The 572,109-nt window shown below is 47.3% G+C and overlaps 12 protein-coding genes, 1 long non-coding RNA gene and 1 other non-coding gene across 58 annotated transcripts; 7 read left to right on the top strand and 7 right to left on the bottom strand.

Annotated features, from left to right (window-relative positions):
• The first annotated feature begins 55,695 nt into the window (after nucleotides 1-55,695).
• On the top strand, nucleotides 55,696-64,694 carry LOC113905359. Its single transcript, XR_003514640.1, has 3 exons — nucleotides 55,696-55,871; nucleotides 63,032-63,309; nucleotides 63,543-64,694. It is a non-coding gene; the product is annotated as an uncharacterized LOC113905359 (long non-coding RNA).
• A 6,056-nt stretch (nucleotides 64,695-70,750) lies between these two features.
• On the top strand, nucleotides 70,751-107,844 carry CREB3L1 (cAMP responsive element binding protein 3 like 1). The gene is made up of 12 exons (XM_027562521.1): nucleotides 70,751-71,352; nucleotides 91,675-91,903; nucleotides 95,067-95,251; nucleotides 97,304-97,382; nucleotides 99,818-99,975; nucleotides 100,608-100,757; nucleotides 100,997-101,055; nucleotides 101,376-101,444; nucleotides 103,298-103,397; nucleotides 104,298-104,424; nucleotides 106,649-106,916; nucleotides 107,092-107,844. Exons 1-12 carry the CDS (start codon nucleotides 71,251-71,253, stop codon nucleotides 107,126-107,128), a joined length of 1,563 nt encoding a protein of 520 aa, XP_027418322.1. The 5' UTR covers nucleotides 70,751-71,250; the 3' UTR covers nucleotides 107,129-107,844.
• Nucleotides 107,845-118,665: 10,821 nt separating this feature from the next.
• Nucleotides 118,666-162,502, top strand: DGKZ (diacylglycerol kinase zeta). Of its 12 annotated transcripts, none has more exons than XM_027562503.1 (32): nucleotides 131,826-132,084; nucleotides 149,453-150,217; nucleotides 150,522-150,630; nucleotides 151,017-151,112; nucleotides 151,378-151,455; nucleotides 152,665-152,721; nucleotides 152,842-152,910; nucleotides 153,677-153,748; nucleotides 153,861-153,977; nucleotides 154,075-154,146; nucleotides 154,436-154,531; nucleotides 154,771-154,853; nucleotides 154,969-155,029; nucleotides 155,122-155,235; nucleotides 155,342-155,482; nucleotides 155,909-155,987; nucleotides 156,188-156,243; nucleotides 156,404-156,466; nucleotides 156,568-156,641; nucleotides 156,730-156,841; nucleotides 157,285-157,484; nucleotides 157,651-157,751; nucleotides 157,842-157,921; nucleotides 158,011-158,080; nucleotides 158,198-158,238; nucleotides 158,744-158,883; nucleotides 160,175-160,206; nucleotides 160,458-160,501; nucleotides 160,947-161,067; nucleotides 161,148-161,181; nucleotides 161,429-161,528; nucleotides 161,787-162,502. In XM_027562503.1, exons 1-32 carry the CDS (start codon nucleotides 131,924-131,926, stop codon nucleotides 161,901-161,903), a joined length of 3,555 nt encoding a protein of 1,184 aa, XP_027418304.1. In that variant the 5' UTR covers nucleotides 131,826-131,923; the 3' UTR covers nucleotides 161,904-162,502. The 12 variants fall into 12 exon arrangements, with proteins under 12 accessions (XP_027418308.1, XP_027418310.1, XP_027418313.1 ...); XM_027562506.1 differs by lacking the exon at nucleotides 131,826-132,084 and adding an exon at nucleotides 144,195-144,336; XM_027562515.1 differs by lacking the exon at nucleotides 131,826-132,084 and adding an exon at nucleotides 144,195-144,336 and having other exon boundaries at nucleotides 149,453-150,221; nucleotides 151,381-151,455.
• Nucleotides 162,503-162,796: 294 nt separating this feature from the next.
• MDK (midkine) lies at nucleotides 162,797-165,702 on the top strand. Of its 4 annotated transcripts, none has more exons than XM_027562517.1 (5): nucleotides 162,797-162,900; nucleotides 164,069-164,145; nucleotides 164,245-164,412; nucleotides 164,508-164,669; nucleotides 165,359-165,702. In XM_027562517.1, exons 1-5 carry the CDS (start codon nucleotides 162,875-162,877, stop codon nucleotides 165,382-165,384), a joined length of 459 nt encoding a protein of 152 aa, XP_027418318.1. In that variant the 5' UTR covers nucleotides 162,797-162,874; the 3' UTR covers nucleotides 165,385-165,702. The 4 variants fall into 4 exon arrangements, with proteins under 4 accessions (XP_027418318.1, XP_027418321.1, XP_027418320.1 ...); XM_027562520.1 differs by lacking the exon at nucleotides 162,797-162,900 and adding an exon at nucleotides 163,053-163,321; XM_027562519.1 differs by lacking the exon at nucleotides 162,797-162,900 and adding an exon at nucleotides 163,060-163,148.
• Nucleotides 165,685-173,868, bottom strand: CHRM4 (cholinergic receptor muscarinic 4). Its single transcript, XM_027562516.1, has 2 exons — nucleotides 173,789-173,868; nucleotides 165,685-168,422 (listed from the first exon to the last, which is right to left on the bottom strand). The coding sequence occupies exon 2, from the start codon at nucleotides 168,391-168,393 to the stop codon at nucleotides 166,951-166,953; it is 1,443 nt and encodes a 480-aa protein (XP_027418317.1). The 5' UTR covers nucleotides 168,394-168,422; nucleotides 173,789-173,868; the 3' UTR covers nucleotides 165,685-166,950.
• A 3,644-nt stretch (nucleotides 173,869-177,512) lies between these two features.
• Nucleotides 177,513-350,564, bottom strand: AMBRA1 (autophagy and beclin 1 regulator 1). Of its 9 annotated transcripts, XM_027562496.1 has the most exons (19): nucleotides 350,352-350,563; nucleotides 318,831-319,084; nucleotides 318,397-318,455; nucleotides 317,733-317,916; nucleotides 316,950-317,122; nucleotides 315,897-315,963; nucleotides 315,194-315,340; nucleotides 313,887-314,923; nucleotides 286,201-286,287; nucleotides 282,019-282,198; nucleotides 269,504-269,584; nucleotides 268,949-269,049; nucleotides 219,325-219,435; nucleotides 208,245-208,433; nucleotides 207,324-207,478; nucleotides 194,191-194,330; nucleotides 186,612-186,704; nucleotides 185,164-185,357; nucleotides 177,513-179,085 (listed from the first exon to the last, which is right to left on the bottom strand). In XM_027562496.1, exons 2-19 carry the CDS (start codon nucleotides 318,963-318,965, stop codon nucleotides 178,595-178,597), a joined length of 3,624 nt encoding a protein of 1,207 aa, XP_027418297.1. In that variant the 5' UTR covers nucleotides 318,966-319,084; nucleotides 350,352-350,563; the 3' UTR covers nucleotides 177,513-178,594. The 9 variants fall into 9 exon arrangements, with proteins under 9 accessions (XP_027418297.1, XP_027418292.1, XP_027418298.1 ...); XM_027562491.1 differs by having other exon boundaries at nucleotides 313,887-315,340; nucleotides 350,352-350,564; XM_027562497.1 differs by lacking the exon at nucleotides 286,201-286,287.
• LOC113905353 (transcription initiation factor TFIID subunit 9-like) lies at nucleotides 251,804-253,043 on the bottom strand. The gene has a single exon (XM_027562501.1). It carries the CDS (start codon nucleotides 252,733-252,735, stop codon nucleotides 251,947-251,949), a length of 789 nt encoding a protein of 262 aa, XP_027418302.1. The 5' UTR covers nucleotides 252,736-253,043; the 3' UTR covers nucleotides 251,804-251,946.
• Nucleotides 350,565-357,168: 6,604 nt separating the features above from the next.
• On the bottom strand, nucleotides 357,169-366,147 carry HARBI1 (harbinger transposase derived 1). Of its 2 annotated transcripts, none has more exons than XM_027562488.1 (3): nucleotides 366,035-366,147; nucleotides 364,237-365,049; nucleotides 357,169-358,068 (listed from the first exon to the last, which is right to left on the bottom strand). In XM_027562488.1, exons 2-3 carry the CDS (start codon nucleotides 364,904-364,906, stop codon nucleotides 357,689-357,691), a joined length of 1,050 nt encoding a protein of 349 aa, XP_027418289.1. In that variant the 5' UTR covers nucleotides 364,907-365,049; nucleotides 366,035-366,147; the 3' UTR covers nucleotides 357,169-357,688. The 2 variants fall into 2 exon arrangements, with proteins under 2 accessions (XP_027418289.1, XP_027418291.1); XM_027562490.1 differs by having other exon boundaries at nucleotides 365,951-366,038.
• A 135-nt stretch (nucleotides 366,148-366,282) lies between these two features.
• On the top strand, nucleotides 366,283-408,401 carry ATG13 (autophagy related 13). Of its 14 annotated transcripts, none has more exons than XM_027562473.1 (19): nucleotides 366,284-366,799; nucleotides 367,199-367,311; nucleotides 385,725-385,806; nucleotides 386,776-386,856; nucleotides 387,234-387,353; nucleotides 389,307-389,353; nucleotides 390,805-390,945; nucleotides 393,842-393,882; nucleotides 394,642-394,738; nucleotides 395,080-395,178; nucleotides 395,989-396,082; nucleotides 399,138-399,236; nucleotides 399,982-400,092; nucleotides 400,502-400,638; nucleotides 402,794-402,908; nucleotides 403,436-403,513; nucleotides 403,633-403,794; nucleotides 404,345-404,473; nucleotides 406,181-408,401. In XM_027562473.1, exons 3-19 carry the CDS (start codon nucleotides 385,738-385,740, stop codon nucleotides 406,256-406,258), a joined length of 1,698 nt encoding a protein of 565 aa, XP_027418274.1. In that variant the 5' UTR covers nucleotides 366,284-366,799; nucleotides 367,199-367,311; nucleotides 385,725-385,737; the 3' UTR covers nucleotides 406,259-408,401. The 14 variants fall into 14 exon arrangements, with proteins under 14 accessions (XP_027418275.1, XP_027418274.1, XP_027418280.1 ...); XM_027562477.1 differs by having other exon boundaries at nucleotides 366,286-366,799; nucleotides 403,720-403,794; XM_027562475.1 differs by having other exon boundaries at nucleotides 366,288-366,799; nucleotides 403,678-403,794.
• Nucleotides 408,402-411,257: 2,856 nt separating this feature from the next.
• On the bottom strand, nucleotides 411,258-430,899 carry ARHGAP1 (Rho GTPase activating protein 1). Of its 3 annotated transcripts, none has more exons than XM_027562470.1 (13): nucleotides 430,773-430,899; nucleotides 426,859-427,040; nucleotides 426,511-426,606; nucleotides 419,904-419,991; nucleotides 415,696-415,827; nucleotides 415,243-415,329; nucleotides 414,952-415,050; nucleotides 414,202-414,309; nucleotides 414,046-414,122; nucleotides 413,790-413,867; nucleotides 413,331-413,459; nucleotides 413,050-413,153; nucleotides 411,258-412,907 (listed from the first exon to the last, which is right to left on the bottom strand). In XM_027562470.1, exons 2-13 carry the CDS (start codon nucleotides 426,989-426,991, stop codon nucleotides 412,719-412,721), a joined length of 1,320 nt encoding a protein of 439 aa, XP_027418271.1. In that variant the 5' UTR covers nucleotides 426,992-427,040; nucleotides 430,773-430,899; the 3' UTR covers nucleotides 411,258-412,718. The 3 variants fall into 3 exon arrangements, with proteins under 3 accessions (XP_027418271.1, XP_027418272.1, XP_027418273.1); XM_027562471.1 differs by having other exon boundaries at nucleotides 426,859-427,058; nucleotides 430,773-430,890; XM_027562472.1 differs by lacking the exon at nucleotides 430,773-430,899 and adding an exon at nucleotides 427,751-427,951.
• Nucleotides 430,900-430,985: 86 nt separating this feature from the next.
• Nucleotides 430,986-439,300, top strand: ZNF408 (zinc finger protein 408). 3 transcript variants are annotated; one of them, XR_003514639.1, is made up of 6 exons: nucleotides 430,986-431,331; nucleotides 431,621-431,898; nucleotides 432,780-432,841; nucleotides 433,065-433,324; nucleotides 434,403-438,393; nucleotides 438,789-439,300. XR_003514639.1 is itself a non-coding variant. In XM_027562466.1 (5 exons), exons 1-5 carry the CDS (start codon nucleotides 431,283-431,285, stop codon nucleotides 435,911-435,913), a joined length of 2,160 nt encoding a protein of 719 aa, XP_027418267.1. In that variant the 5' UTR covers nucleotides 430,986-431,282; the 3' UTR covers nucleotides 435,914-439,300. The 3 variants fall into 3 exon arrangements, 2 of the variants coding, with proteins under 2 accessions (XP_027418267.1, XP_027418268.1); XM_027562466.1 differs by having other exon boundaries at nucleotides 434,403-439,300; XM_027562467.1 differs by lacking the exon at nucleotides 432,780-432,841 and having other exon boundaries at nucleotides 431,261-431,331; nucleotides 434,403-439,300.
• Nucleotides 439,301-444,806: 5,506 nt separating this feature from the next.
• F2 (coagulation factor II, thrombin) lies at nucleotides 444,807-459,492 on the top strand. 2 transcript variants are annotated; one of them, XM_027562469.1, is made up of 15 exons: nucleotides 444,807-444,854; nucleotides 445,070-445,181; nucleotides 445,526-445,689; nucleotides 446,304-446,328; nucleotides 446,558-446,608; nucleotides 447,986-448,091; nucleotides 448,189-448,325; nucleotides 449,536-449,850; nucleotides 450,146-450,280; nucleotides 450,356-450,482; nucleotides 451,464-451,631; nucleotides 452,130-452,303; nucleotides 452,546-452,727; nucleotides 459,023-459,093; nucleotides 459,228-459,492. In XM_027562469.1, exons 2-15 carry the CDS (start codon nucleotides 445,103-445,105, stop codon nucleotides 459,369-459,371), a joined length of 1,878 nt encoding a protein of 625 aa, XP_027418270.1. In that variant the 5' UTR covers nucleotides 444,807-444,854; nucleotides 445,070-445,102; the 3' UTR covers nucleotides 459,372-459,492. The 2 variants fall into 2 exon arrangements, with proteins under 2 accessions (XP_027418270.1, XP_027418269.1); XM_027562468.1 differs by having other exon boundaries at nucleotides 451,464-451,649.
• Nucleotides 459,493-462,517: 3,025 nt separating this feature from the next.
• CKAP5 (cytoskeleton associated protein 5) lies at nucleotides 462,518-568,432 on the bottom strand. 4 transcript variants are annotated; one of them, XM_027562461.1, is made up of 45 exons: nucleotides 568,351-568,432; nucleotides 529,031-529,124; nucleotides 528,339-528,532; nucleotides 526,355-526,561; nucleotides 523,223-523,394; nucleotides 522,489-522,621; nucleotides 522,139-522,239; nucleotides 520,196-520,309; nucleotides 514,616-514,720; nucleotides 510,664-510,753; nucleotides 510,394-510,558; nucleotides 509,772-509,900; nucleotides 508,867-509,049; nucleotides 506,104-506,217; nucleotides 505,706-505,816; nucleotides 504,635-504,727; nucleotides 502,136-502,321; nucleotides 501,550-501,644; nucleotides 497,841-497,898; nucleotides 497,631-497,756; nucleotides 496,888-497,027; nucleotides 496,601-496,775; nucleotides 494,989-495,102; nucleotides 493,802-493,930; nucleotides 489,167-489,361; nucleotides 488,653-488,788; nucleotides 487,363-487,451; nucleotides 485,170-485,295; nucleotides 483,733-483,882; nucleotides 483,222-483,425; nucleotides 482,878-483,013; nucleotides 482,263-482,456; nucleotides 480,900-481,072; nucleotides 480,645-480,668; nucleotides 479,548-479,721; nucleotides 478,909-479,029; nucleotides 469,530-469,709; nucleotides 468,769-468,956; nucleotides 468,186-468,261; nucleotides 467,292-467,480; nucleotides 467,074-467,211; nucleotides 466,574-466,657; nucleotides 466,333-466,492; nucleotides 463,379-463,530; nucleotides 462,518-463,232 (listed from the first exon to the last, which is right to left on the bottom strand). In XM_027562461.1, the coding sequence occupies exons 2-45, from the start codon at nucleotides 529,085-529,087 to the stop codon at nucleotides 462,990-462,992; spliced, it is 6,123 nt and encodes a 2,040-aa protein (XP_027418262.1). In that variant the 5' UTR covers nucleotides 529,088-529,124; nucleotides 568,351-568,432; the 3' UTR covers nucleotides 462,518-462,989. The 4 variants fall into 4 exon arrangements, with proteins under 4 accessions (XP_027418262.1, XP_027418264.1, XP_027418263.1 ...); XM_027562463.1 differs by having other exon boundaries at nucleotides 462,518-463,229; XM_027562462.1 differs by lacking the exon at nucleotides 568,351-568,432 and adding an exon at nucleotides 542,945-543,032.
• On the bottom strand, nucleotides 482,661-482,771 carry LOC113906072. The gene has a single exon (XR_003514767.1). It is a non-coding gene; the product is annotated as a small nucleolar RNA SNORD67 (small nucleolar RNA).
• Nucleotides 568,433-572,109: the final 3,677 nt, after the last annotated feature.

Genomic DNA, 572,109 nt, shown 5'->3' with positions numbered 1-572,109 from the left:
CCTGGCTTCCTCTCATTCCCTGGGCCCCATGGAATGGTCCCATTCACCACACTCAGCTTGTCCCATTCACCACACTCCTTCCAGCCCCAGGACCTTTGCACGCTCCTTTTGTCTGGAACACTTGTCGATCCCTATCTCCCCTGGTGAACCCCTCTTTTAGATGAAGTGATATTTGAGTCAAGACTGGAAAGCAGTGAGGGGACTACTTACATATGTTTGTTTTCTCTGAGCAACCAGAAGCTCCTGGAGAGGAAGAGGAGGCAGAGGAGAGCAGTGGGTAGAGATGTGCTTCTGGAGTCGGGCTGACCTGCTTCAAATCCCAGCACCACCACACTCTAGCTGTGTGACAAGTTCCTAACTGCCCCAAGTCTGTCTCTTCTGGAAAATCGCATAAGAACAATATTTGTCTCATAGGAATATTGTGATGATTCAGTGAGATCATGGATGTACAGTGTTGGGCACCAAGGGCAGATATCCCCTGAAGCTAATGGAACTTCAGGAGCTCCTCTTAGAGGGGCCCCAGCAGTGGGTTCAAGTGGCCACGTGCTTCTGTCAAATACGCTGACAACAATCCGTTAAGACTGCTGTCTCGGGCTTCCCTGGTGGCCCAGTGGTTAAGAATCTGCCTGCCAATGCGGAGGACATGGATTTGATCCCTGATCTGAGAAGATTACACACGCCACAAGGCAACTAACTCCATGCACCACCATTACTGAAGCCCATACCCCTAGAGCCCGCGCTCCGCAACAAGAGAAGCTGCCGCCACGAGAAGCCCCCACTCTCTGCAACTAGAGAAAGCCCACGCACATCAACGAAGACCCAGCACGGTCATGAACAAATATAAATAAATACATTTTTTTAAAAAAAGGCTGCTATCTCTTCCCACTTTGACACCCCTCTGTCATGAAGTGAAAACTGAAAGTGTTAGTCACTAAGTCATGTCCGACTCTTTGCGACCCCATGGACTATAGGGCCCCCAGGCTCCTCTGTCCTTGGCATTCTCCAGGCAAGAATACGAGAGTGGGTTGCCATGCCCCCCTCTCTCATACTTCTCCTCAAGTCAAATGGCACAAGAGAGGACACAGGACTTTTGTATTCACAATCCAGATGGGGAACTCAACCACTGCACCCCAGGAGGACAGGAAATTGGCCTTCCTGGAGAACGGCTGGGCTCACCACTGAGGATCCCTCCAGAGAGCTAGGGGCTCTGCCCCCTAGCTGGGAGAAGGAGGCTTGGGGAGCAGGACAATGCCGCCCCCATGAGATCTCCAGCTCCAAGCCTTCTGCTCAGAGCTCAGGACGCCCTGGGATCTTCCTGAGTTATCGCTCAGGAAGTGATAACTTCCAGCCAGCCCCGGGTTCAGGCACTTTGTATATTTAAGCTGAAAAGCTCCTGAAACTTACACCCAGCTTGGGAATGTGCTGTTTCCTCCTTCTAAGGGTTGAAAACACCTCATGACCATCTTTCAGAGGAAAAACTTCTCCTTACTTTTAAAAGCAGTTATAAAATCATGTCTCAGCCTTTCATTTCCCAGCCAAATGATGCCAATTACTAATACCAAAGGGAATGAACGTGACTCATGGATGTTCCCAGTTCTGACAGCTGATTGCCATAAATTCCCAGATCCCTAGAGTTTGCTCCACCTTCTCCTTTCTGACTGGTCTCCAAAAATCATCACCCAGAAAGTCACGCTTCCTTCGTGCTTTTCTCCAGGAGACTTCTGAAGGGACCTCTGCAGGTCTGTTTACAAGAGCACACTCAGTCCCTTTGCCCATCTCCCAGCCAGACTCAGAGAAAGACTTGATTTTAGTGTCCTCATGTGTATTTTTGCATGTATGGGCATATGTTTTTCTAGTATCTATTAAACAGGTAATCTTTGGCCATCCTCACCTGCCCCCGGTCCTACTCACTGGCCATTCCTGCCTTCCCCAGGGCTGTGTCTGCCCGTCATAAACTCAGCGGCTCCGTCATCATCACAAGCCCATAGCGCCAGCCGGCAGTGGCTTGCTAGCCTGGGATACATCGCTGAAGCGGCATTCTACTCAGAAGAAAACGACCCCCTGATCCCTTCGCTCCCAAGAGCTCGAGCCTCATCCTTCTCTCTGCTTTCCTGTCCATCCCTTAGATGAGAGTAGGACTCTGGACTCAGAGGATCGCTTGCTTTTTCTGAGGGAAGGAGGGGGAATAAATTCGGTTGACCGTGAAATATTGTCATAAGGTACTGAACTCATGGCCCCACAGTGTAAGGACTCATGTTGCTCTAAAAATGCGATCATGCAGGACTTCCCTGGAGATCCAGTAGCTAAGACTCTGTGCTTCCAGTGCAGAGCACACACTTTCCATCCCTGGTCAGGGAGCTAGTATCCCACATGCCACAGGCTGCAGCCAAAAACAAATAAACAAACAGTCAAAGTGTGAGCATGTTTTGGTGAGGATGGGCCAGGGGAAAGGAGAGCTGTCACTTACAGTAATATTTCCCCCTAACTTTCTGAAACAGGCATATTTTTCCTGAACTGAGGCAGTTTGTTTAAAGTGTAGTTAAATGTGATTGGAATGTATAGCTTTGTATAGACTCTAAAAAAAAAAAAAAAAAAAAAAGTCCTTTGTCAGACCGTGTGCCCTGATGTGGGATTCAGAAAACATGATCCCTGTAACAGGAGAACACTGTATCCTCAAGTCCGGGAGCTGCGTTGACGGGTTCAAGGAGCTGAAGGCAGGGTGGAGGACATGAAAATACTTTGTAAAGACCTTCCAAGATGCAGATGCAAGCGTTGCATCATCATCTTCATATCATCACTATTAGCAATAACAAGTGACTCGGGGGGACCTTTTCAAACGCAAATCTGATCACATTGTGCCTTTCATCCGAGGCCTCCCCCCGTCTTAGGACAGAAGCCAGAGCGGCGCCACAGCCCTCAGGCCCTGCGTGGCCTGGTGTCCTGCCCATCCACCCACTCCCTCACATTCCCTGGGCCCCCACGCAGGCCTTCTCTCCCCTTGAATCGACCACACTCCTCCCAGCCCCAGGACCTTTGCACACTCCTTTTGCCTAGAACTCCTGTCCCTCCCTCCTGGTTAACTCTCTCTTTTTGTCCCAGCATCACTGTAACCACATTTCCTCAAGGAAGCACTGGCCACCTCTCCCAGCTGGGTGAATCCTTCTCTCCTACAATCTCATCGAGTTGTATACAGCCATCCATCTGTTCGTGAATTCTTATTTCCTGAGTGTCTACTGTGGGTCAGACAGTACTCCGCAGGCTAGAAATATACTGGTGAACAAAAGAAGGCCCTGGGGAGCTTCCATGCTAACAGGAGAAGAGACAACAATCAAATAAACACATGCGGTGATCAGTGCTAAGAGGAAGATTAAGCTGGGTAAGGATTGGTGTGGTGTCAGGGGTATGGGGTAATCGGTGTCAATTAAAGCGGTAGAGAGGGACTTCCCTCATGGTTCAGTACTTACGAATCTGCCTTGCAATGCAGGGGACATGGGTTCAATCCCTCACTGGGGAACTAAGATCTCACGTGCCTCAGAGCAAGCAAGCCAGTTCCCCACAACTAGAGAGTACGTATGCCTCAAAGAAAGACCCCGAGGGCCACAACCAAGACCCAGTATATTTGAGGCAGTCAAATATACAAATATTTAAAAAAAAAACAAAAACGAGTGAGCTTCCCAGGTGGTCCAGTGGTTACAAATCCACCTTGCAATGCAGGGAACACCAGCTCCATCCCTGACCCAGGAAGATCCCACATACGGCAGAGCTACTAAGCCTGGGACCCCAACTACTGAACCAGGGCTCTAGGGTCTGTGAGCCACAACTACTGAGCCCACAAGCTGCAACCACTGAAGCCCGAGCGCCTAGAGTCTGTGCTCCGAAACAAGAGAGAAGCCATGGCAACGAGAAGGCTAAGCATGGCAAGGAAGGGGAGCCCCTGCTCCCTGCAACCAGAGAAAGTCTGAGCAACAGTGAAGACCCATCACAGCCCCGAAATAAACAAATATATCTTAAACCAGAAAAGAGAGAGAGCTGCAGAGAAAGCCTTTTTGAGCAGATGACATTTAAAGAGAGCCCTCAATGAAATGAGGGAGCAAACCATGCAGAGGCGTGTGGGAAGACGACTCCAGATAGAAAGAACAGCAAGGGCAAAGGCCCTGGGGCGAACGTGGTGAGTTTGAAGGACAGCAGCCGGCCAGTGTGGCTGGGGTGGAAACAGCAAAATGGGAAAGTACTCAATGAGGCTGGAGGACTTGCAGACAAGCCTTTTGAGGAATTTTGCTCAAAACAAGGAGCAGAGAAATAGGTCAGGAGTCAGGGGAGCACATGAGCTCTATGGAGGGTGTTTCTGGTTTGTTCTTTTGTGATAAGATGGAGAGAACTACAGCCTATCTGTATGCTGAAAGGAAGGCTCCAGGAGAGACAGAGAGTCACACTGGCAATTCATGAAAGAGGAGATAACTGTAGTCAGTCCTTGAGTAGGTGAGGGTTCCCTGTAGCTCAAACGGTAAAGAATCTGCCTGCGATGCAGGAGACCAGGGTTCAATCCCTGGACTGGGGAGTTTCTCAGGAGAAGCGAATGGCAACCCACTCCAGTATTCTTGCCTGGAGAATTCCAGGGCAGAGATGGACAGAGAAGCCTGGAGGGCTACAATCCATGGGGTCGCAAAGCGTCAGACACGACTGAGCAACTAACGCGCACGCAAGCATACACACACACACACACACGCACACACATCCTTGAGTAGGTGAGGAAGAAGGCAGTCCAGGGCTTAGGCAGAGAGCGTGGCATGACACGGGCACAGGGATGACTGGAAATTTGCAACAAGAGAGAGGGCAGAGCAAACGTATGGATGCGGAGGTCAGGAAGCTTAGTGGTGGGGAAAGAGCCTTCTGATGCCCTGTTTTGCCCTGTGAACAGGAAGATGAGGTCATCAGCTGAAAGCCAGACAGGAAAAGGGCAGAAGAGCTGGAGAAGAGAGGAGAAGGGACAGAGAGTGTCTTGGAGACTGGCAGGGTGACTGGACGCTGTAACAGGGTCGCTGGGCAGGGCTGAGGCAGTCCACTTATCTGTGCACTTAAATGTAAAATAAAACCTGCCCGGGCTGTTGTGGGTGTTTTCTCGAGCCGTGCTCCTGCGCCCAGATGCAGGTGCAAAGGAGGTGCTCTGTTGGGTGTAACCAAGTTGGGAATTTTGGCAGGTGGACACAGCAGAGCAAGGGAGGTATGGAACAATCATACTATTGATACTAGGCTGCGGAGTCCAGGTTGGATGAGGAGGAAAGGGCAGGCCTGGGTCAGGGTTGGTAAAGGACTGTGAATACAGTGATCGAGGAATTGAAGCTCTCAATAGGATCAGAGAATTGTTGGAATGGGAGTCAGGAAAACTCAGCTTGGACAATACATGGTGATGGTCTGATGGTTAGCATGGAAACTCCAGAGGTGGTGTAGCTGCGGCCAGGTGTGAGTGTGACTCTGTGGTTGAGGTGGACTGGGGGACAGGGATCATGGTATTGAGGCATCAGGAAATGAGAGGCAGGGGATAGATGATCATCCTGTGGCTCTTACAGTCACCGCGGACAGTGGCAGGAGGAGGGGCTCAGAGAAAGTCAGGGAGTCAGATGGCCAAACAGTCAAGAAGCACACAAACAGGAGGTAGGTGGGGTTAGCACTAGACACGGTCATGACAGGGTTCGTATTTTTCACATTGATATGATTATTTGACTGGTGTCGATCTCACCCACTACACTGGACATTCCCATGTTTGTGTACACCAGGTTATCTGCAGCTTCTAGCTCGATGGCTCCCATGTAACAGGTACTCAATAAAGACTTTTTGAACAAATACTATTCTCTGGAATTGGAAAAAGAGACAGGATGGGAGGCTGTGATGCAATAATTTGTCCTCCTCTTCCCATTATGGTTTCCAGTATAGTCCTAATTTTCAGAAATTTCGGTCAATAGTGACTCAACCAACATTTAAGAAATCCCTGTGAAGTGCCAGTGCTGTGCTATGTGCTTCAAAGAAGAAGATGTGATTTCAGCTCTTGGATGTGTTTAAACTATATCCAGGCAGACTTGATACAACATGGATAGAAAGTGATAAATTCCATGCCCAGGCAAGAATACCGGAGTGGGTTGCCGTTATCTTCTCCAGGGATCTTCTTGACCCAGGGATCAAACCCTGGGTCTCCTGCATTGTGGGCAGATTCTTTACCGTCTGAGCCACCAGGGAAGCCCAGAAAACTATAACGGTCTGAGCAAAATGCTCCAAGAGCCCTGAATCTGACTGCATGGGGGGAGAGGAGAAGGCTGTGGATTCAGATGATATTTAGGAATGAAGATGGTCAGCAACCAAGACAAATGGAAGTCAGGAAAAGGACCAGCCTTTCCAAAGGTAAGGATGAGAAAATCTTGGTAAACTGAGAAGTCTGATGAAGCTAAAAATGTCATCTGACTCTTATATTTAGGGTCAATTGGTTTGAAGTGAGTGTGCTAAAATAATTCATTGAGAAAAGAATAGTCTTTCTAACAAACGGTGGTGGGACAACTGAATATCCATATGGAAAGAGTTGAAGTTGGACTCTCACCTCACATCACATACAAAGAGTAATTCCAAGTGGATCAAAGACATAAAGGTAAGTGTTAAAACTACGAAACTCTAAGAAGAAAACCTAAATGTAAATCTTCACGATCTTGGATTAGGCCAAGAAGTCTGAAATTCTAAATAATAAATAAAGCACAAAACAAAAGAAAAATAGATAAGCTGAACTTCATCAAATTTCAACTTATATGTTTCAAAGGAAACCATCAAGAAAGTAAAAAGACTACCCATAGAATGGGAAAAAGTATTTTCAAATTGTGTATCTAATAAGGAACCAGTGTCCAAAATATACAAAGAACACTTACAACTCAACCATGAGAAGACAAATAACCTCATTTTTAAATGGGCACTTTATAGTCACTAGGATTATTGTAATAAAAAAAGACAGACATTAACAAGTGTTGGTGAGGACGTGGAGAAATTAGAACCGTCATACATTGCTGGTAGGAATGTAAAATGGTGCAGGTGTTTTAGAAAATAGTCCCTCAAAAAAGTTAAACATTGAGTTATCATACGACCCAGTAATTCCATTCCTATATATATGTCCAAGAGAACTGAAATCATGTAGACACAAAAATTTGAATGAATATTCAAAGCAGCATGAAGCCCAACAGCCAAAAAGTGAAAACAACTCAAATGCCCATTATTCGATAAGTACAGAAACAAAATGTGGTATAGCCATACAATAGATAGTATTGGGAATAAGAAATATGAAAGACCGATACAAGCCATAGCATAGGTGAATCCTGAAATATTATGCTAAGTGAAAGAATCAGACACAGAAGGCCACACAGCGTATGGTTCCATTTGTATGAAATGCCCAGAATAAAGTATTAGAAACTGAAAGTAATAGATTAGCGATTTACAGTGGCTACAGAAGGGCAAAGTGAGGAGTAACACCTACTTGTTAACTCCTAACTGGGGGGTGGGGAGGGCGATGAAATATTCCAGACTTAGCTAGTGGTGACGGTTGTACAAGCTAGTGGTGGCGGTTGCACAACTTTGTGAACGTTCGAAAAACCAGTGAGTTGTACATACGGAGAGGGTGGATTTTATGGGTGGAATTGTGTGTGTGTGTCCCATGCTCAGTCGTGCCCGACTCTTTGTGACCCCATGGACTGTAGCCCACCAGGCTCCTCTGTCCATGGGATTTTCCAGGCAAGAACACTGGAGCAGGTTGCTATTTCCTCTGCCAGGGGATCTTAATCCAGCTCGCTTACACCTCCTGCACTGGCAGGCAGGTTCTTTATCACTAGCGCCACCTGGGAAGCCCCAGTAATGGGCTATAATGCAATGTAATGCAATGTGTGTGTGTATAATGCAATGGTGTGAACTGCAGCTCAAGTTTTTAAAATGTCATCTGGTGTCCCTGTGGCATGTAGGCCACACTGAGGGATGCGAATTAAATCCTGAGGGCAATGACGAGTTTCTTAAGACTGTGTGTGTGTGCAGCTGTATACACACACACTCACTCTTTTCCCACTATAATTGGAAAATCAGGAAGGCGAAATCAACAACAAAAATCCCATATGGTTCTGTCACCTAGAACAATCAGGATGAATGTTTGTTGTATTTCATTATGCTCTTATTCGTGTGTGTATCAAGAATATGTTTTATTTACAATTTGATATGCTGCTCTTTTTGGTCAGTTACCATACACTTATTCTAAGTGTTACTTAAAAATAAAAATTTTATCTAATTAGAATAGTTATTTATGGCAGAAACCTTGGAAAATATAAAAAATTATAAAGAAGAAAATTAAAATCATCCATAATCCTACCAGTTAGAAGTAATCATTTCTAATATTTTAGTTTATATTATTTTGTCTTACTTTTATATGAGTAAATGTCACTTTTAATGGCTGTATTATAGGCCATCCAGTACCATAGGTTACTTCTATTGTACTGTAGTTAGGTTATTTCCAGTTTTTCTTTATGTAAATAATGCTATAATAAATACCTTTGTGCATGAAGCTTTTTCATAGATGGGGCTATTTCCTTAGCTTCTCAGAAATGGAATCACTGGGTCAAAGACTGAATAGATTTAAGCTCTTATGCTGTGTCCTTACACCGCATTCCATAATGATTGGACAAAATGCATTTCTATTAACAATAAATGAGATTGCCTGTTTCACAGCATCCTCATCAGCACTGAGAATTATACTTTTAAAAAGCTCTTCTTGCTGTTTTTATTTTTATTCTAGCAGAGGTTTAAGAAAGAAAGTAGCGCGCTCAGGTCTGCGTTTTAGATGACAGAGACCGGGCTGAAGAGAGGTGGGAGTGGAGATCATTGAGGAAAATGCTGCGTTAGTGAAAAAAAGAAATGACACAGCCAAGCAGTGGTGGGTTTAGACAGCCATCCGGGTGGGTTTAGAAGATGTTTAAGGTTAGGAAGACATTTCTAAGAAAGGATGGGTTGGATTTGTGACTGGAATGAAACTGGCCGAAGAGAAGCCAGTGGTCCAGTGGTTAGGGCTCTGCTTTCCAATGGCGGGGTGCGGGTTCCATCCCAGGTAGGGGAACTGACATCCCGCATGCCAGGGTGTGACCAAAAATTTTAAATAGATAAATTAAAAGTGTCAAGTTTCACTCCCAAGTGGAGGCAGAGTGGAGGGTGATGGTATTAGGCAAGACAGGGAGAAAGGAAGGAGGAAGGATCTAGAAGGAAAAACAAAGTTTCCTGTTTGCAACTTGTTACCTCCTGGAGGTCCAAGTGGAGTTGTCAACGTACCCATTAACAACCTGAGTCTGGAACTTGGAAGAGAGAAGCACACTGGGGATTAAAGCTGGGGAATCGCCAGTATGTAATTGGTGATGAGTGAGATCACTGGAGGATGAAGAATAAACTGTAAGGAAAACCTGCATTTGCAAGGCAGAAGTGGAATGAAGGAAGGAAAAAGAGCTGTTTAGGAAGTAGGCAGGAAACCAATAGACACCGGAGCCAAATGCCAGGGGGAAGTTCAAGGGTAGAGACCAGTGTTAAATGCCTCTGAGGTTACCAGGGACAGAGAAGGAAGGCTCCCAGGGAGGAGGTTAGGGAGGAATGGCTGAGGAGGAGGTCAAAGGAGGAGACCCAACTGGGGGTGCAGAGTTACGGTGAAGGCAGTTTGGGGGCGTCGGGAATGTGTGAGAGAGGGTGCTAACCTCAGTGGAAAGTCATTCTCAAGATTTTCTCTCTCCTTTCATCGCGGTGAAAGTCGTCCCGTGAGCTCACCCTTGACTGCTCACCTGAGGCACACCCGGGATGGACCGGAGCTGAGGAGGGGGCCGGGCGGCCCAGTCTCGGTCTTACTCTGCTGCCATCTCGCCACCTCTGATTCACCCTTGACCTTTGATCTGCTCACCTACTACACGAAGGAGTGGGTGAGAGCAAAGGCGCCTGAAGCTGGTCTTCATTCACTGTTGGTTCGCACCCAAGGTTTCACAGGACAGCAGTGAAACGAGAAGAAGGGTTTCTTCTCGTTAGGCCCTCAGGCCAGGGTTGTGTGTTTTCATGAATGACGTTAACTTCTTGCAATGTGAAAGACCATCCTTTATTCTGAGATTATGTCTTTCATATATATATAAATAATTTCAGGATAAAGGACGGTCTTTCACATCGCAAAAAGTTAACCTCATTCATCACTGTGCTAACAAAAGTCCGTATAGTCAAAGCTATGGTTTTGCCAGTAGTCATGTACAGATGTGAGAGCTGGACCATAAGAAAGCCTGAGCTTGGAGGAATTGATGCTTTCAAACTGTGGTGCTGGAGAAGACTCTTGAGAGTCCCTTGGATAGCAAGGAGATTAAACCAGTCCATCCTAAAGGAAATCAGTCCAGAATATTCATTGGAAAGACTGATGCTGAAGCTGAAGCTCCAATACTTTGGCCACCTGATGTGAAGAGCCAACTCATTGGAAAAGACCCTGATGCCTGGGAAAGACTAAGGGCAGGAGGAATAGCGGGCAACAGAGGATGAGATGGCTGGATGGCATCAGTGACTTGATGGACATGAGTTTGAGCAACTCTGGGAGATAGTAAGGGACAGGAAAGCCTGGTGTGCTGCAGTCCATGGGGTTGCAAAGAGTCAGACATGACTTAGGGACAACGTCTCTCCTACTTTTCTGATGGTAAGCCATCCTTCTTTTGTGAAACAATGGTCTATGGGAGGTGGTATTTTCCCTCTAATGTTTCTTTTTCATGTCTTTTTTTTTGGTGGGGGGCAGTGCTGAGTTTTTGGAATGTGTTTTTTGATCCCCAACCAGGGATCAAACCTGGTCCCCCTGCAGCAGAAGCATGGAATCCTAACCAATGGACTGCCAGGAAATTCCCATCTTTTTCATGTCTTTATTTAGCAAATAGGAAGCAGTTCACTCTCTGTGAACCCACCACATCAGCTTGAGGATGTTACTGATTTATGAATTGCCAAAGTGTAGGAATGATTGACCTAGATATTTTGTAGGGCTCTAACATCCTAAACTCCCTGCTCTCTGAAGATAGTCCTAAGAAGGAAAACAGAATGATGGAGCTCGGCCAGTGCTGGGTGGAAGGGACATCAGGGCTTCGCCCTACTGCCTCCCCAAGCACAAGCGCTTTGGTGTGGGGCCTTTGCCCCCTGATGGTACACTCCCAGGCTCTCTTTATCCCATGGTTGTCTGTGTGCTCCACAGGTCTGGCTACCCAGAGCCATGGCCCCCAGCACGGCAGCTTCTGCCCAGCGGGCAGGCTTAGTGCCAGGCTCATACCCACAGTAGATGAATTCCCATCTTATCCATGAGTAAACTAACTCATCCCCACCCTTCAACTCCTCGAGCACAGAGATATGCACCCCCCAATATGTGACAACATCCCTGGTGGGTGCTCAGGGTGTTTGAGATTAGTTATTTTCCTGACACCACTCTGCTAACATGCAGCAGAAACTAAATTTGAACCCACAATCCTTTCACTCCAGCCCATTACTCTCTTTCCACACCGTAACTGCAGAATGGTGGGACACCCATCACCAATAGGGATTTGAGGGTGGGACAGCTTTGCCAGGGCTCCTCAAATCACACTCAGCGAGCAGTATAGACAGGAGCCAAGTCTTACCTCTGGCCATGATTTTATTCCATTCACACTGGGTATGGGGGAAGGGGTGAATCTGAAATGTCTCAATGTGAGATACAGTTTTTAAACTTCATCTTTATTTTTCTCAATGTCACGACTGCTCCTGATTTAACAAGTAAAATTGTCCTAAATACAACTTTTAATGCAAAACAGCTCATCTTTGCCCCACAGGTAACCACCATCAGTCTTCAGTACATTTCCTTCTGGTATTGACCTTCATATGTCTAAAGAACAAGTGTAGAGGCTGTGTCCTGATCTGCCACATTTATCCATCATCTCGTGGCTAGCATGCTGAGGGAGGAATTAGTTCTTCTGAAGCACTACCTGTCGCCCTCTTCTACTCAGTGTAGTTCTAACTCTTGCTGAACTTAACACCTAGTTTAGTTCAGTTCAGTCACTCAGTCATGTCCGACTCTTTGCGACCCCATAAGCTGCAGCACGCCAGGCCTCCCTGTCCATCACCAACTCCTGGAGTCCACCCAAACCCATGTCCATCGAGTCAGTGATACCATCCAACCATCTCATCCTCTGTCGTCCCCTTCTCCTCCTGCCCTCAATCTTTCCCAGCATCAGGGTCTTTTCAAATGAGTCAGCTCTTTGCATCAGGTGGCCAAAGTATTGGAGTTTCAGCTTCAGCATCAGTCCTTCCAATGAACACCCAGGACTGATCTGCTTTAGAATTGGCTGGTTGGATCTCCTTGCTGTCCAAGGGACTCTCAAGAGTCTTCTCCAACACCACAGTTCAAAAGCATCAATTCTTCGGCGCTCAGCCTTCTTTATAGTCCAACTCTCACATCCATACATGACCACAGGAAAAATCATAGCCTTGACTAGACGGACCTTTGTTGGCAAAGTAATGTCTCTGCTTTTTCTAATGCTTATTTTATTATATTTATTCACCCAAACTAGATATGCTTCTTTTCTTGAACAACTTTTTGTTTACCCTTAAGTTAGTAATTGGTCTTCCCTGGTGGCTCAAATGGTAAAGCATCTACCTGCAATGCAGGAGACCTGCGTTCAATCCCTGGATCAGGAAGATCCCCTGGAGAAGGAAATGGCAACCCACTCCAGTATTCTTGCCTGGGAAATTCCACGGACAGAGGGGACTGGTAGGCTACAGTCCATGGGGTTGCAAAGAGTCGGACACAACTAAGCAACTAACACATTCTAAGTTAGTAAGTAGCTCCTCTTTTACATCTTATTTACTTATTTATTTATCTGTGGCTGCGCTGGGTCTTCGTTGCTATGTGAGGGCTTTCTCTGGTTGCCGTGAGCGGGGGCTGCTTTCCAGTTGTGATTCATGGTTTCTACAGTGAAGACTCGGTAGATGTGCTCCACCGGCTGGCTCTGTTGCTCCAAGGCATGTAGGGTCTTAGCAGACCAGGGATCCAATCTGTGTCCCCTACACTGGCAGGCAGATTCTTAACTACAGGGCCACCAGGGAAGCCCCTAGCGCTTTCTCATGTGCTCAGTATTCTCGATATCTAACAATAACTTTTCTTACACCTTCTTCTAGCAGCCTTTTAACATTTTCAGACACCGAGCAATCAGGTTACCACTCCTTCTGTTTTATCTTCTCAAAGACCCCCTTCCTGGAATCCTGTTTTTCCCCGTCCATTTGCACTGGTTTGCTTCCATTCCCATCATCCTGGAAGCTTCCCCGGCCACTGTCCTGATATAGACCCCCTGAATCCTACGTCACTCTCTTCGTTTATGCTAAGAAAGATAACCCTGCATGTCTAAAAATGCCTTTACTTCCCCTCAACACTTAATTGATCATTGAACTGAATACAGAATTATAGGTAGGAATCACTTTCCCTCGGGATGTTGGTATCTTGCTCTATTTTCTTCTAGCTTCTGATGTTTTTATGGAGCCACTTGAGGCAATTCTGATTGCTGAACCTTTATAAACGCCTACTTTTTTGTGTCTCTAGAGAAATTTTCAGGATCTTTTCTATATCTCTGAGGTTCTGAAATTTCACCGTGATGTGCATTATGGGATGTTCTGTCCATTGTGCTGGATACCCAGTGGACCCTGCCACACTGGAAACGTATCTCCTTCAGTTCCGGGGAAACTTTTTCAGATTATTTATTTTAGTAATCTTCTCCCCTCCATTTCTGTTCTCTCTTTCTCAAATTAGGCAGAGTGAGGAGGTGGAGAGTAATGGGAGATACTGTTTTGGACAGAGTGGCCAGCAGAAGTCTCTCTGATGAAGTGACATCTGAGCAGAAATTGGAACAAGCACCTTCTCATCTATCTAGGGGGAATTGCTATACTTTTCTTTTGTTCCTTGAATTGTCTCTTTTTCTTTTCGGTTTCTTCCATCCACCTCTCTTGATCCCTCTGTCCTGCCAAGAGGCTTTCCTGACATGTCTGGTGATCTTTGGCTGAGCAATCACATTGACAAAGAGACACTAAAAACTGGTGAGCAGCTGCCAGTATGACTGGGCTTGTCAGTGGTGACGGTCACTCTTAGGTGACCAGGAGGCACATCAGCTTTTTCATTGGGGAGTTCTTTCCTCCGGGATTGCTGAGCCTTTCCAGAGAAGAATCTTCTAGTCTCCTGCCTGGAGGTGGTGAGGGGGAATGGCAGTGCCAGGGGAAGGCAAAGTCACACATCAGTCATCCACGCTTTCACTTAACTCCCCTCATGACACCTCAGTGGTTCCCTGGAGTTCCTGCGCCTTTCTGGCATTCTGCAGGGCAAGCTTTTTGTCTTCTCATGACCACCTCCCCCTGCAGGCTCTGCACTATCTGCTCCTTCATCCCCTTCCTGTCCACTAGGGTCCTCTTTGCCCACGCCGTTCATCCTTATCACTTCCATGGGATTTTAAGACAGCAGGCAGGGACTTCCCTGGTGGTCCCATGGTCGAGAATCTGCCTTGCAATGCAGGGGATGCAGGTTCGATCCCTGGTTGGAGAACTAAGATCCCACATGTCCTGGAGCAACTAAGTCTGGTACCATAACTCTGGTACCCTGGCATTCTGGAGCCTGTGGGCCACAATTAGAGAGCCCAGGTGCCACATCTAGAGAGTTTGTGCACCTTAACAAAAGATCCTGCCTGACGCAATGAAGATCCTGTGTGCCCCAACTAAGACCCAATACAGCCTAACTTAATTAATAAAAATTAAAATCAATCCTAAAAAAAAAATGACAGCATGTAGGTAAACACTTGCTCAACCTACTATGTTTAACCAGAACGGAAGATCCACCGTGAAACAAATTCTAGCAAACAGATCACCCAAAGAATAATTTTGTAAAAAAGAAAAAGAAAATCCTTGCAGGGTGTCCCTCTACTGAGACCACTGTACTCGACAATCACGGACTTCTACAGGTAAAGTGACCTCAGACGTTATCTATTCTCAATGCTTCATTTTATAGACACAGAAAACGTAAACCCACGCAGCGTAAGTCTTGCCCAGAGTCACAGTAGAGAAAAGAGTATTTCTCTTTTCCACGTGTAATCCTATGCCTTTCACGCTCCCATTCGGCCTTCCCAGCAAAGCCCCTCAGGCAGTAGAAAGATTTTTCTCCTGATGGGGCTTCCAAAGCAAATGCCTTTTTGCCTTCTGGCCCATTCTGACCCTGATCCGTCCCATCTGGAGAAGGACCAGGACAATGAACTAGACACTGTTTCTCAGCAAAACCTGGGGTGTTCCTGGCATTTAAACAGAGCTCGTCTCTTAAAGGACAGAGTCAAGATAATAAATCCACCTTAAAATAAACCCCAAGTCGGACCACCAATTAACACCTAAATAAATGTATTTAGTAGAAATAAGTTTAATTGACTAATTAATTTTTCACCAATTAAGTCCATTTTTACATGTTGCTTTTTACACTGGCTTGGCAATGAAAGTAATTGGATCCCTTTACAACCATTTTTCACTTCCTGATTTGCTAAGTAGTTCAATGCTGTTGTCTACAGAAAATATACATCACTCCAAACAAGTCACATTGCAGTTTTCTGAAGTTCATAATGTATTGGGGGATGGGTGGGGCAAGGAGCTGCAAAGATGAAAATGACAAGATATTGTATCCAGTGGAAAAGGTGCCCTTGGTAGGCAGCTTCTAACACGGTCCCCAGTGATTCGCTCCTCTTGGTTTTCACACGCTTGTGAAGTCCCCTCCCCTAGAATGTAAGACTGACCTAGTGACTCACTTCTAAGGAGTAGCACGTGCCTGAACTGATGTGATGGAATGTCACTTCTGAGATTAGGATATAAAGAATCCCATCTTGGTTGCTTTTTCTCACTTTTCCTTTTCTTCTGCTCCTCTCTCTCTCTCTCTCAGATCCCTCAGTCTGGGTAAAGCTATGTCACGAGCTGAAACTCCAGCACTTTGGCCACCTGATTCATAGAGCTGATTCATTAGAAAAGGCCCTGATGCTAGGAAAGATTAAACGCAAGAGAAGAAGGGGACGACAGAGGACGAGATGGTTGGATGGCATCACCCACTCAGTGGTAATGAGTTTGGGTAAACTCCGGGAGTTGGTGATGGACAGGGAAGTCTGGTGTGCTGCAGTCCATGGGGTCGCAAAGAGTCAGACACGCCCGAGACACTGAACAACAATGTCACAAGCATCCCTATAGACAGGGACTGAGGCCTCCTGCCAAAAGCCATGTGAATGAGCTCGGAAATGGAACCTCCAGTCCCTGCCAAGCTTTCAAACCCTGCAGTCCCAGCCAACAGCTTGAGAGAAAACTCTTGAGAGACCAGAGTGAGACCACCAGCTAAGCCCCTCCTAGATTCCAAACCCTCAACAACTGTGTGAGATAAGAAGCATTTACTGTTTTAAGCAGCCAAGTTTGGTGGGCTTCCCTTGGAGGCTTAGATGGTAAGGAATCTGCCTACAATGCAGGAGGCCAGGATTTGACCACTGTGGTCAGGAAGGTCTCCTGGAAAAGAGAATGGCTACCCACTCCAGTATTCTTGCCTGGAGAATTCCATGGATAGAAGAGCCTGGTGGGCTACAACCCATGGGGTCACAAAGAGTTGGACACAACTGGGTGACTAACACTTTCACTTCAAGTCTGGGGATGATTATTTCACAGGGGAATTATTTGGAGGAAGACCTAGGTATGAGTTCTGACTTTCCTACTTCCTTGCAAAAGTTTCTCGTGTGTGTCCCTTAACTTCTCTTAATTATGACTGCTTCCTCATCTGTAAAAGGGGGATAAAGACATTACCTACTACACAGAATTGCTGTGGAGTTCAAGGACAAGGAAATTTTAAATGTTGGTGAGGCATTAGGCATTTTTATCTAAGCTATCTCATTTAATTTCTTCCAAATGGAAAAAAGCACATGTGAAACATAGCCAGTAAATGAGAACACCATGCTAGCATTATTAGAGCCAATTCGTTTTTTGATTTATTAAAACATTGTTTAAGCAAATATCAATTTTGGATCAACCTTAAATAAACCGTATGCCTTTTAGAACTGATGGGTTTTAATTAGTTTCTTAATTAGCATGTGAGAAGTTTGTAAACCTGTTAGTTTTGCCATCAAATTCAGAAGAACAAGCTTTATACAGTTTCCAAGGGAGGTGCTCTTCGGAGCCAAGGCTAAGGCCACAGACCCTTCAGTTAATACGGCACAAGCACAGTTCTCTTCTGCAACCCTCTTCTCAATAAGCTTCATTAATGACACCACCAACCCCCTAGTCACCAACCTGGAAACCAATGCCACTGTTTTCATTCAGACTAATCTCGTCCATGTTTAATCATTAGTATTCTTGTAACATGGTATAATTGTAATACAATTAACATAATGTTGTATGATTATGCTATTATAATAAATATTAATAAATACTATCTGTTGACAGTGCATTGTGTTTCAGAAGTTGAGCTCTGCATCGGTGGTCAGACTTGCAAAGGCCCACCCTTCACTTTCCCCTCCCCTGTCTTCATGGAGTTAATGGGCAGCTTCATTCAGCTTGAAGTGAAGTGAAGTCACTCAGTCGTGTCCGACTCTTTGCGACCCCATGGACTGTAGCTTGCCAGGCTCCTCTGTCCATGAGATTTTCCAGGTGAGAATACTGGAGTGGGTTGCCATTTCCTTCTCCAGGGGATCTTCCCAACCCAGGGATCGAACCCGGGTCTCCCGCATTGTAGGCAGATGCTTTTACTGTCTGAGCCACCAGAGACGTCTCATTCAGCTTTGCAAGGGCTAAACTCAAGGTTGAATTGGCTGCCTCAGTCTAAATCTTGGCTTTTTCACTTACTGTGTGCCCTTAGACAAGTTACTTGACCTCTCTGTGCTTCAGCTTTCTCATCAGGAAAACAAGGATAACAACAGGATGTACCCCACAAAGAATTAAGAGAATTAAAATATTTGAAATGCTTAGACCAATGCCTGGCAACCAAAATATGTTAACTATTATTCTTTTTGGTCCATATCATGTTTTCTCCACCACCTATCTCTCTGGAGGCTAAAACGTCCTTTTTCGAGCTGTCTGGCCCTTCTTCCTAAGAAACCATTTAACCAGGCCATTCACTAGCAAACAGGAGGAACATGGGCTGTGGCCTAGACCACCTTTCCAGCTCACCCTCTACTTCTCCCCAACCCCAACCCCCACACTCCTGCCCACCGTCTGTCTCACCAATCCCAAAACACACCACTCTGAGCCTGACTTTGGGTCTTCGTGCTAAGATACAGTGGAGAGAGGACAGCTTGATCAAGTGGTGGCAAAAACAGCACCCAAGATGGCGGCTGGATGCTCGCGCTTCTCTTCCAAGGTCTGTGAAGAAAAGTCCAAAGTGGGTTGGAACTGAAATACTTCTTTACGGCAGCGGGGTGGGGTGGGGAGTGGAGGTGGGGTGGGCAGTAGCATAGGCCTTAAAATGGCCGGGGCAGGGGAAGTTGACCAGCAAGAAAAATCAGAAGAAAAGGAGTTCAACTTTCTCTTACCTTCCTTGGGACCATAGGACTGCTTCTGCTATCATCAGACAGAAGAGAAGAAAGCAAGAAAGAAAGAGCTTGGGTTTAAGAGTAATTGAGCTGCTGCTGCTGCTAAGTCACTTCAGTTGTGTCTGACTCTGTGCGACCCCATAGACGGCAGCCCACCAGGCTCCCCCGTCCATGAGATTTTCCAGGCAAGAGTACTGGAGTGGGGTGCCATTGCCTTCTCCGAGAGTAATTGAGACCTGGGTCTAAATCCGAGCTCGAGGGGCTTCCCTGGAGGTCCATCAATTAAGACACTGCCTTCCAATGCCAGGGGGATGTGGCTTTGATCCCTGATCAGGAAGCTAAGGTTCCACATGACTCATGGCCAAAAAACCAGAACATAAACAACAGCAATAATATTGTAACAAATTCAATAAAGATTCTAAAAATGACCCACATCCAAAAAATAATAATAATAAATAAAACTGAAAAGAATAAATCCTGGCTCTATCTCTAGCTAAAACAAACCCAGTACCCTCAGGTTCTTGGGCTAGAAAGTATGTGTGTATGTGTATTCAGTCGCTCAGTCGTGTCCAACTCTGTGATCCCGTGGACTGTAGGCCGCCAGGCTCCTCTGTCCATGGGATTTTCCAGGCAAGAGTACTGGAGTGGGTTGCCATTTCCTTTTCCAGGGGATCTTCCCAAGCCAGGGATCAAATCCATGTCTCTTCCTTTGGCAGGCGGACTCTTTACCACTGTGCCACCTGGGAAGAATAGGAATTCTAATCAGATAGGTACCTTTGCAGTGTTGCTGTGTGGATTAAATGAGAAAATGAGAAAGCGCATGCCAGGCTCTAGATTAACCGCTGCCCTCCCTTCTCCTCCTCTCGTGTTCTCTGGGTCTGTGATGGTCTCCCTGCTCCCCTGACCCTGCGTTTCTGATGAACTCTCAGGCCATCGGGGCTCAGCTCAGCGTCAGCCTCCCAGAGAAGCCCTTTGCTGGCTGCCTCAGGTAGAGCTCACAGCTCCCGCCACTGTCTTCTGCCGAGCTGGAAACTCCTTTACAGCAGGAATCACTACTTTTAAACACCTTTGGAGCCTCAGAGCCTGGCATCATTCAAAAAATAAACGTCAGGTAGTGTTTTACGAGTTCCTTGTGAAAATGAAGTATTCTTAGGTGCTTTAAAATATTTTTATTATAGTAACTGTTTGTAATAGAGAAAATTGGGAAGTAGCATTCATGTCTAATAATTAGAGGTTAAGTAAATTATGGTTCCTCCTTAAAATGCAGTGGTATGCTGCCATTATAATCATCTTGTAGAAATGTGCTGTTGACATTAAAAAAAAAATGTTCTCAATATACATTGTGAGAGAAAGAAGCAGTTTTCAAAACAGTACTATGTACAGAATGATCCCGTTTTGTGATAAAAATATAAATGTTTGTGTATGCATAAAAAAGGTCTGGAAGGACCCAGTGGTTGTCTCTGGGTGGGTGGAATTTGCATGTTTCTTTTCCTTCCTTATGCTTGTATGTATTTCGTGATTTTTCTATAATGAGCATAAATTACTTTTGTAGTAAGAAAAAAATTTTTTTTAACCACCAAAAATTGTTTTTCTGATTGTAATGCATTTTCATTGTAGAAAATTTGGAAAGTCTGAAAACTATAAAAAAGAAAAGCTAATTATGCAAGTTGTTCTACCAAGGGAGTCTGTTAACATTCTAATATATTTCTTTCCAGTCTTTTTTTTTTAATGCACATATGAATTTTTTAAACTACTTGAGATCAAACTGATCTACAGTTTAATATCCTGCAATTTTTTATAAAATTGTGAACATTTTCAAAAATTATTACAAATTCTAAATATTAGATGTCTTACAAAAGGCTAGAATAATCAGCTATCCTAGGAGAAAAAAAATATAGGGGAACTAGAAACAGGGTTAATGACATTTTAAAGATTTTCTCAGGCCCTAGAGAGGCCTTATGTTGTATAAAATACCTAAAATACTCCATATTAACAATTTTAACTATAAAATTCTTGAAAAGACTTTTAATGCTTTTGCTACTGAATTTGGCTAAACATACTCATTTGATTTACAACTGGTGAACAACTCAATTTACAATTGGCAGTAATTCCTCAGTAACTATTGTGCATATTGGGGAACGCTTAGAAAGTAAACAAAATCCAACCTACAAATTGTTTTCAAATATAAAGAAACACTAAATTTTAACAAGTAATGAAGTTAACACAATATTACATTTTCAAGATTTTTAATTAAACACTTCCTGATCTTAGAGTTTCTTTTCCTATTTTAATACCAATCATGTTTTCCAGATTTCAAATTTTTCCCCAGGCCCTTGCAAAGTCCCTAGGCCTTGGGTTCTGTGTCTGCCCTGCCTCACAGAGGAAAACATCCTGCCTGAGACCCTTCAGCTGATGGGCAGTCGTAGCAAACCGGTATCAGAAACTTCCAAGCAAGGGCAGAAGTCACTGCAAAAGCCAGCAATGGGAAAGGCCAATGTATGTAAGCAGAGTTGTTTTCTCTGTGCCAACAAACCAAGTACAAAGTGGGAAGGTTTGGGGGACTTCCCTCGTGGTCTAGTGGCTAAGAATCCAAGCTCCCAACGCAGGGGGACCGGGTTTGATCCCCAGTCAAGGAACTAGATCCCACATGCCTCAACTAAGAGTCCGCATGCCGCAACCAAAAAAGATCTCGCGTGCCACACCTAAGACTCAGTACAGACAAATAAATAAATACTTCTTTAAAAAACAAAGTGGGAAGGTTTGGACAGGGATTCCTCACAGGTTTTTGCTTCTCAAGTATAGCAGGTAAATTGGGGAGAAGGGGCAGAGTAAGGAGGGAGAGGCAGAAAAGGAAGAACAAGAAGGAGAAAGAGGGAAGGAGGGAGGGAGAAACAGAGGGAGGAAGTTGTCGTTCATTAATGGCTTGGCGCTACCCAGCACGGAGCTGAGTGGCTTACACACTGCATTTCATTCGGTACTCAGAACAGTCCTGAGAGGTTAAAACCTGTTGCCACTCTCATTTTACGGTTAAGGCTCCTGAGGCTCAGAGAAGTTAAGTCATTGGTCGGAGGTCACACAGCTTAGAAAACGACAGAGCTGGTCCAAGACTGTTCAACTCCATATCCCGTACATTAACCCCTATACCACTCGGCCTCCCCAAACTCACCCTGTCCCATCTGGCCCTCCTCCTAGCTCCAGAAGGATGGAAATTAAACTGGAGGAGCCGTGTGAGACGGGCTCACCTTTCCCGTCTCTGCCTCTCCCGGAGCACTGCTCCCAAGGAAAGTTTTATGCCCTCTGCTGAGCCAGCTCCTTCCCCAGGGGCACAGTGCCTGGCCCAGGAAATGTGCTCAGGACTTGCGGGCTGAATTAATGAAATAAATAAATCTCTCATTTTGCTGAGAAGGAAAGCCAGAGAAGGAAATGTGAGGACTTCACAATGGGGGTAATTTGCCCGCGGTCATTGAGCACGGTAGGGACAACGGGTCTGGGATGAGAATCCCCACCCCTGCTTCTTGCACTGCTTTACCTGAAGTTGTACAGGGTTTCCCACTTGATATGCTCTCAGGTCATTCTCACAACAACCCATGTGATTATCATTGTATGTTGTCAGATCTAGGATCGCCAATAGGACACGCCACTATTTTATGTAACAAAAAGAAAATTTTTAAACATTTAAAAACCAGCACTGCCAAGCATCCCTGAGCAACATCAACCGTAAGCTTCATCCCTAGAATGTGAAAACCGTGTGATGTTATCCACCCTTTATAGACGTGGAAACACAGGCTCAGAGGCATAAAGCAGCACGGCATGCTCACATAACCATTAAGGGTCAGACGCATATGATTCAGACTAGTCCTGGGCTCTATTTACAATTGTACCTCAAGGCACAATGACCTGATGGTTGGTTTTTTTGTTTTGGTGTGTTGCTGCCATCTAAGTGTGAATCTTATTTACCTGATGACACTTCTGTCCCCTCCAGGATTGTAAGTGCTGTTTTCCCGGCACCTAGTACCATGGCTGGCCCCAAGCCAGCTACCAAAAATTATCTGAGAGATGGAGTTGGGGGTTCACAGTGTGAGGCAACTCAGAAGTCCAGAAAACAGGAGCCCGAGTTGGAAGTCCACTAGTCGAGGCCGTTCCTCTGCTGCTGACACCAGGGGAGGTAAAAGGCAGGGGCAGAATGAGAGTGGGCTGGGGTAAAGGCCCCCTACTTAGAATGAGTCCTGGGGTGGACAGGCCTGGTCAGAGACCAGCTTGACCAGACCTTGGGCGAGTTATTTCATCTCTCTGAATCTCTGTTTTCTTGTTGGTAAAATGGGAATAATGCAATATTCCCTATCATGTGGGATGGTGTGCAAATAAATGAGAAAAAAAACACAGAAAGAGTTTAGCACAAAGTCTGGCACGTGGAAACAACTGATCACAGGAAAGGCCATGGACACAAAGGAATGTCTTATGTCATCTCGAACAAAAAAGTCCAAGCTGGATGGTCACGGGGAGATTTCACTCTCGGGTACCCTCAGCTTCAGACTGGCTGTCTAAACAGGCAGCCTTGCAGTGGAAGATCCCGTATCAGTTTTTGAAAGAGTGAATACACAAAATAAGAATGAGAGCTGGAAACCACCATGGACACCAAACTAATTAATAAAATCATAAGCAGTAGGTTGGTCAACCCAAGCCAAAATGGTTAAAAGCCCTGGGTTCAATCGAGAATTCCCTAGGAACAGAGAAAATATTATGATGAATTTCAGGAGAGTTTTAAAAAATGTACTCCAAAAAAACTGAAATGAACGAAATACTATAGGATAAATTGAGGACTTTTCAAAGAACTATATCCTCCAAAAGTGTCAAGTCCAGACGGTTTCATGGGTGGATTCTACCTGCTATTTAAATTGTTCCAGAGCAAAGAGAAAGCAGGAAAACTTCCAAATTCTTTTTATGAAAGCTAGCATAACACGGTGTGAAATCTGACAGAGAGAACACAATAAAAGAAAGACTCAGGTGCTGACAGCTGTCTCTCTGCAAAGTCTGTAACTAGAAGCACTTCCTGTAGAGTCAGGAACAAGGCAAAGATTTCCACTAACACCATCATTATTAACACTGTTCTAGAAGCGCTGGCCTATACAATTAGACAACAGAGAGAAATAAGAAGTATTAAGCAAGAAAGCAGAAAGCAAAATTATCATTATCTTTAGATGATATGTCTGTACACCTAGAAAACACAGGATAACTCATTCAGAAATTATCAGTAAAATCACTCAAAATCAATAAAATAAGATGACTTTATACTACTAAGCAGGAGTGAGCAGCTTTCTTACATGGAGTCAGCAACCAGTCAGAAAACATAAAAAAAGATTCCACTCATAGAAGCAACAACACGAAATACAACTACTTCAATGTGTTAAATCAATAAGAAGAACGCTTTACAATGCTCCTGAAGGACATAATAGTCTGAATAAACGTAAAGACATATCCTGTTTCTGAATAGGAAGATGTACGGTTGTAAAGATGTCAGTTCTCACAAATCATTCATATATACAGTGATTCCAATTTTAAAAACATACAGAAAGAATTGCTTTTGGAACAAGATGAGCTGATTCTAAAGTTCACGTGAAAAAAATAAGCGTGCAAGAATAGCCCGGGGGGTGGGTGGGGAGGGAGAGAGAAAGTGGGGATAGACGCTTGGCCAAACGTAATGAAGCTTCTTAGATATGACACCAAAACCACAAACAAAAGGGAAAACTTGGACCTCGTGAAAATTAAAACCTTTTGTGCCTCAAAGGACACCGTTGAGAAAGTGAAAATACAGCTCACAGAATGGGAGAAAATATTTGCAAATCTGATAAGTGTCAAAGTATATGAAGAGTTCTTCAGTTTAGTTCAGTTCAGTTCAGTCGCTCAGTCGTGTCCGACTCTTTGCGACCCCATGAATCGCAGCACGCCAGGGCCTCCCTGTCCATCACCAACTCCAGGAGTTCACCCAGACTCACGTCCAGCGAGTCAGTGATGCCATCCAGCCATCTCATCCTCTGTCGACCCCTTCTCCTCCTGCCCCCAATCCCTCCCAGCATCAGAGTCTTTTCCAATGAGTCAACTCTTCACATGAGGTGGCCAAAATACTGCAGTTTCAGCTTTAGCATCATTCCTTCCAAAGAAATCCCAGGGCTGATCTCCTTCAGAATGGACTGGTTGGATCTCCTTGCAGTCCAAGGGACTCTCAAGAGTCTTCTCCAACACCACAGTTCAAAAGCATCAGTTCTTCGGTGCTCAGCCTTCTTCACAGTCCAACTCTCACATCCATACATGACCACAGGAAAAACCATAGCCTTGACTAGATGGACCTTTGTTGGCAAAGTAATGTCTCTGCTTTTGAATATGCTATCTAGGTTGGACATAACTTTCCTTCCAAGGATTAAGCGTCTTTTAATTTCATGGCTGCGGTCACCATCTGCAGTGATTTTGGAGCCCCAAAAAATAAAGTCTGACACTGTTTCCACTGTTTCCCCATCTATTTCCCATGAAGTGATGGGACCGGATGCCATGATCTTCGTTTTCTGAATGTTGAGCTTTAAGCCAATTTTTTCACTCTCCACTTTCACTTTCATCAAGAGGCTTTTTAGTTCCTCTTCACTTTCTGCCATAAGGGTGGTGTCATCTGCATATCTGAGGTTATTGATATTTCTCCTGGCAATCTTGATTCCAGCTTGTGTTTCTTCCAGCCCAGCGTTTCTCATGATGTACTCTGCATATAAGTTATGCAGAGTACATCATGAGAATATTATATGGAATATGATATGCCACTAAAAAGGGAATGAAGTACTGACACATGCTACAACATGAATGAGCCATGAAAATGTTACACTAAGTGAGAGAAGTCAATCATACAATGCCACATACCACTTAACTCTACTTATATGAAATGTCCAGAAGAGGTAAAGCCATAGGAACCAAAACAGGGTGGTGGCTGCCAGGAGGTAGGGGCAGGAAGGAGTAGAGAATGACCGCTAACGGGTACAAGGTTTCTTTGTCGAGTGATATAAATGTTGTTGGACTGAATAACAGTGATTGTTACACAACTCTGTGAATATACTAAAAAGCATCCCATCCTCGTCGGCCGGCTGAATTTATGAGTGGCTTCGTCTGGGCTTCCCTTGTGGCTCAGCTGGTAAAGAATCTGCCTGCAGGACGGGAGACCTGGGTTCGATCCCTGAGTTGGGAAGATCCCCTGGGGAAGGGAAAAGCTACCACTCCAGTATTCTGGTCTGGAGAATGCCATGGACTGTGTAGTCCATGGGGTCGCAAAGAGTCGGACACGACTAAGTGACTTTCACTCACTTCACTCACTGAATGGTATGCTTACAGGGGTGAATTTTATAGTATGTAAATTATATCTCAATAAATCAGTTATTTAAAAAATAATGGAGGGACTTCCTTGGTGGTCCAGTGGCTAAGACTCAGCACTCCCAATGCAGGGGCCCAGGGTCAATCCCTAGTCAGGGAACCAGATCCCACGTGGCACAACTGAGATCAAAGATCCCATGTGCCGAAACCACAAGCTGGTGCGGCCAGACAAATACACATTAAAAAAAAAATAACTGAACAGCAGTCAGCTCAAAAGACCAGAAAAGACACAAATACCCACTAGAATTTAGTACATAGTCAAGATGGCATTTTCAATAAAAGGAAAGATGTATTCTACCGAAAATGATACTAGAACAACGGCCCTTGAGGGGTTACAATGTAGGCTGGGGGTGGGAGGAACAGCATTTGGAATCTTACCTTGCTCCTTTCTACTAAATATATCCAGATATTATATGTATCCAGGACTTAAATGTAAAAATTAAAGCCATATAAACATGAGAATTAAACAGGAGAGTAAAATCTCAACGTGGGAAAATCAAGACACAAAACAAAAAAGGCCTCAAAAGAAAACTAAAGGCATAAATTTGACTTATAAATGTTTTAAATTTCAACATAGAAAAAAAGACAAATAATAAACTGGACAAAATATTTATAAAAATATAACACAAATTTCCAATTTACTTGTTATATAAAAAGACTGTATCACTCACTAAGAAAAAAAAAAAGCAAGCAAGCCATTATTAGAATAAACGTGAACAGATCATTGCCAGGAATTAAAACATAAATATAAAAAGACGTCAAGCTTCACTTTTCTTTAAAGAAATGTGCATGAAAACAATGATTAGCTACCACTATCGTCTATCAGGTTAACCAAAATGAAAAAGCTTGTTAAAATACTACATATTCACTATCGTTGATTTATATTGAGGTTTGGGCTTCCCTGGTGGCTCAGAGGGTAAAGCGTCTGCCTGCAATGAGGGAAACCCGGGTTTGATCCCTGGGTCGGGAAGATCTCCTGGAGAAGGAAATGGCAACCCACTCTAGTATTCTTGCCTGGAAAATCCCATGGATGGAGAAGCCTGGTAGGCTACAGTCCGTGGTGTCACAAAGAGTTGGACACGACTGAGCGACTTCACTTCCACTTTGACAGAACACAGCAAAATTATGTAAGGCAATTTTCCTTCAATAAAAAATTAATTAATTTTAAAAAATACTGCATATTCAAAGGTGTGAAAAAATTGGCACAGTTGAAAACTTATGTCCACACAAAAACCTGCACACAGATGTTTATAGCAGCTTTATTCGAAATTGCCATATCCTGGAAGCAACCAAGATGTCCTTCAGTAGGTGATGGAGGGTATGGCAATATAAACTGAGCTCCTCCATACAATGGGCTATTATTTAGCAATAAAAAAGAGCTATCAAGCCACACGCACACACACAGAAAACCACAAAGGGATCTTAAATCCATATTGCTAGAAGACAGAAATCAATCTGAAAAGGCGGTTATATCACATTCTGGAGAAGGCAAAACTAGAGAAATAGTAAAAATATCAGTGTTTGATGGACATGAGTTTGAGCAGGCTCTGGGAGTTGGTGATGGACAGGGAAGCCTGGTGTGCTGCAGTCCATAGCGTAGCAAAGAGTCGGACACAACTGAGCGACTGAACTGAACTGAACTGGGGTGGGAAAGAGAGAGGGATAAGTAAGCAGAATAGAGCGGATTTTTACCTCCAGCTACTGTGTACACTGTTATTGTGGTACGTGTCATTATACATTTGTCAAAACCCATAGAATGTACAATGCCGGGGACTTCCCTGGCTGTCCACTGGCTAAGACTCCTTGCTCCCAGTGCAGGGGGCCTGGGTTTGATCCCTGGTCAGGAAACTAAACCCCACACGCCGAAACCAAAGATCCTGAGTGCCACAATGAGATCGAAGATCCACGTGCCACAGCTAAGTCCAGTGCAGCCAAATAAGTAAATAAATAAAAGTAAACGTTAAAAAAAAGGGAGGGGGGGGAGAATGTACAGTGCCAAGAGTGAATCCTAGTATAAACTAGTGAAGTGAAGTTGCTCAGTCGTGTCTGACTCATTGCGACCCCATGGACTGTAGCCTAGCAGAGTCCTCCCTCCATGGGATTCTCCAGGCAAGAGTACTAGAGTGGATTGCTATTCCCTTCTCCAGGGGATCTTCCCGACCCAGGGATTGAACCTAGGTCTCCCACATTCCAGGCAGACGTTTTAAACTCTGAGCCACTAGGGAAGCCCATAGTATAAACTAGGGACTTCCGTTAATAATAGTATCAACACTGGTTCATCAATTGTAACATACCACAGTAATATAACATGTATATAGCAGGGGGAACCATGGGAGGAGGTATGTGAGAACTATCCTTTTCGATCAATTTTTCTGTAAATCTAAAACTCCTCTAAAATAATAAGGGCTACTAATTATTTTTAATTGCACTGGTACATGCCTATATGCATGCTAATTCAATTCAGTCGTTTCCAACTCTTTGCACTTCTATGGACTATAGCCCCCCAGGCTCCTCTGTTCATGGGATGCTCCAGGCAAGAATACTGCAGTGGGTTGTCATGCCCTCCTCCAGGGAATCTTCCTGACCCAGGGATTGAACCCGTGTCTTCTGTAGCTCATGCATTTCAGGCAGATTCTTTACCAGTGAGCTACCGGGGGGCGATCGGAAGCCCACACTGGTACATAATAGTATAATAGTTGCTATGTAAATTATTATAATCCCTTTCAAGTAAAATTTGACAATACCTTCCAAAGATTTTTTAAACACACACCCTTCCACATAGACACTGCCTCTCATATTTGATCTTACAATATGTACCGATTCACAGGTAAGAAATGATATTTATACAAGGACATTCATCAGTTCTGTTTGTAACAACAAAAGATAGGAAATAACCTGGTGGTAAGCAGAATAACGTCCCCCCCCCAAAAAAAAAGTCCACATCCTAATCCCCAAAACCTGTGAATAGGCCTGGCAAAGGGGAGTTAAAGTTGCAGATGAAATAAAGACTGTTAAACAGCTGAGCTCAAAACAGGGAGCTTATCCTGGATTATCTGGGTTGGTTCAGTGTAATCACAAGAGTCCTTAGACGTGACAGAGGGAAGCATAAAAGGAGAAGTCAGAATAAAGGGACTGGAGAAAAACTCTACCTATGGTTGCTGACTTTGAAGATGAAGAAAGGGGACGCAAGCCAAGGAATGCAGGTCTAGACGTGTCTGGAAGCTAGAACGGACAAGGAAACAGATTCTCCCCAACAGTGTCCAAAGGAAAGGAAACCCTGCCAACACTTCGACTTTAGCCCAGCAAGACTCATTTTGGACTTCCGGTGTACAAAACTGTAAGATAATAGATTCATGTTGTTTTAAGCCACTAAGCTGGTGGTAATAAATAAATAAATAAAACCAATACAGATCTAAATGTCTATCTGCAAAGGACTAGCTACGTAATTACAGTGTAATAGTCACAGCCTTAAAAAGAATGAGATAACCCTACATATCCTAATAGTGGATTACTTTCAAAATACATTGTTTAGTTTAAAAAAAAAAAAAAGGCAAATTTCAAAATCCACAAAGAACCTTATACGGTCCATAGCCCAGATCTGGAAGGGCACACCAGAGCCTGGTATTTATTGCCACCAGGGGAGGAGAAATTGGTGACAAGAGGCTAAAATGAGGGCATTTCCTGGCGGCCCAGTGGCTAGGACTCTGTGTTTCCACTGCAGGAGGCATGGGTTTGATCTCCAGTCAAGAAACTAAGATCCTATAAGCTGGGTGGCCAAAAGAAAGAGGGAGTTTTCAATGAGAGAGACACTCACTCTTCACTGAATCTTCTTTCATGATGTTGTGAATTTTGTTTTTTGGTTGGTTGGTTTGTTTTAAATCACATACAAGTATTAGTTTAAGAATAAAGAGGGGAAAACTTTTTTAAGCAAAGGGAGAGAGCTCTGTTCAGTCTTGAATTTGTAGTGTTTTCGTCTCTTTCATGAGTACTGATTGAATCCCTTCCACAAGCAGCACACGGTCACACGCCTTTTCTTGCCTAACCTCCCTAACGACCCTGACAAGTGGGGATATTATTATTACCCCCTCCCTAGTTGGGGCACTGGGGCTCAGAGACCAAACTGCCCAGCTGATAAGTTTGCAGCTGGATTTTAAAGCCTGGTCTGCTGGCTCCAGGGCTCACTTCTCCAACCACCACACAATCCCTGCTGGTTCCAACAGCCGCAATAGGGACGGGCTCCACCCTCAGACGTTAGGAAGCCGAGCTGTCAGACAAGGTCTCCCCAACGCTTTCTTTCGGGTCCTTTTCCCAGATCTCTGAAGTGAGGAGAAGGTGAGCCTCCAGAGGGCCCCTGCCTGGGCCGCTGTCTGGGTTCAGCCCACCTTCTCCTGTTACGTCTCTCGGCAAACTTCCTCCTGAACCTGATGGAGAGAGGCTGCTGCCCTCGGTCGCCGTGACTCTAATTGTTCTCTCTGGTGGGCTCGCGTTGCAGTGGGCCCGGTGCAGCCACCTGCTTTCCTCATGTAGAGATGAAACCCTAGAGATGACGGGCCTCCGAGTAGCATGACATCTTGATCAAATAAGGCTGCCCTGAGATGTCTCATCCCTGCGAGCTCGGGGCCGGAGATGAAGGGGGCTTCCCCCTGTCTGTCGGCAACCTACAACTCTGGACCGAAGATCCGCCTTCCTGGGGCCTCACTTTCTGGTAAAAAAGGAGATCAGATCCCTGAGCTGTTTGCACAGATGTTGCTGGACCATTTACCTATTGGGAGTGCTGTGTAAATACAGCCAAACTACCTTCCATGTCGAGGATCTCAAAGCATTTTAAAATGAGTAATTAATGAAGTTCAACCTCCAGAGAAAGCAAGAATTATTCTCTCCATTTTATAAATAGATCAAAGGTCACACAATCAATGGCAGATGTAGGAAACAGATGTAAGCCTTCCGCTTTGTCCCTGGCTGCAGTCACTAAATCCCACTCCCAGTATCACTGACAGACTCTTTTTTCTGCTCTCTGACTTCTGGCCAAAGATGTGGAATTGGCCTTTATATGTTTCCACTTAAAGGTCTGAATTCTATGTATGGTTCATATGCCTTTGATATGTCTGGAATTTATAAAAGAAAGGGAGAAGAATGATATTTGATGCTTTTCAGACATCGTGTTGGGACTGAGCCTTCTATAGTGGGTCAAATGCCAATAGAGAGAGGGGAAAAAAAAAAAAAAACTGCTCACCAGATCTTCAGGAAGTTCACTTTTATTCTCTCTCTCTGAAAGAACTCTATCTGTTAAAATTAAATAGTGCGTATCTTTAGTCACCAAAATGATTGTTCTGGGAATAATGAAAGTCACCACTTATTGAGCACTGACGGTGTGCTAAGCACTGGTCTACTTCCTCAAATACGTTGTATCGTGGGATTCGCACACACAGCTGAGATGGTTTTCATTATTCATTTTATAGGTAACATATGACTTAGGGATACAAGATGGGTTGAGAAGAAAGAAAAGAAAACTCAAAGGAAATTAAGCAAAAATGATTGGCTATATACCCTGTGCCAGAGGTGTTGTGATAGAAACAGAGACACAAAAAATGGATAAAAAAGCTCCAGATTCCTGCTCTCAAGGAGTTTATAGCCTTGAGGGTCACTGAAGGTGAGAGTTGAAGCGGGAGCGTGTAAAAGACAAATAATGTCAATACAAGTCAGTACAGGAATGTTTATTATTAAGTTCTTGGTATGTGTTAGACAAGCTTCCCAGGTGGCACTAGTGGTAAAGAATTCACCTCCCAATTCAGGAGACTTAAGAAACGTGGGTTAGATCCCTGGGTTGGGAAAGATCCCCTGGAGAGGGAAATGGCAACCCACTCCAGTGTTCTTGCCTGGAGAATCCCATGGACAGAGGAGCCTGGTGGGCAATGGTCCATAAGGTCACAAAGAGTCAGATATGACTGAAGTGATGTGGCTTGCATGCCTGCTTTAGACACTGCGTCCCTTGCAGGAGATGGTACCTCTTCAAGTGGAGTTTACAGTCTGGTAGGAAAGTCAGCCATTAATCAAACAATTACACAGACTGATTTAACACTGCACTTGAGTGGAACAGACGATACCAGACGGGCTACAGCCTGACAAAGGACTAGTACCCAGAATACATAAAGAACTCCTACTCATAATAAGAGAGAATCCAATGGAAGTACCGTCAAATAAACCAAGGGGGCAATTTAAAAAGACAAGAGGCAAATTGCCAATAAACAAATGAAAGTAAGTTCAGTCTCGCTTGTAAACAGGGAGTTGCGAATTCAAACACTGGAATACCATTTCACACCCACCAGCTTGGCAAAAGTTTTATAGTTTGACATTACCAGAGTGTTGTTGAGGAAGCCAAGCATGGGAACTCATATATTGCTACTGAGGTGTAAATTGGTACAACCGCTTTGAAAAACTGTTCATCCCCAGTAAAGCTGCCAATTCACACGGCCTGAGCCCAGCAATTCCATATCCAAGTATCTATCTGGGTGGCTACTTTCACACAAGGGGATGGGTAAAAAAAAAAAAAGAAAATTAATTGTACCTTTGTTTCTAACAACAAAAAAAATGTGAAAATTAGCTTAATGTCTTCCACAAGGAGATGAGTAAGGAGTGGTGAATGCATTCAATGGGACCCTAATCAGCAGTGAAAATGTATGATTTAGAATCACATGTATCAGTGTGGCTACATTTCAAAATCACAGTGCTGAGTGAAAAAAGCATTGAAAATGCTTTTTTCAAAAGAAGAATGCCATTTCTTCAAAGTTTACAAGCATGCCAAACAATCTTATGAAGTGTTTATAGGCACAAATGTTTGTAAGAAACAAACAAACAAACAAAAAATACAAAAGCACGTATGAGAATGATGAACCCGAAGTACAGGAGAGTGGGTACCCAAGGGAAGGGACAGAAATGGGTTCAGAGGGCACCACTTAGATCTGTAAAGTTTGTCCTTAAAAAAAGAGAAAAGACTTGAGGGAAAAGCTTGAGATTGACATATACACAGAGGAGCCGCAACTCCATAGACTGTAGCCTGCCAGTCTCCTCTGTCCATGGGCTTTTCCAGGCAAGAATACTGGAGCAGGTTGCCATTTTCTTCTCCAGGGGATCCTCCCAACCCAGGGATCAAACTTGAGTCTCCTGCATCTCCTGCATTGGCAGACAGATTCTTTACCACTGAGCCACCTGGGAAGCTCCAACTACTATATATAAAATCGATAACTAATAAGGACATACTGTATAGCACAAGGAACTCTACTCTTCAACCCCGTGGACTGTAGCCTGCCAGGCTCCTCTGTCCATGGGATCCTTGAGTCAAGAATACTGGAGTAGGTTGCCATGCCCTCCCTCCAGGGGATCTTCCAGACCTGAGATTGAACCTGTGTCTCCTGTGGCTCCTGCATTGCAAGCGGATTCTTTACTGCTGAGTGGGGAAGCCCACTATATATAAAATTGATAACTAATAAGGACCTACTGTAGAGCACAGGGAACTCTACTCAATACTCTGTAATGATCTATATGTGAAAAGAATCTAAAAAAGCGTGGATATATGTATAACAGATTCACTTTGCTGTACACCTGAAACGAACACATTGTAAATCAACTATAACCCAATCAAGGAAAAAAAAAAAGATTTTAAGAAAAAACAGCAAATGTTAAACTTTGGCAAGGAGGTGGGTGCCAGGGGAGGGGTATAGAACAAACAGGTGTTAAGGATATAATCTCTGTAGGGTTTTTTTTTTTTTCTAATATAATTTGATCTATCAAAGGAGAATTCAACTGAATGGGGGGGAGGGTGGGGTCAGGGAAGCGGTCTCTGAGGACATGATGCTTACTTAGGATGAGAGCCAAACACTGAGTAGGTGAGAAAGGACAGAAAGGTAAACCAAACGGAGAGAACAGGCTGTACGGAGATGCTGACATGGAAAGGTGAACATAGAAGCTGGTAACTGAGAGCCCGGTGTGACCAGAGCAGAGGGGGAAGCGGGTGGGGTGCGGGGTGAGGGTGGGGGGTGGTGCAGAGGCCATCTTGAAAGAGCAGGCCTTCGTGCCAAATATGACTCAAGCAGCAGGGACGGAAAGCTCTGGGGGTCCAGAGACACTTCACTCAGCCAGATAGCAGAAGCGGGAAGGCAGTCTTCAAGAGGTGACTCACATCTTAAGCGTTGGAGAATGAGTAAGAGGAGGCGGAGGGAGGTGTAAATTCCCTTGATCAGGCCCCACAGCAGTAAAGATACTGTTGGTCCCAGCAGGGGCCGACACCCAGGACTAGCTCCGGATAAAGGTGTCAGATAGAAAACGGCAGAGGAGGGTGTCCGTGAAGACGGAATGGGCTGGGGTCCCAGTCCGGGCAGCCTTAAGCGGAGAAAGGCATGGCCAGGCATGACTAGGTACCCGCTCTGGCAGGTGCAGAGGCTGGATTTGAAGGAGGCGGCAGTGCGGGGAGTGTGTTACAGCCAGTGGGAGAGGGACACCTGAACCAGGCTGCCTGGAATTAGAATGAAGAAATGGAGAGTGCCTGGAGAGGTGTTTAGAGGGGAACGCTAGGAGTCTAGTTTGATGGCCCTGCCATCACTGAGAGGGACAAGACGCGGCGAGTTGCAGATGCGTGCAGGGTAAGCCAAGTGGAACTGTCCGGCCAGGCCAGCGAAGAGACTGGGCGTCCCGAGGGCTGCAGATGGAGCTGGGAGTGGGAGGCGCCTCCTGTGGGTGGTTGCTAACCACTCACAGCAAACGAGTTGGTCCAGGAGGGAAGAGGAAGAAGAAAGTGAGCGGATCGCTGGGGACGAAAAGGAATCAGAAGGGCGATGCGGGGAAGCAGAGGACAGGAGGGGAAGGAAGGACCGCGCAGACGCTGAGCGGCCGCTAGGAAGTCAGCCCTGCGCGGGACTGGGCGGGTCCGGGGCGCGCGGGGCTGCAGGCGGAGCCCGGGTGCGCCCGGGAGCCCGGCAGACGCTGGAGAGTCCGCCCAGGCCTTCCCGCTGCCTCGGCCGCCGCCGGGGACCGCAGGGCACTCGCGCGGCCGGGCCACCCGGGCCGTCCCCGGCTCCCCGCGCATCCAGGCCGCGCCTCCCCACCGCCCGCGGGGCCCGGCTACGTCACTGCGGCTCTGACGCGCGCTAACGGAGGCGCGGGCGGAGAAGGCGCGGGGCGGCGCGAGTGTCCTCGCGGGAGGTCCGGTCCTCGCAGCCCGCGGGCCGCTTTCTTGGCCCTTCTCCAGGGGAACCTCGATTTTTCCAAACTCTGGAAGGCCGGCTGTCCTTCGGCCACTGATAAGGACAGCTAGCACCTGGTAAAAGATTTTAACAATGCCCGCAAAGAAATAGCCGGACCCAGGAAAGACTAGTAAGAGCCGCCAGCTAGAGTTCTGCTCGTGTGCTCGGCGGTCCTAGGAACAATAATAACGACCACAACCACAGTAGCCACCATTTATTGAGCGCTTACTCTGTGCCAGGCACGGTGTTAAATGCTTTGCAGGCAACAAACCCTCGGAGGTAAGTACCGTTATTATCCCTATTTTGCAGGGACCAGGGCACAGAGAGGTTAAGTAACTTGCCCCAGGCGCACAGCTGGCTGATGTCCAGTGCCATAATTTCAGCCCAGACCGTCTGATCCCGTGTAATCGTCAGGTTAACCCGCCAAGGTCGGGATCATTTTCTCCATCTTCAAGATGAGGAAATTAAGGCACACGGAAAATATAAGTACCTTGCCCAAGGTCACCTAGCTGGAAAATGGATGAGGCAGAAAGCGAACCCAGGGCTCCTCTCAGTCCGCAGACCCCGCGGTCTTGGCCAAAGGCGATGCTACTTCCAAACCACCTCCGACAGCCCAGCAGGCTGTGGCCCCGGGTCCCCAGGGGCGCAGCCTCTGCGGGGTTTGGGTGGCTTCCCGCGGCCTCCGATCTCGGATGAATCGGATGTTTCCGAGCATCTTCTCTAATGAGTCCACAGGTGCCAGATAGAGATGCGCCTCCCGAAATCCGGTCGGGGACCAGTCGGCGAGGTCCTCTGAAGGGATGGAGCCGGGGCGGAGGTAGCGGGAGGGATCCCGGGTCCCACCTGCAGAGCTGCGTTGACTGGCGGCTTGCCCCGCGCGGCCGGCAGAGGGCGTTGCCGCACGCGCCTCGGGTCCCACGATCCCCAGACCCTGGGGCTGGCGGGCCTCCGCCTGCAGGCCCGGAGACTCAGAACCCCAAAGTGGGAGCCTTTTATTCCGCGTAGCTGGCAGCGCGCCCCCCCGCCCCCCCGCCCCCCCGCCCCTCCCCATCTGGCCCTTCGTCTCAGCCTTGGGCCTGCTTTTCCTGACCACTCTTCCCCATCGTGTGTGCTCCTTCCACCCCAACCATCTGCCTTCAAGATTTCCCCAGTCCCTGCACTGCTGGTGTGGTCACCTCTTAAGAGGCAAGAACACCGATCCTATCCCATTAAAAGACATCCCATTATAAGTCAAACTCGGCCTTGTCTCCCTTCCTTTATAGACCCTCTGGTGATGCAAAATTGGCAAAAATCATCCATTGAATGACGAACTTGCTTTCCTTCTCCAAAACCGGAGAAGGAAATTGGTTAAGGAAGGAGCGAATAGATAAAAGGATCTATTTTTGTAATAGCGACAGTGTATTAAGTACTTGTTTTGTGCTGAGCCCTTTCTGCTTGACTCCTTAATCCTCATTACAGCCCCGAGAGGTGTGCATCATTACTCTCCTTTGACAGGTAAGGTCACAAGACTGCTAAGTAGCAATGCTGGGAATCCACCAGGAGTTATCTGACCTTAAAGCCACATTCCTATCACCCATCACCCAGAATGTACAAGCTGATACAGCTGAACAGAATAGTTAAGATACAAACCATGCAAAAACAAATCAAAATCTACTCTAAGAGTGCTCAGAAAAACCCCATGTGAAACAAGGGTTTCAATGCCTTGCTGAGCCCCAGTCTGAGACTCAATTGTCTGAAACAGGAAAACAAATCCTCAAGGTGCAGTGAGAGGAGAATAGGAATGAGGCATTCAGCTTTCCCTTGGAAGAGCATCCAGAGAGGCCCACTCACTTTCTGTGCCTGGGCTCTGAGGAAATAAAGGTGGTTCTAGGAAAATCTGAAAAGTATGAGAGGAAAAAAAAAATCCCTTCTGTGGTTTTTACTTTAACCAAGCCTCATTTCGCTATTTGTGTTTTATTTTTAAACTAATGTGGCTCTCTCCACCCTTTAAATTGGCACGTAAATAGCAAAAACAGAAGGAAGGCCAGCTACAAACTTCAAATGTGGTGGATTTCTCAGGAAGGAGGTACCTGACTTGAAGTGGAAATGAGGATTAAATGAGGTGCCTTAAACATTTCAAAGACAGACTTTCCACAAGGAATTTAGATCATAAGTCTTTAGAACGGGAGCTTTGTCTAGGTTTAGGCCGGGGGTAGTGTTGACAATTTGTGAGCGAGCTCTCAGAAGGTGGAAAACGAATCACACTTTCAGTGTCCGCATCATCTAATCATCTGGGCTATCACTTTGCTTATGGCTTTAAAGGGTGGCTTCTGGGGGATTTTTCTGTCCTCTGGATCTCAGTCATACACCCTCCCTCAGACCCCTTACTTTTCCAGAAGTTTGCTCCGGGAATTCAGTTGAGATGAAGCAATAGTTGATGATGTCACTAGGCTTGGTTTGAGATTGACTGGCCAACTCTGGACTCACCAACTGGAGATTTTTTTCCAAACTGGGAAACCAAAGCAGAAGGAACTTGTCGAGACTTGTCACTTAATAGCTGTGTCTCTCTTGCCCTATGTCTTTGAACTAGAAGGATTCCCCTCTTACCCAAAACAAGAAAGCCCTGAACATCCCAGGCTGCTGCTTGCAAAATTCTTGGACATTTTTGACCTTTTCTCTCTCTGCTGCTTCCCTCATTCTATCAGTGCATTCATTCTACAAGCATGCATCCAGGGCCTACAATCGTAGATCCTAGCAGTACAGCAGAGACCCTAACATGGGCTGAGAAGTTTACTCTCTCCCGTTCCCACCTGTCTTCTGACCTCATGGTTCCAACTTCTGTGCCTGGAGAGGCCCAATAGTAGGAATGACTTCCTTCTCCAGGTGAGGACCGGTGCTCAGACACACCTGAAATTCTGTCAGCCTACGGCAACTCCCTGAGATTCCATCCTGTGACCCCAGATACCTCTGTGGTGACTCCATATTTGGTGGTAGGTTTGGGTCCTGATATACCTTCAGAAGCAAGACTCAGGAATGCTCCAGCTTCACCACTAGCCCAGGTTCCTTCCATTTCCAATAGTCATCCCTTCAGTTTATAAGATCACTATTGACCAAAGTAGCTCAGGCCATATTCATGGAGCATCTGGTACAGTGAAAAATCCCAAAGTGCCATAATACCCCACTGTCCAAAGGAAAATGTTGGCTTAAACAGACATGTGTGATTAACTGGCAAAAGGATGTGTGGGATAATGCTTATGAGTCTTTTGGGTCTTTTTTTTTTTTTTTTTCATCTTGGGACTGAGTGATCCATAATAATGAGGGGAAGGAAGAACACTAGGCCTGTTTTAGCTTTCAAGATTATTCAAATGGAATAGATTTTCACCATCAACACCCTAGCAAAGACAGAATGCTGAAGGTAAATTGTCACTTTCTGTCTTTTTGGAAAATCCATTAATACTGAATGATCTTGGTTTTAATCCATTCAAAAATTCAGATTATGTCCCTGGAAATCCCTTTAGAAAGTAGATTCCAAATCAGTACTCATTCTTCTTGAATATCCCACTCCTTCCAGATACAGGAGTATTTTCTCTCCTGTTGAGGAAGGAGTGGGCCAGAGACCAGAAGACCCAGGGAGGGTTAAGGACTTTTCCATTAGCTGAGCTGCAGCGCTGTTTGGATCTAGAGAACGTGTATGCGTGTTGTGTCTGCACTGAGTTCATGGTTGTGCATTCTGGCTCATGTCCAAAGCCTCCAGAACACGGGGGCTGAGATTTGCCAAAGAAGGCCGATCCGTAAAGAAGGACGTGTGTCCACTCACCAAGAAGGTTTTGATGGTCAGTGTCTGTGTGTCCAGCTGCTGGGGTGAAGAGATTTGGAAACTCCTGAATATTCCTGCGGGGATCTTTCCAAGCCCTTTTGGGAACCGGCAATAGAGCTTGTCTGGGGAAATTAGTTTTGCACTTTCATAGAGTGAGAGAAATTCCTCAGGGGCATTCTTGTAGTTGGGAAGAGAAATCAAACTCCGCTCATTCCTTCAGGGGCCGTGCCCCTACTAAAGCGCACCGAATCCAGTTCGGTTGGTCCAGTCTGGTGCCTTAAGTGGGGGGTTGGGGGGGAGGAGCAGCGAAGTTCAGCGAATTTCACCTGTGGCTAAGTCCCTCCGCCGACTGGAGCAAGCGTGAGATTTCAGGGGATCGTGTTACCAGTGTGTAAACACCTTGAGTGACGGCCAAGGCTCCCGAGAGACCACAAAGGATCTCAAACCCTTCCTATCTTCCTAGAAACCCTGGCGGCCCGGCCGGCTGCTTGCTGTCTGATGCAACAGTTTGCAACGCCGTTCTGGGAGCCGAGCCTGCCGCGGGGCGCGGGGCGTGCGGCCTATGCGCATGCGCGGGCCGGGGCCCGCCCCTCCGGCAGGGGAGAAGCTTTTCACCAGATGTGCGGGGGGCGGGGCGGGCAGGGAGACCTTTGGCAGCTCGCGCCGGCGATCTGAGCTTAATTAAACTTCTCCCGAGGCATTGGCTGACTGATTGACCCAGTGATCCAAAAAAATCAGAGAGGCCCAAATCGCCCTAATGCCACAGAAGAGCGAAGTTGGGGAGTTGGCTTTCGGTGTCCAGAGCTCGGCTCCTCTTCCCTGAGCGCCCCCAATCCACAACGCTTTCGCGGCGGGGGGTGGGGGTGGGGTGCGGTTGCCAAAGCTCACTAGGATGTCAAGGTCTTGCTGGCCTGGGCCTTCCTACCGAATTCTCAAAGAGGGAAGGACAGCAGTTACAGAAGGGGAGGGGTGGGGGCAAAGTTTTGATAGCATCTACATCAGTTATCTGTCCTTCATTTCCCCACCCATGTGCCTTAGAAGGGTTTTTATAAGCAGAAAGGAACATGGCATCTAGATTATTTTCCAAGTTTGTGAGCCATTTAGGTATTGCCTGCATGATTTTCCTCCATACCCACATTCCTCCAAAGTTGTATATTTTAAATTGACTTTTATTAACTTTTCTTATTTTTAAAATTAACTTTAAATCGATTCCCTTTTTCTCCATAGTCTTGCCTGAAGCAACAACATTAGTGAAACCACAGCTTTGATGTGCTAGTCGTATATTTTAATACACTCGAAAATAAACTCATAACTATTCAAATTAAAAAAAAAATGTATGTGTTAGCTAAAAGTGTTTTGTCTGCTACATTTGAAAAAAAGCTCCAGAGGTAATAACAATAACTAACATATGCTGAGTGATTGCCAGTGTCCCAGGCACTGTTCTAAGATTCTAAGTCCTTAGGACACCTTAGAAGGTGGATGTTGTTTACATTTTACAGAGGAGAAAAGAGCCACAGAGAGGTTAGGTAACTTGCACGAAGTCATGGAGTCAGGATGCAAACTCGACTAACCTCACTCTAGACGGATACCGCTATCTATGTGTGCTAAGTCACTTCAGTCATGTCTGACTCTTTGCAACACTTCCAACTGTAGCCCACCAGGCTCCTCTGTCCATGGGATTCTCCAGGCAAGAATACTGGAGTGGGTTGCCGTGGCTTTCTCCAGAGGATCTTCCTGACCCAGGGATCGAACCTGGTTCTCCTGCATTGGCAGATGGGTTCTTTACCTATAGGTGCCACCTGGGAAGCCCCTGGCCTAAAAAGAGGCTAAGTTACTGCTGAAGATCCCCCAGGTGGTTAACATACTCCAGATTTGAACCCAAGTCTGACTGACTGCACAACTGAGCGTTTAACTGATGTGTTGGACTCTTTGGCCTGTTTTCCCCATTCTCACCTCATACAGCTTTATCTCTGTCTGCTTCCCTAGGAATCCAACCTGTGCTTCCAAGCCTTTCTCTCCTCACTTCCTACTGCTCCCCTTCCACTACCCCCTGGATGAGTCAAAGTTTCTCTTTTCTAGTGTTTTCTTCTTTTCTCTGAACTAAAGTTACCCATACAGCTCTGATTTCCTTGAGAATCCCTCTTCTGAAGGTCCTGTCTTTTTCACTGATCGTGGGACTGCTTAGAAAGTCCACCTATCAACATTGAAACTACATTTCCCAGGCTGCCATGCTTGCCTGGAATGAGAGCAAAACTCCTTTGTCAAACCATGTGGCTCCTATTTTGGGGTTGGAAAATCTGGTCACTAGCTTGGATAAAGATTGGTATGCCCATAGACTAATTCATCTGGCCCCAGGCAGACATGAATTTCCCAGGCCTCAATGATTGGGGGTAGGGGTGAGTTATTTCAGCAAACAGAACCTTCAATTAGGGACTTAAATGAAGCCTTGGCATAAGACTTCTAAAAGATGGCTGACCCCTGCCCCCAGAGATGTATTTTCTTTCTGCAACAGCCCTTGCCACCACTCCTTCCCTTTCTTCCCTCGCCCTTCTTCCAGATTCTTCTCTTAATTGTACCATCGTGCCACTCCCTTGTCCCCACCCCCACCCCCATGCCCACACCCACTCTTTAACTGTTTAGTATAAAATCCAGCCCACCAGACTGAGGTTTTCTTCGACCCAAATGTTATTTTCAGAAGGAGCCATTGAGGTTGGGGTGTAATTGCAGCGTTGGGCCTCTGCAAGCCAAGCTGAAAATAATCAGCGAGGCAGATGGGGTGGGAAGAGTGTGCGGTGGCCGCTTCCACCAAAGAGCAGAAGAAACCCAATGGCATGAGTCAGAGGGAGGTGAGTGCCAGGCTGGGCCTCCTGGGCTTACAGCCGGGAGCTGAGTTAAGGAGAAACTGCCCAAGGTGTTGGGTCTTTGTCTGAGGCCGATCCAAGGTGGCCCCTGGCTGCTCATCACGAGTCCGTATTTTTTGTGTGACAGCTGCCAAGCTTCTCTTGCTCTTCCTCGATTGGGTCATAGCAGCCAGTACTCCACATGGGCACTTGGCCATCCAGTTGGCTCATCCATCTCTAGAGCAGGGTTTCTCAACTTGGGCACTACTGGCATGTTGGCCTGGATATTTCTTTGTTGTGGGGGACTGTCTTGCACATTGTAGGATGTTTAGCAACATCCTTGGCCTCTACCCACTAGCCTCAGTAACACACACACACACAAATGCACACAAGTCAGGGTTACCCAAAACGTCTCCAGACATGCCAAATGTCCTGGGCTGAGAAAATCACCCCTGATTGAAAACCACTGGTCTAGAGTGATCCAGGCCTATAAAAGGGGTCGCAATCAACTGTCCCCATGGTGGCCTCATTGCTTCACACCTGAATGGGCCCTGGTGAAAACTATTGTCCAACTCCTATTTCAAAAGACAACTATTGAATATCTCAAACCCAGCACAAGTGCCCACAGTGTACCAGGCACTGGACAAGGTGTTGAGAATGAAGCCATGAGCAAGGCTGGTGTGGTCCCTCATGGAAATGACTGAGTGACTAAACCACCCTGATTGAGAGACTTGTAAAAAAAAGACCTGGGATACTATAAGAAAATCGAAGAGGGTTTCTCATCTAGGTCAGAGGGGGCTATCGAGAAAGGCTTTTAGGGGACTTTCCTGATAGCCCAGTGGCTAAGACTCCATGCTCCCAATACAGGGGGCCAAGGTTCAATCCCTGGTCAGGGAACTAGATCCCACATGCCACAACTAAAGATCCCGCATGCTGCAACAAAGAGCGTAGATCTCAGAACAGCCAAATAAATAAATATTTAAATTAAAAAAAAAAAAAAAAGGACAAGAAGAAAGGAAGTCTTAGAGGAAATGAGGAATTAGCCAATTGGAGATTTGAGGACGAGGCAGTGTTCCATGGAGTAGGGACAGTGTTCAGAAGCCCTGAGTTAGGAAGGAATGTCATACTTTCAGGGACCCAAAGAAGTCTTCCATGGACCAGGCTCAGAAGGGTGGGTGATCGTTTTCTCCTCTCACCCCCAACACTTGTTTTCCTTGTACTCCTTCTCTAGATGTCTAGCATAAGCATGTAGACTTAGGATCATATTTAACCACACCCAACCCCCTTCCTTATCCTTGCTCACCCCCCTCAGTCACCCAGTTACCAAGTGCTGTCAGTTCTGCCACCAAAATCTCCCTGCAGACTATCTGGTTGTCTCCCTTCCCACCACCACAGCCCCGCTGCAGGCTCTCCTCATTACTCAGCCAAATTTGTGAAATAGCTTCCTAACGAGTCATCTTCCAGCCTCTACCTCAGAGAAAGACGCATATCTCCCCATGTCTCTGCTAGCTCACAAACCCTGCGCGGCTTCCAGAGGCCTGGCAGCCAGGCCGCTGCCTCCCCAGGCTCTCAGGTGGCCTTCCTTCACTACCCTCAGCGTCCCTCCCACTCCCGAGCCACACCAGACCACTAGCCAGACCCCGTGGGCCTTCCCGTCTCTGTGATTTTGCTGTTCTCTGTCTGAAAGGCTCTTTCCCAACCAAAATCATTTGGGGGAATTCCCACATAGCCTGTAAGACTCAGAAAAAAATGAACTCATGATACTCTTTGTCCCTTCTGAGAAGCCTTCTCTTCATTCTTTCGGCTGTTTTCACTGGAACTTAGATATTGCTGCTCGTTTACCGTTTATCATGTTGGCCCGTAGTGACCTATTTAAACCCATCCCCCTCCCAAAGTCAGAGGGCCTCAGAGGCAGGTAATATACTGGACCCTGCTGGTTGATTACCTAGCACCCATTCTTCCCTTGCCAGCTTCCTAAGAGATGCCAAAGAAGCGTTGGGTTGGCTAAACAGGTCATCCATAACATGGAGAAACCGAATGAACTTTTTGGCCGACCAGTACAAGACACAGTGTATTGTCTAGCAGACACGCTAAGCTGCCATAACAAGCAGACCCAGAATACAGGGGCTTAGGCAAGCCCATGTGCCTCTGTGGAAGCTGGTCCCTTGCCCAGGGGTGGGCCCACCACCCTTTCTAAGAACTGATTCAGGAATCTGTGCCTAAAATCAGTAAGCGGGAGACACTTCTCTGGTTCCACTCTCCTCTTCTCCAGTAACAGTATTCCTTGTTTGGGGCCAAGCAGACAGCTGCCTGGTAAGCACTACATTTCCCAGCCTCCCTTGCAGCTTGAATGGCTGTGAGTCTTAAGTTCTCACTAACAGACAGTGAACAACAGCCTACCACTTCTAAGTGTAAAAGTGAAAGTCGTTCAGTAGTGTCCGACTCTTTGCGACCCCATGGACTGTATAGTCCATGGAATTCTCCAGGCCAGAATACTGGAATGGGTGGCCTTTCCCTTCTCCAGAGCATCTTCCCAACCCAGGGATCAAACCCACGTCTCACACATTGCAGGCAGATTCTTTCCCAGCTGAGCCACCAGGGAAGCCCACCACTTCTAAGCTGTGCCCTCAAAAAGAATGTATATATGCTCCCCTGCCCTTCCCCAGCCCTTCCCCCTTTCTGAGAGGTGAGCAAAATTGAAGCAGTCTCCCTAGACCTAGAGAGGAAAGCCACATTTGGAGGATGGTGGAGCCCTCCTATTAGTCTTGGATGGCTTTCTTCCAAACTCTTCTGTGATATGAAAGAGACAGAAATTTCTATTTTGCTTAGACTTCTGTGTTTGGAGTCTCTTAGACCTGTGATCTAGTCAGGGCCAAAGAGATACAAGGAAAGGTTTGATGGGGGTTTCTGGGGAAGAGCTCTCTGGTTTTTATGAAGCAACATCATGGAGCAACCTTCTCTCTTTCTCTAACTCTGGACATTCCCGGGAGTAGAACTGTGGCAGTGCTCTTGCTACCAGCCTTGGAAATAGGCTATACACAAGGAGAGCAGAGCTGACAGAATCCAGGGAAATGGAGTCATAGTTTCTGGACTAAACAACTTTGAAGTCCACTGTCTTGTCTGCTCGGGTTTACCTAACAAGATACTACCAACTGTATGTTTTTTCCAGTAGTCATGTATGGATGTGAGAGTTGGACCATAAGGAAGCTGAGAGCCGAAGAACTGAAGCTTTTGAACTGTGGTGTTGGAGAAGACTCTTGAGAGTCCCCTGGACTGCAAGGAGATCCATTCAGTCAATCCTAAAGGAAATCAGTCCTGAATATTCTTTGGAAGGACTGATGCTGAAGCTTCAGTACTTTGGCTACCTCATGCAAAGAGCCAACTCATTGGAAAAGACCCTGATGCTGGGAAAGATTGGGGGCAGGAGGAGAAGGGGGTGACAGAGGATGAGATGGTTGGATGGCATCACTGACTCAATGGGCGTGAGTTTGAGCAAATTCTGGGAGATAGTGAAGGACAGGGAAGCTTGGAGTGCTACAGTCCATGGGTTGCAAAGAGTCAGACAGGACTTAGCAACTGAACAATAAAGGGCCTTAAGCAATAGGAATTTACTTTCTCATGATTCTAGAAGGCTGTAAGTCCAGAGCTGATTTCTGGTGAGGCCTCGCTGGCTGACCTGCAGACAGCCGCCTTCTCTCTGTGTCCTCACATGGCCTCATCTCTGTGTGTGTGTGAGAAGAGAGCGCTCTGGTATCTCTTCCTTTTCTTATAAAGACACCAGTCTGAACGGATAAGGGTTCCAGTCTATGACCTCATTTAACCTTAATTATCCCTATCTCCAAATATATTCCCCATTGAAGTTAAGGCTTCAACATATGAATTTGGGAGGAGGTCACAATTTAATCCAAAACACCCACCCTACCTCTCGGCTTCCAGTTGCGTGAGCCAAGAAATGTCCTTTTGTCGGAAGCAGCTCACACTTGTTTTCTCCTGCTTCTTCCCTTACGGCGTTTCACCCCTCTTCATCTCCCCCCGGAACCGGCACAGAAGGGGTCAATACATACTTGTGGAATAAATGTTCCATCACTATTTTTCTTCTTTTTCCTGGAATGATGACCTCACAGATAAATTATAAGCATTTGCCTCTCTCTGCCCCAGCCTAAACACCTAAAGCAGTCACATGGCCCTCATCTCTAGAAAATTCTTCTCAGACGCACCCATGGCTACTTGCACAGAGAGCTGAGGCTTCAGCTATAAAATCGGAAGTTTGAATTAAACACACTCCAGTGTGCCTTCCAGCAGAAACCTTCCCTGAGTCCGTTCCAGTTTCTAAGGTCCCACGTCTCTGCCTGAGGCTCTCGGCAGTAGTCATCCTGTGTCCAGACCCGGGACCTTTCCAGCACTGACAATGTGCAGTCTATCAAGAGGGCCCTCTGGGCTCCAGCCCCCACTCCCTGATGGTCCAGGATTCTGTCTGAAGCTTTCTCAAGCTCTGGAGTCCCAATATTCTGTAACATTATGCTGAGCACAAGAAAGTTTTCTTTCATTTGTATTTTATTTTATTTTTATTTTATCTGGCTGTGCTAGGACTTAGTTACAGCACGTGGGGTCTTTTAGTTGTGACATATGAACTCTTAGTTGCAGCATGTGGGATCTAGTTCCCTCACCAGGGATTGAACCCAGGCATGCGTAGGGAGGCATCTTAGCCACTGGACCACCAGGGAAGTCCAAGAAAGTTTTTGATTCGCTGCTAGGCCTCCTACCCACCCACCCCCACCCCCACCCCCCCGCCGCCCCCAGCACACAAGAGAAAGCCCAGGGGAGAGCCTGAACTCTAGCAACCTTGTCCTCCAGATGAGACCAGAGGTAGACTCTGCAGACAAACAGGCAGGGGGAGCCTCACAGTGCTCAGACACCCAGCAGGTCCTGCAGCAGGGACACTCAGCCTCCCTGTGCCCATCCATCAGCATCCAGACAGCCATCAATGGTGCCCCAAACGGGGCACGTCCCAGTTCTGAGCAACAAACTTCCTTCTTCAGCCGTGAGAACTCCGCTGATGCAGACTGGGGAAAGGGCTGCCTCATTACTCAGCCCACTGGAATGTGGGAGAATCAGACCTCCGGGAAAATGACCAGTGAGTGGACTCTGGTCAGCCAGGACCTTCAAGGTCCAGAGGTGCTTCCTCCTGAGTCAGCAGCAACGCCAAGCCTTTCTTCCCACGCCTTTTGAAGTTACCATCTGGGACACTCAGCACATGCTGAGCACACAAGTTAGCTTATTTTCCCTTCACAACAGCCCTGCAGGTATGCATCGTTGCTAGCCCCGTTTTTTAGATAAGCAGATTAAGGTTTAGAGAGGTGAAACAGCTTTGCTTGGACTGACAAAGCTGGATTGGACCTGAGTTTCAGGCTTCCCTGGTGGCTCAGATGGTAAAGAATCCGCCTGCAATGCAGGAGACCTGGGTTCGATCCTCGGGTGGGAAAGATCTCCTGTAGAAGGGGATGGCTACCCACACCATGGAGAGAGGAGCCTGGCGGGCTGCAGTCCATGCGGTCCCAAAGAGTCAGACACAACTGAGAGACTAATACTTTCACTTCTTAACCAGATGCTGGTGGGTGGCTTTGGAATTGGCAGCATCTCCTCTGGTCTTATAACTTGGGTGGGCCTTGTTGGGTCAGGAAGAATGGCATGGTAAGACCCCAGATCACTGAGGTCTGTGCTGATGGGGAGGAAGTCAGGACCAGAGAGAAACACAGTCACCAGAGTGAAGGACAAGATTGGTGGAGATCACCAAGTGAGTCAAGTACACAGAGGGACACAGGCTCTGTCAGTTAGGGTCTACCAGACCCAACCGGGGTGACCAGAGATCCCCTACCATCAGCCTCCGGAGCCTTCCCATCCTCCCCAGCAGGAGCCCTCCAGCAGGTTGGGAGCTGGAAGCTGCCTTGGAACAGCCTATGTCCTGGTCATCTGTTTTTTCTTTATTGTCACATCCATTCCTTGTGGAATAAATGTTCCATCGTTATTTTTCTTCTTTTTCCTGGAATGATGACCTCACAGATAAATTATAAGCATTTGCCTCTCTCTGCCCCAGCCTAAACACCTAAAGCAGTCACATGGCCCTCATCTCTAGAAAATTCTTCTCAGACGTACCCATGGCTACTGCACGGAGAGCTGAGGCTTCAGCTATAAAATCGGAAGTTTGAATTAAACACACTCTAGTGTGCCTTCCAGCAGAAACATTCCCTGAGTCCGTTCCAGTTCTAAGGTCCCACGTCTCTGCCTGAGGCTCTCGGCAGTAGTCATCCTGTGTCCTGACCCGGGACCTTTCCAGCTCTGACAATGTGCAGTTCTGCTGCACATCTGTTCTGCTCAACATCTTTGGAAGGCAAATGACACACCCCAGACTCCCTGCCAACTGGCTTCTGACCAGGTTTACCCAACGAAAGGTATAGGAGAAAGAGAGGAGTTTGGGTATTGTCCCTACCCTCCACTTGACCCCCAGCTTCCAGGGACGTCTCCAGTCCTGGCTCCCTCCCCTCGTGGCTCCAGTTCCCAGTGGGCAGCCCCAGCCCCTGGGCTCAGGTACCACCCCTCCTCCCTTTATTCTTCCAGCCTCAGGGGTTGTGGCATTTTCCTGAGGACTAGTTTCCCCCCAGCTCCCCATGTGCCCTGCAGCTCTTGCAACCATTCCCTCTACTAAAAATGTGGTTCTGTTCTCCTAACTGGGCCTTGCCCAGCCTGGGCTGGAAGGAGACAGTCAGCAACCTTGTCTCCTTCCCCAGCTGTGGATGGGGTCAGGGGCTCCCTGGAGAGAACGGTGATGCCTTAGTCTGTTCAAGCTGCCATCACAAAACACCACAGAGCAGGTGGCTAATACACAAGAGAAATTTATTTCTTTCAGTTGTGAAAGCTGGACATCCCAGATCAGAGTGCCAGCATGGTCAGGTTCTGGTGAGAGCCCTGTTCTGGAAGGGGCCAGGGAGCTCTGCGGGATCTCTTCTAAGAGCACTAATAGCATTCGTGAGGCTCCATCCTCATGATCCAGTGCACTGTAGCCCGCCAGGCTCCTCTGTCCATGGAATTCTCCAAGGCAAGAATGCTGGAGTGGGTTGCATTTCCTGCTCCTGGGGATCTTCCCAACTCAAGGATTGAACCTGAGTCTCCTGCACTGCCCGCAGATTCTTTACCATCTGAGCCACCAGAAAAGCCCCTCATGACCTAGGCATCTCCCAAAGCCCCCACCTCCTAATACTATCACATTGGGCATTAGGATTTCTTCATATGAACTTGGAGGAGACACAAACATTCAGCCCAGGGCAGACAGGAAACTCCCGAGCGTGAGGGTGGGCAGAAGATCCATCCCGCAGCCAGGACCCCGTGGACCCCTTGGGTGCCAAGTTAGGTGGCCATGAGCAGAATGGAGCAGTCTCCAGCAGGACAGCATGGATCCCAGACCAAGAGCCCTGGCAACCGGTGCTTCTGAGTCTTCAGGATGTCTTCTTGGTGCATCAAGATCCACTCTGCCCCTGTGTTCTCTCAGCCTCAAAACAATCTCAGCTGGGCCACTTCCATCGTGGCCAAGTCTTAACCCCTCTGGAGCTCAGAGTCCTCCTCTGTTTTCTGGGAAAAATACAGTATCCCCCCTTGGGTTGTCACGACAAGGAAATAATGCCTGCTGCCCCGCCGGGCACAGAGCCAGTGGTCATTACCTGGGAGCAGCATCCTAATTGTTGTCAACAATAATCATCTGGGCAGCAATCATAATCAACCCTGAATATTCACTGGAAGGACTGATGCTGAAGCTGCAGCTCCAATACTTTGGCCACCTGATGAAGCAAATAGCCGGCTCATTGGAAAAGACCCTGATGCTGGGAAAGATGGAAGGCAGGAGAAGAGGGAGACAGAGGATGAGATGGTTGGGTGGCATCACTGACTCAACGGACATGAGTTTGAGCAAACCCTGGGAGATAGTGAAGGACAGAGGAGCCTGGCGTGCTGCAGTCCGTGCGGTCACAAATAGCTGGACACGACTTGGCGACTGAACAACAATCACCTGGAGGAACTAGAGGAACTGGTGACCTGTCTGTGAGGATCTGCAGAGAGCAGGGGCAGAAGAGATAAGGTGGGGCCCAGTTAGGCCAGAAAGCAGTGGAATTTGAGGTTCTCCATCCAGGGGTCACCTGTTGGTCTCCCTCCTTTGGAGGCCCATTTTCTCTACCCATTTCCCTGGCATGTTAGATTCAGCCCCAATTCCTCCAGCTGGCCCTCAGACACTGTATAGCTGCCTCAGTCCTGAGCAGGGGAATACTCAATGCCTGAGAAGGGGATGGAGGTTTCATCCCTCCCTTGCCGCATCTGAGAAAAGGCCAGATCCCAAGAGAGGGCTCAGGATGGGAGAGGCCGAGAACGAGGCAAGCGTTAGGTGCCTCCACCGGCTGTTTGCTGCACACCAGGTTCTCTGTGAAACACACAAACACTTCCTGTGTACTATTGGGTTTAATCCTCCAGCCACTAGAAGAGGAGGTATGTGGTCTGTTATCATCATCATCATCAACAAAAACATCCCCATTTGATAAAGGCATTGAACCTCGGAGAGGTTAGGGAACCTGCCAAGATCGCATAGCCAGAATTCAGCAGAGCCAAAATTTCAACCAACTCCACCTGATAAAAGACTGCAGCCTCCCCAGGAGGAGTTAATGTGTGTCTTTCTTGGCCCACGGCGCTGGCATCAAGAGGGCACCCCTCCTGGCATTTGAGTCAAGGAAATAGGAGGCCCACAGGGAGATGGATCATTTACAGAGCTCATCCATGACTCGGCCTGGGCCTCCAGGCCTGTTCCATCTTTGGGGATCTCTGCCGGGTGTTGGAGACAAGGGCAGGCCTGACAATGGTGTGCACTGGGAGGTTGCTGCTGATGCTTGTGTGTGTGTGTGTGTGTGCGCGCACACGCTGCCCACATACGCACAGACACACGCGGACATAGCAGCCTGCCCCCAACCTTGGCCCAGGAGCAGACAGGGAAGGGATGTGCGTCTGGCAGGTGAGTGGGAAGGTCTAGGTGGCTCCACTCTCATCTCCCTCCCAGTTCTGGGGAGATGCTCTGATATTTTCCTGAAGAACTGGCTCTGGGCCTAGAGGCTTTTGCTTTCCGTAAAGTCAAAAAGAAAGGACCCTGGGAAATTCCTTCTCCAAAATCAGTTCAGACTTGACCAGCCTCTCTGAGCCTCCAAGCCAGACGGTGGCTGATGCCCTTGTCGACTCACACTGAGTGAGAACAGGCTGCCTCAGAAACCTAATCTTCCCATCCCATTGCCTCCTGGAAATCAACCTCCAAATGACCCCAAGCCTTGCTCTAGGCCCTGAGTCATACTGAATGGCTGCCTCCTAACTGCACCATGACATAGCCTGATGTGACTGCAGGAGCATGAGCACTGGGGTCGTCGGAGTCTCAGGCTGGACTGATAGGAGCTGGGAGACCTGGGGCAAGTGACCCAACCCTTCTGAGCCTCAGTTTCCTCTTCTGTAAAATGGACATAATAACTACCCATAGAAGGTCGGGTAAATGTGAATGCTCCTGCCTCTTCCCTTTTCTCCCCCCTCCTCCCCTTCCCCTCCCTCCTTCTGATCCTCCTTAACCTCCACTGACCATTTGACCACCTAGCTGCTGGCCTCTGCTTCCCGCATCCTCCCAGCTGGGGGCCAGCCTCCGAGCCTCTCAGGAGCCAGTGGTTTTGCCGCCCTTTGCTTGTGGGCTGCCGTGGGCCAGCTCCCCTGAGAGCAAAGGCCTCAGAGCTGGGCGACCGGGGCCCCACCCTCCTCATAAACACTGGTTGGGCACCAACTGACCTCAGGAGGGAAGTACTCGGCCGGGACCCTCTTCTTCAGCCCTGCCGGCCACTGTATGCTCCAGGGGAAGCTCCAGGCCGATCTGGCACCCTGGTACCCAGGCCACCTCCATCCTGGAAATAGGCACTTGGAACCAAACCCTTGGCCAAAGGTGGAAGGAAGTGAACAGGCCTGAATGCCTCCGTCCTATCCTCCCACGGCCCCACCCTGGCTGTCCCAGACAGGGCAAGTTCTCTCTAATTTAAATGTCTTTAGTGATCGTGATAGACATACATAAAGAGGACGTTACTGTTCCTCTTTGTTTCTTAAAAATAAAGACAGGAACTACGTATAACAAAATATTAATCATTTGAGCTCTGGGCAGTGGAGGGGTGTGTGTTTTACTATTTTTTGGAACACCCCTTTCTGTATTGTTAAAATTTCTCTAAATAAAAACATTTTTAAATACATAAGCTTCTTACGGGTTTATGGGGGAAAAAATTTGAAAATGCCAAAAAGTAGAAAGAGAAAAATAAGAATCACCAAAATCTCTCCTTGGGAATCAGGCAATTTATATATTGGCTAATCTCCTCCTGGTTCTTTTTTCTAGTGTGTATTTATATAGTTTTAATCTTTTTCTAATGGAGATATAATTGGCATATAACATTGTGTTCCTTTTATATTCACTTTATTCTTTTTACCAAAAAACAAAACCCTAGAATTATACTAATAATCTGTTTCCCTCCCAACAATATATTTTAAACAGTTTCCCATGCCCTTGGAGATTAATATTTACTTTAGCACACTTCTTTTCAGCCTTTTTCCATGTAATCATGAATAAGGTATATATTTTATGATTAGAACCCATATGGATCATATATAGGGGTCATTTATACCTTTTATTATTTTTTCTTATTTAAAAAGAACTGCTTTTTAAATAAGTTTACAGGAAAGAACTTCTTTTTAAATAACTTCTGTTGTAAATCAATGGAAAATACGGATAAACAAAACTACATGTGAAAACCTTGTAGCCTCATCACTCTGAAATAACCTCTGCTGACATTTTAGTTTTTAACCTTCCCATCCACTTTTCTGCATACATATGTCAGTCAGCCAGTTCAGTCGCTCAGTTGTGTCTGACTCTGCGACCCCAGGACTGCAGCACACCAGGCTTCCCTGTCCATCACCAACTCCCAGAGTTTACTCAAACTCATGTCCATTGAGTCGGTGATGCCATCCAACCATCTCATCCTCTGTCGTCCCCTTCTCCTCCCACCTTCAATATTTCCCAGCATCAGGGTCTTTTCAAATGAGTCAGTTCTTCCCATCAGGTGGCCAAAGTATTGGAGTTTCAGCTTCAGCGTCAGTCCTTCCAATGAATATTCAGGACTGATTTCCTTTAGGATGGACTGGTTTGATCTCCTTGCAGTCCAAGCGACTCTCAAGAGTCTTCTCCAACACCTCAGTTCAAAAGCATCAATAGCATACATATGTAATATATGTAAACACATTTGAAAATAAAATTGGAATCATACAATTCATATTATTTTGAACCTGCCTTATCTGTTTACTTAACCAAATATCTTACATTGATTATAATTGTTTCATGAGAAAACCCAAAGTTACAAGTTCATTACTCTCCCTAGGAAATGTCTGGAGGGAAGCAGCCCAGATTGGTACAAAGACTCTGTGACCATCAGAGACCCAGGCTCCTTCTAACTGGGGCTCCCCATCCTTAGCACGTGCTTCCCACTCACGACCTAAGACAGCTGCTCCAGGGGGAAGAAGCAAAGAAGGAGCCCCTTCTCCTCAAAGGACACTTCCTGGAATTCACACACATCACTTCCACTTACACCCTACAAGCCAGCACTCAGTCCCAAGGCCCCTGGGAAATAGGATCTTTTCCAAGGAGGGCTTCTATTACTATGGCAAAAGGGGAGAACAGATACTGGGAGACCACTGGCCTCTCTGCCACATTTCACAAACATCTTTCCAGTGCAGGTAACTTTGTATTCTGTCTTTTTTCTTATTTTTTGGGTGAAGATTTTACTACGTCATTAAATATTCTTTAATATTCTTACTTTTCAACCACTGCTTAATAGTCCCTAATAGGCATATAGCATTGCTTATAGATCCAGGCCCTTGTTACTTGATGTTGGGTGGGTTGCTCTGATAAATAAGCCTCTCCTATGGTTAAAACTTGTCAGAGGAAGAGATCCCAAGCTTTCCTCTCTAACCTGTGGGTATCCACCCAAGACATTTGGCTGAGGAGTCAGGGTAGTATTTGCCTTGAAAGCTGGCTTATGTTTCTACACCCCCTGCCAGGGGAGCTTTATGGCAACAGATGTACCCTGCTGCTTCCACTGCAGGGGAAGTCACAGGAGTGAGCAGAGCCTAGGGGCAGTTCTGCTAGGGCAAGGGGTTGGGGTGAGGACATGGGGTGTGGGGGTGGTAGGGATTGGCTTAGGGGTCTCGACAGGCCCCATTTCATTTTCATTCAAATCCAACATATGCTTTCTGAGCCCTTGATCAAGGCCATGCCCTGAACATGCTCTGGGGATGTCTCAGTGAACACATGGTCCCTGCTCTCCAGGAGCTTAGTCAACTTTAAATTCCCCAGTGTTAGAGCTCAACATGGAGAGTTGCCCAAAACACAGAATCGTAGGCCCCACACCCAAAAATCTGATGCAATAGATGTTGTTGGGCCTAGAATCTGCATTTCCTTCAATCTCTCCAGTTGACCCCGATGAGGGTGACTAGGAAACTTCCAGGGGATAAAATACTAGTCAAGGCTCTTGGAGAAAGTCTCTTATACCAGGCAAACCTGGAGCCTCTATCTGCTCAGTCTGTGAAAGTGAAAGTTGTATCTGACTCTTTGCGACCCCATAGACTGTATAGTCCATGGAATTCTCTAGGCCAGAATACTGGAGTGGGTAGCCTTTCCCATCTCCAGGGGATCTTCCCAAACCAGGGATCAAACCCAGGTCTCCTGCATTGCAGGCAGATTCTTTACCAGCTGAGCCACAAGGGAAGCCCAGGGATACTGGAGTGGGTAGCCTATCCCTTCTCCAGGGGATCTTCCCATTGAATCAAACCAGGATCTCCTGCATTGCAGGCATATTCTTTACCAACCGAGCTATCAGGGAAGCCCACGCTCAGTATGTACTTTGTGCCTTTACCGAGTTTTAGGCAATACTAAAATAATGAGGACGCCTGCCAGATACGCCTAGCCCAAACCCTACTTCCATCCTTTGGTAGCTGAGTGATCTCAGACAAATTCTTTGACCTCGCTAAGCTTCAGTTTTCCCATCTGTAAAATGGGGATAATCACAGTGCTTCCCATGGGAAAATATACATTAGTGCTTAGCAGAGAGTCCAACACTCAATACATGCTAGATATTATTATTAAACTAATTAAAATAAATTTATTAAATAAAATTGCCTGTAGAAAATTAATTACAGCAAGGGAGACAAGGTATATAAAGCTTCCTATACAATGCCTGACTCATGGTGGTAGGCACTCGATAAATGGTTATTATTATTATTAACATCCTCACATTCATTTTAATTCTAACTTTTATCATCTCTGAAGCTGTACCCACCACACAATTTTATCCTCCTGGTAGCAATGAGAAAACTGTTTTAAAATAGATAAACAGCTTTAAAATATGGGCTTCATGTCTGCCCCTAGGACCCCAGCATGAAAGAGACTTTCTCAGGTCCTTCTGGAAGTATGTCCAGGAGGCAGATAGGTAAGCATGAGTGGGAACCACAAGCCCCTACTTTCAGCTTTGAGGGGAGCCCAGGCCTGGGGCCATTCACGCAGCCCCAAGAGTCAGGGAGCGGTAGAAGCCCAGGGCTGCTGTGAGGTAGGAAGGAAGCCGCAGGTTGCTGTTGATAACTTCCTTTTCAAGTGCTCACGATGACATGGTTACCATGGTGATGCTGGTGACTCTGAGCAAGCTGTGGCCCTCTATTGAGTTGTGAGTCAGGTTCAGTTTTGTTTATTAAAAAAAGAAAACCAACACCCTGACCTGCAAAGGACAAAGCAGAGCTCCACATGGAGGCCGCAGCATTCACTACTGGGGGTGATTCAGCAGTGCTGCTCAGCGGCCACCGGTCTCCTGACATCAGCTGGCCTTACCGGCTACAGGGCCTGGAAGAGTTCACAGAGGTGAGTAGGGAGGCTTCTCACTCCGTGACCCAGGAGAGGCAGCACACGCAGAACCCACACTGCCACTGGAAAGCTCTTCCTGAGGAGCAGATTCCATTTTCTCAGCTCTGACCCAAGCGCCAGACTCCTTCAGGTGACTCTGCCTCACGCTGGTATGGGAAGCCACGGGCCCCAAGTGAAGGCCAGGGCCCGGTCCAGAGACGACCAGCGCTGGCTGAACCCCTGACCAGTGTGCACACACTGGCAGTGCCCTCCGTGAGGAGCAGGGTCTTAGGAGGACAGGTGAGCCTGCAGAAATGTCCTCCCGAGGCCTGAACTGGGAGTGGGGCCCCTTTCTCAGCACTCCTGCAGGAAAAGAGGGGAAGGCCGTGAGGAGTCGAGCCACAGCAGAGACGTCTGGTGGAGCCTGCCTCGAGTCGGCACGCCATGGGGAGGCCATGGGGAGAGCACCAGGGACACACTGGATTCTTCCTGAGCTTGGACACTGTCCCAGAATCCCAGCCCTATGACTTCAGGGTTCTTCAAACCTGCTCATGTGTTTGGGCTCACTGTTGATCCAATTGACGACCGTCCTGGAGGGCCCCCCCTCCTGTTCAGCTCTGGACTCCAAAACCTTGTCTCCACCCACTGTCCTCAGCACTGAGCAGAGTACTGAGTGCTGATGTCAGGGTCCATGGACTTACGCCTTCCTTCTGCCACTTAGCACAGAACCAAGCCTCTGTGCCTCCGTCTGTAATACGGGGATGATAACCATAGTAGCACTTACTCCCAGGGCAGCTATGAGGATGAAATGTGGTAATATTTGCAAGTATTTATCACAGAGCGTGGCTGGCACACAGTAAGCGCTGGAGAATGGTTGGCTGTTGTTAACTTTGCTCCGGATTTTATCACATCCCGCCCAGATAACAGCAGCAGCCTCATAACTCTACTTGCTGATCCTGCTCTCACTCACCTGCAATCTATTGTCCACACCACAGCAGGGTGCTGTATGGAAAAATGACAACCCCCATCATGCCGTTTTCCTCTGTAAAATCCGCCAGGAGTTCCCATTTGCCTTCAGGATGGCTCGTAGAGTCCCTTAGGGGACCGAGATGTCCTGTAGGACTGAGCACTTGGCTACCCTCTCCAGCCCTGCCCCTCACCACGCTCTCACTGCTTCCGACAACTTCAGCCGTACCCAACTGTTAGCAGTGCCCCAGAGGTGCCGGGCTCTGCTGTACCTCCAGTTTTTTGCCATGCTGTTCCTTGAGCCCAGAATGCTTTTTTCCCTTTTTTTCACCTGGCAAACACCTGCTCATGCTTCAAGACTCACATCAAGAACCCCTTGTACTGTGAGATGTTCCTGTCCTCCCTTCAAATGTAGGGCAGACCACTCCCTCTTCTGAGCCACTTTGGTTCTCCTCGTAAAGACATTTTACCACTTTACACTGTAACTGCTGCAACTCCTGTCGGTGACACCTTTAAACTTCTTGAGGGCAGCACTGATTTTTTTTTTTAGCCTTTTCTTTTTTTCTATTTGCTGTGCTGGTTCTTTGTTGCAGCAGGCGGGCTCTTTGTGGTGGCAAACAGGTTTCTCTAATTGTGGTGCATGGGCTTAGTTGACCCGCTGCATGTGGGATCTTAGTTCCCCAACCAGAGATCAAACCCACGTACCCTGCATTGGAAGGCAGATTCTTAACCACTGGACCACCAGGGAAGCTCCAGCATCACTGATTCTGATGAATGTCTGTATCCCTAGAATATACCACGGTACCATAGCAGTCACAAGAGTTGATTGAATGAATGAATGCAGACAAAAACCCTGTTTATAGAAGAGAAAACTGAGGCCCACATAGGACCAGTGACTTGGCTAAAGGAGAGTCCAGAAGCCGTGTAACTCCAGGCCCTTCTGATGGCAGAGACTACGGACAATTCATTCATCCATCCATTACTACGAAGCATCCATCTCACACCGGACATTGTATCGCTTCCTGGGGTACAAAGAACAAGGTGTAGTCTCAGCTGACCCCCAGGAGCCCACAGGCAGGTGGGACAGAATGACAGGTGTACAGACAGTCCCCACACCTCTCACTGTGAGCTGGGACTGAGGCTACAGAAGGAGCTATGGGAACCCCAGGGGCCCCAGTATGGATGGGAGGAGGGAAGCCCCTGTTTCCAGGTCTTCCACACCCTCGCCCCAAAGTCTGGAGGTGAAGTTCTCATAGACCACCCGGCCAAGGCAGCAGCCCTCTAGTTTCTGTGACCACAAGTAACAGACTTGCACGCAGGCTCACACATCCCTAAGACAGGCGGCACAGGCGGGCCTTGCCCCGTGGGGCAGGACAGCGAGGAGGACACATTTGTGCCCTGAAGCAGTGACGTCAAGAGCTGTCCTGGGAGTGAGGACAGATGAAATCAGACGGCAGAACATTTCCTGATACTTGCCAGGGCACAAAGCCCGTCTGCATGCCAGGTCTCATTGGACGCCCACCAGGAGGGGTCCTACAGACAAGACAGGAGTTATCTTCTCCCCTGTTTCCAGATGGACAAGCTGACATTCAGAGAAATCTCAGTGACTTCCCCAACCTCATTGCCTGGCCAGGAGAAGTGCCACAACCGATTCCCAAGCTTTGCTGGGCCATCAGCTGTGCCAGGCCCTCTGCTGGGCACGGGGACACTGAGGCAAGTGGCACACAGTCCCTGCCCCTTGCAGGAGACAGCAGCATCCTGGGCCTCCTCAAGTCAGACAGAATCTGTGTTTAAATCTCCATGTCTAGTCATGCGAGTGGAGCCAGCTGCCAGCCCCTGCCACTTACGTTCTGAGTCCGGCTCATGCTCAACCCCAGTCGCTCCCATCACACTCAGAATAAGCTTCAAACTCCTCAGCAGACCCCATAAGACCAAGTTCCTGCTCCCTTACCCAGCGCACTTCCTATCACTGTCCACCTCTCATCCTATGGGCCTCCTGACTGTGCCAGAACAAAACAAGTACCTCCAACCTCTGACCTTTGCCCTTCGCTTCCTTAGTCACATGGCTAATTCCTTCCCTCCGCTCTGGTCTCTGTCTCTTCACAGAGGAGGACACTCTGAGTCCAAAATGGTTGCCCTATCACTCCAGCCAGTTCTCTTCTTCAAGGCTGTATCTTGACGCTATATAACACGATACAATACGTATTTGACCATCTGTTAATGACCGGTCTCCCCGACTAGCGCAGTCGGGTAGCAAGGCGCCCGCTTTGCTCACTGGCACTTTCCCAGCGCCTGGAACAGGGCACATGGTAGGAACCCAATACATTTTTATGAACGTGAATAACCCCCAGTTTCCACCCCTTTGAAATGATACCCACAGCACATAGTTGTAAGGATTAAATGGTGTTTGAAGATGCTTAGCCTTGTGCCTGGCACTTAGTTGGCATGCAAGAATACTGTTCTTCTCCTTCTTATTTTAATGTGCGCAGTCTCATGGGGGAGACTAGTGTAAAAATAAACTTACACAATGTGTTAACCAAGCTCTTACTTCCGAGCCCTCTCCTCCACTTTGGGGCCCAGGCAGCAGCCCCTCCATCTGCCTCAAGGTCAAGGCCCAAAGCCCTTGCCCTGTGTGCTCAGGTCAGCCTGGGGTCTGGCCCTGATGGTTGGGGGACCTCTGGGCCCCGCCTGGGCTGGGGGCAGTGGGCAGAATCCAGACCAGGCCTCAGAAACCCTTGATTCCTCCCCTGGGAGCAGGCCCCACATCAAAGCTAATCTCAGAGGGGCGAGTCCTCAAGATAAATGGAAGATTAAAGAAGGCGAGGTCTCCACAGGCCACAGGGAGAGGCGGCCGGCAGGCGACCACAGCAAGGAGGTCCCGACGCGGCCCTGGCAGCCGCCATCTTGGGGGGCAAGAGGCAGGAAGGGCTCTCAGGCCTGGGCAGGTGGACCCAGAGAGGGGGTACCTTAGCCCTGGCTGGCCCCCACCCCCACCCCCATCATTGCACCTGGGCAACCCCTGCCAGCGACTTCTTAACCCTTTCCCAGCCGGACAGCTGCAGTGATGTACTTTAGAGGAAACCCTGGGCCTCTCTTCGAGAGAGTTTGTTTGGCCATTGGGCTTGGTCATTGGGGTTTGTTCCCTCCAGCAAGTGAGCCTGTAATGAGGACCTCCTGGCCTTGGTCTTCCTCCCCAGGGAAGGTCTGTAATTAGTGCAGGAGGCGAGGCTGGGGAAGCTCAGACAATGTCATTTGAACCAGGATGAGACAGGGCTCAATTGCTAGTCTGTACTTTTTTTTTTCTGGTGCCATTTCATATACAAAACTCTGGCGAGCTTAACCCTTTCTTGGCTGGGCCCCGATGCTGGGGCCTGGCATACCATCCTTTCCTGTGTCTAATGGGCCATTCTCAACCCCCTGACATGCAGGTCTCAATTCAGGTGAGCCCTGGTTTCCAGCTGCGCTAACATCCAACAAGCCTTCACGAGTGTCACCAGATACAAAGCACCAAGCGGAGGGGGGCCCAGAGGAAAGTCTCCCATCTTGCCATCAAGAGATTACAATCCTCTGAGCAGCGGAGGCATGCGCACTAGAAACAGGCTGCAAGAAATGCACGGCAGGGTACAGTGGATAAGAATCCGTCTGCAATTTGGGGGACACGGGTTCGATCCCTGGACCAGGAAGGGCCCACATGCTATGGAGCAGCTAAGCCCTTGCATCACCACGACTGAGCCTGTGCGCTGCAGCTACTTAAACCCGTGTGCCCTAGAGTCTGTGCACTGCAAGGAAGAGGAGCCCCCACTTTCTGCAACTAGAGAAAGCCTGCTCACCACAAAGATCCAACACAACCAAAAATAAAATAAATATACATAAATAGAAATGCACAGCAGGGTAGTGAGGACCACCACAGGGCAGGGAAGGAGGCTATGTGGGGGCGGGTCAGACAAAATAAGCTCAGAGAAGACTGAGCATTCTGTAAACAGGGACTGAGGGGGCCATCTTCCCGGAGCAGGGCATTTCCGCAGTCTGAGGGCTGGACCCACAGGGAGAAGGGAGGCAGGCAGAGCCTTGGCAACTCTGATCTAGTCCCGGGCGAATGCAGATGTCAGAGTCTATTGGGATATAGACAGTGCCTGTTGCTTCCTGCCACAGGCTCCTGAAGCACTCATTCTGAATCCCTGAACTACAGTTCATCTCCCACTGGACCACCATCTGTCTGATCACAGATGTGGTACCCCACCGCACTTCCAGCAACCTGAGAACTTTGTCTATTCACCCCTAGTTTCAGGCACCTAAGCACTGAGCCTAGCACTCAAAAGATACCCAGTGAAGGTTCCTTAAATCAATGGCTGGGCTTGGATGAGAGAGTGGAGGCATGTGGAAGAACGCACCTCCACAGCCTTTCCCAAAGGGGATGCCAACTGTGGCCCCACTGTCCCTGCAGATCATATCAAAATCTCCCTGACGTATAAAGAACTCCTAGGAATCAGTAAGACAAGACCAGCCACCAATTTTTTAAAAGCCAACGAATACAACCAGGATCTACAGAAAAGGCAGCATTAATTGTTTGAGGACATCTCAAGAGACTCTCAACCTCATTAATGATAAGAGAAATGCAAACTGGAAACCATGCAAAAGCTTGATAATGTCCATCATTTGCAAGGCTGCGGAGAGACCGACAATGTCATATACTGCTGGTGGCAGTGTAAATCGATATGAAATGTTTACCAATATTTGTGAACATTACCGGCTTCCCAGTGGCTCAGCGGTAGAGAATCCGCCTGCAATTCAGAAGTCACAGGAGATGAGGGTTCGATCCCTGGGTCAGGAAGATCCCCTGGAGGAGGGCATGGCAACCCACTCCAGTATTGTTTCCTGGAGAATCTCATGGACAGAGGAGCCTGGTGGGCTAGGGTCCATAGGGTCACACAGAGTCAGACACGACTGGAGCACGCACGCACATAGACATCACAAATGCACATTCTCTTTGACCCAGCAATCCCACTACCGAGATTTTATCCCACAAATATACAGTGCCTGAACAAGACTGTGATTATAGCATTATTTGTTACAGGAAAAAACTGGAAACAATCCAAGTGTTCATCAGTTGGGGACAGGTAAATAAATTATGGTACAGTCACACTGCTGCTGCTGAGTCACTTCAGTCGTGTCCAACTGTGCGACCCCAGAGATGGCAGCCCACCAGGCTCCCCCGTCCCTGGGATTCTCCAGGCAAGAGCACTGGAGTGGGTTGCCATTGCCTCCTCCGACAGTCACACAATGGATAGCTATGTAACTATTGAAAAAAAATGAGGAAGTTCTCTAGGTACTAATGTGGAAGATTTCCAACACAGAGAAAGTGGCGGTGGGGTGTGGGGAGATATAGAACGGTGTATGCTCCTTTTCAGTTAAAAAAAAAGAGAGAGAGAGAGAAGATGTATATAAATACACACACGCGCCACCCACAGAAGATGTCCAAGAAAGTAATAAAATTAATCATATGTTGGTTGAAGGGTGGGAACTTAGTGGTTAGGACATCGGATACAGGGAAGAGAGGATTACTTCTCATTTTTTTTTTTTTTTTTTTACTTGTGATGTATTAGCTATTCAGCAAATTTAAAAAGACAAAACGAAAACCAAAAAACTCTTCTTCCTACATATTGGGGGTTCTGGGTTCTCCCCAAGCTGATGGGTGGAGAGGATTTCACCTCAGCTGTCTGCTCCTCACTGTCCCTCCCGTCTCTGCCAGGGTTTCCTGAGGCCTTGGGTCCCCATAAACGGTGACTTTCCTCTGTACCTCAGCAACACAGACTGTGAAGTCAGACCAAGACCCTGCGTGACACTGGGCCAGTGTCTTCCCCTCTCTGAGCCTCAAGAAAACAGGGTAATCATGGTATCTGACTCCAAGGCTTGTGGGGAGGCTTAAATGAGAAGACACGGAGGCTTAAATGAGAAGGCACAGAGGCTGTGCTTAGCAGAGACCCTGGGACATGAGAAATGGTCGTGTATAAATGCACCAGACTCACTGTTCACATGCTTTGTCAATATTTTTATTGGATTGTTGGTCTTTGTCTTATTGATTTATAGGAGCTCTTTATAGATTCAGAAGATTGAGATACGTGCTGCAAACTGGCAGAGCGTGGAGGGGCAATGGGCCCACAAGAAATGGCAGTTTGTGAAAATCATTGTTTCTATGATTATTTCTCCTCCAGGCCATGCATGCTGGAGTCTGAAGGTGTCCCACATGGAGACTTCCAGGCTTATCTGGAAAGCCCTGAGCAAAGGCGTCTTTACTCACCGTCTCCATGTCGCTATCCGTGTGACAGTGTCCCCTGGGTTGTCCGACACGCATTCTCCACTGCGGCTTTCAGAATAACAGCATCCCTCCCCCCTAGATTTGGCTCAACCTTTGGGCCCTCCCCAGGGGTCCCCAGGTTTGTGGAGCACATGTGTGGTGCCGCCTCTGTAAGGAATGGATTCACTGGGATAGGTAAGTATAAGGCCTCCCCGGGGAATCCCAAAGTCTTCATCCAGGGGCTGCCCACAGGAGACACATCGAGGGTGGGCAGGTCCGAAGGGCTCTAGAGAGGGATCAGGATCCAGATGCAGAATATGCAGGCTTGGAGCTCCTTCCCCTGATCCTTGGGATGCTTGTTGCTTGCTTGTCATAAAGCTAAGAAAAAATGTGGCTCCCCTGGGCCCCCATCCTTTCCTTTTCTCCAGGGAATTGGTCCGTTCTTCAGCTCTGGAGGCTCCAGAAACATTCCTTGGAGCAACTGGAACGTACCTTTGCTTTCACTGGTGACTGCGACAGCCAGCTCTGCCGGTTTTCTGTTTGTTGTGTTTACTTATGAGGTCAGGGGCTGGTCCTTGCAGACAGGGGAATGCCCAGGATCCCCAGAGCCCCTTCTTTGACCTGGGACGGGAACCCCTACCTGAACCTGCTCCTGAAGGAGTGGAGACTGGATGAGGGCTGGTGAGAGTTAAAGGCTGAATCTGCAAAGACCTCAGGCTCCTCCCAACTCCCTGAAAGCCCCCTGATTGCTGTACAACTTCTCCAGTCCTAGAGTCTGGCTCAGTTAAAAGATTAAGTCTAACAGATCCAAGAGCAAATTCCCAACTCTCTAGCTTCATAGCTGTGTGACCTTGGACAAATAACCTCTCTGAACCTCATCTTCTTCATCTATACAAGTAAAAATATCTTTGTATTTACACCTTATCTCTCTTCAAGGTGTATTAAAGTTACCTGAGAAACCTGACAATGTAATTAAATGGCTTTTAATAGAGGGAGGAAAGATATGGAGAAAGGGGGATTCAAAAGTTAAGAGGAAGCCAGGGATGCAGTGAGCTTGTGAAGTACATCCCCATGAGAGCCTGCTGCAAGAGGCTGGCCCCAGCAAATTCCTCTCTGAGTTTCCTGACACCCCAAGTGGAAAAGGACATACAGTGAGTTACAAAGTCCAGAGTGTTCATTCGGTTAAAAATAGACCCACCTTTCAGAAGCAGCCAGTTTTTCTAGGCCCCAGACTCAAAGAAAAATATTCTCACCTGTATCCCCGAAAATGGCAAGTTGCAGAGGGGAGAGTTTGTGTGCAATGAAGGTGACGCTATTTCCTAGACCTTCGTGTGCTTGAAATGAAATAAAACGCCTGACGGTGACCCTTGGAGTGGCCAGCACTTGGCAGGTGCTTCAAACGTGCACACTTTCTTTCCTCCTACTCGGTTCTCCATCTTCTCCCAGGTAAGAGTATCTGTGAGATCTCTCATGCACACAAGCAGTCAGCTATTTAATCATTTGTGTCACGTTGAGTCTCTTTAGTCGTGTCTGACTCTTTGCGACCTGTAGCCCTCCAGGCTCCTCTATCCATGGGATTCTCCAGGCAAGCATACTGGAGTGGGTTGCCATTTCCTTCTCCAGGGGGATCTTCCTGACCCAGGGATCCAACTCACATATCTTATGTCTCCTGCACTGGCACGCAGGTTCTTTACCTCTCCTGCCCCTGGGAAGCCCCATTTAGTCATTCAGCCAGTATTTATTGAACACCTACTATGCTCCAGGCTCTGGAATAGGCAAAGATCGGAATCGCCTTAAACCTATTATCTTCCCAACTGTCCCCAGATCCTTGATCTCAGAACCTCTCTCCCTGCGCTGCCACCCACCCTGAAGGGTGTCAGAGCTCTACCTCCTCTCCAGTGTGCCTGTAAACCCCAGGGAACCCCTCTCCTGTGGCTTCTTCCTCATTCCCCACATAGCTTCAGGCTGCTCCCTCCGACCACCACATTCATGGAGCTCAGCCACGTGCAAAAGCACAATTAATATTCCACTCAGTCTCCCCGCACCGCCCACCCCAGCCCAGCTGCCTATTGGAAGATGAAAACCAGATTTGCAGCCGCATGCGCTGGCATGGACACGCACAGAGGGGTGGGCCCGCTCCTCCGTGTGAACGGCCGCTCTCTCCTCCGGAGGACCGTACATGCGCAGGGATGGCAGGAGCACCACGTGCAGGCCCACACCTCCAGACGCGGGATCACCCGCCCAGCGGCGGTCACACCACCGTGGGCGGCACACTCAGCCTCTCGCCAAATCGATGTCCGGAAAACACACGGGCTCCTCACTCACAAGGCCCATATTTCCTTTCTGGGCAGAAGGAGACAGAATCATAGCGGTTCAGAGCCGGTAGGATGGAATTTGAGAGACTATTCGGTCCAAAACCCTCCTCTGACTGGGAAGAATCTGAGGCCCTGGCTTAACCTGGACGGCGATCAGTCCCTGCTGAACTGAACCGTGCCTGGTGGCATTTTCGCAAAGCCTTTGGTTTAAACTCCCAGCGCTGCCTCTCCAGTTCCCCGTGACGAGCCATTCAGCCTCAGCAGGCTTGGAGGCTGGGACACCGAGGCTCTACACGGGGCGGAGTAGGGGTACTTGGCAAGGGCAGTATGTCATTGGCCAAGTCAAGCCTCTGGCTTTCCAGGCTTCTGCCCTTTCTCTGAGATCCACCGTCCCAGCTCTGTCAGCCCCCGGTGAAGCACGAGTGGCAGCGGAGCATCCCCGACGACACGATGGCTCCCTGAGGCCAAAGACTAGCCTTTCGATTTTTCTCCCTTGACTTTACACTTGGGAGAGCGAGCAGGATGCAGGAAGATATGCCTGAGTGTACGTCCTGGGGGCTGGAGCCAGCAGCCTGGGTGACAGAGGCATCTGGAAGCCCAGTGGGTGCAGGTGATTCGAGGTAGAAGAAAGAAGGGGGAGATCAGAGCAGGACCCTGAGCAGAGCAGGAAGTGGGTGGAGCCGTTCCCCAGGCCGCGGGGCCGACGCTGGGCCAAGAAGGGGCGGGCCTGCCTGTCGTCGTGGGATGGGACAGCGGAGAGAAATTCAGGGAAAGACAAGCTAAAATAATTACCAGGAAAAGGAGCTGGAAGGGAGACAAGTGTTTTCTTAGTCCTTAAGGAACTTCAGTCTTCAGAGAATTTGGAGAGGGGGAAAAAATTCTATCTTTAAGGCCGTTCTCCAAGGTAGGGTGGCCGGTGACTCACTGGCCGCTGAGGAAGGCCCTCCCCTCCGCGCCTGCCTCTCCCTAGTGAGCAAACCCAGTTCATCTGGGGTGAGTGGAAAGGGCCCCGGGTGAGGAGCCCAGAGGCCCGGATTTCAGTCCTATCTCTGTCTCACTGAAGCTGGCTGACCTAAGGAAAGCCTCCGAGGCCTCGAGGGCTTGGTTTCCTGCAAAATAAAGGACTGGTTAAGTCCGGTGAACTCTCTGAGCCTCCTTTTCTCATCTGCAGACTGGGGATGATAATAATATCCTGTTTCATCGAATCTAAGATGTTATAATCCTACGATTTGCCATTTGTTTGGCACCGTACATTAAGAAGGAAAAAAAAAACACTGTCCATTCAAGCATAACATGCTCCCGATTGTAAGACACTTTCTGATTTCAGAGATGTTTAAATGTGTTTCTCAGAATCAGTGAATACGATATTCATCTCCCCAGCGTGTTCCAAGAATTAAACGAGATAATACAAGTCAAAGTATTTAGTGCCCGGCACAAAGCAAATTCTCAACACCAGTTAGGTATTTTACGGTTTCCGGTGGAGCCGGGAAGGAACCGCAGGCCAAGATGATGGAGAGCTGGGGGTCTGAGGCACACCTCCACCCTCCTGGCAGGGTGCCACCCCAGGGACTCCACTTCCACCCCAGCGGGAGGTACAGAGGGGGCAGTCATGTGGCCCCTATGAGGGAGCCACAAGAGAACAAAGGGCCCCCGTCTGTGCCCCGGAAGTCAGCCTAATCTCCAGGATGAATATGCTTTCATTTCTCAGAAGTTCCTGGTACAGTGTGCCAAAGCGTTTTTCCCTTTACAATCCAGGCAAACAAGGCAGGTTTACTTTGGGCAACCTTCTCACCACCACCCAGGGCCTGCCTGCCAAATGTAAACACCCAGCCTTGCACCTTCCTCGAGGCTCCAGGGCCAAAGCCTGGAAAATCAGAGCACTGGGCCTCCTAAGGAGGCAGGCCCTTCACCCCATCTCCCCCTACTCTCTACCATTCCTGGCCTGCTAAGGACACATCTGGAAAGTGCTTGGAGAAGACAGGACCCTAGGCATCAAGAATACCTCTCCCATTTGACAGATGTGAAAACTGAGACCCAGAGAAGGGCAGTGACTCTCTAAGGGTGTCAAAGTGTGGCAGTGCCCAGCCAGGCCCCCTACCTTCACACACTCGCATGCACACACACACACACATGCACATGCACATGGACACACACCTTTCCTGCTCACAGCTCAACCTGGCAGATAGCTCTCTCTCCACCTGACCTACAGTGTCTGGGACAGGCAGGAAGCTTATCTCTGAACCTCTCTCCTGTGCGTCACTGCCTGGGTTGGGGCATCTTTATGCATTACGCTTCACAGCTGGAGCTGCTGCAGACAACACCAACCGGATGTTGCTGAGCCCACAACCGGAGGGGCTATGGTCTGTGAGCTTTTCCTGACCTGGAGCATTTGGGGATGTTTGAAACACCAATCTGGGCCTCCTTTCCCCACCCCTTCAGATGTACAGAAGGGGCCTGAGATGTCTGGGTTGTGGGATCAGGCCTGGCCTCAGGACAGGCCTGGAGGAAGCAGACCCTCCCAGCTGGTCAGAGCCCAGACTGTAGACCCGGTGAGCTGTCTAGTCTTCTTTTCTGGAAAATCTTTAAGAGATATAGATAACGGGGTCTTCACTGGAGGCCTAGTGCTTAAGAATCTGTGCTTCCACTGCAGGAGTGCAGGTTCAATCCTTGGTTGAGGAACTAAGATCCCTCATGCCCTGCGGTATGGGAAAAAAAAGGAGAGAAAGGAGTAGATACAGAGGGGATGGCTGCTATAGAAGGCTTCAGGTGGGCCCTTGGATCTCAACAGGCATAGTTCTTTTTTACCACTTGAACAGTGTCAGTGTATATGTGCATATAGCCTCGGGATTTCACATTCATCTTCTCTCTCCTTTGTCACTGCCTGCCCCTCCCAGTCCTTCTCTTGCTTTCTCTTCTACTTGCTGTTCCCTCTATCTGGAATGCTTTTCCCTCCATTTTGCCCCAGAAATAACTTCAGTTCTCAGTTCACACATCACTTCTTCAAAAAAGCCTTCCTTACACTCCATCATACCACACTTATTTCCTTCATAGTCCTATCACTATCTGAAATGAACTATTTATTTATTTGTGTGCCCATTCCTTCCTCATTCACTCTAGAATATAAGTTCTGAATCACCACTGTACCCCAGGGCCAGGTCTAGGGACTGTTCACAGGTGCTCAATAACACCTGTAGGATGTGTGAAGAAACCCCCTGCCATCCTCACCTTGGCTGGGGACGTGCTAGGCTCTGCACCACCCATTCCTCTTCCCGCTCTTCTCTCCTCCCCCCAGAAATTCTCCTGGGAGCTCCCCGCTTCTCAGACTCCACAGGAGGTGCCAGAACCAGAGTGTCTCCCCAGGATTATTTTCAATGGTGTCCTGGGGTGTTCACCTGGGTAAGAATCAGGAAAGAGAGGACATTCTAATCTTATTTATCTAAAACTATATAATCTTCCCCATCACTTAAGTGGTGCCTGTGTCTCTAATTACAGAGCAGGCTGGGAGGAACACAGGCACAATTTCCAGCCAACCTCAGGCAGAGGGGCACTTTTGCTCCTCCTGGGAGCCTGCAGAGACTCCAGCTCAGGAGCCAGGACTCCAGACACCTGTAGTCACAAAATCGCCCACCATGGACTGGCTTGTCCACCTAGCCAGAGATCACAACCGTTGCCCCCCTCCCCACGAAGGGTCAGTCAAATTCTCAGTGTCTAACTGCTCCCCAGTTGGCCAGATGTGACACACCTAGGGAAAACACCCACAGTCTCAGCACCCTCCTTCTACTTGCCACTGTTTAGAGAGTGAACTGATTTCTTTCTGGCCCAGCCTAACTTTCAGAGGGCTTCCCTGTTGGCTCAGTGGTCAAGAATCTGCCTGCAATGCTGGAGATGTGGGTTCAACCTCTGGGTCAGGAAGATCCCCAGGAAGAGGGCATGGCAACCAACTCCAGTGCTCTTGCCTGGAGAATCCTGTGGACAGAGAAGCCTATACAGTCCACAGGGTCACAAAGAGTCAAACACAACAGAAGCAACTTAGCACATAGCACAGCTTCTCAGAGTTGCATTGCTGGTGAACTGGTCCCCAGAGCATGGGCTGTATTCCCAGTTTCTTAGGAACAAACTCTCCAGGAGGTCCAGGAGCTAATAGTCATATGACAATCTGGAGGGTCAGAACTTCATTCTCCAGAACTATGTCAACTGGATCAGGAGATGGGCAGAAAGCCACATGCCTCCCAGCCTACCCCAGGCAAGCAAACAGCTGCTATCTCAGCCTAGGTGTGCCCTTTCCCCACCTTGGCACTGAGAGAGCAATCTGGGTGACATCCCTGGCTTAACTGCAATGACATCTCCGCTTCTTAAAGGCCTTTTGGTTCCTGAGCTAATTAAAAGCTCCAAACAAGGAGGACACACTTAATCCTATTAATGACTTCTGGGCAGGAACCATGAGCCCAGCCCTCTGAGGGAGTGACTTTCTGGCCATATCCATTTGCTCAGGTGCCTGGTGATTGTTTATCAGCCCTTTCAAGAGATTAAGCTGTACTCTGGAGCGAGTCACTTAGATAATGGATCCAGGGGGCCTGGGAGTGTCCCGTGACCACGGAGCATGCAGCCAGCCCACATCTTGGCTCACACAGACTACATGGTCACTATTCTCCAACTTCTAGCTCTTCAGAACCATTAGGGGTACTTGATGAGAAGAGGGGTCCTTACCTCATCTCTCCTACCACCCCCCCACCCCCCCCACTCCCCCCCCCCCACTCCTCCCCACCCCCCCCCCCCAATAACTTTCACGCACAGGAAAGCCGGATACAGTCTTTGCCCTAGGGATCTGAGTCCAGAGGGGTCAGAGATACAGGAGCAAACAATGACTATCAAGGAGGTAAGCACACCATATCCTGTGAAGGTATAGCAATGGTAACTGCTTCAGTCTGGGGTCAGGGAAGGCTTCTTGGAGGAGGAGACCTGAAAATCCCCCCAATGAGAGGAGATTTGTGGAGGGCCTGTGAGATGGAATTCCCTGACTTTGGACTTGGTTCAGACTCCTGCATAAGCCTAGAGGAATAGAAATAACTCAGCTCCCTCGTGAACTTAATGGAGTGTGGTTGGCAAAGCCTTAAGAAGCTGAGGTTCAAAGAACATGGTTACTGGAGCTAGGAAATATTTGCTTCAAGCCCCTACCTCGAGCAACAGAGATTTGCAAGGCTAGCTCGCAGCTGTCTCTTTAAAGGAGTAGGGAAATGATTGCCTAGACCACACCCCCTCCTCATTAATATGAAATTATCGTGAATATTGATGTGGGAGGCGTGGCGCCTCGGCCAGCTGGGCTAACCAGCCCGGGGTTCCCGGCTTCGCAGAGAGGAAAAGTGACAGAAGCCGTGCAGAGGGAGACGCAGAGAGAGCGGAGCGCCCGGCAGCCACCCAGTCTCAGGGGGGAGCGCTCAGCTCCCCCGCCCCCGGCTCCCACCCTGTCCGGGGGGCTCCTCAAGCCCTCAGCCCCACTCCCGGGCTCCCCATGGAAGCCAGCTGTGCCCCGGCAGGAGCCAGCGGAGGAGGAGTCGGCTAGATGCCCACGGTGCGCCCGGGGCCCCTGAGCGCAGCCCGCTCTGCGCCGCTGCCCTAAAGGCCTCCGCGCCCCCCGCGCCCCCGACCCGGGGCCGCGCCGCCTCTGCCCGCCCCTCCCCCGGGGCTTCGCCCGGGACCTGCCCGCTCCCCCCTCCCACCCCGCCCGCTTGCCAACGCTCGGGCCGGAGCTCTGGGCCGGGCGCGCCGCCGCCCTGGAGTGAGGGGAAGCCCAGCCGTTGGGGGGTCTCCGGAGCCGGCCGTGATGGACGCCGTCTTGGAGCCCTTCCCGGCCGACAGGCTGTTTCCCGGATCCAGCTTCCTGGACTTGGGGGATCTGAACGAGTCGGATTTCCTCAACAATGCGGTAAGATGAAGGGTCTGGGCTTCGCCTTCCTCCACTCCTTACGCCTCTTCGCGGTGCACCTGGGGCCTCCAGAAGAACGGGACTATATACATCACAGGGCAGAAGTGGGGGGGAGGGAGGCTCGGCGCTGGGTCCCCTTGAGAGACACGTACTTCGGGCTCTGAGATTCGGTGACCCGATCCCTCGACACTTCCCTGGAACCCCGAACCTGGACCGGAGCCTCCGAGCTTGCGCCAGTCCGCGCTCCTCCTGGGGGCTCGGGTCCGTGTGGATACACTGGCCTCGGCCTTCCAGGGGAAGGGAACTCGTCGAGGAGTCGGGGCCATCCGATCCCCGAATATGAGCTCAAGAGACACGGATTCTGCCCCTGCCCCAGTTCTCCTAGTCGTCCTCCAGCCCCGAGCCCGGGGTTCCGGGGCCAGATTGGACACAAAGTGGTGGCGCCCTTTCCTGCGCCCCCTTTAGGACCTCGGTGGCTCTGCCTCTGGCTCTCCGCTGGGGGGCGCACAGGGGAGTGTTCGAAGGGCCAGAGACCAGACGCCCATGGGGGCGGGGGGTGGGCCAGAGCCAGACCCCGATTTTGAGCCAGACTCGGAAATTCAGGGGTGCTGCCGTGCCTGCCCCCCAGGAAATCAGGCCAGAGATTTCCCCCAGGGAAGGACCTGACCCTCAACTGGTCGGGGGCAGCACAGGGTGATCGCTCAGGAGGAGGGAGGTTTTTCTCTGGGTCTGTTTCTCAGCCCCTCGAGTCTCTCTCCTTGCGGCTTGTAACTATCCGTGTCTCCGGGCTTACGCTTCTCTTCTGTTCCCCGCGCCCACCCCCGGTAAAGAAACGTGGCTTCTTTCTTCTTCCCTCCCTCCTTCTCTCGGGCTCAGCCTTAAGGCGCTGGGATTGGGGGTGGGGTGGGAGATGGGCTCTGTAAGGGGAGAAAGCATTGGGGTTCAGAAGGGCCTGCAGAGTTGAAACGTGGACAGCTTGGGGGTTCTGAGGGGATCCCCACCCCAGGCAGTGAACTGCCTCTCTCTCTCATGCACTCAGTAATCATCTCAAGGGTCTCTATTTGCTGACCTCTAACTCCTGGGAGTACCATGAATTTGGCAGACAAGAGTCAAGTGCACACAGATTTAAGGGATTGGGCATCTTGGACTTCCACCTAAACTGTCCCATGCTGCTGATGGGTAAACAAGCCCAAAGACAGGAACGCGAGTCAGGGAGGCACGGAGTGAGAGGTCCCCTGGTCCTCCATTAGGCAGCAGATCCAGGTCACCCTGCTGTCTGAGGAAGGTCCCGGGTTCCAGCCAGAGAAAGCACACTTCTGCAGACAAGGAGGAGGGGAGAGAGCTTGACCTGGTAGCAGGGAGACCGGAGTTCTAGTCCCGCCTCTGCTTCTGCTTCTCCCTGGGAGCCTGGGCTGTGGTTTCCCGCCTGCGCCTGTTTCTTCGTTTACAATACATGGAGAGGTTGGATCAGTCTTTCCAAGGATGCTGTGGCCCAGGGATCTGGGGTTCCACGCACTCCTCCTGAAGCTGGTGACAGACACTGGTCAGAGGGAGCGGGGCTTGCTGGAGCGCATGCCTTTGTTGCTGGAGCCCCCTGTGAGGTTCCCTGAGCCCGCAGCAGCTCCGATTTGGGCTTTCTTCTGAATGAACTCTGCTGCCTACAGCCTCCTGCTGCGGCTGCATTGAGCCTTGTGTCCCCCAGCTGCTCATCTGGGCCTTGGTCCAGCGCAGGAAAGGGTGCGTGATTGTGATCAGACAGTGATATCCAGTACTGGGCCTGGGGAGGAAAAACTCTGCTGAGGGAGCTCCTTATCTCAGGCCCAAGCAAAGCCAGGTGAGGCAGGGGGAGAGGAAAGAATTTCTAAGAGGAAAGAAAGCTCCTGGGATGGGAATCAGGAAACTGGGTTCTAGCTGTGCTTCTGCTGCCAGCCAGCTGGGCAGTTTAGACAAGTGACTTTTCCTCCTGTGGGCCTTGGATTCTTTATCTGAAACATGGAGCTATAGAGGGCTTTCCCGTAGTGTTATTATAGAGATTTAGTGAGAAAATTGAAGATTAATGTAGGATGATGCCTGCCAGGTAAGTTTCCGTAGGTAGCATGCTCTGGAGATTAATGGAGATGAATGTAAGGACTACTCCGATAGGAGTTGCTGTGTGCCCCTGAGCAAGTTACCTTCCTTTTCTGGTGCCTCCCTTTAGATATCTAAGATCCCTCCCAGTTGGGAACCCATTCCAACCTCATCCCCAACTCCCTTTTCTTTCTGCATAAGGATAGGAAAGTGTTTCCAGGGTTAAAGATGGGAATGAGTGAGGTCTGTGTGCTTCTCAGTCTGGAAGATGGAGGGTAGGTTATTCACTATCCTTAAAAATCCAGATAAAGGCCATGAAGTCACAGTAGAAACCATATATGCTCTATTACTCTATTAAAAAGGCAAAACATCAAAAAGGATGTTCACCCTGAGCACATGTGTAAGAAATATGCATGCTCTTAGAGACAGGAGAATGAGTTTCATACTCTGCATAAGTCTTGTGTGCTTGGGGGTGGCCAGGGGTGCTGTATTTTTCCTTCTATGAGGACATCTTTATCCTGTGGCAATCTAGTCTATGTGATTCTCAGAGACATCCCTGGGAAGGAGCTCCCTTTCCTGCCCAGTGAGGGGGCTTCTCCTCCCATCCCCTCCCCACTCTCCCACAGTTCCTGATGTCTACCACTCCCCCCAACTACAGCCCTCTTCCCTGGGACCCCTCAACCCCTGGGCAGGTAGGAGAGAGGGCCTGGTGTTCAGAAAACTGGGATAAAGGACCAGAGGGAGAACAGGTCACGTCCCCAGAGAGAGATACCAGCTCCGTCCTCTGGCTCAGGGGAAAGGATGACTCTGGTTTCTCTAGAGGGAAATGGCTCTGGATCCCAGAGAAGCCCCACAGCTGGGAGGGTGTGGGGAGGAGGGGAAGGCGGAAGAAGAGTTCTGTTGTCTCCGAGGGGCGCAGCAGGAAGCTGCAAGGATGTTTGCCCAGCACACTCATTCACCTCCCTGCAGCTGGGGAGGCCAGGTGTGGGAATGACTGGGACCAGGGACCAGGCCTGGAGAAGAGGGGTGTGAGAGCTAAGGCTGATCATTGTCCCCAGGCCCCCTAGCCTGGCTTCTCCGGTGCTAAGCAGGGCCGCTACCATCACCACCCCAGCCTTTGGGGGATTTAGGAAGATTAGAGAAGTATGTGCATTTGGGTGTTTCTTTGTCTGTGTGTGGGCCTTTAACAGCCCTTAAAAGAGGAGGGGTGTGTGTGTGTGTTTCTCTTTAAATTTTCACCAACAGGAAAGAGGATCCAAGGAGGAAAGAACTCTAGTCTCCAAATAGAATCTACTAGAAAAAAACTAATAGAGAAAAACTAATGGAGGAGCCCAAATCTCAGAACCCCCATTCAGGAAGGGAGATCACTCCAGACACCTCCTCTTCTTCCAAAATGCTGAGTTTGTTGTGGGCAGCTTTGTATTTTGTTTTCGCTCCCCCTCCGCCCAGCTAGGATGTGAGCTCCTTGAGGGCAGGTGTTTATCTGTCTTGTTCATTGCTGTATCCCCCCAGTGCCTAGGGCAGTGCTTGGCACAAAGGAGGTTTCAACCAACCACTGCTGATGAATGAAAGGGAACCCAGGCCAGGCCGCACGTTCTTTAGGGAAGAGTAAAAAGGATGCTCATCTCCTCCCAGCCATCAGGGTCCTGTGGCCCATGCTGTCTCTGAAATTCAGGAAGATTTCCAATAAATTATCATTGCCTTGAATCATCCCTACCCTCGGTGCAGAGTGCCATAGCCCCTGGTCTAGGATGGTCTCCAGCTGACTGATCCACAGCATATTTGAACTTGTGGCTTAGGCCTCACCCTTGAGCATGGGTTAGCTCCAAGGCTTCCATCTTCCCCCGTTTCCCATTGTTCAGGTTGCTCTGGGACACCTGGATCCACACTCACCCAGCTTAAAACTAAATCTTTTCTAGTCCTGCCCTAGGGCCTATGTACGTGCTATTCCTGACCTCTAGAATGCTTCTCCATCTCATCTTCCTCAGTTCAGACGTCACCTTGTTAGAGAAGCCTTTCCAACCACCTTAAGCGACTCCCTCCATCATTTTGTTTCAGTTCTTTGTGGCTATTGTTGGCCATATTGCATGGCTTGCAGGATCTCACTTCTCTGACCAGGGATTGAACCCATGGCCCCTGCAGCGGAAGTGTGGAGTCAGCCACTGGACCACCAGGGAAGTCCTTGTTTCAGCCCTTTGATTTCTTCATAGCCTATATCCCAGCTTACAGTTATCAGCTTATTGTCCATTTCCTCTGTGAGTAAGCAAGTTCCCTGAGAACAGAGACCATGTCAGTTGTGTTCATCGCCATAAACCTAGCACAGTACCATGAAACAAAATAGGCACTTAATACAGTAAAACTCTGCCGTGAGACAATAAACCGAGTGCAGGAATTTTCAATCATGTAAAATGTGGAGTTATGTTATTGTGAGATCAATGAAAAGTAGTACTTTTCAGATGGTCTGTACTATCACAAAAAAACACAAAAGTAAAGATGTGAAACCTCAGTACATGCAGCAGACCAAACTAAGGACATTCTAAAGGAGCACAAGGCAGCCACTTCTTTACCTGCCCACAAAGATAAGAGTTTTGCCCACCTTTATTTGAGGTGGGCCCCAGGTATAGGCCAGAAGCCAAGTCTGGGTCCTGTTGCAGTGTACTTTGCTCCATTTCAAGGGTTTACTGTATTTGTAGAGAAAATGACTGCAGATCAAGGCAGTCCTTGTAAGGGAAGGGGAGACAGTTTTCGTAAAGACAGGCCTGAGTGTTCAGGACGTGTACTGATAATTCCAGAGGGGGCCCCGGATTCTCGGGTCCTGGCCTGGCCAGCCCTGAGGGTAACGGGGATACTGGATCCCACGAAAATGCTGTCTATGCCCCGTTCTGCTGTGAGGGCCCTCCGGCTTCCCTGGCCTGGCCGGGAATTTGCTTGGTTATTCTTCAATACACACATCCCATCCTTTAACAACTGGGAACCAAATGAGCGCCAGTGCCGGTCACCGTGAAGAGTGACCTCCAGCCACTCACGACCGAGAGAGACAGACATGGATGTTGACAGAGTGGCACGGATGCCACGAGGGAGCAGGGCACCAAGGGAGCCGAGGAGGCGCCCCCAGCTGGGCTGCTGGTCTTGGAAGACTCAGAGGAGATGGCCTCCACTCCCTCCCTCTCCAATATCCCCATCCCCTGTTGGCAAAGGAGTTATCAGGAGGCATTTCAGCAGGGAGGACTGGGGCTGTGTCCATTTTACTGAGCCTGGTATACGGGCATTATTGTCCCTTGTGAAGATGAGAAAACCAACACTTACAGAGGAGAGGAGATCTAAATGCTGTTCTCAGGGCAGGGTCCCATGGGGTCAAGGGGGAGAAAGCCCTGTCTTCTCTACCATTCTTGTTCTGATTTGAACTTTGCCTTCTAGGGCAAGGAACGTTTGAGATTGCAGATAGCAGAGGGGCCTCGCCTTCACCCTCACCTACTCCCATCTTTAGGGCACTGTGGATGCCTAGAGCCTTAAGGGCAGAGCCAACACATTGCCTGGCCTGTGAGAGGAGAGACCCCACGTCCCTTCCCCTACGTTCTCTTCATCCTCACTCCCTGGCCTACCTGGGATCTTGGAGCTTTGCTCTCTGCAGCCCCCAGGACTCCCCAGGAGGGTCTGGCTGGCCACTGTACCAGGACAGGGAAGGATGAAGGGCACCCCACTTTGTGTATTCCCCTCCCCCATATGGTGTTTCTCCTGCAAGTCCTGGTCCCAAGTCCTCTCAGAGCATCCCTCTGTGGGACATGGCTTGCCCTTGAACCTCCCTCAAGAAACCAGCTCCAGAAGCCAGAGAACAGGCTGTTCTTCTGGCTGGCTCGGCACTCCAGGGGGCAGGATGGAGGAGGAAGGTCTGGGTGGAGTTAAGTCAAGACCACGAGCATTGCTCTGGCTAGAACACGATGTAATCCACTTCAGCAGGCAGAGTAGGTAGTAGAACCCTGGAGCAGGACTGGGGAGAAGGTAGGCTTGAGGATGTCTGGTTCAGGGGAAGCTGGGAGGGCGGGCAAGATACAGCCCAGATCTCTGACCGTGAGAGAAAACAGATCAAAGGGGATATCCCTGGAATGTCAAAGATCCCGAAACTTACAACCTGTACACAGCATGTCATCCGAGAGGCCAGCTTCATGGCTGGAGCAATACTGGGCTTCCCTGCTGCCGGGTTCAGTGTGCCTCGTCCCCCAGCTCTTGCAGGACAGAGCCCTTGCTGCAGCTGCCCTGACCCTTTGGTTCTGGGCCCAGGAGCCGCTTCACCCATCACAGAGCGGCTGACACATCTGGGCTGGGCTGTGTGGTCCGACCAAACAGCTGGACAGCAGCAGCAGCTGTCCCCCACTTCCCCCTTCCAAAAGAATAACAGAAATGAAAGCAACAGTGGAGAAAGGCAGGCTCTTCAGGCCCGCATGGAGAGCCAGGAGGCAGTTTGCTTTGCTTTTCCCTTTAATGCTCATTTACTTATTTTTGGCTGTGCTAGGTTTTCACTGAGGCGTGCAGGCTTACACTAGTTGGGGCGAGCAGGGACTCCTCTATTGTTGCAGAGCATCGGCTCTAGGAGGGCAGGTTCAGTAGTTGGGACGCAGGGGCTTAGTTGCCCCACAGTGTGTGGGATGCTCCCCTCCCAAGCCCGGGCCAGGGATTGAACGTTTGCCCTCCGCATTGACAGGTGGATTCTTACCCACCGGACCACCAGGGAAGCCCCTGGCAGGCAGTTTTAAAGCAGCAATTGAGGGGACTTGCCAGGGAGGCAGGCAGGGCTAAGCCTTCCCCGTGTGTTCCCCTCTGCGGAATGTCCCCCCTGCTCCTCACCTCATCGCCCCAGCTCACTGTTTGACCTCGGGCAAGTCCCTTCCCCTTTCCGGGCCTCAGTTTCCTTGTTGCTGAACTGGACTGAGAGTTCTTGAGGGGAGGGCAATTATTTTTGTCTACTCCCTAGTCATGGCCACAGTGATTGAGTGCTCAGGAGATGTTTATTTATTGAATAGATGGAAGGAAGAAGTGAGAAGGGGTGACGGATGAACAAGGGGGTGGGTGGGTAATGGAAGAAAGGGTACTTCCACACGTCCAGCTTTGATGGTACTTCAGGTGGCTTTTGTTTATTTATCAAGTAGTGAATCTTCACCTAAATCCCACATATGCCTTTTACTCTATCATGGACCTTTTCTTTCTGTTTTTTTCCAAGTTTCATTGACGTATACTTGATTTACAATGTTGTGTTAGTTTCGAGTTTATAGCCAAGTGAATCACTTATACATACATATATATCCATTCTTTTTCAGATTCTTTTCCCATATGGGTTATTAGAGAATATTGAGTAGTAAAGTTCCCTATGCTACACAGTAGGTCCTTGTTAGATCTACTTGATATACAGTAGTGTGTGTATGAATCCCAATCTCCTAATTATGGTGGCCTTTTCTATATGAAATATGTCATGCACATAAGAGAATATATATATACGCATATATATGAATTACAAAGTGTAATAAAATGGACACCTAGGCACTCACTACTAGCTCAAGAAATTGACCCAGGTCTCAATATCCTGGGATCTCAAAGTTGCATGAGTTGGAAAAGTTGAGCTGCAGACTCTAAATCCACACTCCACTCTGGGCAGATCCTGGATAGGAACTCTCCTGAGACCTGGTGCCTATTCCCAGACCCCACCTAACCTGACAGCAAGTCCCAGGTCAGACGGCAGATACCTCAGAAGCCCTGGGAAGCCAAGCCATACCTGAGGTGGGTGGGGTGGCCACTAGTGGTCGATTTTAGCCCTGCCCAGACCTGGGAGCAAACTGTGGCTCTCACCGCTCGTCATCTGGGTCAGTTTGGACAGCGCCTTAACCTCTCTGAGCTTATTTTCCTCATCCATAAAGGAAAGATGACTGTAGCACACAGGGTTCTTAAGAACTCAGTCAGATAACTCTTGCAGAGTCTAGCACAGCGCACGGCACATGGCAAGCCCCCTATAAACAAAACAGTAGTTGTTTCTGGTGTTTTTATCCTGATTGTCGTTGTCAGAAAGGCAGGTCCCCAGCACCGGACAGCCCTTGGAGGAATGTCCCAGCTTCATCCCTTTGCCGATCCCTAACCATGGGGGTTTTATTTGCCTGTCTGTTTGACCTCTCTGAAGCTGAAAAGCTGTCTTCTTTGGGTAAAAGCAGAAGACCCCAGGCCCTTTCTTAGGGCTCTGTCTTCCAGGACATCAGGAGAGGGATGGCCAGGGATGGGCAAACCCGGAAACCCGGGTGAAGACCCAGTGCATGGAATGGGGGCCCGTATTTTGTGTCTGGCCCCGTACTAGGTGGGACTGGGGCAGCAGAAAAATCCACCACTCCTTCTACACCCAGTGTGGTCACGTGCCCTTAAGAGCACAAGCTGTGCAGCCAGAGCGTAGGTTCGAATCCTGGCTCAACCACTCGCTTACTCTCCCTTCTCTGTGCCTCAGTTTCCTCGACTGTTAAATGGCAGTGCTGATAGCACTTACCTGGTCTTCTGAAATTTGAATCAGGTACTGCATGGAAGGAGCTAGAACAGCTGTTGTTCAGTCTCTAAGTTTATCCAACCCATTGCGACCCGACGAACTGCAGCATACCAGGCTTCCCTGTCCTTCCCTATCTCCCAGAGTTTGCTCAGACTCATGTCCGTTAAGTTGGTGATGCCATCCAACCATCTCATCCTCTGTCACCCCCTTCTCCTTTTGCCTTCCATCTTTCCCAGCATCAGGGTCTTTTCCAATGAGTTGGCTTTTCACATCAAGTGTCCAAAGTACTGGAGCTTCAGTACCTGGCATATAAATATCAACTATCATTATTATTATTAGGTATACTATATGCCAGGCCTATGTGAAGCCCTGCAGTGGGTTCAGGATAAAATCCATCCTGTATCTGACCTTCAAGGTGGTTAAAGTTTAGAAGGAGAGATGGGCCCCATTGTGGATAATTAGAGTTCAAGGCATGATATTAACCAGTGACCTAACCGTCTATGAGTGCTACAGTGAAGATGGATAGGATTCTTCCAGCTGGATGATCAAGGAAGGCTTCCTGGGGGAAGCAGCACCAAGTTGGACCTTAAAAGATGATAGGAGTTAGAATGAGGAGATAAAGGGTAAAGGCCTCCCAGGTACAGGGAATGATACAAGCAAAAAGCCCTGCAGCCATGGAGCTTCTAGCCTGTTTAAGGAGCCATCCAACTAGGCTGGAGGGAAAGGAAAGATGAGGCATTCCAGCTACAGTGGGAAGTTGAGATCAATCTGTAACAGACCTTGAATGCTGTGCTTAGGAACTGGGAGTGTTTTCAGCTGGCAGAAGGGGGCCAACGCAAGTTTTCAAACAGAGTTCTGAGCTGGACAGGGTGGTGGTCCCAGCTGTCCTGAACTGTCTCAGTGCTAGGAGGTCTAGCGTCCATTAGGATAACCCAGCTATCTGCCTGTCTGCATGAACAGGGCCTCTCCCACCAGACAGACAGCACCGTGGGCCCTCTCTGTGCCCAGAGCAGGCCGAGGCAGCAGCAGACCCCAGGGCCCTTCTCTCCTCTGATCTCTACCCCCTGCCCTGATGTGACTCGCACACTGGCCAAGAGCACCAGTTCCCTGCTGACTGCCTCATCCCCAGCACTCAGGGCCAGGCTGACCTGGGGAGGCCCAAGGCAGCTCCACCCTTGCAGAGATACAAGTTGTCCTAGCTCTGATCTGAACCATGTCCTGCCTCCTGGCCCAGCCCCAAGACCTTAAGGGGGTTCCCTTACCCCCACAGTACAATTCAAGACCCTCCACTATCAGACCAAGTGTGTCCTTATTGACCTTGAAGGAACCTAGAAGGATCTGAGCCCTCCCTCTGAGCCCAGCCCAGCTTGGCACCTCCTCTCCTTGGCCCTCCCACCAATCATCTGGGACAAGATACCCAAAGCCCCTTCCATCACCCTCCCAGAGAGGAGGATCAACCCTGCCCTCTACCACCCCAAAGCCTTCACCCCTCTCTCTCCCAGGGCTGCAAATCAGTTCCACATTTGGGATCTGGCAGGCATTATCTGCTCAGAACTTTCCCCTCCCAGTTAGCTCAGTCTTCCATCTCCCCACCATTGGTCATGGTCAGCCCATGGGGTGTGCGGAAGGGGAAGGGCTTTTTAAAAATTTTTTGGCCTTTGGCAACCCCTTCAGAGGCCTGAGAGGGAGCTGGACTGAGGCAAGGTACCAGAGGGACAGTGGACGCGAGGTTCTCCCGGGGAGAGATGAAAGAGGAAGGGCAGGGGTTGGGCAGAGGCAGAGCTTGAGCAAGCAGATGAGGGGCTGAGGGGCTGGGGGTAGTGAGGGAAGGACCGAGGTAGTTCCCAGCTCAGCACATTCCTGAGACATCTGGACGTGCTGGAAGGGCCCCAGCTGGCCTGATGGCTGTGGCTCCAGCTTCTCCACTCTGTGATGTCAGGACCCAGCGTTTCCCCCTCCTCTCAGAGTCCCACTGGCCTAGGGTCCACCTCGGGGCCGCGTGCTGGACCTCTCACCCCCAGGGAGCAAGAAAGAAACCCTTGGGGCAGTGGAGTCAGAGGAGGGCCTGGCCTGAGGCAGGAGGCAGACATTAAAGACCCAGGGCTTTGCCCAAGCAACTGACTCAAGGAGATTCCTCCTCTGGGCTGATGATGCCTGCCCCTCCCTTCTCCTTGGAGGGGAGATGGAGACAGGGTGGAGACTCTGGGAACAGCTTCGTACCTGGGGCGATGTGGTCCTGGGCAAGTCCATTCCCTTTCTGACTCTCCGTTTCCCTCTCCGTAATAATAACAATAATAATAACTACATTTGAAGGGAGCCTTCTCTGTATCCTGCACTGCACAAAGCACTTGGCAAGTGTGACCTCATTTGACCCTCACAGCAACCTCACCAGTGCTGGGGTAGGTATAAATACTCCTAGTTTATAGCTGAGACAGAGGCTCAAAGAGGTTAAGTAATTTGCCCAAGGCTACACAGCAGGCAGCAGAGCTGGGATTAGAACAGGGTCTGTCCGCTCATAACCATTAAACTCCATCGCCTCCACAAGGAAAAGGGGATGGACGTGATGATGCCAGAATTCCTTTCAACTCTTAAGATTGTAATGATTTCTTTTGGCTATTGTGGAGCTCTTCGAGAAGGGCAGGGGCAGGCATTAGTCACACACTGGGTGGGGGAAGGAGAGCAGAGGCCGCTGGCTTTGAAGCATCAGATGGGTCAGGCATCTTTGGAGGTTCCTCCTCCAGAGAAGTCCAACCCCCTCAGAGTCACAGCCCGATCCCCAGCCGAGCCCGGGGGTCCCACACCTTCCCTGAAGGAAGGGAGTAAATAAGGAGAGAGAGAATGCAACTTCTTCCAAAAATAAAACCTGAGGACAACTCAGACAGGCCGGGACCGCTGAGGAAGCCAGAGGCCAAATGCTGAGTGCACAGAGGAGAGAGAAGAGGCCAAGGGAATTCCAGCCAGAGCCCGGTGGCAGGCTCCGGCCCAAAAGGGCCTTCCAGCTGGCCAGGGGCCGGGAGAGCAGCCCAGCCGGCTGGCCACTGGGCTCCATTTATACTCTTGGGCCTGGCCTAAGTCTGGGGACAGTGCCTCCAGCGCTGAGTTGGGGGCTGTGTTCCCCGGGGACCTGGTCTGGCTGGGGCTTAAGAGAGCAAAGCCTTGGGAAGGAACAACCCGGAGAATGGGTACAATGGGCCCCACTAGGGAGGAGCTGAGGGAAGGTGTCCAGACACATGGAAACTCTGCCTGGAGCAGGAGCAAGCTGGCATCAGAGCGGAATTCAGGGCAGTTCATTCCTGGAGGCTCAGCTGCAGAAAAAAACGCCTCCGTCCCTTTGCTCCCTGGCTCTTTCCTTCATTCACCCACTCGCTCAGTCAGTCACTCGGCAAACAGCTGAGCACCTGTGATGTGCTGGGACTGGTGCTAGACTTTGGAGACACAGATGAGGATTGGACACAGCAAGACCCAGAGGTGACACGGCTGGATCATTTCAAGCGACACTAAGGAACTTCTCAACTAACCTAAGAGCCAAAGGGAGTCATTAGTGGACAGTGAGCAAGGAAGTCGCATCGTCATATTTATGTTAGAAGATCCCTCTTGATGCAAGGTGGAGACTGTTGGAGAGACAGAGCAGAGTTCAAGCCTTGAACCTACCTTCAGAAATGGGTGGTCACACTGCTAGTCAGGAAGCCTTCTGTGAACAGGAACTGGGCTTAGTTCATCTCTGTGTCCGCAGGGCTGGTGCACAGTAGGTCCTCAGTAAACCCTGAACAAATGCATAAATGATGAATAAGTGGCAGGCGGGAACACTCACCACTACACTAACGAAGATAAATGATGAATAGATGGATGGGATTAGACGCCCTGATTCTCCCGCAGTCTCCAGTGCCAGTCCTGGCACTTAGTCTCCAGTGTCCTGAGCTGTCCCGCAGGGATCCTCTGGCCATTGCCTGTGGACCAACATCTCCAGCAGCCAGACCATGGGCTTCTGTGCCCTCAGTGGTGCCAGTCACAGCTAATCCCAGCCCTGGGCGGCGGCACTAACTGCCATCGCTTCCTCCTGCCCAGACAGTACCTGGCACCCGCCCCAGGGTTGGGCCACAGAACATGGGCCGCCTGGTTAGGAGATGCCAGGGGCTGGCTGGGAACCTGCCGGCCAGCTCCCCACTTTCCTGAGGGCCCCGTGGCCTGGCCAGGGATGGGCTCACAAAGTCAGGAGGGGGAGTTGGAGAGCCTAACAGGACAGGGGGAGCTGGAGAGACCGTGGCCCATTCTCTGCACAGTGGCAGCCCGTGGTGGGTACCAGCTGCCCTTCCCTCTCCCCCCTTCCTTTCTCTAGCACACAGGCACAGAAAAGCTCGTTCCCCATGCGGCGCCCTCTCCCAGCCCCAGGCCAGCCCAGGAATCCCAAGGCTCCCTCACTGGGGGGTCACATGACTCAGGCGTGTGGCTTGGCACAGTCGGCATTCGGTTCTGTGGTGGTGTGAGATGTTGTATGTGTTCCTGTAAGAATGTGCATGAGCACGTCTGTGACCGTGACTGGGGTGACCACACGTGTGTGTGTGCGCGCATGGGAGTCTATGTCTGTCTGATCACATATGAGGAGTGTGTCCTTGTTGGTTCTTAGTGGCTGCCGGTGTCAGCCTGTGTGAGCCCAGAGAGGGTATGTGTATTGATCCAACAGCACCTGTGCCTTGCTGTATAGAGAGCAGTCTGAATGTGTCTACGGGTAGGGATCTCGGGCTGCGTGGTCAGGGAGGTGGGGTTTCCCTGTGTAAGAAGGAACCTCACAGCCCACATCTGTGTAGCATGTGCACACGCGTACACGCATGCGCGCACGCGCATGCGCGCGCACACACACACACACACACACACACACACACACGGAAGCGTTTCTGCTTATTTGGACTTGGGCTCTGTGGTGAAGAGTTCGTTCGGTAGGGGGAAAATATGAAACCTCAGCAGCTGCCTTCCTGGGGCCTGTGGGGAATGGGGGATGAGAGTGAGGTTGGAGCTTGGAACAATGTGCTTCCCTTCACCCCCCATACCCTGCCAGGAAGGCTCAGGGAGGGGCTGGCTCCAGGGATGAGGAAAACCAGCTCCATCCCTTCATGATCCCCAGAGAGGCCAGGGCAGAGGAAAGAGCCCACTTTCTGAGGACTAGTCCACTTCACCCTGTGCCTGCCATCCCTGCCTTAATAGGAACACAGGGGAAACAGGCCTGGACAGAAGGCACCACCTGCGCCTGCCCAGATCTCAGAGCACAGCTGGATCTTGAACTGGGGTCTCCTGAGTCTGAGTCCAGGGCAGCCTTCCAGTCTAGCTCTGGGAGGATGCCTGGGTCTCACCTGCAGCCCCCTCCCCTCAAATGACTGGATGAATGTGTGCTAGTCGCTCGGTCACCAGGCTCCTCTGTCCATGGAATTTCCCAGACAAGAATATTGGAGTGGGCTGTCATTTCCTCCTCCAAGGGGTCTTCACGAATCAGGGATCGAACCGGAGTCTCTTGCACAGCAAGCAGACTGGTTACTGTCTGAGCCATCAGGGAAGTCAAATGACTGGAGAGTGATGCTAAAAGGCTGGGAGGTCCTGTTTGATAACTGTGTACCCAGGGGCCCACCTCCCTTCCCCAAGCCCCTCCCTGTTCTCTCTTGACCCTACCCCCACCCCACCCCCACACAGGGCACAACAGTGACTCAGACTGGTGGCCCCTCAGCTTGAAATAGGGGCAATTTTCTAGTGACCACGAGGCAAGTAACCGTCCGGGAATGTATGAGGGGGGTAGCCTGCGGGGGAGGGGAAGGGCTCTCCTCCCGTCTTTCAGCAGAGCTCACTCTCTCGGAAGGAATGTCCGGGCTCGGCATTCCCCGCCGCCCCCCCCCCTCCCCCCAATCCTTATCCCACAGCTCAGCCTGGACCCACTCCGGTCTCCTCCCTCCTTTCCCCAAACAGACTGCATCAGCCTGGACCGGGGGAGGGGCAGAAGCCCGTGATGGGGGCGCAGCCACGCCGACGTTCTAGGGGGCCTGAGAGAAGGGGGCGCTCTGAGGCTGCGGCAGCTTGAGTGGGGGAGACTCCTTTCCCATACACATCCTCAGCGGACAGCCGCGCCCCCAGAGCTTTCCCCTCGCTCTGCATCGACTCTCTAGAAGGAATTCGAGCTGGGGAACCGAGAGGAACCTCAGACGGCGCTATTACCGCCCCAGGAGTGTCTCGCCTCGCACCTCTCCCAGGGAAAGAGACCCCGCTCCCATCAGTGAGCCCCAAGCTAGGATGACTCCAGGAGGGAAAGAAGGAGCTGGAAGAGCCGCGAAGGAAGTTAAGAGTTGGGATCCAGCCTCCCTTTTTCGAGCTGGAGATGTCCGAGGAGACCCCCTCCGTCTTCACTTCCCCGTGCGGGGCTGAGGCCAGGCCAACTGATAAGGGACTCGGCACCGTAGGACTGCCAGGCCCATGGGCAAGCTCAGATGGGCCGTCTCTGCCTCTGCCCCAGGTGCAGGCAGGGACGCAAGACCAGACCCAGTCCATACACTCCGCCCTTATCATCCCCGCGCCAACCGCGGAGGCCGAGGACCCTCCCAGGCAAAAAGCCGGGTTCTCCTCCCACCTCCTTGCCGCCGCTCCAGCGGCAGGCCTCGCGCAGCCTCCTCCCATTGGCCCAGACCTCCGCAGATCCGGCCAATGAGCAGGCTGGATTCCGGCACGGGGCGGCCCCCCGCGCACCCGCGTTAACTTCCCTTGGGCCAACGCTTGGCAGGCAGGTCCTGGTCCTTCTTTAATCTTAAAGGGCCGGCTGCTGAGACCCGGTCTCGGGAGGAGATGCTGCCTACGGGGAGGGGTGTGCGGGACCTCGAGCCCCGAGAGCTCGGGACCTCGCCTCCAAGAGAGTGGAACCGGCGCCGGCTGCGCGTGGCCGCCGAGAGGGAGCTTATGTTGGCAAGACTCTTGGAAAAAGTCTTTTAACAAGGAGGGAAACAAATCATAATATTTCCTTCTCTGGCTTCCCACCCTGGTTGCTTGGAAAGGCACCCCCATAAGAACGCTCACCCCCAGTAGAACTCGGTACCCCTCAGAACAGTAGGTAGGATCCTGCCTCCCACCCCTGTCGTGTCTGAAACCTGAACTTTCTGTGTGTGAACTGGAGGACGAGCTGGTTGTAGTTTTTTGGGGGGTAGGGAGGCGGGACAAGGAGTCTTGCTGGAGCTTAGGAGGCCTGAGATCTCCAGAGGGGGCCGTCTGGGGTTTGGGGTGGGGAAGGTGGTTACAGAGGAAGAAAAGAGGTCAAGAAGAAGTTGCTCCGCTATTCCTGTGCAGCCCCAGAGCTGTTGGTAACCCCTCCCTCAACATCACCGCCTCACTATGTGATGGTGATAGGTCCCTCTCTGGACCTTAGCTTCCTCATTAGCAAGTGGGAGAGGGGGCGTGGACCATGGGTTTTCTCAGGGCCCTTCTGCCTCTAAATTGATGGTGTAAACCATAACTGGCTGAGAGGCCAGGCATCAGATAGAAATAGGGGTGATGGGACATGCCCACCGTCGCCACCGGAGGTCCACCCAGCACACAGGGAAGTCCCGAGCAAGGAAGCCCTGGTTCTCTAAGTGTCCCCTGCCCCCTCCACTGCCTGACCCTTGGCCGCCCTCCCTTCCACTTGGCTCCCACCCTCTGGAAGCTCTGTCCGGCTGGGCCTTGGCTGCTGTCTCCAGCAGGTGGGTGGGGGCCACTCACAAAGTGGGGCCAACTGAGCTCCCTCAGCAGGTTCCCTATGGGCACCCCATAAGGGGTCTCTGAGAAGGACTGGCTTATCTGCATGGAGCTGAATCCTTGAGGGACCCTGGCCCAGACTGGAGGAAGCCTCTCTCCTCTCCCAGGCCCCGGAAATGGGCTTGGCAAACCCTTATCGCCTGAGACGCAGCTGCTGAAGAAATACCTTAGCAGCTGACTCACTGGGCTCCTCACAGCCCTCTCCCACTGGGCCCCACATCAGGCCTTTGAGAGACCCTGAGAGAAAGAGAAGGAAAGAGAGAGAGAGGGCGCCCCCAGCTGGGCTGGCCCAGACTCCGCCAGAGGTGCGGCCCGCACCGTCCAGCCTGTGACTGTGTGTTTGGGGGGCCTGGTGGACGGCCTTCGGCTGGGATCGTTATTATTCTTAGAGACTTGTTCAGCCTCTGACCTCCAGGTACTACCTCACCCCAGGCATTGATGGATCATTGACACACTGGTGGTGTTGCCCTCTGGGGTACAAGGCCCTGTCCCTCCACCAAGAGTTGAGTGTCTGTCCTGGGCCAGGGGCTGGGACCCAGCAGGTGAACAAGTGCAGACCCTAGCTCAGGGAGTTCACAGTCCAGCAGACGAGCAACTCCTGACCAGGGGAAAGGCCGGTGCCACTGGGGAAGGACTGGGTGGTGGCGGGTTGTGGACCCTTCACTGCCTTCCTTGGCTCCCTGGGCCTCAGTTTCCCTATCTGCCAAATGTAGATATGCAACTTCCTTGTCTCTTTGGATAGTTGTGAGGATTATATAAGACGGTGCCTATGAAAGCACTTTGGAAAGTTAACATCACAAGACAAATGCAGGCTAGTGATCTTAAGTTCTGACAAGCTGGGGAGAGGTGAGAGTGCTTAAGTCAATGGATTTGTGAACTCATTTTATCCTGGATTCTCTGATTTGGGGGGGAGGACCAAACCACCTCCCTGCATTGGCTCCAGGCTCAGTTCACCTCAGGCCCAGGGTTAGGCTTTTCGTAAAACAGCAATTATTGAGCACCCACTGCATACGAGGCCCTGTTCTCAGTGTTATAGGTCTACTGTGCAGGTGTATTTGTATGTTATTTGGATACATGTGTTTCATGCATTTCCTCACTTTATCCTCATAATCCTATGAGGGTAGCATTAAGCACCTAATGCATATTTGATCCTCATAACAACACTATGAGGTTGGAACTATTATTTTCCCCATTACAGATGAGGAAACTGAGGCCTAGAAAAGTGAATTAACTTAGCAAGGAGTGAGCTAAAAGTCTTGACCCCCTGAATCTTATTCTTACACCAAGGGCTTTTCTGATCATCCCTTCCAGACTAGGACAAGTGCCAATTATTCCAGGCCAGAAAGCTTCTTACCCATTCACCAGCTGGGACCCCCAGGGTCAGAAGCAAAACCCCAGCAAATTCATTCAGTCAGTGAAAAACGAATGCACAGGAGGCTTCCCTGTGGTTAAGACTCTATGGCTGCCATTGCAGGTGGGGGCAGAGGGGTGGGTTCGATCCCTGACTGGGGAACTAAGATCCCACGTGCAGCCCAGAGCGGCCAAAAAAAGAAAAATGAAGAACACTAACGTGTCCTTACATATTTATAATTTGCTGCAGTCCATGGGTCGCTAAGAGTCAGACATGACTGAGACATTCACTTTCACTTTTCACTTTCATACATTGGAAAAGGAAGTGGCAACCCATTCCAGTGTTCTCGCCTGGAGAATCCCAGGGACAGGGGAGCCTGGTGGGATGCCGTCCGTGGGGTCACACAGAGTCGGACACGACTGAAGTGACTTAGCAGCAGCAGCAGCAGAGAGAAAAAACAAGAATTTCCTATGTACCAGCTGCTGCTGGATGCTTTATTAATAAGAGGTTTGTTGAGTAATTACTATGTACCAGGAACTATTCTAAGTGCTTTACATATATTAACTTGTTTAATCCTCACAATAACCTTAGCAGATAAGAACTATTATCACCCCCACTGTACAAAGGAGGAAATGAAGCATAGAAACATTGAACAACTTTCCTAGGATCACGGAGACCAGTATTTTTCAGACTATTTTGTTTCTGAGAAATATATTTTACATCCTTCTCATGAACATACACACACCCATAACTGAGATAAAAATTTACCACGTATTTAACTTCCCTATGTGCAGCCACCCTGGTATTTTTCTAATCTATTTTGTTCTGTTTTCTTTTTCCTTAAATTCTGGTCATGACCTGCTTCACAACCCACTACTGAGTCACCCCCTGCAGTCTGAACGGCATTGAGTCATAGCGAGGTCAGGGCCAGGATTCAAACCAAGTGATACGGCCCTGGGGCCTGATCTCTTGGCAGAAAGAATGTCTGGGAAAACGGAAACACTGGAGGCATGAGGACAAGTGAGGACCCTACCGATGAGGGGAGCAGCTGTTCAGTCACTCAGTTGTGTCCGACTCTGTGATCCCAAGGACTGCAGCTCACCAGGCTCCTCTGTCCTCCACTATCTCCCAGAGTTTGCTCAAACTCATATCCATTGAGGGGAGCAGAGTCCTCGATAATCTCCCCACCTTGCATTCCAGCAAAAGAGAATAGAATACAAAAGTCACTGATAACGCCTTCGGAATGCAAACTTGCTGGCGGAGGTAGAGTTATTCTTTAGTACTTAGTTCCTTAGTCTTCTTGTGACAGAAGTAGGGTGGGCTGAGAAGCAGGCTTGGGCAATCTAAGCGATTTGACCAAGGTCACAGGGCCAGAATTATAGCCGTGTGTCCTATCGCTTGGATTCTTTCACACCATCCAGGGCACAACCTTGAGGATACCGCCAGAGAGGTTGGGGACGTCAGTGGAGGTGGTGGTGACGGTAATGTGCTGATGCAGTAACAGTAGAGATAGAAAGGATGATAGTTGGGGGACTTACCTGGTAGTCCAGCGGCTAAGATTACCCCGAGCTCCCAATGCAGGGGGCCAGGTTCAATTCCTGGTCAGGGAATTAGATCCCTCATGCTGCAACTGTGGGATCCTGGCCACCTGGGTTCACGTCCCAGTCTGAGGTACACGCTTTCGGTGGGAAGAGTGATGGGGAGGTTGCAGGTGTCGACTAAAAAAGATGCACAACAGGAGAGTTGGGAGTTAAGTTTTATTTGGGGGCAAAATGAGGACTGTAGCCCAGGAGACAGCACCTCAGACAGTTCTGAGAAACTGCTCCAAAGAGGATGTGGGGGAAGATCAATGCATATGATTCTGGTGAAGGGGGCGTTCCATGCAATCCAGCACTTCACTTACAAAAGGTGTTCTGCTAGTCACGAGGAGCTGATGTCACCAATGAAGAGATTTAGTGCTTGTCTAGATATGAGGAGATGCAAGGACTGGGATCATGAAATCAGTTGCTGAAAATGTCTAACTCTCTAAAGACCTGTGTCACTCATTTTTCTGGAGCGTAGGGTGCCTGACTCTCCTCCCTGAACTCCCGTCAGGGCCTGTCAAAGGTCAACAGCTGCAGTAGCACAGCGTTCAATCTCCACAGATGGTGGTTTAGTTGCTCTAGTTGCTTTAGTTGCTTCAGTCATGTCCAAGTCTGTGCGACCCCATAGACGGCAGCCCACCAGGCTCCCCCATCCCTGGGATTCTCCAGGCAAGAACACTGGAGTGGGTTGCCATTTCCTTCTCCAATGCATGAAAGTGAAAAGTGAAAGGGAAGTCGCTCAGTCGTGTCCCACTCTTAGCGACCCCATGGACTACAGCCTACCAGGCTCCTCCGTCCATAGGATTTTCCAAGCAAGAGTACTGGAGTGGGGTGCCATTGCCTTCTCCATTACTTGCTCAGTCATGTCCAACTCTTGGCGACCCTATGGACTGCAGCCCACCAGGCTCCTCTGCCCATGGGATTTTCCAAGCGAGAATCCTGGAGTGGGTGGCCAGATGGCAAATAGCCTTGGTAAGCGCCCTTTTGTTGTTGACACAGGGACCACGGTGGATAAGCTGACCCCCTCTTCCCCCCTCTTCCTCCCCTAGCACTTCCCCGAGCACCTGGACCACTTTGCAGAGAACATGGAGGACTTCTCCAACGACCTGTTCAGCAGTTTCTTTGATGACCCTGTGTTGGACGAGAAGAGCCCTCTCCTGGACATGGAACTGGACTCCCCCACGCCGGGCATCCAGGCCGAGCACAGCTACTCCCTGAGCGGTGACTCGGCGCCTCAGAGCCCCGTCGTGCCCATCAAGATGGAAGACACCACCCAAGGTAAGAAGGGGTGGCAGGGCCCAGGACCCCAGACCCAGAAAAGCCACTCACAGCCACCTCTCAAGGGAGACCATCCTCCATGTTTCGGCTCTTCCTCAGGTCCAACCCAGAAGGGCCCTTGTCAAGAGGCTCTTCCACTGACTTGATGTGCAAAGGGGCAGGTCCCAGACCAGCAGCATCACCTGGGAACTCGTTGGAAAGGCAGGTTCTCGGGTCCCACCCAAACCTGCCAGATCAGAAACCCTGTGGGGAGGGTCCAGGCTTCCAGGTGATACCGACTGATGCATAGGTCCGAGAACCAGTCTTAGATGAAACAGCTGAGGGGCTGGGGTGGGGAGGATTAAACAGTACATATGAACAAGTTACCAAGACTCTAGAACCTTACCACCTCCTCCCACTGTGCAGTCCTCTGAGACGTTACCTGGGAGAGCCACCCGCACCCCACCTACTTCTACTCCGGAAGGCGGAGTTCCCTAAAGCTCTCCTCTGCCCACCTCTTCCCCTGTTATGCAAAGGACCCTTTGAGTCTTTCCTCTCAGGCGATCAACATTCAATTCGAGAACGCCAGCCTGCGCCCTCCCTAGAAATGGTCTCTTGGGGTGTTTCCTCAGATACAGGTGGTGCTGGCTCCTTCCTGTTTGGCTGGGTGATCCTGGACTCAGCCTTTATAAGCCTCAGTTTCTTCATCTCAAATGTGAATAACAGTAAATGTTTCGATAGCACTGTCCAGTCTACAAAGTGCCTTCCTGTTAATTATTTCGTTTATTTCTCACAACTCACAGGTGAGGTCAGAGTCACTTTAATCATACTCCCTATTTGTCTGGTAAGGGAAATGAGACTTCAGGAAAGCTGAGTTGTTTTGGTCACGCACATAGTAAAATGCAGAGCAGGGACCTGGGAGCAAGCAGGCCCCCTGGTTCTAAACCTCATACCCTTGCCACCACCACACTTGCCAGCCTTAAGGGGCAGTAAGGGGTACCGGCTTTGGTGTGCCTCCCGGTGCCTCTACCAGCTACTGTGTGACCTTGAACAAGTTGCTTAACTTCTCTGAATCTCAATTATCAAACGAAGACATAAATAGCTTGAGAATTCTGGCTCATATATATATATATATATATGGAAGTGAAAGTGATAGTCACTCAGCCATGTTCCAGACTTCGTGGACTGTAGCCCGCCAGGCTCCTCTGTCATGGAATTCTCCAGGCAAGAATACTGGAGTGGGTTGCTGTTCCCTTCTCCTGGAGATCTTCTGGACCCAGAGATCGAACCCAGGTCTCTCGCGTCGCAGGTGAATTCTTTACTGTCTGAACCACTAGGGATGTCCCTATATAAATATATTTATGTGTGTGTATCTATATATACATTTGTTGTTATTTAGTCTCTAAGTGTTTCTGACTCTTTGCAACCCCATGGACTGCAGCACACCAGGCTTCCCTGTCCTTCACTATCTCCGTATGAATAATTTGTGGCTATTTCATTGTGTATATAAAGTCCTATTAAGACGATAGTGGCTAGAACCATGAACAGGGTTCCCTTCCCTTCAGAGGACAATGGTCTTAAGTGGAGTTTTTAAATTTTCTCATCTATTAAGTGGACAGAAGAGCAGTGCTGGCCCCCAGAGTTGATGGCAGGGATACACAAATTCATACGCATCGAGAGCTGGGAATCGGTCCCAGTGCACGATGTGTGAGCTGCTTCTGAGGGTCTTTGAGATTCCCCAAGGGCAGAGACAGGCCGTTATACCCTGCCCCATCCCCCCGCTTGAGGGCAGGGACACCTGCTGGGGCTTTAAGAGGCTCCAGGGCTCGTGGCTGTGGAGGTTCCAGCAGTGTCCCTACATGCCCTGACCTCAGCCCTGCCATCTGGAGGTCACCTCAGTGGGGCGGCGGACCCCAGCCTGGGGAAGGGCAGCATGTGGGGTGCACCGCTTCCCAGCCGGGCAACTCCTCGCCACCCCAAGCCTATTTTTAGAGCAATTTGTCTGTGGGTCCTTTGCAGGGGGCAGCTTCCCGGAGGCCGGCAGGCTGGCCCTGTAATTTGGGAAGATTGTGGGTGTTCCTGGAGCCCAGGGGCGGGGGCCCTCAGGCTCCCTGCAGGGTGGGGCCTGGCCTCAGAGGTGGGATCAGGCGGCTGCTGACCCTTCTCCCCACCCATAACAGGCCTCAGAGCCTCTGGTCCCTCTAGCCCCTCCGTGCTGGCTCCTCAGACCTCAGCCTCACCCGAGCCAGGTGCTGGGCCACCAGCAGCAGAGCTGACTTGGAGAGGAGGACTGTAGGCACCCCTCAGGAAAGGGGGTGACGCCCTGCAGCCCTGTGGTCCATGTGAGGCCAGGAGGCCCACGAGGTGGGCAGGAGGTGGGCGCTGCCCTGGGAAGCCTGAGCATCACCCACTGTCCCATCCAGGCACCAGACGGCCGTGGAGTCTTCCTTCTTATCTTGCCTCCAGTATATTCTTCTCCACCCCTGCTGCCACTGCCTAAGCACATGCCTCGTTTCCTCTCTCCGGAAACAGCCTCCTGAGGGTCTCACCGCCTCTATCTCGCCTGCGGTCAGTCCAGTCTGCACACTGAGGCAGAGTGATCTTTTTTAACCTCACAACCCCGAGTGTGCTTAAAATCCTTCAGTGTCTCCTCGTTACCTTTAGGACAAAGTCACAGCTCCGAGTCCAGCCTCCAAGGCCAACCCATCCCTGCTGGCCTCTCTGACTCCGTCTTTGTGTTCTAACCGCGCTAAACTGCTCGTGACTCTCTCCAGACCCCCAGCACCTAGCATGGCACTCATTAGATGTTTGCTGAATAAATGTAATCATATTCACAGTAGCTGCCGTTTGTTGAACATTTACTTCTTGACCAGTACTTTTACAGGTGAGGAAGCTAAGGCTCAGAGAGGTTAAGCACCTTGCCTAAGGTCACACAGCCAGGCGGGAGGGGTCTGTTGTCCAAGCCCACTCTGTAAACTGCTGAGTGAAGAAGAGGCCTCTATCTGTTCTGGGCCAGCCCACTCTGCCCTTCCACCTCAGCAGCGCCGCCCCCCATGCCCTTCCCTTCCTGCTTCCTCGTGTACCCTAACATCCCTCCACGGCCCTGTCCAGCAAGGGGCCAGGAGGGGGGCCGAGCCCTCTGCTCTGGGAGTCGCCTGAGCCTGGGTCCTGCCCCCTTCCCTAGATGTGGAACATGGAGCGTGGGTGCTGGGGCACAAACTGTGCTCAGTCATGGTGAAGCAGGAACAGAGCCCGGAGCTGCCCGTGGACCCTCTGGCCGCCTCCTCGGCCATGGCCGCCGCCGCTGCCATGGCCACCACCCCGCTGCTGGGCCTCAGCCCCCTGACCAGGCTGCCCGTCCCCCACCAGGTGAGCCTGGGGTCTGTTTACAGGGGCTGAGGGCGGGAGGAGGGGGGCTGGATCTCTGTAGGAAGGGCCATCTGAAACCCTGGGCACCCCGGGGCTCTGAGCAGGGAGCAGTGTGGCCCTTAGGAGCCTCCAGACTCTGTCTCTGCCCCCACCTTGGGCCACCCTTTCACCAACCTAGAACAGACTCAGAGCACGGGGGCCCTCACTGTGTGCAGAAGAAGACGAAGGGACCCAGGCAGGGCTGGGCATTGGGGACCCCACCCAGGGTCTCAGGGTAGGAGACAGCCCAGGCCACATAATTTTCTCAGTGTCCGGATTTTTAAAAACGAAGAAACACCTAAATGGAAATATAAAAATTATACCCTATTTCCATTGTTTATATTCATGAGATGAATATGTTTAACCTACACTCGCAGGCCGGCCCTCCCCCCATGAATGTCTAGATACCGTCGCTCAGCTATAGAACCAAAGCGGACCTCTGAAGACCCTTCTGGGGCCGTGAGGCCCAGACTCCCGGCGCCTGGGAGAGGCCCTGCCTGGTCCCAGCTCTGCTCCCACTTGTGCTGTGGGCACAGTGCCTTCCTTCTTCATTCCTCAGCTTCCTTCTCTGTAAAATGGGAGCTTGAACTATGGCTAACGGGCTCCTACTCTTGCGTCTAAAACACGAGTTGTTGTTTAGTTGCTACGTTGTGTCCGACTCTTTGTGACTAGCCCACCAGGCTCCTCTGTCCATGGGATTTCCCAGGCAAGAATACCGGAGTGGGTTGTCATTTCTTTCTCCAGGGGATCTTCCCCACCCAGGGATGCGAACCCGCATCTCCTGCATTGGCAGGAGCATCCTTTACCACTGAGTCACCGGGAAGCTCTTGGAATCCCTTGAGTCGGGGCTTGGCTGGCACTGCCCCCTGCTGGCCACATGGCTCACCCGCTCAAAACGCACGTGACCCAAGGGTTTCCCAGGTGGCAGCAGCGGTAGAGCCTGCCTGACAGTGCCAGAGACGTAAGAGACACGGGTTTGATCCCTGAGTCGGGAAGATCCACCGGAGGAGGAAATGGCAACCCACTCCACTTCAGCATTCTTGCCTGGAGAATCCCATGGACGCGAGAGAGCCTGGGGTCGCAAAGAGTCAGACATGACTGAAGCGACTTAGCCTGCACACCGAGGCAAGAAAGGGCAATCCTTCCTCCTCCACCAGGGACTGGAGGGCTCAGGGCTGGCTGCAGACGGAGAGGATCTTTGGGGACCATCTTCAGGGCTGGCTCTGTGACTCCTGAGGCCTCCGCAGAGCAGGAAGGGAAGACAGGATGGCCGTGGAGCCAAGGTCATGGAAGTTAGGCGCTGGGCTCAGGGGAGCCACGTCCTCTCCCCAGGTCTTCTGGTCTGTGTCTCGCCACCGCACCTCTGACACAGGCTACACTCTGGACGCCCTCTGTGCGCACCGTTTCCGGATCTAGCCAGGCTCTGTCTGGGCGCTGTGCTTTCGCAGATGCTTTTTCCTCGACGTGGAGTGCCTTTCCCCTCACCCACATCCTGCCCCACCCTGTATCTGGAATACTGCTGTTTCTACTTCAGGACTCAGATTTCAGCTGCTTAGGGACGCTCGGGGACCTTTCTATAATGCCTCCTTCGTCGGCGTTGTGATTACAGTTCAGGGAATCTGGCAGTGTATCTGGCAGTGTAATCTGCCAGACATTACATTATGTGGGTCTCATGGCAACCCACATACCCAGGCCTGCATGGTGTTCACAGTCGGTGTAGGGTCACCCCCTCCGAAAAAGACAGTCCTGGCCTCAGAGGCCACAGGAAGCCCTTCTTCCCTGAACTCGGGAGCTAAACGATGTTCCTTGGCCACCACTCTCTTCCCTGAGGCCTGACTTGCCTTCTGCTTGAGGCATAAGAACCTGCCTCTGCTCCCTCTGGGATATGCCTGGAACCCTGAGCCCAGCTACTTTCTTAATGCTGTAGGGCAGACGCCCCCAGGCTCAGGGAGGGCGGGAAGTTGGTGGGGACAGGCCCCCGGAGCAGCTGACGGAGCCCTGCCTCTTCCTCAGGCCCCAGGAGAGATGACTCAGCTGCCAGTGATCAAAGCCGAGCCCCAGGAGGTGCACCAGTTCCTCAAAGTGACACCAGGTGGGTGTGTCTGGAGAGGGGCTCTTCATCTCCAGTCTTGGACAGACCGCATTCCTTACCCCTCGGTTCAGCCCCTGTCTCCCTCGACATGTCCCTTTTCTCCCCATAACAGCCTCTCCTCCCTTTTGTGCCCGTTCCCTGCCTCTCCAGGCCCTTCCTGCTCATTCTACAGCTGTTGTCACTGTTATCACCAGCTTCTCATCCTGTTTTCCAGTTTCCCCTCCCATCATTCACTAACTGAGGTCCTCTCCATAGCCATCAGCTCATCCATCCATTCATCCATTTACTCATTTATCTGTCCATCTGTCCATTCTTCCAGCTATCCATTCATCCACCCATCCAACAAGAGTACATTGGGCCTCTCCTAGTTCCAGGAACTGGGGATGCACAGAGAGAAAACAGTCATTGTACCCAAGGAGCTCACACAGTAGTGAGGGTCACAGACAAACCACTAATTATACGGTTGTGTTGTGGGTTAAAGATGACAGATCCCAGGAAACACCTCCCCAGACCTGACAGGAGAGGACAGAGGGAGCTTCTTGGGTTGAGCAGGAGAGAGGACTAACTTAATCTTTCCAGTCCCACCGCATTCATTCATCCAACACTGACTAAGCATCAACTGTGTATCAGGCCCTGGACGAACCACCACAAGGTTTAGGAAGGTGAATAAGGCCCAAGTTTCACCCTCAAGTTACTCACAACAGCCTCTGAGAGAAGACAGAATTAACTGGAGGTAGAAAGGGACCATCCCATGGATGGAGGACCCTGGTGGGCTGCAGTCCATGGGGTCACTAGGAGTTGGACATGACTGAGCGACTTCAATTTCACTTTTCACTTTCATGCATTGGAGAAGGAAATGGCAAGCCACTCCAGTGTTCTTGCCTGGAGAATCCCAGGGACGGGGGAACCTGGTGGGCTGCCGTCTATGGGGTCGCACAGAGTTGGACACGACTGAAGCGACTTAGCAGCAGCAGCAGCAGCAGAAAGGGACCAGTGTGAAAACACCTTACATCATAAAGCATGGTCACATCCATTAGCCCATTGCATCCTCCCAGCTCCATACAGGGAGTCATTTCACCCCCAGTTCAACAGGGAAGTGAGGCTGGGAGACGTTAAGTAAACATGAATATAGGTCACACTGTTGTGGGGTACAACAGTCAGGACTTGAACTCGGGTCTGACTCCAAGTTCAGTGGTCTTTACAGTACGGCATCCACGAGAGGCAGATGAGAGCCAAAGAAGAGAGAGGGGACTCCTGTAGAGGCAGTGGGGGGCAGAGCCCAGAAGCACGCAGTGGTTCCTCCTCCCAGTCTCAGCCCAGCTCTGCGGTGCAGTGGGCTCCAGATTCCCGCATGTGCATGCGCGTGTGCTCAGCTGTGTCTGACTCTGTGCAACCCCAGGGACTGCAGCCTTCCAGGCTCTTGGTCCTCTGGGCTCAGCGCAGGCTTCTTCCCGATGCTGCGGCCAAGAGAGGCAGCAGGGAGGGCGTGCTGGGGAGAGCAGTGCTCTTGGCGTGTCTGCTGAAAGCTCAGTGCCTGCTGCCCTGTTACCCTGAGGTGGGAAATGGACACCCTGGTGTTAAATGGAAAGAAAGGGACAGAGGCTGTCGTTTGCCCTGTCTGATCCCCATGCGTATCGCTGTGGGCAGACTCCAGACATCTCCTGGGGTTGCCAAGTTGGAGGCTCACAGACACTGAGCCCTATGAAGTCAGGGTTTAGTCACTAAGCTGTGTCCGACTCTTGCAACCCCAGGGACTGTAGCCCGATAGGCTCCTCTGTCCGTGGGATTTCCCAGGCAAGAATAGTGGAGTGGGTTGCCATTTCCTTTTCCAGGGGATCTTCCCGACCCAGGGATCAAACCTGGATCTCCTTCATCACTGGCAGTCTCCTGCATTGCAGGTGGATTCTTTACTGTCTGAGCCACCAGGGAGAGGAGCCCCGAGAATCCAGCCTCTGTGTTATCCCTGCCAAGTGTTAGTGTTAGTCGCCCAGTCATTTCCAACTCTGCGACCCCATCCATGGACTATACCAGGCTCCTCTGTCCGTGGAATTCTCCAGTAAAGAACACTGGAGTGGGTAGCCATTCCCTTCTCCAAGGGATCTTCCCAACCCAAGGATGGAACCCAGGTCTCCTGCATTGTAGGGGGATTCGTTATCGTCTGAGCCACCAGGGAATTCCCACCAAGAATCGGGTTTAAAGGAGCTGGGCTTGGTGGAGTCAGAGAGGGCATGGCCCTCAGATACTGTCTTCTGGGATGTCAACTCTACTTTCTGACATACTAGGGTCCGGGGGGAGGGGGGTCCTGACGTTATAGGGGTCAAGGCCCGAGCAGTCTGCCCAGATGCCTTCGGACCGACTTAGGCCCGCGCTGTGCCGAACTCTGTCTGCCCGGAGCTGGGGCGCCCGGCTAACCTGGTTTCTCCTGCTCCCCACAGAGGACCTGCTGCAGATGCCTCCGACGCCCCCCAGCAGCCACGGCAGCGACAGCGACGGCTCCCAGAGTCCCCGCTCTCTGCCCCCTTCCAGCCCAATCCGGCCCATGGCCCGCTCCTCCACGGCCATCTCCACCTCTCCGCTCCTCACCGCCCCTCACGTAAGCAGCTGGGGCCAGAGGAACCCAGTGTCTGGGGGGAGCCCTAAGCCTGATCCCCACCCGCATCAGAACACAGGAGGCGCCTGCCCCGCAGATGAGAGTGAAGATTTTTTAATTGTGCTTGGGGATGAATAGGAAACGGGAAGAGTCCAAGAGGCCTGCTGAGCCCGCTGGCAGCCAAGCTGGGCCTACAATTTGACATTCCTGACCTCCAGGGGGATGGCTCAGGCTGCCTCCAGGGAGCACTGTTTGCAGAGCAAAGTTCAGGAGGCCCAGAAGCCCTGGGATGGGTGGGGGACCCCTCAGGTCTAGAGGTGGTAGGTGTCCGAGGTGGGTGCTGTTCAGGGGGCCCTGGACAAGTAAGCTCTGAGGCTGTGGATTCCACAATGGGATCTAGGGACCAGCCCTTCCCAACACTATATTGAGGGCCTAACATGCCAGGCTGCCAACAACATCCTCAGCACTTGTGACATGTTACTGGATTTAATTCAGATCCGCCCCTTTTTCAGATGAGGAAACTGAGGTTCAGTGAGCTGGGTGCCTTGCCCAGGTCGTGCTGAGGGTAAATGGCCGAGCTCAGATTTGAATGCAGGGCTGTCTGGTTCCTAACTAGTATGTCCCCCTTGCCGCAGAAATTACAGGGGACGTCGGGGCCGCTGCTCCTGACGGAGGAGGAGAAGCGCACCCTGGTTGCTGAGGGCTATCCCATCCCCACCAAACTCCCCCTCACCAAAGCCGAGGAGAAGGCCTTGAAGAGGGTCCGGAGGAAGATCAAGAACAAGGTAAATCTCGAGGCAGACCCTGGCCCTGCCCTGGGGCTTCCTGGGGGGTGGGGGCGGGGCTCTGCTTCCCTGGCCATGCCAGTCCTGAAACTGGGGAGCCCAGGAACTGGATACGTGGCTTGATAATTCCGTGAGGGACAGGGAAGCCTGGCCTACTTCTGTCCACGGCGTCACGGAGAGTCAGACACAGCATGGTGACTGAACAATAACAACTCCTGTTTGGGGGCTTTCCCCTCTAGATCTCGGCCCAGGAGAGCCGCCGTAAGAAGAAGGAATACGTGGAGTGTCTAGAAAAGAAGTAAGAGGCCTGGGGCGGGAGGACAGTCCGAGTGGCCTGGGCTCCGCTCCCCAACCTGGCTTCCTCTCCCACCCTCTCGGGGGCGGTGGGGGAGTGGCATGGGGAGTAGGATGCTGGTGGGCAGGGCAAAGCGGGCAGCAGAGAGATTTCCTTGGTGGTGTAGTGGTTACGACTCTGTGCTCCCAGTGCAAGGGGCACAGGTTCAAATCCTGGTCAGGGACTAAGATTCAGCATGCCACACCCCACGTGACCCCAAAGTGGGGGGGAAGCCAGGTCTGGGGGCTGGCGCTGAGCCTGTGCCTGCTTGGCCCCCCCCCCAGGGTGGAGACATTTACATCTGAGAACAACGAACTGTGGAAGAAGGTGGAAACGCTGGAGAATGCCAACAGGTGGGTGGTGCCGCCTGCGTGCCCCCTGGCCCCTGCCCTTCTGCAGCCAGTGGCTGGCTCTGGCATAGCTCTGGGAAGCAGGAGGGAGGAGAGGCCACTGAGCTCAGAGTAATGCAAATCCCAGAAGCAGGGGCCCTGCAGCCTGGGACCCTCAGTTTCCCTTCCTCCTTTATCCACTCAGAACTCTAGATACTGGACACGGCTGGCGAGATGCTTAAGTGAGGTAATACAAACCAGCAGCAGCCCCTGGGCACTTGTTAGAAATGCTTCGTGCTCGGGCCTCCTGCCAGCCCTGTTGAATCTGGGGAAGGTTCCACAACCTATGTGTTAACAAGCCCTCCTAAGGTGATTCTGAGGCACCCTGAAGTCAGACCACCGGTGTACATGGTGTGCATGCTTACTACTCAGAGTGAGTTTCTCAGACCAGCACGTCAACATCAGCTAGGGGCTTGCAGAAGTGCAGAATCTCGGGCCTCTCCCCACACTTAACTTGAATCAGAATCTGCATTTCAGCAACACACTTAAGTCATTCACGTGCACGACTAAGTTTGAGAAACAGTCTGGAGCCCACACAGGGCCTGGCATGCGGTGGCCACAGAAAGTCACAACTCCGGGTGCTGTCTTTGTGATCCTGGGAAAACTGTCATGCATCTCTGGGCCCCAGTTTCTCTGTCGACATAGAGACGATGGAAGTGGTATCTCCCCGGATTCATGTGACGATGCGATAAGACCTAGCAAGAAAAGGGCCAGCACTCTCCTTGGCGTTTGAGAATGCTCCCTTCGTGTTAACTTTCCTTCTCTTTTTTCTTGCTGTTATTCTGAATTCTTGTTAGTGACCAGTCATGAGCCCACAGTAGGTCTTTAATAATTGTTCGCTGGGAGTAATTAAAACAGCACCCTGTTCTGTTGAGCAGGTCCTCAACAGAAGGCTCTTTCCTTCTTTCCTTCCTTCTCCCCCAGCTTCTCCAGCGGGATCCAGCCACTCCCATGACTGACCTGGAGAATGCCCCTCTGACTCAGGAAAGAGGGGAGGGAGCCTTCGCCCCTCACCCGCTTCCTCTGGCCCAGATTCCTCTCTGGTCCCAAATAGGGCCAGGCCCTTGGAGCTATTTCGCCACCTGCTGTACATTCTGGGAACTGCAACCCCATGGACCAGCTGGGCGGGAGGGAAGAGATGGTTCAACATTTGTTCACCAAGGGTGGGCGGAGTCCTTGCTGGGGAGGACCCAGTCCCTGCCCTCAGGGAGCCCCCACAGTTAGCGAAAGAGACTGACGTCGTTGTTCAGTCGCTCATTCGTGTCTGACTCTTTGCGACCCCGTGGTATGACATACAGATTTGTAAATGAACGAAGTGTTACACGTGCTGTGACAAAATTAACAAAAATGGTAGCTTCCCGCCTCCTCCCCCCGCCCGCACGCTCACTCCTCACCATGTACCAGGCCGCTGCCAGACGCGTCCTTCTTAGCAGCTCAGGGTAGAAGGAGGGAAGGTCGGTTTAGCTGCGGCTGCTGCGGGGTTAAAGAAAAAGAAGGTGACCTCAGCCCAGGTGGGCTAGGCCCGCCTCCAGTCTCCGCTTTGGCCAGAAGCAGCCTCACGGGGCTCCTCTGAGCTCCCACAGGGTGACCCAGCTATTCACCGTGAAGCGGGCGCCAGGTGCCCCGGCCACGCCACAGAGGAGCCAAGCAGGAAGTGACCTTTTCTGCCTTGAGTGAAGCGGGCACCTGGTGTGGAAGCCAAGTCTAGAGCCAGCCCAGGTGCCCCCACACGCACCCGCACCCAGGGAGAGCTCCAGGAGGCAGAGATACCTGCCTGCTGGGTCAGAGCCGCTGGGTGACCGCTGTGCCCCCCTCAGGACTCTGCTCCAGCAGCTGCAGAAACTCCAGACTCTGGTCACCAGCAAGATCTCCAGACCTTACAAGATGGCAGCCACCCAGACCGGGACCTGCCTCATGGTAGGTCACTGTTCCTTCCCCACAGATGCGCAAGAGGCCCGCTCTGCCCCCAGGCCGGCTTTCTGGGGCCTGGGGGGTGGTGTGCAGAGCATTCAGTGCACTGGCTCCAGCAGACCCCCGCCTCTCTCCCCAAAGCCCATGGAACCTTCCAAAACATGACCTTCCCTGACCAGTTCTGACACGGTGTGGATGGTAGTGACTCACACGAACCCTGCTAGGGGATGACAGGCCAAGCGCAGTGAGGAGGCAGCCTCTGAGGATCCAGTGAGGGGATGGGCCTGGGGCGATGAGGGGAAATATGGACCTGTCTCTCTCTACATGCCTGGTGGGATGTCCAGGCTGTGGCCACAGCCTCTGCTTGCTCCTTTTCCACATCCCCTGTAGCTGTACAGCCTGTGGCCTCTGGGTTAATCACTGTCCCCGGGTCCTCTAAGATCCTCAAGCTGTCAGGATCAGGTGGCAAAGCCGGAGTAGAGGCAGGTGTTAGTTTGGGCTCTGTGACTCTTAGCTCCCGGTGCTGGCCAGTCTTCCTGGGAGTCCTGCTGGGAATCTAGTGTGAAGATATGTCCCCGTCCCTTGCCCCAGCCTCAGTCTCCTCCAGCACCTACCCCTTCCTTCCTTTCCTGATTCCTTTCCACCCCAGAGGTGATAGCCACACTGGCCAACTCCCTCTCTTTTCTAGTGCTGCCTGGGGTGGCCCCTCTCCAATGGGCTGAGATGGCCTGACAGCCTCCACCTTCTCCTCCCGCACATGGCTCTGGGAGCAGATTTCCTGAAAAAATGATGAGCCTTTGGCCCCCAGTGGCTCATGGAGGGGGGAGAGGGGAGGGGCTTGGGGGTGGCCAGGGCTGCCGCCATCCCCTGGCCCAGCTCTGCCCACCACACTCTCTCCACTGCCAGGTGGCAGCCTTGTGCTTTGTCCTGGTGCTGGGCTCCCTCGTGCCCTGCCTCCCTGAGTTCTCCTCTGGCTCCCAGACTGTGAAGGAAGACCCGATGGCCACTGACAGCGTCTACGCCGCCAGTCAGAGTGAGTGCCCCAAGCAGGGCTGACCTCCCCCTACACCAGCCCCAACTTCTGGGCAGAAGACAGACGCAAGTGAGGAGCCAGGTCTGGGGCTGACACCGTCTCATTCTACCTTCCCATTTTGCAGATGGGGAAACTGAGGCCTCTCCCAAGGGTCTATGATTTGTTTGATGTTAGTTCTAGAATTAGAACTACAAGACAGAGCCCCTGATTCCCAACCCACCCAGGAGTGGCTTGGCCAGGGGAGGAGGTTTAGGGAATAACAGGAATGTTCCCACCCTAGCCCCATGTATTATGGCGCCGGTTGGTAGGGCGCATCTGCTAAGCCACCATCAATATTTTACAACCGGGATAGCGAGTGAGTTTCAGCTCCAGGGCCATTTTCCATAAGATGTTAGTGGCTGCATGAAGCACTGCTAAGAAGGACTCTGAGGCCCCATTCAGGATCAACAGGAAGGTGTGGCAAGATCCACTGGTAATGTCTGTCCCGGGCAGAAGCGTGGGAGTGGTGGTGTGGACTCAGCTAGTTACCACCCCCTGGGGCTTGTGAGGACTGTTAGGAACATGGAGTTTCCCAGTCAGTCATATCTGCCACTCGCTAAGTGCGTGACCTCGGGCATGTGTCTGAAGCATGCTAAATTTTAATCTCTTATCTCGAAAATGGGAGTTACCAGTTCCATGCTTATTGAGCATGTTTGCTGTGAAGACGAAATGACATGGTGCATGAAGGCTCTCGGTACAGTTCCTAGTACATTGCAGGCTCTACTAAACGAGAGCAGCAGTCGCTCCCTTTTGATGCGCTCACAAGAGGAGAGAAAAGACACAACACGAAGTGGCAAGGGGAGAACCGGCCCCGGGGGCAGCGAAGAATAGGGTGGATTTCCGGAGGCAGAGGATACTTCAGACAGACCTCCAGAGGAACTTCCAGACGGTCCCTCATGGCCTCCTGGAGCGTGTCATCCAGCAGGGCAGGAGGAGGAAAAGGAAACAGATGGGAGGTCGGAGGGAGCGAGGAGCTGGGGGGAGTGAGTTTCACGAAGGAGGGATGCTGCAGGGAAAATGAGTTGGGCCTGCAGGCCCTTGAGGGGAGGGAGCGGCCGTGGGGAGGGTTAGGGGAAGAGGAAGCAGAGGTGGGGAGTGAAAACCCCTCCCTGGACCAGAGCAGCCAGAGAAGCAGAGAAGAGGCAGTCGCTAAGGGAGGTGGGTGGCAGGGATGTAAGATCCTGAGAGGCACATGTCCGTTTTCTCAAGGCCAGAGGGGTCTGTGTGATGGGAGGCACAGGGGACTCCGGAGAGGAAGGAATGGAAGTTGGGGGAGTGGGATTAGGGGGCGGGGGAGGCATGTTGATGGACAAAAGCAGAGTCAGAGGAGCCAGGGGAGTGCAGGAATGAGTGAGCCCCTCGGAGTGAACGCAGTGGGTTTCAGGCTCAGGGTCCCCGCAGGGCGCAGGGCGAAGGGCGAAGAGGAGGAAGTGACCCCTGGAGCAGGCTGGCCCATGGAGCTGGGGCAGCGCAGAGGTGCAGGGGCCCTGCTCAGGCAGACCCTGAGGTCAGGGCCCTGAGAGTGAGGAGGGTGCCGGCGGCTCCTGGAGTCAGGCGGGCCAGGGTCTGCAGCTCAGCTACAGTGCATCGTCCTTAGACTGGGACAAGGTCCCTGACAACCTGGAGCCTCAATGGACTGTTTTGTGAAATAGACCTAAAAATATCTCATTCTAAGAGTTTCTGTTAATGATTTGATATAGGTTAAAGGATGCCGACAGTGTCTGATAGGCATAGTAGATATCCAACAAATGTGTTTTCTCTTTTCCTCATCTCCCTGAGGGGTAAACTGGGGCCTCAAATGGGGAAAAGGTTTATTCAAGGTCTCACAGGAAGGGAGTGGTTCAGTAGGATGAAAACCCAGCTCTCAGATGCCCCAGCCCAGTGCCCTCTGCTTAGGGAGCACTAACTTGCTCTGAGTGCTGTTTCAATCACTCTGTTATCTCATTTAAACCTCGCATCGACAGGAGGTTGGCCCCTAGTATCCTGTTTTACAGATGAGCAAGCTCAGAAAGGTGAAAGCAATGGCATGGCTTGCTGCAGTCACACAGCTGGGCATCATTTGAGCTGGATTCAGATCCAGGCCTGAAAGAGTCCAGGGCCCAGGTCCTTGACCACTGGGCCCTGAATGCGGCCTAGACGGGGAGGGAGCCTTGGCACCATGGCTCACCCTGAGCTCCTTCTCCAGTGCCCTCCCGGAGCCTCCTGTTCTACGACGAGGGAGCAGGCTCGTGGGAGGATGGCCGCAGTGCCCTGCTGCCTGTGGAGCCCCCCGATGGCTGGGAGATCAAGCCCGGGGGGCCGGTGGAGCAGCGACCCCAGGACCACCTGCAACATGACCACCTGGACAGCACCCACGAGACCAGCAAGTACCTGAGTGAGGCCTGGCCAAAGGACGTCGGTGGGAACAGCACGGGTCCTGACTTCTCCCACCCTAAGGAGTGGTTCCATGAGAGGTGGGTGGGTGGCCCCTTCCCTTCCTGGGGCCCCAGGCTCTGCCCAGCCCTGGTCTCCATGCTGTCAGCCACACCCTCCCACGGCCCCATCCCTCCCAAGTCCAAACCCAGCTTGCAGACGGGCGAGAGGGTCCTTCCCGGACAGAGTCATCCCTAACTTCTCTTCTCTCTCCAGGGATCTGGGTCCCAACACCACCGTCAAGCTCTCCTAGGCCGTGCCAAGACCCAGGACACAGGGCGTACCCTCTGGTACTCAGAAGAGGGGTCGTCCTGCTCACCAACCCGGATCCGGCTCGTACCCCTGCCCCCTGGGGTCCCCTCCCAGGAGAAAGGGTTCCACTCCCCATCCCCCACCAGCCCCTCTTTGCCCCAGATCTTGACTGGGGCCCCCCCTCCCCCCACATTTGGACTGTTCCCTTGGGCCAACCACTCTGTTCTCACCCCCTCCCTCCCACAACCATCCGTCCTTCTCAGATAAACCACTCACTGGGTTACCCACCTCCTTTCTCATAATGACCAAGAGGACCACTGCCTCCCTGCCCCACCCCGACCACATACACACACAGACACATCAACAGACCGACCCACTAAGCCCCGCCCCGCCCCCCCTCACTGTACAGAGACCAAGAACAGAAATTGTTTGTAAATAATGAGCCTTATTTTTTATTATTGCCAGTCCCTAAGATATTGTATTTTACAAGTCTCCCTCCTACCTTCAACCCTCCCTAGTTTTGTATTTTATGAAGTTAGTGCGGGCTTTGCTGCTCCCTGGCCCAGGAGAGAGGGTCCGCCCCAACCCCTCACCTGGCCTCCCCCTCTGCCGCTGCCCAAGCCGCTGGGCCTTTTTAATTGCCAAACTGCTTCACCCATCAGCTCAGCACATGCTTTAAGAAGGCAAAAGTAAAAAAAAAAAATGATGCAGCATCAATCCCTGACTTTGTGCTTTTCTTCACGGTAGGGGTCGTGGTCGGGCGGGGGGGTGGGGGCACTGAAGATGAAGGAATAAGAAGGTAAGTTTATCTGGGGGCCTCCCAGGTGGCGCTAGTGTGAAGAACCCACCTGCCAACGCAGGAGACATAAGAGATGCCAGTTCGACCCCTGGATCGGGAAGATTCCCTGGAGGATGGATGGCTACTCACTCCAGTGTTCATGCCTAGAGAATCCCATGGATAGAGGAGCCTGGTGGGTTATGGTCCATAGGGCTGCAAAGAGTCAGACAGGCCTGAAGGGGCTTAGCACACACACAAGTTTATATTCTGATCAGTAGTGATCGTGGGTGAGGGGTTTGAGAAGGCATTTGTACTGGGTTCCCTGCTCCAGCCAGACACAGAATTCAAATCTGATGGCCAAAGAATTCTGCTGCAATCCCCATACCCCAAGGCTCCTCCCAGCTCCTCCCACTGCTGTGTGTGGAAGCAGAGAGGCATACAGGCCACCGGGTAGGCCTTTAAGGGTGGGATCTGTGAGCACTCGCGTCCAGGGTGGCCAGACGCTGCCGCAGGCACTGTACACACAGTACCCAGGCTGCTGCTCCTCTTCCCTGCCTACTTCTTAGTTTCTTGTATCTTGGCCTCATCTGCATTAGAGGAGCACACTTCAGAGGAAAAAGAGCTGCCTTTGGCGACTGGAACCGCCACTTGCTAGCCATGTGCAGTGGGCAGAATTCCAACATGGGCTCCAGGCATCCTGCACCCTGGGGTGCACACCCAGGGTCATCCCTTCCCCTAGGGTCTGGGGCGGGGCGGGGGGGGGACCTGTGCGTGTCAGGGATGCCACTCCCATAGTTAGGTGACCTTTCAAGGAAAAAGTAAAGGGATTTTGCAGGTGTAATGAAGGTCCCAAATCAGTTAATTCTGAGTTAATTCAAAAGAAGGGACTTCCCTGGTGGTCCAGCGACTAAGACTCCGTGCCCCCAATGCAGGGGGCCCTAGTTTCGACCCCTGGTCAGGGAACTAGATCTCGCATGCCACAGATAGGATGTGAGGTGGCCAAGCAAAGAAATAATAAATAAAAAAAAATTTTTAAGGGAGACCACCCTGGGTGGGCCTGACTTTATCGGGTGAAAGACATTCAAAGAGGGACTGCTGCTGCTGCTGCTGCTAAGTCGCTTCAGTGGTGTCCGACTCTGTTCGACCCCATAGACGGCACCCACCAGGCTCCCACGTCCCCAGGATTCTCCAGGCAAGAATACTGGAGTGGGTTGCCATTTCCTTCTCCAATGCATGAAAATGAAAAGTGAAAGTGAAGTTGCTCAGTCGTGTCCGACTCTTAGCGAACCATGCACTGCAGCCTACCAGGCTCCTCTGTCCATGGGATTCTCCAGGCAAGAGTACTGGAGTAGGGTGCCATTGCCTTCTCTGAAAAGAGGGACTGAGCCCTTCCCAAAGAGAAAGAGAGTCTCCTGCTGGCCTTAAAGAAGCAAACAGCCGTGTTTCGTACCACATGGAGAGGGCAGCCTCTAGGCTCTGAGGGCCTCACACTCCGGAGGCAAGGCACTGGATTCTGCCAACCACCTGAGCAGCTTAGAAGAGGACCCCCAGCTCCAGATGAGGCCCCCGCCCAGCCAACACCTGGGCAGCCACCTGGGGAGGGCCTGAGCACAGAACCCAGCTGAGCTGTGCCCTGAGCCACAGACACGGAGGTCACACCTGTGTTGTTTTAAGCCGCCGTGTTTGTTATAATTCGTTATGCAGTGTCGGAAACTAAGACGCCACGTAACCTGAACCTCCCTGAGCCTCCAGTGCCCCACCTGTAAGAAAAGAATATAAATAACATTCAGTGCACGAGGTTACGGGAATTCAGTGAGCTGTTTAGAACAGGACCCAGTGCACACTGACTCTGAGAAAGATTAACTGTGCCTTTAAAATATGTGTGTGTGTGAGTCGCTGCTCAGTCAGGTCTGACTCTGTGACCCCATGGTCTGTCTATGGAGTTCTCCAGGCAAGAATACTGGAGTGGGTTGCCATTCCCTTCTCCAGGGGATCTTCCCAACCCAGGGATCAAACCCAGGTCTCCTACATTGCAGGCAGATTCTTTACCATCTGAGCTACCAGGGAAGCCCCTTTGAAATTACATATATATATATATATATATATATATATATATATATATATACATATATGGAGAGGGCAATGGCACCCCACTCCAGTACTTTTGCCTAGAAAATCCCATGGACGGAGGAGCCTGGTAGGCTGCAGTCCATGGGGTCGCTAAGAGTCGGACACGACTGAGCGACTTCACTTTCACTTTTCACTTTCATGCATTGGAGAAGGAAATGGCAACACACTCCAGTATTCTTGCCTGGAGAATCCCAGGGACGGGGGAGCCTGGTGCGCTGCCGTCTATGGGGTCGCACAGAGTCAGACACGACTGAGCGACTTAGCAGCAGTAGCAGTATATATATATAAACTAATTTATCTACTTATTTGTTTGTACTGGGTCTTGTGTGGCATGTGGCATGTAGACTCTTAGTTTCAGTATGTGGGATCTAGTTCCCTGACCAGGGATCGAACCCTGGCCCCCCGCATTGGGAGCACAGAGTCTTAGCATGAGGAAGTCCCTAGCTGTGCCTTTAGAGACAGTATTCATACAATGGGCTAAGGGCCAAGCTAGGGGTGCTGTTACAGCACAGAAGAGGGTGCCTCCCCCAGACGAGCGGCAAGGGCTTCCCGGAGTAGGTGACACGAGAGACCATTGGAAGTAGGCAGGAGAGACAAAGGGGCATCCCAGAAAGAAATGGTGTGGGCAAAGCCCTCAAAGGTGGGAGAGAGAGCTGGAAAACTTCAAGAAAATCTCAAATAGTTCAGAATAGCCGGAAGGTAGACAGCAAGAATGCTGAGAACTGAGGCTGGATAGTGATCAGGGGCCAGAGCCAGAGGGCCTCAAATGCCTGGATGTCGAGGCTTATCTCACAAGCGTGATGCTTTCATACTCGGAAGCAGGGACTGTGGTGGGATGCCACCTGGGCCAGCTGCCCACCAGAAGCGAAGATGGACAAGACCAGACAGAACTCTAGAGCTTTGGAACTGGCCTTCAAGGCCCATCCTCTCTCCCCATTCTCCCACAGCCTCATCTTGACCACTTGATGGGGACCTCGGTGCCTGCTGCAGGGCATCAGTTTTAACTGCTAAGATATGCAAGCCTTTTAAAGCAAAGGCATTAAAGTCTGGGCTCCGGGCCAAAGCTGTGATTATTATTAACAAGAACTTTTAGCTCAACCCCCTTTCCTGATTGACTCATCCATTCCCTCTATTGGTCACTCAACAAACTGCTTTCAAAGGTCCCCCAGGATTGTGGAGGCAGCTGGGAAGTGAACCAGTCATCAGGCCCAGCGTGAGGGAGGGGTGCTAAGAAATACAGAAGAGTGTCATGTAGTTCAGATTCCACGGATCAGGGAAGGCAACTTAGAGGAGGCGACCTTTGACTGAGTCTTTTTTTTTTTAATATGTACGTATGTGTGCATTGGGCTGCATCAGGCCTTAATTGCAGCACTCAGGATCTTTGTTGCGACATGCAGGATATTTCGTTGAGGTGCACGGGCTCTCTAGTTGTGGTGCACTGGCTTAGCTGTTCCGCGGCATGTGAGATCTTAGTTCCCTGACCAAGTATCAAACTCACATCCCTGCATTGCAGGGTGGGTTCTTAACCACTGGACCACCAGGAAAGTCCCTTGACTGCGTCTTACAGGGTGGCTAGGAGTCGGAGAGGTACAGAAGGGCTTAGAGCGTTTGGGGTGCAGAGAATGTCACGCAGACATGTAGCCATGAAGAGCTGAGCTAGGACTGGGGTGAGGCAAAGGGTGGTTAGGGTGCAAACTTAAGGAGGCCCTTGTACAGCCCTGGGAATGAGTACCTCCTTAAACGTGGCACTCTAAACTGTCACACTTGCCTCAGCCTCCTCCTGGCCCTGATGGAAAGTATGGCCCCTGCAGGGATCTAAAGAGAAAAAATATTTTATCCTGAAGGTGATAGAGAGTTACTGAATGTTTTTAAACCAGAGAGTGAGATAATCAGATTTGCCTGTCCTGGGGCTCTACAGGGCATAGAGTGAAGATGAGACAGATTCCAGAGATAATTAGAAGGAATTATCAACAGGCTTTGACATCAAATTGGCTGTGGGGTGCAAGAGTGAGGCTGGAGCCTGGCATGACATTTAGATGTCTGACTTCGAGGCCATGGTGGTAGATAAGACCATTTGCTGAGACAGGGAATGCCGGAGGAGGAGCAGGTTTGGAGAGAAAAAGAATTCCTTTTAGCACATCTTGCATTTGAGCTGCCTGTAGAGTGTTCACATTAGCATGCAAGTCTAGGACTTGGCGGAGAGGGATCCCAGGCGGAGATTAGGAAATTGTCAGCGTCCAGGTGGTATGTTAAAATCTTGGATCTGCGTAAAGGGAAAAGAGACTTAGGGGCAGAACTACGGGGAAGGTGGACTTTAAGAGACAGTGGAAGAAGAGGAGTAAACAGGAAGGCTGTGCAGGAACGCACAGAGAGGGGAGAAAAACTGGGAGAGGTGAGTATCTCGGAAGTGGATGGAGAGAGTTTCTAGGAGCAGAGCTCACAGCTGTCAGATGCCGTCTGAGAGGCTGGGAAAGATCAGAAGACAAGGTGTCCATTCGCTTTGATAATGAGGTCACCAGTGGCTGTGTCTGGAGCTGTGTAGGGGAGAACTAAGCCAGAAGGGAGACTTGGGTGGAGATGAGAACAGGTGGGATGGATGTGAAGACTGAAGCAGACGGGGGTGCAGTGAACACATGTCACTGAGGGTGGCATCAAGAGGCGGGTGTAGGGGCAATCAAGAGCACTTTGGGACTGCTCTTTCAGACAAGGGAGAGATGACCATGATTATTTCTAGAAAAACATCTTCTGCTTCATTGACTACGCTAAAGCCTTTGACCGCGTGGACCACAACAAACTGTGGAAATTTCTTAAAGAGATGGGAATACCAGACCACCTTACCTGCCTCCTGAGAAACCTGTATGCAGGTCAAGAGGCAACAGTTGGAACCGGACATGGAACCACAGACTGGTTCAAAATTAGGAAAGGAGTACGTCAAGGCTGTGTATTGTCGCCCTGCTTATTTAACTTCTATGCCAAGTATATCATGTGAAATGCCAGGCTGGATGAGTCACAAGCTGGAATCAAGGTTGCCAGGGAGAAATATCAGCAACCTAGATATGCAGATGATAATACAGATAACACAGATATGCAGATGATAATGCAGAAATTGAAGAGGAACTAAAGAGCCTCTTGATGGAAGGTGAAAGAGGACAGTGAAAAAGCGGACTTAAACTCAACATTCAAAAAAAGAAGATCATGGCATCCAGTCCCATCACTTCAGGCAAATAGGTGGGGAAAAAATGGAAACAATGACAGACTTTTTTGGGGCTTCAAAATCACTGTAAACGGTGACTGTAGCCATCAAATTAAAAAAAAACACTTGCTCCTTGGAAGAAAAGCTATGACGAATCTAGACAGGTATTAAAAAGCAGAGACATCTCTTTGCCAGCAAAAGTCCGTTAGTCAAAGTTATGGTTTTTCCAGTAGTCATGTCTGGATGTGAGAGCTGGACCATAAAGAAGGCTGAGTGCCAAAGAATTGATGCTTTCAAACTGGTGCTGGAGAAGACTCTTTAGAGTCCCTTGGACAGCAAGGAGATCCAACCAGTCCATCCTAAAGGAAATCAACCCTGAATGTTCATTGGAAGGACTGATGCTGAAGCTGAAGCTCTAATGGTTTGGCCACATGATGCAAAGAGCCAAATCATTGGAAGAGACCCTGATACTGGAAAAGATTGAGAGCAGGAGGAGAAGGGGGCCACAGAGGATGGGATGGTTGGATGGCATCATCGACTCAATGGACATGAGTTTGAGCAAACTCTGGGAGACGGTGAAGGACAGGGGAGCCTGGCATGCTTCAGCCGATGGAGTCACAAAGAGTCGGAGACGACTGAGCAACCGAACAACAACAATAATGTCTAGAAGACAAGGAGTCAACAGAGAGGGAAGGTGATGGCTGACGGGAGTGGGAGTGGAGGAAGGGAAGGGATCCAGGGAGCAGGTGGAAAGATCCACTTTGGCCTGGAGAAGCCTAGATAGAAATGGAGGGCACCATGTGACTGAAGACCATGGGGAGACAGGAAACTGAGGGAGACGCCCTGTGACTGTGAAGTTTGAGGACAAGACAACGGGGAGGGTGAGCATGGGGGTTGCACTGAGGGGTGAGGGGCAAAGTTTGAAATAGTCGCTCAGAGGAATGGGACCCACAAATATTTATAGGGCATCTCTTACATGCACGGAACCATGATGACCTTGGAGCACAAACAAGACCCAGTTCCTGATGGCAAAGGGCTTGAAATCTAGCATCCTCTCATTATTGATTTGTGACCATCTGCCAGGCATTGGACTGAGAACTTTACAAGTCCCAGTTAGGGTGAGCATTTTTACAACTGAAGAACGTGGGGTTCAGAGAGGTGAAATGACTTGACCAAGGTCATACAGCAAGTAAGTGGCAAAGTGGATATTTGAAGACAGGTTTGGGGCTTTCCTGCTGGCTCAGCAGGAAAGAATCCACCTGCCAAGGCAGAAGACACAGGTTGGATCCCTGACCTGGGAAGATCCCACATGCGGAGGAGCAACTGAGCCTGTGAGCTGCAATTACTGAGCCCACACGCCCTTGAGCCTGTCCTCTGCAATACGAAGAGCTGCCGCAGTGAGAAGCCAGCACACCTCAAGTAGAGAGTAGCCCGCCACAACTAGGGAAAAGCCTTCGCAGCAATGAAGACCCAGAACAGCCAAATATAAACAAAGAAGGAAAACTGCAAAAAGAAGACAGGTCTGTTTGGCTTCAGAGCTCATGTTGCCCCTCCGGCTCTCCGGCTCGCACCCCAGCACCCTTCCACCTTCCTTCCCCCTAACCCAGCTCTTAATCTGGCACAAGATCCAAGCACACTGGGGGGCTTCCTGGAGCCCAGGGTTTGGCAAGCGGGTCAAGGCGTGGTCATCTGCAGTCATTATGCCCATCCAGCCCAGACAGTCCTCCCCTCCTGTGCTGGGAAGCAGGGTTACCTCCCTCATGCAAGCCACCTGTTGACTTCCGCCTCCTCAGCACTGCGTCACTGTCCCTGAGGGGGCCCCTCCCCAGGATGTCCCCAGTGATGGAGCTGCAGCCTTTGCACTGTATTGTCAGCCCTGGCAGCTGGCACTGCCACACACACACACACACACACACACACACGTGGTGGCTTTCATGAGGTCAGTCACCCTGCTCAGATTGCCACAACAAACCCTTTGTTACACCTGGAAACCAAAGCTCTGTCAGCACGGAGAGCGGCTGTGAGTGATGCCCTGGAGCTGGGATGGGCTGGGGCAAGGCTCCAATTCCAGAGACTTGACCACCCCAGAAGCCATCTGACCAAATGGGGCACCTATTTGACGAGGGTAACAGGTGCCCGTTGGGGCACTGGGAGGGAGGAGACAGACTGGGAACTCACCTCCAAGGAAGCCTGAGTCTCTTGGTCATTAGAGTGACAGTTAAGAGCATGCGTCCGACGTTCCTGCTTCACATCTGTGCGTGACCTTGGCAAATGACCAAACCTCTCAAAGCCTCAGCATCCTTGTCTGTAAAATGGTACCCACCCTCATAAAACTGCTGTGAGGGATAACTGAAAGCTTGCCCACGAAGTTCTTAGCACAAGGTCAGTTAGGCAGTAAACACTCGAAAGGCATTAGCTATTATTTTCTGAGTGCAGAGGCGAGCAAGGAGCCAGCTGCAGCTGGGAGAGGCTGCAGAAGGTGGTCAGGCTGGTGGTGGGGGAGGGGAGCTTTCATTCTTCCCTTGGATTCTTGGGAAGAGGGCAGAGCCACGCAGCTAAAAAAATAACGCAGCAGCTGGTCCTACGTGGGGGAGGTGTGAGGACAGAGGGGAGAAGCTCTCATTTAAAAAGGATTGAGAGGGGCAAGCTCGGCAAAGAGTCGACCAAAAAAAACGACCTGGAACTCAGCAGCTAAGCAGCTGTGAGGGAATGTCAAATCCAGCAGAACGACCATAATTCTCAGTATAGGAGGCTACCCCGGGCCTGGCAGTTTGGAAAATTAGCAATCCTGGAGGCCATCTCAGGGGCAAAGATGTGGGGGCAGGGAGGAGCTCTCAAGGGCCTAACCCCCTCACTCCCTTCTACCCGCCTCCCGCATCCCCCTACGCAGCAACAGGACTTCTTTAGAACTTGGCTTTCCATTGCAAGCTCCCCAGTGGTCAAGATGCTTAATGCAATTCCATTTATTCCATTCATCCAAGGTGGAATTGATAGACCAGAAGAGAGGGGGAAGGCGGAATGGAGGCAGCTGCCTTTGGGGCATTTAAAGATGAGGGAAGCAGGCCAACGTGAGGCTGCTACTGTGTGGCAGGCAGCCCGTGGGGAGTGGGAAAAGGCATGAGTTCTGGGGCCAAAAGACCTAGATTTAAACCCTGGCTCGCCACTCACTCACCTCACCTGAGCCATCTTGGAGCAAATAAATCACTTGAATGACATCTCAGGGTCCTCATCTGTAACATGGAGGAAGCGATAGCATCTACCACCCGGGCTTGTGGTAAGAATCAAATGAGATGTTAGTTATTGTTAGAGGGTGAAGGGGAATGCCCGAAGAGGGGCCCAGGAAGCAGTTATAGGGCTGTAGGAGGGAGACAACGTCTGTAGTGGAGTGTCGGGGAGGGCCTTATGGGGCATGTGGCATCGGAGAATGGCCTTGACAGATGGGCAGGATTTCAGAAAAAGGGACATCCTACCGGCAATGGGAACAACATGAGCAAAGGCACAGAGCAGGACAGCCACTGTAGGGCTGGTGAGAGCCGGAGGAGCCTCGAGCAGTACAGCTCTGCCCCTCTGTAATCTGTTCTTTACCTCTGAGAGTCTGGTCCCTCCCACCTTCCGGGGCTCACAGACAGTGGGGAAAGATAAGACAAACTAGACTAGACACTGGGTGCAGAGGACAAGGGGGCCTGGGAAGAAAAAAGAGTGCCTTTCAGCTGGAGCCATCCAGGGAGACTTCCTAGAGGTGGAGGCATTTCAGCGAATCGAATTTGAAGTACAGCAACAGAAGATTTCAGATGAACGATGGTATACAAGGCTGATGCCAATTCCCAGAATACGGAACACAGATGAGTGGAAGGAAATGGATGGAGCTGGAGGATAGGATGTGGGGAGGTGAAGGCAGGCCTTGAATGCCAGGCTAAGTACGGGTAAGGTTGGGGGGGCACTAAATACTGCAGAGGGAGAGTAAATGCTGTGGTCAGAGTGAGGCGGGAGGTAGATCAGGTCCCCTACTCTCCCAGGGTAAAGCGATTGGAGATTCATTCCCTGTGGGCCAAAACTCCAAGAGGAGAATAGCAGGACAATTAAGAGAGGCAGCTAAGCCCTGCCCAGACCACATATTTCTCATTCTCAAGTCAGGAGACCTCTTAGACTGCACAGGTGCAGAAAAGGCTCCTTGGAGGTCAAAGGGTGAGTTATGTCAAGGGATGTTCTACCAACACCCTCTCCGTTAGAATCCACCTTGGCTTAGAGGAGCGTGTGCGCACATTCAAGGATCTTGAGATCTGCCAAATATGGACTGTGAACCAGGCAAATCAGAATGATTGGCCAAAGGAAACCCAGGAGAAACACCCCATACAAGTAATTCAAACTGCCACGGGGCACGACTCAGGGCCTCTTCCTCTAGTTTGCCTGTGTGTCTATTTACAAGTATTGTACTCTTTTCCTCTTAATAAATACTCCACTTGCTTCGATACTGTCTGTCTTGGGTGAGGGCCCTTGGCACTGATCATTGGTCTAGGGGCTAGGATCTGGTGCTTTCGCTGCCACAACCCAGCCCCAGTCTCTGGCTGGGAACCCAAGCCCTGCTCCAAGCCGTTGCAGGCTACCCGAAATCAAAAGGTCAACTTCAGAGTCTAGGGTAGTGGATAGGAGGCGTTAGATCTGAGAAGTTACCCAGGGTCCTGCCATCATTCAGATGAAAGGTTCAAGTGCAGAACACCCCAAGGACAAGAGGAGATGCTGCAAGGAGGAACCATGGGATTTCCATGGGGAAGAAGATGAACCTCAAAGAGACCTCTAGTCTTTCCTTCCTGAGTTGGGTTCTCCCCTATCCCAACCCAGAGATGGATTCAATCTTCTGGGAGACCCTGGCCCAGGGCTTTCAGGGGACAGGCCACAGGAGGCTGCAGGCTCTCCATTCCACACCCACTGGCATCTGGGCAGGGTTCAGCAGAGAGCTAGGCCTAGAGAGCTAACACTTTACCTGCAATCAAGTCCATCCTCAAATTCAAGGCATCCTGGCCCATGTTGCCCTTCCTGCGCCCCTTCTTCAAATCTAATTGGGTCTCTCAAGTCCCATGGCACCGACGGGGTTAAAGCCAGCTCGTGTCACCGCCCCCGCCAACATCGCCCCCCCCTCCACCCCCCTGCCCGCGCGGCGAATGCCGAAGCCGGAAAGCGCGGGCCGAGAGGGGTGCATCACTGCCTCTGAGTGACGGGCGGGCCGATGATTGGCAGCCGCCGGGCTGCGGGGTACAGGGGAGGGGGCTCGGGGGTGGGCTTTGGCGGGCGCCCGGGGCCGGGATCGTGCCCGCCGCGGCCGGGCCGGGCTCGCTCCTCCGGTGCCCGAGCCGGGCTGGCGGGGTGGGGCGGCGCCCTCCCCTGTACCCCGCGGGCGGGCGGGTGTCTCTAAGGTGACAGTCCGGGTGCGCGGCAGCGGCTGCGGCTGCAGGAGCGCGCTCAGCGCCCGGGCTCGGGCTCCAGCCGTCCGGGGGGCGCCCCCGGCGCTCACCACGCAGCACCCCGACACCCACCAGGACTGCTCCCCCTAGGGGCGCCGGAGGCTCCCAGCCGGCCCTTCCCGGGCGCGGCGCCCAGCCGCCGTCTGAGCCCCTGACGTCGGGAGGGACGTGCGGGACCGCGCGCTCCCCACCCCGCAACCCCCGCCTCGCGGCCCCGGGCTCAGAAGGAAGGGAGACTGAACTTGAGCAAGGAACCCCGAAAGGCCGCCGGAGCCGCGGGAAGCGGGGGGCCGCAGGATGGCCGAGGGGCCGGGCGGCGGAGGGCCCCGCGGGGACGGGGCTGGTGGCGGCCGGGCGGCCGAGGAGGAGGTGGTGCGAAGGCGCTGCCGGCGAGGCCAGGAGGCCGAGGCACCCCGGGACCGGGCCGCCGGACCCCCTGTGGAGGAGCGGTTCGGCCAGATGCACCTACGGAAACAGGTGTCTTACAGGTAAGGAGGATGCGGGCAGAGGGGATCCTGCTGCTTGGGACCACCCCCACCTTCCATCAAGACTCATCGAGCGCCTGCCTGGCACTGCTCTAGGCCTTGGGGATTCAAAATCAACTACCAGGGGGTCTCTGTTCTCTGTGTCCAGGGGGGAGCTTCTGTGGCCCTTCCTCTAATGGACAGTGAAAGCCCTATTCTTTCAACGTGGAGTTACCAATGCCAACTGCGTGTCAGGCTCTGTACTGGGCGCTGAGGGGGGGAAATAATCAAGATATGATCCTTACAAACCTCTGCTGCTGGGGAGACCCGGGAGATGCCCCCCGGCCCTTCTTCTTGGGGAAAGAGGGACCCCCCCCCATTCATTCAATAGGCCTTACTTGAGCTTTCCTGGGGGCTGACCCTATGCTAGGCACTGGCCTGTGGAAATGACTGAGATGGCGCTCCCTGCCACCATGGCTGAGACCCTGTTGCCTAGAGAAAAGGAAGGAATCCCTCCCCACCGTGGACCCCTCTGCCCACGCAGATCCTCCCTGGCATCCCGGTGGCAGACTGAAACTTGCCTTTCCACCCTACCTTCACCTGTGCCCGGAGGAATCAGCTGGAGCAGCGGGCCCCAGGGACCACTTTTCTGATTTGGGATGGGGCGCGGGGAGGACTGCCCCTCAAGTAAGGGTGGGTAAGTTACACAGGGGAGGGATCCAAGTGGGGTGGAGGCAGGGCAAGGACAGCCTTTACCATCCCCGTCTCTCCCAGACCACAGCCTCAACCAGGACTTGCTGCCTCTCTCAAAAGCCCCTGGCTCAGAGTGACCTTTGTGGGGTCCAGCAGGGACATGAAGGTATCTGCAGTCCTTGAAGCCATCAGCCTGGTTAGAGGGATCTCCTATCTGTTCACAACCCTGAGGACTTGAGATGTGCGAGGCTGCCCTGTTCCTCCCCAGGGCTTCTAAGAAGGAATATCCTAAAACTGACCAGTCCTGGGAGCTTGAAGGACTCCAACTTTTTTTTTTTTTTAATATATATTTACGTTTATTTATCTGGCTGCACTGGATCTTAGTTGCGGCATGTGAGGTCTAGTTCCCTGATCAAAAATCGAACCCAGGCCCCCTTGCTTTGGGAGCGCAGAGACTTAGCCACTGGGCCACCAGGGAAGTCCTGGACTCCAATATTTGTAAAGGCTATGAAACCATCATAGGGGGAGATGAGAGAGGAGGGGAGGGGACTTGTCCACCACCATGAAGTGAGATGCTCAGAATAAATGGGGCAAGAGGTGAGGTTCCCATGGCTCTACTTTCACTGTCTGAGACCTATAAGGAATCAAAAGTACACTGGACTACAGTACTGAGTTCTTCTAGAACACCATGCTGAGAGAAGGGCGTCATCTCTCCCCTAGTTGCAGAGAGAGAGGCCCCTGAAAGTCTCCTGGGAGAGGAGAGAGTACGAAGAGAATGATGGGTGATGGGGCATGGAATGAAAGAAATATTACTCTGGGAGTCAGGAGGCCTGACTTGTATTCTCACTTTTGCCAGTGACTTGCGTGTCCTTGAACTAGACACACACTCTTTCTCTCTCTCTGGGCCTCAGTTCTTCACCTGTGACATAAGAGAGTGACCCAAGGTTTTCCTTAAGCCGTTGGTCAGGGCCGAGCAGCATCTGGACCTGAAAAGGAAGCCAGCGTGGAGTAGAGGCTTAGAGAGATGGAGGCAGAGAATAACCAAAGGGCTCAGAAGATGCTGTGCAGGAACACACACACACTCGGAGACAGACACAAGGGCTGGGATTTGCCCAGGGTGGCTCCTGAATGGAGGGCGCTCCCCAGCCCAAACTTGAGGCCTTTACTCACTAAGGACGCAGGGTCACCAAGCTGTGGCTCCCCTCTGGCTGTGAAAGGACGGGGAGATGGGGAGATCTCTGAGTCACCTGTGTGAGGGCTGCAGAGAACAGCACCATGGTGGATTCCAGCTGTCATCACCCCTGGACAGATCAAGTGAGGCGCCCCCTCACACCTGGAGGCGAGGCCAGACATCTTGTCTTAGGACCAGGGCAGGGCAGAGCATCAGGGCAAGAAGGGTGGAGGAAGGCCTGAGAAAGAGACAGAGCCCGGGTCCACCCACGGGACCCCAGTGGGAGGACTCAGCCCTCCCCTGTGACTGTCGTCCAGGCCGCTGGGGGCTGGCCAGAGCTCAGGCCCGCCGTAGGCCTTTCCACCTCCTCCGCCTGCCTGCAGTTCCATGCAGCTCTGGCTCGCAGCTAAACCTCCCACCCCGCTGTGAGGAGTTGCTAAGAAAAGCAGTTGAAAACCATTCACAGAGAGAAAAGGCTTTTAGACAGAAATGTGGGGGCAAAAAAATTCGAGGGCGAGGGGTGGCAGCGGAAGCGGGGTCGGGCCTGGCTGCCTCTGACGTCAGTGAGGACGGGGGTTTTCGGCAGGACAGTAGGAGCTTTTAGGGACGTGGGGGGTTCTGGGAAATAGGTTCCCTTCCACCCCGCAGCTCCGGTGGTGTGGGCTGGAAGCGGCCGTGGCAGCTGCTTCAGGGGGATGGAGAGGCGGCAGGTTTCTGGCAGGAGAAACTCTTAGCGGGGAGGGAAGTGGAAGGACACCTTGTTTCTGCATCTGGGCCTGAGGAAAACTCCCAGACACGCAAGGCCTGAGCTCAAGGCCCACTGGGGGTGGCCTCCAGCCTGGGAGAAGCCTGGGGTATGAGACACACTGGCTTTGGTCTGCAAGGACCAGTCAGAAGATGCGGAACTTGAACCTCTGGAGATGAGCCCAGCGGTTCCCAAACCCCAGATCAGCTGAGGATCTCTTTTAAAATCATTTCTAAAGTCCTCCCTAGAGATCCTGATTCAGAGAGTCTGGGATTGGGCCTGGACATCTCAACTTTTAAAAACCTTCCCCAGGTGGGACTTTACTAGGTGGTCCAGTGGCTAAGACTCCATGCTGCCAATGCAGGGGGCCCAGATACAACCTAGGGAGCTAGATCCCACATGCTGCAACTAAGACCCAGCACAGCCAAATAAGTAAATAAATCAGATTAAAATAAATAAAAAGAATTTAAAATAGTAAAGTGGGTGGAAAAGAAAAACCTCCCCCAAGTAATTTTGATAGTCAAGTAGGTTTGGAAACCATGGGCTTTACCTATGGAGATGCTGGAGGAGAGAGACAAAAGGTAAAAAGTGATCTGGATCACCAGGGACGTGGCTGGCAGGGGGCATCCCTGTACTGGGTGCTGTTGTGGCCCTCAGTTAGTCAGTTAGTTCAGTCGCTCAGTCCTGTCCGACTCTTTGTGACCCCATGGACTGCAGTGCGCCAGGCCTCCCTGTCCATCACCAGCTCCGGGAGTTTACTCAGACTCATGTCCATTGAGTCGGTGATGCCATCCAACCATCTCATCCTCTGTCGTCCCCTTCTCCTCCTGCCTTTAGTCTTTCCCAGCATAAGTTGTGGCCCTAGAAAGACCTTCAAGGAGCACCAGCACCTCTGTTTGGAGCTGACCCTGGGCCAGACACTGTATGAGATACAAGTATGAGATAACATTCTTCTCTTGACAAAAACATGATTCAGTCCAGGGCCAGGCAGTAAATAGTTCTAGCTTTGCAGGTCACGTGGTCCTGTAGCTCTGCTCTGCCATCACAGTGCAAAAGTAGCCGTAGACAATATGGAGACCAATGAGCGTGACTGGATTCCAGTAAAACTTTATTTATAGGCACTGAACTTTAAATTTCCTATGATTTCTACTGTCACAAATATTATTCTTTTCCTTTTTTTCCAACAAAGACCATTCTTAGCTCACAGCCACACAAAATCAGGCAGCGGGCCAGATGTAGTCCACTGGCCGTAGTTTGCCAACCCCTGATCCAGCAGATGGCATGAGACAAACACTTGGGAAAGACAGCTGATGGTGGGCATTGGGAACAAACCTGGGCATTGAGCACAGTGGTACATGCATTGCACTGAGAGAGACAGTGTGATGCTTGTGCATGCAGTCTTCAGGGTCAGAGAAACCTGGGTTCGAATTCCAGCTCTGCCCCTTCCTAGCTGAGTAAGTCACTTTCACCTCTGACCTCATTTCCTCTATGGAAAATGGGAACAGTAATACCTGTTCCAGAAGGTAGCTGGCAAGATGAAATAAGACGTGTAAAGTTCCTGACTTTTAGCAGGAGTGAGAAGCAAGTTAGATCTTCTACTCTCTCTAGCTGGATCTCCTTGTGGGTTGGGGGTGCAGGGCAGGCCAGGAAGGTCCCTGAACAAAGTTGGCCTGGAGTGATGGATGCTTGGTGAGACCTGGGAGAAAGAGTTCAACAAAGGGAGGGCTTCCCAGCTAGTGCTAGTGGTAAAGAATCCACCTGCCGATGCAGGAGACACAAGAGATGCGGGTTTGATCCCTGGGTCGGGAAGATCTCCTGGAGGAGGAAATGGCAACCCCCTCCAGTATTCTTGCCTGGAGACTCCCATGGACAGAGGAGCCTGGAGGGCTATTGTCCATGGGGTCACAAAGAGTCGGAGATCACTGAGCAACTGAGTGCAAGAGTAAAGCCTGAGCATGCGTGCATGTCCCCAGACTGCAGTCCTCCCCCTGCCCCCTCCGCCTCTACAGAGAGGCTCGGGGAAGAGCCCCGGGGCGCCAGCTGGCAGGGGAGGGTGCCCCCTGCTGTGGGCACAGGACTGCGGGTACAAAGCTCCTGAGGGAGGGGCACCTGATCCGACTCTCCCTGCTGCTATTTACCAGAAGCTAAAAATAACCCAAGAGTGACAGGGAGATGGGGCCGATTTGTAATTTAAATAGCAACAGGATAAAGCAAGGAGCTGCAAGAGATCACATTCTGTCCTGAATTAAAAATGCAAAAACCGGGGGCAGAGAGCTGAGCTGGAGCTGGAGGAGGGGGCCCACTGCCAGAGGAAGCCGGAAGCTGGGGGGTCTATCATTTTCCTTCCTTTGGGAAGGGCGGGGGCCCAGGCCCAGCCCGGAACTCCTTCCTCCCCTCAGGGACCCGAGGTTCTGGCTGACTAGTGAGTCAAAGGCCGGCAGGGAGGGCTGTGCCCAGAGGTGGGGCCAGGCTTATCGAGAAGGCGCTGTGTCGGGATTGGGATTCCAGAAAGTGGGCCTTATCAGACCCTATTTTGGCTCAGGGTGCTTGAGACAGGCCCCCTCAGCATCCCGTGTCCCCCACCTCTCGCGCCAGCGGCCTTTCTGGAGGGGAGCTGGGAAGACCAGTTCCAGCAGAGCCACTGGAACAGGTTCTTCTCTGCTGTGCTGCTGAAAAGGCATCAGGAAGCCTGGGCTGGAGTCTCATTTTCACTTCTACCAGTGCCACTGCAGATCAGAGCATTGAGAGAAGCCCTCAAGGATCCAGGTCTCAAAGACAAGGTTAGCACAGGCTAGGGAGGAAACGTGTCTTCGAGGATGCCCAAAGTGGGTAGAGAACGCATTGGGAACAGATTTGTTTTCTGCTGGGCCCCTCTGTGCTTAACCAGGGTTCTTGGCCTATGGATGTTTGGGGAAGGAAAGCTAATCAGGATTCATAGAGTGAGGGAGAATCCGAGGACCGCTGGGCAGCATCTTTCAGATGAGAAACTGAGCCTCAGAGTCGTTAAGCAATGTGCTAAGGTCCCCCAGTCAGTAACTGGGAGAGCCAGAATCCAGACTCAGGTCAGTTTCACTCCAAAGCCCTTTGCAGGCTCCCAAGGCCTGGACGTTCATCGTTAGGGAGCTTTCCTCCTGGCTCTGTACTAAGTGCACAGATCCCTGGGAGGGATAAAAGCAGAGGGGTGGGGGCTGGAAGATGGTTCTGCAATCAGAGCTTGTGATCCAACAGATGGGGATGAGAAGCTTGAAGGGCCTGCTTATCTTGCCCTGGGAGGTCTGGTGCTACCATCCAAGCTGGAAGCAGCAGGAAGCTCCTGAGGGCAGATCCAGCTAACCCCAAGCAAGGGACAGACATTCAGGCTCCTCGCCCCTTCCCTGCGCCCCCCTCCCCCAGCCTGGGGAGCTGGGACGTGCTGAAGGACAGTTTCCAAGAGGGATCGTGGTTTGAGGGACCACCCATGACTCTGGAGGTACCCGCGCTATATTCACAGCTCTCTTGCCCCAGAGGGAAAGGGCCCCCAGGCCCTCCTCCAGATTTCCTCCCACACATGACTTTAATGAGGCTACCCAGAAGGAGCCTAATCAAAATTCCATCTGTCAGTAACCAGCAGCACCTGCAGCCCAGCTCAGGTACATCTGTCTCCTCTGTGGCTCAGCAGGTGCTTTGGGGCTCTAGCTTGCTCCCAAGGACTCCACCAGGTACCTGGATCACAGACTTAGCTGGCGGGAAGGGACATGGGCTCCAAAAATCCCCCATGTCTCACCACAGCCACTCAAGCAAACAGGAAGCCAGCTCCCTCCCTCTGCTCCGCTTGTTGGGCTCCTATATTCAGCTCATTTCAACTTCCATAGGAAGTTACTAAGCACATCCTATGCATCCAGCATGGAGCCAGAAGCAACACTGGGGTCAGGAATCCTGTAAGGAGATAAGACTTCATATGCAGAAAAGGTCATATAATGGAGGAGTATCTGGGGGAAAAAAAAAGATGAGTGTCAGAGGGACATCAGTTAGGTAGGAGGACTGACTCTAAAACAGCATTCGACACTTCAGTTCAGTTGCTCAGTCGTGTCTGACTCTCTGCGACCCCATGGACTGCAGCACGCCAGGCCTCCCTGTCCATCACCAACTCCTAGAGTTTATTCAAACTCACGTCCATCGCGTCGGTGATGCCATCCAACCATCTCATCCTCTGTCGTCCCCTTTCACTTAGTAGGTCTTTATAAAATATGTGTCATATGAATGAATGAATGAGTGGAAACCTGAAGATCAGGGAAGGAGATTCAGATGAAACTGTCAGAGCTGGACAAGATCTTAGAAACTGTCTGGTCCAACCCAGAGATGTTAAGTGATTTGCCCACCATTGCACAGCAAGGGCTGGGGTTTGACCCGACTCTTTCCACCTTCCCGTTTTTTTGTTTTGCTTTGGGGACCGGGGTTTTGCAAGATGGAGGTTCAGATTGGCCAAGCTCTACGGGCAGATGGGGCAAGGGAAGCAGAATGGAGTGGCGGGGTGAGGGCAGCGTGTTAAAGGAAGTGTGAAGAAAGAGGGAAGAAATGCTTACTGAGTACTTACTGAGAGGCAGGCACCAGCATGGTGTGAGCTGAGAGCAAAATCTCTGCAGGGAAAACTTGGACCAAGAGGCCAAAACGAAAGGAACCAGAACATAAGGAGCCCTGAAGGTCAGGCCAAGGAGGTTGGCTTGGCTGGTTTTGAGAGCAGAGGCTGTCCAGATCGTGGCTTAAGTGTTTGGTGCCCTGGTACATTTCTTTTCCCCAGCTCCCACTTGCTCATCCAGGCCATGGAAAGTAGAACACCCCATCCTCTGGGGCCTCAACCAAGCCCAGAATAATTTTCTTACCCAGATTCCTCTTCCTGTGAGTATCTGCGTGGATTCTGAGGGGTCCCCAGATCCCCAGTGCTGGCACACCTTGTCCCAGGAACTGCCAAGGGCATTCTCCCCGGCCCTGTGCACCTGTCCCTTCCAGCCTCGTCCTCCCCACCCCACCTGCAAAGCACCAACAGCTTCAGTGAGTACAAGCCCAAGGGGGCTGTGGTCCACCGCCAGGCTGCTCTGCCTCTCAGAGTCCCCAGCCTGCCTGGCTTCCCCCCTCCAGGAGTCACATTTCCTGCTCTCTGCTGCTCCAGGGCTGCCAGAAGCCTCACTGAAAACAAGCCCAGCCCCATTTCCTCTGTTTAACTGTTCAAGCTACTTCCAGAATCCCTGGGGGGTGGCGGGGTGAAGACAAGGCCCTGCAAACAGCCTCCTTCTAGTACAGGCCTTGGCCTGGCTGGCAGAGTCTCTGTTGGGGCTTTACGGCACACAGGACCTGCCTTGATCGAGGCAGGATGATGGGCTGGAGGTAGAAGCCCTGGGAAAGGGGGTGCCAAGACTCAGCGGCATTACCTGGTTCTGTCCCCAACCCCAGAGGGACAAGAGGATGTCTTTTTTACAAGCACCGACTCAGGGGTGGAAGTCTTATTTCTACCACTCACAGGCTGGGTCCCCTTGGACAAATGAGCTTAGCCGCTCTGTGCCTCAGGCTCCCCATCAGTCAAAGGGGGTAAATAACAAGATCTATGTCATAAGGTTGTCGCAGGAATTCAAAGGTTTGGGGCACAGTAATGTCCAAGAAATATTAGCTATTTATCATTATTATTATTACCAAGTATTACTTATTCATGACATAGCGTGATTTATGAAACAAATAGTTAATGAGAAATATTAAGTTCCAGTCATGAGGGCCACAAGGTGATTACAGCACCAGACGGAGGTTTCTTTTTTTTTTTAATTAATATTTGTTTACTTATGTATTTGGCTGTATCGGGTCTTCGTTGAGGCACGCAGAATTTTAGTTCTGACATGTGAGATCCAGTTCCCTGACCAGGGATCAAACCCTGGCCCCCTGCATCAGGAGCACAGAGTCTTAGCCACCGGGCCACCAAGGAAGTCCCCAGATGAGGTTTCTAAGGGCTGGAAGGGCACGGTGTACGTTTCCTGTGTCTGCAGGTTCTGTAGTGTCGATATTTATTGAACTGAACTGAACTGACACCGTTTCTGTCCTCGAGAAATTTACAGCCTTTCTGGGGTAACAAACACATATAGAGCTGAAGAACTAATTATAGAGCAGCGTGATTGAAAGAGTGCTTGAGGAAGGTATGATTTCCACCCCAGAACCAACCCTAATAATAAAGAGTAAGTGCATGCCTTACTATTTTTTTAGCAAATTCTCAGAAACGGCCTCAACGTCCACCCAGTGTGGCCGTTTTGCTGTTCTTTAGACACATCCAGTACATTCCTGCTCAAAGGGCCTTTGCTCTGACTGCTCCTTCCACCTGGACTGCTGTTCTGCCAGGCAGTCACACCATTTGCTCTCTCAGTTCATTTGAATCTGTTCTCGACCGTTACCTCTTCAGGGAGGCCTTCCCAGTCCCCCTCCCTAAATAGCATCTCCATTATCCTCCTCTTCCCCCTTCACCTTGGCTTCATTTTTCTCTGTAGCTCATCTCATCTTGTCACCTGCCATTCTTTCATATGGGATTTGTTTACAATAGAATTTAAGCAACATGAGGTTAGAGCGCTCGTTCCTTGCACCCTGCTGTCTAGTCTGATACAGAGCCTGAGGCACAGAAGACACTCAGTAACTGTTTATTGAATGAATTAATTTATAAACCCTTTTGCCTCTTATTTAATCCTCCTAAAACTAAGAAATGCAGGTTCAATCCCTGGGTCGGGAAGATTCCCTGCAGAAGGAAATGGCAACCCACTCTGGTATTCTTGCCTGGGAAATCCCACAAACAGAGGAGCCCGATGGGCTATAGCCTATGGGGTCGCAAAGAGTCGGACGCAACTTACCGACGAAACAACAGCAACAAAAAACTCCACGAGCTTAGTTATTACTGGTGCCCCCTTCCACGTTACAGATAAGAAAATCAAGGCTCAAAAAAGCTCCCTGACACGCGTGTTCCCTAGTCTATTCCCTACCTTATTCCTAAAAGGATTTCAGGTGAACTTGGAGAGACAGACCTCTCGGACCAGGGTACACAGCTGGTAAGGGGAAGAAACAGGATGTAGGACCACATCTTCTAGTTCCAGTCCTGGAAACTCCGTCACATTCTGTATGCCTGATCCTGTGTTAGGCGGTGTGGTGCTCACAGGGCTGAGTGGAGACAGAGCTGCGTGCAGGCTGGGCACAGGGCACCTGGTGGTGGCGATGAAGCGGGTGGCCTCGGCAGGACCAAAAGGTGAAGATCGGAGCTGTTAGGCAGAGAGGGAGGCCAGACCGGGGCCGAGGTTCAGATCCCAGCCTGGGCAAGCCTGCCGGCTGCCTGGCAGCCTCTGACTTGGTATTGTCTCTCGGCTGCTGGGCTGGGCTTGTCCTCACCTGCCTCTCGCCCTCTCGGGCTGGCAAGCCCTTCTTGCCCGCCAGCCTCCTGCCCTGGCCAGCGGAAGGCGTCTGTGAGGCCTGTGGTCCTCTCTGGGGCAGCCGGCTGGCCTCTCGCAGGGCCCCCGGGTCAGGAAGTGCCGAAAGAGGAAGAGAGTCGCCGGGCAGGATGAGCGCACGGGGGGCCGGCCGCAGTACTGGGGGAGGCTGCGATGAGGCTGCAGCTCTGGGCCCCGCGGAGCTTCTGGCAACCGAAGAAGGGGAGCGGCCCGGGGCTCTGAGACAGATGTGGCGCTACCGCTCCTGGGACGTCCCACAGATCCCAGCCGAGGTCCCCCAGTCTCAGTAGGTACTTGGGCGGCCTGAGAATGGGCACGAGGACCTTTGGCCCTCAATCCGTCCATGAGTCTTTTATCTGGGGTGGGGGAGTCCGCAGAAGTGGGGTTACCTCTCTCCCTGTGTCCAGTGGCTCTGCAGAGGCTCAGAAAAGGACAGAGGGCTTCTTGGCAGTGTAAGAGGGGCTCTGATGTTTGAATTGCTGGGGGGCGGTGTGGCAGGGGGCTGAGCTTGCAGAAGGCGGAGTCGAGGGAGCTAACAGCAATGGGATCTGGGAAGAGAAGCCCCCACAGGAATGTGGCTGTGCATGTCTTGCACAGAATCAACAGGGTCTTAGCTGCCTCTGATCTCCCCACTCAGAGGTCCGTCAGAGCCATTGGGAAACTTTCCCAAAGGGTCCCAGGCACCTGAGGAGGACCATGTCCAGCGCCCTGGGGGATTTCACTGCCGCTGTGGCACCTGCTGGGTGGGAGCACTCCAGGGGGTGGTACCCCATACCTGGTCCAGGTCAGGAGGAAACTTGAAGGAAGCCAGGAGAAGGTTCTGAGCTTCAGGATGGTGACTGTTGGTTCCAAACGGCAGGCTTGCCCACATGTCACAGCTCCCAGCACTGGCTATATGTAGCTGGCTGAGGCTGGAAAATGGGCTGCCAGAACCCCAGAGAGGGTGAAAGTGAAGTGACACAGGATGTGGCTTTGCAGAGAGGAGTGCTAACAGAAACAGCGGGCACCTCATATGGGCATCAGGGTGGCAGTGCTGGAGGGAGAAGACCATACTCTCCAGCCGCCTGGCCTCCTCCCGTCAGCCCTGCAGGAGCTATCAGAGGCAGCCCCTGAGCTGCTGATTCCCAAGTGTGTGTGTGCTGGCCTTGCCAACCACAGGTGACTGCTCTGGTTCCAACGGTTTTCCTCATCTCTAGAAGGGGACACACTTCGCTGTCTGAGGGGCTGTGTTTGTATGTCTGTGAGGTATATTTCTGGGTGAGTAAGGTATATGGAGGGAAGCCCAGGTGACTCAGTGCTAAAGAATCCACCTGGCAAGGTAGGAGTCACAGGAGACACGGGTTCGATCCCTGGGTCAGGAAGATCCACTGGAGGAGGAACTAGCAACCCCCTCCAGTATTCTTGCCTGGAAAAAATCCCGTGGACAGAGGAGCCTGATGGGCTACAGTCCATGAAGTCACAAACTGTTCGATGCGACTGAGCACAAATGCACAAAATATACTTAAGGGGGATGCAACATGTAGCCATTGTCCTGGGTTATATTTGAGCATACAAGAAAGACCTTTGTGTTCACTGACAGCATGTATGTTGGGGAATGACAGTGCAGTCCTTCCTTTTGTGTACGTATTTATGTGTGTGTAAGAGACGTGCAGGTGAGTCCTGTGGCATAAGAGATCTACAGGTCCCATCGCATATTGTGTTGGGAAAGTGCCATGTACCGGGAGTGTGACAGTGTTAGAAACAGCCTTGAAGAGCTGTGGAAAGATGAATTTGGGTAACAAATATGTCACTGGTGTGCGCCAGGGTCCTTCAGTGACTTTGGTTCTCGTATAAAATCTCTTAAGTGTGAGAAACTGGGGGTGGGAAGTGTTCGACTGAGTAATGGGTAAGCGTGACCGTGTGTGAGGCGTGTTTGTTTCCGTGTGTACCGGGAGCGCCGTGTGAATTTTGTTCCCGTGGGCGTGATTTCGGAGAGCCGAGCGAGTAGGGGTGGAGCTGCCGTAAGTGGCCGTGACAGGCACCGGGTGTGCGAAAGAGGCGTCTACTCCCTGTAGACGTGGGAAGGGAGGGGGTGATAGCCCCCCTCGCGAGTGTTCACTTGTGAGCATGTGTGTGGTCCGGTGGGGGCGGGGGGAGCGGGGGCTGAGAGGAAGAAAACAAGGTTGCGCGTGTCCGGGTTCGCGCGCCGCGCGGGCGTGTCAAGCTGCAGACTCGATCGGATCCGGGCGGCGCACCCGCTCGGGCTAGTGGGCGGGGCAGCCGTTCGGGCTCGTGGGCGGTGGACCCGCTCGGGCTTGTGGGCGGGGCAGCCGCTTAGTCTCGTGGGCGTGGCCTCGGCGGCTCCACCCCCACCCCGTCCTCTCGGTCCCGCCCCGCCCTTCTGGTGGCCCAGGCGGCTTGCGTCTCGGCGGGCCGCCGGCAGAGGGCGCGGCGGGCCGGGCGCCGCCGCGTAACCGAGGGGGCGTGCTCGGCGGCGGGGCAGGCAGCGGCCCGGCCAGCTATGCGGGGTCCTGCGGCCGCAGCTGGCGGCACTTCCTGGAGCCGCAGCGGCCGCTTCCCCGGCACCTGGGCGTGGGGCGCGGGGGCGCGCGGCGCGGGGCGGGCGGAGTCAGCGCGCGCCATGGCCGAGGCGGGCGCTGAGGAGCCGGCGTGCTGAGCCCCGGCCGCCGGCCCAGCATGGGCGTCTCCCGCGGGCCCGCCGCCGGCCGGGGCTAGGGCCGGATGGAGCCGCGGGACGGCAGCCCCGAGGCCCGGAGCAGCGACTCCGAGTCGGCCTCCGCCTCGTCCAGCGGCTCCGAGCGCGACGCGGGTCCCGAGCCGGACAAGGCGCCGCGGCGTCTCAGCAAGCGGCGCTTCCCAGGGCTGCGGCTTTTCGGGCACAGGTGAGCGCGGCGGCGGCGGCGGCGGCGGCGGGAAGCATCCCTCGGCCACCTGGTGCTGACCCGGGCGGGGTATCCCCGCGCGCTGGCTATCTGGGCTGTCTTGGCGTTGGGCTCTGCCTGGGGGGCTCCGCCCCTGGCGTCCGGGCACTGTCAACGGGTGGGTGGGGGGTGTCATTCTCTGGCACCGGCAGCTCAGCGCGCTTTCTCTGGGGTACTGAGACAGGGGCGGCTTCTAGCTCTCCAGCAGAGGCAGAATCACCTAACTCCCTGGCACCAGCGGGTCGGGCCCCCACGACTAGTCACGCTCCCTTTTCTTGGCACTGATGGGAACCGGGCGCCCTCTGAGTCTCTTGGCCCCAGAGAGGTGGGCAGTCATGTCGTCGTCGTCACCCTGGTCCTCCGGGTGGCTGGGTTGCCTACCACCGCGCTGCATGGCATCCGCAGAACGTGGTCTCCTGGATCGTACTGTCACGACCCATGCCTGTCCCCGCAGCCCTGGTCGCCGATTTAATCGCTGGGCATTTTAAGCTGCTCTTTGGGGTAGGGGGTGGTCTGACCACCTGTTCTACACTGCTCTGAATTAGCAGGGAGGCCCACAACCTCTGCTGGGGAGTAGACACATACCCCCCTACCCCCATCTAGTCTTGCTGGGAAGGGGATGGGTGCTGGTTCTTTCAAGCTCCGTCTCACCCCCTCCCCCAGCGCGCCAAATGTCACCATCTTGTGCCTGTGACAGGGCTTTGACCAGGACTCTGGGGGAGGGTGTGGAAAGATTGAGTGGAAGGCGGCCCGGGGCCTGTGTGCTGGCCCGGGAGCCGCTTCCTGCCCCTGCAGTCCGGGTGTAAGGTGAGAGGAGGTGGAGCCCAGTGAGTACTGCCACCTGGCTCCCTGGGTTTTCTCCTGGCTTACCCTGGCCTTCTCCAGCGCCGCGGAGCTTGCAGCCAATCAGCTCAGGACCCCAGCGCCAACTCAAATTGGACTCTGACCACTTGGAGTATGCCCAGGGCCTCCAGCTCGCTTGCCCTCAGTTGTCCAGGCTTCATGGTACTGGGGCCCCCCCACGCCCCGAGCTTTGGCCTGCCCCTTCCCCAGGGGTGACCTCACCCACCAATAACATGGGCAGCTTTTTCCTGTACAGGTTGGCGTCCCTGTGATGCGGACCTGCGCCCTTTGGCTGCCTTGCCCTAACCAGGGCCCTGCTCTTTGCCTCTGCACTGTGTCGCCAAGCCTGCAGGTCTGGATCCTCACACGGGCAGGTGGAGCTCCCTCCGTAGGCCCTTGGCAAACCGTGCAGGCTTCAGTGTCACATCAAATGGGAAAGGGTGCAAAGCGACTCCTGCCTCTGTCTTGTCACCCACAGCCCTGCAAGGGGGAGCAGTTGACACCCAGCTCCGCAGGATGTAGCCTCCAGTGTTCACAGGCTCGTGGGGCGGAGGGGGGGGCTCCGCCAGAGGCTTCCTGTCCCTGCCCACAGGGCACCAAGTGCCGGGCTCTTCTGGCCTGTGGCTGCGTCCCTCGTGAAGGGCACAGGCTTGCGCACATAGCAGCAACCCCTCAGGAGGAAGAAAAAGAAGCGGGAGAACGACCGGTACCTTTACATCAGTCTCTCAAATAACCAGGATGGGTATTAACTTCTCCCATTTTTATAGATGAGAGGAACACAGGCTCAAAGAGATGAGTAGTTTGCCCAGAGTCACACAGCAAGTTTAAAAGTCATAGACAGAGTTTGAACTCTAGTCTGATTCCAAAACCCGCATCCTTTTCTCTCTACCAAACAACGTCACAGTGATCTCAGGACCTTTAGGAAGTACAGATTCCTAGCTGTTACTTGGGCATGTCTGACTCATCAGGTCTGGAGGTGGGACTGGGCATTTTCTACAACTTGCCAAGTGTTTCTAAAGTGCTTCCAAGTTTGAGAGCCATCGTATTACGTCCCTCTGGGGATGGTAAGCGATCTGATAGGTTAGTGAATGAGAAGAACCTGCAACAGCCCCTCTGGAAGCATGGCAGGAGTGTCCCTGCCTGGTAGCATTGTGCTCGGGCAGCGGGCATAAAGAAATGAATGTGTTTGGAAAACCCCGTAGAGTCGGGGGAGGGCAGCCGGGGGCAAAGACTTCCTCCTGGCAGGCTTGGAGTCAGAGAGTCAGATGTCTCCCGGGGCTGATCTCTGTCCCCTTGCTCTGACTGGAGGCAGGGTGGGACGGGTAGTGGGAACGGTGCACTGCAGTGGCACCGCCTCTTGACAGTATCGCCTGGTCCTGCCCTCTTTCTGGTTGCCAGCCTCAGGTGAAACTCCCCAGTGCCCCCAGCTGAACCCAGTCCGCCGTCTTTCCTCAGGCGCTGAGCTCATCCTCAGCCCAGCTCTTGCTGCTCATTGGGCCTCCGCCCTGTGATGATCAGCCCCCACCTTGCTTTCCTCCTCTCCGCCCCCCGCCCCATACACACTTCAGGCCTTGGGACCAACGGTCCCGTTTTGCGAATAGACCATGGCTGGGAGAGAGAATAGCGAATAGATTGGTGGTAGCTGCAGATGCTGCGCTGAGTCTTCTGCCTTCCGATCTTGGCTCGATGGTAGAGGTCTAGAATCCACTAACATTCAGATCTTGGCTTGGTGGTAGAGGTCTGGAATCCCCTAGCATTTGGATCTGGCTCGATGGTAGAGGTCTAGAATCAACTAGCATTTGGATCTTGGCTCGATGGTAGAGGTCTAGAATCCACTAGCTTTCAGATCTTGGCTCGATGGTAGAGGTCTAGAATCCACTAGCTTTCAGATCTTGGCTCGATGGTAGAGGTCTAGAATCCACTAGCTTTCAGATCTTGGCTTGATGGTAGAGGTCTGGAATCCACTAATACTCCGCCGTGGGCTTGGGAGGGGTAGCGAAGGTACATGGGCTGCGTGTTTACCATCTCTGGTGTGGTCAGGAGGAGGACGATCTCCGCCTGGCAGCCTCTTTGGCATCTCCCTTAAAGCCCACCGCAGCCTCTCACACCAGCCTCTCACAGGTTCACCGTCTGGAAGCTGGGGAGCAGTGTGCCACATCTCCTTTTTTATTTAGCCCAGGAAGACACATGGCTGAGCCGTGCTCCTCCCCAGCTCCATTCCACGTCTTCCTGTCCTTGCTGGGAACCATCAGCCTCACCCTATGAGGAGGTGTAGGCCCTACCGTACTGGGCATCTGGGTTTTCTCTTCTGACCTTTCAGCCTCCTGGCCTGAGGGGTGGTCAGTCGGAAGTAGGAGGGAAGCTAACTGCCTCCTCTTCCTCCTCTTCCAGGGCTCACCTCCAGAGGACGCCCTCCAGCTTCTGGCCCTATGCCAGCAGCCTGACCCTGGGCAGGTCACACAGCTGGTGGATTAACTGGTTTGGCACCCCAGGGGCATCAGAAATTACCTGGCCGTTCACCCGTCTAGACGGAAGGAGCCTCAGCCCGCAGAGCCCATGGGAGCCCGAGCATGGGGTGTACCCGCCCTGCCCTTTATCCTGCTTAAAGTCAATCATTCCCGGAGGGCAGGAGGCACACCTGTGGGATGAGTCGGAGACAATAGGCCCCATTTAGAGGTGATGCCACACTCCGGGCCCAGTGAGCGTGAACCTGGAGTCCAGATGGCGGAGGCTGCCCGCCAGGCAGCCTGAGCAACAGCAGCCCCAGTTGGGGTTGGTTTTGCAACGGTCGGAAGGGACGTGTTGAGGGACGCCTCACGTTCAGAGGCAGGAGCCCGGACTCTGGCGCCCAGCTGTCTGGGTGCAAAAGGCGCCTCTCTGAGTGGTTTGTCTCGCTCAGGCTAATTCTGGGAGCGGCCCCAGGGGCCAGGGGAGGCCGGTGTGAGCCAGGGCCCCTGGGTTTGGGAAGAAAAAGGGGCCTTGGCATGTGAACTGCGGGTCGGCTCACCTGACCGCCCACTCCCCCACCCAACGCCGGGTGCCAGTGGGGGCTGGCCTGGCCGGGACCGCCCACTCCCCCACCCAACACCGGGTGCCAGTGGGGGTTGGCTTGGCCGGGCGAGGGTGTCACCCATGGTCTTCCCCCGCTGCCACACACGCAGCTCTGGCTTAATGGGCAGGGGAGGGGCGTGGGCAGCTCTTGGCACTTTTTTCCCCTCCATGCTGTCCTCCAGAAAGGTCAGATCCTAGGATGCAGAGCCACCTGGGACTGTCACTTGGCAAAAGAGAGCACAAGAGTGGGTGTCCTCCTCAGCAAGGACAGGGGAAGGGCCTAGTGGCCCTGGGAGACGGAGAACCAGGCCTGCCCTCCGCCGCTTTTGGAGCCCTCTCCAGGATCCACCAGTCACCCCCCGAGCAGAGTGGGAGGCGAGTGGGCACTTGACCAAGGCAAGCAGGTTCCCAGGTCCTCAAGCCGAGGGGACCTTTTTCCTGCAGTGTCGCCAGAGTGACACAAGGGGGCGACAGCTACCACCGAGGGCCGGGCGTGATGGGGACATCCCCTCGCCTGCTTTCGGCTGGTGCCACGGGCCTGTGGGTGGGCCCACAGAGACCCCTGCTGCTGACACTCTGGCCGCCAGGGCGCAGCTGGGCAGGAGGTGGCAGGAGACGGGCTGGGGGCGAGCCTCCACGTCACCTGACCCGACCCCCCTCCCTGCTTCTGAAGACCGAGGCCCAGGGCAGCGGCCAGGCTGAGGTCTCACAGCTAGCGAGGGGTCATCTGGGCCTCCAGTGCCGGTCCCCTGACGCCAGGATCATGTCAGTTTGTACCCCATGCCAGAACCCCGGAGGCCTCTCCGCTTTCTGAGAGACCCTCAATCTGGCACCTTCTGGCCTGCCCGCCCTCGCCTCCTCCCCGCTGCCACCTGAGTGATTCTCTCGGTGGGCCTGTGGGGAACCCCCCGCGCCTGCATCCAGGCTCAGCGTCTCCCTCATCCTGGGCGAGATCAGGGTGCATTTCCGGGGGGTGCCCCCACCAAACTGCTGCCTCTGAACCTCCGCTTGGGTGGGGCCCCTGGGGCCCTTCAGGTGTCAGCCCCACGCAGGGCTGCAGTGTGGTTCCCCACGCCCAGGGTTCTCGGCCCAGGGCCCCCCTGGCACTCCAGTCTCATAGGCAGGAGCCTGTGAAGGTGGTTTCAGGTGGCAGGGGGCAGGTCAGAGCAGCAACCACACAGATGCCTCTGAGGAGCACGCATCCTGCCATCTTTTTGGCCCCCTTCCTAGCTGAGACCCCAGAGGCAGGGTTCAGTGGCGGAGAGCAGGTCTGAGGCGACCTGAGGCTCTGGGGCCTGGGGGAGTGGGGAGGGCTGAGGAGACAAGCACGCCCGCCCCCCCCCACCCCAACCTGGACGCCAGGGATGTGCTTGCTCGTCCTTCTCCGGCGATTCACAGTTACCAGAAGGTTGAAAGTCCATCGTTTCATGTAATCCGCCCAACAAACTTGTAGTTGATTTCATTCCCATTTTACATACAAGACCCCATGGCTCAGAGAGGCCATCAAGGCTCCTGGCCCAGGGTCACACAGTTTATGCTGGAGCCCAGAGCCAAGTATCTTTCCAAACACCAGGCTGCCCTCGGACATACTGGCCCTCCCTACTTCTATTCTTTTATTATCCCATCACCAAACTGGTAGAGTCTAAGAAGGGGTTTGAGGGCTTCTTGAAAGCGAGAGATCTTTGTCCTGCGTGGGAGTGGAGTAAGACCTCCGCGTGGTCTGTGCCCCAGCCCCACGGGAGAACTGCCACCAGGATCCTCACTCCTGGGAGATCAAGGCCAGGCTGGGGCGGGCGGACCCGCAGGTGGAGAGACCATGTTTGTAAGTAGGAGGCCCTGTGGCTCCCTGGCTGGGTCCGGAGTGTGGCCTTCAGAGCGCAGGGAACAGATGACTCAAGGGACACACTCAAGGAGCCCTGGGGGGTGGTCAGTGAGTGGCCTGTGGCCCGGGAGAGCAGAGTGCACCAGGCCTCCTGGGGCGAGGTCTGAGAGAGGTGGGGCCCGAGCCCTCTCGCCCCACTCTGGAACCTCTCCTTGCTTGCGCCTGGCCGGGCACCCGCTCCGAGCGCCCACTCGGAGGTCTCTCCCCTGCCAGGGCTGAGCCAAAATAGCTGTCTAGGAGCCTGGGCCCGCACCGCCCACGCCCCAGCATCTCGCGGGTTAACAGCTTGCCTGTCTCTCCACCCGCCCTTCCCCAGCTTGCTGACATTTTACTGAAGCGGGGGTGGTTGTGAAAGGGGGCAAGCTGGTTCCTGCTCCTGGCCCACACAGACACCCCACTGACAGCCTGTCACCCGCTCACCCTCCCCTTCCAGGGGAGACCTCTCTTCCGGCCCCACCGACGTGGGCTTCCTACTGTGAGGCAGCGTGGGGCATGCTCAGGGTTCCACGCCGCGGCCAAAACCCATCCCTGCAGGACGGACCCGGGCAGCCCTCAGGAACTGTTCTCCCTCTGGGGGGTCTTTTTTTTTTTTTTTTAATATATATATTAAAAAATCTGTAAAAAAATTTATAAAAATATTTTTTAAAACATTAAGTTTTTGCCACGAGGAAATTATACAGAATAACACCTACCAGTTAGCTTGGCTAGATCTTACCAACATACCGTAGATAGAGACGAAGGCCTCCCTGTCTCCCTCCCCAGAGGAAACCACAGCCCTGATTGGGGTGTTTAGACTCTCGTGCCTGTTTTAAGATACTTTCCCCGCGTATATACGCATCCATAGCAGCACGTCGTACGGCTTGGTACGGTTTTGCCTTTTGAGTTAAAATGGTGTATCGTTGATATTCTGAATTTAGATTTTCCCCTCCATATTGTTTTGGAGATTTAACTGTCTTGAAACCTGAGCTCTAGCGTGAACCTGCTTTAATTGTTATATACTATTCCTTTTGTAACTGTCCAGCAGCTTATTTACCGTCTCCTGCTGATGGACATTTAGGTGGTTGGCAGGTTTTTTCCCATTGCAGGTAATCCTTCAGAGACGGCCCTGGCCCAGGGCTCCCTGTGTGCTCTGCCCACCGGTGTGCGTGTCGCGCGGTGCGTCTGCAGCTTTGATTTGCTGTTGTGGTTGTTTAGTCCCTTGGTCGCAGTCGACTCTTCGTGACCCCATGGACTGTAGCCCCCCAGGCTCCTCTGTCTGTGGGATTTCCCAGGCAAGAATACTGGAGCGCGTTGCCATTTCCTCCTCCAGGGATCTTCCCGACCCAGGGATTGAACCCACATTCGCTTAGATAGTTGTAACCAAATGGTGCTCCAGAGTGAGTGTTCTGAGTTTTAGGCCTCTGGAGTTACTTTCTGTCTTTAAAGTTTTGGCAAACCAAGGAATGGGTTACCATGAACGCTTTTTCATTCAAGTCTCAGTAGTGCCCCGAGCAAGACGAGATGGTGTTATCCCCCTTAATCTGTTGGGGAAACTGAGGCCCACCCAGGGTAAGAGACTTGGCTTGAGGTTGCATAGCCAGTCAGAGGAAGAATACATCTGGACCTTTTGAGTCCAAATCCTCAGAAAAGACCTTTGACCCTGGTAACCTCTCAGGGAGATTGTAGGTGCAGGAAAACAACAACAACAACTCTGTATGGAGTGCAGGAAGCCTGGAAAGTAGAGTGGGGCCCAGGAGGCTGACAGCTGATTCTAAGATCTTCTCATAGATGAAGGAGGAAGAAGCAGCGTGGTCAGAAGATTTCAGAGGAGTTAAATTTTGAATGAGGGATAAAGAGTGGAATGCTGCTCCTAGCAGATGGGGAGTGACGGCCTGCTGCAGACACAGGAGAAGGCGACAGGAGGGACCAGTCACAAGAGAAGAGGAAGGCGGGGGCCAGCAGGGGCTTCACAAGTCTCTCGGCAAGGCGTGGAGGGAGGCGTATCGACATCCCCATCGGGGATCAGTTTCACCCTGTGCCTCTGAGACACGAGCTCAGCCCACAGCAGCAACTGGCAGGAAAAGGGCTCAGGACCTGGCTGGCCACTGGGACACTGTGCCGGCCCAGAGCCCTGCCCTCTCAGCCTGACCCAGGAGGCTGCGCCTGGACCGTTCACTGTCCCCTCCGTTCACTCTTCAAACCACGTCCGGCGCTTCTGGACCCTGGGGATGCAGTTACGAGTAACGTGGTCCCGGGGGCACATGGGCTAGTGGGGAATACTGAGTCGTAAACCAGCGCCAGTGGCCCAGAATAACCAAGGGAGGGCCTGAGCGTGGGAGCAGCTAACCCCCGGGAGAGGAAGTTGGGGAGAACGTTCCGGCAGAGCCAGTATCTGAGCCAGCTCTGAAAGAAGGAGAGGGGAAAAGCTGAAGGAGAGCTTGCTAAGCAGAAGGGAAGGAAGGGTGTCCCAGGCAGAGAGGCTGCCAAGTGCCACCTGGACAGACAGGAAGAGACCCCCGCACGCTGACTGGCAGAAGCATCTAGAGGTGGAGGGAGGGGTTGAGAGCGTAAACCCAGAGCAGGCTTCTGGGTTGGAACTCTAACCCTGCCCCTTACTGGCTGCGTCACAAGCAAGTTATTTAATCTCTTTGTCCCTCAGTTTCCTGGTCTGTAAAATGTAGATAATATTACTTTTTATGAAGTGAAAAGAGACAGTATTTGTAAAACACTTAGGACCGTGGGCTTCCCTGGTGGCTCCTGCCTGCAATGCAGGAGACCCGGGTTCGATTCCTGGGTCGGGAAGATCCCCTGGAGAAGGAAATGGCAATCCACTCCAGCACTCTTGCCTGGAAAATCCCATGGATGGAGGAGCCTGATAGGCTACAGTCCATGGGGTCGCAAAGAGTTGGACATGACTGAACGATTTCGCTTCACTCACTAGGACCGTGTCTGGTACATAGTGAGATGCATATTTGTTAATAAAAGTATGAAGGAGAAATGGGCGAGGAGGCTGAGAAGCCGGTTGACGGCCAGACCCAGGTCTGCTTTCTGTTCCCTGGCAGTAGAGAGCCACTGTAAGATAGGTGGGCACTTGAAGGTGAAGTCTGGTGCCAGCAGGAGGATGGCTTGGAGGGGAGGCTCTGAAGGAATGAGACAGGCATTAATTCCACAGACGTTTGTCCAGGGCCTCCCAGGAGCCAGGCCCTGAGACGGGGACTCAGGATGAGAGGAGAGAGAGGCTGGGGATGGTTCAGCAAGGAGCTCAGAGCTGGGGTCCTGGCCTGGCCCCCCGACCTCTGAGGCAGCCAGTCTTCTTCCCCTCACCCCTTGCCCACATGCTCACCTTGTGACTGCATGGCACCAAACCCTGAGGCCAGGTCTCATCTTGGAGAGCATGGAGGGGGCACTGGCACCCCTTCTGGAGAGGAGCCCGGCTGTCACTGCCCGGGTCCTCTGGAGAGGAGAGGGCGGCAGCTGCTAAAAACAGAGGCTGCCACCATCCGCTTGGGCCCAGCAAAGAGAAGTAGCCAGCCCTTGTGGTCAGCCCTCGGGTGCGGTACCTGAGGTGGAGGAAGCCCTTCTCTTCCCTTAACTGGTCCCTCCCCCACGGAATTCCCAGTTCCTTCCTCCTCAGCTGATCAGTGGTGAGCACTGCACTCGCTGCTAGGCACTGTGCTGGGCATGCCCAGATGCACTGGACCTGGCCCCTGCCCTCTCCCGACCCCCAGCCAGGGGCTTGTCCCGTGGGTGGGAGGAACGAGGCAGACAGATCTGGGCGAGTGAGGATCTCCCGGGGTCCCGTGGCAGGGCAGCCAGATGGGCACCGTGGAGTCATCAGTGGGAGTGATGCCCTGTTGGCTGGGGCAGCTGCGAGCAGGTGGGATTGTGATACGGGGCGGGGAAGGAGACCAGTGTTCCTGGCAGAAGGTGTGCCGTGGGCCAGGACACAGCAGTGAACTCGAGCTCAGCCAGATAAGGGGGCAGTGAACAGCTTTGGGTAGAACCGAGGGCCGTGCTGGTGCATGGGAGGCTGCATTACTGGTGCACTGCAGAAGCATGCTTGCTAGGGTAACTGGAGTTAGGATTCATTCTGCATCAGGGCTTCCCAAAGTATGGTCCTGGGGGTTGCCCTTGACCCTTTCAGGGGATCGTTGGGATCAAAACTATTTTCATGATGTTACTTTCAAAGCTGCCCTGGTTTATGTCCTTTTCACAGTGTTGGCATTGGATTCATGGTAAGCAGCAGTGGTAAAACGTGGTGTAAAAGCAACGGTAAAACCACCGGAGCCCTGGCATATGCCAAGGCAGCGGCCCCAACATAGACCCACAGCCACTGTATTCTTCACACTCACGGCAACAGCACCAAAAATTGCCATAAATGTATCAATTTTATAAAGCCTGGGTCCTTGAGTGTACATTTTAAAAAATACTGTGTGAAGAAATGTGAAATACACATGAGGCACTTTTGCTGCAAACCGAACTTTGATGGTTGTCTTGAAAAGCACTTTTATGACTGAGTTGCAGGCCCTTTTAGTCACTTTTTTTTTTTTTTAAGGAGCACCATTTTAGCTTGAAAGGACACCTGACAGACAAAAACCCTTTAAACTTGGATGTTTAGCAGACATTTTCTCAAAAAAGAATGCAGTGAGCTTGTCACTTCAAAAACAGTGTTGCTATTGATAAAATTTCAGCTTTTCAGCGAAAATTAGAATTTTGGAAACCTCGTTGCAGTATCTGGAGATCCACCTAAATCAGTAAACCAGTATATTCCAGTGACCAGTGCTTAATGTTTCAAAATTCAAAATGCAAGATAGACCAGTGAAAAGTTCACTGATAACATTTCGGATCCCACATAGCCACTAACCTTTAAGAAACGACCACTTGTGGTATTTTGGTGTAGTAGCAGAGAAGAGTATCTGTAATTGCCTGAAAGGGCTATTAAAATACTCTTTCCTTTTCTTATTGTCAGTGTGAGGCAGAATTTTCTTTGTATACTTCAGCCAAATTAACATATCACAACAGATTGCCTGCAGAGGCAGATATTAGGATCCAGATGTCTTCTATTAAGCTAGACATTAGAGATTTACAAAATTAAAACATGCCCCTCTTCTTGCTAGTTTTTTGTCTTGGAAGATAGAGCTTATTTTCCATAAAAGTCTGTTATTTATATTAACATACTGGGCTTACTGTTTTTAAATAGTATTTTAATATATTTTAAATGAATAAATAGTATTTTAAACATTTCTCAATTTTGATTTCTAATATGAAAAAGTGAAAGTGTTAGTTGCTCAGTCATGTCCCACTCTTTGCAACCCCATGGACTGTAGCCTCTGTCCATGAAATTCTCCAGGCCAGAATACTGGAGTGGGTTGCCATTCTCTTCTCCAGGGGAATCTTCCCAACCTGGGAATCCAACCCAGGTCTCCTGCATTACAGGCAGAGGCTCCAGTCTTAGCCACCACAGAAGCTAATACGGTCAACGTTAATGGCTGTAACTCTCAAAGAACACCTTTTGGCAATCTTCAGTAATTTGTAAGAGTGTAAGAGGGTCCTTGGACCAGGATGTTGGAGAGCTGGTGCTCTAGATTCTGGGGGCCAGGGGTGTAAACCGAGGGTTGGCGTGCTGGGCTGGGTGGGTGCAACGTGGCCTGGCTTCTTCTGGACCTGACAGGCCCCTGGCAGGGCTGCGAGGCCCGGATCAGCCCTTCCAAGCTCTGGGCACGACAGGCCTCCTTGAGCCTCAGGTGCCCTGGTGGTTCAGCTGGGACCGAAATGTCACTTGCACAGGGGGGGTTACAAGCCTCCTGTCTGGTAATCCTTGTGAAAAAGCGCTTTGTAAGTTGTGAAACACTCCACAAGATATTTGTTTTTGTGGTTATTTTGTCTGGGGCCGGTGCTTAGCTGTCTCAGATGCTTTCCCCAGACCCCGGAAAAACCTGTTCATGGGGAGCTAGAGAGTGTATGGTGACCCCCCCACGTCTAACCCCCCCAGCCCCCTTGCCTTCCTGGAGCTGAGACAGGGGCTGTGCTTGTGACCGGGCTGGCTGGAGGGGAGGCTCCGGGGCTGTTGCCCTGCCAGCCTCTGGAGACGTTGGGAAGAGAAGCCGGGAAGCCAGGCTCGTGCCCATGTGTGCCCGCCCGGCCGCCCGCCCAGCAGCCGCTGCCTGCTTGCTCTGCTGGGAGAGGAAGTGCAGTCGGTTACCAATCGGGTTATTTTCATAACGGCTGTCTCAGGCTGGGGGGCGGGGAGGAGGGTTGGGAGGGGGAGGGGGCAGAGGAGCAGCCTCAGCGGCTCGCTCTCCAAACTAGGACTTGCTCAGCCGGAGGCCGGCAGCCCGGAGCTGGCGCTGCAGCAGTGCAGCGGGGCTTGCCTGCCCACCGGGACCCCGGCCCCCACCCGCCCGCTCTGCCTGCCACCTGAGGGCACCTCCCGCCTGCCACCCTGCCTTCCAGATCAGGTCAAAGGGGCTTCCCTCAACCCTCCCTTGCCTTCTGCTTCCTAACCTTCTTGGACCTGTCGGGGTGGGGTTGTGGGGTCCCCCATAGCGGTCCCCCAGGCACCGCTGTCCCCAAACCAGGCTCCTGGAGCTGCTGGAAAGGGAATGGGAAGGGGTGGGGGTCTGAGCTGCTGTCCCCGAGCCAGGGCAGACCCCGTCGTGGTAAACATGACTGGCGTAGTCGCCCCCCGTACCACGCAGCCCTGGCCCACCTCTTGCACTGTGAAGTTTGCTTCGGTTTGGTTTTGGCAGTCTCTTCTTAGTGAGTGGAGGCCTGGGCACCCTGCCTCAGCAGCCCCCAGGCAGGCCCCACTTCCAGCCGTCCCTACCCCCTTCCCTCGACCTCAGCCTCAGTGCTGTGGGAGCAGAGCCGCCAAGGTGGCTTCTGACCCATAGGCCCTGCTGTGGGGCTGCTGGAGATGACCGCTGTGCACCGTTGCCAGCCTCAGCAGGACGCGGGGGGGGGGGGGGGCCCACTCAGGGTGGAATGGGCACTCTGGCTGAATCCCACAGGGTGGCCTGTGTGAGCACCCCGGGAGGCAGAGCAGTCCCTGGGGGCCCGGTCTGGTGCCAGGGGCAGAGGGCATTCGTCCCAGCATGAGCAGACCCCCCATGCATCCCAGGCTGCCAAGCTGTGTTCCTCATATGATGGGTGGTGGCCATCCTGGCTACTCCTGCTTCCCTTTCTGGTCTCCTACCTGCACCGTGCATGCATGCTCAGTTGTATCTGACTTTTGATGACCCCATGGACTATAGTCCACCAGGCTCCTCCATCCATGGGATTCTTCAGGCAAGAATACTGGAGTGGGTTGCCATGCCCTGCTCCAGGAGATCTTCCCAACCCAGGGATCGAACCCACGTTTCTTACGTCTCCTGCTTTGGCTGGCGGGTTCTTTACCACTGAGCCCCCTGGGAGCAGAGACAGACTCTGGTAGGTGGCATGATCCACATGCCCAGGTGTCTGCTGTGGATGTAGGCCCTGCCAAGCCCCTCCTCTCTGCCGGCTGTCATCAGGTACTTCGTACCGTTATGTCATCTGAACCTCTCTCATGTCAAAGCCTCTGGACTAGGTCGTTTAAGCCCTGTTTTGCAGAGGAGAAAATTGAGACTCCAAAAGGTTAGTTGATCAGCCCAGGAAAGCAGTGGCAGATACAGGATTCCAAAGCTTGAAGCTAACATAGCGTGCGCCAGTCTAACTGGGCGATCAGGAGTCCTGGCCTTTCTAGCCAGCAGCCGATGGAGCGGGGGCACTTGTGTCCACTCAGCCCCGGCAGCTGCCTGAGCCTAGCCACCTGCAGCCGCACCGTCTGCTGTTCACCAGGGTGCCCAGCCAGCCACCACTGAGCCCGTCTCCCCACAGACCCTTTGTCCTCCCCCCAGGCTCCTAGCAGCCAGCTGGACGTCGACGGGGCCCCCGAGCCCTCTCCCAGCCCATCCCCTTCGGGTGTGACAGGCTTCCCCCGCCGGGCCCCCGGCCAGGAGGCTGAGGCAGCCATTTGTGCTCTGCTGTCGGTGTCAGAACCCTGTGGGGCCTCCTCCGGTGACCTTTACACGTACTGAGTGTGGTGTGTGGGAGCTGACAGAGCGTGAGGTGAGAGGAAGCTGCCGCCCAGGGCCGTGCCATGAGAAGAGGCTGCAGGCGCAGGCAGAGGAGAGTCCGGGACAGGCCTGAGAGTCGGCAGGGCCTCAGAGCAGACCCAGGAGAGGCCTGGGCTGAGATAGGAAGTCAGGAGTCAGGCCTTTGCTGACCAGAGGACAGAGGTTTCTATGGCGACCAGAGGAACAGGAAGCCTGGGCCTGGGGGGAGGGGGTGTCGGAGTGCAGAGGCGTGGTCGCCTTAGAGGAGAGCAGGTCGTAAACCGTCAGATCAGCCAGCTGACGGCCTCCTCCGACCAACAAGGAAACTGAGGCCCAAGAGGGAGCAGCTTTGCAGGTCACGCGGCACCGGCCTGGTCCGGCCCGGCCCGCCCCCGCTGGTGGTGACCGCCCCACCAGGCCACTGGGGAGACTCCGGGGCCGGGCCCGGTGGTGACCCAGGCGCGCGGGGAGCCCCTCTAAGTCGCCCCCGTGTCCTGCGGCAGGTGAGCCGCAAGGCCTCTCCGCCCCCCCAGCCCTTCTTGTCGCAGGCCTGGGCCAGGCAGCCAGCAGGGTCCACCCTCTCCGCCACCCACAGAGCGCCTGCCGCACCTCCCCCCTGGGACTGTGGCCTTTGTTTTCTGGGTGACACTCGCATCAGGCGGTGTGTTCGGGTGACTAATCTCCTCCACGCTGGGCAGCTGTCACAGGGCGGCCTGACCAGGCGGGCGGGGAAAGCTGACACCCTGGGACAGAGCTGGCAAGCCAGGGTCCCGGCGGCAGCGGGCTGCTGGGCCTCCAGGCTCCTCTGGCTGGTCGCAGTGCAGACCCTGCGTCAGGCGGACCTGAGTTCAGGTCCCGCTCCTGCCCGTGGCCAGCCGTGTGACCCTGGAGCCTGGGCCTGATCTCAAGCTGGTTTCCTCCTCTCTGTAACCTGCCCCAGGGGAGGGAGGTAGGCTCAAATGAGATGACGAGTGAAAACGCTTGTCACGTAGTGGGCGATGGGTAAGTGGACCACTGTTGTCATTAAGGCACCTTAGTCCCAGCTCAGACCAGGCTTTGCCTCGGGTCGAGGTGGGTTCCAGCCCCGGCTCCCCAGGACTAGCTGTGCACCTTGGGCTGGTTTATCTCCTCCATCTCTCTTCAGGAGCCAGGCATGATACAGTATCTATTCTTTAGGGTGCTGTGGTTTATAAAACGGTGCACATGTTTGCCAAGGACTTAGTATACTGCCTGACGTGTGTGGGCACTCAGCAAATGTCAGGTGGGACGGCATTGATTCTAGGAAGGAAACCAGGAGCTCTTCTGCCCTCCTCCCTGTCACCTGCAGAGGCTGGCAGATCGTAAACAGCGAGCCCTGGAGCCCGGCAGCCCCCAACACTGCTTCTGCAGGCATGGCTGCCTCCATGTCAGTATTCCTGCACCTATCCAAGGCCCTGGCCTAATGCTGCCTGCCCGGACCCCCAAGTGAAGTGAAGTCGCTCAGTCATGTCTGACTCTTTGCAACTCCATGGACTGTAACCTACGAGGCTCCTCTGTCCATGGGATTTTCCAGGCAAGAGTACTGGAGTGGGCCGCCATTTCCTCTCCTGGGGATCTTTCTGAGCCACCAGGGAAGCCAACCAGGGCAGTAGCAAATCAAGGTGGGAGGGGGAGGAGGAGGCGCTGGCTATGCAGCCCAGCCCGGATTCCTCAAGCCGTTCCTCCACGCTGTCAGGCCTGCAGCTGACAGAAGTGTCTCTCCTGTCAGCCCCAGGCAGGGGTCCCGTGGCTGTGACTCAGACCTCCTTATGGCTGCCAGAGCCCAGGAGTACCTGATGGTGGACACACATGTCCTTAAGTGCTCTGGAGGCATGGCCCCCTTGAAGCACCCCAGGCTCTGTGCCCTTTCCCCACCGTTAGGAGCAGGTAAGAGTGCACGTGCTCCCCTTAGCCTGTGTAGATGGGGCGACGAGGCAGGTGAGCTGGTGAAGGAATTGGAGCCCGTGCTCGGACCAGGTCAAGGGAGGATGGCTCGAGCAAGCGTGGTCCCCGGGACTCCTGCAGGATGGTGCTCCAGGTAGCTTAGTGTTCGGATTCTGAGCGCTGGGGCTTCGGGTCTTGGCCCCCAGGTCAAGGTGCAGTTCACAGGCTCCCTCAGCGTCCAGACGAAGGTTTTCAGACATCGTCCAGCACTGTCGTACATGGGTTGTCCATCCTGGCCTCTTCAGAAAGGTGAGGCCTGGGAAGTGCTTACCATCAGCCCCTCAGAGGCAGAGCGCACCCACAGAGCCCAGAGGCGCTCTCGTGGCTCTTTCGGCTTCCCGCACAAAGTCCCTCTGGTGGCTTCTCTCCCCGCCCTGTGCATCTGCTTCTCCAGTTCTCAGGCAGCGGGGTGGGGTGAGCTCCAAGCGGCCTTCCACCCGCGAGGCAGATGTCAGATCCCCTCCCTTTCTGGGGCCACTCAGCCTGGCCCCAAGTCTGGGGGTCATGGCAGGGCTGAATTTCCCTTCAGAGAGCCTCATTTTCTTACCATGGCTTGGTTTCTGCAGTGTCTCAGGAAGGGACACCTAAGCCTAACCTGCCCAAGGAGAGGAAAAACCTTGCCCTCAGACCCTCAGTGTCCTATCTTTTTGCCTTTTCACACTGTTCGTGGGGTTCTCAAGGCAAGAATACTGAAGTGGTTTGCCATTCCCCCTTCCACAGTGGACCGTGTTTTGTCAGAACTCTCCACCGTGACCCATCCGCCTTGGGTGGCCCCACACGGCATGGCTTATAGTTTCATTGAGCTAGAGAAGGCTGTGATCCATGTAATCAGTTTGGTTAGTTTTCTGTGATCGATTGTGGAAATCAACCCTGAACATTCATTGGAAGGAGTGATACTGAAGCTGAAGGTCCAGTACTTTGACCACGAGATGCAAAGAGCTGACTCACTAGAAAAGACCCTGATGCTGGGAAAGACAGAAGGCAGGGTGAGATGGTCGGATGGCACCGCCGACTCAACGGGCATGAATTTGAGCAAGCTTCAGGAGATGATAAAGGACAGGGAAGCCTAGTGTGCTGCAGTCCATGCGGTTGCAAAGTCACACAAGGCTGAGCAGCTAAACAACAGCCCCGCAGTCTGTCTAGGTTGACTCCAGGCTCCCAGCTTCCTTTCTCTCTCCTTTCCATCAGCTTCAGGCAAAGGACTTGGAAGTCCTTAAGGCCAGAGCTTTGTGGATCTTGGTGCCTGGACAGGGGAACCCAGAAGGGTAGCTGGCAGCCCCACTCCCCACTGCTCCTGTGGCTGCAGGGGGGTGGAATTGGGGAGCACCAGGGCGTCCAACAGCGATGAGTGTGGGCTCCCTGCTGGGTCTTCTGGTACCCCACCCACCCCGTTTAAGGGGCTCAGAGGCCACAGAACACCCCCATTTCCTCCCAAGTGTCCCTTCTCCAAGGGCAGAGGCTGAGACTGGGCTCCTGGGCCTGGGATGGAGCCTGGCCTGGCCCGGCTCCTGACTCTTCCGGTCTCTGTGCCCAACAGCCACCCGCCTGCCCCTGCCATGGAGACCTTCATTAAGAGACACTTCCAGCGGAAGGCGCCTGGCCCAGGGGAGGGGCCGAGGCGGCCCAGCGGTGTGGGGCTGCCCACAAGCAAGGCCCGGCGCCGCTCGCCCGCGGGGCAGGCCTCCTCCTCGCTGGCACAGCGGCGGCGCTCTAGCGCGCAGCTCCAGGGCTGTCTCCTGGGCTGTGGGGTAGGGGCCCCGCGCCCCGGCCGCCGCCGGCGCTCCAGCACCGCGCCCCCCGCCTGCAATCCCCGCTTTGCCGTGGAGGAGGTGCCCACCCAGCCACAGCCAGCCGTGGTGGGGCCCCAGCTTTTGGTGGCACCCCTGCTGTTGGCTGGGCTCGTGGGCATGGAAGAGGAGGAGGGCTTGCAGAAGGAGGATGTGAGGGTCGCGTTGCCGAGCGCCGCCCAGCCGGGCTCCGGGACCCCAGGGCCATCCCCACCGCCGCCCCGCAGCGCGCTGCCCCTGCTGCCCGTTCCGCGCTGGCGCCGGCGCCGGGCCTCCTCCCAGCTGCTGCCCGCAGACGTGGTGAAAGACCATGGGCTCTGGGGCCTGCACGGTCACTACCGACGCCTCAGCCAGCCGCGGCCCGTGAGCCAGAACCCCACCCCAGGGGGTCGAAGAGCCTCGGGTACCGCAGCCGGCCTCGGGATGCCCGCCCGCGTGCGCCCGCTGTGCCGCCGGCGGCAGGTAGCCCTGCGGCGCAAGTCAGCCGGACCCCAGACCTGGAGTGCCCTGCTTGCGTAGGTATAGCTGCAGCCAGCAGGGCAGTGGTGTGACCTCCGGGGGGGCTGGCCCGAGGGTCCCCAGCTCGGCAGCAGCTCTGGGCCAGGCTCGGAAGCCAGCAGGGCAGCAAGGAGAGTCCAGTCTCCTCGGGGATCCTCTCAGAGTTGGGCGGGAGGGGGCGGGGGTTCTCCTGGGAGCCTCCTCTGCCCTCCCTGCCTTGACCCAGGGTTGAGGTCAAGGTGAAGGCAGAGATCCCAGGCGAGAGGAAGGAAGCAGGGGCGCTGCGCGCCCAGCTGGCCTCAGCCGTCTCCTCCTCCGCAGGAAAGCCATCACCAAGTCGGGCCTCCAGCACCTGGCACCCCCTCCTCCTGCTCCTGGGGCCCCGTGCAGCGAGCCTGAGCGGCAGATCCGGAGCACCGTGGACTGGAGTGTGAGTGGCCTGGAGCTGGGAGGGGTCTATGGGGACCAGCTCCCCGCTGGGGGTCGGAAGTACTGCGGGCGGCTGCAAGGGAAGCCCATGGACCTGTGGGGTCAGGGCAGATCCAAGCCTTGAAGCCAACAGTGGTGAAAACAGGATGCAGCGAAGTAGATTGTGGGGGCTGGAGCAGGTTTGTCTTGGGAGAGGGACAGTAGATGGGGCGCAGCAGGTCTGCACTAACCAGGAGGCCACGTTTGAGCCAAGCCTTAAGCCCAACAGACAGCCGGGGGGAAAGCAGGATGCAGGGAGGTAGATTGTGAGGGCTGGAGCAGGTTTGTCTTGGGAGAGGGTTGGGAGCAGAGCAGGCGTGCACCGAGCATGCTCGTCCCGTCCTCTAGGAGTCAGCGACGTATGGGGAACACATCTGGTTTGAGACCAACGTGTCCGGGGACTTCTGCTACGTCGGAGAGCAGTACTGCGTCGCCAAGATGCTGGTGAGTGAGCGCGGTGCGGCAGGCCGCCCCCTGGTGGTGGAGCCGGGTCTCGAGCCCTGTAGGCAGGCACTTCCAGGGGAAGGTGGGAAGGAGGCTCTCGCCTGAGCCGCCCTGCAGGGGGCTGCCCCCCGGTGGCCAGAGGAATGGGATTGGGTCCTGAAGCCGGGACGGGGGCTCGACAATGCTCTCCCAGAGCAGCTGTGCCGGGGCAGGCGTGGGGTGGCACCCTGAGGCCGGTGCCTCAGGGACCTTCTGTTTCCCGCAGCAGAAATCAGTGTCCCGGAGAAAGTGTGCAGCCTGCAAGATTGTGGTCCACACACCCTGCATTGAGCAGCTCGAGAAGGTGAGCGTGGCTGTTCAGGCTTTCCTGCCCCTCCCCCTCGGGCTGCTGAAGCCCTCACGGCACTCCTACACAGGTCTCTGTACACGTGTGTTCACGTCACACAAACAACACCGGCCAGGGGTGCCTCAGTATGTACAGTGGTGAAAAAAACCAAGGACCCTGGAGCCGCAGTGCCTGTGTTTGCATCCTGGCTCCCCCTTCATTTGCTGCTGTGTCCCTGCTGCCCAGAACAAGCCTGGCACAGAGCGAGGTTCATAAGACTATTACTAGACAAGATGAAGTCATGAATGCTGGCTGAGATACCATTTTTATCAGTTCCCAAACTAATACTTAGAAGGGGCTGAGCCTTTGTACCTCAGCTCTGTCTGGGCCAGTCCTGTGTGGGCCCTGAAGCCCGGCCCTGTCCCCTCCACTAGTGGAGAGGAGGAGGGCTGTAAAGACCTTTTCCCAGGGACCATTGTCCACAGAGCAGCTGCAGCTAGGGGCGCGTCTGGGCCCCCCGCTTCTAGGGAGGGAGGGAGAAGGACAGCTGGGTGAGTGGGTCCAGGCCCAGGGATTGGGGGGCTGCCGTGGCCCCGCAGGACTCCCCACCAGCAGAAACCAAGACCAGCGTAAGAAAAATCCTGTAGGACTAGGAATGGCTTGAACGAGGCTGACGCAGACGGCTTCCGCTACTCCTCAACTCATACAGTGAACTTTCCCTACAGTTTTCCTAGGGCCGAAGCAGGGGCCCTGAGGAAAAGAGAGACGCCTGTAGCCCCAAGTCCCGTAGATCCGTCACACCAGCCCCTAAGGTGATAAACCAGGACTCCACAAATGGGCTGATGGCTCCAGGGACCAGTCCACAAGCATGGGCTGGGTTGCCTGCAGGTGCCTAAGTTGGGAGAGCTGGAGGGCGAGGAAGAGTACAGGACGGGTCAGCCTTGCTGCCTTTTAGCGGGGAAGACGGATACAGAACTTGCTGTCTCCCTCATCCCAGAAGACTGGGCAGCGGAAGGGAGCTTCCTTCTGGCTAGTGGAGAGGAGGAGGGATGCCAGAGGGCCTCTGAGAAGAGGTGTCTGGTGTTCTCAGGGCCCCCAGGATGCTGGGGGGCCTCTCCCTCCTTTGTGAGGACGCTTCCTGAGTGACACCTTCTGAAGAGGGTGGCCATGTGCCTGACCCCACAAGGGGCGGTTCTGACATTTCGGCGGTCACTGCGTGTTTCACAGATAAATTTCCGCTGTAAGCCATCCTTCCGTGAATCGGGCTCCAGGAACGTCCGTGAGGTAAGTACCCGGGGTAGTTAGGGCCCCGAGTTTCCCAAGTGGGCCTCTCGGCAGTGACTCCAGAGCATCTCTGGGCTTCCGCCCGGCACTCAGCCCAGTGCTGCTCCTCTCCTCCGCCAGCCAACCTTCGTGCGGCACCACTGGGTACACCGGCGACGCCAGGACGGCAAGTGTCGGCACTGCGGGAAGGTGAGGCTCCACCCAAGCAAGCTGGCCCTGGTCCCGGCGACCCCCGCACCGCCACACATGGCCCGTCCGTCCCTGACTGTGGGCAGAGTCCTGGGCCCACTCTCTCTGTCTGCCGTGCCCGCTCAGTCCCAGAACGCCCAGGTCCCTGGGCAGAGCGGGAGAGCAGGGAGGAACGCCTCTCCTCCAAGAGCAGTGTGTCTGGACCGCTTGGAAGCTGTGAGCAAGCCCTTCAAGAAGCATGGAGGCTTTTTCCATCGCTAGCTCAGCCAGTGCACATTGAGGGCCCACTGGGTGCGAGCACAGCCCACAGCAGCCCAGGTTTCACTGACCCGTCTTGTCCCCCCCGCCCACCCCCCAGTAAGTTCAGGATCAGAGAGATCTAGGGGCCTTGTCCCTTCTCCCTCCATCTACCCTGAGTGTCCAGCACGTTGGGCACAGTAGACCCTGCGATAAACCAGTGTAGGACGAACAGGGAATGACTGTGATGGTTACTGCACAGAGCTTTGAGAGCCTGGGTTGGGAAGGAGGGACTGGAGTTAGGCAGGAGTTATCTATGGACCCCTTTCCAGCAGATGGTGCAGTTAACTTCAGAGACCCAGCCTGGCTCAGCACCCATGACTTCAGGGACTCCTTTTATAGTTCTTTTCTTTAAAAAAAAATAAGAGTGCTCAGTTGCCCTGGGCAGAGAGATGTTGACGGCAGGAAGGGGCTGGGCCTGCTGCTCTGGGCCCAGCCCCAGGGACCCTCACCACCCTCTGCCTCCCAGGGCTTCCAGCAGAAGTTCACCTTCCACAGCAAGGAGATCGTGGCCATCAGCTGCTCCTGGTGCAAGCAAGCAGTGAGTGCCACTCCCCTGCCGGCCGGCTGTCCCCTGGGCTGCGCGGGGTGCGGGCTGCGGGCTGCAGGTCTCGGCCAGGCCCAGCTCAGCCACGCCCCCCCCCCCCCCCCAGTACCACAGCAAGGTGTCCTGCTTCATGCTGCAGCAGATCGAGGAGCCGTGCTCCCTGGGGGTCCACGCCGCTGTGGTCATCCCCCCCACCTGGATCCTCCGGGCCCGCAGGCCCCAGGTGAGTCCCACCTGCGCCAGGAAACCCTAACCCCCAGGGTCTGCCAGCCACCCTAGCCCCAACCATCTTGTCACCCACACCTCCACTTCCCTCGCAGAACACCCTCAAAGCCAGCAAGAAGAAAAAAAGAGCATCCTTCAAGAGGAAGTCTAGCAAGAAAGGGCCTGAGGTTAGACCGGGGACCAGGCGGGCAGCCGGAGGGGAACAGGAGAGGGGGGCCTGTTTCTTGGGGCACTGAGGCCCTCCCCGCCGCTGGAGCTGACGATGCGGCTGTCGCTGGGTCAATCTGGGCTCTGGAGCCCCCAAGCAGGGGGAGAGGTCCAGGTCCTCCTCTGGGGCCAGGCCCACTGTGAGGTCTGACCCTGCGGTGATACTCACGGGGGCACCCGGGGCACAGAGAACAGGGTGAGGGTCCCCCAGGGTGGGAACCAGCCTTACGGGCTCTCTCTGTCTCCAAGGAGGGCCGCTGGAGACCCTTCATCATCAGGCCTACCCCGTCCCCCCTCATGAAGCCCCTGCTGGTGTTCGTGAACCCCAAGAGTGGGGGCAACCAGGTACACACAGCCTCCAGTCTCCTCTGAGAGCCTTGGGGCGGGGTGGGGTCTAGCTCAGCCCCTCCCCCCAGCAGGTGTTCCCAGGTTGGCTTTGGCCCCACTCCTTTCTCCCAGGGATGCGGAGAAAGTCCCGTCTGCCTCCGCATCTTGCCTCTTCCTGGGCCCACGCGCTTCTCCCCACCTCTGCCCACCACCCTGATTGCCTCCCCGCTTCCCTGTCGGCTCCTGGTCTCCCACAGGGCGCCAAGATCATCCAGTCCTTCCTCTGGTATCTGAATCCCCGGCAAGTCTTTGACCTGAGCCAGGGGGGCCCCAGGGAGGCGTAAGTACCTGCCAGGGCTCTGTGGGGGCGGTGGCGAGAGCTGGCCTGGCGCGCTCTCTGGGCACAGCTCACGGGTCCTGACCCCTCTGACCCCGTTCCCACCCTCTGACCCCAGGCTGGAGATGTATCGCCGAGTGCACAACCTGCGGATCCTGGCTTGCGGGGGTGACGGCACGGTGAGTCCTCACGGCCTGAGAGGCTGGGCCGCCGGGGCGCCCGCACCGACCTGGCCCGCACCGACCTGGCCCGCTCTGCCCTGCTCCTCCAGGTCGGCTGGATCCTCTCCACGCTGGACCAGCTGCGCTTGAAGCCGCCGCCGCCAGTCGCCATCCTGCCCCTGGGCACTGGCAATGACTTGGCCCGCACCCTCAACTGGGGCGGGGTGAGCGCCCACGGACGGGGCAGGGAGCCGGGGATGGAGGGGGGCAGGGTACCGGGGGAGGCCCAGACCCCAGAGGAGCTCAGTTCCCGCCGCCCCCCCGCCCCAGGGCTACACTGACGAGCCTGTGTCCAAGATCCTGTCCCACGTGGAGGAGGGCAACGTGGTACAGCTGGACCGCTGGGACCTCCATGCGGAGCCCAACCCCGAGGCGGGGCCCGAGGAGCGAGATGAGGGGGCCACCGACCAGGTGGGTCCACTGTGGGGGAGAGCCGGGGGTGTGTGGGATCTGGGGCAAGTCTTTGTGTCACCAGACTTCGGCCTCTCCTTGGGAAGAGGGAATGGTAGTCCTCAGCTCACAGGAGAGTTGTCTGCAGCCTCTCAGCACATCTTACTAAGCACCTGCTACAGCCAGGCACCACTGGTTCTCAGCAGCACACAGAGCCAGGGCCTGGCGCGTGTGAGGCCCGTCAGGGAGGAGTCGTGTGTTGGGGGGCGGGCGAGGCCTGGGAAGAGAAGCCAGCTGGGCATAGGCCACTTTGGTGTGCAGGCGCTTGACGGGGCTCCCCGGGAGCTGAGAAGGCTGGGCCAAGGCCCCTTTTCTGCAGAGGTGGCTGTGGGGAGGCGCAGGGTGCATGCGGGAGCCCCTCATTCCTGTCCCTTGGCCCTCCTCCAGCTGCCTCTGGATGTCTTCAACAACTACTTCAGCCTGGGCTTTGACGCCCACGTCACCCTGGAGTTCCACGAGTCTCGAGGTGGGCGCGTCTTTGCTGAGGAGGCCACCCGCGGGTGGTGGTGGTGGGGGGGAGCCCAGGAGGGGCCCCGAGATGGCCAGACCTTGCCCCTGCCAGTACAAGGCTTTCGTCCGTCATCAGCCATCCCGCCCAAGCCCAGATTGGAAAGCCCCAACAGGCTCAGAGCAGCTGACTGTCCCCTATTTCTTGTCACCACCCAGAGGCCAACCCGGAGAAGTTCAACAGCCGCTTCCGGAATAAGATGTTCTACGCCGGGGTGAGTCCGGGGCCTGCCGCTGCGCCGAGCCGTTGCCACGCCCACCCGTTCTCCCACCCATGCCCCCACCCACCCGTGTCCACCAGGCCTCAGGACCCCTGTACGGCAGCGGGAAGGACATGCCCTGTTACCAGATGGTGACGCCCTCTGTCTCCCACAGACAGCCTTCTCTGACTTCCTGATGGGCAGCTCCAAGGACTTGGCCAAGCACATCCGCGTGGTGGTGAGCGGGCTGTGCCCGCAGGCAGGGTGGGTGGGTCCGGCGGGAGGGATACCCCCTGGGTGCATATGCCCTCAACCCCGTCCGCCCGTTCCTGCCTGCAGTGTGATGGGACTGACCTGACCCCCAAGATTCAGGACCTGAAACCCCAGTGCATTGTTTTCTTGAACATCCCCAGGTGAGGAGGGGAGGGTGTTGGGTGGGCCCTGCTGTCCCTGTCCTGCACGCCCGTCCTCTGAAGCCCATGGCGGTGCCCTCCCCTCCAGGTACTGCGCGGGCACCATGCCCTGGGGCCACCCTGGGGAGCACCATGACTTTGAGCCCCAGCGGCACGACGATGGCTACCTCGAGGTCATCGGCTTTACCATGACCTCCCTGGTGAGTAAGCCAGCACGGGGCCCACCTGGAGCTCCAGGCCTGCCTTGCCCCTGGCACTGGCCCCAAGATGGAAGGGGATGCCTTTCCTGGTGGTCCAGTGGTTAAGAATCCACTTTGCAATGCAGGGGACATGAATTTGATCCCTTTGGGGGGACCTAAGTTCCCACATGCCTCAGGGCAACTAAGCATGTGTGACAAAACTGAGATCCAAAGCAGCCAGATAAATATAAAAAAATAAAAATAACGGAAGGGGGTCACCAAATTCCTTTTCATTGGCCAGGACTGGAGAATTCACCCTTACCTCCTTTCTCTGGCTGGGGTCTCACCCTCCTCTGCTCTCCGTCGGGTGGGGGATTACTCACTTTGTTCTCCAGCCTGGGAAAAGGAAAGCCTGCGGTCCTGCCGGCCCCTGGCCCCTGACCCTGAGCCTCCCGTGCCCACAGGCTGCGCTGCAGGTGGGCGGGCACGGCGAGCGGCTGACGCAGTGCCGAGAGGTGCTGCTCACCACGTCCAAAGCCATCCCGGTGCAGGTGGACGGTGAGCCCTGCAAGCTCGCAGCCTCGCGCATCCGCATTGCCCTGCGCAACCAGGCCACCATGGTGCAGAAGGCCAAGCGGCGGAGCGCCGCCCCCCTGCACAGCGAGTATGTCCCCCCGCCCCGCCCACATGCCCTGGGCCCCAGAAACTGTGCCCCTCCCCAGCCTCAGTTTTTCCCTCTGGGAAGGAGGCTAACAGTACCCCGGGGCAGCTGGGGCGGGGGGCGGTACATGAGGGCCCTTGCCGAGCGCCACGTGGTCGCCTGCCTGCAGCCAGCAGCCGGTGCCGGAGCAGCTGCGAGTCCAGGTGAGCAGGGTCAGCATGCACGACTACGAGGCCCTGCACTACGACAAGGAGCAGCTCAAAGAGGCTTGTGAGTGGCAGGCGGGGCGGGGAGCGGGTGCTGAGGGGCGGGGCCCGGGCTGGGGTGCAGCCCGCTGCTGACGGCCGCCCTGCCCTGCAGCTGTGCCGCTGGGCACTGTGGTGGTCCCAGGAGACAGCGACCTGGAGCTGTGCCGCGCTCACATCGAGAGGCTCCGGCAGGTGAGGGGTGGGGCCAGGGCCTGCCCAACGGGGCCCCGCCGGCCCAGGTTCTGGTGGCCTTCAGCCCCGGCCTCTGCCTCTCTTGCCAGGAGCCCGAAGGTGCTGGAGCCAAGTCCCCGATGTGCCAGAAACTGTCCCCCAAGTGGTGCTTCCTCGATGGTGAGTGGCCCCTGAAGGGCCGGGTCCCGCCCCGTCCCTTGGCAGTCCTGGGTGGGGCGGCTGGAGACCTGGGCCTGGATAAGGGGCCACCTTCCTCAGCTAGCCCTCTCCCCACAGCCACCACTGCCAGCCGCTTCTACAGAATCGACAGGGCCCAGGTAAGCACTCAAGGTCTGCTCCGAAAACCGCTGGCTCCAGGCCCCCATGTCACCTGTCCTGTTTGGCCACCCTGCATGGCCGGGCACACCCGTGTCCACCGATGGGCAGTGCACAGGGATGGTGCTGACAGTGAGAAGCTGGGCTCACGGGGTTGGGTTGTGGGGGAGCCTCAAAGCACAGGCATCTTCCAGCCAGACACTGAAGGAAAGGTGCTTTGGGTCAGAGACAGGGGCACCCGGTAAAGGCTTAGCCGTGGGAAGGGGCTGCAAGCTGGGGACCCCCTGTGTGAGGTCAGGGGATCTGGGGCAGGAAGGGAGAGGAGGGGGTGGGGTGGGGTGGGGTGGGGTGGGGGCTGGCAGGGCCACAGGCCTGGCTGCCCCATCAGTGTTCCACCTCACGGCCGCGGCTTTTCCAGGTCTGCTGGCCTGGCGTCCCCCTGCACCCCCCATCGGCTGCCCTGCAGGGCCCTGACCCTCAGCCCAACCTTCCCCCCCAACCCCGTAGGAACACCTCAACTACGTGACCGAGATCGCACAGGACGAGATTTATATCCTGGACCCTGAGCTGCTGGGGGCATCTGCCCGTCCTGACCTCCCCACCCCCACGTCCCCTCTCCCCACCTCGCCCTGCTCCCCCACATCCCGGTGAGTCCCGAGCCTCAGCCAACCCTCCCCCCTACCATTGCCCCAAAGGACAGCCAACTGAAACCCCTCCTCCCCCACCCCGGCCGTGGCCGGGCCATGAGCCCTCCGCCCCACCGGCCAGCATCCGCCCCGCTGTGGTGGCCGGACACCTGGGCTCCCTCCTGGCCACCCGCACCCTCATCAGAGCGCCTTGCAGCCCCCTGGCCTCCTGCTCTCCCCCAGCACCCTGTGGGCACGTGCCCTGCCTTGCTCCTGGTCACTTCACCCTGGGCACCTGTGCCCTCCTCCACCACCACAGGGCAGCCCCGCTCACCTGTCCGTTCTTTGCCGTCTTGTTTGCCCACCTCTGGACTTGTCATTGCCTCCCTGATCTTCACCCTCCACTCACGTCTCAGCTTGGGTGTGCCTTCTCCGCAGTCTCTCGGGAGCCCCCCTGAAGTTGCTGTTCAATCACACCACCCAGTCTCCCGTTCTTCTACACTCCCTGTTCCAGAACACTGTGTTTACTCGTTTGTCTGACTTTGTCTCTCTGACTAGAATGTAAGCTCCCTGAGAGCAAGTTCTCCACCTGTCTTGTTCACGGCTGTGTTGCTGGTGCCCAGAACAGCACTTGACATGCAGGAGGCACTCAATAAACTGTTGAATGAACCAAGGGTGCCCCGGGCTGGGGCTGGGGAGGGCAACAAGCTGGGCCTGTGCTGTAGCCACGTCACCCTGCCACATCTCACCCTGCCACACCCTGGCACATCTCATCCTGTCACCCTGTCATTTCATGTCACCTTGTCACGTCCTGTCACTGTCACATCTCATGTCACCTTGTCACAGCTCATTCTGTCACCCTCATCTCGTCACCTTGTCATCTCATCCTGTCACCCTCACATGTTACCCCATCACATCTCATCCTGTCACCCTGTCACATATCATGTCACCTGTCACATCCTGTCACCTTGTCACATCTCATGTCCCTGTCACCCTCACATCTCGTCACCTTGTCACCTCCTGTCACCCTGTCACATGTTACCCCATCACATCTCATCCTGTCACCCTCATCTCATCACCTTGTCATCTCATCCTGTCACCCTGTCACATCTCATGTCACCCTGTCATTTCATGTCATCTTGTCACATCCTGTCACCCTGTCACCTCAAGTCGTTGTCACATCTCATCCTGTTACATCATCACATCTCGTCATGTCACCCTGCCACATCTCATGTCAGATCTCATCCTGTCACACCTCATGTCACCCATCACATCTCATTATGTCACCCCGTCACATCTGCTCTGTTTGCAGGTCACTGCCAGGGGACGCTGCGCCCCCTACAGGTGAGGCCTCTCCCTGCAGGGCCCCTGCTTCCTCCCTGATCAGAGGACCCAGGCTCAGTGGGGTGGGGCGGGGCGAGGTGGAGCCCATACACAGCCTCACACCAACATAGCTATAGTCACGTTTGCCACAGCCCTCCGCACACGTGCCCCTCAGGCCCGCTTTGCACAATAATACATCACATACATGTTCATGCACTGATGCAAGCCAAGGCCTCCCGTGCCAGAGTGTAACAGGCTGGTGTTCCGAGCAGGTGAAGAGCTCATCGAGGCTGCAAAGAGGAACGATTTCTGTAAGGTACTAGTGCCAGGCTCGGGCTTCTTCCCCTTGGCAGCCCCAGCGGGGCCTGGGGAGTGGGGCCTCTGGCTGGGCCAGGAGCTGCTTGGTCAAAATGCAGTCATCTGTCATGACCTGGCCCTCTGGGGGGGTCTCCGTGTGATTGTTCCAGTCTGCCCCGCCCCGCCCACAATCATTGTCCCTCCTTAGGGGCTTCCTAGCTCAGTCCGTCTGTCCCCAGGGCACAGAAAGGAGCGAGTCTTAGAGGAACCACAGGCTCCAAGGCTCCCAGGGAGTCCAAGGGCACCTGGGATGAGAGATGACCAATGTCTCTCCCTTGCACTCCCAAAAGACCCCTGGAGACCTCTAGGGAGCCTGGGGCCTGTGTGAGTTGGAGGGGCGTTTCTGTGGTGGGAAGGAGGGTGGTCTCGAGGTGCCCCAGCCTTGCCCTGCCTCCTGCCCCCAGCTCCAGGAGCTGCACCGAGCTGGGGGTGACCTTATGCACCGTGATGAGCGGAGCCGCACGCTCCTGCACCACGCGGTCAGCACCGGCAGCAAGGAAGTGGTCCGCTACCTGCTGGAGCATGGTGAGCTGTGCCCCTGGGGCCCCCGGGGCCGCGGGGAGGCTGCTGGGCCTCTCTAACCTCTTATCCCCGCCCTTCTCCAGCGCCCACTGAGATCCTTGATGCCGTGGAGGAAAAGTGAGTATCTGGGCAGGGCAGGACCCCAGTCACCCTGGAAACCACCCAGGCTTCATCTAGCCCCTCCGAGTGGATCCTGTCAGAGCCCATAAAACCCTTCCTGGCCACATCTGTCGCCCTCTGGGCCACCCTCCCCCCACCGTCCCGCCCCAGGACCCCACACTTCCTGCCCCTTCTGATGGCCCCCGAGGAGACAGGAGGGCCCAGAGGACTGGATGGGGTCCACAGCCAGCCCCTGTTCCCCCAGCGGGGAGACCTGCCTGCACCAGGCGGCAGCCCTGGGCCAGCGCACCATCTGCCACTACATCGTGGAGGCCGGGGCCTCGCTCATGAAGACTGACCAGCAGGTGAGCAGAGGGGCAGGGCGGGCACGGAGGAATCCACGCAGACACAGAGCCACCCTTCCCTGAACTCCGCCCATGGGAGAGGGGAGCCTGGGGGAGGGCGGCCTCGGGGGATTCAGAGCTGGCCTTCAACACAGCCCGAACCCCAAACTTGAGATCACAGAAGGCAGCTTCTCCCGAGGGAAGCGCCCTGCTTTCTAGTCTGTTGGGGCCAACAGGCTCCTGAGGTGATGGCAGCTCCCCGCCCCCGCTCCCATCCAGGGTGACACTCCCCGGCAGAGAGCGGAGAAGGCTCAGGACACGGAACTGGCGGCGTACCTGGAAAACCGGCAGCATTACCAGATGATCCAGCGGGAGGACCAGGAGACAGCGGTGTGAGGGCCGGCCAGCCCCCTCCTGGCCTCCGCGCTGCCACATTCCATTCAGACGGCCACAGAGGGACCCGGCCCCAGGGAAGGAGCCGCGTGCTGTTCCCTGAGGAGCTGCCCAGACCTAGGGCTGGACTCTGAGGAGCTGGGGGGGTCTCACCCCGTCCCCTGAGGCCACAGCCTAACCCGGAGGGAGGCTCACAGGGGACCAGGAAACTGGACTGGGCTGGGCAGGCCTGGTGGTGGGGGCATGGCACTGGGGGGGCCCACTGCTATGGGGGCCGTGGAGTTCAAGGGCCGCAGCCAGGAGGGCAGAGGGCCTTGAGGAAGCCCCCAGGAAGAGGCTTCGTAAGCCTCCCAGCCCTTTGGGACTGTCACTCTGAGGCTCCTGGGGGCTCAGCCCCCTCTCCTGCCCTGACCCCCCACCCCGATCCGGGGTCTTCTGCTGCATCTGCCTGCCCGCTGCCCTGCTTAGCACCTCCCCTGTGACCCTCCTCCCAAACCCTGTCATTTCACCTCCGACTCTGTGGCCTGGGGGTTGGGATGGGGCTCCCTCATGGTGACATGTTTACAGCTGGGTGTGACTCAGTAAAGTGTATTTTTTTTTCCTTTCTGCTTTTCTTTTTTTGGGGTGGGGGGGGGGTCTTCCTGAAGCAGTGGGATCTGCTGGGTTACCCGCAGGGTTGAGGGACTGGATGCCATGAACGCAGACCCATTTCAGGGGGTCCTGATTCCTGTGTAGGGGTGGGGTCTGAGGGCCTGCCCGGGACCTGACCTCGGCCAGGCTGCGGGGCTCGCAGGGGCTGGGGGAGGAGCCAGTTTCCTCCAGCTTCCCGCTTCCCGCTGGGACGATAACAATGAAAGTGAAAGAGGTGGGGCAGGGGCCAGGCCTGGTTTCTTGTGCCCGGTTGCCCTGTGGCTGGGCAAGCCCCCTCCCCCTGGCCTCCACCACTCTGGCTCCTACGGGGACCTGAGGAGGCGATGCCCGAGGACCCGGCTCACAAGAGGTGGGCATTTGCAGCCTTTGCAGGGCCGGATCTGGAACTTCTCAGACGGCTCCTGTCTGCTTTTAAGTCTTAACCAAACCCCAGCCTGCGGGCTCCTCCTTCCTCAACTCCCCCCGCCCCCCGCGCGCCCCCTCCAACTTGCGCTCCGAGAAGAGCGCACCCCACCGCAACACGGAGTAGAGCATCTCCCTGGACCCTTGGTGAAGCGATCCAAGGCGGGACTGGTGCTCCTTCCCCAGCATCTAAGGGTCGCTGAGAGTCTAGCGGGTCCTGGGAGGTGGAGGGGGGGGACGCGACGGGGTTCATCTCTGCACCCTCCCGGGGCTGGCGGACAGAGCCGCACACCGGCTCGAACGCGGGCCCCAGGCCGGGACCTAGGACACACCCGGGGCTCTGTACCCTCTTCTGGTCTCCACCTAAGGTTCCGTGGCCGTGGAGGGAAACGGGCGTCCAGGGGGAAAAGGGGACAGCAAACCGGGGCTGGGGCCGATGGATCGCCAGATTGGGGCATGGGGAATGGGGTGCGGGGACCAGACGGAGGCCCGGGGCCGGGAGAGCCCGGGATCGGAGGATGGGGGGCCCAGGAGAGCCGGGTGTCTGAGAGCCGAGGGCAGAGGCCGGGTGAGGCGAGGGTGTGGGGCGAGCGGCGGAAAGAGGGGGGTAGGGGCGCGGGGAGGGAGGGGAGGAGGGGACGCTGGGGTCGGGGGCGGCGCGGGCTTGAGGGGAGGGGGCGGGGCAGGTCCTTCCTCGGTAGGGGGGAGGGGGCGGGGGCCCATGTGACCGGCTCAGACCGGTTCTGGAGACAAAAGGGGCCGCGGCCGGAGCGGGACAGCCCGGCGCGGGAGGGAGCGAAGCCGCGCGCGCGGGCAGCGAGCGAGTGAGCGTGCGGGGCTCCGGAGGGCGCGCGGCGGCTTTGGGCCCCCCAGCCGCTGCCCATCTGGGGTCCGGAGGCGGGGAGGGGGTCTGAGCTGCGTCCCGGGCTCCAGGAGGCCCCCGGGGAGATTCCTCCCGCTGTGCGCCCGGGCTGGCGGCGAGCGGCCAGCCCCCCCAAGTCCGCCGCAGTAGCAGCCCGACCCTTTGGGCCTGGCCTGGGAACTGGGGCAAAGTTGGGGGGGTGGTCCACGCCTGCGGCCCCCGGGGGGGACTCTGACCCGTGCTCTCCCCTCAGGATGCAGCGCCGAAGCTTCCTCCTCCTCGCCCTTCTCGCCTTGCTGGCGCTCACCTCCGCGGTGGCCAAAAAGAAAGGTGATGCGGCGGGAGCGGGGGACTGAAAGGGGGCCGGAGGCCAGGTGAGGCCAGACCACAGGAAGGGTGAGTCCTGAGCTCTGTTCCCCGGCGTTGCAGACAAAATGAAGAAGGGAGGCCCAGGGAGCGAGTGTGCCGAGTGGACCTGGGGGCCCTGCACCCCCAGCAGCAAGGACTGCGGCGTGGGATTCCGCGAGGGCACCTGCGGGGCCCAGACGCAGCGCATCCGGTGCCGGGTGCCCTGTAACTGGAAGAAGGAGTTTGGAGGTGAGGTGGGGTCCCCGCGGAGGGTAGGCGGGGGCCCAGCTTCAAAGGCCCCTTCACAGGCTGCCCAGCCCTAACCTCCCGGGCTCTCCCGCCAGCCGACTGCAAGTACAAGTTTGAGACCTGGGGGGCGTGTGATGGGGGCACAGGCACCAAAGCCCGCCAAGGGACCCTGAAGAAGGCGCGATACAATGCCCAGTGCCAGGAGACCATCCGAGTGACCAAGCCCTGCAGCCCCAAGACCAAAGCCAAGGCCAAAGGTTAGCAAGGCGGGGTCGGTAGGGATGGGATTGTCACAGGTGGCTGCCCCCATCTGTGAAGGCAGTGAAGCTGCCGTTTTTGGATACTGGCCAGTGACTTCTTGATGTCTACACTGTCTTTCTATAGGCAGAGACCTTAGGTGGGTGGTACTGAGAGCTCTGCAGATGGAGTTTGGGAGGTTGAAACCCTGGCTCAAGTAAAGACCAAGTCAGTGGTTCTGTTGGAGCCTTTGGCTTAGGATCCAGGGCAGTGGGCCTGGAAGGGCCTGGCTTTGTCATTTCCCGCAGGTGGGGCAGTTTCTAGCTGGGAAGGACTTCTTTACTGCCTCTATCCCTTAGCTTCCTTCCTGACTCCTGACAGTCCTGGAGGCCAACCAGGCAGAGGGGCATATGCCCACTTCCCAGGTGAAGGGACTGAGGCTGTGTTCCAGGGCTGCTGGGAGTAGGACTGAGACTGGGAACTGGGAGGTTTTCTGATTTCCCAACGGAAGTCTAAGCTGGCGGAGTGAAGAGCGTCCCAGGGCATCACAATGGCTGCCCTGGCCCAGGGGCTTCCCGGCGGGCTGATGGAGAACCACCAGGGGGCAGAATTTTGTTTTCTCTAATGTGCGCGCTGCAGGGAAGGGTGGGGGGGTCTCCACTGGGTCACCCGAACCCTGCTAATGCAGTGTTTCTTTCTTGTTTTATAGCTAAGAAAGGGAAGGAAAAGGACTAGCGGCCAGGCCCGGATGCCAAGGCACCCCGGCTTCACTCGGAGGCCCGGCCCACGCCCTCCCTCCACAGGCTCAAGATGTTACCCACCAGTGCCTTCTGCCTCCTCGTTAGCTTTATCAATCATGCCCTGCTTCTTCCCTTTCACTTGCCCACATCACCCCAAGTGCCCAAAGTGGGGAGGGACAAGGGATTCTGGGCAGCTTGAGCACCGCCCCCCTGCAAAGGTATTTGATTCCCCTGTACCCACTTTTCTTTTTCCCCTACTGGATGCCATTACTAAGAAATAAATAAAATAAATATCTTTTTGTTCCCAATAAAAGCTTTTCTTTTAATATATAAAAGCCCCTTCCCAGGGAGTTTGCTGTGGTGATTTGTTGGAGGTGGGAGAATGGAGGAGAGAGAGGTATGGAGGGAACAGTGGCTTTTGGGGGTTTGGCGGTGAGTGCTTCTCCAGAGCTCATGGAGAAAGAACGGTTATGAACATTTCTTCCAGGGGCCCCTCTTGACCCCTGGAAGGGTGCCCCCGGTCAAGTCCCCTGAGCCCTTCAGTCCTGTTTCTCCAGGGCCAGGCCAGGGGTGGGGAGGGAACCCGGGGGCGATAGGACTGACTCCCCCATCTCAGTTTCCCCCAGGTCAGGATCTTTGGGTCCAGCCCTGCCCATCCCCCCTGCCCCCATCAAGGAAGACTCTTGGGATCAAATCCACCCCACCTGGGGGTTTCTCCCTGGTGACCCACCGAAGCATCCCTCATACTCCACAGAGGCCAGTGCGAATACCCCTCGCAGTCCCACCTTCACTACACATGACCCAGGACAAGCCCCCTCTTTGGGGAGAGGGTCAACTCCACAGAAGGATGGAACCGCTCAGCTCAGCCTAGGGTGGGAGGTGGCGGACCCCAGTTCCTGAGTGAACCCCTGATCTCCCCACTGGCCCATCCTGAATGTGACCCAGGCGTGCTATAAAGGGTATGTTCAGGGCCCACTCTGCCTGGCTTCCAGCCAGCCCACCCCCCACACCCACCCAACCAGAGCCTGGCTGAGTAGCTGCAGCAAGGGGAGTCTCTGCCCCTGGAGTGGCATTTAGGAGGAGGGGCCGAGCCTACATGCGGGATTGTCGGGGGCAGAAAGCACCGGTTACAGCAGAATAGGGGTCCCTCCCCTTCCATTCCCTTCCTGAGCCTCCTTTCCCAACCACTGGCCCGCTTGCTCCTCCCAAAGGAGGCTCTGCTCCCCTCCAGATGTCCCTTCTTTCAGCCATGCCAGCCAGTCACAGTGGGGCAAGGTGCCCAGGTAGGCCAGTGCCCCCCAGCTCCCTGAGGCAGGACAACAGAGATGGGTCAGACTGTCCGGCTCAGTCACCTTCTGGGGCTGATCCTCCTCGGCCTGAGCAGAGACCTGGTCTCGGAATCCAGCCAGAGCTTCTTCTGAGCCTCACAGGGTCTTGGGGACCTCAGTTCTCTTCGGAGAACCTGAACACTGAGAAGTGCCTCCAAATCTCTCCAGGACATCAGCTGAGCCACGTGGCCACCCGCACACGCACCAGCACCTCCAGTGGCACCCCTGCCTGCCTACCTGGCAGTGCCAATGTTTCGATACTGGCAGAGCAGCAGGTGCCGGAAGGTCTTTTTAAAGGTGGCGTTGCAGAGGGCGTAGCAGGCCGGGTTGATGGTGCTGTTGACGTAGCAGAGCCAGTAGCCGATGGACCACACGGTCTCGGGGATGCAGCTCTGGCAGAAGGTGTTCACCAGGACCATGACGTTGTAGGGCGTCCAGGTGAGGATGAAGGCCAGCAGGATGGCGAAGATGGTCCGAGTCACCTTGCGCTCCCGGGCCGCCATCTGCCGCTTCTTCCGCACCTGGCTGCGGGCGATGCTGGCAAACTTCCGGGCCACGTTGGCTGCCGGGCGCATGCCAGCCGGTGTGGCAGGCACGATCTCGATGGCCGTCACACACTCGTTGCCTGTCTGCTTCGTTACAATCTGGATCTTGGACCATTTGGAGGCCGGGTTGAGGGTCCGTGGCTGGAGGGGGGGTGCGGGTGTGGCCGGCGTGGTGGCCTCTGTGGTTGACAGCTCTGTGGGTGGGCGTTCCTTGGTGTTTTGGGTGGCGCTGCCCGAGCTGGACTCATTGGAGGTGTCCTTGTCGGCCATGGGGCGCGGCGGGGGTGGCAGCACAGGCGGAGGAGCCTCCTCTAGCTTCCCATTGCGCAGCTCGCCCCGAGCTGTGGTGTCTCCCGGGGGTGGCGGTTTCTTGACGCTCTGCTTCATCAGGGGGCTCTTGAGGAAGGCCAGGGTCTTGGCCTTCTTCTCCTTCGGGCCTTCGGGCCGGTGCTTGTGAACTCGGCTGCGACTGGCCAGGGAGATGTGGACGTAGAGCACCGTCATGATGACCACGGGCAGGTAGAAGGCGGCGATGGCCGTGCCGAAGGTCACCGCGGGGTTGGACAGAAACTGGATGAAGCACTGGTTGTCGGGCACCGTCCGCTTGCCCACCACGAACTGCCAGAACAAGATGGCAGGCGCCCAGAGCACGAAGGACAGGACCCAGGCGGCGGCGATCATCAGCCCCGCCATCTTGGTGGTGCGCCGGGCAGGGTAGGTGAGGGGCTTGGTGACGCAGAAGTACCGGTCAAAGCTGATGATGAGCAGGTTCATGACAGAGGCGTTGCTCACCACGTAATCCAGGGCCAGCCACAGGTCACAGACCACGGCGCCCAGGGGCCAGTAGCCCTTGATGATGTACACGGTGTAGAGGTTCATGGAGAAAGCGCCGATGATGAGGTCAGCACAGGCCAGGCTGAAGAGGAAGTAGTTGTTGACCGTCTGCAGCTGCCTGTTGACCTTGATGGACAGCATCACCAGGATGTTGCCCACAACCGTCACCAGGCTTAGGGAGCCTGTCACCGTGGCGATGAACACCATCTCCACTGTCTCATAGCGGTTATGGGTTGACGTGACCAGGCGCACAGACTGGTTGCCCGAGCTGCCGTTGATCGGGGTGAAGTTTGCCATTTTGGACAGCGGCAATGGGCGGACAGTGTCTGGAACAAGAGAGGAAGGGGGTGAACTGTTGAAGCGCATGAGAGGCATGAGGTGAGGTGCCCTGGAGTCAAGGTGACAGAGGAGCAACATCGTCCTGCAGAACCTTAGAGAACCCGGTCCCATCACTTCCTCCTGTCTCCACTCATGCAGCATTTACTGGGTGCCTACTCTGTGCAAGGGGACGACAGAGGATGAGATGGCTGGATGGCATTACTGACTCAATGCACATGAGTTTGGGTAAACTCTGGGAGTTGGTGATGGACAGGGAGGCCTGGCATGCTGCAGTCCATGGGGTCGCAAAGAGTCGGACAGGACTGAGGGACTGAACTGAACTGAACTCTGTGCAAGTGCTGTTGTAGGCGCTGCGGTTACAGACATGAAGGAGACACACACAACCTCCCACTCTCATGGAGTTCACAACCCGATCGGGGGAGACATACAAACACATGGACAAGGAAAAAGCGCTAGAATGAAAACAAGGGCAGGTGACAGAGAATGAGTCAGAGAGGGGATGGGCAGTCAGAGCTGCAGAGAGTGGCCTCGGCGAGGGCGATGGCCGAGGCCCAGAGGCACGTGCGAGGTATGGACAGGAGGCCAGTATGGGTGGAGGGGTGGGGGCAAGGGTGGTCCCTGACACCAGCACGTGCCTCAGGTCAGAGGTATTCCTTTATTCACCCTCTTTGTCACTTCTTTTTTTTTTAGATTTTTAAATGTTTTTTTAATTAGAGGATAATCACAATATTGTGCTGGTTTTTTGCTATCCATCCACATGAATCAGCATTAGGTACATGTATGTCCCTTCCCTTTTGAACTTGGTCACTTCTTAACCAAAAGTTGCAGCGGGACTTGCCCACTAATCCCTATAGAAGGCACTGGGGACAAAGGCAAGAATATATACTACCAGCTAACGTGCATTGTCTACCAAGCACTTTCTATGCTTTTTGTAAGTATTAATTCATTTCATCCTCACAACAAACCTAGGAAGTAGACGCTGTTATTTATTTGTTTATCGGTCGTGGGGCATGGCATGTGGGATCTTAGTTCCCTGACTAGGGATCAGACCCACACCCTCTGCAGTGGAAGCATGGAGTCTTAACCACTGACTGCCAGGGAAGTCTCGGACATTGTTATTTCTGACTAACAGATGAAGAAACCGAGGCCATAACCTGCCCAAGGCTCCATAGCTCCTGCAGCTCCTGTTGCTGTCCCAGAGCTAAGGGATCTGGCAGAGGGAGGCCCAAAGAGCCACAGGAGCCAGTGGTCCCAGAGGTGACCTGACCTGATCATGGAACAGGTGGCATGGAACCGGAAATTCAATGAGGAGGGGACAGTGCCACTGTGGCAGCCCCTCTCAGAGCCCTCCCTCAGCCCCAGGGTGTGGGGGTGCAACGCAAGGGTAGCTGGGGTCTGTCTGTGAAGAATCAGAAGCCGAAAGGGCCCGTCCGCTGAGGCAAGACTCCCAGGGCTTCCCGGGGGCCAGTGCCTGATGGCCCCTGAAGGAGGAGCAAGTGGCCCAGAGGGACTGTGGCAGGGGCACCCGTGGCCAGCCCCCGAGGGTGCGCCTCGCCTGCCAGTGCACACCGGGCGCCCTCGCCGGAAGCCCCCAAGCCTGGGGCCTCTCCCTGAAGCCTCTTCGCGTCCCCCCACCTCCTCTCCCTCCGTGTGAGGGAGGCCCACGCCCAGCGCGCTGTGCCAGGGCAGCCGTTCAGCCCAGCCTCCTTCACACCCGCCAACACGCACACCATTACACACGCACACGGGCCCATCACAGCCCTGCCAGCCCCGCAGCTCCCTGGCGTATATACGTAGTTCTGTGCGTCTGTGTGAGAGAGAGGCGGAGGAAGCGGGGTGTGGAGGAAGGAGCCCATGCCCCGCAGCCCAGGCTCCCAGGGTCTTAGCTGGGTGGCCATGCGCAAGCCACCTCGCCTCCCTGCCCCTCCCGGTCTCCTTTGCAAAGTAGAGAGAGAGGCTGCCTGTCCTGGGACAGCCTCCCTCCCAGCAGCGATGCGGGTCAGCACCTCAACTGCCTCTCCAGCATGAACGTGCACTGGAGGCTGAAGCCAGGTGCCAGGGTGACCCCCCGTGCCCGCCCTCCCCTCCAAGCCCGGCTTCAGTCAGACGCCATCACAGCCCCAGCCTCCTGGCCTGGCAGTTTCAATCCTCACACCCAAATCCTTAGTTCACAGGAGAGGCTCAAAGCAGGGTGGTGCCACCCCCAAGGTGGCAGAAGAGTCAAGGGCAAAGACCAAGTACCATGCTCACAGACTCCAAAATAGAAGCTTGGGCACCACCTTCCGGGCGAGACAGGAGGCAGAGGCACCCAGCCTGGGGAGGCTGCCTTCTATAGGCACGTGCCGGCTGGCTGGTGAGGGCTGGGCCGGAATGGTTCATCCACCAGCCCCAAGGAAACCCTCACTTTAGACCTTCCCCCCAGCCCCCCGCCAGGGTCCAGACACAGGCCAGTGAGATAGGAATGGAGCTGGAGGTACCAAACAGGAAACACATAATAGCTCTTGTTTATTGAGTGTGAACTATGAGTCAGGGATCCCTCTGAGCTTTTTATATAGATTATCGGGTTTAATCCTAACAGCAGCCGAAAAAGGCAGGTGCTATAAGTGTCTTCATCTTACTGAGGTATCTTCTAACATGTGAGGATAATGTGAATTAACTTGCCTAAAGTCACCCAGTGTGTAAGGAGGGGTGGGGGCAGAATTAGAGCCCGGGAGCCACCTTAACCCCAAGGTGCTACAACAGCCTCTTGTTTTTCTCTACTCTACCCTGCCTCAGGTGGCTCAGCGGTTAAAAGAATCCATCTGCAATATAGGAGACACCAGAGACAGGAGTTCGATACCAAGGTTGGGAAGATCCTCTGGAGAAGGAAAAGCAACCCATTCCAGTATTCTTACATGGAGAATCCCGACGGACAGAGGAGCCTCGCGGGCTATAGTCCATGGGGTCACAAAGAGTCGGACAGGACTGAGCATACAGCACAGGGATGGATCAGGGGAGGCCTGGGTGTAGGGTCTCTTCTCATTCCCTGTGGGTTCCCTCTCTTAGCTTTCCCAGAGAAAAACAGATCTCTTATCTCCATCTGAACAGCTTGTCTCCAATCAGGTGGCCAAGGGTTTACTCGCCCTGGACCTGCTTGGGGAAGCAGCCAGCTGCAGACAGGTCTAGGCAAATACTTTTCCCTCTTCCCGCCCCAAATATCTTTCAGGGGGTCACCCGCAGACATTCCAACTTCAGCCTCTGCTGGGGTGCCTCTCTGGGATTCAGGCCCCGCGGGAACCTGGGGAGCAGCCGCCGCCCGGGGATGTGTGCACCGCTAGATGGCAATGTCGGTCCCTGGGTGCAGCTCCGGACCTAGAGCGGGTGGCCGCTATTCGCCCACCGCCCGCAAACTCCAAGAGCGACTGGGAATGCAGGGGAAGTCCCAGGCAGGGCCTCACAGGGGAGGGACTAGGGGCACCTCGCCAGGCCCCGCCCCGGAGCTGCCTTGGGCTCCTCCAGGGGTTCCACAGTGGGAAGTTAAGGGCACCCGGTTCCATCCGGCACACTGTGAGGCATGGGTGGGCGGGAAGGCGAGTGCGAGTTCTGTTTGTGTGTGATCACTGGGGAGCGCGAGTAGAAGCTAGTAGCTGTCTGCATGTACTGTGTGTGCGCGCTGAGCCACGCCTGGATACCAGTGCGTCCCTGTGCGCGTGAGCATGCTCGCGCGGTGTGGACACGTGCATGTGCATGTCTGTGTGTGCCTGGAGTGCTGCGGCCTGGGGATGCACACGGTTCGGGTGTGCCTGCATCTGTGAGCCTGTGTACAGGAGCAAATGCCGGACCCACCGTGGGTCCTGTGGGTCCCGCCCCTGCCCGGAGGCTCAGCCCATACGTCGGCTGTCTGAGAAAGAAGAAGGTCGGCCAAGAACCCGGGTCTAGATCGCTCCCCGCCTGTGTATGGGGAAGCGTTCCCGGCTGCACCGCAAGACCGGACTACAATCTGAGTTGCCTGGGAGACCCCAGACGTGCGGGCGTCGTCTTAGCCCAGGGCCCCGCGGTGTCTGCGTCCCCGGCGTTGAGGTGCCAAGTCCCGGACTGGGACGGACTTTTGTCGAGGGGTTGCTGTTAGAGTCTCTCAACCTGACTTGCGGGACACTAGGTTCTGCTCATTGTGCCCACTGCGCAGATACCGCCAAAGGGCGCCCAGTCCGCGGGGCAGAAGGCTGCGAGAAGCACCTCCATAACTGGGAGGCCCGGCCGGGACTTGTGTAAGGCGTGTGTAAGATTCTTTCCCATCTCACACTCCTAACCCGCCGAAGAGGCACCGCCCGGCTCCAGCGGCTGGAGAGGGCATCCGGCCTCTCGAGCCCTGGACTGGGGTGGGCCTCGTTGGGAATTATTACTGGGCCCAACCGGAGACCACGTCCCCCCCGACTCCCTGGTGGTCGAAGGGGCCCTGGCTCCCCCGTGCCCCACCCTCCCCCAACTCCCTGGAACGCAGTTCCTGCAGCCTCTGGGCGTGGGCACCTTGCTTTCCTGGGTCCTGGAGCCCCCCTTTCCCAGGCGCGGTGGGCTCGCATTCCCTGTACGCCAGGGCCAGGGGGCGGTGGAGGTGAAGGGCGGGGGTGGGGGTGGGGTGAGTCCTCGATTCCTAGGCGTTCAAGCTAGGGCTCCAGGAAGGCTGTGGTCTCTGCTGTGTCCCTGGGGCAGGAGAGGAGACTCAGGAGTTGCGGGGAGGAAGAAGGGGCGCAGGGGATTTGGCACCGACACTGCGCGTGACACTTCCGCCATGGGGCTCGGGGCTTGGTGCTGGACCTCCCAGTCTCTGAGCCTGGGCGACAAAGGAGGGGAGTCTTGGAGGGGGGAGGGCGCCAGGAGAGGGCAGGGGTGTTTTCCGTCAGAGTTCAAGGTCGCTGATGGAGGATTCGGTGGACTGGAGTGGGCTGGCGGCGCCGGGGTGGCGAGGAGACGGGCGGGAAAAAGCCTCTTTGGGGCTTCAGCGCCCGGCGCCCGGAAGAGCTGCCAGTGCAGGATGAAGTGCGGGGTCCCGCCCCCGACGGCTGCCCCGGGCTCCTGAGGGGCTGCGGGCGGGCACACACACCATCACCACCACCGCCGCCGCCCGACCTACTGCCTGTCCATTCCTTCCCGGAGGCGCACCTGAGAAGCCTCCGAGCCACACTCCGGGCCTTTCTTCCAGCGGGCCCCTCACCCCCAGGCCTTCTGCAGCTCCCAGCACCAGGCTCGCCCCCAAAGCAGCCTGGGGCCCTGTCCTAGTCGGGCCCGCCTCGGGGAGCCTCCGAGGGTCCGCGAGCCACGCGTCCTTCTCTGCCCACCGAGTCCCCCGCCCCCGCGCCGCCGCGGAGTCACTTACCAGACACCTCCGCCCCGTTCCCCTCGCACCTGACAGACGGCGGGACTGGGGGGTGGCCCCGCGGGCCGGCGGGCGGGGCGCGCGGCCGGGCCGCGGGCCGGGGGCGGGGACGGGGTGCAGAGGGGCGGCCCCTGCTCCGCCCGCAGCTCCCGGCGCTGTGGCTGAGACTCGCGCTCACGCTCGCACTTTTCCCTGAGCCGCGTGATGTCACGGGGAAGCAGCCAATCCTGGCGGGGCCGCGCCGCCCGCCCCGGGCCGGCCACCCAACGGGGACGCGCGGGGGGCACCACCCCGGGCGTCCGGGACCCCTACTACGCGCGCCCCTCCCTGGAGCCGGCCGGAGGCTCTCCACTCGGGCACTGTGGGGAGTGGGGCACCGCCTGCGGTCCCCAGCGCGGCTTAGCGGGGGGCGCTGCCCTCCCGGGAGCCTGGGGGTGGGGTGGGGTGGGGTGGGGTGTCCGCGTTGTCATGGGGACGCGGCGCCCCCTCGCGGGCTGGGAAGGGAGCTGGCAGCCCCGTCTGGCTGCGCTCCCGCCCCCGCTCTGACCAAGCACTGGGGACGGGGAGGGGGTCTCGTGCCCCGCCCGGGTCTCTCTCCTCACACCGCCCGGCTCGCAGTGGACCACTGGGGCGCGAGTGTTTGACCCTAACAGGAGGTTATGGGTGGGTGGGTGGGTTCCGTCGGGGCAAAGAGCCGAGGGCCGACTGTTTCGAGCCTCGAGACGGAGTATCGGCCGCCAGGCAGCCAGGGAAGAGGGGGCGCCGTCGGGGCCTGGAAAGGCGCTGGAGAGAGAAGCTAGGCGACAGTCCCTAGGGAGAGAGGAGCTGGCTTATCTCACGCAACCCCGCCCGACCCCCATTCTTGCCGCCCGGCTCCCTGCTCCCGCGCTCCAAGCCGGGGAGCGGGTGCGCGGCCTTTCTCCAGCCCCGGGGACTGGACGCGGCGCCCATCCGGCCTGGAGGGCAAGCTCTCCGATGCCTGTGAGGGAAATCCGAGTGCCCAAGGTCACCTGGGGTGGAACCCGGAACGAGACCCTCGAGGGAGAGAACTGCTGGTCTCTTGAGGTGTCCGGGAACCGCGCGGGCCGAAGCCCTGGGGCTCGGGGCCTTGCCTACCCCGGAGCGGGAGGGCCTGTTGGGGCGCTCGAGGGATGAGCGCTGGGAGGCTTCAGCACCTCGGAGAGCGCCACCTCTGCGCTGACCTCGGCGGCTCCGCTCCGCCTGCGGGGACCAGCGTTCCTGCCTCCCCCGAGACCGCCCTTCCTGCGGCCGGCCAAGGTCCGATTCGCCCCTCCTCCCCTCCCCCCCCCCCCCCCCCCGCCCCACCACAATGCCCGGGCCCCGGGGCTTGTCACCCCAAACTCTCTGAGCGCGAACATCCGATTAAACCTTAAGACGGATGGTTTCTTTGCTTGAAAAAACAATTCAAGTCCCGCCCCTCCTCCACGGGTTGGGCGGGGGGCTGTGTGCTGGGCGCGGGGAGGTGGAGGGCGTACCGCAGCGGAGGAGGCAGCAGGAGCTGCCAGAAAAGGGGCGGAAACTCAGGCAGGAGCCGGCCCCGTGGTGCTCTTCGTGTGGAGCCCTCTGTGTGAACCCGAGGGCTGCAGCTGGCGGCCTGGGCGAAAGTGAGAAGCAAGCCATCGTCTTTTACCTGAACGATCTGGTATCCCATGATTCCCATAACCAAAGGGTGGGAAAGGCCCTGATGTTCTTGCCCCCACCTCACAGAAGAGGAAACAGCCTTGGTTGGTTCATGTGACAATTAGATGGCTGTCTGCACTGGTTTCCCTTTTCCATGTCCCTCCTAGGGCCCTGGAGAGGGTGGTCCTTCTTTGAGGGTGAAGCGTGTGTTTGTACACACATGCAGGTTGGGATGAACTGTCAGATGAGGAAACAAGGCCACTGGAGGCCGCAGAAACTAGAAAAGTCTCCTCCAACAACTCCCTTGAATTCCTCCAGAAGCTGTTGGGCAAAGCTGCTCACGTTTTTCCAAAATGCCTATGGTGGGGTAGGTAGGGCCTTGGTGCATCCCCCAATTCCAGATCCCACGTGAACTGTGGAGAGCAGAGCCAGGAACCAGGGGACTTGGTTTAGTCTTTACTCTCTATCTTTGATCCAGCTGGGTGCACAGGCATATTGAAAGTCGCTCAGTCACGTCCGAGTCTTGGTGACCCCATGGACTATTCAGTCCATGGAATTCTCCAGGCCAGGATACTGGAGTGGGTAGCCTTTCCCTCCTTCAGGGGATCTTCCCAACCCAGGGATTGAACCTAGGTCTCCTGCATTGCAGGTGGATTCTTCACCAACTGAGCCATGAGGGAAACCCATCTTGGGTCCACAGAACTGCTGGGAACCTGTTGCCTCATCTCCAGTTGTGATTGCTGAGCTCCGCCCCACTGACCCTGCAGCCTTATCATGATAAGCAAGGGGGCCCATGGAGGCTCTACCTATATACACAAGGGCTTTCTAAGGAAAGGGGATGGTGTGGGGATAGGAGCTGTTGACAGGGGCCTCCAACAGGTAGGGGCTGGGTTCATGCTTGGCCAGTAAGGACAGAGGCAAGCCTAGGTAGGACTGAATTTAGGTCACTTCATCCACAAGGCCTCTTCATACCCCCTTTCCCCCAAAGTAACAGAGCACATCAGGGTCCCATCTGGGTTCAGACCCTGGCTCCACCAGTGAGCTGTGTGGTCTGGGTGTATCCACCACAGAGAGTTTAAGGTAAGGTCTGAGATGATAAACACTGAATCCTCAGCACACGTTCTACAATCAACAAATTCAGAGCCCCCACTCAGACCATGAAATTCTTCCTCCCTCTGAGGGGAGGACTGGGTGGAGGGCAGGCACTGCAGGGGGCGCCCTTTTCCTTCCATCCTTTAACGTGCAGCTCAAATCTCACCTCACCTCTCGGTCCAGAGCATGCTATAGTAATAATACTTTAAATAAAATTCTAGTGCTCCTCACCATATAATTCTTCACATGGTTTCATATTATTTGCTTTAATCTTGTGGTTCTCTCTCTGCTGGGGCAGAGCAGACTTCTGTATGCCCCACAGTGTCTGGGAGAAAGTTGAACACACAAAAGTTCCTTGAGAAGTACTTGTTGCTGCAAAAAGCCCTGGGGGTGGCTCTGATCTCCACGTCCCCACTGTGAGACAGGGGACAAGAATCCTTCCGCTAACTGGTTTAAAACTCAATGGCCAAGACCCATGGCCACAGCAGACCCCTGGGCCACTGCCCTGACACAAAGCAAAGGGAAACCCAAGCCCCCAGCACATGGCATCTTGGTTGGGGGGGGGGGGGTACCTGTAGGTGAGGCCCAGCTCCCTGCTGGCCACCCCAGACACCCATGACACGTGCTTTTCAGGACTGCAGGGGAGCCAGCTTTTTGGTCAGTGATTTCTTCTCTCCAGACCCATCATCCTGAGTAGGAAGCAACCAAGATGAGTGACCTCCCACCATTCTTACCCACCTGTTACCGTCAAGGGTGCCCCAAACCTCAGCAGGCCCCTGGAAGCAGGCAGTGGCGGGACACAGACGCAGCATGAAGCAGAGGTGGCAGCCCTTACCTGAGTGGCTTCTGCTGAGGCATCACGGGGCTCCCTGCCGAGGACAGCAGCACTGGAGGCAGTGCTCAGAACCGGGGCGGCTCAGCTCCACAGCCCCCACGCCCACCGCTACCCCCTCCCTCCAGCCGCCGTGGAAACAAACAGAGAGGAGACCGGTGAGGGGCATGTCATCATTTTAATGATGTAGATCTTTGGTGTTTCCCTCATTAGCAGTCAGACCATCCCCTCTCCTCCCACCACAATGTTTCTATGATGAGTTACAAACAGAAAAGTAATCACATTTTTCATACTAAAAACAAAATAATCAGAGCCTTGATTTCTCCACTAGAAACTACACGTACAGTTCAAGATTCCACATGCAACACCTTAAATCACAGACCAAGACCTCACATTCTGACCCGGAGTCTCACCCCTCCCCCGGCCTTGGGCTGGCTTTGGCCTAGGCTCAGCTAACACTGACACCCACAGGTGCTGCTCTGAGGGCCTTGGGGTGGTGGGGAAGGAGGAGCTTGGTGGACAAGCCCTGGGGGCTGGCCAGCCTACACCCCCGACTCCTGAGTGAGGACCTGCCCACTGTCCCTTGACTCCATCCTGTCTTGGGCAAGCAGGCTGCCCCCTCCACTCCATGGATGTCCACCACCGGTGAGTGTGGAAGTCCCTGTGCTCAGGATCTGGGAGCCAGGCCTGACTCCTGACTGTGGTCTCTGTGGGGGAAGATGATCAAGAGGCTGAAGCTCTGGAAGGCTCAGAGACGGAGGTGGTTTCTGGGGGCCGGGCTGCTCCTCCTGCTTGAGGGCTCCTAGTGGCTCTGCCTGCAAGGTGAACAGGGAGAAGTTGCTCCACTGGCCACTGGCCAGGATGGTCGGGCCAAAATCTGGAAGACTGTTCACCCTCCTGGGGGGTCTCTGCCCAGGGCTGAGTCCCTTGAGCCTTGGTTCTAGAAGGGGCGGGGGGTACGTGGCAGGGATACCCACCTCCTCCTCCACTCGCAGTGAGCACGGCAGTCTGTGACTCCCCTGGGCCCCAGATCCTGGAAGGGTCTAGTCCCCGGAGGCAAGCCTGGCCCCTTGCACCGCCTCACTCCCTGCTGCCCCGGATGGACGCCCTCCTGACCCCCACCCTCGCGCTCCTGTTCCCTGACGCAGCCCGCGGCTCTTCTGCGCGCTCAGTTCCCAGTCAGCTGTGAGGTCCGGTTTCTGCTCAGCGGTTCACGGGGAGGCACCAGGGCACGCCTGTCTCTACCTGTCCCGTGGCTCCCCGCTGGGGCCCGCCGCCTCCCCCCTGCCGCTGCCCCCGCCGTCAGGAAGGTGGTTGCTGTTGGTCAGGTCGCAGCGCAGCGGGGTTGGTCCCTCGGTGCTGGGGAGGGGAGCGGGAGGAGGGGCGGGGGAGGAGGAGGGCAGGGCGGGCTCCCGCCCAGGGGTAGCGGGCTGCTCCCAGGAGGCTGTCCGGGGGCTCAAGCCTCGCTCTGTCAGCTGCCCGGCTTCCGGGAGCAGTTCCCGAGAGGTGGAGGGCTGCGGCGAGGGGGCGTGCGCGGCCCCCGGCTCCGTGCCCGTCTGGGAGCTGCGGTGAATGCGGTGGCTGACAATGATATTGTTTCCGAAGCCGCCCATGGAGGCCATGGTGGTGCTCTGCTCCCGCTGTACCACGGCCGTCATGCCCCCTTCAGCCATCAGCCGCTGGATCCTGCTGAGCGCGTCTTCCCCGCTGGCCCCGTAGTCCGAGCCCTCCCCTGGAAGGTAAAAGGCAGAAGGGAGGGAATCAGCTGCTGGCCTGGGCCTCTGAGTCAGGCAGGCCAGTGCTAGGAGGAGCGGGCGGATTCTAGCTACAGGCAGAAACAGGGCAGTGGCCAGCCCCTGGGTTCAGGAATCAACCAAGTGGATTTCAAGGATTAAGGCTCTCTGCTTCCAATGCAGCAGGGGTACGGGTTCCATCCCCGGTCTGGGAACGAAGATCCCACATGCTGCACAGTGCAGTCAAAAGGGAAAAAAAAAAAAAAATCAAGCCAGGGACTTGGAAGCCAGATAAGAGCCCCAAACAATCCTAATTTACACTTCAGCCTAGGGGGCTGATACTGCTCAGCAGGTTAAGAGTGGGCCTGGACCTGAAGCTGGGAGTCTGCCTTTAACCCCTTGGACACCAGAGGTAGGCTGGTCTTGCATCCCGTGGAGGCGGCCCAGAGAACTGGTGGTGTCTGCCCCTCCCTGTCGCACACAGCCTAGTAGACCTGGGCCTGGGAAAGGGTCCACGCCCGGTGTTCAGAAAGCGAGGGCACTGCACAGGGTGTGGCTAGGAGACAAACGCTCTGCTCCGGACCTTTTCAGAGCTGGGTTCTCTCTCTTCATCGTTCTGTTTATGTCACTTTCTAAAAGCACACGAGGAAGATGATTTTCAAGGGTTCCTTCAAAGACATTCTGTCTCCTCTTATTGTCCCACGTTATTCCCCTCGTACTCTTCTTGCGGGGCTGGATATCTGATACCCTCATGTTTCCCTGGAGGCAGCCACTGCCTCGGCCTGACGTTTCAGTCTGCACCTTGAGGGACACAGAAGGTCCTGCTCTTTCCCCAAGGGCCTGAGCATCTCCTTGTAGGGGGCAGAGGACACTGGCTAAGATCTCGGTCCTGCCATTCACTTAGCTGTGTGACCGTGGATAAACCCCTCGCCACCCACATTCCTCAGTTTTCTGACTTGCAAAAGAGGGATGGAAACATCCAGCCTGCACAGTGCCAGGTGGAGGGAATGAGATGATGCCCGATAAGCACCTGGCCCACAGCGGGTGCCCCGTGGTGGCTGTCGTCAGGAACCCGGGCTCTGCAGGAAGAGCCCTACCCGAGGGCCTTTCTCTAGCTTGGGCTGCTCGCTTGTGCTCAGCCCTCACTGGGCAGTTAAGTGGTCTAAGCCCGTGGGCAGCTATGATCAAGGCTCTCAGGCTGCCAGGGCCGCTCCACCAAACTATGGACAGGCTTGTGTCCTTTGGCGATCTGATGGCCACCTGGGGACTCTGCAGTTTGGGCGGCTCTGATGGTGAGTTTTGAACTTTTGGCGCTATCTGTTGTCAGTTGCTATCTCTGTAAGACTTTCTCTGCTGCCGCACCGTCCAGCGCCTTGTCCCTGCTTGCCTGGTCAGAGCTGGGCGTCCAGGCACCGTCTGGCAACCCAGCTGTGCCGACGTCCCAGTAGGCCCCTCCGTCCTCGGTTGTGCGTGGAGGCGTGTGCTGGTGCTCCATCCTCGGGGAGACAGCACTCCCCAGCGCCAAGCAGGGGCTCCGCCGAAGCTTTTGCTTTTCTCCAGATTTTCTGGTAAATTCTACCCTCCCACCTCCAACCCCTCAAGACAGCTGCCTTTAGGCGCTTCCCCCTTAGGCAGCTCATGGGAAAAGCCGTCCAGCAGCGGGTAAGGAGTGGGAGGAAAGGGCACCCAGGGCCTCACTGCCAGCAAAGCGTCTACTCTGTGAGCCGAAAGGGCTGCAGGGGGAGGGCCCAGGGGACCCCTGCACTCACTGCCACCCCTACGGTTTTCCAAGCGCTCCATGTACTGAGGCTCCCCAGCCTGGTCAGGGGTGTGCAGCGGGCTGGCCCACGGCCTGCTGGCATTGGGGCTCCCTGGCTGGGCGCCGTGCCCACTGAACACTGCTCTTTTCCCGTACCTCACTCTGGGGGCCGGGCAGGGCTGCTTGGGACCCTCAGGGAGCTGTCACAGTTAGGCCCCAGCACAGCTGTGGGCACCTGACTCTGGGCCCTTCTGTCTGTTCCCGCTGCACCGGTACCTGCGGTCCCAGCCGCCTGTCACTGCAGCTGCGACTGTTTGTCCGAACGGGTCTGTGGGCTTCTCTCCCCTTCCACCCAGCCTCCAGGCAGCTACTACTGCTGTCCTAATTCTGCTTGGAGCCACTGGGTTCTGGCCAAGTCCATACTCTTCAAAACACAGCAATCCCGAGTCCTCAAAGTGGTGAGGACGCTCACTGTCATGCTCACGGGCCTTCCGGTGGGGTCCCAGCTCTTTCCCTGACCACCCCTCTTCCCCCACCCCCAGACTCAGCACCACCATGGGTGTGCAGACCCCTGCCCACACACACCGTGGAGGTCCTCCCCGTTACACACCGGCCTGCTGCTCAGTGGCCCAAGGCCACTTGTTCTCAAGGGCAACCCCCGCCCCTGCCCCGGGTCCTGCTGAGCATGGCTGCCTCTGCTCTGAGCCCCGCAGGGCCCGCACCTCTCCACAACAGAGTCTCTCCCTTCTCGGCTCCGGGTCCCTGATGGCCTCAGACTGCGTTCTGATCCCCTTTGGGCTCGCACTTGAAGTCTACCTGTTAAATGACTGTGTGGGTGACTCCAGGGCTCCCAGACAACCTACAGGCATTCCAGCCTTCAGGGAACCTCCAAAACTGGCCACGTGTTGCCCCTGCTCTGCGGGCGCACTTACACGTCTGTCTCCTTTCTGGACTTCAGGTGTGAGAGAAGAGGCGTGGCTTCATCTCTGAATCTGATTCCCTCTGGATTCCTGGTGCCTAATTCAACACTAGTACTAAAAGTACTCAATAATTAAGATTGGATAGAAGTGTTTAAAACATACACACTAACGGTTTCCTCAGGGCTGGGTGCGGGGAGCTTCAGCCAGAGCTGTGAGCTGGGCCTCCCGCTTGGGAGCTCTGAGCCAAGGCTGACAGCCACGGTGGGCCGCCAGCACATTCCTCCAGAGGAGAACACCCTGGGGCCTGCGGGGTGGCAGCTGCGGTCAGGGATCCAGGCTAGCTCCTGAAGCCGGGCGGCCACAGGACTTAGGTTTGCTGTCACCTTCCCTGCAGCAGAAGCATTTCTTTTTGTCTTTGAAAAATGGGAGACTGATTTTGTGTTGACAGAAGATCGTTTCCTTGGCAAGGTATATTCTGGATGCAGAGGCCAGGGTGGCGTCAGGAACTCCCCGTGGTGGCCGGTTCTGGGGCTTCCCCGCCCGGAAGAGGAGGGCCAGGCTGTGTCAGGGCAGGAGCTGCCCGTCCTGACCTCTGGGGCACCCTGTCCCTCACCCTCACGGTTGCCTTCCCTGATCCACGGACCAGGTTCCTACAGCCATACTACTGTCTTCCCCAGACAACAGAAAGGTCCAGACAACCTTTCCCTGGTCAGAGGCAGAGCCATGGGCTCCCCGAACAGTGCGGCACAGCCAAGCTGGGGGACAGGGCCCCGCCCCGGCTCATTTCATTTGTTCCACACTTGCGGAGGGCCCACTGCATGCCAGGCAGGCACGGTGGCAGTGCTAGGAGCAAGCACAGAGCCCAGGGATGCCTCCCCTAGCTTTTGGAGTGACAGGGCAGGGAAGCTTTAAAGCTGGACCAGCAAAAAAAGTCAACACCTGCCAACTCCCCCCCATGGAGGGCTTCTCCGGGAAGTCCTAGACAGAACTGCATGGATTTTAATAAAATTCCTATCCAACATGAAGATGAGGAGTAGCTAAGAACCCTTCAGTGCTAGCCAATGGGAAAGGGCTCAGCGAGGGGCCACAGAATGGCAACTGCTGCAAGTGGAGTCAGCTGCCCACCCTAAGGTGCCTGGGCCCCTGGCATGTGGAGGTGTGCACGGGATATCCCCACGGGGCCCAGAAGAAGCGTTAACCAGCTTGATGAGCAGTTTCTTCCACGTGCTTCTGCAGACGTGGCCACTAGTTTGCTGACTGGGGGTGGGGGTGGGGGGGAGAGGAGGGGAGGGGAGATGTGTGTGTGTGTGAGTGTGAGAGAGAGAGAGAAAGCTGCTGTGCTTGCCTGTTAGATGGAAAAAGCAGACCAGGGAGGAAGTCTGAGCCCGAGGAGACTCCTGACTCCTGCTTCCCCTACCAGAGAGGCAGCAGCGGATGGCAGTCAGGGATGAAGCACCCCAGGACAAGGCTCCTGGCCCCAGCAGAGAAGATGCATCTGCTCCCCTTTTTTCTAGGCATGGGTTTCTGCAAGGGACTATGACATTGTCCCTTTCAGAGCCAGAGGTCCAGAGGTCCAGAGCTCCAGGCAAAGGTCGCTAGGCCACAGAGATGCAGTGAGCTATCTGAGCTACTCGGCCACAGCTCCCCTCTCGACTGCCCCTCTGAAGGGCTTGCCCTCCACCAACCGCTCTGCTTTGCGGGGAGGAGACTGGAACAGAATGAAGTTCTGGCTTCTGAAACTGGAAAAGAGACTCTCTTGCCTCCTGCCAGCCCATCCTCCCCACCCTCAAACATGAAGAAAGGCACTCACAATCATAATTGACTAGAGGTCAGAGAAAAGCTGATGGGATTGAGGAAATAATCAAGGCGTCCTTGGCAGGTGCAAACACAGGAGGATGCCCCTCTTCTCTGCTGCTCTTGACCTTCGGGGCGAAGGCCTCCCTCCCGAACCAGCTCCCTGTAACCCGCCCTCGCCACGCGTGCAGCCTCAGTTCTCAGCGCGCTGACCGGCCACAGACAAGAGCCCGCAGCGGTCCTTGGTGCAGACTAGTGGTTTTGAGCTTGGCGCCCTTGCAGCTGCCGCCCCTCCGTGAGCAGTGCCTGTTCTCCTCTGCACCCCACTTTGCCTGGTGTTTTCTCCTCATCCTGGAAGGTCGCCTCCTCCAGGAGTCCTCCCCGAGCCCCACAGCCAGGTTGTGGCTCCCCCTCCTCTGCAGCACAGAGGTTCTAACCACGAGAAGTCACTACCTGCTGGGTGCCTGCCTCTGCTCTAGACTGCAGCTCCTCAGGGAAGCACCAAGGCCTGTCTGTCTCGGCACCTGCAGCAGCTGACGCCGGGAGGACAGGAAGGGGCCACGCGATCGTGGCACAGGGGCCACCCAGACCAGGACTCTGCCTGGGGCTGGCGGGAGGCACTCACGCGCTCTCCTCCTCGGAGAGGCTCGGGCCGCTCTGCCCACACCGGAGGTTTCTACCCAGCAGATGGAGGAAGCGGCCGGGGCACAGACCGAAAGGGGGTGTGGCTGTAAGACGTGGCAGCTCGCGGCAGCCACGGGACAGTGCCCAGGGCAGGGCTGCAGCATACAGGCTATGCCCTGAGGGCACACAGGCAGATCTGCTCCTCTGCCTGAAGTACACCTGTCTTCTCCTGGTCTCTCCTGAGCAGGTGGCTTACCACAGACCTAGAGAAGACGGGGCTGTCTGGAGGCTGCCGCATCTGGAGCTGGGAGCAGCCAGGGGCTGGGGCAGGGGGCAAAGAGAATGACCAGGTGAGAAAAGCCTATTTAACAGAGCTGCCAACACACTCCGAAGGGGGCCCGAGCGCTGAGCGCTACGCAGGGAGGTGCTAATTGGTTCTTAGCAGTGTGAGGCCAGCACAGAGTCACGGCCCAGCCACGCCTGCCATAGGTGAGAGGAAGGGGCTGATGGTGAGCCAGGTTGCAGCCCCAATGGCTGTGAAGGATGCGTGTGTGTAAGGGCCTCCCGACTTGGCTGGCCTGGAGAGGGGAGACACCTACCCTGGGTGGGGAGGGTAGGGGGTTGCCCTGGCAGCTGTCTGGCATGTGAGCTTGCAGCAGGGTGTCCCTCTTGCCTTTTCTGACCAGGTGACTCTCTGAGCCCTCCAAGTTTTAGAGGATAAGGAGATTAGGGTCCCTGGTGGGGGCTGGCCCAAGCTCTAAGAGTGGCCGGGAGGCTGCAATTGGTGGCCCAGATCAGGGAAGTGATACTTCTGCCCAAGGAGGTGCCATGGGAGGGGTGCCTGCCCTGGTGGCTGTGGTGCGCTCCCAGCCCCATCGGTCCGCATGGGGCAGGAGCCTCAGGGAGTGGAGAGAATGGTCCTCACCACCAGCCTCCCTCCTCCCTGGCTCATTCCCCCTCTAGTATTACACGGCTCCTACCTTCACCAGGACCTGAAGCCGCCACCCCCGGCTCCTGTATCTCCCGCTCCGTCTGGGTCTCCGCATTTTGCAGCTGCAGGGCCAGAGTTTGGGTGCCCTGAGACGTTACCGATGTGGTGGGATTCCGGGGCTGCAGGCCGATGGCATTCATCAGGCCCATGTCTCTGTCTGTCCTCCACGTGGCTCTGCTGGTTCTAGCGACAGAAAGGCGGATGGAAGTCAGGCAGGGCTGGGGACAGCGGCCCCACAGAGCCCTGCCTGCTCTGCGCCCGAGCTCGGCACAGCCCAGACCAGGGCCTGCAGGCTGAGGCCCACTCCCACAGTGGCCTCCTGCTGCCAGTTAACTTGTACATGTCCTTCTCCTTCAGTTCAGTCCATGTCCTGGGATAGTGAAAAGGAGGTGGGAGAACCATCCATCTTTTGCAAAGACAGCTGGTCCAGTCACTCAAACCGTGAGGGCCTTTCTGGGGGTACAGAGATGGCTGATCTTAAAAGACACTTACTCAACATTCAGAGAGCCACCAGCTGAGTGGCTAGAAGCCATGGGTCCAAGGGTGAGCAGCCAGAAGTGGCCCTCTCTCTTTAGCTTTTCCTTCCTTCTAACTACACGCTGACAAGATTCCAGTTTAAATTCTTGGAACTTCCACTACATAGGACTCAATAGGACTCCTACTGAGGCTATAAAGGATCTTCCTTTACGGCCTTCTGAAAACAGACCCTAAGAAGCAGGACGCACCAGCTGCCGATGCGTGAGGCCCAGGCCCGAAGCTAACCTCCCCTTCCTTGGGCATTTCCTGGGCATGGACCCTCAGCACAGCAAGGGGTGGCAGCGGAGGGAGCCCATGATGTTGTTCAGGACGGGCACCAACCCCTCCTGTCTGGAGCTGTTTCTGGGGACTGTGCCCGGCACTTCCTCGAGGGAGCAGTGACTGCTCTGGCTTTATCGCTGACCCAGCGCTTTGTTTTCTCAGGATGATTCTGTCTCCATTAATGAATTAAATGATGGGAGGACCAGCACCAGGTTCCTACTAAGTGGCCCCTGGGGAGGGTTTGTCCCTGGGCTGCAGCTCTGGGCAGCTTGGTCCCCGAGGCCTGGGTCACGAGGGAGGCTGCCCGTGAGCAATCTCCTAGTGAGGACATCCCTCTCCAGAGCTCTCTCTTCACTGAGGCTCCCCCTGGACACCACAGCCAGGACTGGGGGGCTGGATGGGGTCCTAGCTGGTCTTCAGTCAAGACTCAGAGGGCAGAGGTTCTATTCTGTTTCTTAGCCATGAAACACTTTTCTTGAACGAAACCTTGTACAAAAGCTCAAAGTGTGAAGCCGAGCAAAAGGGAGCTGATCTTGTTGAGAAGGGATACCCATGGAGCCCCCAGGCCAGGTCCGAGGGCACCGCTCTGGACCCCACTGGAGCGGGAGGGACGGCGGGCCGCCTCCTTCACAAACTCACCCAGGCCTCTCGCTGCTTCGGCTGCTGGAGTGAACAGTGAAGACCGTCTCGTTCAGCTGGTCCCAGTAGTACTCAACACCAGAGTTTGAGGCCCTGGAAATCATTTGGGAGGAGACAGAGTGGAAGGCGTTAGAGAATGGCCAGAACCCCTTGCTCCCTTTCCTTCCTTCCTCTCTCCTGGAACTGGGCTGAGGCTGTCCCAGTGGAAGAGACGGTCCATGAGGATGCTCAGTGCAGAACAGCCCGATGTTATCTCCAACAGCCCCGACGCCTGGAGTGGCGCCTTTAGCCTCTTCCATCGCCCAGAGCCTAACTGGCTCCTCTTGGGGGCTGAGAGAAGCAAAAACATAGACACACCAGTCACAGGCCGTGAGTTCTGCATACTCTTCAGCCGTACGAGGCGGGGGCTAAGATGGCCTTGGAGACGCCAAGTGCCACAGCCTGCCCTGTCTGAAGGGCATGTGAGGAGACAGCGAGAAAAGAGAAGGTGGTCGTCTACCAGCCAGGAAAGGAGTCCTCACCAGACTGCCCTGTCTGAAGGGCGCGCTCAGTGCTCAGGACATGAGTGGAGGCTCTCACCACTAGGTCTTCCCTACAGCCATGGGGCCAGGAGAAAGGCAAATGAGGGCAAGCTGATGTTCTTATTTTGCCTGGAGCTCAGAAGGCTAACAGGAAAAAGCTCCCACTGAGCCAGAGAGGCCCACATCTCGTTCTATTCTGGCCCGAGAGCCTCCTTTGCCAGGTAGAGGCTGGAAAAGCAATGAGAAGAGCTGAAGATGACCTGGGAGGGCTCACAAGATTCTCCAGGGGCTGGGGTGAGGAGAGGAACTCCAGCGGTGATAGGCTGGGCGGCTGATGGCAGAGAAAGGAGTTTCTGTCCATCGAGTTCTCCTGGCTGCTGGCCTGGCCCTAGCTCCTTCTTTCCCTGCAGTGGAGTGTCGGGCAGTTTATCACACTCTCACCCAGGCACAACTGCCAGGAGGGAAGCGGGGGCCTCTTATTTTTCTAGACTGACGTGCCTCCTCAGGCAGCAAGCCTGGCTGCCAGCGGTGGGTGCCAAGACACAAGACGCCTTTAATTTTAAAGATTCCCCACTGAAAAAGATGCTACCTACACCAGTCACAGGGCTCAGGGCGGGGTGGGGTGGGGTGGTGGTGAAACGAGAGGGTAAAGAGTTGGGAAAGAGGTGTTTTTGAGCCCTGTGATTAGCACTCCGTGTCCGTGAAGAGACTCTAAGAGACAAAACGGGCAGCTCTGCTCCGCAGAGGGCCAGGGCGCGCACAGTGGCCTGGAGAAGCTCTGCTACAGACGGAGCTCCCTCAAATTCACATGCTGAAACCCCACCCCTGAGAGACAGGGTCTTTAAAAGGTAATTAAGGTTAATAAATGAGGTCATAAGACTGGGACCTTAATCCAGAAGGACTCTGGCCTTATAAAGGAGAGAGAAAGACCTTACTCTCTTTCTCCATCATGTGAGGACACAGCGAGAAGAGAGAAGGTGGTCATCTACCAGCCAGGAAAGGAGTCCTCACCAGAGCTCAACCGTGGCGGCACCTGATCTCAGACTCCCAGCTTCCAGAACGGCAGGTGATTAAGTCACCCTGTCTGTGGTATTCTGTTATGGCAACTCGAACTAAGAAAAACTCCAACAAAAGCCTAGAGGCTTAGGTCACCATCCTAAATGATAACAACACAACTTCTTCAATAAAGAGCAAACAAACGGAAGTCAGAGGGTCGTGAGGATCAGCCAGGAAAAGATGAGTTGTTGGGGGTGATGCAGGGGTATTCCTTTCTAAATGTGAGGATTAGCTAGAATAGGCACCTGATGGGGCCTGCATGGTGACAACTGCATGTCAGGAGGCCACGCCACCTCAGGTGAGAGGGAGCAGGGCCCAACCCATCACCAGAGGGTCACTAAGGTTCTGGGGATGAGGCGTCACCTGTGGGAAAGAGCTGCAGCCACAAAAGGGCTCGTCCTCTTCCTGCTCTGGACTAATCTCACCCCCACCCCCACCCCTCCCACCTGCCAGCCCCCAGCTCCACTAAGAGGGCTGGTCTGCTGTGATCTTCAGACATGCCGTCTAAAAGAACATCAGTGAAGAATTAAAGTTCAAGGTAATGATACCTGGGGCTCCCCTGGTGGCTCAGTGGTAAAGAACCTGCCTGCTAATGCAGGAGACATGGGTTCGATCCCTGGGTTGGGAAGATCCCCTGGAGAAGGAAATGGCAACCTGCTCCAGTAATCTTGCCTGGAGAATCCCACGACAGAGGAGTCTAGTGGGCTACAGTCCACGGGGTGGCAGAGTCAGACATGACTGAGTGACTAAAACGAAAACAACGATGACACCTGCAGGTGCCTCTTGCAGCAGCCCGGAGGCCACGACCGCGGCCAGCGCCCGGAGCCCGGACACCTCAACCCGAGTGCCGGCCGCTCCCACAGACACGCAGGGGGCGGCGGGCCACGTTTTCTGGGCCTCAGGCAGCGGCTGTTTCTCCTCGAGGCTGCAGGGAGTTGAGTCACCAAATCCTCAGAGACTTTTGTGAGGGCTGTCTGAGAACTACAGGGCGGTGGGGGGCAAGGGTGAGAGAGAGGACCTGATGGGAGGGAAGAGGCAAACGGCCAGAAGTCAAAAGCAGAGGTCCCTCGGAAAACGAAGCCACCACTACAGTCTCTAAGGAGCTGATCCGGGCTGCATGAGGTGCTATGTGAAGCCAGCTGCCGTGGAGCCTGATTTACAAACTTGTCAAGATTTATTGACAAGTGGCGATACCATGTGAGTCCCCGCCAGATCCTTCCTCTCTAATTCATCTGAACCGCCTGCTACCCCGGGCTGGTGAGTGACAACAAACTGTTCACACCGAGCCCACACCAAACCACATCCTGGGTGACCGGGCCCCTCCCTTCCTGTCTTGGAGAAAAGGCGACCTGAAGGCACTCCCTGAGTGGCGACTGCCAGCAGAACACTGACCCAGAGCCCCTCAGACACTTCCGTCCAGCAGCCTGCGTCCTCAGAGCCCCTCAGACACTTCCCGTCCGGCAGCCTGCGTCCTCAGAGCCCCTCAGACACTTCCCGTCCGGCAGCCTGCGTCCTCAGAGCCCCTCAGACACTTCCCGTCCGGCAGCCGGTGTCCTCAGCCCCGAGCTGCAAACTCTGGCCGTTCATGGAGGCCGTCAACTGCCAAACAGACCAGGGGCCACAGGGACGATCGCCGTGCTGCTCCCAATCCCCTCTGCTCCTCACCAAGAAGCCCAGCGCGAGCCGTCATTTGTTCTACCTTCTGGGGTCAGACCAGCTTGACTATGACAAGCTCGTGTGTTTGGCCGAAAGGCCAGGCACCGGACCAGGGAACAGAGTTGGAGATAACCCTCTCTGGCCATGGAAATGCCATTCAGTGCTCAATGTCACTTATTTCCGTCTCTAAGCTGAGGAACGGCGCCAACCTTCTCCTCTCTCCTTGGTCCTCAGGGACGATGAGTGAGTCACCACTGTCTGCTCTAGGTCCTTCCTGGAAGCTAGACAAAGAGGGATGGAGAAGAGTGGGAAGGCCACTCAGGGCCAGGCGTGTCAAACAGACTTCTGTTCAGCACCTGGCTGCCTCTGTGAGCAGTGCTTCTGGGCCTGGCTCAACGACCCCTCACGCCGCTCTCACACAGGGCTCTGGCTCCGAACATCCCAACTTCTAGGGTATAATTCCCTTTGAGGACATTCTTCTTTCATCTATCAGTGGAGGCCTGGAAAGCTCCACACAGCTTTCTCCTAGAAGGTCTTTTTTTGGAGGGAGGAAGAGGGGGCGCAGTCGTGCCATGCGGGATCTCAGTTCCCTGAGCAGGGACTGAACACGGGCCCTCGGCAGTGGAAGAGTTGAGTCCTAACCACTGGAACACCAGGGGATTCCCCCCGGCCTCCTTTTCTCCTGACGTGAGTCTCTGAATTCTGCCTTCTGAGCAGACTCTGACACGTAGTGGTCTTCCCAGACGCACATCCCCACCCCCCATCTGTAGGGCTGACCTCTGAAGCCGGAAGTGAGCAAGCAGCACCTCACACCAATCTGGCACTTCACACCCACTGCGGTCATTGGTGGGGGTGTCGGCTGGGCTGGTGATCAGCTAGAGGCACAGGAGTGGCTTGGGAGAAGTGGGGGGTGAAGCAAAGGAGAAAGGAGCCCCTCACTGCTAGGAAGGGGGGAGGGGGGCGGGCAGCCGGGCTATCGGCCACTGAAAGGGCTCTAGGCTGAAGGACAGTGGCTCGTCTCCTCACCTGTCCTGGAGAGACGGAGCGTTTCCTGAGGCTTTTTTCGCCTACTGTCAAGTGGGTTTTTAAAACCCATCAAGAGAAGCCCAAGAAGCTTGTTACCTCTGTCTTTGTGCTTGGAGAGCGTGTCAAGGCTAAGACAATGGAGGAGAAACCAGGAACAGGACTGAAAGCACAGAGCGTGGTGCAGCTGCCTGAGCCTGAGACAAAGGCAGACGACCACCTGGTGTGGAGCGAGGGCGGTCACCGTGGCCCAGCTGGCCGGCCGGCTGGTGTGCCCCTGGGAACAGGGGTGCCAGGGAGCTGTGTCACGCGGGGCCAGGCAGCAGCTGACAACGCTGGGCCTCTACTTTCCTATTTGTTCTCCTCATCCTGGGCCGGAGACCACTCAGAGTGCGTTCAAAAGATGTGCGTTCCCTGGTGGTCCAGTGGCTAATAAGACTCCTGCTCCCAATGCAGGGGGCTGCGGTTCGATCCCTGGTCAGGGACTAGATCCCACATACCACAACTAGAGATCTCGTGTGCCACAACGAAGGGCTGGTGGACCCAAATAAATAAAATATTAAAAAAAAAAGAAAGACGTCCATGGCCTCACTCAGCCTCGCTCATTTCCCGCTGCCTCAGTCACCTGACCACTTAAACGCCTCCAGATGACCTGGGGCTGCTTTCTTCACCCGAGGTCTTCGGAGAGTTACAGAGTTGCAAGTGGTGTATTTTTTCTGTGGAAGAGAGTATGTTGCTTTTGTTGGAATTCTATAGCAGTTTTTGATTGAAAAAAACGTTAAGAATCAGCTACAGGAAAGAGTTCTGGATGGCAAACTTAGGAAGCCTCATTCTGTCACTGATCCGCCGGGAGACCCGTGGTGGGTCTTCACTTCCTTACCTGAATATTGTTCATGGTACTTCCTGCCTGGAGTACAGAAATGAAGGTGACGGAGACCTGGAGAGCCTTTGGACAACCTGGGACAAAGTCTTGCCCATCTTGATTTACCCTGAAATATCAGCCCTAAGGTATGGGGCGTTAACCCACATGACCCAAGACATCAGGAGCAAAGAACACCACCAAAAAGGCAGGCTTAACTCGCTCGGAGTCCAGCACAACTAGGTCTGGGATGGGGCGCTGCTCATTGTGTCAAACATAACTGCTCTCCTGCCACGGAGGAGACTTGATTTGCTGGTAGGGAAGAGAGCTTCCCAGGCTCCCCTGGTGGCTCAGTGGTGAAAAATCCGCCTACAATACAGGAGACACGGGTTCAACCCCTGAGTTGGGAAGATCTCCTGGAGGAGAAAATGGCGACCCACTCCAGTATTCTTGATGAGAGAATCCCGTGGACAGAGGAGCCTGGCGAGCTACAGTCCATGGGGTCGCAGAGAGTCGGACTGAGAGACTAAAGAGCAACAAACCACAAGAGAGCTCCCCAGGCAGCCCAAGATGGCTCCCGCCTGCGGAGACGCTGGATGCTGAAGACGACATATGGGGAGAAAAGAGGGGCCAAAGCCAGCTTTGCGTCTGGCTGAGGAGTCTGTGACTCACACCGAGCATGTAGGCTGGGGTTTAAGATGTAAAAGCCTCGGTGGGGCCAGGACAAACCGGGAGTAGAGAGCCTGCCTCTGCTAAGAGCAGACCACTGTTGCAAGAGAGGCTGGGAGCCTTGGTGGGGCAAGGTGAGCAGCCGGAGCCAGAGATAAGACTGCAGCGCTGAGAAGGACGCCCTGCGGGAGGAGGGGCGCGAGGCCCGCAACCACGGGGCTGCTGAGGGGGGCCGCAACCCGGGGCTCTTGTCCAGTCTCGGGAGAGGCGCCTGGGAGAGTCCTCTCGTGAAGGACTAACAAAGGAGGAGGCATCAGACCACCAGCGCCATGAGCTCTGGGGAACGGCGGCAAGAAGGGTAAAATCGTCCAGGGCAGACAGATCCAGGACTACGGACAGGCTGGGGGAGGGCAGAAATGGACAGATCCAGCGCCTGAATTAACAGCGGCACAGTCGTGAAGACGAAGGCTGTGTTCTGCAAGGGCACCAGGAGCTGGTGAAAGGGCAGGCTCCACAGTCCTGGAGTCCAGGAGAGCGTGGCTGGCAGAACCAAGCAGCCCCCGGCGCCTGGAGCAGCCTGACTAGGTCCGGCTGAGCCGGCCGCCTCCCTGTGGAAGGGGCTCTGAAAATCCTAGGTGGGATCAAAGAGCTGTCGTCAGAAGCAGACGTTCTTTCTCCTGGGCCACTGACCTAGCTCGGCTGACCAGGGCTCAGCCACCTGTCCCTTGCTGGTCCACCAGAAGTGACTCAAACACACATTTTGGGAAGAATCACCAAGGGCCCAATCGAAAGGCAACGTGGACACACCCAACGACCAGAGACCCTAGCAGACCAGCCAGGCCACGCCTGCTCTGCACTCTGCAGCTCCCCTCGGACGAGGCTCCGCGCCCAATGCGAGGGCCTGGAGGCAGATGTGACACTTAATCGGCTGGACCCCTGCACTGGTCCACGCAGCCCTCAGCCTGGTCTGCACTGAAGTACAGAGTTCGAGTCTCCCCACCTGGCTGGCTCTGGAAGTGGATGACACACCTGGAGGACCCCCCAGGGCTCTGAATGACAGGAGGCCTGAACCGACCTCTCTGCCCCAAAACACCAGAGGAGAGGGAAGGAGGCGTCATAAGGATGTAGGGCAGCAATGCTCTGGTTCCCCACCGCCCCCCAACCCTCTCCTTCAATCAAGACCAGTGAATTATCATTTTCATTTTAAACTGAGCTTTTCAATCTGCCTTCAGTGTTATGAGATGGAGGCCCAAGCAGAAAGGAAAACAGGCAGAACACAGATAGAGCCAGGCTGTCAGAGATCAGTGGCTTGGCAAATTAGGGCTTTAACGCTATACTCTTGGTTTTATTTCTTAAGTTAGGGTCTGTGGCATTTACACAAACCCAAGACCACCTGCTGAATTTTTCAAAAAGGGTTTAGAAAAGAACTGTTGATATCTATGCTTCTGCCTGCAGGGAAACTTGACTATCACTAGGAAACCAGAGAACAAGGGAAAACAAAGAAAAAAACAATACTGCCTTAGATTTAAGAGCACTTGGTAACTACACCAATCTTTTGAAGATTTCTGGAATGGAGAGCTACCATTCCCGAGGTAGAAAGGACACTTTAAGGAGTGATGCCAAGAACGAGGCAGGCTCTAGCAAGGTTTGGATTTCCCCTCTGGAAGACCGCACCTCACCAGCCAGACCTACAGGTGAACGCTGCTGACCCCAGTCCTCCGCCGGGACGCCCCCCTGCACACCTCCCCCAGACACCCCCTGCACGCCCTCCCCCCGGCCCCCTCCAGCCACTCACTCCGGTCGGCAGATCACCAGGTCTCCTTTGTTGGTGCCGTAGGCCAGGCCAAGCCCTGGCTCGGGCAGCCACCGGGCAGAATTGATGCTGACATGTCTCCGCTGGTCAGCAGGCATGGGGTAAAGGACGTTGAAAACTCTCTGGGTGGGGGAGAAAGAGGGAAGAAAAGAGAATGGGAGGAGAAACAGTCTGTTACCAAGAATAACAAAATCCAGGGGGAAACCAAGTCCCTCGTATGGCCTGAAGCAAGTTAACCACAGGGAAGAAAGGAAATGGTTAGACTGGGAATGTATCTGAGAGCCTGGGGACGCACAGGGGAGGGCGGGACCCTCTTACCTGAGGTGAGGGCTAAGGACTGGTCAGGAAATCACAGGGCACATGTGGACTTCTCTGCGTGAAGCTTCGCTGTGCTCACCTCACAGCCTCTAACGTATCTCACTTCATCGCTTTCACTTAAGCCCCTGGAGAGCCCCATGCAGAGCCCAGCACAGCAGGAAGCATTGCCCCGAACTTTCCTCTGACCAGACAAACCAGGGAGAGCCAAGCTCCCCTGGTAGCCCCGTTACCACGGAAACCACAGCACTCTCACAGCAGTGGGGAACTGAAGGTGATGGGGGGGCGGGAGGGGGTGATAACATCAGAGAACATTCTTAATTCACCTCATTAAGAGCAACGTTAAAACTGCTATTCTTAAGGAAAACGAGAAGGTGCAGTAAGATGTAGGAAGCAAGGCAGAGGGAACTCTTGAAAACACAGGTACATGAGTTCTTTCTAGCGTATATAAAATCACCATTAAACAGACCAGTTCCCAAAGGGAATCTCCTTTCATCGGTCTACATTTTTCCAAAGCTACTATTTTCTCAGGGGGCAGCTTAGCTCTGTCTCAGGTTGGGCTGAAGGTGAGATCTGGCTACTGATCGATACGATGTTCCAGAATCGACTTCAGTCAGAGGCAATGGAAGGGTGAAGGGCAACATTTTAGAGTCAGAAAGACCTGCGTCTGAGTCCTGACATCACTGCATTAACAATGTCTCTGGATCTCCGTTTCAACATACACAGCTGCTGCTGCTGCTAAGTCACTTCAGTCGTGTCCGACTCGTGCGACCCCAGAGACGGCAGCCCACCAGGCTCCCCCGTCCCTGGGACTCTCCAGGCAAGAACACTGGAGTGGGGTGCCATCGCCTTCTCCAGTGCAGGAAAGTGAACACAGACAGCACCAGCACTCAAATAATGGGGCAGATAAAGAGAAACTATGTACATAAAATACCTAGGCCAGGCTCAGAAATGGTAACTCTGGTTATTACAATATTTCCAGGAACCAGCATCTGGGGCTTCAAAAAAAGTCATCAGGGCCTATGAGAAGGACACAAAACTGAGAATTTATACACTAGAGTTTTAGTCAATATAAAGTTTTCTCTTTTAGCCTCTTTTAGGTTTTTTATAAGCTAAGGATGAACTTAATCTGCCTTTACCTGTCGCTGAAGGCTGACGGAAGGGGGAAAAATGAGAGAACAAAGGAGAGTGTAGTTTAGAAAGCGATCTTAAAAATGAATCTAGGGCAGCATAATAATAATTGCTTTTCTCATCATCCTGATGAGAGACCCCACTCCTCCCAAAAGTTAAACACTGAGCTAAGGGTCGACACCATTTACAGAAATCAAGTGATAAGAAGCCCTGCATTTGGAACATATGTTCACGTGCCTTGGGTGTCTATCTGAAAGGTCTTTAACAGGACAGTCTCTAGACAGGAGAACTCAGTGGCGTGTGCGCTCGAGGTAGACACACACACACACAGAATCCCGTTGTAAACATTCTCCAGCTTTTGTGGTGCTGAGGAATGTGCCTGGGCAGCTAGTAGCACGCTGCTGGACGGCGCTGCTGCAGTCCTAAGGTCAAGTGGGTCTGTAACAGACGAGGAACCGGCTCTGCTTTGAGGCCTAAGACCAGCTGCCCTGTGGCCGCTGCTGCATTAAGAATCTCCTATGCCCTCCCTACCTCACTTAACTCCAGATATAAGAATTAACCAGGGCTCCTGAAATCTTTGGTCTGAGGCAACTACTCAAAAAGGGCCCAGTGGGGTCTATGAATTTCTAAACGAGTCACTGCCTTTGGGTAATCTCTTCCTTGCACGTACATGTCTGGTAGGAGCTGGGAAGGATCCACGGCCACTCCTCTCCACCAGCCTCACTAGGTGACTGTCCACGTGATGGCAGGGCCAGTGTTCTGCCCTTTGCACCTACGCAACTCTTCTCCTTCAAGTCAGGGGATGGGTGTGGTGCCTTCATCCTTTCTCACAGAGGTTTTCCTTTTTCCAAAAGATAATCAATAGTTTCTGTCCACCCTATCAGCTCTCTGGTAAATATGACTCGGTATATAAACTCAAAGGACAAAGTGGTTGTCATCAGGCAACTGTGGCTGGGATCTCTTAACGTGTTCATGTTTCCTTCTCCAAAGGTCCGATAATTTAAGGTGGGGATACACCCAGAGTTCAGAAGGGATGTGTGTTCATTTCAGTGGGTGGATGAGGGAAGCTTCATTTTTCACCTGTGGCAGCTCTAATGGGCCTCACAAGAGTCTCCCCTAAAATCATAACGATTCATTATTGCAGGCAATGAGGCAGAAGGGCCAGGGAAACTGGTCTTGCAAGAAGGGGGACGATATGGTTCGGAAATTAAATGCTTTAAGGTCGTGCTGAGTGTTTTGACCGAGGGCTCATAAGAATAAGGGGACTCTTTTCTAGAAATGTTCCTAAGAAAGAAGCAAACACACACCTCACAGGTCACAAATTTAGCTTTTATGGCCTGCTACTGCAGAGGGATTAACAAGCAAATACTATCAATTTGCTTTCAAGTACAGGAACTTGCTTAGGGGACAAAACTCTCAAGAAGCCAGTATGACGGGTGACCCAGCTTAGGCGTGGCAAGGTCAGAGCGATTGCAGAGAAGTAATTACAGGCTGAGACCCCGAGACCCTGCCACACGGCTGTTCACAACCTCCATGGCTATAGGAATCACGGGGCATCAATTTGTCCTCTGGCTATGGCACACCACCCCCCTCCCCAAGTCCTTAAACAGTGTTGAAAGGGCAGCTCCCAAGAGCCCATCTCCTCCAGCGTTTGGGTATTAGGCTAAATCCTGCTTTGTGGCAGGAAGCCAGAAAATGCCACGTGAAGATCAGCAGCCTCCAGAATTCCTGATAAGCACTTGCTTACTTATCACACTCTAATGTGGGGATGGGAAGAAGGGAGATGAGGGCAAAAAGACAAGGGGGGATGAGGGCAGAGAGGAGGCAGGATCCCTGCTGTAAAGGTTCTGAGCGGCCATCGGATCCAGTGCTTCTGTTTAACACATGCCTGGAACTAAAGGACCTTCAAGGAATAAGCATCTACTCCGTGTGGAAAACCACCGAAAGGTGGGGTTTCCATTCCTTTCTCTGGATGCAGTTTAACAGCTCAAAGCATCTCAAGGGCCGGGGATGACTCCTCACAATCGGCCCCATAGATAACTGAATACCTGGGCAGCAAGTTCCCCGATGCTGACAGATGGTTGGGTAGCTCTGGCTACTCCCAGATCATTTATGGTTCCAGCCATCAGTCTTTCCAACCCTGTGACTGGGTGATCTGTGGGTTCTCCTCCCACACTTCCAACAGGGCTTGGCACTAGCTCTGCAAACCCGAAGTCCATCAGCACCAACAAGAGAGAAGATTCGAGACAGCGCAAAGGAAGCTCTGGCCTTTATTTTAAGGCACCCCAAATATATCTCCAGTAGAGCCTTCCTTAACACTAGTCAGGTGTCTAGAAACTCCCTGCTGGATGTTAAGGACAAAGCCGGGGGCCTGCCAAAAATTCCTCCCCGTCTCTAACGAAAGACAAGCTACAACACCATTATATACTGGAGGAGGACGATCAGGTCCTGGGTCCCTCTGGGGAGCTGGACATGAAACCCAGCTGCTGAGTCACGTTTGCAGAGCCCTGGTTTTAACCTGTCTCTCCTGCAGGTGTTCCCTGCTAGACGACAAACGCTGAGAGGAGCCTCCCCCGCCCCCCCCCCCCCCGCCTCCCCAAGGAGGCTGTTCTTATTTCTAACGTCTATGAGCGGAATGGGAATCAATAAGCCAGAAGGAACACACATTTCAGTCATTGCAGTCTCAGTGTGTCAAGAGGGGATGAGTCAGGTCGCCAGGATCGTTACAGTTCTGAGGCAGTGGGAGAAGACAAGGATTCTTCTACTTCTGGGGCCCAAGATGGTCTCTTGTACCACTCGCCTCTCCATCCCTCAAACCCTCTTAACTAACAGGAAGTAGGAACAAAAGCAATCGGTTCCAGGATCAAAACTAAAAGGGTCCTGTTTCTTCTTCAAAGACAGACAGGAAAAGAATGAGAGGCAGCCAGAGGAACGCAGTGGGGAACCTTCCTCTTCATCCTTTTAAAATTTAGAGGAAAAATGAATCGCTGCCCTCAACAAGATGCTTTCTTTTCCACTGCGTGTCACTAAAGCTCAGACCATTAGTCCAAACAGCAAACTGCGCTGCTCACATCAGCCAAGAACAGAACTCTGTGCTTATCTTGCTTATATTTGGGAACCTCACCATCCTGAAAGCCAGGACCCTGATACAGCGGCAAGAGGTCAAGAACTGCCAGCAGGTCGCCCTTGTTTTTAACTAAGACAATGAAGGCCTCTTGAATGAAGGGGACAACCAGAAATGCGCGGAAAGGCCGTGGGAGGAGTCACCAAGCCAAAGGGGCTTCGGGGCAGAAAGAACTTTGAGGAGGAGAGATGCCTTCTGGGTGGCGACGGGAATCAAGGGCAGCTTTAAGCTCTTAGAGAGGGTTCCTAGAAGAGAATTAACTCTCTGGGAAGTGGGAGAAAAATCAATGGAAAGCAGATGCTAAGAGACAGCTGACCTTTTCAGTGGAAATGGATGGCTACACATCTTGTCACAGGCTGAGAAATGCACGTATCCCAGAGGAGGCTGGGGGAGGAATACTGTGGTCACCTGTTCCTTCTGTTGGGCTGCTGATTTGCTTTAGACGCATGTATTATTTATTCAAGTTTCTTCATCCCTAGGAAAATCTGACTGCTTTTCAGAAACTTTCATTTCTTTGACTGTCTCCAAGCCTTCTTTATATACTACTTTGGAGTTTAGAACTCATAGAATATTGGTTTTGAAGTGGTTATTTAAGAATAAAAATCAGAATACCAAGTCATTTACTCTTTACTCAGCTGAAGCAGGAACAAAACTCCTAGATCACCCGTGTTTAAACCAAAGCTCTCCTAGCAGAAAAGAAGAGCAAACAGCTCCTTTTCTTAACTCTTGGGAACCTGTTGCCCTCCTCTGCTCCTGATAAACCTGGTGCCTTGAAGTCATTTCCAGCCAATCTCCTGTGATTTGTGGAGACCTACAGACTTTGTCTTATTCACCTGTTCCTCTCAAAGGGATCCCAAGGACAGTCAGAGAACAAGAATTTTCTTTTTCAGTCGGCCTGATGCTTTCCAAAGACCATCTCTCAGCATTAGGACTGAAGCACAGAGATGACTTCAGCTGAGGGATCCCGTTCTGTGCTGAATTGAATACCAAGGCATGCAGGACTCCTGGAACTTCCAGAAGTTAAAAGAATTACTGCCTCCTGTGCCCACACCTCTGTGTACAGCACAAGTTCTTAAACTTTTCTTCAGTTTTCTAAATCTCAAAGGAAATGGCCAAATGCTTAGCTGTTCTAGACGTTCGGCTCAGATAAGAGAGTCTTTCAAATATATTCATATACTTTGCTAAGTTTGCGACCCTATGGACCACAGCCTGCCAGGCTCCTCTGTCCATGGGATTCTCTAGACGAGAATACTGGAGTGGATTGCCACTGCCCCCCTCCAGGGGATCTTTCCAACCCAGGGATGCAACCTGTGTCTCCTGCATCTCCTGTTCTGCAGGTGGGTTCTTTATCACTGAGCCACCAGGGAAGCCCTCATCTATTTCACTTGATCCATACTTTTTTGAAAGAAGAAAGTTCAAGATGGGGGTAACATTAATAAAATACTTTCGGCTTCTAGAGATGGAAAAGTTGGTTCTCCAACCAATTCTTAAAAAAAAAAATAACAAAATGGTTCGCCTTTCACTTCTGAAACATCCACTGGGAACCTCTCAGCATGTCTCAGGGCTGGGACTAGAGCCCTGAGAGACTCGCTGATGCTGGGCAGAACTCTGGATAGCAGCAAGACACCCCATTTACACGAGGATTCCATCTAACACGTCCAATCGCCATCTCGTGAGGCACAGGCCAGGTGCACCAATGGTGCCGGTGCGTAGGGGTGTGTGTTCACGCACGTGCAGGGCACACACGGCACACAAGACTTCAGAGCGACGTCGTTTCCCAGAACGAATGCGGACTGCCTCCTGGGTGCCAGGCACAGTGAAGGCTGGGGATGACGCAGTGACAAGGCCAATAAGAAGCCAGACGTTGAGCGTGTGTGCACCAGGACAGCAGGGACCAGATCCATTCTGTTCACTGTACTCCCAGACCCGAGTATCTGGCCCAGGGCAGGGGCTCAGTAAGATTTTGAGTGAAAAGAATAAAATGCAGCACAGGCTATGTTCTACTAAGAAGCCATGGAGGGGAAAAAAGAAAAAAACCTGTCAAAGTCGAAGGAATCTGTCATGGAAAAAATTCGCCTAAACGAATGGCTTTGATTGCAGCTCTAACGTTATTTTCAATTTTGTATCTTGCCCCCTCCCTACTCTGACAAATCACATCAGAGACACCCCTGACTTCTCCCATACCTCCTCCCCCTTTCCTACGACGTGCTGAAGAAAGGAACTTTCCGAGGATGGATGCTTTGCAACCACATCTCTGAAGTCAACTTTAAGATAATTGCAGCGGAAGCGGCTTTTAATCAACTGACAAGCAGCTTTAAGAAAATTAATGAGGACAAAAATCTTAGGAAGGAGTAAATCATTTCTGACAACAAAGCTGTCTCTCTTTTATCCCCATCTCTCCTTGAAGAAATAGTACCCTTCCAGGATACAAAAATAAAATCTCTTTATTTTCTGTGTCTGCCACTCCCAAGGCCAGACAAGATTAAGAAGAGGCTCAGTTCTCTGAAGATTTCTGGAGAATACTCTGGATTGAACTAGAGTTATAGGTCATGTTTGAATATCAGACTTTTAGAATCTAAGTAAGTGCAGATGATTGGATGTGATCACAGGCTAAATTCAAGGCAAGGAGGAAGCCATGGTAAAGAGTATATGTTGAAGACTGGAGCAAGGACAGGCCAAAAGAGCCTACAGATGCTAGTTACATAATGCTTGTCAAGTGCTGACAGCACTGGCCACCCTTCCTGACCCAGGGTCTCAGCTCCAATTTAGTTATGACTGATTTGAGTACTCTGGATGCCAAGTCTTTTCTGTGGTCCATTTTAATGAACCTATGGTAATAATCATTATCATCAGTCATCCCTAGGCTGTTCTGTGAAGATGGCTATGAAATGGTATGAAACCAAGCCAACCAATGTTTCTTTATGACCAAGGTGACACTAAGATAGCCATTAATGGGTATCACAGCAGCATCTCCCATCCAAGTACAACAGTAAGTTGAATGTTGGGAAAAGGAACCCAACAACTACTCCTTCAGGTGGGGAAGGTCCTAGAGAGAAAGATAAAGCTGCTGCTTCTCACTTTGTAAGACTAAGAATCTCCGTATAACATGCAGGCCAACAGTCATGGGCCTGAGTGAAGTCAACTGTGGGCAGGTAAGAATCTTAATTAGAACTGGGAAGAAGGCCCCACAGCCTTGGTCCTTAAAGTGCCATCACTCGGATGCCAGCAGGATCCAGAAATGCTGAGGGGAGGAGGTCCTCATCAATTTTTCAACTTCTTGACGGTGTCTGAGAGATCTGGCTAAAGGAGCCACAGAAATGAACCAGATGAGGTTTCAGAGACAGGAGGAGACAAAGTGACAGGAAGAGAGCAAATAACAGGCTAAACTGACGGGTCTGACTAGAAGCTCCGTGCAGCTGACGGCTGGTCCTCAATCTTGACTCAGCCGTAGACTCGGCTGGAGGGCTTGGTAAAGCAAGGATGGCTGGGCTCCACCCTCAGAGCTTCAGATTCAGCAGGTCTGGGATGGGGCGGAGAAGCTGCGCTTCTGTTAAGTTCCCTGATGATGCGGACTCAGTCCTGGGAATACACGCTGAGACCGACTGCCCAGTTAGATATGAGTAGGTTGCAGGTCTAAAAAGCCTGCCTTCCTTTTCTGCTGCCTAGGAACTATTGAGAATGACCTGGGTGCATATCTTTTTTTTTTTTCCCCTTGGTGACACCTGAGGCATGTGGATCTTAGTTTCAAAGCCCCCTGCAGTGGAAGCGTGGAGTCTTCACCACTGGACCACCAGGAAAGTCCTGGGGGATGCATATGTATGGAGCTGGAGCGCTCGAGGGAGAAGGTACAGCAGGGGACAGCCCAGCACAGAAAAGCAGAACTCTCAGGGTCAAGAAGGGGCGCGGGGCGGTGGGAGAGCAGAGAGGAAGGCGGTGAGTAGGGGAGAAGCAGGAGGAAGAGAGAGAGACAGCGGTGAAGGGAGGGAAGGGCAGGTTCTCTTCCCCACACCCCCTCCAAACTAAGCATCTGTCTGGGTAATGGATGCTCAATCCTTGAATACAGATTCACCACATAGCCACAAAGAAAAAGCTTTCAATAAAACTGGCCCTTAAGTTATTGGAGGCTTTGCCTTACAGAGCATGATACTGTTTCGGGAGAAAGGAGAGCTAAACTGCTCTCCGTCCCAGGGCTTGTTTCTCCCACTCAAGTCCCTCGTCCATCACTTCTGCCGCACCACCCCCCACCCAAAAAAAAAACGATCAGAGAAAAGCAAACCAGCACGGCTGAGAGTCAGGCGGCCAGTGCCTCTAGGATAAGCAGGGGTTATGGGATGAGAAGCCCTGTCAGTTCTTATTAAACCACTTACATGCCTACGACCCCCACCTGCTGTGGGGAGGGCTGGTCTATGCATCTGGGAGAAGAAACATAACACCTGTTAATTCCTGGGTGGAAACCACGAAATGTATTCTTGCTTTCCAGCTCAAACTGCCCTAGCACTGCCCCCCACACCCCACCGCTGACTCCTGCCCCCATTCTGAGGTAGAACAGCACTTGTCACCCATACAAACTGGAAGAACGGTTTGCTGTATGACTACTTCTAGTTTCATTAGTAATTTTATATTCTTGTTATTTTATGCTTTCACTGGTTACAACCAAAGTTATTACACTGTGCAAGTTGCCACAATTTTAGAAAATTAATTGCTGTTTTCAGTTACAATATTGTGCTTTGTTCCAATTAGGAAATGAAAGCAGAGAAGGAACTCAGGCAGTTTAGTGTTTTGAGAATTCAGCAAAACTTCAGCTTGGCAATCCCTAAATGTCTAACTTAGAAACAAAACAGAAATTAACAAAAAGCCCCACTGGAGCAAGTGTGAGGGAGTCAGGCGGCAAGTGGGGCCCTGAGGCCTGGACAACAGCATATCCAGCCTGGAGGGGCCTCAAATGGACAGAGGGAAGGGAGATACAAAACAGGCGTCCAGTCTTATTTCTCCTGATTTGCCAATGATACTAAGATTGGGAAGACTAAGCCTAGCCTTATTCAGCAGAGAAGGCAAATATCTGAGGACCCTAGATCCCAGAAACAAGGATAATAATTAAACTGAGCATGGGGAAGAAAATAATTCAGCACACAGAGATATTCAAGGGAGAACCCTGGAAAGCAATTACAGCTGAGAAAGGATGGAGGTGAAGCACGGACAGCCAAAAAGCTAAGAGTCTGATAGGAAACAACACAAAGGCCACTGTGCCTTCAACAAAATCAGCAAAGGATCAGAGCACCACACACAAAATCACGGTAAGAAGGGAACCCGAGACTGTCTCTGCCTTGCTGGAGCGGCTGAGAGCAGAAACCTAAAATGAAGAAAGCAGTCATTAAGAACAGCAGTTCTCAAACTCAAGTGCATATGAGATCATCTGGAAGCTTGTGTGACAGACACAAATACCTGGTCCCCTCCGCCCAATTCTTACTGACTTCAGGTCTGAAGTAGAGCCTGTATTTTAACCAGGACCCCGTGCATTCTAATGCAGGTTGTCCAAGGAGCACAGTTTGACAAGCACTGATCCACAGGTCTGAAGAACTGCTGTTAATAAGTGCACCCAGGCTAAGAGCAATTAGCAATTCATTTTCACAGTGTTCATATGGGATTGGGTAAGGAATCATCGCTTGGGGAGAGCCGGTCCCTCAGTGGGAATTAAAATAAGTCAATGTTCTTGGGGATGTTCTCCTAGGAACATCTGCTGGCCCAACAATTTCACCTCTCAACGTTAGCACAGTGACTTCCAAGAGCTAACCCCATGGAGAAGGGGGTCTGACAGGAGCTCCAGGACAGGCCCAGGACCCACAGGCCCTTCACGGACAGAGCCTGACACGACGGATGGAGACACCCATCCACACTCACCTGTGCAAAGAGGGAGAGGCTCTACGGTCCCATTAAACCCTAGCTCCCTGTTCTCAGACAAAAATGGCACTTCTTGCCTTAAACGGTGGTACAGCACAGCTGTCCCCAAAAGCTGGTGTCTTCTCTCCCACCAGGGACTGAATTCAGGGACACGTGCGGAGTGCTTTGGTGCCTTCGGAGGTAAGGGGCAACCAAGACCTGGAAAACCAGAAACCTTTCTGTAGTAAGGGAGTTTACAGTCAGACTGGGTGGACACAGGGTGAGCAAAAACCTTGCTGAGAAGCCCGGATCCTGCCTCCCGTGTGAGGGAAACACTTCCCAAATGAGAGCTTTCAAATTACTAAGCTCCTCTCCTAAGCGGTGTGGGCGTCCTCAGTCGTGTCCAACTCTTTTGCGACCCCATGGACTGTAGCCCACCAGGCTCCCCTGTCTATGGAATTTTCCAGGCAAGATTTCTGATGTGCACTGCCTTTCCTACTCTGGGGAGTTTCCTAACCCCGGCACCGAACCCACGTCTCCTGCATCGGTGGGTGGATTCTTGAACACTGAATCACCTGGGAAGCCCCTGCTAAGCAGCAGGTGGAGCCTGTTGAGAATCAAAAGCCTGACAAGCCTGGGAGGGCTGAGAAGCAGCTCTTGTTGTTATGCACGCAGCAGCTGGTGGGGTGCCCTGCGCCCCTCATCTCCACAGCAGACTTCAATTGCACCCGCTACGCGGCAGGCCCCATCTGTGACAGCATCTTGGCTTCTACCCTGGAGCTGTCTGCCTTCAGCCAGGTGTTTCTGGCTACTTATGGAAGGGAGGAACCTTGCTAGGATGGCAGACTGTGCCCAGAAGTTGGGCAGGAGCCCTGGCTTCTGGAAGAGGCTGGAGATGTCCATTACTGCTCCTGTCTCTTAACGATTAGAAACCATTATTCCATAGTTAGGCAGGAAGGGTAAGAAGAACAGCAAGGACCACGACTCTAGGTGGTGAGAAGCAGACGCCAGGTACTTTTACCAACCAAATCTGCTTAACATAAGTATACTTAAAGTTCACCTTCCATCCTCATTTCTCTAGGTAAGAAAACAGGCTCGATGAACTTCCTGCGAAGTCCCCTCCCAATCACTCAGTGTCAACCATTTCCAGTCACACGGAATTCAAGAATCAGAACCTTCCTGTCATTATGATGTCAAAAGCAGACAATGCCTCGTTTCTGCCCTTGCCAGAGGCATGGTGGTACATGAAGTCAGCCTTCACTGGTCCTGCTAGTGACAAGCTGGAAATGACAAGGATGCTTTTCTTAAGATTCTCTTCTATTTCCTCAGCTTCTCCTAAATATCAGGTTCCTTATTAGGTACTTGGACTTCACAAAGATGAACCAGACGGGGTCTTTATTCTCAAGGAGCCGAGAGGAGAATGACATGGAGATACGGAATGGCAGTTTGGTATGACGAGTGTTAACCCAGACAGGGTGCTCCCTACTGGGGAGTGATCAGCCCTGTTTAGAGGATTCCACAGCAGGGAAGCAGCCTGCATGCAGTTGGGTTTCAGGGAGAAGAGGGCACTCCAGGTAAAGGCACCCAGGCAGGAGAAGGCCTTATTCGTTCCAGGGGCTTGGAAAGTGGCTCAGCAGAGTAGGGCTTCTTCCCTGTAGAAAACTGCAGCGAGAAGAGGCTAGAGATACCACATCTGGTCACCCGCTTTCTACTGCTTGTATATCATGGGTCCTATCTTTAGGATTTTTCTTTAAACCAATGCTTCAGATTCCAGCCTGAATTCCACAAGCATCCACATGTGTGGCACTAAATGAGCAGCCCTGGGGGATAAGCCCCTATGGAGCTTAACACTGAACCTAATTGGGTGGATTAGACAGACATACCACACAGCTAAAGAAAATACAAAACAACACATGAGCAAGAGCATAAACTATAAGTGGCCCAGCACACAGCGCTGGGGGAATTCACAGGTTCTTAGCTCGAGACAGAGCTTAAATACCATCTAATTAGAGAACCGTTCAAACGCTCAACTCCCGTTGACAAAACCCTGGCCAAATGAGCCCCCGTGGGATGTGGGAATCTCAGTCAGAAGCTAGACTGGTTGAGTCCAGGAGGCCACTAACCCCATGCCAGAAGCTTTTATGGCAATACACGGAGGACGGCTTCAGACAAGAGCAGGTCCTAAACACCACCTTTCCCTGCTGGTGAAACGGACGGGACAGTTAAGGGCACGGCAGCTCCGCAGAGTCCGCATCTTCCGCTGTGATTACAACCTCAGGAGAGGAGCATTTCATAGTATACTACCTATCTCTTTCTGTAGCCTGCCTCCTCAAAAATTAAAAACAAAACAAATATTTCACTGGGTTCTTTATGTATCTCCAGACTACAGGCCTCAAGTTGAGGTAAGGAGGTATTCAGTTTGGTCTCTACCCCAAGATCCCTTCAGGCCTCTGGGGCCCCAGCTCATGATTTAGGGTATGAGAAAGACTGCCTTTGAATAGCCCAGAGCGTCCAAAAGTGAGGCCGGCTGGTCAGGACTGGGCCGGACTGGAGTCCTTCCTGGCTCCTTATGGGCGTGACGCCTCTGGCCCTGGCTGGGAGACTGCAGCTCTGGCCTGCATGGTGCTGCCGGGCAAGGCCTAGGAGAACCGCCACGCAAGGCACTCACCCGCATGGAGGTCTCACCACCGTGCGCCTGCTGCAGCCGGAAGACCTGGGCCACCATGTGCTCCGTGGAGGGGTGCAGCAGGATCCTCCGAGAGGCCAAGCCCACCATCACGTACCGGCCCATCGGGGACAGGCTCACTGAGATGGCGTTGGGACCTAGGGCCAGACGGACAGAGAGACGCTCCCTAGAGCTCTTGCTATTACCAGCAAATAATCTTCCTTTAGTCTTTTTTCTTTCTCCCTGGTCTTCATCTTTGTTTGCTCATCCTGGGGTTAATCTCACAGGATGGCAGTGAGGAGTACAATGAGAAGGTGTGTAAAGTACTAAGTCTAGCTCTTGACATATAAAAAGTACTTAATGAATGCTAACCCGTATTAGCACAGAATCACATTAAAAATTATCATACTGTAACTGCTATTTTGAAATCCACTTTTTTCACTTCATACATTACAAACATTTTTCACCATTAAATATCCCTCTGTAAGAGCGTTCTAAAGGCCAAGTGGTATTCTGTCTTGTCAATGCACCATCATTTATTTAAGCAACTCTTCAGAATTTGACATTTTTCTCTGTGACAAATAACACCGCTGTGAACACCCTTGTACATAAATCTATACAATGCCAGACTGGCTTGCAGCGTGTGAGTGTGCCCACTTCCCCGAGCCATGACCGAGAACAGAGCTCCTCCCCTCCCCTCGCCCCTCACAATGGGAACATGCTGGTGATGCCACGGTGGTGGGGAGGACTCTTACTCTGAGACTCTCCTGCAACGCTACCAGCTAGGACAGAGCATCTTCCTCTGACCTGCGCCTGTGAAGCAGGGGGTAGCGTGTGACCATCACTCCCACCTAAGCGGTGCCTCATCAGGGAATGCCCAGGCCAAGGTACTAGCGTCACTATGCTGGGCGTCCCATCCCTTACCAAATCGCTTGGTGTAGAGCATTTCGCCCAGGTTATGGGGGGCCAGGGAGTACACTGCCAGGATGCCTTCGTCAGGAAAGCCCCTCTGACTGCTAGGGATGAACGCTGCCAGGAGCTGGCCATCTGCAGAAATGTCACAGCTGGCATCATTGTAGATCTTGCAGTTCTGCACCAGCACATTCACGGAGGCTGCAGCAGACAAAGAAATAAGAGAGGGTAAGGGAGTCTGGAGTTAACGGTGTGGAAAGTGCTGGGTCAAGACATTTGGGGGCGCCTCCCTAAGGGCCTGAATCCGAACCCTCTCCAGAAATAATAAAGGCTGCCTTATCCAACTAAAAGGTCATGAGACAAGCAACACAAGACACCGAAAGATGCGTCTCTTCTACCCCTGTAGTAGGAAACGAGAGTCAACACAACCACAGCCACCTGCTGAGGCCTGGCTCACACTTGAGAGGCATCGTCTGAGAGATGAGATAAGGAGAAAGTTATTAAAAATTGTTCCTGGAGAGCCACTCACCAGCTGTTATTGTCCAAAAGATCAAAACTGAGATGGATAAAAATGTAAACCCGCTGATTCCAAGAAAAAGGTGATACAGGTAAAACTTGCTTGGGGGTGACAGTGCTCCTCTCCACCTCTATGTGACCTTGGAGAAGGGGATCATCTCACAAATCTTTGTCTTATTTTCTCCTTTAAGAAAACTGGAGCATTTAGAGACTTCAGTCTTCTGGACAGCTCCTTGCTGACACTAATCCCTAATTTCACAGGAGAGCATAAAGGCTGGAGGGCTGGAACTGTGTTCACTCTGCTTGTCCCTCCAGCCACGCCAGAAGCCGATGACCACGGGCAGCTCCAGTCTGCACCTAGCACTTCCTGAGAATTATGCATGGTCAGGCGGGCTCAGCACGAGGGACTGGGTGGGGCGGGGTGCAGGACTGGCTGTCGGTGGGGAGAATCCATTCCAAGTGACAGAACTAAGGCGATGTTGGCCAGCTCTGGGACTGGGCCTGCATAGCTGTTTCAGTTTCCATTTGAACCCCTCTCTGAGGCCCACTGTGCACATCTCCGCCCACAGGAAGTGGTCCACCCTCGATGTGAGCCTGGAACCAGTGCATGAGCAGAACAGCACAACACATCCAAAGGGCATGGATGCACAGCACGTCCAAGCGCCTCTGGGCTCTGTCTCCTTTAGATCGACCTTACGTGCATGTGCAAAGAGACTGATTTACTTTTTCTCTCTCTCCTGTAAAAATTCTTCTTGGCTGCACCATGAGGATGTGGGATCTTAGTTTCCTGACCAGGGATCGAACCTGTGCTCCTTGCACTGGAAATGCGAAGTCTTAAACCATGGGACCTCCCTCTTTCTCTTATTGGAAGATTACTTAAACAGCCACTGTCAGAGGCATTATAGTTCAAACAAACCAACAGGCAAGCTCAAGAGCCCTCACCAGATTTCTGGGTGATCTACTCCAGGGAGCCAAACCGTTTGACCTGAAATGTCAAGGGTGAGTTTCCTCAGGAAATTACCCTAAGGAAAATAAAACAAAGAACTGCCTTCCAGGGGTGGGTGGAGGGTGTGTTGAGGTTTATCAGGAACTTGGGAGTGATTTCTAAAGCTCTGTATTCATCTCCCTTTCTCTGTGTGTTGTTAATGAAGCCACAGAGATGACAGAGTAGATCAAAAAAGACATCCGAACACACTGATCGGCTGCTGTGCCAATTCTTGGGGGCTGACACCGACAGCACCATCACACGCGGCGCCGAGAAGGGACCACAAGGATGGTTCTGTTTGCCAACTAATAAAATAATGACATCCAAATGCTCAGTGCTACCACCATTAGGGCTCTGTGCCGCTCAACTTCCAACCCACCATCTGCTCGAGCCTGTATGGCTAGATCGATCCAGTTAGCACTGAGACCGTCTGCTCCTTACTCAGGGTCCCAAGCCTGTTGCCAGAAAGACGACAATCTCCTCCCTTCCCTGAATAGACACATCATTACAGTTGGGGATACAGAGTCAAAGGAACTGGGGGAGCTTTAAGAGTGAGTCCATCTTGGTTTTCTAACCTTGATGTTGGCACAGTTCTCAGAAAGGTAAAAAGAAACTGACCATCCAAGGTGGAGAGAAAAAGTAATCACAAATATTAAGTAGGACATGAAAATAAACACAGAAGGAAATGGACTCTGTGGGCTTTAAGACAGCTTTGCACGGTTTCCATCTTTTCTACATTTAACATCTCAAAAATGCATGTGAGTATTTTATGAAAGTAGGCTTTTCTATCTTGTTGTTGTAGAGCTCTGGTTCATACGTGTTAACCTGCAGTTTAAACATACAGAAGCCTGCACTGACCCTCAGAACTCACCACCAACATGAGAGAAGCACCACGAGACTGCTGTGGTTCAGTCACTAAGGCGTGTCCGACCCTTGTGACCCCGCTGACCGCAGTGTGCCAGGCTTCCCTGTCCTTCACTATCTCCTGCAGTTTGCTCAAACTCACGTCCGTTGAGCCAGCAATGCTATCCAACTTCCAGATTAATTTCTAAGGTGGGCTGGGGGTGGGGAGGATATTACAAGTAAGGTTTTTCTTCTTCTGAGAAGTTTGGCTCTAACTGCCTGAAAAACTGGGCATATAGACAAAAAGCATTCTGTGAGCCCCCAAATCCAAGCCATTGCGTTTGTGTTCGTACTGTATTAGGATGAATCCAATTCAATGGCCAGCTCCCAAATTTTGTCCCCTCCCCTCAACTCCACCCAATTTCACAACTGCCCCCAGTTCCTACAGTGAGCTCAGAGAGAGATGCAAATAACATGTGAAACGAGAATGCTGGAATTAAAGTTGAGTTTCTCCAGCAGCAGGCTCAATTTGGTATGTAGCTAGGGATCCAGGGTTTTACTTCTCCCCTAATGACGGCGACGTGGTAGGCAAAGAGTGACTTGGTAGTTTCAGCAAGCTCTGGGTGGTGTGTTTATAGTTTCATTAATATTTCAGAGCTCCAATTAGCAATTTACATTTGCTGCTTGTTGTCTATTAATTTCCCACATGGAAATGGAAATGTTCAGTTACAATGGTGAGTGGTCACTGCTTCAATTCGTTCATGCAGCTTCTTCTCAGAAGGCTGAAATTTTGATGAGTTAATTTACACAGGGAGAGATTTCCTGGCTCTCTTATTTGTTTTCTCAGGCCATAGGAAGGTAATGCACTAATGACAAGCACAGCTCATCCTTTTTGGACTCGAAAATAATGTAAGCAGGTGGAGAAAAAGGTGAAGTGAGACACAGCCTAGGATAGTGGCAACCCGCGCGCACCAGAGCCTTCCTTCTGCCTCCAGCCTCGCCTTACTACGGTGGTTCTCAGGTGGTAGCAGGCACCAGAATCACCTGGACTGACTGCTGCGGTGAGGCCTGAGGATCTGTATTTTGAGTGAGTTCCCAGGTGTCCCTGATGTTGCTGATTTAGGACCACACTTGAAAACTGCTGCCTCACCAAACACCCCTTGATCCCTGAGCTGGAGTTCCAGCAAACAGCCCTGCACAGAAAGGCAAGACACACACGGGAAATGATGATGGAGCAGTTAGCTGGGCAGCTGAGGATGGAAATGAGGGCTAGGAAAGCAAGGATTTTTCAAATCAGAACTGCTTCAGAGCTTCAGTGGGGCAGCTCCAGGGGGAATGAGAACGATGCAGGAAGACAGCAGGAAGCCATGTTCCAGGCTTTGCAGCATAATCGCCTCCTAATTATAAACGATTTCCAAGTGAAAATGCCCTAGCAGGGAATGGGAGGGGTAAGAAATACTGATGCCTGGAGGAACAGATGGCTCTGCCTTCCTATCAGCTCCATAAATTATAAACAAATACCTTGTACAAAGATCGATTTGCAGCCTGTTGCTGGCTGGCCAGATGAGGCCACAGGAGCGATTAGCGGCTGCAGTGCTTTTGCAAGTGCATTAGATCCTGATTTGGAAAACCCAAAGGAGTTTAAATCAGCAGGAAAATTTCCTTTTGGCTATCTCTGAGCCCTCAGATTTCAGAATAAGGCCTCCTGCACAGAGCTCCAGATGACACTATGTAAGCATGCCCAGCAGTGGCAATCACAACATCCTCTGTGGGTGTGTGTGCGCCCCCACCGCTCAGCCTCTGGGTTTCTTAAGGTCACCGGGGCACCTGGAAGACCAATGCTACTCACCGGTAAGAACTTACTCTTTAAACATCTAGTAAATCTAATGAGCTTTTTTTTTCCCCCATGACAGCAGTTTCAAAGTTATCTATGTTATACAAGGCCTTACTCACAAACTTAACTCTTTACAGATAGAAATTCATTAATACTACATCTCAACTAAGAGAAACAGGTGGTGAGACTCTTTAGCCTAATTCTAGAAAAGGGCTGAATTCAATGCAGAGTAAGTCAGATGACACAGCAACACAGAGGCTGCTGATCACACATGAGTAAAACTGAGGGCCAGTGGCTCCCAGGCTCGTGCTGGGCCCAAGCCAAACGCTACCATCCTCTGGGAAGCAGGCAAGCTTCAGAAACGAATGCTACTGCATTCGTTAAGAGATCCCCAACTTAACTCTGCTGACAGCCGAATCTATCAAAACTGTAATGAGAGGTTATTCAGGCCAACCAAGAAAATCAGTTAATGACAGGAACCTCAGGTAAAAGTGACTGGCAGTCTAGAGGGTAAGACCATGGCAAGGAACGTTGGCCACTAACAAACATATGAGTCCTAAACACTTGGAATGCCAAGTTTTCTTCCTAAGTAACTCTTGAGTAAAATAGGGCACTTTTAAGAAGCAGAATTCTAACACCACACAGGACTTAAATGAGGGGGACAGGTGAGCCAAGTTAAATGAGTCAATCTGGTTGTACCATAATGCTCTCTGATCAGCTCAGGTTTTACAACAGCCATGATCAAAGGAAGCAGGAAGGACCATAGAAGGAGAATGACAGGAAGCTGCGGTCAGAACAAGTGGAGGCTTAGACAAAGAATGTTAAGGACAACCAAAAAGACTGTGCTAGCAGTATGTCCAGGGCCTGCATTCTTCAGAATATTTGGTTTTTCTTTCAAAGAAAATTGTCTCCAACTGGGGAGAAAACAACATGCCTCAGAATGTTGGATCAGAAGCCAATTACAGATGAGCCAACAGGTTAAGACAGAATTATCTTCTTTACATGAACGTCACTCTCCAGAAGTACCTCTTGGAGTACGGAAAACAGGGCAGGGTGACTTTAGAATTATAGCTGTACTCTCAAAGAGTCATGGTATAATTCCCAAGAAAAAGACATGATAAAAAGAGCTAACATTTATTGACCATTTACTACAGTAAGTGCCAGATGTTGTTCAGAGTGCTTGATGTGTACTAATTTAATTCTCGTCACAGTCACTTGAAGTTGGCACTATGATGACCCTCATTTTATAGACAAGGAAACCAAGGTGCGGAGAGATTAATTAACCACGGCTACACTGCTAGAAGGCGGCTGAGCAGACCTGAGCCCAGACAGTGTGGCTCAAGAGCTCATCTGCTTAACCAGCGTAGGGCAGCTGATAAATGTTACTAAAGAAAGACCTCTCCCTATGTTTGTGAACAAAAAAAAGGAAAGAAGCATCTGGCTCAGACTTTAAAATTATAAAAAGTACAAGTAATTATAATACTATTTAAACTGTTCTAGACAAAGAAAAACTTTATTCAAGGGAGGTAAGGATGGGTTCAATATTATAGAATCTATTAACATAATGATCACATTGTTAGGCCAAAGGAGAAAAAAACATATGGTTATCATCATAGATGCTGTTACGACATGACTGAATTTATTATCTAGTCTCTCTTTTTTGGCCACGCCACGCAGATTATAGGATCTTAGTTCCCCAACCAGGCATTGAACCTAGGCTTAAGGCAGTGAAAACATTTAAGTCCTAATCACTGGATCACCAGGCAATTCCCAGTATCTATTCTTGATAAAAATTAACAATAAAGTAAGAATAGATAGGGGTATCTGCCTGTAATGCAGGAGTTGTAGGAGATGAAGGTTTGATCCCTGGGTTGGGAAGATTCCCTAGAGGGCATGGCAACCCACTCCAGTATTCCTGCCTGGAGAATTCTATGGACAGAGGGCCCTGGTGGGCTACAGTGCCTGGGGCAGTTGACCATAGTACATTACCCCTGGAGAAGGCAATGGCAATCCACTCCAGTACTATTGCCTGGGAAATCCCATGGACAGAGGAGCCTGGTAGGCTACAGTCCACGGGGTCACAAAGAGTCGGACACGACTGAGCGACTTCACTTCTCTTGACTGTAGCAGCGAGTGCACTTAGACAAGAAAAAGAAATCACAGGTGTACAACTTGAAATGGAGAAGGTAAAATTAATACCATTTACAGATAACATACCCAGAGACTGAACTGAATAACAACTAAAATTAGTAAATAAATGCAATAAAATAGCAGAATTTTTTAAAAAGCTTTTAACAATAAACTTTGAAAATGTATAAAATTACATGAAGAAAACTTTAAGAACATAAGAGAGACTTGGAGAGACAGAAAATCATGCCATGTTCTTACATAAGAAGATACCACAAAAATACTGAATCTCCTTATTTCATATATTCAATGGAACCACACTAATTACACTGACAGGACTTTTTCAGGGCGGTGAAGGGAAGAAGCGAGGTAGTTTTATAGTCCATATAGACTACCAAAATGTTCAAGCAGGCAGGAAATTTTGGATTAAAAAATTACAAGAGAAGACCAGTCCTACCAGATACTAAAAGACAGGGCCTCAAACTTAAACCAATGTGATACTGTTACATGAATAATCAGACAGATTCCTGGGGCAGAAAAGACAGGAGAAATACATCTATATATTCACAGGATGCTAATAGGATGAAAGTGACATCCCAAATCAATGGGGACAAGTGAATCCTTTTATAAACTGGTTGGGACAAAGGAGTGGCCACATGGGGGGAAAGCTGGGTCATACTCTGCTTATTTAGGACTGGGTTAAACTTCTGATGAATCAAAGGTTTAAAGGAAAAAATTAAAATACAAAAGTACTATTTGATCTTCTGGATGCTGCCACAAAATCTAGGAACCATAAAAGGAAAGTTGGATAATTCTGACTACTTAAAATAAGTCCTATGACAAAAATAACCTTCAGCAGAGACAAAAGACAAGTGACAACCAGGAAACTCCTCCTATGAGTTAATTTTCTGATTTTATAAAGAGCTCCTGTAGAACTGATAAGGAAAGACCAGCAACACACACACACACACACACACACACACAAATAGGTGAGCCCATGGACAAGCCAAGAAAAGGAAACACAAGTGGCTAAATGTATTAAGAGCCATACAACCTGACAAATTTAAAATATCAACATACTATATACATATTTTTTGGCCACACCACACGGCTTGCAGGATCCTAGTTCCCCAACTAGGGATTGAACCTGTACTCCCCACAGTGGAAGTTCAGAGCCCTAACGACTGGATCAAGAGAGAATTCCCACTTACATACTATTTTTACTATCAGACTTGCAAATACTCCAAAATATGACAGAACAATCTACAAGCAGGAGTTTAGGCAAACAGGCACTCTCATGAACCACAGGTGAGAATATACATTGGTATGCTCTCTCCTCAGAGGGTGATTTAGCAGTACCTGCCAAAGTCACAGATCTACATATTCTTCCTCCCTACATAGGGTTCCATTTCTAGGAATTTATCCTATGATATTCTTGCACATGTGCAAAATGACAAACTGTGGCACAGTTTGTGTAGTGAAAGACTGAAAACAGCTTAAAAGTTCCTCAGCGGAACACTGGTTAAAAGATGGGATCTAGTGGGACTTCCCTGCTGGTCCAGTGGTTAAGAATCTGCCTACCAACGCAGGAGACACGGGTTTGACTCCTGGTCCGGGAAGGTCCCACATGCCCTAGAGAGACCGAGCCCCTGAGCCACAACTACTGAGCTTCTTCTCTGGAGCCCGGGGAGCTGCAACTACTGAGCCCACGTGCCTACAGCCTGTGCTCTACAGCAAGAGAAGCCACCACAACGAGAAGCCCACGCACCGCAGCAGAGAGGAGCCCCCGCTCTCTGCAACTAGAGAAAAGCACACACAGCAACGAACACCCAGGGCAACAACGACAACAAAAAGTAATCCAGAGGCTGCATTTGGGCAGTGGAATGCTGCTGCTGCTGCTGCTAAGTCGCTTCAGTCGTGTCCGACTCTGTGCGACCCCATAGACGGCAGCCCACCAGGCTCGCCCGTCCCTGGGATTCTCCAGGCAAGAACGCTGGAGTGGGTTGCCATTTCCTTCTCCAACGCATGAAAGTGAAAAGTGAAAGTGAAGCTGCTCAGTCGTGTCCGACTCTAGCGACCCCATGAACTGCAGCCTACCAGGCTCTTCCGTCCGTGGGATTTTCCAGGCAGGAGTACTGGAGTGGGGTGCCACTGCCTTCTCCGAGTGGAATGCTAGGCAGTCGATAAAAAAGAATGAATAAACTATATACGGATATGGAAAGATCATCAAGATATAAAGAAAGCAAAGTACAGACAGAAAGTATGTACACTGTGCTGTGTTGTTGCTGTTCAGTCACTGAGTGCTGTTCAACTCTCTGGGACCCCATGGACTGCAGCACACAGGCTCCCCTGTCCTTTACTGATCCCAGAGTTTGCTCAAATGCATGTCCATTGAGTTGCTGATGCTATCTAAACATTTCATCCTCTGCCAACCCCTTCTCCTTTTGCATTCACTCTTTCCCAGCATCAGGGTCTTTTCCAGTGAGTCAGCTCTTTGCATCAGGTGGCCAAAGTATTGGAGCTTCAGCATCAGTCCTCCCAATGAATATTCAGGGTTGATTTCCTTTAGGATTGACTAGTGTGATCTCCTTGCAGTCCAAGGGCCTCTCAGGAGCCTTCTCCAGCACCACACTTCGAAGCGTCAGTTCTTCAGCCTTCTTTACGGTCCAACCCTGACATCAGTACATGATCCTGGAGAAACCACACCTTCGACTACACACGGGCCTTCGTCAGCAAAGTGCTGTCTCTGCTTTTAATATGCTGTCTAGGTGTGCCACAGTTTTCCTTCCAAAGGGTAGAATACGCTACCACCTAGCTTAAACAGAGGTGGAAAAACATACATTTCCATGTACTTGTACATATATATATAATATCTTTGAAAAATAAACAGGAAACTACTAACTGTGCCTATGGGGTGGAGAGGTGTGTAGCTGGGAGCAGGGTTGGAAAACTTTTCACTGTATACCCTTTTTTATATTTAAAAAATCTTCGGTAAATGTATTTCAGATTGTAATTAAAAAAAAAATCAAATAGAATAAAGAAACAAAGTACCTGGGGAAAATTATGGCAAATAGGATCTGGGCCAGAAATAGGTAAACAAGCAAACAGTATTTAACGAGGTAAAAGGGAGACTGCATTTGATTCCTAGTGGGGTTAAAGAATAGATTATTGACCACGTGGCTTAAAAGCACTTGGGAAGAAAACGATTGCTACTGAGGCTTCACTAACATCAGGACATGAAAAACTGACCTCATTTTTATGGTCTCATAAGGATACCACGACCGGCATACTGGGAAACACCACAGACAGAGGCTATCTTGACTATTTCAAAGCATCTGACAAGCTCTCACAATACCCTATAGACAAGATGAAAAATACGGGTTTCACGAGTGAAGAACCAAGCCCAGGTGCAAATTCATGAGCCAAAATCAACAAGAAGGAAGTCCACAGGAACATAGCACGAGGCTTGGTGCAAAGTCCTGACGCACCACTTCTGCTAGCAATCCAAAGACAGGCAGAGAAAGCACGTTTATCAAATTAGAAGATGATGTAAACAAGGTTGGGGAAAAAAGACTGAATCAAAGTTTGAAAAGATGTTGAGAGGCAGGAACTAAGAAGTACAATTATTAGTACTTATTAAGTACACTACTAAGATAAAACTTAACAGAAACAGATATAATCCTTTGGTTTTTAAAATATTCGAACTGCACAAGTTAAGTACAGGATGGTAGAGTTCTGGTATTAACAATTATCGAGGAATTATAAGTGACTGCAAACCCAACAGTGGCTTCAGAAAAGGCTGCTGCAACACTGGGCTGAGCTGACGCTGCGCAAACCGCCACTGCGCTGTTTTGCACAGCTCTCACCTGGAGTGTTCTACGTTGTTGTGCCCCCCTCAAACGTAAAAAGGGGAATGAGCAGAACTGTCAAGGATCTGAAAACCAGATCTTAAAAGGAACCTCGGGAATTCTGGCCTAAAAAGAACGATTTAAAGCAAGTGGCAGTTTACTTTCAAACAGCTGAAGGACTGTCAGTCAGAAGAGACATCACCAGACTCACTCTGTGGAGGCTCAGAGGCAGACCCAGGGCCAACAGGAGGAAGTGACAGCAGGGAAATGGCGGCTGGGTGTAAGAAAAAACATCCGAAAAGGAGCTGAGCAGTGGCGGGCTAGAGTTAACTCATCAGACAGTGACCTATCACTGCAAGTAGAGGCTGAAGCTCCACTTCTCAGGAATGTGTGAGAGTGCAGCATGAGAGAAAATGAAATGAGATGTCTAAGATGCTGTGATTCCAACTGAACAACTGGGACATGGGATTGCAGAGTCCTTTAGAAGCTGGGAAAATGGACTGTCAGACATTCTGCAAATCACACATCAATCAGGCCACTCCCTTTGTTCCATTCAGATCTAGATTAATATGAGTTTATCATCACTGTAGTCTTTCCTCAAGGGTCTGGCTCTCAGCTCCTATACTCCCTTCCCCTTCTCTCTCAGTTCCACCCAACCTCTAGGCTTGAGACAACGGACCCTAATTGGTAAAGTGCCTGGGGCAGAAACCTTCATTTTGGTGTTCACTTTCTCATTTAGTTCACTGCTCAGGGTGGGTGCTCAATAGACATTTGCTGAATTGCTTAGTGAGAGCTGAAGAACAGCTACAGAAATGGCATGGAGCCGTGAGCTACTTAATGAGGTGATGAAAAATCCTGTGCTATTGCAGGTCTCAGAGATCCGGCTCACCAGTGACAGACAGACCTTCCACCAGGATCCCCAGTTCTATGTTGGCTTACCATTACTGATTTCCGGGAGGTCAAACTTAGTGAAGTCCCACCACTGGAGCCGGTAGGTAGTATTGGCAATGTTACTGGCCACGGCAGACTGTCCATCACCAATCACTGCCCCTGGTCAGGGAGAAGACAAAGAGAGCACGTTATAGATCTATCTACATATTTCCACTGCAAACAGGAGGCAAAACTGGGGTCAGGAGGAGAGGGAGAAAAGGCAGATGCTGAAGGCTGAAGACGGCTGACAAGTCCTATCTGTCAAGTCTCTATCTTAAAGAGAAACCAGACATGTTTCTCAAGAACAATTCTGCTTGTAAATACCATATTATGTTATGTTATATTAATCAGCCCCCCTTTCCACTATTACTTAACAATGACTTAGTGCCACCAGTGTGGCAACATACTATCTGGTAGGCTTAAAGAGACAATCTGAAAAGACAAATGACTTTTCATAAAAATGCTGGGAAAGAAACGTGAAAAATGAGAGGACACCGTTCACACAGAAAGGCCCCGCAGAAGAGTATTCAGTCCCTGATGTCTTTGCGGTGAGCGGCGCTCTTCCGGAGAAAGCCTCTCCTTTGTGTATGACCTTCCTCCCAGGAAAACGTCTCAAAAGGAGAGGCTTCCTCCAGGGAACAGGCAGCCAGCATTCAGCCGATTGGACAGACAGAGACAGTAAAGAACAAATGAGGTAATATTTGTTCATTTTTTCTGGACCCCTGGCATGTAACACAACAGAAATTTATGAGCCTAACTTTTCCGCATCAGAATATTTTTATTAAGGCAATATTTTATAACCCTCCTGCCCGGCCCCACCCCTACTCCAGGAGAACTTCCTTGAATCCAGATTCACTTGTAAAATCTCACGGTTTAACTTTCCCTGAGATATACGCTTCTGTATGACATTTTTTACCTTGGTAACCAATTAAATAAAAAATGGATTTTTTTTTTTAAAAACAGGGTGACACTTTAATTTGCAGTTGTATTTCATTTTACATGAACATGTCATTTCTTCCTCCTCCTCCTTCCGAGGTGCGTTTCATACACAACCACCCTTCTGATCAGACAGAGCCAAACCCTCTTGGGAGAATAGAACGTTCGTATATGCTATACAAGCTAAACGGTGTTTTCTGCTGCAAATCAACTCCGATTTTGAGAAACTGAACTTGTTAGAGCTGACTGGCCTTGGAACAATGGACAACTCTACACCCAGATTCTTCCACGTTCTTCCATCTTTCTCCTATGCATGTCACTGCAAGAAGTTGTTTTTTTTTACCCCCTTCTCCTTTTAGAGAGCTTCATTTATTGCTCTGCTCCTCCTGGTATTTCCCTATTCCTTCCTCAGATGGTCAAGACTGTTCAGAGAAAAGACGATCTCCATACAAGTCATGAAATATAAGAACAGTACTCTGCTCGCTGCCCCCCAGGAACTGCAGGCCACTGCATGAGAACTCTTTTCGAACAGTAGTGAATTGGTAGACTCCTGTTTCAATTTGTTAAGAAAGGCACACACAACAATTCATTTCCAAGATAATGATACTTCTACCAATGGATTAACATATCCTCAACATGGGCAGTCCTGCCCCTGTGGGGGTGAAAACTAGTTCGGAGTCAGGGGAAAATCTTGAGAGAGTACAATCCCCAGGTTCCCATCAAAGTACTGCAGTATCTGAGCAGATATGCAGCATATCTGTGATATTAAAATTTCATGGGAGGGATTGATTAGGGGAAAAGTGTCTAAAAAGGCTTCTTCGGAGGGTAATGATAAAATAAAGGTTGAGAAATACTGTTCTAGATAAACCAATACCATCAAAATAATACGTTCCTTAAAATCTTGCAGATTCAAAGACAGTCCAAAATGGTCATGATTTCTCCGAAGGCCTAAGCAAGACAGCATTTGAGTGGTCTGTCAATGAGCCCACTGACCTCAAACCCCTACTGTGGGCCCTGGGGCATATCACTTCAATGAGACAAATACATGCCTTTGCTTTTAACCTTTATAGAAAATTCTGTAATGATGGTATCTGACTTGGGAAATTTTGCTGAACCTCTGGGTCCTGAGGAGGATAAGCTACCTATAGGACTTTCTTAATAGGAACTTTGTTGATTTCTCCAGGCTTCCCTGACAATGAAAATAATTCTTAAAATTCCAAGGTCCACTTCCCAGGAAAAATTACTTACTTTCACTTGGACTCAGGCTCAATTCCACTGAGTTTATGAATTGTTCCTCTGGTTTGGTTGATATCAACCTCTGACCACTAGTCCCTCTCAAATTACTTTAGTTCCTTAAAATTTCCTTCAACTTTTAGCAAACAAGCACATAACCCAAAATGGAAGAAGCCAAGTTGATTTTCTTGGTATATGATGAAAGAAATGCTAGTTGCTAATAGGGAAAAAAAAATCTGAAGAAACAAACTCCATATTGTAGGAGCTTAAAATCTGGGGAAGAGGACGAGAGCTACAAACAGGAAAACAGTTACAGAAAATACCAGATGCTTTAAGAGCACTGTGGCTCTATCTGCAACTGGAACGCAAATGACTGAGACTCCAACCCACAGCTCCAGAAGTACCCCACAGGTCCACGCCTCAAGAGACATCTTCTGGAGAACAGCTGGGCAATAAAACCATCATGCGTGGTCGGACTGTGGGGAAGAGACTGGGGAAGTATTCTCTGCCAGTGGTGCCAGAGTGCTGAGGTGGAATGGAGCCTGGCACCTGGGAGAGTTGATTTTCAGGGCCGTGTAAACACAGATTAGGGAGCTAAAGATGCTAGCAACAGATTGGAGTATCGTCACCAGGTTCTCTTCCATAAGAACTGCAGGCCAACTGAGCCTGTCTCTTGGAAACATCAGGAAGAAAAAGTATCACCTTATTAAAAAAACAGTAACAAAAAACCCCCAACCATTTAACAGGCCTCCGGCCGCTAAGCTGAAGGTATAGGAAAGGTGCCAGAGTGAATTAATGGACGGAGTTACAGCAAAGTATTTACAGAGGAGGCACTTAGCCTTGGTAACCAAACCCTGACAGCACGGTGAGGGTGAGGGCTCGAGGTTTTCTCAGTCACAGCAGAATGGAATGAGCCAAGACTCAGGGTTTCTCAACCTCCGCAACTGGTATACTGGGTCAGGTAATGCTGGGAGCCAGCGGGAGGAAGTCTGGCCGTGGCAAAGGTCATGAGGAAGGAGGCTCGGCATACGCAAAGGCGGGATCGAGCCTCAGGAGTCCCCCTGGAAATTCTCGAGCATCTACCCCCAAAACCAGAGTCTGCCTACTTTCTGCTTTGTGCTCTCACCTACACCTCTGACTTTACGGGGGGCTGTCCCCCACTACCTCTCTCTGAAAAAAGAGTTAACTTACAGCTCCAGTTAACAAAGTTCCTGGGTGTGATAGTGTTTCAACCTACGAACTCCTTTGGAAGTCCTCTAGCCTGCCTGAATAGGTTCTTCCGGCCACATGTGATTGTTCAGAGCCTCCCCAACTGTGAGAGGCATGAGATGTTCTAAACTGTCTAAATACAGATTCCTTTGAGCAGTTAAAAGATTGATTAGAAATTGTATTGGTGAAGGGTTTTTCACTTGTTGGGCCAATGTTTGCTGCTAAGTTTCCATATCCCTTACCTACTGTGTCCCTGGCAGTGTATTGATTAATATAATTGGTGTAAGTAGTAGCTTTAATGTTTGTAACCTGGGACCCTTGAGTTAATTCTTTCTCTTGCTATAGCCCACCACACCTTTGCCCTGTAGGAATGCAACTTTATCTAATACTTTTGGAGGGTGGTGCCTGACTAGTCACCTTTAGAGAAAAATAAGTTTTCTGAAGAAAGGATCTTAAAATGTTGACAGGCCCCCTGGCCAGAAGATGATGTAATTCACCTCAACTTTTGCATATGATAAAGTCTGCAGGAAGAAAGCCTGGCTTACTGCTAACTCTACCCCTTCCCCCATTATCCTCCACGCACAACTTAAGGTATAAAACTACTCTGGAAAATAAAGTGCGGGCTTTGTTTACCGAAACTTGGTCTCCCCATGTCGTTCTTTCTCTCACCTTCTGGGTGAATTACTCAGCCTCTTTTCTCCACTGAATTTTCCTGCTGAGGTATCCTTATTCTATTACTCTTTATATCCTTAATTAACGTTTAATTAAGCAATTGTTTCCTGACCCTCGCCGATGCCGTCCCGCTTCGAATTCCCTGGAAGGTAAGCCTTCCTTTAGGGGTGGGGTGGGTCTTGCGCGTGCTGGGATGCTCAGGACTTGTGCTCATGGACTGCCAGGAGCACACCACCCCTTCACACCCAGCTGTGACCACCAACAATGTTCCCTGGGGATCAGAATCATTCCTGGCTGGGAAACTCCAAGTTAGATAAAACACAGCCTGTATTTTAACTTCAAGATCAGTGTTCATAGAAAGCAGTACTACTGGGATGCTCACTCACTGCTAAAGGCACCAGAACTGTCGGCGACACCGATTTTGGAGAGAAACTAACAAAAGGCACACAAATATTCCTTCGGCAAACTTCCAGTCTCCCGTTTTGGCCACGGATTAGAGTCTGCCTTCAACTGGGATCTTATGAGTTACCTGTTTTTAACGTGGTTTCTGAGAATATGGGCTTCAGAATCAGATGGGTCTGACTTTGACACTTACTGCTAGTATCTATATTTGTATGCCTCTGTAAATTAATCTCTCTGAATCTCAGTTGCCTTATCTGTAAAAAGGAAATAAAAATCCTTTCAATTTACAGGGCTATTTGGAAAACTCACTGAAAAAATACTTGTAAAGTGATGGCAAATAGTAAGTGTCTAATAAATGTTATTGTTGCTGAGTGGCTAAGCTGGGTCTGACACTTCCGCGACCCCACGGACTGTAGCCTGCCAGGTTCCTCTGTCCATGGGATTTCAAAGGCAAGAATACTAGAGTGGGTTGCCATTTCCTTCTCCAGGGAATCTTTCCAACCCAGGGATGGAACCTACGTCTCCTGCATTGGCCAGGCAGATTCTTTACCAATGAGCCACCAGGGAAACCCATCTAATAAATGACTGCCATTAAAATTATTTTAATTATTTACACCAATCTCTACATGCTCTTCCTCTGTAGGTATGGCTCTGTAAGCAACAGCTCAGAGACAGGTTCTTGTGTAAGAGACGGGTCCAAATAGTGTGCCAGGACCAAGAAAGGGAAGCACCTCATTTCAGAATTAGGAGCAAATGCGTAGGACCTAGATTCCTTAGGAACGTTCCCCTTGAAAGACAGCTCAAGCAAAGACAGTCCACATACTGGTCCACAAAACACACTGTAACAAATTTAAAAGGACTGAAATCATTCAAAACATGCTGTCAGAAATCAAGGAAATTAAACTAGAAATCAGTAATGGAAAGACAACTGGTAAATTCCAAAATACTTGGAGATTAAGCAACACACTTTAAATAACACATGGCTCAGAGAAGACATCTCAAGAGAAATTTTAAAATATTTTGAACTAAATGAAAATGAAAATACAGCTTATTAAAACTTGTTGAATGCAGCAAAAGCAGTGCTTACATGGAATATTACTGCTTTGAATGCATACCCTAGAAAATAAGATCTAAAATCAATAATTTAAACATCTAGTTTATGAAATAAGAAAAAGAGCTAGTTAAATCCAAAGTAAGCAGACGAAAAGAAATAATCAAGATTAGAGTAGGAATCAGTGAGACTGAAAACAGGAAATCAATAGGGAAAAAAAAAAAAAACCCAATGAAACCAAAAGCTGGTTCTTTGAAAAGATCAATAAAATCAACAAATCTTTAGCCAGGCTAACTAGAAAAAAAAAAAAAAAAAAAAGAGAGAGAAGACACAAACTACTAATATCAGAAACGAAAGAGAGGCTATCACTACTGATTCCATGGACACTAGAAGAGCAGTAAAGAACTTTACAAGTAACTCGATGTCCACAAGTTTGATAACCTAGGTGAAATGGACCAGTTCCCTGAGAGACAGTCTACCAAAATTTACACAAGAAGAAATAGATAACCTGAATAGGCCTGTATCTAACACACTGAATCAATCATTAGAAGGCTCTTAAAACAGAAAGTGCCAGGCTCACGTGGGTTCACTGGTAAATTCTACCAGACACTGAAGGAAGAAATTACACCAAATCTCTATAACCTCTTTCAGAAACAGAAGTGGGACTGCTTCTGAGGCCAGTATTACCCCAATACCAAAACCAAAGACAATGAAGAAAGAAAAGCTACAGTCTAGTATCTTTTATGAATACAGAAGTAAAAATTCTCAACAAAATGTTGGCAAATAAAATACAATAATGTATATAAAAGAGTTATACAAAGGGGAATTTATCCCAGGTATATAAGGCTGGTTAAACATTTCAAAATCAGTTAATATAATCAGTCACATCAACCTGATAAAGAGGAAAAATTGTACGATCACATCAACAGACGCAGAAAAGGCATCCAACAAAATCCAACACCTGTTTTTGACAAAAACTGTCATCAAACCAGAAGAGTGGGATATTTCTCAATTTGACAAACAATGTCTACAAAAAACTTGTAGCTACATTTAAAGGTAAGGAAAGATAGCTTGACCCTTGAAAAATATGAGTTTGAACTATAAGAGTCCAGCATACACAGAGATTTTTTTCAACAAATATGTACAATGTTACTACATGATTTGCAGGTGGCTGAATCCAAGGGCATGGAAGAGCAGGTATGGAGAATTGACTAGAAAGTTATACATGGATTTTCAACTGTGTGGGGGTCCGAGTCCTTTTCCTTCACACCGTTCCAGAGTCAACTGTATATGCTTTCTCCCTAAGACTGGGAACAAGCACTTTTCATCCCTCCCCTTCAGCACTGTACTGGAAGCCTACTAAATGCAATAAGACAAGAAAAGCACATAAGAGGTATCTTGATAGGAGAGGAAGAAATAAAACTTTCTTTGTTCACAGGTGACATACTGTTTATGTTGTGGTTGTCATTGTTCAGTCCCCAGTCAAGTCCAGCTCTTTACAACCCCATGGACTGCAGCGTGCCAGGCCTCCCTGTCCCTCACCTTATCCTGGAGTTTGCCCAAATTCATGTTTGTTGCATCAGTGATGCTATCCAGCCATCTCATCCTCTGATGTCCTCTTTTTCTTCTGCCCTCAATCTTTCCGAGCATCAGGGACTTTTCCAATGAGTCATCTGTTTGCATCAGATGACCACAATGCTGGAGCTTCAGCTTTAGCAACAGTCCTTCCAGTGAATATTCAGGGTTGATCTCCCCTAAGATTGACCAGTTTGATTTCCTTGCTGTCCAAGGGACTCTCAGGAGTCTTCTCCAGCACCACAGTTTGAAAGCATCAATTCTTTGGCGTTCTGCCTTCTTTATGGTCCAGCTCTCACAACCATACGTGACCACTGAGAAGACCATAGCCCTGACTACACAGACCTTTGTTGGGAGAATAACGTCTCTGCCTTTCAACGCACTATCTAAATATGTCATCGCTTTCCTGCCAAGAAGCAATCGTCTTCTGAGTTCAGGGCTGCAGTCAGCATCCGCAGTGATTTTGGAGCCCAAGAAGAGGACATTTGTCACTACTTCTACATTTTCCCCTTCTATTTGCCATGCAGTAATGGGGCCAGATGCCATGATATTAATTTTTTAAATATTTAATCTTAAGCTGGCTCTTTCATGCTCCTCCTTCACCCTCTTCAAAAGGTTCTTGAGTTCCTCTTCACTTTCTGCAATTAGAGTGGTATCATCCACAAATCCCCTTCATGGATCACTGCCTTGCTGTGGTGAAGGGGCTTGCATAACTGAATGAAGCTATGAGCCCTGCCGTGTGGGGCCACCCAAGACAGATGGGTCACAGCAGAGAGTTCTGACAAAACATGATTCACTGGAGGAGGAAATGGCAAACCACTCCAGTATACTTGCCGTGAAAACCTCATGAGCTCTTTAAGTAGAAAATCTCAAAAAATAAAAAACAAGCAAAAACAAAACAAAAAACTCCTGGAACTATGAAGGTTGCAGGATATAAGGGTGATATACAAAAAGTCAACTGCTTTCCTATATGCCAGCAATGAATAAATGGAATTGAAAATCTGAAGTTAAAAATACAATACTGTTTACATTAGCACCAGAAAAATGAAAACTTTACATATAAATCTAACAAAACATGTACAAGATCTATCTGATGAAAGAAATCACAAAAGATCTTAAAATATATGGGTGAGATAGTCCATGTTCATGGATAGAAATACTAAGTACTGTTAACAGACTGTCAATTCTTCACAACCGGATCTACAGAATCAGTACAATCCCAGTCAAAATCCTAGAACATTACTTTGTAAATATTAGAAAACTGATTCTAAAGTTTATATGGAACTGCGAAAGATCTAGAATAGCCAACACAATACGCAAAGAACGAACCCAAATTTGGAGGACTTATCTAATGTCAAGACTCACTATAAATCCAGAGTCATCAAGATAGTGTGGCACTGGCAAAAGAATATGTCTATTCTAGACGTTTGTCTAGATCAATGAAACAGAAAAAAGAGACCAGAAATAAACCCACACAAATATAGTAAACTGATCTTTGACAGAGAAGAAAAGGCAATTCAATAGAGAATCAAATCTCTTCAAAAAAGCACTGAAACAACTGGATATCCATCTACAAGGTAGACAGACACAAATCTTACACTTAAAAAAAATTAACTCAAATTGGATAGACCTAGATGTAAAACACAAAATTCTAACTCGTAGGAGATAATATAAGAGATAATCTAGGTGACCTTGAGCTTGGCAAAGACTTTTAGGATACAGTCCATGAAAAGAAAAAAACTGATAAATTTTACTTCATTAAAATTAAAAACTTTTGCTCTGTAAAAGACACTGTTAAAGAGAATGAGAAGACAACAGATTAGGAAAAGATCTCTGCAAAACACTTTTACTGATAAAGGACTGGTACCCAAAATATACAAAGAACTCTTAAAACTCAACAATTAAAAAAAAAAAAAACAATTTAAAAATGTGCAAAGGATCTGAACAGATACCTCACCAAAGAAGATATACAGATGGCACATAAGCATATGAAAAGATGCTCAAAATCATTCCTCCTTAGAGAACTGCAAATTAAAACAACAATGAGAAACCACCACACACTTCTCAGAATGGCTGAAATCCACAACTCTGGTAACACCAAATGCTGAACAGGATGTGAAACAACAGGAACTTGTCTCTCCTTGCTGGTGGGAATGCAAAGTGGTACAGCCACTCTGGAAAACAGCGTGGCAGTGTCTTGCAGAATTAAACATACTCTTGCCATATGATCCAGCAGCCATGCTCTGTGGTATTTACCCAAATGAGCTGAAAGCGTATGTCCACACAAAACCTACACAGAGACGTTTACAGCAACTTTACTCATAACTGCCAAAACTTGGAATCAACCAAGACGTCCCTTAATAGGAGAATGGATAATTGTGGTACATCCATACAATGGAATATTACTCACTTCTAAAAAGAAATGAGCTACCAAGCCATGAAAAAACACGGAAGAAAGCATATATTACTAAGTGAAAGAATAAAAAAGTTGTATTTCACATGATTCTAAACTGTATGTCATTCTGGAAAAGCCACAACTATGGACACAGTAAAGATCAGCGGCTGCCAGGAGTCTGGCGGGAGAGAGGAATGTATAGGTGGAGCATGAGGAAACTTTTCTGGGGCAGTGAAACTATTTTGTATGGTACTATAATGGTGGATCATGTCATCATGTATTTGGCAAAACCCACAGAACTTACAACACTAACAGTGAGTCCTAATGTAGACTACAAACTTTGGGTGATGATGCTGGTTCCTGGATTATAACAAATGTACCACTCTGGGGCAGGATGGTGATGGTGGGGGAGCTTATGGATGTGGGGAGAAGGAAGAAAATATATGAGAACTGTCTGTACTTTCCATGTAAATCTGTAAACCTGAGACTACTCTAAAAAAGAAAAGTCTATTATTTGAAAGAGAAAGAGCCCCCAAGATTCTCATTCATGTTCTAGGGAACAGTGGAAAGAGGAGTTGTCCATAAGCATACTGTTAAGTCAGCAGACCACGTTCTGTTACAACCACAGAATTCTTCCTCCAGAACCTCAGAGCAAAAGAGTAAATGAGGATTATTCTGATGACAGATAATATTAGAGGAAAAAGAAACTTGAATCCAGTGATCCTGGCCAACCATCAGAAAACAATCATGGCAAAAATGAAGCTGCCAAGTCTCATTCTGAGTCAGGTCTTTAATACGCAGGCTGGAAGCCTCAGGAATGTGTCTAGGGGTAAAACCTTAACAATCATGACAGTCATATGGTAGGTGAGCTCTACCAAGGCTGGTAGCCTGCATGCATCTCTGCTTCTGCTTCTCTCAGACTCTTCTCTCCTGTTGCTTGGAAAGGAGAATTAGGGACCTTTTGTTTCCCTAGTAAACAGCTTTTTAGCCTCTCTCCAAGATCTGTTCTAGGAGCAGGAATATGAAGAGTATGATTCAACAGTACAGTGAAAATATGGAACAATAGGAATCATTAGCAAATCTATCAGAAAAGCTAATTCGGGAGGGTAGAGAAGGTCAAGTTACAAAGAAGGAAACGATTAAATTATATTTCAGTCCTATAAAATTGCTGCATTTGAGGCTGCCTAATTCAGAACGGCTGTCTCTGAGTATGCTGCTGCTGGGAAGACAGAATAAGAATGAGGCTGGGGGTGCAAACACCCATCAGCCTGGAAGCACAATCACTCTCCTTCTGCTTGGTTGTGATATGAAGTTCAGAGCCAGCTTGCTAATTGGTCAGTAGAACTGACACCAGACCCCTCGAGGCAGATCCAACTAAACAACTAATCAACTTTTCAAAATTCTTCTTAGAAATCCAGCCACAAAAGACCACACACTGTATGATTCCATTTACATGAGATGTCTAGAATAGGCAAAGCAACAGTCAAAAAGTAGATTAGAAACTGCCCAGGGCTGGAGTGGGCAGCAAAGCGGAGGGGGAGGGGGACGTGGCTGCTAATGGGTATGGGGTTTTTACAAGGTGATAAAATGTTCAGAAATACACAGACAGCGGCAAAGACTGCACGACTCTGTGAATATATTAAACCACTGAACTATATATACTTTATGCAGGTAAACTAGATGGTATGTGAATTGCATCTCAACAAGGCTATTATTAAAAACACTATTCAATACACATTTTGGTCACTTTATGAAATAAAATAAGGCAATTCCATTTTTGGTATCCTTTTGCACTTCTTTTATAATTTCAGAGTCTTGATGAGCATTTCTTTGTGCCATATTTGTTTACTGGCTCATTGTATTTCTTTTAGTGTGTGCTGCCTACCCACATATCTTTTGTGTATTTTCATGTTTGGTTATTTTTAAGTGTGGTTTTTTTTTTTAATAGATTGAGTTCTTTGTAAATTAATAAACTGGTTTCTGTTCGTGAAAAATAACTTACAGCAATACAACACAGTATTATTTGGACATAAAAAGTATGCTTCCTAAGTATATACTGAATAGCATTCTAGGAAGAACACTTCTTTGCAGAAAGCTTTATTTAAATGCAGTCTTTAACTTGTTCTCTGAAGGAGAATATAACAAAGCACTCTCTAACACTCACTTTATCACATTATCACCATTTAAAAAGATCTCATCTAAGACCATAGTCAATTATTCTACAGCCCGGGGACCTGGGCAGAGTTCCTGGTGGCAGATGATAAGACTTTCTCCAAAGGCAGAGATTGCTTTTAGTTCTCATTATGGTTTTGACACAGAGGAGAATGACCAAACTCTATGCAGTTTGTTTACAAGTAGCAGCTTTATTATGATATAATTCACATACCATATGATTTACCTACTTAAGAGTATATAAGTGGTTTTAGGCTAGCTCATAGCTGTGCAACCATTATCAAAACCAAATTTACAAAAACCATCACGACTATCTAATTTCAGGCCATGTCATCATTCCCCACCTTCCAAAACACCTTACTCGTTAGCAGCTGCTCCCCTCCACCCTTCCCCACTTGCTCCTTTTTCCAAAGCAAGTGAAGAGATCAGTGGATCTATTTTCTGTCTACATAATTTTGCTTCTCCTGGACATCTCACATAAATGGAATCATATGATAAGTGGCTGTTTGCTTCTGGTTTCTTTCATTTAGCATAATGTTTTCAAAGTACATCCAGGTTTTAGCATGTATTGGTATTTCATTCCTTTTCATGGCTGTAACATGCCATTGCATGTATGTTTTTATAAATGAACCACAGGTTTGCATGAGAATAAGATAAGAGTTTTTATTTATAGGAAACACACTGCATGGAAACAAGAAATCATGAAAGTGCCGAGGGAAACATTTATTTCCTTTGGAAGGAAGAAGTATGTTTTCAAAGATCAAATCTGAATATACCATCTATAGCTGAAACAAACCTTCACTTTTTCCTGAGGCTAAAAAATAAGAGAAGTATTAGGGGACATAATTTTCTATAAAGACATAATATTTATGTATTTTGTTTTTTATATTCCACACGTGACACTTACATAATGTTATAAACCAATGTTAGCTCAATAAAAAATAAAACAAAATAAGGGCCTCAAAAATATCACTTGGGTGACTATAATTACAACACAGGAAATATTCTCAGTAAGGTATGTGGTCTTTCAGACTTAGACTGTTTGGTAACTGCTCTAACTGGTCACTGAAACTGATGCTGAGATCACTCATTATACAATAAAGGTTATAGACACACACACACACACACACACACACACACACACACACAATTCTTTCCCCTCGCGTGTTCAGCTCGTGGGATCTAAGTTCCCCAACCAGGGACTGATCCTGCGTCCTCAGCAGTGGAAGCATGAAGCCTTAACGAATGGAGCACCAGGGAATTCCTTGACTTGAAACACATTTAACTTCATTTAAAGGGTAAATATTTAGTAGATACAGATGTCATTGACTAGATGTGCTTCTTTTTTGGCTGTACCCTGAGGCTTTTGGGATTTTTAGCTCCCTGACCAGGATCAAATCCAGGAACTTGGCAGTGAGAGCAGGCAGTCTTAACCACTGGAGTGCCAGGGAATTTCTGACTATATGTGTTCTTAGCAGGAACTGGGCCCCTGCTGCTGCTAAGTCGCTTCAGTTGTGTCCGACTTTGTGCGACCCCATAGACGGCAGCCCACCAGGCTCCCCCGTCCCTGGGATTCTCCAGGCAAGAACACTGGAGTGGGCTGCCATTTCCTTCTCCAATGCATGAAAGTGAAAAGTGAAAGTGAAGTCGCTCAGTTGTGCCCGACTCTTAGCGACCCCATGGACTGCAGCCCACCAGGCTCCTCTGTCCATGGGATTTTCCAGGCAAGAGAACTGGAGTGGGTTGCCATTACCTTAAACCAACATAATTTTACTGTCCAGTAAACATGTAAAGGCTCTAAAGCTCCTGCTCATAAAAAACAAGGGTAGCATTAGTCCACACACAAATCCTGAACTTTAGGAGCAGACCCAAGAAAGATACTGTTGCAGTCAAAGGCATTAGATGAGGCCAACAAAGTACTAAATTATAGTCTGTGAACTCAACAAGGATCTTAGTAAGGCCTAGAACACAGACACTATGCAACGAAGAGAAAAGGAACAGCTGTGAAAGATTTCTACATATCACAGTGTCCTCAAAATTTTTCTCAAAACAACAATTCAAACCAGGATTATGTGGCCATAGCAGAGTCAGCTTTATAATAGGCCAAGAGAAGGAAGAGAAATTTAACCAGATGGTCATCAAGGCCAGAGCTGTGGATAGAACCTTCCAATCTGGAGTAAGCAGCACAAAGAATCTGATATTATGTTTTTTAAAAATTACGGCAAAAAGCACATAACATAAAGTTCATCATCTTAGCCATTTCTCAGTGTACAGTTCAGTAGTTTTAAGTATATTCACGTTGTTGTGAAACCGATTTCTGGAAATTTTTCATCTTACAAACCTGAAACTCTACCCATTAAACAACAACTTCCCATTTTACTCCCTCCTCAGACCCTGGTAGCCACAATTCTACATTCTGTAAGTGGAAGTATGTGGTATTGGTTTTTTTTTTTTGCCACACCATGTGGCATGTAGGATCTTAGTTCCCTGACCAGAGATTGAATCCATGACCCCTGCCTTGGAAGTGCTGAGTCCTAACCACTGGACTGCCAGGGAAATCTGGAATTAGTTTTTAACATGTCTTAAAAGAGAGAATGCACACAAAGTCATTCACAGACATGGTGTGAAATCATAATCAAATTCAGACCTACAGGAGGTCATTAGGTCTGATGGAGGAATGTAACTTCTAGTCCTGGCATGGGTATTTTCCCTTAAAAAGCCATTCGAAGAGGTCAAACAGGGCACAGGGCTCATGTCATTAGACAGAGTTTCGGAAAGTTCAAAGGTCGAGGGGCTGCCATCAGGCTACTTTGCTTCCTAATTCAGAGACTGACAATGATTCAATCAAGCTGCCTCAGTGGTACCAGTGTCAGCGGGAGTTAGCGATGCACCGCCAACCTCAAGCAAAGGAGTAGGCTGCTCTCCACTGGGTCCTCACTCCATCCTCCCATTCACATTAAAACTCAGGATTAATCCTGACTGTTGGCAGAGTGACTGGTACCTCCTAGTTCTCTGATGTCAAGCTAAGATGCTCCCGTGTGGGTAGATAAAGACGCCAAGGACTGTTTTCATCACCACTCTGCAGACCTGCCCTTCTTCGACATATATGTCCTAATGAAGCAATTATCTACACTTATACTAATGATGTAACTGGGACAAGTAATTATGAAAGCAGAACACCCATTTTCAAAGAAATGAATATCATTACGTTTCTTCTACCCACAGACATTATTGAAGACAAAAAAACCAAATAAGCTCACAAGAACACAAGCAACTGAAAGATTAGGAGCAGCATTCCAGACCCGACGGTTCCAAACTCGATGGTTCCAAACCCCGACAGTGTCCAGGAGAAACAGAGACACACACAAAAGCCCAACAGCCCCCAAACAAAAGCAAACATCCCTGCACTGACTCCCTGCAGGCAGGAATCTCCTCAAAGCCTCTACTCTGAGAGAAGACATGCAGGTTGGATGCGAGTATGAAGATCATTCGACCTCCACTTCCACATCCCCTACAACCTGGCACTTCCTATCTTTAGGTCCCAGCAACCACTGTGCCTGGGAGGACACTGGGTCAGGCAAGTTCCCGAGAGAAGGCAGGAAGGGTGTCTGGAAAGTGGACATCATCCTCTCACTGCTGCAGATGGGGCTGCTGGCAGGGGCGCCTGGGCAGCAGAGGATGGGCAGGGACAGGGGACGTGGGACGGGGAAAGGGCTCAGGGAGAAAGAGGTGAGAGAGAAAAATAAAGAGAGCGATGACCGACTCCAGCAGTGCCCGGCCCTCACCAATCACCGGTCTCAGACTGCTGAGCTCCTGCCGCCTTTACTGTGTGCTGGACGTGCAAGTGAGAGGGATGGGACAGAGGGTCCTGGGCTTGTCAGCAGCAGGAGGAAAACAACCTTTACTGCTGCAAAGACGATGCAGATTTCAAAAGCCTAAAATCTGCAATGAAGGGAAATGGAAATGTGCTGAACGTGGGTTTGACTGGCAGCTTTCCTCATCTGTCGATCACAGGGTAATAAACACTGGGAGATGGCAGAAATGAAGACAAATGCTTTCAGCAGCACCAGTCCCCACCCTCCCCTCCTCTTCCGCCCCCACTCAGCACATGACGAGAGACTTACAGCAAGAAAATAAATCGGCTTCTTAACCAACTCTTTTGTTAAAACTTTCCTTACAGGCCACCTACACGTGAATTATTGCTCTATGAGCCCACATTCTCATTAGGGGGCCCAGTTTGTAAAGGGTGAAAAGCTCCTGTCAAATCACACCTGTACACTTCAGGGAACAGCACTACTGGGCTGAGTCAGTTGGGGCCAACGTGTAAGAAAGAGGCCAGGCTGCTCCCAGACGTGAAGGTGCAGAGGTCCCGAGCCTGTGACACTGTCTATCTCAAGCCTGGCTCACTCGATCTACAGGAGACGCTGGAGCTCCAAGGACGACACGGTGTCACTTCACTTTAATCACTGCCACATCACTATTTACCCAGGGACAGAAAGGCTGAGGAAGCTCTGAGGGCCAACAAAGATGCCCCATGGGCTTGGAGGGCAAAGGTGAAGTCTGATCTGTATCTGTGGATATAGAAGACCACACTCAAGTCTTGACTGCCAACTTCGCCATCACTTTGCAGTGCAGGAAACATCTATAAGGTGGATGACCTTATGGATTTCCCACAAGTAGGTCCAAGGGAAACATTGCGTATTTTGGGACTTGTGACGTTGAGATAAAGCATCCAGGCAACTTAGTTTTTGTTAAGGGACTAGGGCTGACCTAACAGAAGCAGAAGAGATTAAGAAGAGGTGGCAAAAATACCCAGAAGAACTGTTTAAAAAAAATCGGTCTTAATTACCCAGACAACCACAATGGTGGGGTCACTCACCTAGAGCCAGACATCCTAGAGCGTGAAGTCAAGTGGACCTTAGGAAGTATTACTACAAACAAAGCTAGGGGAGGTGATGGAATTCCAGCTGAGCTATTTAAAATCCTAAAAGATGCTGCTGTTAAAGTGCTGCACTCAATGTGTCAGCAAATTTGGAAAACTCAGCAGTGGCCAAGGACTGGAAAAGGTCAGTTTTCATCCCAATATCAAAGAAGGACAATGCCAAAGCATGTTCAGACTACTGTACAATTGTGCTCATTTCACATGCTAACACTTCATGGTAAATAGAAGAGGAAAAAATGGAAACAGTGACAGATTTTATTTTCTTGGGCTCCAAAATCACTGTGGACAGTGACTGCAGACATGACACCAAAAGACACTTGCTCCTTGGAAGGAAAGCCGTGACAAATCTAGACAGTGTATTAAAAAGCAGAGACAACTCTTTGCTGACAAAGGTTCCTATAGTCAAAGCTATGGTTTTTCCAGTAGCCATGTACAGATGTGAGAGCTGGACCATAAAGAAGGCTGAGCACTGAAGAACTGATGTTTTTGAATTGTGCTGCTGGAGGAGACTTTTTAGAGTCCCTTGGATAGCAAGGAGATCAAACTAATTAATCCTAAAGAAAATCAACCCTGATTATTCACTGCAAGGACTGATGCTGAAGCTGAAGCTCCAATACTTTGGCCACCTGATGCAAAGAGCCTACTCATTAGAAAAGACCCTGATGCTGGGAAAGATTGAAGGCAAAAGGAGAAGCGGACGGCAGAGGATGAGATGTTTAGACAGCATCACTGACTCAATGGACATGAATCTTGGCAAACTATGGGAGACAGTGAAGGACAGGGAAGCCCGGCATGCTGGAGCCCAAGGGGTTGCAAAGAGTCAGACACAACTTAGTGAAAGAACAACAAAAGGGTTTTTTAAGTAAGGTTAAGAGGTTAGTAATTCCTAATCCATGTGGTGCAGTTGCTTATAGGAAGATGGCTGAGCGTTCTGTCAGAACTACATCCTGATTCTGCTAAAGCAAACCTGACAAAAATCTTAGTAACTAGATTCTTTAAGGTTTTAAAAAAAACATTCTGCCCTACTGGCCCAGCCAGGCTGGTTTCCTTCAGATCCTGAAGAGGAAAAAAAAAGATTTGAGACCTTTGTTCTAAAGTGCAGGCACCAACTAGTGGAAAGTGGAGCAAAAAATAAGTGGGAGAAAGCTTGGTAAATGGGTCTGTTTCCAACCACAAACTGCTTAGAAATGCGAGCAGTCCCCAGAGCCATGCCTGTGCTCTGTGATCCTGGGAAAACAATACTTGTCACATGGAAACAGCTAATTTGAAATAGTTTCTAATTAAATTCACTGTTCAGACATTAATATCAGGCACAAAGTGGGAAAGCATTATTAACAAGCCCCATATTGAGACAACTGCTTAAAGGATGCAGTCAGGTTGTTGTCTACAATCCGGGTAAAATCTAAATAAAATCTCACGTCCTCTTGGAAGCTTCTCAGAATGAGAGAGAAATCCCTGCCCACACACTATTAGCCATTTCCATAACACAAAACATTTGTCATCTTGTAGGTTACCTGGCTCTAAGTACATCAAATCTGCAGTGAGTTCAAGTGTTTATGTCTCTGTGTACACTTAACCATCAATTTTCAATTGGTATTGCCTTGGTCTCTTTCCTGCTTTAAGACAGAATTTCTTTAGAGAAGGAATCAACATTTCACTTAAATTTTAGATACTATACAGTATTAGTATAGTATCTAAATACTATAGATTTTTTAAAATTTATTTATTTTTAATTGAAGGATAATTGCTTTATAGAATTTTACTGTTTTCTGTCAAACCTCAACATGAATCAGCCATAGGTATACATTATCACCTCTCTTTTGAACCTCCCTCCCATCTCCCTCCCTATCCCACCCCTCTAGATTGATACAGAGCCCCTGTTTGGGTTTCCTCAGACAAACAGCAAATTCCCCTGGGTATCTATTTTACATACGGTAATGTAAGCTTTCCTGTTACTCTCTCCATACATCTCACCCTCTCCTCCCCTCTCCCTGTGTCAGTAAGTCTGTTCTCTATGTCTGTTTCTCCACTGCTGCCTTGCAAACAAATTCTTCAGTACCACTTTTCTAGATTCCATGTGTATGCGTTAGTATACGGTATTTATCTTTCTCCTTCTGACTTACTTCATTCTGTATAATAGGCTCTAGGTTCATCCACCTCATTAGAACTGACTCAAACGCATTCCTTTTTATGGCTGAGTAATATTCCATTGTGTATATCTACCACAACTTCTTTATCCATTCATCTGTCAATGGACATCTAGGTTGCTTCCATGTTCCAGCTATTGTAAACAGTGCTACAATGAATAATGGGATACATGTGTCTTTTTCAGTTTTGGTCTCCTCAGTAAATACTATAGATTTTTGACTTAGAATTTTGCCATTCATACAGTTACAAAAGGTGAGGAACACCAATGAGAGCAATAAGAAAGGTCACTGCCAGTCTTACGAAGTGCCCTTCCACAAGCAAGAAGATATGCCCCAGACAGTCCTTACTATCTATTATCCTATCTACAGGGACAGGCGGAATTATAACGAACCAAATCACATGTTAATTTTCAGTCCAGTAATTACATCCAGGAATAGGAATAAGCAACACAGTTTGCAAAAGGAGCTTATCTTTAATTATAAACATAAACATCCATCAAGGAAAAAAAACAGTCTAACAAACTATAATCAATACTACTATGGAATGCCAAGCAGCCAGTAAAAAGAATAAAGTAGATTTGTTTGTACTGATATAGAAAGATGTCCTTCATATATATTGTTCCCTATGAGCCCATCTCTATTAAAAACAAAACGAAGAAAACTATGTAAGTATAAAAATATACATATGTGTGTGGTTAGGCATAGAGAACGATTTGGAAAGACACCTTCCAAAGATAGTGAACTCACTGAGAGTTAATCTTTTACTTAAATTTTAAATACTATACAGCTGTAGCACTTAAAATTCCCTGTGGGGAATGAGACTGAGTCTAAGAGTGATGAGGAGAGACTCAAGCATTTTATAGTATCTATTTTGACACTGTCTAAATTACCTACAATAAATCAGTTTAAAAACAAAATATAAAAGGAAAAACACAAAGAGTGAGAAGTTACCTTTATAATGATTTATGGCAAAATTCTGCATTTTATCATTTAATATCCCCTATATTCAACATATACATTTATTCCACATAGCTAGTTTGAGAAAAGCCTTGAGAAGACTCCTTGAGAAAAACTCCTTGATCCTGGGTTTGCAATAGAATTCACAAATCTTAAGTTTTCCATTTTTACAAAGTGCCAGTCAGGATGATAACTCTGAGATGCCCTTCAAGGATCTAAGAAGAGGGTTATGTCTTCAGTAGCCAATAAATCTGTGCTATTTGACTAAAAAAGGAGCCAAAACAATTCTATCTCTGGGTAAACATCTTACCAAAAAATGCCGCAGATGTTCACAAGGACATACGTCAAGAAAATTCAAGGCACGCTGGTATAGTAAAAATCTAGAAAGTTTCATGTTCATCAATAGGGAATAGATAATGTGTATAAATGAATCTGTGTTAGTAGCTCAGTCGTGTCCCTCTCTTTACGACCCCATAGACTGCAGTCCGCCATGGGATCTGTCCATGGGATTATCCTGGCAAGAACACTGGAGTGGGTTGCCATTTCCTCCTCCAGGGGCTCTTTCCAAGCCAGAGATTGAACCGGAGTCTCCGGCCACTCCTGCTTTGGCAGGCAGTCCACCACTGAGCCACCTGGGAAGCCCATGGATGAATATTAGGCGACAATTAAAAGGAGCAAGCGAAATCAAACTATGTCATTGTGGACTGATGAAACCAGGTAACACCGAATTTTAAAAGCTGTAAAAACGATACATACAGTATCATTTATTAAAATGCAACTCTTAAAACACAAAGCAATAACATTTTACTAATAGATTAAGTTATAAAAAAATAGACTGCAATTATATAAACCAAATTCATGATAGGGGTTTCCTCTGTGTAGAATAGGAAATACAATTATGGAGGTCAAAGGGAACTCTGACTTTATCTGAAAAGATTCTATTTTCAGGAATTAAAGGAGGAACTCCTCCATGGTCCATTGGTTATGGCTCCGCAATTTCACTGCAGGGGAACCAAGATCCTGCAGGCCACGAGGCTGCCAAAAAAAAGAACTGAGGCAAGCAGTGCAAACTATTAACAACTATTACATGCTGGTTGTGGAGGCACACAGGCTTGCTATAGACATAGATGTGTGTGCCTGTACAGAGGTATTTATACTGTTTTATATGAAAGTTTCTCACTATTGAAAGGAAAAAAGGGATATGAAGGAAAGAGACAAACAAGAAGCTGGGGCACACAGTGAGGACCTTTAAATGTGTCCCCACAATCTCAGGGCTTGTCCAACCAAGTGTGGGTGAGACAGTAACTGGCAAACATGAAATACTCTGGGATATGGAGTCCCAGTAAATTCCAAAGGTGGGCAGAGATGGCCATATTCTGTTTACTTGGAATTCTTGACAAAAGATTTCTCCCACAGAAACACATCCTGTGTCTCCGTGAATCAAGTTTATACCATGTAAAAGCCTGAGCTACTGCACTGGTGAAACCACCCAGCAGACAGCTATCAATGGCACACGGGCACAAACTTCGCACTCAACAAAAACAAGGGTTCTTAAGGCCACAGGCTTCCTGGGTTCATCCTAGGAACAGTCTGTCTGCACAGATGAAATACACAGATGCCCCAAGCTTTTCTCTTAGACAGCACCTTAAAACATCTTTTCTTGAAGAAAAGAAAGGTTTAGTTTTAATGTCAGGTTAGATAAATTTCTGAGAAAGACCTGTGGCAGAGTTCTAGGTTTTGAAAGAGATATTTCACAAGGGAAAGCAAAAGGAGTTTTAAGACATTTTAGTCTCTTCCTTTCTGCCAGAGCTGCTGGATGCACTCCTAAGGAAACACTGGGTCTGCTATCACTCTTCAGGGAAGCCTGAAAACCACCAAGTACGGCGGTGCTTTTCAAGGCAAGCTCTGTCCCTGGTTGTCGTAAAGAATGCATGACAACCTGCAAACTTCCTGATAGGCTGCTTAGGGTGTGGGTAAGTAACAGCAAGGAGGTCAAACCAGTCAATCCTGAAGGAAATCAATCCTGAATAGACATTAGAGGGAGTGATGCTGAGGCTGAAGCTCCAACACTCTGGCCACCTGATGCAAAGAGCCGACTCCCTGGAAAAGACCCTGATGCTGGGAAAGATTGAGGGCAGAAGGAGAAGGTGATGACAGAGGATGAGATGGGTGGATGGCATCACGGATTCAACGGACATGGGTTGGAGCAAGCTCTGGGAGATGGTGAAGGACAAGGAAGCCTGGCGTGTTGCAGTCCATGGGGTCACAAAGAGTTGGACACAACTGAGCGACTGAACAACAAGCAACATCACCAAAGAATCTTGCGCTTATCACTAAGCTATGGGCCCTGCCCTTTACAAAACCACCTTTCTCCCTCCCCACTGTCCTCACCCCGATCCTTCTCCCAATCCAGACGGATGACTTCTAAAGCGAGCTTTGACTTCGGCACTTACCTTCTCCCGTCTCTAATGGCTCCGAGACGCTGAAACCAGACTCCTTGGTCTGTTACTCACGGCCCTCAACAGTCTGCCTGCCATCTACCTTTCTTGCTTATCTCCCACATTATTCACGTTTCTGGAAATATGCTTTAAATATATCTCCACTTTTGTACTTTGGTTCATACTGTTCCTACTCTCCAGGCTCCTTCCTCTCTCCTCTAACAAATGCTTCCTAAAATCCCCCAATCCCTGCCCCCAGTCAAGGACTTTCTCAATCCTTTTTTACAAGAACTCGTTTCTGATCTCGTTAGCCTGACATGATCTTCTCTTTAGAAGCCCCAGAGCATTTTGTTTCTCTCTTGCTCTGTCATATTCCTTCTGCTCCATCTCCCGCCTTCCAGTCCAGGCAGGACTCTTGTCATTACTCAGTCCACTTAAGACAAGCACAAAATTCAGTCCACCGGAGGTCCAGCTCAAAATCTAGAAACTAAGTATATACTTGCTCTGTTCCTGCTCAACACTTTTCCCTGAACCTGAATCCATACAGGCCATTATAAATAGGTTCTTTTCCTTGTTTTGGCCTTGTCGTGTGGCTTGCAAGATCTTCATTTCCCAATGAGGGATCAAACCCAGGACCTTGAACGTAAAAGTACTGAGTCCTAACCACTGGAGCACCAGGAAATTCCTACAAATAGGTTCTTTTGATGGGAAGGAAACACATGATTTTCTCATCTTTATATGAAATATCTTGATGCTCCGCCACAGAAGCTGTGCGTTAAGTCCATACTAAACAGAAACAAAGAGTTTCCTCAATATGCACAGACTCTTACTACTCAACTGTTAACCCTTTAGGAGTAAGGGCTATCTTAAATCCCTCGGCTAGACTTAAGTACCTCTCAGTCCTTGTACCCTAGAAAGAGCACCCTGCACAAAGCACACAGCTGCAACTCAATTCATTGCCTTGGAGCCACAGTACCTCTGGCTTTGAGAAATATCCATCCAACCAGCAAAAGGACACCTCCAGAATGCCTAAAGCCATTTCTGTTTGATTTTTGAACTCTAGGAAACTACCCAACCTCTGGAATCTATAAAATACAGTACTCAGGGCACTAAGAAATTGATGGTTACATGCAGGGGAAACACACCAAGAATTTACTTCCTTCTTAACTGCAGCCAAAACAAAGCAGGGGTGGGCAGATTTTTGACTGCAAGTTGGTAAGGTTAAGAAGTTTCTCCTTCTGGCCTCTGGAGAATCCAAGCTGGGAGCACGCTGTCCCCTTTGTCTGCCTCTGCAAGGCTCTTGCCTTGAGGCCAGCAGGGTTAGCACAGCCATTTCATGCTCTGAAAAGTCAGAAAAGGCGAGATGGGGAGCTTTTCATTCGAGGAAATGCCTAGTAGTCAGAGCCGGTTCTGTTTCTGTTGAAAAGATAAGCGGGGATGCTGAGGTGAAAAAGCAAAATTTCCAACAATGCTTAATGAAAGGCTTGGAGACAATGTACAGAATTAGGCAGCGGGATAAACTCCAAGAAGAGAGAAGCAGGTGCCAGAGCAGAAATGCAGCAGAGACTCAGCACCAGACAGTTCATGCATCCAAAATTTTCCATGTATTTAAAATGTCATCAGGACACCCTGTGAGCACAGACTCGAGGCAGCAATTACGGGATACAGGCTTATCCTTCCTGGCACGAAATACCCACAAATAAGCTCCTAGGGTAAAAGTCAAAAGAACGTAGAAAGAAAAGCTTTACCATAAAAAAACTGAGCAGTTGCTACACTTTCTTGCCGAAATAGATAATTAAATACAGATCTTCTTGTGAAGAGAGTAGTCTAAAATCAACTACTATATTCAAAGGCACAGAGCTCCCAGGCCCATGCAGGGTTTTAAACCTTGCTTGGGTCTACAGACGGCCTTTGGAAGCTCCAAGAAACCACTGAAACTGCAAATTAAATTGTGTGTATGCGTGTGTCACTGCATGAGGCCATTTTTGTTTTTTACATCTTATGGTGCTTTGATATTTGAGGTCCTTGTGGACTGCCGGACTGCCCCTCTCCGGGTTAGCTAATTTCCAGAGACAGCAAACAACTGTCTACAAGCACGCAAACCAACCTATCCAGATCCCATTCCCTCCTGACCAATATACCCTCTGGCCAAAACCACTCCAGAGCCAGGTACAAACAACTGGGGACCATCCTGGGGTCTGTCAAAATTATCCGAACTGTCTGATCCTGAATTTATTCAGCACACTTACCTCGCCTCACCCATTCCTTCCCCTGAGAATATGGAGAAGGGCTCTGGCTCGGGCATTCCCTTCAGCTCCCCCTGCCTCCTGGCTGACCCTGACACTACCCCACGCGGCCCTGCGTGGCTCAGTGAGTCCCCCTACTCTCAGAACTGTAAGTAATGAACCATCTTTTCGACTGACTATCCTTCTCATCTGCGGGCCTTATTGTACCTGAATAAAACCCAAATCCTGGTTACTCTTCATTACAGTTTTGCATATACCTTTTTTCTGAGGGGAGAGTCCAGGCTTTTAATACGCATTCTCATACAAGTCACTGGCCTCCAGGAGATTAAAAACTAGCATCTCAGGTCACTCTGGGCTCTAGATTCAGATGAGAATCTATCACTGATGAAGCTCTGGAGGGCACCTGTAAAGGCCAGGTGGCTGTTCTTAGTGCAAAGAGAAAGCAGTGGAGACTGCAGAGGGCTTTGTTTCTGTTTTTCCTGGCTTTTTGCAGGACAGAGAATAGTGACACATGGGAGTTTAAAGGAGAAGGTTCGCAAATTCCCAGAGGGGTGACAGTAATGATAAATTAGCATTTCTCTCAAATAATACAAAACATCTGAAATGCTTAAGCATCCAAAGGGTTGGGGAGATTAGGAATTGTCCATGTTATGTTTTGTTAAAAACAACAGGCACACCATGACGATCAAAAACAGTATCATCCGCAAAGAGATAAACCTTTTGGCCTTCAGTCTCACTAAGGCTGACAGAGATAGAGAGATTTTTCAGGCCAAAGTACAGAGTCTTGAGACATGCCCAGAATAAAGAGTAGTGAACTCAAACCAGAGAGCTTTTTGATGGCTGAATGAGAAATGAATGTTAAATAGGTATCTATCAAACATAGCACAGTGGAAGATGTATATAAAATGGTAATAAGATGTCCTTTTTGCTTGGTTGGAGCCAATAATCCAGTTGGGGAGATAAGACTTCTGTCCAAAACATTACAAACAAGAAAAGCAACTTAAGTGTCTAATGAAAGGCACAGACCACGCGAGCCACAGCTGTTGAGGAAAGGCCACTGGACTTGGGGAGGGGAAGCCAGGAAAGCTTAGGGGAGAAACAGAAGCTAAGGCTTACAGGAAAGAGCGAACGGGTTTGGAAAGGAGGAGAGGAAGAAAACGGTTCAAGCCAGAAAGCAGCTCTAGCTGCTCAAGGTGGTTCAGGGTTCAAGGGCTAATATCAGTTCAGTGGGAAGCAGAGGCTCATATAAGGCAGAATATAAAATCAGGCTAAAAAAAGACAAGGAATTTGTCATCTGTACAGCAAAAAACAGAAATCCTTTGAAATTTTGTGAGTAAGGGAATTACAAAGTGGAGTGCTTTTAAATTTTAATTTTTATCAAAGTACTACATACACACAATTTTAAAAGTTAAAGAGTATTACAAGGCTAATAAAGTTAAACAGCAGCCTCCTGCCCTATCCTCTCCCTTGATTTGCTTTTTAAATCTTTTAGCTGTTTTTCTTCTGATAATTAACTGTCATATTTCTGCTGTTACTAATTTTTCAATTTTCACAATTATCTACTGGTTTCCTAAGATGGGACATGATTTCTCCTGCCCTTTTCTTCCCCACTCTTCCAAAGAAGTTATACCCCATTTTTACATTTAACATTATTTAATGTTAATTATTTACAGTAATTTGACCATATATTCATAACATAAACAGTATAATAAATTTATATTTCCTTTCACATACAATTTTGCGTCTTCTGGAGAAGAAATGTTCCTGTCGTAATTTGCCAGTCATAACCCTCCTTTCCCCATGAGACGGATGAACGGGGAGTTTGGGATGGCTGGTGGGGACCTACTATATGGCACAGGGACCTATATTTATTGAATACATAGCTTATAATAGCTTATAATTCCTGGAGAAGGAAATGGCAACCCGTTGAGTATTCTTGCCTGGGAAATCCCATGGACAGAGGAGCCTGGTGGGCTACAGTCCACGGGGTCGCAAGAGTTGGATACGCTTAGTGACTAAACCATCACCACCACCAATAGCCTATAACAGGAAAGAATCTGAAGAAGAATACACCCCCACACACATACATATGTATGCATTTTTTTATTTATTCATAACTGAATAGCTTTTCTGTGCACCTGAGACATAACATTATAAATTAACTACACTTCAATTTAAAAAAATGGTTTTAAAAAAAAGTGCTAAGAATTTGTGCTGGTAGTTATTATTATTATTATTATTTTTTTTTTCAAAAAAAAAGAGGGCCAGGCATCACTCTTAAGGAAAAGGAAGATGTAATCAAATGTTAGGTTTGGTTTATATCGATATTCATATAGTTGTAATACATTTTAACAGAAGTTGCCTCATGTAAAATGTGTTGCTGTATGTTGAACTCTCTAACTCTTAGAAACCTCCCTCCTCCAAATGAAACTACTGTTTGTTTTTTTTGTTGTTTTTTGGCCATGTTGTGAAGCTTGCAGTATCTTAGTTCTCTGACCAGGGATTGAACCTGTGCCCTTGGCAGAGAAATGCAGGAATTCCACTGCACTGCTGGAAAATTCCCCAAAACTCTGTTTTTATAACAGGATTTGTTTTATTACACTGAATGTCTTAGGAACATAACCCTTGCATTACAGCAAAGCAGGCCATAACAGAAGCACTGGGCACTAGAAATATGAAAAAAGACAAGGCTCTTGACTTGAGGAAACTAATAATTTTAGAGAGAGACACGAAACTTGTATACAAATATGGGAATACAAGGAAAAATATTGTAAAACTGTAAATACATTATACATCCTAGGTACAATTTGAATATAAGATACCTTGAAAGTAAAATAAGACATAGCAACAGGGGGCTTCCCTGGTGGCTCAGTAGTAAAGAATCCACCAGCCAACGCAGGGGACATGGGTCCAATCCCTGATCTGGGAAGATCCCACTCGCTGCAGAACAACTAAACCTGTGCCCACAAGTAATGAATGTGTACCCTAAAGCCTGGGAACCAAAACTCCGCAACTATTGAAGCCTGCACACCCAAGAGCCTGTGCTCCGCAACAAGAGGAGCTGCTACAACAGAAGACTGTGCTTTCCAACTAGAGAGCAGCCCCTGCTCACCGCAACCAGAGACAAGCTCGTTCAACAACGAAGACGCAGCGCAGCCCAAAATAAAAGAATAAACAACATTATAGAAAACAACACAGCAATAGTTTACATTTCGTATTTTAAGTTGCATGCTATGTGCTTAGTCGCTCAGTCGTGTCCACCTCTTTCGACCCCATGGACTGCAGCCTGCCGAGCTCCTGTCTGTGGAATTCTCCAGGCAAGAATACTGGAGCGGGTTGCCATGCCCTCCTCCAGGGAATCTTCCAAACCCAGGGACGGAACCCAGGTCTCCTGCACTGCAGGTGGATTCTTTACTGTCTGAGCCACCAGGGAAGCCCCACCTAATATCCATACATGGCATTCTGATATAACAACACTATGGGTTTTGTTCATTTTTCAAAAATATGTAGCAAGATGCTTCATGTGCAATAATTGCTACTATTTTCTAAGTATTTATCTTGTACCAAGGGACACATTAAGTTCTTGTTTCATAAATGTTCCCATTCAATCTTCACAATTACCCAACATGAAGTCCGTTTATTCATTAGACAAATATATAGTGAGTTTCTACTACATGCCAGACAGTGAACAAAACACATAAAAATTCCTGCCTTCATGGGAATTACATTCTGGGGGGCGGGGAGGAAAAGCTACATAACAAAGACATGAGTTCACACAGCATGTTAAAATTACATTAAGTGTCACGGAGAAATATAAAACAGAGAAGAAGAATGGAAAGTACCAAGGGTAAAGTACTGGCAATTTTCAATAGGGTAGTCACTGAAAGGCTTTACAGAACCCCTCTTCTACAGACAAGAAAACTGAGGCTTAGATAAGTTAAACAACTTTCCATGGTCACCCAGTTGGCAAGAAATGAGATGAAATTTGAGTTCAGTTGTCCTTAGTATTAAGCTCTATGGCATCTCCTCAAATCAAAAATAAATGACCCAATCAAAAAATGGGCCAAAGAACTAAATAGACATTTCTCCAAAGAAGACAGACAGATGGCTAACAAACACATGAAAAGATGCTCAACATCACTCATTATCAGAGAAATGCAAATCAAAACCACTATGAGGTACCATTTCACGCCAGTCGGAATGGCTACGATCCAAAAGTCTACAAGCAATAAATGCTGGAGAGGGTGTGGAGAAAAGGGACCTCTCTTACACTGTTGGTGGGAATGCAATCTAGTACAGCCACTATGGAGAACAGTGTGGAGATTCCTTAAAAAACTGGAAATAGAAGTGCCTTATGATCCAGCAATCCCACTGCTGGGCATACACACTGAGGAAACCAGAAGGGAAAGAGACACGTGTACCCCAATGTTCATCGCAGCACTGTTTATAATAGCCAGGACATGGAAGCAACTTAGATGCCCATCAGCAGATGAATGGATAAGTAAGCTATGGTACATATACACAATGGAGTATTACTCAGCCATTAAAAAGAATACATTTGAATCAGTTCTAATGAGATGGATGAAACTGGAACCTATTATACAGAGTGAAGTAAGCCAGAAAGAAAAACACCAATACAGTATACTAACGCATATATATGGAATTTAGAAAGATGATAACAATAACCCTGTGTACGAGACAGCAAAAGAGACACCGATGTATAGATCAGTCTTATAGACTGTGGGAGAGGTAGAGGGTGGGGAGATTTGGGAGAATAGCATTGAAACATGTATAATATCATGTATGAAACAAGTCACCAGTCCAGGTTCGATGCACGGTACTGGATGCTTGGGGCTGGTGCACTGGGACGACCCAGAGGGAGGGTAGGGGAGGGAGGAGGGAGGAGGGTTCAGGATGGGGAATGCAGGTATACCTGTGGCGGATTCATTTCGATATTTGGCAAAACTAATACAATATTGTAAAGTTTAAAAATAAAATAAAATTAAAAAAAAATAATAAATTCAATCACATAGGTTTGCTTCATCAGATTATTTCTTTAAGATTATGTTCACATTTTTAGCGTCCCAAGGGGTTAAGAAATAACTTTATATTTTCAGGATTTGATGTCTTATTTCATATCTACACTAACTTTTGCAAAGGAGTAGAGAATGACCTAAGATCTTTGGTTGGCTTTATATCCCTGGAAAAACTGAGAAGAGATCAAAATAATAATTAGTCAAGGAGAGTCAAAGGATACTTCACAAACTACATTCAGTCTATGAGAAGACTATGCACAAACCCGAAGCAAGTCCTGCTTCCTCTTTCTGTTACTGTGACCACCTCTATTTAGTTCATCAGGAAGTATTTCTTTTCTGTCCCAAGGGTGCCTAGCACAACTCAGATGTGCTTCGGCAACTCCGTTTATTAAGCTGAGATGGGTTCTTTACAGCCACCTGAGCCTGTCTCTTAGCATCGAGGCGTTCCTGTCACCAGAACATCTAAAGTTGGTGATCTCGGCTTGTGCCAAGTAGTTCAGGTACTGCAAATAACCTGGGTGCTAAGGCAAATATCTACTTTTATTCCTTTTAATTTCAGGTAATACATTTTTCAAAAGAGTTAAGAGTGCTTTACCATTTCTACCCTCCCCCCCCAACTTAACTAATCCCTGGAAGGAACATGGAGGTAAGGCTAACCTCATCCTCACCTGTCAGAGACAAAGAGACCAGGTGACTCACTCAAATCACACTGTGAATTATTGAAGGAGCCTGAATGACAACGACCCGGCCGCCAATGTCTAGCGCAGATTCTAACACACAAGATCAGTAGCCCTCAGTGTTTTTTTGTGTCCGTAACATACCACTTGTGGGGGGGGAGGGCAGTATTTTTGAAGCGATTAGAAGACACAACACGGTAGTAAAGCCATTTTCAATAATGAAGGTGCTGCACCAGTTGAATAAGACAGTGACTCCCAGTGCCCATCTGACAGCCTTGGTGCTGCTCCGACTGCATACTCGCCACGCTAGCCTCTCACACTCTAGGGAACATGAGGTCTGTCTCCTACCAACTTGTATCCTACTCTGAAACATAGGTGCAACTTCACAGGCCCAAAGTTAAGCTTACACTGCAATAACGATTTTATTTAGCACAACTGCATTTTACCAACCAGTCAAAACTTGGTGGATTACCAGTGTGTTAGGCCGTACACAAAAAACCCAATCTCCCTTCAGGAAAACAAAGCTGCTTCTTTGACTAAGAGGTCAACTTGGATTTAGTGGTTAATTAATACTTTATTGCAACATCACCAGGAAATCAGCAATTAACGATCAGTGCCAAAGACATTCATTAAAGCCTACATCCTCCTGTATCACATCAGAATGATAGCCACTCTGATATAATAATCAGGAATAAGGAATCAGATAAAATCTAGGACTTCTGGATACATTAATTTAAAGCACTTTTGAAAAGGTATGAAAATAGTAATTGAACTTGAAAGTTAATCTATTTTTTTCTAGTAAAAATCCCCAGCGCTTAGCGTAGGGCCTGGCAAATTGTAGCACTCAAGTACATTCCAGACATTTCCCTTATAGTCCGGTGGTTAAGACTCTACACTATCAACGCTAGGGCTGCAAGTCTGATTCCTAGTTGGGCAATTAGGATCCACTGAATTCATAACACACAGACTTAAGAACACGACTATATTATCCGTCTGAATAATGGCAATGAGAGAAGTAGTAAAATTGGTCGGTTTTGGTATTTTTCTTGGTTGATTATTTTCATGATAAAGTTAATATATATTAGAACCACCAGAGGCAAATAGTTTTCAACGAATAAGGGAATAAGTGAACAAATAACTGTTCTGAGGTATACGATCGACACGAACAGAAGAGATCCATTCACATCCTTCTCATATGCAAAGAGAGACCCTAACTTTTTCTGTCTGTTCTAATGTAGCTCTGTTGCCTCCTGGACAGAGCGGGGGAACCTACAGAGGGCGTGTACTCATGCTGGACTTTCCCCATGCCTAGCAGATAAAGTGAGGCTCAAGGAGAGCAGTACAGTTCTAGTGCACCGAGGACATCTAATCCCTGTCTATCGTCTAAGGAGACGCTGGACATGGTCTTCAGAGCAAGAGAGATGGTGGTGGGGCTGGGGATCGGAAGTCAAGAAAGCCAGAAGAGAAGTGACACAGAGTGGAGCTGAGAAATGGAAGCTGTAAGGTTCAGCTTGAGAAGGCCCACAGGTATCTACGGGATGAGGACGGTCACGCTATATTCCCACAGGATCAACCTGAGCACCTGGAGGGAAGCTGAGGAGAAGAGAAAACGAGTGAGGTGGACTGAATACGTTTTTAAATGGAAGAATAGTCTCATCAATAGCAAAAATTTTAAAATAAATAAAGTATTTTAGGTCCTTCTGAAAGTGGACCCAAATAGTTTTAAGTCCTGGTCAACTTAAATGGCAGGCAGCCTCCAAGGCCCAGTGCTAGGCATGATTTGGAATACAAAAGCTTAGTTACGATTAAAAGAAGAATCCAAACCTTTGGCTTCTCACAAGAAAGCAGCTATGGGTGACTTCTTGGTAGTTCCTAACGTGCACCATTTATGAATACCGAAGCCAAGGGAAAACATAAGTGAAATGTTCATGTTTAATGTACAAGTCCTAGGCTGAGAAAGGAATGGGCATGGATTTCTCTGGGAAGTAGACTAGACCTTAACCTTGTCTGTCTTTGTTTGCAATATTCTTTGACGGAGTCTATCGATGCGCACACACACAAAAAAACCCCTCCCATCACAGACTGCCCAATTAAGAAACAAACAGAAAAGATTTCAGAGGAGCAGAACTCTTTTCAACATTCTCCTTCAGAGACAGGGCCCGAGGCCACTTCAAGTTTGATAGTTTGTTTCAGTTATACTCCCCACATAAAAGTTATGAGTCATGTAAAATTGTAAAATGTGAAATAGTCAACTTGTAACCAATACTGCTTAGCTCTTGCTGTAAGAATCCCATAATTTCTTTTTTTTTTTAAATGCACGAATTGCAACTTTATTTTTTACACTTAAAGGCTGAGGAGAAACCATTACTAATCCTATTAAAGAAAATCTAACACAACAGCTCAATCGAAAAGTATGGTAAGCATATTTACTCATTAAATACTATTTTTTCTAGAACACAACATGGAAACATCTAGCATGCATGTTTAATCTCAGTACAATAGATTCAAAACCAAGTATACATGTTACATGCGTCAAGGCTAGATTACAAATTATCATAGTCATCGTCGTCATCATCGTCGTCATCATCATGTTTTCTTTTCAATGCATTTGATGCTTCACTGGCAGTATTTTGTGATGAGACCATGTTAGTGGTAATAAGAATATTTTTGGACCCAATTAACGACAGATTAATTAGAACATTCTGAACTGCTGGTGTTGCAGGAATTGAAGCTTTTACAGCTGGGGACTGTGAAGTGGGCATCTGTACTGTGAACCTTTGCCCTGTGAGGGACACTGGAGTCCCTACTTTAGTTGAAATGGACATGGCTGGTGGGGTTGGTGTGCCAAGCGTGGGAGTGCTTGGTCTGCTGGTAACTGAACCACCACTTAACCGCGGAACTGTCATTCTTCCTGCAGAAGTAGACGTCTTTCTTTGTAAAGACTTAAGTCTATAATTTGGAGCAGTCAAGCAATACCTATCAGGTGGCAATCTAGGACCTGAATGTGGCTTGATCAATGGGAAAGGGGTTTGATCTCTTTGCCTTGCAGTATCCAATAAAAAATCTCTTGCTGGAGGAGAGGTAAAAGACTGGTCAGCACGACACTGCACTGCCAATCGCACATCATCTGCATCGACAGTAGCTTTCTTAGCATGACTTGAATAAATTTTTGCATCATCTAGAATTGTGGTCACATATCGGAAGGCAAACTCCAACATCTGATTTATAAGTCTCGGTTCATATTCTGTAATCCCCATATCCTTCAGGATTTGTGCCATCATCTGTGCATCTTTCGGCATGCTCTTGGGAGAAGCCATCTTGCCAGACTCCATGATATTCGGTGATCAAACTTCTCGAGCTAAATCACCCACATTAACGTATTTCAGTCCTGATCTTGATGCAAGTTCTTTGCCTAATGTAGTTTTTCCAACCCCTGGTGTACCAGTGAGCAGGATGTTCGGAAGCAACATGGTCCTCGCCGCACTGGCTCCGCACGCCTCTGCACACGTGCTCTACACACTCCTGGGAGGGGCCAGCAGGGGCGGGCAACGGCAAGCGCCAGCGGCCCGGGGTACTCGAGGCCTGGAGGGGCACTCGAGACCCACCTCCGTCGCCTCGTCACCCACAGTTGGTTACCCGGCCCTCGAGGACACGCTTGCATCACAGGGTCCATAATTTCTTGCCTTATCCTTTTGACTCTTAACTTTAAAGGTCTCAGAACAGGAGAGAGGTAGAAGAGGGAAGTCTAGCATCCAAAATGAGGAGGACAAAGGAAGCAGGCATCTTTATTTTTTTTTAATTTTACCATGCTGTGTGGCTTGTGGGATCTTTGTTCCCTGACCAGGGATTGAAGCCTGGCCCTTGACAGGGAAAGGCTGGAGTCCTAACCACTGGACCGCCAGGGAATTCCTAGCAGGCATCTTTAAATAAAGGAGATCCCCAGAAACCAAGACTAAGATGATTTTTTTCAAGATTTCTATACTCATAACAATTTTTCTTCAGGTGTCAAAAAAGAGCACTGTCTCTACGCAGTACACTAGCCTTTCAGGAAAAAAGTCCCTCTCACATGCAGAAGAGATGCTAATAACACAAAGGAAAAGGTAGGCAGCTGCACTTCATGCCTGAAAATGAAAACTAACAGTAAGTCCACACTAATCAAGGTCTGTATAGCCAAAGCCATGGTGTTTCCAGTCGTCATGTATGGATGTGAGAGCTAGACCATAAAGAAAGGCTGAGCACCAAAGAATTGATGCTTTCAAACTATGGTGCTGAAGAAGACTCTTGAGAGTCCTTTGGACTGCAAGGAGATCAAACCAGTCCTAAAGGAAACAATGAATATTCATTGGAGGGACTGATGATGAGGCTGAAGATCCAATACTTGGCCACTTGATATGGAGAGCTGACTCACTGGAAAAGACCCTGATGCTGGAAAAGATTGAAAGCAAAAGGAGAAGGAGGAGGCAGAGGATGAGATGGTTGGATGGCATCACCAACTCAATGGACCTGAGTTTGAGCAAGCTCCGGGAAATAAGGAAGGTCAGGGAAGTCTGGCGTGCTGCAGTCCCTGGGGCAGCAGAGAGTCAGACATGACTTAGTGACTGAACAACAACAAAGCTAAAACATGGTGTACTTAGAAATTACGGTAGAATGGGACAAAAAGTAAACCTGACTCTAAACATGTCCTTCACAGCTCTCACCTCCACCTTCTCTGGCCAATTCCCTAGTACTTCCATCCAGTGGCAGCTTGAGAAATTCTATAAATGAGTCTTAGAGTTGGCAGTTCAATAGGTGAAGTGGGGACATTGAGGTCTTAAAGCTGCCAGCAGGGCAAGCTCACTGTTTTCACCTAGATGGTATTGTTTTCAAGGGCGGTTTGGCTTGCTTCATAGCAACAGAGGGGTATTAACGACTCCCAAGCTAACTCTTGGTGCTGGCTGCTTCTATCCCACAGGACTTTAGAGCTCTTCCTCGGCAAGACAAGATTAGAACAGCTGGAAAGTTCTTCAGATCAGGTGTTCTTAAGTTGTCCCTGTAGTCTCTCTATCTGGACCATGGGAGTGGAGGAACTGGGGTATTTGAAACAACTTATTTCAAGCTTTGCATTGATATGTTCAGTTTTAATTAGTTTCCTAAGAAGCAATTTAACATTTTACCACTTTCCCCAGTCATCTCACTTCAGCAGAATCAATGAAAATATTTAGGCCAAGAAACACTTTGTGACTTTTATAAGCTCTCAATTAGGTCTTATGTTAGCTGTATTTGCTGTGCTGTAAAGAACATCAAGTTTAAATTCGGTGACCCATGATGGATAAAGGTCTAAAGATAGGTGAGGAAGGGGACCCAAAAAGCAAAGGCAGAAGACAGGAAGGATACTGGCTGAATCCCATCACTACACATTCTAACTTCTTATCAGGAGAGAAGAGATAAGCTCTAGTTTTATTTGGCTTGGTGAGCATCTCTGCCTCTTTTAACAGTCTGTACATTTCCATTCTCAGCACTGTTCTTCCCAAGACATACTGCTGCTCCGTTTCCTCTTGTGAGTGGAATCTTCCCCAGTGCGGGCCAAGTTGCTTCTCTTCACTTTCTAGGAGCAGACAAGGCCACGCACATGCATTGCAAGCTGCGGCAGCAGCTCCCTGACTGCCTCACAGTCATTTCACGAATCCTGGCTGAGCTTTAAGGCAGAGCAGAGAGATGCTCAGGGAACACACTAAATCGCTGGGTGCCCTGCTGAGCTGGGTGAAGTTCTTGAGAAGGCCAGCTTAAACCTCCAATGAGAAGTACACACCTTTCTTGTACATAGGCCATCCTATTTTCGAACCCAACTGCCCAGTGCAAAATTCAGAGTTCACTAACAGCACAGCTTGCGTTCCACCAAGTTATGGAGATGCTTCTGAACATCAAGCATGTTCTGAAGGAATGACTAGTGAATATGACATTTGGCTCTACATGCCTGAGGCCCAGTCTGTGCCTTCGTATCTGGAGCCCGTAAAATAAGTTTCTCACCAGTGTTATCAATAAGGCCAAGCAAAAGCTAACTCCTATGCTTGAGAAGAACTGAATTCTACCTTCTCCCAACAACTGCTCTAAGAAAGCATAATGTGCCGTGGTCACTGGCCATGCAAAGACCCTCTGCCTTAGTTTTTAGGCACTTTTCTTCCAATTCGCTTCTGTTACAGAAGCTGCGGATTATAAATGATGCCATGGGCACAGGTTCACTTACAGCCAATTTAGTAAGTGCCTGCACAGTTAATCCTGTCAGTCTTGCTCCCACACAGAAATACACGTGGCCCCAAGGGGCCCAGCCACCCACAGAGCTCTTCTGCACATCTCTTACCCTCCAGCACACAGAAATAGAGAGCTGCATCCCAGAAAACAGAGAAAAAAGGTAGTTCTTCTGAAATGCTCTGTCTAGAAAACCAGGATCTAGCTTTCCATTTGGATGTCATTTCCAAATGCATGTCTCTCTGAATAAACCAAATAATGATTTAAACCATTTAAATAATGAAAAATCAAGACATTTCTCTGGAATTCAAAATCTATACATCGATATCCCTTGGTGTGCTGAAACTTTCCTTTCATGTATATGTAAGGACACTCTAAAAAGCAGTTTGCTGACAGTGAGTTACTAGGCTACCGCAGATCTCAAAAACTGACTTCATTGTGGTATGTCCCTGTAATGACCCCTCATGATTCAAGCCTCTCCTCTGAAACCATGTGCTTAGAGACAGTCCCCTCTTTGACTCTGGGGTTAGCCGAGTGGCTTTCGTTAGCTGATGGGATAATAACAGAAGCAAAAAAGCAGAGACTCGCCGAGTGCGCGTTGCGTTGGGGCCTGACGGCTCATTTCTCTCTGGAACCGAGAGGCTTCTGAGGAAAAGCTGGTGAAGAGAGAAGAGACGAGCCACCATAGCCGAGGCCAGGGACGTGGGAAACCATCTGCACTGGTTTGCCGTGGCTACAGCCACAAATCACCACAAACTCAGTGGCTTAACACAAATGTACTAGTTTTCATTGCTGCAGGTCAGAAGTCCAGCAAGTGTCTTTTGGGCCAAAATCAAAGTGGTGGCAGGATTATGCTATTTTTCTGGAGGCTCTCGGGAAGGGTTTGTTTCCTTGCTCATTTGTTTTGGCAGAGTTCAGTTCCTTGCAGTTTTAGGACTGAGGTTCTGGTTTTCTTGCTGACTGGTGGCTGAGCGCCAAACAACTCCCATCTTCTCCCACTGCATCTCACTGACTGACCTATCTGCCTTTCTCCTCTGCTTTTAAAGGCTCATGTGATTAGACTGGGTCCACACAGATAATTCAGTGTAATCTCCCTATCCCAAAATCTCAATCACTTGTGCGAAGTTCAGTGATGTGGTGATCTTCAGCAGGCCACTGTCCTATCTGTTACATCAACTACGACCACCCATACCCAGCCAAGCCATCACCAGACAGAGAGAGCCATCAAGCTCGCTCAGATCAGAGAAATATATGTTGGATCCACAGAATTGTAAGCAACAACACTTTTTAAAAGCCAGTGAATTTTGGGGTGGTTTGTGTGGCCAAGGCTACACCCCTCCCGAGGGGTCTGTGCAACCCTCAACCTGATAACAGAGACACTGTTCTCCTTTCTCTGCTCTAGTTCAACAAGCATGCCTAAGAGGTCACAGGCAGTTTTCTGTCCTCTGAATCATAAAACAAAACGATTAAATTAGGCTTGTATCTTCTTTCAATCCAGATCTAGGGATGACTGCTGAAATTTCACAAAAGTCAGCCTTATAATCTCAATAGAACCAGAGAGGGGCTTCCTGCTCCACAACTAGAAGCTATACACACAAGACATATATAATAGATGTATATACATACACACACTTGAATGTGGGGGAAAGATTTGAAGGAAGGACCAATCTCTGATAGAGCAAAAGCTGCTGGGGATGACAGGGAAATTTCACTGCTACCTAACTGCCTCTTCTTCAAGTACAAAGACCCATGAGGGCTTGAGGGCACACCTTCTAAGCAGGGGTCTCTAACCCTTCATTAGCCAAATACATTTCTTCAAATGGGCTCATCCTCAAATCTGCTGATACTTAAAGGTCTGGAAAGCGGTGGGAGGAAAACGCTAAGAGCAAGTTAATGTCCTCTTGGCTCTTTTGGCTGACTTCCCTGTGCCTGGGCCTTGCCTATTAATTGAATGCTATTCGGATTCCATCTCAAAAACAAATGAGGATGGAGACCAGAGGCCTGCCTTCCCCAGACTGATAAGAGCAGCACAGTGCAATTATACTCGAACAGCTTTGTTTTGGAATGTAATCACCGCCCCAGCCTTCTTCCCAATGGGATGGCAACAGTGTAATTACCGCTTCAGGAGTCATTGTTTGGGAATGTATTTCTTCTACAGGGTTCTTGCGAGGGGAAAGGAGCTGCAACAAGAATATAAGAGAATTTGCAGCCCGCTCCCCAGTAGCGGTTTCATAAGCTGAACAAATTATTTTTTGTTTTCTTACAGAAACACCAGAGTTTAACTTTTCAGCCTCTTTTTCTGCCAACAAGGCATCACCCTATACCCCATGACGGTTCTGTTTGAGAAGTCCCAACCTAAAGCTAGACAGCCTGAGTTCTGATTCCTACTCTGTCAAGTACAAGCTGTGGTTGTGGGCAAACTACTTCATCTGCTTATGCCTCTGTTTCCTTATTTGTAAACAGGAGTAATACCAAGGCATCACTGGAATACTGTGAAGACTAAGTGAAATAATATGTGAACAGTGCTTAGAGCTCTCCCTGGCACAAGGAAGTGCTCTTGGGTCTTTGTTTTCAGCCCATTTGAAGCACTGCATTCCACCACAGTCACCACATTTTGCAAATATGATCTAACATCGTGCTCAGTCGTGCCCGACTCTTTGTGACCCCATGGACTGTAGCCCACCAGGCTCCTCTGTCCATGGCATTTTCCAGGTGAAAACACTGCAGTGGGTTGCCATTTCCTCCTCCAGGGGGATCTCCCCAACCCAGGGAGTGAACCCACGTCTCCTGCGTCTCCTGCATTGGCAGGCAGATTCTTTACCACTCCACTACCTTAGTTCATGGTACTAAGCTTGAGTTATTGCATTATTTCTGTCCACAACCCTTTTACCAGTTCAGCGTGAAGAGAAATGTTTTGGAAAATTTTAAATGCTGCTATAGAACTGTCACAGTCTCTAAGCTAATTTACTCTATTGAGTAAGAGTTACTAGATATGTCCCCGTCAGTCCTCAGTTGTTTACTAGTCCAGGGAAATTACAATAAAGACACTGTTGTGAGCTTCCTGTTGGAAAAATGAGCAAGTACTACCAAAGCTGCCACTGGCTGGCAATATGGCAGATTCAGAAGAAAATTCACCTTCTTAGGCAGATTTATTCATGAAAATGAATGCTGTTTTATTTTCCTCACATGCTTCCAGCACATCCGACCTCCCTGAAAGACTCTTATTGCCACTGGGAACCTAGACCTTTTACCTCCTGTCTGGTTTTCCCCCTGTTGCTTTGCAGCCTGGACCAGTTAAATTCTCTGCCTAGGAAGAACATTTTGGGGCATGAGCCATAAGAGTATAAATCATGAGTTTGAACATGTGTACACCCGTGGTGGATTCATGTTGATGTGTGGCAGGACCAATACAATATTGTAAAGTAGTTAGCCTCCAATTAAAATAAATAAATTTAAATTAAAAAAAATAATAAATTAAAAAAGAAATAAATCATGAGTTTGCTTGCCAAGCAATTCCAAAGAATATAACCCCACAGCTCAAGGCACCAGTAGTGAAGCTGGCCCTTTCTGCATGGCACACAGCTGCACTGAGCCAGGCTTCAGACAAACACAGGGGTTCCTCATGGTGGCCCTGTAATATGAGAAACTATTTTTACAGGCTGGAGTATGTCACTACAGGATAGCTTTCTGGCCCTGATGTGACACCCCATGGACTGTGGCCTATCAGGCTCCTCCGTCCATGGGATTTTCCAGGCAAGAGTGCTGGAGTGGATTGCCATTTCCTTCTCCAGGGGATCTTCCCAACCCAGGAATTGAACCCGGGTCTCCCATGTTGCAGGCAGATGCTTTACCATCTAAGCTACCAGGGAAGCCTAAACACCTGACCAAAACAAACACCCCCCAAAAGTCTCAACGCTTCAAAAGGTCCCTGGTCAGCCTCGTGCAGGTGCCTCTCCACCTCATCACTTACACCAAGATATCTATCTGTGCTTGCTCTGGGCTTCCAGCTGAGTGCCACAAGGACCCTGGGGGAAGAGCCAGCCTTGTGGATCAGCAGGTGTTTAAGAAAGGAAATTAACACCCACAGGTTGGCTCTACTTTGGTAGAGAGGGTGAGAGGTGCTGTCTGCCAGCTCCCATGGCATTTCCAGCCAGTTTGGAATAAATGAGACTGCCTGAGGACATGAACTGAGAAAGGGAAAGAAAAGCCAATATGAGATCAGAGTTTTAAAAAGAAGGAGGTGGAGGGGTAGCATTCCTATCAAGGACTCAGACAAAAAATAATGGAGTAGATGGGATAACAAGGAAGACTATTTCAAGTCTTTCCAGAGTATGTATAAGATCTCTAATCTCAAACAAAGTGAAGACTGGCTACTGCCTCCACTGGAAAAAAAGGGGAGGGCTTTGATCTCGTATTGCGCTTATTCTTTCCTCACGTCTCCTCCATAGCTTTCTGTATTGTTGTATCATGTGTTCTGAGGGGTTGCAAAACATATCAAAGCATGTACTAATCATAACCTAAGAAGACAGAAGTAAAAGGGTTCTGGCATTATAGTGGGTCCTTGGGAGATTAGAGGGCATCTTCAGTTGCATCTGCAAGATGAGAAATATTCCTAAGAAGTACACAAGCCACAAGACTCAGATGCTCAGCTCTCTGGGTCTAGGGAGGCCCCAGGCACAGAGAACTCACAGCACAAGTTACACAGCAGGTCCCAGCCCGGATACCTTGATGCCCACCTTCTCTTTCAGGAGGAAGAAGGGGGACTGGCAGGAGACTAGTTAGGAAGTGAGAAGAAAGGCTACAGGTCAACTTCGCCTAGGAAGAAAACTCCTAGCAGAGTCGACAAGAACCTGCGGTCCCAGCAAAAAAGCTTAATAGACTCCTATTTTCCACTATAGAGACGCTGGCAGGTTCTGCACTCCCATGGCCAGTTTTTTGTGTATTCTTCTTTTTTGTGTATACATTTAGCACAAGACATACTGTCCTCTAGCCATTTCTGAGTATGATGGGCTTACATAGTAGGTGGAAAGTGTATGGACAGCAGAGATCATGTCTTTTTCATCTGGGTACTATCATATACCTAACACTGTGCCACAGAAAAAACAGAAGCTCAATACATGTTTATCAAGTAAAAATTGATTATACGCCAGCTGAGCACTCTGCAGGCAATAACAAATTCATTCATTCCCCGCCCCGCCATTACTCATTACTCACAGCTCCAGATAAAGAAGACTTATATACCAGGGGCTCACCAGGACCAATGCATCTTAGATTCCGGGCACGCACACTCCTTAAATATGTTAGCAAGTCGTCTCTTCCCATTTCTTCCTCTCTGCCTCTGTCCCTTGTTTTAATTAGTTAATCTAGAGCAGTAGTTCTCAATTTTCCAAGTGCACCAGGATCACCTAGAAGACCATTTAAAACACAAATTCCTAAGCCCACAACCAGAATTTCTGCTTCAGTGTATCTGAGGTAGGGATCAAGAATTTGCATTTGGAACAAGATCCCAAATGACGCTGATGCTATTGGTCCACTTTGAGAATCCTATGTTGCCATGGTTACATAGGAGCAAGTACTTGGTCTGGAGAGTAGATGCTTATTTCATGAGAGCAAGTTCTGATTAGAGACAGAAAAGGGTTACTCAAATGCAAACTCTGTGACTCCTCTAATCTAACCCTCTTGGTTGACATGACTACAGGCAACAATGGATACATTAGGTTGTCAAACTATCAACATAGGGAACTTCAGGTTACCATCTGCTGGTGTCTTAGAGCACAAGTCCGAGTTTTTTCAACTCACTGACCATAGCAAAGGGGAGAAAGCACTGCTTGGGACCCAGGAAGCGCACTGTTGAGGAAGACAGAAGAACAGTGAGAGGTCAGCAAGGTTATAATCAGTGCGGAGACTAGCACGGCTCTAACTCAATGCTGGCCCCAAAGTCTCACAGTCAAAATCCTAATGAAAACAGCTAGAGTCTACTGAACACTTACGTGTGCCAAAAAACCCCCAAACATGCTAAGTGCTTATATTAGCTCATTTAATCCTCAGAACAATTCTCTGAGCTAAATACTATTCTTATGCCCATTTTACAGATGAAGAAACTGAGTCCCAAGAAAAGATTAAATTAACCAAGATTACACTGTGAGGAAGTAGCAGCATGAATATCTGAACCTAGATAGTCTATCTCTGGAGCCCAAACTCTTGAATACTTTGCTCTACTGCCTCTCAAGCCAACTCTACAATGCAAGTAGCAGCTGTCATTTTTGAGCTCCACTCAGGCTCACAGACCCATGCAAAAGAGACATGGGGACACATTCCGAGTTACTTCAAACTGCATCAAAACTCATAAAATTCCTGGTTCGAGCCCAGGTTTGAGTTACACACACACACACACACACACACACACACACACACATCTATCAGGATTGGCAGTTAAAAGTCTCAGAGGAATTATTAAAATTTTAGTGAAGTCCCCCAACCCCGCCCCCTGCCCCCCAAAACACACACACACACAAAATATAGAAAACCAGGCTACTCCCTGGCTAGACAGTAAACTCTGCAAGGGCAGAACCATTAAAATCTTTTAAAAGACTGAAAGTGCTCTGGAAAATGCTAAGCTTTTAGAAAGTGGTATGTACATTTCAAAGTGACAGTACAGAAAGAGCACAGGTGTAAAGCATCAGCAAGGAGCTATCAAGAGGAAATTTCCTAGGGCCGAGAGAGACGGAGGCACGGAAAAACTTAGTCACACATTACAAAAGGAAGAGAAAAGTTCATCGACAAGGCCTGCTATTTTCCTCTAGAAAAGCCTGAAGAAGCAACAGACAAGCCAGCTTCGAAACTAGAACCTACATTCTTGACGAGCACACTTCTCACTAGTGGAAAAAGGAGATGCGATAAAAGGCTGGGGTAGAGACAGCACGGGTGCTCAGTGACTGATGGAAGCCAAATAAGTACAAGGCCCTTGGTGCTGAAAGGCATCTGTGAAAGCTGGGTTCTCTGGGAGGAGTGCTGCATTTATTTCTCTGTTTCCCAGGCAACCAAGCCAGCCCCTTATCGCCTTTACTTTCATCACTGGAGCAGAATGAAAGGTAATTGGGTTAATTATTAAAGCGGTCCTAGCTAGTACCACCACCACTAATTGTCCATTTATCTGGGATTTACAAACAGCTGTCTTAATTGATGTTGAGCTGGAATGTGCCACTCACTTTATCAGCCTGGCTACTGGAGAGGTCAAGAACATGGAGAATGGACCAGCCAAGGAGATAAAGGGTCTAACACCAGAATTATCCTTCATTTCTGCTCATACTCATGTAAGTTACCACAATAGCCTTCAACTATATTCACTATTTTTAATCTTTCCCAGATTTGCCAATTCAGGTGAAGATATGGTATACAGTAATTAAGCTGTTTTATTAGGCAACTGCGATATCAAGTTAAGAAATTCAACTATTTTTTAAATGTCGGCACAGCCAGTAGCCCAGATATCCACTTAGTTGGCCAAACTAGACTAGATAGGGCTCCTAAAAGTAATTTCCTAACATACCAGGAAAGTGGGAAATATCTAGGAAAGTGGACCTGTGTTTTTAAACCAGTGTTTTCTAAAAAAGATGAGAGAGTCAGAAAACAACCAAAAATAAAGTTAACAAGAAAAGTAAATTCTTATAAAAGATGTATCCCAGTTGTACCCACAGCACACAATCAACAGAAGGATGCCTGGAACATGACATAACATACAATAATAGTTAAAATGATAACAATAGTTATAACAACTATAGCAATAGTTATAACACTGTACCATTGGGTTTATTATATAGACATAATATATATGGCAATAATAGCACAAAGCAGGACTGTAAGAATGTAGCTATAATGGAACAAGGTTTCTATATTTTACCAGAATCAGGTTTGTGTAAGTCTGAGGTAGATCCTGATACAGTTTAAAATCAAGAAAGGAATTAAAACAGCACATTAGAAGCTATCCACTCAATACAAAAGAAGTCAGTAAAGGAGAAATAGAGTAATAAAAAAAGACATTAGAAAGACAAAAAACAAGCAGCAAAATGGCAGGGAAAAATCTGACTACATCAATAACATTAAATACGAATGGACTAAACAATCTAATCAAAAGGCAGAGACTGTCAGGCTAGACAGAAAAATAAGATACAACTGCATGGTTTCTATAGGAGACATACTTTAGATTCTAAGATATAAATAGGCTTAAAGTGAAAGGATGGGAAAAGATATATTATGCAACCAACAAACCACAAAAGAGCTGGAGTAGCTATACTGACACAAGGAAAACTAGACTACAGACAGTATTACTAGAGAATATAACCTTTAAAAGTGTGAATCACTGTCTTGTATACTTGAAACTTATTTAACATTGTATATCATCTATACCAGAAAAAAAAAAAAAGACAATCATTACATGAACAGAGGGACATTTTATAACAAAAAAGTTGCTTCATCAGGAAGGCAAAACAATTACAAACATATATGTACCTAATAACAAGGTCCCAAAATATTTGAGGCAACAACCGACAAAACTTAAGGGAAAAGTATACAATTCAGGAATAATGAGTAAAAATTTCAATATTCTACTCTTAATTGTGGGTAGAACAACTTGACAGAAAATCGGCAAGTGTACACAAAACTTGAAGAACACTATCAACCAAGCAGACTTCCCTGTCATCTATAGAACCCTCCACACAGCGACAAAAGAATACAGTCTTCCCATGCACACGAGTAACATTCTCCAGAATAGACCATATGCTAACCCATAAAACAAGTTTCAACAAATTTAAAGTAACTGAAATCATACAAAGCATGTTCTTTGATCACAGTGAAATTAATTAAGAAAGCAACAACAAAAGGAAATTCGTGAAAATTGGAGAACACACTTCTAAACTAATGGCTCAAAGAAGAAGTCCTAAGAGGAATTAGGATGACTGGGCACAAGGCCATCTCTAGCCCATGACACTCAACCAGGCCCCAATGACCTGTGGCTAGAAGCAAAAAAAAAAAAACAAACCCCTGACACTTCCCATTGATTTTAATCAAAATACTAAATTAAATACATCAGGCTGACATCTGTTGAGAGCAGATGCTCATTAGGATGAAAGTCAAAAAGATTAGGCAGAACAGATAACTAATACCCTGCATTACCCAGGTCCCCATCCCTCAGAAGTTTTCCTTCCAGTAATTACCAGGAAGATGTCAGATGCAGGGCTTCTCATCTCACTTGTATGAAGCCTCAAGCATGCAGAAAAATATTACAGGCTGAAGAACCTTTTGGCAGATACTCCCTACTGAACTCAGGCAAAACACGGCACAGAAGACAGGACAGAGTTATTATGAGTAAAGCAGACAGACCTGGGCAAGCGACATTTACTTCTCTGAGCCTCAGCTTTCTCTCCTGCAGAATGGAAAACACACCATCTACTTCACAGTGTTGTCAGAATCACTGAAGGAGACAGTGTATGGGAAACCACTTTGGGCTGTACCTGGCCCACAGCAGGCAGTCACTGACTTCATTTCCTTCTCTGTTATGGACTGTTACTACACAGAGCTAGAGCTGTCTGCTAAAAGGTCAGCAGAGGGAGTTCCCCAGACTTTTGCAGGTTTCCCCCAAAATATACCCGTCAAGTTGCAGTAGCTTTAAAGGTAGTTATATCTCTTTAAGTACAGGTTTAGAATTTGTGTTGCTGAAGAAGGGGCTGGTGTGGGTTGATGGGTGACTGGCAGCCACTGGGAACCTACGGAATTGTGGGAAAGGCAACAAGATAAGGCAGAAGAGATGAAGATTAACAGACTAGCAAAACACTTCTCTGTAGCAGCTTCTGTTTTATATTACTGCTTTCAGGCTCTTGTGGGAGGAAGTAGGCAGAATGGATCTTAATTTTCTGCAAATCCATTTTTGTTGATGATTCTGAATGGTTTTGGCTAAGGTCCACTGAAAACTCATTTGCCACTGATCATGTCTCCTAAAACTGCAGGTGTGTGGATATGCTTTGTCCCTCCAGATCTGCTAAATTTTCACGCTTCACCTCTACAAACAGCCACTTGCCATACAAAGGGTTTTGACTTATGTTTGGACCTAAGAACCAAACAGCATGATTAAGGTATGGCCAACCACATAGACTCTGAGCTACAGAAACACAGGGATCTTGTCTGTCTTATTCACTCTGGTAGCCCACAACACTGCCTGGCACACAGGTACGGAACAAACCTCTATTGAACGTAACTGTTCTGAGACCATCACAACCTCATTCCAATCATATACGAGAAAAGTGTCTTTCCAGGAAAACTCAGAGTGCTTACTGCTAAAACGCTAATTTGCCTTCACTTTGAAAGCCATTATTACAGCAGCTCTATTATATGATCACAAGTAAGTTTAATAAAAAGCAAAGCATCTGTGTCCAGGAGGGCACAAAGGCGCAGGGAAGGGGTTGTTATATAATGAGATTTTCCTGAGCAAGCAGCACCAGGTCATTAAAAAGCTATGTCTAGAATCCACTTAAAATGGAGGCATTAAAACAAACAGGAAAATCCCCTGAAGATCAGCCAAGTTCCCTGGGACCTCTTTCCCTCTTCCACATTAAGGACCTACAAGAAGAATGCTATTTTGATGCTTTGCACTTAAAAATAGCTGTGGGGAGACAGGCAGACTAGGAAACTGGAGTCCCACTGCCTGGTTCAGCTCCGGCTCCTTTACTTCTAGCTCCATCACTCTGGGCAAGTTAGCCTTCTGGGCTTCAATTTCTACCACTGTTAATTAGATAACAGCACCCATCTCATAGGATTACTGTGAGGAAGAAATGAAATAAGGCAAGGAAGAGCACTTAAAACACTCTCCAGCATACAGCAAATACTCAATGAATGTTAGGCTTTTGTTGTTGCTATTATTATTATTATTGGAATTTTCTCAAGAGAAGGAATAAAGAAACACAACCGTCATGGAATCTGGAGGGACATCCAAATATCTACAAATAATGAGGGCGTTTAAGAAAGGCCCGATGGAAAGATAAAAACAAATATATATTAATACATATATATATACAGAATCTAGAAAGACGGTATGGATGAAGCTATATGCGTGGAAGCAGTGGGAATGCAGCCATAGTGAACAGACATGTGGACACAGTAGGGGAGGAGGGGATGGGACACACCGGGAGAGCAGCACTGGAACATAAACATTACCGGACGTGAAATCACCAGCCAGTGGGAATGTGCTGTATGACCGGAGAGCTCATAACCAGTTCTTTTGTGACAATGTAGAGGGAGGGGTAGGATGTGGTGGGAGGTGGGGGGGAGGTTCAAGGGGGAGGGGACATATGTATACTTATGGCTGATTCCTGCTGATGTATGGCAGAAACCAATATAATATTGTAAAGCAATTATCTTCCAATTAAAAAAAAACAACAGTAGGATAGATGCAAACTATTACACACGGGATGGATAAACAACAAGGTCCTATTCCATAGAACGGGGAACTATATTCGATATCCTGGGATAAACCATAATGAAAACACAGACAGGTTATACACATATGTGTATAACCAAGTCACGCAGCTGTACTGTAGAAAGTAACACAACACTGTAAAATCAAGTATGAGAAAATGAAAAAGACCAATGGACACTTTCTAACTGGTATCTTGAGAAAATGAAAGAAATGAGCTTAAATGTGAATGGAAACCATCCACTAACCTAACTCAAGACTGAACGTCTCCAAGAGTCTAGATTTTCTTATCCTTAGGGTACTTTGCAGTTTCTGTTAGAGAAGTTTTCTCAGTAGATTTCATACTTGTTAACAACTGCCTGCTGGAATATAACCCCTTTATTCAAAACTATCCATAAGTGAAAGTGAGCCATTTGGGGTCAGACCTTTGGACATAAAGAAGGGAAGAAGAAATAGAGGTAAAGAGTTATTAGATCAAAGGAGACAAAAAACAACACAGAGCTGTTAAAAAAAAAAAAAAAAAACCCAAAAAAACGAAATGCCAAGGAAACAGAGACTTCCCAGCAGTAGAGGAGCAGGAGCTGCTGTGTGGGGTGGTGGAGGCAGATGTCTGGAACAAAGAAGGGTGGAGAGGAGCTCTGTAGTACTGTCTGGCAGCAAGTGATTATCTGCTAGTCAGGAGCTTCCACGTGCCATTAGCCAGGCCACACAGAAGTGCCCGGTAAGGAGAGGCACAGAGCCGTGGGGTCTGTTCACCACCGCGGGCCATAACCCTCCTGAGTGGAGGCCATCAGGACACCATGGGGCAGTCTGCTCCTCTACCAAGCCTGGGCCTATGAAGCCCTGGCATCCAGCAGAGAAACCACCGAGGTTCCTAGTGGTTTCTAGGCCTTGACGCTGGCTCAAGAATACTGCTACTTAAAGGACGCCAGGTCCCACGGCCCACCCACCAGCTGTCACCACAGCTTGGTCAGAAATCACCTTCCTGCAGCTCGATGGTGCCACTGCCTCACACAGATCCCTCTCTACCTTGAACCACCACATGGCCCAGATTTTCCAAAACATATTGTCATTTGAATTTTTTAAATAAGGGTGCTTATTAAAGATACACCAAGATGTGGCTTGATTTTTATAGTTTTTAATGCCTTCACGTACATAAATTTACAAGTTGGCAGTGGAAGTGGGGGTAGGGCAGACGAAGAAGGGGAGGAAAGAGAAAAACCTTTTGTTGGAAAAAAAAATGCATCTGCTTTGTTTCCTTCTCTAGAGACTGCCCAGAAGCAGCAGGACACCATGTGTCTCAGCCCAGTCATGTCATACATCTTAGGCCCCAAACACTGGTCACTGCTACTCAACCACCAGATAACTGCCTCAGCCGGCTTGTCCAGCCCACTTTCTATTCTACGGAAATTTTTAAGCCAGCTCCTCCAAGGGTCTCTCTGCTTCCTCTGAAGACTCCACAGGGCCTGGGAACTCCATGTGCTGGCAGCAGACAAGGGTCAGAGAGGTGTGCCTTCAGCTCCTAATTAAATCACAGGATCTGGCTCATGAGTTCCTTGCCAATAAAACATGAACAAGGCACCTTTATCATTCCATTTAAAAAAGTCTATTTGCTGGATTAAGAAACAAATGGTTTAAACAAATTAAAACAAAAAAATGTCTGAAGGAAGAGGGGATGGATAAAAAGCAGCAGCTTCCCTCCATCAGTAGCTTCCTGCCCTGAAGTAAGGCATCTGAGTACGAGACTTTCCACCAGATGCCAAGATGCCATCGTAACAACGCAGGTAAAGAAAGGAAAGCTCTCCTTGACTCCCTCTTCCTTTAAAATGTCAAAATCCAAAGAAACAACTCCTTCTTACCTGCCAGGACCCTGTTAACAGAAGAGTGAGTAGCCAAGCCAGGCTGTCCACGTTCATGAAAAATCCCAGCATAAGGCAAGTATTCAGGCAGCAAGAAACGCCTGTAAGAAGGAATCGCATGTTAAAAGCCTACTATCTTAAAACAAAGGACATACACCATCTACCAACCCTCAATCAAAGATAAGGGATCCACTAAGCCTAGGAATCCATAGAAACCTAGAGCAGAGTGAAATTTCTAAGACACATCCCTTAACACATGTCACATCTTCTTCCTGGATCATGCTTCTAAGGTTTCCTGGGGCTTCTTTTCTTGGAGGGGTGGCAGGTGGGGGGCCTCCTATTCTTGAACAGGATGCTCCCAATGCCACTTTTCTATGCCTTTTCATTGTGGTTAATCATCTTCTGGGAAGTTTTTAGGTGGCAGGGCTTGACTGTAGGCTCCCTAGGACATAATTCCAGATATGGACAATCCAGACCAGGAAGTAGGTTTAAAAATCCCAGTCTCTCGTAAAGGCTCCTTTAGAAAAGCCTAAGAGCTGACTACCCGGTTCTTACCTTGGGACAAAGCGTCCAAGCGAAGGTGCAGACATGCGGGCATTGCGAGGAGCTCGGTGCCTGGATCTGTCACCACTGTCCCTGGAGAAAAAGAAAAAGACTGCACGTGAGAGAGTCACGAAAGCAGAAGCAGACACCAGCCCCAGAGACAAGACGCCCCAAACTAAAGTCCTGCCCTTCAGTGAGGGCCCCGGAGAAATCAGTCATCCTGGTTGCTTACTAACTTGAGTGGCACATTCATATACTGCATTTCTGGAGAACCTCGATTAAAAAATTTATGAGCATTTACTAACAGTTCAGTAAGAAGGAAGATTTTTCTTGGGTTAATGTGGTCTCTGAACTCTGCAGCGTCTGAAACTGAAATCAAGTTTAGATCTTCTAAAGGGATTTAGAATGGATATATATAAACTTTTTGTTTTCTAGATCAAAAGATGAGAGAAACTTTGGCTTTAGAGGATCCTGAAGGAAGAAAAATTCTCCCATCGATTTCATTCAACAACTGATTATCTCTAAATACACCTGTTTAGGTCTGTGGTATGGAAAAATTATTGATATGCGAAAGAAAAACAACACAAGAAAAAGACTAGGCAGTCCTTTCTTTTAGAGACTGAAAAGTTAACAATGGTGAAGATGATCAGACAATGCAATCCTAAGCTAGGTCATTTTAGCAAAAAGAAAAAATGTTTAGTGTTTTCTTTACGGTCTGTTAGAATAACAGTAATAACCACCATTATAAAATAGCTACTAAGTCCTAATACAAAGATTATTAATTAATGTTATTTCATTTAATCTTTGGAGTTTTCCATCAAGAATCATTAGACATGTTCTACAGATAAGGGACTAAGGGCCAGAGAGGGAAATGCCCAAGGTCACATAACTAGTAGGTGGCTGAGGTAAGATCAAGGAAGATCCGTCTGACTCTAAAGCCCTGGCTCTTTTCACTATGCTTCACTGCTTCCTACAAGAGAAGAGAAGACAGAACCTTCATGTGGCTTAGTTTCCAATGCATGAAAGGAACAATAAGCCAAAGGGCACTGGCTAGACACAGTAGTTAATTAACTGCTCAATCAACTCTACAAAATAAATGAACCTCTTGAGAGCTTTGATTTGGGGTATTTTCTGAATTCTTCCTTTGGATTATCTTCAACTTAATGAGATAATCTTCAAACTGGCCCTGGAATCAAAGTTAAGACAACACTTTGGCTTTCAAGGGCACTACTGAGAGCCTTACAAACCAGAAATGAAAGCCCAGGAAAATTTTTATATCTTGGTAGAATTGGATGCTGAGCATTTAGAGACAAATCAATATCAGGGATCTTGGAAGTTGATCCATTAAAAGTCAGTACTTGGTTTTTATCTTCCCAGAAGAGACAGCATACTGCTGTTTTCTTTAACAGAGCAAATTTCTTTGACTTGAAACTCTACAGATGAAGGGAGATGCAAGGAAAGAGAGATAAGATCATATGGAAAGTGAAAAGGGGATTATAAACAACGAGATCAGAAGTTCCTGACCAGTAGACCGCAACTCTGGGGAACCCACAAATTATTATAAGGAGCAGCTTATTATCAAACAAAAAAGGCAGCTCCCAAACTAAGTATATTATTATTTTTCAATATGTAGATTCAAGTTGTGATCAAAGTACCAATTCAGTTAAAAGTACAAGGGAATTCATGACAGCTCTTCACATATTTTACTTATCAATGGGCACTGAAAGTGCAACTAATTATCATGAGAGGAGTTAGAAAATATTTTGAAGTTTTAAGGGTTCTAAGGGGGAAAAAGGGGTCCTAAGCCTCAAAACGGTCAAAAATTAAGTTACAGAAAGAAGCATCATGGGACAAATCCAATTACTTTATTCTACAGCTATGAGAGAGAGCTGGCCTTCCCAGAATCACAACGCGGAGCTGACAATTTACTTCTGAACAAGGGCCAAAGAGCCCTCTCCCTCTGGACAATAAACAGCACTCTATCTGGCATAAGCAGACTTGAAGAGCAGGAAAGGGGGGTGGGCAGTGCAGGAGGCAGCGGTTGTTGTTTAGTTGCCAAGTCATGTCTGACTCTTTTTCGACCCAATAGACCATAGCCTGCCAGGCTCCTCTGTCTGTGGGAATTCCCAGGCAAGAATACTGGAGCGGGCAGCCATTCCCTTCTCCAAGGGAACTTCCTGACCCAGGGGTGGAACCTGCCTCTCCTGCATTGGCAGGCAAATTCTTCACCACTGAGCCACCAGGGAAGCCCGTAGGAGACAGTACGAAACAGCAACTGCCAGAACCCAAACAAGACACACAGCCGGGTGAAAGGACATATGAAGATAACGCAGAAAGATGGACGAACACTGTGGCTGGGAGAAAACGTGGGCTCCTGTGACATATTTCCTATGGCTCTTTTCATTGTTATTAAAACCTAAAAACAATTAACTTCCTTCTGATTCAATTTCTCCTTCCATTTAAAAAAAGAAGGGAGGAAGGAGGACAAAACGTGGTCAGAGATAATGGCTTTATGTTACTTAGAGATTACTGGAAGATATATACAGATGTAACTATATATAGCTATATCTTCCAGTAATCTCTGAGTAACATATCATAACAATCTCCTTATATATATATACACACATAGAGAGAGAGGAAAATAAGATGCATACACGGGGAAATCAGCTGGCTCAGATACAAGCAGTCTCAGACTGACGGTTACATTAGGAACCACAAAAAAGGCAATATATTAAGTGATTGGAGATGTAGCTAACATTTTGATTAATGACAGAGAAGTCGGAGTTAAACAGCATTTCAATAAAATGTAGAGAAGACTTCAAATTCAAATTGTTGGGCACACCAGCAAAGAAGCAGAAATGACAGAACTGTACACAGACTGATTGGAAAAGTGGACCGTGGTGAACACACAAATGAGATGCTGCCTATGGGAAAAAAAAAAATCACAAAGGCACCTGGGAGAAAATAGCCTCTAACAGTAACAACTCAAACATTTCCTGACTGGAAGAAACTTGAAAACATAAATGAGCAAGGTGGCAAAGGCCAGAATGCCCAACCAGTGGACAAGTTAAGCAGGAAGAGGGCACAAGACCCAGGTTTTCCTGCTGGCACACAAAAAACCTTGACTAAAGGCATGGTTCCAATAAGCGAGAGGTGAAAAGAGCAACTAATGACTCTAGCTGCTAGTTCTTCTATAGTTCAGAAAGGAGAGAAAATTCAAAATAAGGAGCTGAGATGGGGAAACGTAATGTAAAGGACATTGGCAAAGGCTCGGCGGAGGGGGTGGGTAGAAGTGAGGGGAGAAAGGAAGAGTGGTAAGAGTGTTAGGAAAGGACAAAGAAATTAAAAAAAAATACTTAACATGTTCAATTCAGAAAACTACAGACTCTGCCACTCACTTCAGTGCTGATACAAGATCAACATGGAGCAAGACTCCACAAGATGAAGGAGGCAAATTTAGGCAGAGACTGACGGTTAAAAAATGTTTGCCAGATGAGCAGTGCGTGAAAGGTAGACCCAGAGAGGCAGTTCACGGAGGAATAATGGAGGGTGCTAAATACTGGAGACTAACATAACACAAGGGCTTCCCTGGTGGCTCAGAATCCACCTGCCAATGCAGAAGATGCAGGTTCAATCCCCAGGTCAGGAAGATCCCCAGAAGGAAATGGCAACCCACTCCGGTATTCTTACTTAGAGAATTCCATGGACAGAAGAACCTGGTGGATGGACTACAGTCTGTGGGGTCGCAACACAGTTGGACATGACTTGGCGACTAAACAAGAAGAACAAGGACAACGTAACACAGACCGTGCCCTTTTCAAGGAGGGGGCGGGGAGGGACTTAAACAAAAACAGTGAAGACCCGAGTATGCAAACATGCTGGCACTGCTCCTCTCACTGGAGGACTCTTTCTCACCAGAATCCTTTTCAGGGAAACACCTGAGAAATCCTCATCAATTTCCTCAGCCAGAAGCTGCCTTTAAGCCAGCGGGACAGAAGCTGGCTGAGTTATTAATGGCTTTCCCAGCTGTTGAACTCTGTGCATCTCTGATTAACTCTCAGAGGGGTATTTGGGAAGGAGAGAGAAAAAAAAATCAGACTTTCTTATAAAACATTTTATAAGGAAAAAAACACCCTTCAAACAATTAAGCGTCTAAGACGAGTGCCGAATACAAGAAAAAGCAATCTCTGGAACAAGGGAGAAACACAGCAGCTACCCTTGCTAAATGCCTGGGATTAATTGCCTCAGAGAGAGGCTATAATTTAAAGGAATGGAAAACACACCTACAGGCCGCCGTCTGAGTCCTGACCAGACAGGCGGGCTGCCATCACCCTCATGACAAACAGCTCTGACTTGGGCCTTTGTCAAGGCAGCTCTGGCAGCACAGAGCTCAAAAGGCCATTGTCTTCTTGACAATACACAGTTGACTCTGCTGAAAATTAGACTATTAAAAAAAAAAACCTGTTTCCCTGTGTTCTTCGGTTTCTACTCAGTCTCCAGACAATAGAAGGCGTACTCCATCATTCCTGCCCCTGGATACACAGAGAGCTTGCCCCAGTCCTTTCCTTACTCGGGTGCCATTAGTGAGGCTCTAAGGCAATGGCACCTCACTCCAGTACTCTTGCTTGGAAAATCCCATGGACGGAGGAGCCTAGTAGGCTGTAGTCCATGGGAGCGCCAAGAGTTGGGCTTGACTGGGTGACTTCACTTGCACTTTTCAGTTTCATGCATTGGAGAAGGAAATGGCAACCCACTCCAGTGTTCTTGCCTGGAGAATCCCAGGGATGGGGGAGCCTGGTGGGGGGCCGTCTATGGGGTCGCACAGAGTCAACTTAGCAGCAGTAGCAGCAGTCTCTACTTTGAAGGACTGTGTATGTGTGCCAGGGAGAGATTTCTGGGAGGGAGGCATAGGCCCAGCAGGGATTATTCACAGGGGATATCTAATAGCAGAGGTCTCTTGGAAATGCAGAGCCTTAATTCTTCTCCAAGGAATAGTAATATAACAGATAATTACCACTTACAAATTCTTCTCCTCTCTTATTCTACCTTTAATTTCATCTGCATACATTATGCACATCCATATTCCTATTGTGCATTTTATATTAAAAAATAAATACATATCTCTAAGTGATAGTTACCCTCCTTTCCCTCTCTTCCCTCGTGGCTGTTTAATTCTTTAAACCCAGACATATTTCATTTTTCTCTTCCCCTAGCATTCCTTATAATAAATATTCATATGTATTATACTTGCCCAGAAAGAATACTAATTCTAAAGCTGCCAAGCAATATTATATATTTCTAAGCAATAGAAAAGAGCTGGAATTCTCAGGAAAGAGCTGGAATTCAGGCAGGCATATATTTTATAAATATGCTGGGGCTCCATAGGTACCAGATATCCTATTCCTAATCCTCAGGAGGGGAATCTGAACCCTGGTGGTTCAGATGGTAAAGAATCTTTCCTGAAAGGCAGGAGACCTGGGTTTGATCCCTGGGTCAAGAAGATCCTCTGGAGAAGGGAATAGCTACCCACTCGAGTATTCTTGCTTGGAGAATCCCACAGACAGAGGAGCCTGGCGGGTTACAGTCCATGGGGTCCCAAAGAGTCAGACACGACTGAGCGAATAACACCTTCACAATCCTCAGGAGGAAGTCTCCCCACTTTGCTGAGACTTCTCATTATTCTACGTCTGCTGAGTACAAGGGAAAGTCTTCTAAGACAGTTAGTTAGCTCCAACAAAGATCCAAGAGCTTTAGGGCTGAAATAAACTTCAGAGATTATCTAATCTGATTTTACAAGATCAGACATTGAGGCCTGGGGTAGGAGAGGGACTTGCCAAAGATCAAATAACAAATCACAGGAGTCCCTAGACGATAGGCGTTAGGCTCTGGGGACCAGCGGGCTCGCACAAGAGATCCTGGTTCCACTCACCGCTGCTCTGGGAGTCACTTGCTACTTTTATAAACTTAGTTCAAAATCAGTTCCAGTGAGAGTAAAAAAGGACTTGGGCAACACTGTGTGTGGAGAAGTAGGAAGTGAGACAGCGCAGCACTCAGGCGGCTCGTCTCCCAGGAACATTCACAAATAGGCCCCTGTCTTAGAAAACACCGAGGCCTCTCACACCCAATACTTAACATGCAGTCCTCATATGTTCTCGTGTGGATTTCGCCCACTGCTTTCTAACTGGTTTTCCTGCATCCGTATACTTGCAACTTGCCTAACCAGTGCTGTCAGAATTCACTGCCTAAAATACATATTGAATAATGGCTGCCCTCAGATAAAAATGAGGTCAAAATTTCTCAGCCAGGCATTTCAGGCCCTCCACAGCCCAGGTCTTTCTGATCTTCTCGCTCGAACACACCATTGCTCTGAAAAGTGAAAGTCGCTCAGTCCTGTCTGACTTTTTTTGACCCCGTGGACTGTACAGTCCATGGAATTCTCCAGGACAGAATACTGGAGTGGGTAGCCTTTCCCTTCTCCAGCGGATCTTCCTGACCCGGGAATTGAACCGGGGTCTCCCGCAAAGCAGGTGGATTCTTTATCAACTAAGTTATCAGGGAGCAACCTATTGCTTCCATTGCTCTAGCCACGGATCTCTGCAGAGTCTCCAAATAAAGCCTATTAATCTTCCGTGTTTAGGTTTTTGCCTAAGCTACTCCTTTGTCAAGAGCCTCCTTCCCTACTCCCATCCTCCACATCAATCCATCAGAGTCCTCGGCCGTCTTCACACCCAGCTGAAATCCACGAAGCCTTCTCACATCTCCCCTAGCACCCTCTCCCATGTGCGTTGGTGGTATCGTGGCGAGCATAGCTGCCTTCCCAAGTACTCGCTCCTTTCACACAAAGCTGTCCTGTACTTCAGTTCAGCTCAGTTCAGTCGCGTCCAACTCTTCGAGACCCCATGAATCGCAGCACACCAGGCCTCCCTGTCCATCACCAACTCCTGGAGTTCAGTCAGACTCACGTCCATCGAGTCAGTGATGCCATCCAGCCATCTCATCCTCTGTCGTCCCCTTCTCCTCCTGCCCCCAATCCCTCCCAGCATCAGAGTCTTTTCCAATGAGTCAACTCTTTGCATGAGGTGGCCAAAGGACTGGAGTTTCAGCTTTAGCATCATTCCTTCCAAAGAAATCCCAGGGCTGATCTCCTTCAGAATGGACTGGTTGGATCTTCTTGCAGTCCAAGGGACTCAGAAGAATCTTCTCCAACACCACAGTTCAAAAGCATCAATTCTTCGGCACTCAGCCTTCTTCACAGTCCAACTCTCACATCCATATATGACCACAGGAAAAACCATAGCCTTGACTAGACGGACCTTTGTTGGCAAAGTAATGTCTCTGCTTTTGAATATGCTATCTAGGTTGGTCATAACTTTCCTTCCAAGAAGTAAGCGTCTTTTAATTTCATGGCTGCAGTCACCATCTGCAGTGATTTTGGAGCCCAAAAAAATAAAGTCTGACACTTCAGGGTACCTTATTACAGTCTGTTATAAGATACTATGTAAAGATCTGATCATTCGACAGCTTAAAACTCTTCAGTGACTCCCTCTCACCTACAGGGTAAAGGTCACCTCCTTTGCAAGGCACCTGAGACGTCCCAAGATCTGGCGCCACTCTAACTCCCGGGCTCATCTCCTGCCGTATCTTGGACTTGAGAACCTGCCCATACTTGTCAACAAGGGAACCCCTGACAGACTCCAGAAGGTTTCATGTTTCTATGACTGTGCATTTATTTGCCTTTCTTCTAAGTATATTGGGAGGAAAAGTCCTATTTTAAGGTATATACTTTGTCTTTTATAAACCCACCCTGTAAAAACAAGCAACCATCACAAAAATCAATTATGTGAAATTATTTAATACTCTGGTGAAAAAAAAGGAAGTGAACAGTTTCTTATCTCATCTCAGTTTAAGGCCTGCTTCCACGTAACACCAACACTGGATAAATGTCCTAGGGTGCCTGACTCGACTGCTTTGGCAGGTTCCAGTCAGTAAAGAGAACAGTCACTTTACAGCATCTTCCCTCACAGTTTCTCTTGCACTTCTGATATCAAAGAGTTTACAGTCTGTAAGTCAAAGGGAGAGACAAAGGCAGCCTCATTTCAAAATGAATAGACAACTTTTTCCACTGAAGGCTCACCCTTTCCTTTCTTGGCTACAAGTAACGCATTTGTTATTAGCAGTCACCGACTCCCACGGGAGTCCTGGAAATCTGGCGCACAGAAGAGAGAACGGGGTAAAGCCACTGCCGAGGACACGTGGCTTCACTCGACTGCAATGCCTAGCCCTGAAACTGGACACGAGCTTGTGGGCCCCACAGAGCTGTCAGGACTTCATCTGTAGACGCAAGATGAGAGCAGCATGACTGGTTTTCTAACGTATGTTCTTGGTGTGACTTAATTAAATTTTAGTCACAGCAAAAGGGCAGACGAAGAATATTAAATTTCGAACTAGAAAGGCAAGTAACTTCTCCTACGCCACACCCAATCAGATGGCAGAGCTGAGTGACAGCCTTCAGAACCCTCCTCAGCTATGTTATATATACTAAGAAGACCTTTCGATGACTTCCTTGCTAGAACTTCCCTGCGTCTGGCAAGGGGAACACGAAAGCCCGCAGGTTGAGGCTCCTCTGCACGAATGGACGTGGTATGGCGACAAACACATCATGCCAAACCGAGGAACCAGCACCCATCCTGAGCTCTCAGAAACGACTGTCAAGCATTTCACAAGGAAACGGTCTGGCGTATTTACTCACAGCATGGATTTCTAGGTAAAAGGAGACCAAATACAACCAGATATATTGGAAGAGTTAATAAAATACATGCAACAGACTTAAAGAGACTTCATCTTAAGGCTGAAAGACTAGGATTTCTCACTGAGATGTTTTCCCAAAGTACAGCCCAGTGTCACAAGTGTGAATGAACGACTATTTCTCTCTGTGCTGGCAGCAACTCTTAAGAAGTTGAATATAATTTCCCAGTGTTGGGAGATATTTGTGACTGATCTAATCTGAAGCTTCTCCAGTTCTGACTGTCATTAGCACAGGGTATCTTTGCCTTGGAAGGCAAAGTAGTTACAAAAAGAGGCAAGAATCAGGAGATGATTCTGAGACTGTAATTACGTTTAGAATAACAGATAAAATGAGGAAAAGGAGCTGAGGATAGTTAAAACTACAGTCATAAAGTCACAGACACCACGTCTTTTGCAGGACTTAGGAACTACGGGAACACAGAGCTCAACCTGGGCTTCACAGAAGCCTCTCTCCATCTTTTTCCAAAGGGATGGTGAAAATAAAAATGTGTGTTTTCCTTCGGCTTCTTTGCCATCTACATTCTAGTGGGTGGTCTGAGCTCAGAAGCAGGCAGACAGCAAGGTCAGGGGCAGCCACATCCTGCCCCTGCTTGTGAGCATCTTTATGCAAAGACAGACGCTGAGGGCTTCAGGACGGACCTCCTGACAGCAGGTTTCTGGATGTCCTGTTTGTGCATTTTAACAAACACGGGGTGCCTGCAGTCTCAATCCTTGCTGCAGACAGAGACGAATGGTAAGAGAAAATTGCCTCCCTGGGAAGATGGTCATCAATCCAAATACAAAGAATGGAAAATTTAACCTGATGTTGACCAACCTTCAAAGCTATCCCCCATGAGCGATAAATCTAGACAGTCTTGTTCCCCCAGCAAGCTCACGGAGCTAGGACTCAAATATGGTTGTACATCATTTTTAAAGGGTTTTACATCTGCAGGACAATAAAGTCAGACACTAAATATGTTTGCTCCTGATCTCTAATCTTAGATATGCCTAATTTTGGTCAAGCTTCAGTATCCTTACTTTAAAAAAACCACACTGAAAGGAACTACTATCTCAGAGGGTTATTATAACGAGTAAACTAGATTTTTAAATATACAATGTTATGTCTGTTACTAACTAGTGTACATGAAAAATATGGTAGCTGACTGATCCCTTTCATTCGATGGAAGATTAAAGAGAACCAAAACAGAAGGGATATGGGGAATGGCTCCCTTTGTTTTTTGAGGCCACTATACACCTGGATGGGACATGCTGGAGAAAGGCAAAATGATCTCCGACTCCGCAAATGGGAGGAGAGAGAAGAGGTCATGCTGGAGGGGCAGAGGCAGGCACGCATTGTGCTGGGAAGGCGAGGAAGCCCAGCAGGGCAGCGTCTCTGAATGGTACTCTAAGTGCTAGGAGGATCCCAGGCCACACCTAACTTACCTGCGCCTCTGTACTTGAAAGAACTATAAATTACAGGTGTACCTTCCCTTCTGATTGAGGAAAAGGATTGGGGAAAGAAATTAAAAGGCACAATCCCTAACTCTCTCACCCTGTCCCCTCTCAGAGCCCCTGGAGACTAACAGAGGGGCAAGCACAAGCAGCCCTCGGCCTACAGCAGGGGAGGAGGGGGGAAGGAGAGGACGCACGAGCAGACGGTAACTGGGCCTCGAGCAGCCAGCAGTGTCCTGCACGAGAAGGCCTGGACGGCTAACACTGAGGTGACTGACCCACAGCTACTCTTAAAAAACAAGATTCTGGTCTGCTCCAGCCCCCAAAGAAAGGCAAACGCAGGGGAGGGGCTTTTGGAGGGACTGGAGAGAAACCAGTCCACCGTCACTAACCAGGGAGCCGTGTGAGACCCCAAGGGAAAACAACGGCTAAGTCAGTGCATGAAAGGTGAAGAAGGCGACGTAAATTCAGGCCGTGCTGAAGCCAGGGGGCGGCGAGGGCACAGGGGGACCGTGGGGAGCACAAGGAGGAGGCAGTCTGACACAGGGAAATGGGGGGAAGAAGGGGAGAGGGAGGAGGCGGAACAGAAGGAAGAGAAGGCAAGGTGGGAGCAGAACGTTTTAAACTAACCCAGAACTCCACTGTGAAGGACAAGTCACGAGGCAAGATACAGCTCAAAGGCACAAGTCCCACGTTTCACCACGGCAAAGAGATAACAGCCTTCCACATGTGCGTGGAGAGAGGGCTCTGCAGTCTGCACTGACTCCCAGGGCTCCATGGGATTACCGAGGCTTCTCAGCAGCCCCGAGTCCTGGCAGCCTTGGCCTTGTACGCTGAGACTGCGTCGCTGAATAGCCCCCGGGGCTGGAAGAACACTCATTTCGGCAAGGGAACAAATCTCCCTACAGGTGTCTGCCTGGCTAAAGGCGGACTGGAGACTGTCCCTTCACTGCTGGGCCCACATCCACCCGCCCCCCCCAGCAGGGACTTAAGCCAGGAGGACACATGCCGAGAGTCCCAGAGCGGCTGGGCCCTTCTCGCCCCGTTTGCCACAGCACAGCTGCTTCAGGGCATCCTTGCATTTCCTCCACATTTCCATCTTCCGCAGACAAATGAACCTCCCACTGAGTGTCCCTTCTGCCTCTAAGCACACAGTTGCTGCGTGTTTAAGGACTGAGTCACGAGGGCAAATTGGTACGACGGGCGTCCCCATCTCCTTGGTCCTTGGAGGCAAAGGTATTCCTCAAACACCTTAAAGCTCCACTGCAAGGCGGCTCCTGGGGAGCTACCCATTCAGCTCACGAAAGAAGGCAGAAGGGAGGCAGGAGCTCGCAAGATCCCAGACTTGACCAGGCCGTGTCAAGATGAATGGGAAGCAAAAGGAAGATGACTGACAGGCTGTCCTGTTCCAGTACTGGCAGCAAAAGAAGATGCTCAGCCATCCTTCTCTCCTTCTTATTTTGCATGTTTTGAGAAAATCAAAATGTAGGAATCAAAGCAAGAGCCAAATGTCCAATTTGATACGAGCCAGGAAAACTCAGTTTCAGGATGGAAAGAAACACAAGAGGTGGCTAGAAAGGTCAGGCATGGCAGCTGAGAGATTGTAAAACCCGGCAGCCACACTGCGGAGCTTGACCCCACAGCCCAGGGCTGACGCTGCTCCTTCAGTTCAACCCTGTAACCCAGCTGACCACTCGAAGAGGCTCGAAGACGGAGGAAACACCTCTCAACCCCCATATTAATCTGACAGGCCATCTCCAAAGGATCCTTGCTAGGGGTGGAGGGAGACAGGACACTGAGAGGCAAGGGACCAGGACCTCAAAGAAGCAGTGTGATCGAGGGTGTAAGAGAATTCTGTCTCCTGGGGAAATTCAAGACTTTTATTTTTAATCTCTATATCCACTTTTTTGTAAGAGAAAAAAACACCAACCCTCCTGCCTCCTGGATGGTGTGAAGTCAGTCCACATGAAGCATTTCCACAGTCACTGTTCATGCAAAAGGGAAGCAGAAATGTCGCCTGAAGTGCAGCGGCCCATCTTCTCCCAGCCTGGCCTGGGCCCCGTGGGCTGTCTCTTCCCCCAGGCGCCAGGCAATCAGCAGTGCATTGGCCAGAGGTGGGGAGTGCCCTGGGCATTTTAACCCTCTGTCCCTCACCCCATGCTACTGCTCGTAAGTAACAACTTAGGGGTGTGAAGCCAGAATGTCAACCACTGTTGCTCGGACAGTGGCCAACTTGGAAGTACTCACGACTTGGGAGGAGGGGGAAGAAAGCAAGCTGAACAGATACTTACTCAAAGTCCTCAAACTCCAAGTCGGTTCCCTCCACGGTTGGACCCTGGTTGTCTGAGGAAGAGGAGGAGGTGGAGGAACGGAGGCGGTTCTGCTGGTAGCGCATGGAGCGCTGGCGGATACTGTCTCTCCGTGACAGGTACTGGATCATTCTCTGGGCATAGTATGCAGCAGGAGATAATCTGAGAGAGACAGAGAGGAACAAACACAAACTAGCACTAATGCGGGGAGCACTGCGCAAGACAGTAAGTCCAGCTCTCCCGTCACATCTCCCTGAAAGCCAGGAAGCCCAGCTCTCCCTCACATCTCCCTGCCGAGGCGAACTCCGGGGACACGAAAGACAAAGGGCATTTAACTCCCCAGGAGGTTTGTGCTGCAGCGTGCTTATCAGACTGCCTTATCTTGGAACAGAAATACTGGTGGCTAAAGAGGCTGTGTAATCAGCCATCATCTGATCAACAGCTGCCCCCTCCCACGAGTTTAACACTGGACTTTTCTTTTTTAGTTTCTCAAGGGACCTCTTTTAAACTTCTCAGGGTGCCCTTTATAAAGACTCGCAGCTTTCCCCTAATCGTCCATACTCAAAATGTAAGACACGAAAGGGACCGCAGCTTCTTCCACTTTCCAGATGAGAGAACAGGCTGAGAGATGGTGAACCCAGGACGACTGAAGAAGGCATCTTCAGGCGTCCCCTTCACCAGGATTCCTTTCTTCTCCAACGAACATCTATAGTTCCAGAACCGTCCTAGTTCCTTAGGATTATCTCTTTGAACTTCTTATCTCTCCTTTACAGATTATCCAGATATTTTAACACAGAGAAGATATTCAGGATAGAGACAGAGTACAATATACTCAGGAAAAACACAAAATCTGAAAGATTCGTCTATTTCTTAAGACAGAGCATCAGAGGCTACATGGGCACTGAGCAACACAGACGACAACAGTCACTCTCCTCCCTACGGTGGCTGCTCTCATCTAGACAGACCTGCATTCTGACCCTGGGTCAGCACCTTCATACTCCATGAAAATATCCATGTCCTATACAATTTGCATAGTCCCTTCTTTCTCAAGTTTTTCCTCTGTCTTTCACAACACATATAATTTGAGGCTGTGAATTGAGAAAGTGAAAGTAGACCAATATCAGAAAAATGCTTTATATATATATCTTAAGTGGATACTAAGCAATTTCAAGACTTAAAACCTGCCCAAGGCACATATGCTTCAATTCAGCAATTCCATTAGTGATTTTATCCCACAGAAACACACAAGGATATTGAAGATAAATATATAAATTGTTGGCATTAGTGAAAAATCAGAAACACCTCAAATGTCCATCAAAAGATTAAATAAATTATACCTATACAAAGAAACACTATGTAATAGGTGAAAAGAAAAAGTTATCCCTACATATGCACAACAAAAGCCCTCTAAAATAAAACTTTATGTATGATGTATGTGTGTGTATATATATACACACACACATAGATATATATATTTCTGTAATTAGAACAAAAAATAAAACACAGCAATCCTGATGAGGATTCCCGGGGACCTTAACTTCTACAATGTTTGAATATAAAAGGAAAAAAAGCATCTTCTTTAACAATGGAACTGGAAAAACTGATTGAGAATGGAAGAAGAAATACTTATATCCAAATGGTAGGAAAGTATTTACAAACATCTTGCTGCCCGATCTTTCATTACTCCTAGACAAAGTAAGACCCTGGGCAAATCCTCAGTAAATCTACTCACTCAGATCAAAGAAGATCCTGCAGTTAACACGAAATAAGGCTGCCTCAGAAATGACTGCCATCCCAGGTGGCGCCCTTCTGACCAGCCATCCAACAGACTTCCAAGGAGGCCAGGACACAGTCTTTGGAACTCAGAAGGCTGTGTTACGGAACAATATGCTGCCTTTGGTGCCTCTGATTCCAAATTATCTTTATACACTAGGTGGGCACGGAAGGTACAAAAGCCTTGGCCGAGATCATCAGAGTGTAAGAATTAACGTCTCAACTTGTGGGACATTCACTGTCTCTTTGGGCACCTGGTGCCATGCGTTTGGTGAGGATGAATCAAGAACCCTACATTTTCAACGGACAGAAGTCAATACTGTCTCTACCAAATACACAGAAATCTGCCAGCAGAAATCAACTGCTGTTGGTTAAATTCTCAAGTTAATCAGACTAGAAAGGAATGCAAAACTGAAGTTTAAAGAAAAAATAAAGTTTTAAGAGAAGAATGAAGATTCTTTTTTTAGAAATGATACTGAGAAGTGACCACAAAAACACTTGTTCCTCAGTTGACAACCTACCCTAATGGAAAACTCATATTAAGGTGAGAGAGGTAGAAATAATGCTGATGCTAACAATAATTAAATAAAGACTGTCCTTTTATGTAGGGGTAAAAATTCAGCACTAAGTAACCTCAATTGTTTAATTTCACCATTGAACAGGAATTCCCTAAGCTATGAAACTATGCATCAGTGGTAAAGAAAAACACTCTTGGCACAAGTCTTAAGTAGAAGTATATCCTAGTCTTGTCTTTTTAGGTATCCAAGGGAAGCTAAGGATCTGAATGCTGAGATGTCTCATAAAGGTTCTGATCTATACATATTATGCAGGGTGAAGTCTAAGAGGAAAAAGAAATTAAAGAGCTAATAATGAGGTAACAATCATCCTTCTACTTGAGAGCTTGATAATTATCAAACTCTAAAAATGTTCCAAGTGAATATTTTAAATAACTCAAGTTTTCTTCAGGAAGAATACTACCCCCCTCGAAAAAAAACCTACTTTACGTTTAAAGGGAAAAATGTAAAAATACAAACACCATAAAGCCTGGTGTTTCTGTGATAAAGATCTGAGTAGGAATAAACAACAAGTTTATTACATGAAAGGGGGACAAGTAATGGTCTTTATGAATCACTGTTAAACTTTGTCAGGTTAAAAATTCTGAGATTGAGATTCCCACCACTGTCCTTAAAAAAAAAAACAAAAAAAACTGTTTCACAGCAAGAAGTTCTCTCAGTGTTTCAAAGAAATTGGTTTACGCAAAATAATTCCTTCTCTTACTGAGGGCTTATCATTTTCAAATATGACTGCAGACTAACTTCCTTGTTTCAGTCTTTGTCAGAGTTGTCTACCCGTTTTAAAATCATAAACCCCCAGTTCCCTGACCCTTGGATCGGCTATTCCTGGGGTATGGAAAAGGAAGTAACAGGATGGTGGGGAATCTTTTCATTAGTGTCCTAGAAAGAATGCTCAGAATCATGACGTAACTGTGGTAACAACGAAATCGTTCAATATCCTTGAAATCAACTTGGTCTAAAGGTTCCAATCCTGACTTGAAATTCTTGATCTACAGCAAAGCTCACTTACTTAGCCTTTTCTGACCCACATTGTTACCTTCAACCCCACCATTATAAACTACCCTCTTCTTTCGGCAAAACTTCACAGTGTGTGTTCTGGAGTTGCTTAAAGAATGTGCAGGTTATCCCCCTTTTGGATCACTAACAGAATTATTAGGCCCAGCCGTGACATCCCCAAAGGGCTGCTCACCATAAATAAATATTATACATCAACTCAATACCCCATCCTTGGTCCTGAGTTACCAGCATAAAGGTGGGCCTTAAACTCATGAGAACTTTTTTTTTTTAAATCTCTTCAAGATCTTTTCAAATGTCTGCTGATTGGTGTAAGGCAAGCTCTTTAATAACATGCAACTTATTTTACTCAGTTACCCTCGTCAGCCATCTCTTTCTTCACGTAGTCTCCAAAAAGTCAACATGTGAATGACCTTGATTTCTGCCTTATAATGTTCTAAAGTCTCTCTCAAATGAGGAATTTTTGGTTTGTTTTTAATTCGTTAAGTGATTTCCCTATTAATAAAAACTCTCATTTCCCTTTTGGCTGTCCATCTGAATGGTAACGGCAGAAAAGAAATATCCTAGGACTCTGCCAGGGAGCCCCAAAGGCTGAAGGCTCGGTCATAACCCTCTGCCACCAGAGGCGCTGTTCACTTACCTGGAACACTTCCCCTTCACCTGAACCACCTGTCTCAAAACTGTAACTGAAGAGTCCAAGAGCACCAGGACCAGAGAGGCACAGGACGGGCTTCCAGCAGCTCGGCGACCCCAAGGGCAGCCCCTCCCCCCCACCTGGTGCCATTGCTCACTTTAGCCTTACCTCGCTGGGTCTGGGTAAATTGGGTGCTCTCTGGATCCTGCTCCATCATAACGGGATAATGAAATGAGGGAAGACTCCAGCAGCCTCCTAGCAGAGATTAAAAAAATGGCAATAATCCCTGTCAATTACCAACTCAGAGGTCATTCATAAGGAAAAATGGGGGAGAGAGATAAATAACATCCCCCTTTGCGGCTAGCTAACACCTCTTGTCTGGGCTCGCATCCTTCCTACCAGCACTTAGAGGTGTAAGGATATGAAGCACTCCAGAGTGCCCACACTGGATATGGCCACTGTATGATCCTGAATACTGCTCTTCTGTGAGAAACGAACAAGTCCTTTAGAGACACGATCTTATTTTCATCTGCAGTACCTCCAGCAGACAAACAGGAGGTTGGGATCAACATGAGAGAGGAAAAAGAGGCATACCTAGAGATTACCATGGAATGCCAACATTTTACTTTGGTGTTCAGTTGCCCCATGTTATCCTCATCCACATCCCATTATCTTCTAGGCACTCTGCTCTGCCCACACCCTTTGTGTGAGTACCCTCTAGGGCTTTCTTTGGTGGTTTAGTCACTAAGTCATGTCCGACTCTGATCCCATGGACTCTAAGTCCTCCAGGCACCTCTGTCCGTGGAATTCTCTAGGCAAGAATACTGGAGAGAGTTGCCATTTCCTTCTTAACAACTGATAAAAAAAAAAACCTTCAATTATATAATCTAGCTCAGCCATCAGTTCAATGATCATATGTGTTAATTTACTGAGCATTTTTTAGTGCCAGGCAATACTAAGCACTTCTTTAACCTCGCCGCAGCCTGGAAAGGTAAGCATTACTGCACAAAAAGGAGATCGACGGGCCAAGGAGTTAAGTGCACTGCACGGCAGCACACCACTCCTGCGCGAGAGCACCAGAACCTTAGGGAAGGCCTGAGAACTCCAAAATGCTTGCGATGACTACGCACACGAATTCACTGCGAGTCCAAACTGGAATGTGGATCCAGTATCACTGGCTCTTCCTATTTTTTAAAGGGATGCCAGAAATTTGGACTTTTGCACGAAGTCTCCTGTTAAGTTTTACTAAAACATTTTTCTTCCTTTCCGTATGGGAAGGACCAGTGAAAACCCATCTGATAAACATGGCTCGGGGCCCCCTAGTTTGCCGTGTCTGCCACACTGCTTCCCAACTCCAGTGTGCCTTGGCGGCCAGTCAAGCTCCTGCCATGAATGCGTTTCCAAGGAAGAGGTCTCAGGAAGAAATGCACACTGTTCCCCTCCGGCAGCATCTTGCCTGGCTGTCCCAGGAGCGGGTCTCCGGCTCCCTGCCAGACTCTTCTTTAAAGCAGATCTGTAGGGTAAGGACAGCAGCTACCAATCTTTTCCAATTGAGTTAATTCAACTCACTGTTATTAAAACCAGCTGGCTTTAGGTAGAGTTGTGTGCAGTCACTTTATCCCAGCGACTGGCTCACTGGAGCATTTTCCCTAACAGTCTGGGGAAGAGAGAACAGCAGAGGCCTGTCAGCCTGGCTTCCCACCCAGGACAGCCAAGTGTTATATCATATTCTTGATCTACACAAGGCTTATCATCCCCACACTTAAGACAAGTTAAACAATCCCACCCCTGAAGGGAGCGAACACAGTGAAACCAATGAGGAAGAGAAGAAAGCAATACAACACTTTTCTGTGGCTGAAAACCTGAGTCTTCAATGATACCACTGTTTACAGCAGCAGACATTCTGTGCTTCATCAATTATAAGACATGCTTTCCCCCCCCCACGTTTTAACATGTCTGAAGCAGGGATACATCTTATAATTGTGTGACGTAGTTTAACTGGCAGGATTTTTTTCTTTCATAGGCGCATATAAGATAACAGCATGTCTTTGAATCTTGAAATATGGTATGTTTCTGGGAGGAGGGGACAGTGAGAGGTACACAGACTGCAAAAAGAAGAAAAGAGGAATTTTGAGAAGTGTATCAATTTAGGCCATCGTATGAGGTGGTGCTAGTGGTGAAGAACACCCCTGCCGATGCAGGAGACACAAGAGACGCGGGTCCGATCCCTGGGTCAGGAAGATCCCCTAGGGGAGGGCACGGCAACCCACTCCAGTATTCTTGCCTGGAGAATCCCATGGACAGAGGAGCCTGGTGGGCTATAGTCTATAGGGTCGCAAAGAGTCAGACATGACTGAAGCGACTTAGCATGCACGCATGTTCACTACTAATAAATTTGTGCTACAGGAATTAGGTGGGAGCTGAAGAACAGAAGTAAGATCTGGGAACAGCTGACTGCCTTGGAACACCCAGAAGCTTGTTCTATCCCAATGGGTTCTGGACTGAGTCTTGAGTACCACTGAGCCCTGCTGTGTTACCCTCCATAAGCAGAGGGTCTTCGACAAGGGGCATCGTCCAGGGTAAACCAGTGTATATCTTTCTTTAAAATGATCTTGCCAAATTAGGAGGCCAATGTTACCCCCTACTCTGCCAAGGCAGTGACAGCATTCAGAGAAATCAGATGAGTTTTTAGGCATGCTGTAAAGGAGATTCCTGAGCCAGAAGAGCTTAGGTCAGGTCATTTCAATTTTACTAGTTCTATTTTATAATCCCACAAACTCTACTCCCCACCCTAAATTCCGATCTTAATTAGGAAGACTTCTTAAAACAGAGTTACACCAAAATGTTAAGTTTTGTCTCTGGGGAGTCCCTGATGAGGTTCTTTTAGATTTTCCAGTGGTCATGTACGGATGTGAGAGTTGGACTGTGAAGAAAGCTGAGCACCGAAGAATTGATGCTTTTGAACTGTGGTGTTGGAGAAGACTCTTCAGAGTCCCTTGGACTGAAAGGAGATCCAACCAGTCCATTCTGAAGGAGATCAGTCCTGGGTGTTCTTTGGAAGGAATAATGCTAAGGCTGAAACTCCAGTACTTTGGCCACCTCATGTGAAGAGTTGACTCACTGGAAAAAGACTCTGATGCTGGGAGGGATTGGGGGCAGGAGGAAAAGGGGACAACAGAGGATGAGATGGCTGGATGGCATCACCGACTCGATGGACGTGTTTGAGTGAACTCCGGGAGTTGGTGATGGACAGGGAGGCCTGGCGTGCTGCGATTCATGGGGTCGCAAAGAGTCGGACACAACTGAGCGACTGAACTGAACTGATACCTACTTACTAGAATCTGTTGGCACCATTTGCTCCCAGGCAATACAGTGGACTAGCAAGTCATACATACATGGTATTTTAACTCTAATACACAAAATCAGGAGAGCCAATTACTATGAAGAGCACCCCCAAACATGTATCACTGATGAAACATTAAGCTCTCTACAGTTACAACACAAACACTATCTGAAAGATTAGAAAAGACTGTTACAATTGGTGTTGAATAAAGAAAGAACTAGAGTGACTAGACAAGTAAATACCACCACCACTCCTAGGAAACTCAAAGAAAGATCTTTCTCTCCCGCAGTTAGCTTCCTGCCAAGAGCCATCAACGGGGAAATGACGCAAGAGAATGGAACAGAATGGCAGCTGAGTGCCTTCTGCTCTGGTGGCTACAAGTTTCACTTGACTTAATGGTTAATCAAGCAATTCAGTAATATGAAACCAGGTAGGACTTAGGAGGGCTCAGGCAAGTTGGTGGAAGTTGGAAGGTACCACTTCATTCTGACCTGTTAACTCTAGTTAGAGATGTTTTAAAGAGTCATTGAAGCTATGACAGAGGAAAGAAACTCTCCTTTACAAGGTTGCCTAGTTCATTCTCTAAGCCAGTGGTGTTCAAGCGAGGTACACCACGGGCTGTGCTATTGTGATCCACCGGAGAACAGGAAGAAAACATTACAACATTTGATTTAAATGTGTAACCATAAAGTGTACCACACACACACACATACACACATACACACACACATACACACACACACACACACACACACACACACACACACACAAGCACAAGTGCTCAGAAGCCTTTTACTAACAGGAGTATTTCTTTTTAAGTCTAAAGGCCGCTGTTCTATCAAACTACACACTACTTTAATAAAATTCAATATTGAACACAATAATCACAAACATAAAATATTAAAACTAAACAAATAAAAGCATAATCATGTTCATATATAGATATAGCAAAAGAGAGAAAATAATACAGAAAATGTGGTAAAATGTTAACATACAGTGAATGTGAGTGAAGAGTATAATGGGAATTCTTTGCACTATTTTTGCAACTTTTCCGCAAGTCTGAAATTATTTCAAAATTTAAAACATCAAATATACAAAATCTAAAAGTAAACCACTGAAAACTAAAGAGAAAACTACTCATTTGCAAAAGAATCACTCACTGCTTAAAAAGACTTTCTTCAAAATAGCAAATTGCCTCTAAAAAGCAGGTTTGGCAAACTACAGGCACTCGGCCAGCTGCCTGCTTTTATAAATAAAGTTTTATCCAAACACAGCCATAACCATTCATTTAAATATTGTCTGTGACTGCTTTGGAGCTAGGAAGGCAGAGTTGAGTAGTCTAGATAGGGAAGCCTATAAGAAGCCTCTAATACATACTGCCTAGCTCTTTACAGGGAGAAGGCAATGGCACCCCACTCCAGTGTTCTTGCCTGGAGAATCCCAGGGACGGGGGAGCCTGGTGGGCTGCCGTCTGTGGGTCGCACAGAGTCGGACACGACTGAAGCGACTTAGCAGCAGCAGCAGCCCTTTACAGAAAAAAAAAATCTGGCCATTCATGCTTTAAAGTAAAAGGTGGAGTCACTATGGAAAGGAACAGAAAAACTTAAAATCAAAGTATTACACACTAGAGTAAGTCATCAAAAATTAACGTTACGCCCTACTAAAATCATGTCAACAGGAAGACAATTTAAGCTACAAAATTCCTAACGCTTTATATGAATACAACTATTTCTTCCTGCCTTAATTAATACCCTGAATCTGTACAAGGGTTCCGTAGATCAGCTGTATCCTTTGATGACTAAGAAAACAATAAAAAATAGTAGAAGAAGAAAGCTCTGGAAAAGAACAAAGTTGCTGTCAGGGCAGATGAGACCGGTCATCCAAAAGGAAAGAACTTTCTTTCAAATTCACTGGATATTAGGATTGAGAAGCAGGAAGTCTGGGTAACAGTCTAGACAGAATAAACAAGCCAGGGACAACTCTTCCTTAATAAACAACTATATCCTAAAGATATGCTTTTAAACTGGTTGTCAGATCACACAGAAAATCAACAAACTAAAGCCAACAAACATGTACAGACTTCTCCAACACTACAAACAATCAACTGCTAAAACTCTTATATACTGATAAGGACAACTGCTGCTGCTGAGTCACTTCAGTCGTGTCCAACTCTTAGCGACCCCATGGACTGCAGCCTACCAGGCTCCTCCGTCCATGGGCTTTTCCAGGCAAGAACACTGGAGTGGGGTACCACTGCCTTCTCCACAACTGCTCCTAGGAGCTACTAATAGGACGCCACTGGTGCCCCACACCTAATGAGTAATTTCTCAGTCTGGCTCTGGTGTGTGGGTGACATCTGCTAGTCCAGTTCAGGGGAGCCAAGCTCAAAGGAATAACCCCTCTGCTTAGGGAATAAACTCCAAATTCCTCAGCGTGGCACTCAAAGCTGTGCAGTCCAATTTCTCATTAATTCTGAATGTACTATATGCTCTGGTCCAGTGGTTTTCAAACTTTTTGGTCTCCGAGTTCCTTTAAAACTTTAAAAAAAAAAATTTTATTGGAGTTGATCTCCAATGTTGTACAGTTTCAGGTATACAGCAAAGTGAACCAGTTATACATACATCCACTTTCTCTGATTCTTAACCCATATAGGCCATTACAGAGTATTGAGTCGAGTTCCCTGTGATACACAGTAGGGCCTTATTAGTTATCTATTTTATATACAGTTAACACTCTTAAAAATTATTGAGGACCCCAAAGAGCTTTTGCTTATATGGGTTTTATTTCCCAATATGTACTACATGTGTGTTGCAGAAGACTCTTGCAAGTCCCTTGGACTGCAAGGAGATCCAACCAGTCCATTCTAAAGGAGATCAGTCCTGGCTGTTCTCTGGAAAGACTGAGGCTAAAGCTGAAACTCCAGTACTTTGGCCACCTCATGCGAAGAGTTGACTCATTGGAAAAGACTCTGATGCTGGGAGGGATTGGGGACAGGAGGAAAAGGGGACAACAGAGGATGAGATGGCTGGATGGCATCACCGACTCGATGGACGTGAGTCTGAGTGAACTCCGGGGGTTGGTGATGGAGACAGAGGCCTGGCGTGCTGCGATTCACGGGGTCGCAAAGAGTCGGACACGACTGAGCGACTGAACTGAACTATATTTGAGACTAAAACTGAGAAAAATGGAATACACAAGCACAAAGAGTGAAATGGACAAAGAATATCTCAGCATTGTTATAAAGACAGTTTTGCCTTCAGGGACCCCAGGCCACACTTTGAGAACTACTACTCTAGCTACACTAAACACACCCCTCACTATTTCACCCTTGTTTTCAGTTTGGCCATTCCTTCTTTCTGGAAAGTTCTTCCCCATCTCTGCCTATAAAAATCCTTCAAAGCTCAAATATCTGACTCCTCCGGTCAGAAGCTCCCCCTTGCTTCCCTCACTCCCCATAGCGGTTGAACCCTCTCTTAAAAGGCCTGTCCCCTGTCACTTGGTACTGCAGTTCCTTACGTCTTCTTGTTCCTACCACTGGACTACAAGCTACACGAGAGCAAGTACTGGATCCAAGTCATCTTTTTATCCCCATTAAAACTCATATCCTAATGAGCACACAAACTGCTAAGTCACTTCAGTCGTGTCCAACTCTGTGCGACCCCAGAGACGGCAGCCCACCAAGCTCCCCCGTCCTTGGGATTCTCCAGGCAAGAACACTGGAGTGGGTTGCCATTTCCTTCTCCAATGCATGAAAGTGAAAAGTGAAAGTGAAGTCCCTCAGTTGTGTCTGACTCTTAGCAACCCCAAGGACTGCAGCCCACCAGGCCCTCCATCCATGGGATTTTCCAGGCAAGAGTACTGGAGTGGGGTGCCATTGCCTTCTCCGAATGAGCACACAAAAGGAAGCCAGTAAATATCTAAGGAGAGTAAATCAGCAAAACTAAGCAGATTTGGAAAAATAAGCAAGAAGACATATCTGATTGCCTGTCACTGACCCCGTGCCTTTCAGACAAGGTTCCTGGATGTCCAAAACCTCACACAGAAATTCCTGAAGGAACTAGTTTTTCAGAAACTGCTGACATCAGTCTTCACCCCTCAGGTCACTTCAGCCGTTCAGGTTAAAGTGCTGACATGTTTGTCCTATTAAACACAGTGCAGCCTGGTCCCTGGGAGGCTTATTAAATCGTAAAGTCAGAGGCTGGCTACTTGCCTGAGAAACTACCACTGATTCTCCCCGACAGCTTATTGCCAAAAGAGAGCTCGCAGGGGAGAGAGGGCAGTGTTTTCAGGGGCAGTGAAGGGGTGGGAGGCCAAATAAATCTGGATACACTACTGCCTTCTTCACTTCTGCATCCTGCTCTGCAAGCCCAGGTCTCTGCCTCAGTGCATGCCAGGGCTGGGAGATGACAAGCCCTTATTCTTAGTAAAAAATAATTGTGTGTTCTGAAACGACACCTCTATTATGATTTCCAAATTGACATCTCTGCTTTACAGCGGAGGCATCCAAGCCTCCCCGTCTCACACAGTGGCAATTATCATTTAAGTTATCCGACGATAGGCACTCATCTGATCCTTGTAGGGCCCCCGAGTTCTAGGGGGTGCGCTTACGGCACGTGATGCAGCTGCCAGCAGGGCCCGCCAGGCGATTCCTGCCCCTGCTGTGGGGCAGACCAAGGCAAGGCGGCACTGCCAGAAGGCTAACCTCGGGGAAAAGACAGACACGCGACAGAAAGAGCGCACAGCGCCTGTTGTGTGGCTCAGCCTTATTTTACCACCATCAAGCATAAACAATTCACAGGGCTCAAAATAAAGGCTTTTTACCAGAAAAGCTTGAAAACATCTTTACAAAACATTAACATATTCCTCAATGTCTCTCTGCAGTGAGCAATAGATGGCAAAACATCAGAGCACAGCATAGTCACAGACACCAAGAGGGAAGAAGCTGGAAACAATTCATATGGGATGTGCAACCGTGTGTCTAGCTGCACCAAAGTCTTTCCTGAAGAGTCAGCTAGATCCCTCTGCAAACATCTGAGCCTCTGCTGACTGTGAGGCCCTCAGGTATTTTTATTTTTAAATAAATTTTATTCTATATTGGAACATAGTTGGTGGGTTATTTTTAATACTTTTGTAAAAAGATTCGTTAGTGCTATACTTAGCTCCTGTGTATCCTCAACACATCACACTATAGGTATCAAGCTTCTATTTACAACAAAAACTCACTTTTGTGAATTGCATCTGAACTCAAAGGTCCAAGGTCATCTACATGGACATGTTTATGCTGTCCCGAATTCTTTCTTTGTGAGACTTGGGAGGTGGGCCCACAGATCAGACATTTTTAAACTAGGAATTTAAAAGAGGCTTTTCACCAAAGGATAAGTAGGATCCTATCAATGACAAGTTCCACAGCTGGTTCTGATATTCACACACACATGTTCTAACAAGCCGCAGCCACGACCTGCAGGTGTGGACTTTAATTAAGAGGCGGGGTATCCTCCTTGACCGGTTTCCCCCCAAATCAAGAAGACATTTACAGAATTCAATAATCCTGGAATTCTCAGCTCATTTTTTTCAGAATAATAGATAATTCCAAAAAAAAAGTCTACCTCTAGACCTCCTAATACTACAAAGGCTGCAGGATATAATCTTTGACGGCTTCAGTAACAGCAAACCTTGTACATTTCTTCAGATGATTTTTCACATTCATATTCCTGACCTGAAATTTTAAAAACCCTCAACGAGGGTCATTTGTTCCACTGACCTGGGTATACTGCAAACACTATACTCTATAATATGAAGTAAAACCTTAGGGTCAACATCAGGATGGCAAAGGCAAGTTAGTAAATGAAGCCTAACAAGAGAATGAGGAAAAAAGGATTGCACAGTGAGCTGGGGCATTTATTAACCAGAGGCCAAGAGGCAGCCTTCCTGGCACATGTCTGTTCAAGTAATGAGGTTTCTGGAGTCTATAGAAATAGAAAAGAGGGCAGAGATTCCAGCTGGGCCCCCAAACAATCCACTGTTAGCCCTGGAGCTAACCCGAAGCTCAGAGTACAATCACTTTTCTTATATCCTGGGTTCACACTGAACTGCTTCTCTTAGTGACATTCGATTTTCACTGATTCGCCTCTGGGAGTATACTACTTGCCCTTCCACCCTGATCCTGACTTCAGCAACCTTCCTGATTCCCTCTGGACTGAGCATTTGACTCCACTGGGATAATCTCTCTACCATTTCTCTGTCTAGACAACACGAAATTGTCATAAATGACACCTAAAGTACAATTAGGAGAAAAACTGCAATTTCCACTCTCCACCCCCGTTTTCCAAAAGAACTGCACATGCACATCAATCAACTCTACCATGAGGATTAACTCCATGGAGTCTGGAAGCCATTTAATTCCCAATATGCTACCTCATATGCATCCCCCTCCCCTCCACTATAATCAGAAGATGCAAACTGCCTTCTTTCCACTAGCACCAATGGTTATAATCTCAGAGATGTAAATGCCTGCAGAATCGATACCTGTGTAACAAGTCCCTACAAACACTGGATCCACCTGCATTTTGTTTAGCAGAATCAGACAAAAGCAAATAGACAAGGCAAAAAAGGAGCGAGGCAATGAGAGAAAGGCAGGACTCAAGAGTATCAGAACCAGGCAGCATGATTACAACAATTATAAAAATAAGACAGTTTGAAGCCACTGCGAGCGCTTTGTGAAATACAGTATCAAAAAACAGCCAAGGTCAAAGGATAGAAAATCATGAAATACCTTATCAAGGATTTTCAGTGGGAGGGGGTGTCCCCCAGGGGACCTGTATCTAGAGACATTTTCGGAAGCTGAAACTGGGTTGGGGGATCACACTGGTACCTAGTGGGCAAGGGCCAGGGTGCTGCACCCTAAGATGCAGAGATATTCTTCCCCAACTCCCCGACAAAGAATTATGCAGCCTGAAACGTTGAGAGTGCTGCTTTTGAGAAACCCTGTGACATATCTTAATACTCTGAGATTAATGAAGGGAAGCTCTGAATAACTAATGTATGAGGCAAGTCAATGCTTTAGCTTTAGAAACAAATTGCAGTTTAACTTGTGATCTTGGGTCACTTAATAGCTGTGTGACCTCTGGCAAGTTCATTATCCTCAGCGTCCAAATTTAATGGGAAATGCCTATTTCACAAGGTTGTTATGATTACGTAAGAACATGAGTAGCCAGTACACAGCCTAATAAATAGTGGGGGTTTTTTTCTTTCCCTGGATGACAATTTCCAAAAGTAACTGCAGGGAACACATGGCCATGCAAGTCAAAATTCCTAAAAAGTTGGTTTCCTAGAAAGACACGTGTTGAGGAAGGACCAGTTCTATGAAGGCATAAACATGGGTATGTCAGCCCTAAGAATCACATGAGCCTCACCCAAATAAACCAACGAGAGCAGTCAGTCAACCAACCACCAATTTGGCTATTGGTCCATCCAAGCACTGATTCAAACCACAGATAATTATTGAGTGTCTTATTATTGGGTATACAGTAGCCTATAAAATGGACATGGTCTCTGAAGTAGCTAGTATCTGAAGAGGGACCAGAGAACAATACTTCTTGGCATCTTGCCCTTGTGTGGTCTCCTCTCGAACTGAATGTAGACTAGCCAGTTATTTGCTTTAATCAAGAGAACGCAGAAAGTTCTGGGTCTAAGCCTTGAAGAGAACTGACGGCTTCCCTTTCCTCCCTCGTGGAACTTTTGGAAGCCCTAAGCTGCTACCTTAAAAGTCTGGCTACTGTGCTGGAGAGGCCACAAGGAAAGAGGAGTCCTGGAGAGGCCTGGCTGCTCTAAATGCGCTTCCGGTTGACTTGAGAGAGATCCCAAGCAAGACTAGCAGAACCTCCCAACTGACCTCCCTTCTACCCAAAGAACAATGAAAGACAATAAAACTGCTATTTTAAGTCACTAGGTTTTTTTGTTTTTTGGTTATCCAACAGTAGATGAAGGAAACAGGTTCTGATCTTCTAGGACTTTCAAGCTAGCTACAACAGCAGCATAAAAAGTTAGCTTACAAGCCTAAATTAATTGCATTGGTACTCAAGGGAACTTCGGCTACCAAAACAGAACACTAAATAAGACATTTGGAAACAGACCTTAAACAAGAAAACTCAGGGCAAACTTGCTCACTGTGTCCAAAGCATGAGGTCTTGGTCCTGGTCAAAAGGGTCAGTGTCAAAAAAAGCACCTTCTGCTCTTCTCTACCTGTCCCAGCCAGGCTCTCCCTTCTGAGCACATTTCTGCCCTGGCTGGCTCGCTCTCAATACAGAAGGAGCCCTCAGAGCTTGGGAAATTACGGCTGTTTGTACTCCCTCTCTTATCAAGAGGCACAACCAGTTTCTTTTGCACATATCATTATAATAGAGTGCAGGAAAAATGAAGATAATATTCCATTCCCCTGCTGTGAAGCAAACCACTTTCTGCATTACTGCGCTTCCTAAAACAGAACCTCTCTGTGTCTGCTGCAAGTGACTAATGGAGCAGCCAGCACCAGTGCCACCACAGCAGCGTCCTCAGCCGCTCTTCTTACGGCACCTCGCTTTTTTACGTACTGGGTTTACTTCAATTTTATATGGTGAGATTTCACAAACACACCATGAAGGCTGAAGTCTTGGGGGAAAAACGAAGGATACTAACACAGAACAGAAAACGACCTGTAGGAAATGCGTGACAGCAAAAGGAGTTTTTTTGTTGTTGTTGTTTAGGGACTTTTTTCATTTGTTTGTTTTTTGAGCAGAGTGATAACAAAGAAAAGAGAGGAAAGCTGGCATTTCCTGAGCATCTGAATATGTAAAAGCAACTGATGCTTACCTCATTTAACCTGCATCACAATAACTTTAAAATTGAGGAAACTATTAAAACACATTTATATAAAAAATTTTTAAAAATAAAATTGAGGAAACTGAGGTTCGGAGAGGATTCTCAACCTCCTCAGGGTCACAGAATAGGGCCAGAATTTGAATCCAAGGTTGCTCAAATTCAACTCCTTCTATTAGAATCCATTGCAAGAAAAGAAAAGAGGGGGAACGTAAGGAGATTACGAGTTAAAGCAACACCGCATCACACACGGGACAGGAGGAAAAGGAAAAATAAAGGTGATGGATAATGCAAAGGAATTTTAGTACACTACAGAGATTTAGGGATGAGATGGTGGTTGTGATGTTAAGAGTTTCTAGATGGTCTAGGACTTTTCGGATGGTGCAGTGGTTAAGAATCCGCCTGCCAATGTAGGGGACATGGGTTCAATCCATGGTCCGGGACAATTCCACATGCTGAGGAGCAACTGAGCCCACGAACCACAACTACTGAGCTGGCACATTGCAACGACTGAAGCCCGAGCGCTCAAGGGCCCGGGAGCCCCAACTACCGAACCTGTGTGCTTCAACGACTGAAGCCCGTGTGCTCAAGGGCCCGGGAGCCCCAACTACCGAACCTGTGTGCTTCAACGACTGAAGCCCGAGTGCCCAGACCTGTGAGCCCCAACTACCGAACCTGTGTGCTTCAATGACTGAAGCCCGAGTGCTCAAGGGCCCGGGAGCCCCAACTACCGAACCTGTGTGCTTCAACGACTGAAGCCCGAGTGCCCAGACCTGTGAGCCCCAACTACCGAACCTGTGTGCTTCAATGACTGAAGCCCGAGTGCTCAAGGGCCCGGGAGCCCCAACTACCGAACCTGTGTGCTTCAACGACTGAAGCCCGTGTGCTCAAGGGCCCGGGAGCCCCAACTACCAAACCTGTGTGCTTCAACGACTGAAGCCCGAGTGGCTCAAGGGCCCGGGAGCCCCAACTACCAAACCTGTGTGCTTCAACGACTGAAGCCTGAGTGCCCAGAGCCTGTGAGCCCCAACTACTGAACCTACGTGCTTCAACGACTGAAGCCCGAGTGCTCAAGGGCCTGTGAGCCCCAACTACCGAACCTATGTGCTTCAACGACTGAAGTCCGAGTGCTCAAGGGCCCGTGAGCCCCAACTACCGAACCTGTGTGCTTCAACGACTGAAGTCCGAGTGCTCAAGGGCCCGTGAGCCCCAACTGCTGAACCTGTGTGCTTCAACAACTGAAGCCCGAGTGCTCAAGGGCCCGTGAGCCCCAACTGCTGAACCTGTGTGCTTCAACGACTGAAGTCCGAGTGCTCAAGGGCCCGTGAGCCCCAACTGCTGAACCTGTGTGCTTCAACAACTGAAGCCCGAGTGCTCAAGGGCCCGTGAGCCCCAACTACCGAACCTGTGTGCTTCAACGACTGAAGTCCGAGTGCCCAGAGCCTGTGAGCCCCAACTACCGAACCTGTGTGCTTCAACGACTGAAGCCCGAGTGTTCAAGGGCCCGGGAGCCCCAACTACCGAACCTGTGTGCTTCAATGACTGAAGCCCGAGTGCCCAGAGCCTGTGCGCTGCAACAAGGGAGGGCATCGTAATGAGAAGCCCGCACACTGCAACAAAGCGGAGCTCCTGCTCGTCACAGCTAGAGAAAACCTGTGCAGCAACGGAGATCCAGTGCAGCCAAAAACAAAGAAAAAATAATTATAGAAATAAATTAATAAATAGTAAGAGTTCCTAGATGGTCTAAAACAGTGTTCTCTAACTTGGTGCATATCAAAATCATCTGAAGAGCTTATTAAAAACAGACTGCATGCCTCCCACCCCCAGTTTCTGATTCAGTAGGTCTGGAATGAGCCCAGAAACTCACATTTCTAACATCAGCAGGAGTTGCTGATGTTCCTGGTCTGAGGACCACACTTTGAGGACCACTGGCCAAAAATCGCACAACAAACACATTCTCATATATGGACACCTCTCTCCCACCCCCAATCTTATCACATCCAAAATAGTACCATCTAACACAGCTGTCAAATTTAGTTGCTCTAGGAGGGTCTGAAAATTCAGCAACTCTTTGTAAATCAGCTATGCTGCTGCTAAGTCACTTCAGTCATGTCCAACTCTGTGCGACCCCATAGACGGCAGCCCACCACGCTCCCCCGTCCCTGGGATTCTCCAGGCAAGAATACTGGAGTGGGTTGCCATTTCCTTCCCCAATGTGTGAAAGTGAAGTCGCTCAGTCATGCCTGACTCTTAGCGACCCCATGGACTGCAGCCTACCGGGCTCCTCCGTCCATGGGCTTTTCCAGGCAAGAGTACTGGAGTGGGTTGTCATCAACTATACTTCAATTAAAATTTAAAAAATTAAATAAAAACAAAACAAATTCAGTAATTCTGTTAGGATGACCATTATAGCAATGGTCCTTTGTCTTCAAGGAGTAACAGAAAATGATGAGTCAAGCTTCTGTCTCAATTTTGAGAACTCACAAGAGACAGTAGGAAAAGGAATCAGAAAAGCATGCAAAAAAGAAAGAGTGCTGTACTTCTGGGAAAACACACTTCTGAAGTTAAAAAAAAAAAAAGGTCCTTTTTGTTTTAAAGATTTACATCTGCTAAAAGGGAAATTAAGAAAAAACTCCTACTTATAATAGCATCAAAAAGAATAAAATACGTAGGAATAAACTTAACCAAAGAGGTAGACGATTTATACACTGAAAACTATAAAACACCACTGGAAAAAATTAATGAAACAATAGAAAGACATCTCATGTTTATGGATTAGAAGACAATATTGTTTAAATGTCTATAATACCCAAAGCAATCTACAGATTCAATGAAATCTCTATCAAAATCCCAATGGCTTTTTTTTTTTTCTTTCAGAAAGAGAAAAAAAAAAAAATCCTAAAATTCATATGGAAGCTCAAAAAGAGTTCTGACTAGTCAAATAATCTTGTGAAAGAGGAACCTAGCTGGAAGCCTAACACTTCCTGATTTCAAATCATACTGCAAAGCTACAGTAATTAAAACAGTATGGTACTGGCATAAAGATAGACATATAGACTAATGGCATAGAATAGAGAACCCAGATATAAACCCTTGTGTGTATGGTCAAATGATGTCTGACAACGAGGGCAAGAAAGTCTTCACAAAAGGTACTGAGAAAACTGTCTGTCTACATGCAAGAGAATAAAGGTGGACCCTTATCTTATGCCACAGGTGAAAATCGACTCAAAACGGACTAAAAACCTAAACTATGACCTAAAACTATAAAATTCACAGACGGGGGAAAGTTTTATGAGAAGATATAGGGGGAACGTTTTATGACACTGGAATGGGCAATGACTTCCTAGATACGACACACAAAAAGCACTGGTAATAAAAGTGAAAACAGACAGCTGGGACTGCATCCAATTTTTAAAACTTAAGCAAAGGAAACAACAGAATAAAAAGGCAAACTACAGAACAGGACAAAATGTCTGTAAGCTATTTATCAGATAAAGGGTTAATATCCAGAATATATAAAGAACTCCAATAAGTTAAAAACAACCAAAAACCCAATTTTAAAAAATGGCCCAAGGACTAGAATAGACATTTATCCAAAGAATATATACAAATGGTCAACAAACATATGAAAAGGTGGTCAACATCATTTATCATCACGGAATAACCCTGCAAATAACCCACAATGACATATCATCTCATGAATATTAAGATGCAGCTCTCCAAAAAACAAAACAAAAGAAAAAACCCAAAACAGAAAATAACAATTCTGATGAGGATATGGAGAAATAGGAACTCTTGCACACTGTTGGTAGAACTGTAAAACTGTGCAGTTGCTGACACAGAGCATTGCAGTTCCTCAAAAAATTGAGAATATAGCTACCATATAACCCAGCAATATCACTTCTGAGTGTATATCCACAGGAATTGAAAGCAGAATCTCAGAGACATCTGAACACCCATGTTCATTGCAGAATTATTCACATAGCCAAGGTGTGGAAGCAACCTAAAAGCCCACACACAGATGAACGGATAAAGCAAATGCGGTATATATACACAACTGAATATTATTCAGCTGTTTAAAAGGAGGAAATCCTGTCATACGCCAAAACACGGAAGAACCTTGAAGACATTATGCTAAGTGAAATAAGCCAATCACAAAAAGACAAAGACTGCATGATTCCACTTATATGAGGATCTAAAGCAATCAAACTCATAGAAAAAGAAAACTGAACTGTGGTTGCCAGGGAATGGTGGGAGGGGGAAATGAGAATTGTTCAATGACCATTTCACTCTTACAGGGAGAAACAGTTCTAGAGATCTGCTGTGCAGCTCTGTGCACAGACTTAACAAGACTGTACATTAAAAAATTAACAGGGTAAACTTATGTGTTTTTTTTTAATCACAGTAAGAAAAAAAGACCCCCCAAACAGGTTACATTTGCCATCAGAACAAAGAAAAGAAGAGGTGAAGTGACCCAAGGAGACAGCAGGGAGATAGAGGAAAACAGAAACGTGCATGAACATTTGGGGTGGGGGGAGTAGAAGAGGCAAAAAGACTCAAACTCATACTCTGTGACGCGGCAAAGGCGAAGGACACGAGGTTAACAAGCTGCAACTCTCCCTCTGTGACTCGGCCACACTCTCCGCCTTTGACTCCTTTATTATTAGTCTTCTACTCCTGCTCCTAACTTGATTTTAATTCTCTGGCAGGTTGACATCCAAATCAACCGACCTCTTCACTGAAACCCACGCCTCTGTCCAAGGCGCTCTGCTCACAGGGAGACGTGCAGACAGTCTTGTCCCAGATTTTTTTACACAAGTCCATCGTTAAAGAAAGGTTATACTGCATAACCTGACATGACAGAAATCAGCACACTCAACTGTGTCCCAGCCAGCAAATGCGCTTGGCACCCCCACTTTCCCTCTTTGGAAACAGAGGAGGAGTTTATTAATTGTTGCTATTAAAAAAAAGTCAGGCAGTTTCTCCTCAGTCAGGTGAGGAGGTTGTCGGCATGTCGGCCTACAGCCAGCAGGGGCGCCCTCGGTGGGTGAATCAGGCAGGAGGGGTGGGGTAGAGGAGAGAGTCCTGCCATGTCCAGTGTCTCCCCCTGGTGGAGCTAAGTGGTAGGAAACTTAAGAAGACTTGCTTTAGCTAATTAATGCAGTGGGAACCAACACAGAATTGGAATTAAGCAGGAAATGGAAATGGATGAGGTCCATTTTTGTGTTTTTTTTACCTATAGAATCCAGAAATCTGGATTTATGTAGAAAAAAATGAAATTTTTAGTAATAGTGTGAGTGCCAAACAAATGTATCTGAAGGCTATTCTGCGATCTCTGGGCGAATGTTACAGACCCACCCACTAGAGCCAAATGTGCTCATGTGAACACACTGTCAGGTGCTTCCAAGGAGGAGCAGAAGATGTAACTGGAACTCCCCCCACCTCCACCCCATAAATATATAAGAAGCCCAAGAGGAGGGAGAGAAGCTACCTGCACAGCCCTAATGGGCTGGGACCAATTACAATAAGCAAAATATATTATGCAAACAGAACCCCGTACACCTGGTGTTATCGTCTTCAGCAAAACCTCCAACGCATCCTTTAGAGCACTACTCTGAACAGATCCAGTAGAGAAGGGGACCTGAAGGGGGTATATGAGTACACGGGAAACTGCTCCAAATGTATTCTGCAGTACACATACAGATCCCACCCGAGTCCCTGAGCATTCCACCACTCTGAACTGACAGAAGTGATTACATCTCTTCAGGCTCTCCATGTGTATCTACAAAGCACACAGCCTTCCCTGCACCACTCAGCCCCAGAGAGAGGGATGGTGGGGGATAATTTACATCAGCCCAACAGGTACCGACCTGACCTACAGTGGGGGAAAGGCTGTCTGTGGACCCAACTCTGCCTGGACGACCCGGAGGCTCACACCCTCCCCAACACCAGGGTAAGCCTCCTCACTTGCCAACGATTCCCAAGATAGATATGGAGCAAGGTTAAAAAACCTTGCTTCTGGGCAGAAAGCAGAGGAAACAAAGAAATTCTTCCTGCACTTAAGCCTGCTCTTCACCATCAAAGAAATCTCACAAGAGCAAGTACTTAGGACATCCAGTCCAAAGTACAGACAGAGGGAACAAGTGCGAGAGCCCACGACCTACCTCTTCCGGGACTCTCATTATCATAACGCCTTTTATTACCATAGCACCTGACTCTCTTCCATTCCAAGTCATGTTCACATAAGCAGGGATTGGCAAGCCACAGCCTGTCGGCCAAATCTGGCCTGCTGCCTGTTTTTGTACAGCCCATGTGCTAAGAATGGCTTTTATATTTTTAAATAGCTGAAAAACATCAAAGGAAGACTATTTCATGACATGTGAAAATTATATAAAAATCGCATTTGTGTCCATAAGTGAAGTTTCTATTGGCACAGAGCCACACTCATTCACTTCCATATTGTCTGCGGCTACTTTCGTGCTACAATGGCAAAGTTCAGCATTTGCGACAGAGACCATATGGCCTATGCAAAGCCTGAAATATTTACAAGCTTGCCCTTCACAGAAAAAGTCCCAATCCCTGATATAGAAGATACAACCAGGGATCACTCAGAATCCAGAGGCTCAAACACAATGTGACTTGGCTGGGCAGATGAGCAGAGAAAGGGGAAAAGATGAACAGCAATGGCCACCACCTCTTCTACTCTATCCTCACCCTCAAATTGCCAAAGAGAGAAATGGGTTTTAACCATCCCTGCAAACAAATAAATATCTAAATGCTAACATCTCATGATGGGGCAACAGATACCCAGATTCTCTGGATCATTTAGGAAGGCCAGGAAGACTAGGTGACCCAGAGCCAGTAAGTCAAGTGAATGTCAAAGATGAAACCAAGGTTACGTCTCCCTCATACACGGCTGTTGGAGAAGAAAAGCACAGGAACACCTCCAGGTGGCAGACGTTTAGAATAAAACCCACACAGAAGTCATTCTCAACTTGGAGGATCAGACTCCTGAAAAGCCCAGTGGTAGGATTTACTGCTAAGACACTTAAGAATTTATGCGGGGGGACCCACAGGATTAAAAGCTCTAATCTATGAATTTACGAATATCTATGAAATTATGTTCACTAAAACAGAAAATGTTACTTTATATGTTTTAAATTAGTAGTAATGAATAGAATTAATTTTCAATTGCCATTAACAATGTTCATACTCTTCAGCCCCAGCGACTGAAGTTCTGAAAGTGCATTCTCCTCTAGAGGCACCCGCACAAGTACACAAAGACGCTGCAGCACTGCTTCTGTGCACAAAACCAGAAACGCGGATTCCAGCAGCAGAGGACTTGAGCAGGGTGCATTCGATTGTGGGACTACTATACCACTGTTAAAACAGAATGGAGCACATCCATGCACATCAACATGGAAAAATGTCCATGACACACGAAGCAAAACATGTAAATGGTGGAACAGTAGACTTAGTATGATCCCATTTTTATAAATAAAGAAAAATGTGTTTGCATTTGCATAGAAAAAAATTCTGAAGTTAACACACAAGTTGTTAACAGCGGTTAGCACTGCAGAGGATATGTACTGCTACTGCTGCTGTTAAGTCGCTTCAGTCGTGTCCGACTCTTGTGCGACCCCATAGACGGCAGCCCACCAGGCTCCCCCATCCCTGGGATTCTCCAGGCAAGAACACTGGAGTGGGTTGCCATTTCCTTCTCCAATGCATGAAAGTGAAAAGTGAAAGGGAAGTCGCTCAGTCGTGTCCGACTCCTAGCCAGCCCATGGACTGCAGCCCACCAGGCTCCTCCGTCCATGGGATTTTACAGGCAAGAGTACTGGAGTGGGGTGCCATCGCCTTCTCCGGAGGATATGTACTATAGACAGACAAATCGCACGTTTCTATGTTTGAATTGTTACAAACGAATTCGTATTAGTTTTGTGAGGAAAAAAAAAAAAAAAACCAGGCATCTCACAATTTCCATTTATGATCCCTTGCTCACTATAAAGTTTTCAAGATCTCCCTTTCTCAGTTTTAACAACATGCTGTCATGGTTGGGGAATGGGGGTGAGGCGTTGCAGATAATATGCCTGCCAAGAGGCTTTATTTCTTTATTTATTTGGCAACTCTCACCCAAACATTTAAGGTCCTTCTAATTCTGACACAATGACTGACTCCCACCTTCAGGTTTTCACCACAAAATCCAGACACAAATTAACCCCAAAGTGTGTGCTGTTGGCCTAACTTTAATTTACCCTATTTAGCAGAGCCTCTTCAGTCTACTGTCAATCAGCAGCCACAGTGATCCTTTTAAAATATAAGATCATGCAACTCCACTTCCCAAATCTCTCAGAGTAAGACGTAAAATCCCTTAAATGGCTTAGAAGGCCCACATAGCTGGTCCCCATTACCTCTCTAACTTCATCGTCTATCACGCCAGCCTTCGCTGTGCTCCAGCCAAGCATTTCAGGGAATTTGATTTGTCCTTCTCTGCCGAGAACGTCCTTGCCCCCATCTCTACAGAGGTTTCTCCCTTGCTTGCCTAAAGGAAGAGGTGTCTGCTCCAATGTCACCTTACCAGACTTCCTCTGATGACCCCATTTAACACTGCAAACTTCCACCCTAGAAACCCCTACATTTCAAAATATTTTTCTCCATGGAATTTACCACCACCTGGTATCCTAGGTATCTTATTTATGTGTTTATTTACTTTCTCCCATTAGACTGAGAGACTTGATGCTGGTGTTTAAATAATATATAGTACACCCTGCAGGTACTTAGCAAATAGTTGTCAATTTATGAATGAATAAGTTGAGGAATTATTTCACCAACCCAGGGTTATATAAAAAGACCCGTACTCCCTCAGAGGAGCCTCCTCCTTTAGGGCCTGGGTTTATCTTTCCCTAGATTCCCTTACTCTCTTAAAACTAATTTGCTTAATTCCACCATCAGCTTTTTTGATTTCTCAATACCTGGTTCTCTTTCCCCAGAAGGACCAAGCCCAAGATTTGCCCATCCAGATATTAAATTCCCTTGGTGAAGAATTCTCCTCTATTCTTTGTCCTCAAATCCTAAACTTCTGAGTAAGAACTCAAAAGTTAGAAAGGGCTTATTTTAATTTGACTATCAAAGACGGCAAGCCCACCAAATTTTTAGGGGCATAATCACAGAGGTAAAGCAAAACTCTTTCTTAATATAAGGACTCTGCCCCCAGGCAACAACACAAAACCTACAGTCATTTCAAAACTAAAAAAAAAAAGGATTCAGTTTAATAATGTTCAGACGCTCCCAAAATGGGGAAAAAAAAAAAAGATGAGAGAACCCATTTTCCTCAATCCCCAAACATCCAACTTCCAAGCAAATCCAGTGCAAGCTTTCCACAGAAAACGAAAAGAAACATAAAGCAAAAATGGGAACCAGAGCCTTCACATCTAATTTGAACTTGATGAAGTATTCCATCTCGGAGACTGCAGAGAGTATTTAAGGAGAAAAACAAAACAGAAGCACTGACTGCTGGAGACACCGACATCACTGGGGCGCAGCGCCGATTCCAGCCACACGGACCCAGGAGGCGCTGGAGTAGCGTCCGAGTGTGCAGGGCTGGGGGCGTCAGCACGGCCCACCTGCAGGTCAGCGGACCGGGCGCGAAAGACTGACCACAGGCCTCAGCACAGGCAACACACAGGCTAGGGACACGGCTCAGGGGTGCAACAGCAGAGAACAAACTCCAGGTCACCCGAGCTCAAGTTACAGACAGTGTCTTTACCATGTACAACTCTGGTCACGCCACTTGGTTTATTCAACAAGCACTCACTGAGCCGATGACTCTCCAGGAGACTAAGGATGTGATATGATTTTTTTTTTCTCCTTTAACTAAGAAAGCCAAAAAGGATATACACTGCATACTGTATCACAGAGGATATAACTTCAATTCAACAACGTGAATTCAATTTATTGAGCACCTACTGTGTGCCAGATACTATCTAGGTACAGTAAGGGATAAGGCACAATCACTGCCTTTAGGGAGCTCGCTGACATGGTTCTCTGTCATGGCCATGACACTACAAGGAAGGTTCTATGTCCGGACACAAACAGCAAAGAGGAGAAAGTGATAATCTGGGGCAGTCAGAGAAGGTTTCCCAAAGGAAAAGAGGCCTCTGGGCTAGGTTCTGAATAAGCTGAGTCTGTTGTGTTCAGTTGCCAAGTTGTGTCCGACTCTTGATTTTAGATATATGAAACCCTGCAGACTCAGGTCAGTGGCACAGAACTACTTGAGATGAACCCCTGCAGATGTTACAATCACACTGAGAAGCCTGGTATTTTCCTAATTTCTTGTCTGCCTCCTGCCTCTTGTGGACCCAGGACTAGCCCCATGAACATAGCCATTCATGTATCTCCCTCCATCAATGACATTCTGCTGCAGCTCCAGGAGAATCTCCATGTGACTAGCGCTGAGAAACTAAGGGGTTAAGCACGCTGTTGGCTCATGAAGCCTCAAGAGGTTTCAGGCTGCTCCAACAAAGCAATCCCCTCACAAAAGTCTTAAAACAACAACAGCAGCAACAACAACACAGAAATCTAATGAAGACTTTCAATTCTAACCTTCTAGGGTCCGGGTCAAATTCTAAGCTTATAACCAAGAATGTCTCCCCCGAGTCTTCATCTATCATATGGAAAAAGTACAGATCAAAAGACATCTATCTGTTCTCAGAACACACAAAATTTTATAGCAAATATTTCAAACCCAAGACATCACTGATTCAATGGATATGAGTTTGAGCAAACTCTGGGAGATAGTGAAGGACAGGGAAGCCTGGCATGCTGCAGTCCATGGGGGCTGCAAAAAGTTGGACACGACTGAGAAACTGAACAACAAAAGGCCTTGTTACCTTTCTGGAGAAAAAAATGCAGTAATTTCAGCTAGGGAAGATTTAGCCCAAATTTGATTCCCCAGTTGTTGAGATTTTAAAAGTGAACTTCCCTAACGGAATCACTTTAAAAGGAATAATGAGGACTTCCTGGCAGCTGAGTGGTTACAACTCCTACTTCCAATGCAATGGATGCAGTTTGATCCCTGGTCAGGGAACTAAGATCCCACATGCTGTGCAGCCAAAAAAAAAAATTGGGGTCTTCCTGGTGGCTCAGCGGTAAAGAATTCTCCTGCCAATGCAGGAGACATGGGTTCAATCCCTGATCTGAGAGGATCCCAGATGCTATGGAGCAACTGAGCCCGTAAGCCACAACCACTGAACCTGTTTTCTAGAGCCCAGGAGCCGCGACTACTAAAGCCCAAGCACCAAGGGCCCAAGCTCTGAACTAAAGGAGCCACTGCAATGAAAAGCCTGTGCGCTGCTACGAGAGCAGCCCCTGCTCACCACAGCTAGACGAAGCCCACACAGCAACGAGACCCGTGCCGCCAAAGATAGATAAATAAAATTATATAGAAAGAAAAAGGGACTTCTTTGTGGTCCAGCGGCTAATGCAGGACCCCCAATGCAGCTGGGGCCTGGGTCCAATTCCTGCTCAAGAGACTAGATCCCGTGTGCTGCCACTAAGCGTTTGCATACCACAACTAAAGATCCCAGACTGAAGACGCCCAGTGCGGCAGCTAAGGCCCGGCACAGCCAGATAAATACAACTAAAAATATTTTTAAATAAATAAAAAATATGTATTTTTAAATAAATAAAAGAACTAATTAACGCAGTTCTGTGGCAAATAACTAAAACAGTGTTTCTCCCGTGGCCCTATTAAACATCACGTTGATAACATTTACCCAGTGACAATAATCACAAATGAGCTATCGGAGTTCCAGTTTCTTACAAAGAAAAGTCCACTGAAGAGCCCCTCAGGCAATGATCTACAGGAGCTTCAGAGGTTTTCACAGAGAAAACTGACGGTTAAAGCATTCATTTCAAACGAAGAGGAGGAAAGAGTGCCCTCTTTAGGACCCAGGAGTTCTGACTCCCATGTTTGCTACAGGCACCTCTGTAAGCCACTTCCCCTCGCTGTATCTAAGTTTCCTCATCAATTAGAAAAAGAGAGAGAGAGACAGAGGCTGAGCAACATAAACTCTACACTGTCTCCAGTTTTAAGATGCCATTTAAAATAATTTTCTCTTTTCCTTAATAGCAGCCTTTCAGGGCCATAGGGACTCCTGCTGCCAGGAGCCAGAGTACCCTCATTTTCTCCTGCTAGCTCAAAGGCAATCAGACCCCAAAAGAAGCTTCTCGTGGTGAAGCAAAGGGCCTGCCATCCAAGTTATAAATTGTAATCTGGAGTCAAGACTATATAAACAGTTGCTTTCCACTGCCCACAGGCAAAAGGAGATAAACTGTGAGCTGGTTATCACTGTTAAGTAACACAGAGCTATACTGAAATACACACCTTTTTGCTTCATATTCTCACTATCTGAAAACACTATAGATTGTATCAGCAGAGGCAAGGATCAAAACATGCCTCCTTAGACTATCTCCTACTATAAAGCTTAAGAAGAAACCCCCTCCCTTCAAGCAGACGTGCACACACAGCAATTACACCCTCGTCCCTGCCAGCCCAGCGGCAGCAACAGCCCAACAGTGACACCTGCTGGGGAAACTCCAGCAAGGGCCACTTGACAGCCAGAGAGCGTGGGACCCCCGGGAGGAGGAGGAGCTGCCGCTTCATTTACACCAAAATGCAAGCTCTCAGTTTATGAGGAAGTGGTGGCCCTTCTCTAATGGGTGTGCACTTAAAATATTTTATAATATACCTCATTTTTGAGGAGGCTGTCAACCTTCATGGTACACACCTCATCTCATTCAAGCTCATCTGAAAAGAAGCAACTCCATAAATAATGTATCCAACCACCGTATTAATACATTATTGTACAACGAGAACCATGCATCTGTGTATTTTGAATCTAAAAAGCATATATATAATTATTTACAGCAAGATGACAAGGGGTTTCATCTTCTGCAACATACATTTTCTAAATACTTGAACTCTTTTTATTTAAACCACAAATACATACTACCTCTTGTCTACAAAAAATTCTGACAGATCCTTAATAATAGTTTCAGGGTTTTAAATGGCATACATTATTAAGAAGTAACTATTAATATTTTAGTCACATGTGGTTACCTATGTAGTTCCTCAGATTACACTTGTCACATTTCAAAAGCTCAACAGCCATATGTGGTTGGTAGATACTATCCTAGATGGCACAGATACAGAACATTTTATTAGACAGCACTGCTCTAGAAACACATTGGAGTATTTTCAAACAAAATTATGTGATGACTGGATGGAAAGGAAGGGTAGGGAGTACAGACAAAAGTGTTGAAAATTTCTGGAGTCAGGTGATAAGCATATTATGGGAGCTCTATTTTTATGTTCTCTATTTTTATGTTTGAAGATTTCTATAATCAAAAAATTAAAAGAAAGAAAACAAAAATGGTTCACCTAAAAATATATCATCACTTTAAGAAATACACCATAGACAGCAGCTTGGAAAAATCTTTTTTACGCACACCAGAGTTCAAATTCCCATTCAGCAACCTACTGTGTGACCTTTAACAAGAAACTTGACTTCTCTGAGCCTCTCCTTCCTCAACTTAAAGATGGGAAATTTAATACCTGCTTTGCACAGAGTTACTCTAGAAATTAGAAACAATGCAAAGCTAGAACACAGGAGTAGGCTCTCAGTTATTGGTATCTCTAATTATTATCAAACAGTAGAGTTTGTTTTAAATGACTCAGGTATTTCTCAGCACAGCAACACATGAAGAGTTGTTCTGCTAGAACAGAATGAACAAAGGCTAACCACAAGCCCACTGGTGCCAGAGCACCAGGTCCTCGTAGACTTTCAGAGCAGTAACTGAAGACAGTCCTTTCTGGTTGCCTTTAAACACACTTCCTGAATGCTGATGCATGTTGGGTACTATGCTTGCTACCATCTCGTGTGCTCAGAAGCTCAGTCATGCCTGACTCTGCAACCCCGTGGACTGCAGCCCACCAGGCTCCCCTGTTCATGGGATTTTCTAGGCAAGAACACTGGAGTGGGTTGACGTTTCCTTCTCCATCTTACCTCTTGACAAAAAGGAAGAACAGAGTCTCCAGCTCCTGACAGGGGTCATTACACAAAGCAAAATATTACAAAGACGGCAATGTAGGAGATATTAATCCAGAACTGGCCTCAACCATACGGGCACAGTATCAATCATTTCATCTATCTTTCCTATCATGACCAAGTCTCTCTGTGTTCTCAGACAGTAACTGCCCTTAAGTAACCGCTTTTATCTAGAATTCACCACACTCTTCCCTTCCTCAGGAGGCTATTTATTTAGGTGCTATTCCCCTAAAATAAAAAAGGTCTTTCCCTTTCCAGATCCTACCCTTCTTTCAAGGCTTGATTTCGCAACGCCTTCTTTGATGATACTTCCCTTTCTCTGAAATTAGACTACACTGAGTCTCAGGACCACACAATGGAGCATTTGGCTCATTTACATTTTTTATATAATTACATGTAAATAAGTCTTGCCTCTACAACAACACTCTATACTGCCAGTGGGCAAAGACCAGGTATTGAGCTTCTTTTGTATTCCTGACAGTGCCCAGCACAGTGCTGGGAAAAAAAAATGTAATTCAACAAGACTTATTAACTGGGCAACTCTCTAAAGCATCCTCCCAAAATAACAAGTACATGATGTGCACAATCCATATTCCCACCCTTGTTAGAAGCTTATGTCAGAGAAATTTCAGTTGCTTCAACAGAGGATGCAATGCAGAGAAATATGCTGCTTGAATCCAACAGGCATATTCTGGGAGTCGGTGATTACGCTAGATCTGACCTTTACAGAATTACAGAAAGAAGTCCCTAATAAATCAAGATAGATGCGCACGCAGCCATATACGGAACACGAGGTGGGCGATCAACTACACCCACGCTGTGTCTTCCATGAAAGAGCTGCCTGGGATGCCGAGCCGAGTATGGAGAGGCCTTCCTTCTATGAATCTCTTCTTCCCCATCTGCAGGTGATGTCCCTCTGGAAGATCTACTCAAAAAATCTTAAGTAACTTACTGTCCAAAACATATATATATATATAGCTACAGGAAAAAAATAGTCCTCAATATATATCTATACACTATTTTATTCTCCTTTTGTCAAGTTGCAATGTTCCAAAAGATGAGGTTTAAGAAACTGTCCAAAGCAATACAAAGACCCAATACACTAATCTGTCCCAAGTACGGCTCTCTTCTACTATCAGAAATTTTTTTCCCTCTAGCCTCTCTGGGATATTGTGTTGTTTAACGATAACCAGCCCTGCACAGACAATCCTTTTAGGAGGCCAAAAAGCAGAGTGGAGGAAGTTCATGGTTCTACCTCCTCACGCCTCTCTAAGCTCACCCACAACTCTCCTTTAAGGCTACACGTCACGTGAGCCGAGCCAGAGTCACATGAGAGAGCAGAGTCGCTGGACTCAGGCTGCCAGGCCTTATCCTCTCTCTGCCACCACAGCAAGCTTTTCCACGAAGACGCAATGGAAGCTCAGGAGATCAGAACCAGATGCGTGGGTCCCCGACGCTCCAGATGCAGCCACCGAGACCCACAGGGCTGAAGAAGAGGCACCAGGAGAAAAAGGGGCGTGGGAGGAGACCGGGAGGCCTCTGCTTACCTCCTGAGAGAATCCTCCTCAGAGCTCTCCTCCGGCAGATCCTGATGTAAGGCCTCCTGTGACACAGTTCCAGATCGGCTGGCCTGGGTGTAAATGCGTTCCCAGTGGCCCGTCTCCTGGTTGAAGGCCACCCCCACAGTCCTCTCCTCCTGTGGGCTGGCAGAGTTGCCCAACTCCAGCCTGCTGGAGCTGGCCGTCTGGCCCTCAGTCCGCTCGAGAGGGGGCAGCTGGCTGCCACTCGCGGCCATGCCCTCAAAGGTGCCGGGGACCTGCCAGGAGGCGCTGGCCTCGCCAGAGGAGTAGTTAGGTGTGCTTCTTTCCCAGCGCAGAGTGTCGTTGTTGAAGGTCAGCAGATTGTGGCAAGCGCGGCAGCGGTTCAAGTGGCCACGGGACAGGTTGGAGTTGTTCTCGCTGCTGTGCGGGGTGGGCTGGTGGGACGGCCCTGGCCGTTCGGATTCAAGGTTATTGTTGAGCATTTCCTGGGCCTGCTGGGCCTGGGGGGCCTCCCCGCTGAGGCTCTGGTCCAGCTCCTGAAGCCGGTCATACTCCAGAAAGAAGCGTCTCAGGTCACACTGAAGCTCGTGGCGGATGCTGCCCGAGTTGTTTTGGCTGGAGCCGTTCCCTCCATCTGACTCAGCTGCCAACCCCGAGGCTGGAAAACCCCTCCCTTCTGTGGCTGAAGTGTACACAGAGGCTTGAGAGCCACCTTCCTGCTGTCGCAGCACAGAGAGTAGACTCACCGAAGAGGCGCTGGTCCTGGGCGGGGGCATGGACTCCGCCTCGGAGCGAGAGTTCAGACTGAGCACTGTCCGGGTCCATTCAGATCCCGTCAGCCCGGAGGCTATGTCCCGGTGGTACCTGGAAGGGTGGCCAGACAGAGGGCCTCCCAGGGAGCGCCGCGGGGGACCCAGGCTGAGGTTGCGGAGCGTGTTGCCGGCGGTGCTGCTCTGGACCGTACTGAAGGCAGACGGCCGGCTCAGGAGGCCCGGGTCGTGAGGCGCTGACGAGGCCTGCTCCGGGGGGTGGAAGGGCTCGGTCTGCACAAAAGAAAAGGAAGGGGTAGTAGCCCTGGCAGAAGCAGGGGGGACACTGTCCTGGTGTGGCAAGAGGGAAGGAACTCGAGTGCCCGAGCAGCGGCTGCAAAGGCACAGGATCCCAAGGTGCTGGCAGCACTCGGCTGTGGGGTAACTGACCCGCTGTCGGAGCCGGATGTAAGCGGAAGTCCTGGGGCGCTCCGTGGAGGGCTGAGGGGGAGGCGGTGGGGGTGAGGGGGTGGCAGGATCTTGCACTGTGCTTTGCTCTCCCACCTGGATGCAAGAGGAGCGGGAGGACAGCATGTGCAGGAAATTGTGGAGGAGAGGCGTCCGGCGCACGGGCTGTGACTGCAGGAGGGCCCGCTGACGGTAGTGCGACAGTTCTGCTCCGTCTACGGGGATCTCTGGTTCGTCATCACCCTGCAACATGGACCAAGGTGGGGCAGGGGCAGAACCAGGCAGTTAGGTAGAACTTCCAGGTAAATCCAGAGAAATTACTGATAATCATCCAAGGACAACACACATTCTAGAGAGGCAACAATGCCACCCTTGAAGCACTGAGAACTAACGGGGTCCAGATTCGGAATCATCATATGGTATCAAATCATTCACTTGCAACTAGCAACATTTCTCAACGAGTTCAGCTGGCAACCCAATTCTCTTACAATAGGCATTTCCATGACACGGAGGCTGTGAGGGGAAGCAAGACGTCAACCAGCCAAAGGCACCCGAACAACAAGTTATCCGACGCAGTCTGGTTACTTCTACTGGGACTATCACTCGGGGGTTTCGGAATGGACTCCCCTGTCAAGACCTACAGTTCTAACTTTGAATATGGTCTGCGGCTAGTTTTAAATCTTGACTGGAAAGAAACACTCAGACGTTGAAAATTAAAGTCCAATACCATCAGAATCCGAGCGCTACTTCAGCAAACAACCCACAGTTTAGATGGAGCTGGACCTGCTGACTAACTTACCTGCTGATTAGAGGGGTTAACAATTGCTGTGAGTAAGTAGTGTCCAAGAGGATCAAATCTCACCAGACTGAAAACACAGAAGAAACGGACAGAGACATGGAGAGAGAAATTCTGTTAACTGAGGAAAGGAAACCCGGCAGAAAATTTCTAGTGATCGTTACTGACAACTGTGGGATTTACCCAGGCATCCACCTAATGCTAGAGACTTCCAAAACTTTCAAAACCGATTAAAATACTAAAGCTCACTCCTTCCTGTTGCATCCTCACACCTGCCAGAATAAGGGAATACATTTCACAAAAAATAATTTCAAGAACACCCCTGGGCTTCCATCTCAGGAAGCAGCTACATTAAGCACACAGCCGCTCACGGCCAAGAGCCCATCATAATGGTAAAGCAGAGGACGCTTCCATACTCTGCCACAGGTTCGCGCCTCCCCTCACACAGCTGCTACACTGGCGAGAAGCATGAGGGCTGGTGACAAGGAACAGTCCCGGTGTCAAGCAACCCACCTGAGGCTAGAAAATTAGTGAAGATCCAATGGCAACACCAAGAGGCCCAAAGGGAAACAGAGCCTCGGCTTCGGTTCAGGCGGTATGTGCGCTGACTTTGAAGGCCACGTATGGCAGTATTAGCAGACTTGATATCTCTCTACATCTCCACTTTCCATTGTGACTAACAGAAAACCAGGGGTGAGCAATTTACCCACCAAGCTCCCCACCACCTGAACACCTTTTAAGGTTCAAAACAAACAAACAAAAAAAAAGTCTTTATCCCAAACCAGATAGCTTTAAACCTAAAAAAGATTCTAAAGGCCTTCATCTACAAAGACCTGAAGATGAGGCCAATAAGGAACAGCTGAAATGAACAACATGCACTGCTTCCCAGCTGACTGGCCAACAGTTTAAAAAGTATGAAGAGCCACAGGGATAACACCCCTGCCCTGAGCTGGGATAATACAGAGATAACAATCTATCTCTTGGGGCGAAAGCACCCTTAAATGTTCTCCACATGTTAATCCTATGCCAGACACTGCTGGTGCCCAGACTGCTCACCGGACCCGTTCCATCTCGCTAGCTGTCTTCACCACGGCAAAGGGTTCCCGGCGACTCCAGTCCCAGAAGTGGATCTCGCTGGCAGTGGCAATCAGCAGAAGCTGAGCCGTGGGGTGGAAAGCCAGGGAGGCAATGGCATTGTTGCTATCTGTGAACCAGCTCTCACTGCCACCCTGTGAATGAACAAATCCAAGGCATTCTCAAGTTACAAGCTGCCAGCGAAATAAGTCAATTTCAAAAAAAGGGTCCAGGTCGAGTAAAATGACTACTTGTAGGGCCTACTTTAAATATGTCTTCTGAAAACCAGATACAAAACCAGTGATCTGGCAGTGTCACCAAATTTACTAGAAAAACATTACTGTCAATTCAGTTCTGTTATCTACAATGTATAAGCAATGAGCACCTGTTTCTATAGTCCGTGAAGACTCAAGCTTTGGTGCATACCACGGTACACAACAGCCCACTAGCCAGTCTCCAGGACAAGGAGCACACTGCTTTGACGATCGTGATCAGAAAAACAGTACAATCCTTGATCTAAGAAAAGAGAAATCCACCCTGAAGACGTCTCAGCACGTCCGGTGCCTTGTCACCATGGGCAGACAGTTACAGGGTGTTCATCTTGAAATGGAGCACTGTGGGCTCGACTCCCTCTCAGTAAGTGAACAGTAACTATTAAGTACCCAGGGACGGTCCTGGAACATGGCCAGTCTCTCCTTCAGAGTCAAGAATGCAAGGGTAAATAAGCCTCTGCATCTAGAGTACCAAAGAAAAGGAAACGCTTACGTGTAAATCCCAGATCCGAACCTCCCCATCTAGGCAGCCAGAAGCGATGAGGCCTGAGATGGTGGGATGAAACGTGACACACCACGGCGTGCGGCGGTGTCCAATCAGAGAGTGAACACACTTGCCCGTCTTCACTTCCGTGATATAGATGTTATGGTTTACGTGAGTGGAAGCCAAGAGAGTCCTAGGGAATCAAGGAGGAGGAAGCCAATGTAGAGAACGCGAGAGGGAAACTGATACTCATTCCCCATCCCCACAGGGAAAACAACACCTTGGGCTTTCCTAACAACAGAAACATTCTCATCTTTAAAAGCTTTTGGCTTCTCCATTCTGTCCCTAAACGACACATAACCCCTTCAAAAGAATACTTTTTCCAGCAGGGAAAATTATTATGCTATTAGTGGCCTATATCACACAGGCAAAGGATTGAGAATCTTTCCAAGTTTTGATCCTCGACGTTTCACAGGTTCCTTTGTTTATTCCCATTATTTTAATGGCTAGCACTGGTCATCTATTTCCCCCCTTTCTGATAACACTGGCAAAGTTCTGTTCATACAGTGACTCAAAGAGTCTTCAGGGATTTCACTTGCATGAAGCTCAGCAAAATACACAGAAACCAACGCTACCGCAAGTCTCAGGTAAAGCTTAGGTAAGAACTAGGTACCTGTCTGGGCTGAAGGCCAATAAAAAGGTGGAGCGTGGACTATCCGGCAGTTCTACTCTCTGAGAAATAAAACAAACAAAAGTTAAAACACATTACTTATAAACTATGGCTCACTCTATCTCAAAACACCATTCTACAGAGATTTTACAGTATAAGCTGAAAAACTGGAGACAACGATCAAGCTACAAATTGAGAGAGATAAATCTAAATTACCTTCAGGAAATCTAGCTGCAAAGGAAAAAGATATTTCTAGCCCATCCGTATTTGTAAACACAAAAACACAACACCCCAAAACAACAAAAACCTAAGTTAGATATATCAGTTCTGCTACACAAAATAAACTGTGTGCCAGCTCTGCGTCATTAACTCACTCTAAGGCCTCATTCTACTGTCATCCCTACAAATCCTATGTGAAAAGTAACCAGTGTTCTTACCTTGCCCTCCCATTTCATACACCGGGTTTTATCTTCAACCAGCTCCTGCAGAAGTCGCTGAGCTCCAAATGTCCGAGTGCCCCGTTCTCTCCCCCAGAGAATGCGGACAGCATTCTTCTCTGGAACAACCTTCATGGCGCTCAGTAAGCACTCTCACACCGGGCACGGGAAGAGGAGGAGCGAGCAACAGCTCCACACGCCGAAGCAGCTAAACTGAGGCCATTCAGATCCTTGTAAGTTGTCTTCATGGAAATCTAAGGTAAGACATTTAATGTCAAAGAGCATCTATTCTGCAATCAGAGGAAGTTCCCACCTCAAATACGACTTTAGTTTAGAGACGAAAGTACTATTCTCTTCATGTGTAATGACACCTTCTCAGAAAAGCCGCTTCTTCCGTAACTTTTCGTCCAAGAATATTTCACCCTTAAATTCCTCTTCCATCCTCCATAGCGCAGCCTTGTATCTAAGAAACAGAAAGGGACTTCTCTGGTGGTCCATGGCTAAGACTCCTGACTCCCAGCGCAGGCTCAGGTCTGATCTCTGTTGGTGAACTAGATCCCATATGCCACAACTAAGACCCAGTGCAGCCAAGGGGAAAAACAGAACTTCAAAAACAGACCACTGTCAAAAGGAGTTAATTCTTTTTATCAGGCAATCAAGAGCTTTTACTACTAAACAAAAGGGCTAAAACCATGTCAAAAACAAGACAAATCACAACACAGTATTTGCACTCCCAGCTCTGTGCCGCGCTGCCTGCCTAACTGCTAGGACCCCTCTGATCACTTGGGCAGCCTCCAAGGCAAAGGATGGGTTACTGATTTCAAAAGGTATTACTTGAGGTATGGTTCTTATGTACTAGCTTCAGTTCTATCTCCTGCCTAAAAGCAAGAGCACAGAACTACTTTGAGGTACCTTTCTCATTCTCTTTTTCTCATCTCCACTCAAGTTCCAGAATAGAGGATAGAGGAGGAAGAAGAAGAAAAATTTTTATTTCCTTTTTAATCATCCACTGCAAGCCTTAACGGTATAAAACTGTCACAAAATAAACACAAATTCCACTAAAATGTCAACTAGCAGCAAAACAAACACACGTGAAAATTAAAGAAATCTGAAAATACATATATAATTGTTATTCATTGCGGCACTGTTTCTTCAACTCTGCTATGAAAAAATTCAAATAGAAAAGTTGAGAACACAGTAGAATAAACACATACTGCTCATTACTTAAGACTCAAGAACTGTTAATATATTGTCAAATTTGCCTCCTCTGTCTCCATGGATAGAGATATAGAAGGGTCCCTTTTAATTTTCCTGTGAACCACTGCAGCAGGCATGGGGACAGCCTAACCCTATAGACCTCACTGTGCATTTCCTACGAATGAGGACATTTAGCTTCATAACTACACTATTGCCACCATTATCATTTGTGCCTTTAATACACCAAAAAATACTCCCAAAAGTGTCTTTAATAGTGGTTTAAAAAAAAAAAAAAAATCCAGAACCCAATCAAGGCTCAAGAAATGAATCTGGATGATGTCTCTTTAGCCTCTTTTATTCTAGAATGGCCTCCAAGTTTTATTCTGGTTGGTTTTGTCTATGGTTTGTTTGTTTACAACACAAGCTTCCTAAAAAGACCAGACAGGTGACTTGTTGACTTGCAGCTGACTGTTACATCTCAGTTACGTCTGATTATTTCCCCGCAGTGCCATTCAGCTTGCCTCTCTACCCCTAACACCTCCTGTAAACACTGACTCGATCGAGGTTGAGAGGCTCAGGAAAGGATGCTTCACAGGTGATGCTACCTACGTCCCTCACAAGGCAGCCCATCGTGCTCTCAACTGCTCCACTTGGTGAGACCTGGTAAGCTACACGATCGTCTGGCAAAACATGATCACCTGATCGAGTCTTAACAGCCAGAGCTCTATAAAGGTATGTTTCCTCCTTTACAGTAAGCAACCTGCGGCTAATGTTTGGCACCATGTGAAATGCTGTTCCTCGTCAACCTTTTGCTTCATAGTTCAGCAGTTACTGATGATTCCTTCGTAAATTATTTCATTTGGGGGCTGGAATATGTTGATTTTCCAATTCCATCATTATTTCTACATTAGTGGCATTCTTTTGGAAAGAATTTTCCCTTAATAACTGAAGTAGAGTAAATGCTTAATTTTTTCCTTAATTACTACTTATTATCTGTAATAGTAAAAACTGGGGACAACCCAAGTGCCCGTCTAAAGAGGACGAGATGACTAACCTATAATAAGGAAGATTCTCTGGGAATTGATAACAAAAGATCTTCAAGATACATTGTTCAGAGTGGGAAAAAGCAAGCAGCAGAACAATATATATAGCAAGGCTACCTTTTGAAAAAGAGGAGAAACTAATGGGCATTTATTTGAGACTGAAGGGACAAGGTGACCAGAGACAAAGATGGAAGCTGGACTTCTCAGTGTTCCCCTTTTGTCATTTTCATTTTTTAAATTACCTATTCAAACTTTATTCTTAAAATATTTGATGATGTGAAGAAAATGTTAAATGATAAAGACAAAACATAAAATTTATATATACAGTGTGATCTCAATTTTGTTTTATTAAAAAAACTTTAAGAATAATGATGCAAAAAATTATAAAAAGCATTAACCATGGTTCTCTTTGGGTGGTAGGATTATAGATGACTTCATCATCAGAAAAGGCACTGTTGATTTTTAAATTTAAAAAGTAATAACCGCTTATTGTAAAAAGTCAAACAATAATAAACTCTTTACATTTCAGGAAAGGTTGCAATCTAAAAAGTACACAATAAGACACATCCAAATACAGTAGGGAAAATACTTATTTGCCTGTGCCGAAATGAGATTTCTCTTTGGAACATTAAAATAGAAAGTCGGAAGGAGCCTACAGAAAGATGTAACTCTGAGTTCCTAGCTGCATATGGCACAAAGTTCGTCAGGAGTGACTAAGGAACACACTCCGGCCTGTATCCTCGGAGCACAGTTCTCACCCACCAGCAGCACACAAATGTAAGGATGCACACACTGACTGTGCCAACACGGTGCCAGCCAGCCTCCCGCAAAAGCTAAGGACGAACTAACTCAAAGGAAATTGTCTCCTTGGTGACTGACAACTCAGGGTTCAAAACCAAAAGTCTGGAAGTGAAACTGCCACAAAGCTGAATAATTACTAACCAGGAAGGTGGCAGAAATACAGTTCCCATCCATTCACTTTAATCCTCAACTGAGCCTGTAATTTTTCTTACAGCCAATCATTCTTTTACCTAATTTAGAGGTCTTCAGCAGAAATGAGTTCTGAGGGCTCCTAACAGTGCTGTGTTTAGTCGCTCAGTCGTGGCCAACTCTTTGCGACCCCATGGACTGTAGCCTGCCAGGCTCCTCTGTCCATGGGGATTCTCCAGGCAAGAATACTGGAATGGGTTGCCATGCCCTCCTCCAGGGCATGTTCCCCACCCAGGGATTGAACCCAGGTCTCCCGCACTGCAGGCGGATTCTTTACCATCTGAGCAACCAGGAAAACCCAGTGTTGTCCTATGGTGCAACATTAAAAGTACTTTGAGAGAAACGTATTTAAACCATTTATAATCTTATAATATGTGGTGAAAACAGCAACAATCCAATTTCAAAAAAAAAAAAAAAAAATCTGACCTTCTGACCTCATGTAACTCAAGAGGAAGAATACAGGTCACAGACACCGGTGATTCAGAAAACTGTGATGCAATCTTAAGTTCCTACACGAACCAGAAGGACAAGGGAAGAGCTGCTACAAATACCAGTTATCAAGAAAACTCAAAAACTAAAGCTCGGGATTACCACAGAGCCCATCTACCACTTCCCAGAGACCTAAACACACCAACAGTTCAAAGAAGAGAAGTCTGAGGGACGGCGAGAAGTCGAAGGGACTAAAGCAACTTCACAGTCTCTCTTTTGTCGGAAAAAAAATATTTGCTCTGTTTCTTTAAAAGGATAAGGGGCCTTCTCCTGATACACTCCTAATAGCCGCATGAGAAGAAATTCTACTTTGTTCTCCATAAAGAACAGAAGCTAAATCAAACTGCAGCTGGGCGGGCCCGTGGCTGAGGAAGTCCCAGTCAAGTGTGGTTTTCATTCCTCTCTTTAAAAAGGAGAAAGACAAGTTTCCTGATCTGTCCCTTAAGCTAGACTGGGACAAAAGATGCCAAGAACAGTCTTTGTGACACCGTTACACCGGCCCCCAAGTCAGTTCGCAACCACCGAAAGCCGTGCCCACGTACAACCAGGACACGATTAGGGTACGTACGCAACACAAACGCCAAGATCCACCCACCCCATCTCTAACCACTTCCCCTGTAACACGACCCAGAACTCTAAAAAGATGGGGAGGAAACCCTGAAAGGTTGTTAAGGTTATACTTAACAACCACTTATAAAAATCACCTAGAGGGGACTCCTCTGGTGGTCCAGCGGTTACAATTCCATTTCCAATGCTGGGGGCATGAGTTCGATCCCTGGGTGGGGAACTAAGATCCCACATGCCACATTGCATGGCGCCCCCCCTGCCCCCGGCCAAAAAAAAAAAAGTCACTAAGATTATGCACAACCCAGTGGAAACTAAAGTTAGACTTATAGGTTCCCCTTGCAATTAAAAAAAAAAAAATATTTATGTATGGCTGTGCTGGGTCGCCAGTGCTGTGTGGGCTTTTCTAGTCTCAGCAATCGGGGACTACTCTCTAGTAGCAACACACAGCCTCCCCACTGCGGTGGTTTCTCCTGCTGCAGAGCACTGGCTCTAGGGTGCTCCGGCTTCAGTTGTGGCGGCACGTGGGCTCAGCAGTTGCAGCTCCCGGGCTCCAGAGCACAGGCTCAACAGTTGTGGTGTGCAGGCTTAGTAGCTCTGCAGCCTGTGGGCTCTTCCTGGACCAGGGATTGAACTTGTGTCTCCTGCACCGGTGGATTCTTTACCACTGGGCAATCAGGGAAGCCCCTTCCCCTTGCAATTTGATCACCTTATTATGCTAGCAATTTCACTCCCCCTTCTAGCAATATGACTTTGGACAAATTATTTAAGCTCTTTGAGACTTGGCTGCCTCCTCTGTAAACAGGAATCATGCTACTGGTCTCATCAAGTTGCTGTGAGGCTCTAAGAAAAGCATGGTGGAGCATTAAGAACTCTGCTATTACTGTCATTACTGAATCCTCTTTGGGGTTCACCATGGTTTCCCTCACCAAACGGTGTGCCCAGCTATCAATAAAATCTGAGACCTGTGATGCCATGATTCCCAACGGAAGCAGACTGCTTAAAAAACATTTCAGAGCTGTTACCAGACAACAAATTAAAGGAAAAGCATTTATTTGTGTGGCAAAACATAATTAAATGAGATATGGGCTACTTATACATAAAAAGTGAATTAAAATAGATTCAGTGACTTTGAGCTGTATCTGTAAAACCTGGCCAATAATTCACACCCCAAATCTTCCCTACCAATAGCATTCCAAGGGTATGAATCAGAAAGTTATTAGGCTTGGAAGGGACTGTGAGAATGCAGGCCAATGACCTCATTTATTTGAGTAACTGCATCTCTCCCCACTTCACTGTGCCCATGTAGGCAAAGTCTAAGAGTCAAATCAGCCATGTAACGCCAATGTATAGCAAAAAACAAAAAAAAAATCAGGATTCAACCCAAGGTTAGCTCTTTAAAAGGAAAAAAAAAAAATCCTTTACTCAGTCTAGGATCACCTGCATAAGTAAAGTTCTCCCAAGAACTGGAAAATTAACTACAAACGTCAGACCTTTAATTAGAGGCCTACAAGTATCCAAGTATTCTTTAGAAACTCCATGTGGGTGGAAATACACAGGGTTTTTCTAAAGGGTTTTCTAAAAAACTTCAAAAACTAGCAGTTTTGTTTTCATCAATAGGACTTTCTACAGGGCATTTCAGGACACTTCTTAGGATGCCATATATGATCCAAGTCCAAAATGTAAGCACCGTAGCAGCAACCATCCCTGCCTCTACACAGCTCCTGCCCGACTCTTGGAGTAGACTGAGTGTGGGAGTGGGGCAGGGAATCTGGGGCGAAGCATCACAAATCTAGAACTGTAAAACAGGTAACAAATTCTGAAGGGAGACATATCTGGAGACATAAAAATTTCAACTATTACTTGAACTGTGTGCAGACTGCTAAAGGAGATCCTAGGATATACCAAACTGCTAACTGTGGCTTAAGTCTACAAAGAGAAACTTCAATGTTTAATCTTTTTATCCATAATTTCTAAATAAGAGACAGTGTAGTAGATTTATATACGGGTCCTGACAGGCCAATTGAACCCAGCTCTGTCACTTTCTCGGTGAAGTGTTCAACACTGAGTCGTGTCAGACTCGCTGCGACCCCATGGACTGTATGTAGCTCGCCAGGCTCCTGTGTTCATGGGATTCTCCAGACGAGAACACTGGAGTGGGCAGCCATTCCCTTCTCCAGGGGAATCTTCCCGACCCAGAGGCTGAACCTGGGTCTCCTGCATTGCAGGCAGTCTTCACCGTCTGAGCCACCAGGGAAGCCCCTGAGCCACCAGGGAAGCCCATTTTCTCAGTACATGACAGTTTCTTGGAATAGTTATTTAACTTCCTTGTACTCCAGTTTCATCATCTGTAAAACGCAGCATGTATATGATAGGATTACCACTAGGATTAAAAGACCTACCAAATGAAAAGTGCTTGCTATTATATAATTCCAGTGCTTGTACCAAATAATACCTTCTTTCTATAATGAAGAATTACAGAATGGCAATAAGAAAAATATATTTAAGGCCACAAAGTCCTATAAACAATCAGCCAGGGACTTCCCTGGCGGCCCACTGGTTAAGACTCTATGTTCCCAATGCAGGGGACGCTGGTTTGATCCCTGGTTCAATCCCTGGTCAGGGAAGATCCCGCATGCTGTGTGGCGCAGCCAAAAATAAATGAATAAATAAGTATGCAATTCTAAAAAAAAAATAAAAATCAGCCAAAATAAAGAAAATTATTCTAAGCAAATTGAGACTGTCCATTGCAAAGGTCTCCAACTCATTTTGTATTAAAGATATCTTACTACTGTCCCCTTTAAAAAAATAATAAGAAAATCTCAAGAGAGTGGTTAAGACAAAAACACTTTCATCATCTTCTTCATTCCCACTGCATTTTGCATTTTACATAAAAAGTAACTCACTTATGAGCCTCAGATACACGAGGCCCTAAGAGAACAAGTCACACGGTCAGCGGTGGGTTCAGAATCCAAACCCAGGCAGTCTGGCTCGTCTACGCGCTTCATCACCACAGAACACTCCTTACCGCCTGACACAAAACCTCCCTTGAGGCCTCTCCTACTTCACATGCTAGTCTCACATACAGTAGGCCCTCCAGCAATGTTTCACTGTCTTACCATATCAACTGGAAATCAGCCTGCTTTGTATTTTTAATGTTCATTTCCCCAAAGGTCAAGAAATTGAAGAATCATGCTGAGGGGAATTCCCTAGTGCTCTAGTGGTTAGACTAGACCTCACTTTCACTCCCAAGGGCACAGGTTCAATCCCCAGCTGGGGAACTAAGATCTCACAAGCTACAGGGTATAGCCAAAAAAGAGAAAAAAAAAATGATGCTGAAGAAAAATGAAAAGAAAAAATTCTCACTCCTTCCTTTATAGCAATTTATTTACATAATTTCTGGGAGAAAAGAGGACTTTAAAACCTTCAACCAGAAATAAATTTGATAAAGTACCAAATAAAACTACACCATGAAATTCAGTTACTATGTAATTACACTACAAACCCACCAACTCCATCTAAGTAAGAAAATTACCTATCAGGAAATAGAGATCGATGCCACAGTACATCTACTTTTGTAAGGCAACCAGAACAGAACGTAAATCTCAAAAAACATAGTCAACAATGAATGCGACTGAACAAACTCTGTCATGTCTGTGCATTACCCCTTCATCCAACATGAAGTATGACATCAACACACCAGGCAAAAGGAAACGCGGAGCCTGCATGCAGAGCCCCCCGTAGGAGCCCTTTCTTATCCACAAAACAGATGCATGTGCCAGTGGCCTCCCTGCACTGCCAGAGCTAGGATTCTCCACACCTTGGTCTGCCTGCCTGTGACAGAGCCTCTCCAAGGACAGTCTCCATCAGTTTCTTCTGCCCTGCTCTCATGCTGCCCTACCCATCGAGAAATAAGAACATATCCCTGAACCTGGGCTGACCGTGTGACTTGCGTTGACCACAGAATGTGGCAGAAGTGATGATATGCCAATTCCAGGCCTGGCAACATCCACTTTCACCCTTGGAAACCAATCACCAGGCTGCAAGGAAATTCAAGACATCACTCTGGAGAGAGAGGCCATATAGAGAGGTCCTAGATGATAAGACATTACTTAGAGAGAGGCCACACTGAAGACTATCAAGGTCTGAGACCAATGAGTTGAAACTCTGTTGTCCTGTCTAACCCAGCCCAGACACCAGCTGAAAACAGACGAGTGAGCGACCCCCACAGATGTGACACAGAGCAGAAGAGCCGACCAGACGAGCCCTGCCCAAACTCCTAAACCACAGGGTTGTGAGAAGCAACAAATCATGATCGTCCTAAGCCACAAATTTGGAAGTGGTGCGATACTATGATTTATAATAAGAAATACACATTTGGTCTTTGTCCCCACTTTTGGCACAGATTTCCTAAAACCCTTGAAATTTCCTGAGTGAGAGAAATCTTCTGTCATTCATAAGGAGCTTCTTTTAAACTTATAGGTTGACTTAGGGTGGTACCCTAGAAAGCCTCAGGATGGGGCTGGTCACCAGAAAAACCAAGTGATTAGAGGGAAAAGAAAGGGGAGAGGGGTTAGATGGGCGGGGAGATTAAGCACTATAAAAACTACTGAACAAGATTTGATGACCTTCCAGACTGGTGAACACATTCACAGGCCAGGAGGGTGATACACCCCAGTTCTATGAGGACAGAACCTCCTATGTTTCAGACCCTTCCAGATCTTGCCCTATGCACCTCTTCATCTGGCTGTTCATCTGAATCCTCTATAATAAACTGCTAAGTGTAAGCCTGAGTTCTGTGAATCACTCTATCAAATTAGTCCAGCTCAAGCAGGGCATTACCTCCCACCTATAAGCCATCAATCAGAAGCAGAGGTGACAACCTGGACCTGCAATCAGCATCTGAAGTCCAGGTGGTACAGTTCTGTGGGACTGAGCCCTTAAACTTGTGGGATCAGATGCTATCTCCAGGTAGAGTGTGTCAGAACTAGTTAAATCTGTAGAACACCCAGTCAGTGGCTGCTGAGATTTGGAGAAATGCTTGCCAGTTTTGGAAAAAACACCCACTGAGGTTGTTTTTCCATAGCAACAGATAACTAAAACACTACCTACCTAATATCCAGTGCACCTAATTCCTTGTTAGGGCTCTTTCTTCCTCACTAGACTACAAACTCTGGGACATGTCTATCCCAGTCCAGTACTTAGCCCAGTGCCTAGTACAGAAGAGAATGAAATGTGTGTATATTTATATCCAGCTATGAGGGAAGCCCCAAAGCAAACTCTAAACTGTCATAAAGAGCAACACCTCGGTGAAAAAAAAATGTGGTCAGTTATAGGTGGTGCTGATGGTTCAAGGTCATCAATTCAATTTCTACAAGTCAGATATCTCCAAAACCAGAGAACTTTGTACCATTATCTAATCTCAACCAGTCATTTTATCATGCACGTGTCATGAATTAGGAGAGAGCCAGGCAACAGAGTATGCACAGCTCAGATCTATCCCCACCACTCCTAACTGGGGGGAAAGAGGGTGGGACCCAAACCTAAAAACTGTATACCCCAGGGAGAACAGGAGTCTATTGTAATTTTTATACTCATGTAACAATGCTTCTTTATACTCATATTTGAAACAGGGCACATTCATAACAAAATACAGAAGCAGTGGATTTTCTGAGAGCTGCTGCTGCTGCTGCTAAGTTGCTTCAGTTGTGTCCGATTCTGTGCAACCCCATAGACGGCAGCCCACCAGGCTCCCTGGTCCCTGGGATTCTCCAGGTAAGAACACTGGAGTGGGTTGCCATTTCCTTCACCAATGCATGAAAGTGAAAAGTGAAAGCGAAGTCGCTCAGTCGTGTCCGACTCATAGCAGGGCTGGGAATATGGGCTACTGTATATTCTGAGCTTGAGAGTGCTGGATATAAAAGTGATGTGATTTAATGGGTAAAGCTAAGACTAAGAGATAAGAAGCTTCTATGACTGATTTCTACCACTGACGTGTTACATAATCTTGGACAAATCACACTCCACGTATAAAAACTGAAAGTAGTAACACCCTCTCTTCCTATCTTAAGGAATAATATCTCTGGAATATCTCAGGAGTTACAAAAAGCTCAAGGCAAGATTACAACTTTTCAAAGTAAAAGGCAAGTTAGGAACCAACAATAACCAGAATACACAATAACAGGACTTTGCACAAAGAAGTCTGGCACACGCAGCTCTGAAAGTGCAAAGGAAACTACACTGGCTATGAAGCAGAAACAGAGAGTACCTACCTCTAATTAATCACCTCACATACTAAAAGCAACTAATTTGATGGAATCAAGACCTATACAATCAAAATTAATACAAAGCCAAAGCAGCAGCCAAAGACTAGAAATATTAATAAAATGCTAGTGGAGGACTTCTCTGGTGATCCAGTGGTTAAGAATTCACCTTGCAATGCAGGGGACGTGGGTCCAATCCCTTGTCAGAGAATTAAGATCCCACATGCCAAGGAGCAACTAAGCCCGCCTGCCTCAACTAGAGAGTCCGCCCACCGAAATGAAAGATCATGCATGACGCAACAAAGATTCCGCTTGCTGCAACCAAGACCCAACACAGCCAAATAAACTAAATAATTTTTTTTTAATGTTAACAGAACCTGCACCTGTACTGCAGACATGCACAGCATTTATGTTCAGAATTACATGTATAAAATCATCAGAATTACATGTACAATATCATATAAGAAACAAATTGCCAGTCCAGGTTCGATGCAGGATACAGGAAGCTTGGGGCTGGTGCACTGGGATGACCCAGAGAGATGGTATGCGGAGGGAGGTGGGAGGGGTGTTCAGGATGGGGAACACGTGTACACCTGTGGCTGATGCATGTTGATGTATGGCAAAACCAATACAATATTGTAAAATAAAAAAAAAATAATAATAATTAAAAAATTAAAAAAAAAAAACAAAAACAGAATTACAAACACTCTAAAATACAACTGGTCTGCTTTTAGAAAGTTAGGCTAAGAGGTTACAGTGAATCAAATACCTGTACAAAGGTTGTCAGCCCAAATTTACCAAGAGATAAGCAAGCAATGTGACCTCTTTTTCTTATATCCACAGCCTCCAACAAGCTTTTTAAATATATAAACTCAGTGTAAGGCAGACCACTAAGGGTATATCACAAAGAAGCTGACAACTTTCAAAATGCTTTGAAGATAGGAAACTAAATAAATTCGAGTGATTGTTATTTTAATAAAGGGGAGGGAAAAAACACCAGCTTTTCTGCTACAGATTTTGCTGACTAGAGCTTCCAAAAGTAACTCACAAGGATGTAACCTAATGTCTGCAGGAAAGTATGCTCAAAAACAAAATATGATCAAAACTGGAAGCAGAAGGCTGTAAGACCCAAATTTGAGACTGACAATCTTCCTTATTCTCACCTCAGAAAAACGAAAAGAAGTTTTTAACCTGCAGACTCTTCTGGGGCAAAGAGTGAGCTGAAACCATAAGAACCCCTTCAGGTTCTTGGAAGAATACAGAAGAAATCACTGAACCGAGAAGAAACTGAAGCTCAATTTTTGAGTCACAAGCCATCAACAGGACCAGGAAGGCTACCGCTAAGTGCACAAAAGTGGCAAGAGACTTCCTACTGGCAAGTAAGAGAAAGAAAGACAAAAAGAGTAGCTTTTGATGGAAGAAACTTCACAGAGACAAAAACAGCTTAACCGCAGAATCGAGAAGGGACCCCAGCTGCTTCAGGCACGCAGGCCTGACAGCTTTGGCAACAACGTACCTCTCATCCACAAACAGCGTTAGGAGGCTGAAGTGGAGCTGCTTTCAAGTCACGAAGGATCACGTCTCTCTGTTTTCTGCATAGTCTTTGGGGACAAGAGAGTCCAGCTCTGCTCCCTGGAGTACCACACGGCTCCCAGTCGTTCCTGGACACCCCTGGAGCCATAGCGACAGCACTGTAAAAAAGCTTTAAGGACACTAAATCAGGTGTCCTCACAAGCCCAGACAGATAGGATTACTCACCAGGCAAATAAGAACATTTAAACCTGGAAGAGGTTAAGAAATTCATCTAGGTTTGCAAGATGAGTCAGTAGGCAAAGCAGGATTTGAATTCAGGCTTTCCCTTCAGATAGTATCAGAGCTCGACTCCCAGTCCTTGGCTCAGCAGATACTGTGTTCAGTGTTCTCCAGTGTTAGAGTCAGCCCAGGTCAGGTTCTTGGCTGACTAGAACAGGGAAAGGAAAAATTTCCCTCAAGGCTTCAGGAAAAGGAGAAGTCAAATTATTAAACGCAGAGCTCTTATGCTAAAAGGTCCAGATGCCCTTCTACCTCGCCAATCACATTCCTCAGCCAATCAAAATAAGGCACTGGATTTTAAGAAACTAGTCGTTTTAAGCTCTGACTGGAAGTTGGATTGCATTTCCCCAAATTTCCAAACAAAAAACACTTAGGGGGGACAAGAAAGATGCAAAAGCAGTTACAGCCAGCCAGCAAGTGTTTACTGAATATCTAGGCGCTCAGCACTACTCTAGGTACTGAGGATCCTAGAGCCAATGAGAGCATTCCTGCCCTCAAGGAGCTTATAAGAGCTCTTTATTTATGCAATAAAAGAGTGACACTTTCAAGTACTGATAAATGCCAGGAAGAATATATAAAAAGTAATGTTGTTTAGAGGGGACAGATTAAAGGGAGGAAATCAAGAATTCAGAATCATTTCTATTTTTCTATTACTATGAGCCTGAGAAAATATGAATAAGGAGAAACGTTAAAATACTTTCATTCAAATTAATACTACCATATAATCCAACATCACTTCCTATTTTTAAATAACTACATGGTGCTGCTGCTGCTGCTGCTAAGTCACTTTAGCCGTGTCAGACTCTGTGCAACCCCATAGATGGCAGCCCACCAGGCTCCCCCGTCCCTGGGAATCTCCAGGCAAGAACATTGGAGTGGGTTGCCATTTCCTTCTCCAACGCATGAAAGTGAAAAGTGAAAGTGAAGTCGCTCAGTCGTGTTGGACTCTTAGCGACCCCATGGACTGCAGCCTACCAGGCTCCTCCATCCATGGGATTTTCCAGGCAAGAGTACTGGGGTGGGGTGCCATTGCCTTCTCCGAAATAACTACATATATAAGACTAAATTTGAAATAGCCTTCAAAGGAAGCATTCTTACCTCAAAAGTTACAGCAAACTTAAGGCCTTTACACACATGGCAGTAAGATCCCAATATTTATCCACCAATATTTATCATCCACTGACCGCTAAAGACGAGTGGTAGAATATAACATATTTAAAACAACACTTTCACGGAACATTCGCTGAATGCAGCATACCTGACAGTACTAGCTAAGCCTCTTTCTGCACATTATCTCGTTTACTTCTCACAGTGACGCCATGAAGATAGTACAGTGTCATTATCCCCACTGACAAACCACAAAACTGAGGCTTAGAAAGGTTAAATGATCTGCCCATGTGGGGGGGAGACTCAAATTCAATCAGATGCCAAAGTCGATGCTCTAACCACTCTGCTATACTGCTTCTACAGAACAAGCAGTAAACCTCAGATACAGAAAAAAAAAAAACCCAAAAACCTTTTTCATGTCTTCACACCTATGTGACAGAGAGTTAATTCAGGAGATAAAGAGAAAAGGAATAAATCTGAATAACTCCAAGTCAGAACACAGGGCTATAACCTAATTCCACAAGATCCACAACTTAGCCTCCCTATCTATAACAGAGCTAACCTCACCAGTGCTAACCATTACTTGTCCCCTGGTAGGCTGTGTTAATTATTATTTGTAATATACACACAGATCATCCGTTGAAAGAGACAAGGAAAACTACAGTGTTATGATTATTACTGCCTTGATGCTAGAGCAAACAATCGATGTAAGTAAATTATGTGCACCAAGAATGCAGGGTTTGAGGGACTACCCTGGTGGTCCAGTGGCTGGGGCTCCGCGCTCCCAACGCAGGGGGCCGGGGTTTGATCCGTGCTCAGGGAACTAGAGCCCACAAGCTGCGACTAAAGACTCTGCACGCCACAACTAAAGACTTCACACCCCGCAAGGACGACTGCAGAGCCCGTGTGCCGCAATTAAGACCTGGTGCAGCCAAGATTAAAAAAGAAAGAAATGTAGGGTTAGGGAATCATTTAACTAGTTGTTTTACCTCTAATTTTCTTCCTTTTAAAAAAAATTTATTAAAGCAATACATACCATATGACCCAGCAATTGCACTTGGGCATTTATCCAGAGAATGTACATTCACACAAAAAAATTATACACAAATGTTTATAGAAGCTTTATCTGTAATAGTCAAGAACTGGGGAAAAACTCAGAAGTTATTCAGTGGGCAAGTCATTAAACGAAACTAAGGCATATCCAAACCTGGGAATACTACCCAGCAATTAAAAAGAAACTATTGATACATGCAACTTGGATGACACTCCAGGGAATTACACTGCACTGATAAAAGAAAAACTGATCCAAAAGGCTACATTCTGGGAATTCCCTGGCAATCCAATGGTTAGCACTCAGTACTTTTCACTGTCTGGGCCAGGTTCAATTCCTGCCTAGAAACTAAGATCCCACAAGCCATGGAGCGGGCCCCCAACAAAAAAATTTTAATTAAAAAAAAAAAAAAAAGGTTGCATACTATATGATTCGATTTACGTGACATTCTTGAAATGACAAAGGAAGACAGATCTGTGGGATTACAGAGCTGGGGGAGGGAGATACTGGCCGCCTTCCCCCAGAGGATATGTTTTCCAGATTCTCTGCACAAAAACTCTACTGCCACTTCATCGACTGCAGCGTCACCTCACGGTGGCGTGGAGGTGGGAGTGACTATAAAAGGGTGTCAGGAAAGGCCCTGCGGGACGGAAACGTTTGCTGTCTTGGCTGTATCAGTGGCAGCACCCTGGTTGTTAACAGTGTACTATGGTTTTTAAAGATGCTACCATTGCCACTGGGGGAACTGGGTACAGGGCACACGGATCTACCTCACTATCATTTCTTAAGACTGCCTATAAACCTAAAATTATCTGTAAACAAAGGCTAATCAGAAAAAAAGGAAAAAAAAACCACGCCTCTTGCAACAAGTAAAACAACAGTCTGTGGTCAACAGATTTTGTTTTCTGTATCAAAATGGGATCATATATACTACGTTAACCTAAAGCCTACCTTCTTTACCTGTCACACAGGGACTCCCCTGGCAGGCCAGTGGCTGGGACTCTGTGTTTCCAATATAGGGGATATGGGTTCAATCCCTGATTGAGGAAATAAGATCCTATATGCCACATGGCCAACTTTTTTTAAAAATCACTGTATCATAGAGAACTGGGGGGGAAAAGTCTTTAAGTGCCAAGCAGGATGGCAGGTATAGAATATTCTCTGACTGGGGCAAATGTTTCTAATGCTCACGTGTTGTCGCTGAGTCAGGTGCCTTCAGTGAGAGCATGATATAGAAGTGGCATTCTAAAGAGATCTGCAGAAATGCAAGGTCTGCAGCAGCTCTTCCAGGATCCTACCCCCTTCTCTGCCTCCTCAAAGTAACCATCCTTATGGGCCCACAGAGGAAGAAATGCCAAATGATTTCTTTTGAGCAAAAACTTGCAAGAGGGGATAATTCTCCCACATACTGAAGCCACAGCAAACAAGCTTCCCTTCAAGCAGAAGTGCAAAATATCTTGTTAATAACAGTGCAGACTACCACTATTAAGTGCTTCATGTTTTGCGTACTCCATCTCCAGAGCCCCTTGCTACCCCTTTGCCATTTTACAGACCAAAAGCTGGCTTGATGTGAAATTACTCGCCCGTGATCAAACAGCCAGTACGTGGTGAAGATGGCATTCAAAGCTACAAGCGTTTTTCCCATTTTATCAGATGCTTTTCCATTTAGCATGTCTGGGGGGACTATATATGTACCAGGACCTATTATAGGTGACAGTGACAGAGAGATAAAAAACCAACAAATACAACACAGAAAAGGTCTCCAACATCAGAGTTTTCTGAAGGCAGCGGCAGTATACTGGCACTATAACTACCATACTGAAACATGGCAAGTGTTACACAAAGTGCTGTGGGTTTAAAAATCCAACCATCAGCCCCAAAGCAAGAGACACTCTCTCACATTAGCCTCCTTACAATTGTTCTTAGTTTCAGTTCCATTTGGATATTCTACAAGTCACATGTTTCTCTCTGTGATCCTTGGCAAAAGGTGTGCAGTGGCCTTCTATACAAAACACTGCCCCGGACATGCTCAGTATGAACGGAAGCTTGCCAGCTCAAATCAGCGGAAAGCTCCTTAATGCTGTAATGCTTTGAAATTTTGGCAATGAAAAGAAATCAATGTTTTTAGTCAAATCACGGATGTACAAAGTTAAATGTGACTTAGATATCACTTTGAATACAGAGTCTTAAAAAGGTATAAACCCACCTGCCCATTTTTATAAGACTCACAAGGGCAGCTCTCAGACAAAAAGCCCAGGTCTCTCAACTCATTGTATGGCATTCCTTTCCACTCTTTCTTCTTTATGGCCAATGAAAACAAACTTAGTGATGTTCAAGTTTTTCTCCTTTCATCAACAATAGATGCATTCATGAATCATGTGCAGTTTAAAGAGATCTTTATCACAAACAGGAATGCTAGGCACCCCTGAGATATATACACACAGAGGTAAAGGAGACCCTTTACCCCACCCACCCTTGATATGAAGCAGCTCTGCAGGCATTTGGGAGGGAGATGTTAACACACTAAAAACTGCCATCACCACATATGTCATCAGTATCTTAGCAGGAGCTAGTAGTGAGGGGGTATCTACTGATACTATGAGCCAGGCACTCAAGAGTATTTACATGCTATTCCCTATCCTTACGAATACTCTTGAAAAAGGTGTTATATCGTCATGTATATTGGTGCACACCAGGTTTAAAGAAGAATCCCCAAACCCCACAGCTGCCAGGGGCCGGGCTAGAATTTAAACTCTAGAGTCCATACTCTTCGCCCACTCCATGCTCCCTAGGGATAGAATATCTGTCCTGTCTGTACATGTGGCTGTGACATCAAGTAGCCTCAAACTTCGACATTATTTCTTGAATAGCAATTATGTAATTTAGCCATCTGTTCAATCTTCTGGTTGTCTTTACTAATTTTCTTTCATGATTCCTTGGTGGTCTTCCATGTTTTCTTCCTTTTTTTTAATTAGCAAAATCCTTTGTCCAAATGATATCTTATGCGAAAACACTAAAATATAAAACAGATCAAACCAAATATAACATATAAAACATAAAATATAAAAATATCACATATATATATATATATATATGAAATGCCAACCTGCTCCAGTATTCTTATCTCAGAAATTCCATGGACAGAGGAGCCTGGCAGGCTTCAGTCCGTGGGGTCCCAAAGAGTCAGACGTGACTGAGCACACATATACACACACACACACCCGTATGAGAACCAATGGACCTCACCACATGATTTTCGTAAGAGCCCAGAGATCCCTCAGGAGGCATCACTTTTTCTTATCCTTTACAACAGAGATGTTGCCATCCACCTTACAGGTTTCTTATGACTATTAAGTGAAGGAATAAATATAAACTTCCCAGAATGCGGTAAGTATTCAAAAGTTGGCTCCCCTCTCTTTTATCCTGCAGAGGTAATAGTTGTTGCCAATTCAAGAAAGCTCAATTTGATGGTATTTTCAGTAGCGGTGACATAAACAAGTAAATGCTCCCATAGCTCAACTAAAATAAATAAACTAGCAAACCTTTCATTAAAGAGACCAATGGTAATACTCCTTCCCAGCCAAGTTTCCAGTCAATGACCCATGGATCTCAGAGCACAACTTTCCTAGCAGACCTGAGATACCCTACAAGGCACCATAATCCAGACCAAAAGTGTCACGCGACTGAGTTAGTGTTGATCTAAGCACCTTAAATTTGACACTTCCTGAGCTGAGCATATAAATTGGCAACTTAATACTGCATTTAATGAGTAATTTTATGCTTACGTTCTGCAACAGAATCTAATGTTCATTTTGCCCATCTTCTGGCTCCTATTCTTCCAAGCACCACAAACCAAAAATGGGCCCATCTCATGGGCACCTTCACCCAGGCAACATTAGCCTGGTCCTTCCTAAACTCTCCACTAAGCCTCTATCGCCTTATCGATGAACCTATTTGCAGGGCAGGAGTAGAGACACACAGATGTAGAGAAGGGACTTGTGGACACGAGGGGGAGCAGGGGAGGGTGGGATGAATTGAAAGAGTTGCACTGAATTACATACGTTACAGTGTGTAAAAGTTCAGTTCAATTCAGTTCAGTTGCTCAGTCATGTCTGACTCTCTGCGACCCCATGAATCGCAGCAGGCCAGGCCTCCTTGTCCATCACCAACTCCATCACATTGTAAAAGTTACAATGTGTCAAACAGACAGCTAGTGGGAAGTTGCTACACAACACAGAGAGCTCAGCCCCAGAGCTTATCTGAACTAGAGATGGGGGATGCGGGGGAGGGAGGCTCTAGAGGGAGGTGATACATGGGTATACTCATGGCTGGTTCACACTGCAGAGGCACAGAAACCAACGCAACATTGTAAAGCAACTATCCTCCAATTAAAAATACATTTTAAAAAAGAATCTATTATCTTAGTCTGCTACTGAAAATGTGCTCCCTTTTCTGTATGTGTAACAGGAGACTAAGTCCATTTTCACAGGAAAAAGGTTCTCAGTTCCAATCTAAGCCCGACCAACAATTCTCAAATTACCAACTTTATGGAAACTGCAGGTGTTGGCTTTGACCCCTACAGCTTAGAGAAGAATCACAACAATAATACATCATACCGTCATGAAAAGGCTCGTTTATAATAAACCACATCCCTAAGCGTTCAACATGTGAGCCAAGAAGGTTCAGAATGCTAATCTTCTATTTCACCAGGATACCTTGAGCAATTCACCTACTCTGTAACGATGATTTCTTCATAAGGAAAATGAAAATATACTCATTAAAATGCCAGCAACACTGCCTGATTAACCATCACACTACTATTTCCTGGGGTTAACAGGGACCTCAGCAAGTCATCTTTGTCATTGCCCTCATTTCTTAACAAGCCCACACCAACATCATCCTAGAAAGATCTTTATGAAGTCTTTGGGAAAGATAGTTCACAACCCTCCTTGGTTAACATTTAAGTATCTTGTAGTCAGGAAGTTCTTTCTAATTTGTAATCTATATCCCTTCTGTTGCAATTAAAACACATCTCCTCTTGTCTTGTCCACTATGGAAAGAGAACATCTGCTTAACACCACCTGAACAACATCCCTTCAAGAGGATTATAAAATATAGGAAGCCTATTTCAAACGACTTCATGGAAATGCAACATGGCTTTAAATGGGTCACTGAGACAAAGGACATAATTAGGAGCCTTCAACTACCAGTTCCATCACTGACTTGCTCTGAAGATGATAGGAAGTTAAAATCATGCAGATGCTGTACCTCCATTATGCCATCAGTAAAATGCAAAGAATAAAACCAGTAACGGAGAACTCAGTTCCTGAAAAAGTTAAACATACAGGAAAGAGAGTCTCAATCCCAATCTAAGCCAACAACTCACAAATCACACACACTCTATAGAAACCGCAGGTGTTGGCTTTGATCCCTACATTTCAGAAAGAATCATTAACAATTACATTAGCAGAGGGCTCTGCAATTCCACTCCCAGGTACATACCCAAAACAACTGAGAACAAGTGCACACACATCCATGCTGACAGTAGCCCTATTCACAACATCCGAAGGTGGAACCAGTCCAAACGTTCGTTAACAGACGATGGACCGACAAATTACGGTGTGTGTGTATACACAGACACCAAAGGCTACATATCGGATGATTCCACTTACATGAACTATTTAGAATGTATCAATCCAGAGAGACAGAGTGAAGGCTGCTGGATTTCAGGTGGAGAAAAAATTTTAAAAAACTGCTCAATTGGAAAGAGGATTTCTTTGGAATGATGGAAATGTTTTGAAACTAGACACAGGTAGTGGTTGCACAATATTATGTGAATGCCACTCAACTGTTCACTTTAAAATGGTTAATTTTATGTTTTGTGAATTTTACCTCGATAAATTATTTTAAAAGAAAAAAAAAAAACTGCTAGGAGAACTAATGGGCACAATTACTATAAAATCCTTAGCCTTTCCCAGGAAAGTCATCATACAAAATTCTAGGTAGAAAAGTAGCCAAAATTTTAATATTACCTCAATATATCCAATTAGACTTTGAGTAAAGAGTGTGCAAAAGGCAAACAAAACAGGAACTGAAATAAAGTCTATAGTCATAATTACACAGTATCCTACATAGAAAGAAAAGTCAATAAACAGGTGAATGAATAAAGAGAAATAAAATAAATAACCAAGCATATCAGCTAATTAGATATGGAATGAGCTTTAAAAACCAGTAATACTGAAGTACAAAAGACCCACTAGGTAGGGAGTAAGACAGAAAGGCTAATGATAGCAAAGCTGAAAAGTACCTAAGCCTTAAACTCTGAGGCCACATATAAAAATGAGAATTTTTATCTCATCATTGCAAATATCCTCATTCCCTCTCCCCTTTCTGCTTTAATACAACTTTTTTGCAAGACATGAAGGTTAAAAGCAGCCAAGGACACCAAAATGAAATGGTATGGTTCCTACGTTCCTGGACATTCTAATAGTACTTCACTTTCTTAAAAGTCTTACTTTAAAAAAAAATTTTATTCATTTATTTGACTGCATCACATCTTAGATGTGGCATGAGGGATCTAGTTCCCTGTTGCTGCTGCTAAGTCGCTTCAGTCGTGTCCGATTCTGTGCGACCCGAGACGGCAGCGCCTTCTCTGCACAAAACTCCTAGAAGACAGGAAAATCTTCATGACCCCTTGGATTTGGCAACGGATTCTTAGATATGACACCAGTAGTATATAGGTAAATCAAACTTCACACTTTAAAACTTTTGTGTATCAAAGGACTATCAAGAAAGTAAAAAAGACAACCTAAGAATGGGAGAAATTTTTGTAAACTATATACCTGATACAGTATGCATAATATACAAAGAACACTTGGGTCAAACCCAGGCCCCCTGCATCGGGAGCCCGCAGTCTAACCACCAGGGAAGTCCCAAAGTCTTACTTCTTATGGGAAGACAGACATGCTAATCATCAAAGTACACCAACCATTTCCACTTCCTCCCTTTTCACTTCTTCAACGCTGTTCTTGCTATGATCATCAGTGATCTCTGTTTTGCTAAATCAAACAAAATATAGGGGGGGTCACTTCCTCTTTGAAACACACTCCTCTCTCAGTTTCTGAGATTTTCTCCGAACTTCCTTGGAGCTCAGTGCTGAGTGATCTTCTAATCCTAGTCTTGGACACCTTTCGTCTGCGTAAATGCATCCATTTTCCTCGGCTGTAAATACTACCTGTATACCACGGGCATCCAGATTTATTTCCAGCACCACTTCTGAGCATTAGCTCAGTAACAGCTTGCTTACTTCATGTCTCCATTTGTATTATTTCACAGATAACCCACACTGAGCACGACTGAAACTGAGGCCTTCCCTCAATTTTCCTAATAGTTGGAATCTCCTCCTCCTCCTATGCTTCCATCTCAGAACTAGCAATTTAATCTACCTAGATACTCACACCAGAAATTTGGGAATCATACCTGATACCTCTCTCTTCCCACATATCTAATCCATCATTAAGCCTTCCTGTTCTCATTCTAAAATATCTACTGTATCTTTCTGCCTTCCTCCGTCTCCTGTGCCTACAGCCTAATCCAAACCATCACCATCTTCTGCCTGGACCACTGTGTGTGTGCGCGTGCTAAGTTGCTTCAGTCGCTTCCAACTCTTTGCGACCCCATGGACTGTACCCCGCCAGGCTCCTCTGTCCATGAGGTTCTCCAGGCCAGAATACTGGAGTGGACTGTCAGGCCCTCCTCCAGGTTAGATCTTCCCAACGGTGTCTCCGGTGTGTCCTGCGCTGGCAGGTAGGTTCTTTACCACCAGTGCCACACGGGAAGCCCCTGGACCACTATAAATCACCCTAAGTATTAGACGTCCCCCAACTTCCTCCTCTTTCAGATTTTCCACAATTTCCAATTTTTTCCCTCAAAGATTTCCAAAAATTTCCACAACGTAGCCAGAATAATTTTTTAAAAATCATATATTAGGTCACAACACTCATTCTTAAAACCTTCAAAGGCTTCCAATTATACTGAGGGGAAAAATACAGTATCCTTGACACAGTCCTGTCTAAGTCCCTCTCTTCTCCCTATGCCCGCATTCTCCCTCCTGCTCACTGCATTCAAACCACACCAGGCGTCTTTCGGGTTCTCCAACGTGCCAAGTTCTTTCCCACCCCAAGGCTTTCACGCATGCTATTCTCTTCCATTCCCCTTTCGTCCTTCTCACGTCTGCCTAAACCTCACTTCTTCAGAGAAACCTCCCCCAAAGCTCCAATACAATTCATGCCCCCCCACTATAATACTTTTTACTTTTCCATCATAAAACTCTGCACACTATATAATTATATATTTGCATATTTTTTTGTTTGCTGTCTCTCTCTCCCTCTGGATCACACTCTGCATAAGGGCATAAACAATGTTTTTTTTTTTTCCCCTCACTGTAGTCCTGGTATAGTAGCAGTAATTTAGAGAGTTTAGAATTGTTTAAAGTAGTTTAGAATCAGAATAATTTAGGGATCTGGAGCAGGGGAGCCAGGCTGCTTGGATTCAAATCCTGGTTCTGCCACTTACTTTCGAGCTCCATGACCTTGAGCAAACTGCCTAGCCTCTCTGTGCCACCATGTCCATATCTGTAAAACGGGGAGAACCAAAGCCCCTGCGCCATCAGGCTGTCCTAAGAATGAAGAGAATCAGTGATGCAGCGCCTGCTGTGAAGCGCTGCTGTGAGCACGGGCTCTGACCAGTGCTCACTGCGGCGTCCTCACCACCCGCCAGAGGCATTCGGGAGACGTTCCCTGCATGAACGACTGGAGAAAAGACTTTACTACCATCTTTAACAGGCTTTTGTAAATGATACAGCAGGAATATTATAGAGATTTGGACATAAAGACATAAACAGTTAACACAAAGACTGAACAAACCCAAAGTTTATAATGGCATAAAGGAATAAGAGAAAAAAAAAAACAAAAAAAAACTAACTTGACTGGATGCTCAGTCTTCATAGCTAAGTAAAAACACAGTTCACTTTTCCAGAAATTTACCCAAGGAGACTTGGTAGCTTCAACTTTTCTCTAAAGTATCACCCTCTTCCACAGCTTTAATCATTTTCTTCAAGATCCTTCAAGCACCAATCACAGTCCAAAATAGATGGTAAAATTCATCTAACTTTACTAGATACTAGTATTAGTAGAAATATTAGATACTAATATTTTCTACCTGTTTTGCAAAGAAGTGTTTTTCTGATCCTAAAATAGCTCTGGACTGTTTTGCTACATATATTACAAACTCCTCCAAGTCTCGAAGTCTGTCTTGTATCTGGAGTCCTTTCAGACACTGTTCTTTGGAGGCTCCCTCCTTTCCAGCAAGGCTCATCCTCTTACTCTAAGTTACTCAGAAGGACACTGAGGGGAAGGAGGGACAACTTATATGCTTTGTCCCTTATTCCTACTTCTTATTCAAGCTTTCTCAAAAGACCCTAAACTTCAATCTCCGCATCACTATTATCTGTTCTGCTTTTGAGAAATATATGATCTTTAGCTTGCTATAATAATATTGAAAACAATTTGGCAGCTGGAGTGCACAGTGCAATGTGCTACTCTAAATGCTTTACATATGTCAACTCATTTCATTCTCACAACAACTGTATGATGTTCTACAGATGAGGAGAGGCACAGAGAGGTTAGGTAACTTGCCTAAGTCACAGAGCTAGTAAGTACTGGCATTGTGATTTGGACCCAGACTGCCTGCCTTCAGTCAGGACCACTATGCTATTATTCCAAGAGTTTGGCAAGACACATTCTTCTGCCTTGTTTCCACAGGTCAGCTAGACTGAAAACTCCGATTCTCTCCCCAAATCAAGGACGCAGATGAATCCTCTCCAACTCGGCAAAATTTCAGATGTTTCATTATATCATTGGCATATATACCCAAAGCAACGTAATTTTGGTTCATGGGACAATGTGTGTTCTATCCTGGGAAGTAGAAATTAACAAACAATGAAATCATGAAATGTGAAATTTGCCTGAGTTAATTCTGCAGACATAAATATGATTCCAGTGAGTAGCTGAAAAAAATGTTTGTAAAATGCTTTTAATTTTTTGAAGGAAAAGTACCAAACAAGACTGTAGGTGTTATTATTAATATATACACACTCAACAGCAGCCTACATTTTCCCTCTCCTAATTTCACAATTCTCCTAAGTCTCTCCCTTTTCGAGTGTGCCAAATCGCTTCAGTTCTGTCCAACTTGTATGTGACCCCATGGATTGTAGCCCACCAGGCTCCTCTGTCCATGGGATTCTCCAGGCAAGAATACTGGAGTGGGTTGCCATACCCTCCTCCAGGGGATCTTCCTGACCCAGGGATAGAACCTGAGCCTCCTGTTGCTCCTGTATTACAGGCGGATTCTTTACTGCTAAGTTATAAGGGAAACTCCAAGTCTCTCCCTTTCAGTTCAGTTCAGTCGCTCAGTCGTGTCCGACTCTTTGCAACCCCATGAATTGCAGCACACCAGGCCTCCCTGTCCATCACCAACTCAGACTCATGTCCACAGAGTCAGTGATGCCATCAGCCATCTCATCCTCTGTCGTCCACTTCTCCTCCTGCCCCCAATCCCTCCCAGCATCAGAGTCTTTTCCAATGAGTCAACTCTTTGCATGAGGTGGCCAAAGTACTGGAGTTTCAGCTTTAGCATCATTCCTTCCAAAGAAATCCCAGGGCTGTTCTCCTTCAGAATGGACTGGTTGGATCTCCTTGCAGTCCAAGGGACTCGCAAGAGTCTTCTCCAACACCACAGTTCAAAAGCATCAATTCTTCGGCGCTCAGCTTTCTTCACAGTCCAACTCTCACATCCATACATGACCACTGGAAAAACCATAGCCTTGATTAAACAGACCTTTGTTGGCAAAGTAATGTCTCTGTTTTTCAATATGGTATCTAGGTTGGTCATAACTTTTCTTCCAAGGAGTAAGCGTCTTTTAATTTCATGGCTGCAGTCACCATCTGCAGTGATTTTGGAGCCCCCCAAAATAAAGTCTGCCACTGTTTCCACTGTTTCCCTATCTATTTCCCATGAAGTGATGGGACCAGATGCCATGATCTTCGTTTTCTGAATGTTGAGTTTTAAGCCAACTTTTTCACTCTCGTCTTTCACTTTCATCAAGAGGCTTTTGAGTTCCTCTTCACTTTCTGCCATAAGGGTGGTGTCATCTGCTTATCTGAGGTTATTGATATTTCTCCCGGCAATCTTGATTCCAGCTTGTGCTTCTTCCAGCCCAGCGTTTCTCATGGTGTACTCTGCATAGAAGTTAAATAAGCAGGGTGACAATATACAGCCTTGACGCACTCCTTTTCCTATTTGGAACCAGTCTGTTGTTCTACATCCAATTCTAACTGTTGCTTCCTGACCTGCATACAGATTTCTCAAGAGGCATATCAGGTGGTCTGGTATTCCCATCTCTTTCAGAATTGTCCACAGTTTATTGTGATCCACACAGTCAAAGGCTTTGGCATAGTCAATAAAGCAGAAATAGATGTTTTTCTGGAACTCTCTTGCTTTTTCCATGATCCAGCAGATGTTGGCAATTTGGTCTCTGGTTCCTCTGCCTTTTCTAAAACCAGCTTGAACAACTGGAAGTTTGTGGTTCACGTACTGCTGAAGCCTGGCTTGGAGAATTTTGAGCATTACTTTACTAGCGTGTGAGATGAGTGCAATTGTGCGGTAGTTTGAGCATTCTTTGGCGTTGCCTTTCTTTGGGACTGGAATAAAAACTGACCTTTTCCAGTCCTGTGGCCACTGTTGAGTTTTCCAAATTTGCTGGCATATTGAATGCAGCACTTTCACAGCATCATCTTTCAGGATTTGAAATAGCTCAATTAGAATTCCATCACCTCCACTAGCTTTGTTCGTAGTGATGCTTTCTAAGGCTCCCTTGATTTCACATTCCAGGATGTCTGGCTCTAGATCAGTGATCACACCATCGTGATTATCTGGGTCATGAAGATCTTTTTTGAGGGCAAAGGGTCTCTCCCTTTAAGTAAAGCTAAATACTTCAGTTTATTCCCTGCTATGAACATTTGAAGGCCCATACGCAGTTTTCAAATTCACTGAACTCAACTTTCAAAGAATAGCTTCTTCAGGGAAAAAACTAATAAATGGAAACTATAAGAAGTAAAAATTAAATTCATTAGTCAAGCATGCTAGATATTCATTAAGTCACGGTTATCTTGTGGTCATGTATGAATGTGAGAGTTGGACTGTGAAGAAGGCTGAGCGCTGAAGAATTGATGCTTTTGAACTGTGGTGTTGGAGAAGACTCTTGAGAGTCCCTTGGACTGCAAGGAGATCCAACCAGTCCATTCTGAAGGAGATCAGCCCTGGGATTTCTTTGGAAGAAATGATGCTGAAGCTGAAACTCCAGTACTTTGACCACCTCATGCGAAGAGTTGACTCACTGGAAAAGACTGATGCTGGGAGGGATTGGGGGCAAGAGGAGAAGGGGAGGACAGAGGATGAGATGGCTGGATGGCATCACTGACTCAATGGATGTGAGTCTCAGTGAACTCCAGGAGTTGGTGATGGACAGGGAGGCCTGGCGTGCTGCGATTCATGGGGTTGCAAAGAGTCGAACACGACTGAGCGACTGATCTGATCTGATCCTTTACTAAGCCAAATCCAGTGTTATCATACATTAAGTAACAGACAAACATTACAGACAGCAATCTATGAAGACTTCCATTGTAATGGCAACAGGAGAACTTTAATTCTCTGAATCGTGGTATGTTGTGATTGCAACTTTTTAGGGGACTTACTGTCAACTCCCACAAACGCCCAGTGCATTCCTCATGCCTTCATCTCTCTCTCTCTCTCCCCTCAGCCCTTGTCTGTTTCCTTTACAGCACAGCCTACATTTCAATCTTTATCAGATACCTGGTCAATTCTGCTCCCCACTCAAATTAATTCCATCAGGTCAGGAACACTCATGTCTTACTTTTGTACCCCAGCATCTAATAAGCCTTCCGTAATTATTTGTTAGATGAATAGAAGTCTGAAAAGGTGAGGCTTGAAACATACAGTTGCAATCAAGAAAGAGTTCCAAAAGGTCTGACTGGAGTATTTCACACCTCAGAACAAAAACACAGTACCGCAACAATGCTCAGTGAAGAAAGGAGAAAGCTTAGGCAAAGAAGTGAAGATTATCAACCCTAAGAGCAAAGGAAGCGACAGAGAACAAGCTAGAAAAGACTACACTAATCCACAAACAAGCCAGGACTAACTGGAATAGAGGGAGTATCAGGCAGCACCTAAAACTTCTCTCCCTCGCACTTCCAAGGACGTGCCCCTTGACACAAACACTTTAGTAAGCTTCTCCAGGGCACTTAATGTTTGTCGCTTCTGTTTTCCATGACCGTCAGGCACAACGCTGCCTTCAAAGAAGCAAGCGGACCGAGAACCCAGACGACATCAAGTCATTGTTGCTCTAAGATAGCACAGACGTTAACACTGGAGGAGCACCTTATCTTTTCAAAGCAGCTTCAAGTATCTTCTTTTTATCAACAGAAGTTATTACAATAGCAGCATTATCTTTCCCATCCTTTCAATACAGACACATAAAAGTGCTCAAAGCCTTGAATTTGAGTCCTACCTCTGCTACATACGTGCTGTGTGATCTGGGACAAATCATTCACTTCTCTGTGATCTGAGTATCCATGGGGAAAATAATATGTACCTTCAAGGACTGTTCTGAGCATTAAGTGAGATTAACACTTGTAAAGAATACAACACAGTAAATGCTCAATAAAGGAAAGTAATCTTCCCTATGGCCTCCTTAAATAGTCCGTACAAGATTTCTCAGCTAGTAAGATGGTAAACCTAGGACTTAAACCCAGGCCGCCTGATTCCTTAATCTGTTTTCTTCCAGCCACATCGCTCTGGCAGTCTGCCGCATACTACTGACACATAAATATATTGACAATAACTGGTCACAAAATTTTTATCTATCAGTAACTAATTTTAGCTTTGAGAAAAAGGGACCAAAAAAAAAAAAAAAAACAACCTGATCTAATTAACCTGGGGGGAGGAGGGGTTTGAAAATATAAAACATCAATTATATCCCCAAGCCGCAGCAGAGGTGGTACCACAGCACTTCCGTACAAACAAAAAAATATGACAAGAAACAGAAAGTTCTCTCTGGGTTTATGAGGAACAATTGGAGAAAGAAACGAGCATGACTATGATTAAAGGAACTGAAAAAACCTTAGGTTTTTTTTTTTTGGTAAACCAAACCACTGGGCAAAAAGATCTGCATCCCATTCCAAAATAACTCAATCAGGGCTGAGAAGTATCTTTAAAAAAGAGGCCGCAGTGTGCTAACAACAAACTTTTCCTTCCAAGTCTTTTAAGAGTCAGATAAACGGGAAGAGTGAGATAAACCACCCATGTAAACTGTCAACGTTCAACAAGATCCTTGAAGACCATAAATGTCTGTTTTGGATTCAGTATTAATAAGCAGCATAAAGGACCGTGATCAAAAGGATAAAAGTCTCATAAGTAACCTAACACAAGTTGCAAAATATTTTGAAAATTATACAGTATAAAACTAAGCTATTATTCTGTTAATAAAAATAACCAACTGCTTTCAAGTGATATATATAATGAAACTTTTTTAAGTGGTATACATAACTCCTTTCAGGATAAGTTCTAAAAGACATTCAAAGAAATTCACATCTTTAACAATCCCCAAGAACTTTCTTACTAAAAGAGAAGACAGAATAATTCAGCCACATTCGGAATTTGTAAATTCTGAAAGAAAGGCCAGAAGAGAGCTTGACCTGACATTAGCAGAACACAAGAGTTAACCCAGAAAGGTAAAAGTTGAGTGAATGTCTACCACAAAGCAGGGGGGAAGCTGATAAGAAGTTCCACCCTTTCCACCACAACCAAATTTCTTGTCCTCTTCAATTCAACTTAAACCTCTGCTAATTATTTTCCACGAAAGCATAACAAAATACTCCTAACATTTCTTCCTGACACTCACAGCAAATTTCATTTCTTATTTAGCATTCATTAGGAGCCACTAACTCTAAATTCTATGCAGAACCTATCAATCTCCAGGGGAATATGTCCCTCCCTCCTCTAAATTCTTTGTTGTTGTCACTGTTCAGTGAGTTGTGTCTCTTTTGCAACCCCATAGACTGTAGCCTGCCAGGCTCCTCAGTCCATGGGATTTCCCAGGCAAGAGTGTGGGAGTGGTTTGCCATTTCCTTCTCCAGACGTTCTTCCCGGATCAGGGATCGAACCGGGGAAGCCCTCTAAATTCTTTTCTCTGATATTAAATTCTCTTCTGTCATAGAAACTTTTTCAGAGAACACACATTAGCCTAACTTCCCAATATAGAGTCTCCATAAAGACAGTCTAGTAACTCTTCATTAATCTCTTCCTGGGAGCACTCAGGATCTGGCAATTAGGAAATCACTCAAGATCAAGGGCCCCTACATTTAAATCCTGCTGACCTCACTAAAATGATGATGATAATGATAATAGAAAGAAAAAACAATAATCCTTCCAAAACTCATGTGAGAAGTCTAAATTTGTTAAAGTACATAGACTTGTATAGTCTCCCTCCAAGGACTACAAATTTAGTCTCTTCTCCCTTAAGAAAACCCAACTCCTACTGATTCTAAATTTGTACTATGGAAATACTTATTCAACCTAGAATGACCTCTAGGTTGATTATTTTTTTCAACAAAGAAATTACACAAATTAGAATCATGCCACTAAATCCAATGAAAATAAAATGAGGAAGAACATTTAGTCTCCAAAGTTTCCGGGCTAGGAGAGAAAAGGAAAAAATAATGGAGTTCCCATATTTAAACTTTCGATTTAAATATGTCAGTATGTGAATGATTTCTACACATAGTCTTTTAAACTCTAGTATACGCAGTAACTAAGTCACTAATGAAATACAACAACACTGGCAAAAAAGAGACTCCTTGGGTTTTATTTGGATTCTTCCTAGAAAGCAGTCTCTCAGGACAAATATCTGACTTCAAAATCTTGACCATCCTCTTCAGGACATTAAGTACTTAACACCACAGTAGAAAGACTTCCAGTGAGAAACAGGCTGCGAGGAAGGAGGAGACAGAAAGTACCAAACCGAAAGCAAACCAGGGAGCAAACAAAATTTTCTATCAAGAAACAAAAAGAAATTGTCATGACTCCTCCCGCTAAAATGATACAGACTTTCAACGCAAAACCAGCCGCAAGACTGCGTGTTCCCTTTACTTCTGAAGTCTCCAGGGACGGAATCTACCTATATTCCTCGGAAGGAGGGACTAGAGAGACAATCAAACGACAAATCACTATGTGGATAAAATGACTGGTTAAGTATGGGGCGGGGGGACACACACAATGAACTGGTAAACAACGAAAAAATGAACTCACAGTACATTTAAAGATCTGTGCCGGATATGGGGAAAGTCACGTCCCAGATCAACCTCAGTTTCCCTACCCAAAAATAGGCGAGAACGTGACACTTGGCTCAGAGGAACCGGAGGGCCCTGCGGCCGCAGGCCTCCACCTAGTCAAGGGTCCCTTCGAAGGCCGGACTCGGAGAGTGTCCCCCAGTGCAACTGAGTCGTGACACCCGGAGCCTTTGGGGGGCGGGAGGCCAAAGCGCGCAAAGCTCTACCCGCTGCTAAAAAGAGGCTTCTCCCACACACTGGGGGTACCGACACCCTCCCCGGACCCACCGAGCCCTCGCTCCCGGACCACTCCAGGCGGCAACCCCAGCATCCCTTCCCTCCTTCCGGTTTCCTCCCTCCGCTGCCCGCCGCCTCTCCGACCGCGCCCCCGAAAGCCGCCGCCGTGTAGCTCCTCCTCTGCCTGAGTCTCCGCGGCCGACCGGCGCGCCCGCCCACCTACCCACCCGCCGGCGCCAAGGTCTTCCGAACCCGGCAGGGGAAGGATGCCGGGCCGGGGCCTCCCAGGCTCCTCCCGGGCCTACCTGCGAGGCGGGCGGGGGCTCGGTTTGCAGCCCAACGGGTGGACTGAGCCGCGCACTAGAAGGAGAGGCAAGAAGGAAGCGAGAGGTCCGCTCCGCCGACCGGCGGGAGAAAGCAGCCTGAGCGCGGGGGCCTCGCGGACGAGAAGCCTTCGACCCGGCGCCGCCGCCGCCGCCGCCGCTGCCGCTCGGGAGACATCAAGCGAGAAGACGGCGCAGGAGATCACCGAATAGACGAACGCCCCAGACCTCAAAGGAGGAGCGCCCAAGCAATCGTTCAGGGAACCGCAGTTGAGCGTCGAGAAACAGCTTCGCTCCAACTCCAGGTCCGGCTCCTGTCCAAGGCATAAATAAACGAACCCAGATCATAAGCCGTGGAGTCAGAGTAGACGGGCTTCTGCCATTTTCTGTGTCGAGTGCGGGCTGTCTAAATTGTTTAGAGAACCGGAATTTCTCTTGAGAATGTTGAAGGGCAAGTCTTAGTATAATAACACTTTGTTACTTAACTGTAATTCAGCGACTACCTTATGGACTCTCAACAGTATTTATCCCACCTGAGCCAATTTGACCTTATTGGCTCAGTGAGGTGAATTTTAAAAAAGATAGATTAGATAGATAAAGATATAGCAGAGGCACGGAGAGAATCCAGGCTGAGGAACAAATAATCTCTATTTAAGCTCCAATTAGCTCCCATAAGCATAGCAGAGAAAAGCTGGGAACGTTCAGGGTTGTGCAGTCTGATCTTACAGCAGGAAATATAATAGACATACTGCTTTAATTTTATTCCAAAGGCCTAGAACCACAGCTGTGCTTCTTAATAATACATAATAACCAATAGACTCTTTGGGTTCTAAACTCAACAAAGTGTTATCGGCACAACTATGGCCTGTTTTTGAACTCTCTTAGTAGACAGACTAACATGGTCAGCACAAATATGGTAATATGTTCATTCCAAGCATAATTTAATAAATCATGTAGATCACCACAGTATGGTTTACCAACTGTGAGCAATAATAGTTTATCTTACCCTCCTTAGGTTTAAAAAGAAAAGACAGTCCCAGCCCTTATTAAAGAGTATATAATCCAGTCAAAGTGAAAGCCCACATACTTACAGCATTAGTTTTATTTACAATTATTTACAATTTTCTGTAATTTTTAAAAAATCCTTTAAACGCATGAAACTATTTAAGGGGCAATTCATATACATATATAATGCATGATAAGACCAGCATCCAAAATATGAGGACAAAACGCTTTATTGTCTATCATTGTTTTAGAGGACTTTTCAAATGAGTAACTATTATAGCAACATTTATAAAGGCCTAAAACAAAAGAATGTGATCATCTTCCAAATTATTCATATTCCCATGAAGTCCTTGGATATATCCTATAGTAATTTTTTCTATTTATTCTTTTGACCTCGCCATGTGGCTTGAGGGATTTTAGTTCCTCAATCTGGGATTGAACCTAAGCCATGGTGGTGAAAGCCCGGAGTCCTAACCAGTAGAGGGCCAGGGAATTCCTCTACATAATTTTTGTTCAATTTAAGCAGAAATACAATAGCATTATTGTTTTGCTTTGTATCGTTTCCCTATTAAAGCTTTTAATAGTTGTTACTTTAAACGATTGCACAATATTCTGTTGAGAAGATTTACTGACCATGCTCCCCATTTTGAATATGTATGTTACTTCCAAATATTTTCCCTGTAATTGCATCTCCTGCAAAGAGGCAGCTATAATCTTATTATTTATGATTAGGACCTACTACACATAAACAAAAAGAGCAAAGAAATAAGGCAGAGGTTTATTTCTCTGTCATGTAAAAGAAATCCAGAGATGCACAGCCTCCAGGAAGGTGCAGCCGCTCAGCATCAGGGCTCAGGTTACTATCTTGTTGCTGTGACATCTTCAATAAGTGGTTTTCATCTTAGGTCCAAGACAGCTGCTCGAGCTCTAGTTATCATGTCTACATTCCAAGCAGCAGGAAGCTCAAAGAGGAAAGGCATGTCTCCTGGCCATAAGGCCACATCTTGAAAACAGCACAGGACATTTCCACTTACATTCCAGTGGCCAAAATAGAGTCACATAGCCACACCTAACTAGGAATTTGTCTTTACCCTGGGAAGCCATATACCCGTGAAAAGTCATGGGCAAGAGGACCCTGGAGAAGAAAATGGCAACCCACTCCAGTATTCTTGCCTGGAAAATCCTATGGACAGAGGACCCTGGCGGGTTACAGTCCATAGGGTCGCAAAAGAGTTGTACTCGACTTAGCAACTAACAACAATAAGCAGTCTCTGCCAAGTTCCTGGAGCAAGTTGAGGAGCAGGCAAATTAACCTTGTTTTGCTGTTATCTCAGGGCTGGGCTTCTACTCCTAGAATACATGTTTTAGAGAAGCTTCTTTCTTGGAGAGCCTTGTGGGGCTTAAGTATCTAAAGCTACAGCCCACACTCAAACTTGACCTATGCAATGACTTTTTTTTGAAACCTTGATTTCAATGAGGAAAACTAAACAAATTAATTTCAAGGCGATAGGAAGCTTTTGGTTTTTCGAATCTGGAGACTTTTATTTTGGGAAAAACACTTGAAGGCTATGCAAATATAAATCTAAAATCCACATCTGAAAATGCAGATGTTTGAGAAGTTGAGGCTACACTGCTCTGTGAAACCATGGAAAACGGTTTTTATTCTGCAGGCAGACTTGCATCTTTACAGAAAAATTTCGTTAGAGAAACTGTTTCAAGTGTGACAATAAACCATTACTTATTCTTATCAAGTCTATTGGGGCAGAAGAGAAGATAACAAAAGAGCCAGGGCTGAAACCCTCAAACCTACAGAAATCTTCTCATGCTGGAGGGAGACCTGAAAAAAGAAGCCAGATCATCTGGGATACATAACACAGACACCTTCAACTTGGTGTTAAAAAACTCAACGACTCATTTTTATGTTGATTGTTCATTATTGTATCCTGGTAGGAGTCTTCTGGAGGAGTCACCCCCTTGAAAGTAAGAGGAGGCTTCCCCTGAAATCGGGTGACCAACTGTCTCAGTTTGCTAAGGACTAAACAGTTTCCCAGGACACAGGAGTTTCAGCGCTAAAACTGAGACAACAGAGGGCAAACCAGGAGAGTTGGCCACCCTAAGAATAATCAAAGCCGCTGTCAATCGTGTGGAAAAGTTTGGAAAGACTAAACCAGGAATGAGGACTGGGACTTATTGACCTGGGGGAGTTGCTTGAGATAAAGGGTGAAGGGAAGGGACACAAGAGAAGGGGAGGAGACTGTTCCTTATGTTGCTCTAGGCTCTGAGAAATTTAACACACTTGGTGGTAGGAATCAAGTCTGAAGCTAGGGTGAGATAACTCTGCAGCAGTACCACGAGTCATCTTATTAGGAAGCCCAGGAAGAGGGGGCTTCCCAGGTGGCTCAGTGGTAAAGAATCTGCCTGCCAAGTAGGAGACGCAGGTTAGATTCCTGGGTCAAAATGATGAGCCAGTCAGAGGCTCTGCTGTTGCAATCCTATTTTGTTCTTTTGTCCTCTGGTCTCATGGCACCTTGGGAGAATGTACACACTGCAAGCTGGACAGTAAAGGTAGAAGCAGTGTAGCAACGGAGGAGCTGCCAGGGAACAGGAGAGTTCCAGAACAGCAACTAACCATTCACAAAACAGCAGCAGGCTTTTCCTTCTCTGGGATTATTTATATAGGATCAATTTCTAGTAGTGGAATTAGTGAATGGATTGAAACATATGAGCATTTTTAGACTCTAGAATGGCACCAAGCTCAGTCCTTCTATAAAGACACCTGTATACGTAAAGGCTAGATAGTCTCAACAGTATGAAACTGAATGTTTTGCTGGGCAAACATGAAGATTCCTTTCCAAAGGACTTTGAAATTTACCATCCTATGATTTCAAGGTCTAGTTTGCTTGTACCATATATCAGGGGATCTCATATCTCCTATTTGTTTATCACAACGTGGGATCTTAGATGGTAGCCACATTAAAAAAAAAAAAAGCCTGTGAATTTTATGTGTTAGATACCTGGAGTGTCCCCAGCCTTCAACTCATATTTTTTCTTCCTTCTGCACTGCCATTCTTACTTAATGCTGAGTCCATGATCTCTTATACTCACAATTTTGTAAAATCTAGGTGGGATCTAGGGAGCAAAAGAGCCCCGAGGATATGTGCATGCACAGTGGTTAAAACCCCTGCTTTCTTATTATTTTGACTTCCTCTTAACTTCCCCTCCATTTGCTAGGGAAATCAGCAGACACTTAGTTCTTGAGTTTTCAGTTTATTTCAGGTAGGGATAGTATGTCTATTCTCTATCTAGCCTCTATTTTACTCCTCCTCATCTCTTATACTGTTTCATATCTGATCCCATTAAGATTGTGACTTGTTTCTTTGTTCCTGAATTAGATGAACTTGCTATAGATCCTTTATAGTTCAGGAAAGGAGCTCCATCTCTGCTCAGTTCCTTTTAAACTAAGAATATGTTTATGTTCCCTCATTTGTGTCATTTGGAACTGGGAAACCAATGGTGACCCAATATTGTAGTTTTTCCTTAGTATAACCTGAGACTTCCACTGTTTTGCAACAGCTAAGGGCAAATCTGGAAGACTCTCAGGCTGGCCAGATGGAATCATCTATGGGAAGATGAAGCTTACATAAGATGGGCAAAATCCTTCACTCTTTCCCAAAGCTATACCATGAAGATACTGCTGCTAAGTTGCGTCAGTCATGTCCGACTCTGTGCAACCCCATAGATGGCAGCCCACCAGGCTCCGCCGTCCCTGGGATTCTCCAGGCAAGAACACTGGAGTGCGTTGCCATTTCCTTCTCCAATGCATGAAAGTGAAAAGTCAAAGCGAAGTCACTCAGTCGTGTCCGACTCTTTGTGGCCCCATGGACTGTAGTCTACCAGGCTCCTCAGTCCATGGGATTTTCCAGGCAAGAGTACTGGAGTGGGTTGCCATTGCTTCTCCAACGAAGGTACTATATATCCACAATAAGGCCCTCAAGAGAAGACTTCTCAGGCACTTATAAAAAGCTCCTATGAGCAAACCCTTGGTAATGTGGAAATACAGATCCTGATCCCTCCCCTAGATCATTTTGGGTAATAACTATGGACTGAAAAAAAAAAAAAAAAAACTGGCCTATAGAAATCCAGATCCAAAGGAAATTAAAGGAATAGATTTGAACAGTTACTCGGTGAAATTATTAGGGAACGAAATGCTCCTGGGGAAAAACACTGCCATCCAATGTTTAGTCTGTGTGCTAAGTCACTTCAGTCGTGTCCGACTCTGTGCGACCCCATAGACGGCAGCCCAACAGGCTCCCCTGTCTCTGGGATTCTCCAGGCAAGAACATTGGAGTGGGTTGCCATTTCCTTCTCCAATGCATGAAAGTGAAAAGTGAAAGTGAAGTCGCTCAGTCGTGTTCGACCCTCAGTGACCCCATGGACTGCAGCCCACCAGGCTCCTCCGCCCATGGGGTTTTCCAGGCAAGAGTACTGGAGTGGGGTGCCATCGCCTTTTCCATTAGTCTGTTTAGCACTCAGAAATTACCTTTGGTGTGCAAGTAACAGACTTGAAATTGCTAATGAAATCGCCCCTAGACTGTTCTTCCCATTGAGGCTTCCTGTCACCAACTAATGAGTTAAGTTGTAAAACCCCCAATTTCCCTTTAATGTAGTTTTTGAAGGCTAAGAGGCTAGGCACTTTTCAAGATTACACTCCACCTTGCCACTTAACATGCACAGATGGCAGTAAGCCTTTCCTCTTGCAATATTCATAATGGAACCAAAACTTTATAGGGAAAAATACCCATCTCAGGAAACTTGGAAAGACAGAGTTAAAATATTGTCTTATGAGGGAGACAAAGCAAGCCTGGGTCACAAGTTAAAACTTCACAAAGGAAAAAAAAACAACAAAACATAACCAGGCACCTCTATTTCATAATGAATAGAACTAAAGTTTCCAGTCTCCTCTTCCTTGTCCACTCCCAGCTCAATGATCACTATACTTGTCAAGCTCCACCTCCTGCCAAATGGACCCACTCTTTATAGAGTAGGATGGTGATGGGAAATAGCATTTGGAGTAGAAATAAACAGCAGATAATAATCCATAATTGTTTTTAATCTTGAGGCTGAGTCACCCTCGATTTATTTCCAAATTTCTTCTGTCATCAGCTGTTCATTTCTTTACTTTGAAAATCACCAGATTAACACTGCCAGAGGCAGGTAGGAAAAGATCCAAGAGGACAATTCAGAGTGATCACATGGTGAGTGGCTGAGAAACCAGGAACAAAACAAACCTCAGGAAAGTCTCTTTTTGGTCCCAGCAAAGGCACCAATGTGTGAACCTAATTCACACTTTCATTATTCCAATTGGGTTCTTTTTATATCAGTATAATTTTAGAATAAGACTTGGTGGGGGATTATTTATTTCCTGAGAAATTCTGTCCATCACTTTGCACACAAGATAATTCAAGTAGATCTAACTTCAAAATTAATTTCAAATCAAGGAATTATATCCCTTTTACCGCTCTTTTTTTCGTAATACTTTATTCCATCAGGGTCTTTAGATCCTCTGTAAAAGTGTAAGCTTTCTGTTTTATCTATATTTGACTTGTCTTTTTTAAGCTGATTGAATTCCTAAACCCACTTAACCTTTAGCACCTACTCGGGGTTGGAAGTAGGAGATTGGAGTCCACATGTTCTCCTTGGGAGCTAGGTCCAAGTCAGCTCAATTACTGCAGACAGATTAAGATGGAGGTTTCAGACTGTCCCTCACATCTTCTTAAAAACACACACTGCAAGCTCAGATTAGTAGCCGTTTATTTATGTCAGAAGCCCATTCCCCAGCTGAAAATCACTTTTCACACTTGCCTCATATTATGTCTTCATAGGTAGGAAATTAGAAAAGCTAAAATACCATCCAAATAATTCAGGACAAATATTGCTTTCTTTTGAAATCTCGAGATAATTGCAACAAACAAAGCGTTCGTCTGGCTAGATGCTGTTTTCCTCTTTGATTCTGTAAGCATGAAATAAATGTCTACAACGAAGGAACTTTCAATTGAGTGAATGGTGCTAACCTGGTGTTCAGTGCATAGCAGGGAACTGTTGGTCTTGGGGGTTTCTGTTTAGTTAATAAATTTGCAAATGAATCAAGATATTCTGGTGTTGACCCAACCCTTCTAAAACACGCAGATTATATATCAATTTGTGACAAGTGTCCACACACTCAGTCATGCTAGGCGATGGGACTGTGGAGGGGGTACTGAGAGGGGAAGTTTGTCACAGCTCCTGGAAAGCCTCGCTCCTCCCCACCTTCCACATTAGCTGAAGTGAGTGAGCATCAGCTCTTGACGGATACGATCAGCCTCCAGGTCCAAGGACTCCATGTGCTCATATTCCTCCTCGGGGGGCTGTTCCACCGGGCCGGTCACTGGAGAGGACCACACATCCATCCCGTGCTCCAGGGAGATGTTGTGGAGGACGCAGCAGGCCAGGATGATGTGGCTGGACTTCTCCGGGGAGTACTGCAGTGCCCCCTTGGATCCATCCAGGCAGCGGAATCGGGAGCAGAGCGTTCGGAAGGTCTTCTCAATCACACTGTGAGTTGCAGAATGGGCCATGTTATAGCGATATTCAGCTGGAGTTTCAGGAATGTGAAGTGGGGTCATGAGCCAGGTGCGGAGAAAGAAGGAACTGTCACCTGTGGGGAAGGCCCAAAGAAATCACAGACGTTTATAACTGGATTACAAACAAAAAAAGAAAAGCCAGGTGCATATACTGGAGAAGGCAATGACACCCCACTCCAGTACTCTTGCCTGGAAAATCCCATGGACGGAGGAGCCTGGTAGGCTGCAGTCCATGGGGTCGCTAAGAGTTGGACACGACTGACCGACTTCACTTTCACTTTTCACTTTCATGCATTGGAGAAGGAAATGGCACCCACTCCAGTGTTCTTGCCTGGAGAATCTCAGGGACGGGGGAGCCTGGTGGGCTGCCGTCTATAGGGTCGCACAGGGTCAGACACGACTGAAGTGACTTAGCAGCAGGTGCATATACAGAGAATGGACAAGAATATGTAACTGTTTCTGGAGCCAAAGCAGAGCAGGGAAACAGAGAGAGAAATGCTGTGGTATAGAGAAGGCATGCCTATGTGAGGAGCAGGAAGACAGGCATCTTGGCTGGGAATACCCTTGGTTAAAACCAACAGGGAAAAAAAGCTGACATGGCTAAAGAAAGCTAAGTCTGATGGAATGTGGGATGGAGGTGAAAGCACTGGAGCAAATGAAATTCTTGAATATTCTTTTTTTTTGCCGTGATATGTGGCTTATGAGATCCTAGTTGCCTGACCAGGGATTGAACCTGGGCCCCCAGCAGCAGAAGCACAGAGTCCTAACCACTGGACTTCTAGGCAATTCCAGGATTTTCTAAATTCAGAGATATTGTTCTAAAATAAAAAGTTAGTTTAAACTACCACATAGCAAGCCAATCTTTAAAATCTCTAGGGACTTCCCTGGTGGTCCAGTGACCAAGACTCTGTACTCCCAATGCAGGGGCCCCAGGTTCAATCCTTGGTCAGGGAACTAGATCCCACATGCCACAACTAAGAGTTTGTATGCCACAACTAAAGATCCCCCAGCTGCAACTAAGACCCAGAGTGGCCAAATAAATAAACATTTTAAAATAAAATAAAATCTCTAAAGAGCAAGAGTGCAAGAGAGAAATAGGAAGTTCTGCCAGAAGACCTCAAAACATTTATGAGGAAAAAAATCTCTAACTTTACCATTAAAATGTCAGGTATGAAGGCATTACCAGGCGATTTCAGAGGATTTTATAGACAATAATCATTCATTCTTCCAGTGCTCAGGAGAATAAAAGTGCCAGCAGAGATGTTCTGCCAACCTAGAAATCACACTCATTAGGACCACACCTTTGTAACAGAGGAACTGGTAGAATTTCACATTAACAAGGAAAGCATAAATATAATGATGCAAATAATAACAGTCAGGGATAGGGAAGTAAAATCAGAAGTCAATTAAAATTATATACACAAGGCATCTCCTTTAAATGACTTCTGCACCAATGATCCTGGGAAGCACTACAAACAAAACTGGTGTGCAGTGTCCCATTACAATAGCACAATGTTTCTACAATGTTTACTTGTCTTGATTCACTAAATTTGGAAGGTGAAATGTCTCAGATAGAAGCACAAACCCTTAGAAATTTGAGACAAATAGACCTAAGGAATACCAGCTTGCATACTTGTTGTGTTCCTCACCCACCATCAATTTCAGTAAATAGTTATGGACTGTTCAGAGAGTGCTAGGCACTGTTCCAAATATATAGAACTCCTTTCTTTTAGGAGCTTACATTTCCAAGACCTGTGTTAACTTTAAATGCAGTTTTTTAACTAAAAACATTACTGAGATATTGACACATAACACTGTATTAGTTCTAGGTAGACTGGATTAACTTTAATTTTTTAAAATTTATTTGCGGCCGCACTGGGTCCTCATTGCCATGCGCCGGCTTTCTCTAGACGTGGTGAGCAGAGGCCACTCTCTAGTTGCGGCGTATGAGCTTCTCGTTGCAGTGGCTTCTCTTGTTGCGAAGCCCTGGCTCCAGGCACGAGGGCTTCAGTAGTTGTGGTTTCCGGGCTCTAGAGCAGAGGCTCAATAGTTGTGTCACGCGGGTTTAGTTGCTCTGTGGCATGTGGAATTTCCCCGGATTAGGGATCAAACCCATGTTTCCTGCGTTGGCAGCTGGATTCTTTACCACTGAGCCACCAGGGAAGCCCCTGGATTAACTTTAAGTATCTGAGATATCAAATATCTTCAAATTGTATATTTGGCTGACTTTTTTCCTCCTAAGTACAACCTTCTTTAATTGAACTTGTCCCTAATATATACTGTATATAAGAAACTGATGTTATAAGTCATAATGAAAATAATATCTATGACACTGAATACCTACTATGTAGTAGGCATTGTATTATCTCTTTTCCAATCCCAGCTCTGCCAGGCAGATATTATTGAACTCATTTTATAAATGAGAAAATAAAAATATATGTCGGCCATCCTATGATCTGTCAGGCACAGAAGAGGAAGGAGCTAGTCAACTAATGCTAATAACGTCAGAGGCAGAGTCACTAAAACAATGGTATAATGCTGCAAGAGACAATTAAAAAACATTTAAGATGGATGTCGAGGCACTTCCCTGGCAGTCCAGTGGTTAGGACTCTGTGTTTCCAAGGCTGGGGGAATGTGGGTTTGATCCCTGGTCAGGGCACTACGATCCTACATGCCTCGTGGACAACAAATAAATAAATAAATAAATAAAAAGATGAATGTGAAAACACAGACATGCTAAATATTTGTTAAATGTCACTCTAAGAAACAATATGAGCTTTAATTGGGTAAACATACAAGATCAGCTAGTTAGTGGTGACCTTTTATAAAACGCCCGATCACCATTAACTGGTTATAATCCAGAAAGACAGACACTCAGGAGGGGATTAGGATCAGAATTGCTAAACAGATTATAATTGCTTATATGATCAGTCATCCAAGAGACATTCTGGCAGAGCTTACCCGAAGCTGCTTAACAGGACTAGGTCAAGAGCTGAAGGAATAACTTGGGCTGAACTGTGTGTAGGAGCAGGTACATTTAGAGAAGAAGAATTAGCTGATGCCCTCTGAAGGGGCAGACAAGAATGAGGACGTGAAGGCATGACACCCAAGGTTAAAATATGCTCAACAAACAAACAAAACCCAAGGGGGAATCACAGCTAGTTCTAGGTTTAGCAAATCTAGAACCGCTCTACAAATCTGATGGTGTACTTAAGATACAATCAGTCATCTTATCTCTCTTTTTTTTCAACATCTTGTCATTCCTCGGAATCCTACCAGTTTTCCCTATATGTGAAACCAGTGTTTTCCAACCATCTATTCATTACAAATAATTTGGGCCACCTGATAAAAATGATGATAGGATTCTTTTCTTGAAGAATCTCATTTCTGAAGTCTGAAGTGGGTCCCTTTATTTTAAACAAATTTCCCAGATAGAGGACTTCCCTGGTGGTCCAGTGGTTAAGAATTCACCTTGCCATGCAGGGGATAAGGGTTCGATCCTCGGTCGGGGAACTGAGACCCCACATGCTGAGGGGCCGCCTGTACACTGTCACAACGCAGCCGGTACTCTGGAGCCCATGCTCCACCACTAGAGAAGAGCCCATGTGCCCAGTGCCTCAACTAAGACTTGACGCAGCCAAAAATAAGTACATACATTTTAAAAATTCCCCAGATAACTCTTTTTGATCTGTAAAAATTGTGAAACACTACACTAGTTCACATGTTTTCAAACTAGTTTGCCTGTTACAGCTCATGGAGGCTTTTCAAAGGATCTGTGCTAGAACTGAGGATACTAAAGGAATTAATTTCCATAGCATCAACTTCTGTGGGTATACTTCCCTGGCATCATTAGTGTCTAGCATGTGGCCGGGTACCAAAACTGGCCTTAATAAACATCTGTTAAGTGTGGTTGAAATGTTTCCGTCTCTCCCACTTGCACTCTTTCTGTCAAGAGGGCAATCAGAAAAATACATAAAAATTTGTCCAAATTTTTACGTATTTTCAGCTATGTCCTGTAAACAACTGAAAAACTACTTTAAAGCCATAATTCCAACTGAAACTGGGGTCCCCAATTGTGAAGGAAAAGAAAATCAGTGATTGGTACATGACCTTGAAGTCCTAGCAAAAAGACCATTTGCCAAATAGAGTAACTCCTCATATGATTCATTCTAAAAAAATAAACACAAATGGCACAGATGTTCTGTGCCTTAATTTCCTCTTCTGTGAAAATGCTGACATTAGCATATAACTCCTTACAAGTTTTTATAAGGATTAAGTGAGATAATCCAAGGCAAAGTACTTACAAGATCGCCTGACTAACTTGACTAACGTGCTCAGTCATTTCTAGCTGGCGTTCGAGTTAGGGTACCCAGGTGATGTCACAAGAAATCAGCTTGGAACCCAAGTACTTCCCCAGCTGTGGAAGAAGAAGCTGGATGAGACATTTGCAGTCTTTCCCTCTCTTCTTGGTATGAGTTGATTGAAAACAGAATTTACAAATTCAGACTAGGCAAAAGGCGGGATTAACACAAACATCCAGTAAGGCAATGAGAAGGCGATGTACCGGCAACAGTGTAGAAGCGACAACTGAAGAGAATCAGTTCATCTCCAAGCTGTTGCCCGTGGTGCCCTGGCAGTGCCAAACCAGCCAGTGTGACAGCGGTCTCTTTTCACCTGGAAGGGGGGAAGGGTTCTTTTTCTTTTTTTGACCACCTTGTCAGGCATGTGGGATCTTATTTCTTCGACCAGGAATCAAACCTGAATCCCACGCATTGGAAGCACAGAATTTTAACCACTGGACTTCTGGCAAAGTCCCAGGGAAGGTTTTTCTTTAACTGTCAGTAAGCACATTAAAGAAAAAAAAAATTCCTGGGCATCTATTACATGTGAAACACTGCATAACAAGCATGTGCAGTGCAGACTGGCCTTAATAAACCAGGTTAAGATTCATGGTTTTGAAAGAGAGGTCTTCTGATGCTTAATGTGCTCCTTCATCTCTCACATATGTTGTATACAAGATAACCCCTGTCTTGTTGCTCACAAAAAGAGCAGTGCTTTAAAAATAAAACAAAAAGAAAGCTGCCAGGCTTGAGGGTTTCATCACTGCTAACTAACTGTATTCCTCTCAGCTCTACAGTCACATTGGTTTGCACTGCTTCGTACCGACTGGGTTCTTGTTCTACTCAGATTATTAAGCCTGGCTTTCCGAGGGCACTTGGGCAGGCAGGTCTATGAAGCGAGTTTCCATAAGAACTGTATAAACGCACTGTCTACTGTCATTTTCATATAGACGTCATGGAGACAGTCACCGATGGCAAAAAGAATACATGTGCACAATACTTCAGAGTGAACTTGCGTATATATTCCCTAATCCTAACAACAGATATTACTGCCCTTAGCATTACTTTCACTATTTTACAGACGATAAAAATGAAGGCTCTGGGACTTCCCTGGTGGTCCAGGGGTTAAGACTCCACGCTCCCAATGCACGGGACCCAGGTTCGATCCCTGGTCAGGCAACTAGATCGCACACGCCTCAACAAAGGTTCCATGTACTACAACTAAGACTGGCGCAGCCAAATAAATTCTAAAAAGTTAAGGCTCAATCGTATGAAGGTACTATATTTAACCAGATCTGCACTGATAAGTACTTTGGCTTTATTTAAGGGGAATTTTTGTTGTTGCTACTGTTGTTTGGGACTACAAAATACTGTTGTTATGCAAGTTCCTGTGTGTAATTTTGTTTTGCATATTTCTGAATATGTACCTCCAAGATAAATTCTTAGAAGAACTGAGTCAAATCATATGTTTTTAAATGTTAGTGTCTTCTGGGACTTCCCTGGTGGTCCAGTGGTTAAGAATACACCTTCCAATGCTGGGAACTCAGGCTCGATCCCTGGTCCAGAAACCAAGATCTCACGTGCCGAGGGGCAACTAAGCCCGCGTGCAGCAACTCCAGAGAAGGCCCTGAACCTAGAGAAGCCCTCACACTGCAAGGAAGAGCCTGTGTGCCCCAACTAAGACCCCACACAGCCAAATAAATAGATAAATATTTTTTATTGTTAATAAGTGTCTTTTAAATGTTGATTTAAAAAAATTAGGGCTCAGAGAGTTCTCATCCGAGGTCGTGTTGAAAAGAGAACAGGACTGAGACTCAGGTCTATAGACCTCCATATTTCATTCTACTGTCCCAGGTATTTTTTCACTATCTACAGAATGAAGCATTTATACCTCAGACTTACCAAGAAGCCAGCTCTCTTTGTGCATCCCAGCTTCAAACTGACTGCTGAGAGAAGACTGCTGTAGCACAACACAGTCTTGGAGGCTCCCTGGCCAGCTTGTCTCCACAGTCATCAGTGCCCCTCTGATGTCACACACCATCAGGCAATTTAAAGAATGAAGACCTTTACGGTTCACGTAGGAAAGGTCTTCAGCATTTGGTGCCTTGATTGCTACATGCATACAGTCAACTACCCCTATGACTCCTGGTATCCCTGCCAACCCATAGAATTCATCCTTCAGAGCCTGCACAGAGGCTTCATCAGCTGGAAAGTGGATGAACTGCGAAGCTCTTTCCACAAGCGCCTCGGTGACGTTGGCAACACATCGACTCATAGATGCCTGACTGATTCCAATAGCGTCTCCCATCCGAGTCTGGAAGGAACCTGAGGTATAGAAGCCCAGTGCTGCAAGGATCTGTGTCTCTGGGCTAATAGCCCTGGATCTCTGAGTAGGTCTAGAAAGGCTCGCCCCCAAGAGCTCCACCAAGTAATAAATGAACTGTCGTGGAAACCCATACATGGACATCAAGTATTCATCCGTCACATCATCCAGCTTAAAGCGGTCCAATGTCCGGTGACCTCGGCCATATAGCAAGAGATCACAGTCAAGTACTGTTATTGGTATAGCCATGGTACATGTAAATGTTGTTTCTTTCCCTCCGTTATTTTTCCTGAACTCTTTCCAGTGAAGATGCTGATGAAAGAAAGTATTTAAGTGTCAGAATTCAACGGCTAACCGTCATTTAAGTGGCTGTGGTATTTATAATCTTCTCTCTGTAAAGGTTAAACAAAACAAAACAAAACAAGACGTTAGAAACCCACCAAAGACTTTAAAGCGATTCAAAGACCACAACAGATTCTTTTCTCAAATTTCCATTTTGTTCAAGCAAAAGGTGCTATAACTGTAACTCTGGGTTTTTCTCCACTAACTCACGACCACAGGACGGGCTTGCTTTGGCTTGGAGAATGGGAGTTGAGTATTGGTGGCTCATTTAGTGCCTGCCTGGTACTTGAACTGCTTTCCTCCTAGCTCAGTTGGTAAAGAATCTGCCTGCAACGCAGGAGACCCAGGTTAAATTCCTGGGTTGGGAAGATTCTCCGGAGAAGGAACTGGCAACCCATTCCAGTATTCTTGCCTGGAGAATCCTATGGACAGAGAAGCCTGGCAGGTTACAGTCCATGGGGTCGCAAGAGTCGGACACGACTTAGCAACTAAACCACCACAACTTGAATTGGGAAGAGCAAAAGGTTAATGGAGGTGATGGCATAATTATTCACAAAGTAAGAGGTCTGCTCCTAAGTAGACAGGCCACGAAGCCGCTGACAGACGTCATAAGTACTCAGGACAGAGATTAGTCACGGCGGGATTCATGACCCAAACCCTTCTGACTCCACAGGATAAGTAAGGGGTAAAGAGACGCGGGGCGGGCGGGGGTGGGGGGTGGTGGTGTTCAAACCCGTCTAACAGGGAAGGGGCAAAAAAAAAAACAAAAAAACCCGCCCACGACCCAGGCTGGTCGAGGGAGATTACGTGCTTTTAACAGAAGGCTTTCCCCTCACCCCAAGAAACCCAAATCGTGAGGCTGAGGGCTAGGAAGCAGAGAAGACCAGGCAGGTGGGAAGGAAGGCGCAGAAGAGGAGGCTGGGAGAGCTAGGGGCTGACAGGCGACTCCACCTCAAAGGCTTTGAAAAGCTGACTTAGAAGTGGATACGGAAGTGTGATGGTCCCGGCCCAAGTCAGCCGAGGCCGCTCACCCACCTCTCCGCGGCTGCCAGGTTACCCGTCACACTCCCCACCCACCCAGCCGAGCCCGGCCCGCCTCCGGAACCTGCGGCCGAAGACGAGCCGCCACGGCGCTCAGTGCAGGCCCCGCCCCTCCGCGTCAGCGCCCGCCCCGAGCCGCGTCCTCTCTGCGGCCGCCGCCGCGATCTGCGATTCGTCAGCGCACATTCCACACACGGCCCAAACTTTCGCGCTCTTCCAACCCCCGTCTTCCCCCCGCCGCTGGGTTTACCCCTTTCTTTTCTGAGACCCTTGAAGAGATTGGGGACTCAGACTTTGGTAAGGAAACCAGTTTTTACGGACACATCAAAGAGGAAGAAGATTAAGTAGGGCATCCACTTTGTAGAGAAAGTGCGACTGATGTTAGGTAGCTGTACTTCCCCCGTAGCCCTCTTCCTCCCCCGGCCGTCACCGAAGCGGATGAAAACAAACACTAGCGATGGCGGCGCCGGGAAGCGACCAGTGGCTGGGCTTAAGGCAGGAGTGATCGCTTGAGCTGTGAGGGAAGCCTTGAAGAGCGCCTTGTAGACGTGAGTGCGACGACTCGCGCAGTCTTGGGAACGAAACTCCCGGGGCCTGCGAGCCACGAGGCTTCCGAGGTGTGAGGTATTATCTGCGACCCGTGCTGTCACTGCAGCTCCGGAGCGCAGAGCCCTCAGGCAGGAGGCGCAGCTGGCCGGCCCCAGGCCCCGGCCTCCGTAATGAGAGCCCCGAGCCACTCTCTGTGTCGCAGCTTCACAGGTACTAACTTGAGGGAATACCCCCCGCCCCCGGGTCTCCCAGCGCCCCCGGGTCTCCCAGCGCCCCCGGGTCTCTCAGCGCCCCCGGGTGGGAGGCTATGGATCTGCGGCCTGTCGCGTACCTCCTGGCGAAGCCGAAGCCTGCTAGCTGTAGGTCAGTCCCCTGAGCTTTCTTTGGGAAGTCGGGTCAGTGTAGGCCCCATTGGCCCTTGATCATTCCCAGTCCTTACCAAGATCCCCAGAGCTTCTGACTACTTTCTCAGTTCTTTGGGTTAAATCGTAAGGCTTTTCTGGAGGGAATTTGTGGGACCATACCTCTGTGGTTGGGTACCAGTATGAAAAAGATAGATTTTCAGTCAATCAAGGTTTGTTGAGTGCTAAATATGTACTCCGCGTGTAGGTGAGGGAGACTGTTGACTAGTGAAAAAAGGGACCCAAGGTTCACGACTCTCTTACTGGCAGTGGAACGACCTGTGGAAACCTGCGATCCATTCTCATTAAATAAATTTCTGGGTAAGTGGCCAAGCACCTTCTTGGGATTCATCACTACCTTATCTCAGTTTTCACTTTCCCAGTCAGTTATTTACCAAGTTTTCCTGATCAATTCATGCAGCGTTTCACTTTTAGTATTTCTTCCTCTTCTGGCCATCCCACAGCCAGAGAGAAAGGGGTGTAAGGTGGGGCGGTGGGATGGGGGGGGAGATAGGAATGAACGAATATGTGAAGAACAAAAGTACCTATTTTTTCATTATAATTAGTTTAATACGTTTAAAAGTCATCTCCTAAGGTGGTAGAATTTATTGAACACTTCAGTGGGAGATGTGCAATAATATAATAAGCAACAGATCCTTTCTTTACACTAAATTAACTCCAGGTTGTTGTGCATTGTTTTATGTTAGTCCTTTTCAAAAAATAGGTAAATATTGTGGCTCCAACTAAATTATAAGTTTTTCTTTGTTTCTTTAAACTCCATTGTTCAGCTGAGCAGAAGTCTTGTTAAATGCTTGCGGAATGGAATCCTGAGTTAGTATTTTTAATACCTAGTGGATGATGAATAAGTGCTAAAGCAAGTGTCATATATACTCATCTGTATAGTAGAATGTGTGTAGTTAATTCTCTTGCTGTTTTCAAATTGTACGCCTTTGGGTCTAAAGTTAAGACTGCTATGGCAACTTTTGAGATTTATATTTCATGAAAGTTGCAATTACTGTACTTACACCTAACAGTTCCTGTTGTATGTTTGTATTTTTTTCCTTGGGTTGTTATTAAGATCTGCAAAAACTACAGGTCTGCAGCTATTAAATAATCGAAATTATTTTTTTTTATTTAAGGCCTAGGAATCAGCTGGACACAATTCAGTCTTACTATATACACATCCTGGGGCTGTACTGTATGGAGGTAGAGGGCAATAATCTCTTTTTTCCCATTGTCTTACCTGCTTGCATCTACTCAACTGCCTTAGCTTATGACCTCCATGACCCAGAACAAGGTGTCAATAGTCTAAATGCAAAAAGAAGCCTAAGACATTAATATTGAACTTCCAAAGACCTGATTATACATGAGTGAGTTTTCAAAGATAATTTTGACTAATCAGAAAATGCAACCACTATAGAACTTATTGCTCTCACTTGATAAGGTTCATTACAGTTGTTCTGCAGTTACATTTTGTTCCAGCTGTAGTGGAAGTTACTTATTTTGGAATTTTCATCTGGAGGGAATTTATTTAATCTTAGTAATACCTGGAAATCCCTAAAACTTTATTTTTAAATATTTATTTTACTTTTTAAACACTTTTTACTTTATTATAGAAGAGATGAAAATGACATCATAACACTATGGTTGGAGCACTGCTTAGATCCCAGAGAATGAAGAGTACACCTAAAAAATTCTTCACTGTTATGACCCTTTATTATTCAACTTCAGTGTTTTTCTTTTTTAATGAAAAAAGGTACAGAAACTCACTAATAAGAAATACAAGCTATTCAGGTAATATTTGAATTACCATATTGTTTAAGACTCTCTTGACTTGTTTATTGACTTGAGAGTCTTAAAATATGTATACTAAAAGTTTATTCTTGGACAAAGCTTACCTAAACTTTAAGTGTGGATGATTTAGAAGTAATTTCCAGTTTTCGGTGATGAGTTAAATAAGGTGAATTTCCATAGGGCACCATCTTTTCTTGCATGGATTTAATAGAGGAAAGAGTTCATGGGGTTTTGATCTTTGCCTCCTCTTTGTTAAATCATAGACAACAATAAAAACAGCAAGTAGTCACTGATGGTATAAAGGCAGTGTAGCCAGGGAGAATACAAAGAAGGCTAGCTAGTCCACTATGACCAAGGGGAATAGAGAAAGTTTTCTTGGAAATTCTCTAGCGGTCCAGTGGGTAGGACTCTGAACTTGCCCTGCAGGAGCCATGGGTTCTGTCCCTAGTTGGGGAACTAAGATCCCTCATGCCACGCAGCAGACAGATGAAAAAAAAGAAAGAAACTTAAAAATTTAGGTTTTAAAATTAGTTTTAAATTGTTTTTAACTGTAAAGTAAATGTGGCCCAGTTTACTCGTGAAATCCCTGAAATGCCAGAGTAAGTGGCACCAGAAATTTAGATTTGCCCTGGTCGTGTCCCCCATATGCCCTTGGTTACAAGTGATGGGATAAGAGGATAAGAGGGACCTTCCCCGGTGGTCCAGTGGTTAAGACTGAGCTTCTACTGCAGGGGGCATGGGTTTCATTGCTGGTCAGGAAACTAAGATCCTGCATGGCCTGACACAGCCAAAAAAAATTAGTAAATAAGAGAAAGGATAAGATCGTGAATCACGATTACATAGAAAAACAACTAAATTAACATGGAATAGTTAATCTGTCAATAGTTTCTTAGTAAAAGTAAAGGTAAATAAAGAATTTATAAGCAACCTAGGTGTCAACCGACAGATGAATGGATCAACTAGTTATGGTACATATATTCAATGCAATATTACTCAGCCATAAAAAGGAATCAATCTGAGTTAGTTCTAGTGAGGTGAATGGACCTGGAGCCTGTTATACAGAGTGAAATAAGTCAGAAAAACAAATATCATGTATTAATGTATATATATGGAATGTAGAAAAATGGTACTGATGAACCTGTTTGCAGGGCAGAAAGAGAGGCTCAGACATCGAGAACAAACTTACGAATACAGCGAGGGGAGGCCCCGGATGAACTGAGAGAGTAGTGTTGAAATATATACATTACCATGTGCAAAATAGATAGATGATGGAAAGTTGCTGTATAACACAGAGAGCTTAGCCTGGTGCTCTGTGACAACCTAGAGGGGTGGGATGCGGTGGGAGGTGGGAGGGGGAGGTTCAAAAGGGAGGGGCCATCTGTATACCTATGGCTGATTCATGTTGTTTTATGGCAGAAACCAACACAACATTGTAAAGCAATTATCCTCCAATTAAAAATAAATTATCCTCCAATTATAAATAAAATTTAAAAATATTATGTAAATTTTAAAAAGGAATTTATAGAAGTGATAACCCAGGATTCTTGATTTGGAAGATACTGCTTTCACATTCGACTTTTGATTCATACAAATGTAAAAGAAAGAAAGTTAAAAATCGTATTATACCCTCAGGCTTAAGCTTTGTACCCAGCCTCACCTTCCTTCTGTGTTGCCCACAGCTATCAGGTCATTGGAAGATATTATATTGAGAAATACTTGCAGAGGTTTAGAAGTCTTGTTTTAAGTATAAGCTTAAGGGGGTTTTTACCCTTTAATCTATTTCTGTTGGATTTTTCAAGAAATCAGATATTGGCCTTATTTATTCTTTGGACTAGTTTTTAAATTGTTCATAATTAATCAGACACAGCTTTTATCTTTATTCCCACCTCCCATTTTCTGTTGGTTTATTTTACTCTGGTTTCTTAAATTGGATACTTATTTGAGGCTTTTGTTTTTTTAGTTATAAATGCATTTAAGGCTGTAAATTTTCTTCTGACTTGTCTCATTTGTTGTCAAATATTCTTCATTTTGTTAATTTCTCGATCATTTGTAACTGTTTTTATTTCAATATTTATTATAAAAAGATTTCTATTGTATACATAGTTAACTTTTTATTATGTTTCTAGTTTGCTTGGAAAGAAAATTTTTTAGATGGTCAAGAACATGATCAATTTATGGTGTCCCTTGAACTGAGAACCCTCATGCCACACTGCGTGACCTAAAAAATTTTTTTTAATAAAATAAAAACAAAACTCTATGTTAAAAATTAGAAAACATAGAAATTATTTTTTCAGTGGTCAATGTTAACTTTTCCCAGTTTTAAGGGCTAGAGCTATTATCTGGGATCATTTTTGTATGTTGTCTTGCCAAATTATTCAGCTTTTGCTTTGAAATTGTTTGCCTCTTCCTTTTGGAGAGGGAAATGGCAACCCGCTCCAGTATTCTTGCCTGGAGAATCCCATGGACAGAGGAGCCTGGCGGGCTACAGTCCACAGGGTCACAAAGAGTCGGGCACGACTGAGCGAGTTCACTTTCTCTTCTTTATTGACTGCCTCACCTTAATCCAGTGTTATCACCACTCTCATCTGGATTTACTGAATGTCTTCCTAGATGGTCTTCATCTCCCCTTCTCTGTAGTCTGATTAACATCCTTAAATTGTTACCTTAGAAGAATTTCCATTGACTCCCTCCTGATACACTGTTAGTCTCTTTTGCCCACTTTTATGTCTCCCTACTAATCTGGACTGATTGTACTTACCTAATTTATTTTGCTTTACCTCTTTACGTGAAAATTCTCAGCTGTATAGTTCCTAATTTGCTTCTCCCTCTTTCTTTTTCCTCTCCCATCTGGGATTCCAGTCACACATATGTTAGACCTTTCCCTGTGTCCTCAGTATCTCAGATAACCTCACGTATCATTTTGTACCTACTGTCATGATATAACTAAACACCTTAAGTAGTACCCTTTCACACTCAAAAGTATCCCCAGTTTGTGGGCAGTCCTTATCTCTCATACACTTTTCCATATCTCCCATCCTTTTGTCTCTCTATGCTTTGTTTTGGATATTTTCTTTCAGTCTATATTTCCTTTCAATGTTTCTGTCTTCTGCTGATCTGATCTGCTGTTAGACTCAACCATTGAGTTCTTAAATTAGCGTTTTATTTTTTAGTTCTAGAATTTCTGTTTGGTTCTTTTTATAGATTTTTGTTCTCTGTCCAAATTCTCAATTTTGTCCTTCATTTAATTGAACATATTGCATAGTAATTTTGAGGTCTGTGTTGATAACTGTTAATGTTTCTGATGTCTTTTGGATTTTGGTCATTCGTGTTTGTCTCTATGAGTGCCTAATTTACTTTAACATATGCCAGAAATTGTATATGAAAAATTATAGAGATAATGTGTGGGCTAGGATAACATAATTTTCTTTCAGCAAGAAAGTGCCTTTGCTTTTGTCAGAGGCTAAGGGCCCACCTTATTCGACACCGTTGAAGCTGAATGATGTTTAAAATTTTCCACATACAAGTGAACTACAGCTATGTGCAACTATGATCAATGATGCTCACAAATATAACATTAATAGTAAATGAAATAAATCAGACACAACCATTTATATGAAATTTTAAAACAGGTAAAGCCAATCTGTGGTGACTGAATAAGAACAGTGGCTTCTGTTGGGAGGTAAATGGCTAAAAGAAGACACTCGGGGAGTCTTGGGTGCTGATGTTGGCTGTGCCTTATCTGTGTGCCAGTTGCGCTGGTGGGATTGGCTTGTGAAAACTTACCAGGTTGCAATCTAATGATATGTACACTTCTCTGGGTGTGTATTTTCAATTAAAAAGCTTACTTTAATGAAAAAATTTTCATAATAAAACTTAAAAAAATTAGCTTGAAGACATGCAAATTACAGCTACATTGGTTTTCTGAGAGAAGAACTACTATCCATTGTTTTTGGAAATTAAAAAAAAAAGTTAACAAATACAGCAACAGCCTTTTTATCTGGGTTATTTATTATGGGTTAAAAGGGAAAAGAGTAATAAGGAAATACAAGAGAATCATATGTTAATACAAAAACTTGCCCATGAGTGTTCTTAGCTGTATTGTTCACAGTAGCCAAAAAGAGGAGGCAACTTAAATGTCCATCACTTGATGATTCAGTTAACACAATGTAATCTGTCTATTCAGTGGAATATTATTCAGCCATAAAAAGGAATGATGTACTGACATATGCTCCAATATAGAGTGAACCTGGAAAATATGCTCAGTGAAGGAAGCAAGTCACATTTCCTTTATGAGAAAATTCCAGAATAAGTAAGTCCATAGGCATAAAGTATACTAGTGGTTGCCAAGGAGAATGAGAAGGGGAATGACAGATAACAGACGTGGGATTCTTTTCAGTGTGATAAAAATGTGAGGATGGTTGCACATCCTTGTGAATATACTAAAAAACACTGAACTGTAAACTATAAAACAGTGAATTTTATGGTGTGTGAGTTATAACTCTGTTAAGAAAAGCTATATAAAGTGAATCTTTAAAAACTGTTGACCCACCGCCTTTCTCAGCATTCTAAACCAGCATGTTTAACAAGTTCACAAGTAAGCATATTTCCTCCTAGGGCGCCGACTCTCCTGCCTCAGAGGTATAGGCTCTTACATTGTCTTGTTCTTTGGAGTTCTTGGTGTTTTATTTCCATGTGCAATCCGTAAGTTTTTAAATTCTGAAATCATCGAGCTAAAAGTTGGAAGGAAGGGTTGTAAGTGGCCTGGCTGTCAATGATCCAAATCTGTGAAAGTTTCTCTCAAGTCTGCTTCAAACTTTCTTCTGCCTGTTTCTAGGGGTTTTGGTGGTTCTAAACAAGTTTTTAGGTTAGTTTATTGGCTTTTTGTTTCCTTACTCTTCATGCACAGGATGTAAATTTTGGATCTTATATCTTTGTACCTTACTGAGTTATGCTTTTGAAGTTTTAGGGTGGCTTCCCCACCTCCCAACCTTGCCCTGATAGATGGCAAACCTGCTTATTGCTTCTCTAGGGTTCTTCTGGCCTCTGATGAGGAGCACTTGACTCTGGGGTTTTCTGCAGGTTTCTACCTGCTTGTAAGCTTGAGATATGATGCCCACCCGCTGCAGTCTTGTTCTCATGTGTTCATTACAAGAATCTGAGCTTGCTCCCCACAGGCCTCAGCTCCCTGTCATCAGTTTTCCCTTATATTTATGGCTTTAACTCACCTTTTCTCTGGAACCTGGAATTTTTCAATCTTTCTAGTTTAGCTGTGTATCAAGACCTTTTTTATTTTCATATTTTATCTGCATTTTTATGTGCTTGTAGTGGCGGGTGGTGGGGGCGACTGATAACATCAGTTCAGTCCATATTGCTGTCAGACCTCCTCCTCAAAGATTTTAAGCTCATGTCTGTCATAGTGCAGTGCATTAAACTCTATGTCTTATTTACTCTCAAGGCAAGGATATCCTGTGATGGGATCTTAGAAGTACAGCTAGAGCAGTCATTCAGATGTTTGAAAAATTGTATTTGCAATAGGTCTACAAGGAGATAGAAAACTTTTATGCCGGGTGAAAATTAGTTAAGATCTTTACCCTACTATAGCCCATTTGATGAGAATGAATTTTGTTTCTGAATTAAAAAAATTTTTTTAAATGAAAGAAATACAGAAAAATTGTAAAAATATAACTCTTCAGCTTGGTTCACATAGGGTTCACTCTTGGCCACACTGCTTTACTTTTCTCTGTCAGTGGCAACATAGTATATAACAGAGTGATACACAATTTCTTTTTTTTCCTGGATTCTTGAGAAAGGTTACTTGTATCTCTTTAGAATAAGTATATGACCAAAGTGTAATTGTATCAAATTCAAGAAATTTAATATTGATGCAATGCCTTTAGTAGTGTATAGTCAGCATTCAAATGTTGCCAAATAGTTTTCATACTGTCCATTATAGCAAGTTTAAAAAAAGTCCTGGATCAAGCATTGCGTTTAGTTGTCATACCTCTTCTATTGCCTTTATACTATAACAGTTCTTGAGACTTTTTCTCATGTTAAGATTGACAATTTTTGAAGAGTAAGAGCCTCTTATTATGTAAAAGTTCCTGTTTTGCAATATAAGCTCATCTGATTGCTTCCTTGTGGTTAGATTTGGGTTATACAATTGACTAGAAAAGCTCCGTAAGTGTCATGTCGTTCTCACTACATCACATCAGGAGAATGTAATGTCAGTTTTTCAGTTGTGGGTATGTTTCTCTGATTTATTTATTTATTTATTAAGATTGTGTTCACTGATGACTCTGTAATTAATAATCATCCACATGAAGACTGTTAATATACCATTTGCCAACAAACACATTTTCATGTCATGAATTTATCATCCACTGGTGATTTGCTTGAACCAGTTAGTCCTGCAATGGTTGCAAAATGGGTGATTTTTCTAATAATCTTTATTTCTTATACATTTACTAATTGGCAGTTTACAGGGAAGAAGTATTTTTTTTGTCCCCATTTATTATAGAATTGCCTTTGAAACCAGTGTTGGAGAAAATACGACAATTCTTCCTATATAATAATGACTGTGGCAAGAAAAGATTATCTCTGCTCTTTCGCACTGTTATTTGAAGAAGTAAATGTAAAATTGTCAGTTTTCATTTCGGTGTTCCCCATACTTACATACTGCATGATAAGCATGAGTTTAAAAACACTTGATGGTACAGAGTGTTATTTAAATACTTATCAATCTTGAAAATGTTTGTGCTAAGTGTTTGTCAGCAAAAAAAACTTTTTTTAGTTAAAGGCAAAAGTATCCTGTTATCTCTGTAATAGTTTTGAAGTTACTATTCTGTAGAGTATTGTGAATAGAAATACGCATTAAAGAAATGTGAAAGCAGTGTTGATAATATGCCAGGAGATGTTACTCAAAACAATGGAATTTGCTTAATAACATTCATCCTTAAATCAAGGAAACTTTAACTCTTTAATATTAGAGTGGTTCAATATATAAATTTGTTTAAAAAGAAAGTAAGCTAAAGTTGTCTAAGAGAATTAGAAGATAAGCTACAGGGGCTTCCCTGGTGGTCCAGTGGTTAAGAATCCAGCTGCCAATGCAGGGGACCCGGCTCGATCCCTGGTCTGAGAAGATCCCACATGTCGCGAATCAGCTAAGCCCCTGAGCCACGACTACTGAGCCTGCTCTCTAGAGCCCACGAGCCACAACTACTGAGCCCACGTGCTACAACTACTGAAGCCCTCGTGCCCAGAGCTTGTGCTCTGCAGTGAGGGAAGCCATCACAATGAGAAGCCTGTACACCGAAATGAAGAGTAGCCCCTGCTCACTGCAACTAGAAAAAGCCCATGTGCAAAAACTGAGACCCAGGACAGTCAAAACTTCAAATAAATAAATAAATCTTTTTTAAAAAGAAAAAGCTACAGAATGGGAGAAAATATTTGCAAAAGACATATCTTTTAAGATAACAATGAGTTACCATTTCACACCTATTCAGTTCAGTTCAGTCGCTCAGTCATGTCCAAGTCTTTGCGACCCCATGAATCGCAGCACGCCAGGCCTCCCTGTCCATCACCAACTCCTGGAGTTCACTCAAACTCATATCCATCGAGTCAGTGATGCCATCCAGCCATCTCATCCTCTGTCATCCCCTTCTCCTGCCCCCAATCCCTCCCAGCATTAGAGTCTTTTCCAGTATTTCAACTCTTCGCGTGAGGTGGCCAAAGTACTGGAGTTTCAGCTTTAGCATCAGTCCTTCCAATGAACACCCAGGACTGATCTCCTTTAGAATGGACTGGTTGGATCTCCCTGTAGTCCAAGGGACTCGCAAGAGTCTTCTCCAACACCACAGTTCAAAAGCATCAATTCTTCAGCGCTCAGCCTTCTTCACAGTTCAACTCTCACATCCATACATGACCACTGGAAAAACCATAACCTTGACTAGACGGACCTTTGTTGGCAAAGTAATGTCTCTGCTTTTGAATATGCTATCTAGGTTGGTCATAACTTCCCTTCCAAGGAGTAAGCGTCTTTTAATTTCATGGCTGCAGTCACCATCTGCAGTGATTTTGGAGCCCCCCCAAAATAAAGTCTGACACTGTTTCCACTGTTTCCCCATCTATTTCCCATGAAGTGATGGGGTCAGATGCCATGATCTTTGTTTTCTGAATGTTGAGCTTCAAGCCAACTTTTTAACTTTCTTCTTTCCCTTTCATCAAGAGGCTTTTGAGTTCCTCTTCACTTTCTGCCATAAGGGTGGTGTCATCTGCATATCTGAGGTTATTGATATTTCTCCCGGCAATCTTGATTCCAGCTTGTGCTTCTTCCAGCGCAGCGTTTCTCATGATGTACTCTGCATAGAAGTTAAATAAGCAGGGTGACAATATACAGCCTTGACGCACTCCTTTTCCTATTAGAATGGCCCAAATCCAAAAACACTGACAGCACCAAATGATGGAGAGATCGTGGAGCAACAGGAATTCTCTCTCATTGCTGGTTGGAATGCAAAATGGTTTAGCCACTTTGGAAGACCATTTGATGATTTCTTACAAAATAAACATACTCTTCCCATATTATCCAACAGTTGTATGCCTATTCCTTACTGAAAGGAGTTGAAAACTTGTTTTCAGCAGGAGATTGGGGGCTTCTTTGGAGAAATTCTTCTTTGGAGAAATTCCCTCAGAGGGAAAATATATTGTAACAATTTTTCTGTTTGTAGGTCCCTCAACTAGAGTCATGGGTCTTGACTCTATTAGGACTCCCCACTCCTACCTGTCACTCTGTGATTCCTTCTTTCTATCTTTAGTTGTGGAAGATCTTTTCTGATAGGTTCTGGTCTTTTTCCTCAAGAATTATTCTATAAATAATTGTAATTTTGGTGCTTGTGAGAGGAGGTGAGCTCAGAGTCTTCCTACTCCAGTACTTTGCTGCTGCTGCTGCTGCTAAGTCACTTCAGTCGTGACCAACTCTGTGTGACCCCATGGACAGGCAGCCCACCAGGCTCCCCCGCCCCTGGGATTCTCCAGGCAAGAACACTGGAGTGGGTTGCCATTTCCTTCTCCAATGCATGAAAGTGAAAAGTGAAAGTGAAGTCGCTCAGTCATGTCTGACTCTTAGCAACCCCATGGACTGCAGCCTACCAGGCTTCTCCAGTTGTGCCTGACTCTCTGCGACCCCATGGACTGCAGCCCACCAGGCTCCTCTGTCCATGAGATTTTCCAGGCAAGGATACTGGAGTGGGTTGCTTTTTTCTCCTCCAGGGGATCTTCCCAACCCAGGGATCGAACCCCGGTCTCCTGCACTGCAGGCAGATTCTTTACCAACTGAGCTACAAGGGAAGCCCTTAGGACCTCCCAAAGGCCAGTTTTCTGACATTAGGGAGGAAGGGCACTTAGAGGGTTTAGAGTGGGCTCTGACTGCTTCTTCTGGGACTTTCAATCTTGTTTTCAGCCCCGTCTGCCACCCTACTTTAGGAGCTATCTGGTGACTAATTCCTTATCCTTTCTCAGGTTATTTGGTTCAGATGAGCTTTCTTTGCTTAGGGTTTCTCCTGCTGCTGGCCTGGATATCAGCTATGCTTGGCTTATTCCGTTATCTGTTTGTCCTACTTTGCTGGACTTTGATGCTGTTATCTCTTGTCTGTGTGTATGCTTTTTAAGTTCCTCACTCTTTGTTTTTTAGAAGTGAGTAGAACAAAACAAACATCAAAACCTTTATTTGCCTCTCCCCAGTATTTTGTTGACATCTTTCATTGTTATTTCCTCTTCTGGCTTTATTTATAGCTTTTATATTTCTGTACTTTGAATTCAGGATTGGTAAAATAGTGAGATGAATGGTTTCTATCTGTTTATTTTAAAGATTTATTATTTATAAAACATTTATTTCAAATGCTAAATTTAGCATTTCAGTGTGAACGTAAGTAAAAGATCTGGAAAACCTGTCTACCCAGATAAGTGTGCTTTTCCCTTAGCTGATTATATCATTTGCAGTTAAGCCATGTTGTAGAATCTCTGTCTAGTATTTGGATGTTGGTGCTTATCTACATCCATTGCATAACAGTGGGAACTTTATTTATTTAATGGCATCTTTGTGTGTTAAAATACAAGTCATCTAAAATTTACCATCTTAACCATTAGTGAGTGTGCAGTTCAGCAGTGTTAAATGCGTCCACACAGTTGTTCACCCTTCTCCACTGTACATCCTCATAACACTTCATTTTGTGAAGCAGAGTTGACCTGCTACATAGTAACTCCCCATTCTGTCTCCCCCCCAGCTCCTGGGAACCACCATTATACTTTCTGTCTCTGCAGTTTTGACTTTTCAGTACTTCGTATAAGTGGAATCCTACAGTATTTGTCTTTTTGTGACTGACTTATTTCACTTAGCATGGTGTCCTCAAGGTTCATCCATGTTGTAGCATGGTCAAATTTTCCTTCCTTTTTATGGCTGACATTTCATTGAACGTATATACCACATTTTGCTTATCCATTATATTTTCAGGTAATTATTTAAAGACATTAGTATGGTACAAGTCTGCACATGTTCTAAACACTGTGGATACAGATATGCATACAGATTTCTCAGGTTTCGGCAATAGGTGAACTGAGAACTTTCAGGTGTATAAGTTGGGTTTAGAAAAGGCAGAGGAACCAGAGATCAAGTTGCCAGTATTCATTGGATCATAGAGAAAGCAAGGGAATTCCAGAAAAACACCAGAAAATTCTTAAAAAGGTGGGAATACCAGACCACCTTTACCTGTCTCCTGAGAAATCTATATGCAGGTCAAGAAGCAACAGTTAGAACTGGACATGAAACAATGGACTGGTTCAAACTTGGGAAAGAAGTATGATGAGGCTATATATTGTCACCCTGCTTGTTTAACTTACATGCGGTGTACATTGTGTGAAATGCTGGTCTGGATGAATCAAGCTGAAATCAAGATTGCTAGGAGAAATATCAGCAACCTCAGATATGCACATGATATCACTCTAATGGCAGAAAGTGAAGAGGAACTAAGGAGCCTCTTGGTAAGGATGAAAGACTGAAAAAGCTGGCTTGAAACTCAACGTTAAAAAACTAAGGTCATGGCATCTGGTCCCATTACTTCATGGCAAATAGAAAGGGAAAAAGTGGAAATCCTGACAGATTTTCTTTTCTTGGGCTCCACAATAACTGTGGACAGTGACTACAGTCATGAAATTAAGACACTTACTCCTTGGAAGGAAAACTATGACAAACCTAGGTACTGTATTAAAAAGCAGAGATATCACTTTACTGACAAAGGTCCATATAGTCAGAGCTATGGTTTTTCCATTAGTCATGTATGGATGTAAGAGTTAGACCATAAAGAAGGTTGAGTGCTGAAGAATTGATGCTTTGGAATTGTGGTTATGGAGAAGACTCGAGAGAGTCCCTTGGACTACAAGAAAATCAAACCAGTCAATCCTAAAGGAAGTCAACCCTGAGTATTCATTGGAAGGACTGATGCTGAAGCTCCAATACCTTAGCCGCCTGTTTTGAAGAGCCAACTCATTGATAAAAGACCCTGATGCTGGGAAGGACTGAAAGCAACAGGAGAAGGGGCAGCAGAGGCTGTGACAGTCGGGTGGCACCTCTGACTCAATGGACAGGAGTTTGAGCCAACTCCGGGAGATGGTGAAGGACAGGGAAGCCTTTTGTGCTGCAGCCCATGGGATTGCAAAGAGCTGGACATGAGTTAGTGACTGAACAACAACAACAAACCTGCAAGCCCTACTTTGGCTTAGTCCTCTAGAAGCTGATGTATTTTCTTAGGCTTCCCAGGTGGCACTAGTGGTAAAGAACCCGCCTGCCAATGCAGGAGACTAAGAGAGACAGATTTGATCCCTGGGTCGGGAACATTCCCTGGAGAATGGCATGGCAACCCACTCCAATATTCTTTCCTGGAGAATCCCATGGATGGAGGAGCCTGGTGGGCTATGATCCGTAGAGTCACAAAGAGTCAGACAAGACTGAAGCAACTTAGCAGCGTATTTTTCTTAAAACCTGTCCCATCAGGGGTCTTAATGTAGATAGTCATTTTGGCAGTTATAACATGTTGATAACAATGACTAATGTTGGTACTTGTCTGTAAAGAAAAGAAAGTCAAAAAAAGAGAAAAAAGTCAAGTACATGCCTTGTCAGCCAAGAAGAAGACCCTGTCTAGCCTCTTGGTGTCAGAATTCCAACATTCTTGCCCCCAAGGTGGAGAAAGCTATATGAAGCTAATAGTGGATTGATAGAATTTTAGTTTCCCCAAAATGGTCTCCTTTTAAGAAAGGCAACATGTCAATCACTTGATGCTTCCTTTCTCAGTTTCATTTCTCAATTAATAAATTTCATTCATGTATATAAACTGTCTCCTGTAACTGAAGTCCCCCCAGACCTTGACTGAACTAATAAAATTAGTTTCTTTTGAGCCTGTACGTCCAAGCACTAGACCCTGGGCCAAGATAATCATTTATTTGCTAGTTTCAGTGACCAACATCTTTCCTGGAAGTGCCAGCAGGCTTCCAATTACCTTTTCAAAAATCACTTCCCTGTTTTCCCTACTGATTTTGCATATATAAATAGTTCAAAGAAGTAGTAAAATTTTGGAATTTCTATGCCTGACTTAATAGAAGAAAGAGAGGGGGGAAAAGGCTTTTATGGGAAGAACAAACAAGTTTCTTTAGGAAACACGAGTGTTGAGGAGAACAAATGGGAGAAAAGAAAGTTGGTGATAATACTTGCTTGTGTGGGTGCAAATGGTCTTTGTGTCTTTTTCATGACCATGAAACTCCCCCAGATGGGGGATTTATATTAGGTTTACTCTTGGTCTCTCTCCTGGGAGTAGACGCCAACCTGAAATGAGAATTTATGGCAGTCCTCATTTCTTAGAAGTTGCTGCTTTTAGTCAGATAAGGGAAGCGCTGAAAAGGTTTTCTACATCTGTTGAATCTCAAATGTCTTTAGCTTAAAATAATCTTTATGCCAAAGTAGCATATTTTAGAATGGCATAGCCTGATCCTCTTCAAAGGTAAAGTGAGATCTGGTATCTCTTCCAGATAAGAAATGAGGCTTGAATTAAGGTGGTTATCTATGGAAATGAAAATGCTGCAAATATAAAGGATTTTATATAAGCAGAAGTTTGAAGGATTTAGTAATTGGTTAGCATAGTAAAGAGCAGGAAGAAAAGTTCAACTGTGGGTCTCTCTCTAATGTTCGTACCAAGTTTCCCTTTATAATCCTGGGAGCACTCAAAGAAGGAATTTTGTAAGAGCAAAGCAAAGGTAAACCACCTATTACTTGTAGAGGATGAATTAACATCCTTGGCATCCTAGGCCTAAAGAGACAGTAAGTGCTGGTGTCTTTCTCTCTGTGGAGACACCCCCCCCCCCCCGACTTTGGGGTCAGTAACTAATTCTAGTTATTGGATAATCCTTTTAGTGCTTCCAGTGGTACAAAAAGTCGCAAGAGTCATGCCATTATAGTGTTTGTGTCGGTAGATTCTCTGATAGTAGGAACACGTCCCCACTTTAGGGGCAGCACAGTCCTCCAGCACTATGCTTATCTCAGGTCTATGGCTGGGTTGCTTCAGGGCCTTAAGCTGTTTAAAGCTTTAAAAGATCTTTTTATTTTTACTTTAATATTTGTTTAAGTGGGTAAAGGACTTCCTCAGTAGCTCAGATGGTAAAGCGTCTGCCTACAATGTGGAAGACCTGGGTTCAATCCCTGGGTCGGGAAGATCCTCTGAGAAGGAAATGGCACCCCACTCCAGTACTTTTGCCTGGAAAAGCCCATGGATGGAGGAGCGTGGTAGATTACAGTCCATGGGGTCGCGAAGAGTTGGACACGACTGAACGACGTCACTCACTCTTAAGTGGGTAAAGGCTTGAATTAGCACTTTGTAAAAAAGGAGGATATCCAAATGTCTAACAAACACACGAAAAAAGTGCCAGGAGGGGAAAGGCAGTCATTTAGGCATTAAATTAAATGCCTTTAAAAAGGCATTCAATTTAATCATCAGTCATTCAGTGCAGATTAAATGAGATACCACCACACTCCTACCAGGATGGCTAAAATGAAAGAACCAGCAGTTCCAAGTGGTGCTATAGCTGTGGATCCACAGGAGCCCCAGTGCGTTTGTGGTGGTGATATAAATTGGTACAAACCCTGGAAAACCGTTTGGCAGTAATTGTCAAAGCTAAATACAGGCATACCTTGGATGTATTGTGGGTTGGTTCCGGATCACTGTGATAAAGTGAATTATATGAATTTTTTTGGGATCCCTGTGCATATAAAAGTTGTGTTTTAAACTATAAACTATTAAGAGTAAAATAGCGTTATGTCTTTAAAACACAACATGTAGGAACCTCCCTGGCAGCCCAGTGATCCCAGTGCAGGGGCACGGGTTAATCCCTGGTTGGGGAACTAAGATCCCACGTGCCCCACAGTATGGCCTTAGAAAAACAACAACAACAAATGTACAAAACTTCATTTGAGTTTTGGGGCTACAATACTTTGGGGCTTCCCTGGTGGCTCACTGGTAAAGAATACACCTGCAAGTGCAGGAGACACATGTTCAATCCTTGATCCGGGAAGGTCCCACAGGCTGCAGAGCAACTAAGCCCGTGCGCTACAACTGTTGAGCCTGTGCTCTAGAGCCGGGAGCCGCAACTCCTGAGCCCACGTGCTGCAACTGCTGGAGCCTGCACACCCCAGAGCCTGTCCTCCGCAACGAGAGAAGCTCCCACTTTGTTGCAACTAGAGAAAAGCCCACACGGCAACAAAGACCCAGCACGGCCGAAAAAAAAGAATATTGCTAAAAAATGATGCTAACCATCACCTGAGCCTTCAGTGAATTGTAATCTTATTGCTGGTGGAAGTTTCGAAATATTTGAAGAATTGCTAAAATATGACACCAAGACACAAAATGGCGCTGATGGACTTGTTCAACACAAGGTTGACACAAACCTTCAATTCGTTTAAAAAGGGGGAAGCAGCATCTGTGAAGCACAGTGAAGTGAGGTGCAATGAAACAAGGTATGCCTGCTGACCCAACTCAGCACTCCTGGCTTTGCATGGGACACCAGCAAGGGTTTTTATTCACCAGAAATGTCATGCAAGAATGTGATAGCTAAAAGCAGGAGGCCACCCAGATGTGCATCCGTGGAATTTAGAGATGGTGACATATTCATAACATGCAAGAATGTGATAGCTAAAAGCAGGAGGCCACCCAGATGTGCATCCGTGGAATTTATAGATGGTGACATATTCATAACATGGAGTGCAATGCAAAGGAATAAACTGCATGCATTGTGAATGGATCTTACTAAGTACAGGAAGCTACACAACAGAAGAGTTAAGACCACTTGATTCCACTTAGAAGAAATTCAAAACAGACGAAGCTAATATGGTGATAAGAGGTTAGAATAATGGTTACTTCTTGGTGGGTTTATTGACCAAGGGGACACAAAAGGAGCCTCTGGCTTATAGGAAATGTTCTATAACTGCATCTGGGTTGTCATTGTATGAGTGTTCACATATAAAGTATTTACTGAGCTGTACACCTAAGGTTTGTGCATTTCACTGCATGTAAGTTCACACCTCAATAAAGAATAGTGTTGTTTTAAACTTGTACTCATGATTTCCTGTTTCAACTCTATCCTTTTCTTAAAACTAGCTTTCCCTCTCACTTTCTTTTTTGTTAACTGAAACCCATTTAAACTTTTTGCACTCAGTCCTTAAATCCTGTCAGCTCTTCGTTTAAAATACCTCCCATCCATATTTCCAAATCACGTCTCTATTAGACTTTTAGCCCTGGCCACAAGCCTGAATTAGTGCCAAGGACCTAATTGATTTCCCTGCTCTTCCTACTCAAAACTATTCGACAGTGTGCCAGCAGTGCTATCTTTCTGACGCACCGTTTGGATTGTGTTGCTTCGTCTTCTCAAAAGCCTCGAGGGTGCTCCCCTTCCTGGCGTCAGTCTTTAGCACTGTGTTTGAGACTCTCGTGGTCTGGCCCAAACCAGCCATACACAATCACTGGAAAATTGGAGTACTTAATAGTTTAAAACCCATTTTTCTCCTGCCTTTGTTCATGCTCTTCTCTGCCCTAAATGCTTTCTTCTTCATACCAGCCCCTTCTCATCCCACCCCCACCCTGCTGCTGCTAAGTCACTTCAGTCGTGTCCGACTCTGTGCGACCCCATAGACGGCAGCCCACCAGGCTCCGCTGTCCCTGGGATTCTCCAGGCAAGAATACTGGAGTGGGTTGCCATTTCCTTCTCCAATGCATGAAAGTGAAAAGTGGAAGTGAAGTCGCTCAGTCGTGTCCAACTCTTAGCGACCCCATGGACCACAGCCTACCAGACTCCTCCATCCATGGGATTTTCCAGGCGAGAGTACTGGAATGGGGTGCCATTGACTCCCACCCAAAGTTAAACTGATTTAGTGGTCTTTTGAAGGAATGTTGGGCTTCCCAGGTGGCGCTAGTGGTAAGGAACCTGCCTGCCAATGCAGGAGACATAAGAGACGCGGGTTTGATGCCTGGATTGGTTGAAAGAATGTTAACTTATTTTATGTTTTAATAAAGTTTTTGCCTCATTAAAACTTAGTCTTCAATATGCTGGGTAATATAACTTTTTAAATGAATAAGTTTAAAAGCTCAAAGTTTCATATTCAGGTAAAATGGCTTTTCTCATCTTTGTTCTAGGTCTATAGATTTAGCTCTTTGGAGTTTATTTTCCTCAAAAGATAGTATCTTCTGTTTTTCATGTTGGTGTCTTTAGTCGAGGGGAGGGGAGGTTTTACCTCCTACATGACTATTCATACAGCTAGTAGACAATGCCATCTCTGTATGCTTTGTTGTAGCAATCCCTTTTAAAACACAGTCACATTATTCAACACTTTTTTTTTTTTTTTTTTTCTGTTTTAGATTCCTATAGGCAATGGAAACTGATCTTAATTCCCAGGACAGAAAGGACCTGGACAAGTTCATTAAGTTTTTTGCCCTCAAGGTAATATATCCGTTCTCTTGAGCCTAGAACTGTTAGAAATAACTTCCATGCCTCTCCCTTTTTGGAAATACAGCATAACAGCTTGCAGCTTGCCCATTTTAAGGGATACTTCTGTCTGTTGTAAACCAAACTGTGAAATTTGGGGGCGGTACTGGGGGTGTAACTAAAAAGCTTCCAATTTTCCAAAGCTACTTGTTAAAAAAAATAACATTTTTTTTGCAAGCCTGTTTGCAGAAATGTCAAACTTATTATGCCAGGTTATTGGCACAGTATGTTCCCTTGGGGTGAGAACAAAGACTGGACTAGAATGGACAGCAGTTTGGGCATCTTTCCCTAAGCATCATCTACCTCTGAATTCTCTCACTTTCCGCTTATTGTCCCCTTCTGTGTAAATGAAAAATTAAAACTGAATTTTGAGTGCTATAGAAGGCATCTTTTCCTAAATCTAAAAATCATTTCCACCTCTATCTCTCCTTCCTCTCAACCATTGCTATGTAAGAACAAGCCATGCAGTAGATTCTGGTTGTAAAATTAGCCGGAAGACTTTTGCCATATGGGCCAAGTCATATGAATAATTGTGGATTCCTTGGTTTAAATCTACTATGATTACATAAGTGTATGGCAGTGAATATTTAAACCTACGATTGGACTTGTTTCTTGATGAAAGTCAGAGCCCCCACGTGCAGCTTTCCTTCTGCCATGTGAGTGTATTATAGATTACAAGCCTCAGACTATGGTTTCTCTTAATTGGTTGACACTAGGTCCTCAGGAATATTTACAGTATTATTTTTGTGCCCTTTTTTTTTTTTTTTCCTGTTCTTGATGGTTTTAAATCTTATCCTTTCCTGAAGTATAGTTAAGATCATTGGCACCTTTTTAACCCTGCATTGAGAGGGTTTTAATCTTGATTAGGAGCCAAATCAGTTTGTTGAAACGTCACCTTTGATTTTTTTGTTTGGTTTTTTTCAGACTGTCCAAGTGATTGTCCAGGCTCGACTGGGAGAGAAGATTTGTACTCGTTCGTCTTCTTCCCCAACGGGTTCAGACTGGGTAAAATTCCTGTTCTTTGCTGAGGGATATACTTTGGTGTTTGTCACAAGGAATCATGGTGTAGTAATAAATAATAATATTTCTAGTATTACTAAGTCATAACATTAAAATGCCTAATTCCATTTGATCCATTCACTTGGAAAATTCATTCTTCATTGAATGTTAGTCCTGGATGTTCTTTGGTTTTCCTCTGTGATGAGTGAAAACTTATCAACCTGAGTTTTGGGGCCTTGATGCAAGACATCTCTTAAGGGGAAAGGAGAATTGAATGACTGTCCTTAGTCAGGGTAAGGCCTACGTTACTCAGTATCCAGTCTTACTACTTTGATTCCATAATGTTCCTTGCGAGTGTTTAACACAAAGTTCTTGTATTCTAGTTCAATTTAGCAATCAAAGACATCCCAGAGGTTACACATGAAGCAAAGAAGGCCCTGGCAGGGCAGCTGCCTGCTGTTGGGAGGTCTATGTGTGTGGAGATCTCACTCAAGACTTCTGAGGTAAGGTTATGGCCAGGACAGGGTCTTCACTCAGCACCCAAAGCACTTTACACTCTGGTTCCAACTCAGCCTTGTTCCTACGCTTTCCCTCTCTGATCGTCTCATGGTTCTCTGAGGAGGTCATGGTTTTTGTACTTATTCTTCCAACCACTTGGAGTAGATTCTTCACTCTCATCTTCATATATATATCATCTGTAAGTGATGTGTTTCTACTCATCCTTCAACACTCATATGCTCTAAAAGATCTCCCTTTCTAACCACTCTCTAGATTTCCTGTGTGCTTTGTTTATATTTGTTTCTTAGAGTATAACTTGCTGGAATGTGATTTTTTTTTTAATGTGTTTTTCCACCTTTTTCCATGATGCAAATAGTTTTTCTTGTATGTTTATTAATCTATTTCCACTACAGGATTGTGAGGCTGTGTGGAGTAATAAAAGGCTAATGGAGTTTAGAGCTATACAGAACCAAATTCAGAGCCTAGCTGAGTAACTCTGGCCAAAGTACTTAGCCCCACCTCTACCACCACCACACTTCACAGTCTTGTGGGGCTATACTTTTTCATTTAATTTTTATTTGTAAAGTGTATAGATAAAATATGGTATACAGTTATTACATGTTCCTGTTGATACTTTACACTTTTATTCTTGAGGTCAGCAGCTATGCCACACCTTTTTATCTGTGTAGTTCTTCAATTCTCTTTGAAACGAGGCAGGATATAATAAATAATCATCTCTGTGCCTGTCACAATGCTTTGGATGGCACATAGTAGGCTCTTAATTTTTTATTGTGTGAATGATGTCAGTATGTAGTCTGTAGAAATCTTAGTACCAAATAAAACAAAACATCCTATTCTCTTTATTGAATTACTGGTGTATACTGTGAGTTATTTTCCTTAGTGATCCTTAGGGAGTCCAAAAGGAAGAACTCTCTCATCTCTCAGGCATCTGTGAAATCAGATTCTAAACTGTTGTGAGTGGACTTCCCTGGTGGCTCAGTGCTAATCTGCCTGCCAATGCAGGAGACACAGGTTCGACCCCTGATCCAGGAAGATCTCATATGCTGTGGAGCAACTGTTGAGTTTGTGCTCTAGAACCTGTGCTCCGCAACAAGAGAAGCACCACAGTGAGAAGCCCCTACACCCCAGCTAGAGACTAGTCCTCGCTTGCTGCAACCAAAGAATTGCCCTCACGTAGAGCCTGGGTCTCCTGCACTGCAGGCAGATTCTTTGCTCCTGAGCCACTGGAAAGCCCTGGTAGAATACTATGTGGCCATTAAAAATAATGTAGAATTTTTAATTATAAGGAGAATTCCATGTTGTACTTACTGATTAAAAAGTGATCAGTTCAGTTCAGTCTCTCAGTCGTGTCCAACTTTTGCAACCCTGTGAACTGCACCTTGCCAGGCTTCCCTGTCCATCACCAACTCCTGGAGCTTTGCTCAAATTCATGTCCATTGAGTCGGTGTTGCCATCCAACCATCTCATCCTCTGTCGTCCCCTTCTCCTCCTGCCTTCACTCTTTCCCAGCATCAGGGTCTTTTCCAAGGAGTCAGTTCTTCATATTAGATGGCCAAAGTACTGGAGGTTCACCTTCAGCATCAGTCCTTCCAATGCATATTCAGGATTGATTTCCTTCAGGATTGACTGGTTTGATCTTGCAGTCCAAAGGATTGTCATGAGTCTTCTCCAACACCACAGTTTAAAGCACATTAAAAAGTGATAAAAATAGTATATACAAAAAAAAAGATAAAAAATAGAATGTATGGTATGAGCTCACTTTGATTTAGGAAAATCACTGATTGTATTATAAGTGATGTCTTCTTTTTGCTTATTTATACTTTGTAATATTTTTATAGTGGCTGTATTGTGCTTTATAATAAAAAAGATTATCAAAAGCAAAACTGAAATATCTTTTAATAATATCTTAACAATACCTTTTATTGTTCCATTTACAGGGAGATTCCATGGAGCTAGAAATCTGGTGTCTGGAAATGAATGAAAAGTAAGTGCTCTAGGGAGCTCAAACTGATGTTCTGTGATAACCAAGAAGGGTGGGATGGGGTGGGAGACGGGAGGAAGTTTCCAGAGGGAGGGGACATATGTATACCTATGGCCGACTCATGTTGATGCATGGCAGAAACCAATACAGTATTATAAAGCAGTTATCCTTCAATTAGAAATAAATAAATTTTAAAAGTATGTAAGTGCTCTATCTTAGAATCCTTGGTTGTGGTAGCTGAGGATAAAGTGCACGACATCACGTGAAAAGCAGGGCTTGTATCAGTCACGGAGAGTGTTCTGACCACTTAACAAAGCTGGTAGGTCTTTGCTACAGTTGGCTTCGTGCTTGGCTTCCAGCCCAGGCACAGCAATGACCTTCAAAAGGAGTGTCGGTCCAGAGAGATTCAGACAACACAGAGGAGCAGAGAGAAAGCTGAAAAAGGATTTGTTGTTTTCCCAGAGTACACATAGTTCTCTGATTAAATCCCTTGAGCTCTTGTAACATGACTACTCTGTTTTGTCTGTTTTCTGGGTGGCAGACGTCCAATAAGATTTCCCCTTGCCACTCCTTCAGACATGCTGTGTTGGTCACGGACTAGGAATGCGTGTTATTTTCCCCTCCATTTTCTTTTTTCAGGGCAGATTAGCTGAATTCCTGCCCGAATTTCAAGAAGAATATATAGGAAAATTGAGGAAATAGCAACACATCAAAATAAAAATCTTTTTAATAAGTATGAGTGGTATAGGCATTATTTTTCTTTCTTAAAAAGCAATTGCCAGGTTATAGTCCAAAATTTTCATACCAAGCACTTCTCCACATTTCCTGTTAGATGTATAGAAGTAGACTGCTGTAAGATAGTACACTGAAATTATGTTTGTACTTTCAGTAATACAACTGCAATATTGAATTACTGGTTTTTAAGTGTTCTGCTTTATTTCTTTGAAAGATAACTGCTTCAAAGCTAGAAAAAGATATATTGGAGACCTTTTGTTGCCCACCTGCCTTTGTCTGGTGCGTGGAAAGTAAAACTTTGGTCAACATCAACAATTTGTTGATGAGCTGACAAAGCGCTCTGATTACAAGTTTAGTTCAGAGGATGTTTTAATTATAAATTTAATCTTACACAGTTCCAGTTTAATTAGCAACTATCTCTTTTGACTGTAATACTCTTTAAAATGTTATTTAGGCTGCAAATCAGGTTATATTCTATCCAAATTTATGAATAATGTTAACATTTTTTTTTAGACTTTTAAAAATTGAAGTATTAAGTTGATTTTTAATGTCGTGTTAGTTTATAGTGTACAGTAAGGTTATTCAATTATATGTTCTAATGCTGACAAATAATGTCAGTCACTCCATGGAACATAGCTAATGTCTCTATCCATTGCATTTTTGTTCTTTGTTTTGTGATAGCCAAGCAGGAGAATGCTGATAGTGTCTTTGCTCCGCAGGTGTGATAAAGAAATCAAAGTTTCCTATGCTGTGTACAACAGATTGTCGTTGCTGCTGAAGTCTCTGCTTGCTATAACTAGGGTGACACCAGCTTACAGACTCTCCAGAAAGCAGGGGCATGAATATGTCATCTTATACAGGTAAACAGCTCACCTTCATGATTCACACTTTGGACTCATCAATTTGCACATTGTCTGACCAGCATTCAGGTATTCCATGATTAATTTTTGGACAGATATTTGGATGGTTGATGCTATACCTTTACTGTGATTGCCTATCTATTCTCCTTTATGAACCTCAGCTTTTTCCAAAGCAGCCAAGTTCTTTATCCTTTTGTTTATATACAGTCTTGATTGCTATGGAAAGGATTTTTAAATTCTCGGGCAGTTTGGTAGCTCAGTCATGCCTAACTCTTTGCGACCCCATGGACTGCGGCACACCAGGCTTCCCTGTCCATCTCCACTCTGGGAGCTTACTCAAACTTATGTGCATCGAGTTGGTGATGCCATCCAACCATCTCATCCTCTGTCATCCCCTTCTCCTCCTGCCTTCAATCTTTCCCAGCATCAGGGTCTTTTCCAGTGAGTCAGTTCTTCACATCAGGTGGCCAAAGTATTAAGTTTCAACTTCAGTATCAGTCCTTCCAATAAATATTCAGGACTGATTTCCTTTAGGATGGACTGGTTGGATCTCCTTGCAGTCCAAGGGACTCTCACGAGTCTTCTCCAACACCACAGTTCAAAAGCATCAATTCTTCAGCACTCAGCTTTCTTTATAGTCCAACTTTCATTTCACATCCATACATGACTACTGGAAAAACCATAGCTTTGACTAGACGGACCTTTGTTGGCAAAGTAATGTGTCTGCTTTTTAATATGCTGTCTAGGTTGGTCATAGTTTTTCTTCCAACGAGCAAGCATCTTTTAATTTCATGGCTGCAGTCACCATCTGCAGTGATTTTGGAGGCCCCCCCCCCAAAAAAAAGTCTCTCACTCCTTCCATTGTTTCCCCATCTATTTGCCATGAAGTGATGGCATCACCGAGTTGGACATGAGTTTGAGGCAGCTCCAGGAGTTGGTGGTAAACAGGGAAGCCTGGTGTCTTGCAGTCCATGGGGTCACAGAGAGTTGGACACGACTGAGCGACTGAACTGATAGAGGTTGTTGAATGGACCAGCGTGGTGGTGAAGAGGACATGTAGCAAAGTGTGAGAGCAGAGCCTGGAAAGTCAGGGTTCCCAAATTAGCCGGGACTCTGTTTCATGTTAATGATGAGCCATGGGTGTTGGCCTTTGGCTTACATGCAAAGAGCTGATTTTGAGAATTGGTATAACAGGATGGAAGGACCATGGATTAGAGAATTAACTAGTTCTGTTGAAGTAATCTAGCAACCCTATGTGTGTTTACTTTTCTAGGCCTTTTTTTTTTCTTTTGACCAAGTTGTAGAACTTGCAGGATCTCAGTTCCCCCCAACCAGGGGTTGAACCTGGGCCCCTGACAGTGGAAGCAGAGAGTCTTAACCACTGGACCACCAGGGAATTCTTCCCCCATCTGCTTGTTTTTATAAATAGAATTATTTTACAAATAATTTTATAAATAAAATTATTTTACAACATAGCCACCCCATTCATTTACCTATTATCAGTGGCTACTTCTGTAGTATGAGAGCAGAGCTGAGTAGTTGCCCCAGACTATATGGCCCACAAGTCTAAAATATTTACTAACTGATCCTTTAAACAAAAGTGGGCTAACCCCTGTTTAATGGTATCTGTCACTTTCGTGCATGTAGTTCAGATATGTATATACATTTCTTTTCTTCCATTCCAGACTGTAATCTGTGAGACCTAGGATTCAGATTCATCCTAGGACTTGTCCCTAGTTTATCTTTATCTCATCCCTAATATCTAACCTTAGGGCTTTGTAGATTGTCAGAGCTTAGTTTTTATTGAACAAACCCATGTATGTGTTTAATTTTCAACAGTATTACTTGAAAAATATGAAAATACATTTTAAGTGTTTTATAATTCAGACTTTTTGCTAATATAGACTGGCCTTCCCAGGGAGATTCATGGAAATATTCTACTGTGTTTAGATTTTTATAGTTTTAGAATAGTCTTGCCTGTTTATTCAGTGGTAGAAAAGATATTCTAATTACTTAGTTTACTTTGGAATGATGGAATGACTTTCAATAAGCAGAGTGAGCCCACCTTGAAGATCACATTTCAAAATCTAGTGACTTCTATCCCATGTTTGAAAGTTGCTAGGAAAGTGGATCTTAAGAGTTCTCATCACTCTTAAGAAAAAAAATTATGTTACTGTGAATGATAACAGATGTTAACCAGACTTAGTGTGGTGATTATTTTGCAATGTGTACAGATATTGAATCATTATATATCCTTGAAACTAATATAATGTTGTGTGTCAATTATAGGTCAATTCTAAAACAAAAATGTCTTATATCTGGTAATAGAAGTTCCAGAACTATTTGCCAATTTTGTCCGTATATTCTCTATTTCCCAATAGGTGTACTTTACAAAGGGCTCCCAGGTGGTGCGAGTAGTAGAGAACTCACCTGCCAGTGCAGGAGACATAAGGGATGCGGGTTCAGTCCCTGGGTCCGGAAGATCCATTGGAAAAGGGCATGGCAGCCCACTCCAGTATTCTTGCCTGGAGAATCCCATGGACAGAGGAGCCTGGCGGGCTATAGTCCATGGGGTCACAGAGAGGTGGACACAGTTGAAGCAACTTAGCAAGCATTCATGCATATAACTTTACAAATATGCTGCAGAAGCAGGAATAAGGAACTTAAACAGCAGGTCACACTTAATTTTTATTTTTCTAATTTTTTAACCAGTCCTCTGCATAACCATCCTCATGCCTACAGCTTAATCGAATAGTAGCAATACTGCTGCATTCGGAGAGATGTTCATGCAGATGAGAAAAGAAGGGTTGGTTTTGTTGACTTTGTTTCTAGGTGTTTAGTATGCAGGCCCTTATAATAAAGAATCAAGTAACATTTTTTTCTTTCTTCCCTACAGAATATATTTTGGGGACGTTCAGCTGAATGGCTTAGGGGAAGGTATGTATCAAGGTTAAAAAACATTTGTAGTGTTGCTAAGTGTTCTCCTGACTCAGAGATGTGCTTGGATGCTGCCTGTGACACTACATAGCTTGTGATTCTAGTGTGTGTGATACAAGTAAGGGAAAGACAGGCCTGGAGAGCCGCCAGGGAGTGACTGAGTAATTTCCCCAAAAGTTCTAGTAACTCGGAATTCTTTGTTGTTCTTTATATGATTGTCTGTTTTCCTAATTTTCTACAGTGATCATGTTAAACGTTTCTGATGAGTATCAACAATTTTGAAAAATTGGAAGTGAAACCAAGAAAACTAGGAAAGTTTTATTGTAATGCCCTGGCTCTTTTCTGTGCTTAGTTCTGGGGTGGCAGCTTGGGTGGGAGAGCAGTTGCTTTATAAATTGAAGTATTTGTGTGAGGAACTCTCTGTGCCCCTTTAATGTCTTATTGGCACATCTGGACAGGGTTGGTTAGGACTTGTTTAAGTCCTAACTTGATTTAATAATCATTTTACCTCTTTGAAGGTAGTTTTATCAGGAAATAGATGCTTTTTCCCCTGCCAGTATTAGGTCAACATAGAATAAATTAAAATAAAATTATATGTATATACATACACATATGTATAAAATTGAGGCTGCTGCATTCAAGGTAGCTAAGTGAGTCATGCCAGAGGTTGTACAAGTGGCTGAATGGTTCAGGGAAAGACGTACTGACGGTAGTGTCATTATTGTCTGGAAAAAAGCTAATTATTTATCTCTTTTCTAGGTTTCCAGACAGTTCGTGTTGGGACAGTGGGTACCCCTGTGGGCACCATCACTCTTTCCTGTGCTTACAGGATTAACTTGGCATTCATGTCCACCAGGTGAGGAAAGAGCCTTGGAATCCAACAGAACTCTTCCAAAAAAAAAAAAAAAGGAATTCTTCCAAAGATATTAAAGTTGTTTTTCTTCCAACCATCCCCCCTCACCTCAGCTGGGCCTAGAGTTCACCGTTGCCATTGCTGAACTGAGACAACCCAGTCTCCAGACTGGAGAAGCTGAGTGTCCCAGAGCCAACGTAGAAGTGATGGCTTATTTTCAGGGATGCAGGAGTTGAGGTTCTGTGGTTCCTTCCAATAGATAAGAGGCAAAGGGATCTCTGAGGGCTGCAGGGGGCGTGACAAGGCATTCTAACAAATGTGGCCATCTGCTTACTGCATTACAGGCACTTTGAGAGGACCCCACCTATCATGGGCATTATTATTGATCACTTTGTGGACCGTCCCTATCCCAGCTCCTCGCCCATGCACCCCTGCAATTACAGGTGAGGAATGTGGAAAACTCTTTTCCAAACTGTGGCTGGTGGAAACATCCATCTTGCACAGGCCCGTAGAGCACCTTTATCCACACTCACCGATAGGCAGGGCACACGGATGGAGACCCCACGGGGAGGGAAGTGGAGTGGCTGGCTGTATCCTTGCTGCTGCCTGTCAGGTACCCCAAGACGAAAGGTAGACCACGTCTCAAAAAATCCTTTGATATTTTGACCTAGACAGTACTGATTTGACTTTTGGTTTGATTTTACTTAGAAACTCTGAGAGTGGCAGTAATGTGGAGAAAGAATGTTCTTTGCAAATTAGGTGGTTTTCAGGTCACCATTGGCACAGTTCAGTTTTATTCCTCAGAATCAAACATCTCCAGGCCTAGATCCCAGAAAACAGAGTTGTCGAGAGATTGGAATAGATGTGTACCAAGGAAGATGCTGCCTTTCTGTGAAGGATTCGTGAAGTTGGATTGTTTTTTGTCTTTGGAATCTAGATTTTTATTTCACTGCATTCTCTGTTGCTGATGATTCTTTGGCCCTACATTGGCCAGGCTTTAAAAAAACGCTCTCAAATGATATGTCAGGTGAAATGTTTGGATTTAAAAAAAAAAAAAAAAGCCATTGTCAACCTCTAGATGTTGCTTTCTGAACATATTTGAAATTATCAAGGACTCAATGCACCTCTCTTGAAATTAGGGACTGTTGAAAGGATTCTTAGCACAACTCGCATCCATATCTCAGCTCTCTTTGTGTCCTTTCTGAAATTGGCTGCCATCAGTCAGTTCATGATTTCTCTCCCCCTCACCACAGAACCACCGGCGAGGACACTGGAGTAGCGTGTCCTTCTGTGGAAGACTCTCAGGAAGTGTGCGCCACCTCCTTTTCCACCTCGCCTCCCTCCCAGGTAGGGGGAAACAGGTTCTGGTGTGGCGGTAGTTATTTAGTACATATATGGGCCTTATGATATGAAAATTTTATGTGAAAATTTAGATAACAATCTCTTCTGGTGGTGGTGGTGGTGATTATTTCAAGGAGTTATTTTGAGGAGTAAAGGAGAACCTTCTTACCCAGCAGATAATACTGTAGTATTTCTAGTCTGCAATCTTAACATGCAAGATTCCATGTAACTTTTACCTCCCTGGTGACATCTTAAAATTCCCTAGAAAATCAGCCACAGAAAACCCCTACAAAATCAGAATTGTGTTCTGGCACCAGAGAGACACTGAAAGCAACACTTGTTAGAACTAGCAGCTACTTTTTTTTTTTTTTGGCCGAACCCAGCGGCACATGAGATCCGGGATCCTCATTCCCTGACCAGGGATCAAACCCATGCCCCTGTGGTAAAAGCATGGAATCTTAACTACCGGACAACCAGGGAGGTCCTAGTAGCTGCTGCTTCTTTGAAGTGGTTCCTAAATATGGTTCCTAATAATGGAAGGAGCAAAAAAGGAGCCAGTGATCATTTAGCATAAAATGCCATTAAGACCCCAGCTATGCAGTTTTCCTTAATAGTTACATAGACATCTGTTTGTCTGCATTCCCTCTCTGAACATGATTAGGCTCCATCTTCAGTGTCACAGCCAGTTTCAATAAAACGCAGGCTCCAAGCAATGTGAACACTTCCCCCAAAGAAGTGTATGATATACATGTGGTTCTGAGACTGCTTCAGATAAGGAGTCGTTTTTTCCAGCTGACTGAATTTTAGGGCACGTTTCTTCCCTTCCACCCCAGATTGTTTATCATCTACCCGTTGCCTGCCTCTATTTTTTCCCTCCTCTTTTCTTTCATATTAGATGGTTCCCTAAGTGAATTCTATTTTCCTTTAAATTAGACCCATGCATGTGTGCGTGCTAAGTCACTTCAGTTGCGTCCAACTCCGTGTGACTCTATAGACTATAACCTGCTAGGCTGCTCTGTCCATGGGATTCTCCAGGCAAGAATACTGGAGCCCTTCTCTAGGGGATCTTCCCAACGCAGGGATCGAACCCACGTCTCTTACATTTCCTGCGTTGGCAGGTGGGTTCTTTACCACTCGTGCTGCCTGGGAAGCCTAAATTAGCCCCTGATTATCCTTTTTCACCATCTTACTTTCACCATCTTACTCGGGGGTGTTGGACCCAACAAATTAATTAGCTGTCCGTACATTTTTATCCTCTATATTTTCTTCATTAAGAAAAAATTTAGATTTATTCCATCCTGTGCTTTTAGATATTAAATTAAAAGTATAGTTCTGATTTGTTTTAAAAGCAGGGGTTAAGCACAAAAGCTAACTTATGTGTGAAGGACTTTATAGAAATTCATGGATCACTGTTATTTCTAATGTGACTATTTAAAGTTTAAGAGAGTCTTGTGAAATTGTTTGAACAGTTTGCTTTGGGTGTGTAGGAATTGTTATTCACCCCCCCTCCCCGTTAATATATGTAGGCATACAGATTGCTGTTGCTCTGGAAGAGGGTGGCTTCTGGTATGCTTGCTGACAGGGAGCGATACTGACCCAAAAAAAGAGGAAAGCCCACTTTCTTACTAGTTCACATTCGTGAGTTGATGGTTTTTTAAATCATCAAAATTTGAATATGTCATTTAATGCTCATTTAACAACTGATAAACTCATAAACCATACATAAACTTGGGAGATGTTAGGGGTGGTGAGCCTGGGGCTTTAACACATCAGTTTTTCTTTTTCTCTGATACAGTGGAAATTCAGCCAGACCCCAAAGGTAAAGGGAAGTTAAGTCGTTTCTGTAGCTGAGGTTTGCAGAAAGGTTTATTAACCTGTGTAAGGAGAGCCTGTGTGTTTCATGTTATCAGTTGCCTATTGTGTCTTGTTACAGTTTAAAGGTAGATCTTGTCAAGATTTCATCAGAGAGAGCACCCAGTGGGTGAGCCTTGTCACTGCTCCCTGAGTACTTGTAATCAAGACTATACAGTTTGGTGCAGAAATACTCATTTTGAAGCTTGATGGTAGAACAGAGGAAGAAAAATCATTTACCACCTGGTCTCTTTGTTCCTGTAAATATTGAAATAGTTTCTTCTTTTGTTTAATCTAGGGAATCACATAATTGTTCAACAATTTCTGTTTGAGCTTTTGCTGTGATCCAGTAAATACTAATGGGCTGGTTTTGTTTTGTTTTTCTAGTAAAGTAAGGATCATTGTATCATTTGGGCACAGAGCTAAGTTAATAAATAGCTGTGACTCAGAACCTGTACTGTATCTTGGGGTCCTACCTCCAATTCTAGGCATTAATTAATTAGCTAATTGGCGAGACTTAAAGATGGAACAGCAAGACCCAAAACAATCATCTTGCCCATAATTAGCTTTGAAATCCTGAGTTTTGAAAATGCCCCAGCCTTTACTCCATCAAGTTCTTCTACACCCTCAGGGACTGTGAGCGTGTGCACACACACACCCTGATGCCTACACCTGCATACCACCTCATCTTCCCTGAGCTGATGCAAGAAAGTTCACCGCTGGGTTCCTGAGCATTTTAAAAGCACAGCCAACAAGCATCAACTGTTTAAACCTGAGCCTACAGATTCTGAGTCCCCAGAAGAAGGCTTTCAGTCTAATATCTTAGCCTCAGCATCCTCATTCCTGTTTAGCATACCCTGTGTACGTTCTCAGGACCCTCCTGTTGGAAATTTTCTAAAAGAGACCCTCTTTTGACTAAAGGCAGACTAATGCTTGGTTCAGGTTTCACCAAGTCATAGCAGCTTGACTCAGCTTTGCTTTCCACCTGCGCATCAGGGAGAACGCCAGGGATAAACTCTCTTCTTCACACCTTTCCAAGCGGTCCTTTTCAGAAGGCAGTCATACAGCTTTCTCCCTGCTTCCCTCCTGACGTCACTGTACATTTCAGCCTCTATTGCTACTGCCCTTTCCAGAGTTTTTTTCACTTCTTTCTCAAGCCCCTTTTCTTTTTTCTCCCCTGTTTCTCCTGTCTGTGTGTATCTGTGCACAGTGTGTGTTTACGGTCACAAAGGCACTTTTTCAGACCCCTACTCCTGTGGTGACGGACACCCTGAGGGTCCCCACGGCAGGACTGGCCTTTTCCCATCAAGTGAGTCCATACTGGGAAGAAGGGGATACTATCAGATGGTTTCTTTTTATTTGAAAACTATAAATAAAGTACAGGGTATAGTTATTTAAATATCCCCAAGTGTTCTGTGGGTTATTTTGAGGTGCGGTAATTGATTTTCAACAGGATGCAGCCATTGCACCAGCGGCCCAAAATAAGATTCATCATTCGCCCCTCCTCCTACCATTGATGTGAAAAGTACATGGAGTTGTTTAGATCTTTTTTTTTCCCCAGATAAATCATCCAAGAGTGGTTTTCTTTCTTTTTCACTATAAATAGGAACCCTCCCAAACCCAGTGGTGATGGAGGGTGTGATTAAAGAAGATGCCTTGTGTTTCAAAGGGACCTCAAGGTCAAAGAAGAGACTAGAATGACCTGGGAAAACTGATGGCTCTGGTTCCCAGTTCTGCCCAGACGGTGCTCCCCAGATCTGCTGGGCTGGAAACTGAGCCAATGTAGCTGAACCCCTGGGAGAAGGGGGAGCAGGGAACTCACGTGAGGCCTTGGGAGGGCACGGAGCTGAGACTGTCCGCCCCACTGCGGATCAGTCTGTTTTCCTACTTTCAGAGGAACGGCCTGGTCTGTCTGTAAGCCTCACATCAGGCCCTCCCCCGCAGCGCACGGGACCCGCTCCTCGCCCTACTGATCTGATCATTGGTCACACTCTAGGAGTGCCTGTTTCTCCCTCCTCCTTTCCGCTGCCCCTCTTTGTTTTTCTCTTGCTTAGCTCTCCAGCTCTCGCCTTTCCTATCAGCCTGCTGCCCTGGGCGTTGGATCTGCTGACCTGGCTTATCCAGTAGTGTTTGCTGCTGGCTTAAACGCCGCACACCCTCAGCAGGTATCTTTAAAGGTGGGAGGGCACCAGGGGCTCCTGTGCTGCCTCCCCTGCCCAGACACACCAGAGGGCCTCTTAAGACACCCGTGTCCTACGTGTTCTGAACCAAAGCTCTTCTGTAACTTCGGAGGACTAGATGGTTCTGAGAGGCCGCCTCTTACACTTCAGAAAGAAAAGAAGAGCTTCCCGAGTGTTTCCCCCCTCTCTTTCCCTCTGTAGTCACTTCCGTGCATGTCTTCCATTAACTGAGCGAGCCCCAGAAAGGATCAAGATTTCCAAGGTTTCCTGCCCACTTGGTGGCAGCACTGGTGATGGGAAAGCTGGACAGCTGATGCCATCGTGCTAGGCAGCAAGTCTCCCCTCCTGCCTGATGTTGCTGTGATTCACTGTATTTTTTCGTTTTCCCCCAAAGCTAATGGTCCCTGGGAAGGAAGGTGGGGTACCCCTTGGTCCCAGCCAGCCTGCCCATGCTGCCCAGGCTGACCAGGAGAGACTGGCAACCTACACCCCTTCTGATGGGGCCCACTGCGCCGCCACGCCGTCCAGCAGGTGAGTTCACGTTTTGGCTCGGCCGCTCTTCAGACCAACCAGGGGCCTGTCCTCCCCAACACATCTGCTTATTTGGTATCAGCAAGTAAAGAGTAGCTTTCAGCATTGGCTCAGGCTTGGCATTTGCAGGGAAAATGTGGAATCCTTCAAATTCCCGATAAGAATCTTGCATTGCAGCTGGTGTGTGAGGGGGGGCTTGCCCTGGGCACCACTACTGTCTTCTGACAGCAGGCAGCCGGGCTTGGCGCGCCTTACCCTGATGCAGGAAGGTGTTTTGAGATGTTCCTCTCGTCCCCTGAGATGGGTTCCCTGGGTGTCCTCAGTATTCCCTGAGACCAGAACAGGGTGGTGTTAACCACACCCGTGACATCGGAGTCATGGTGTGTCTGCGGTGGTAGTTATGATCCATTATCTTTTTCTGCTGTGTTCGTGCCTCCTGGGGATCCTGTAGAAACAACTGTTTTTCCTTACTGGAATACAAAAAGAAACCTTTGTCTTTTCTGATTGCAGAAGTGATACAGTCTGTAAGTCAGATTTTGAAGACATGGATTGGGTGGAAAGTTCTCATAATCCCACCCTGCAAAAATCACCATGTTACCTCCCTTTAATAGGCGACAGGATCTCAGAAGGGTTAAGTGATTGGCCTAAGAGAACAGTTAGCTCACAGAACGGCCAGGCACAGGCCTGGCTTCTTGGATTGCAGAGCCCAGACTCACTCTTTCCATTTCACCGAAAGTTCTGTGGGAAGCTGGGCCTGTCTTGACCTGCACTGCCCTCTCTTAACTGGAAGGCCCCAGAGTTACTGACGTCGATTGCCCCATTGCATCTTAAATGAACTTTCAGATATTAGAAATTCCTGTTTTTTTTTTTTCCATTCCCACAGTGGAGTTGGGGGAGGGGGTTTATTTGGAAGGATCTTTCCATGTCATCCATCAGGAAAAATAATTACTTTCATGCCTGGCCCCTCAAACCGCCATCCTCTTTCCTCCTGTTAGATAATCAGAGGGGGAATCCTCTTAGTGTTGTTTTTTGGCAGCATGCAGGGTCTTAGTTCTCTTACCAGAGATTGAACCTGTGTCCCCTGCAGTGGGAGCAGAGTGTTAGCCACTGGACAGCCAAGGAAGCCCCATCGTAGTCGTTTTACTCGTATTCTGAGCCTAGCTTCCTGGGGTATGACCTGGAGTAACTGAAGACAGAGGGCCCTGTGCCGGGGGCTCTCAAACGCTGGTCCCCCCTGGTGTCTGGAGGCCGGGAGCCATTTGGACTGCATAGTCCTCCCCATCTTGAGCCCCTGCCTTGGGGCTTTCCCGTCCCCGGCTTCTCACAGGGCTGTGACTGACAGTCTGAGCTCCTGTTTCTTCTGCTTGGTGTCCCCCACCTTTCGGGACTCAGCATCAGCCTGGAGGGCGGGAGGGAGTCGTTTAGTTGCTTCTGTCGTATCCCACTCTGTGACCCCTTGGACTGTAGCCCTCCAGGTTTCTCTATCCATGGAGTTCTCCAGGCAGGAATGCTGGAGTGGGTAGCCATTCCCTTCTCCAGGGGATGTTCTTGACCCAGGGATTGAACTCGCACCTCCTCCTGCGTTAGCAGGCGGATTCTTCATCACTGTGCCACCTGGGAGGAGGGGGAGGGGCAGCCAGGTTGGGTGTGTTGTTGAGAGACCTTGCTGAACAGAGAGAGGACTCGGGGCAAGGGGAGGGCGGACACGTGGTGTGGAGCTTCAGGCAGCAAAACGACAAAGTGAAGAGGGGGATGTAAGATCTCGAGTCTGGCTCTGTAACTGGACTGACATTAAAATTAGTCATTTATGAGAGCTGCTTGCCCATGTGTATGATAGCTGGATGCACGGTGACTGATGGTTATCCCTGGTATGACAGAGTAAATTTTATGGAAGCTTTATACAAGTGTAACAGCGAGTTTCATTCACATATGCCTGTTTTTAGCTCTTCCAGGAAGTGCAGTCCTGTGCTCTCAACTCAGAAGTGAGGGTGACGGGGCCCCAGGCAGGCTTCATACTGCCATTTCCCACATGCTTGGGCTGGTGGGGGCAGCTCCTGTCCTGGGCTGTGGCCTCACAAGGTGGTGGGTTTACGGGGAACCCAGTAGGCTCTGCTGTGGTTTGAGAAGGAGAGCCGACATGACCTTTCTTCTCCAGTGAGGATGCTGAAACTGTATCAAACAGCAGCGAGGGACGGGCCTCCCCCCACGATGTCTTGGAGACCATCTTTGTCCGGAAAGTGGGGGCTTTTGTCAACAAGCCCATCAACCAGGTGATTTTTCTGCCCCCGCAACCTGTGAGAATGTGTGAGCCCTTAGAGTGAGGTCTTACCTGGGACCTGTGGAACCACTGAAATCACATGCAAAATGGTGTGAATTTTCTATGGGGAGGATTAATGACCTGTGACATCACTCCAGAAACGTTAAGAACTGTTGCTATGTGGTCTCGTTGGAGAGGAGACCACGCCGTTTAGCACACACGTTGCACTGCAGTGTCATCGCCTCAGCACTACTTGAGACAGGAAAGTCCTCCTCAGTTCTGCCAGTGAGGAACACTTGTTACTGAACTGCTGTGGGTCAGGCTTCCAGAGCTGAATCCAGGGTCCTGTGGATGCTGTGGGCACGTGGTGGAAAGCAGGGGAGACCAGAGGGGTCTCCAGCAAGACAGGAACCTGAGGGTGGCATGGTCAGCTGAAGTGCGTGAACCTGCTGGATGCCCCCCCATCTTCTGGCAGCCCCTAAGGAAGCAGACGAGCTGGGGGAAGGGGGCGCACTGATACTTTCTCCTGCGTCTCTCCAGGTGACCCTGACCAGTTTGGACATACCCTTTGCCATGTTTGCTCCCAAGAACCTGGAGCTGGAGGATGCAGATCCCATGGTGAGTCCGTCGCTGAGTCGAGTTTGCAGGGAGACAGCGAACAGTGGTTGTCCTTCTTGGTGGGCCGCTCACTGTTCCTCCGCGGACTGTTAGCCACACCTTTGGCTCATGGTTTACAGCCAGTGCCCAGGACCAGCCCCTGCCTCCGCCTTGTTCTGAAACAGGTGAATCCCCCAGATTCCCCAGAGACTACATCTCCTCTCCAGGGCAGCCTGCACTCTGATGGCTCCAGCGGGGGCAGCAGCGGCCATACCCAGGACGACTTCGTCATGATCGACTTTGTAAGTTGTCAGCATCTCCCTTGCCCATTGCTGCTTCAGAGGCAGTAAACCTAGAAGCATCTGTTGCTCTTGAGTAGGCCTTCGGGGATCCGATGGGCTGGTCCAGACAGAGGGAAGGGGGGTGCCCGGCTATGCACTTTGCGTGGGGAACCTGGCCTTACACGCCGCTTGGGGAGACGTGTAGAGGCCCATGAGCAGCGAGGCATTTGGTGCTGTGTCTTTGATTCAAATTCACCTCTAAATGGGATTGGATTGTCTAGTCGGACCTGCGCAGGTCCTATTTATGAATGGATAGCCCTTTGCTAAAGAGAGGAATGTAAAGGAAGGGGACAGAAATTTGCCCAGGATAGAGGGAGGTCATCCCCAGGATGAATTTAGCTGCCCAGAAGAGAAAACTGTAAAGATTCCACAAAGGTCAGCCTGGAGGAGCCCTTTCTCCTCTAATTCCTGAAAGGAAAGAGGGTTATTAATAGTTAAGCCCGTCTGATTTTCCACTGTGGTTTAAGGCAAGCTAAACTTGAGTCAGTCTCTCTCTCTTTTTTTTTTTAAGAAACCAGCTTTTTCTAAAGACGACATCCTTCCGATGGACTTGGGGACCTTCTATCGTGAATTTCAGAACCCGCCTCAGCTGAGCAGCCTCTCCCTCGACATCGGGGCCCAGTCCATGGCCGAGGACTTGGTACGGAAGCCCCTTGCCTGCTGTCTCGCCCTCTGGCCTCCTGTCCTCCTTCCATGGCCATTCCTGCTCCGCAGGCCTGGAGAGTTCTTCCCGCTGCTCCCCCACGCTCACACCTCCCATCTTGCGGTCACAGGACAAGACGGTTGAACCGTTGCCTTCCTGCGATCGCACTCGAGCTATGCGTTGCGCCCCACAGTCGCTGTCTTGAAATGCTTGCGCTTGTTCCTCCTCTTCCCTGCACTCTGATCCCAGCAGTTCTCACTCCCCTGTTGTTTGCCTGATGTCCTCTACTTGCTGATGCCACTCAGCCAAGCTGCCTCAGCAGCTCTTGCCATCAGCTGTCCAGCTTGCCAGGCAGGTGCCAGGGACACAGGGCAGAAGCAGCAGGAGGACCGAGTGGTGGTGTTCTTGCCCTTTGCTCACTCATCCCCATGCTCCCGAGTTCAGCCAGGTGTCCCGATACTAACTGTAATGACCGTTTAGGGTGTTTTCTATTTCCTGTCCTCAATGGGCAGAGGAGTGTCTGGCACCGCCACAGATCCAGGGTGCCTGTGCCACGAGATGTTGGGGTCCCCCTGCCTGAGGTGGAAATATTGACCTCCTATACTGCAGTCAGGAGTGGCTCTAGGAATAGGCATCTTGGCTCAGCTGCCCTTGATTTGCCTTAAACAGAAAAGCCTGCTTGGTAAGCTGCTCGGTAATAATAATATAGCAAAAATGTCATTATTAACATTTATTGAAGCTTTCTAGGTGCCAAGCATGAGACCCCAAGAGGTAGGTTTTCTTCTTATCCGAGTTTACAGATGAGAAGAATGACGTTGGGAACAAATAACTTGCTGGTGATTACACTGAGCCAGCAAAACAAAGGTTTGACCCCTGAGAGTCGGGCTTCTGATTTTAGGCTTTTAATTGACTCTCCGGACTCATTTGAAATTTGCTTGGAAGGAGCCGGAGTCCAAAAGCTCTTAAGATGAAGCTGCAGCCGGCTTGCTCCAGCCCCCCAAACCCATCCGGGCAGCCGGCGTGTCTGCGCTGCTTCCGAAGAGCTCCAGGTGCCCCCAACTGGCAGGGCGTCCTCTGTGGGGGGTAAGCTCTGCCGCTGCACGCTCGGCAGTGGGGCCAGACCACCTGCTTAGGGCCAGGCTTTAACTAATGGTTGAACCTGTGGGCAGTTACACTTAACTCCGCCTGTTTCTGCCTCATTTTCATTGTTCTCTCTCAATGCCCCAACCCTGACCCAGCCCCTCAGCTGGTGTAAAGATGCAGACTTCCAACCTGGCCACCAACCCGCAGGGTCAGAACCTCCTGAGGGTGTGGCTGGGACTGCCTGGTGTGTGCCCCCACGGGACTCTGCCACCGGCCCAGCGCAGGCTGTGAGGATAGCGTTCGCTTCCTGAACCTGTAGGGCTCTAAACCCACTGTCTTAATCTAACGTTAGTCTAATCTATGCCAAAGGTATTTCACGTTGGATTCCTCTGTGTTGTCCCATTGTGGGCGTGGCCCTTTTCCATCTCATCGCGTGTGTGGCCAGCCTGGATTCTCCAGGCTTTTCTGTCTCCCTCCTCAGCCCCCACTGGCCAGTGCCTGCTCAGCTGCTCGGCAGCCCAGCCCTGCAGAGCCGGACAGTACCCTGCTCCCTGCAGCCCCGGCTAACAGCTGGCTTCCCGGCCTACTGAGTAAGCAGCTCCTCTCCCCCCCCCTGCACAGGACTCACTCCCAGAGAAGCTGGCTGCGCACGAGAAGAATGTCCGAGAATTTGATGCCTTTGTAGAAACCCTGCAGTAAAGTTGGTGTCCTTGAGTCCCAGCAGCATCCCCTTCTTGTGGCCCCAGGAGACAGAGCGCCTCCCCCTCGGCAGCTGCTCCCACCCCTTGTCCTGCTCCAGGCCAGGCCGAGGGGAGGCGGTCCCCTTGGGGGACCCGGAAGCCCCTGCTCTGGCCCCTCCCGGAGACCGGTGGCAGCAGCAACAGCCCATGACGGCATCCGCGAGGACCCCCGCCACCCGCCCTCTGCCCACCCTCCGCTCACGCCACCCTCAGCGGAGGCCTCATAGGCTGTCCTCCCGTTCCTCCCGCCAGCCCCGCGCCCCGGGGCTGCCCAGCAGCTGGCCCCTTGCCGGCCTGCCGTGGCCATCGGCCAGGCGACATTCCAGCTGGTAGCCCCGAGGCTGGAGCGGAGGCAGGAGGAGGACGGAGATCGTGCCGGGAGGAGGGAGGCAGGACGCTCTCCTTCAGGGTCTTTCCTCTTAGTTCTGGTATCTTCTTCCTCTCTGTCTTCCTCCCTTTGTCCCGGGCCTGTATTGTTGGCAATGTGGTGGGCTTCCCACCCCAGGTGATGAGAACTCGAAAGTCAGCCGTGCCCGCCCATCCGAGTAGCCCTGGCAGCTGCCTGCCCAGCAGTGTGGAAGCAGAGTCCTGCGTCTCTAGGAGTTGTCACTGGAGTCACAGCACAGGTTCTCCTTTCTCCTCCCCTCTTCCCCTGTTACAGGACACAGTCACTATTTATTACTTTCAGAGAAATCAGATATTTTATAGAGAGAACATGTTTCACTTGGGAAGGTTGGAGGCTCCCTGGGGCAGTGCCTCTTTCTCTAGCGGCTCCTCACACTCGGGGCTGCTGCTCTCAGATCTTCCTTCCGAGGCGTAGAAGGTGGGATCCCAGAACAGGGCTGGCCGGGGCGGGCCACAAAGCCTCCCAGAATTGCTGCATGTGAACTGACAGCTGACCACAGACTCTACCTTAGACACGTGCACCTTCAATCGCCCAGCTTCTCCAGAGAGACTGACCATGTCCTAGCAGCCCAGGAAGTCTTGGATTCAAAATGTGATGACTCACCAGGGTCATGCCACTGGTAGTGCCCACGGGGTGCTGTGTGTGTCCCCCGCTATGGCCCTGGGGTAGGCTGGGCAGGCCCCTCCTCCTGGGGTACTGTTCTGGTTTCTCGGGGCGGGGTCATGGACCTTCTCCTCCTTCCACCTGGGCCTGGCCACCAGCTCTCTTTAACCCCAGGGTCTGTACCCTGCCCTGAGGTTTACTAGTTGCATCGATTCCTTGTTGAGAAACCAAAGCTGGGCATTCAGTTGACTTAACCCTTCAGGTATTGTTACTTGAGTCGGCCAAGAGCCCAGCCTCACTCACGGACCATCTGTTCCTGGTCGCCTCATCTGTAGCCCCATCCGAGGAAGGCTAGGCGTGCCCTGCCCGCCGCGGCCACCTGGGTGTTCGTTGGCAGAAGCTGTTCTGCAGCAGAGCAGGTGGCCCTCTGTTGCTTGTTAGCGGGGGCGGGGGGCGGCAGCCTCCCCCTACGAGGCTGATCTCAGCGCTGGGGTCAGCTCTGTCCTCACCTCCATGGGGCTGAGCCCAGCCTCGTGCACACCCGCTGCTGCCACAAAGGCACGTTTCTCGAAGTGGCATCCAGCTGGCCCTCCTGGTGTGGGGCCGAGCACACCTGTGGCCTGCTACACCAATCCTGGTTTACCCCCCAGGGCCCCAGCACTGAGGAGGGTGGAGGCCCTGGTAAGTCATTGATACCCCCCACTCCCACCTCAGCCAGCCTCTCAGCCCTCCTTCCAAGGCCGAGCAGGGGAAGACCTCTGAGCCGTTGTCCTCTTTGAACTGTTGGCCTCTGCAGGCAGCAGCCTTTCTTCAGGACCCCTTCCGTGAGAGGCCAGGGGGGCTGAGCCGGACTTGGAGCCGAGCCTGGGAGGAGCAGGGCAACTGTCAAGGCCGGCCCTTGTCCCTCAGCCCTGTGCAGTGGCAGGTATGAGCCCTAGACCGACTTCCACAGCACCCCCTGATGGGGCTGGGACCAGTCGCGTCTCCAGGGGGAACAGCCCCTCCCTGCCTCCAGCCGAATCCATTTGGAAATACTAAGCTATTACTTTAAAATGTATTCAAGAGATTTCCAATAAACTTTTTCTGTACTTTATGGCCTCCTGTCCTGCAGGTTGTCAAAAAACCTACCCTCTTCCTCCAACGTCGCACAGCCCCAGGTTGCTGACAGGCTCCGGGGAGGGAAGAGAAGTGCCATGTGAGGCACAGCAAGGGTTCAGAGCCTGACCGGCTGCTAGGGGTCCTGGGCTGGTCAGGAAACCTCGTTCGTTTTCTTTTTTTTGGTCGCACCGTGGGGCACGTAGGGTCTCAGTTCCCTGGGTGGGGATCGAATCCACGCCCCCCTGCAGTGGGAGCTGCTAGTCTTAACCACTGGATCACCAGGGAGGTCCCAGCAAACCCCTCTTAGAGCCTCGTTTTCCTTGTCTGTAATGTTCCCATTTCAGGGGTTGTGTGTGAGTAATGTGAGACACGTGTTCAGTGAGGTGACCTGTGTGACGGAGACATGCGTGTGAAGTAAAGCCCTCCGGACAGCAGGCCGTCATCTTCGGCTCCTCCGGACCTCACCTGCTCCCTGCACCATAGCTCCCCACTCACCCCAGGCACCAGCCTTTGGCTCAGAGGGAAAGACAGCAAAAGACAGCTGGCAGTGCTCTTGTCCTGTTTGCAGAGAGACCAGGCAGGGGGCGGGGGACTCCCCAAACCACCAGGATGTTTGCTGATCTGGTATGAGGGGTTGTGGCTGAGCAAACCAGACGGGAGAGGGACTGAGTGAAGTCCAGGGCCCAGGCAGTTGCGTTGCACTGCCCCGATCTGACCTGGGAGCTTCCACAGCCCTCAGCCAAGCCAGCTCCTTCCTCTGTTTTGCCTGTGGTAGGAACGGGAGCAGAAGGTGGAGCTGCCGACAAACCCAGGCAAGTGCTGTCTCGGTTGCCTCCCATGCCCTTCAGGCTGAAGCCAGGCCCCAGGGGAGGAGGGGGCAGGTTAGAAAATTCTAAATTCAGCTCCAAGGGGCTGGAAAGGATGGGCCCGCCCACTGCCGCCACTTTGAGCCCTAGAGCCCTTGCTAGTTAGCGAACTGCACGTGACGCTGCCCATGACACCTGACCACGCATGCGTCCCACCCCGGGGTCAGAAATGGTGGTTAAGACTGTCCTTGGAGTCCTCACTTTCAGTTGGGCCCCCCCCGCTCCAATAAAGCAAAGTATTCAACTGCCCCACGTCTGGTGGTATCCTGCTCCTTTAAAGCGCGTCCCGATGTTCTGCCCCAGAGACCCACTGCTGCCAAGGCAGGGGTAAACTGGCTCTTGAGTCACTCAGCAGAGGCCCTGCCGGAGCTCAGCCCAAACAGCTGTCTTCTGACCGCCTGCCTCATCATCTCCTTGGGTCACCGCCCCTCTGTTCCAAATAGTCACCCAGCTTAGAGTTGGGCAGACCCAGGGAGACAGGTGGCCAGCACCTTCTGTTTGAGCTACCTGGACAAAGGGTAGCTGAGGACAAAGGGTAGGCTGAGGGGGACTGGCTTCCTGGAGCTCAATGCGTCAACATTTATAACCATTGCCTTGATCGTACAGCCTTGGCCCACCTTCCTCCGCCAAATCAAGCAATGAGGAGATAAAAGAACAGGCCTGACTGAGGCCACTGTACCCTCCTGATTGCAATCAGCCGGCAAGCAGCTAACAGCTGGAACTTGGTCACTGTGCCAAGTGAAACTCTGGCCTGTGCTCCCTGTGACATACCATTTTTTTTAATTGTGGTAAAATACATATAACATAAATTTTACCATCTTAAACTTTTTTTTTTAATATTAATTTTGCAGAACCGGGTCTTAGTTGTGGCAGGTGGGATCTTTTAGTTACAGAGTGTGAACTCAGTTGCGGCAGGTGGGATCTAGTTCCCTGACCAGAAATGGAACCCAAGCCCCCTGCGCTGGGAATATGAAGTCTTAGCTATTGGAGCACCAAAAAGTCCCTAGCTTAACCTTGAAATCAAAGCCAAACCTGCTCAAAAGAGGAAAACTGGATCTTTCATAGCCTCCACGCGACTGGGTAGCAGATGGAAACAGCCAAGCTCTCCGGCTGAGGGAAGTATGGGGAGGACCACAATGGTCAGGAGGCGAGGGCTCCAACCCTGGCTGCTACCAGAGGGTGGGCCTGTCACTTCATTTATCTGCGACATGACCATCATCCCAGTGTCCACCGGGCACTCATTCTGTTATGCCGTGTGTACATTATGGTTGGCCCTTGCACCTGTGGGTTCCACATCTGAGAGCTCCCCCAAACTTGGATAGAGAAATATTTGGAAAAAGGAAATTCCAGAAAGTTCCAAGAAGCAAAACTTGAATCTGCTGCATGTTCGAAACTATTTACATGGCGTTTACATTGTATTAGGTATTCTAAGTAATCCAGAAATGATTTAAAGAAAAGATGTATGGAGGTTATATTGCAACTACTGTGCCACTTTATATATGGGACTCACGCACCCTTAGATTTTGGTATCTCGGGGTGGGGGTGGCTGGAACACATCCCCCACATCTAGGAAGGACAACTGTATTTCTGATCTTCTGAGACACGAAGCGACAGTCTCAGTGGTGGGACCAGTTGCATGACAATTACCAGTCAGAGCTGGTTGCGAGTGATGGAACCAGGATTCAAACCCCGGTCTGACTCCAGAGCTCGTGCTGTGGTCCACCACAGTCCGCTCTGTTTGGGGAACAGAGGTCCTGGTTAATAGGATATAGCGCTTGGGGGCCAGCTGGAATGCAACAGGTGCAGAAAGAATGGAAGGTAAGCCTGGAAGACAGAAAGCTGGCTTCATACCAGCAGGATGTGGAAAGGGTCAGACGGATGGGGCGGGGGCGTCCTGCGGCCCCTCTGCCCCTCTGCCACTACCCAACACTGCACCTCCCACCCGGTTCTGAGCCTCCATGCCCACTTCTATGATCAGCCAGATGCAAAGTTTTCCATCTCGATTTTTACTGAAATATAAAAAGTGCAAAGGTAAAATACACGATTGGTGCCAAGGAAGCCATTAAGCATGAATGTGAACGCTTGATTCACAGCCCAGGTCCCCGCATCCCCAGGGTAAAGACTAGTGGTGAGGGCGGGGGACAGGAGAGAGACCAAACAGATCCACGAGGCTCCCCAGTAAATGGGATGGTGAGCAACACCTGATATACAAAGGAAGGTAGACAGCAGAAGCCTGGGCCTGGCCTGGAGACACAGTGGCTGGCAACAGCCACATCCGTCCTTGGGGGTCCTGACACGCCAGTGTCCTGGGGACAGAGCCCAGTGAGGTCAGGGCCCAGGCCACGCCCAACTCGCAGATGGGGCAGGGCTGGTCAGTGAGGCCTCCACGGTGTGGGCTCTGACCAAGGCCTCAGGAAGGAGGTTCACCAGGAAGGGACAGCTGGAAAGAGGGGCCTCCGCCATTACCAGGTCCTGGGGGAGGCTGCTAGAACTTACCTGGCAGGGGCCAATCTAATCAGCAAAGTCTCTACCCAGCCCCTCCAGGAGTCTGCAACTGGAGGAAGGAACCACCAGCCATCTGAGGCCCTGAGTCAGCCAGCAGGGCCCCCCCTGTGCCTCCACAACAGACGAGGCCAAGGATCTGTCCAACTGGGGAGGGAGGAGAGTCAAGGCGGGGCATGGGTGGGGCGCTGCTGGTCACCAGTCTGACCAGACCCTAGGGGACTGCCGGGCTGAGAGTGGGGCTTCTCTTCTGAACAGAGGCAGGGACGCAGCCCTGTCACCCAAGCTCCCAGTCCTGGCAGGAGAACCAGGGGGGCGGTGAGGACGCCCTGGGGGGCAGTACCATCTGGGAAAGGCGGACCCAGGATGTGCGGAAGAGAAGGCCGCTGTGGGACTCCAGGCTGCTGTCCATTCACTGTGGAAGTGCCAAAGGCTGAGCCGTAAGAGGGAAGATGACAGGAACAGGGTGCTGTCATCTGGGTGCTCCCTGCACCCAGACAGGGAGGAGCCTCAGCAGGGCCAGTCCAACCAGCTTAGCCTTTCTTTCCCCAGCAGGCAGAAGGGGGAGGACCAGCCCCGGCTACCAGCCCAGCCGGCAGTGATTCTGGCATCTCCAGTTGCCACGGAGAGAGGCAGGAGGAAGCAGGGAAGTGGCTGCTGGAGCCAGCTCCACAGAGCCTCGCAGGAGCCAGGGACCCAAGGAGGCAGTGAGAAGAATAAGGCGAAGAGACAAGGTCTTGTGGTTACAGTGAGGCCTCAGGGCCGGCCAGGTGGGCCAGCCAGAAAGGGAGGAGGAGCTGTCTGGGGGTGGGCTCCAGCTTCCCTCTCCTAGGGGACTCAGAGCCCCTTTTCCGGGCAGGATCCCCTGGCTCCGGTAAGGCTGAAGCCAGGAGGGAGAGTCCAGAGTTGGGGCTGCCGGAGCAGGGGGCGGGCGGGGCGGGCACTCAGAGCCCCTTGGCATCGGGGCTAGGAAAGAGCTCCCCTTGGTGATCCAAGAGGAACTTAGTGAAGGTGTTGATGGGATTAATAGCCTTGAGGGTGATGGCGGCGTCCTTGGCCCATAGCAGGTTAGGGCCGAAGACGACGGCCAGGTTAGTGTTGGTCATCTTGTTCTGGTCAGAGAGGGCCGAGATCTGCGGGAGGAACGGCCGGGTTGGAGGGGGGAGCTGCAGCCGGAAACCACAGACCCCTGCCTCCCGCGCCGGCACCCAAGTCCAGGAGCAGCGCCCCCCACCCCCACTCCAGGGGAGCGGAGAGGCCGGCCCCCAGCCCTACCTGCACGAGGAAGGCAGTGAGGAAACGCAGCACCAGGTAGTTCTCCTCAGGCAGCGTCTGCAGGGCCTGCAGAGTGGCCTTCACCCTCTGACTCTCGTCGATGTCTGTGAGGAACGGGCGCCTGGGTCACACGGGCCCATGGCCAGACTGGTTCAGGAAGCCCCATCAGGAGGCTTCGAGGGAGACCCCCAAACAGACTTTTCCTGGGCGGACAGGCGCGCTCTGAGGCCAGCTGCGACCCCACCCTGCGGACGCTCGGGAGGGAAGAGGGGGCCACTCACTGAGGAAGCCCACCACGTGCGAGTAGAGGTCAAAGGTGAGCAGGGGCTCGGGGAGCTCGCGGAGGAAGGTCTTGAGGATGACAGCCGGCAGGTGCAACTCGTTGTACTGCTCGAAGTCCACAGACAACCCTGGAGACGCGAGGGCGGGGCGCGGAAAGGCGCTGGGCGGGGCCCGGAGCCCAGCAGCCAATCCTGGCCGCCCCCTTGATCACAAGCCCCGGCTCCCACGAGACAGGGGCACAGGGCCGGCTGTCTGCCGAGTGGGGCCCCTGAACACACACCACGGCAGTTCCTCGCCTCCCTCCAGAAACCTCATCTAGGAGGAAGTGGGTCTGGGACAAGCAGGCAGGAGTGAGACCCGTGTAATCATACCAAATGCCAAAGAAACCACACACACACACACACACACACGATCTGCACCGGCCCTCGGGGTTCAGCACATCTCTGGGGGCCACTCACCCATGTTGTACTTGTGCTGAACTTCCCGGACAACCTGGGTGTTGGCCGACCTCCGGAAAATCCCCTCAGTGGTGAGAGCTGGCAAACGGCCAGGCCTGGTGAGTCTCAGAGCTCTGGGGCGCTGTGTGGACTCCCCCAACCCCTTCCGCGCGCCTTGGGCTTCCCATCCGGGTCAGGGAGGGTACTGGTGCACGTGGGACCCCACCCAGCCCTGCCCCGCAGCTCCCCGAGGGCGGAGGGCGCGCCGGGCACTCACCGTGGGCCCGCAGGTAGGCAACGGTCTCCCGCAGCACAAGCGGAATGGGCTGCTGCTCTGGGTTCTTCTCCCGAAGCCTGTGGGCACGAGGTTGTGAGGGCCCTGCCGCCCTCCCCACCCCGGATGCCGGCCCCACCCCACCTTTCGCGTACTCACTGCTGTAAGGAGACCCCGAACTGCTGGTTGGGCAGAGGGGGCCGTGGTGGCATGGGCTTGGGGGCGGTCGCGGGGCTCTTCTGTGTAGACTTGAGGAAGTCGTCATACCTAAGGGAGCAGTGGGGAGGGTCGGGCCCCTGACCTGGCTGGGCGGTCACTATGGCAACTCTTGTGTGTCAGACACTGGGCTGCCTTACATGGGTGACCTCATACAGTCCTCCAACCAACCCAGCTTTGCCCAGGAGCAAGTGAAGACTTCAAAAAGACTCATCACACGCAGGGAGCTGAGCTCCCCCTGTCAGACGGCAGCTTCCCACTGGCTCTCTGTTTTACACAAGGTGTGTCTGTATCTCAGGGCTACTCTCTCACCTGTCCACCCCTCCCCCTCCCCTACTCTGTCCACCAGGGAGGAAGGCTCCAGGGTGAGGGAGCTGTACTGTGCACACAGAGTGTATTCACGTGGCCGTACAACAGAAAGGAGCACAACATTGTAAAGCAATTACACGCCACTTAAAACTAAAAAAAAAAAAAAAAAAGATTCCGTGACATAGCTTCTCAGCGGCAGATATGGGACCTGAACTCGCTCACTCTGACCCCAGGTACTGCCTCTTTCTCATTACATCTGCATCCTCGGTGTATCCGGGGGGTCTCAAGGCTGCTTCTCCCCTTGGCCGGCACGCTCTCCCCACACAGGCATGACCTGCATGTAGAGTGCCCGCTGGGCACACACAGCCCCAGTCCCGGCCTCACTTGAGCACTTGGCGGGGGATCCCCAGTTGCTCCAGCTTCACATGCTCGCTCAGCTCGCTCAGGTAATTCACATAGAAGATCTTCTGCCCGAACTTGAAGCTGTCGGTGGGACAGAACACATGTGGGTCCAGGGCGGGCCAGCTCCAGCAGGCCTCCATGCACTCTCAAAGGCCCACCCGGGTCAGGCAGAGGCCTGACCAGTCTGTCCCCAGGATGGGTGGCTTCCTGGGGACCTGCTTCACAGCACACAGTGGGGCATGAGAGACCAGGGCCCGCCCTGGACCCACACACCTAATGATGGGCTTAAAGAGGATGAGCAGGGTCTTGATGAACATGGTGGGGTGCACGATGTACAGAGCCTTGATGTTCTTCTTGTACCTGCAGAGACAGAACAGGCGCTCAGGGGACAGGCAGAGCTGGGCCTTGATGTGCGTTTCCTGACTCGATGACTCGAGGTAGGCCTGCCAGGTTAAGTGCCACTGCGGCCCTATTTTACACATTAGAAAACAGGCTCGGAGAGCTTAAGGAGCATGAAAGGTCACGGAGGGAGTCAGCAGAGAAACTGGGATTCAAGCCCAGGCCGTTCCAAGTTGGGAGTCTTAGTGTTCCGTCTACCCAGGTCGGGGGGCACCTGCCTCCCCTGGGGCATGGAATACACACTCCTGCCCAAGCAGAGGGCAGCCCAGCATAGGGCAGAGGTGCTGGCCCCCGGGCCCTGGAGCTTCCCCCAAGGCCCCCACCCACTTGCGGTCAAACTCCCGGTAGGCATCCCGGAGCCAGCTGAAGGAGGGCTTGTTGTCGCTGGTGAGGCCGTGGTGTAGGTAGAGCAGCGTGTAGTCGCTCTCCACGTACTGGTCCAGGGTGTGCTTGAGGTACCTGCAAGGGACAGCCCCACTCAGGCCTGCTGTGTCCGCAGGGGAGGCCCGGGTAAGACAGACCCCGTGCCCCAAGAAGCTGCCCCCTCTGCCGCCCCCGCGGCCCGCCCGGTCTATTCTGGCTGCACCACTGGTCACCATGTTGTGGTGGACGAGGAACAGCCGGGCTGGGCGAGGAATAACAGTAGCAACAACAGTTCTCCTGAGCACTGACCAGAAGTCAGGAGACCAGGACTCCTACTGGAGCCACCTCACATACCTCCAGTCAAAATGGTAACAGTGTTTCCCCTCACGGGACTGCTGTGAGTCAATGATGATGGCGGTCACCATTTGTCAGGATTAAGCTTTCAGTGTCTACCGAGCACTTAGCATACACTATCTCACGCCTTCCTCATTATAATGGAGGCTGACACTATTCCCCTCTTACAAGTGACAGCAGTGAGGCTCAGAGAGGTCAAGCTTGTGGGAGAGCCTGGAGGTGAACTGACTCCCAAGTTTGGCCATGTTGACCATGGGACAGGTCTGCCTTTTACACCTGCTGGGCTGGCTGCGGAGCACTGTAATAGGGGATCAGAGTGGACAGAGGACCTTCTCTCCTGCTCCAGTGTTTTCTCTGGACAGCTTGTGGACCAAGGACCCATAGTTCAAGTTCCCAATCCTCACAGCACAATACCTACCATCTAATACAAACACACAGGTGGCTGCTGGGCTCATCTGAGGTGGGGAAGTAGGAAGTGAATGAATATGAATTCCAGAGAGGGAGAGGAGCCCTGGGGAAAACCCTTGTCCTGCCTGGCCTACAGCTCCCAGGTCCCAGGAGGAACGCTGCTCCATGTGGGGAGGCTGGGCACACAAGAATGCTAAGGGCTTCCAAGGAGACGCAGGGAAGGAGGAAAGGAGCCGGGAAAAGTGGCCAAGGATGGGACTAAGTGCCCAGACACAATCTGACCTAACCCAGAGAGGATAACCTGAACGCTGGTCCACGGGTGCCCGGCTGGGACGGCACTGGTGGGCATGTGAGGTGCCTGATGCCAGACTGATTATCTTAATTCTGATCATCATCACTGCACAATAATTTACCCCTTATACACACTGAGCACTTGGCAAAAAAAGCTGTCACATAAAAAGAGGGCATCTCGCAACTGTAAAACAGCAAAAGTTAGGGACTTCCCTGGTGGTCCAGTGGTCAAGACTCAGAGCGTCCGCTGCAAGGGGCATGGCTTCAATCCCTGGCGGGGGAACTAAGAGCCTGTGTGCCGCGCGATTGATTTATTTACAAAGACAAGTGAAACAGCAAAGGTCGTAGTGAAAATACACTCATCCTTTGATAAATGTTATGACATTTGGGAGGGCAGTGAAGTGGTATTTATCAGAAGCTATAAAATGTTCATACTGTTTGACCTGGTAAAAATGTGTCCAGGAATTTATCCCAAGGAACTACTCAGAGATGGACAGAAGTGTTTTAATAAAAGTCTGTTCATTATAGCCTGTTTTATAATGGGGGGGAAAATGAGCAGCAAACTCAGTGTCCAAGAGTAGGGAATTGGTTAAATAAATCACAGGACACCCATAAATAGAATGCCCCACAGGATGTTTCTGCAGACAGAACCAATCTGTGAAGCCTGATGTAAGAACAGTGGTTACACTGGGGCAGTGACTGGAAGAGCAAAGAGAGGTTTGTGGGTGTGGATGACTTGGGTGTATTTAATTTTTGAAAATTCATCAAGTAGTGTACATAATGTGCTTGCTTTCCTGGACACATATATATCGATAACAATTTTTTAAAAGGATGTCCTTGAGGAATGTCTGATGCTCAGAAGATAAAAACATTATGTAATACATAAAACTGACTATAGAGTCCAATACATGTTACAGAAAAAAAAATAGGACGTGAAATATTACCAGTGGTTTTTCTCTCTAGGTGGTGGGTTTATGGGACATTTTATTGCTCTCTGTACTTCTTCTTAATTGCTATCTACATTTTTCTAAATTCTTGAAATCTGTGATACAGATGGATACAATAGCATTTCATGTATATTTTCTTACCTAAGGCCCACACCAACCTGGTGAAGTGAGCACAATTCTTATTTTTATAGGGCTCAGGAGAGACCTGACCCAAGCACACAGCTAGTTAATGGCAGGGCTGGAGTTTCATTGGTCTTCTGCATCCAAGCTTCAGGCACTTTCTGTTTCAACCCCCCAGATCTGACTGGACAGCTGGGAAAAGCCAAGCCTGAGATAATCAGGCTGGAAACAAGATGACAGGACTGATGCAAGATGAAAGGTTTCCTTGCCAGGCTGGGTGGAGGTGGTAAGACAGGATGGGTGTCTTCCTGGGTAAGACAGAGGGCTTCCGAAAGCCCCCGAGTAGGGGGCAGCCTTACTCGGCAAGCTGGCTCCTGAAAATTGGGTGCTTTCCCACCTTCCTCCTCTGACTTCCTCCCACTCAGACCATCATTCGGCCAGGAGTCTGTCCCATGCCTTGCCAGATGCTGAGATAAAACCAGAGAGGAGGGCATGTGAGTCAGCCCCCCTCAGGCAGGGGTCCCTGGCCTGTTCCTGGCTGGGCCGCAGGACAGGCCCGGGCAAGGCTCTGCCTGCCTGCGCGGCTCAGGAGCCCCAGGAGGAGGGCTCCAGAGACTAGAGGGAAAGCAGTTATATAGGACTGCAGAGACGCGGCCCGGCCCTGGCTCACAGGACTGCAGAGACTGTATGCCGCCACCCCCGCCCCGCCCCCACGCCTTTCTGCTGCAGCAGCCCCAGACTGTCCCTGACCCCACACCAGCCCCTCCATATACACAACCGTTCAGGACCCCCAAAGAGCTGGTAAGGGCAGGGCAGATATTCTCAACCGAGCGGAGTGCTTTGAAGTGGTCGGGAAAGGAGTACAAGATGGGAATCTGTGCACACACGGAGGAGGAGCCTCAGGAGGAAGGCAGCTATGGCCTTGCCTCCACGGGTCCTGCACACACGCGCTGTGGGCCCAGCGCAGGCCTGGTGGGGGCCCAAGGACCCACACTTATCAGAACAGAGCCTGTCAAACTTCTACTTTCAATCAGCCTTCGAACTTGCCCCCGGAGATTTCCAGACCAACCAGAGCTATTTCATCCATTTCGCTATCAGAACCCACATACGTACAGAAGTCATTTCACCAGATGTGGCACAAAATACAATTAATGGTAATTATTCATGTAAATGGTGAACAACTGTAACCGCCTCAGACTGATCATCATCTTAATCAGGCCTCATGTTTGGACAGTAACTGACTTTTCAAAGTATTTTCCCAAGCAGTATCTCACTCCTCCTAGGAACAAGGGCTGTATCATCCCCTAAGAAAAGTGAAAAGAAGCTGGAAGAGATGAAGACACTTGCCAAGGTCACGCAGATGGCTTCCAGGACTAGAAACCAGGTCTGATTCCTAGCCCACCCCACAGACGTCAAATGGCTCGCTGAGGAGCTGCAGCTCGTGACGCCTGTGCGCCCTGGAGCCCGTGGTCCGCAGTAAGAGAAGCCCCGGCGAAGAGAAGCCCTCGCTCACTGCAACTGGAGAAAAGCCCGCACGGCAACGAAGACCCAGCACAGTCGAACTTCAATAAAATTATTAAAATAAAAAAACAGGGCTTCCCTGATGGCTCAGTGGTAAAGGATGCACCTACCAATGCAGGTTGCACACCTGGTCTGGGAAGATCCCAGATGCCACGGAGCAACTGAGCCCGTGTGCCGCAACCACCGAGCCTGTGCTCTAGAGCCGGGAGCCGCAGGTACTGAGCCCACGTGCTGCAACTGCTGAAGCCCGAGCACCCTGGAACCCGTGCTCCGCCACAACAGAAGCCACTGCAATGAGGAGCCCCCGCGCTTGACACAGAGAAAAGCCTGTGCAGCAGCCAAGACCCGGCGCAGCCAAGGACAGATAAACAAAGTGAGACAACCGGCTCGGCAGAAGAGGGGAGGCCTTGAGGGAGGTGGCTGGCTCGGTGCTCCCAGGGCAGGAAGGGGCAGGAAGAAAAACGGCCTCGCAGCAGGAGAGATCCGGGCACGCGGCCCACCACTGCCCCCCCACCCTCCGTGGGCACTCACCCCAGGAGCTTGCTGTGGTCCAGCTGGTGGCTCGGGGGCATTCGGCAGGCACTGAACACAATGATCTTCCGCCCGTACTTGTCATCTCCTAGGTGTGGAGAAAGACAGAAGACAGTAAGTGTGTGATCAGCCATGAGCAGTCAGGCGAGGATCTGAAAGGGGCCAGGCCTGGAGACCCGTGCCGTTTAGCTCGGGGGCCGTGCAGACAGACCTCTGTGCAGCTGCCTGCACTCGAGGGCACGTCACTGAAGAAAGGACAGGGTGCTCTCAGGGTTGCTGACCCGGGGTATAAAAAATACAATATGACTTTCTGAAGAGTCACGCCTGGTGGAAAACAACCCAAATGTCCATCAGAGGATGGGTGGATAAAGAAGATGTGGTGTCTCTGTGCAGTGGACTGCTGCTTGGCAATAAAAAGGCAGGGAGCATGCATGCCACATTGTGAGTGAACCTTGACACCAGGGTGCTAAGTGAAAGAACCTGAATGGAAACATGCTGTTTGGTCCCACTTATATGAGCTATGTAGGTCAATTTGTAGCAAAGGAAAGCAAGTCAGTGGTTACAGGTGCTGGGAGGAAGGGAGACTAGGGCCTGACGCTCGTGGTTATGGGGGTGGCACGGGTGAAACTGCGGACGAAACGATGGAACTAGACCGAGGCAGTGGTTGTACAACAGTGAGAACGTGCTGCTGCTGCTGAGTCGCGTCAGTTGTGTCCGACTCTGCGACCCCACAGACGGCAGCCACCAGGCTCCCCCGTCCCTGGGATTCTCCAGGCCAGAACACTGGAGTGGGCTGCCATTTCCTTCTCCAATGCATGAAAGTGAAAAGTGAAAGTGAAGTCGCTCAGTCGTGTCCGACCCTCAGTGACCCCATGGACTGCAGCCCACCAGGCTCCTCCGTCCATGGGGTTTTCTAGGCAAGAGTACTGGAGTGGGGTGCCATTGCCTTCTCCAGAGAATGTACTAAACACCACCAAATTAAACACTTTAAAACCGTTAATTTTACATTATGTAAATTTCACCATAACTAAAGAAAACAAAACAAGTCACAGCCGCCAAAGCAACTGCCACACATCATCTTATAATTCCACGCTTATCCCAGAAGCACCCGCTCTGAACAGCCTGTATGTGAAAAACTTCTTGGAGCCACCTTCTCAGAAAGCCTGGAGCCACCGAGGAAATCAGTCTGATGACTTAATAGTTATGTCTTTGTCTTGACTACTAACAGCACTTTCTGATTTTTACTATCAGAACTATTGGCCACAGTTGATTGATCTCTGGACATTTCTACAAATCATTTCTTTCTCCTTAAGGATATTCTAAAGAACGTGGAGTTCGAAGGAGTTTATGATGCTTTGGAAAAGCGCTCATGGTGTCCCTGAGGGATGTCTGTCCAAAATGAGTCACTATTTCATGGTCTGACCATCTGGCCTTGTCATGAAGCCGGGGAGCTTCTGAGACATGAGACAGCCTCCCAAGGTGAGACGCTCTTCCAGGGTGTGGACCAGGGACCCCAAACAAAGCCGGGTGGGGATAAGGCTCGGCCCCCATGCCCCATGTCCCAGGGCCCTTCCCTTCATCTTTAGCCTCACACTCTCCAGAGTCACAGACCACACTCACCTAATGCCCCTCCTGCAGAGGCAAATAAAAAGCCATTTACACAGCCCACATGGCCTGTCTGCTTCTCACCTCTGAGGACTAAGGGATTCCTTGACACCTTACTACTGAGTGTTCTCCATGTTTAATGAACCATGGTCTTCATGATCCTTCTGGTCAGTGACTTAACCCAGGACTCAGTGCTTTGCCAATGCTCTGCCCTTCTGCTCAAGGCTGAGGCAGGCTTCTGGAATGTGGGCGGCATGGCCTCAGTCCCTGCTGGTGCTCTGGCTTGAGCCTGCACCTCCCAGGCTCCTAGGAGTCCGACTATCATGTTCAGCCTCTGGATCAACCCCTCCAACAATCCCATCTCCACTCAGAACACTGCCAAGCCTCTGTTGGCCCTGAAAGGTGCTAGCCAGGGCCCTCCCAGAATTTCCTGGATCAGGTTTCCCATCAGGCCCAGAGACTGGTTCCATTCTTCTTTCTAAACTGCCCCAACTTCCAGCTGTGGAGAATTAGAAACATCTACCTGCGCCTGTCTCTCCTGCCTTGACTCCCCTTTCCTCCTGAACCCCATCCTGAGCTGTGTAAAAGCCCCTCAGAAAGGCTCACAGGACTATCCAGGCTTGGCCCCATATCCCCCCGTGGCAGGCTCACACTCCACACGCTTTCAGGCCAGTGCACGGCAGGCGGCTTCAGCATCTGCCTCTCATGCCAGACAGACAGGACTTCCACCAGGCAATTCTGCTCCTCTCCGCTATCTCCTCTGAACCCTTAAGACTCGTCCCAAGCAGAAGCCTGTGTCTCTCCTCCTTCCCTGGGGCAGGCCAGGGGCAATTCCCCGCGTGAACTGTCACCCGTCTTTGTCACGACGATTTGACTCTCCTGTATAACTGTCTTCGTGTCTGTCTCTTCTGGGGGTGATGAGCAGCTCACAGACAGGTGCCACTGTGTCAGTCTTTGAATGTCCAGGGCTGGTCCAGAGCCCAGCAACGTGACGGGGATTCAGGAAGCGCCGGTCGCCTGGCACAGGTCAGCCCGGCACAGTTCTATTTCTGAGTTTGCTCACAGTGCTATCTGGGTTATGAGACTGCTCTAGGCAGTTTCCCAAAGCGCAGGGCAGACTTTCTCCAGACTTCACAAGCCGAGATCCTTCTGCAAGCGTTCCTGAGGAGGAGACGGTGCCGCTCCATCCAGCAGGTCTATTTTGAAGGAGCAGGTGTCACCTGTTCTCCTTCCCAGCCTGGCCCAGATCCTGAGGCGCTGGGTTCCTTCACGGCCAGCGGCGGGTGGCTCTGCTGCCTGCTCTGATTCACTTCCCACTGACTCCGACAGAAGGAAGAGCAGGCTGGCAGGGGGCAAGGACGAAGGTTAGACTTGTATACAGTCGGGAGCTTAATAACCCCTCGGCCTCCTACTACGAGCCTGTGGCTGGGGGAGGGGGGAGGGGGAACGCATCATCTCTCTACTCTTCTCTGAATAGAGGAAACACCCAGGGTGCAGGGGGAATGCTGGGAGGAGCATCGAGGATTCTGAAAGACTGTCATCACTGCCTTCCAACAGTAAGGTAACCCTCACTGGCTGGTGAGTGCAGCAGACCCAGGTTCGATCCCTGGACCAGGAAGATCCCCTAGAGAAGGGAATGGCTACCCACTCCAGTATTCTTGCCTGGAGAATTCCACGGACAGTGGAGCCTGGTGGGCGGCAGCCCATGGGGTTGCAAAGAGTTGGACGCGGCTGAGTGACTGACACACACACACTGGCTGGCAGACTTGAGGACTCTGGCAGGGCGGGAGGTCTGAGCTCACAGGGCCCTGGGATTTAAAGAGCTGGTAACAGGTTAAGCAAGCCGCTGAGGTGAGAGGCCAGAGGCCTGTGGTTCCACCACTCAGCTGCCCCAGCACCTTGTAAATGGGACACTGGATCCTGAACCGGGGTTCCACCAATGGGCACCCACCAACGCCATGATGTTAGAGAAAAGATATTACCAGTCCATGCGTGTGTTTTCTGCAAAAGAGGGCCATACCTTTCATATCCCTAAGGAGGCCGCCTGACCACTTCAAGAACCACTTCACTGGACTGTATGATCCGTGAAAGAAGGAGTGTACATTTTTCCTCAATGAATCCTCAATGCTGACTACTGGGCTTGTTCCAAAGTAAATGTTTTACAAACGCAAGTGAAGTCAGGATGGGGATGAGGGACAAAGTCGGGGGTAGGGGGGCGGTCAGGGAGAGACTGGGTGGCAAGAATCTCCGAGCAGCAAGGAACGAGACGTGGGTAAGCCCCAGGCCCAGGGCCTGCCCTCTCCTCCTTGGAGTGGAGCCCCAGCTGCCCAAGTCCTGGGTAGCTCGGGCATCTGCCAGTAGGCAGGGTAACTGCTCCTCCAAGGCGCATGCATAAAAAAGGCCTGGGAGTCCCCTCTTGATCTCAGAACAGACTTCTACCCTGGAGACTGAAGGGAAAGAAGAAGCTGTGTCCCCAGAGCACTGAGGGAGAGGGCTCAGAGGGCGGGCCGGGCACTTGTGGAACAGCGCCAGGAAAAGACCAGCCGCCTGAGAATGAAACCTCTGCCTTCCCCAGACACCAATCAGGAACTTCCCAGGGGAACCTGGGGGCTAGTCAGCCACAGCGCGCCTCCTCCAGCAGGCATTCTGGATGGGCCGGACCAGCACCCTCCCACAACCTGAGAGCAGGCAGCCGAGGAGGTGGGAGGTGGGAGCTGGGGCACGTTTGCACAAAGGTTAAACTGCCGGCGATTCTGCAAGCCAGCTGCCATCACTGTTGGTGGCTTGAAATCTGCTATTGGCAGGTAGAAACTGAAAATGCTACAAATAGTACAGTAACAGTTTTTGGGTTTTTTTTTTCCTTTCTGGAGGACCAACTATTAAACATTTACCAGCACGCCACTGGAAAGAACCCATGTGGACCAGTCAGCTTTGACTGTGGAGCATGCCAGCAAGGACAACGGAGGACTGCAGAGGAGCTGGGGACGTAACGCACTGCCCCTTGCAGGAGGGGCTCCAAGGCCAGGAAACGACTCCCTGGACGTTCCCATAGTCTTCATCAAACAACTCTTGCTCGGGCAGTGCCAATCTGAACGCCTCTCAGCACTCAGAGAGGCACACGCACGGGGGATGCCTCCCGAGAGGGGCCCCGAGCCAGCACTCAGGCCAGGCCACGGCTCCCAAGCAGCCCCAAGACCCGCCGTGGACAGGGCCTCCTCCCTCCTCTGGGGCACCGTGCCCTTGGGGCTCTGCATGTGTCCCTGCACAGCTCCCACGCTGTCAAACCTCCTATAATCCTCTGTGATCTCCACCCGGCCCCCACCGGCACCACCAGCTCCCAGCTCCTGGGAGTGGGGCTGCAATTAAGCTGGCCCCACCTGGCTTCCACCAAGAGTCCTTCTTGATCCACAGCCCAGAGAAGGCCAAGCACGGAGAGCCAGCAACACACCTACCTGGCTGGGCCCCCTCAGGCTCATCACACCCTGGAGAGACAGAAACAAGTTGCCGCTCGGCTCTCGAGGGTCACATCCGTGGCGGGCTGGGGGCAGCCTACCCTGCTGTGCCGGTGAGTTGGGCACATGCGCCAGGAGGAGGTCAGGAGACAGACTCCTTCACATCAGACACTCCCAACCAGGTCCATCTCCTGGAGCGGGGAAAATTCTAAACCTTCAAGGGACCCTCCTGTGCTCAGGGCAGGACCAGATCACTAAAGAACTCTTGGCCTTGCTTAAGTAGGGCTGAGAGAGGCCACCACCAAGTTCTCTAAACCAGACCAGGGTAGGCGTCAGGGACATCGATGCCAAGGAAACTCCTTGAAACGTTAGGAACAACCCTCTCAACTTCCCCACCCCTCCCCGAGCCCAGCATTCAGGAGAGATGGGGCTCCCTGCCCCTTCCCTGTGGCCAGATGCCTCCAGGTACCCCTCGGCCAGCAAGGTGCAGGGCTCCGGGGGCCACAAGCCATCTGGCTCCCTTAGTCCACCCCAAGACCTCAGAGCAGGGCCATGCTGTCACCCTGCTTACAGCTGAAGGAAAGACAAAGGATCCTACAGTTTCAATTTCCTCCTTCAGCAGGAGGACCTTAAGGGCAGAAACCAGGTCATCAACGTCTCTGCTTCCTCCCTGCTGCAGGGGTCTTCTGGGCCCCGTGTTATGAACAGCAGGGTGGGCACTCACTGAGGCCAAGACTCTAGGGGGCCTCCACACCTGTTCTTAGCAGGTAGGACATGTGTGGGGAACCCGATGCCCCAGGAGTCACGTGGCTCCTAATTCCCGCAAGGAGGCTCTGCCATTCCAGACTTCCTTAGAGTTGGGGTTTCCCCAGAGGGACTGCCACCTCCCTGGGATTCCTCGGAATTCCTGGGGTAGCAAAGTTGACCTGAGGCAAAGGGCAGGGAGCCGCATGAACACGTGTTCAGGGCCAACTATGTTCTGGCTGTGGGCCAGGCCCTGACATACATTCATTGCCGTCATCACCTCAGCAACCTTGTGAGGAGGAAAGGCGCTCAGAGGCAGACCTGGGAATCACACCCAGGGCTTTCAGCATGCCTCCCACACGCCATCCGCCAACGGAGACCAGGTCACAGGTCGGGAGGTGGTTGTGGGTGACCAGACCCAGCGGCCCTCACAACTGAGTCTGCTTGTTGAAAGAATGCGAAGTGCAGGGAGCTCGGCTTGGTGCCCTGCCGTGGCCGAGAGGGGCGAGGTGGGGCTGGGGGGAGGAGGGAGGTCCGAGAGGGAGGGGGTGTGTGTATACACATGCACTGATGGCCGATTTCTGTGGCTGTATGGCAGAAACCAGCGCAACACTGTAAAGCGATCATCCTCCGATTAAAAAACAAAAAACAAAAATAAAGTGAACTTGAAAAGAAAAAAAAATGGTACATGGAACCGGAAGAGCTCCCCAGTCAGGGGTCATGCCTGGCCCTCCCCTGCAGCCCCTTGCCCTCAGGCAGAAGGGGCTGGCTTCCTTAAGTGCGGGCTGGGGGGCAGGGGCGCTCACCTGCCACCTCCACGATCTGGTGCCGGGCGATGTCGTAGTAAGGGTCATCCCACTTCAGGTGTGTGACAGGCTCTGGGGAGCTGCTCTTGGAGTCATCTGAGGAACACGGCAAAGTCAGGGGATGAGCCGGGGGCTGCGCTAACGTCCCCCTCTGAGATTCGTGCTCTCTGGCCCTTTCCCAGGTAAGGCCTGTGCCCCAGCCCCACCCTCATCTGATTTGACCTGCTCTGATGGGGGCTGATCTGTTTGCCCCCACCTCGTCCTCCCAGGGTCTTCCTTCCACAGGAAGTGCAGGGGAGTCTCCCCTTCTAAGGCACCCAAAGGCTGCTGACATTGGGCTGCGCCCACCTGACTTGGGAAAGTCGGGCATTTCGTCTGAGGGCCAGTTCTTCTCATCGATGGAAGCTAGCTTCAGCTGGTTCAGAGCCTGGCTGGGGTCATCCAAGGTCAGGTCGTCCTGCAGCTCTGAGAGCGGGTCCATGGCCAAGCCTGCACCCCACAGCTCCACACGGCAGAACCCACAGAGAACCCTGAGAGACAGAAGGGAGCTGGCTGCTCAGTGAGACACTCTCTTCACCCATGTCTTCTACGGCAAGCCCTCCGGCCCCCACTCTTTGCTCCCCTGTTCTGTCCCTGTTCCTCAACATCTCTCCCCCGTGCCAAGAGCGCCATGGAGTGCCTGGCTTTCCTGGCTCCATGGTTTTCTGGCACGCTGTCAGGAAAGGCAGCTGGGGCAACAGAGGGCACGGCTCAGTGCCCACCATCAGGCCCCTCCAGCTGGATGTGGAAGGGCTGCGCCACACCCTGCACTGCCCATTGCCCCGCTGGGTCAGCCTTGCCATCCCAGCTGCGGAGGGTCGAGGCCCGTGCCCCTCTCCTTCAGGGTCACAGGGCACGGACGCCTCCCAGACCCCAGTAGTTATGGGGAAAAGATTGCGCAAGAATCTAAGGAGCACAGGGTTGCTCCAGATCCCTGCCTGAAACGGGTCAGCTGTGGTCCTGGGAGCAGGAGGTGGCCAGAGGCAAAGGAAAAAGACCACAGCCACGGGGCCCAGCTGGGTTTGCCCCAGAACAGGATCGAGCAGCAGGAAATGCAATCTGCCTGCCAGTCACCGCGGACAATCTGCAGGCTCCTGGAGGCTCCCAAGCCCACTCTACTCTGTGGGGACCTCCTGATGCTGGTTTCAGACCACCTTAAGGATCGGAGGGTACAGGTGGGGGAGGAGGAAGCCCACGATACCCAGAGTGCAGAGACCCGGGAGGTGGAGACTAACACAGCGGCTGCCACAGGCGGGCAGGGAGAAGAGCCAGCTCCGACGCTGGGTCTGCTCGCGTCTGGGGTCTGGCCTTAGGGACGCGGCTGCATGCAGCTGGAGGCAGCACCTTCTGCCCTCGGCCCTGACGAGAAGTTCACCCCTTCTGCCTTCACCAGCTCACCAGATGTGTGAGGGAGGGGAGTTTTAATTCAACCCATTCGGCCAACCCCGCAGGAGAGGCTGCTCTAAGTCCACTGCATTCCTGGAGCCCCGAAAAATGACATATATGGTCAGAGACTCAGCAGGGCAGATAAGGAGTGCAGACAAGACCCAGACGCGGGTAGGGGAGAAGAGGCGAGAACTGTGGGCCCAGATCCAGACCCTGGACACCTCTGAGCAACGTGACAACCTCCTGTGCACGTCTTGGCAAAGATTCTGGATGGCAAACCAGCAGCTCCCTACTTCCTTATGTAGCAACAAACTAGCAACAACTACCCTGTTACCAGAGCAACCACACTGCTTCAGTGGTAAAAGCTCTTTGAAGGTCTGAAGCCAAAACTGAGCTGCCAAACAACTCCCCTGCCCCACCCAAAAAACACACACCACAACTTCTTTTTCTTCCTCTTCCTGTCCTCTGGCCTTACCTGCTACCCTTATTCACTGCTTATCACCAGAGCAAAAGTCCCTTTCCACAAACACAAGAAAGATGTCCTTTCTTGTTTGGGAATGCATTTCTCCCACTGAGTGCCGCTGTACCCCTCACCCCAGCTCCCCATTCCGTTTCGACCCTCCAACACCTAATTCAGGAATAAGCATTGCCCCAGCATTCAGCCAGGAGGCTGTGAAGGCTCCCCCAGGGAGACCCCTCTCGCCAGGTAACAGGGACAGAATGCAGCTCACAGAAACCCTCTCCAGGCCTGAGCCTTCTCTCCATCCCTTCTGCTGGGTTATTGCCCAGACACCAAGCGTTCCTTCAGCCCTGCCCCCAGCTGTTCCAGAGAAGTCTTCCTGCTCACGGTGGGTATTTGATGCTGTGAAAAAGGCATGGAATGAGATACACCAAGACCTGGGCCATAGAGCTGTGTGGGTCACAAAATGCTGAGCAAGTCCTCTTCCTATCTAGGCCTAATTTCCTCATCTACAGAAGTGAAGGTTCCTCCTAGAAATATAATTGTCCAGTGTTCTAAAATACTTATGCTAAAGTGGACAACAGGATTAGAAGAAACAGCTGGGAGTTGAAGTATGTATGAGGGAGGGAAAGGGACACTCTCTCAAAGGGAGATGAGCTTAACCCCACCTCTTCCAGTAACTGTCGCATTTTGCCAGTTCTTCCAAACTGACCTCTCCCCTGCCCCATAACCTCCTTTTCCAGCACAACTAATCATTCTTGTTTCCCCCTCCCAGCCAGTCCGGCCTCTCTCATCACTTTCCAACCAACAGCTCTTGCCCAAGTGAGCCCAGAAGCTCAGCTCCCATTCAGTGGGAGGGGAAGGGAAGCTAGTACAGGGAAATTGGAACATAAAATAGTGGAAAAAAAGTATCCTGGCTGCCCAAGACTCCTGTCACTTACAAGTCCTGCACCACTCTGCAAAACACTCTTTTTGTTGTTATTTAGTCACTCAGTCATGTCCGACTCTTTTGTGACCCCACCAGGCTCCTCTGTCCATGGGGATTCTCCAGGCAAGAATACTGGAATGGGTTGCCATTTCCTTCTCCAGAGGATCTTCCCAACCCGGAGATGGAACCCATATCTCCTGCATTGCAGGTGGATTCTTTACCACTGAGCGACCTGCGAAGCCTTTACTTTCAGAGTAAATTTTCCCTTCTCAGTTGGTAAAATGTTGAACTTTACAAAAATCTTCAAGAATCATTTTAGGCAGAAGTCCTGGAGCTCTCTGAAATTCTGGAGAAATTAGTGGCTTTTTCGCTCAGCAAAATCAGCACATGCGTGAAATCTTGCATGAAATTTAAGGGATTCACAGGCCCTGTTTAAGAAAGCCTGCCTGACCTACTCAAAATTACATTTGGCACAGAGTAGATGCTCAGTTATTTTTTTGAGTAACAGAACAAGTCAATTTGTATCCTAAGAGGAAAAGGGAACCAACCATCCATGAGCTGGATACAAATTATTTTTTCACAACAGCACCAGTGAGGTTATGTAAAACAAGAGAGGTATGTAAAACCCATTACAGTTTGAGAAACCTCTATGGGGTCGCACGGAGTCGGACACGACTGAAGCGACTTAGCAGCAGCAGCAGCAGCAGCACCAGAAAAAAAAAAAAAAATAATAAGGCAATTGCTTAGGGTCATACAGCAAAGTCAAGATTCTAATCCATGTCTACCTTAAGGTGGTCCCTTTGTGCAGGTCAATTCCTTCAATACTTCTCTAAGGGACTGTTATTCAAGCGATTCTCAAAGTTCTACAAAAAGGGCAAAGTAAAGCTTCTTCCCTAATCTCCTCCGTGGATAACTGGAATAAACAACATGAAATCGTATTCTCTGGCGTTGGGATCGCCCTCCTAGGTGGGACTCCAGAACTGTGAAAATGCAAATCTCACAACACAGCGGCAAAACTTCCAACTACAATCACATCTGCACAGAAACTCATGGTTTACCAAACCTGGCTTGGGTTTAAGTATCCCATGTCACGAATACGAAAATGTAATTTGCCGAGAAATGGCAAAGGTGGAATACTTCTTCCCCCAAACCTCTTGGTCTTTGTGCTTGCCCAGCTGGGACCAGGGAGACTTCCCCTTCCCACAAGCTTGCTCGATGACAGCCAGCGAGGCGGCCAGGAACGAGGAAGTAAAGTCCTCTCACTTCAGATCCGAGTGAAGCAAAGCCCGCGCAGCGGGAAGGCCAGGTTCCCAGGCCCCACTCCATCCTCGCTCCCTTCCGCGGTTCTGCTCCGATCCTCCCCATCCGAACCCCCTTCCTTCAGAAGATCTGACCGGTCCCTTTCCTGCCCCCGTCACCCCCAGGGAGACCCAGCACCCCGCAGCTCACCGTGGAGGGGCACCGCTCTCCCTGCCACGCCTGTCAAAGATCTGCAAACATCCGGCTCTTCTGTCTCACGGGGAACCGCCCCCTCCCAGTCCCTTCACTCCCCAGCCACTTCCGCCACACCTCCAACCCACTTCCGACCTGCCGCCGGGTCCCAATGAGGCCTTCGCGGAAGCTCCTCCCCTTCCGTACGTGCCTGAGTACGTGCCCGCCAGGAGGAGGAACAGTGTCACTGTCCCAGTGGTCCCTACCGGGGGAAGCGCCTAGAACAACTAGTTCCTCTTTACCGGATACTCAGATCCCCGGGGGGACCTCCCGAATTCTAAGCTCGTATTGTCCTCGGACAGAGATTGGCCTCACCAAGTACTCCCAAACCCCCGGTCCTGTGCACTCGTGAGGTCTTACTCTTTGGATTCTTTCCCGAAAGGGAATTTGGATGTCCGTGACGGTTCCTCAGGGGGAAGCTGAGAAGGCGAAGCTCACTTCCGGCGGAAGGAGGCTTTCTGACCCGGGATGGAGGCGACGGAGGAGCTGCTCTTGGGGAGGGGGAGACTGCAGTTAGGTGAGTGACCTGCGGGTGTTTCCGACCCTCCGCTCTGCTCTGGCAACCCCGGACGTTCTCTGGTCAACTCTTTCTTCCCTGACCGGTTTCATCCCGAGCCTGGCGTCCCCCTCCGGTGCCCTCCGAATAATCGCTGGGGCCTTCTTAAGAGCCCTCAAAGCGGAGGGCTCTCTTGGAACCCTTAGAGATCCCTCAGACTCCTAAAGCCTAGCTGGACCTCGCGTTTCCTTCCTCACCCCACCTTTCGGCACCCCCACCACCTTTTGGGCCGCTTCCTCTCTCCCCGCAGCCCCCGATCCACGCCTGGGCCCGGAGTCGGGATGGAGCCCTCCCAGCGAAGGCTGTGCACCGGGACTCAAAGACGTCCCGCCCGGACCGACCCGAGCCATCCTCGCTCTGAAGAGCCTCCCCCGGGGCTTGGCCCTTGGCCCCTCACTCACCGCGGAGCAGCGCTTGGGGGTCTGGTGTGTCGGCGAGCCCTTGCAGCCGGGACTGCTCTGGGGGCCGCTGGAAGAGGGGTCTGTCTCCGAGCAGAAGGGAAATGGAGTGGAACCAAAGCGGAAGGAGGTATTGAGGGATAGGCGTCTCCTCATCATGGTTGAAAATTAGACGTTTCCAGATAACGTTCCAGTTTGTTAGAAGGTGCAGAGTATTTCAAGAGATAGGAGGTGGTTTGTGCCCGGTCTCTCGGGGATTGTTTCCCCTCTCTTGTGGTAACTAAGGAGGTGCAAAAAGTTTTTAAAAGGTAGGTTAGTAGAGGGGACTGACGATCCAGTGGTTAAGACTCTCTGCTTCCACCGCAGGGGGCAGGGGTTTCATCCCTTATCCTCTGGGAACCAAGGTCCCACGTGCCACTGTGGCACTGCCGAAATGTAAAAAAGAAAAGAAAAGGTGAATTAGAGGAGTGTCAGTAGTCCCAAAAGTCAAGAGCAAAGGTTTTTGGAATTACAAAGCCATGGAGTTAAAGCCTTGTCATATAACTAGTTCTGTGCCGTGCCTCATTGAACTCATAGGTAAGTCTTACTGCTTGTGCTGTTCAGTTTAGTAATCCTCCACACGACTGAGCGGCTTCACTTTCACTTTTCACTTTCATGCATTGGAGAAGGAAAGGGCAACCCACTCCAGTGTTCTTGCCTGGAGAATCCCAGGGACAGGGGAGCCTCGTGGGCTGCCGTCTATGGGGTTGCCGAGTCTGACACGACTGAAGCGACTTAGCAGCAGCAGCCACACCTTGGGAGGAGGTGAGGGACAGTTTTTTGGTTTTGGCCTTTATTGAATGAAAACTCAAACAGCGTAGTCCTGGAGCAGCAGACCAGCGACCATTAACCTCCCAGGGACTTCATCTTAGATCTGTCTCAGGAAAGCTTCCATCAGGGTTTGTTGTTGTTGTTGGTTTCACCCTGGCCCCTCCAGCACGTGGGAGAAGGACTTTTATTGGTTTATTTCAGGACGTGTCACTAGGCTCATGGGGAGACGTGTGTGCTTGTGAGCAGAGTGCAGGCTGGACTAGGTAAGTTACAGGAGAGTGTGTAGTGGAGATGCTCCTCTGGGGCCTGGTGTAGTGGCAGGGGGTGGAGCCGGAAGTGGTCTGTAAGTCCCACCCAGGGATCTTTTGCAGTGAGTGTTCCCAGAGGCACGGGGTCCTCTAGGACTCAGACTGTCCAGGAGCTGGGGCTTTCAGGGAGGGCCGCTGGAAAGGGAGCTCCTGGGCTAGCCCGTGCTCTGCTTTACAGTTTTGTGCAGCTGGGCAGGCTGGAGGGCGAGGGGAACGTGGCCCCGGTGCGGATCGGCGAGAGGCTGCACCTGCGGGTGTCCCGGCGCGTGCTGCCGGGCTTTGAGCTGCGGCTGTGGCCCCAGCTTCCCTCCGAGGGCCCGAGCCCCCCCCAGCCCAGGCTAGAGGAAGCGTCGTCCGCAGCAGTGGTGACAGAAGTGGAGTCTGCCGTGCGACAGGAAGTGGCCTGCCCTGGGGAGGATGCAGCGGAACCTTGCCCAGGTATGTGCCAGATAAACGCTGGCTTCCCACGTTTTCACCTGAATTACCTGTGTTGATAAGATAAAGCAGAGCTCACGGTGTAAGCTGGCAGGGGAGAACAGTAGCTTTTCTGAGGGGAAAGGGCAAAGCCTGGATATTTGTTGAAATTTGAAAGTGTGGTATAAGGTGGATTTTCCAGTATGGGATAGGGGTGGGGTATGATCAGGCTTGGGTTAAGGATCATGACATAATGACAGGGGCTTAGGATCATGGAGGCAGCAAGACTAGAATTTTCAGGTGAGAGGTTTAAGGAGTTTGGGGATGTAAACTCACTGGCTGCTCTTTTTGATGAATAATGAGTCTTTTCCATGGAATGAACAGTATAGTTGACTCTTGAACAGCACAGGAGTTAGAGACATTGGCTCCCTCTGGGCAGTCAAAAATCTGAATACAACTTACAGTTAGACCTCCATATCCAAGGTTCCGTATCGGTGATTCTGCATTTATAGAGTCATCTACCTGGGACTACGTAGTGCTGTGGTTGAATTTCTGTTGAAACAAATCCACGTATTAGTGGGCCGTGCAGTTCAGAGCTGCGTTGTTCAAGGGTCAGCTGTATAGATGTTTGCATGTTTTATCTTTCTGAGTTAAGTTTCCCCGAATAGTAGGGTTACCTGGATGAAGACAGCAAGCTGTGTGTAAAGTTCCCAATTTTCTTACTTTTTTTTTCTGTCTGGGCTGGGGATGTGGGTTCCTTTATTTTCAGAGGAGCTAAATTGAGGAGGTGGTGGTCTCAGCTCATCAGAAACGCCTGCCTGTACCGAAAGGGAGCACGAGGGCACTCTGGGATGGCCTTCTCTAGGAATCACTCAGATGTCTAGAACACCGCGGTTCTCGGGAGAGTCTCCCCAGAAGGCCCCTGAGACTGGCCAGAAACAGAGCGCGTGGCTCATGCTCCAGGGAAGAGTCAGTGTCATGGCTCCCTCCGTGGTTCAGGGGCGGAGGAGGAGAAGATGTATTCTTAGAACTTCCTGGTGAGGCCACCATGACCACCTGCTACCGTCTCTACTAAGCCCAGCGCCCTTCTCTTGCCTTGCAGATCCCGGTCACCAGTCACCCCCCAGCATCCAGGCAGAGAGTGTGGTGAGCCCTGGACTTACGCCCCAGACCCAGCCCCCGGTTCCCAAGGAGAACCAGCCACTTGGCCCGCTGCCCGCAGATGACAGCGTGGACGAGGAGGACCCGCCCCAGACCCAGACGCCACCTGAGCCTCAGAGCAGCTCCGCTCCCCAGCAGGGCCCTGCGAGGGGTGAGGCCAGTTCCTCCTCTTCTGACAGGGCCCCCCAGCTGTGTGCTCACCTGGTCAAGAAGTTGCGGAGCCCCAGCGGTCAGCACCCACCCAGAGCGAAGACCTCAGAGCCCGGGGCCCAGGCGACTGGAGAGCCGCAGCGCCCTGGCTTCCCTGCACGCCTGCGGAGCCCCCCTGGCCCGGCGGGAGGCTCCCCAAAACAGGGCCGACGGTACCGCTGTGGGGAGTGCGGCAAGGCCTTCCTGCAGCTCTGCCACCTGAAGAAGCACGCGTTCGTGCACACGGGCCACAAGCCCTTCCTTTGCACTGAGTGCGGCAAGAGCTACAGCTCAGAGGAGAGCTTCAGAGCCCACACGCTGGGCCACCGCGGCGTGCGGCCCTTCCCCTGCCCGCAGTGCGACAAGGCCTACGGCACCCGGCGGGACCTCAGAGAGCACCAGGTGGTCCACTCCGGCGCCCGGCCCTTCACCTGCGAGCAGTGTGGCAAGGCCTTCGCCCGCCGGCCCTCCCTGCGGCTGCACCGCAAGACGCACCAGGCGGCGGCGGCCCCCACCCCGTGCCCCTGCCCGGTGTGCGGGCGGCCTCTGGCCAGCCAGGGCTCGCTGCGGAACCACATGCGGCTGCACACGGGCGAGAAGCCCTTCCCGTGCCCACACTGCGGCCGTGCCTTCCGCCAGCGGGGCAGCCTGCGAGGGCACCTGCGGCTGCACACGGGGGAGCGCCCGTACCGCTGCCCGCACTGCGCCGACGCCTTCCCACAGCGGCCCGAGCTGCGGCGCCACCTCATCTCCCACACGGGCGAGGCCCACCTGTGCCCCGTGTGTGGGAAGGCGCTGCGGGACCCGCACACACTGCGCGCCCACGAGCGTCTGCACTCAGGGGAGAGGCCCTTCCCCTGCCCGCAGTGTGGCCGGGCGTACACGCTGGCCACCAAGCTGCGGCGCCACCTCAAATCCCACCTGGCCGACAAGCCGCACCGCTGCCCCACCTGCGGCATGGGCTACGCGCTCCTACAGAGCCTCAGGCGGCACCAGCTCAGCCACCAGCCCGGGGCCCCCGCCAGCCTGCCCTGCGAGCCGCCCACCACATCCGAGCCCACCGTGGTGCTCCTGCAGGATGCAGGCAGCGAAGGGGACGGCACCCCGGCCCGGGACATCTTCGAGGTCACCATTTCCCAGAGCCAGGAGAAGTGCTTTGTGGCGCCTGAGGAGCCGGGCCCTGCCCCCGGCCTGGTGCTCATCCACAAGGACCTGGGCTTCAGCACCTGGGCGGAGGTGGTGGAGGTGGAGACGGGCAGCTGACAGCCTCGCCTTACCCCACAGAGCTCTGAGAGAGGCTCGGGTGTCTGAGCGTGGGTGTGCTTCCTCTCTGGGCTCCCGATAGAGGCCAGTCTGTGACAAGCAGGTCAGGGACTTCCCTTCCTGTTTCCAGACAACCACATTGTTCCCCAAGACCCTCAATAAGGTGAACCACTTACGGATCTTCTGTGAAGTTTTCCTGTCAGCCCACAGGGGGCTTGTTCTGCCCGCCTCCCTGGGAACTCCTCGAGGTGCCTGTTTGATCATTGCGGAGGTGGTCCTGCCTGGGCACGTAGTACCAGGTTCTGTCTCTCCCACCCAGCTCCCCGAGGGACGTCTGTGTACTTCTCTTTGGTCCTAAACAGGATGACTCTGAGGGTTAAAAGGCCAGAGAGACTTGGCTCACTGCTCACAAGTCTCTGGGTCAGACTGAAGGTTATTTTGGCAGCTTTTGTCCCTACCTAAGGGCTGTGAGGGTGGCTTTTGTTCTGTGCTGAGCTCACCAGGTGTCTGGGGCCAGGTCTGCACCTTCTGTGCGTCTGGCCAAAGGCAACTCTGTGGAGGGAAAGAGCAAAGAACGAACATGTGTTTTGAATCAACACAGTGGGCCTGGCCTGCCCGAGTTGCTGGGGACGCGGCTGTGAATGAGGCACAGGCGGCGCGCTTTGCAGAGCACGGGTCTGCAGGAGCGAAGAGCACTGGAGGAGTTCAGGGAGCAGTGCTTCCCAGTGCTGTGAACCTGTTGAATGGGGTGGGTCAGCTTGGCATCAGGGAGGGCGCCCACAGGAGATGATAATAAACACCCTTCTTTGTGGGCCAGTCCGTTCTGTGAGTTTACTTATATAACCCTCACAGCAGTCCGGTGAGGTAAAGCGGAATGAAGAGCTTTCAGCGTCCTGCCCAGAGTGACAGAGCTGAGATTCAAACCCATGGAGTCTGGCGCGGGAGTCAGGCTCTTGCCCTCCACGCTCTGCTGCCCTGCATTTCAGCTGCCATGTGGTGGATGAGTCGGTGCGGGGCAAGGTGGGCATGTGGGGAGCTGGTTGTGAAAATACCCTGGTGAGGGTCTGGGGCGTGAGCCCCTGAGACCAGCGTGGCTGGAACGGAACGAGGGGCGAGGAGGCAGGGCCAGCTCACATGGGCCTTGCTTCGGGAGTTTGGAGTTTATTCTCAGGACGTTGAGGGGCTCTTTGAAGGGTGGTGAGCAGGGGGGTGGGAGATTGGTATTTAAAGAAACCCCTGGAGAGGATGAGTGGGTGAGAGGCAGGTGTGGAAAGTCAGTGAGGTGGCGGGGAAAGTTGGCAGCAGTGGGAGTGGTCACTGACCGAGCAAATGGCGCTTCCTGTGTGCCGGGCGTCTGGGGTAGCAGTAACAACTGTTTCTGTAAAGAGCCAGGAAACAAATACATACCAGGTCACGGCCCTTGCAGCAAAGAGTAACGCAAGGAGGGGCTGGAATGGGGAGTGAGACTCCATGAGGGTGATCAGGGAAGGCCTCCAGTAAGTAGACAGACCACACCGTGGAGAGGAGGGAGCCTGTCTGCAGACAGAGCCGGGCTCCAGGCGGAGGGAGCAGGGCCGCCAGGGCCCAGCGAGTTCAAGCAAGAGCAAGGGCCAGCGTGGCCCAGGCAGGGTGGGGAAGGAGACGGGCTGGGCAGCGACTGTAGGTGGTGGCCAGGGCTTGGGGTGACATGTTCTCTGGAAGGTAGTAGCGACTGAATTCAGAGAGGGAGAGAAAGCTCTGGCTCCCACTTTCTGACTTAGGAAGTTTGGCCCTGGGGTGGGAGCAGGACAGCTGTGATGTGGGCTGGGCTGGGCTGGGTTGAGGAGATTGCCAGTTAGCAGAAATGGCACCACCTGTGGGGAGAGGGGAAGCCCCGCAGGAGGGACTAAGGCAGCCTCTGATGAAACCGGAGAACCTGGCACGTATGAGTCATGGAAACTGATGGAAGAGCATCTTGGCAAGGAGGAAGAGGAGGGCGCCGATGGCTGTGCCTGTTGAGAAGGTGGAAATTTGCAGAAGCTGCCAGTGAGCTGAGTGAGGGCAGCTAGAAGCCAGACTGGAGACTGCTCTGAGAAGGAGGAGACAAGAGAGACAGGGAGCTCACATTCTTGTTCCCTCCTCCTGGCCTGCAAATTGGGTGTTGTGCCCCCCATTTCACACACAAGAAACCGATTCAGAGCGGGGTAGTCCCAGCCGAGACCAGTCAGAGCCAGGATTGCAACGTGGCATGCCCTCCGGCTCCCCATCTCTTGATCATGGCGCCACAAGCAGCTGTGTGTCTCCTGCTTAGCCACTGACTCATTCATCCACCCACCCAGCCTGAATAACTTCTTGGCAGAGCGTCATTCTGAGATTGTCCAAGGAGAGGGAAGACATGGAGAGACGGTGACGATCTGCGGAAAGCAAGCCCACACCATCCAAAACCTGAAAAACAGCTTCTAATAATAGTTTTGAGTCAGCCAACCCCCTGACTTAGCCTGGTAGGTCTTATTCTTTTCCATCTGCAGTTTTGGGCAGGTCATTCCAACTCAAGTGACCACTCAGCTGTGTCTAGCCAGTGTTAGGTAACCTGGGACATGACTATCGCTTGAGATTGAACTGCGGGGAAACAGGGGTACTGTGGATTGCTGGGAAGGCCCGTCAATCCCCACAACCATCCTCAGGCCAGAAGCTGGGATGTTTATCTCCCACTTTGGTACATCCTCACACAGATGGGGGCCTTTTCTCTGCACTGATTGTCCCTGGAGATGCAGAGCAGTGTCAGATCATGTCACCAAATTCAGAGGCACCTGGATTAGCAGCCTGTCCTCAGAGCGCTGACGGCTGAAGTGGGAGTGGGTGTCAAAGAGCATCATCCAACTTCCTCCCATTTCAGATAAGACAACAGAGGCCAAGAGAGAAGTCCCCCACGGAGGCATGAGACCAGTGAAGAGAACCAGGACGGCCCCAGGCCTTCTGAAGCCCACCTCAGTGCTTCTCCAATGGAAATAAAATGCAGTGACAGTTCTTGGGAAAACATCATGGGAATATGGTTTGAGAAAATATCCCCTCCCACATACCAAAACAGTTCCTGTGTGATTACAGTGTTCGGAGTCCTTTATTCCCTACTTCTCTTCTCCATCCACTGATGGAGTCACTTTGAGCTGTTTGGTGTACTTAGCACTGAATGTGAATGCTGCTGCTTGCTGTAGAGCAAAGTTGCAATGAAAATGTTGCTGGAAGCTTTTTCACAGATCGAACCACGCAGTGTGTACAGCTGCTGAGCAAACATCAGAAAGGGCGGGAGACAAGGGGTCTTTTATCCTAACTTGCAGCTTTAATACTGTCAGAAAAATCTTCACAATACAATAAAATTTGATTCGTGGACTAGACAAGTCCAGGTGTGGATCACAGCTTCACCCTGAACTAGCAGCATAAACTCAAGCAAGGTACTTCTCCGTGCCTCTGTTTGCTCATCCAGGAAATGGGACCAGCCGTAGTACCTGCCTCATCAGTACTACATACCTGGCACATGCTGAGCACCTAGTAAGTTGCAGCTGGTTACTAATAGTATTGGAGGGACTTCCCTGGTGGTCCAGCGGTGAAGACTGCACTCCCAATGCAGGGGTCTGGATTCCATCCCTAGTCAGGCAGCTAGATCTTGTGTTTCAGCTAACCAAATTTAAAGAACAGTGTTGGGCCCAGCCCCCTTACCTTGAGGACAAGGTTGAGGTCCACGTTGCCTGTAGGTAGTGCTTGTTTAGGTCAGCAGCACTCAGTACTTCTGTGTTCAGGTACTCGTCCTGTGGGTATACAGTCATCCCCTCCTCCCCCACCTTGGTTTCACTTTCTATGGTTTCAGTTACCTACAGTCAACTCCCATCCAACAGCATTAAATGGAAAATTCTGGAAATAATTTGCAAATTTTAAGCTGTGAACTCATTCTAGGTAGCACAGTGAAGTCTCTTGCCCTCCCACTCTTCGTCCAGTGTAGACGACCCTCCTGTTAGTATAGGAAAAAGCAGTATGGACAGGCTTCAGTACTATCCATGGTCTTGGGCATCCGCTAAGGGTCTTAGAATCCCCTTCGGATAAGTGTGTAGTGCAGTTAGGCTGTACCCTGCCAAACTGTCAGGACGGGGTCATATGAGAAGACCGATCGCCCAGGAGGTGGGAGGCAGAGCCTGGTCCTCGCTGGATCACCACCTCTCTGTAAGACCTTGACCATTAGCTTCCCAACTCTGAGGCTCCCTTTCTTCAATGACCTGGGAAACGACCAGATCAGTGGATCCCAATGTCAGCTTCATCATGAAGCCTTTTTTGGCTCACTTTTTCTTCTGTGGGTCTTATATTTTTTTTAAAAAAATGTAAGAGAAATTGATTTATATTTTTTGCAAGAAAATAGAAAACTGCTAATCAGCTTAAGGAACAAAAGACAAGGCAACCACTAAAAAGATATAATTTCAACCAAAAGGGGGAAAATTCCTTTTTTATTTTTTGGCCCCACCATGTAGCTTACGGAATTTTAGCTCCCCAATGAGGGATTGAACCGGGGTCCTCGGCAATAAAACCTTGAGTCCTATTCACTGAACTGCCAGGGAATTCCTGGGGAAAAACATAAAAATTACTTTTATAATTTTTTGAGTTTTTTTTTAATATGCAAAAACACAGGCCACCATGTGGTACATGCCCAGAGGCCTAGGTTTCAAAATGTCTGGATTTAGTAATATCTGATCTTTCCGGCTCTGAAATTCTGTAATTCTATTGTAATTACAATTCTGTAATTGTCCTGGAACACAATTTGGCTGTTTTCAATGATTATAGAGCTCTACTTTACGGCATAATGTTGGCTTCCCCCATGGTTTTTTTTTGATGCCAACATGCAACCCTTCATTATGGCCTTGTTCTCAAGAGGAAAATTCAACCTGCTTGAAAGGTGCAGGTATGTGTTTGTGGTAAAAGCAGGAATGACAAGCTTGACTGTAGGTACCTCCTGGCCCCAGAGAATTCCAGGGAAAAGGTCCCTGGAGGCTGGGCGGCTTGTGGTGGGCCCTGAGGCTTGAGCCTGTGCTTGATACATGGGGGCCCTTCACCCATGGAAGTGCCACCCTGTCCCTCAGAATTCTCGGATCCCCCCAGAGCCACATTCACAGAGGGGTGCTCTCCCCCGGTCCTCTCCACAAAATAAAGAGTGGGTGCAGCTTGTGTTCACTCAAGAGAGCAGGGAGGCTGTCCAACTAGGACCCACTTGATAATCCCTGCCTCCATTTCTTAAGGAATTAAGTCCACTTTCATCATGAACGTTTTCAGACACAACACATGTAAAAGTATAATGTAACAATCCCTACCACCTAGATTTAATGATCATTAACATTTTGCCCTGCTTGTTTCATCTGTTTATTGTAAATTCCTACATATAATCTGTAACTTACAAGGATTTAAAAGCACTATGCAGCAAACTAAAAATAACTCTTCCATAGCATTGCATATCTAACCTATGTTTAGATTTTACTCGTCCAAAATCAGTCTTTTACAGTTGACGTGTTCAAAGGTCTGAACCAGTCATGGTCGTTCTGTTCCCTTTGAGCGTTTGCTGTTAGGCCTTTTCTCATGCTTCTTTTCTGAATGGTCTTTGCCACCCACCCCTTTCCTTTCCACATCATGAATTTGTTAGAGAAACCAGGGTCATTTGTCCTGTCAGATGTCCCTCCTTCCTCGTGGTCAGTGTCTTACTCACTCCTCTGTTGTCTGTCCGTCCTCTAAACTAGTAATTAAATCGGGAGGTTTGATCCAGTCCAGGTTCACTCCTTTAGGAAGAACCCTTCATTGGCATCATTGTGGATTCCTTGTTGCATCATATCCCGTAATCCATGCTGTCTATTGAGTGCTTATTGTGCGGCAGGCCTTGTGAGACTTTACAAACATAACACGCTTTGGGGAGTAATTTAGTTTTTACTTCACAACAGTAAACTGAATCTAACTAGGCCTGGAAGGAGACAAGAGGTATTTGGAATTCAAAGAATTACAGTGAGAGCACAGACACAGCAGGATGTGAGCGCTGGGAGGTGGTCTCTGCAGGGACAAGAGGGACCATGGAGATAAGATAAAACACAAAATCAAGTTGATCATAAAGGGAATTCCCTGGTGATCCAGGGGTTAAGACTCTATGCTTCAATGTAAGGGACGGAGGTTCAAGCCCTGGTTGGGGAACTAAGATCTCACATGCTGGGTGGCATGGCCCAGAAAATACTACCAAAAAAAAAAAAAAAAAAAAATCAGAATGGCTGAGAGTCTTCTTGCTGGTCTTGCCATCCCTGGCTCCAAGTGCTCATGGCCTCCACAGTATCCACACCGTCTGTCTCCTGACCAAAGAACCCAGTCTGGCCATCCAACCCATCGTTCTTAACTGTGCTGACAACCAACCGAACCATTTGGGTTGGGTCCCGCGTTTGCCAAGGACCAGATGTCTGGACATGCTCAAAGTGAAGTTCTCGTCCGAAAAGTTGTCCCCTCTACATAGACATGGCCATGGGGGTTATCGCGGCTTGTAAATTCATCATCCTGGTTCATAAATCCAGGAACAAGCCTGGGAAAGCAGGAATCCTTATAACCAAATCTCATGTTTTCTCCTTGGGAACATCGTCTGAAAACAGCTCCAGGAAGACATGGCCAAGCCTTGCCCCCCCACAGCCGTGTCTGTGCACAAGCGTGCCCTGGACTTGACGAGGCTGCAGCTCCAAAGAAGAGCCTGTGGAGAGGCCAGCGTGACCTTAAGCTTCTCAACAACAGCCTTGCAAAGTGAATGTTGTTGCATTTCTGGTTTTACAGGTAGTGAGCCCCAGGACCAGCCTCCCAAGCCAGCACTCTCCTGCATGCTGCGGTACTTGGCTGTCAGGACGGGGTTTCTGACAGTGAGGGAACCGGCAGGGCAGTCAGTAGCCCACGCTCGGCCGGAACTTGCAGGGGAAGGGGGCCTGTTGTGTCCTGGCCAACACCCTCTCCTCCCACTCAGGTTGACTCAGCACTGGCCCAGGCTGCTGCTCAGCAGAAGGAAGAGCGCCTGCCTTCGAGCAGGAAGGACGAGGACTTTCCTGGTAGTGCAGGGGTTAAGACTCTGCGCTTGCGGTGCAGGGTACACAGGTTTGATCCCTGGTCTGGGAAGTTCCGCATGGCCACAGTGAGGGGGCGGGGCCCCCTTCAAAAAAAAAACAGGAAGGATGAAACTACATCCCTCTTCAGCTCTACCCCCTTCCCTACTCGTATGGAGATTTTAAAGAAATTAATGAGGTGAGATCTTTTCACCATTCCACTACAAGAAAGAAAAAAAAAATGGAGTAGGCTCAACATCATTAGTCAACAGGGAATACAAATTAAAACCACAACGAGACATCGACACATCCCTCAGAATGGTCGCTGTGAAGTGGAGAGATGAGCTGGTGTGATAAGAGCCGCTGAAAGTCTTCAGACTGGTGGGAGTATAAACCAGTACAACCACTCAGGACGACTATTTATCAAAGTGTCTCAGTCAAAACAAATGCCTGCCTTGGGACCCATCCTGGATCTTCTGTATGCAACAGAAATCAGTGCTCATCTACACCAGAGACCTGTCCACGAACATCCACAGCAGTACCATTTGTTATAGCCCCGCATGGAGGCCTAATTCTGGCCCCTCTGTCCTTGAGATTCTCCAGGCAAGAATGCTGGAGTGGGTTGCCATTTCCTCCTCCAGCGGATTTTCCCAACCCAAGGATCGAACCCGTGTCTCTTACGCGTCCTGCATTGTCAGGTGGGTTCTTTACCACTAGCACCACCCAAGAAGCCCACCAGGTGAATGTGTAAATGAAATTGCAATATTCATGCAATGAAATATTACACAGCTTTAAAAGGAGCAGATTGCTGATATACGCAGCGGAGGTGAACCTCAGAGACGTGCTGAGTGAGAGAAGCCAAACAGGTATATGCTGGTGGTTTCGGTTTATATGAAGTGCAAAAGTAGGAACACTGATCTATGGTAATAACGATGGTGGTTAGAGTAGTGATTATCTCAGGAATGACTCAAAGGAGTCTGTTGGGGGCTGGAAATGTCCTCTTCTTGAGTTGGTGGTGGTCACGTGAGTGTGTGTATAATAACAGTTTGAGTGAAACGCTGTGAGTTGTTTCAACATTGTTGTATTCAAGCTAAACCTCAGTTTTTAAAATACATAGAAAAGTAGGAATGAGTGCGTGTATAACGTAAATATATATATACAGTGGAACGGGGCCACCCAGGAGTTGAGCTGACTCCTTTGAGCCCTGGTCGCTAGTTCCCTGCCACCCCTCCATCCCCCGCTCTGCCCTGGGCCTCTCCCTGCGATCTTCCCACACTGGACATGACCTCAGTCCAGACCCCAAACGGCTAGGCCCAGAGGATGGCGAGGCAAAAACCCGTGCTCCCTGTGTTCCTGCTCTTTGGCCCTCTGTCCTAATTAGACCCAGGACTAATATTTACCTTTCATACTGCAATCGGGGAATGGGGGAGGCCCGGCCCCAGGGCAGACAGGCCGGGGGAGAGGGAGGGCCCTGCCCTGGAGGTCGGTGGGTGTGGGGGTATGAGCTGCCCCTGCAGGCCACCGGTCCTGGGTGACCTGGGAACGAAGATAGACCAGAGGCCTGGGAGGCCCAGGGCCCGACTCTTCCTCCTGGCAACCGCTACACACAAACACGCCTCCCCAGCTCCCAGGCAGGGCGGGGACGTGGGACCCTCCGTGTGCGGCCGGGTGGCCACACCCTGCCCTCCATTTCCTTACATGTGGACGGTGGACTCCACAGCCCTCCCCGCAGGCTTTCCTGCACACAGCTGCTGCTCACTAAGCTCCCCTCTAAATTAAGAATCTCCTTCAGTCTCTACAGCAGGACACTCTCCCCACCGCCCAGAGGAGGAGACAGGCTCACAGAGGTCAAAGCAACCATCACCGTGTGTTAGGTAGGAAGGAGCCTGCAGGAGAACCCTGTGACCCCACTGACCCCGGAGAGGGAGAGGCTGGATGGTGGCAGCACGTCTGGGCTCCGCTCTGGGGCTTCCTCCCAGGATGGCGGGGGTGGGCTCTCCATCCACGTGTCCCTATGGCCCTGACCCGCTGACCTCCGCTTCCCGGCTGATTTCTTCACGTTGGTTCAACATTAACCCGGTGGGGTCAGGACCAGCCCGCAGAGTGCCGGAGCGGATACACCATGGCGCGCGTCCGAGGCCCGCGGCTGCCTGGCTGCCTGGCCCTGGCTGCCCTGTTCAGCCTCGTGCACAGCCAGCATGGTAAGGGGGGCGCTGGAAGCTGTGATAGGCTGGCGGACTGTGGTGTGGGTCTGTGGGCTGGGGGTCTCCACCGAGAGAAACAGGGCTGGTCCCCAGATCCTCACCATGTCCAGCTCAGGGAAGGACCCGGCCGCTCCGGGCCGGACAGACAGTGACTACTGCTCTCAGGCAATATGGAAGGTGGGCTGGGGGTGACCCATGAAAGGAGAGGGCCAGTGGGCTGCCACTAGCAGCCTTCCGGGGCCTGCCGCCATCCCGGAGTCCCCCTCCCCCGTTTCGGAAGCCAGCAGAGCTTGCCTCCTGCCCCCACGGTGGCCATTGTCCCAGCCTCCTCCCCCCTGCAGTGTTCCTGGCCCATCAGCAAGCATCCTCGCTGCTCCAGAGGGCCCGCCGTGCCAACAAGGGCTTCCTGGAGGAGGTGCGGAAGGGCAACCTGGAGCGAGAGTGCCTGGAGGAGCCATGCAGCCGCGAGGAGGCCTTCGAGGCCCTGGAGTCTCTCAGTGCCACGGTGAGGCCCCGGTGAGGCAGGTCCTGGCTCCCTCCAAGGGGTCCCAGCTGCAGGAGCACAGAGGCGGGGATGGAGGAACCCGGCAGCTTTCTGTTGATCGCGTCGTGTGGGCCCTGCTTCACTGGGCCGCTGGGATGAACAGCTCGGTCTCTCTGGGAGGGCCCAGCGCCTTGGCTCTGTCAAGGCCCCAGGGTCCGGCAAGGCTCCAGGGCTTCGAGGGAAGGGGGCTCCTCAGTCTTTAGCCGTCTGTCTGCGTTGGGATCTCTGGAGTGGCTGGCACTGGCCGCGTGGCTCAGCTTTAGGTCTGCTGTGACTTCTGTGCCCTGGGGTGCTGGGGCTCCCGTCAGGCGTGGGGCTCAGTGTCCCGGGAGCCCTGAGCAGCCTTCCCTTCCCCGGGGCTCCGCCTGGGCCCCTCCGCCAGTTTACCCCCCCCCACAGAAATCCCTTTCGGTCTTGGCTGACCTGGGAGGGTGGAGGGGTACAGGCTGCTCCCCTCATGTCCCCGGGGAGTAACCAGAGTAAGGGAAAGGGGGGGCATATAGGGAGAAGACAAAGTTGACTCTAAAAAGCAAAAGGGATCCTGCCACAGCCTCATACTCAGCCTTGTTTTTCAGGATGCGTTCTGGGCCAAGTACACAGGTGAACACGCGGAAGACTTTGCTCTGGGAGGGGAGTCCTGGGGACCCCAGCTGCAGAGTGCTCCACCCCAGAGAGGCTTCTGGTCCGCCCAGCCGCCCATCCCTGCGCCCCTGCCTCGTTCCTCCCTTCCTTCCATTGTCTGCCCGCCCCTCTGTTTCTGAGCGCTGTCCTACCCTTTACTTGTCCCGTCCCCACCTCAATCTCAGTGGTGTCTCTGGGTCTTTTCTAGCTTGTGAGTCAGCGAGAAATCCTCGAGAAAAGCTCAATGAATGTCTGGAAGGTGAGGAACTGACATGGGGGTGGGGAGACCCCCGTGTGCAAAGTAGGGGTGGGGTAGGAGTCGAGGCCCGGGGGTGGGGGGCAGTGGCCTTTCTGTTCCTGAGGTCAAGGATGCGTCTTTGCCCCTGGCTGTATGCCTGGCAATCATCCGTGCGATGATTCATTGTGGAGGAGGAAATGAATGAACGCGTCATGAGTTAATGCTAAGGCCTCATTCTCAGCCAAGCCCCTGCCCATGCCAATCAGTCTTCCCCGTGTCCCTAAGGCAGAGCTTCGATAACGTCACATTCATTCTCCAACACCGCCCCTGTTGTCCCCAGAATAAAGCACAGGCTTCTTAGCCTGGTGAACTTAGTGGGTTCTGACCTTAACCTTCCCTTCTAGCCTTCTCTCCCATCTCACCAACCCTGAACCCAGAGCCCCCGCTTCCTGAAAGCAAGCATTTCTCTAAACAGGCCAAGATATGTCAGATCCTGGCCCCTGTTAGCACGATTATCTCCCCCGGAGAGCCCTCACTGGGGAACCACCCCACCCCGCGCCGCCCTTCAGGAACTAGTGCAAATGCACCACCCTGCCAGGCCTCCCGGGCACATCATCCCTCCTCCATCGCGTCCCGAATACACCGTTAGTGTGGCAGTAGGCCCCGCAGCACAGCTTTAACCACTGGCCACGCTTTCGTGGGTTAAGGGTTTATTCAGTAGACCTCTCATCAAACCTCTGCAATCTGTCAAGCTCTATGGTCAAGTGCTGGGAATTTTAAGAGAATGAGGGAGCTCATAGTTTCATAGGAAAGCAAAAATACAAAACATCAAATTAATTGATGGAAAAGTTCTGTTCCAGGTGCCCAGAGAATTCCAGAAGAGGGAGAGTTTCGTTAGCTGGCAGAATCAAGGACCACTCCCCAGGAGTAGTTTTACTTGTATGGGTGGGATGCACTGATGAACAAACAGGAGAGCAGGCCCAGGCCAAGGCCAAGGCGTGTGCAAAAGCGTATGCAAAGGCCCTTAGGCTGAGGACGAAGACAACAGGACAGGCAGACCAGGGCCAGATTCTAAGGACCTCGTTCACGCTTTCAGTCCGTGGTGGGGAGCCGCTGGATATGAGCTCCGTGAGGGCAGGGACCTATCGTGGCTCCGACCGCCTTATTCATCGCTGTGTTCTTGGTCCCGGGCACAGCGCCTGGCACATGGCTGTCACACAGGGGGCGCTCAGTGAATGTTGGGTGCCTGCTGGGTACAAAGGAAGTGCTGAGTGAGGGCAAGTTAAGGGTCATGGAGCAGAAGTAGCTTGGAGGGGAGGGACCGACAGAGCTTTACGAGGACAGAAGGGCGGGTGGACAAGTCCTCAGCGTCAGACACCTGGACTGGGGTCTCCGCAGGAAACTGCGCTGAAGGTGTGGGGATGAACTACCGAGGGAACGTGAGCGTCACCCGGTCAGGCATCGAGTGCCAGCTGTGGAGAAGTCGCTACCCACATAAGCCAGAGTGAGTGACGGGCAGGCCTGTCTGCTGAGACGCCGGGGGCGAGGAGACACTGCGGGTGGCGGGGGCGGGCTTCTTGCTGAGATGCTTTCTATTCCAGAATCAACTCTACCACCCACCCGGGGGCTGACCTGCGGGAGAATTTTTGCCGCAACCCGGATGGCAGCATTACTGGGCCCTGGTGCTACACCACATCCCCGACTCTGCGGAGAGAAGAGTGCAGCGTCCCGGTGTGCGGTGAGCGGGGGCGGTCGGTGGCCCAAGGCCACAGCCAGGACGGGAATCGAGATGCCAGCGCCCTCTGACCCGGGTTAGTTAGACACTTTCCGGTTAGTGACGTCAGGAGGCCAGAGCGAGTCCACTTCCAGCCTCCTCCTCTCCCTCCACAGCTTTTGCTTCCTTACAATCCAGGACGTGGCTCATTCTAAATATGCTTTCCTTCCTGCTCCGGGCCTTCTTCTCTCCAGGAAGCCCTTCCTAACCATCTCAGTCCACATGCCCTTTTTTGAGTGCCAACAGCAAGCCTCGTACAGTCCAGCCCTGCATGATTCTCATTATTAATTCCCATCTCGTGGCAGCTAGCTATAGTCACAATAGTGCCGCAGAGCCCACAAAATGACCAACAAGCCACAAAAGCTCGGGGGCAGACACCAGTAAGCGTGTATTTTTTATGTGTCTGCTGGGGTCGGCTGGGGTGGCTCTGCTCCTTGCAGCCACACTCGCCCATGCGTCTGTGGGGTCCAGATGTAGGCTGGGCTCGGTGGGGGGCCCCGCTTCAAACAGTGGGTCCAGCTGAGCTCAGCTCCTCGGGTGGGTGGGTCTAGGTCTGCTCTTCCACGGTGAGGGAGGCAGAAAGGCTGCAGCTCCTTCCGTGGGGATGGCAGAAATACCAATCAGTGAACAGAAGCACAGACACTGGCAGTCAGTTCTGCCCACATGCCTTTGGCCAGAGCAAGTCAAGTGATCAAGGCCAAGGTTGAGAGGTGGAGGCTACACTTTGTTTATAAAATAACAGGACAGAGGGTGTGGATTCAGGCAGGGATAAAGAATTAGTGCCAGTAACTCAATCTAGCAAACATGGGTTGCTCTCTTTTGTCATCCTCAGTCGATCCAGCTGTCTTTGGGGTCTTTGTGAAAACACAGAATCCCTTAGACTCTGGGCGGGCACTAGCAGTAGAGTACAGATAGCGCAGGAGGTGAAACCTGGGTACCATCCCTGGCTAGTCACGCCCCAGACACTTGCGCCATATCTTTTGTTTAAATCTCAACAACCCTGCAAAAAAAAAACCTCATTAGAGATCCCTTTCACAGGCAAGCCGAATGCGGCTCAGAGAGGTTAAGTGACTTGACATCGTACAGGTCAAAGGTCAGGGGGCAGAGCTTCCCATCCTGTCTGGCTCCACTGTGGTCCAACGCTCTCTGCCCCCTCTCTCTCCTCACCCACCAGGCCAGGACCGAGTCACAGTGGAGGTGATCCCCCGGTCGGGAGGCTCCACCACCAGTCAGTCGCCTCTACTGGAAACATGCGTCCCGGACCGCGGCCGGGAGTACCGGGGGCGGCTGGCGGTGACCACACACGGGTCCCGCTGCCTTGCCTGGAGCAGCGAGCAGGCCAAGGCCCTGAGCAAGGACCAGGACTTCAACCCGGCCGTGCCCCTGGCGGAGAACTTCTGCCGCAACCCAGACGGGGACGAGGAGGGCGCCTGGTGCTACGTGGCCGACCAGCCTGGCGACTTTGAGTATTGTGACCTGAACTACTGCGGTGAGAAGGCAGGGCCGGGGCCGAGAGAGGACGGGGCCTGGCGGTCAGAGCGGGAGCGGAGCCTTCCCTGGCCTCGGGCTTCCCACGTGGGCACAGGGCCTTCCTGAGCCAGGTAGGGGCGAGCCTAGCCCCTGCCCACAGCTGAGGCCAGTGAGGCCCGCGAGCTGCGGTTCGCTAGTAAGGTGCGCTCTTAACCGCCGCCACACGGCCTCCCCGGGGTGCGGGCTCGGGGCAGTCCAGGCAGCGGGTGTGGCATGGCCCGGCCCAGCCGCAGCCCGTGTCTGGGTCCCTGCAGAGGAGCCGGTGGATGGAGACCTGGGAGACAGGCTGGGTGAGGACCCGGACCCGGACGCGGCCATCGAGGGACGCACGTCTGAGGACCATTTCCAGCCCTTCTTCAACGAGAAGACCTTTGGCGCCGGGGAGGCCGGTAAGGTGTGGGGGTCACGGCGTGCGGGCGGGGCGTGGCGGCGCTCCACCTCTCACGGTCCCGCTTGCCCCTTAGACTGTGGCCTGCGACCCCTGTTCGAGAAGAAGCAGGTGCAGGACCAAACGGAGAAGGAGCTTTTCGAGTCCTACATCGAGGGGCGCATCGTGGAGGGTCAGGACGCGGAGGTTGGCCTCTCGCCCTGGTGCGTGCTCCTCGCCTCCCCCGTGCCCTCTCCCCGCCCCCCACCACGCGCCCCGGAGCCTTCTCCGCGCTCACAGACTCAGGCTCCACTGGTAACCTCGCCACACCAGCATCGCATCGAATCCTCACTGTCACCTACTTAGATTTGGGTTTGTTACTTCTCCAAATCAGATGGTGAAGCTGAGGCTCAGAGCGCTTAAGGGACTCGTCTAAATGATGCTGTTAGTGAATGGGTTACATAGCAGGACTCGATTCCAGTTCTTTGATTCTCTGCTAGGCTGTGCCAACTGTGGCCTGGAAAAAGCTCAATGCGGGGGAAGCAAAATGCAGGTGGCTGCCTCTTCGTGTCACATGGATGCCCTGTCCCCAAGGGTGGCCAGGTCAAGCTGGGGTCTGGGCCCAGCAGTTAGCTCTAATTAGTTCTTAAACTTGGGACTTTCCGCTTGTTTTTGTTGTTCAGTCACTAAGTCGTGTCCAACTCTCTGCAATCCCATGGACTGCAGCACGCCAGGCTTCCCTGTCCTTCACTATCTCCCAGAGTTTGCCCAAACTCATGTCCATTGAGTCGGTGACACCATCCAACCATCTCATCCTCTGTCGTCCCCTTCTCCTCCCACCCTCAATCTTTCCCAGCATCAGGGTCTTTTCCAGTGAGTCAGCTCTTCGCATCAGGTGGCCAAAGGACTGCAGGGTCGGCATCAGTCCTTCTAATGAATATTCAGAATTTATTTCCTTTAGATTGACAGGTTGGATCTCCTTGCTGTCCAGGGGACTCTCAAGAGTCTTCTCCAACACCACAGTTCAAAAGCATCAATTCTTCGGCGCTCTGCCTTCTTTATGGTCCAATTCTCACATCCATACATGACCACTGGAAAAACCATAGCTTTGACTAAGACGGACCTTTCTGCTTGTAGGGCTGGTGAATGGGGCAGTCCCCCGCCCAACCCTGCCACCACCTAATGCTTCCGGCTTCCCGCCTCAGGCAGGTGATGCTCTTTCGTAAGAGTCCCCAGGAGCTGCTCTGTGGGGCCAGCCTCATCAGTGACCGCTGGGTCCTCACGGCTGCCCACTGTCTCCTGTACCCGCCTTGGGACAAGAACTTCACCGTAGATGACCTGCTGGTGCGCATCGGCAAGCACTCCCGCACCAGGTGCGGAGGGGCCCCCAGGTGTGCGGCGGGACTGTACGGGCCCCGTGGCTCTGAGACACCGGGGTATGTCTGTGTACATCTCTCACGGTAGAAAACCCAGCAGTCCCTACTGTAAAGTCGATTTGGCCATGTCCTGACTAAAGCTTGGACCTGGGGACAGGGAAACTAAAAGGCTTGGCAGAGAGCAGAGTCCTGGCCTGCCCTTGGCGCCCCCCAGGCATCAGGACGCGGCCCAGGTGTGAGCCCTGAGTAGAGGTCGTTTGGGTCAGGGCCTGCAGCCTGTGTCCCTCCCGCTACTGCCTGGGCTGCTTGATCCTGAAGCTCCGGGGCAGCTTCAGGCCGAGAAGAAGCTGCCTGGGGCCTGCCAAGGCGGGAGCTGGTCCGCTGTTTACCCTGACTTCCAGCCCCTGAGGGCAGGCAGTTTGCCTCCTTGAGGAATCTGCCGACCTCCCTGGGTGGCCTGCAGCTTCTCTTTTTTCTCTGCTGGGGTCTGCACAGGTATGAGCGGAAGGTTGAAAAGATCTCCATGCTGGACAAGATCTACATCCACCCCAGGTACAACTGGAAGGAGAATCTGGACCGGGACATCGCCCTGCTGAAGCTCAAGAGGCCCATCGAGTTATCCGACTACATCCACCCCGTGTGCCTGCCCGACAAGCAGACAGCAGCCAAGTTGGGCAGCCAGGAGGGCAGCGGGGGGGTGGTGGAGGGGGCGGCTTGAGGCTGAGGGGGCCTGGGCTGGGTTCTGGGCCCAACTCTCACATCCTGTCGCCTTGCCGAAGCTCCTTCCCATTTCCAGGCCTCGGGCCTTCCTGCCACGGGGGTCTTAGGCTCGAGTCTCTACGGGGTGGTGTTGGGGCCAGGAGGCTCCTGGGCGGGTGTGTTCTCACTGGGTCCTTCTCCCTTCCCCAAAGGCTGCTCCACGCTGGGTTCAAAGGGCGGGTGACGGGCTGGGGCAACCGGAGGGAGACGTGGACCACCAGCGTGGCCGAGGTGCAGCCCAGCGTCCTCCAGGTGGTCAACCTGCCTCTCGTGGAGCGGCCCGTGTGCAAGGCCTCCACCCGGATCCGCATCACCGACAACATGTTCTGTGCCGGCAAGTGCCCTGGGCGGGCGGGGCTGCGGTGGGAGGATGAGACCCGTTAACAGCGCAGGCCTGTGTTCAAGGCCTGGCTTCGCTTTATTTGCTTGTGTATTACACGTTTTATTTGAACATAGTTGATACACAATATTAGTGTCAGGTGTACAACACAGTGATTCAGTGTGTCGATAGCTTATACTCCATTTAAAGCTATTACAAAATGATGGCTGTATTTCCCTGCGCTGGCCAGTGTATCTTGGTTATTTAGATGGGATGCGGTAGTTTCTCTCTCTTAACCCCCAGCCCCGTCTTGCCCCTCCGCACCTCCCTCTCCCTGCTGGCAATTCCTAGTTTGTTCTCTGTCAGTGGGTCTGTTTCTGTTTCATTATATTCATCTGTTTTATTTTTTGGATTCCACAGATAAGTGATAACACGGTATTTGTCCCTGTCAGTCTTTCTTATTTCACTAAGCACGCTGCCCTCTAGGTCCAGCCATGTTATGGCAAATGGCAGAATTTCATTCTTTTTTAAAGGCTGAGTAATATTGTGTGTGTGTGTGTGTGTATGTATATGCTGTATCTTCTTCATCTGTTCATTTGTAGATGGGTGCTTAGGTTTTTGCTTTGCATTATTGCCCTTCCCAGATATTGTGGGTTTTTTTTGTTTGTTGTACAAATTGAAGGTTTGAGTCAAGTCTACGGGAGCCATTTTACCAACATTTGCTCACTTCATGTTTCTGTGTCACGTTTTAGTAATTTTTTTAAAATTTTATTTTATTTTTTAACTTTACAATATTGTATTGGTTTTGCCATAAATCAAAATGAATCCGCCACAGGTATACATGTGTTCCCCATGCTGAACCCTCCTCCCTCCTCCCTCCCCATACCATCCCTCTGGACATTTTAGTAATTCTTACAATGTGTAATTATTTCATCATTATTATATTTGTTATGGTGATCTGTGATCAGATGTTATTATTGTAATTGTTTTGGGGCATCAGGAGCTACACCCATATAGATAGCAAACTCTGTTTTGACTGCCCCTCTTTCCTCTGGCCTCTATTCTCTGAGACACAACACTATAGCAATTAGGCCAGTTAATAAGGCTACCATAGCCTCTAAGGGTTCAAGTGAAAGGAAGAGCTGCATCTGTCTCATCTTAAATCAAAAGCTAGAAATGATTAAGCTTAAGGAGCAAGGCATGTAAACCTAGGCCTCTTGTGTCAAACAGTTAGCCAAGCTGTAAGTGCAAAGGAAAACTTCTAAAGGGAAAGTAAAGGTGCTCTTCTAGAGACTTCCCTGGCGGTTCAGTGGTTAAAATTCCATGCTTCCACTGCAGGGGCACAGGCTCAATCCCTGGTCAGGGGACTAAGATGCTGCATGCTATGCAGTGTGACCCACTCCCCCACCAAAAAAAAAGTGCTACTATAGTGAACATATAAATGATAAGAAAGCAAAACAGCCTGATTAGTGACATGAAGAAAGTGTTAATGGTCTGGATAGAATTAGCCACAACATTCCCTTAAGCCAAAACTTAGAAGCTAGCAGAGATTGATTCATGAGGTTTAGGGAAAGAAGCTATCTTCATAACATCCAAGTGCAAGGTGAAGCAGCAAGTTATTCAGAGGATTCAGTTAAGATAATTCATGACAATGACTGTACTAAACCGATGATTTCCAGTGCAGACGAAAGCGCCTCATCCTGGAAGAAGATGCCCTCTAGGACTCTCATAGTTAAGAGGAGAAGTCAGTGCCTGGCTTCAAAGCTTTAAAGGATGGACTGGCTCTCTTGTTAGGGGCTGATACAGCTGGTGACTTAAAGTTGAAGCCAATGTTCCTTTACCCTTAAGAAAATCCTAGGGCCCTTAAAGAGTTAGTCGCTCAGTCATGTCCAACTCTTTGTGACCCCATGGACTGTAGCCAGCCAGGCTCCTCTGTCCATGGAATTTTCTAGGCAGGAGTACTAGAATGGGTTGCCATTTCTTTCTTCAGAGAATCTTCCTGTCTCAGGGATCAAACCCAGGTCTTCTGCATTGGAGGCAGATTCTTACCACTTGAGCCACCAGCCCTTCAGAATGATGTTAAGTCTACTCTTCCTGTGTTCCCTAAATGGAACAGCAAAGCCTGATGACAGCGCATCTGCTTACAATATAGATTACTGAGTGTTTTAAGTCCATTGTTGAGACCTGATGCTCAGAAAAAGATTCCTTTCAAAATATTCCTTCTCCTTGACAATGCACCTGGTTACCCAAGAGCTCTGATGAAGACACCCCACAAGATTAATGTTTCCATGCCTGCTAACATAATATCCAGTCTGCAGCCCATGGGTCAAGAAGTGGTTTTGGCTTTCAAGTCTTAGGATTTTAAGAAATGCATTTCATAAGGCTATAGCTGCCATAGATGGTCATTCCTCTGATGGATCTGGGCAAAGTAAATTGAAAAGCTTATGGAAAGGACTCACCATTCTAGATGCCATTAAGAACATTTGTGATTCATGGAAAGAAGTCAAAATGTCGACATGAACAGGAGTTTAGAAGTTGTTCTACCCCTCATGGATGACTTTGTAGGATCAGTGTAGGAAGTATTAATAGGTTGGTGCAAATGTAGTTGCCTTTTTTTTGTGTGTGTGTGGTTTTGGATCATGAATTTTAAATCATTATGCTAAGTCACTTCAGTTGCGTCCGACTCTGTGCGACCCCATAGACGGCAGCCCACCAGGCTCCTCCGTCCCTGGGATTCTCCAGGCAATAACACTGGAGTGGGTTGCCATTTCCTTCTCCATTAAATCATTATAGCTAGGCTCAAACACATCTTTATTAATCAAAATTGGAACCATTACTATCAACATGTTTTTGTCAGTGAGAAAGAAGTTTGCTTATTCCTGTAGCATAAGAATCCGTGCTTCGGGATTTAGTGAACTCTCAGAAAGCGTTTTCTGCCTCCTCCTGGTTGTGGCAGCGTTATTCCCTGCAAAGAGTCGTTGAGATGCTTGAAGGCATGGTCGTTGGTTGGCGAGAGGTCAGATGAATGTGATGGATGAGGCAAAACTTGAGCCCAGTTCGCTCAGCTTTTGAAGCTGGGTTGTACAGTGTGCGGTTGAGTGTTGTCACCAAGAATCGGGCCCTTTCTGCTGAGCGATGCCAGCGCAGGTGTGCAGTTTTGGTGCATCTCGTCGATTTGCTGAGCATACATCTCGGATGTAACAGTTTCTCTGGGATTCAGAAAGCTGTAGCGGATCAGACGGGCAGCAGACCAGCACACGGTGACCGTGACCTTTTTTGGTGCAAGTTGGCTTTGGGAAGTGCTTTGGAGCCTCTTCTTGGTTCAGCAACTGAGCTGGTCATCGCTGGTTGTCACATAAAATCCATTCATTGAGCACATCACAATCCAGTCGAGAAATGATTAGCTGTTTTTGTGTGGAGTAAGAGAAGACGATGTTTTTGATTTGTGGTCAGCTCATGAGACACCCACTTACTGAGCTTTTCCACCTCTCCAATTTGCTTCAAATGCCCAACTACTGTTGAATGGCTGATGCTGAGTTCGTCAGCCTCTTCTCGTGTAGCTGTAAGAGGATCAGCTCTGATGATCCTCTCGATTGTTTTGTCAGCTTCCAATGGCTGGCCACTATGCTCCTCATCTTCAAGACTCTCGTCTCCTCTGCAAAAGTTCTTGAACCACCACTACGCTGTACGCCCATCGGCAGTTCCTGATCCAAATGTGTTGTTGATGTTGTGAGCTGTTTCAAACCATTCCATATAACTAGGAAGGGTTGCACTTTTGCTCTGGTCATTATCTTTGGTCTTTTCCCCTTTTTGAAATGCCCTTAGTTTCTTCTAGTCTTTTTTTTTTTTTTTCTTCTTCTTCTTCTAGTCTTTTAATTGTTGTGTGGATGGGAACAGTGGAGACAGTGGCTGACTTTTTCTGGGCTCCAAAAATCACTGCAGATGGTGACTGCAGCCATGAAATTAAAAGACGCTTACTCCTTGGAAGGAAAGTTATGACCAACCTAGACAGCATAGTCAAAAGCAGAGACATTACTTTGTCAACAAAGGTCCGTCTAGTCAAAGCTATGGCTTTTCCAGTAGTCATGTATGGATGTGAGAGTTGGACTATAAAGAAAGCTGAGCACTGAAGAATTGATGCTTTTGAACTGTGGTATTGGAGAAGACTCTTGTGAGTCCCTGGGACTGCAAGGAGATCCAACCAGTCCATCCTAAAGGAAATCAGTCCTGAGTGTTCGTTGGAAGGATTGATGCTGAAGCTGAAACTCCAATACTTGGGCCACCTGATGTGAAGAACTGACTCACTGGAAAAGACCCTGATGCTGGGAAGGATTGAAGGTGGGAGGAGAAGGTGACGACAGAGGATGAGATGGTTGGATGACATCTTCGACTCAGTGGACTTGAGTTTGAGCAAGCTCTGGGAGTTGGTGGTGGACAGGGAAGCCTGGTGTGCTGCGGTCCCTGGGGTTGCAAAGAGCTGGACACGCCTGAGCGACTGAACTGAAACTGACGCTGAATTGTTGTGTAGTCAATAGGAGGGAGTCAATAAGAGGGAGTGTGCTTTCTTCTTTCTTTTCTCCTCTCATACTTTTCATTGTATTTTTTCTACTTGTTGGCAGTTAATCAGCCCTTTTGTTGAAGCATCCATCTCCTGGTTGGATGAAGCTTTTCACTAGTAGATTTTTCAAGAGGGTTATGGGTAAAGAATTTCCTGAGTGCTTGTATGTAACTAACTGGTTTTCTGTAGCTTTGATACCTCAAGTTCAGCAGCATTGGATTTGAAATCCATGGTTTAAGTTTTCCTCCCTTGAATTTATTGTTACTTACTTTGGATGTTGTTTTCAAAGTCTGATGCCAAGTGTAATTCTTTTGCTCTTGCAAGGGAGTTGGTTTTTTTGCTTGGAGGCCTTGAAGGTATTTTCTTCATCTTTGAAGTCTCAATTTTTTAGACTAGGTCTTAGAGTTGAGTGTTTTAGATCAGCTTTGCCAGGCTCCCAGTGGGTCCTTTCAATATGCACATCTGATCTTTTATTTCTATGAAGTTTTCTGGGACTATATTGTACATATTAATTCTGTCCCATTGCTTCCTTTCTTCCCTTCGTCTGAGTTCCATTTCAACCACTTTCTGCTTTTAACTACTTACTGTTGTTTTATCCATTTAATTTTTGAATTTCTGATTCATTCTTTTTCACATACCAAAATTTTGCTTGAGGATATCTTGTCTCGTTTTTGGCCGTATCGTGCAGCTTGCAGGACCTCAGTTCCCTGACCGGGGATTGAACCGGGGTCACGGCAATGAAGGCCTGGAATCCTAGCCTCTAGGCCATCAGGGAATTCCCCACGTGACACTTAATTCAGTCCCAGTTTTCTTCTGTTTCATGTTTGTGTTTGGGGACTTTTTGTTAGCTGAGCTATTTTTGTTCATATTCATTGTTGTCTTGTGTCTTTGTATAGATCTACTTGGTTTTCATCTATTCATTTTGCAGATCTGGGGTTATTTACAAGATTCCTAACTCATATGCGTCTATTTCTTTGATCTAGTATTTTTCCCTCCTCATCTCCACATAAGTTTTGATATTAAATGTATAGTTAGATACATTAGTAAATGTACATTAATTGATGTATCTAACTAATGGGCTTCTCTGGTGGCTCAGATGGTAAAGAACCTGCAAACCTGCCTGCAAAGCGGGAGACGTGGGTTCGATCCCTGGGTTGGGGAGGTCCCCTGGAGAAAGGAATGGCAGCCCACTCCTGTATTCTTGCCTGGAGAATTCCACGGACAGAGGAGCCTGGTGGGCGTCAGTCCGTGCGTTTGCAGAGAGCTGGACACAGCGGAGCGACTAACACGTTAGCCTTTAGATACATAAAAGCGGCTTGAAGTCTGGGTGTTCTCTGGGTTACACGTATGTCAATGGTGTAGCGTCTATTGTTCTTTAAGTTCCTCTGTGTTGTTTGCGGAGGGTGCTTGGGGATGTTTGGATAAAGGCAGCTGCCATTCTTCTCAGCTGCCTGTCAGTCTGGTGGGTTTTGTAAGTCACTCTGCCTGTTGGGTGGAGACTGGATTGGAGGCAGCGAAAGGAGAGGCAGAGAAAGCAGCGGTTCGGGGAGAAAGTGGTGTGTGATGGGCCCGGGTGCGGAAGTGGCGAGAGTGGCTGGACTGGGGCTGCATGTTGCAGACAGAGCTGACAAAACCTGCCTGGGTTGGATGCGTGGGGGAGGCAATGCGCAGTCAGGGAGGGCTAGCAGTCGGGGGGCACTCTGGCTGGAGCGTGAGCTGGTCACTCCCTGAGCACTGCGGTTCTCTCTCAAGGTTACAAGCCTGGTGAAGGCAAACGAGGGGACGCTTGTGAGGGCGACAGCGGGGGACCCTTCGTCATGAAGGTAAGCGTCTCCGAAGGCCCGGAACTGGTGGGGAGATCCTTCTGGGTGGACGGGAGGGACCCGAGGATTCAGGAACAATCAATTGACCCTACCTTGGACTCGACTCTATTGGAAACCCCATATTTCTTCCTCAGAGCCCCTATAACAACCGCTGGTATCAAATGGGCATCGTCTCATGGGGTGAAGGCTGTGACAGGGATGGAAAATATGGCTTCTACACACACGTCTTCCGCCTGAAGAAGTGGATACAGAAAGTCATTGATCGGTTAGGAAGTTAGGGAGCCACCCACATTCCAGGCTCCTCACTGCAAAATCTCAGAGGCCAATCCAGTGAATGAATTATTTTTGTGGTTTGTTCCTAAAACCATCTTTCTCAATAAAAGTGACTCTATCAACGAGCCTCGGGACTCCCAGTGCTGTTCATGGGGCAGCTCAGGAAGCGCCAGCCCCACCCCTGGACAAGCGGCACGCGAGGGACCTGCCACCCCTAGAACAGGGCCAGGTGAGAGGGGACATGGCAGCCTGAACTTAGCATTTCAGATGTTCCAGGCTTGGGGCGTCCATGGATTATTTCATGCGATCCTCACGCGAGGTAGTAAACCGAGACTTGGAGAAGTACCTTGTTCAAGGCCACACGGCTACGCAGGGCCTACGTCTGACTTGAAATATAGGCGATACTGAGGCCTGTGCTGCACTGTGAAGAGCTTGTCCTGGGACAAGCCTCCAGAGAAGAGGAGGGCAGGCTAGTGAGGGGGGAGTAGTTACATCCATCTAACGTCTTTAAGGGACGTCCCAGGTGGCGCTAGAGGTAGAGTCCCCCTGCCAATCAACGCAGGAGAGGCAAGAGGTGGGGACGGCAGTTCACTCCCTGGGTGGGGAAGATCCCCTGGAGTAGGAAGTGACACCCCTCTCCAGTATTCTTGCCTGGGAAATGCAACTGGCTACTCCATGGGGCTGCAGAGTTGGATGTGACTGAGCACAGATTATTAAAGTATCAGATCTATGCCCCCCAAAGGCTCGGTATTTTAAGCATCTTCACTCTCAAGGGTTGTGGGATAGCAGATTGGAGTAGGGGCCCTAGCATCAGACTGCCTGAAAGTGTTAGTCGCTCAGTCGCGTGGGACTCTTTGTGACGCCATGGACTGTAGCCCACCAGGCTCCTCTGTCCGTGGAATTCTCTAGGCAAGAATACTGTAGTGGGTAGCCATTCCCTTCTCCGGGGGATCTTCTCAACCTAGGGATCAAACCCAGGTGCCCTGCATTGCAGGCAGATTTTTTTTACCATCTGAGCTACCTGGGAAGTCCATATTTTGGCGTCAGCCTTAAAAAGGATAATCATGGGAATTCCCTGGTGGTCCTGTGGTTAGGACTCTGTGCTTCTAATGCTGGGGCCCAGGTTTGATCCCTGGTCAGGAAACTAGGATTCTGCAAGCCGCCACTAAGCGCAGAGGGGAAAAAAAAAGGGTGGGGGGATAACCACGGTTAAGTCGCTTGACTTCCCGGAGCCTCGGTTCCCTTATGTATAAGATCTATATGATGACGTTAATAAGGTTTTGAGAATTAAAGGAGACCATTGGCGTTGTGTACTTAGCAGAGCGTCTGGCACCTGGTCAGCTCTCCACGAGTCACCACTGCTCTTGTTCTCCCTGCTGCCTGGTGTGGTGAAAGTTCCTCAGCCACTTCCTTCTCTGGGCCCTGAAAAAGCCAGGTGCTGGGGTTGTTGCTGCCTGGAATTTCCACTCCCACCGTGGTTATCAGACTGGAGTAATTTGTTTTCCTAAAAAATGGGAACACGTTGTGGAAGTGGATTCTTACAGGGTTTGGAGTCTTAGGAGCCGTGGAACCTTGAAGGTGTCTTCACAGCACGTGCCTGTGTGCCGTGCTCGGAGGGCAGTGTACGGGACGGCGCGTAGCTCTGACACGTCGTTGCCCTTCTGCGTAGCTCTAGTTTCTAGCTGACCTCGGCCTATTGCTCTTCCTGTTGGGTGTGTTTGACTCAGGGAAGCGGGCACTGCAGCCTACGATGTGTGTGCCAGGGAGTTGCCTCCGGTGTGAGACGCTGATCTCTCGGTGACCACCTCTAGGACGCGGGATTCTCAACCCCGGGCTCAGAGGTGGGTGGAGCATGGGCGGTCACCTTCTGGGCCTAGGAGCTAAGATCTTTAGATTTCACGGTTTAAGGCTGGAGGGGACCTAAGGTAGGTGTCTTTATCCACCTCTCCCCTTCCTCTCCTTTTTTCCCATTCTCATTTTTAAAAAATACATCAAGGAAGAATTAGGACTGAGTTCCTCATTCTTAGGTTCTCGTTGACCAGAAAGTAGGGTAAAAACTGGAAAACTCAGTGAGCATGTAGGATCTTGGCAGCCCAGAGCAGGGGGAAGGCATTGTTAGTTGTAATACCCCAAATCTGCTTTTTCAACAAGGGCGTACCTTCTCACAAGACTGATGGCCACTTTGCTAATTCAAGATCCAAGCACAGCCATTCTTCTAAATACATTCCTTCTGTCTTCCTTTCAGTGAAAGGCTTACTTCTATGTTCCCATTAGAAGAGAGAGGCAAATTTAATTTTATTTCAGGCAGCAGGTGGACCATCCGAAAATCATGACTAGAATCAGTAGAGGATTCATTTCCCATCACCCTTTCATTTCTTGAACACCACTTAAGAGGTGTGTAGAAAAGTTCTTTTGACTTAAATGTTTTCTGACTGTGGAAGGGGGCTTTGTGGAATGTACTGCAGAGGTGAATTCTCAGTTTATTTCTTTTTTATTTTTTAAACATGATTTACTTGACCTTATCAGATCTTAGTTGTGGCTAGTTGCATTTTCAGTTGAGGCATGTGGGATCTAGTTCCCTGACCAGGGATAGAACCTGGACACCTTGGAACTGCGGAGTCTTAGCCAGTGGACCACCAGGGAGGCTCTATTTCTAGGCTTTACTGAGACTGAGTGTGAAGCAACTGTTAGTCTAGATTCAGAGACTCTGCTGACCGGGCAGGAAGCCCCTGTGCTCTCCGTATTCCGTTAGTAGGGTGACCCCCAGTCTAGTTGTGCTGTGACAGCCGCTGGGGCCCAGCTGGTCCGTGGGCACAAGGTCACATGCGCCCGGGCAGCAAGGTGGTAGGAGACCTAAGAGCTCCTTGGAACCATGGTGATGATGGGATGGGCGTCGTGACCAAAAATCTCAAAGCAGGGAAGAAAGATTTCTTTGCTCCCCTAGGAGCTGCATGTGGAAAGCAGGAGAGTTGAGTTCCTCTTATTCCAAAGGAGTGAAAGAAAGCATCAAGCCTGTGGGCCAAGAAAACGCAGAGCCCTGTAAGGAGCAATGATGATCCTTTCTCCAACTGGCTGAGCACCCAGCAGGTCTCAAGAACAGGCAATGGACAGCTGCCCAACACTCCCTGACACGGAGCATCTTGGAACACAGTTATAGTTAATGCAAACTTTATTTATAAAAGACTCTTAAATTAGTTGTTTCATGCCATGCATTCATACAGAATACAGTGACCCTTCAGGGCTACAAGGAGAAGAGCTCACAAACTCAAAGGAAAACTAGTCAAGAGTTTCTAATAGTTAAAAGCTAGGAAAGATTAGGACAACTTTACAAATGAGCAATTAAAAAGAAAAAGGATATGGAAACTAGTCTGAGCTGAGAGGAGGCCCGCTGTTTACAGGTCTGTACACTAAACTAAGACATGGACAGCCTTCTAGAGAGGCAGGATGCTGGCGGAGAGAAGCGGACGATGTGCCAAAGATTGTGCCCAACGGCTCCTCCCCCAGGTCCACAGCATGATACACACAACCGGCCTGCGCACACTAGGCCTGCTGAGGCCGCCGGAACTATGAGGACTCCTAGTTTAGTCAACTAAAGCTGCAGGGCGCCAGGGGAGTGGGGCGGTTCATTTGCGACTGCTCTTTATTCTCTCCAGTCTCTTTTTCAAGTCGTCAATGTTAGCTGTGGAGGAGGAGGTGGTCGTGGCTCCTGAAGAGCGGGTCTGGTTGGAGTCCAGGTCTGAGTGCTGGTGCTGCTCCCGCGACTCGCGGAGCTGAGAGAGTTTGCTGTGCAGCATGTCTGTGGAGGAGGCCACGGTGGGAACTGCTGGTTTGGAGAGCAAAGAGGTCAACGGAGGTCGGTCATCCTGCTGTCGAGAGAGGGAGACATGCTGTCAAGCGGGTCGGGAGGCGGCTCTGGAGCAATACACTCCGAGGCTGGGTCGCGGCCTCTCTGGCCAGCCTGGCCTGCTCCGCTGGTCACCACCCTCCCCGCCCCACAGGGGACGAGCAGTACCTTTGTATTGTCCAGACCGCATCGCTGCCGGAGGATTTTCAGCCTCTCCAGGTAGACGGACGGCCCCACCTCTTCTCCGTTTGTGTTGCCTAAGGAGGACGCTGTGCTTGTGGTGGTGGGCACGCACGGGACCTCCATCTGAGGGGAGATGCCTAAGGGGGAAACGTGCGAGTATTCAGATACATACCCCCTGCCCCGACTGCCCTTGTTAAATCTCCCACCGAAGGGAACACTTTGGGCCTTGAATAGCACCACTCTACCTGATGACTACCTGGAGTTGGTGATAAAAGGTATTCTGAAATACATAAGATATACTTAATGAGAACTTCCAAAACTGTTAAGAGAAAAGCATTGAATTTTTTTTTGGCCTCATCCTGTGGCATGTGGGATCTAGTTCCCTGAACAGGGGTTGAACCCACACTCCCTGCAATGGAAGTGAGGAGCCTTAACCCCTGGGCCACCAGGGGAGCCCCAGAAGGGTGCTGAGTGTTGAGCTGGCCATCCTTCTGCCTCCTGAGCTGTGCAGAGGTTTATCCTTGTCACCTCTGCTGAACTGGGCAATCCAAAGAGGCTGAGCTACTCCTGAGTAAATGCTAAGTGCCCAAGTAAAGAACCTGAAGGACTTTAAATACTCTCAAGAATCAGACTGATTTCGACCAGGTGATACACAGGGGAACGCTCTTATTCCAACCAGGGAGGACAGCAAGGAGCTCAGGAGGAAGAGGAGGAAACTGAGGTGTTCAAAGAGGAGGAGGAGGAGCTGGAGCACTGAGACCAATATTCTGGGAGGAGTGGGAACAACCAGAACCAAATCAAACCAAAACAAAATCTATCACAGTTCTAAATTTCTGAGCAGAACCACAAAATGCAAGCATTTAAAATATCCAATTTGATATCAATGAAAAGGCATCACATAAGCCAAGAGAACTGGGAAGAAAAGCCTCTATGGCAAACAGAACAAAGTAAAGCAGGCTACTCCTGAGAAACAGGGATCCTTTCAGGTACAGATGAGAATACTCTGAGGGTGAAGAGTGGAGAACAACGCAGTGATGCGGGAAGCCTGAGCACTTTCAGGCATTCAGTTACCGGTGGGGTCACATGCCTGCGCTGCAAACATCGAGCTTTCCCAGAAAGGACTCTGGACATGAGACGGAGGCCCCGTCCCGATGACCTCAACCAGGGACGCCCGCGTGCAGCCCCTGACACCGCTCACTGCGCTTCCAGAAGGGACTCTGGGTCGTGGAGAGGCGTTAAGTTACGGGATTTAAAGACAAGACCAACTATGGGGAAAACAAAAACAAATAAAAAAAAAACCCAGTAACAACAACAAAACAACAAGAAGATACAAGTGACACTGCAGCCTAGAAAGGCTCGCGGTGAGAGAGCCTGAGACGCGCAGAGGACAGCTGCACAGGCACAGAGCCTGGGGCTAGAGTAGCCGAGGCCACTGCACTTGCCAAGAACTAAACGCGGGAGCGCTGTGAGGGCTCTGCCTGGTGAGGGCTGCAGCAGCCGGACCTTGTTTTGGGTTAAGGCTCTGGGCTATTTTTTGCCACTGATACCTCCGAAGTCTTCCTTTTGTCTCTAGATCCTTGAGCTGTAATTCTCCAATACAGGCTTTTTTCACTGTGCGGACAGTAATATTCCAGCTTACCATCAGGACAGGCACTTGCTCATATATAGTCAACAAAATACCTACTGAGTGCCTACTATGTGCCAGGCAACAAAACGGATAAAAATCTTTACCCTTGTGAATTTTAAATCTTAGCAGAAACAAACATCAATCAATCAACCTAACGAACATGATGTCTCATGGTGTGTGTCATGGCAGGTAAAGTACTAGGAGGAGTGAGGTCCAGTAGGTCGCAAGCTGTAATCAGGCCTCACGGAGTGACACAGATGAGGAGGAGGAAACAAGACTGTCGTGGAGAAGAGCAATCTGAACAAGGCAGCCAGTGCAGAGGCCTTAAGAAGGTGTGTGCCTGGTGCGTCCCAGGAACGGCGAGGGGCTGGTGAAGCTGCAGCGGCACAGAAATCAGAGAGGGTAGCAGGAGGGAGACAGTTCTAGAGGAATCAGGAGGCCACATCATGTCAGACCTTTCGTGTAAGGCTTTCTGCTCCGCTGAATGAAAGGGAGGGCCTTTGGAAAACGTTTGAGGAGCGTTGTTTTGATGTTGTGTGTGGAAGTGACTACAGGGAGATGGGACAGAGCGCTATAATCCACGTAAGAGAAGCAGGCATTTCTCTCTGTTTTTTGGCCGCACCATGTGGCAAGCGGGACCTTAGCTCCCCAGCCAGGGACTGAACCTGCGCCCCCTGCACTGAAGTTCGGAGTCTTAACCACTGGACCACGCGACAAGTCCCTCAAAGGATTCCCTGACAGAGCGGAAGAGAAAATGTAAAAGTTGGGGGTTAAGCAAACCAGAAGGACAAAGTTGCCATCCAGTGAGATGAAGAGGAACGCAACTGGAGCAAGTTTTGGGGACTACCAGGAACTTGGTGTCTGATGTCAGGCATGAGCTGTCAGCTGGGAGCAGGGAGGAGGTCTGAGCTGGACAACAGAGAAAATTGGGCTTTGCTGGCATAGAAACTGTATTTAAAGTGATGAGAGAAGATGGATTAGTTATGGGGGTGAGACCAAGAACCCAGGGCGACACCAACATTAAGAGCTCGGAGAGGAAGAATCGGCCGGAGAGCCCCGGGGGGCAGCAGGGAGGAAGGCGGGGACCGAGAGAGCGCAGAGGCCCCGGCCCAGCGCAGAGGCTGTTTCCAGGGACCGCGCGCGGCCGGTGCCGGACCCTGACACGGATTGAGGCTGAGTGAGGGCTGGCCTCTGCCTCACTGCGGCCGTTACGCCTGAGAGGCGGGGACAGAAACGCAGACCCAGCGGCAGCCTGGTGGTGAGGCGGGGAGCGACTCTGAGCCTGTCCTGGAGGCGCCGGGGGGAGCTGTACCTGCCGAGGTGGGAAGGCGGCCTTTGCCCTCCCTCTCCATCTCAATCACCCGAAGGCCTCTCTCAACATAGCTCTGGAAGAACTGTGAGGAGTTTTTCAGAAATGGTTCAATGTCAGCATCTGAATATTTCTTCTTGTATTCATATAACTCTGCTAGGCCCTGAAAAGGAGGTGGAGACAGATGTTAGTGACTCTTTTCCATAAAGCAGATCCCCATTTGGGTCAACCTTTTCCCTCTCACCTCTTTAGTATTCTCTTTAGAGCCAATCTTCTTAAAAATCTCAGCTAAGAAATCGTTCACTTTGGCCTTTGATGATTTTTCATCCTAAAGACACGAGGAAGGAACCATTGGTTAGATCTGAGTTATTAGTTAGGAACCAGTGGTTGGAAAAGAACTGAATATCTTCTCTCAGACTTCAGCCCTTCCTGGTATGTTCCTGCAGATAACAGAAGCAGAGCTGCGGAGGCTGCAGCAGAAACAGTAACAGTCTCAGGTCTTCAGCTAAACTTAGGGAGGAAAGTCCCTCCCTAAATCTATCTGGGCACCGATCGATACCTTAGGCACGGACACAGAAACTTTTCTTAGGGACAAAAAGCACAGGTGAGAGTTGGTATTTGAGAACTTCAAGGTGACTAGACTAATCCCTGAGCCTTCACCATAGGCCCTAAGAAAGACAGGCTCCAGTGGCCTATCCCTTCGGCAAGATCACTTCTCTCAGTCTTTTAAGTCAGGACACTCACAATTCGAGATGCTCCCTTTTCTGTTTCCTTATCAGACTTGCTCCCGGTCTGGTCCATACTGTGCTTCATCATCCGGCAGAGGTGGGCCTCCAACTCTGACTCGTTCTTGTTGTCAATCATAGTCAGGTGGTCCAGGATCTGAGGGAGAAACGTGTACGGTGAATGGCAGCGGTGCCGTTCTCCCAAGCTACCACGGGATGGTTGCTGCTCTCACTCACCTTGGGCCCTTTCAGTTTGCATAGAGTGTGCAGCAGCGTTTTTAGGGTCCTTATGGGAAATTCACTTTTGCATTGCTTGAGTTTTTCTTTGGGGAAGACCTTCATGAAAATGTGTATATCCAGAAGAATTCTGTCCAGATTAATGCTGTTGATGGTGTCAGGCAGTAGTCGAACCATCCTCCAGAGACACTATTTAAAAAGCAAACGAAAGTCAGATGGAGTCGCTGAAGAACGAGGATAGCCTGTCACCATGCTTCCCTAAGCTCTGGGGCCACCTCCAAAGGACGGTCAGGGACGTGCAAGTGGCACCTCACGAACTGCCGAGTGCGGCTGCTAACTGGGCACTGTCATTTACCTCAACCGTGTCCCTGGCTAAGGTCAGACAGGTCGTCTACCTGACCACTTCATTCCTCTTGCCCACACCCTAGAGAGGGGACCTTGAACGATAAGGAAATGTGGAAATTCTGTCCTGGGTATGTTTGGTTCCTGAGAGTAGTTCATATCACCTAATCAAATCTACTCTGAGGAAACAAAAATATTTTACACTATGACAGTGCAGTAACAGTATTATAATGTTACAGATATGTTCATCTGCAGCTTTTCAAAAAGAGACCAAAACATTATAAATCTATACATATTTTTCCCCCCATGAGAAATGAAGTTTGTCTCATCAAACTTCTTGCCTTTACATTCTAGGAAAACTGGAGACATTCACAAAATAGTTCTATCTTTTCACTGTTTGAGACCACGAATTTTTTTAGGCCTGAACTGGGGGTATAGCAGGAAAGGAAAAATGGACAACAACTGTATTATTCAGGCGTGCCTGGCTGACTTACTTTCAATCCTCTTTCCCTACACTTTAAAAGAAAAGATACCAAATTATGTCAACTTCACCTTCATAACAAGCTCTGAGAACTTGGGAGAACTGGCTGTTGCTAGGAGACTGTCTTGGAGCAAAACAAGAAGGGCACTAGAAAACAAAACCAACACAATAGCATTAATGTTTCAAGCCTGCATTCCAATTAAAATCAGTAATTGGAAGGCCAAGTGTAAGCAGTCTCTATCCATCTGAGAAATGAAGAGCTCATGCATCAGGAACTGTCCTTGATTACTCAGTCATTAAGAAATAAACATCATCGAAGCTTTGTAAGTTACCACTTGGTAAATGGTAAAGCTTGAAGCTATTTCTCATTGTCACTGGTAAGAAAGGAATGTACATGCAATGAAATGTATACCAAAGAGGAGGTGACTGACAAATTCCACGGTCCTGTTCTAGAAAACTCATAACATTGGCTGGCTTACTGAGCTGTTACTATAACTGCTGTCTCAGGTTGGAATAACTTTGGTTCTTGAGGAAGAGAAGAGTAGTAATTTATCAGACAAACCTAAACTTACAACTGCTCTAGTACCTTTTGGTTTCTATGCGTAGACAAAAGAGAGGCTGTTCCAGACTCTAATGCTCATAGTACAAATATACCTCAGGATGTTGGTCTGGTCTGACTTCTCCAGAACTTTCACCACCAAGAGGTTCACAGAGCGGACCACCTGCTGCCCTTCCTCCAGATCTTCAATTCGAGAATCCAGCATTAAGGTGATGAGGCCATGCATCAGGTCTTTCAAAACTCCAGTGGAGGCCTCCCGGGCGAGGCTTTCTATCTGAAACAGCTATCCGATGAGAATTCTGTTAGAGAGGTGTGAAACTCAACGTACACAGTGAGGAAGAGAAACCTGGGTGTCACAGTCTAATAAACGATTACACTGTATTTATAAAAATTCACAGTACTAGGTGAAAAATAAAGATCACTACTCTCCCAAACCTCCAGTAATAGTGAAAATTAATTGGTGTGCTTCATTCCTGTTATGAAAAGTATTTTTAATGTGAACACATACTTCCTATTCATTACTGTAAAAAGATCTTATTTTTATGATTATGTAAATTACACCCTGAGACAGTCATTACTGACAATCAGTTTCTGTGAAAAGCCAGCTAGGGCCCAACCATAACCAATGAAGAAACTGGCAGAAAGCAGAATTCCAGGTAGTCTGTAAGTCTCCTCACAATAAGGTGAGGGGAACACTGTCCAGCGTCCAGTGCAGTAGCCAATAGCTTACACGGAAAAGTCCCACTAATGACCTGTTTCCCATGTTTCACTGGAACATCAGAACCGACTCAGGCTTGAGAACCTGGGTGGGATGAGAGACTGAAGGGAAACTCAGGCTCTGCAGAGGTAGCCTTACCGAAATCATGTTGCCAATGATACAGCTATACAACTTGATGATTTCATCCTTCTCCAGCTTCTCATCTGCCATGTGCGTGTTGTAGATGAGTCTCAGCTGCATGAACGTAGCTATGAGGAACTGATCAATATGGCCAGACATGGCTTCAGCTTTGTCTTCCTGTCTCAGGACCTCATCGATCTGATAACAAAAATCCAAGATGTATTTTCCAAGCTTCATACTTCTAGGTAGCAGGAAGACACTACAAGTCTCTGTAATATTTATTAGCAAAGCACTTCTAATATCTTAGCTGGAAAAAACTCAATTACTTATCATACAAATAACTAGTCCTTAAGGACTCATTCAATAAATATTTACAGAGCAAGATACTATGGTGTGGCATGAAAGCTTTTAAGTTACAAATGGTTGCTCAAACTCTTGCTACTGCTGTAGCTTCTTCCTCCAGCTACTATTTGGGGCCCCTGGATCAGATATCCTCAATATGAGGATTAGGAGAATATGTTGCCTCACCAATTTAGGGACAACGCCCCTTGTCAGCTCGGAAGCAGTTATGGAACGAAAACGATGCCCCTTTTCCCTAGGCAACATAATTCTCCTAAAAGAAAAGGGGGGAATGAGAGAGTCATTTCCTAGGCAGGTTGATAGGAAGTCTCGGGGTCTCCAAGGAGAGAGGGGTCTGGAATTCTCAAGGAGGAAGAAAGGACAAACTTTTTTTCTTTCTCCACATTCCTTAGGATTATATACCAATAATGTATCCTGCCTAAGGACAGTCTTTGGATTCAACTTTCTGTTATTTTAAAATGTTAATTATGGGAGTAGACCTGGTCTTTACAAGGATGTATCCTGCCTGAGGACAGTGTTATCTTAAAATGTAAATTACGGGAGTAGGTCTGATGAGGTCTTTACAACCTCCAGACATTCTTTGGATTCACTAGAGAGTATATAACCTCATTGTTAACACTAGCAAGCGGGTACTCTTTCTGCCCCCTTCTGATGCCTATGTCAGAAGCTTTCTCTATCTCCTTTATACTTTAATAAAACTTTACTACACACACACACACAAAAAAAAAGATACTATGGTGTGAGTTATTATTCTAAGAGGCTTGCCATCTAGTTTAGGAGATAATAATCCTTGTGTTTAAATGCTAATTTATTAAAGAGAGTGTTTTTATACCCATTATGTCATTTGATTATTCCAACAGCTCTGAGAGGTAGAAACAGACAGGGCTGGATGTAAGACCTTCATTTACCAGATGAGAAAATGAGGCTCAGTAAAATCAGGCTACTTAGTTCAAATTCAATACTCAAGTTTTCCACATCTTGGTCCAGGTTCTTTTTGGTTCAGTAGACTGGTTGTTACTAATAGTAAAATTTTACTATGGGAAAAACACATACTTCCTATTCACTACTGTAAAAAGATCTTATTTTTATGATTACATAAATTTCACCCTGAGACAATCATTACTGACAATCACAATATTCATGCCCACTCTTTCCTGCAAGGATGCTACACTGCACAACTCCAGGGGCACCATCTATACAAAGTGCAACGTGAATGGTGCCATCTTGTGTTGAGAAGCTGGTGGTCCTTCTTTAATTTCTTTATGCATGTATACCCATAAGCACATACAATTTTATATCATTGGAACAGTTTAATAACACTGTTTCAACGTGGACAAAATAATTTAAAAAAATATATATATATATACACATTGGGGGGGCTTACTCTTTTTCCAAGGTAATTAACATCAACAGCCTGATATACTTTCATGCTCACAGAATCACATATAACCACACATGCACACATACACAGGGTCAAGGTTTAGGGCACTGTTTATTCCATAAGAATATTTATAGTATACACAGTTCTCTGCATCTATCTTTCCTAACAGAAAATTACAAAAATCCTTAAAGTCAACAATTCTACTCTTAAAGGCTGTATAATAGTCCACATATAGACACACCAAAACCTAATCATTCCCTGACCAATCAACTAGTTTGGATATCTTGTTCACTACAATTTTACAATAAACATCTTTGTGTGTATATATATATCCCAAGGTACTTGTCTTTTAATTTCTAAAAAAAAAAAAGAATAAAAACTCTTTGTGCCAAGAGTTTAACTTTTAGGTTGAAGGATAAAACATTTAAAATTATAATAGATATCAGTACTGTTTTCTTTAAAAATGCACTAACAGGTAATTGACATTTCTACATGTAATGTGTAAGAGGACTGTTTTTTCAGTGTCTCTATCAGCTGGAAGTATTATTACTCATTTTACCTTTTGTCACGCTCAAAGTTTGAATGTGATGATCTTACTATTTTAATGTGCATTTCTGTGGTGGGGAGGTGCTGGACATCTTTTCACATGTGTTTATTGGCCATTTGGATATCATCTGTGACTTGCCTCTTCTTTTTTTTTTTTTAATATAAATTTATTTTATTTATTTATTTTTTTTAAATTTTATTTTATTTTTAAACTTTACATAATTGTATTAGTTTTGCCAAATATCAAAATGAATCCGCCACAGGTATACATGTGTTCCCCTACCTGAACCCTCCTCCCTCCTCCCTCCCCACACCAGGCGCCACACCAGGGCGCCTATTCTTATCCTTGATCTACTTATTTTTTTATAGGTTCTCTTTTTCTCAAGGTAAGTTAGTAAGAGTTCTGTTTCCTGTAGTTACTGGTCCTTTATTGGTCATATGCAAATATATCCCACAATATAACACTTGTTTATTGACAGTATACAGTAAATTTCTCCAAATTAAAATCTTAAAATTTTTATATGATCAAATTTGTCTTTTCATTTTAGGTTCTGGGTTTCCTTCCTTATTTTTCAATGGTTTCCCCAAATTCCTTGGTTATTTCAAAAAATTTGAGAGGGGGATCAGTTGAAACAAGTTTCCACAGAGTTGCATGAATGCTTAGTTCGCTTCAGGGTTACATGTGTGTTATCTTATTTTTTAGAAGACTCTCTTCCACATCTATGGTTAGTTCCTTTTTCACCCCAGTACTTACATTTTTGCTCTCCAATCAGGCTAATAAGAGAATTTTAATCTCAAACTTTTTTTTTTTAATGAGAACTGGCTTTTAGAATTTCATGAATTTTAGCTATATTACTTACTCGCAAATTTTTTATTTTTTTATTTTTCTAATTTCTAAGTATAAGTACTAAGTTACTTTATTTTAGCTTTTCTTCACTAATAAATGCACTTCAGGCAATATATTTTTCTGAGTTCAGTAGCTTCAGTATAGTTGTAGAGGGGAATTGTTTCCTTCACTGTTGCTGCTGCTGCTGCTAAGTTGCTTCAGTCGTGTCCGACTCTGTGCGACCCCATAGACGGCAGCCCACTAGGCTCCCCCATCCCTGGGATTCTCCAGGCAAGAACACTGGAGTGGCTTGCCATTTCCTTCTCCAATGCAGGAAAGTGTTAAGAGTTTCGATTTTTTTCCCACTTTTTTATTTTTTAAACTATGAAAGTATGATAAGACATTTACATAAGACTTGGAAAATACAGAACAAAGTTACACATAGTGCCCCAAATATTACAATTATTTAAGTAGATAAGATTTTTAGTTGGAGTTTCAATATCAAACTCTCAAAAGTTAGTAGAACAAATATACAGAAAAAGCAGAAGGATACAGCAGACCTGAAAAACAGTATGAACCAATTCAATATAATTAAGATTCATACAATTTTCATACAACAGGATAGACTTTCAATTTAAAGTTCCCATAGACAATAAACTAGGAGACACTGGACCATATCCAGGGACATAAAATAAGGTGAAAGTTTCAAGGTCTAAAGGTGTTGAAATCATAATCTGTTCTCTTATCAGTGTGGAGTTATGTTAGAAATCAATATCAAAAGATATTAATAGCCCACATATTTTCAAGTGCAGTGTGACATTTACCAAGGGAGAGCTTTGACTCAGCCATGGAAAGCCTCAATAAAGTTAGAAGACTGAAAAAACAGAGGCGTGACTGCAGAGAAGAAAGTGTTTACGAATGAGTATATTAGAAATTAATATAAAAATGAGAAATTAACATTAAAGACACTTAAAAAAACTCCATGTATTTGGAAATTAAATGTCCGCTTTTAAATGATGGGTATACCTAACAAGCCATAACAAGGAAAATTAGAAAATATTTGTAAAAGAATAAAGACGATAAGAGAATTTACCAGAGTCTGTCACATGCGGCTGAAGCTGCTCAATGCAACTAAATACACTGCGGAATCTCGAATGAGGTATGAAGACACACCGCGGGCACTGCGTAGACGCTGTGGGACCTGAGCACAACCTGCACTTCAATCGCGCTATCTCACACGCTAACTTTTTTTTTTACAACATAGTATTTCTTTATAGTCTCAGAACTGGATTAGAAGTTTTAAGCCTCAAAGTTTTAAGCCTTAGTCACTAAGATAATAAACTTGCTAGTTTTTTATCCATATATTAGATGCCAAAATATATGGAACAATTTCGAGTGACTATAAATAAGAAATGTTCCTTTGGTATCTCTGATTTTCTTCAAGAGATCCCTAGTCTTTCCCATTCTGTTGTTTTCCTCTATTTCTTTGCATTGATCGCTGAAGGCTTTCTTATCTCTTCTTGCTATTCTTTGGAACTCTGCATTCAGATGTTTATATCTTTCCTTTTCTCCTTTGCTTTTCGCTTCTCTCCTTTTCACAGCTATTTGTAAGGCCTCCCCAGACAGCCATTTTGCTTTTTTGCATTTCTTTTCTATGGGAATGGTCTTGATCCCCATCTCCTGTACAAAGCTCAAAGCCTTTGACTGTGTGGATCACAATAAACTGTGGAAAATTCTTCAAGAGATGGAAATACCAGACCACCTGATCTGCCTCTTAAGAAATCTGTATGCAGGTCAGGAAGCAACAGTTAGAACTGGACATGGAACAACAGACTGGTTCCAAATAGGAAAAGGAGTACATCAAGGCTGTATATTGTCACCCTGCTTATTTAACTTATACGCAGAGTACATTATGAGAAACGCTGGACTGGAAGAAACACAAGCTGGAGTCAAGATTGCCGGGAGAAATATCAATAACCTCAGATATGCAGATGACACCACCCTTATGGCAGAAAGTGAAGAGGAACTCAAAAGCCTCTTGATGAAAGTGAAAGTGGAGAGTGAAAAAGTTGGCTTAAAGCTCAACATTCAGAAAACGAAGATCATGGCATCCAGTCCCACCACTTCATGGGAAATAGATGGGCAAACAGTAGAAACAGTGTCAGACTTTATTTTTCTGGGCTCCAAAATCACTACAGATGGTGACTGCAGCCATGAAATTAAAAGACGCTTACTCCTTGGAAGGAAAGTTATGACCAACCTAGATAGCATATTCAAAAGCAGAGACATTACTTTGCCAACAAAGGTTCGTCTAGTCAAGGCTATGGTTTTTCCTGTGGTCATGTATGGATGTGAGAGTTGGACTGTGAAGAAAGCTGAGCGCCGCAGAATTGATGCTTTTGAACTGTGGTGTTGGAGAAGACTCTTGAGAGTCCCTTGGACTACAAGGAGATCCAACCAGTCCATTCTGAAGGAGATCAGCCCTGGGATTTCTTTGGAAGGACTGATGCTAAAGCTGAAACTCCAGTACTCTGGCCACCTCATGTGAAGAGCTGACTCACTGGAAAAGACCCTGATGCTGGGAGGGATTGGGGGCAGGAGGAGAAGGGGACGACAGAGGATGAGATGGCTGGATGGCATCACTGACTCGATGGACGTGAGTCTCAGTGAACTCCGGGAATTGGTGATGGACAGGGAGGCCTGGTGTGCTGCAATTCATGGGGTTGCAAAGAGTCGGACATGACTGAGCGACTGATCTGTCTGATCTGATAAATAAGAAATCTAGCATTCTATTCATACTAAGTCAAACAAGTAGAATCAAAATGTTGATTTAGGGTGTTTCATACTCTTCGAATAGCCAGTATCTTTTGTGGTATTAATATTATTTATTAAAAATTTTGTTGGGTTATCAGCAAAGAATTTGGTCAGTATATCTTCTACTTTTTGCATTTGCTAAGAGATGTTAATGACTCCTGTGCTTTAAGTTTCCTTTAGATGTGAGTCTGTCTCTGGGCTCTCTGCTCCATCCTGATGGTCTGTCTGCTTTTCCTTGGGCCAGTGCTATGCTGACTTAATTGCAGTGGCTCTGTCATCACTGCTAATACCAGTGGTCTAAGTCCTTTCTACTGTGTTTTTATTTTAAAACACAGTCTTTACTATTTTTAGGCCCTTTGATTTCCCATATAAATTTTAGAACCAGCTTCTCAACTTCAGAAAGAAAAAAAAAAACTGTTAAAATTTTGATTGGAATGGCATTGAATTTACAGATATAACTTAAGGAGAAGCTGGTGTCTTCATGATATTGAATCTTGAGAACACAGTATATTTGTTTATTGGGGAATGTAACAAAATAATGTCATTCAACAAAATTTTAAATTTTCTCTATAAATGTCTTATATGTATGCTGCTTGATCATTCCTAAGTACTTAGGGTTTTATTGTTCAGAGAAGGGGACGACAGAGGATGAGATGGCTGGATGGCATCGCTGACTCGATGGATGTGAGTTTGAGTGAACTCCAGGAGATGGTGATGGACACGGAGGCCTGGTGTGCTGTGATTCATGGTGTTGCAAAGAGTAGGATACAAGTGAGCAACTGAACTGAACTGATACATTATATATATATGGTGTATATATCAGATCAGATCAGTCGCTCAGTTGTGTCTGACTCTGCAACTTCACGAATTGCAGCATGCCAGGCCTCCCTCCCTGTCCATCACCAACTCCCGGAGTTCACTCAAACTCACGTCCATCGAGTCGGTGATGCCATCCAGCCATCTCATCCTCTGTCGTCCCCTTCTCTTGCCCTCAATCCCTCCCAGCATCAGGGTCTTTTCCAACGAGTCAACTATTCACATGAGGTGGCCAAAGTACTGGAGTTTCAGCTTTAGCATCAGTTCTTCCAGTGAACACCCAGGACTGATCTCCTTTATGATGGACTGGTTGAATCTCTTTGTAGTCCAAGGGACTCTTGAGTCTTCTCCAACACCACAGTTCAAAAGCAGCAACTCTTCGGTGCTCAGCTTTCTTCACAGTCCAACTCTCACATCCATACATGACCACAGGAAAAACCATAGCCTTGACTAGATGGACCTTTGTTGGCAAAGTAATGTCTCTGCTTTTGAATATGCTATCTAGGTTGGTCATAACTTTCCTTCTATATAATGTGTATATATATATACATACACAACGAAATGTATATATATGGTGTGTATATATATATACACACCCAATTTTGTTTATTCATTCATCTGTTGATGGACACTTGAACTGTTTCCACCTCCTGGCTATTGTCAATAACGATGCTATGAACTTTGGAGCATAAGTATTTGTTTGAATCTCTGCTTTCTAGAAGGGGATCTGAGGATCTTATTCTAATTCTATATTTAACTTTTTGAGAAACCACTAAAGTATTTTCCACAATGGTTGTAGTATTTTATGTTTCCACCAGCGATACACTCAGGTTCCAGTTTCTCCATATTGTGACAAACATTTGCTATTTTCCATTAAAAAACAAAATTCTAATGGCTGTGCAGTGGTAACTCATTGTGGTTTTGATCTATGTTCCCTGATGACTAATGATGGTGAGCATCTTTTTACTTGCTTATATGCCATTTGTATACTGTTTTTTTAAATTTTATTTTATTTTTAAATTTTACATAATTGTATTAGTTTTGTTAGAGAAATGTCTGTTCATGTCCTTTGCCACTTTTTGAACTGGGTTTTGTTTTTTTATAATGAATTATAGGAGTTCTTAAGTATTCTGGATAGGTATTCTATACCTATATAAGCATATTATCTGTAACATCATTTATTATACACCACATATATACATAGGCACATACATTTACATTGACATTTATTTCTGTATCTGTATATCGAAAACCATGAATTCACACTGACGCATCTAATTCCAGTCCAATAGCAGAGTTCATTTTCTTTCCTTGGGCTTCCATATTTTATCACCCTTCTCTGGCCCCCATTTTCCTTATTATATTTATTTGACCAATCCCTTTATATGTAACCAATCTCCCATCTCTGCCACAAGCCCTTCCCCAGGCTAACCTCCACTGTTTGGGCTCTGAGTCCCCATTCTGAGCCACCCACGCGCTGCCCTGCTCCCCTCCACCACACAGGAATATCCTCTTCACCCTGCCTGGGGCGTCCTAATACCATGCCATGTCAGTTCCCCCCATGGATGTCTTCTTCTGGCTTTGGCTCTGCGTCATCCCTCCCAAATGACAGCCTCCTCACAACATTCGGGCTTGGAGACCCTCACACTGGGCTGCTGTGGCTCTCCACTCTCCACTCCCACCCTGAGCTACAAGGTAGGTGCCTTCCTTGTGTTACCCTCCTCCTGGCTTTATGACTGGATCATTAGGAAAGGGAAGCAGAGGAAGAAGAGAACGATTTTTAAAAAACACGTAGTTTCTCTTTGCTCAAAAGTCTCTAATGACTTCCGATAACACTGAAAATCCACACAACTCACCCCAGGGCTTTTAGGCTCTCTATGACCTGGTCTCTTCCACCCCTCAAGCTTCACCCTGTACCATTCTCCTTCTCCCACCTACGCTCCAGGCACGCCGGCCTGCGCTGTTTGTGAGCACACCAAGGTCGTTCCCACTCTAGAGCCTTTGTACTAGCTGTCCTCTGCTCGAAGCCCAGCTACCCATCTAAGTAACTAGTACTTAGTTCCCTCTCTCCCATTGCCCCATTTGAGTTTTATTTGCACAGTAGTTACTATTGATAGTTTGTGTTTGTCTCTGTCCACTAAAATCTAAGAAAGCTCCATGAAAGCTGGTTACTACCCATTGCTATGTTCCAGCCTCAGGTGAAAGAATGCAGTTGTAAAAAGCAAGGCTCTATTAGAGGTCTACCCTATAGAGCTTCCCTGGTGGCTCAGAAGGTAAAGCGTCTGCCTGCAATGCGGGAGACCCAGGTTCGATTCCTAGGTCAGGAAGATCCCCTGGAGAAGGCAATGGCAATCCACTCCAGCACTCTTGCCTGGAAAATCCCACGGACAGAAGAGCCTGATAGGCTACAGTCCACGGGGTCGCAAAGAGTTGGACACGACTCAGCGACTTCACTTTCACTTTCGATAGAGCAAGCTCTATCCGCGTGCTCTATGCAGCAAGTGATGTCTGAGAGTGGTCCCATGCGCTTTTCTCATCAGGGTGACACTGAACACTGCCTGCCTCCCCCAATACTGTACTCAGTGTGCAGCCACCTCTATTACTGCCTCTACAGTCATCTGTGGAATTACCGTCATGGGCAATACCACCATTACCTGTGTCAGAGCTTGGATGCTTGTGTTGATGTCACCACTGGCTACTTGGGAGATAATAAAATTGATTGTGGATGCTGTATTACTGTGCATATCATCAAAGTGTGGAGAAACAGCCCGGATCCTAGAGAGCAGAGCAGAGGAAAACATTCAATTATTACAAGGAATCCTATTGAGTTGGAATTATGCAATTCCCCACTAGATCCATGTTTCAGTAAGGAACCACTATTAGCCAGATAGTAACCTATTCTAAAGGAAATCAGTCCTGAATATTCATTGGAAGGACTTATGCTGAAGCTGAAACTCCAACACTTTGGCCACCTGATGTGAAGAACTGACTCATCTGAAAAGACCCTGATGCTGGGAAAGATTGAGGGCAGGAGGAGAAGGGGCCAACAGAGGATGAGATGGTTGGATGGCATCACCGACTCAATGGACATGAGTTTGAGTAAACTCCGGGAGTTGGTGATGGACAGGGAGGCCTGGTGTGCTGCAGTTCATGGGGTTGCAAAGAGTCAGACACAACTGAGTGACTGAGCTAAACTGAATCTATTCTAATAAGTTCTAATTGCACAGAGAACTCTTTTTAATATGTACACTCCGATGATCATGAACTGCTTATACTTAAATGGGTTAACTTACTTGGGCTCAGGAATAAGGACTGGTTCAAAAATGTCATCCAGTTTGTGCTGAACAAGCTCTGGCATTTCACACCGCACCGTACCACTGTCATTCTCAATCTCATCTAGGTCCAGCTGGAATTCTCGGCGAACCATCTGGGCTGCCTCAGGATGCCCACTCATGCTTCGGGCTTGGCTAAGGGAAGCAAAAGGAGGCTCCTGAACTAAAAGAAAGAGACTTCTGAACCTAAGGGCAAGAGTAGCACTGCCAACCGCCCCAAAGCTGTAAGACAGATGTTCAACTTCTGGTTTCAGCCCCCCTGAATGATTTAAATCCTTGCCTTTAAGCAAGTGTCTTCAATGGGCAACAATGTTGGTTCATGAATATCCTGAGAGAGTAGATTAACTTGTACTTACAGTACTGCCAAGTTATAAGTATTCTCTCTAGTTCACTAAAACCAACCAACCTTGTACTGCTATTCCAGTTGCAGCAGTAAATAATAAAAGAATATTTATATTGACTCAAAGGTCACGACTTCTGGGCAAAAAACTAAGAAATATCTAGACTGCCTGGATCTTTTCCACCAATTTAACCAGTGTTTATGTTTTTCTAATTACAAGCATCATCCCATGCAGTGTTCAATAAATTTTATACTTCAGGGACAATCAACTCTTTTTAGGAATATTCACTCTTGACGAGTTGGGACCAGCATTACATCTAAGCAGTAGATATTCAGTTTCCAAATTCAAATTGGTTAAAATTATACTCATGATATGACCCAAAATAGATTTGTCTTGCTTAGAAGGCAGTTTTTTGAGTCCCTAAGCCAATTCTGGGTTGCATGCATTTTACTCAGCTTTATGAGAAGAACAGGAACCTGTGCATGACCAAACATTGCACAGGGAAGAAGGTGAACCAACGCTTTGGCTGCATGGCGTTGAGCTGACACCTCTGCTAGCCAGTGGACTTTCAGGGAAGGCTTGACTCGTGGCCACTTGGACACCCTCCACCCTGGTTATAAACTCTACACCAGTAGCCCTCCAGAGGGGATGAATCCAAGTCAGAAGTTAGAAAGATATAAGAGCCCTGCTAATGAGAAATTAGCAGGCAGTACTTACATCCTATAAGTGCGATACATAATTCTGTCCACGGAAAAGCAGTGAAAGAAGGCACAAGACTATTTAGAAGTGGTTTTGAGACAAAGACAATGAAGACTGAAGGATTAAACATTTGGTTACAAGACATATACCCAGACACTGTGTCATGCATGATAATGGCTACAAGAACTCAAGATTATGTTATAGGATAAGCTCTGAGCACACAGAGGCAAAGTCCACAGAAATACCCTCCGACAAGCATCTCAACCCACATACTTGAGTTTGGAGGCCATGTCCTCAGCTGGTCCCTTGCGCAGCATGTTGCTGTTGGAGCTTATGCTCTGTGTGCGCTGAGGTTTCTCTTCCACCTGTTTTACTGGTGCAGCCGAAGGCCTTTTTGCTGACCGCTTAATCCTCTCCTCAAGCATGCTCATATCTTTTTCAGAAAGCTGTTAATAGAATCCATATTTATTAACTCACCTCTCTACTAGAATTTCAGAGAATTAAAAACATCATATGGTGGTTTAGTCACTAAGTCGTGTCTGACTCTTATGACCCCATGGACTGTAGCCCACCAGGCTCCTCTGTCCATGGGATTCTCCAGGCAAGAATACTGGAATGCGTTGCCATTTCCTTCTCCAGGGGATCCTCCCGGGTTTCCTGCATTGCAGGCAGATTCTTTACTGAGTGAGCTATGAGGGAAGCCCAAAAACCTCATATAATCTTCATATAATTGGAAGACCCAAGAATTAATTTCCATTTTCATGCTGAAGCAAACAGAATCTCCTAGGTTAGGGTATGTTCACTTTCAAACACTACCTATACTTTAAAATCAACTGCTGCTACAACCTGACTTGCTTTAGTAAGAGAAGATATGAAACAAGGAAAGGATACAAAAGGAAAGATCCCATGAATAACTACAAATAAAAAGGTCAAGAATTAAACAAAACTTCCTCATTTTTGTGGTATCACCACTAAACTAGTGGTGTGACTATGGGCAAGAAGCTTCACTTTTGGTCATCTGTAAAATTCCCATCTGCTTTATCTCCTTCACTGGCCTCACAGTGAGGATTAAATGAGATAAATGTAAATAAAAATATACAAGCATAGGGTAAATATATGTGCTACTAAGAGGTAACTAGAGTGAAGAACAGGTCCAGTCACGGTAGTGATTGGCTCAGAGGAACTAAGGAGTCAAAAACAGAACCTTCTATGTTTGGAGAGTCTGGCTCATGGCTCAAGACCCTTTTGATCTGACAGGTATCAGAATCCACATTATACATAAGTACTTGTTCACTAAAAAATAAATGCAGTAAAAATTATCAAGGAGGTTGCCAGGCACAACTTAAATTCCCAGACTAGCTTACATTTCTTGATTCAAAAATAGTTTTCATCTAAAGCAAATTGGTAAGAGGAGAACGCTCAGAAAGAAAATCTAACTTCCAGTACAATACAGCCTTAAGTGTCCTAAAGTAATCAGATGCGTCGTCAAGGGTTTATATGGATTTCAAGATGTATCGAGAGGTTGAATTTTAATAAAAAGTGGTAAAACTTAAGAGTTGAGATGGGACAAAATTTGTCACCTACATGATCTTTCAATTCACAACATGCTGAAAATGCTCAGAGAAAAGTGACTCACGGTTCCAATCAACTTGAACACTTGATCCCCGTGTACATTGTACACCGTGACGATGGTGTTGAGCGCAGCATTGCGCACAGCATTGTCACGGTCTCCTATGTGAATCGCTATCTCCTTTAAGGCTTTTCCTGGGGTTGGTTGGCAAACATTCATGCCATAGGACTCGACCAGACACCCCAGTTCTTCCAGGCACTCTGATGGGGAAGAAAGGCTAGATTAAGGACACTCAACACACATTTGGCACAAAGACCTATCTTTACTGGATACATTTCCCTTGGCATACATGAAGGGCTAAAGTTTTACTCTGGCTCTCCCTTGAATTTCTTCTCGTTTATTGCCGTCTACAAAATATACAATGAAACAACGGTGCTGTAGCAAGTACTCCTAGAAGGGATGCCTGTGAGTCAGATGGCCCCTGTGCACTTGACTTTGTCACCAGGGAGGTACTGGGTGGTGCCTGTATCACCTGATACTGTGGCTCCACCAGTGTGCAACTCATCACTCTCACAGTCCAAATCAGAAGGCTGGAACCAAGAAATTTCCTGGTTCCTCTATAAACTACTTCTTTGAGAGGTCACTGTTGCAGACACAGGCATCAATCAATAGTTGCTTTACCTGCTCTCTGCTTGGAGTTTTTGGATTTGGTTCCTTCCATGATGAAAGGGAACATCTTGCTGGCTGGGTAGACAAGGCACATCCGGTTCAGGATGGCACGGACATCTTTACGAATGACATCCTTTGGTTCTCCGACCTGGTCAACAAGGAAAATAATAATAAAGTGAGGCACTGTCTGAGTAGCAAAGGCACCCCCTTGTGTGTTACTACATCTTGAAAGAAGAAAATGAGTGGTGGAAGGTTATCATCATACAACAGATGGAAGACGGGAGAGGGAATAAAAATACAGGAACTGAAGTAGCTGGGAACTTGAGTAATCTTCCAGAGTGAGAACAATGCATTACCTTGAGGATGAGATAGGGGATGAAGGAAGATGCTTCGTTCTCAGTAAGATGATATTCCTCATCACTTAGCAGGGTGAAGAGCAATTTTAAATATTCTAGGGTTTTCATGAGGACGCTTGTATTGGTGTCAAAAAACCGCAACGTAACCCACTTTAAGATAAGATCCAGGCAACCAATGACACCCTCTTTTTCGCTCTCCAAGTGCTTAAAACAAAACAATACAAACCCCCACAAATTAAGACTGTGTAAAAATTTAATTTCTATTAGGCAATTAACTCTTAAATTTTACTACAGTCCAAAAAAAAGATGATAGATTTTTAACCCTCCATTTAAGACCCCAAACTATAGACATGTAGTCATTTATTCAATCAGATTAATAAGAAAGCTGTAAGAACAGAGGACATGGTATATTCTAGTTCCTTCTAAGTCATGCAAACTTCTAATTATTTCTCAGAGCTCAGTATTTTCACACGTCCAAGATTCACGCCCACTTATTTTGTTGCAAACTTACATCAACCATGACAGCAAGGGCCTTGTTATGATGCTGAAAGTCTGAGTGAAACATCTCATCTTGTAACCATTTAGCTACACAGCTAGACATCTGAGTTTTTAACTGCTCGATGTATTCATCCCGTGGAGTAGTAAAATTCCACTTTAGTACCTGAAAAACAAACAAACAAAAAAACGAACAGTGAAAGGGGCTGTAAGGGGTTCAACCGAAATGCACAGAGACGTTCTATTCAAAGCAGCTGCAGGAATCAACTTAATAGGATATTTTAAAATTCACCAAGATTAATTTGTAATTAAATATGAATGCAAAGTGCACTTTCAATCTGTCATACTCTGGAAGCTTAATTCTGAAAATCTTTTAGGAATAGAATTTTCAGCAATTTTTACTAGAAAAATCAACGCTCTGTTATTGTATAACATGGTGAATACTGTTGGCATAATTTTAATAAAGGGAAAATTTGAAATGTGTATAAAAAATTTTAATGTACATACTAGTCTAGGCATTTATTATAAATATACTTACATACATGCACAAATTGACATTCAAAGATGCCTATGGTTGTATAGTTTATAAGAGCAAATACTAGAAGCAACTTCTAATGTTTAACATAGTGGGTTGAGGTATGTGTACCTGTAAAGACAGGTGCACACATACGATGTACCAATAAACTGAAAGCACATACGTGTACAGATATGGAACAATCTTCAAGACAGTATTTCAAATACCATTAAAAGAAAAAAGTAAGATTCAGAACAAAGAGTATGGCATGTTCCCACCACTTGTGTATAAGGAAAGCTATGTATTTATACATATGTGATTGTATAGGAACGGAATATTATTATTTTTAGAGTAATAAATTAAAAAACTGGTATTTTCCCTGTTCAGGGAGACTGGAATAAGAGATATGCTTCTCATACTTTCTATACTTTTTTTGCAATTTGAATTTTTAAAAAATTATGTGTTTTGAAAAAAATTTTAACTGATTAATAAAACCAAAACATCAAAAGATAAATTACTGAACTAGCCATATATAGTTATCAAACCTATCTTTTAAGGTATCAGGTACAAGAAAGATTAAAGGAGTGGCATATTACATATGCGTTAATTGATAAAAATCAATGACTACTTCCCAGTCTTTGATTCTAAACAAAATAAAAACCCTACAAACCCACCAACCCCTCCCCAAAACTTCTACTTCTTTCTACTGGGAGACAAAAAGGCAACAGCTCCATTCCATAGTTTCTTTGGTAGGAATTAATGCTGTAGGATTTAATACTTCCATAATGTATTCTTAGAGAAACAAGATATAATTCACAAGCAAAAGATTTATTAGATATTTCACAATGATACGAATTTCAGACAGAAACTTTAATTCTTGATTATAAAACAAAGCAAAAACAAGCAAAAACTTCCTGAAGACTTTAATTCTTTCCTTACCTTTAGTCCTTTCTCATCTTTCATCCTTTGCTCCTTTCCATTTGGAACAACAATAAAAATAGGACCGGATTTGTCGTCATCCTCCTTTAAGCTGGTTTTGCTCGGAACTTTCTTTCCTTGTGCAGTCTACAACCAAGGTGCAGGGGATACTGATTAGACAGATTACTACTCCTTAGGACTCACTGTTGCTGCCTATTAAAGGGTGCCATGTAAACCAGACATCTTTCTATATCATATTCCAAATGAAAGAAACTAATGAACAGAATCTTGCATGTGATATGTTTGTGTACAGGTTTTCTAGAAATGTTTCTGACAGCAGGCTTAAGTAACTGTTGTTAGTGCTTGCGCTGGCACGTGATATGGTTGGAAAAGCTCTATCAAAGGTCTGGGTCACAGGTTATTTTTGTTTACTAGACAATTCTTTAAAAAGAATTGAGAGATAAGTGACATACAAAACTATGATTTTTCCAGTAGTCATGTGTGGATGTGAGAGTTGGACTATAAAGAAACCTGAGCGCCGAAGAATTGATGCTTTTGAACTGTGGTGTTGGAGAAGACTCTTGAGAGTCCCTTGGACTGCAAGGAGATCAAACCAGTCCATCCTAAAGGAGATCAGTCCTGGGTGTTCATTGGAAGGACTGATCTGAAGCTGAAACTCCCAATACTTTGGCCTCCTGATGTGAAGAGCTGACTCATTTGAAAAGACCCTGATGCTGGGAAAGATTGAGGGCAGGAGGAGAAGGGGATGACAGAGAATGAGATGGTTGGATGGCATCACCGACTCAATGGACATGGGTTTGGGTGGACTCCGGGAGTTGGTGATGGACAGGGAGGCCTGGCGTGCTACAGTTCACGGGGTCACAAAGAGTTGGATACGACTGAGCGACTGAACTGAACTGAACTGAATGGCAGTCACACATTTAATACCACTTAGTTGAGAAAGCTCTTCTGTTTCTCTGCATATAAAATCTCTATCACATCATTCTAACCCAAGACACTTTGAGAACCTGCTTCTAGAGAAAACTGCTGAAACATTTTAAATACTTAAGTTACTAAAGTGGCTCTTAAAAATAATCCAAGATTTAGAATCTTTGTATCAGATGGAAAGAAACTGTGAACATATAGTATACATATTTAAGGTAAAATTTGAATTTCATTACTGGAATTATTATTATAATAAATGCAGCAAAAGTCTGCTATTTCCAGTAGGCCAGCATTTCTTTCTATTTCAAAGACTGAAGCCATTTAGTCAAAACAAATAAGAGATGAGTTATGTCCAATTGCTTCATAAACTGCAGAAGTCTGAAAAAAAAAGTGGCATTAAGAATAGAGTCAAAAACGACTTTAAAGCACTTGTGATCAAAAAAGTAAAATCAGCACTTGTTAAACATGGGATGAGGAGAGGGAGGAGGACAGGAAAAGAACAGTTTCACTGGACAGTTTGGAAGATAATTACCCATTTAAATTAACTCACTGAATTGAAGGACCCAAGCACAGGGAAGGAAAATGAGTAATTAATAGTTAGAAGAACGGCCACAGGATGGCCCTTCTATAATGGGGATATAACAATAAATGTACTGGATAATAAAACATGTCCTCCACTGACACATTTGCATCAGTTACATATAGTTAATAGTTTTCTCTAGATTTATTATTGATTGCACAGTTCTGCAATTTCCCTTTTGTAAATATAAAATAGTCAATACTCTGAATACAGTGACAAGCTCTGAATCTTGATACAGAAATCGATGACAATTTGCTGTGATTAAAAAACTTAATTAAATGAAGACACCCAAGGATATTTAAGGCTGAGCATTTGAAAACATTTCTTTAAACTTCAATTCTGCATGCATGCTAAAAGGACTGGTGATCCATAAAATCTCACTGGTGTGGGGACAGAAGGTCCTTTGAGTATAATTAGAACACTTTGTTGTATGATGACTTAACAGCCAAATGTGAAGTTGCTTACTACTGAAAATCTCCCCCAAAGACCCGGATGACAGAAACCTTTGCAGTAGCTCTTGAGAACAGGATGCCTCTGTTTTATAGCATCATTAAAAGTCAGCCACAGAAAGCTGTACAAGCACTTCATAGATAATATCCCTTCATATGTAGTGTATTTCTTAAAAGAACGACTTAGTGTAAAGAAATATTTAAAAGAAATTCTACACTTAAGCTGCAGAGTTAACATACCTTTGTTTTAGAGGAAACTCCTAGAGCCTTGGCCTTTTTCGGATCAGGCTTGGAGTCTAGAGTGCCAGAAACAGAATCTTCAGCAGGTGCTTTGAGAAAAGAAAAACACATACTGTAAACACAAACTGTAACTAATATCACTATGTTCTGAGCAGGTTCAAAATACAATGATGGTGAGAAAGCCTACAGTTTTAAATGTATCCCTTTCTAAAGTGTTTTTAATTAGATTTTTTCCCCCTAATCTTTTTTTCTCCACAATTTCCTTTAAGCACAACCTCATGAAATTAGTTCAGAAAACCTACATCTGCTTTATCAACACTTAAACTGTAGTTTAAAAACTATTTTCTAAATAGCAATTAAAAATTAATATTAATTTTAAGCAATTAATAGCAATTAAATCCGTCTACCTTTTTGCTAGACGGATAAGAGAAGGGTTTATCACCTTTGAAACCATAGGAAATTGTATATACCAATAACAAGATTCCAGTAGATGTTATAACTGAATATACACTTTGATACTAACAATTTTACACATGTAAACTTTTTAACTTTTTAGCACCCCACTAAACAGATTATTGCTTTGTTTAAGCACTAAGTCTAGAAGAGCAGTGGTTACAGGTTAGTGTTCTGTTTATGTTATGGAATTTTAACATTAGGATGAAGAAGTCAAGAATTTTTCCTTGACAAAGTTGAATAAATATTTGAATGCTGCTTTTTTTGTTGTTGTTGTGACCAGTGGGGATTGAACCAGTACCCCTTGCTTCAGTGGAAGTGTGGAGTCCTAACCATTGGACTGCCAGAGAATTCAGTAAATATTAGAATCGATCAGCAAACAGACAAGTGCAAGGGAAGGAGAACTCGTTTGTGAATAAGGAGGCAGAGTCCTCTGCTGGTTCAGACACTGACAGGCTGTTTGGCCCTGTGCAAGTCACTTAACCTTTGGTATTCCCTGTCTGTTAATAAAGGAGATTCAGCTAGATGGCCCCAATTCCCCTTCCAACTATAATATCCAATAGCAGAAAATAGTTATGGAAACCTTAAAAATTGAGCACTTGCTTTCTGGAGTATTCCACTGTACTACTCCAAAACTGCTTTTTGGAGCTGGAAATCAAGTTAATTATCTTCAAACCCTCAGCACAGTTACTGGCAGAAAACAGGCAACTTGAGGAGTTGGAGGGAAGGCTTGGGATCTAAGCCATGAGAAACCATGATTTAAAAACGAAGGTTGGATTTCTTTAAGAGTTCCCTCGCTGTTTTAATTCCCCTATAACCCATTCAAAATGAAGTTACCTGAGGCAGGCTGGAATTTGGCTGGAGCTGACCCTCCCACTGGTCTGGATGTTGCTTTAGCAGGTGCAGTGGGCTTGGCTGGCATGTTAGCTTTGGCCTTCTCTAACATGGCCAACACCTGATCTTTAGAAGTTGGCTAGGGAGACAATATAATAGAGGTGAGAGGCCACAGAAACGATATACCCATACTATGCTCACTAACAGATCTGCTGTCAAACCAATCTTTGAGCTCCTGGTTTTGAAATACCAATGAAGGGAGGCAGCACATAGTGCAAGGGAAGTAACACATTATGAAGTCACACTAAGGTAGCTGCCATTCTAGAAGGTCACAATTTTCATCCCTGCAAAGCCAGCAGATTCCTTAGAAGTTCTACACTACTAAATATTTGACCTGTGCTCTCATTGGGATTTCAAGTTGAAACTCATAGGAGGTAATATGATCTTTTGCCTCTATAAATTCATGTTCAATATTTTTCTAATGGCTTTTAACAGCAGCAATAACAAGCAGAAGTACTTTTAGTTTCCCAGTAGCCTTGGCCATTTTCTCATATCCTAAGTGCATCATGAAGAACGGCAAGGCGTCCTGGGCCTTCTTTCGCACGTCTCCATTGCGGTCCTCAAGGCAGGAATAGAGCTGGGGAACACAAAGGATAAGGTCTGTGGGGGTGGAACGGAGAGTCGGTAGTTTCTCAGCCAGCCAGCCCAGAAGCTGTCAAAAGAAGTAAAGACCAGTTATATAATTTGTGTAGAAAACTGTTATTATTTCTGATCTTAAGCTTAATGATTTCATCAGAGCCAAACACTGAATTAGTTCTCACACTACAATTTTCCAATATGAAATCAGTTATTTTCTTGTTCAATGAAATAATAAATTTGCAATGCTGACAATCAGTTAAAATAAGGACAAAGTTTTTTGGACCATATTTGAACATTAAGCTATAAAGTTTTAATTGTTCTAAATAAAGAGTCGGACACGACTCAGCAACTGAACGGAACTGAATGAATTTTAAAGAAGAAAAACTTTCTATTTCTTTTTTTTTTAATTCTAAGAACTATTCAGCTAGAGAAGATCCAAAATATTTATTTGATCAGAAGATGACAAGTTCTACCAGGACTTCTGTTTTCTGCTTCACATAAGAGTTTTTTCCTATACCTCTAAAATAATTCATATTTGTATTTATTTTCAATTGAAATATTTATCCAGATGATTGCAGTTTCACATGCACTTCTAAGAAATAATACAGAGAGATCCCATGCACTCTTTATTCCATTTCCTCCAACAGCAGCCCTTTATGAAACTATAACCACCAGGATTCTGACATTGATACAATCCACTGATTAGATTGTTCCAGTTGGACTTTTTCTCATTTGTGTATGTGTGTATATTTAGTTCTCTACAATTTTACCATGTGTTAATGTATCCACCACCACTGTCAAAATTTTGAATAGTTCCATCCCAAGAATCCCACATGTTGCCTCTTTTATAACCACACTCACGTCCCTCCTCCTCCTCCTCCTCGCTAATCTCTGGCAACTATTAATCTGTCATCTATTTCTAAATCACGAGATTTCAAAGTTATCTAAATGGAATCATATATAATATGGAACTGTTTGGTACTGGCTTTGTCACTCAGCACAATTCCTTGGATATTTAACTGACTTGCTGCATGTATCAGTGATTTATTTCTTTTATTGCTGAACAGTATTACATATATGGATATATAATAGTTCGTTTAAATATTCACTTGTTGAAAGATATCTGTTTCCAGATTTGGGCTATTTTGAATTAGTTGCTATGAACATTTGTTATAGGCTTTTGCATAAACATAAATTTTCTTTTTTCTGGAATAACTGCTCAAGATTTGTTGGGTCATATATGGAACAACAGACTGGTTCCAAATAGGAAAAGGAGTACGTCAAGGCTGTATATTGTCACCCTGTTTATTTAACTTCTATGCAGAGTACATCATGAGAAATGCTGGGCTGGAAGAAACACAAGCTGGAGTCAAGATTGCTGGGAGAAATATCAATAACCTCAGATATGCAGATGACACCACCCTTATGGCAGAAAGTGAAGAGGAACTCAAAAGCCTCTTGATAAAAGTGAAAGAGGAGAGCGAAAAAGTTGGCTTAAAGCTCAACATTCAGAAAACGAAGATCATGGCATCCGGTCCCACCACTTCATGGGAAATAGATGGGGAAACAGTGGAAACAGTGTCAGACTTTATTTTTTGGGCTCCAAAATCAATGCAGATGGTGATTGCAGCCATGAAATTAAAAGATGCTTACTCCTTGGAAGGAAAGTTATGACCGACCTAGATAGCATATTCAAAAGCAGAGACATTATTTTGCCAACAAAGGTCCGTCTAGTAAAGGCTATGGTTTTTCCAGTGGTCACGTATGGATGTGAGAGTTGGACTGTGAAGAAGGCTGAGCACCGAAGAATTGATGCTTTTGAACTGTGGTGTTGGAGAAGACTCTTGCGAGTCCCTGGGACTGCAAGGAGATCCAACCAGTCCATCCTAAAGGAGATTAGTCCTGGGTGTTCATTGGAAGGACTGATGCTAAAGCTGAAACTCCAGTACTTTGGCCACCTCATGTGAAGAGCTGACTCACTGGAAAAGACCCTGATGCTGGGAGGGATTGGGGGCAGGAGGAGAAGGGGATGACAGAGGATGAGATGGCTGGATGGCATCACCGACTTGATGGACATGAGTTTGGGGGAACTCCGGGAGTTGGTGATGGACAAGGAGGCCTGGCATGCTGCGATTCATGGGGCCGCAGAGTCAGACACGACTGAGCGACTGAACTGAACTGACAGTAACTACATGTTTAGTTTTATAAGAAACTGCCAAACTACTTTCTGGAGTGGCTATAACATTCTACATTTCTACCAGGAGAGTGTTCAAGTTTCTCTACATTCTTGTAGATGTTTGGTGTTACCACAGTTTTTAATTTTAGTAATTCTGGTAGTTGTCTATCTCATTGTAGTTTTAATTTGCATTTCCTTGATGACCAGTAACCCTGAACATCTTTCATGGGCTTATTTGCCATCTGTAATCCTCTTCAGGGAAATGTCTGTTTATGTCTTTTGCCAAATTTCTAACTAGATTTTTTAACTGTTGAGTTTTGAGTTTTTTAATATATACATTCTTGATGATAATTCTTTATCAGACATAGAGTTTGCAAATATTTTCTCCCACTCTAGCCTGTCTTCTCATGTTCTTCACATGGTTTTTGGCAGAGTAAGAGTTCTTAACTTTGATAAATTGTGGTTTTGGTGTCAAGTCTTATGAGTACTTTGCATGAAGAACTTCTATATCCTGAAGGTTTACCCCTATGTTATCTTTAAAAGTTCCATAGTTTTATGGCCTATGTTTCAGTCCATAGTCCATTTTGAGTTAATTTTGGTGTAAGATGTGAGATTTAGTTCAAAGTTTAATTTTTTGGTCTCTGGATGTCAACTGCTCTGGCATCACATGTTAAAAAGGTCACACTTCCTCCACTGCATTACTTTGGTAACTTCAAACTTAGTTGTTCATATTTGTGTGGGTCTGTTTTTTGGGTTTCCTCTTCAGTTCCACCTATCTGTGTCTATCCTCCTCCTCCTTACCCCTGCAATCACGGTCTTTTTTCTTTCTGACCACACTGCTTGGCTTACAGGATCTTAATTCTCAAACCAAGGATTGAACCTGTGCCTGTGGCAGTGAGAGCATGCAGTCCTAACCACTGGACGGCCAGGGAATTCCCCACAGTGTCTTGATTATGTTAGCAATTTAGTAATCTCTAGTACATGGTAGGGAGAAGGCAATGGCACCCCACTCCAGTACTCTTGCCTGGAAAATCCCATGCACGGAGGAGCCTGGTAGGCTGCAGTCCATGGGGTCGCTAAGAGTCAGACACGACTGAGCGACTTGACTTTTACTTTTCACTTTCATGCATTGGAGAAGGAAATGGCAACCCACTCCAGTGTTCTTGCCTGGAGAATCCCAGGGACAGGGGAGCCTGGTGGGCTGCCGTCTCTGGGGTCGCACAGAGTCGGACACGACTGAAGCGACTTAGCAGCAGCAGCAGCAGCAATACGTGGTAGAATGGTTCTTTCCATTTTTTTTCCTTTGTCAAGATTGTTTTAGCTAGACTATAAGTTTTAAAATAACCTTGACTTTGTCTATGAAAAAAAAACTTTCTTGAATTTTGATAGGAATTACATTAAATGAACATAAATGACATTTCTATTATGTTAAATCTTCTAATCCACAAACATCTCTTTGGGTCTTCCTTGAATACTTCATCAACATTTTGTAATTTTCATTATATACATTTTGTATTTGTTTTAAGTATATATCTAAGGGTTTCATTTTCTTTGGAGTGACTGTACATTGTACTGTTTTTAACTTCAGTTTGCATGTGTTCAATGTATTTGACTTTTGTCAAATATGATTATTTTGTATCCTGCAATCTTATTGAACTCATTTATTGATTTTGGTTACTGTAGGTGTCTTGGGATTTTCTATGTAGACAGTCATGGTATCTGCAATTAGGGATAGTTTTATTTATTCTTTTTCCAGCTATATGCCTTTCACTTTTTTTTCAGGTCTTACTGCAGTGACTAGAACTTCCAGTTCTATGTTGAGTAATAACAGTGAACGTGGACATCCTTGCTTTGTTCCTGATCTTAGGGGGAAACTGTTCAGTCTTCAACCACTAACAATATCATTTACAGATGCTTTTTTATTTAAATTGTAATTCTCTTGTATTATTACTTACTGAGAGTTTTTATCATGAATAGGTGTTGGATTTTCTCAAATCCTTTTTTTGTGTCAATTGATAGGACTTTTCTTTAGTCTGCTGGTATGATGGATTGCACTGATACATTTTTGAATGTTGAACTGCATTTTTATGTCATGATTAAAACCTCTTATTTTACCATTTAAGAGTTGAAGAAAAGAGAAAATGTCACAAATTTTAGAAAATTATTGCTAAAAAAGCACATGAAAAGGGAAAAAAAAGCATATGAATAAAAAAGCTCCAGGGATTTGGTTTCATTTTATTAGCTATTTTATAATGGAACTCATTCTATCCACAACATATACATTTATTAGGTAGGCTCAGCAGCAGCAGCAAAGCACATCATATTTGGAGTACTAACCTCTTGCCTCAAGAAAGGATTTTCCTTTTTGAGCTCTTCAGAAAGATCTTCCCCCTCCAGCCATTCCTTCATGCCAGTCTGTTCTGCCCAAGCATTCACAGTTGCTAGGGCAGCAGATCGAACATTATTCTGAACAGAGGAGAAAATCAGTAAACTATCACTATGGCTTGGAGGTAAGGAGTGAAAAATGTATTACTTTGTAAACATGAACAACAGAGGTTTCTCTACAGATCTACAATAAACATACTTGGAACATTCTTCATCTTCTCTGAAACAACAAGATCTATGGGTATACTCCAAAGTAAAGTAGAAATTAAAACTCTAAATTGTAACGATCCTATACTTAGTTAATTAGGCAAAACATTGAACTGGGCATAAAATATCATGTTAGGGGAATAAACCCCTAGGTTTTGTTTCCTGAACCTCTGGGGACTCTCATGTCCCTGGTTATTTGCTAAAGGATGTAATTCTATGTGTTAGAAAACTCATAATGGTTAGCTTGAAATTATTAACTATTTGAATATTTTGTTTTTATATTAACTTGTACTCACAGAATAAGAAGGATTTAATGACATGAAAAATATTAAAATAGTCCAATTCCTTAAATTAAATGAATTACACCAAAATAGACATTTAAATATTCAATCTATGGATACATATAGGAGCTTATAATTTTCATTGAGACAAATTCTAGGACTGTGCAACTGCAAATATCTTACTGAAGTACCAGAAGACTGTACTCTACTTCAGGGGAAAAGGTAGAAAATAAAATACATTATCTAAAAATTTTTGTTTATTCACTCTTTATACCAATACTTTAAACAATGATATCATAATCATAATAGCAACAATTTTTTAGTATGTACTATATGAGGCAGATACAGGTACTTTATGTACAGACTCTTATTTAATCCTGTAAGAATTAAATTCCACAGATAAAGCACTGAACCACAAAGAAGATAAGTAACTTATCTAAGAGTCACAAAGCTAGTAAGCAAGGTATGTGGTCACCTTAATACTGCCTGGGAGGTAAAAATGTTTTATAATTTTCCTTCCAGTAGTCTCTTCTCTACAAAAAGTTTAAGACTGTTTACATGCACTCTTATGCATAAGAAAAGGATTATTCTTAGCCTAAGTCGTGGCTGGCTGTTCCATAATGGAGCTGTGGTGAAGAGAATTAGGGATACCTTGCTGTCTCCAAGCACTGTGATGACAGGGATTCCTAAGTTCTTCACATGCTGCTTGATGTTGGGGCCCATGGCTACTGCCAGCTGCTGGAGGATAGTCAACGTCTGCTGCACCTGCGTGGGAAGAGCGGCACCTTATGTCCAAATCACAGCAGTGTGTCCAGAGTTTCAGAAGTCTGCTGCTATATGGTCAATGCAGTAAGAAGTTTCTGGCCTACTTAAAACAAACAGCTGGTTATGATACTAATCAGCTTTGAATAATTTTCAGGTGATGGCCTCTCCATTAATCATCATAAAAATGGAGTATTAGAATTTTAGACTAGATTATAATGCTTTATAATTTTTTTTTTTTTTACAAGAAGCCATTCAGTTTTATTGATTAACATGTATGAACACCACACACAGTCAGAATAAAACATTGTACACTCCACTGTGTAACTTTGATTAAAAGACAGATTACAAGCATAAACAATGATATTCATTCCTCTGATATAATGATCTGAGAGTTGTGATTTCTATGATTACAAAATGGAGGCCAATCATTTAAGAAAGAAGACTTACAGTAATTACAGGAATTTTCTGGGAAGGGTTCCCCATACATTTTAGGGTATCAGAGGTTATTTGAAATATGTCAGATATTCATAATTTCTGTTGATATTATAAAACACAGCAAGATTTCAGTGAACTGTCATTATATTAACCTTTAAAAGCATAACTTGATAAATTACATCTTTAGTATGTGGAATTATTCCTTGAACACTTACATCATGGTGACCTACAGGGATGTCTGACATGAACGACAGACACCTCCATTTAGACGTTTACTGTGCATGCTGCACTGCTGTGCCCTTAATCTTCTAATGGAGAATACATATCAATGCTTTCTCCTTAGATAGAAGGTATAATGCTTTCTAATTTTAAAGTAAGGTAACACCTAGTTTAAGAAAAATGTGACATAAAAATCCAAATCTAAAAATTAAACATTAAGCTTGTTTGTATTACAAGCAGTTTTATATACAAATACTTAATAATATCAGAGGTCTTGTGAACAGCAAGTCAGGTTCCTGAAAATTTGATTAATAAACTTGCCATCTTCCAACAAATCTTGAGGCACACTCAGAATGAAAGGAAGCTATTTCTAGTTCAGTTAAATAGAGTGATCATTCTCTTTTTCCTTTTTTTACTGGTGAAGGTTACTGAAAAGGAGCCCCTTACAGAGGGGGAGAGAGGAGAGGGAAAAAAACAGGCGTATGGTCTTTTTTTCTTAACTGGAGTATAGTTGCTTTATAATGTTGTGTTAGTTCTGCTGTGCAGCAAAGTGAACCAGCTGTATGTTTACATATATCATCTCTTTTTTGGATTTCCTTCCCATTTAGGTCACCACAGAGCAATGAATAGAGTTCTCTGTACCATGCAGGAGGTTCTGTTTTAATAAATTGGTTCTATTTATTAAAATAGTTATATATTTTATACATACATATATATATGTATAATATATGTCTATATATCAATCTCAATATCCCAATTCACCCCACCCCTCCCTTCCTCTTTAGTGTCTAGTTTGTTCTCTACATTTGTGTCTCTATTTCGAGGAGAGGCATGTTCTACGTACCAAGATTTTATTTGAATCATTGAGTCGACCCTTCAAGGCTGTTGGAAGTTCACCTATGTTTGGCTGGATGAATTTTGCTTCATTGATAATAGCTGCTACTTCATCAAGGCCTTCTTTCCTGATCTTCCAATTCTTGTCACCAATCTTAGACACCAACTCTGAAGTGATTTTATCACTGAAAAAACACAGAAGACAGAATCCTTAATTCCTGACGCCTAAAAGAATGTCATGAAAGTCCCCTTGACTAAGAAGTGGAAGGCACCATGAAGAAATCATTAGCAGTAAACCTGATTTCTGTCCTTGGCAAAAGATCCACAGCATCACTGCCCCCGTCATCTGGTTCATCTCCATCTTCCCCTTCGTCTGTCCCACTTGTGCTGTGTTTAGAAATCCCTCTGGTTGGAGCCGGTGGGTTCTGTCCCTGCATCTACACACAGATAAGTCAGTGAGGCTAATAAACTCAATGAAGAACGTGAGAGCAAACTGGTGAGAGGATGGTGCTTGTGTCAAACTCTCATGTTTCCTCATAACACAGTATTCACACGGCACATATTTTAATTAGACTTAGACTTCAATTCTGAGACCAAGTGACAAAAGGTATTTTGATACACACCTATTAGAATCTGACTTCTCAACCATAAAGCTGTGTTGTGACTTGTACGTCCAACACAATACAGAGCAGTCAAAATTTAGCAATTTCAACTAGAAAGTTTATTCAAGGAAGGACAAGTTTATTTTTAAAAAATTGTTACATTTAGTGTGCTTTTTGAATATGTAATTTTTTTAAAATGTTTGATATGTCAAAGCTACAAAGGATTCCAAGGGGAAAATGTCCCATCCTGTATTATAGCTATCTTGCTCTCTTCCTCGCAAGGTCATCCATTTCTTTTGAACTCTTCCCAGTGATACTTTATATATATATAAATGCAAATACATACATATTCTTCATTTCAAACGTTTAAAAGTTTAAACTTAACCATATAAACATTCTCAAGTCAACTATGGATTGAATCATCTGTGAAACCTTTACCTTCTCAAATTCTGCATCTATCTGGGATAGGAGGGCAGGCTTCTCATCCTCAAAGAACATTCGCAAAGAAGGACCAACGTACAGATACATCACACCAAGCAGAGTGATGGCAGACGTCCTCACAGCCTGGCAGAACAAAGAGAACCTTTCAGATCAGAACAGAGCCACGAAGACGGCTGTTCTGTCCTATATGTGCTGCTATGTACTCACTGGGTTTGTTGCAGCAAGAGCTGTCTTCACATTGCTAATGAAAGCTTTCACATTCAGCCTAGAAGAAATAATACTTAGAATTAAAAACAAACAAATGAAACCCTCAACACACTCACTGGGGTTTTCTAAAGCTAGACTCCAGAACTGGCTTCCTTTAGATACGTCCTGAATTTGACTTACTCTCTTTCTACACTCATCTAAAGCTAGCTTTAAATACTATCGATACGTTAATTTATGCCTAAATCCACAGAATCGTACATCGAACTGCCTTTGTGACATTTCCATTTTTATGTCTAGTAGATGTCCTGCTGCTGCTAAGTCGCTTCAGTCGTGTCCGATTCTGTGCGACCCCATAGACGGCAGCCCACCAGGCTCCCCCGTCCCTGGGATTCTCCAGGCAAAAACACTGGAGTGGGTTGCCATTTCCTTCTCCAATGCATGAAAGTGAAAAGTGAAAGTGAAGTCGCACAGTCATGTCCGACTCTGTGCGACCCATGGACTGCAGCCCACCAGGCTCCTCTGTCCATGGGATTTGCCAGGCAAGAGTACCGGAGTGGGGTGCCATTGCCTTCTCCGAGTAGATGTTCTACATCTGTCAATACCAAACTCCTGACTGTCCATGCCCCAACCCCCAAACCGGTTCTTCTCCTCATCTTCCCTATCTCGGTAAACAGTTACTTCATCCTTTCAGTTGCTCCCAGCCTTCTTTGAAAATTCCTCAGTCAGCCTTGACTCCTCGCTCTCTCAAGCACAGTATCCTGTTTAGTTTTACTTTCAAAATATATTCTAAGTCATAACACTTCCAAGCCAATATAATTCCCTGACAGAATTATTTCTAATTAGTCTCCCTGCTCCTGTCCTTGATCCCATCTATTCTGACTGTAGTCTAAACAACCCTGTTAATCTTCTGCTCAGAACCCTCTAATGGTTTCCAATTTATTCAAAACTTTGAGGCTCTACAGGACCTGCCCCCTGTTCTTCTTTGAGCTTTCTCTCCTACCACACCCATCTCCCTCACTCAGTCCGCTCCCGCTGCATTCTGAAGAACTAACTACCCGACTGTTACCATCAGCCCCTCATGTCCTCAAGGTATGTCTCACAGGTGTTATTTCAGAAAGGATTTCTGTCTTACAGAAAATAACACTACACTAAACCCTCCAAGGTGTTACCACTAACCCCCTATCTGGCTTTATTTTTACTCCATTGTTCTTATACTTCCTGATGTATTTTTTATTGTTTACTGTCATCTCCCCTTACTCAAATAAGCTCCATGAAAACAGGAATTTAATCTTGACCATACTGTATTCCTGAGGGCCTGGAACAAATGACTAGAATATCACAGGTACTCAATATGTAGTTGTTGAATAAATGACAGATCACAGATGAATTAAAAAGAGGAAAATATTCACACGGCTTTTATGTCATTCATGCCAAAAGGTAGTTTTTACATCAACGATTCTACAGTTGTGAAGGGATTATAACAATATCCTCAACTACAGGAGGACACCACAGATACTGACATAACAAACAATTCTTTGCCTGAATAACACTTAAATGATACGTTCTAGGTAATTCCCTGGTGGTCCAATGGTTAGAACTTGGTACTCTCACTGCCAAGGGCTTGGGTTCAATCCCCGATCAAGGAACTAAGATCTTGCAAGTCACGTGGCATGGTCAAAAACACATAATTTCTAGAGTATTGTGTCTTTGTTTGGTGGAACTGAGAACACTGCAAGCAGCCTATTGAGAACATGTGAAAAGCATCAGGGGACAGAGAAAGGCAGCATAGAACAACAGTTAGAGTCTTTCCTCTCAGAGCCAGAATACCTGGGTTCAAATTTTGGCTTTTGCCACTGCAGCAGCAGCAGCAGCTGTGACTTGGGCAGATCACTTTCTTTGCCCTAGTTTCTTCATCTATAAAAGGAAGAGAACATACCTCACATGGTTTTTATGATGATTAAATCAAATGAATTATTATTTGACAGTGCCTGGCATAAAGTAAGCTGTATAAAATTTTGTTAAATAAAACACTGTAGTCCGTCCTTATCTGGGAGGGATGCATTCCAAGACCCCTCTGTGGATATCTGAAGGTATGGATAGTACTATATAGAGTATTTTTTCCCCTATACATTTGTATCTATGATAAAGTTTAATTTATAAATTAGTTTACAATTTATAAATTTATGAACAGTACGAGATAAATTATAATTATAGAATGATTATAATAATATACTGTAATACAAATTATGGCAATGTGGTCTTTCTCCTTAATCAATTTTTTCAAGTCTACTAGAAATGTGGCAGCAGATGCTCCACGGGTAAATGCAGCCACTCCAGTAATTATTATATTTTTCAGTCCAAACCTGTTTCTGAATCCGTCTAACCATTCTTACTTGCAGTGAATGCCTTGGTGTCACTTGTTTCATGGCATTCCTTACTGAAGTCCTCACATAGACTCCATGCTTTTGGGTGGAACACATACCCATCAATGACATTTTCTGCTCATGCCTTGCATCCACAAATTTAATGCCTTTTCTATCTTAACTAAGCAGTTACAATGCTTGCAGTTTGAGGTGTGAAATTTCTTTTTCCTTTACAATTTACTGATAGAAGATTTGCTCTTACTGTAGATCTTAGCAACCTTAGCACATTATTTTCCTCTTTCCTTACTGAGTTAAGAACTTACCCTTTGTCATGTAAAGGAAGCACTTTGCACCGTCTCTTTAGCATTTCCAAATTGCCAGCATCTCTGTTCTCGCCCTTTGGGACCATTACTAAGTAAAATAAGGGTTACCTGGACAGGAGCACTGCAACACCACAGAGGTGAGCTGATAACTGAGAGAGCGCCTCAGTGACTAACGGGGGAACCCACTGGACAAAGGCATGAATCATACCCCGAGCAGGACAGAGTGAGATTTCATCATGTGACTCAGAATAGTCCACAATTTAAAACTTATGAATTGTTTATTTCTGAAACTTTCCATTTAGTATTTTTTGACTGTTGTTGACTGCAGGTAACAAACTGTGGAAGGAGAAACCAGACAAGGGGAGACTACTGTAACCGATGTGTGCAACAAGCAAATAACTTTGGGAAAGAGTGGGTTAAACAAGCGTCTGTGGGACTTCCCTTGGGGTCCAGAGGTTGAAATCCACCGTGCAGTGCGGAGGAGAGGGATTCAATCCCTGGTCGGGGACCTGGGATCCCACGTGCCGCAGAGCAACTAGGCCTGCACACTGCAGCTGTTGAGCCTGTGGGCTCTGGAGTCCACATGCCGCGACGAAAGATCCTGTGTGCTGCAACTAAGGCCCGATGCAGCCAAATAAATTAATAAAAGTAAAGAAACAAGCGCCTTTATTGCAGGACTTCTAAGAGCGTTTAATTTTCCAAAGTGCACTACAGATTTCTAAACAAATGTGATTTTATATAGTAATTTTCAAATGTATTTAACTACAAATCCTTGGAACTGGCTTTTCTGTGGATCAATCATAAATACCGAAGAAAAATAACTTAGAGAACCCTAATGTTAGTGGATATCAAAATGCAGGAGAACAAGCCAATACAGGCTTTTTAGGAACAAAGGTAGTTTTGTTTTATATAAATTAGACAATCGTGCTCTGGCTTCTCAGAAATAAGCAGAGATAGCTACAACAAATATAATCACCAGTTAAGAGAGTGGCAAAACAAGTACTTGATTTCTTTCTGACTTACCCAGAAAAACCAAATTCTTTTATTGCATTTGATAGCCAGTTCAGAGTTTCTGATTGATTCTTGGGATTCTTCTGTGAGAACGCCATTGACATAACCTGGAACAGAAAAACAAACATACGAAAAAACAAACAGATCTGAGTTTTCTCTCATATTTCTTGTAGAACCACGGCTTGACATTAAGGTAGAAGTGGACTGAGCATGCCTTTTCCGATGCTACAGCAACACCTCAGAAATGTTTCACTTGAGAAAACACGGTAAGCGGCAGCAGTGTTAAGAGCGTTCTGACAGGGCTGTGAACCAACCCTACTTCAATAAAAATTAAAAAGGAATTCCGGACAGTTCACAACTTTTCATTGGTGGTCTCTTATAATGTCATAAGAGAAAACTACTCTCATCCTTAATAGAATATTCTTGACTAAGACAATTTTAATTATCATACAACAGTTATTACTAAAGGTAAAAATTAAAATGCAGTATCAGAGTGGTTTTACTTGAGAAGAAAAGAACTAAAGTTTAACTAATAACCTTAAATTAAAACTGGGGGGAAAAGTGGGGAAACCTGAAGAAAGAGCACTCCGTCACTAACCTGTTCAGCTGTCCACGGCAACACACACGCTTCAGCTATTGCTGTCATAGCTTCTTTAGCATTGTTCCCACATTTCACATCTCCAATCTTGTCTACAAGTCCATCCAAGACGATCTGTGCTGAAGTTTTGGAAAAATTTCCCTTCTGGGCAATCAAAGCAACTATGTGAAGCTTCATTTGCATCACCTGAACAAGGGTAAGTATCAGGAAATTATAAGTAAGCCAAAGACATCTTTCTTCTGCAGGCTATGCCATGTGGCTTGTAGGATCTTAGTTCCCTGATCAGGGATTGAACTCAGGTCCTTGGCAGTGAGAACACAAAGTCCTAACCACTGAACCATCAGGGAATTCCCCCTAAATATTTATCTATTTACTTATTTTTATAGTAGCCTGCAGATGTAACAGTTAGGGACAGCTGAGAACATGACCAAACTAGAATCAAATTTTAGACCAAGAAACAAAATAATTTTTATCCTTTAATTATTATCAACTAAAGTAGCTGATTTTAAATTTTTAAATTTACAATTTTAAAGTAGCTAAGACAAAAAAACCAAACCACTCAATGTTTTAAAATACTAACAAGCAATGTTATTGTGTGAAGTTTATGAATGGAAAAACGTAATTTCTATATTCTCCTCCTCTTATGGTTATTTGCATACAGTACTGAGTGCACATTCTGAAATCCATAATAAATGACCATACAAACTCAGAGTCCTAATAAGAGTTGCCCACAAAAAAAATTACAACCCTCATGTATACACAAACATACACTGGCCCCCCGCTCTCCACCCCAGAAATTGAGAGATTTAAAGGACTTGTAGATTTTTAACAGGAGGAATGGAAGGAACTGTGAAAAACAATTTAAAGATGTTAAAGTGAAGATGGCAGATGTTTGGGATTTCAGACCCTTTTGACCATAAATGTTTTCCTTTGTCCTGTTTGAATATTTAAAAAACAGGTGTTGGCAAGGAAGCAGAGAAACAGGAGCTCAGCTCTCTTGCACTGCTAGTATGAATAAGGTTTGGCAGTTCCTCGAGAAGTTAAACACAGAGTTATCATAAGCCTTAGCAATTCTGCTTCTAGGTATGTCCATGTGTTCACATGAAAACCTGTACATGAATATTCACAGCAGCACTACTTCCAACAGCTCCAAAGCAGAAACAACGCAAATGCCCATCGACTTATGAATGGGTAAATACAATGCTACACATCCACACAAGGAATACTTATGAATGGGTAAATAAAATGTTACACATCCACACAAGGAAAACTGTTTAGCACTAAGAGACTACAGAGTTAATACATGCTGCAATATGGATGAACCTTGAAAACATTATGCTACGGAAAAGTCAGACACAGAAAGTCACATCATCCCATTTATGAAATGTCCAGGAGAAGTGATACACAGAAAAAGTAGATTAATAGTTGCCAGGGACTAGGGGTGGAGACTTGGGGAGGAATAGTGAGTGGCTGCTGATAGGTATGGGGCTTTTTTGGGGGGGCGATGAAAATATTCTAAAATTACATCGTGGTAGGAGCTGCAGAGCTATGTGAATAGACTAAAAACAGCTCCACTGTACCCTCTAAAAGAGTGCTATATGCTCAGGAAGTTATTATAAAAATAAAATATAATAAAATTGCCTCTTGTTATGGATCTAACACCCAGAGGGCTATCAGCTCAAGTCAGGTGTGCTTCCTTCAACTATGTGAGAAGCTGCATTGGGAGAATTTTAAAAGTGGTGGTGTGAGGGGAAGAAGGCAGCAAAGGAACTGCTTGGCATGGGAAACCTTTGAGCACTGGACGGCACAGATGAGGTGCTCTATAATGCAGCGCTAAGAACAGTGTGCTTGGGAACTAAGGATCCTGAATGGAGAACAAGAGGTGGCAGCACAGAAGTAAAGAGGAGACTAGCAGGGACCCAGAAATAAACCTGATACATTTCAAACTTTCATCTACCATCTAGAGGAGGAGAAAACTCTTCTCATTCTCCTTCATGTATCACTTTCCTACATCTCCCTTTACACCTACTTTTTAAGACTAGAAAATGGCACTGCTCAACTTCATCTCTAGTATCAGTTAATGAGTTAAACTGATTCTGCGGTCATTTTTTATCAGCAATTTAACGATTACATTTACTTTTTATCCAAAGAAATAAGAAAGCTATTTCATTGTTTTTCCTCTCTAGATGAGAGTAAAGGGCTTCTAGGCCCTCTAAATAATGAGAAAAATGCATGTATATGAATTAGCAAACAATAAGTATTTGTGTGTATATATACACAAATACTTATTTATACACACACACACACACACACACTCCTAAATGTACGAAGTTAGAGTTAGTGTTTAATCAAAATACATACATTCTATCATTCATTTAAAATTAGATGACACGGTGTCTGAATGACTTAAATCATTACCAAACTATACCTAATACTCCATAGGATGATGTAATGGAAATTACTTCAATAAAAGACATTAAATCTCTAATTTAAAAATACCTGAAAATTAGTTTCTTTCCATCCAGGTTTCTTGGCCAGCATCCTCACTAATGCCTGGCAAGGCATTTCAGTTCGGTCCATTAGTTCAACAGCCTTGAAGTAACACAAGATAGTAAGAGAATTAAGGGATTAAGAATGAGTTCCAAGGGAAGAGCATATCCAGAATCAAGGAAGTGTTTACCTCTAAAGGAGGGAGGGGAATGGAAATGAGGTGGGTCACAGAGAGAGCTTATTTATTTTCTGTTATAATGCTTTGTTTCTTGAGGTGGATGTTTGGCATATGGTTGTTAATAGTGATGCCACCGAAACTCTTTTTCCCCCACATTTCAGGAATTCACAAAGTTTGCCCCATGGAAAGTAACGTTAACAATTTCAATTTGCGTAGTGTATGGCAGAAACTGTTTATATATATTTTGACTTATTTGATTTTCCTAAAAATAGAGCATAGTAGAGTAGATTAGACGTGTATAAATACAGGTTTCAAAGAAGCACAAATTCAGGTCTAAATCTGAGTGGTGGATGCAGGACTGGAAGCCAGGTCTCCTGGCTGAAGTCTCAGGATTCTTTCAGTTTCTCCACACCCCTCCTCATCAGAACCAAAGAGTGTGTGCCAAAATGAACTACTGTGCTCCTGTCCAACACAGACTTTTTTTTTTAAAGAAGCTTATCATACCAAGTAATAATGTCTAGTCTTCTAAGAATCATGACAACAAAAAGGGAAACATAGAAAATCGATGAGGGGTGGTTTAAGTGAAGAGACCTGTTTGACAAGTAGGTTTAATACCATATAATATTAAAATTCATGTAAGTCTTATAATTCAGAACAAACCTAATTTTCTTGAGTAAGCACTAAGTTATGAACTGACAGAAGCCACAGAAAGCAGATGTTGAAAGATAAACCCAACACTGCTAAAAAGCAAACAAAAACGCTGCCTCATCTTTAGTTAACATCCATCAAACATGCTCACTGGTTATAAAACACAGCAATTAGGGCTAGTCCTTCACCGGCCAAGTCATCACTTCTCTATAAGGTAATTTTCTTTCACATTCAACTCATCCTCGTGCGCCCACCTTCTGGAACTCTTCCATACAGGCCAGCCTTTCCTTCCAGTTACTGCTGTCGAGAAGCTGTATACAGGTAGCAGGAAGGACAGCTGAAGCTTTTTCTTCACATACTTCGATCTGTAAGATACAAAACATTAACACTAATAATTGCTTAAGGAAACAGAAGAAAAGAATGTAGGAATACTCCAACTAAAACCACAAGGACACTCCCATAGGTGTGCTTTAGTATCTGAGGATTCTATTACACCACTATAAAGGGGAAGTTTGTCCAAGGCATGGTTTCAGTAAGTTAAAAAGGTATCAATTAACCATGTTATAGAGTTCAGCAAAGAAAGAACTCGAATCTCCTCGAAGGCACTGACTGTGTGCTGTCCCGACTGTGAGGCATGCTGTGTAAGACTGACCGAGAGCTCAGGCTCCACCATTTCTTTAGTCTCTACTGCTTTCTTGCTCTTGGTCCCAGTGCCTCCTGTGCCTCCTTGAGCAGCCGGTTTTCCCTTCTTTGGTGGCCCGCCAGGCTAAAAGTGAACAGAAAAACATTAAACCAGGTAAGGATTCAGAATAGTGATTCTTAGACATTCTTAGACAAATCTGATTAAAATGAGGGATCACCAACCGAGGGATCACTCAACCAACAACAAAAAAAACCATATTTTTTTTTGCCCACAGAATTTAGCAATTTCAAGGGTAGACTGACTTCCTGAAGATCACTCATGGGGAAATCTATAGAAGCTGTATTAAGAACCTCAAATTCTAAATGAGCTAATTGAGACTAATGAAATACAAATGATGAACTGGTTTTATACTATATGGATTTACAGATTAATTTGAGAATTAATGTTTGGTGCCTAAAATGCCTCTAGATCTTTCCTACACTAGTAAAGGACAGTTCCTGAGTTATAATATTTACTCAGTATTTGACCACAAGGAACTCCAGTAACATGAGATTATATTATTATTCACTGTAGAACTATCTGCTTTGTGAAGGAAAAGAGGTGCTGTGCCAATTTCAGTGAGTGTTCTAGTTATGTTGAAGATGGCTATCTCACTGAATTTTTTTTATTGTTTCATAAAAGTTTTCCAGATGACTTGCTTGGGTTTCCCAAGAATATACTCATATAATCTATAAAAATGATATATTTAATCATGTCAAAGTTCCATCCATTTCTTTATGGTTAACAGTTTTTATCAAGAAGACATACTGAAGTTTATTATGTTCCTTTTCAATGTCTGAAATTAGATTTCTTTTGATCTATAAAGTCAGTGATTTTTCTAATATTAATATCAAACTATCCTTGCAATCCTGGAATAAACTTCAGTTGGTCATACTTTTTATTGTACCCACTGGATTCTATCCACTAATACTCTATTTAAATATCTTGATTTATTTCACCTATATACTTTTTATTGTACCCACTGGATTCTATCCACTAATACTCTATTTAAATATCTTGATTTAAGTTTATTTCACCCCAGTTTTGAACAGTCGCAAGAAAATAGCAGTTTATAATAAGGTACAGAGTCATGGGCAGTAACATGAATATGCCAACACACATCACTCCTCTATCTATTTTGGGTATCCGTTAAGCAATGCCTAAAGGTTAAGAAATGCCTAAACCTAAAAAGAAAAAGATAAAATGACAAAGGACCAAATTAGTCTTGAACATGCAGACCTGTTCTGAAACCACTGTTATCTTGAACATACTCTGAGCTTTTAAGTGGGGTAATGAGCAAAACTAAGATGCTGGTTTGTAATCAAAGAAAACCTCTAGCACTTGCCAGTTCACATTAGCAGTAACTGTGCTGATTCAGAGTAACTACCCCATAAAGAGAAATTTATTTATTTTCTAACTGTAAAAGTAGAAATTTTTACACTCTGATTTATTACAACACCTTTTCTGGATCTTTTCCCGTAATAGTACTCTGTTTAGAGAAGTAACTCAGTTAACAAATCTTCTACTTTCTTTTTTTAAAACACATATACGTTTATTGGCTTAGTAGATTTATTGGCTGATATTGTCCTACTTATTTTTTCAAAAGAACAAAAGCAGGTCCTCCCTACCCAATCCACAGCTTATTTTGGGGGGAAGGAAAAGAATCCCTTATAAGAGAAAGCCAGCTAACATGGTAATGTTCGGCAAGATAAGAAAAGGTCTTAAGGTGTGGTGCCCAGGTCACTGTCCAGAGAGGCATGAGTTGGTGAGAAAGGAGAAAACAGCTGCCAACTCCCTATACTAGAGTACTGTAGAGACAGCATAACATGAAAGAGAGCACACAGGCTCTGTAGCTAGAGATACCTGGGTTCAAATCCCAGTTCTGCAACTCTGGATATTCAACAAATATATGCAGAATTCCTGTTGTATGCCAGAACCTCTTCTGTGCACAAGGGGTCACCCGTAATAAGCTCTCTCCCCTTGAAGGCTTGTAGTACAGTGTGGAGAGACAGTAAACAAACAGGTGAGCTGTAAGAGCACGTGCAGGACACGTAACCTTGCTGAGCCCTAGTTTGCTTTTCTGGAAAAACAGGGATCACAAAACACTTATCTCAAGGGTTATTATGACAATTAAATGAGATTAAGTAGGTAAAATGCTTCACAAAGTGAGGCTCACTAAATATTAGTTCTTTTCTCCTAATTCCAGGCTGGGGTTCAGGGCAGGAAAGAGAATCAAACTTCTAGCGTTTGCAGCAGATAACTTTATGCCTAAGAGAATCCAGTCCAGGAAAAGTGTTCACTGTAAGAAAGTCGTATTTGCCCTTGAGCATTTCCCCGCTTCTACACCACAAGGCGAGGGTGCGGGGGGGAGGCCCTGACAGAATGAAACTTGGTGCAGCAACTCTGGAGCATTATTAGCAAAATGACCAAGGTGACGTTATTAATGTTAAGTGGCCAGTCACACTATCTCATCGTTTAATGATACTTTCTGATGCCTTAAAATATACTTCCATATCTTCATTATCATTTTTATCTCTATACAGGTTTCAAATAACCAAATGTACTATTGGAATATTCTGTCTTCATTGAAATATGCTCTGCTGTATTCTGAATGTTGTAATGAGTTCATCTCTCAAATAAAATCATACTGAAGAATGACTATGAACCTGAGATCCAGACCCTACCTTACTACATTCTAGTTTTTAAGCCCCATTTTCCAAGTCATTAATTAACCTTTGCAGCAGGCGCCTTTTTTAAAGGTCCTGGTTTGGGTGCTGAGGCGTCCTTTGTGTCCTTATCTCCTGCAGCCCCTGAAGCAGCCGCCCTTCCGGGCACAGGCTTGAAATCCTTCTTGTCAGCTGCAAGTCCAGCTTTCTTACCATGTACCAGCTCTACTTTTTCTGAACATTCTTTGATCTGGAAAACAAAATTGAGATAGACATTATTGAGCCCAACTTTGAAACACAATCACCACATTACTAAGTCATTTTTAAACCACAACTACATGAGAATTCAGACAGAAAAGCTTCCTTTTCAACAACGATAAACTATCCATATTTTCTGGGCAGTAGATATTATATTTCTATGCAAAGAAAAATTTACGAAGTTTATAATGATCACATTTTTGTAGAAAACAAGTTTACGATTAGTGGGGGAAACGGGGGGAGATAATTTGGGAGACTGGGATTGACATATATACATTACTATATAAAAAACAGATAACTAATAAGAACCTACTGTAGAGCACAGAGAACTCTACTCAATACTCTAATAATCTATATGGGAAAGAATCTAATGAAGAGTGGATATATGAATAACTGATTTACTTTACTGTACAGCAGAAACCCATACAACTGTAAATCAATTATACTCCAATACAAAATTTAACACAAACAATAATCACACTTTTGGTGGTAGACATTCATATTTAGAAAGGCAATTTTCCAGATATTAGAAATGAAATTAACTTAAGACATCATTTTTACTTCTTCTAAAGATTGGTCCAATTTTATTTTTTATAATTTGAAAATATTTCTACTAATCAAGAAACTCTGATCAAAAGGACACCAGTAGACAAACCTAGAATGCACAGAGATAGGACTGCTTTCCAATTTCATTACAATCCATTATTAACCTACCTTATCAAGCTTGAGTTTGTCTACATCAGCTAAGAATGGGTTTACTGCTTTCTCACCAACCACCTTCAAAGCAGTACCTAAAGCTTCAAATGCAGCATCTCTGACTTCAGGAGCAGAATCATTGATGTGCTATAGTCCGGAAATAAGCAGAATGATCTTAATACAAGGTACTTCAGGTATTACTGATTCTACTTCAGACTGAGGGTTGTCAGATAAAGAATTTGCTTTTTACAATTCACAGAAACTAAGCTTAGCTTTCTTTTTGCCAGTTAACAGTTACTCTTCCTCTCACCCTCTATCCAAAATGCCTCACAAGCAGATGATCTTCAACGACTCTCAACTGGATGCCTGTGCTTGACCAGATTCAGCTTAATAGCTGATATCAGTTTATGGGACACATAAATAAAATTTTTAGTAGTTAGGGGAATTATAAATTTATGCTTTTCTTCAAGAATGGGAACACAAATGGTACAAGACTTTGGATTCAATTTCCAAAGCTACAAAGGGTCTGCTCCTCAAAAGACAATAACCTATAGTCACGTAGTCAGTGCATACAATTAGTAGAGAAAAAAAATCTTGCCTAGGTATAAAACAATCCCCCAATTTCAAAGAGAGTCTATACCTTCAGTAGAGCAGCACAAAAGGGCTTTAGTAAGCTCTTTGGCAGGGTAGAAGCAGTGCAGTGGCGGAAGCTTCTTGCAATAAATAGAGATGTCTGTTGCTTGATGGTTGGATTTTTATTATCCATTACTGCTAAAACATCCTCACTGATGTTCTGTAGTGTGGTCTTTAGAAAGAAAATGTGGTGAATAAGCTTTTTTCAATTGTAAAGAGCAATCAAAGTATCACACTGACAAACTTTACTTGAGACAAAACCACAAACTCAACTTACAGTAAGGAAGATTGCATCAATTGCCTCCTGCAGGGCTTGTACCACTTGAGGCTTCTTCTCTTTGAATTTCTCCAAAATGGTTGGTACAACCTTTACAAGTGAACAGTTGAAATATATTCGGGAAAAAAAATGACATACTAATTAATACATGCTACATCATGAATGAACTTTGAAAACATGATGCTAGAAAAAGATGTCAGTCATAAAGGAGCACACCACACGTGTATTATTTCATCTATGCAAAACATCAGATCCACAGAGGCAGAAAGTATACTAGTGGCTGCCAAGGTCTAGAGGGAGGGGATAATGGGGAGTGACTGCTCACAGATACAGAGTTTCTTTTTTGGGGTGGTGAAAATGTTCTGGAATTAGTGGTTATGGTAATACACCCTTATCGATATACTAAAACCACTGAATTATATACTTTGAGAAGGTGAGTTTTATAGTATATAAGTTATATCTTAATAAAACTTAATAAAACAATGTCTGGATCTACCAAAATAAACAAAAAAAAGTAAACATCTAAGTTGGATTAAAAAATCACTTCCTTTCTTAAAGGGCACAAGAATCTTATGCTGGAACAATCTTATGCCTGTACCATCACAGCAATGCTTCTCAAACTTTTGTTTTCGCATTTGTACCTTACATGCAACCTTACAATCATTTTTTATCAGTAATAACTCTTACTGGACAAAATGATTCTCAACTAAGTGGATTTAGGGTAGGGGAACAGGTATAGTGTATAATTCTTCCTCCTCACTCAAGACTCTGGTAGACCTCACTTGGACTGAGATGTCTCCTGCCCCTTTACTACACTAAAGAAAAAAGAAACAGTACCAGAAATTATAGCAAGTTTTATCAGAATAATATTTCCTATTCAAGTACTAAGTTTAGATCAGTAAATCTGAGAATTTTTATAATGCTTATTTTGTCTTATAAATTATCACTAATTCATTAAACATTTAGTGACTCCCAAGAACATGTATGGAGAAGGCAATGGCACCCCACTCCAGTACTCTTGCGTGGAAAATCCCATGGATGGAGGAGCCTGGTGCACTGCAGTCCATGGGGTCACTAAGAGTCTGACACGACTGAGCGACTTCACTTTCACTTTTCACTCTCATGCACTGGAGAAGGAAATGGCAACCTACTCCAGGGTTCTTGCCTGGAGAATCCCAGGGAAGGCAGAGCCTGGTCGGCTGCCATCCATGGGGTCGCACAGAGTCGGACATGACTGAAGTGACTTAGCAGCAAGAACATGTATTGAATATATGTAACCAGGCACTGTGCTAGCAGGCAAATTAAGGTTATTTTTTAAGATCTAAAACAATATATGGCAAAACTCAATGGCACCTCCTGCCACCCCATTTTTTAAAAAAAATTTCACGGAAGTGATACAGATCAGAAGAAATATAGTTTCCACGGAAAATATAAAACTGTTTATTTGTTTTTACTGTTTCATAACATTATTTAAGTTTCATGTGTACCACATGATAATTTGACTTATACATACACTACGGCATGCTCACTACCAAAAATCTAGTTTTAATTTGTTACCATACAATTGATTATGGCATTTGATAGTTTTTTTTTTTTTTCCTTTGTTTTATGGACAAAATCCCATGATCACACTAAGCTATCATTTAGATTTGTTTGGGGAAGGGTGCTTTAATAGTTGAGACTGAACCCACCCCCTGCCTCTCCCATCCATCACCTGAGACTTCACTCCCACTGTGTGCATGTTAGTTAGAGAGCAGGGTGTTGGGCTACAGTATTTGTTTAACCTCCCTAAGAACTGTGCAAGGTATCTGTCCTGAAAGCTGCGAATTTATGGTCTAGCAGACTTACATTATATACAGATAATGATTAACTGGGAATAAAAGAATGAGAAGTGTGACGCAAAGCAGCAAACTGAATGCTTCACCAGTGGCAACCCAGAACTGTCCCCTCACCCTGCGTCTTGTAGGGAGGCAGGGAGTTTTTTTGCTGTTGTGTTTTAAAAGCTGGAACTCAATCATGCCATATTTCCCGCTGCTGCTGAAACAATCCATAGAAGACACGCCACCTATGTGCATTGTCATGTATCTTAATGTCAGTCCTTGGCTTTACATGACATAAAATAAGTTGGTGGTTTTGTTTTAGTGTGGTAGAGATTTTTTGTTGTTTTTTAGTTTTGCTTTTACAAATGGTAAAGAGTCTGCCTGCACTGCGGGAGACTCGGGTTTGATCCCTAGGTCAGGAAGATCTACTGGAGAAGACAATGGCAACCCACTCCAGTATTGTTGCCTGGAAAATCCCATGGACAGAGGAGCCTGGCAGGCTACAGTCATGACTTCACTTTTTATCCATTTTGCCTTTCACCAATCAAAAAAATCAAGATATTTTAATAGCTGTAAAGCTAAAGTTCACTTTTACATATATTGCTAAAAGGTTGTTTATAAATAACGAAAATAAAGCTGAACCACAATAACATACTTGATATCAAACATAGTATATAATTTTAAGGGGGGACAAATACCCCAAACTATAAAGCACGAGAGATAGTCTTTATGCTGCACGCAAAAATCAGAAAGCCAGAATCAGAATTCAAACTAGAGGGCTAGGTAATCATCTATAATCAACTATAAAATTAGTAAATTAAAATGTATTTTAAGAATTGTTTTCCAGCTGAAAAATTATTTCTAATACAAAAGTATAAAATATTCTAAGCAACACAAAACTGACCAACACAAAACTGACCAAAGCTAATCAATACATTTGATAGCACACACACACACATACAGACACTATGTAATAAGTAATGAATGCTATAAAATACTGAATATAATTTTACTCCAATTTGTGATTTACATGTCTAAGGGTTGTATAGACCCTTATTTTTATTTCCCTGGTAACAAGCTAGTCACGATTTATTTTTATTTGGTAGTGTCTTGTTTTTTTTAGTTAAGTTCTCCGAAATTATTTTTAATGCTATGAGTAAGCAAGCTCTAAATACCATAACTAAGTGAGGTTAGATGTTTGCTTCACAATATAAACTGACACATGACTAGAGACTGTTAGGAGACTCTCAAGTCAATCTAGGGAATCAAATGATCAAGTGGCTAGTAAGTTAACCCTAAAGTTCAGTACAGTCAATTTACAGGAGGCTTAGCCAATCTAAGTAATACAGATAAGATTTAGAGATCAATTGACAGAAGCCAGAACTAAAGAAAACATCCCAAACTTGAGTGCTTCCAAATTTATATTCAACAAATGTCTCTAGTCAAGAGTTTCTTATAATATACTGATATATCACCAACAGTGCAACCTACATAAAACATCTCAAGTATGTGAAAGTGAAAGTCGCTCAGTCGTGTTCGACTCTTTGCAACCCCATGGACTATACACAGTCCGTGGAATTCTCCTGGCCAGAATACTGGAGTGGGTAGCCTTTCTCTTCTTCAGTGGATCTTCCCAACCCAGGAATCAAACCCAGGTCTCTTGCATTGCAGGCAGATTCTTTACCAGCTGAGCCATCAGGGAACCCCACCTCAAGTATATAAGTAAACTATTATTTTTTAAAATAGAAAAACACTATACATTTTATACATTAATCTCATTTCTGGTTTTATACTGCCTTTCCTATTCTCATTTTTACTCTGTTCTGGTTATCACAAGTTATATTTCATCCTGTTATACTGTACATCGTATTTTAAGAGCAAAACAGGATATTAGTAAGTAAATGAATAAGCAAATCAACTCAATTAAGTACTTTAGGTCAAGTGCCTGATTTTCTACATAAAGCTAGTAAATTTAGTTACAACTGACATCTTTATTGTAAAATAAATGTTTTAATGAGCTATGCTTAGTACTAATAAAACTTATGCCAAAAGCTGTTTTAAAGCATAAAGCAAATTAGCCATCCATTTTTGATAAAACTGTTAATCTATATCGAAAAAGGAGTGTTACTTACGTGTCCTGCATATTGTCCAAATTTCTTTCTTAGCCCAACAGCCAGGCCAGTAAGACATTTTGCTGCCAAAGCTACCAACATGACATTGGTGTCCTTTCCAACAACCTACAAAGGGTGGAAAAAAAGGAAAACAAAGGAGTCACAGTCCCAAAGAAGAAGAGTAAAAATTTACTCTTAAAAGAACTCTGAAAGCTATTATGTAATGGGCAGCCAACTTTGTTCTGTACAAGTGGAAAGATTCTTCTTTGACAATATAAAATTTGGGAGCTTCTCTTCCTTATGTCTAGTCTCCTACCTTAAAGCTCTACCAACAAAATATACGTACAACCACATCAAATCTTTAACTCCCCACTGGTGGTAGTCTGGGCTGTCAGCACTGCACAACTGTGCAGGCGACTCTCATACTGGCAGCAAAGCTGGAGGCCTCTTGACTTTGCTTTGGGGAAGGGAAAGTCAAGACAGTATCTCTGCAAGACACCATGGAGTAGCAGCTCTAACATTTATACCCAAGAAGCACCAGTAGAAGTGCTGTTGGTACTTTCAAGAAGCTGATGAGATGTAAACTATTTTTATAGGATGGATAACAACAAGGTCCTACTGTATAGCACGATCTCTATATTCAGTGTCCTGTGATAAACCATAATGGAAAAGAATGTTTAAAAAAAAAAAAAAAAAAAAGGAAGTGGATGAGGATTCTAAATTGCAAATACCTCTGCAACCATTCCTGAGGGGGCTTACGGCCTTGCAGCTGCCGTTTTAGTTCCCTAGTGACCATCTGGCTTGTATTCAGAGTCTCTCATCAGAGTGTCCTCCAGCAGCGTTAATACTACCACCCTCCTACAGCATACCCTACAAAACCCAGAACTTAGCAAAACTCATAGGTAGTAGCTGAATTTGTATCAACTTAGCAAGACAGTGACTACTATTGCCTCAGTTCCTTTCTGCTAGGATTTTACTGTGGTTTACTGTTCAAGCCAGCTGATGCTAAAAGGATGCTTTACTTTTAAGTGCCCCCAAATCTTAGCTTTTTCATGCTTTCCCCAGGTAGAAGAAATACTTTCATTCTATTTTGGATTTTATCCCTAAGATCTGGTATTTCATGAGCAGAACATTTCATTCCAGATTCCCTGAATTAAAGAACCCTAATGCACAGCATTATGCATAGCAAGACAGTCCTATATATATACATTCCCTACCGAGGAGTAAGGATTAAAAGACCAACATTTATTAAAAACAAATTAGATGCTATAATTTTATAGGTGCTTTATAATCTTTATTCAATTTTTACTCTATAAAATAAGTACTATTATTATCTCAATTTTGTGGATTTCAAAAATTAAATAGAGATTAATACGTTCAAGATCACAGAGTTGGCAAATGGTAGTGCTGTGATTCAAACTCAGTCTGCTTTGACCCCAAAGCTTTTGCTATCTTTACTAAAGCACATTCTCCTTCTAAACTCATGGCAAATTTATTTTCCTTATGAGAAGATGAGACCAGGGTCCTAATAAATGTTTTGTAAAATCTATAATTAAGTCTAGGTATTAAAATTCTATTCATTTTTGTATTGAACATATTGGCATTTGTGTCTGGCTTATTTTTCTTTACTAAAACATCTCTAAGGTATTATTTACATGCTAGATTTTGTATTTAGCATCTGAACATATATTCTAGAAAAGGTTATCAAAAACATGCTAGACCCCATTGCAAGAGATCCTACTTCAATGAATTTGGGATTGGATTTGGACATCAGTATTTTAATACATTCAAAGGTGCTTTTGTTATACTGGCCTAGTTAAACGACATCATTCAATCGAATTCTTAAGAGACTATCTAACATTACCATAAGAGCAGTAGCCAGTGGAAATTGAATCTTAGACACTGATGACCCCTAATGCAAAGTTTTGAAAAGGATCTTGTGAACCTATTATAGTTCAGGATATAGCAAAAGACTGAGTGCATTTATTGGTAAGTGATGAACCAGGCATACAGTACAATATTTGCCTATTAACACTCATTCTCACCCATTCCAGTTTGACTAAACAAGTGGTTCTTAACTGGGAAACAGGAATGGGGAAAACGGAAAAGTGTTTATTTTTAAGAAAAACAGTGTACACGGAGGGACTCCATTTCAGGGTTGAAGAAAAAGTCAGTAATTCTGTTTGAGATCAGGGAAAGAAAAGTTATAGCTCACAATGTTAATTTAATCTAAATAATGGGAACTGCTCTATAATTAAAATTGCTGTCACTTCTACCTAATTGATTTTAAGTAATAATCAATTACTACTTATCTTTAACTAGTAATGTGACCCACTAAACAGTAATCAAAACAAAAACACTGTTGACAGACAATACAAACAGGGCCACGGCCACCAGAAGTCTACCGCTACAACAAAGCGTGGCCCCTGCCACCCTGACTAAGGAGCCCACGTGCAGCAATGGGGATCCAGTTCAGCCAAAAACAAGTAACAAATTTTTAAAAAATTTTTAAAAGAAATTATTTCAGTAACACTGTGAGGAATTTCAAAATGAGTAGCTTTTTACTACTTGTATTTAAGGAAAAAAACTGGGAAATTAGTAAGATTACTTGACAAAGACAACAGAGAGAAGAGACTATGGAGGGAAGAGGGATGGGTCCACAAAGACCAATTAAGTCAATATAACATGGATCTGGGGCTGGACATGGGGTGGGGGCGTGGGGAGAGAAGGATAAGAGTGGGATTAGCAGATGCAAAGTAGCATACGGAAGGTCAATAAACAATAAGGTGCTACTGTACTGAACAGGGAACTACATTCAATTTCTTGGGATAAACTATAATGGAAAAAATATTAAAAAGAATGCATATATATATATGTATAACTGAATCACTCTGCTGTACAATAGAAATTAACACAACACTATAAATCAACTATATAATAAAACAAAAACAATATGGATATGAAGTTTATTTTGTCTACAAGTAACTAAAATAGAAAATAGAAAAACAAAAATATCATGTTTCATGTTAATTTATATTGACATTAATTTTTCATGGTTTTAAATATTTTAGCCACAAAATTAAGTTTCTTTTTACTGGTTTGTAGCCTCTGATTGACTGCCCCAACTCCACCATGTGAAGAGGGAAAGACGTGCCTCCTGCTACCATAAGATCTCACACAGATCCACTGTTTATGTCTACCCAGATATAAAAATCCATGACCTTCTCTGTATAGAACACAGTGAAAGTTTATATTCACAGTCACAAAACCAATGGAAATCACAGAACAGTTTTCATCTGAAAAGCTAATATCCTAAGAAAATGCATGTAGAGAACATCAATTATTAACATTCCTGATTTCAATTAACATTCCTGATCATTACATGAGGAAAAACAAAAGCTTTTATTTGAGGCATTGAGAATTCAGTGCAATATATCATGTTTCCATAAGATTCCTGATTTTAAAAATTATATGCTAGAACTTACAGAGAATCTGAAGCTCTCTTCAAGGTCACTAGAATCCCTCTTACTGCCTTCTACCCTTCCTCTTTCCTCCTAGGCTCCAGGTTGGTGAATCTTTTCCCTAGGGCCATTCCCTTTTAACAACAGTCAGTCCTTTGTAACTGCAGATTCCGGAGGCCAACAGTACTCATTGCACTATGCCCTTTTATACAAGGAACTTGAGCAGATTTTAGTGTAGATGGGAGCTCCTGGAACCAACCCTCTGCCCCCCTTTTCCCCCAACCTGGGGCTATTGAGAGATGACTGTAGTCTTGCCTGGGTCTGTGGCTCTTCAAGATAGATGACAGAGGAACAATGATTTTGACAAATTATATCCCTGTCTCCAAATCCTACTTGGAGGAAAGCAAAGGAAGACTAACTATGAGAAAATACAGTCCAGCCTCATTATTCACGAATTTCACATTTGCAAATTCATCTATCCATTAAAATTAACTGATAAGCCCCAAATCAATAATCGAGGCACTTTCCTGGTTACTCACAGATAAGCACAGAGCTGGGAAAAATCTGAATTGCCTGATATGCACATTCCCAGCTGAGATGAACAATGCAATACTCTGCCTTTGTCTTTTAGCTCTTACACTGTAAACAAGTGTCTTTTTCATAGTCTAGTTTACTGCCATGGGTTTTTTCCTGCATTTTCGTGCTTTTGGTTGGTGCTCCCACTGTTTAAAGTGACCCACAAGTATAGTGCTGAGGTGCTCTCTGGTGTTCTTACATGCAAAAAGGCAGTGATGTCTCTTTCAGAGAAAATAAATGTGTTAGGCAGACTTTGTTCAGGCATGAGTTATACTGCTGTGAGTTCAATGTTAAGGAATCAATCACATATAGTGAATAAGACATCCTCAAACAGAATAAAACAAGGTTATGCATTGATCAGTTGATGAAAATGTGATCATAGGGCTGCAGGACCTTAACCCTGTATATTCTCTTGGAGCAATGGTTCAGCATTTGCTAATTCAGTGTTTGTGGTGACATTATAGAATATAACTACTATGAATAATGAGAATTACTCTACTTACATATTCATTTAATTAAAGAGTAACCTCCCTCACCCCCCACCATGCTGCTGCTGCTGCTTCTGCTAAGTTGCTTCAGTCGTGTCCGACTCTGTGCGACCCCATAGATGGCAGCCCACTAGGCTCCCCCGTCCCTGGGATTCTCCAGGCAAGAACACTGGAGTGGGGTGCCATTGCCTTCTTCAATGCATAAAAGTGAAAAGTGAAAGTGAAGTCGCTCAGTCGTGTTCGACTCTTAGCGACCCCATGGACTGCAGCCCACCAGGCTCCTCCATCCATGGGATTTTCCAGGCAAGAGTACTGGGGTGGGGTGCCATTGCCTTCTCTGCCCCACCATGCTAATCCTCTATTAATTTCAAGCTGAAGAAGCAAATAAAACATTTTATCCTTGCTATATTCAAGAAGGCGCCTTAAAAAAAAAAAAGGAAGACACCTTCAGTCTCTTAAGCTCTATTAAAACGACATCCACAAGTGTCTGACCTGACTTACAGATTTTATGAAAAGCCACTACATACAAAAATATCCACCCCAGCATTCAACTTGCTTGGAACTAAGTAATACCAAAGAGTATTTTCTAAAATATTTCTTTCTTATTTAGTACTTACCTGCTTTATAACTGACCACATATCCCCAGGTCCTGTGCTTCACTTTACATGTTAATAATGTGGTATCACTTACTACCTACCTAATGAAAAATACTCTTCACATCTAATATTTGTTCCATTAAAAACACCCAATTTAAAAAGCTCATTCTGTAGAATTATAAAACTAGAATATTTTGTTCTAGATCAGCAAGATTCTCTATTTCTTAACGTTTGTGTATGCTATCAAATAGCATATTTACAGTCAAAGTGATAATTAACAAAGATTAAAAACCAATCCCTCTAAACTAAGACCAATCATTTTAAATAATCCTTAAAAAAATATGTATGCATATAATTAAAAAACAATCAACAGTGTTCCCTAAATGGCGGTGCTAACTGTGATAAAAAAGATGACTGATGAAGAAAAATAACGGCCTGGTCTGTTGTTGGGATACCAATGCTGAAACTCCTCATATTTACCTTCTTCAAAGCTTTTACTAAATCTGCATAATCGCCTGCTTCCAGTTTGGGGTTTTTCACTAGTACTTCCACAGCTTCCAGGGCTTCTTTTCTTTCTTGCCATTTTTTTGCCTCCTACAAGACACAATATGAGTCACGTGGAGAACAGAAAACAAGAAAGCAAAACAAAAGTCTATTTCTTTCGTGCTACTAATTCAAAGATATCTGTTTTTTTGTTTTTTAGAAACTTTCTAAAGCTAGTTAGAAATCAACATTACAAAACTATGTAGCCAAGCAGAATGTTAAATTCATGTGTATAAAATTTTGTTCATATGTAAAAAGTATTTTTGTAACATTTCATAATCCTAATGTTCTACAATAAATAAGCATGATGAAACACCACAGATCGTTCTTCTCATTTTCTAGGTAAATTTTAAGCAAGTGTTAAACAGAAAACACTAATAGAAGTATTTCTAGCATATCTCACAGTAGCACATCTACAGGAGAGAGGAATTTCTATACTGATAACATTAGAAACACCAGACAAGAACAAACATATAACCAACAACCAATACTGTTCTAATTCTGGATATCAGTTTTCCTAACTGTAGGTATAGTGTTATTTTTTTTTGTTTCCTTTGTGGTCATAAAGTAGAAAATGCTTCACTAGAATTTGAATTCGAATATTCACTGTTGGAAAGAACTAGGGATACAAAGATGACAAATGCGTCATCTTGGAGGTAATTATAATTCACTTCAATTTATCAAATATATATTTGTTCATCAGAAGATAACAGAATACCCAAGGAGCTGATAGTAGAGATAGATCTTCAATAAATAACTATCAGGTCATGACCACGGGGAAAGGAGAAGTACAAGCTGCTTTGGGATAGCAAAGGATTTAACTCAGTTTAGGTTATCAGGTAAGACCTCTTCCCCAAAGTGATGCTTAAGGTGGGATCTGGATGATGAAGAGATACTATGGGGTAAATGGGAACGGGGGGAAATAGTGTTATAGGCAGAAAGAACAGCATATGACAAAGCCCAGAGTTTAGGGTGGAAAAAAAGTCTGGTGCGTTTGATACCAGGAGAAATTCAGTATGACTGGAGCGTGGGAAGTGACAGCAATTAGACATGTGGCTGGAAGGTACATGGAGGCCTCAAAGGTACCATACATTGCCTCAATGACTACAGTATGATTTCAAACATCATCTTAAAACCCATGGAAGCCATTGAAAGATTTTAATAAGGCAATAATATAGAAAGATTTCCATTATCAGAATGAAAATGACACTTCTAATTATACTATGAAATATAATGGGAAGGAGGCAAGAGCAGACAGGGAGTCTTGTGGAAGATACTGCAGCATATATGGCAAGAGCTGATGATAATGGTTGGGACAAGACTTTCTCAGTTGGGGGTAATTTTGACTCTTGGGGTATACCTGGCAAAGTCTGGAGACATTTTTGATTGTCATGACTTGGAGGAATGGTATTATTAATACCTGATTGATAAAGGTCAGAGATGCTGCTAAACATCCTACAGTGTACAGACAATCCCCGAAACAAATATCTGGCCAAAAAATGTCAACAGTGTCAAGTTCAAGAAACCTTGGGGAAGGGAAAAAAAAAAAAGCAGTTACCCTTGGGTAGAGAAAGAAACCCTGGGGATGGAGAAAAGAGAATGAATTTGAGATATATTTAAAGGTAAGACCAGACAGAAAATGAGGAAAAGTTAAAAGTCAAGAATAATGTTTGGGTTTCTGGCAAGATGTGAAAAAATGGACTAATGTAGGCACTTATTCAAACTAGTATGGGAACCAAGAAGAAACCACTGACTCATTCTAACAGGGGAGATATGGTGGAAGAGGGTGCACCAGGAAGAGGGCTCAGCAGGGCATTCTCCAACAATATTCAAGTAACTATTAAACATGAAATAAATCAAAGAAGTTTACCATTACTTACAATTTTGTCATAAAAGTCTTTGGGAAGCTTGGAAAGAATTTCTACTGCTTCCAAAAGCTCATAAGCATCTATCTGTGGTACCTCATCACCATCGTCACCACCTTCCGGGAGGAAAACAAAACAAACCTTAAAAATGGATGAAATGGTTTTACTTACCAAACAGTCGTCAGTTGTCCTTTCACACTCCTGATGCAATCTTGCCACAGGAGGGACCAGAATTATTAATCCTACAAACAACTTGTATTTTATCAAATGGCGGTCCTATAAAATTTACCTTGTGAACACAGGTTCCTGTTACAGGGCCAGTCTTGCTAATTTTTTACAGAAACCAGTGTTGATAAGTGGCTTACCTCCCTCAGCATCTCCACCAGCAGACTGTTGCTGTTCCAATTTAGCTTCTAGTTCTTGCTGGGAACGCAGAAACCTAGCTGGTCTAGGAGCACCTGTTGGCAGCTTGACCCACTCTTCTTCTAGTTCTTTCAACTGCAAATACCATAAAATATTTTAAAAACGTATCTAGATCTCTGCTATTAGAGAACGTATTTATATTTACTAACAGACCTGAACCCAATTTCTTATTTATGCGGCTCTAATAAGGCAAATCAGAAAAGATAAACTTAAATTGTGTACATTTTGTAGTAAAAGTCAAACCAACGTATACCTACTACAATGAAGATGTGTGACTAAACAGTTAGAAAAGAATAAAATCCACTTTTTAAGACACTCTTATTATTTCATGAATTCACATATATTTGCATCAAATAGTACCTCTAAAACCAACCGAAATATAAAAAATAAGTAGAATCCATTCTGTTCAAATGGATATTAAGTCCTACAGTATTATAAAAGGATCTTTTAAACTGTTATAGTTTTGACACTAACATACTGGTATCACAGAATACACAGTATTTAACTTGAGTGGACAAAAGTAACAGCAGAAACAGGTATGTTTGGAAAAAACAGATTTCAAAGTAAAGAATGAAAAATAATTATTTGTAAGGATAAAATATCAACAACAACGACAGGAAGGAGCTATCTCCATATCAACCTTATATAAAGGCAACCAGAAAACGTAGTGCCTTACCTGGACAGGGTTTATGTTTTGTAACGGGGGTCTCAGAGCATCTCGAATCCATCTATAAATCTCTACAGCAATTAATTTGGCTTCATCTCGAACAGCCTTCTCTCGAGATTCAAAGAGTTTTGGCAACACTTTGATAATTGGCTTCAGTAAGATGATTTTGGAACCGAATTCACTGGAATTAAAAATTGGGGGGAAAAACCTGTCACCATTGGAGAAGGCAATGGCACCCCACTCCAGTACTCTTGCCTGGAAAATCCCATGGACGGAGGAGCCTGGTAGGCTGCAGTCCATGGGGTCGCTAGGAGTTGGACATGACTAAGAGACTTCGCTTTCACTTTTCACTTTCATGCATTGGAGAAGGCAATGGCAACCCACTCCAGTGTTCTTGCCTGGAGAATCCCAGGGACGGGGGAGCCTGGTGGGCTGCCGTCTATGGGGTCGCACAGAGTCGGACATGACTGAAGTGACTTAGCATTAGCATGCACTATGCTTGGGTAAAATATTAACTTGAATTCACTCAAACTCAGTTTTATATCTATATACAATAGGGACATATATAGGTCAAGTTTTTTTCAGGGAAGAAGAAAAAAGGAACTTATAACAACATCTGTATTTAGATGCCATTCTTCCAAGAATGTTATTTAATGTCCAGAGTCCAAAATAATACTACCATTTAAAAACTTTCTAGGTAATCAGTCTAGGAATTACTTAAATCTAAAATAGACCAACACTCATGTAACATCTTAAATATATATGTATGTACATATAAAAGCTTAAAATACAAACAAATCAATTTATAAATAGTTAAATGAGTGAAATTTATTTTTAATAATCTTTTATTAACTTTCTATGTAATTATGGGGATTCACTCTGCTTGACAGATCACTAATCCTGGCAGTGCGTCTTTCATTCAAAATACAATGGAAACAGTGTCAGACTTTATTTTGGGGGGCTCCAAAATTACTGCAGATGGTGATTGCAGCCATGAAATTAAAAGATGCTTACTCCTTGGAAAAAAAGTTATGACCAACCTAGATAGCATATTGAAAAGCAGAGATATTACTTTGCCAACAAAGGTCCATCTAGTCAAGGCTATGGTTTTTCCAGTAGTCATGTATGGATGTGAGAGTTGGACTGTGAAGAAAGCTGAGTGCCAAAGAATTGATGCTTTTGAACTGTGGTGCTGGAGAAGACTCTTGAGAGTCCCTTGGACTGCAAGGAGATCCAACCAGTCCATTCTGAAGGAGATCAGCCCTGAGTGTTCTTTGGAAGGAATAATGCTAAAGCTGAAACTCCAGTACTTTGGCCACCTCATGCAAAGAGTTGACTCATTGGAAAAGACTCTGATGCTGGGAGGGATTGGGAGCAGGAGGAGAAGGGGACGACAGAGGATGAGATGGCTGGATGGCATCACTGACTTGATGGACTTGGGTCTGGGTGAACTCCGGGAGTTGGTGATGGACAGGGAGGCCTGGCACGCTGTGATTCATGCAGTCGCAAAGAGTCGGACACGACTGAGAGACTGAACTGAACTGAACTGACTGAAAGCTAACATAGACAGCTTGAGGAAGCTCTGGAACCAAGGACTGAACAGTTCGGCCCGAAGGTTCCATAAAGTCCCAGAGAGCTATCTAGTAGTTCTACTATAGATTCTGAGATGCTTTAGAATAAATACAGAACCATAGAGGGATGGGAATAAACAACATCTATTAGGAAAACATAAGAAAGATTACCTAACTTGTTTTTTTTCCCTACCTTTATTCTCCCAGTCAGCTTAAAAATGAAATAGCCAGAGTTTACAGAATTCCAGATTAGAAACTTTTAATTTTAAGGTAGAATATAGTATGATATATATATATATATATATATATATATATATATATCTTTTATTAAGAAACCAATTACTAAGGATAGAACTGACTTCCCAGGTGGCTCAGACGGTAAAGTGTCCGCCTACAATGCGGGAGACCTGGGATCAATCCTTAGGTCGGGAAGATCTCTTGGAGAAGGAAATGGCAACCCACTCCAGTATTCTTGCCTGGAAAATCCCATGGACGGAGGAGCCTGGTGGGCTACAGTCCACGAGGTCGCAAAGAGTTGTGTCCAATTCACTCACTCAATCTTGACAATGCATCAAGTCACTAAATTTCTAAAATGATAGTATATCTATTACACTATAATAGGTTAGGAATGAGGAAAATTTTATCACAAAAGAATCTAAGTAAAAGCCAAATTTTATGAAAGAACATTATGAACGAAGTGAAAGACAAAGTTTACAGACTTATAAACTGAAGACAGCTTAACAAATTTAAGAATTTTGATACTTTCATGTAAGATAAACACCAAAGGAAGCATATTCTGCAAGAAATAGGTCATATACAAAATCAAAAGAGAACTGAATTGGGAAGATCTTCACACCCATAGGTCACACATTTAGGATTTCATGAGAGCTGCTTTCTGAAGTATCACATGTAGATGTATTGGGGACAGGATATCAGATGAGAAGGACTGCGAGATAAGAACAAACTACTGGTTTGTCTAATTCAGACTTTCATAGAAAATTACAGCCGCTTGTTCCTGAAAGAGATCCCATTCATGAAAAACTTCACTGTCAAACAACATGAAATCCTAGGGTTGAAAATAACGTATTACATAAAAGTTATTTCCTATTTCTGTTGCTATGCCTCTGTTTAAAAGCACACAGCATTTCCTTCTATTTTAAAAGCAGATAAATGAAGGTTGCTTTAGCCAACAACTATGTCTTTAGCCAGCATTTCAAAGTACATACATTTATGCTTGAGGATAAGAGAAAAAGAGCTGTTAAATACCCTGAGGAGTGCTTTTCCAGGAAAAAGTCAATTCATAATCTTAAAACAGGTCAGAAATATACCCCATTCATCTTCCTTAGAAAGAGATTTAGATAAATTAACTATGCAACACACTTCAAGGCTAAAATTACTGACTACAAAGTATCAAGCCTAAAGAATGGCTCTGGTTTTTTCAGGTCACTTTTCTGGTTAGTATGGCCTGCCAAGTCAACCCCAACAGTTTTCATTTCTGTTTAAACCAGGTAGCCAAACTCAATTGAGAGATTATAGTCAACAGAATCGAAGCAAAAAGAAAAGGTCTTACCTTAAGGCTTTCCTCAGTGTCTCTATACAGGCCACAACGATCTTGGGATTCTTATTGTCCAGGCCTTTCAGCAGCTCCTCTTGTACAGCTTCTCCTTTCTCAATCTCTATGTACATTAGACAAATCTCCATGCCTAGCTCCTTGGCTTTGGCTTTGGGTTGGTTGAATACTTTACTTACAACACCTGACACAACCTCTCCCGTGGTTCTGTAACATATAGATTACAAACAATAGCAACCATGCTCATAAAAGCACACGTGAGTGGAAAGAGCTGGAAAGGCTCATGCAAAGTGGGGGAAACAAATACTTTTTTAAAAAAACACTTAGAAATAATGTAAATGAGACTCTAAACATTTATATTCAAGAACATTAAAAAAAAACTTATGCAAACTATTTCCATTTAAGACATGTCACAGCAGATCAGTTTCTATTTATACAGAGAAGAAATTTAAATAAGAAAGCAAAAATACCTTGAAATCTCACTACCCAGAGAAAACTACTTTCAACTTTATGGTATCCATCCTTCTAGACTTTTCTATATGCACATATAAACAGATACACATATATTTTATAAAAATAACAGAGTTCTTGCTTTTTTTTGGAAAAATTTTAAAAGTCATTTTAAACACTTTTTAGGACAGAGAATTTCTTCACAGAAGGAATGGATATGCACCTTTAATAACAAAAGGCTGCTCCTGACTCCTTGGCAAGACTTTACAGTATCTTTATTGCTTTGAGTCTCTTCTAAATTAAATGAAACCTGTACTGCTGGAAATTAGAGAAACTGAGTGGGTTTGGATCACACACAGCATTTATCAAAAAGTATCCAGTATCAGAAGAAAAATGAAATTAAAAAAGCAACTGTCTCACTGATGGCAAGGGAAAGTTGGTGATGCTGGTTAACGAAACTGTCAAATTAATGACTGTCTTTCTAGGTATAAATTTTGAGGTGAGTCAAGTACATATTGGTGTCTTCTTTATCTATACTGGTGTCTTCTTTATCCATGGGTTCTTCACCTATGGATTCAACTGAATTCAGGTCAAAAATATTTGGATAAAAAAATTCTGGAAAGTTCCAAAAAGCAAGAGCCATGCAGCCAGCAACTACTTACACATCATTTACATTGTAGTTAACAACTGATTACATAGTATTTATACTGTGTCAGGTATTAAGAGTAACCTAGAGATGGAAGATGGATGTAGGCTATATGTCATATGCAAATATTAGGCCATTTCATGTAAGGGACTTGAACATCTGTAATTTTGCTATATCCTAAGGCATGGGGGGGTACGGAGTTTTGTCCTGGAAATAATTCCCCTGGAGACACTGAGGGATGGATATACATATTTCTTGTGCAATTAGGTCAAGGGTCCCCGTTTTTTTTCAGTATGGAGGACTCCTTTCAATGACATAAAGACCAGTGTTAGAAAAGTCATGTTTATGAGGTATGGGAGACTGGAGTGACTAGATACATCTATCAACCAATAAACTGGGAGTTACAGAGGTTGTAACTTACCTCTCCTAAGAGAGAAAAATGTCTAATGACCATAGGGAGAAAGATGTGACTCTAAGATGACGCAGCCTGGAACCATTGTTAAGAAAAAGATTTTAGTAATGCTCAAATGTTTTCAGTGAAATTCTGATGCGTTTACTAACCACCTCAGTTTCTTCTAAAAATTTTTCCTCTTAGAGTAATTCTCATACAAAAATCTCAGCAGGAGAGAATCACTTGCTCATCAAACCCTAAGGAAAAAACTCAAGTGTCTGATTTCTAATTTGCTCCTCTCTAAAGATCTCATGTACCATTTATACTTCTGAGAGCAGATAAAGACTGAATGAGAAACAAGAGTCAAGGAGCTATGAAAGTTAAGAAATGAATATCCTCCAAAAGTGCTAAGCACAGTGATCCATAAAAATACATAATTAATCCATGTAGCACCAGACAGGGGTTTTTACCAGAATAGTTGGAAAGAAAGTACTTACTTTCCTGCTACATGGGCATTTTCAACATAAACAAGTGCAGCTTCTAATCCTTTCAACTGAACCACTGCATTGGAATCCGTCACAAACTTTTTGATCAATCCTAAAAATTTGGACCATTCTGGGCTCTTTTCATCTTTTATTTTCTGGAAGATCTTCAGGGCTTCTTCATACCCACTTAATCTTGCTTTCCACAGCTAAAAGAAAAGTATTTTGAAACAATTGAAACAAAACAAAATTTACTGATACTATCATCTACTATTGGGGGTGGGGGTGGTGGTGACTATCTTATACCAGGTAATTTGAACAAAGGATCCCAGATTAGAAACAAAAACGAAGCTTAAGAAATCCAGACAGTTGATTTTCTTTCTTTTTAAAGATTAGCTAATAAACTTTTTCTTGTGTTTAATATTAATGCTATTCTACCAAAGCCTTCTAGAATTCATAAACTGGCCACTATAAATGTATCACACTTTGTATCCAAGTATTAGTCATTATTTCTTTGTAACAGGACATTAAAGAGGTAACAATTCAAACATGAGACAGTTTCCTACTCAAAGTGTCCAATCTCCAAAGCAGGCTGTTTTTCTGGTTGTATTGTGTAATCATTCAGCAGCTTTATACTACACTATGCAGTATAACTGCTGACAAAACAAGCCAATGACAGTAAAATTTGAGTTCCAGAAGAGTCTTACCTTGTGTTCACATTTCTGATCAACCGGCAGTTTCATCCACTCACTGTCATCTCCCATCGTGCTTCCAGTTTCTCCGTAGAATTAAGAGTAATTCCTGGTCAGATAAACATCGGAATCCATTAACTCTAGCAACCAAGCTCTCTTTTATCAAGCACACACCAACAAAAGAATCTCATTCTTCCGTCAAATGCCCATTTAATTCTATTAATAGAACATTTAAAAAGTAAAGAAAAAATTAATAAAAATCTAAATAAATAGAAAGGACAGATACTATTTTTTTTTAAAAAGATGCTTATATGTATTTTCCCAAATGAGAACTTCTTAGATCTGTGACAAAGCTAGAATAAAACAGAAGAGCTAAACTATTTGGCCTTTTAAAAAAGGCAAGAAAAGTTTCAAAGATAAATCATACTTTTAATTCAAAATTCTGTAAGGCAAATAAGCAACATGAAAAAAACCTCAATGCTACCTAGCTCTCTACCTAATCCTGGTAAATAAATATGTCTATATAAACTAAAGGAAATAAACCCTGAATATTCATTGAAGGACTGATGCTGAAGCTCCAATACTTCAGCCACTGATGTGAAGAGCTGACTCAATGAAAAGACGCTGATGCTGGGAAAGATTGAAGTCTGAGACACTGGGAAAGGAGAAGGGTGTGGCAGAGGATGAGAGTTGGAGAGCATCACCAACTCAACGGCCATGAAATTAAGAAAACTCCAAGAGGTAGTGGACGACAGACGAGTCAGGAGTGTTACAGTCCGTGGGACAGCAAAGAGTCAGACACGACTGACAGAACAACAACAAAATATAAACTAGCAAAAAATTAAATCCCCCAATAAACTAATTCTTCATAAACATTAAATCATTTTTTAGTTAGTGAGGTTTATAGTCAACATTCCTTTAACAATTTTATGCTATTCATTTAGATGATACAGCTGTAGAAAATCTCCAAAGTACAGAAAATAGATAAAGAAGGAAAGTATTAAAACACAATTTCACACCAATTAGTAACCATGATGAACACTGACATGTATCCACTTGAATCTTTCTAGATTTCTTTCAATGTACATGCAGTGTATAAATTATACGAAAAAGGGCTAATCTTCTTGCAATTTTTTTCTTACATGGTCACAAACATCTCCTCATATTTGAGAACATGATGTTTAAAGGTGGCATTGCACTTTATGTGTGTGTTAGTGTTTCAGTCATGTCCAGCTCTTTGCGACCCCAGGGACTGTAGCCCGCCAGGCTTCTCTGTCCATGGAATTCTCCAGGCAAGAATACTGGAGTGGATCACCATTCCCTTCTCCAGAGGAACTTCCCAACCCATGTATCGAACCCTGGTCTCCTGCCTCACAGGCAGATTCCTTACTGTTTGAGTTAAAGTCTAAATGCACTGCATTTTATGAATGTACCATAATTACCAATTCTAACAGTGGACATTTAAATTGTCTCAAATTTTTCAATATTATAAATAACACAAAAGAGATCTTGTTTATCTCTCTGTCCTCAGGCCACGTCTGACATAAAATATGTCTTCAATCAATATTTATTTAAACTTGAATATATGCCTTGATACTGTCTGCTATGAGTCAGGCACTGTGAAAAGTACTTTTTAAAATTGTGGATTTTATACTAACAACATTATACTAACAACAACTACACGAAAGAAAAATATTCTTCCCACTTTAAACACTAGGCTCACAAAGATTCAATAATTTGCCAAAAACAACAAAACTGGCAGGCAGCAGCTCACACTAAGATTCTTCCTTTGCAACTTGTTGCCTCCCATTTAAATGCAGGAAATATCCCAGGAAAAAATATTAGAGATTGAATTGTAAAAGTTTATTAGAGTAAATGAAACTTCCATTAAGACGTCTCTTCAAAGTCCCCAAGACTCTGTGAAACAACAGCACTGAGTTTTAGAGTAGGAGTCAGAGAATCTTTGAGAAGGCTAATAAAGCAACAGTGAGAAGATACAGGAGTTTGGAGAACAGTATTATGTTATTTAACTTGAAAACGCACATTCTCTACTGTCTGGCAACTCCATTGCTAGGTGCACACCCTAGAAACTGACACCAACTGCAGATGCGCCAGAAGACACAGCGACGGTGGCTATCAAAGTCCAGTGTTGAAAACACCTTACACATTCATCAGAAGGAGAATGAACAGTGACATATTCACTGGATATATTATACAGCACCTAAAAGAGCTGAAAGTGCTGAAAGCAGCTACTCCAACAAGTACATGAACATGCCAAAAGTTAGCCCGAATGTCCACTGGTGGATGAATAAATAAACTGATACGGACATACAACGGACCGTTACTCAGCCTTCGGTGAGAAGGAAGTACTTACTGATACACGTTACAACATGGACGAACCTCACACACACGACGCTAAGTGAAGGAAGCCAAACATGAAAGGTCTGATGTCACACGATTCCACGCATAGGAAATATCCAGAATGTATCAATCCATAGAGACAGATTCAGATTAGTGGCTGCCTGGGGTTTCGGAGAGAGGAAGAATGGGGAGAAACTGCTTACTGGATAAGTAGTTTTACTGTGATGTGATGGAAACGTTCCTGTGTCAGGACTAGACAGAGACGGTGGTTGCACTACATTGTGAATGTGTAAAATACCACCGAATGGTTCACTTAAAATGGCTGACTTTATGTTACACGAATTTCACATCAATAAAAACATTTTTTTTAGGTTCCCAGGTGATTCTAACATGCAACCGTGGGTTAAAAACCTCTAACGTTATCTTCTTGGCACAAGTTTGAGCTGCAAAAGCAATCTTTCCTATCTGACTGATTTTCAAAGAGAACCAGTCAATGAGAGCTTTTAAAGCGTTTTCCAACCACGAGAATGTGAACAACATTCAATTGTTGGTATTCTATCAATTCACTGCATACTTTTTTTTCTTGTTGGTTTCTTTTTGAAACATGAAGAAAAAGGTGACCCAACCTAACCGTACCATGTAAAATACTGTTGGCACTGTGCTGTTTCCTGAAATGGTTTCTACCACTTCGTAGCCTCAGCTTAAAAAACTACTGCTTTATGATTTTGTTGCTTTCCATTCAAAGGAAAGGCTTGGTTCATACCAAAACTTTCCCAGGCACTGAAATAATAGATACGGTATTTTGTGTATTCAAGTGACACTGAAGACTCTTGCTCTGTCTTTATCTTTTCCCAGATTAATATACTAAGAAAAAAAGGACTTCACTAATTTTTCTCCATAATTATTTTTAAAATTAATTTTAGAATTTAATTTTTTACATATCTAAGATGATATACAATATATGTGTTAGGAGGCATTACAGTAAAATTGATACACTGACCTACCATCCAAATTAAAAATCAGAACTCTATCAATATTACTGCACCAGTGCAACTCTTTCCTACCCCCATCCTTCTTCCCAAAGAAGTACTTTCCTGAAGTTTGCATGGTTCTATGCTGTGGTCAGTCACATACTCCTAAACAAAATTTGCTTGCTTGTGAGCCTTAGAAAATGTTATACTGTTGTATAACTTGCCTTTTTCATTCAATGTTTCATTTGTAAAATTCACCCATGTGGTATAACATAGTTTAAATCTACTAAAATTGTGGTCGAAAGACTTGTGCTGGTACAAAACTTTATCATTCCAAGATAAGTATAAAAACAGAGATAAGTGTTTAGAAACTGCCATAGCATCTATTCTAACTTCTTTTATTATGGTGGTCTGAGGAACTGAACAATGTTGAGTGAGGCTAATGTATAAAATACAACAAGAAAAGTAAGGGAAGACAGAGAGTAAGGCTAGAAGGTAGTCTAGATCAGACCCTGGAAGGTCTTGTAAGTGATGTTAAGAAATTTGGACTTTATTCCAAAGGCAGGAGACTTTGATTGAAGGACTATAAACAAGAAAATTTCATAAGGTATCAGATTCTTATTTTTCAAACTATATAATGTAAATATAAAAGCAATATAAAGAATGTCTTAGAAGGCAGTAACAACGGAGGGAAATCAGAAAACTAATCTAAATGAAGGATGATGATAACTTGGAACTAAGAACAGCAGCAACGCAGGTAAAGAAAAGGGAATGGATTTTAGAGACATAAAGAATGTCAAGGACTGTCTTTATTGAGTGACTGTAGGAGTCTAAGATCAGGATAAAGATGAAGCTTTGGACAAGCTGTGTTTGAGATGTTCATTAGACAAGGGCAGATGTGGAAAGCAGTTGGAGATTCAAGCCTGGTGCTCAAGAGAGAGAACTGGTCTGGAGATAAAAATTTAGTTAGGAGTTATCTGTGTGGCTCAAATGGTAAAGAATCTGCTGCAATGTGGGAGACCTGGGTTTGACCCGTGGGTCTGGAAGATCCCCTGGAGAAGGGAATGGCTACACACTCCAGTATTCTGGCCTGGAGAATTCCATGGACAGAGGAGCCTGGCAGGCTACAGTCCATGGGATCGCAGAGTTGGACACGACTGAGTAACACACACAAGAGGGGGATGAAGAGTACTGAGGAAGAGTGTAGTGAGAAGAGCCCCAGGTTAGAGTTTAGATGTTTCAAGTGTAGAAACCAGAATCCATAGGACCTTAGTCCACCATGTATAGTGCCGGATACATAAAATGACCAGTTAATGCCTGCTGGCGGGGGGGGGGGGACACAATAATCCAAAATGCGGTGAACAGGCTTATCAAATTTGAGTTTTTGTTACTTGAGGGAAACTTTGTTACTTTCAATTTCTACCTGCAAATCTAAATTAAAAAAAAAAGAAAAGGAATTCTGTATCTTCAAAATCACCAGTAACTTAAGGTCGAGACCTTAGGTAAGTTACTTACCCAAATGTACACTGCCTCGGCATGCTTGTGTGTGAAGTGGGAATAACAGTACACACCTCAGAGGACTGTGTGGATTAAATGAGTCAGTACACGTAAAGCTGTTATACTAGGAACTTGGCTCAATAAATGCTAGCAAATTTACTATCATTATCAGTATTTGGCATTGCAAATTTGAAAATATTTATCTCATTTCTAAATTACAGTCAACTTTATTTTGGAATTGTATAGCATTAAAAGAGCAAGTCTACAAGCACGTGAAGTCAAGTGGGCCTTAGAAAGCATTACTAGGAACAAAGCTAGTGGAGGTGATGGAATTCCAGTTGAACTATTTCAAATCCTGAAAGATGATGCTGTGAAAGTGCTGCACTCAATATGCCAGCAAATTTGGAAAACTCAGCAGTGGCCACAGGACTGGAAAAGGTCAGTTTTCATTTCAATCCCAAAGAAAGGCAATACCAAAGAATGCTCAAACTACCGCACAATTGCACTCATCTCACACACTAGTAAAGTAATGCTCAAAATTATCCAAGCCAGGCTTCAGCAATACGTGAACCGTGAACTTTGTGATGTTCAAGGTGGTTTTAGAAAAGGAGAGGAACCAGAGATCAAATTGCCAACATCCGCTGGATCATGGAAAAAGCAAGAGAGTTCCAGAAAAACATCTATTTCTGTTTTATTGACTATGCCAAAGCCTTTGACTGTGTGGATCACAATAAACTGTGGAAAATTCTTCAAGAGATGGAAATACCAGACCACCTGATCTGCCTCTTAAGAAATCTGTATGCAGGTCAGGAAGCAACAGTTAGAACTGGACATGGAACAACAGACTGGTTCCAAATAGGAAAGGGAGTACGTCAAGGCTATATATTATCACCCTGCTTATTTAATTTATATGCAGAGTACATCATGAGAAACGCTGGACTGGAAGAAACACAAGCTGGAATCAAGATTGCCAGGAGAAATATCAATAACCTCAGATATGCAGATGACACCACCCTTATGGCAGAAAGTGAAGAGGAACTCAAAAGCCTCTTGATGAAAATCAAAGAGTAGAGTGAAAAAGTTGGCTTAAAGCTCAACATTCAGAAAACGAAGATCATGGCATCCGGTCCCACCACTTCATGGGAAATAGATGGGGAAACAGTGGAAACAGTGTCAGACTTTATTTTTCTGGGCTCCAAAATCACTACAGATGGTGACTGCAGCCATGAAATTAAAAGACGCTTACTCCTCGGAAGGAAAGTTATGACCAACCTAGATAGCATATTCAAAAGCAGAGACATTACTTTGCCAACAAAAGTTCATCTAGTCAAGGCTATGGTTTTTCCTGTGGTCATGTATGGATGTGAGAGTTGGACTGTGAAGAAGGCTGAGCCCTGAAGAATTGATGCTTTTCAACTGTGGTCTTGGAGAAGACTCTTGAGAGTCCCTTGGACTGCAAGGAGATCCAACCAGTCCATTCTGAAGGAGATCAGCCCTGGGATTTCTTTGGAAGGAATGATGCTAAAGCTGAAACTCCAGTACTTTGGCCACCTCATGTGAAGAGTTGACTCATTGGAAAAGACCCTGATGCTGGGAGGGGTTGGGGGCAGGAGGAGAAGGGGACGCCAGAGGATGAGATGTTTGGATGGCATCACTGACTCGATGGACGTGAGTCTCAGTGAACTACGGGAGTTGGCGGACAGGGAGGCCTGGCGTGCTGCGATTCATGGGGTCGCGAAGAGTTGGACATGACTGAGCGACTGAACTGAACTGAACTGAACTGAACAAGCACCTTAGAATATTGCTTAATGCATAAGATACATGATTATATTAAATCTGTCATACTGAAATATAGTATTAATATCAAAGTATTTTGAAATTGAGTATATGGGTTTCTACGTTAATACATTAAACAAAATACAGAGCATATTTAATAACTACTGTAATTATGAAGTTATGATGAATATTTTTATATATGACTACAGATATGATTTCTATTGGTGACAGAAGCGTTATATTCTTCTAATATTACTGCAGTTTATTGTCTACATTATTAACTGAAGAAAATGTCAAAATTTCAGTTAAAAGGTTAGTGAAAATAAGAGGTAATTATTTTTCCATATAAATGTACAGAGTCCCTGAATTCTAACACAGGTTAAAATCTGTTAGTCTACAACCTTTCAAATTCTATGATCAAAGACTTTAGGGCACTGCTTACACTCATCTCAAAGTCCCTTGTTAAAATAACAGCTAACACCCATCCAATACTTAAGTGGCACTTTATCTTTTACAGGTATTTTTATAATCATTCATCTTCTATGTATTTCATAATGTAAATGCAAGTATACTATCTCATTTGGGTTTATTTTCTTTTTTTATATTATTTTTAGTTATGTGGCTCTTTCTTACTAAACCGTAAGATACTCTTGAGCAAAAGCTTTTTGTCTTATTAATCTCTATCCTCACAAGGTTCAAATAAATAAATAAAGCATCATTATCCTCTTTTTTCAGGTTTATTTCCTTTCTTTTTTAAATATTATTCTTAGGTAACTCTTTCTTACTCAACCATAAGATTCTCTTGAGCAAAAGCTTTTTGTCTCATTAATCTCTCTTTTCATGAGGCTCAAATAAATAAATAAAGCATCTTTATCCTCTTTCTATACATGGGGGGAAAAGAGGTTCAGTGTCCCACCAAAGGTCACCTAGGTGGAGGAGAATGGTCTAGAGGAGACTTCTTGATTCTTAGTTTGGTGAATTTTCCAGGAACTTACCTACACATGGTTTCTATATGATCTACAGTGAAATCTTCACCCTATATCTATTCATACAGTGTAAATAATAAGAGTAATTTTGGTGCTTACCTAACTCAATAAAAATATAAACAGCAAATAGGAGTATATGTGAAAGACAAGTTTATTTGCCTCCAAAGGACTTAAGGTAATTTAGAGAAATTTAAAATACAGTTAGTTGGTAAGGGGGAATCATCCCTGATCAGCAGCTGCCAAATAATCAAGCTAACTATCTAGCTGGGTCTCAGACACTGTTCACTTGTCTTTGCATAAGAAATAACTACAGTTTTAATTATAATTTGGGGTTATTCACAATACTTATTCCACTGAGTATTTACCCTACCAGTTGAAAAAGAAAATCTTTCCTGGAAATTGGTTAAAAACCCAAGAGTAGTAGACTACAATCTACAGTTCATACTAGTTTTAAATTTATAACTACAATTCTAGAATATTTGTGGGAGGGTAGGAATAAGGTCTTTAAAGTGGCCATTTGTTTTAAAGTTAAACTTTGCCTCTATCTGCACATTTTAACTAACCATTATCAGACAGGCCTTAGGAACATTCAGAACATATTCAGGAAGTAATGCAGAGGACCCTCAGAGTTCATAAAATGAAATATGTATAAAATAAACCAATAATTTCACGAAAAGTCGCACAATCTAAAGGCCTGAATGATCTCTTCTGAGAAACGTAGTGCTATTTTCAAAACACACAGCAAACTAAAACCAAATTAACCTTCATAATAGCTAAGAGTGGAAACCACCCATATCTCCATCCACTGATAAATAGATAAATAAAACGTGGTAAATCCATAGAATAGAATATGATTCAATGATAAAAATGAGGTACTATAAAGAATTCCTAATACTCAAAAACAGGCAAACAACATGATTAAAAAGTGGGCAAAGAACTTGATTAGACACCTATCCAAAGAAGACAGACAAAAGGCTAATAAGCACACGAAAAGAAGTTCAATACTACTGAACATTCAGTTCAGTTCAGTCGCTCAGTTGTGTCTGACCCTTTGCGACCCCATGAATCGCAGCACGCCAGGCCTCCCCGTCCATCACCAACTCCCGGAGTTTCAGTCAGACTCATGTCCATTGAGTCAGTGATGCCATCCAGCCATCTCATCCTCTGTCGTCCCCTTCTCCTCCTGCCCCCAACCCCTCCCAGCATCAGAGTCTTTTCCAATGAGTCAACTCTTCGCATGAGGTGGCCAAAGTACTGGAGTTTCAGCTTTAGCATCATTCCTTCCAAAGAAATCCCAGGGCTGATCTCCTTCAGAATGGACTGGCTGGATCTCCTTGCAGTCCAAGGGACGCTCAAGAGTCTTCTCCAACACCACAGTTCAAAAGCATCAATTCTTCGGCGCTCAGCTTTCTTCACAGTCCAACTCTCACATCCATACATGACCACTGGAAAAACCATAGCCTTGAACATTAGGGGAATGCAAATCAAAACTACGAGACACCACTTCATACCTATTAGGACAGCTACTATCAAAAATCCAGAAAACAGAAAACGATGGCAAGGATATGGAGAAACTGGAGCCCTTTAACACTGTTGGTGAGAATGTAAGATGGCACAGCTACTGTGGAAAACGGTATGGCAGTTCCTCCAAAAATTAAAAATAGTATGGCCATATGATCCAGCAATTCCATTTCTGGGTATATTGAAAGCAGGGTCTGGGTTTCCCAGGTGGCACTAGTGGTAAACTGCCTGACAATGCAGGAGACATAAGAGATGCGAGTTTGATCCCTGGGTCGGGAAGATTTCCTGGAGAAGGAAATGGCAACCCACTCCAGTATCTTTGCCTGGAATCCAACAGACAGAGGAGCCTGGAGGACTACAGTCATGGGGTTGCAGAGTTGGACACAACTCAAGCGACTTAGCAAGTACAAAGAGATATCTGTATACCCATGTTCATAGCAGCAGCATTCACAGTTAAAACACGGAAGCAACCCACATGACCATCAATGGATGAACGGCTAAGCAAAATGTGGTATGTACACACAACACAGTATCATTCAGCTTTAAAAAGGAAAGGAATTCTGACACAAGCTTATAACCTGGGTGAACCTTGAAGATACTGTCAACTGAAATAAGCCAGCCACAAAGAGACAAACGCTGTGTGATTCCACCTATATGAAGCACTTACTGTTGTTGTTCAGTTACTCAGTCACGTCCGACTCTTTGTGAGCCCATGGACGCACCACGCTTCCCTGTCCTTCACCAACTCCTGGAGCTTTGTCAAACTCACGTCCATTGAGTCAGTGATGCCATCCAACCACCTCATCCTCTGTCGTCCCCTTCTCCTCCTGCCTTCAATCTTTCCCAGCATCAGGGTCTTCTCAGTGAGTTGGCTCTTCGCATAAAGTGGCCAAAGTATTGGAGCTTCAGTTTCAGAATCAGTCCTTTCAATGAATATTCTGGACTGATTTCCTTTAGGATGGACTGGTTGGATCTCCTTGCAGTCCAAGGGACTCTCAAGAGTCTTCTCCAACACCACGGTTCAAAAGCATCAATTCTTTGGCACTCAGCTTTCTTCACAGTCCAACTCTCACATCCATACATGACTACTGGAAAAACCACAGCTTTGACTACACGACCTTCATCGGCAAAGTAATGCCTCTGCTCTTTTTAGAGTAGCCAAAATCATAAAGAGAGATAGAAAGTAGAATGATTGTTGCCAGCAGATGCAAGGAGAGGGGAATGAAGAGTTACTGTTAATGGGTATAAAGTTTTAGTTCTACAAGGAGAAGAATTATGGAGATGGATGGTAGGGGCTACACAACATTACAAATGCATTTAATGCCACTGAATTGTACATTTAAAAATGCTTAAGATGGTAAATTTATATGAAATGTTCGGAACAAGCAAATCTACAGAGACAGAAATTGGATGAGTGGTTACCTACAACTAGAGCGTTTGGGAATATTAGAAAAGTGTGAAGGAAGGTGGGGTTTCTTTTTGGGTAATGAAAAATGTTCTAAAATTGTGTTGATGGTTGCATAAATTTATGAATATACTGGAAGTCACTGAATTGTACACTTTAAAAATGGGTGAAAAGTATATAAATTATATATCTTACTAAAACTGTTAATAACAACAACAACAAAACTAACAAAGTTTACTTAAAAAGAAGTCCTTGGGAGATAAGAGTGATTTGTAAAACCTGCCAATCATTTCACACTTGAATGGCCTGGCTATAATGGTTAGACTCCTTTCTAATAACAGGATCTAATACTCCAGTTTTACCTTAAGTATTCACTCAATGAATTTCCCTCTGGGCAAACCATGATGGTTCAATGAGTTCACAGGAGTAAAAGTAGATACCTAAACAAATAACCATATCCACTTGAAACTAGCACAACACTGTTAACTGGCGATACTCCAGTATAAAATAAAAAGTAAAAAACCAAAAGACAAAAACACAATTCCAAACAACCATAATACAAGATGTAGTATATATGGAAAGTGCCCTAAGCAAGAGACAAATAAGGATTAGGGAGATCAGAGATACGATCAACTGCCAGTGAGTAAGGCATGGTCAGTGAAAAATCTTATAGAAAGGATGACATCTGAGCTCAGTAATAAATTAAGGGTAGATTAACAAAAAACAAACAAAAACAAAACCAGGAGTGGAGAAGAGATATTGAAGCTGAGAAAATGAGAAACGCAAAGTCTTGGAAGTAGAAAAGTACTAAGCATGTTTAGGGAACACTAAATGGCTCCACTTAACATAGACCAGAAAGATAGACTGGGGCCAGATCATGTATAATCCTAAATATGAAGCTAAACAGCAGAGGGTGCTGATGACCTGAAGCAGCAATGACACGATCCTATCTACTTTAGAAAGATAAATCTATGTAGAATGAATTGGACGGAAGAGAAAGTAGAGTCCTGACAAGAAATTATTGCAGTACTCGAGGACAAAGTTAAATAGAAGCCAGAACTCCTAGGAATGGAAAGGAAGAGCAGAGGAGATTGAAGGGAGTTACATTAAAGAAACAGAATCAGCAAGCCTTAGCAACTAAGGATGTGGGAGTAGGAAAAAAAGTCTAGAAGGAGGCTCCAGTCTACATGACTCGGAGAACAGTGGTGCTAATGACAGAAAAATGTCAGAAGAAAGTTCTGAGAGTTGTTTGTTTAGGGGGAGTAGAGGAGAGGTTAAGAATATGATGAGTTTGGTTTCAGATTTGAAATTCACGTGGGTGGAAATGTGGTACCAGGAATGAACAGAGGGATCTGGATTTTATAAACAGGAAACCAAGTCTTCATTTCATAGCAAGGTTTGATGTTTTAAGAGTGCATAACACCGCCAACAAAAAGAAGCATTAATAAAATTAATTTGACCTATATATGATGTTTGCTATGGTTCATTCAAGTTAGTCCATACTACAAATACTCAGAAATTTCAAGTTCATTATCATTATGGCTCATTCAAGCTAGTTCATACTACAAATACTCAGAAACTTCAAATTACTCAGCACACTGTTTTTACCCTAGTCTAAAACAGAGGCAAACTAAATCTGTTCTACAGAAATAATATAATTTTAATACTACTGTTGTATCTAAAACTCTCTTCTAAAGAGCTCAAATACTGTATAGTTCACACTATTGCTGGAGAATGTTTATATGTAATTATTTATTTTTAGACCAGAGATTAGGAAATGTTTTCAAAGTCACACATAAGGCCACAACTTAGAGTAAACTCTGAACTTAGAACAGATTTCAGTTTAGTGTCCAATTAAACATTAAATGTGCTTTATGTACTATCATTAGTATATAGACCCCAGGAGTCTATGCATTTTCTCTTTCATGAACCAGCTAAAAGCAAGGCACTGAGAGAGAAAGTCATCAGTAATACAGTAATGTTAGACCTGGGGCAGAACCTGTATCTCCTATTTCTCAGTCCACCATTCTTCCCCATCACTCAAGGGTCCATGTATAGTGAGTGTCCTTTTACTTTAAATTCCTGCACTATGACAGCTAATGAGAACATTTATACAGCTACTCAACATACTGTTTTAGCTTCCAACTTGGGCAGAAGGTACAGCAGTGAAACTATCTTATGGCTAGCTCCCAAACTATCTTATGTAGCTCTTGACCTACAAAAGCTCTTCACTATCACGATACAAGAGATCTGGATCTGATTACCATTCCTGGACTCCTGACTTCTGTCTAAGGAAATATTACTGCAGAAGCACAGAATGAGTCTGAGGGAAGTCTGAGGAAAAATTCCCCCCACTCAAAAAGAAACCCCTCTGAACGATTAATAAAGAATGATGTGAACTTGCTTAAAAAAAAAAAAGGAAATTATAAAACAAAGATAAGACAAAATACACATACATGCCCAGAAATCTTTACTCAAACTGTCTAAGAAGGACAACTGGATTAAAGAAGTATAACAATTATGTAACTGTCATAGAAAATTTAAAAACGTATTACTTGGCCAAGCCAGACAAAATCTCATCACTTAAGTAGCCAGTAACAAAAATGACAAAACTTCCCCTCTAACTTAAAAAAAACTGCACTGCCTCCAGGTAATTCTCATTAACAAGGACAAGTGTTACCCTCTTTTGGAGTATTTTGCATATGGGGCCAGAAATGGGAACTGCTCCTCTAGTAGGTTATCTCAACAAACTTGGGTGGGCTTGCTGTACTAGAGCTGAGATGGTGACCTCCCACCAACTCCTTCAGAGAGGGGCAAAAGAGCGGACTCTTTCATTCTGCTATTCATATCAGTGGGAAAGGTTAACTGGATTCTCCTCAATAGATGATCACTGTCAGTGTCTCCAAAAGTGGGGGATTCAATAGCAACACAGGCCTCTGGGGAGACAGAAAGCTAAACCTGGCTGTGAATTAGGTCTACTTTGAGAGTTACCGCTCAGTTGTACCAAGATAGCTGAAAATCTAATCCTTACTCATCTCAGAGTTTGCCAGGTCTCCAAATGCCAGGCTAAGGACCCAAGGCCCAGGACCGTAGATTCCAGCTCCACCCATCTAGCTCAGCGGGATTATACTGGGCAAAAACAATCCTCTCATTTCAAGCAGGAACCAGACTGGGGCAAAGCTAGGCTGTGGGCACAGCTCAACCACTGCATATCCAAACCAGCACCCTAGAGCCGCTGTCACCACCCAGAAGCAGAGCAGATGCCCCAGGCTTTAGCTCACTGCAGCCGGCATTGTTTACGCTCTTTCGCCGCCTTAGCCTCTGATAGGCCAGGAAAGTCCCCTGTATAGTCCACCAGGACTTCCGGCATGGGCGCGGGATGCTTGACCCTCGCCCGCAGTTTGACACTTACGCTCCCCAGCAGGGAGAGGTCGCAGCCCTACGGTTCGAGGCGGAATCAGCAGGAATACCGGGCGGGCGGGGGTGGTGGCAGCATTGGTGCGGAGGGCCGCTGGGAAACGCCTCCTCGGGGGCGGGGCCCAGAGCGCTGTGTCAGAGTGCCCGCCCCACCCCGGCCCGGCCCCGGCCCCCGCCCAGCACACACCGACAGCTTAAAGGGGCCGCACACGCCTGTGCTCAGGTCTGCAGCACTGGGCGGGCGCTCCTTCCATCCCACAGGGCTTTCAAGGCGAGACGCTGATGTGAAGAGCCAACTAGGAACACTCTACTTCGGTTAGGTGTGGACCTCTTCTTTTGTGTGTGGCAACACAGATAATGTTCCAGAAACAAAGGAGGTGACCTGTTCTTACTATCACAATCTTAATGCCTCCTTCAGAGGTGAAAAAAATTGCGGCTGGAAACAAAGCTTCAGGGTAAATATATAGCCCCCATTATGTTAGTGGCTTATTCCACTAACTGCTTATTAACTCGAGCAGTTAGCATTTTTCAAATGGCAACTCAAAGGCACAGAAAAGAATTCTGAGAGCCTGCACTGCTTCACCTCACCCTTTCACTGACTTCCTTCTCTTCCGTACAACGAGGAATCCTAGACAACGACAGAAGATGGATGTGTGTGCATGCCAAGTCGCTTCAGTCGTGTCCCACTCTGTGACTCCATGGATTGTAGTCCACCAGGCTCCTCTATCCATGGGATTCTCAGGCAAGAATACTGTAATTGGTTGCCATGCCCTCCTCCGGGGATCTTCCCAAACCAAGGGATCAAACCTGGGACTCCTGCATTGCAGGTGGATTCTTTACCATCTGAGCCACCAGGGAAGCCCATGTAATATGAAGAGTTCTTGAGAAAATTGTAGTAGAAACTGGACTAAAATCTCAGGGAGTTAAGTAATGGTCTCTGATCTCTCTGTAGGTTATTAGAGAATTTTAAATTTCTTTTCATAGGAGGAATTTTTCCTCAATCTCAACTTACAAGGTCTGTATGCATTTCGTGTCTCCTTTATACTGTCAGGAAGAGATTTATATATTTATTAAGCCTGTATTGTTGTTCTTCAGTCACTAAGTTGTGTTCGACTCTTTGTGACCCCATGAAATGCAGCATGCCAGTTCTCCACCTTCTTCCTGAATTTGTTCAAACTCATGTCAAACATTGAGACAGTGATGCCATCTAACCATCTTATCCTCTGTCCTCCCCTTCTCCTCTTGCCCTCAATCTTTTCCAGCATTATCTTTTCCAATGAGTCAGCTCTTCAAATAAGGTAGCCAAAGTACTGGAGCTTCAGCTTCAGCTTCAGCACCAGTCCTTCCAATGAATATTCAGGGTTGATTTCTTTTAGGATTGACTGATTTGATCTCCCTGCTATCCAAGGGACTCTCGAGAGTCTTCTCCAATACCACTGTTTGAAAGCATCAATTCTTTGGTGCTCAGTCTTCTTTTTGATCCAACTCTCACATCCACACACGACTACTGGAAAAATCATAGCTTTGACTACACGGATCTTTGTCAGCAAAGTGATATCTCTGCTTTTTAATAGCTTTTCTTCCAAGGAGCAAGCGTCTTTTAATTTCATGGCTGCAGTCACTGTCCATGTTGATTTTAGAGTCCAAGAAAATGAAATCTGACACTCTTTCTACTTTTTCCTCATCTATTTGCCATGAAGTGACAGGACCGGATGCCATGATCTTCATTTTTTGAAGGCTGAATTTTAAGCCAGCTTTTCCACTCTCCTCTCTCACCTTCATCAAGAGGCTCTTTAGTTCCTCTTCACTTTCTGCCATTAAAGTGGTATCATCTGCATATCTGAGGTTGATATTTCTCCTGCCAATCTTGATTCCAGCTCCTAAGTCATCCAGCCCAGCATACCTTCACCTAATCTTGATAAATAAGCATACCTTATTAAAACCTTAAGTCACCCCTAAACCTATACAGGAATCAATTTAGTAAAGCCAAAAACCATTTATGGGCTTCCCTGGTGGCTCAGTGGTAAAGAATCTATCTGCCAATGCAGGGGATGCAAGTTTAGTCCCTGGGTCAGAAAGATCCTCTGGAGAAGGAAATAGCAACCCACTCCAATATTCTTGCCTGGGAAATTCCAGTGACAGAGGAGCCTGGCGAGCTACAGTTCAGGGGGTCACAAAAGAGTTGGACAAGAGTTAATGCCTAAAGAACAACAACAAAAGACCATTCATAAGTGCCCGAACATCTTCCACCCCAAATAGGAGTTCAAGTGGAAATTTCAATTCCAAAGGACAGGCACAAAGACTGCTCTAATATGGAGCAGACCCAGGTTACCCTTATTCTGAAGGTCGTAGAAAATTCTAGGCTAAGGTTGCCATGAAGCTGATTCAGATTAGAACAGTCTGATTTTGAATTGCAAAAAAAGAAAAAAAAATCACCTCATTTCAAAGTGCATTTAACTGTGAATGATACTTTTGAATTAGGTAATTAAGACCTTCTTGCATTCTATCTGTATCAAGCTTATCACACTGTTCTGAGAGCAGTGTAGTAGATCAGCCTTCCCACTAGACTGTGAGCACCTCAAGGCAATGGTTGGAATGTATCTCATCTTTTCTCCCAGTACATGATACCAAATGAATACTCAGTAAGTATTTACACAAACGGTATGACCAACACTTATTTGACAAAGGAGTCCAGGTAACTTCAATAAGCCTAGTGCAGTGAGTATACACGTGCATGTTCACATACAAATGGACAATACCCAGTGCTGCACTTACTACGGAATTAAAAATTTAGAGAGAAAAAATCCATTGATTGTACAACTCAGTGCAATCAGATTTATGTATTTTGTCCCAAAGCAAAGACATTTTATATAAATATTCCTGAATAATAATTAGATATCTCACCCAATGTCACAGCCCAAAATATTTCGGTTATTGTGTCCTTTTCTCTATAAACCACAAAGAGACTAAACTGGACATGTAAAACCTTCACAATTAAACAAATTACCAGAAAGAAGTATTCTCCAGGGCAAAGTTGAAACTGTTTAGGAAATGATTCAGCAAACATTATATATGGAAGAGAATATGGGAAAATGATAATTCATTTATCAGAAAAGTGGTTATTTCTTGTGCTTTTAAAAAATCCTTCTTCATTGTAATGTTTTTTCCTGAAACAAATCAAGCACAGATTAAGGAAAATATTTATTTACACATAGCCAGAGTGAAGGGGGAGAAGGCAATGGTGACCCACTCCAGTACTCTTGCCTGGAAAATCCCATGGACAGAGGAGCCTGGTAGGCTGCAGTCCGTGGGGTCACTGAGTCGGACACGACTGAGCGACTTCACTTTCACTTTTCACTTTCATGCACTGGAGAAGGAAATGGCAACCCACTCCAGTGTTCTTGCCTGGAGAATCCCAGGGACGGGGGAGCCTGGTGGGCTGCCGTCTATAGGGCCGCGCAGAGTCGGACACGACTGAAGCGACTTAGCAGCAGCAGCAGAGTGAAGGGGGGAAAGTTTTAAGCATTAACTGGAATTCTTTATTAGATCATATTCAGTGAAGGGAAGAAGCCAAGTTAGTGATTAAGAGCGAGGACTCTGGAGTCAGAATGCTTAGTTCAAATCCTGGCTGTGCCATTTATTAGCTGTGTGGTTTTAGACAAAAACTCTTACCTCTTTGTGCTTCTGTTTTCTATTTGTAAAATGAGGAATTTTTTACCTTACTAGGATAATTAGGAGAATTAAATAAGTTAAGTTTCTTTTACTTAAAAGTGCCTAGAATTAATTGCTGAACATAAGTAGTAAATAAAATACATAATGTTCAACAAATACTGTCGACCTTTTCTATCACATTCCTCCACTAAAAAGTAAATGAATAGCCCCTTCCCACTGACTGCTCCCTGTGTTCCTCCTAGCTGTCAGAAGTTAACTGAGGATTAGAGGGAGAAGAGGTCCTCCAACCCAAGAGCTTTTAAGTCAGGTTTACTGAGGTATAACTTACATATACTAAAATTCTTTAGTGTAAGTAACTTACATATACTAAAATTTACTTTTAAAAATTCTTTCTTGGAGTTGATTTACAATGTTGTGTCAGTTTAAACTTCACTCTTTAATACACAGTTCTATGCACTCTGACAGAAACATAATCATGTATCCATCACCATAGTCAAAAACATCTCTACAAGCCCCACCAACTTTCTTGTGCCTCTTTGTAATTAGCCTCCCCACCAGACCATCACTGATCAGTGTTCTGCTCCTACAGGTTTGGTTTTTCCACGACGTCACGTACAAAGAACTAGATAGTGTGTAGTCTTTTGAGTCTGGCTTTGTTCACTTAGCACAACTGAGATTATCCGTGTTTTTCACATGTCAGTAGTTTCACTTTATTGCTGAGCAACATTCCCTTATATGATCTAACACATTCTGCTCATCCATTTACCAGCTGAAGGACATGTGGACTGTTTACAGTTTTTAGCAATTGCAAAAAAAAAAAAGATAAAAAACCCAAACAGCTACAAATTTTTATATGAACATAACTTTTTATTTCTCTTGGGCAAATATCCAGGAGTGGGAAAAATGGGTGATAAGGTAAGTGCATGTTTAATTTTATAAGTAACTGTCAAATTGGTTTCTAAAGTGTCTCTTTGAACCCTTTCATGCTCTTTTTTCTTTCTTTTCTTTTTTTTTGTTGTATCTTTTTTTTTCTTTTTTTTTGTTGTTTCATGCTCTTCTACTAACAATAAGTCAAGGGTAACTGGATTATTACTTACTACTGATTTTCAGTACGGATCTGTATTTTTATACCTATCAATTACAATCAGTTCTTTCTGCAACTTAATATTAATGGTGTGTCATTAGTCTTCTATTTATGAAGAATCATTGATCACTTGACATGAATCTTAAATGTTACTTTATAATACTTTCAAAGGGAAATATCAATGAAAATTACTCTTTCAAATCCCATCCAAAAGTAGTCATATCTGGTAATTTTTTCTGGATCAATGAGCTATAAGAATTAACAAAAACTACTACTAGTAACTAAATACATTAGGTATACTTCTGTTAATCAAACTTGTAACATTCAGACAAGAGTTTCCAGAGCCTAAATAAAATTTATCAACAATGTATATAGCAAGTATTATTTAACATCTTTAGCAAAAGTATAATTCTCCTCATTAGGAAACAAAAAGGACACATACAAGAAAATGTTTGGAAATTCATTATAAATACTATGTCCAGAGACTTCCCTGGTGGTCATTGGCTAAGACTCCACACTGTCAATGTAGGGGGCTCAAGTTTGATCCCTGGTAAGGGAACTAGATCCCAGGGGCCATAACTAAGACCCAGCACAGCCAAATAAATAAATATTATAAAAAATAAATACTACTTCCAATATCACATCAAAATGCCGCTGTTGGTTATGCAAACTGGCACATCCAATTTCGAAAATATTTGATATCAACAACCCATTCCCAAGAGAACTGAAAGCTTGTATATAAATGGTAACAGCACCATTACTCATAATAGTCCCAGAGTGGCCTATCCATCAACAGTCACTATCATTTTATCACTATCAAGATAAATAGGTGAAACAGATTGTGATCTATCCATTCAATGGAATATCATTCAGCCATAAAAAGGAATGATATATCCTACAACATGGGTTAGCCTTGAAAACACTGTAGTAAGTGAAATAAGCAAGACACAGAAGGCCACATATTGTATGATTACGTTGATACGAAATGTCCAAGTTAAGCAAATGCACAGAGACAGACAGAGCCAAGGGCTAGGGGTGGGAGGGCAGGGAGGGAAATAAGGAAGGGGAGTGACTACTAGTGGGTATGAGGTCTCTTCAGGATGATGAAAATGTTCTGCTATTAGATAGTGGTGATGGCTGCACAACTATATGAATATATTAGGAAGCTGCTGTACACTTTAAAAGAATAAATTTTATGCTGTGTGAATTCTATCTCAATTTTTAAAAATCCCATTAATAGGAGACAAATAAATAAGCTATAGTATATTCACAGAAAAGATATCATACAGCAGTGAAAATAAATGAAGACAGCTATTAGTTAAAACATGCATAATTTCACACACCATGCTGAGAAAATAGCTAGTTACTGAACAACATCAGATCAGATCATTATGATTATTCAAACCCAAATACTATACTGTGTAGGGATACATACATTTGTAGGTAAATTTAAAAGACAAGTATGAGGATGATATCCTGAAAACAGCAAAGCAGAAAAGGCAGAGATGCAGTCAAGGAAGGGTGCACAGGATATTGATATGATCTATTTCTTAAACTGGGGGTAGGAATACTAATGTTTCTTTTTGAAAATTCACAAACTAGACAGCATATTAAAAAGCATAGATATTACTTTGCCAAGAAAGGTCCGTCTAGTCAAGGCTATGGTTTTTTTCAGTGGTCATGTATGGATGTGACAGTTGGACTGTGAAGAAAGCTGAGCACCGAAGAATTGATGCTTTTGAAATGTGGTGTTGGAGAAGACTCTTATTTATTTATTTTTACTTTACAATATTGTATTGGTTTTGCCATACATCAACATGCATCTGCCACGGGTGTACACGTGTTCCCCATCCTGAACCCCCCTCCCACCTCCCTCCCCATACCATCCCTCTGGGTCATCCCAGTGCACCAGCCCTAAGCTTCCTGTATCCTGCATCAAACCTGGAGTGGCGATTCGTTTCTTATATGATATTATACATGTTTCAATGCCATTTTCCCAAATCATCCCCGTCTCCCTCTCCCACAGAGTCCAAAAGACTGTTCTATACATCTGTGTCTCTTTTGCTGTGGAGAAGACTCTTGAGAGTCCCTTGGACTGCAAGGAGATCCAACCAGTCCATCCTACAGGAAATCAGTCCTGAATATTCATTGGAAGGACTGATCCTGAAGCTGAGACTCTAATATTTTGGCCAACTGATGTGAAGAACTGACTCAATGAAGGCAGGAGGAGAAGGGGATGACAGAGGATGAGATGGTTAGATGGCATCACCAACTCAATGTACATGAGTTTGAGTAAACTCCAGGAGTTGGTGATGGATAAGGAGGCCTGGTGTGCTGCAGTCCATGGGGTTGAAAAGAATCGGACATGACTGAAGGACTGAACTGAACAAAAATGACTTATTATATTTAAAATACTAAATATCCCATGAGTTTCAAAATGAAAGGGGGGGGGGAGAAGCTCTGCCTCTAGCTAATAAAATCTTATAACTATAGTGTTCAGGCAGAAACTTGGAGAATACTTTTTATATCCCCAAATCCCTGCTCTACTTAATTAGCTGTGAAACCTTATGGAAGTCATTTAATCTTTGGGGGCTTTAGTATTCTCACGCATAAAACAGATTTTATGGAACAGTATTCCACAACAATGATTTATATATAATAAACAGCAGGCTTTTGCAATTCCAGATTTTTCAGTACCAGGATATATGCGGCTTACATTAGATGTGTGGAAAGTGCTTTTGCTTCAGTGGTAAAAACCTCACAGTCCCATTCCCTTTGGCCCTTGGTTAAATGACAACAAAGGAATGGTAGTTTGCTTTATGCTAGTATCTCAAACGTGGTGATAATTCAAAACCATAGTTTGCAAAAATGTGGGTTCCCCTATCATTTTCCTTTTTCAGGCATTATACCTTGGTAGAAAATATTTTCTCCCCAGATTCAAAAAGTAGAGATTCACACAAATCACTCAAAAAGCAAAAATGTACTTAGCAGCTACTTATGCATGGCAAAGAAAGTAAATAGTAAAAATATTCATTCAAAAAGTCAGAAATTTGAATTGTATCTCCTTCTCCTAACACTCAGTACTGAAAAGTGACTTACTAAGTCATCTAGTCACATATATCTCAATTTGTGACACCAAATAATCAGAATCACATACAGAGCAGGCCTTCCTATAGCCTGTACTCAGGGCACCAACTGCTGAACTTTCACTATCAACCATCACTAGAATGGTATTGAAAGTAATGCATTAAAAGCCCCAGACAAGTGGCTTCACTGGAGAAGTCTACCAAACATTTAAAGAAGAATTAACACCAATCCTCCCAAATTTTCCCAAAAATTAAAGAGGATGGGACATTTTGCATCTGGTCCCATCACTTCATGGCAAATAGATGGGGAAACAGTGACAGACTTTATTTTGGGGGGTTCCAAAATCACTGCAGATGGTGACTGCAGCCATGAAATTAAAAGAAGCTTACTCCTTGGAAGGAAAGTTATGACCAACCTAGACAGCATATTCAAAAGCAGAGACATTACTTTGCCAACAAAGGTCCATCTAGTCAAGGCTATGGTTTTTCCAGTAGTCATGTATGGATGTGAGAGTTGAACTATAAAGAAAGCTGAGCACTGAAGACTTGATGCTTTTGAACTGTGGTGTTGGAGAAGACTCTTGAGAGTCCCTTGGACTGCAAGGAGATCCAACCAGTCCATTCTAAAGGAGATCAGTCCTGGGTGTTCTTTGGAAGGAATGACGCTAAAGCTGAAACTCCAGTACTTTGGCCACCTCATGTGAAGAGTTGACTCATTGGAAAAGACTCTGATGCTGGGAGGGATTGGGGGCAGGAGGAGAAGGGGACGACAGAGGATGAGATGGCTGGACGGCATCACTGACTCGATGGACGTGAGTCTCAGTGAACTCCAGGAGTTGGTGATGGACAGGGAGGCCTGGTATGCTGCGATTCATGGGGTCGCAAAGAGTCGGACACAACTGAGCGACTGAACTGAACTGAACTGAACACCTTCAATGATAAAAACACTCAAACTAGGAAAGAAACTATATAATCAAGGCCATTTAGGAAAAGCCCACAGCTAATATACTTGGGGTACTTTCCGAATGGCTCAGCAGGTAATGTGCCTGCAGGAATATGCCTGCAATACAGGATACACAGGTTTGATCCCTTGGTCAGGAAGATCCCCTGGAGAAGGAAATAGCAATCCACTCTAGTATTCTTGCCTAAAAAATTCCATGTACAAAGGAGCCTGGCAGGCTCTAGTCCAAAGGGTCACAAACAGATATGACTGGGCACACATAACATCATACTCAAGAGCGAAAAACTGAAAGCTTTCCTCTAAGAGTAGGAACAAGGCAAGGATGCTTGTGCTAACAATCCTATTCAATATAGAATTGAAAGTTAATGTTCTCTGCAGGAAAAAAAGTCTTACGCAGAGAAATTAGGCAAGATGAAGAAACGAAAGAGATCTAAGTCAAACAGGAAGAAGTAAAATCATCTGTTTGCATATGACATAATCTTATATCTAGAAAACCTTAAAAGATTCCACAAAAGAAAATTGTGAGAATGAATGAATTCAGTAAATGAATAAATTTTGTCAACAGAAATGAATTCAGTAAATGAATGAATTTTGCAAAATACAAAACCAACACACAAAAATCAGTAGTGTTTTTATATACCACCAATGAAAAACATGAAAAGAAAATTAAGAAAACAACTCCACTTAAAATAACATCAAAAAGAATAAAATACTTGGGAATACACCTAACCAAGGAGATGAGACTTGTACACTGAAAGTTATAAAACAATGCTAAAAGAAACTATAGAAGATAAAAACAAAAAGACATCCCATATCCATGGCCTGTAAGATTTAGTATTATTAAGATTCCATATATCTGAAAATAATCTATAGATTCATCATAATCAAAATTCCAACAGCATTTTTTGTAAAAATAGAAAAATTAATTTTAAATTTCATATGGAATCTCAAAGGACCCTGAATAGTAAAAACATTTTTGAAAAAAAAAAAAAAAAGTTGCAGTACTCCTCCTGATTCCAAAGCATATTAAAAAGCCTCAATGATCACAACAGTGTGGTAATAGCAGAAAGACAAATAGACCAATGGAACAGCATAGAGAACCCACGAATAAACCCTTGCGTATAGGGTAAAATTATCTTTATTTGACAAGACTGCCAAGACCACTCAGTTGGGAAAGGATGGTCTCTTCAACAAATAATGATGGGAAAAACCAGATAGCTACATGCAAAAGAATGAAGGTGGACCCTTATCTTATATCATACACAAAAACTAATATGAAATCATTAAAAATCTAAATGTAAGATCTAAAACTACAAAACTCCTAGGAGAAAATATAGAGGAAAAGCTTTGTAACACTGGAATGCATAATGATACCGTAGATATGATGCCTAAAGCACAGGCAACCAAAGCAAAAAGGGCCAATGGGGATTACATCAAACTTAAAAACTTTTTGTTTATCAAAGGACAAAATAAACAGAGTAAAAAGATAACCTACAGAAGGAAAGAAAATATTTACCAATCATTTATTTGATAAGTGTTTAATATCTACAGAATATCAAGAACGCCCACAACAAAACTCCAAATAATCCAATTGCTAAGTCTCTTCAGTCATGTGACCCCATGGACTGCAGCCTACTAGGCTTCTCCGTCCAAGGGATCCTCCAGGCAAGAACAGTGGAGTGGGTTGCCATTTCCTTCTCCAATGCATGAAAGTGGAAATTGAAAGTGAAGTCACTCAGTCGTGTCCAACTCTTAGCAACCCTATGGACTGCAGTCTACCAGGCTCTTCCATCCATGGGATTTTCCAGGCAACAGTACTGGAGTGGGGTGCCATTGCCTTCTCCGATAATCCAATTAAAAATGGGCAAAAGACTTGAATAGATGTTTCTACAAAGATGAGTATTTTGCATATTTATTGAAATTCACTGGAAGGGCTGACGCTGAAGTTGCAATACTTTGGCCACCTGATGCAAAGAGCCAACTCATTAGAAAAGACTCTGATACTGGGAAAGACTGAAGGCAGAGGAGAAGTGCGGGCAGAGGATGAGATGGTTGGATGGCATCACTGACTCAAAGGACATGAATTTGAGCAAACTCAGGAAGATAATGGAGGACAGGGGAGCCTGGCATGCTTCAGTCCATGGGGTCACAAAGAGTCGGACAAGGCTTACTGACTGAATAAAAACAACAACAAAGATGATATATCAATGGCCAATAAGCATATGAAAAGATGTTCAACATCACTAATCATCTGAGAAATGCATGTCAAAATCACAATGGGATTATCTCTTCACATCCAATAGAAGGGTTACTATCAAATAAACAAATTTTTAAAAAACAGAAATAACAAATGTTGGTAAGAATGTAGAGGAATTGGAACACTTGTATACTGTTGGTGGGCTTGTAAAATGGTGCAACAGCTACAGAAGACAGTATGGAGGGTTGCTCAAAAAAAGTAAAAATAGAGTATCGTACTATCATATGATCCAGCAGCCCCACTTTTAAGTGTATGGGTAAGTGTGGGTATACATATCTCCAGAAGAACTGAAAACTGGGGCTCAAATTTACACTCATGTTCCAAGCCGCAGAAGCAACCCAAACGTCCACTAGGGAAAGAGTGAATGGATAAGTAAAACGGGGTAAATACACACAATGGAGTATTAGCCTTAAAAAGGAAGGAAATCCTGTTACATGCCACAATATGGATGAACTTTGAGGATATCATGCTAAGTGAAACAAGTCAGCCACAAAAAGACAAATACTGTATGAGTCCACTTACAAGAGGTACTAAACTAGTAAAATTCATAGCAATAGAATCGTGGTTATCACCGGCCAGGGAAAGGGGAAAAGAAAAGTTGTTTAATGGATACAGAGTATCAGATCTGCAAGATTCAAAAGTTTTGGAGATGTGCTTCACAACAACTGAATGTAACCACTAGTTTAAAATTATGATGGTAATTTTTATGTCATATACTTTTTAAAAAATATTACAGTTTTTAAAAAGTAAGACATTCATCTGTTCAAAATGCTTTGTAGGTATTTAAAGAAAAAAAGATAAAGAAGACTGGAGAAAATATTTAAATACTCCTGTGGAGGAAATCTATTATGAAGTTTTAAAAAGGGTTTTGGAAGCTAGCATATGAAGCCTAACTCCTTTTTTGTGTGTTTAGTAAAAATATAAAAAGAGGGTCATACACATTGGTGGTAGGCTGATAATGACCCCCAAAGATATTGGGCTGTAATCCCCGAAAACTATTAATGTTGTTTCATTTAGGAAAAGGGTCTCCACAGATGTGATTAAGAATTTTGAGATGGGAAGATCATCCTGGATCATCTGAGTCAGCCTGAATGCAACCACATGTATTCTTACAAGAGGGAGACTGATGAAAAGCTGACATACTCAGAGGAGACGGTGATGTGAAGACAGAGACGAGCAAGACTGTAAGAGGCTGGAGGGATGTGACACAAGCTAAGGGACACTGACAGCCGCCAGAAGTGGAAGAGGCGAGAGCCGGGCATGCCCCAGGGCCTCTGGAGGAACACGGCCGTGCCTCAGTATCAGCCTCCAGGAAGCCTCATCCTAAATTTTTCTAAAATTCTTACTGAAAGTGTTGATTTACAATGTTGTTAGTTTCAAGCATACAGCAAAGGGATTCAATTGTGTGTGTGTATACAAAAAATAGCAAGAAGAGATAAGAAAGCCTTCTTCAGAGATCAATGAAAAGAAATAGAGGAAAACAACAGAATGGGAAAGACTAGGGATCTCTTCAAGAAAATCAGAGATACCAAAGGAACATTTCATGCAAAGATGAGGACCTAACAGAAGCAGAAAATATTAAGAAGAGATGGCAAGAATACACAGAAGAACTGTACAAAAAAGATCTTCACGACCCAGATAATAATGATGGTGTGCTCACTGACCTAGAGCCAGACATCCTGGAATGTGAAGTCAAGTGGGCCTTAGAAAGCATCACTACGAACAAAGCTAGTGGAGGTGATGGAATTCCAGTTGAGCTATTCCAAATCCTGAAAGATGATGCTGTGAAAGTGCTGCACTCAATATGCCAGCAAAGTTGGAAAACTCAGCAGTGGCCACAGGACTGGGAAAGGTCAGTTTTCGTTCCAATCCCAAAGAAAGGCAATGCCAAAGAATGCTCAAACTACCGCACAATTGCACTCATCTCACATGCTAGTAAAGTAATGCTCAAAATTATCCAAGCCAGGCTTCAGCAATATGTGAACTGTGAACTTCCTGATGTTCAAGCTGGTTTTAGAAAAGGCAGAGGAACCAGAGATCAAATTGCCAACATCCGCTGAATCATCGAAAAGGCAAGAGAGTTCCAGAAAAACATCTATTTCTGCTTTATTGACTATGCCAAAGCCTTTGACTGTGTGGATCACAATAAACTGTGGAAAATTCTTCAAGAGACGGGAATACCAGACCACCTGATCTGCCTCTTAAGAAATCTGTATGCAGGTCAGGAAGCAACAGTTAGAACTGGACATGGAACAACAGACTGGTTCCAAATAGGAAAAGGAGTTCGTCAAGGCTGTCACCCTGTTTATTTAACTTCTATGCTGAGTACATCATGAGAAACGCTGGACTGGAAGAAACACAAGCTGGAATCAAGACTGCCAGGAGAAATATCAATAACCTCAGATATGCAGATGACACCACCCTTATGGCAGAAAGTGAAGAGGAACTCAAAAGCCTTTTGATGAAAGTGAAAGTGGAGAGTGAAAAAGTTGGCTTAAAGCTCAACATTCAGAAAACGAAGATCATGGCATCCCATCCCACCACTTCATGGGAAATAGGGAAACAGTGGAAACAGTGGCAGACTATTTTTCTGGGCTCCAAAATCACTGCAGATGGTGACTGCAGCCATGAAATTAAAAGACGCTTACTCCTCGGAAGGAAAGTTATGACCAACCTAGATACCATATTCAAAAGTAGAGACATTGCTTTGCCAACAAAGGTTCGTCTAGTCAAGGCTATGGTTTTTCCTGTGGTCATGTATGGATGTGAGAGTTGGACTGTGAAGAAGGCTGAGCCCCGAAGAATTGATGCTTTTCAACTGTGGTGTTGGAGAAGACTCTTGAGAGTCCCTTGGACTGCAAGGAGATCCAACCAGTCCATTCTGAAGGAGATCAGCCCTGGGATTTCTTTGGAAGGAATGATGCTAAAGCTGAAACTCCAGTACTTTGGCCACCTCATGCGAAGAGTTGACTCATTGGAAAAGACTCTGATGCTGGGAGGGATTGGGGGCAGGAGGAGAAGGGCTGGATGGCATCACTGACTCGATGGACGTGAGTCTGAGTGAACTCCAGGAGTTGGTGAGGGACAGGGAGGCCTGGTGTGCTGCGATTCATGGGGTTGCAAAGAGTCGGACACGACTGAGCGACTGATCTGATCTGATACAAAAAATATTTTTTTCCATTATAGGTTATTACAAGTATAGTTCCCTGTTGGTTATCTTTATGTATATATAGTACAGTGTATATTTTAACCCCAAACTCCTACTCACCCTAAATTTTAGACTCAACTCCAGAACTGTGAGAGAATAAATTATCATTGTTTTAAGCTGCCAAATTTGTGGTCATTTGTTTTGGTAGTCATAGAAAACTAATACATGTTTGAAAGCACATAAAAATTTTCTGGATGGATCCACAGAAAATTGTTAACAATGACTATTTTTAGAAGAATGTATATGGGACTAGCTAAAGAATTTTTACTTTTCATTTTAATACATAGACTTGTCTTTTATTTTAATGAACAAGCTTCAATATTTTCTATCAAAATGTTTTTAAAAGCTCTAAAACTTTAAAATTCCAGCCTGGCACCTTGAAGCTGAATCTGTCTATACATATCCCATAAGCCTCACTTCCTCCCCTTAGTATTTTTTGGACATCGTATCTCCCTTGAAAGAGAGATCTGAATCTTATTGCCCCAGCATCTAGCAGAGTGCTTTGTCCTCTAACACATAATTCCTAAAACAGTACAATTTCATCAAATTATAGAACTCTTAAATATACAATAAATGTGTTCTGAGTTTATAAATAAAATTTTGCATGCGGAATGTATTTAAAATGTGAAAGGAAAACATGATATAATAGAATTCTAAAGCAAACGCTTTTTTGAAGTGAAAAATTATTAAGTAATAGATTTCAAAAATTTAGAAGATTTTTGTCACTGTTTTCTTAGTACCTACTAAGAATTTTGATTATGAAATCCATTAAAAGAAGGAAATTTTAATTTTAGATCATTCGTTTGGTAAAGTCATGGCAGGAGAGCAGTTGCTTGCAATGAATCTTATTGTAGAGCGCTCTAGTCAAAATTAAATTCAACCAAAACCGTCATGTTGGCTGCTGGAGTAAGATCTGAGTTCTAGCACTTGCTTTGTCACACACTAGCTGAGTCTCAGTTTTATCACCCATCATTACAGTACCATCTTCATGTGGTTCCTTATTTAATACACAGAGCATTCATTACGTGCCAGGCAGTACCCTAAGCACTTCACATACATTAACTCGTTTATTTCTCATAACTCTGAGATTGGCGTTATTATTCCATTTTACAGATGAGAAAACCGAGGCATAGAGGCTAAATAACTTGCTTCACGTGATTCAGCTAATTGTCACGGTGAACTGTTGAAGTGAAAATGAGATTTTGCCTTACATATGTTAAGAATACCTCCAAATACCTGTATTATTCCCCTGCCACATAAGTACACTCAGTATGTAGCTAAGTGCCTAATACAGAGTAGCATGAGATCATAAGATGTTACTCTGTATTAGGCACTTAGCTACATACTGAGTACAGGAAGTGAAATACAGTAGCCCAGTGGCAATGTACTATGAGGGTGTAACAGAGGCAATTAATCTAGACTGGAGGGTCAGGGAAGGTCTCCTTGAGAAAGTGATATTTAGGCTGAGAACTAAAGGAAATTAATAGTGATTAGCCAGACCTAGCCACAATGACTAGATATAACAAGAGAATGTTTCAGGGACCTGGGTGAAAGCTGACAAGAGCTAGGCAAGATAAAGAAAGAATTGCAACTTCTGTGGCCAAAACAGAAGCTGGGCAGACTAAAAAGGGTCGGATCATACAAAGCCAGGGACTTTATGCAAGGAAGTAGTACTGTGTGTTAGTTGCTCAGTCATGTCCAACTCTTTGTGACTCCTTGGACTGTAGCCCTCCAGGCTTCTCTGTCCATGGAATTCTCCAGGCAAGAAGACTAGAGTAGGTAGCCATTCCCTTCTCCAGGGGATCTTCCCGACTCCAAGGATTGAATCCAGGTCCCCTGCACTGCAAGCAGATTCTTTACCATCTGAGCCACCAGGGAAGACCCATCATGGCAAACAGCAAGCACTCAAGAAACAGTAGCTATCTTTACTATATTATTATTATAAGCATCATCTCAGAGTCATTTAGAGATCTTAGACAGACTTCAGTTCAGTTCAGTTGCTTAGTGGTGTCTGACTCTTTGCGACCCCATGGACTGCAGCACGCCAGGCCTCCCTGTCCATCACTAACTGCCTGAGCTTAATCAAACTCATGTCCATTGAGTCAGTGATGCCATCCAACCACCTCATCCTCTCATCATCCCTTTCTCCTCCCACCGTCATTCTTTCCCAGCATCAGGGTCTTTTCAAATGAGTCAGTTCTTCACATCAGTTGGCCAAAATATTGGAGTCTCAGCTTCAGATCAGTCCTTCCAATGAATATTTAGGACTGATTTCCTTTAGGATGGACTGGGTGGATCTCCTTGCAGTCCAAGGGACTCTCAAGTCTTCTCCAACACCACAGTTCAAAGGCATCAATTCTTCAGCACTCAGCTTTCTTTATAGCCCAACTCTCACATCCATACATGACTACCGGAAAAACCATAGCTTTGACTAGACAGACCTTTGTTGGCAATGTCTCTGCTTTTTAATATGCTGTCTTCAGACTTAATCAAACCTACACTTTAATCTTCTGGTTCAAGAAAGGCCTAAGTTAGCTTAAGGTTCTTGACCGAGTAAGGCAAGTCTCTGATTTAAAACAAGTCTGTTGGTTGTATAAGCAATCTATTCCTTCTTATCCTACAGAAAGCAGATTTACTGAAAGTTAAACAAGTAAAGCCTGGATAACTCAATCAGTAGAGCACCAGACTTTTGACTTCCCTGGTGGCTCATATGGTTAAAAAGAAGAAAAAAAAAAATCTGCCTGCAATGCAGGGGATCGGGGTTTGACCCCTGGGGGAGTAGGAAGATCTCTTGAAGAAGAGAATGGCTACCCAATCCAGTATTCTTGCCTGGAAAATTCCATAGACAGATGAACTTCACCAGTCACAAAGAGTCAGACATGACTTACTAACACTTTCACCTCTCAAACAAGTAAATGTCATTTTATATTACTCAGGAGACTATCCATATTTCACTTGGAGGAATTCCCCATATTAAATGTAGGGCAAAATAAGCAGGCAGTCCTCTAAAGCATAAAAAACTGTTTTCCTTTACTGCCTAGAGGTTTCTGATATGGGATTTGATCTTTACTCACAAATGAAGAACTCATGCTAGTTCAGGACTGGGGGTTTTCATGAGGCTTTCTTTTTTTTTTTTTTTTTTAAAGGAATGTATCACGTAAGAAAGGGCCAAAAGAAAAGTGTGGAATTACAGTATTGAAAAAGACACCTAAAACACAAGAATGAGAGACTTCATATAGCAAATGAATAAGGACATGAAATGATGAAAAACAAACATTGCAAATAAATACATAAAAGAAATAAAACAGCAAAATGAATTAGAGAATAAGATGTTCTAGATAGCCAAGTTTGCTAGAGGTTTGTCCCTGAAATACCGATTATTTTATATAACTTTTTTCCATGTAAAATAAATCTAAGAAAATACATAAGCTTTACACTCTTCTTAAACAAAATCGACTGATAATTATTTAAAATTTTCAGGATAATCCATTTGAGCAATCAATGTAGCAATACCCTCAAGATGTACTGCCAAAGAGTTATGAGGGAATCTTGTATCAAAATCAAGTGGTTCCAGTATGGCTGTTTTGAATTTTAATGTTCTGTAGCTTTCCTTCCTCAAACTTCCTGATCAAACTAACACTTCTAGTTAACTTGTAGCAGTACTATCTAATTTTAGCTCTTGATTTAAAGAAGCAAGCAGGGTGAAACTGTGCATAAAGAGCAGGATCTACTTGAAGGAAGTCAATAAAATTTAGAATGCAGAAGACTTTTTTGGTTTATTTCCTGGCAGTTAACTTTCAGATAAATAAAATGCATCTTTAAGTCTTACGATTGAAAAAAAGACAACTGATTAAACACACATTTTCAAGACATACTTGAGACTATTCCACTTTTTTCCTCATCTTCATAGAAAGAATTTTAAGCTCATTTTAATTAATAACCTCTAAGAAATATAATCAAGATGGAGAAGGAAATGGCAACCGACCCCAGTATTCTTGTCTGGAAAATCCCATGGACAGAGGAACTCGGTGGGGTACAGTCTATTGGATCACAAAGAGTCGGACACGACTAAGCAAGTAAAAAACAACAAGAAGAAATATAATCAAGATATTGAAGAAGTAAGTTTCTAATCTCTTAATAAAATAAAAATCACTTTTGAAAAGACAGAGGTCACCAAGGCTTATCTGAGATCATATTTATGCCAAAAATGTCTGACCATTCCAACAAAGTCAGAATTTATACTTTGCATCTCTGAACAAAGATCATATTCCAGGAATAAGCAACTGCTGTTACCAATTAAGTGAAAATAATGTTTTCTGTGGCACTTAAAAAGAGTTATGGAAGAAAAAAGAAAGAGCTCAGTAAAAAGCATATCACAAAGAGGACATTTGTTTGGGACATGAGTTTCCTTGGAAAGTTGGAGACCTGTATGAAATCATGTTTAGCTTAATACAGAGAGAAATAAATAAAACAACTATATATGTGTGCATATGCATGAGTTAGTATACAAACATACCCAGATGTTTACTGAGAGGACCTCGGAACAATGACACCAGAAATAAGCGCATCTAGATCTTGGTTTCTATCAATAAATATCACAGTCTCGTAGAAGGAACCAGGGCTGAGTCTACGGCTGGGATGGGGAAAATACTAGATCGGTCTGGAGCATCTTGCTCTCCCAGAAAAGTGCTCAGAATGAGCTAAAATAAATAACACAGAACCAGATTATAAAACAGATATTCATATTTATATAGATAACTGGTTAAATACAAAAATAAATGGGGGAGAACAGACAAATTTTTGTTACAAAATTCCAAACAATCTATGTAGATACTGTTCCACCCTCAGTAAGCAGAACTTATGCCCATCCATTTTGAGGATTGGCTAGACTCAGAGACTCACTTCCAAAGAATAGGTACAGAAAGGAAAAAATAGTAACTTTACTTCTCAACCTGGCAAACACTACCTTAACCAAGTGTTCAAGGTTGACATCATCAGTGATATCATATAGTCCCTTGATAAGAAATGACGGTGTTCTGTGACATTCTTTCCAAAAACACATAACCCTTGTCTGATAATGAGAAAAACACGGGACAAACGCGGAAGAAGAATATTCCACAAAATAACTGACTAGTACTCAAAACTGTCAAGACCGTGGAGACAAAGTAAGACTGAGAAACTGTCAAAGACCAAAGGAGACTAAGAGAGATGACAACTAAATGCAATAGGTTACCCAGGATTGGATCCTCAAACAGCAAGGCGATATGAATAGAAAACTACAGATATCCCAACAAAACCTGGAGTTCAGTTAAAAGTAATGCATCAATGTTGGTTTCTTCATTTTGACATATGTACCATGTAAGATATTAACAATAGAGGAGATTGGATAAGAGGTATACAGAGTGCTATATCTTAGCAACTTTTCTGTAAATCTAAACTTATTACAAAATAAAAAAGTTTATTTTTTAAAGGTTTTGTCAAAAAAAAAAAAAAAAAAAAAGCCCGAAAAACAAAAAACCCTATCATTTACCTTCAAAAAAGTCATGTCTTGAAAAACAAAATTTTTAAAAAGTGAGATACCTCAGACCTACTAGAATGGCTAAAATTTTTTAAAAAACTGATGAAACTAAATGCTGACATGGATGTCAAGCAAAAAGAACTCCCGTTCATTGCTAGTGGAAACGCAAGATGGTATAGCCACTTTTGAAAAGTTTGGCAGTTTCTTACAAAGCTAAACATTGTCTTACCAAGCTAAACACTGTCTTACCCTATGGCCCAGCAATCACATTCGTAGGTATTTACACAGGAGAACTAAAAGTTTATATGCCACACACAAATATTTATAGCAGCTTTGTTCATAATTGTCAAAAACTAGAAGTGACCTAAATATCCTTCAATAGGTGAATGGATAAACTGTGGTACACACACAATGAAATCTTATTCAGTAATAAAAAGAAATGAACTACCAAGCCAAGAAAAAACATGGGAGAACCTTAAATAGATACTCCTAAGTGAAAGAAGCCAGTCTGAAAAGGTTACGTAGTGTATGATTCCAATTATATTACATTCTGGAAGAGTCAAAACTATGGAGACAATGAAGAGATCAACGCTGCCAGAGGGTGGGGGAGGGAGAAAGGATGAATAGGTGAATTATAAGAGATTTTTAGGGCAATGAAACTATTCTCTACGATAGTATAATGGTGGATAAATAACATTATAAATGTCAAAACTTACAGAAGTTTACAACATAAAGAGTAAACTTTAATGCATGCTAATTTTAGAAAGTCATTTGGGAGACTGAGGAATCCCATAAAATGTGTGAAACCATCTCACTGAAGTGGGTGGGGAAAAAGAACTGACTTAAGCAACTTTGGAAATGAATGGACTTTAACACTGAAGGCAAAAGAAACTGGACGTAAGCACTGTATTAGTGTTGTTTAATCACTGAGTCATGTCCGACTCTTTTGCGACCCCATGGGCTGTAGCCTGTCAGGCTCCTCTGTCCATGGGATTTCCCAGACAAGAATACAGGGGTGGGCGGCCATCTCCTTCCCCAGGGGATCTTCCCAACCTACCCACCTCTCCTGCTTGGCAGGCAGATTCTTTACCACTGAGCCACCTGGGAAGCCCTGTACTTTTAGTTAATAGTTATTTTTTATGGGAGTATGGATTAAAAATTCAGATACTGCTACACATATCTACTGGAGCTGAATAGAACTCCTGTTTAATTTGGTATAGAAACAGATAGCAACATATAGGAATATCTATAGATGTCTATACACACCAGTTAGTATATATACCTATTAGTTCTGTTAGTTGAGAGTGCCTAAAAGAAATGACACCCAAGTAGCAATGAGAACACTTACTGCCCAGATCTTGGTTTTTATTACCATTCTCCAATAAAAGGTCCCAGGATATCCGGGAGAAATGACTAATTCTAGCACTGTGACAAGAAATATACAAGATGAGCTTACTGCATCTTGTAGTGTTCAGGTTCAGGTTCAGTCGCTCAGTCGTATCTGACCCTTTGCGACCCCATGAATCGCAGCACACCAGGCCTCCCTGTCCATCACCAACTCTCGGAGTTCACTGAGACTCACGTCCATCGAGTCAGTGATGCCATCCAGCCATCTCATCCTCTGGCGTCCCCTTCTCCTCCTGCCCCCAATCCCTCCCAGCATCAGAGTCTTTTCCAATGAGTCAACTCTTCGCATGAGGTGGCCAAAGTACTGGAGTTTCAGCTTTAGCATCATTCCTTCCAAAGAAATCCCAGGGCTGATCTCCTTCAGAATGGACTGGTTGGATCTCCTTGCAGTCCAAGGGACTCTCAAGAGTCTTCTCCAACACCACGGCTCAAAAGCATCAATTCTACGGCGCTCAGCTCTCTTCACAGTCCAACTCTTGCATCTATAAATGACGACTGGAAAAACCATAGCCTTGACTAGACGGACCTTTGTTGGCAGAGTAATGTCTCTGCTTTTCAACATGCTATCTAGGTTGTAGTGTTGGGAACTGCTAAAAAAAATAATTAAAACACACATACACACACACACACACAGATGTGGGAATGTTAAAGGGAACAAGAGCCAACTGAGAGAATACTCAATGGATAAAGCTGGAACAATTCGAGCAACAAAGTAAAGCAGTACTGGAATATAACTCAAAGTATAAAATACCCTTCAGTTTATACTGATATAAATCCTTGACTAAACTAATAAATGGGGAAAGAGGGACAAATTTTCCACGCAGAAGAAATTCAAATAAATTATCTAGCTATGCCACCCCAAGGACAGGGAGCACAATCCCTCACTTCCTAAGTGGGCTGTACTTCCTTCCGAAGACCACAGTACAGAAAGAGGAAAAGAGTTAACTCTGTAGTGGAGAAACCAGACAAACACTACTTCAGCCAGATGATAAAAGTCAATACCAACTGTCATAAATCATGTTGATAGTACCCTTTATATGATGGGATTAAAATGGCATTCTCTCTGTGATCTTCCTACCCAAAACACATAACCCCAGTCTAATTATAAGAAAAACATCAGATAAATTGCAACACATGAACATTCTACTAAACAATACCCCTAAAAACTTCTACATATTTTAAAGTTTTTAAAAACTAGGGGGAAACAGCGAGGTGGGGAAGCCAGATCTATCTTCTCTCTCAGTCAACACAAACATAAAACTATCATTTTTCCATGATTCTTAGTTGAAGACTTTCCAAATTAGTCTGCTAAGATATTGCTATATCCAAAGACACAGAAACACTGGTTAGTTGTACAGTTTATTACATGGAGAAAACTACTCCAGTTTTGGCCAACAAACATTTTCTGGCCACCTTATTTGTCCTAAGCACCGCTTGAAGCATTGAAATAACCTCACAGATTAAAAAAAAAAAAAAAAAAAGCTCCTGTGCCCTGCTTTCATTTCTGTGAGGAAATCAGACAATATACAAGCAAACAATAAATGACCTATCATATAGCAATAAATGGTATACAGTTTAAAAAACAAAGTGAGGTAAATATGACCAAGAGGGCTACATTAATTGGAGCTTGGAAAATGCCTCTTTAAGGAGATGACATTTGAGTTGAGACCTGAGTGATGCCTATACACAAAGACAAGCTTGAGGCAGGGTAGAGCAGGTGGGAAGTTCCAGGCAGAGAGAACACACACAAAGGCCAAAAAGAGTAACTTTTAAGTATTCGAGATAAATCAAGTGGGCAAGGCAACCGCCCTGATAGAAACAAGGTAAGCAACATATCCTGAACTCTACAGGTACAAATATGCATTTAACATTAATTGAAATAAGGTTAAAAAAAATTCAAACCTCCAACACTGATCACCAGGAATTCATCAATCATTAGATCCACGTCTAAACTCTACGCCCCCATTTAGTGCTATCTCCCACTGTCACAACTGTCCATCTTTCATATGGTAAATATGCCATTTTGAACTGTTCTTCCACCTTCCCTCTAAAACCCACCATGCCTGTGGTTCACATTTTCTTATGTCTCTGATAGAAGTATTTAAGAAAAAAAGGCAAGAGGGAGAGTCTACCCAGAAAATGATCCCAAATTCTCCCTAACAGATCTCATTACGTCACACAGTACAACCAGAAGTTATGTGCAACGGCACTGAACAGACTAACTTGGGTTCAAATTGAGGTGCCATCAGTTGTATGATTGTGAGCAAGCTGCATAAGCTTTCAAGACTCAGTTTCCTCATCTGTAAAAGGTTGTGAGAATTAAAAAAGATAAAACGTGGCACCCAGTAGAATATTCAATAAATGTTAACTACTGCTGGGAGAAGTAGCTGAGCATTTACTTTGTTCAAGGACTAGAGCTGGCCAGAGGGATTATAGAAATGACAATTTGCTACAGCAAACTGTTTGAGAGATAAAATTGTCAAACTCCCTTAGGTCAGGGGCTTTGTCTTTTTCTGGTTCACCAGTGTATTCCCAGAATCTAGAACAATGTTTAACACACGGTAGGCATCAATATTTGTTGAATGAATGAATGAGACTCCATTAAGACAAAGGAGCATAAAGGAACTTGACTTTGCTCCAACATAAAGAAAAGTTTTCCTTCCCCATCAAGATTTTAAACAATAACCTAAGGCACTGTTAAATACATTTATTATTTTTCATTGCTTTCCCAAAACCTAAGACAGTGTTCATAATATTAGGGTACTCAAATTTATTGCCGTTAAAACTCTGCTGTTAAAATTAAGCTGTTGATCAAAAATTTTAAAGTAATAAATTATACAGTTTATTGTTAAGGAATATTTTTGCTTGCTGTTGCCTGAGTGAACAAACTTTAAAAACTTGTGTAAATTTTTTTCTCATGGGTTTACCCATTATGTTTATGTTGGCAAATATATATTGATTTCACCTTTCTTTATGTCATTTTATAAAAACATTACAGTTTATCCAGTCATTTAAGAAAAATCCAAATCTTTTACAATTTCTTAAGTTTCAAAGATTGTTACCTTCATTATCAGCTCTTTAGGTCAAAGAAGGACTTTTCAGGGTGATAAAAATGGAGAAAGGAGGAGTTCACCTCTCTCAAAATGAGTTTTCAGTTACTATAATTATGCATAAAATAAGACAGGGAGCATTTCTGGGCCAACACTTGAAGCCTTGAGTCCCATAAGAATTAAACTGGAGCCATGCATAAATTTGGGGCAAGTTCTGCAAAAACCTCTTCTTCCTCTATTTTCGCTGAATGAAAAACTCATTGCTCAGATTCATCAACACGAGTGTATTTTCCAACACATAATAGCCGCTCTGGCCACACGATTTTCACCATTTTCTATTCCAGAAACAAAAACGGACGCGTTTAAATCCGGCCTGACAATTACCACAATGGCAGGGTCGCTATCTCGACAGCCACAGTGGTTAAGAGCTTAACAAGTAAGAATCTAGTTTACCGAGATCTCACGTTAAAGTAGCAAGGCCTGATTAACCTACACTGCTGGCTATTGTACGGGTCCCCCAAAGCTTCAAAGCTGGAAATATACCTGAACTTTACTGACACCTTCTGAGAGAGAAAGCCAGGCGGAAGGGCGGAGCGATGCGATCCGAATCGTTTTAAATCGCAGCAAGCCGGCGGGGCCGCAGGTGCGCGGGCCGGGCACAGGTGCGCGGGCAGACCCGGGGACCACTGTCCTTGTCACGCTCTGAGGCGACCAGGGCCCTTCACAATCACCACAGCCCACGGAGGTTCTCTCTCATTCATTCATTTGACAATTACGCGAGGGGCGCCGTAGCAGGGCCGGCTCGTAGGCTCCCCTGCCCCAGCACCCGAACACCCTGAGCCGCCAGACGCGGCCCTGCGCCGCACGCATCCCTCGGGCGCGGCAGCCCGTACCCCGCCGCGCCGCGCCCCGGTCACCCGGATCCCGGCTCCGGCCTCAGCCGCACCCGAGCGCCCACGCCCCCCCGCCCTCCCTGCCGCCCGTCCCCCGGCCTCCGCCCCGCTCCGCCGCCTCAGACCCGCCGGGTTTGTGGGGCGAGGAAGGCGCGCGTCCGCGGAAGACCCCCGCACCCCGCGCCCTGGGTGAGGGGCGCTCCGCGCGCGCGACTCGTGAACCTGAGGGGCCTAGGCGGGTGGGTCGGGCCCACAGTCCACTCACCTCCGCCGGGTCAGAACCGAGAGGTTGCTCTAAGCCGTTTGAAACCGCTTGGGCCGCCGCACACCCCGCAGTGTCCTCGTTGCTTATTGGTCCTGGGCGGACCGCCCATTGTCCTTCCATTGGTCCGTTTGAAAGAATTGTGGGCACGCGCCGCCCGCAGCCTTAAAGGGGCCGTGCGCAGCCGTGTTTCCCTTGGAGCCTGACTCTGCTTGGTCCTGTGGGGAGGTCACGGGGCGAGAAGCCAAAGATTGAGACTGTCCTGGAAGAAAGGTGTGTGAAGAGCTAGCTGTGCCTCCTGGGTGGTCAGCAGGTTTGCTTTACTTAATTGCAGGTATTTAAACTCCTGTCAGCCAGTCAGTTCAGTCGTTCAGTCTTGTCCGACTTTTTGCGACAACATGCCAGGCCTCCCTGTCCATCACCAATACCTGGAGCTTGTTCAAACTCAAATCCATCGGGTCGGTGATTCCATCCAACCATCTCATCCTCTGTCGTCCCCTTCTCCTCCTGCCTTCAATCTGTCCCCAGCATCAGGGTCTTTAACAATGAATCAGTTCTTCGCATCAAGTGGACAAAGTATTGGAGATGCAGACAACACCTGGCAATTCTTTTTCCGAGTCATTTTATTCACAAATATTTATGTGCAGCAGAGTGAGTGTGGGAAACCAGAAAGGCAACTAACATACAGTGGAAGGAGAATGAATGGAGCCAGGACGATGGATCCTGGTCTTGGACCTGCTCTGAGTAAAGCACTTTTCTCAGTAAATCATGTGGAACTTAGTTTCCTTATCAGTGAACCGGGATAATGATGTTTCCCTGATAAATTTAGTGTGTTGAATTAATATAACTAATTGAGTGTCTAGAAACAGCCTTTGAACAGTAATGCATTCTTTAAAGACTTAATACTCTGGTTATTTGTAAAAATGAGAGACTTGGTTAATATGGTTCCTGAAATTCTTGTTTTGTCTCTACAGTCAATGTTTCTATGAATAAGACCTGATCCTAAAGGAATTTGCAAACTACAGTTGTCAGAGGAATAAAACGTATAGAACCAGTCACTAAAATTCAAGCAATATGAGAACAATATAAAAGAAAAGCTGTAGATGTTTAGGGGAAGGGAGAAAATAGATGGAGAAAGATCTGTGAAGGGGATGTATTTTTAATCTGAGATTTAAACTGTATGTAGGCAAGAGGGTAAGAAATGGAGAAGGGATGAGTGAAAGTAATAAAACAATAGTTTTTGTTTTAATCTATCAAATTGGCAAAGATGAGAAAGTTTAACAACTTTTGGTTAGCTAAGAGTTAGAGAAATATACATTCAAAGTCACTTGTCAGTAAAAGTATAACTGGTACAAACTTTTAGGAGGCCAATTTAACAGTTATTAAAATGTAAAATGTATATAATCTCTGGCCAAATAATGCTACTGATGGGAATTTGTCATACAGATTTATGAATGTATGTAAAGAAAAATGTACAAATACATTCATTACACACTGATTTAGAAAACAAACACATCAACAAAAAAAACGCCTAAAAATTACATGTTCATTTATAGGGAACTTATATAAATAATGGTATATCCATTCAACAGAATACTATGCAACTGTTAAAAAGAATATGGTTAATCTATATGCGCCAGTTAGAAAAATGCACAAATTTTATTTAATTGTAAAAAAGGCAAGTTGCAGAAAAGCATACATATGGACTGATTTGGGAGTTTCCCCAGTGGCTCAGTGGTAAAGAATCTGCCTGCAATGCAGAAGCCACAGGAGACACAGGTTCGATCCCTTGGTTGAAAAGATCCCCCGGAGAAGGGCATGGCAATGCAGTCCAGTATTCTTGCTTGGAGAATCCCATGGACAGAGGAGCCTGACAGGCTATAGTCCCTCGGGTTGCGAAATAGTCAGACGTGACTGAAGTGACTTGGCACATGGAATAATTTTATTATATATGGTTATAATTGTATGTGTATATGTGTGTCTGCCTGGAAATGATTAGAACAATACTGGAATTTCAAAAAACTTAAGGGGATTGGGACTCATTAGGGAGGGAAATGAATTTTTTACCACTGACATGTTAAAAAAAATTTTTTTAATAGAAGGAGAAGGGAGAATGTCTAGTAGTGGGAAAAGTATGGGCACAGAGACAAGAAAGTACATTTTATATTAGGGGTTGAACCTGTGGGCTGATTTTAGAAGTGGGTTCATATTAGGAAGTTAGTGGGACACAAGAGTAACTGAGAAAGGAACACTTTTTGGAGGGTCTTGAATATTAGGGTAAGGAATTTGTACTTTATTAAAGTAGGCAGTGAAGAGCTACTGAAGATTTCTGAGCAAGGGAGTGACAAAATCAGAATTGCACTTTGGAAAACTAACTAGCTTGATTGTCTAATTCTAAAATGGTTAGAGTTGAGAGCCCAGTTACGAGTCTGATATGAGCAATGGAAATGATGAGAAAAGATCCAAGAAAGGGGGAAAGTTTTGGCAACAGACTAAGTTAGGAATAAAGGTGAGGGTGGGACCCATTTAGAGAGATGAGTCAGTGTGGCCAGGATTGGAGCCTAGGGAATGGGAGGCAATGGTTGCCCAAATGGAAGTAGAAAGTCAGGAGAAGCCAGTCTCAAAGGTTAGACAAGATGTTTTGTTTCAGACCTGTTTACTTTTACATAGCAATGAGACATGCAAACAGAATCGAGTAAGTAGGCCTAGGGAGTCCAGGACGAGAGTTGTGAGAAGAGACTGGACTCAAGTGATACAGATTTAAGAATCACCTCCATGGAGTGAAAAGATGAAATTGTGGATGAGACCACAGAGTGAGAGAGTGGCCAGAATGAAACGATGAGCGATGCGGACAGATCCACAGGCAGAGGGGGCGGGGAGGAGCCAATCTGAGCAAAATGTCACCCTAATCTTTGAGAAACAGGCTAGCAGTATAGAGAAATAGTCTTCTTTAATCATTGATCATTGACATGTTTACTTTATTTAAATATTATCAGAAATAAATTGAAGATTACATGTAAGGAGAGAGTGATGGTAACCTGGAATTTGGTGAATTAACAATGTGCAGAGTCTAGATCCCAGAGATTTAGACTTTAGAACAAGATGGCAAAATCCCTTTTTGTCTTACTTGGTTTAGGTGCAACCCCACTAGAAGGTGGGCATTAAATGTCTGATTTATTCATTCATTCAGCAAATATTTTTTGAGCACCTAGTATGTGCAGGGACTGTTCTAGGCATTTGAGATTATCCATAAATAAAATATACCCCCCCAAAAAAAACCCTCCTCTTATGGTGTTCACATTATAATGAGGAAACATAAACAATCAACACTTAAGAAATTGTGTAGTATGTTATTGACAATATGTGCAATGGGAAAATAGAAAAGAATGAAACAAGGTAGAAGGAACTGGAAGTGCAGTTGGAAAGACTATAATTTATGAAGGGTGGTCAGAGTTTCATTGAGATCACATTTGAGCAAACGCTTGAAAAAGGCAAAGCAGTTCGCCATGAGTATATCTAGAGGAAGAAAGTGCTAGCCAGAGGGAACAGCTATGCAAAGACCCTAAGTTGGGTGCATACCTGGCAGGTTTGAGAAAGAGCAGAGTATTTGGCAACAGGAAGGTAGTAGCAGCTGCGGTTCTACTGATAATAGAGAGAAGGGAATGGCAGATTCTGTAGAGCCTTGTAGAAACCTAATACAGTACTTTACCCATAGTAGATGCTCAGTGTTTAGCAAGTCCAGAATTATCATCAAATGGCATT

This window comes from Bos indicus x Bos taurus, chromosome 15 (assembly GCF_003369695.1).
Source record: "Bos indicus x Bos taurus breed Angus x Brahman F1 hybrid chromosome 15, Bos_hybrid_MaternalHap_v2.0, whole genome shotgun sequence".
Lineage (NCBI taxonomy): Eukaryota > Metazoa > Chordata > Mammalia > Artiodactyla > Bovidae > Bos > Bos indicus x Bos taurus.
The sequence above is the reverse complement of the archived record's forward strand: the minus strand, read 5'-3'. Positions and strand labels throughout refer to the sequence as shown.

Excerpts from the sequence above, each read along its gene's own strand:
- LOC113905353 (XM_027562501.1), bottom strand. The coding sequence starts at position 252,735 with ATGGAGTCTGGCAAGATGGCTTCTCCCAAGAGCATGCCGAAAGATGCA.
- AMBRA1 (XM_027562491.1), bottom strand. The coding sequence starts at position 318,965 with ATGAAGGTTGTTCCAGAGAAGAATGCTGTCCGCATTCTCTGGGGGAGA. Across the intron at positions 315,341-315,896 it reads TTAACCCCTCTAATCAGCAG|GGTGATGACGAACCAGAGAT; the intron begins GTAAGTTAGTCA and ends TCCATGTTGCAG. Across the intron at positions 207,479-208,244 it reads GCTCTACACCAAGCGATTTG|GTCCCAACGCCATCTCAGTG; the intron begins GTAAGGGATGGG and ends GTCTGGCCCTAG.
- HARBI1 (XM_027562488.1), bottom strand. The coding sequence starts at position 364,906 with ATGGCTATACCAATAACAGTACTTGACTGTGATCTCTTGCTATATGGC. Across the intron at positions 358,069-364,236 it reads CAAAGAGAGCTGGCTTCTTG|GTGACAGTTCCTTCTTTCTC; the intron begins GTAAGTCTGAGG and ends CCTTCCCCACAG.
- ZNF408 (XM_027562466.1), top strand. The coding sequence starts at position 431,283 with ATGGAGGCGACGGAGGAGCTGCTCTTGGGGAGGGGGAGACTGCAGTTA. Across the intron at positions 432,842-433,064 it reads CAGAGTGCAGGCTGGACTAG|TTTTGTGCAGCTGGGCAGGC; the intron begins GTAAGTTACAGG and ends TCTGCTTTACAG. Across the intron at positions 433,325-434,402 it reads TGCAGCGGAACCTTGCCCAG|ATCCCGGTCACCAGTCACCC; the intron begins GTATGTGCCAGA and ends CTTGCCTTGCAG.
- F2 (XM_027562468.1), top strand. The coding sequence starts at position 445,103 with ATGGCGCGCGTCCGAGGCCCGCGGCTGCCTGGCTGCCTGGCCCTGGCT. Across the intron at positions 450,281-450,355 it reads CTTTGGCGCCGGGGAGGCCG|ACTGTGGCCTGCGACCCCTG; the intron begins GTAAGGTGTGGG and ends CTTGCCCCTTAG. Across the intron at positions 452,728-459,022 it reads CGACAACATGTTCTGTGCCG|GTTACAAGCCTGGTGAAGGC; the intron begins GCAAGTGCCCTG and ends TTCTCTCTCAAG.
- ARHGAP1 (XM_027562470.1), bottom strand. The coding sequence starts at position 426,991 with ATGGACCCGCTCTCAGAGCTGCAGGACGACCTGACCTTGGATGACCCC. Across the intron at positions 419,992-426,510 it reads CCAGATCGTGGAGGTGGCAG|GAGATGACAAGTACGGGCGG; the intron begins GTGAGCGCCCCT and ends CTCCACACCTAG. Across the intron at positions 414,123-414,201 it reads TTCGGGGTCTCCTTACAGCA|GCTTCGGGAGAAGAACCCAG; the intron begins GTGAGTACGCGA and ends TCGTGCCCACAG.
- CREB3L1 (XM_027562521.1), top strand. The coding sequence starts at position 71,251 with ATGGACGCCGTCTTGGAGCCCTTCCCGGCCGACAGGCTGTTTCCCGGA. Across the intron at positions 97,383-99,817 it reads GTTCCTCAAAGTGACACCAG|AGGACCTGCTGCAGATGCCT; the intron begins GTGGGTGTGTCT and ends TGCTCCCCACAG. Across the intron at positions 103,398-104,297 it reads AGACCGGGACCTGCCTCATG|GTGGCAGCCTTGTGCTTTGT; the intron begins GTAGGTCACTGT and ends CTCCACTGCCAG.
- ATG13 (XM_027562474.1), top strand. The coding sequence starts at position 385,738 with ATGGAAACTGATCTTAATTCCCAGGACAGAAAGGACCTGGACAAGTTC. Across the intron at positions 403,514-403,632 it reads TGGAGGATGCAGATCCCATG|CCAGTGCCCAGGACCAGCCC; the intron begins GTGAGTCCGTCG and ends CATGGTTTACAG. Across the intron at positions 403,795-404,344 it reads ACTTCGTCATGATCGACTTT|AAACCAGCTTTTTCTAAAGA; the intron begins GTAAGTTGTCAG and ends TTTTTTTTTAAG.
- CHRM4 (XM_027562516.1), bottom strand. The coding sequence starts at position 168,393 with ATGGCAAACTTCACCCCGATCAACGGCAGCTCGGGCAACCAGTCTGTG.
- CKAP5 (XM_027562461.1), bottom strand. The coding sequence starts at position 529,087 with ATGGGAGATGACAGTGAGTGGATGAAACTGCCGGTTGATCAGAAATGT. Across the intron at positions 522,622-523,222 it reads AAAACATAAACCCTGTCCAG|TTGAAAGAACTAGAAGAAGA; the intron begins GTAAGGCACTAC and ends TGGTATTTGCAG. Across the intron at positions 501,645-502,135 it reads TGCCGTGGACAGCTGAACAG|GTTATGTCAATGGCGTTCTC; the intron begins GTTAGTGACGGA and ends TTTCTGTTCCAG.
- DGKZ (XM_027562503.1), top strand. The coding sequence starts at position 131,924 with ATGGAGCCGCGGGACGGCAGCCCCGAGGCCCGGAGCAGCGACTCCGAG. Across the intron at positions 158,081-158,197 it reads CAAGTGGTGCTTCCTCGATG|CCACCACTGCCAGCCGCTTC; the intron begins GTGAGTGGCCCC and ends CTCTCCCCACAG. Across the intron at positions 161,529-161,786 it reads TCATGAAGACTGACCAGCAG|GGTGACACTCCCCGGCAGAG; the intron begins GTGAGCAGAGGG and ends GCTCCCATCCAG.
- MDK (XM_027562517.1), top strand. The coding sequence starts at position 162,875 with ATGCCCGAGGACCCGGCTCACAAGAG. Across the intron at positions 164,146-164,244 it reads CGCGGTGGCCAAAAAGAAAG|ACAAAATGAAGAAGGGAGGC; the intron begins GTGATGCGGCGG and ends CCGGCGTTGCAG. Across the intron at positions 164,670-165,358 it reads GACCAAAGCCAAGGCCAAAG|CTAAGAAAGGGAAGGAAAAG; the intron begins GTTAGCAAGGCG and ends CTTGTTTTATAG.